The 547,343-nt window shown below is 38.6% G+C and overlaps 5 protein-coding genes and 1 pseudogene across 5 annotated transcripts; 4 read left to right on the plus strand and 2 right to left on the minus strand.

Moving 5' to 3' along the window:
• Window positions 1–53,633: 53,633 nt before the first annotated feature.
• On the minus strand, window positions 53,634–59,705 carry LOC131972373 (uncharacterized; annotated as a pseudogene).
• Window positions 59,706–167,615: 107,910 nt separating this feature from the next.
• LOC131972153 (cadherin-4-like) lies at window positions 167,616–444,296 on the plus strand. The gene is made up of 17 exons (XM_059333934.1): window positions 167,616–167,818; window positions 169,090–169,201; window positions 282,684–282,707; window positions 351,408–351,634; window positions 367,045–367,242; window positions 392,095–392,250; window positions 399,596–399,740; window positions 403,731–403,903; window positions 408,107–408,244; window positions 416,828–417,013; window positions 420,244–420,500; window positions 426,384–426,526; window positions 434,027–434,266; window positions 436,057–436,293; window positions 438,913–439,052; window positions 439,146–439,310; window positions 442,995–444,296. Exons 1-17 carry the CDS (start codon window positions 167,762–167,764, stop codon window positions 443,202–443,204), a joined length of 2,808 nt encoding a protein of 935 aa, XP_059189917.1. The 5' UTR covers window positions 167,616–167,761; the 3' UTR covers window positions 443,205–444,296.
• A 31,604-nt stretch (window positions 444,297–475,900) lies between these two features.
• LOC131972119 (transcription initiation factor TFIID subunit 4-like) lies at window positions 475,901–506,541 on the minus strand. Its single transcript, XM_059333887.1, has 15 exons — window positions 505,657–506,541; window positions 504,519–504,673; window positions 503,136–503,255; window positions 497,584–497,724; window positions 496,580–496,702; window positions 496,103–496,192; window positions 489,814–490,041; window positions 489,528–489,666; window positions 487,195–487,306; window positions 483,998–484,167; window positions 482,635–482,765; window positions 482,180–482,305; window positions 481,889–481,945; window positions 479,069–479,188; window positions 475,901–478,943 (listed from the first exon to the last, which is right to left on the minus strand). The coding sequence occupies exons 1-15, from the start codon at window positions 506,369–506,371 to the stop codon at window positions 478,776–478,778; spliced, it is 2,595 nt and encodes an 864-aa protein (XP_059189870.1). The 5' UTR covers window positions 506,372–506,541; the 3' UTR covers window positions 475,901–478,775.
• A 1,584-nt stretch (window positions 506,542–508,125) lies between these two features.
• Window positions 508,126–512,253, plus strand: lsm14b (LSM family member 14B). Its single transcript, XM_059333914.1, has 8 exons — window positions 508,126–508,312; window positions 508,455–508,618; window positions 508,722–508,851; window positions 508,971–509,168; window positions 509,865–509,951; window positions 510,061–510,201; window positions 510,594–510,729; window positions 511,515–512,253. Exons 1-8 carry the CDS (start codon window positions 508,192–508,194, stop codon window positions 511,672–511,674), a joined length of 1,137 nt encoding a protein of 378 aa, XP_059189897.1. The 5' UTR covers window positions 508,126–508,191; the 3' UTR covers window positions 511,675–512,253.
• Window positions 512,254–513,562: 1,309 nt separating this feature from the next.
• On the plus strand, window positions 513,563–526,029 carry LOC131972131 (calcium-responsive transactivator-like). Its single transcript, XM_059333908.1, has 11 exons — window positions 513,563–513,700; window positions 514,428–514,504; window positions 514,605–514,689; window positions 514,974–515,106; window positions 515,500–515,760; window positions 517,120–517,284; window positions 520,412–520,513; window positions 521,047–521,139; window positions 522,399–522,518; window positions 522,619–522,746; window positions 524,772–526,029. Exons 1-11 carry the CDS (start codon window positions 513,632–513,634, stop codon window positions 524,796–524,798), a joined length of 1,260 nt encoding a protein of 419 aa, XP_059189891.1. The 5' UTR covers window positions 513,563–513,631; the 3' UTR covers window positions 524,799–526,029.
• Window positions 526,030–528,759: 2,730 nt separating this feature from the next.
• mtg2 (mitochondrial ribosome-associated GTPase 2) lies at window positions 528,760–538,117 on the plus strand. Its single transcript, XM_059333937.1, has 6 exons — window positions 528,760–528,991; window positions 531,110–531,257; window positions 532,870–532,985; window positions 533,085–533,303; window positions 534,438–534,576; window positions 536,256–538,117. The coding sequence occupies exons 1-6, from the start codon at window positions 528,767–528,769 to the stop codon at window positions 536,648–536,650; spliced, it is 1,242 nt and encodes a 413-aa protein (XP_059189920.1). The 5' UTR covers window positions 528,760–528,766; the 3' UTR covers window positions 536,651–538,117.
• The last annotated feature ends 9,226 nt before the right edge of the window (window positions 538,118–547,343 follow it).

Genomic DNA, 547,343 nt, shown 5'->3' on the forward strand with positions numbered 1-547,343 from the left:
TTAATTTGACTGCTGTGTGACAAGTCATTTCTTTCCAGGTAATGAAGCGCTTGTAAAGTGGAATGTAACACTATTGTTAAAATGTGATAAATAGTCCGTGGCTTGTTTTTGAGTGTCAGGATCTTGGAGATAGCTTCCAAACATTCCTCTTATTTGCAAGAACAGCACTTACAACAACAGAGGATATTTTTTACAGTGTTTTTTGTGGCACATCATCATCCATCACCACTAAGTTACAATGAGGACTGACTGTGTCATTTGTTTGCTTTGTGTTGCTTACAGCAGTTGTTTGCTGAATTTCATGTTCCTCTGGAAAAATACAGCAGAGTAAAAAAAAAAAAAAGGCAAGAGGAATGAGGAAAAACTGAAACATTTTCAGAACCTCGACATTGTTTTCATCTCTTTCCCCTGTCTTGTTTTGCTTCTGCACACACAGAATGCAGCATGATTGCAACAATACATAAATGCAGTGTTATTTTTATTTTGGATTGTTATGTTGAATGTATTCACTTCAACCATTGCTTCTTAATGTGTTATTCATGCTGCCTTGAGTGAAATCCTTAATTCTTCAGTGTTTTCACAGGAGCTCGAGCTGTTTTCTGTGATCAAATTCTTGACTAATTCATTAAAATATTTTGGATTTCAATTATTCAAATGGTTATCTCTGTTTTCTTCAAATCAGCTTTTGAACAATAGCAAATCTCTGGTTAATATTATGTGCAATCAGCACTAATAACTGATCTACATATTAATTCCTTAACAATTGTGTTTTAAACGCTTCGCTGAGTTACTGTTGATTCATGAGGTAATAGTTTTGATGGGAACATTTTACCTGACATGCAAATCAAACTGAGTCAGCTTGAAAGACTTCAAAACCTCCACATGTAGACAACTGCTGTAATACATATGAGATTTTAATGAAACAATGATTATAAATAGCTGATTCTCAATCTGAAAATGTTTTTAATCCTCATCAGATAATGAATGCATAAATTGTACACCTTGTTATATATAGTATTTTCTAGGACAGATACTACTTCAGTAACTTATAATGAGCTACTGAAATGGAAAATTCAAGTTCTTAGTTGTAGCGCTAACTTCATAAGGCCAATGAACTGAAAAAAAGCATGCTGAGATTAACAAAGAATGGCCTCTCTCTATAATGGAGTATAATGGAAATAGGTTGAATCAAGCTTGTGATGGCACTAGAAATAAATTTGGAAGTGAATCATTCCTACATGAAACAAGGTCTGTGGATTATTTTAAGTAACCTAGTCGTGTTTCCGAGAAAGAGACATTGCTGCCTTCATTTTTTAAACATAGTTGAGGTGCATTAAGGGCACTAAGGTCCTCACAGCCGCTCCTGCAGCTCCAGCTGGGAAATACATATTTTAATTAAAAATATTTTGTGTGTGTGTATTTGATTAATTTTATATGTTAGTCCCAGATAAATCATACTTGTGACAAAAAATATAATTTAAAAAATGTGTCACGAAGAGCATGCTTTTCCCCGCCTGGTGGTGGTATGTGTGAAGCCTAATATTTTTAGGATTTTCCCGGTGGCCCTTTGATTGGTTGGATTAGCATGCTGGGAATAACTAGATCTGTGGTGGAAAATTATACGTCCAGAAATGTTGCCATAAAAAAATAAGCATCGGAGTGTTGACAAACCTTTTGCCTGGTTTGTCATAGTCTTGATGTTTTCTTTTTCTCAATATTCATATTCTTTCCTGGCTTTTGAACCAACCTGCAACACTGCAGGAACTGGTTAGCTAGCTGAGCTTCTGTCTTTTCAACCAGTAAACATTGGTAGCAAGAGTAGACGTTGCAAGATTACAAAAACGTCTTTTGTACTGTCATACATATTCTTGAATTCAAGTATGTTCAATCATTTATTATCCCTAAACAATTATCCCAACTCAGGTGATGGGGGGCATACGAACATAATTTTCTTGGGCCATTTAAACATGTATGACGTTATTAAGAGTTACATTATTTTATAGGGTAGTTACAACTACTTTTTAAAATAGTGCAGGACATGAATTAATTGTGATGAGCCAACAAAACAAAGCTAGGTTAAAGTGGTTTAGCCTGAAAAATTACCTTTATCATATGAAAATGAACATAATAGTAATTATTCAGGAAATAAATCATTTTTAAACAGAATATTATATTCAGCAATTTGATTAGGTTGTTTTAACATAAAGTATTCTAGTAAATTTTAAAGTGTTGCATTTTATGCTAAAACTACATGTTTTAAAACTGTTCAACTACAAAACATCATTTTATTTAGTAGAAGCTACATGTTAGACTAAGGAGAAGGTAACAGATACCCAGTTTGATTTTTTTGAGTGTAAGCTGCATGTCTTTGGCCGCGTTCAGACTGCCAGCCAAAATCCGATTTTTAGCCCATCCAGATTGGAACTGGATGGCTCTTTTGAAGTCTGAACAGTCACAAATCACATGAAATCCGTAGTAGTTTCAAATTTGGACAGATGCGTCTCAGTCTGAACCGCTCCAAACACATTTTGACTCTCTGTGACGTCACTCTATGCGGCACGTGTAGCGCGGGCAGCGCGGAAAAGAGGTGTCCACCTGCAGCCACGCCCAACTCATACGGGCCCGACGAGGGCGTCCATCCGCCCGGTTTCTCCCCTGTTCTGCACCTCTACTGGACAGTGATAAGGCCAATATACTGAGGTGACTTGCCTCCATCATGTTTGTTGTTGTTGTTCTTGTCGCTGTTGCAATTTTATGACGTCAGACGCTCTGACGCCGTTACTACAGCAACCTGATTTTAAAATAATTTTAAAATAAGCCCCTAAAACCTGAAGTTTTTCTGGAAATTCAACAGAAGTGTCAACACTTCTACTAAATAATAGATTTTTCAGCCTCTGTAGCAGATAGAAATGAAATTCAAAAAGTATTTGAGAGCTTATACAAATACTACAAAACAACGTATCCGCTTTCCAGGCTTCAATGGGTTAATCAGATTCACCTGCAGTCCGAACGCGGCCTTAGAACTATGGAGGAAGCAGGAGGCCTTGGACGCAGGGACAACATGCAAACTCCATACAGAAGAGCTGCAAGGTAAATATAAGGTAATTGTCTTCCTGCGGCTGCATGCCGCCCACACCACCGCCTGGATAACCTGCTCATAAAAACCTTTGCTACATAGTGCTCCATGTGGTTATAAAACCTCCACAAGGTACTTTTTGTCATTAATACTTAATTAATGACAATTACTCTGCTTGTATCAAATCTTCACAGATATCAGCTGGTTTATTTCCTAGCCGAGTCCTGTGCTGCAGCCATCTGCACTTATTGCTCATTTGGGGGGATTTTTGTGTTTAATCTGGCCTTCACCGAGTGAAACACTTGAAGCACATGACACATAATTTCACTGTTTGGCCATGAAACACTCTACTCAACACTGGACTATGAATCACTCAACCATATGGATAAGACCGTCCTTCCCAAAAAAAAGTCCTCATCTGATTTTCACCAAGTGCCCCAAAACAGAGCCTGCTATTGGCTGTAAAAAATGATGTCAGATTATTATAGATCGACAAAATCTGGCAAGAGAGGAGGTTGAGGTAGATTAAGATCAACAAAACTTAAGAGTTTAACATGGGAGACTAATGGTAATTTCCCAATACCTAAACCTAACCTGTGTTGATGTAATGGGTAAGGCAAAGATATGTATTTTGGTGTTTGATTTGATTTATCAAATCATGATGCTAGTCTGCACATTATCCTCATGGCCGCTGTGTCTCACCAAATTCAGTATGCAGGAACAATGCAAAATGGTCCTAATACTTAATGCTCCACTATAAATGTTGAGACCTGCAGGATTTAGATTGTTTATACCAGTGGAAACAAAATAGTTGTCCCAAAATCAAACTTGGTTAATTAAGGTAAATATTCTTTTTGTTTTTTACCTAAAGTTGCTCTACTTAAATGACCCGAAGCATCTAATTCTCCTTTCACTTCTGCCCTCTTGCTTAAGGCATTTCATTGTCTTAGCAGCTGCAATAATTAACTTGGGAAGTGAGTGCATCTCGCATGAAAAAGCGCACCAGTCTTTCCCAAGATCCGCGTCCTAAGCCAGAGATTACAAACGCTTTTGATCTGTTCTTAAACACAGATTTGTGTGAGTGTGTGTTTCCCTCTGTCGACAATGGGATGAAAAAAAATGAAGCGATTAGCAGAACCAGAAATCTCATTACGCTCCCAATGCAGAGGCTGCTGTGTTGTATCAAGCAGTACACAAGCACATAAAGTACATTATATTGTGCACATTTCCACACTGGGTGCATGCAGGAAACACACGCACACACACACACATAGCTCAATTTAAGAAAAGACTAAATCATTTTGTTCACTCAGTATAGAAACATATTGAACAGGTGCAGTGTGGAAACACAGCAGGTTCTGCTTGTGTGAGTGATTATCGGTGGCTGACTGGAATGATATCACAGGGTATTCTGTCTTTATTTACCCATATTGATCTGCTTGTTATAATAGTCCAGATGAATGTTTGAGGATAAAATGGAAAGCAATTGAGTCTGACGCAACATGGTGTCTGATTCTTGTCGCAGGTTAAACAGATGCTCTGCTCCTTCTACCCATAAACCACCTGTGCAGTGACTGTTAAACATCCCTCCTAACCAACCCACTAAATAATGAGGACATGAATGGGAATTCTATTATCTGCTAATCTACATTCAAGGACTTCTGCTGTGCTGTGTTTAAGCTCCCAATGTGTTGTTACCGAGAGCTTGTTCATTTTTGAAGCACCTACAGTAAAAGCACAACAGCAACTTCTTACAGAATCTTAAGTGATTTGGGAATTCATGTCTACAATATGCCTCTTAACCTTTCAGTGGTGTTGTAGATTTAATACAATTATGAAGAAAAAAATCCTGCAGGGAAATAGGAACCCATATGTCTTAAAAAAGGAGACACGAAGACATAATTTTAGTTCAATGTTGTTGTTTTTTTTAAGATGATGCATTCAATTTGTAATAACTAATTTTAGCTATACATCAGAAGACTTGGAAACGATTTGGAAAGAGTCCTGGAAGACTATCAGCTCACACCTGCACTTTGAGTTGCATTTCTATGTATGAAAAGCGCTATATAAATAAAGTTTGATTGATTGATTGACCTGCTCACACCTAAAGACAAGTGTTTAGACTTTTTAGTCCCTGCTGAGTCTCAGACTGAGATTCTACAAAGACTGTGATTCTTTCAAGGTCACTATTTACAAGACTACAGCTAGATTCTTTTAGCATTTTTTACCCACCATGCAATTTTTCTAAGTAAAAACTTACAACATGGAGGAGAAGCAGCTTTTGGCTCCAGCTGCTCTAGTGTGTGCAGTGGTTTGTGTTGGAAAAAAACAAACAATAAAAAGAAGAGAAGACGCCACAAAATGCCCCCTCACAAAGCTGAAAAAGGATTTCTGCTTTTCTGACATGAAAAGTTGACTATTTTACAGTAAAAATAGATGTAAGGAAGAATAAAGGAAAGGAACATTTAGAAATAAATTCATGATATACATTTATGCCCTATTTAATTAGAATGTGTAATTGAATATTTTTGAATAATTGAATAATTATCAGCTTTTTCAACCTTCATTTAGTTAATCATACATTAATTATCGATTATTTATTACTTATTTATGTGTAGGCCTATATTTATTTATACATTTTAACTGGGTCTCTTTACTGAGAAACAGTGCCCCTAAAATCCTGCTTGTGGCCGTAAATACATGACATCACTATATTTTTTTATTTAGGACTGAGTTTATTAGCATTACTATGATGTTATTTTTTCCTGTCGGAGTCATTTTACTGGCCGGTCTGGAACCGGGGACCTTTCCCCTGCTCATCTATTGGTTGTTGATTGTGTTACATCACTGCGACTTGAGATAATATCAGACACATTTGATATGATCGCAGACCCAAGACTAGGAAAAGACTGATATTAAACAGCGCAGATTACTACCTTAAACTTAAAGACTTTCAGTTTTTAGTCTGGGACTGTGAATTTGTTTGGTGTAAGCCCAGCATAAGCCTGCATGGTAACACAATGTCTCTGTGGCTTTAAACCGTCAACATATTAATACATCTAGGAAAGCTTTGATTTTCGGTGTTTTGTTTTTAGAGAGATTTTAAATTCACATCACATCTGACAACATCAGCGAACGAGACACCAGACACATCTCAGAAACTGTGATGGGTACAGATGTGGAAGAAGTAAAGGTCCTGAATTTAATCCTGTTTAAGTAAAAGTACAGAAGAATTATGAGCTAATTTACTTAAAGTATTAAAAGTTGTCATTCAGCAAAAACTTACTGGCATATTAAAATAAATTAGTTTAATACCAATACATCCATGTGTCCAGGCTGTTCTCATTCACTGTTCTTACTTATGAAAAGCAAAGCACTCTAAGTCAGAGATAACCCACATAATTGTGAGGCCATAGTAATTATTATTAGGGAGGAAAGGAAGTAAGGCGATGTAGTATAAAGACTGAGAATGTCCGTTCATGGCGGGTGGGAGTGGTAGTGAATGTGTCAAACAAACACAAGACTTTGACCCAGGAGACCACTGTTCGTGTCCCCTGTGAAACCAAAAGTTAACCCATAAGAACCCAGACCCATTTATCCTTGAAAGAAAATTATGGGGGATATACCACAGACCAAGTGGACCACATAGAACACATTTATGATGTCAAAGATCTGTGATGTGACGTATATGTCACATTGGGCCTTTATGGTATTTATTTTTATGATATTTCTTATTTTAATATGAATAAATTGAAACATTTTCTGCTTACAGAAACGCAAATTTGCCTTTTTCTCTGCATCTCCACAACATATATTAAAAGATTGTGACATTAATAGTGCTGTTAAACAATAAATTATTTTTCAGATTTGTTTTTAAGTAACAAAATAATAATAAATAAAAGCAAATAACAAACCCTAAAAGGTTTAAATGCAATACAGGACACCCTATTAACAGATTAGAATTGTTAAATGGGTTTGAATTTAGCCTTGTAACAAAAAATAAGCCTTTTGAAATTAGCTACTTTTTTTACATTTCTGTTTCCAGTCACAGCCACATTTTGGAGGAGTCACTTCCTGTCACAGTCACATGACCACCACACTTTAATGAGTTAATGTGAAGCATAAAGCTGAATATGGGAGATTATAGCAGATTTACAGTGTTTATTACAAGGGTGTCACCATGGGTTCTTATGGGTAAATGTTGTTATATTAGGTTAACCTGTAAATAAACTTAAATATGTAGCATCCTATATCACCGACATAGATACATACAGAAGTGTTTTTTTTTTTTTAACCCATACCCAGATCTTTTTTCTAAACTAAACCAATTTTGGTCGTTACTTTTAATAATGTTAACGATGTGATTTAAACAGCAATCAACATTCTATGCACCATTCATGAGAATACATTGGTGTTAAAGGCATTTTACTGTAGTTCTAACTACTTTATATAAAGTTAGCTAGTTTAAATCCCATTCTAGGGGTCGGGGCCTCTCCAAGCAGTGATAAGATAAACCTGAGGGGTCGTGAGAGGATGAATGGGAGAGGAAAGAAAACAAAAGGTCAGCTACAGAAATGTGCTTTTGTGAATTATAAGGGAGTTTTACCTGTTTGGGGCAGAATTGTCTCTGTGGTAGAACTCCTATCAACTCATGACAAGGAGCCCGACACTACAGTGTTCTATTGTATAAGCTACCTCAAAAACATACCTGAGGTGGTGCCTTGACAGCTGACCAGGTAGAGTTTGCACCTTATGTACTGATGCTGAGTCCATCGCAGCACTTCGGGTTGGATTCTGACCCTCTGCCTTTTGCTGCATGCTGTCCCAACTCTCTCCCCTCTATTCCTGTCTATCTCTGTTCTATATAATAAAGGCAGAAAATAAAGCTCCAAAACTAATCTTAAAAAGCAAACTTGGTAAATTATTGTCTTTTTGCCACATGTGATGTGGTCTTTGCTTTCACCATGTGAGTGTGTGTGCCCTATCTAACATGTCTTGTATCCAACCTGGTCTCACAGAAATCCGTGAAATAGCCACGGATTTCGCTTAACTCAAAATCCGTGGAATAGCCACGGAATCACTCAAATTTCCGTGAAACTGACACGGATTTGGCTACAATGCAAGTTAATGACAGTCATATCCCGTGGCTATTCCAACATACAAAGTGATTATGTACATTCACTGAGTGAAGATTTAGAAAATAAAACATATATTTCTCGCTAGAAATGTGATCAAAATCCATTTTTATGCAGAAACTAAGTCAAAATATTGATTTTTCACTAAAAATGAGAGAACTGTCCGCCATGTTTTTTGTTCTTACTGCTGGGACCTTGAAAGTCACGTGACTTGGAACAAACCAATAGCCACGGGATATGACTGTCATTAACTTGCATTGTAACAAAATCCGTGTCTATTTCACGGAAATTTGAGTGATTCCGTGGCTATTCCACGGATTTTGAGTTAAGCGAATCCGTGGCTATTTCACAGATTCCTGTGAGACCAGGTTCCTTGTATCCTACATCTAAAATGTCTTATTAGTATCGAATGAATCTCCCTCCATAAATCCTCCTGATACACTATCATGTTGTTTCCTCTCTCTTATGCACACTCTGTATCTCTCTATCTCTCTCTCATTCCCCCTCTCCCCTCCCTCTCATGTGTGTGTGTGTGTGTGTTTGTACAATGCTGCTCAATGTGCCGTGACAGAGTAAATGCTGACACCAACACCTGTTCCCTGAAGGTCACCCAAATCTCCCTCACAACACACACACACACTCCCGAACGTTCTCATAGAGACACACTGCCGTCAGGGTTTTGGTTCCACGTATTCCTCTTGTAAGACATGTGCTGAAAATGCACGGAGCTCAATCTCTCCTACACAGTTTCTACTTATCCTGTTATGTTTTAAATGCCTTGATTGTTGGCTGCCATGCATTATTCATATATGCAACCTCCAGTTCTTGCGAAAAGTTGTCCTTTGCTTGAGTGTTTGTTTGCGTGTATCATTAACACATCGCTCTGTTGGGAAAGAAAACAGCACCCCAGGTCTCTTAGCATTAGCGACCCCACTGCCCACACGGATGTCACACCACTGTAATTAGCAGTGAGAGGAGCCGCCTCTGGCAGTGTCTGGCAGAACAATATGCCTGTTTGCTTTTTGTTGTTATTGTTGGATCTCATTATTTCTTGTCCACAAACAAATATGACCTTGGTGACAATTTGTCATCATCAGAATTACTGCAAATCACACTGCCTACCTGCTGGGTAATGAGAACTGGAGGACAGATTGTTGGAACCACGCAAACGAGAACTCTGGAGAAATGTAGAAAAAGCAGGATGAATTACATGGAAATATCAGCAGAAAATTTTAGGAGCACTTGTAGATTGTGAAATGTCCACTTATGACAGGAGTTATTTCCCGTCTTTCCGAAGGCACATTATCTATAATACAGGCACATAAATGGAAAGTTGGCAGAGAAGTGGGAAACTTTTCCATTTGAAGCACTAAAGTGAAAGTGAACCTGTAGAGCTAGTAAAGGAAGGATAAAATGATTTGTTGTGCAGAGAGTTTGGATTGGATGGGGGTGGTGGAGGTGGGAGGGGAGGGAGTGTAAACTTGCTGATTCTCATGAATTTAAAGAGGCTACTTTTCAGGGTTAATATACATAAATGCCTCCTTAGCAGCCAGACGTTCATAGGACTGTCATGCAGATTTTCCAACATTTTTATATTCATAGTGGTCAGACATCCAGCCTGTTTTCATTATCATCTTAACCACTTCCCATTATGGAATCATAGCAGCAAGGATGACAAGATAACAGAAAAAAAAAAAAACCTGAGTACAGATGACTTTCAACAGCATCTACGCTGTTCAGTGGTCAAAGCAATTTTACTGAGATCATACTTTTACATTTGGCCTCTAATAGCTTTTCTCATTTTGAGATTATTCTCATGGTTGAATTAAGGAGATAAACGAATCAGCGGTTCCAGATACCAAAAAGAGCAATACATGGATGTACATGGTTAATTAGTACAGTCATTTTTTTCTTGTGCTTTATGTATTGAAAATGACCCTTTGAATCAGGTTGGTGTTCTGTTGTTCCAGTAGTTGGACACTGATATTAACATGTTAATGCACTTTATTCTTAATATCATTATCATTGTTGTGGAAAATCTTAGCAGACGACAATTGCTGGATGTAATGAGCAATAATCTTTTACTGTAACATTACAATAACATAACACATCTAAGTGTCAAAAAGGTTTATTTATTTATTCATGTAATTCAAGCGGTCTTGCTACCACAATAGCATATTTGTTTAATGCCAAAATTTGCTTTCTGTAATCCCACTTATGTATTGAAAATGACCCTTTGAATCAGGTTGGTGTTCTGTAGTTGGACACTGATATTAACATGTTAATGCACTTTATTCTTAATATCATTATCATTGTTGTAGAAAATCTTAGCAGACGACAATTGCTGGATAGATAGATAGATAGATAGATGGATAGATAGATAGATAGACAGATTACTTTATTCATCCCCGAAGGGAAATTCGGTTGTCACAGCAGTCCGGTATTCAAGTACAATAAAATACAATAGAATAAAATACTGAGGAAGCATAAATAAAAACAACAATAGAAAAAAACACAGAATAGAACAAGAACAAGGACGCTTAAGAAGTTAAGAAAAGAACATCAGTTGGTAGGATGGTTGGCAAGATGATGGTAATAATTAAACTGGTGATATGATATGATGGCAACAATGCTATAGTGACTAGATGGTATATAATAATAATAATAGTGCAGTATATAATATATATAATATAATATGTAATAATAGATAATAAACAATATAGAAATAAAATGAAAAATTTAAATAAAGTAATTATAAGTAAAATAATATGATATATAATATATAATAATAATAGTAGTAATAATAATAATAATAATAATAAATAAGGCCGGTATAATAATAATAGTAGTATATTACAGTATATAGTAATAATAGTAATAATGGCAGCAACAGTATATATATAATAATGATAATAGTAATAATATTAATAACATAGCAAAGTGTCGTGCGTAGATTTAGTGCATAGGTTTAGTGCATTTCAGTGATGTTGGTTCTGGCAGAGGTAGATGAATTGTATAGTCTTATTGCAGAAGGAAGGAAGGACTTCCTGTATCGTTCCTTGGAGCAGCGGGGTTGAATGAGTCTGTGACATTATGACTCATTACATTGGATGTAATGGCAAGTAATAAAAACCAGATACAATACTCAAGATACACAAACAGGTACTTGGTCTGAACAGCAATTCTGCAGAATTCCTGCAGAATTTTTATTCATGTAATTCAAGCGGTCTTGCTACCACAATAGCATATTTGTTTAATGCCAGAATTTGCTTTCTGTAATCCCACTTATCGCCTTATTGTTCACAATTTAATAGCTACAGTTTTTCTTAAGATAGAAGTCAAAAGAAATGTTATATCTTTTATTCAAAGCTACACTGTCAAATCTGTTGAACTAGTGAAGTTTTAGAAACCTTGTGCAAAGAATAGACCGAAGAATAGTTTATTTTTTGATTTTATGCACACACACACACACACACACAGACACACACACATATATACATATACACATATATATCTGTTTCCTCCTAGACCACGTGTATGTGATTGAGGTCACCTTTTTTAATGTGTCCATCAGCTTTAGTCTTTAAATACCCTAAAGAAGACTTTCACGTCACTGCATCTGTAATTTATTAAAATATACTTTTTGCATTGTGGTTGCAATTATGCAACTATATCCTTTTTAAAGAAGGTCCTATTTAATACATTCTGCAAAATAATAGTTAAAAAAAAGGTTGGATGATTCAAGGAGGTTATCTTTAAAATGTGATTAACAGCTTTAAAAATCAGTCTTCCTTCTTTTACCAATAGACAAACTCTTGTAAATGTTTCTTTTCATGTCGTGAAGGTAATTGTAAGTCTTTAGCATTCAAAAGAAAGCTCTTTGATAGAGCACATACTCTGCAGTTTAGAACTAATGAATAATTAATAAGACTACCTCCTGTCTCGCCTGGGTATAAATCGCAATAAATGGAAAAAGAACTCTGAAGTGACTGTATGATGAAATAAACTATTCAGATATAAGCTAAAGCAGTGAGCCTGGTGTCACTGACAGCTGTCTCCCAGATCTTAACCAGTAAGTCTTTTGTTAGTTCTTAGCGACTGTGCTGTAACATGGCTTCTTTTCTCTCCACTGAGACTTTTTTGTTACCAGTCTCTTATTCACACTGACCTCCAGTCAGGGCCTGGCTTTTAGCAGTGTCACAGGTTCTTGTGAGGGGAACAGCCTTGTGAGTCAGGGACCTCTGAGAGCGTCTACGGTTGTTAGGTGAGAGAAGGTCCGCCTGCCTTCCAAGGACTGTCCCCCCGAAGGTGCCGACTGGGGCCGCTACAAGGTCAGCCTGCTGCTGGCTGCACGTCCCTCGGCTAAGTGCTCTGTTCTGTGTCACCGCTGGAAGAGGAGGTGAGGGTCTGGTTGAAGTTTGAAAGCATCCGTCTTCTAGTGCGGGTCTTATGTCACAAAAGGCGAGAGAGAGATCACAGTTAAAGAAAAGTGGACGCAGACCTTTTCTGATGCAAGAAAACTGATTAAGACAGAATGGAAAAAGACAGATAAAACTGCAGCTCGGTCCAATGCTCATTACTGCTGTCCAGAAAAGATACAAAGACGGAATCAGACTAATTACCAAACTATGCAGAGGAAGGATGTTGCCACGGATCGGATAGGCTGGGAATTCTGCAGTGCAGTGTTGCCTGAAGCCATTAAAAATAACTGATATTTTTCATTTCCAGCCATCAATATTGAACTGAATTTTATGCTCTTTGCATTTTTTATTAAATGCCTCCACATAATACATTGGTTGTGTCCGCTGCTCTTTCAGTAGACGGTGCCCTATGCTGATGTGCACTGGGGTATTCAATGAAAAATGAATTAAATTCAAATAATTGGTGCTGTTGCTTGATTTTGTTGTTGGCATTTCTGTACAAGAAGTCTGTGTAGGCACAGAGGGAACCTGATATAAAAGTGATATAATTTCATTCTCATTTCTGACTTAATTGCTCATCTCTACTGTTAAGCATGTTGGATTGTGTCATTTACAAAAGGTTTGTGTTGTTTAGTACCTCTGGCGCACTGATTTTGCATTGTTGCTGTTTCTCACTTGTTTTTATGTGCTGTAAGTATGGGACAAATCGTTGTTTTCGCAATCATTCTGTTGCAATGGTAACATCTTTCCTCACAAACACATATTTACCACTCATCTAGATCTGAGAACAGCTGAAAAGCCCATCGTTTTAATACTGATTTAGCATTTATATATTTGAGTGTTTATGCTAAATGATTGCCTTGAGGTAAGGTGGAAATCTCTTTCATCTCGTCCCTGTTGTATTTTATTGTTTGCCAGGTTAAAGTGTCCGTGCTAAACAGCGTAGCCATGATTTTGAATGACAAAAGAAGAACAAAGTACGTTAAATAGAGAAGTAAAAAATTATGTGTGTATTGTTGTTGGAGATGATAAATTGTGCTAAGCGATTCAACTTGTTGTGAAATAATTACATTTACAATTATAGCAACAAAAAAAAGAAAAAAGAGAGAGAATCGTTATTGTCAAGAGCTTTGTGTTTTTTTTGCTCTGCCTCACCTGCTCTCCACCAACACAAAGTCACATTCGCAAGGAGGGTGGAAATCCTGCTGCACGTTTTAATCAGTCAGTCTTTGTCTGCCTCTCTGTGTATTGCTGTGCAGCAAATGAAAAGTAAGCAAGTGATTTATAGAGGCAAGACAGTGACACAGACACTGCAGTTGTTCCTGTTGAAGACAGAAACCACTGTGCAAATCTTCCTTTGAGGTTCCTGAAAAAAACCTTAATTTTATGCATTTGTTTGTTGGCAGCTTTATTTGTTATAATGTTTTTATTCCTGCAGTGTGAACTTGTATTGACACAAATTGGACATTTGCACATTTCAAAGGAATAAAAAAAAAGCCGATGAAAGTTAGAATCATGAGAGTAGAGTGGCTTCATTTGTCACAACATGACAACACCATTACAAATAACCTCGACATCGGCCTGTGGCAGACACACACAGGTGGCTGCTATGTATCTGTGACTCCATTTGGTGCAGCTTCACTCAAATTCAAATTTAAAGCGATGCAATTTACCACCTGAGCTACTAACAGTGGCTCAGCAGCTGTAAAACTGCTCCAGCCTGAATAAAGAAGGGCAGAGGATTTCATAACCAATATAAAACAAAATAACATGTCATTTGGTGAATACCTTTTATCCAGACCATCAGACAGAACTGTTCGTGAATCAATTTTATGTCATCACAGTAGGAATCATATCCACAATGGTAGCAACTTTATGAGATCACAAAGCATGTTTGTGCATTTACAAGCACTAGTATCATAACTACAATGACTGAATATTAAATCACTTAATAGCATTGTCATTTTTTACCGATTGTGAGCTAAAAAGTATTGAGGTTTTCTTTGTACAATAACAAGTCACTATTTTTACATTTGGAAAATGTCCTTGCCCTGTACAATGACTTACTACCTTTATGCTTCATCACAAGCATTATGCGGAATCTTTATTTTTAAATCTTGACTGATTGGACCGATGAGGATATTTTGTCACACGGTGGCAGTTTTAAACATGTTATAAACCTGAAGAAACATAACTAGCCTACTTGGTTAAGTGAAGTCACCAAAACTAACTACATGGTTAAGTTTAGAAAAAGATCAGGGTTTGGATTGATAACAGTTATGTTGGTGGCGTAGAACGTATGTATTCATTTATGTACAGAAATAAATTTACAAGTCAACTCAAGACTACAACTTGACGTTTGGCTTCACAGGGGACACAAACAAATGTCTCTTGGGTGAAAGTCCTGTATTTGTTTGAACCATCTAACTCTCCCCAACCTCCTCTTTCATGGACTTTCTTACTATTTGCAGTGTTGCTTGTCCTCTATTGCTCCTTTCATAATTACTACAGCCACTAGAGTTAGCAACTAACAACAAACTGCAATATGGGTTGTAATTAGCTATGTCTCATGCCTCACATTTACATGGGTTTTCTAATTAATATTGCGCTTTACTTTTTGTAGGTGTAACTATATACAGTAAATGATAACAGCATGATTTCCAAACTAATGGAGCTAGCGTTAGCTTAATTAGCCTTATAAAATATTTTCTCAAAACTGAAGTTTACAGGCTATAAATAACAAGTCTGAAAGACCCATTTTTTGTAAAGGTGTGTGAGGGATTAAGAGGGATGTATTTGAAGAAAAATAATATAATATTCATAATTATGTTTTCATGAGTTTATAATAACTGAAACTGAAACTAAGACTTGTTGTGTTTCGGTTAGCTTAGTATGAGCCCTTCATATCTACGTAGGGAGCAGGTCTTCTTCCACACTCTGGATTTTAACATTTTTATGTTACCTGAAGGCCAATGTAGGCTTGAAAAGGGTGGGGTGAGCGAGGGGTATTCAGTTGGTTGCAATCTGCAACCTCACTGCTAGATGCCACTAAAATCTGGACACTGCTCCTTTAAAAATGACCACGAATTTCAAGTGGTAAAACTTCCCCTGCTATTTATGTAAAGTGCTTATTTGCATTATTTGCGAATGGAAAGCTTGACAGGCATACGAACACTCAGGGAATATGGCTTTGCAAGCAACCATTTGGGATTGTCTGATTGTTATACAAACTAAGCCTCACCATCAGATTAACATGAAGTATTCTATAATTACATACAATTGTACTGTGAGTACCTTTAATGTTTGCACGGATGATAATGGCATCTTATAGGACAATGTGGTAACTGCAGCTTCAGCAATTCCTTTCAGTAAGAAATCATGTCCTATACAGTGTTGATGGAGAGCTGTACAGAATGCAGGTTTCACATAAGATTGCATCATGTTTTCTAGAAACAAGAGATAGTTTTGTAGAAATGAATCAAACATATTCAGTGATAATTGTAGCCTATAACAGAATCTTGTTTACAAAATATCGACTGATGTAGTGATTTAAATTAATCCTGTCATGTTTTCAATTACACAGCATGCTCAAGTTTCCTTACTTGGCTTGTTCCCACAAATAAGGTTTCTTCATGAGCAAGTCAATACCGAGCAGTTAAAATGTGTGAAATTGAATAGTTTCATCTCATTCGTGAGAGCAGAGTGTTTAGAGATCAAAGTGTAAATTTTGCAAAATGAAATCTGTACTGATGGTATTTCCCCCCCTGTACATTACCTTAAGGTAATGGGATGATAAGAAAATATTCACACAATTTCTTTCATTATCAGATTGTAATTCCTTTTGGCCAAATTCATTTCCTGCTTTGTTGCTGCATAAGCAGATTTCAGAACCTCCTGCTCACATCTGTCCTTAGTCTCACTTTGCCTATTTTTACCTCTACTTATACAATGTTATCTTTCTGGACGGCTCTCATATGCAAATACATTTACCCCCTGCTTGATTGATTGCTTACATAGTGCTCCTAGTCTTAATGTAGATCTGTACCTATTGAAATACCTCTGAGGAGGTCATCAACTGTGGGAATATACTACTTTCAAACACATTTATGCTAAAATTTGCAGGATTATAATATAATAACAATAAAGCCACTGAAAGCATAACCATGTAGAATTTATAGGAAGAACACAACCGTGCTAAATCACACTTTTTCCTCATGTTTACACATCAATCTTCTTCCATCTGGTCTGTCGTAAGTGACCTACATTGGCGTGACATACTACAAGCTTCCCTACATCCTATCCTCCAAACACACACACATGCTCACACATTCACCACCTCCCTGCCTCCTCTGACCTAACCTGTCGGATCTGGGCCATCCCAGGGTATTTAGCAGTGTTTGCCCCAGCTGAACCCTGGTCCACCTCACAGCTTCTCAGGGGGCATTTCTCATAGTTCAGCCTGATCTCAGGCTCTCCAGCTGGGGCTGACACCCTCCGGGGGATGAGGTGGAGGAGGTGGAGGATGGAGAAAGAGTAGCGACTCTGCTCCAAGACAACAGCAGAGTGTGAAAAGCTTCACTCTTTGACAAGAAAACCTGAGGACCTGCGTGACATGTACTGATAGACACACCCACATGTGCGTTCACTTACATAAAAGTCAATATGCAAATATGCACGGGGCACTTAAATTGATACACAAACACTTGTTTTGCATAAAAATCAAGGTCAGGCAGTCTCGATTGAACAGGACCTCTTTATCAAAAGCTGTCCCATTAATTAAATGGAAACAAAGAATTATAAATGAACAGAGTGCCAGGGTTGATAAGGCCATTTTAACGGTGTGTGTGGGAGACTATTCGACTCATTCTGATGCTTGTTTTCAGCCTCCTGCAGGTAGCTAATGATTGCACTGTATCTGACTCTTTTAAGTTATATGAAAGAGACGCACACAGTGCACTGTTGTTCTCTTGGACTGCATTGTTAACATGGAGATAGCAAAGCAAAACGAATGTCTTATTGTTCCCAAAAGACCCCAAACTAAAGATACAGAGGCAGACGGGATGCATTGCGTCTGCTGGCTATGCTATAAACTTTGAGAAAGCGGGCTACTAGGCGCTTTGGAGTTTAATCTGTGCTATTGATCATGATGTGAAGCTTCTTGCTCTCTGCCTCAGGGATTTGTTTTTTTTTTCTTTCTTATAAAGAGGATAATCTCTCGTAATAATAATCAGCCTGGAATTTTCTCTTTATCCACACAAGGAAGGCTATTCAGTCCTTGCACTGAGGGCTATGTTGTTATCACATTGGTCTCTCTGTGTGAATAAGTTATGTAAGTATTTGGTGTTTGTCTGTGTTGTGCAGTTGCAACACAGCCAGCAACTCTTAGAGGGGAAAATTAGGACCATGGAGGGACCCAGATGGGGAGCAGGCTGGACGCTACGGGGAACTTCTTCCATGTGCAATACTTACACTCCTGGAGGTAACACAGGGGAGACGAATCGACTAATCACTGCCACACTATCAAGAACTAGGCAGTTCCTGTGGGAAGCCGAGCAGCGAGAGGTACACAACAAGCCGCATGTTCTCATAAGCAGTGTCCTCGCATGCCATCTTACAGGCAATGGATGATATATTAAAAATGGCCCTGTAGCAAATACCAGTTTAGTGAAACTCATGATGGTTATTGTTGAGATTGTCAAAGGTGGCAATTATATTTAATGTCCATTTGTGAAGCACAGGTTTAAGTTATTGTCAGACAAAGTTTCTTCACCAGTCATTATTGAGGGTTTGTCCACTATCCATCTTTGAAATTTTTTTTGCATAAATTTCCATGAGGTTTGTCACATTACCCTTGCTTTTCTGCATTTTCTGCATTTTCTGCACGCTAATTGTGCGTTCATTTTATTTAACTTGTCCACCCTTTCACTTTCATCTGCCCCCTACTGAAAAGTAGGATGATTATGCAAAAACCTGAAAAACACTGACATATTTCAACCAAAAAAAACTTGTTAGTTGTAAGTGTCTTTAGACAAACCCAGCAGACATGGAGCAACATTAGCATGTATTTGGAGTCATGTCTCTGGCCACCAGATGAGTGGACGTCAGATATACACTCGTGTTTTGGGGGCTTAAAGACGCAAAAATCTGAAACCACCTTCCAAAGTGGGAAAGTTAAATCCTCTCCTCCGTAGCGTGTCGTCTACACTGACAAGACACAAAACTCTGATCTGATCTGCTCACGTCACGTATGTGTTTACGTCACATACATGCTCCAGTACAGGAAAATAAACAAACGTGGGATTATTTCCATGGTGGGACCTTCAAGCTGCTCTGGCAGCTCTAATAAACTTACAGGAGTCTTTCCACCAAATGTACAGGATATGTACAGATAGTATTAGTGAACAGAGAAGGATCTGGAATTACCTCCATCACATTCTGGATGCAGCAATTGGTGGGAGGAGCCAGACGGCTGTGAACGAGACCTGGGAGATCTAGTGATGGTGGAGAACTTTGTGGAAGGAGTAGCTGATGAAAATGTGTGGCGTGAAAACTTCTGCATGCCCAAAGATGCTCTTATGGCTTTAAGTGATGCCGCCTGGCTGCATACAATCCAATTTCACACACTTTTGCGTCACCGTATGCAGCAGATTTCCTCCCGAAAACGCTCGTCTAAACGAGGAATAAAAAGTGAAGACGCGACGCCACTTTTGCGTCTTCTGTTCAGACCGTCCTCGTGTGAACGGGGCCTCACTCTCTTCAGTTACGTTTTGGTCTCCTCTAACACTTCTCATCTTGAACTCAGTCAATATATAACCAAGTCACACACTACATCACGTAATGTAAGAATGGTGGATAATGTACCTTCATCACAGGCCAATTTAACCCAATCTTTTCCTCACCAAGATGATCCATTTTACAACAATAATAATGTTCAAAACTGTGACTGCAATCATTTGATGTGGTTAAATGAACGGCCATATAATGCAGTTTTGGGAGTCATTGAGAAGCAGTTTACTGTGTCATTTAGGTTTGAGGATCATCTTTTGATTAACTGATAAAAAATATGGATTAGTGCAGCTGTGTCAGTTTACATGCATGTACATCTGCAGATTTGTATATCTGAATTCATGTTTTGCAGAAAACTGGTCCATTTTGTGTATAAAATTTGTCTGAGAGTCTGGGGTTATTTTTTTGACCTCATCATGATAACCAGTAGCACGTCTCCTTCATAATAGCCAAAGTGGTTGCACCCTCAATTTCTCTCCAGTGCTTTTACCCAGATGCAGCAGAGGGACAGCTTGGCACTTACACATGCAGCTGCTAAAAGCTGCCCCCCATTGACTCTCACCTCTGGGTAACACAGATAAACATCCAGCTTTACTCTCAGTGGGCAATAAATGAATGTCTGTGTGTGCTTCTGTGTACAGTACATGTAATAGTACACCGGCTGTGCAAGATGATCTCCCATTGATATAATATTCTGATACGCAAATCAGCATTTAGACACACAATGACAACATTAGCATTTTAAGGGTCATGTTGACCTGCTTTTCAACATTTGACTATTATAATTAATCACCAAAGATTTGTGCTTAAAAAACTTCCACGAGTGAGGATTATCATAATTATTCAAAGCCTGAAGCAATTTGAGGCAAATCGGTGACGTTTCAAAGCTGATGTCTGCAGCGTTCACCTGAGGAGGCTGTGGCTGTGAGCTCAAAAAAATCACTTGTTTCCAGAACGAAATAAAATTATGGAAATAATTTCCACCTAAATAAAATGCTTTAATTTAGCGAGAAACAGTTTTGTTGAGTGAACAAAATGTAAATATGTCGGGTCAACATGATGTATTTGCGTTACTGTTAATTAATTACCAGGGCTCAGTCCAACTAGATTTGTAAGGGTAATTGTAACAAACTAATTTTCTTGGGCCATTTAAACATGTATGACATTATTACGAGTTACTTTTTTTAATAGGGTAGTTACAACTACTTTAAAATAGTGAAGTACATGAATTAATTGTGCTGAGCCAACAAAACAGTTTTAAGATTACCTTTATCATATGAAAATTAACATAATAGTAATTATTCAGGAAATAAATATTATATTCAGCAATTGAATTAGGTTGTTTTAACATAAAGTATTCTAGTAAATTTTAAAGTGTTGCATTTTATGCTAAAACTACATGTTTTAAAACTGTTCAACCACAAAACATCATTTTATTTAGTAGAAGCTACATGTTAGACTAAGGAGAAGGTAACAGACACCCAGTTTGCTTTTTTTTGAGTGTGGGCTCCACTTGGAAATCAAGAGACACCCTCAGCTATGATAACCCTGCACGCTCTGAACTAAAGACTACACCACTGAGATCAGCTTGGGTTTCCACCAAACACTGCTCTCTGTATGTGTTTTTTTTTTTTTTTGAGATAAGTTAATAAGTGAACAAGTTGAGTATCGCTGTTTATTTTTGAACAAGATGTGTGTGTTTTGGGAGGGGACACGAAGAATGTAGCCGTCTCTTTCTGTGAAGATTATTTTCTCTAAGATTTTCCACTGTACACACAATTAATATGTTCGTTGCTCAACCACCCAAATGATTATTTGTTTATTCGTCTTTTGTTGACTGCACACAATCCCCCCCCAGAGTCGCACTGGCCCCATGTTAATTATTTTGTCAACCCTCATATCTCTTTTAATTGTTGCGGGTTTGTTTATCCTGGAGATCAAATTGAGCTTGGAGAGATTGTGGGTGGCTGCCAACACAGATCAGCCAGGAAGACTGATGAATGCATATCAAATAGTCTGACAATGGGAGTCACTGTGAGACACGCTGTCACTTTTACTGATTTAAATGGATGTATGGATCGTGTGATCATATTCATGCACCTAATATAGCTCTATTTAAAAGGGCTTTCATATTCGTTTCAGACGTGTAGCAGTGATAACACAGCTGCTCATCAAGCGATCCCACTATCTTCCTTACATTACATTTAATAGCCTGAAGTGCTGTTGGCTATGGAAGTGTTATTTCTAATGGGGAGTTAAATTAAATGGGTTCAGAATGATTCTGTGCTGTCTGACAGCCTAGAGGAAGTATGCGTTTTAACAAACTGTACCTACAAGTTTAAATAGAAATGTAGCTCACATATAGGGCTGCATTTGTCTGTCTGATCAGCAGTTGGGGCTCCGCTCATGATCTCCGTGTTTCAGACCTAAGGGGAGTACCACAAAGAGAGATTAGTAGGCTAGCGAGCTAAATTGAGTCTACAGCCAGAGTTTTCTGTATTATAAAAGCTCTTGCTGTGCAGCTAACCTGAAGAGGAAAAGTTTTTGTTCAAAGTTCCGCCTTGAAATTGAAAAAAAGCCTTTCACTAACAGACTCCTTTGAAAATAACCAAATGAAGCCCTGCAATTATAGCAGCACTTACTGTATGTATTGTGTTGCTGTGGGAATCTATATGCAATCAGTTGGTTTTGCAGAAAATCTTTGCTACTGTTTGCTTTTATTTGCAAGTTTGTTCTTGCTCTCACTGAACTACTGAATATGTTTGTAGTGTTCTCTGGCTGTTTCCTCACTAGATCTAGAAGAAGCCTTCTGTAAATCGGAGATAGCACATATTAATAGTTCATCATATTGATAGCCAGCAGGAAATTTACTTGATATGACATTTTATATGATTCCTTGAAACCACATCAACGTTACCACTTTGTGTTTTTATGCTCAAGGGCACTTCGGTCCTTGACCTGTCAGTCCAGGGATTCAAACGGGCGACCCTCCGGTTACAAGCTTGATTCCTAACAGAATAGACAGATCAATTAATCAAATTAATTTCACTTTGATTTAGCTGAAATCTTAGGTGATTGACATAATGAACAAGTTGTGCATGTGTCAGACCTAAATGCAGTTTCTTGGGCATGATGTTTAGATCTTCTACATCAGGTCCAAAGTGTAAGAGTTGAAGAAATAAAAGGATTGACAGTGCATCAATTGATTAAATGAAAATATCAATTGATGAATTTACACAATTATTGTTATTGCCAGCATCCTTATTTGCAACGGTTTTTTTTTTCATGCAGTATTCCTCATCCACATGAATGGAAGTAGACAGCATGCAATCTGTCCATTTTGTGCCATAGCAGAGTCAAATGATGCAGAAAATGCCATCTTTACGTCAATGTGGTCAGTTATAACAACCATCGTAATACCTGTTATTTATAATAGACTTTTTCAAGCATGCTGATGCAAAAAAAAAACACACACCTCACACACCTCACACATTGAATCAAATATACCTTGCATCTTCTATTATGCAGCTAAAGAAATCCCAGTTGGAAACAGTGTCCCGTCTCTTGTAAAGCACAAATATTCATTACTGTGCTGACAAAGTTCCCTGCAGGTAAAGTTAAATTATTCCAAGTCATCACTTTTTTTGGGTCTGAAAATTAAGTAACAAGTTTGAACATTGTAACTCATCTGGATGCAAATTCAAATGAGCTTTAAGCTGCTCAGGTAATTGTGTGTTAGAAAACATGTGTTTTTAATATTTTGTGAGGGAAGTATTAAATACTGGCCAACACCTCTGGGTAAACATAAATAACCAACACATTTATTCCTGTTTATACTCTTGTTTGTGAACTGCATAGTTGATTACATTCACAGTTATATTTCCCTCGTGGTTATGGGTTTGGTCTCCAGTGACTCTCGTCACTCTTTGAATGAACTTCCTGAACTGCATCGTTACAGCCTTTATGGTAAATATACATATTCATCATATAACATTAAACTATAATGTAGAATATGTTGTTGATGTTGTGCTTTTGATCAGAAAATCCTACACTGGGGAAAACTTCAAATCCACTGGGATTAAAAAAGTGAATTTATGGTTTCCTAGAAACACAGAATATAGTCTGTGCAATATTTATAAAGCATAAAGTATTTTTTTAAGTGAGTGCACCTCGCTGACTGATGTAATGTAATGTAATGTAGGGGGAAAAAGGAATGCTTTGCATACATATTTTATCAAAATAAGCAAGCAGCTGCAGGTGAAAAGAAAAGTAATCAGTCTTCCTCTGTGACATTAAATCACTGATGCAGTCAGTTTTATTGAAACATTTGATAAGTAATGGGGAAGGTAAATAACGTTACACTTAAAAGATTCAGCAGCGTTTCATTTTTCACCGTTTGGCCATTGACTCAGCATCTCTGGTTGTGCTATCTATTCAGGCTATGATTGGAATATTTCTTTAAGCTTCTGGAGAAGGTCATAAAAGTAATTAACCTTGTTCTGTGTGCATCAACAGAGGGACTGAGACAAGAGTGCTCTCTCTCTCTCTATTGCGCACACACACACACACACACACACACACACACACACACGCAGATACTCAACACTGTAAAGTTGTACTTGAATGGACAGATTAATGAAAAAGCGATTAAACATTTGGAGTCCAATGTTTTTGCTCTGATTTAAATTAATGGAAATGAAGTCGACATTAACACGTTGTCTAGTGTTCACATGCATTTTTAGAGAGTGACAGACGGACACTGACGTTTAAATAATAGCATTGTAATCACAGGAAGCAGGAGTGGCCATTTCTCGGTTTTGCTGACTGCCCTGTCCGTCTCCTGCTCCTTCATCCCACCTTTTTCTCACATCTGTCTGGACAACTTCCCCCTCCCCGCCTGCTCTTTCCCTCTTCAGAGTTGGACAGTTTCAATTTAAGAAATCCACATAGGTGTTGAGAGGGCTTTAATGGTGGTGGTATTTCCACCCAGTCAGCTGAGTTGGCTGCCTGGAGACTTTTTCACGTAGGGTGAGTGATTTCTTGCTGTGCACTTAAATGCTGCAACCCCTCCTCCGACCCTCGCTCAGTTCGGCACTTGTATTTTCACAAATAAGCTTGTTACATCACATTATGCTCCCCTACCTTTTACACAGCAGGCTTTCTATTCTTTGACCAAACTCCTAATGTGAACAAATGTTTCACAGAGATTTTTTTTCTCCATTTCCTGGCTGACTCTAATTGTATGTGTGGGTCTTTTAAAGTGAGAGTTGAGGTCGCAGCAGAGTCAATTTCTGTAGGTTTCTTTGAAAAAGAAAGCCACTGCTGTTTGTTGGGAGAAGTTGATAGATTGGACAAAATAATAGAGAGCTAACAGGGCTTTCAAGATGTGTTCTCCATGTCGTACACATAAAGGAAAGCCTGAAAGAGTGCATTTCTCTCTCTGAGGTACAGAGCCCAGTGTGGTATTTTCTCTCCCACATGGAGCCAGGTTGTTTATAATGCATGTATCGTACTGCCATCACATAACGCTTTTGATCACAGAAGATGGATATTCACTTTCACGCATCATTTAACAAGAAGATGACAACTGCGGCTAGTAGCGTCAGATGCAACAAATGCCTAAACAAACCCTGGCCAGATGTGGGGGCGCACGCTCACCCAGGGTAAAAAAAAAAAAATTCAAAACCATACAGTTTTCTTTGCTATAAAATCCTCATTCATTGAACTCATTTTTATTTTCATACAGTGTCTCATAATGTCAAAAGTAAACATACAATGCCTTGTCAGAACATGCCTGGAGAACACAAGTACATTCAATCATGTTTCATTGAATTTGTATTTAAAGAGTATTTAATATGGTTTGATAGAAATGTGTTTTACTTTAAAACTTGTAACTTGTAAAATGTACTAATAAAAAAGTAAAAGGCACATCACAACAACTTGGCCATCCATAAGAGTCCAGACAAATTCCTAGTTTATGGTTAGAATTGTGTACTAAAATGGCTTAAAATGTAACATAACCATGGAATATATGGCATTTTCTGCCATGATAAACACACGTTTTTCCATCACTGTGAGGAGAAACTGCCTTTACCACAAAATGTCACTGGTTGTCTGTTAAAATGGATAACAAAAAGGTATATTCTTGAGAAAAAAAGCAGGAAGTAGTGTGACATTTTTAAAAGCCTGAGGGAGGAAGTCAGGTAGATTGATGGGTTTGATTTTGAGGCTGGAGACAGACTTGCTTCCTGTCTTCTAACAACCATTAACGTTGGCTTCTTTTTACCACCACCATCTTTTTCTGACTAAAGAAACTTGATTAAAAAGAAAAAAAAACTGCTGGGATATCTTGCATATTAAATCGTGTTATCGATCACATTATATTTAGCCAAATGTAGCTTAACAAATCTTGCAGGGCATCTTTAATATTCAATCTAATACTGTGTTTAAGTTTGATATCTCTGTTGGATGGGAGGTTAGTATGACTCTGTTGGTTTGGTTTGTTGGCCTGTATTTTAAGTATTATTGGAAAATGACTGGCCTGTTTGTCATGGAACAAAGTGGAAGAAACCAATTAAATGCCGGAGCAATTATTTAGCCCCGGTGAAGCTTTGTGCTCTTCCAGTACTTGCCCTAACCAATCGGACATATAATTATTTTTTCTTTTTATCATGACGTGTGTAATAAAAACCATAGTTGCATAAGCGGTGACCAAGAGTTTTTCCACAACAGTCAGATGTTTTTTTTGTATAGTTAACTTTAACTATTCACATTTGCTGGCATTGTTGTGGCCATTTGTTTCATTTTGTTGCTGTTTTCCTGACTCTGGCAGAGGCAAATGACATCAGCCACCTTACAAGGCTCTGATTGGCTCAATTGTTTTTCTAATTGGGAAGCGCCTTCAATAGACAGTTGTGGAAAGCAGTCCAACATAGCAATGAGGTTTCACTCTTGTCCAGCTCAGCTCAAATCACTGCAGATCCATTGTTAGAGAGAAAAAGCTTCAGTTTGCTCTAATTCAGTGGTGATGGACAGCCATGATGGACAGCCATGCTCTCTTCCTCATTAAACCTTAAAGTATTTTACTTTTCTGATGGAACTGTGTTTGGTACCTGGATGAGAAAAGGTCATGACGAGATGTAACCTGCCTGTCCCAGTGACGTTTTTTTCTCTGGCCCCGGTTTAATTATTAGTCCACATCATGTAGCCAGAAAAATGCTGACACTAGCTGTCTTAATGAAGAAACTGCATCTTCAGCTGTCAGAGGATATGAGACTCAGTTGACCTCTACAGAGCTACCTGCCCACAAAGATCACCACTCAACTCTAAGCCATAGAGCTCAGCGTGAAAATCCTGTAGATATTCTGAATCAGGATTTTGATAATTAGCCGTAATGTCGTAACCATCCAAGGCCGAATTACCCAGATCTGTGAGATCTTTAAATCATGGAGAATGTGTTTGTCTATGTCACAAGACTATAAGATATTTTCAATTCAATTCAATTCAACTTTATTTATAGAGCGCATTTCATGCACAAGGCAGACTCAATGTGCTTCACAATACACATAATTACAGTTAAAAACAACAACAACAACAAAAAACACAGAAAAATCAAACAAAAATCGATTACAAATTAATTGAAGAGTGCAGGTAGACAAGCTATTCCATATTCACCACATATACACTTACTTACTCACACATGTGCACCCACTCCCACAACCACACATGCACACAATTCAACCAAATGCTGTAGAGAAAAGATAGGTTTTTAATCTGTTTTTAAAAATGGCTACTGATGTGGCAAGTTTAACTGTGTCAGGCAGGGTGTTCCACTTTCGTGGGGCATAAACACTAAAAGCTGCTTGTTATCAACCTTGTTTTTTTTAGAAAGACATGTTGTGATGTCATGGCGAAGTACTCCACTACCCACAATCCTTAAGTGTAGCAGGGACAATTTGTGCAGCTTGTTATTACCTTGAAAATATTTCCCGCAGACACAAGCCTGTGCAAATGGCTAGTGAGTTACTGTTATTTACAGAACTCTACAGTTGTTTTTCCCCCTTTCTTGTACCTTTGGGAAATGTGTTATGGCACAATTCATTTTGTTGGCTTAGTTCTAGCCTTAAAATGATTTATGTATATTTGCAGTGATGTAAATGGAGTGAATGAACAGTAAATTCTGGTAACACTTTACAATAACCAACTAAATAATGTTTATAGATGGTTTATAAACCAATTATTAACATTTACAAAGTGCTATACATATTTAATCTTAAAACAATGTCAACCAATATATAAAGGTATATGAATAATTTAAAAAATCATTAACATACTTAATATGTTGTTAAAAATGTTAAAATGAGTGCAACTAAAACGATTAATAAACTATTAATTATAATTTAATTGTTTTTTAGTGATAAAGTAACTATAAACTTACATTAATATACCATCCATTTGCCATTTAGAAATAATGTAGTTAGTTAAACATGAATTAATTATGCATTTACCATTTTAAATGGCCTATATACGGTTTATAAATGATGATTAAACATTAACAAACTATCTGTTTACCATTTATAAATTATGGTTATTGTAAAGTGTTACCAAAATTCTTTCAACTGTTTAAATAGTAGGCAAAGGATTTCTCCTGTACTTTTTTTTTTTTTTACACAACAATTAGGATTTTTGCATTCAGGATACCTCAGCTTACTCACAGAATCAGAAGATGAATTTAAAACTTCCCCAAAGTGATTACACTGTGAAATAGAAAAAATCAAGAAGCAACTGATTTTTCCAACTTTGTGTTGCCTCACCAGTAAATCTTAACTTTGAAATGAGTTTTAGGGATGCATCATTAAGATTAAAACAAGTGCCATCAAAGGTAGGCAGACCAGCTGTGGATGAGAGGAGATCTTCACACACTAACAACAGATACCCAGCCCAATTATACGACATCAGTCAAGATGAGAATCATGACTTCAATCACCACCTTTGAAACATGATCAGAAATGCAGAGCATGTTGGGATCAACAAACACCAAAGACTTAGAAGGACACGGGCCGAGGAGCATGAAATGCAAAAAGTTAATAAAAACTGTTGTACTGGAACTTATCAGGTGTTTGCCCTGCTTAAAATGCAGTCATGGAAAAAAAAAATATATCAGAAGAGCTCTCTGCTTATGCACCACATCAAACTGATGCTTTTTTCTGCATTTTACCATTCAGGAAATTATTTTCTAATGACTTTAGTACATAATTTATATACAGCATCTGTTGTTGTGCGAAGCGAATCACTGATTTTCTTGCCAAAGGAATCTTTGAGTATGACATAAACAGTGCACTGTGGCTTTTGAATGGGACACACTCGAAATGTACTCTGACATCCATGGCAATTAAATTACTCGCTACAATACCGGTTCTTGCACCCCAGCAGTTGTAAGGAAAAAAAGTGCCTTTAACTTAAACGGGACATGAAAGTGCTCTCTAAAACCTTTCAGCATTATTTTCTCACAGTTTCAAACAGGAGCGCCCTACTTTCAGTTGCATGTTTGAATAATGAATGCTTCATGACACAGTACTTGGGCATCGATCCAAAAAACAAATCTATTCGCCAAAGCAAATCTAGAATTAATAATGACTGGGAAAAGAATTATTGCTGATTTAACGCATTCATATTCATTTTTGACAGTAACATCCATCAATTGTGACTCTTTCCATTATGTCTTTTGAGCAAACACCAGAACCCATGTGACAACAATGTAGGCCAAGTGAGAAGGGGAAAAAAAATATCCTTCACAGTTCTCCCCCACACACAGTGCAGCTTGAACCTATTGACAGGATTGGATCAATTTTCACTTTATTGAAGAATAATCGAGACATGTTCTGAATGCTTTGTTTAGCCACAGGCGGTTTAATATCATCTCAATCACAGAAGTGGTTCAGAACAGACTGACTCCGTGCCACAAAATGAATCAACATGTGTGTGCGTACAAGAGACAAAGAGGGGACAAACAGAGAGACAGCCAGTGAGACAGAAAGGCGCTGCAGAATTACCCGGAGTGAGATGTGGCACAGATGGTGGGGAGGGTAGGTAATGGGGGGGCCGCCATCCTGTGTTCCCCAGACACATAACTCAAATGCACCATTATTACATTGACACAATGACTGCTTCACAGACATCTCCATATCTGGCCCGCATCCTTATACTGCTGTGTAAAAAACTGGAGACATAACACATGGAAAATAACCACGTATTAAACAGTGAAATAAATTCCATCCAACGTGAGAGGGAATTTTAATATTGACAGTTTTATTAACTCTAGAGGTAGACCAGCTGAAGCTGGAAAATAATAAAACACCTCATTAATTTTTCAGGGCTATCTCTCGAAAATTTTCAAGCAAGAATAGATTGGTGAGATAGATGTGAAGATTCATAATCATCCTCATTTGTTGATTCCAAGTTAACGCCTGGATGGTGACATCTTTAATTTGAACATCGCTTCTTTTCTTTTTTTTTCCTACAATGGTCCTTTGTGATAAATCAGCCATGTCAGTTGCCATGCCAAGGTCTTCTGCCACCCCTGGAGGGTTGTTGTTGAGACCTTATAGCTGGTGATTTGAGGCGTTCCAGCTGGAAATGCTTGGCTTCTGAGGTCCAGGGCAGGGTCAGTACGATCCAAGCCCTATGGAGGAGCAGACTGGACAGCTGAAGTCTGCTTGGGCCAGACATAATGTTCATTCTGCCCAGTCCAGCATGTTCACACTCACTGTTTAGCCATAAACTAAAACTGACAGCAACCGCCATGTATCAGCCATCGTGCAAAGTCTTAAGATAACATTATTTTTCTCATAAGAGGCAACAGTAGTCCAAGTACCAGTAAACATTTTACTGTTTACAATTACGCTGCTCATTACTTGAATATGCGTGGGTGGGTGCAAGTTTAATGATGTGTCCTTGTGCATGTGTGCGTGTGGACGTGAATGCAAGTCCGTGTGCATGCGAACGATAGCTCACCCACATTTAATTTACAGCTTCAGATAAAATGACAACAACAGCCTTTGACAAAAGCAGTAAAGAACACAGCAACGAGGAATCTAATTAAATCATGTACGACGTGACCTGCAGAGAAGCGTGATGGCCAACTTGAGAGGACAAAGGAAAAGCAGCAGAGAGAGACATAGACTATGAATGGAGAAAGGTGTGTGAGGGTCTTAAGCGGCTATAATTCGTAGTGCTGTGTGCGGGGAGTAATTTCAATCATGCACAGTTGCTTCTCTCAGGGTCACTTAGGCATCCTAGATTAATTGAGCTACGGTGGGCGGACGAGGAGGAGGGATGGAACAAGACGAGAGAGGCAGGAGGCAAAATAGGCTTTGGACTGTGGTGGAGCCACTGTGAGCAGAAAGGGAAACAGCCCATGTCCTGACCCCTCGACCCTGCTGCATGACAAAACACAAGCACCACACTGTGCCACAATGAGCTATACGAGAGGAAACACAGCTAACGCATAGCTTCTCCTTCTCCACAGCTGGAAACAGTAATCTGACAGCCATGTCTGTAAATCTCATCTCCACGCCCATTCTTCACACTGCAAGGAGAAGAACACACTTTTCTCTCGCTGATTTTTATCCTTAATTTCATCACGGGAAGCAGGACAAAAAACCCCGGCTAACAGACTTTAAGCACTATATTTAGTAGAGTAGCCTTTTAATGTTAAATGGTTTACCATGCAGATGGAAAATGGAGCATCATTGATATAATCCTCTTAAGGCTCTCAATATCACTTGTGAAGCACTGATCTGAACAGGAAAATTCTCAGTCTAAATCTCTGTCTATCAGGAGGAATCAGGCATTGTGTGTTCAAAATAGCAGTCGAGGGTCAAATCGACTGGGAGCTTAACAATATCTCCTCAGCGTTTTAAAGTATTTTTTGAACCTGTTACATGTAACAAATACTGGCAAAACAGGAGGAAATGGCAATGAAATAGAGAACAAGAACTCATTAAAAGCTTGATTGCATTTCAATGGAAAACAATCATGTCGTTTCAATTCCAATGTTTTTCATGTTTTGTTTGGAGGGCCAAAATTGGCTGCAGGGAGACAATGAGATTCAGAAAAAAGAAGAGTGGCAAACAGAAGAGAGATGGACTGCAAATAAGAACCATTCCAGCGACACAGAGGGGTGTCTTTTATACAAAGAGCACTCTAGCTGAACAGAGGGGAGTTTTGAGGCAGAGGGAGAGCACACGTTCCCAGCTCCAGCTCAACAAAAGAGGTGTTAGCATGTGCACATTGACTGCACCAGATAAACACACAGGCATGCATGAGGTTGAAAGTATCTGTCACAAAAATGGGCTGGGTGGAGTACAAAGACCAGGTTGAAGCAATTCTCTTGGACCCATATACACATACTTTGGACATCATGCATGTTCGAATCAACACAAACGGGCACACACACATATTTAGAGGTTGTGTAGTCTGTGAAGTGGTCAGAGTGCCCACATTGGCTTCTTTTTTTGTCTTTAATCTCGAGCTACCAACAAGGCAAGCGGAGGCAAATCGATTCTTCCCTGTAGTGTCACCATCTCCCAAATCTCTCTGGGATAAAAGATTTGATGTGACATTACAACAGTCTCTGCTCTTTGCCTGCTTTCTCTCACTCATTCAGCTTTGCTGCAGCACTTTCCATGTTTGCTCAGGTAGTAAATGCATTAAAAGGGGAACTAATTTCGTTTTAAATTAACTTCAGTTGTGAATGATAGCAGCCATGAGTTTTTTAGGGTAACTACACTGTAAAAAATAATCTGTTAAATTTATGGTAAAATACCGGCAGCTGTGGTTGCCAGAATTTCACCATAAAAATTACAGTGAGTGGGTTTTCTACTGTAAGTTTAAATGTAAATATCAGCAAAAACTGTAATTTAGACTGAGTAGTCCCTTTATTTAAAGGTAATTGTGTCCTTGAGACAATATGGTATTTCTCCATTCATTTTACATGATTTTTAAAAATATTTTTACAGTAAAACTGTGTGTTTTTCAAAAGTTTTGTTCTATTCTGTGATTTACAGTAATTAAAAGTGTCTATTATGGTGATATGCAATTTTTTATTTTAGGCCGTATTTCTCATGCAATTTGACAGCATTTTACTGTAATTTCTACAAACACTTTTTACAGTGTAAGTAAGACACACAGAATACACTTTTTATTTATTTTATCAATGTGAATTGTTTTTATTGATCATTATCAGTGGTGATATAGTGATACCTGCTGTTATTGGCACTAGACGAGGAAGAGAAAGTGAGAGCATGCAATGAGCAGTGAATGAGCAAAGGAAAGAGGAAGGTGAGGTCTGCTGCTTGGAAAACATAATAACAGCAAATTAAGACGCTATCACACACTTTTCCCTCCCTAATTTCAGTTAATTAGGCTGAACGTTATTACTTGTGTCTGTGAGATACTGAAAATATGTAACTGTTAACCAGCTGTATGAAACAGCAGCAGACTGATAGCTTAATATATTGGCAGCACAAGTTTCTTGAAGTTCCAACTGTACACACACCTGTTCTCATATTGCTGTTTTACTGCTTAATCCCTGTTTGTATGTGCAGCCAGTTTGGGTTGCCATGTTTGTACTGCCAAGGAAGCCCAGTTCTACCTGTTGTCTTGTAACTTTCATGTTGGTAATCCTCTTTGAAAGGTGCTTGCAGTCCTGTGGTCTGACTATGTAGACTATCTCCATTAATTTAAATCACAATTTTAAAATAAAATTGAATGTGAGCATGGTTTGTTGTCTGTCTGTCTCTATGTGTTAGTCCTGTGATATTCTGGCATCCAGGGCTGGCATCAAAGATGCACCTGGCAAGAGGGATTTGCAGAACTCAAGTAATGCTGAAAAAGTGTCCCTCTTGGCATTCACTGAGGCTGCTAACGTTAATGTTAGCATGGAAGCTGGGAACACGGAGGCACCTGAGAACAATGTAAGCAATGCTGCAGGAGGCAAACATATAGATCTGATTTAAATAGGCTCAAAATGTTCCAGTAGTAAGAATAAAAACAGATAACTCATTGTTTGTGTGAGATAAACTGAATCTGAAAAGTGATAATGCAACAAAACACAACATGAGCATGTCCAGAGATCTGTACCTGTTGACAGAGGAGAAACCATCAGGCACAGTGCTGCTCTGTAAGGAGACGCTGAAAAACAAAGAGGATGACATTAATCCCACGGATGACAGTGATGTAAGATCTGCAGAGATGATCGGTCAGATGGCTGACACAATAAGAGAGAACCTGTCAGCCAAGCTGAAGGTATCTAGCCATTCCAATAGGCAGAGTCATATATACAGTATATATATATATATATACACTACCGGTCAAAAGTTTTAGAACAGCCCAATTTTTCCAGTTTTTTATTGAAATTCAAGCAGTTCAAGTCAAATGAACAGCTTGAAAGGGTACAAAGGTAAGTGGTGAACTGCCAGAGGTAAATAAAAAAAGGTAAGGTTAACCAAAACTGAAAAATAATGTAGGCTACATTTCAGAATTATGCAATTCGGCCTTTTTCAGGGAACAAGAAATGGGTTAACAACTTAACTCTATGGAGTCTTGGGCTATTTTGTCCATTTTTGAATTCTTTTCATGTCTTTGTAAGTCATTTTGTGTCTTTTTTTGGTCATTTTGTGTCTTTTTTTAGTCATTTTGTGTCTTTCGGTGTCTTTTTTTGTCATTTTGTGTCTTTTTTTAGTCCTTTAGTCCAACATAAAATGTGATTTTGAATCTTTTTTTTACTTTCAAAACACTATCATGCTCAATAAAGAATTTTAAATGTTGCAAATGTGCATTAATTTCAGAGTACACTGAGACATTAAACTGCATCATTTTCAATTAAATTCTTGAAAAGTTGGTGTGTTCTAAAACTTTTGACCGGTAGTGTATATATATATATATATATACACTACCGGTCAAAAGTTTTATATATATATATATATATATATATATATATATATATATATATTATATATATATATAAGGGTGGATCACCAGTCGCTCTCATAGTCGAACAACAGGCCCTTGAGTGTACAATTGTTGTTGCTCTTTATAGGCTTTAGTCTAAATTTAAATTATGATTCACAATGGAGTATAGAGTTTATTTTGTCGGAAAGACATTAGTATAATTGTTTTTTTGAGTTGTCATTCAAGCAGTTTTGGAACCCACAGAGTCTGCATTCAGTGCTGTTTGCCCAGAGGAAGATATAAGGTCACAAATAAAGAATTGCCTTTCCTTCAAGGCAGGTGGGCCATCGTGGGGGACTGATTGGCAACCCGCAGAGAGAGACAGGGAGCCTATGATCCCAATACACTTTATTCCACATATTTCCACTAACCAAATGTGTTTTTCTTTGATTTGGTTTTATTTGCTAGCAGAGAATGTTAAACAGTACTGGGCATGTGTGTGTGTGTGTGTGTGTGTGTGTGTGTGTGTGTGAGTGAACAAGTGTGTGGATGGAAAATGTATTTAACACATAATTATTGTTTTCTTTGGCAGAAGAGAGAGAGATGGTTAATTGTTTGGAAGATACTTACCAACGAAATGTTTTCTGTTTCTTGCACAGGCTAGAGCTGGCAATACTTTAAAAAAAATACAAAAAACATAAAAAATGGAAAAGTCCCAACTGTATCTGTTGTTTACAATCTTCTGAAGATGTATCACTTCAGCAAAAAATCCAAATGATCCAAATGCTCAATGATCTTGGGCAAGAGCCTGATGTGTTCTCATCTCTATAGAGTTCTGCAGCAATAAATCTGAATTATCCTTTTAAGTATACTGCAGTTTGTGTGTACTCTTCGGGCTGTTATCCAGTGTTTTTAATATCAAAGTAAATAAATGATAGGACAGCAATCAAACATGAAGGAATTAAAAATTTGAAATTTACCTCCTTAGACCCCCACCTTTTGTCTGTCCAACCTACCTGTCTCTGCTAATTACCTGTGGTCTGCATCAATCTCTGTCAGTCTCCAACAGTTTATCTGTGTCTGAGCATGTCAGCTTTAATCAGCTTCACTGAGTCTAGTAGAGCATATTATCCTTAACACAAGAGGGAGACCACAACTGTGCCTAAACTTGTATATTTGTTTTAATGTTAGCTAATTGTTGGGGTACCATCCGCAATTTCTACTGAGTACATACATAAACATCACTGCTTTATTATGATTACTATACTCCCTCTTCCCCATTAATATCTTCGCTATTTATTATATATTTATTTACTTTTTAGGTATTAGGGCTACGTGCAAGGCAAGATGCACTTTATATTCTCAAAAATGGGTACTCCCAATATCATAAAATTACCATTGCAGGTATTTAATAAATGTAATGTGTATTGATTATTGTGCATTTAAAATAGCACTTTATATTTACTGTGCAATCGGGCAATCTGCAATATAATTACGCACCTAACACTTTAACACTTAAGCACTCTGCACTTTAATCAACCCTTTGATATAATAAAAATAGCGTTTAACACTAGTGAAATACGTTTGGTCCCCTGACCCCTGACCTTTGACCCCTGGCCTGTATGTTCCATGATCCACTATACTTTTCATTGTTCTTGCTTCTCTTTTTCTTTTCTGTTCTATTGTGCTCAAGGACACGTTTTCTCTCCTCCTGCTCATTCTGGCCATGAAGGCCAACTGCCAACTTGTTGTTATCGATGTTTTATTGATTTTATTGTTATGGTATTGACATCAACCTGCCAAAGGGACTAAAGATGGAAATTAGCTGTTGGCTATAATCTTGCATATTTACATGTATATGTTCATTAATATGTATTGTCCCTGTTTTAAATAAATAAACTCAAACTCAAACTCAAACCATCCCTGTATACTGGATACACTCAGCCAACTTTGGTCCCTCTTAGGCTCAGAAACATGAGTACTTCTCAGAAATCACATCTGGGATGGATGTCCCAGTCTTGGAGTGGACTAATAACTTCCAAGAATGTGAACCCAAAGGAATCACATGTTGGAAAGGTTTCTTTTAAAGAGTTGGGACCGATCCAATATAATATCGGTTGCTGATAATGATTTAATTCACTCATGACTGACCTCACTCATACTGATCCATATAAATATGTAATAATGGTTGAGAATGGCCCTCCAGCTGTGTTGGGGCAGCTGCAAAAAATCTTGTTAGCCACGCCAGTGTCACGGTGCTAACTCAATCAAAAATTAAATTGTGTGTATAAAAACATCAGGCTTTTTGGCTATCACAACACACACTATTATGTAACAAAACCCATTTGAAATGCAGTGGTGGAAGAAGTATTCAGATCCTTTACTTAAATAAAAGTACTAAAACCACACTGCAGAATTATTCCACTACAAGTAAATATCCTGCATTCAAAGCTTCAATAAAAAGTACAAAAGTATCAGCATCAAAATGTACTTAAAGTATGAAAAGTAAAAGAATGGACCCACTCAGATTGTTGTCTTTATTCTAAATATATTATTGGATTACTATTTTGATGCATTTATGTAAGCGACATTTTACTGTTGTCCAGGTAGGGCTTATTTTAACTTTTATGTAGTTTCATTTATAAAAGTGGGTCTTTTAAATTGATCATATTTTTTCATGTTAAATCTTGATCTGAAAAGCAGTTGGAATAAAATATTTCTTACTTTTTTCCATGAAATGATTTATGTGACAATGTGATTTATTATTATAAAGTATATATCTCTTCCAAACATATTGCAATGAAACTGAAACCACAATTAACAGAGGGTTGTGTCTGAAAACAATATTATTCCAACTTTAGGGGTAACCGTGTCACTGAAGCTGTTAGCTAGATGTAGTGGAGTAAAAAGTACAATATTTGCCTCTTAAATCTAATGAAGTCGAAGTTTAAAGTTACATATGTTGAAAATACTCAAGTAAAGTACTAGTATTATTGTACCAAAGTACAGTACTTAGTTACATTCCACCAAATATTCACACACAAATATTGGTGTATATAATTTCAAATGATGGTGTATATAATTTCAAATGATGAAAACACACCAATCTACAGTCATCACTGTAAATGTTCTGTGCAAGAAACATTTAGGAAAACACTCATTGTAATTTTGTTCCATTTTTGAGCAATTAAATGATTTTTTTACATAATGATCGAAAAAATATAAACAGGGTTTGCTAACAGAAAAATGCAGTAGCCATAAGGGGAGGAACAGAAATGGCGTGAGATGGAAGTCTTTCAAAATAAAACATGAGATATAACAATATTAAACGTAAAGATATGTCGTTTTGAGGCACTTGCTGACATTCCACCACTGTTGAAAGGTACTCATGTACAGAATGTACTGACAAATCCTTGCTGTGCATCTTAATTTGTTCATGTTTGCACTCCTAGACCTGTACATGAACACTACTTAACCTGCAGTTTAAGTACATTTCTTTGAAATACATTTAAAGTAAATTTCCAATGCAAATGTTATGCTTGAATAGCTGTGGTTTCGGCATCAGCATTGGTTTTGGCAGATATTCAAATTCAAGTATTGGAATCTGATTGGAACTGAAAAAATGTGTATCGTTGCATCTCTACATCTTTTAGAAGTTGCTCTCCCAGAATGTCATCTGCCTCTGAGGCAACAAAAATAATTGTAGAAGACTGTTGACGTCTGTGTTGTTGTGATTTCTTCCCCTCCTCTCTCTTCCGCCCCCTCGAGTAAACAGACCCTGACTCAAACTACACTGAGCTTCATGGCTGCCAACTAGCCTCGGGGGGGACAAGGAACATATTGCTCTCCCAGCCTAACACTTCCAGGATTAAACATTAATTCACAGGGCTCTGAAACTTTAATATCTGGGCATGTGTGAGTGAGTTATGTGAATTCAGCTCACACTTGTCATGAAGGTTGTAGAATAAAACAATTGAGTTGTCAGACATTTGCTTTATTAAATAGTGCAGAGCCTTATGTCGCTATATTGTTAAAACACAGTTAGATTGAGACTGTTTAGTTTGTTATTGTTTTGACTTTTATTAACCTATTAAAAATGGAAAATTAGAGGACAAACGTGCAGGATAAGAAGATGCTAATGTGTGGCTGTATATGTATTCTTCTTGATTAAAATTTAACATGCTCAATTCTTCACTATCTGACACAAGCCTCACAAAAACAAGGTTAACTAATATAGAAGGGCACTCAGAGAGAGCAGAGCGCCGTTAGGGCCATGCCCTATCTCGCAATGTTAACCCTATAAAGCCTGAACCATGAAACAATTGCCAGAAAATTCTATTTATGTTTATTGAACCTGCTAACAAACAACAACAACAAAAAAAATCAATATCAATTTGCATGTATGAATTCTAATTTGCATCATATTTGATACACCGGGTCTTTTCGTGCAACCTTAAAATATTTTTAACCAATTAAACTTTGACTTTCCTTTTAAAATTTTTCTCAAACATACAAAATATTTTTTTTCCAAATAAGACAACATCATACATCTGCTGATATGAAGTTTTCATGCCGCAATGATGGATCCACCAGTGGAACCTGCAAATTATTTGGGCTACATCTGGTGTTTATATATTTTTTTCTTCAACACATGTATACATCAGGTTTTTCAAGAAAAAAAAAAAAAGTCACACTGATGATTTAGAGGTCTCAAAAACTTGTGTATCAAATATGATACACTTGGCTTTATAGGGTTAACTAAATAATTTGTGTATAATTCCTGTGTCTTTGTTGTAGTGGCAAGTGTAAATCTTAATTCTAAGCCACTCAATTTATTAGCAGTATGCAGGTACAGCTGGCTCGACTCGTATGTTACTGTTCCTTAATTACTCACAAAACCACCGGAATCAGGTCGTAGTTTCCTTGGTTTATTGATCTTTGCAGAATCCAGGTATTCCATTAATACACGTCAGTCCAAGCTTCTCTTGGTTTTCCACAAACATCAGAAAGTAACTGAAACATCTAAAAGAACGGCAACATCTGAAATGACGGTCAAAAAACCTTTTTTCTCTATACACTGTAAAAAAAAATCTGTTTAATTTACGGTAAAATACCGGCAGCTGTGGTTGCCAGAACATCACCGTAAAAAATACAGTGAGCGTATGTTAACCCATTGAAGCCTGGAAAGCGGATACGTCATTTTGTAGTATTTGTATAAGCGCTTAAATACTTTTTGAATTTCATTTCTATCTGCTACAGAGGCTGAAAAGTCTATTATTTAGTAGAAGCGTTGACACTTCTATTGAATTTCCAGAAAAACTTCAGGTTTTAGGGGCTGATTTTAAAATCGCCCAGAGGTTTTACAGGCAGTTTTAGGCGTCAATGGGTTAATGTAAATATCAGCAAAAACTGTAATTTATACAGAATAATCCCATTACTTTTAGGATAATTGTTTCATCATGGTATTTCTCCATTAACTTTACATGAAAATTTTATATTTTTTACAGCAAAACTGTGTGTTTTCTACAGTTTATGGCGGTAGAATTTAAAGTTTTATACTATTGTTTGATTTACAGTAATTAAAAGTATCTACTACGGTGATGTACAATGTTTAATTTTACGACCTATTTCTGATGCAATTTGACAGTTTTTTACTGTAATTTAAACAAACATTTTTTACAGTGTCCCTATTAGCACTCTGACTTTGATTAATTGTTTTGGGACTGCTATGGTTGTTTAAATTGCTGTTGTTTTGGTCTTTTAAAACTTGTTTGTACATTATTATGTTATGTGTAGGATTTCTATGTGAAGCACTTTGTGACTTCTGTCTGTGAAAGGTGCTATATAAATAAAGTTTACTTACTTACTACTTACTCTGCTAATCCACGCTTTTTACCTTCTTACAAAGTCCTTCAGAACAACAATGCGCATGTGCCGCGCCTACTTCAGGTGCTGTGGTAAATTTCAATTACACAATAAAGGGCAATAATGTCATAACAAAAACCAAAACCAATATAAACAAGCTGTAATCTACAGTAAAAATCTAAACTGTCTTAAACATAATATTGGCTCCTACATTGTGATCTTCTCCAAAATGGTATGTGTTCTTCTTTCACCCTCCCACCAAGTGTCATTAACACAGGGTCAGTATTTTTGCTGTAATCTTGTAGACAAACGAACAAACTAAACTAAAAACATTACTGATCACTTTACAGCTGATATGTGTGTGTCCAACTTTCTCAGTCATAACCGTCATAGTTTTTGTATTTCCACTGCATAATCCTTAACCTCGCTGCACATAATAGGCATACTTTTTTCAAAATGTATGTGAATAATTGACTTTCTACTGTTGGTGGTGCCAGTTAGGTATTTCAATTAGTGAGTAGTTACTTTGATGATTTAAATGTTCCGAAATAACTTATTGCATTTCCATTTGTAGATTACACTACTGGTCAAAACTTTTAGAACACACCAACTTTTCCAGAATTTAATTGAAAATGATGCAGTTTAATGTCTCAGCGTACTCTGAAATTAATGCACATTTGCAACATTTAAAATTCTTTATTGAAAAGATTCAAAATCACATTTTATGTTGGACTAAAGGACTAAAAAAAGACACAAAATGACAAAAAAAAAAGACCCCAAAAGACACAAAATGACTAAAAAAAGACACAAAATGACTTTAAAAAGACACAAAATGATTAAAAAAGACACAAAATGACAAAAAAAGACACAAAATGACTTACAAAGACATGAAAAGAATTTAAAAAATGGACAAAATAGCCCAAGACTCCATAGAGTTAAGTTGTTAACCCATTTCTTGTTCCCTGAAAAAGGCCTACTTGTATAATTCTGAAATGTACATTATTTTCCAGTTTTGGTTAAGCTTAAATTTTTTTATTTACCTCTGGCAGTTCACCACTTACCTTTGTACCCTTTCAAGCTGTTCATTTGACTTGAACTGCTTGAATTTCAATAAAAAACTGGAAAAATTGGGGTGTTCTAAAACTTTTGACCGGTAGTGTATATAATATGACAGTATATAAAGTATTAAGTAGCTCCACCTCAGAAAAAACTGTTAATAAGTATTACTTATAAGAGTAAATAAGTTATATATCATATAGTTGATAATATTATTTTTGTAAGATCCGCTTCTAATGTTATGTGTTCTTTTACTTAAATAAGATTTTCTTTCAATGCTTTCTCTTGTTTTACAGTGTAGTGTTGCTACTTCTACTCTTTGATCCCCTCATGTAGCATTGTGGGCAGAACAGAGCCTCGAATGCAGACATGTACAGGACACAAGGTAGAGTTCAAAAATCAAGGTCTTTACCGAGAAATGAGTCAGTTAGACACACATGGTCTGTTCAAAAAAAGAAACCAGTTCCAGGCAGGGAGTTGGCAGAAATCCAAATACCGGAGAACAAAGCTAAGTAAAAGATAAAATTCTGGGGAAATGCTGGAAAGCGATGAACTCACAAGGATGAAGAAAATCTGGCAGCAGGAAAGGGAAATCAAGGGAGTATGTAAACAGGGTTTGCTCATGGAAAAATTAGTGATGAGTAATGAGAGCAGTGAGAAACTGAAACGACCCGAGATGGCAGTCTTTCAAAATAAAACCGGAAATACAAGAATATCAAACAATGTTTCAAAATGACAGCTTTTGTTCCTGAAAAAACCTGGTTCCAAATATCTAGCTGATAGCAAATTACACCTACATACACTACCGGTCAAAAGTTTTAGAACACTCCAATTTTTCCATTTTTTTATTGAAAATCAAGCAGTTCAAGTCAAATGAACAGCTTGAAAGGGTACAAAGGTAAGTGGTGAACTGCCAGAGGTAAATAAAAAAAGGTAAAATATAACGTACATTTCAGAATTATACAAGTAGACCTTTTTCAGGGAACAAGAAATGGGTTAACAACTTAACTCTATGGAGTCTTGGGCTATTTTGTCCATTTTCAAATTTTTTTCATGTCTTTGTAAGTCATTTTGTGTCTTTTTTTAGTCATTTTGTGTCTTTTGGTGTCTTTTTTGTCATTTTGTGTCTTTTTTTTGGTCATTTTGTGTGTGTTTTTTTTAGTCCTTTAGTCCAACATAAAATGTGATTTTGAATCTTTTTTTTACTTTCAAAACACTATCATGCTCAATAAAGAATTTTAAATGTTGCAAATGTGCATTAATTTCAGAGTACACTGAGACATTAAACTGCATCATTTTCAATTAAATTCTGGAAAAGTTGGTGTGTTCTAAAACTTTTGACCGGTAGTGTACGTCTTTTTCTCACTTGCAAACAACATGTTGCAATAAACAATTGCAATCAATCAACGATGAATGCTGAAAGAATTTCAACAAATGATGAAAACACACAAATCTACAGTCATCACTGTAAATGTTCTGTGCAAGAAACACTTAGGAAAACACTCATTCTAATTTTGTTCCTTTTTTGAGCAATTACATGTTTTTTTTAAAAATAATGATCAAAAAAATATAAACAGGGTTTGCTAACGGAAAAATGCAGTAGAGGTGGCATACTCATAAGGGGAGGAACAGAAATGGCGTGAGATGGAAGTCTTTCAAAATAAAACATGAGATATAACAATATTAAACGTAAAGATATGTCGTTTTGAGGCACTTGCTGAAGCAACTTGCTTTTGTTTTTCTTGAAAACAGTCTTGTTCGTTGGGTGACTTCTTTCTTCCAGACTGAACGTAAATCCCTATGTGTATCTGAACAACTACTGGAGTCTTGACCATGAAACCCGGAGATTAGAAATCAATACAACCGCAGTGCTTTTATTTTGAAGGTGATTTAGGTATGTGCGTGCATGCATACGCACCTTGCATTCAACAAAAAAACACCTTGTTATCTTGTGAAAAAACACTTATTGCTTTATGCATAAAGTTAAAAAATTGCTGGTTTACATACATAGATGCTCTATATTGTTTTTGTGGTTTAATTGTATGTTGTGTTTAAAATGAATGGAAATATTATTGTTTTTAAAATTTTTACTGCTATATTTGAGTTACTCCACATTAACATTGTCTTATCATAATATGTATTCTTAGTAGCAGCTCAAAACCATTTAATTACTACATTTTATAAAGCGCTGAAATTAATATTGAGCAGAATGTCATGTGGCCTCTTATTAATAATATTAATAAATTGATTGCCCACCTCAATCTAGCACCATTATCAAGTGAAAATGTATCTTTGCTCAATTTTGGTTTTTGATCAAATACCTGCTAAAGTGTCAAGAAAATAAGATAAGATTTTAACACAGTGATTTAAAATGGTTTAAACATAATATCAGCATTCTATATATCAGCATTAGTAAAGCTGTAGACTGTTTTTTACAGGTACATTTTCTAAATAAATTCAGAGTTAGCTTCTATTTATTTACATTATAGCGCTTTTTCACCTGTAAAAAAAACATATTTCAATGAGCAATTGACATCAACAATAAATGCTGAAAGAATTCCCACAAATTATGAAAACACACACATCGAACCACAGTCATCACTATAAAGCTTCTGTGCAAGAAACACACAGGCCAGCCAAACACTTTTGTTATGTTTTGTTTACATAAAGAAGAAAAAACTATAATAAACCACAAATAACAGTAGGCGAGGGGATTAACAGTAACTGCACATTTGTTTTGTGTTGTTTTGTTCCTGTTTTGTGGGCTAATGCAATGTTTCATGTTCTTCTCTCTTTGTCGGACTCTGGTCTGTCCCTGTTAATTTCTACTGTACCTGTGGAGAGTGAAATAATGGCAGTTTGAGGAATGGAGCAGAAAAAAAGAAGGATTTGAGGGGAGTGGACAGCAGGGAAAGTAGCAGTCGACAAGATCTGTGGCAGAAACACTCCAGGGCTGAGTTCCACACATACATGGTGTGAGGCTGCAGCGGTTCTCTGATTAGGCCTTGATTGTCGGCTCTTGTTTAGACCCTGGCTGAGATGGAAGTAGAGCAGCAGGGAAATGTGGACAAGAACAGCATGTTTTTTCCGTTTAATGCAAAACTTTGTGGAAAGAAAGCAAAACTTACCAGTATTCAGATTGAATAGTGAGAAAAAGGTGGAACTTGTTCTTAACACCTTTGATTTGAGTTCTTTTATTTGCTTCTTCACCTTGTGTTCGACTGCCAGCTTGGCTGCCTGACCATTTGTCACCTTTCATTTTTAGTGTCCTTAACCCTTTATAGTGCACTCCTGGAAATTGAAAATGTCAACCCTGAAGTGTTACTGGAGGACATTACAAGACATTTTGCAAAATGTTTCATTTTTATATTGCAAATCAAGGTCAATTGAGTCATTATAATATTTATTATAGTCTCTTTCCCACAGCAACCCTAAATAGACAATAACACATCATTTGTATCCATCACCACTTTATCTTTTACCTTTAAACTATTTATTATCTTTTTAGACTACTTATTACATGTGCAAAATTTCTGAACGTCTTTTTTAAAGCACTCCATATATGAGACGCACACGTAAATTTAGTTGTATACTTTTTTAATACAATGACAATAAAGGAAAGCTTGAATCTTGTATGATTTACTGATTGGTCAGATGCCACAGTGTCACTGTGATGTAAAAATCCATGTGGTTCTATCACCTCACAGAGAGCGAGGAGACCTGTTATAGATGACTCAAGTTACCAAATATGTTTTTTTGCCTGATAAAGGGATAAATCAATAGACTTGGAATATGTTATCCTGAAATGCTGTGCTCTTAAAATAATTAAATGTGGTGTAATATGAAGGAGGTTTTCTGTTCAAGCAACTGTTCCCTGAAATTTGTCAACAGGGTTCTCCTGTGGTGAAAACCCTGGGCGAGCCAATGGGCATCTGGTCACTGACCATAGGAGCAGGACACTCTGATTTTTTTAGTCGTTTTGCCTTTTTTTGTTGCTGTTTTGTGTCTCTTTGTAGTTGTTCTGTGTCAGTTTATAATTGTTTGGTCTCATGTCTTTGTACAATTGAATATAGGTCACAAATCAATGCAAGTCATTGCATTTTTGCTTGTATTACATTTTTACAGTGTCTTTTTTGGAAGCATGGTTGTAGTTGTTGTAGTCTCTTTGCAGCCTTTGTGGACTTTGTGTGTCTTTATAGTTGTTTTATATTTCTTAGTGGTCATTTTGAGTTTCTTCCTGGTTGGATATTTTGCAGGTAAAGGCCAGGGGAAGCACTGAAACCTCCATGGAGAGGGTTTTAAGTTAGTGACAAATGCTGAATATGCTGATATGCTATGTAAGAGTCCCACAAAACAATGTAAATATAAATGGCTGCAAAATGTATTTTTGCTTTTAAGTTGTGATTGTAGCACTGTTTGTGCATTGCCTCTGAAATGAAACCGAATTGTTTTCTGATACGATGCCACAATCAACAGCGCAATTCTTTCATTTGGTTGGGAGCAGACACGAGAAAGAAAGACAGGTTTAACTGAAAGGTCCTTGCTTGGATCAACCCCTAGGAGTCAATAAAAGTGCATTACTTCATTACATTTACGACAACCCCAGTCTGTGGACACTTTTAAAAAAGGGCTATAAACTTTTTTGTTCAGGCAGGCATTTTTAGGTTGTCCCTAGATGTTTTTATTATTGTCTTTGCACCGTAATCTCCTCTCTTAGCTCCTCTCTCTTTTCTTTAATGTACTTTATTACCTGTGATTTTTTATCTACTGCTGATTTTAACGTATCTGATTTTTCTCTTAGTCTTTTGTTTATTTTGTGGTTTCTGTAGCACTTTGAGATTTCTTTATGAAAAGCAACCATCAACTTCCCTCTAATGTACTGGCTTGAAACTCCATGCTACTTTTTGTTTGATGATGAAGCCAAGTAAAATAAGATATAAGGTCAATTATATTTACGATGAAAATATAGAACTAGATGAACTAGATCCTCATTTTACCTCTTATATGTTATATTCACAACCTGTGTTCACATTTGCAACATTTAAAATTCTAAGTCAAAGTGGGGAAAAAAAAAAAATCTGGTCATAAACAGTAGGTGCTAAAAAAAAAATCCCAACATGGCATGGTAAACATGGAAAATAATTCAGAAACTGATTGGGTTGAGGTTAAAATTGCTACTTCATCATGGTTTTGTGACCTCCTTCGTCATGGTTACACTAATGAAGACACTGGCTGTCAGTTTGAAAAGAAAAAATAACCCGTGGTCTCCTGTGAGAAAGTCTATTGTTTTTTTTTTTGAGCCATTCATCCACCTCCCTCTGTGGACGTTGTCAGTCTATAACGCTGTCAACTTACTTTCTCTCTTGCTTTTATCATAATTACTACGGTCACTCGAGGGCTTTGTCTCTGGAACATAAAGATATGTTGTTTTGAGGCACTTGCTGAAACGACTCATGCATTTGTCTTGCTGGCTGGATGACTATTTTTTTCAAGACTGAACTCAAATCCCTGTTTGTATGTGCATGTGTACACTGTAAAAAAAAAAATCTGTTTAATTTACGGTAAAATACTGGCAGCTGTGGTTACCAGAACATCACCGTAAAAAATACAGTGAGTGTATGTAAATGTAAATATCAGCAAAAACTGTAATTTATACAGAATAATCCCATTACATTTAGGATAATTGTGTCATCATGGTATTTCTCCATTAACTTTACATGGAAATTTAATATTTTTACAGCAAAACTGTGTTTTCTACAGTTTATGGCGGTAGAATTTAAAGTTTTATACTATTCTTTGATTTACAGTAATTAAAAGTATCTACTACGGTGATGTACAATGTTTAATTTTACGACCTATTTTTGATGCAATTTGACAGTTTTTTACTGTAATTTCCACAAACATTTTTTACAGTGTATCTGTAGAACTACTGGATCGTTGGCCATGAAACTTGGCACAGACATTTATATCCCCTCAGGACTTTAGTTGATCCCCTGACCTTCCATTCAGCACCATTACCAAGAGAAAATTTCTATTTGCTCAGTTTTGGTTTTTGACCAAATACCTGCAAAACTGTTAAGAAAAAAGATTTGAACACTGAAAAATTAACATAATATCAGCATCTTATATATAAGCATGATTATAGTTGTAGACTGTTTTTCTCCAGTTTATTTTTTCTAAATATTTGATGGATAATTTAAAAATTTATATCTATGCCTGTTTGACATGCATATCTCCCAGAATATGATTCTCAGTTTCTTTATATTTACATCATTGCATGACCTACAAAAATATATAGAGCCTTAGCTCTGTTATATTAAAATGATGCCCACTCACCTTTCAACCAATCAGAATTAAGTCTTCTCTGAGGCCATGTGATAATTGAATAGGGTCAGCAGTTTTAGCAGTCCATTTTAAGTCTCCAGAGTGTGTTTCTCAGTGTGCCCTTTGCACTGGTTTTAAAGGATCAAGAATAATTTAGCAATTTCACTTTTTCTGAAGAGAGAAATAAATTGGATTTTGGTTACAACTGCTCTCTGGTTGTTAGATATGATTGTCCAAGAGGCAGATATAATTATGCCAATAATGATGGAACAGGCCAAAGGGAAAAATAACCAGAAAATGTGAAAATTAAAAAACTAGATATAAAAAGTGAAACCTTCTCAACAATCAGGCTTTTGCTACCTGAGTGAAGAGTCTCCAATTCTCTTGAGTAATTTAAAAAAGATGGAATAAACGGGTTCAGATGACCTTGCTGTTGATTGCTTCATAATGATGAAATTTAGAGGAAGGTTTCAGAGAAAAGGGGAAGTATGTAATGAATGGCCACCCTACTCAGTCAGAATATGTAATGATGTGAATATACACAGTGCCCTGTACAGTGTGTCCAACGCCACAGCAAATATGCAATCACATCAAAACTGTGAGAGAGGGAAGGAGGTGTTGATTTTCCCACCAAGCAGGAGAGTGTACCATTTCAAAAACCTTCACTCAATTATGCTGATGACAGTCTACAGCACATGTTTTTGTGGTGTTTACAAGGCAAACTCTCTCCCTCAAACACAGCTGCTCACTCCGTCTCCTTTCCACATTCTGTCTTTCTGAAAAGATGACACCGCCACACAAACACCTCTAAATAATGAAAATGTGCTCTCAGGGTCAAACGCCTCCTTAGCTCAACCTGTTAGCTGTCAAACAGTCAATACTGTGCTGGAGTGGAGAGAGAGAGAGTGGGAATATGGAGAAAACTCCCTCCTCATCCCTGAGGTTTTAATGCAGCCGTCCCCACAGTGGAGTAGCCAAGCTGGAGAAACAGTAGATCTGTCAGTTCCCTCTGCACCATAGCCTTGGAGCCTTATAATTCATCTTGCCTCCCTAATCTTTATTGCATGCTTTGGCTCTCACCTGCAACTGTCTCTGCCACCCCCTGCCTTCTTTCCTGCCTGCCCGATCCTTCTACAATTGTATTTTTTTCTGCCTTAACTGCATAAATGCTTACACAGAAGAATGACAACTTTTGGGAGATGGTGACTTTAAATGTTCACCTTTTTTTTTTGTCCTTCTCTCCTACGTGACATGATTGCAAATGTGTTGCTTGCATTTTTCATTTGTTTACGTGTGTGTATCAGGTGTGGATCTCTCTGTGTATATAGAGTCTAGTCCTGTGGGGAATGGAGATCATCGGTCTCTAGAGAAAAGTCACGTCTTCACACGTTCACATGCAGAGCTCCCCACGGGCTCTGCAGCCATCGCCACATATCATCTCCGGACAGGACACATCATTAAGTAAAAAAAAACACTCTTTCTTTATTGAGTTTTGACATGGTTCCCTTCTAGTGATATCAGCACTGATTGTCTTTATTCCCCTAAGAATTTTCGTGAGCAAACACTGTATATCAGTGGACATACTGTATGTTAGTGTGTCAGTACATGGCATATCAAAGAAACAGCACACTGTAAAAAAAAATCTGTTTAAATTACGGTAAAATACCGGCAGCTGTAGTTGCCAGAACATCACCGTAAAAAATACAGTGGGCGTATGTAAATGTAAATATCAGCAAAAACTGTAATTCATGCTGAATAATCCCATTACTTTTAGGATAATTGCGTCATCGTGGTATTTCTCCATTAACTTTACATGAAAAATTTATATTTTTACAGCAAAACTGTGTGTTTTCTACAGTTTATGGCGGTAGAATTTAAAGTTTTTTACTATTCTTTGATTGACAGTAATTAAAAGTATCTGCTACGGTGATGTACAATGTTTAATTTTACGACCTATTTCTGATGCAAATTGACAGTGTTTTACTGTTATTTCTACAAACATTTTTTACAGTGCAGCTGCATTTTTTTTAGGTAGAGTTAAGTAGGAAAAAAAAGATAAATCTCACCAGCAGAGTTTACATGCCCCGTTATGTGCCACAGGATAGCAGATACTTCTAGAACATGCACTGCATCTTAAATAGGCTCGGCGTTCGGAGAGAGTGAACAAATGAATCTTAGGTAGAGTTCAAAATTCCGCTGCATCCTCTTTAACGTGCATTAGCAGTCGACACACAAGGCCACGCACAGCTCTGGAGAGTCGGGATTATCAGGCAGAAACACCCAGGAGTCTGCCTCCCACACTCCATTAAAACATCAACCCCAAGGTGTTGAATGCAGCGGGAAACACAGGAAATAAAAAGTGTTCTCCCCACCGGGCATGGCTCACCACATGGGTTCAAACGTGTATCCATTAAGGTCACTGAATAGTGAAGCAGGGGACTCTTGCACCTTGTTTCCCTGGAAACTGTTTCTTAGTAAATCTAAATTGGATTGTAAAGACAGGCACTTTCAGGTAATCTGAGGTCCTTTGAGCAGACTTCAGATGATGTGTTATTTTAATGTGCTTTTTTATTTCATGTCAGTCTTTTCTTGTTCTGCTGGAAACATAAATAGTTTCTTTTGAACTTCTCATTAATGTTTCGTAAAATTGTTGTTGTATGGCCTCTATCTGGTTGCAAAGAACATGATGCTAGAGCCGCAGACGCAAAATTGGATATTTAGGTACACACACACACACACACACACACACACACACACAGGACCATGGTGTGTTTCCAGTGCGTATAAATAATGTGACAAGTAAGTACATGACAGCACTCTGATGTCCTGGGGTGGAAACTGGTGTGATTTAATTTCAAACAGCATTTAAATATATTACAAATATGATTATTTTATCCAGACTTTTCCCTGGCAGGACTTCAGAATGACTAAATGAGAACATTTGGTCTTTTTTCAGTCTTTTGACAAACAACTTTTTTTTTTCCCAGTACACCTTTGTATATTATTATTATTTTCTTCTACAGACAGATGAAAACGACTTTATAAATCTGCATTAAGCTAACATGACAGTCACCTCAATATTAGATCTTTTTTTTTTCTCCCATAAAGATGATAGTGAGATTATTTTTGGATGTGACCTTGCCATAACAAATCTATACATGTGGGTTAGGAATGCAATGTACTTTCTTGTACTTTTTGAGCGGTTGTTGGTGTGCTGTTGGAGGGTATCACTATGCACCTCCTTTACCTGTCCCTTGGCCACACTGGGAGAATGTGGGTGCATAATACAAGTAAAATGTCACCATGATAAATCTAACCTTTCCGGGGAGCCCTTAGTGGCTGCGTACCTGTGTACTTGCATTAATAACTAGATCTATCAAAGGGGAGTTTTCAGTTGCATTAGTGTTTTGGGAGTAATTGCTGTCAGCGGGTCTGGTCATAAATCCTGACACCTCAATCATAGCCGCTCCATAAATCACACTTAAAAAGTTCACATCTGATGTACACTTTCCGCCTGCCCTGGCTGCTCACTGAAAACCGCTGCAGGAGAGAACTTAGTGGGAACTGTGTCTCTCATTTTTCATACTCCTGTAGGCTTACTTCCAGGTACCACAAAGTTTAATGACATTAAATTAAAGTGACCTGTTCTTTTTTCCAGATTTCACCTAATCTCAGTCTCAGCCAGATAATCAAATTCCACCTTGGATATCAACTTTTATACCTGTAAGCAACTCCTCCCCCTGTCAGTTCCCATGGCTCTGTCTATTTGTAACCGTGGCGATGAACAGTCTGTGCCGTTTACCTTGAGTGTGGGGGTCAACAAGTCACATTATTTGAGTTATTTGATGAGACACGATCTGGACATTTATTAAATAAGTGAAAATGTCCCCGATGTGGAGGGCCCTGTCCTCTCTGCTGACACGGGTAAAGGGACAATCCTTTGAAAGACAATGGAGGACAGTCACTTTATGAAAATATACTTTTACAAACTATTTGATCTCATTCCAAGTATTTAATAACAACATATTTGACTGCTACGGTATGTAAAGAGGAGACTCATATATCTCATTTTTATTCAAATATCCTGAACCGGTGACAGCCTCTGAAGGGGAAAATTCAAATCTAAATCCAATTCGGCATGTTATTTTGCCTCCTTCCTGACATGATTTCATGGTTAGTACCATAAGATTCCTCAGATCTTCTAGTTTCAGTATCTTCGCTACAGCCTTTAAATTAAGCCTGCTCTCCAAAAAAAGACAAAAGAAAAAGGTAACACTTTACAATAACAACTAAGTAATGTTTATAGATGGTTTATAAACCAATTATTAACCATTTACAAAGTGCTATACATATTTAATCGGTAAATGTTTTCAACCAATTTCTTAAATAATTTCAAAATAATTTACATACTTAATATGGTGTTAAAAATGTTATAATGAGTGCGATTAAAATTATTAATTATAATTTAATTGTTTGTTAATGATAAAGTAACTATAAACTTACATTAATATACCATCTATTTGCCATTTATAAATTATTTAGTTAGTTAAGCATTAATAAATGATGTATTTACCATTCTAAATGGCCTATATATAGTTTATAAATATGATTAAACATTAATAAACGATCTGTTTACCATTTATAAATGATGGTTATTGTAAATTGTTACCAAGAAAAAATGCTTAAAAATGTTCAGACTGCTAACGTGTTAAATATATATAAAGATATGTTGTTGTTGTTGTAAGAGCACATGCAGCAGGTCCCAATTAAAGGACACTACCACTACACTACAACAAATAAAATGGATGCAATAAACAAAATAAAGTCAAATATAGAAAACGTCTTCAACAATTTGACAACATGTACAATCTACCACACTAGAAGGACACTGGCCACCATGCCCTTGAGCCCTGCATGGGATTGTTTCTTTAATCCGGCTCCCGCCTGCACCTGCAAAGATTCTGACCATGCTACACACCTGGCCCCATACAACACACTTTGTCATGAAAACTATTTTAGTAAGGTTTAATAATATTTGTGTTTTGGTTCAGGAAGAGAGCATGGAAGATTTTGGAAGCAGTTTTTTTTCTAAAAACTGACAAAATAAGCATAAATTCAGATTGTTTTATGAGATGTTGATGAGGAAAACACTTCTAAAATCAGAAAGACAACACAGTAAGTTAAAAAAAGAAAAAAGAAAAGCTGTGTTATGTTGAAGTGATGTTCGTGATGGGAATGTCACTCCCACAGGACTGCTTTCTGTCCGTTTCACTTTCATGAGAAACACAGTGGAATAATAATTTGAAATGAGTACTTTGGTGTATTATCTGTTTGCCTAATTATGAGAGATTTTTGGACAGATGCAGGAATCATGGTGAGCCTAATTTTATACATTTGGTTAGTAATTAGAGCCTCATTATTATTTTCCTTTCTCTTTTGAAGTTGAGTTCTGCTGGTACAGACACCAGTTCAGCGCTGTGCTGTGCAACTGGAGAGTGGTTCATGAGCTGCTTCAATCTTCTTTCATATTTCATTTTTGACTTCATCATTCTGGTTAGTGCTAGCTAAATCTTTGTTCCGCAGTTTGCCTTTCGACCACTTCCTCCCACCTGCAGCGAAGAAAGGGATCCCCATCCCAAAGCAGTCCTTAACACAAGGCAACACTAAAACAATGCAAGTTGCAACAAACGAGACTGAAATTACAAAATGTACACTACATTTACATTTACATTTAGTCATTTAGCAGACGCTTTTATCCAAAGTGACTTACAGGAAGAGTAAAAAGCAAACAATCAAGGTATAGTGCAATAAGAGCTATGAGTGCTAGTGACAATTCTTTGAGGAGTAGACTTATCATGTAGTCTAGGAGAGAAGATGCTCTCTGAAGAGCTGTGTCTTCAGGAGTTTTTTAAAGGTAGAGAGGGACGCCCCTGCTCTGGTAGGAACTGGTAGTGTGTTCCACCAGCGGGGAACAAGAAGTGCAAAGAGTCCGGATTGCCTTGGACCAACGGGGGGCAGAGCCAGGCGCCGTTCATTGGAAGAGCGCAGCGGTCGTGAGGTAGCATATGTCTGAATCAGGGCGTTCAGGTAGGTAGGAGCAGTACCGGAGACAACTTTGTAGGCAGCATTAGAGATTTGAATTTGATGCGGGCTGCAACAGGTAGCCAGTGGAGCTCAATGAGCAGCGGAGTGACATGTGGCTGGTTGTAGACCAGACTCGCCGCCGCGTTCTGGATCATCTGAAGCGGTTTTACTGAGCAGGCTGGCAGGCCTGTCAGGAGGGCATTACAGTAGTCAAGTTTTGACAACAGCCTGTGTGAGGAGTTGAGTGGCATGTTGAGTTAGGTAAGGTCTGATTTTTCTGATGTTGTAAAGTGCAAAGCGGCATGACCGGGTAACTGAGGCGACATGACTGGAAAAGGTGAGTTGGTCATCAATCATCACCCCTAAGTTTCACACCACCTTGGTGGGTGAAAGACACAGGAAGTCTATCTTGATGTTGATGTTGTGGTGTATTGTGGGTTTAGCAGGGAGGACCAGCAGTTCAGTTTTTGAGAGGTTCAGCTGGAGGTGATGTGCCTTCATCCAAGTGGCTATGTCTGAGAGGCAGTCAGAGACCCGAGCAGAGACCGATGGGTCATCAGGAGGAAATGACAGATAGAGCTGAGTGTCATCTGCATAGCAGTGATAGGAAAAGCCATGTGAGCAGATAACCTCACCCAGAGAGGTGGTGTAGATAGCGAATAGTAAGGGTCCCAGCACTGAGCCCTGGGGAACCCCTGTGGTGAGGCAAGACAAAGTAGACAACTGTCCATGCCAGGATACACTGAATGAGCGTCCTTTGAGGTAGGAATCAAACCAGGACAGAGCCGAGTCAGAGATGCCCATTTTAGAGAGAGTAGAGAGGAGGATGCCATGGTTAACTGTGTCAAATGCAGCTAACAAGTCAAGCAGAATGAGAACTGAGGACTTTGCTGCTGTTCTTGCTTCTTTTAAGGCTTCTGTCACAGACAACAGAGCAGTTTCAGTTGAGTGACCGCTTTTGAAACCAGATTGATTTGGATCAAGAAGATTGTTCTGTAGGAGGAATTCTGAAAGTTGCTTAGCGACCGCCCGTTCAATAGTTTTAGATAAGAATGGAAGAAGTGAGACAGGACGATAGTTCTTGACTTCAGCAGGGTTGAGAGAGGGTTTCTTGAGAAGAGGTGTTACCCGAGCTGCTTTGAATGCAGTGGGAAAAGTGCCGGAGGACAGTCAGGCGTTAATCACATGTGTGACATGTGTGATTTGAAGGTGGAAAAGAGTTTCCGGGTGTCAGTGACACTGTTGACTTTGTAGTTGTAAAAAGCAGTCTTTGCATCGGTGATGCTGCCTGAGAATGAGGACAATAGTGTCTGATAGTTTATGAGATCGTCGGGAAGTTTGGATTTGAGCCATTTTCTTTCAGCAGCTCTGAGCTTGGTACGCTGTGATCGAAGGGTATCAGTCAACCATGGGTGGGATTGGTTGGGTCGAGCAGGCCTTGTAGATAAAGGACATAGCCTGTTCAGACATGAGTTCAGAGTAGAGCAGAGTGAGTCAGTGGCATCATTAGCCTTCAGAGAGGAGAATGTGCTGAGTGGAGGTAGGGCAGAGGCAACAATAGAGGAGAAGTGGGCTGGGGATAAGTTCCTGAGGTTCCGGGGGAACGTAACCATTGGTGCAGGAGCAGAGGGTTGCTCTGGTAGAGTGACATTAAACTGGATAAAAAAGTGATCTGACAGGTGGAGAGGCGTTACCACCAGTGGATCTGTGGCACAGTTACGGATGAGAATTAAGTCAAGGTTCTTGCCAGCTTTGTGAGTAGGAGGACTTTGGACCAGCTGGAGGTCGAATGAATGAATTAACGTCATGAAGTTATTAGAGTCTGGACTGTCGAAGTGGATGTTCATGTCGCCCAGGACAAGCAACGGACAGTCATGATCAGGTATGGAAGAGAGCAGGGTATCTAGCTCATCTGTAAAGCCACCCAGCTGGCCTGGTGGACGGTAAATGACCACAACGTAGGCTTTAACAGGAGCAGTTACTGTTATGGCATGGTATTCGAAAGTGTCATATCTGATGGAATGTAGCAGAGGAGTGAATTTCCATTTATTGGAGATTAGCAGGCCAGTCCCACCTCCTCGCCCCGGAAGGACGGGGGTGTGGGAGAGGGTGTAATTAGTGGAGAGAGCAGCAGGGGTGGCTGTGTTCTCAGGTTTGATCCAGGTCTCAGTGAGAGCAAGGAGCTGAAGAGAAAGGTGGTTTGTGTAAGCCGTAATAAAATCGATTTTGTTTACTGCGGATTGGCAGTTCCACAGGCCCATGGAAAAGGAAGTGACAGTGTGTGAGGACTGTTTGAGCAGCCGAAGGCTAGATAGGTTTCTGCACCTTTTTGACCAGTTTTCTGCGTGGACCGGAGACAACGACAGGAATGGAGTGGCACATATTGTAGGACTGGGAGGGAATAGGACTGGTTCCCTTTGCTCGGTTAACTTGCACAGGTAAACTTGCTTGTCTTAGCCTCGTCCGTCAAGGACGGCTGCCGCTGACGCTGCCACTTTAGCAAAAGCCCCTGTTATTATACTGTGATTGGAATTGAATGCGGCTGTTCTCGCATTAAGGCTGATTGTGACAAGTGTAGACCGCCCTCCACCAGAGCTGTGAATGGTTGGAATTTCCAATTGTTCCAAGTGCAAAATTGCTCACACCTGGGGGTTGTTACCAACCCTTGATGGCCACTTAATTGCTCACTTGCCCTCACAGAGATGAATTCTCAGAATTCAGAAAGGAATGCAGATTTTAGGCTGATCACAGCAAATATTCAGAGAGATTCAGACCGCCCCAGCTGAAAAACTCTTACTGCCCCAGTCAGTATAGGGTTTTTAGTGAATTTCTGTATATTTTGCCAGGATATACTTTCACTTCTCTCAGTGCAACGCAACCAGAGGACTTTCGTCGTTTGACACTACCGGTCAAAAGTTTTAGAACACCCCAATTTTTCCATTTTTTATTGAAATTCAAGCAGTTCAAGTCAAATGAACAGCTTGAAAGGGTACAAAGGTAAGTGGTGAACTGCCAGAGGTAAATAAAAAAAGGTAAGCTTAACCAAAACTGAAAAATAATGTACATTTCAGAATTATACAAGTAGGCCTTTTTCAGGGAACAAGAAATGGGTTAACAACTTAACTCTATGGAGTCTTGGGCTATTTTGTCCATTTTTGAATTCATTTTGTGTCTTTTTTGGTCATTTTGTGTCTTTTTTAAGTCATTTTGTGTCTTTTTTTGGTCATTTTGTGTCTTTTTTTAGTCCTTTAGTCCAACATAAAATGTGATTTTGAATCTTTTTTTTACTTTCAAAACACTATCATGCTCAATAAAGAATTTTAAATGTTGCAAATATGCATTAATTTCAGAGTAGACTGAGACATTAAACTGCATCATTTTCAATTAAATTCTGGAAAAGTTGGTGTGTTCTAAAACTTTTGACCAGTAGTGTATTTTCCAAATGACAGTAATAACTGACCACCTGTGTCAGTTTGTGGCTCGTGGAGTTTCTTTCTCCATTTCTTCGTTGCTTCTTTCTTCTATATCTGCAGTACATTTTTCTTATGCTGCATATACATATAGAAGTTTTTTTTCATTTGATGCTTTATGTACATGTGTTTCTTAAGCAGTGCATTGAACTGTCAGGGCCACCATACTTTTGGACATTCTCTTTGAATTTCTATCTATGTTTCTCTTAGCTTTGCACAATGATGGTGACCTGCATATATATATATATATAGTATATACAAAAAGTCCATTCATATGCAGAATAATGCACAAGAAACCTGCATTTCTTATCTTTTCACTTGACATTGCAGAGGATTGGCAGGTGTAGTATCGCTATTGTTTTCATGAATCTATATGGAGCTCTTTATCATTCAGCAACAACAGTGTTCCTGTTGGTGATTATTACAAACAAGCACTACTTGCTTGTCTACTGCATCCAGCTTTCTGTTATTACAAGCCGAGCTCCTGTAGCTGATTAAGGTTAAATGTGGACCAGTGTCTCTGTGCTCCAGATGTGTTATTCTTCCTTCATTGTTAGACCTCCGAGGAGAAAGATAGATGGAGCCTGTCCGCCTGCAGGTAATCTGATTATGGGACCATTAATAAAACATCATTCATTAAGAGCCTGTATCAATCTGCTGTCAACATCAAGTGGTTCACTCATCAAAGAATGACAGAGAGATGTGCAGAGAGAGAGACAAAGACAGGAAAGTGTTATGGCACAGTATTGCTGGGTCCTTGTTATGCATTTTACAAAATCCCATTTTCCATTGATCATGTTTGTCTTGACGTGCCGGTGCACTCTGGGGAGGCAGTTAAAAAATGTAAATAATTGATTTCTGCTCTTTTCTTGACTGGATAATGGAAGTGTATGTTAATTAAGTTAAATCAAATTCCCTACTTTACTTTTATGTTTTGTAACTATAGCTTTTTTATGCATTATTACTTCCCACCTCTCCATTTCCCCTTATCCCTCCATCTTTCTCCAGTCTCCTTATGAATGCTCCTCCTGCGGCAGAGTGACAATAGCTGCCCAGCCTCTGGATCCCACAGGGCCTTCATTATGACTGACTGTATTATGTAAAGCACTTAAAATGCCTAGTTATGCTCTCTGCCTGCCTCTATTTTAGTTCCTAAGTGCTGCAGTCTTCTGACTGATGGTCCTCAGGGACGATTCACTCTGTGTTTGAAATATTTTTCTCATATCCTCTCCTCACTTAACAGTGTATCTTCAGACACAAACACCTTCTATCAGAATTGGTGACAGTATCGTGTAAGTGAAAGCGCAGGGTTCGGACTCCGGAGGCTGAAATAATTGTGCCTGTGGAAATCAAGTTGATGATAATTTTATTGGGAATTTTCATATGTAAATTACCATAATGAAAGTTTTAAGTCATGTTTTCGAAACTCATTTGGAATTCCTGAAATCTTATTTGAATTTTTTCCCGATTCCTTCATCTTAAAATAAAATGATTTCTCAGTGGGCAGATGATTCAAAGCAAGTGCTTACATAATTAAAACATAGCCAGGGGTTAGAAAAATAATTTATACTCAACATTTCAGGAAAATCGAAGCTGTTGTGAAGCTGTTTTCACTGTGATTCATGGTTGGTGACAACATAATGGAATGTGAACACAGACGGTTATATTGTGTGTATGGCATTTCCTCTGCAGAGAGAAATTTAATTGAATCTCCCCCTGCGTTTCCACTGATTGCACTGTAGCCCCTTTTCAACCTGAACTATTTCAATTCTACTCAACTTGCATGCTGCGCTGGGCTTTGAGTGTGTGTGTGTGTGTGTGTGTGTGTGCGTGTGTGTGTGTGCGCGTGTGTGTGCTCATCTGTGTGTGGGTGGGTTGGATCAATGTGGGTGTGTACAAATGATGGAGAGAAAGTAGTAAAAAGTGAGTGCGGTTTTGTGTGTTTGCATTGTAGGTGGAATTTTTGGCGTGTGTGATGGATTTGTGTCTGATTGTCTCGGAAAATTACCATAAACGGAACAGAACAAATCCCTAATTGTTTTGGCTCTACATTTACAGCAGAAATGCCTGCAGTATATTGCTGTCTCCCCTGAAACAGATTTCTTATGATGCCTCCCTTCTCCAGAGTGCTGGGTCAAATCCAGGTCAACTTTCAGGTCGGAGCTGAAAAGCCAGCAATACATTCTCCCTGTATATAAAGTTGAGGGATTGTCTCACAGGTGACTGGGTACAGAGACAATTTGACCGTCGCTGAGCTTCTGACCATCTTGTCTCTACCGCGTTCATCCAAATAAGGTGTCCTGTGGGTGAAATTCTCTGCTGGGCCCTTGTCTGCTACAGCAGCCAGAGCAGATGGCGGACTATTTACATGCAAGGAAGCCTGTCTAATGCAGGCGCTGTACTGCAGCGTTACCAGCGACAGGGGAAAAGGCTTGATGGAATTTAAGTGAATTAGCTTTATGTTTCGTTAACGTTTACTGCAGCCGCGCGAGGCAACCCTCTGGGTGTTCGTGACAAGAGGAAATACATTTTTCATAATTCTATCAATCTCCATTTATGTGCTATTTATGTACTAATATACTTCTACAATAGCCATTCAAAGGGTTTCGGAAATGTAGTTTTCATTGTAACTAGCAGAGATTGCCTTTCTTCTGCCTTCACATTTTAGATGACACAGACATTTCGGTAACACTTTACTTGAAGGTATCGTCATAATAGTGGCATGACACAGTCATAAACGTGTCATAAACATTATGTCAATGTCATAAACGTTTATGACTGCTGTCATTAAGTGTCATTCGGTTTTTGTCATGACAAGTTGACATTCCTTGGGTTGTCTTGATTATGACAACTTGTGTACTGGATTGCTAATCCTGAACCCTTCCTCCAATTTAGTGTACTGTAAATAGTAGTAAAAACAAAAAAAATATTGTCATATGTAATTGTATCTGTCAGTTTATACTTCATGATATGTTAATGACAAATCAAAATGTTACCACTTTACTTGAGGTCAAAGAATATCTTCATTACAGCGTCAGTTTTGGGTATCTTGTTGGTATTCTGTCAAACATCTATGACCAAGTGCTAGAATTGGTCTGTAATCTTGCACATCTAATTATAATAATCATTATGCCAACTTGCCATAAACACAAATATAGAAACATATTTTGTTTGTCAAGTTGCCATGACAAAGACATTTTGTGGTAATGTCACTTTGATTAAAGTCAAGTTGTCATAATCAAGACAAAACAAGGAATGTCAACTTGTCATGACAAAAACCGAATGACACTTAATGACAGCAGTCATAAACGTTTATGACATTGACATAATGTTTATGACACGTTTATGACTGTGTCATGTCACAGTTATGACAGTATCATGTCACTATTATGACGATACCTTCAAGTAAAGTGTTACAGACATTTCTAACAATGTCACAAACCGAAATAACAGCATAATATCACCTTGAGAATATATCAAGGGGTCTTTACAAGTCTCTCTAAAAAGTTGATCGGACAGCTGTAGCACATTCAGAAAGCTGCTGCTGGAGTCTTAACATCCCTCAAGTTCTCAGAAATATGGAGAAGCAGCATTGGGTTTTCTGCACCACATATCTGGAAATAACTCAGAAAACTTGACATCTGCTCAAACTCTGTCAATTTAAATTAAGGCTTGACTTCCACTGGCTTTTATTAAATTACATTTTGGGACTATTCATTCAATTCCTGCACTGTGCTGTATGTGCTTGGGAATTTTTATTCTCGGTCTTAGCTTATTTTTTATCTTTTATTTTATTTCAAATCCAATTTATATACCGATGGCTCTCGACAATCATATTGGAGGAGTCTTAAGTTTAGAGCTGAAACCGTGAGAAAATTAATCTGCAACTATTTTAATAATAATTGTTTGCTTCATTCAAGTAATTTAAGCAAATATCATTTTCTGGTCCCAGCCCCCCAAATGTAAGGATTTTTTCTTTGTCATATATGTCTTGGGGTTTGGACTGTTTGTCCGATTCAACAAGGAATCTAAAGTAACTTATGAGCTCTGGCAAACATGTTAAAGGAGTTTTATTAATTAAAGACAAAACAATTAATAGAGAAGAGAATTAAAAGTGGTAATGAAAATCATTTTAAATTCAAATTGAAAAATTTCCTTCTAATGCTTCACATGAATAGAAAACAAAACTGTGTTTGGTCTTAAAAAAATGTAATATTTTAAGAGGTGTCCCGATTACAATTCTAATTTGCAAACCGATTAAATATTCAAATGTTTTAAGAAAAATTTGAATTTTACCGTTACCTTAAATTCTAAAGTCAAATCTGATAGTGGATTTGGAGAATCGTGACACCCTGATTGTATTTTTATTTATTTATTTACTTTAAAAATCATCTAATCAGTGAGAATCTATTTTCATGCACTTGGCAACATACCAAGCGAAGCCACTAAAATTGTTTGCTTATAATGGAAAAAAAGATTCATATTTACACGGTGGCCCATAAAGTATTTTGTTTTTAATCTCTTTCCATAAAATGATTGTGACAATGTGATTTATTATAGACAGATAATGTGTATATCTTCTCTAAAGTTTATTACCCATTCTCTTCCAAACATATCACAATGAAAATTAAATCACAATTAACAGAGGGTCGTGTCTAAAAACAAAATTATTCCAACTTTTTGCGCAACCGTGTATATGACACTGCTCTAAATGTAGTGATCATTAGGATATTGGGGCCCAAAATATGGCAACAACCAGAAAAAGGTTAAAATATTGTGCTGTATGCAAACATACGCTGTCCAAATTGAATTCATGGCTCCTGCTGTGGCGACTGAAAAAACACTAACGAAAGTGACCTCTCTTGGCATTCTTCGGATCTGGGATGATGGTACATGCGATTAGGTTGGAGAATAATGTGTAGGGCTGTAAAAAGGAAAAAGAGAAAGAAAATCAGCTGGTTTATTCACTCCTTCTCTGCTAAAAGCCCCTCCTGTCCATCTTAGCTCAGCAAGCCTTATCAAGTAATTAACGTCATGAATGGAGGTTTAATGACCCTCACATCAACCTTGTTTAAAGGAAGTAGAATTAAAGATGGTATCTGGACATGTAATAATGCAGGAGGAGCTGGGGTAGAACGGATAGCAAGCCTGAGCATCAATGTCATCGTTCTGCTGATCGGGCGCTGAGAGTTCTGCTTGTGCATTATGAGAGCCCCTTAAGGCAAGAAAAGCTTCCTGACACCTACCTGACTTCCTGACTGGTCTCTACTGCAGCAAAGAGTTCACACTCAATAATTGGATGGTGACCCAGCATGAACATGCCTGAGTTCTAATTTGTATGGAGGCAGGGAGGTACAAAACAAAATCACAGGTATAGGAAACTATAAATAAATGAAAACAACATAAACAAAATATAGCATCTGGTAGGAGGCCCCGGGGAAGACCCAGAACACGGTGGAGGGATTATATCTCTCGCCTGGCCAGGGAACGCCTCGGGGTCCCCCAGGAGGAGCTGGACGGTGTGGCTGGGGAGAGGGGCGCCTGGAATGCCCTTCTTATCCTGCTGCCCCCGCGACCCGGCCCCGGATAAGCGGACGAGAATGGATGGATGGATGGATGGATAGCATTTGAAAACAAAACCTGTTAATTAGAAAACTTCTACCACATCCCACTTTATACTGTTCTCTTCCTTCAACTACTCGCAGGATATAGTGCATGTAAAGTGCATCCAGAATCAGTCGCAACTCATTTTTGTTATTCATTTGGTTCCATTTCAGTAGCTATTGGCACATACCTGTGTTCTAACCATTCATTCATTCATTATTCTAACCGATTACGTGAACTCGGGTCGCGGGGGGCTGGAACCGATCCCAGCTGACATTGGGCGAGAGGCGGGGTACACCCTGGACAACACAATAAGTCCCTTTCATAGTGCCGTTTCATGCCGGGACATTTACGGCTCTGTAATGTCTCGCCTGCACTATGAACGCGCCAGAAGCAGGATGTCGGGATCAAATGATCCCACCAATTTTCCGCCTCCAGAGGAAGTCAAAGGGGCAGACAATTGGTGGGACTGTTGTAAGAGGGACCACTATGAAAGCACCATCCCGGCAAGGCGGAATATTTACGTCTAACACACGCCTCCCACTTGGTCCGACAGTCATCGAATCACTGTTCAGCTGCACAGCAACTGTGGCCACCGTCACTAACAGTGCACAGCGTCTGCTGCTTATTGTAAACAAACCGGCATGCTAACTGTACCCAAAGTGTCTGCCGCCGATCGTAAACAAACTGGAGTTACTAATGGTGCACTGAGTGTCGGGTGATTGTTGTAAACAAACGGAGGTTTACAAGTGAACACATGCACATACATACTGTACTGCTACAGAGCTAACTGTTAGCCTATCAGCACTGTGCTACTGCGCAACAGTGCTGCTGCTCTGTCGCACGTCACTATCGTCTCCTCCCACTATCGTCTCCTCCCACTATCCTCCCACCTCGTTCCATGACGCTGGACTGCACTATCAAAGGGCACGAATATCACGACTTCACTATGGATGCCCTAAGGCAGGGGTGTCAAACTCAAATACACAATGGGCCAAAATGTAAAACTTGAATAAAATCGCGGGCCAACATTGAACAAATAAACCTTTTAATATATACCAAACATGTTTTGCTTTAACATTAAATATGGAACCAGCAACGCTTATAAACATACAATATATAACTAAATAATGCAGACATGCAAAATCAAATTTCAAATAAAAGACACATCAATGTCATTAATTTACAATAATAATATAATAATTTGGCCAAATAAAATTACACTGCGGGCCAAATTTGGCCCGCGGGCCAGAGTTTGACACCCCTGCCCTAAGGCGTCTAATATAGCGGGACATTTGCGGGACCGCACTATAAAAGGGGCTATAGAGACATACAATCATTCACACTCTCATTCACTCCTACGGGCAATTTAGAGTCACCAATTAACCTAAGCTGCATGTCTTTGGACCTCTAGCTGTGAGGTAAAACCACCACCATGTTGCCCTGTTGAAATCACGACATGAAATTGTCACGAAATGAAATTACTTGTTTTTTTCTCATTTTAAAAGCTGTGCACTCAGCCGTATGTTCATAATGGAGAGAACAGTCTTGAGTGGATTCAGTACAAAAGCTGACTATACTCTTGTGCTGAAGTGCTGCTCCTTCACAACAGATTATATATGTAGCTTCTTACATTTAAGGTAGGGGGGAGATTACATATCAGGATGTGGCCCTCAGAGTACAGTTCCCCAGAATAGGAAACATTTCAGTAGCCTGGTGAAATGGAATTGCATTTTCTTTTGTTGGCTACAGCATACATCTCTGCTGCTCTGTAAATCACTTGTCCTGTGTTCTTTTTTTGGCAAATCAGAAAGAGAGAAATGTATATTTTATATTTTTCAGTGAGTCAGAGAGCAACATTCTGCCCAGAAAGAGCAACAGATTTTGAACAACAGTCCACATCAACATCCTTGATAAAGACTCTTTCTTTTCTAACCTACAAACATAAAGATGTCTTATCCTTCACCTTGGCTTGTTAAACGAGTGACAAAGAAAATGAACTGACTAAAAGTACACTACTAACGTCCATAAGCTAATTAAAGAAAAATACTATTTTTATTTTGTTTTCTTTGTCATTATGAAGTTAATGGTGATTGCACAACATGATGGCTGCAGAATAACAACACAGTCCACATTCAGATTAGTCAGGCGGCTAAGCCAAATAAAGGGGACACGCCGGACAAAAGCACCAACATTTTTCCACATGCTCTCTATCATTATAGGTTTCAATTTTTGGTAGGAGCCACTTCATCAAGATTGCGGTTCGGAGATGGCAGCCATATAAAGTCTATTAGAAATGCTATATCTTCCAAGCCACTTAAAAGGTCAATCTTGGTGTCAAAATATACATTTTCTGGGTCAAGGGATCATTTAAAGCTATTGATAATATCACTAGATGACTATTTGATCAAATAGATATGTTCATTTTCACCCAGACTGGAAGGTCTTCAAGTGCTGCAGCAGGGAATCCTGAGTTGAAAATGTTTGGAATCAATGTTCACGGGAGAGTGAGGATAAGCTGCCATGTACACTGCTGAATAAAATCAAGGGTACGCTTTCATCTCATGTCAGATCTTGATCAACAAATGATTTACAGTGAGTCATCTAGTGATATTCTCAATAGCTTTAAATGATTCCTTGACCCAGAAAATGTAGATTTTGACACCAAGATTGACCTTCTAAGTGGCTTGGAAGATATATTGGTTCTCATAGACTTTATATGGGTGCCATCTCCGATCCGCAATCTTGATGAAGTGGCTCCTACCAAAATTTGAAACCTATGGTGATAGAGAGCATGTGGAAAAATGTTGGTGCTTTTGTCCAGCGTGTCCCCTTTCTTCTCAAATAAGCCGCCTGACTAGATGTGTTCCCTATTCTGTAAATCTTGTTTCACTAAGATCACACTTCCGTCTGCCACCAGGTCTGATCTCGATTTGGGGCAAGAAACTGGAGAGAATAGAGCATACAGCTTCACTCAATCCGATCTTACATCACTGCTTGTCACTAAGAGGCAACTGAACAAGATAACTTACAGGAGCTTTTTCCTAACATTAGAGGAAATGGCAGTGGAACAACCAAAATGCTGTTTCTCGGCAATAGAAAAAGAGCCACGTTGATGCAGGACGCAAACCAGGCAAAGAGGGAGAGTGATGAAAAATATTCTTTTGACTAAGCTAGATCAGAAAGTAATTACTCACATGTTATTTTTTCCCTTCTGCTATCTGTTTTGCAGAGACACTGTTGCTGCACCAGAGAATTAGCACTGAGAATAAGACACTGTGATGAATTTAAAGAAATATAACCCTAAACGTCAGCCAGACCATCCTCCAGGGCTAACACAGCACTTTGGTATGCTGGACAAGTAAGTAAAAAGCCTGCCTACTTATTAACACTGCTGGATATTTTACTCCGCCTTTATCATAGCACTGTGATCAGGATTTGTACTTTAAATTGGGATTCTTATGATTGCTTCTTGCTTTGGGCGGTAACATTAGCCACGCTGCTATGGGTAGCCATGTTGCTAATGTGATAGTATGATTTCATGTGTGGTTAAAGACATAGAATAAATAGAATAAATATGTTTGGTAAAATTATATTAAAAAAAGGGTTAAAAACTTCATAATTCATTTCATATTAAAAAATATGTGTTCATGGGTTAAGGGTTGAGTAAAATGTGTTAAAATACATGTTCAATGCTTTAAACTTTAAAGCTTCATAACAGTGCACAGTGATGTTGGGAGGATGTGTTTTTTCGGTGATTGATTGGTTTTGCCTGCAGGCCTGAGGAGGGAGCCTTTGCCGCTCAACGCTTCACTTGTAATGAAGCTGGCAAAAGGATTCAATCGTGTCCTGTCCTTTTCATTTACATTTCCCTCTTCAGGTACAGGAAACACAGTAATTGTGTAATGTGGTTGTAGGTGTTTTTTGTTTATGATTCATGAGTGCCCGGACGTAAAACGGAGAGTTGTCGGGAGTGTTGTTTTGTATCTTTTGTTGTGTGTCGCTGGTGAAGCGTTGCTAAGTAGCAGTGGCTAAGCTAACTAGCCACCTGTGGCTCCCGTGTTAAACGTCTGAAAGAGATACTGTGTGTGCGTTCTCAGGGATGTTGTTCTCGTGTAGTGTTGTGTGTTAATGAGTACATGACAGTGTTAAATGTATGAATTATGTTTTCTTCACTTGTAATGAAGCTGGCAAAAGGATTCAATCGTGTCCTGTCCTATTCATTTACATTTCCCAAATTTGGCCCGCGGGCCAGAGTTTGACACCCCTGATGTAAGGGGTTCTTTCTTGGCCCATGCTTCACCCTTCTACTAAGTTGGATGGAAATTGTGACAGTATTTTTTCTATAATCCTGCTGACAGACAGACAGACAAATGGACAAAATACATCAAAAACATAACCTCTTTGGTGGTGGTAAAAAATTGAGAATATGAATGAATATGAAATTAGAAGCAATACTTTTTCACTTAACATTTTGATTTATCTAAGGTCCTCTGTGAATTCTTAGAGACCCTTGATGATGTCCCACTTAGCGTACCACTTTATCTGACTTACTCTGTGTATCATGGTGCTTACTGACAGTTACTGCATGTGATGTTGAAATGTACAGTACATTATTTTTAGGATTTGCGGAACATCAAAGCCAGGTTGGACACCTTGCTGATAAGCTTTCAAAAGGTTCAGTCTGTGTACAGTATCTGAAGTCTTGAACATAAAGGATGATTGTGTTGAGATGGCATATAGCAAAAGAATCAAGGCCTGAATGCCAGTTGGTGAATAAGTCGATAAAAGGGTAGCATAGCAAAAAAAATTATTATCTGTAGAACCTCCAGTAGAGCAAAAATATATTATAAATTGTCATTGGCACATACAATATGAGGTCCAGTCCCTCTTGGTTACATATTTAGTGATAAACCTAAAAATCCACCTATAATAGCGAAAGAAATATGGAAGGGTTCCATAGAGACCACCATTAACACCCCTCCCACTGAGTTAGCTCTTTAGGCCTTGATTATATGTCACAACTGTATGAATTGCAGTGCAGTGATAAAATCAGGCTATTTCTCTCATCCACACACAAAAAGAAATTTGTCCTAATGGCACCATTACGTTTGGTGCACAAAATGTGTTTCTTTTTTTTTTATATTAAAGTGGATATTATAGTAAAAGCAACAGGGAGTTAAAGATCAGCATAAGTGAACATAAAATTGCAATTAGAAATAATGTTGTTAAATCTTCAGTAGCCAGACACAAACATGATGTTAGTGCTCTCAGATTTATGTGTGGAGAAGTAATGGAAATGCCACCTAGGGGAGATGATAAGAAATGAGTCCCGAAAGGGGAAGAAGCATAGATGGGATTTTATCTTGAACACTTAAACCTTAAAATCGAGTAAATGAAAAATGAAGTTTGTCTTTAGTAGTTTATTGCCCTTAAAAATGATGTAGACAGATTCTGTCCTCTCAGTTATGCCTCATGTGGATTGCTAAAGGAGAGGCACTTGATAAAGTTGGTCAGTGGTCACTGTAGTTGATTGAAAACACTGTCAGATTGTGTTTGTGAAACCTTTTTATATTCTGAAATGTGGCTGGCTCCCTTTGCCAACACAAACTGTCAACTGAAGGCATTTTTTTTTTCATACATCTTGATGTCAAAATAGCTTAGAAATGATATAGATATACTGTATGAATTGAGTTTGAGTGCAGTGCTTTGCTCTTACGAAAGACAAACATTAGCATATATCATGGCTGAGCCTTGCAGGGGCAGTGCTAGAAATTTTGGGCTCCCTGACAACAGCTCAGCAGCTCTGACATTATAACTATCTGTAATCCCCGGCATGTTGCATTGCTTCTGTCAAGCTCTGGGCCCCTGAAACATCCAGGCTTTCCCTCTCCAAACTGTGCCCCTGGCAGGCCGCCAGTGGCAAACGCATTAGTGTGAATCCTGTTGATTCTTGACACCGAAATTGCACTATGCTGGCTACTGAATTGTTATTGTTACTAAAACATCCCCTACAGTGGCTGTCCACCCAGTTCATGATAGGTCACCCAAATTCCAAGCTTGCCCAAGAGGGAAGACACCTGAGTGTGACTAACAACAGCATCACTTTGATGATCTGCAGGCCCACTGACCACCACTGAGAGACAACATCAAGCCCTCATTGTCATATTTATTTGTCAGTAGACTTTTTTTTTACCTGATGCTTTTGTTTTGAGCTGCGGTTGTCTAGCTTTTTGTGGTTGGAAATGTGCTCTCTCGCATAAAGTGCTACATCACAGGGCTCACGCAGCTGGCTTTAGGAAAAATATTTAAAATATAGAAATATTAACACAAAGTTTGTATGTGTGCATCTTTTAGTTAACCTGTTTAAAGATAAAATATTAAAATATCTCATTCTATGACTATAACCTGGCCAAGAGGGCAGTATAACATTATTTCAACAATAAACACAGTCATATACAACTGTTTATTGTTTATTGTTTATTGTTAAAAAGATCCCCATTAGCCGTCACCAAAAGTGGGAGGAGCTAGTCTTCCTGGGGTCCACAAGACAAAACAAAAATCACTTAACAATTAAACATTGTAGACATTATTATATACGTCATCAGAAATCATTCCGAATAAGTTATTACATTCATATCTATTACATTAATTCTCACTTTCATACAGTAAATATGTTAATTCACTACTCACAAATTTAAATAGTGCATTCTCAAGTAATAATTAAAAGATACTTTACTATTCAGTTCACGTATATTCAGTGGGCAATTATTCCAATAACTGATAGCACGATGAATAACTGTTCTCTTGCACTACAAATGAGTGATCACAATATCCAGTTAAAATGCATTGAACATATTTTTATAATGCATCAAAATTTTCCGTTTTCTAACAATTTCAGTAAAAAAAAAAGTTTAGAGCCAATCACATTGACTAACAGTATTATTTTCTTGATTCTTTAAAATCGTCTTAAATTCCTATTGTGATCAGCGCTAATAATTTTAGGTCCCTTTGTACATTTTTCCAGGAATACAGGGCAGCAAATTTCACAGCTTTTCTGCCTAATTCTATTTTAACATTGGGACCAATATCTGTACAATATTGTGAAAATGCAGGCCAAAATGATTTTGGTTTAGAGAGATTAGAAAGAACCAGCTCATGGAGTGATTTATGTCTAAAAATCAACCAATGAAAGCAAAGATTTGCAGATATACACAGATGGCCATTTAGCAGCAGCATGCAGAGTACTGTGGTGTGTGAGATTTCCAGTTACTAACAGAATGTAAAGCACAATGGTATACAGAATCGAACTTTATTACTGGTTAGGTGTATACATACAGAGCAGATCACTGTAGTCCAATAGTCAATTAAGATAGCAATGGATTGTAAATAGTTTAATTAATGCACTTATTTTCACGGAAATTTCAGAAAAAGAAAAGATGTGGACTCACAGGCATCCTCACCTTCCCGTTAAATTCATATCTGATACTCACAGCATGCACAATACAAAAAAAAAAAGTGACTAACTTGCATAACAACTAGTTTAGGCCCTTCCTTCGCTGATTCATCACAATTAGCTGTGATTGACAAATCAGGGTTGCACTGGGCGCGCTGTGGACGTTACATATGCTTCACAGTTGGATATCACAGCTGCCCACTTACCTAGAATTAAAGCTGATTTTATGAGCTGCTGTTTAGCTTATAGGTCCCAATGGGAATCTGGGACGTTGACTATGAATTCCTGGAAATAAACATGCTGACATTTGCAGTAACTCACAAATATCACCAACCTGTTTATAAGCTACATGCTTGTCACTCGTACATACAGACACATATACACATGTTGCAGCTGTGTCAGCCTTGAGATTAGGTCATATGAGAGCTTGTCATACTGACTTTTTCCTTTTTTATTTGACAGCTAATACGTTTCTCTGCAATTTTGACCACAAGACTGAGTGTGCTACCTGTTTTCACACCCCCCCCTCGCTGTCTGCTTTATCTCTTTTGCGTTACTCAGAGGTAATTTACAATGCCTGTGGCGTGATGGTTCCTTAGTATCCGTCCCCACTGATCATCAAACAAGCCTCCAGCCGTGGCCTCTGACCGATGCCGGTGCTGCCTCCCTATCATCCTCCTCGCACCAAGCACAAAACGGAGAGGAAGGGAGATTGTATATATAGAAAGGGAGAGAGGGAACGATCAAAAGGAACAGAGGGAGAGAGTTATCGGTTCGATTGAACGACGTTTCTTTTCTCCAGTAGCACAGGGGAGATTTCATTGAAAGGCTGTTGCAGTCTATCGATCGGCCCTCAGGGATGGATACTGTGAAGCCGAGGATGGAGAGAGAGAGAGAGAGAGAGAGAGAGAGGTGGAGAGAATTCATGTAGCGAGAGAAACACAGGCAGAATAGCTTTCAGTTGTGTTCCAGGAGAATAAGAGTAAGAGAAAGCAAAGTAAGGAACAAAAGGAGAGAGACCTACCTCACAAAATGTAGACACTGTTGATGTTTTTTTTCTTTTTTCCCTCTGCTGGTCAACCGTTTCAGTAGCCATGAGCTGTGATCGTAGATCCTCAGTCAGTCAAGAAGGAAAGAAACACAAAGGACATAGAAGCAGAGAGGTCAGCTAAAGCTGTTTACAACCTGAGGAGGGTTTCTCATGCAGAATGAGCAAACAAGAAAAGCCATTGTGATTTCAATCCATGAAAGAGTGTTGGCGATTGTGTTGTTGCCCCAGCAACAGGCCGAGTATATATAACTACATATAAAACTGTCACTTGGTGATTATTGTTATTTTTGTTATATATCATAAACCTTAAGCATAAAAAACAATAAATGTCAGGGATGAAATTATCTCATTTTAAGACCAATGGATACAATCCCACGTACATTTTCACACCAAGTTCAACTTTGGTGAACTTTGACGCACACAATTTAATAAAAAAGCAACCAGTCTTGATATCGCTGACCTCCTCTGTTGGAATGTTCCACAACAGAGAAATGGTTTGCAGACAGCCGCAAGTACAAATCCATTTTTGAATAAACTTGTTGTAACTAACTATGGCTGGCTAGCTTTCCATCGACAGTAGTAACTCTATGAGTAGTCCCCATTGCTCCCAAGTTCATAGGAATAACATAGACAGGGTGTTCTGAGAAAGGTTCAACTCAAAACAAAGCAGCGCTGCAGAGTTCTGCCTCACTTTCCATCAGTTAAAACAATGAAATTAAACTGATTTTGTCAAGGATTAATTAATTAATTAATTAAGTTGCATTGTAAGGCTTATCGCAACATTATGCTGCGACAGAAATCTTTATCTGCATCTGTGCAGAAATACCAGGAATAAACAGAATGATTTGCCATGCAAGAAAAAAAAGCTGCACAACTTTCGGATGTGTTTTGAATGAAGCTTGGAAGGTTTTAACTATCTAGGGAAACCCTAAGAAATCTTGAAGAAATTCTGGTGTGTTCAGGTCTTTATTCTCCATGTTTTGAGCATGTAAATTAGCCTTTTCTTTATGTTGATACCACATCACTTTGTGTACTGCTTCTGTGTAAACTGATAAAATAGGTTCATTGACTAAATCAACTTTTTTGGAACAGTGTGTTGATGTCATTATTTGATATTTTTGTTTAGTCTAATAAAACACAGTCACATTTTAATCATCTCTTCTTATAATTATGTTATAGCTCGCTCTAATGTTATCAGGGAAAGTAGATGAATTGTTTATGTTTCACAAGGCCAGGTAGTTTGCTCCCAATTATTTTTATGTCAACTCTACTAACTCCATTCCAGTCAAATCAATTTGTGATAACTTGTCTAATCAATATTTGATTACCTAAAGTAGGTTCACATTTATTTTTTAAATTTGTAATTTGTGCTGCACAACATACAGTCGATGAAATTCTTCAATTCTGCCTGGTTGCAAGCTGCTTCTGTTCATCTGGCCTTTATAGGCCATTCAACATGGAACTATTATGCAGCTTGAATAACATCTTGACATGTTTCTTGATGATGGAAAACTGTAATATAATAAGTTTGCTGGCCTTGCCTTGAACTGAAATCATCTTAACACATTTGATAAATAGGCTTATGTGAGATTATGTATGAGATGCTTCTCTACAATGTCGTGCCATATGGATTTGTAGAAACATCTATTCATTAGTGTGTGTGTGTGTGTGTGTGTGTGTGTGTGTGTGTCAAGATTTGTAAAAGGTCTGCAGGATGTTTACAATCTTGTGAATATTAAGTTTACTTAGAATTATCATGATACAACATGGTCTCACAGAAATCTGTGAAATAGCCACGGATTTCGCTTAACTCAAAATCCGTGGAATAGCCACGGAATCGCTCAAATTTCTATGAAACTGACACGGATTTCGCTACAATGCAAGTTAATGTATATTAATCATATCATATCCCGTGGCTATTCCATGGATATTTTTTCCTATTGGTTTGTTCCAAGTCATGTGACTTTGAAGGTCCCAGCGGTCAGAACAAAAAACATGGCGGACAGTTCTCTCATTTTTAGCGAAAAATCAATATTTTGACTTAATTTCTGCATAAAAATGGATTTTGATCACATTTCTAGCGAAAAATATATGTTTTATTTTCTAAATTTTAACTCAGTGAATGTACATAATCACTTTGTGGTGAAGATCTCGCCAGAAAAATTATTAACTTGCATTGTAGCGAACTCCGTGTCAGTTTCACGGAAATTTGAGCGATTCCGTGGCTATTCCACAGATTTTGAGTTAAGCGAAATCCGTGGCTATTTCACGGATTTCTGTGAGACCATGTTGCATGATATGGTACTTTTTAAAATAGTTCTGCTGTTGATTGAATCACCAAACAAATTCAAATCTTATAAATAAAATAATTAATAAAGACACAAATTACACAAAGGCAGTCACAAAGACTGATGCCTGTTCAAGACTAAAGGACAGAATCACACAGTCCCCTGAGTCCCACAGCTGTCAGCCTAACACTATGCCTAATGAGTCCAACCACTCCCCCGGCCCCCTAAGCCCAGCAGCAGAGCCTTGGATCCATCCAGGGTTAGTGCCTGCACCACAGGACCACGTCCGTCCTCCAGGGTCGGATCCAGTTCTGATGGATGACTCCTCAGGGACAGGAGGTGCCTGAGCTCCTGAGCTCCTTGTCTTCCTTTGTCTTTGCGGTGTATATATCTGAAGGTAAAAATACACACAGAAAGCGTAGATACGTACAGTTGGGCTGTGACCTTGTCCGTGACCACTCGCTTAAATGGCCGTGTTTCTGATGAGCGGTTGAGTGAGGAAAAAGGGGGTAGATGTGATGATGAAATACAGCGATTGTCCCCTGATAGATTGGGGACAAGGCTCCTAATCGCTCTTTATGTCATGTGAATGACCTCCCAGGATACAGAGCACAGATTCATCACCCACAGCTCTCCCCTCATTCACCACCAAGTGAATCACTGGTCATGATGTACTGTACAGGTGTGCCATAAATAGCACCTTTTAACCTGATGAAATCCTCCATCACCACTATTCTTAGGCCTCTGTAACCTAAAGCTCTGCTGGTGCTGCGACCCTATCATCATGAATACAGAACTGCTCTAGCTTACTTTACAACATGTCATTTATCGTAACAGTAGCTCGCTAACAATACGATGCATTTTTAAAGAACCTGAGTAGAGTAGTCTGGGTTTGTAAGGGATAAAAGGAGTAATCAAGATTAGATTAGATGTTTTTGTATGAAAAAAAAAGGGAAGCAAGGAGTCATGCGGTGCTATCTCGACTCTGTGGAGTCATTTATCAGAGCTGAATCTGCCTCTGGAGGACTGATGTGATCCCATGGTGCACCCACTAACACACAATGTATCCAATGTTATAACCAGACATATTTTTTATCCTTAAAATTACCTGTCCAGACTGCAGTCTTCCATTTAGCAATCTATCGACCACAATACAGTACAAGTTTTGTAATGATCGTCCAGCTCCAGTTTCTCAAGTTAAACTTCATAAAGTATTCTCGTTTTACAAGTTTTATGATTCTGTGTCCCGGCACTGCTCTCTTCTTTTATAAGAGATCTTTTTTTACTTTCATTTTTTAGGAAAAATCATTTACCTTCCATTTCCAGCTCTCAGCTCTGGTGCACGCCTGCTTTGCCACAATGGCGGCTTGGGTCACGCTGCCCTTTTCTTTTTGTGCTTTTTATGGTGAGATCATGATGCCCTCTCAGTAAACTCAGACACTTACAAATGTGCAAAACTCTGATACTCACAAGTGACATGCTGTGTTAAAAAATTCAGTAATGTATCTGTATTCCATGTGCCTGAATGGCGAAGTTTAAAACCAAAGTGCCAAAAGCTTCCTGGATTATGTTTTGAGAACTCTATTAACTCAGACTTTTCGTGAACTTATTCCTGCAGACAGATGTTCTAATGCATTCAATAAATTCCTTCTATAAACATTTCTAGCCCTTTGAAAACGTTGGGGAAACTTATATTTCACAGATAACAAAGTGGATTAAAGGAGTTTGGGTGGTAAACCCTCCATTACATCCTTTGTTGTTGTGTTTATGCCCCAGTGATCCTATTCCTTCAGAACTCATCTGTATGCAGCCCGCTGGTGTTGTGCATGGCCAGCTCTGTACTCAGTGTATCTATTGCGATGCTCTGTGTAGCGTGACTGTTGCCTGTGTATCATCTATCAGGGGATAGCATAACCTCGCCTTAAAATCATATTCCACTGAATCAGAATTCAATTCCAGATTCCTCCAAGAAAATATCATAATAATACATCTCCCCTGGATTCCACTTGGGCCACTGTCACAGTGCTTCCTGACTCATTGCCTGCACTGTAATTTCTCAATAACATCTTTGACAGAGACATGATGAAACATTCAGTGAACAAATTTCATTGGCCATGTGGGGAGAAAAAAACCCTAGGAAGGTGTAATTTTAGATGCATGAAATCCAAAGGTGCTTACATACATTGTTGTTGTTATGAATATGAAATGCCTCGACAATGTCTCTTATTACTGTATTATTCATACATCAGAGAGATACCACTGCATGATGGAAGAGGCAAGCTTAAAATGCAAGCGTTACTTTTTTTCCCCCCAATGTGTTGCGTGTTGGAAATGCTTTTTGATTGTACAGCAGTGCCAGTCTTCATCTTTGACGTACTTAAACGTTGAATAGAGGTAATGAGATTGGAGCTGAATAACAATGATGGAATTCCATAATGGATTACTGCACCGTACACAATAATGTGGTTTCACAGTTTCCCCGATTAGTGGTGCAAATTTAACACTTGTTCGGATTTCTGTAAACAGCACTGAGGGAGATTATTTGTCAGGCGTGTAGGATTCTATCAAGAGAGTCAGCCCGTGTGATGCGTTCGCCTCTCACAATGCTCTCTACAGTCACAACTGCTGTTTATCCGCTGATCACAGTCTTTGTTCTGCAATGACATATTGAATTACACAGCATACAAATTGTGATTACATGACAAATACACTTTAAAATGTGTGCTGTGGAAAAAATAAACCTATTTACTGTCTTTTCAACCGCAAATGTGTGTCATACATTCTCGTACGTACTATTATAATAATAATTTGTGCAATGGGTACACTATGGCCAGTTTAACATTAAATAAATAGAAGGTTAAGAAGTAATAGATTTGAAGTGAAGGACACATATAGTATATATATTGTGCTGCAGTGATATCTTTTGAAATGTATTATATAGTATATGAGTGGTGCTGACCTTCTCCCAGAAAAGAAAGTGGATAAATGTTGTGCCTTTTCCTTCCTTTAACCAAGAGCTCTGAGCGGCCTTAACATAACCATAAAACATCATGCTTTAGTGTATACACTGCCAATAAACACTTTACAAATACGTTGAGTATGAACATTTTATGACTTTGCACGTACGTTCATTGGAATCATTTCCTCCTGGAGGCAGTCTATTGATCTGTTAGACAGTAATACACTTGGTCATTCTTAAAGACACTGGTTTGATTGGCTTTTTGATTGATTTAACAACAATATGTGAATCCTTTCAGATCACTGGGGGAGCTCATTTGAAGTGTGACTTGCTTGTGGTTTAACCAGATTCAAGACCAGGACAAATGATGCTGCACACCATTATTTAAAAGCTCCTGCTATTTGACTGGAACGATCAGTGTCTTGTGTATGCAGGGCTATAACCTCTGTGCAGCACCACAGCTGCACTCAAAAAAAGCAAACTGGCTGTCTGCTACCTTCTCCTTACACTGTAAAAAAAACCCTGTTGTTTTTACGGTAAGAACCTGGCAGCTGTGGTTGCCAGAAATTTACCGTAATAAATACGGTGCAACTTTTTCTAATATTACGGTAAAATCATATTAGCACTGTTGATTTAATGTTTAAGATTGCCATTTTATTCCATATTTTACTGTAAAAAAGAAAAAGTTTTTCAATCAAAAGAAACTCTGTTCTGCCATATAATTGACAAGAAAATACTAATACTAATTATAATTATAAATGCCGCATAATACAAAGATTTTAACATTAAATATCACAGTATATTTCTGTTAGAGATATGGTGTTTAGTACATTTAAAAGTGAGAAAAAGTATTTTTACAAAAAATAAATGCAAAAATTATAGTGATGGCTTGTATATATATATTACAATATATTTTGTTACAAACAAGGTGCCAGTGTATTTTACAGTGGAGTTATGTATTAAAAAAAAACAGTTTTGGCTGATATATATATTTACAGTGTTTCATTGTTACTGAAACTGAATTAACTCATTTATCATTTTACGGTATTTTACTGTCATGGTTTAGCAGTTTTTCACAGTTTTAAAACATGTAGTTTTAGCATAAAATGCAACACTTTAAAATTTAGTAGAATACTTTATGTTAAAACAACCTAATTAAATTGCTGAATATAATACTCTGTCTAAAAATTCTTTATTTTCTGAATAATTACTATTATGTTCATTTTCATATGATAAAGGTAATCTTTTAGGCTAAACCACTTCAACCTAACTTTGTTTTGTTGGCTCAGCACAATTAATTCATGTACTGCACTATTTTAAAAAGTAGTTGTAACTACCCTATTAAATAAAGTAACTCTTAATAATGTCATACACGTTTAAATGGCCCAAGAAAATTATGTTAGTATGTTACAATTACCCTTACAAATCTAGTTAGACTGACCCTGGTAATTAACAGTAACGCAAATACATCATGTTGACCCGACATATTTACATTTTATTCACTCAACAAAATTGTTTCTCGCTAAATTAAAGCATTTTATTTAGGTGGAAATTATTTCCATAATTTTTTTTTGTTCTGTTGTTATGACTGTGGTCATATTATAGTTATTTTCTAGCAAACAGCATTGTATGTGTGCCCTGTGTTTTTGTTTTCCTTTTTTATATGCAGATTGGAGTGTGCCATAGCCGTGGTGTTATTGGTGAAGAGGTTCCACGCCTCATTATTATGCAGATTGGGGTGTGCCATAGCCACGGTGCGATTGGTGGAGAGGTTCCACGCCTGGGCCGTGATTGGCTGCAGCCGGAACCACAGGGTTTAAATGGAGCCAAGATGGCAGCCATCGGTGGCAGCACGCTTATTCCTCATCCTCCTCTTCTCCCAACCGGTTCACACCTTTTGAGTTAACTTGTGGTTTTGGACTTAATTCCCTTGTTTTGAGCAGTAAGGGTGGGTTGCCAGGTTTTGTTTCTCGTTTTCTCTTGTTTAAGTAGGTAGGGAGGTAAGATTTTGTATCTTTTGGTTTTTCAGGTAAATTTCTTATTTTTAAGATAGGATTGTTTTGTTTGTTATTTTGGCTTTAGTCCACCCCTAAGTTGAAGAATATTTGTATTTACCTAAGTTCTCTTTGTAAATAAATATTTACCCATTCTTCAAACTTATCTTTGTTTGTGGCTACTTGGGAGATGGGGAAGATGGGGCCTTTTCATGTTGTGCTCTAGCCCCCCTAGACTGGGGCATAACATCTGGGAACAAGTTATTTTTTTGAGTGTGATGTCATTACACTGGCTTATTCACATGTGATCTGGAGCATGGAGCCTCATCTTCTACCATTCATGTTTCATTGACCACTAAGAATGGCAGCGAGCGGTGTAAGTGTCCGGGGGTCTGTTTGTCTTCATCAACAGTAACACGTGTCTTCCTGCTCATTGGCGAACTGTGTGCTTTGTCTGCGCTTCCTTGGTTCAATCAATATGGTCACATGTATTGACTTGTAAAGAACTGTGGCGTGTTGCAGATTCACCGAGGTCCTCTGCCCCCTGTGTATCTGCGTATTGATCCAGTGAGTGATCTACTGCTCTACAGTGTGACAATATGCTGCTCGTTTGATTTAAATGAAGCATTTCCATCATGTGGCAGTGAATTTGTATCGAGCACGTTGAACCATACATGTTTCAAGGTTGCAGGTTGAACATGTAGTTGTAACCGAGATTCACTATTCATTTTGATTGATTTCAGCATGGCAACTCAGATTGATATCCCTAACTAATGTCACAGCTGACATATTCTCGATTGTGTCGACTTGGTGTTTATTGAACTAATTAATAAATGATAAGACTGATGATATTCTATATTTCTTTAATTGTCAACAAATCCCATGAAAAGACCAAATGTGACAATGTGATCCATCACTCACTGCTTACTTCTATACCCAGTCTTAGGCTCTCAACACAAAGAATGGCTGCAGTAGTATGGAGAAAATCAAATATCATGATATTTTTGACACCTAAATATCGATTACATGCCAATATTGTAGGGTAGGCTATTGGTGCCTTCCAAAAATATTCACACAATTACATTTTTGAAGGCAATTTATAGAACAGCAAGAGCAGAAAATGACATAATTTTGCTGAAATCAAGACTTTGAAACCAGGAAAAGACAACACATATGATATTACGATATCCAAAATATTCAAGGATTCAGGATACCAGGAGTCTTACTTGTCATTACCATCACATTTTGCCAAAATATATAATAGAATAAAGCTAAAAGCAATACAATTGAAACAAGATAAACATGTGATAGCATAAATAGACTAAGATACTAAAGGTAAATGCAAAGCGTCCATAAAATACAGTACGTGTGCAAATACAGTCTATGTGCAAAATGCAAATTGCAAGTAATCTGGTAACAGCATGCTACAGAGCTCCACCACAGTATAAGATGATATCTAGTCTCATATCCTGAGAGCAATATATTTTCCAGTCCTAGCTCAAGTCTATTTATTCTACTTGTGTATATCTTTAAAATGTCATCAATACATATTCCTTTATTATTAAACAAGGCTGGATAATTTCTCTCAAGCTGTTGTGTATCTTATAGTCTTATAGTTTAGAACAGGGGTGTCAAACTCTGGCCCCAGTATAATTTTATTTGGCCCGCGAGGCAATACCAAATTATTATCTTATTACTGTACTATAAAAGCTGACCCGCCGGTATTATACGGCGTATTTACCGCTAATACTACAAATCCCACAATGCCCTGCTGTTGTTTTGGCGCGTCAATCAGGACAGGACCCAGAAACGCTCCTCTGTGACAGTCGTCATAGCAACCTCAAGCTAGAGCTGTCTCCCAGCTACCCCTTCCCAAAAATGGCGAAAAGAAAGGCAGAATTTGTTAACCTGTTGAAAAAGTTTATTTTGATATTTAAATCAGAAGGATGCAAATAGAAAAGAGGCATACAATTTTTATTTAATTTTTATTTAATAAATTAATGGCATTGATGTGTTTTTTATTTGAAATTTGATTTTGCATGTCTGCACTATTTAGTTATATATTGTATGTTTATAAGCGTTGCTGGTTCCATATTTAATGTTAAAGCAAAACATGTTTGGTATATATTAAAAGGTTTATTTGTTCAATGTTGGCCCGCGATTTTATTCAAGTTTTAAATTTTGGCCCATTGTGTATTTGAGTTTGACACCCCTGGTTTAGAACATATGTTACCCATACAGGAGTGTGTTTTTGGGACTATTTCCAGCTACAAATTAGGTCCAATGGCGAGTCTTTTTACAGCACACCAGCATTTGAGAAAATAAACTATCAGGGTATAGAAAGAACCTGTCAGCCAGTGAGGCCGTGTGGCTCATTGATGTTTTTTTTAAAATTGTTCTTGGACAACAATGGAGCTGTGAAAAAATTATGACATTTGTTGATAATAAATAAAATACAGAACATCACCAGACAGATTTATAAAAAAAAAATTGCACTCAGTACAGTTCAGTGAAATCCACATTCTCTTTCCTTTGTTTTGATGGTTTGCATGTTAGTTTTCATGTTTGTTTTTTTATTTGTCATCTTGTAATATTTCTGTCCTTAAAAAAAACAGTCTTGTTTTCTTTGTTCTCCATCTGCGAGCTTCATGAATATTTTCACATGTTAGTATCAATGCTCTTACCTGCTGCTTTTGTTGTTTTGTTGATAATGCAGCCAAGTACAACAAATCTGTAGTGGATCTTGAATGATTTTACAGCTACACCTGTGTTTGCTCCCCGTCCAGTCATGACCCTCGCAGTTAGGTATAAAACAGATTCTTGTGTTGTAGGAGTATATTGTCTCTTCAGCCCCTGCAGTGGCTGTAATGGCTGTCATCTTTTAGTATTGTAAGATTCCAAGTGCTCACATTTTGACCTTTTTCAGTGGCGTCCTCTGTGTAATTCTCCCTCAGAACAGTCGCTCTACCTGTCTTGATATTTTACACAACACGACTCTGCAATGCCAGACGATTCCCCTCTGATGATGTCACTACAGAGGTAAATCAAGATCTGGTCTTGCAAGACTAATTGTAGGGTGAAACTTGCCTGATCTCAGTTGTCTCACCTGCTTTGCACGGAAGATAAGAGTTAACCCATAAGAACCCATGGTGACACCCGTGTAACAAACACTTTAAATCTTCTAGAATCTCTCATATTCAGCTTTATGCTGGACATTAACTCATTAAATTCCTAAGTGACACATACTCAACACCCTGGTGTGGTGGTCATGTGACTTTGACAAGAAGTGACTACTCCAAAATGCGGCTGTGACTGGAAACGAAATGTGAAAATTTTCAAAAAGCTTATTTCTTGTTATAGTTTACATTTTTTAAATATTTTAAGAAATAATTTAAATATTTTTTGTCATTTTAACGAAGAAAATGACTGCTATGGCCACTAGGGGGCGAATTTGCGATGGCCTAATATACAGATTTGTTTGAAACATATCCACCAACACATCCACCAAATTGTGTGCTTCTATCACAAAATAAACAATTCTTGTGATTTATTGAGTTAATCTGCCCCACAGGGGATGCACATTTTTGGGGGGTGCTACCCACACGTTTAGCCCCGTTGCTCATTCCATGAATGCACGATCCTTACAAGCTGTACCTCGTTGTAAAGGTGACTAGTCAGGCTTTCCAACAATATACAATTCATCACCAGTTGGTTTTATTAAAAAGGCAGTTTTTATTCATAATTGATTTATTTGTATAACAAATGCCTGCCACTGCCACTAGGGGGCGCTTTTGAGGTGGCCCAATATCCAGATTTGTTTGAAACATATTCACCAACACATCTACCAAATTTCATGCTTTTATCACAAAGTGAACGATTGGTGTAAAATATTGAGCTAATCCGCCCCACTTTTACTAGGCTAAGTTTAAACCAATTTAACATTTCTATTCCGTTAATAGGGTGTCCTGTATTGCATTTAACTTGTTCTGACCATATTTCTTGAACAAATTAAAGTCAAAATTTTGATATATGTTATAGGGGAGAGGAAAGGCAAAAGAAAAAGGCAAATTTGTGTCTCTGTAAGCAGAAAATGTGTCTAGTTTTTTTCTGTTTTAAAATAAGAAATTTCATAAACATAAATACCATAAATGCCCATTGTAACGTATATGGCACATCACAGATCATTTGACAATGACATTTATGGGTAGTATTTTTTTTTTTTAAATCAGAAATGTGTTCTATGTGGTCCACTTATAGAACACATTATTTAAGGATAACTAAGTCTGGGTTCTTAAGGGTTAATGTGAGGAAAGAAGGTGTGTTCAGTGTTCCCACTCCACAGTTCGGATTTGTAACGGTGAAAGCTAAGCTATGTTTTTTTTTCAAATGTTTTGATACAAATCCTTATTCTTCATCTGCCTTTGTTTATGTCAGCTGATATTTTTAGAACACAGTCATACTACAAAGAATAAGAAATATTGCCAGAAAAATCTTACAAGGTGACACACACCTTGTGGTGACACACACGTTTCCATTAACAATATGACCACTCTGACCTTAATATCCAGGAGCTGTCACATATTGCTTCCATGAGAGAATTTAATTTAAATTCTTCTTGGTGTGAGGTCATGTTTCTGTACCTGGATGTACACTATAAGGCAATATACAACACATTTTCACTTCCCTTATACTTTTTCACACCACTTCCACCCAGAAAGAGCAGGAGAGCAAGTCAACTGTAGTATTTTTATTAACCTATTTCAATTACTTCAAAACATGGTTATGAAGTTATTTGCTGAAGTACTAAGAAAGACAAAAAGGGAATATATTTTCTTTCTTTCATTTTCTTTCAGTCTTTAAACTGTAGACATAACTTTACTGTCACATCACATTTAGAGGACGCTTCATAAATTTCCATTTCAAAGTATTTTGTGATAAGAAAGTAACCTTTCCAAACCTGCTCCCTCTCTTCCACTCACTTCTGCTCTGATGCAGTCTGGAGGGACTCTCTGGTTTCCTGCCCAGAGGTGGTGTCACATGACACGGTCAACAGCAGACTTTGAGGATCCCTGACAGAAACCAAGGAATAGAAACTGACCTTGGTTCCCACAAAGTGACACTTTGTGGTCAATGACCTCATCTATGAATCCAACAAAATCTGCCGTTTGTGGCTACATGGGCAAACCAAAGTGACGTGTCGAGTCCAAGAAAATTCCAAAGACTGGCTTGATCTGTTCTTGCTATAGTACAGACGAGAGCGAGACTGTGTATTGACTGTGTTAATTTGATTTGGTATATACAGAATCAATTCCCGCACAAGCAGATTCACTGTCATTTGGTGCCTTTAATTGGCCTCCCATTAGTCTGATTATTTTTTATAAATGAGCCATCTGTATTTAGTTTAGGAGATATGTCAAGACAAAATCAATCAAGCCAACTCCAAACGGTACCTTCAATTAGGTTTCTCCATCCCTTTATAAAAATATCTGTCAAATGGGGGGGGGGGAAGCACATGTCATAGTTAAACTCAAAGCTAACTTGGTTTTCATGTGAAACACAAATAGAGTGAAAAAGTTCCTCTGCTGAGGTACTTTAGTAAGGGCCCTGCTTAAATGCTCAAAGGATGTGCTCCCTGGGGAATATGTATGTACAAAGTGGAGGTAAATAAATAATAAAAGAGATGAATGGAGGGCTAAGCAGACAGCTGATGAGGCTGATCATAGGAAGGGGGTGAGACTGTTCTCTCTGACGCTGTCAGCAGGGTGTGAGGGTTAGTGGTGATTAAAACTGCTGCTTTCCTCTTACCCGTCAGCAAACACCAACATGCACGCACACACACTGCTATCTCTGAAAACTGACTTACAAATAAACAGCTTAAGCCCCTGTGATGTGCAAAACAGATGATTTTTTTTCACTCAACACAGATGGACCCTTTTGACTAGCTCTGCATTTCTCTGTGTTTACATGTTGAAGTTGGCAGCTTCTGCTAAGGATATAATACAGTTATAGAAAAAGTTATAAATGATTCTGTAAAGGTGAGTGTTTAAATGATGGCAGGATAATAACTTGGGCGTGGTCAGCACAAACAAATGAATGCTGTTTGCTAACACAGGACAGGTAATAACATCAGGGCCAATAACAATGGCGCATGTTCTAAATGCACAAATAAGTACATTTCCACAACACTCAGAGTCAGTCCATAGTCAACGCTTTGCTGTTCTGACCTTCACTTTAAACAAACCTATTGCATCTTATGTCAAAATTTTCAGATATTCCAATTTTAAGCTGCATTTACTGGACACTTCCTGTTGATTGTTTCATTAAAAGCCAACCAATAATGGGAAGGCTGCAATACTTTTAACGTGAACATTAGATTTTCTAGAAATGTCGAGGTGTATTCAAGGTAGATTACATGGACACAAGGCCCCGGGACTTGATGAGATCCCTGGTCCAGCTCTCAAGGTGTGTGCAGACCAACTGGCAGATTTCTTTTCACATTTTCACTGCTCTATAGTGTGGAGTCCCCACATGGTTTAAAACGAACATTGGTCTCACAGAAATCTGTGAAATAGCCACGGATTTCGCTTAACTCAAATCCGTGGAATAGCCATGGAATCGTTCAAATTTCCGTGAAACTGACGGATTTCGCTACAATGCAAGTTAATGACAGTCATATCCCGTGGCTATTGGTTTGTTCCAAGTCACGTGACTTTCAAGGTCCCAGCGGTCAGAACAAAAAACATGGCGGACAGTTCTCTCATTTTTAGTGAAAAATCAATATTTTGACTTAGTTTCTGCATAAAAATGGATTTTGATCACATTTCTAGCGATAAATATATGTTTTATTTTCTAAATCTTCACTCAGTGAATGTACATAATCACTTTGTATGTTGGAATAGCCACGGGATTTGACTATCATTAACTTGCATTGTAGCGAAATCCGTGTCAGTTTCACAGAAATTTGAGCGATTCCGTGGCTATTTCATGGATTTCTGTGAGACCATGTTATTTAAAACAGATCACCCTTGTCTCTGTCTTACTCACCTCCACCATCATGAAGTGCTTGAGCAGTTAGTCAAATCATTCATTGGCTACTTCCTCCCTTGCTCACTGGACCTGCTGCAATTTGCTTACAGGCAAAATAGATCAGCTGCCATCACCACCCCCCTCCACACAGCCTTCTCTCACCTGGAGCAGAGGAACACATGCTGTTCATACAGTAGGATTCAGCATTCAACACTATTGTGACCTTCAAGCTTGTCATCAAGCTCAGACACCTGGGACCCAAAACCACCATCAGTTGGATCCTGACATCCCTAACCAAAAGGCCCCACACTGTGCAGATAGGCACCATCACATCCTACACCCTCACTGGTGTCCCTCAGGGCTGTGTGCTCAGCCCCTTCCCTTTACTCCTTGTTCATCCATGACTGCTTGGCCACCCACAGCTCAAACCCCATCATTAAGTTTGCAATGACAGCAATCAGAAGGCCTACATAGAGATGATCAGAGTCTTGACATTTTGGTGGCAGGACCTCTATATCACATCAGAAAAACTAAGGAGCTGATGGACCAAAGGAAGCAACAAGGAGAAAGGCACACATTTCCTTCAACAGGACAACTGTTGACTGAGGCCCCGTTTACACGAGGACAGTCGCGGGTAAAAACGACAAAATATTTTATCGGAAGTGCCTTTCGTTTAGACGGTGACGGCGTTTTGGGGGCTTAAAGACGCAAAAATCTGAAACCACCCTCCAAAGTGGAAAAGTTAAATCCTCTCCTCCGTAGCGTGTCGTCTACACTGACAAGACACAAAACTCTGATCTGATCTGCTCACGTCACGTATGTGTTTACGTCACATACATGCTCCAGTACAGGAAATAAACAAACGTGGGATTATTTCCATGGTGGGACCTTCAAGCTGCTCTGGCAGCTCTAATAAACTTACAGGAGTCTTTCCACCAAATGTCCAGGATATGTACAGATAGTATTAGTGAACAGAGAAGGATCTGGAATTACCTTCATCACATTCTGGATGCAGCAATTGGTCGGAGGCGAGCCAGACGGCTGTGAACGAGACCTGGGAGATCTAGTGATGGTGGAGAACTTTGTGGAAGGAGTAGCTGATGAAAATGTGTGGCGTGAAAACTTCTGCATGCCCAAAGATGCTCTTATGGCTTTAAGTGATGCCGCCTGGCTGCATACAATCCAATTTCACACACTTTTGCGTCACCGTGTGCAGCAGATTTCCTCCCGAAAATGCTCGTCTACACGAGGAATAAAAAGTGAAGACGCGACGCCACTTTTGCGTCTTCTGTTCAGACCGTCCTCGTGTAAACGTAGCCTGAGTCAGCAGCATCAGGTCTCTTGGAGTCCAAATCATTGAGGATCTGACCTGGCTTCACCACAAGGACACGAGAGAACATGACAACAGCTCTTCTTTCTCTGCAGGATGAGTATCCTCTGCAACAATGTGCACCATTGAGAGTTTACAGTGACAGTAGCAACACCCTCAACTGACAGACCTTACATAGGAGGATAAAAACTGCTCAGCACATCACCTGGACTGGTGGACCTCTCCACCCAGCAGTGTAGGAAGAAAGCCAAAAAGCTGATCGAAGAACCCAATCAGCCAAGCCACAAACTGCTCTACCTGCTGCACAACATCCGGTCCTGCACCACCAGGTTCAGGGACAAACTCATATTTGTGGACCAGTCCCTAATTCTTGAGCCCATCACAATGAGACTTTTCCTATCACTTTACCCATTTACATACTGTTTAACACCTTTGTATATATATTCATACTCATATTTCAGTATGCATATACATTTACTATACAATGTTTACTTTCAATTTATACATTTGCAATGTTACATTCTAATTCACAGTATGTTATTTGTTTTATATTGTATTCCTTAAACCCTCACTATTCACTATTTAATGTTCAGATTAGTTTTACTTGTGTGATGTTTTTTCTTTCTTATACAGTATATATTCAATTAGCATTGTTGGAAAGAGCCTGAGGCTTGAGATTTTCATTGCCAATGACTGCCGCTCTGTAATTGTTCCGCATATCATAAATAAAGAACTTGAACTTGAAAAAGGGAAAAGTGAAAGGACTGTAATTTGTTGGTGAATGAAAAAGGCATTTCTTTTAGAAAGTGAAACTGAGAGTTTTACTGATGGAATTAGTGCTGTGGTATGTAATACAGATTTCTTTTTAAAGATAAACAAGGTGTACTGGGAGGAAAGTTTTTAATTTGAGTTTGAGTTAAATGAGGAAACTGCAAAGTTTATGAAAAGAGGCTGTGTTCCCTCTGCATTTCAGATAAACCAGTCTCTGTAAGATGTAATACCATGCTGTAAATAAGCATTCATATTATTTTAATTAATTGTTAATATCAATCAGACTTTGGTATCTTTCAGGACACTAAAAGTCTCTTCAAGGGGTTGGAGAGCATCATGTCCAGCTCATAATAGGGGATTGTGGAAAAATCAAGGTGTAAGGGGAAGGACAGAATATAAGGAAATTAAAGATTTATGTTAAGATAGAGGGTCTATACTTTAACATTCAAAAATGAAAGAACGAAATAAGGAAGTGAGATAGTAGTGAGATATTCCATCAGGACACAGAGATTATATTGAAAGAGTTATTTTCCCCCCCTAAATTTGCATCTATAGAACAATTTTATAGGAAGGAAATAATGCAACATTATTATTCAGTATCTTTAAGGCCATAGTGCATGTATGCTATGTATAATGTATAATTCATCTTAAGTGGGCATGAATGTCAAATAGACTCATCTCTCCTCCGTGTGCAGGCGATGTCAGAGAGGAGAGGTCACTATACAGTACGTGCATGAAAAATATAGTTACAGGCTTAACAAGCTTAATGTTCAGGCTGCAGTATCTGTAAAACCTGCAAATGTGTCACCGTCCCTCTGATTACATGCTATTAGGAAGAGTTAAAACTATATAGGTGTTTTTCATTTGACTTACAGTATAATGAAACACAATGTGATGTTTGAATGATATTGAAAAGCTCAATATAGATAAAGGCTAATAATAATAATATTCTATTCAGCGTGTGCAATTTCTGATGAAATGTAATGAAACTGTACTGCCTCTGCTGTATTAAAATGTAAATATGAATTATCACCACTGACATAAAAACTTAGTTAGAGTAGTTAATTAAAGAAAAAGAAAAAAAGTAATACAATGGCTCCAGATCGCAGCATTAGATGTGTTACCGGGAAAAACTACAAAGTAATTTGTGTACTGTAAATGATTCCAGCCGAAATAGCATTGTAGAGTCTTTAAAGCTCAGCCTGTGTTTTTACAACATCCAATTACACGATCCTTAATGTAGATGGATGCAGTTGCACTCTGGGAGGAGGAGATAGAGTGTGAGACAAGGAGCAAAAATAAGAGGGAGGACAACAGTTTATAAAGAGGGGAAGGTGGACTCAAGGTGGAAACAAAGCAAAGACAGACAGATAATGACAGGAGAAGAAGAAGAAGAAGAAGAGAGGAGATATTGCAGAGCTGTGAGATCTGTCTGTTAAGGTTCAGAAAAGGAGACAACAGAGGACAGATAGGAGAGACAGGTAGAGAGATGAGAAGGGGAAAGCAAAGATAAAGAGCTTTGATTGGGGTTTATTGCCCTGTTGCCCTCCTCCTCTTCCATTTCCTCTTATACCAGATCTTTGAGTTGTTGTTGTTGTAGCAGGAGACGAAGACTGGAAGGTATTAATTGTCCCTTGTCACATGAGAGAAATGTGCCATGACAAAACGGCAATAAACTCCTCCTGCCATGACATCAACAACTCAGCACCTGCATCTTCTTCTGCATAACTTCAGCACATTTCATATGCATACTGAAGCAGTTAGTGGCTCTCTTTTTCTTTTCTTTTTTAAATCAAACCAGCTTTTTACATCTGGGATAAAACTGGAACTCATTAAATGGGACAAAAAGCAAAGTCAAGCCAGCATTTAAACATTTTTGTTGAGTCAAATGTCCAGGATTGCTGAGGCGAAACCACGCCACACACATTTTTAGCATTGAGTTCAACCTTGACATTCAAATTTGTACCATTGATCAATAGCAAACTATGTTGTCAGTGCTGACCTTTGAGGGAATGGAGAGCCAAACAGTACAAAATGGAGGAAGCTTTCGTAGCTTTTTACAGTTATCCGTGTTTCACTACCTACTTTTATTTATCCTTCCTCTGTCTAAATATAAACTGCTCCACAAAGGAGGAAGGTTTTGCAGGCAGTTTTGAAACAGGAATGGATGGTACAAATACAGCAGTTCAATAAATTGTGTCCTTAATAACTGAGCTAAGCTACTGAGTTTGCAAACTGACACCTTACAAACCCTTTTCCTTCCTCAATAATATCTTGAATAGAATAAAGTATTTTTCTGGGAACAACATGGCAGGGCTGAGTAGATTAAAAGTGTCTGCTTTTTTTGTAGTGGGCCTTCATGACATACTTGTCATAGCAACTGTATAACCTACAGTAGATGGTGGTCGGTACACCTCCAGTTTGGAGAAGCAGGCAGAAGTACCAGCAAGCAGTGGCGGTTCTACACAGGGGCCGCCAGGGGCCACTGCCCCTGTGTAGAAGTCCTTGGCCCCTGCTGTGGCCCCTGTGTCAAATTAATGATAAAATGATCAATTTATAATGATGAACGACGGAACAATTTTTACCTATTTTTTGTTCAAACAATATCTCATTGTACAGAAAAGGAACACAGAATGTGCACATTGTAGAATAGTTTAATTGTGCAATAAAATATTGTGTGTGTGTGTGTGTGTGTGTGTATATATATAATTCTCATGTACTGCACTTTCAAATAAAAAAAAAAGTTACTTTACTAAAAGTAAAAGTCATACTTTTCAATGATCTTTTCTCTGAGTTGCTAGGAGAGTTCTTTTGGCTTCATGTTGCAATTGTAGCAGGAATAGTGATGAACCAGAGACTGGACCTCCCAGACACATGTTGTTTTTTATAGTAAAATTACGTGACACACATCAACTGCACTCAAGTGATCTCCATGTGTAACACTGACTCTGTTGAATTAGGTCAGTTACTTTAAAGGGGGTGAATATTTATGTAATCATATATTTTACCTTATATATTGTTTAATTAATTTAGTTTTTTTTGTAAAAATCTGATTTCACTTTTTTTTTTTTTTTTTTTTATAAATTCTTGTCAAAAAAAGGGTGAAAAATCCAAGGGAGTGAATACTTTTTATAGGCATAGTATCGTAGACTGTAACTGAAGTTGATATTGTTTAGATGGGTCTTTCTCAGGTGGCTAAAATAAGTTTCACTTCGTTCATTATAGATTCTGTGCCAGTACTCTTCCAACTTTTTCTCTTAACTAGGGGTAGTCAACAGATTGCCATCTGCATCTCAGCAATTAGAGTGCAACAAAAACAAATTCACCCCCTAGCCCTGCAAGTAGTCACAATGGCACCAAACCTCCAGAAAAAAACTGAAAATTGGCAACACTTGGATATATTTTGATATATTTTGCTGTGCCAGTTTCTGCTTCCACAACAAACCACAACAAAAAGCCTACAGCAGTACTTATTTTATGAACAGTAAAAAAAAAAACAACTCACAGCAGTTTTAAATTGATCAACTACCCCGAGTTTGCCACAATTAACCTACTATAGTAACAGCAGGTAGTGAGATCAGACCAAAAGTACCTGTATCAATCACCCTATGTCCAAAGAGCAGGGCTGCTACATTAATAAACATGCACATATGGTGGAGGTCCACCTTCAGGGAAATATGTATGTTTTCATTTGGAAAGAATTTAGCTCAGGCTCTAATGAAATATTCACCCATCGATCCCCCTGCGGCTGCACCAAGCTCGACATATGGTCATTGTTCCACTCCCTTCCCACTCATACTGTAGTGCTTTGCTTGAGCTTTAAATCCCCTTATAAGGTTGAAAGAGACACTAGGGGCACCTGTGAATCTTGTTTATATTAGTCTGTGCAGAGTTAGCCATTTCTCATCAGCCAAAGTTCAAGTAAGCCCTGAAGGGCTCCCAGACAGCTCTCAGAGAAAGTCCCACTGAGAGGACAATGGACCGAACACACCTTTAAACCGTTTCTTTGAGGTGAGATAGCCATCATCTTTCTGTCCATTCAGGAGGTTTCAAATGGTAGAAGAAGAACTGGATTGAATTGATCTTTTATATCCTTGAGCTCTTTTTGCAAGCGCATTGAATTTCATTTTCTTGTTCTTCATGATGTGAGGAGACTGTATGATTTCCTTCGGCCAGTTAGAAATGTAACAATAGGTGATCCCATCATCTGCATATAACTGACCTGCCGATAAATCTAACATGATGACTCAGTTTAAATACTCATTCCCCTGCCTGTTTATAGTCTAATATCCATTAAAGGAACGTTCAGAACATGAAATATTAATCATACTGTTTACAGTGCTTAGCCTACAGTATAATGATGATACTGTACAACACATTATAGTCCCCATGGGCGCTCTTCAAACCCTCCCCTTCTTTTCCCCTTGACTCCAACACTATAGTGTTTATAGCACAATCTGCTTAACAGTAAAACAGCTTTCAAATTTCAAATGATCCCCACAAACATTGAACCTATAAACACATTTTATGACGCCATTACATACTCAGGTATTGTGCATGTTTGAAGTCATGTGGACAGACCTCATTGTGACATACACTACTGGTCAAAAGTTTTAGAACACACCAACTTTTCCAGAATTTAATTGAAAATGATGCAGTTTAATGTCTTAGTGTACTCTGAGATTAATGCACATTTGCAACATTTAAAATTCTTGATTGAGCATGATAGTGTTTTGAAAGTAAAAAAAAAAAAGATTCAAAATCACATTTTATGTTGAACTAAAGGACTAAAAAAGACACAAAATGACCAAAAAAGACACAAAATTACAAAAAAAGACACCAAAAGACACAAAATGACTAAAAAAAGACACAAAATTACAAAAAAAGACTCCATAAGACACAAAATGACTAAAAAAAGACACAAAATGACCAAAAAAAGACACAAAATGACTTACAAAGACATGAAAAGAATTCAAAAATGGACAAATTAGCCCAAGACTCCATAGAGTTAAGTTGTTAACCCATTTCTTGTTCCCTGAAAAAGGGCCTACTTGTATAATTCTGAAATGTACATTATTTTTTTGGTTAAGCTTACCTTTTTTTATTTACCTCTGGCAGTTCACCACTTACCTTTGTACCCTTTCAAGCTGTTCATTTGACTTGAACTGCTTGAATTTCAATAAAAAACTGGAAAAATTGGGGTGTTACCAATCCAATATCAGTAAAAAGAAAAACGTCTCATAGCAGTGGCATTCTCTAACACAGCAGCAGCAGCAGCATGGTGATTAGCTGGCCATGTTCCTCTTTATCTAGATTGACAGGACACATCTGTGGAAGGGACTGGGTGGCTCCAAGCAAGAGGAGACCAGGTGTGAATATTTCAGCAGGTACAAGAAACATCTGGACAGTTGGATGAACGTCTTGGAGATTTGAATAAATAGACAACTAGGGGAGACTGGTGTACCACTGAAATGTTTGAGGTAAGGGTTGGTACTTGCTGTTATTTAACACCAGTTGCTAAAAGTTGGTTAAGTATGGTTAACCAAGTCTATTTTTGTTTCCCCAGGCGTTTTCCATGATCAGGCTTTGTTAAAAATATGATAATACATATTCCGTCCATGTAAAAGCAAATTTGACGTCCTGAGAAAAAGTGCAGAAAATTCCAGTAAAGAATGAATATTTCAATTCAATTCAATTCAATTGGCTTTATTGGCATGACGTAACAATGTATATATTGCCAAAGCAAGCATCAGAAAAAAAGATAACAAGATAAGGAAGGCAATATTTACAATAAATTATTATAAATCTGTTATTCATATGAATATAAATGAATATAAGCACAAGTACTTTTATCACAGTGTAAAAGTAGTGTATGTCATCCATTAAAATAAGTAAAAAAACATTTAAAAAATACACTACCAAAAGTAAAAGTGCTTGTAGAATGGCCCATTAAAGAAATATTACATTATATTAATGGGTTATTTTTGTTGATATATGTTTATATAATTTTGAAGCTAGTAGTGGAGCAAAATTACTTTATTACTGTATTACTTTATCTGCCTGGTAGCTTGTGAATTCCTGATTCCTGATGATTTAAGTCTTACTTGAATCCAGAGAGGAATTCACTAATATATAATATTACGTCAAAATTCATTTGTTGATTATATTTTGTGCAATATGAATATGCATAATAATAATAAGTTACTTAAGTTTTTAAATAAGTCTAGTGAAGTAAAAAGTACAATTATTGTCACTGAATTGAAGTAGAGTACAAAAAGAAAGCAGCAGGAAATGGAAATACTCAAGTTTAAGTACCTCAAAATTGTACTTTAGTGCAGTACTTTAGAAAATGTAATTAGTTACTTTCCACCCTGGGTGAAGCATATAAAGGAAGTGGCGAGGTATTTATGGTAGTGATACACATGTAAATGGAGGGAGCAGTACAGAAAACTGTGTTTAATGTTGATCTTTGATGTTTGGTTTACACCTGATCCACTTAATAATCAGGCTACATTAATTAAAACTCAATTACAAAGTCTGGCAAGACCCTTCTTTCATCTGCACTTGTGGTTTTATTTTCACAAGTTGTTTGAAGCGATCTTGACAATACTTACAACCTGCTGTATTGGTATTGATGATGAGTTATTTCATATGCTGTACATCACAGCAGGTGTTCGTTTACAGTTGTGTTTGTATGCTTATGATTTTGTGATGACTGGGTGCTTATGCATTCACTCACTGCATAAAAATTGTTATTGTGTTCCCCGTCATTGCCTCCAGCTGCTCCACAACAACACAAACAAAACGCTGCGTTAGCCCCCAACCCTGCCCGCCTCCCTCCCTCCCTCCCTCCCTCCCTCCCTCCCTTCTCAGACACAAACATCGGTCCCCTCTGGGCAATAGACGCCGCGCTCATTCATTAACAGAGATATCAAGGCGAAAACAAGCATGACCCCAAGGAATCAAGGCAAGAAAAGAATAAGAGAGGATGAGGTGTTTAGCTGTGCTATCCTCCTCCACCTCTTTTCTCGAGTGGTTCTAATTACCTAGTGTCTGATGTCTCTCTCATCTGGCTGTCTGTTCCTAGCTGCAGCAGGCCCTCAGTGGGCTGAGGAAGTTATCATAGCACCAGGCTGACCATGGTGCCGTGCTGCTGTGCTGAAGCCTTCCTCCTCTTCTTCTGGCACAGTAATGCTCATTAAAGAGGACACCGGAGGGACTGGCCCTCAATCCTCATCTTCTGCCCTACATTTCCCCTTTCACTTTCACACGACCCAGCGAGGAGTTGCCAGTTGAAAATTCCGCAAATTCCCTCCAGCAGCACCTGCCCACACAAGGACCCTGCTCTTAAGAGGAGTGTGAGACACTGACTAACACTACCTCACTTCCTGCTGGGTGTGTTAATATGTGCTGCAGGGAAGCCTGTTGCCTCCCCATGTAAGTTAAAGTGATTTTTGTTCTTTGACAAAGTCTCCTTCTTCCCCTTTTCTGAGATTTTGATGTCCTCTACTCTCACATTTTTGCTCGGGAGAATGAAAAAACTGAATGTGATCATGATGAGTCAGTCAGTTCTTTGACAAAAGTTTAAAACTTTGTTAGTACTTTTTTACTATTGATGTTGGAGGTTTTTGAAGTTTGGCAGGCGAGCAATACGAGACAGACCCAGACGAGCTGGTGAGCATGATTGGATAATGATCCACGGACGAGGCTTTTAGCACAACTCATCAAAAGGAGACAACTGCACACAAGGCCAGCCACTGTTGTAGCGGCAATATTTTTTTTCCAAAATAGATTTTCATAGACACACACAGTGGCCTGATTTGGTCCTTCCAGAGCTATTCCTCAAGATAATTTACCACCATCCCTTCTGTTTATTCGACTTCATTCAACAGCTTATATGCCCTGACCTGTCTCATCCAATTAGCCTAATTGGAGGGATAATTCCCTATCTGTCAAACACAGCACTCTTTCACCTGTGGGGTCACATTGATATTAACCCTCACCTTGAAATTACGTCTCAAGAAGCCACACAGCAGAATATAAATGTAAAAAGTTCGATGCAGTGAATTCCTGTCTTTTATCTGTAATAGCACAACAGAGAAGTTTGTGTCACATGGTGTGTCCCTGGGGAGAGAAAACATACCCTCTTGCCTTCTGAACTGTTTGGATGACACTACATTGAATTCTTTTTCCTGTGTTGTATTTTCTAATACATGGGCAGCCAATAACGTGGGTGTGCTTGGCCATGAATTATAGATCTGTTGTTGGCACAGGGTGTGTGGATATGAACTGTGCATGCCGGGGCCAGATAAGGCCAGATTTATACCTTTAGCTGCCAGGCGCAGACTCTGGGAGCCAGCTCTCAAATTAAATGGAAATTGAGTTTGAGGGAGCTAATAAAACAGCCGTAGCACCCTCCTACAACACCGTGTCCTCTTAGCATACAATGCATGGATGATGGGAAAACATGCTAAAGGATTGTTGTGGCTCTTGATCAGCAGTGTGACTCTTGGTCTTGCATTGTGGTTAGTGAATTCATCTGTGTACACTGGAGGCTGGATGTGGTCCGAGGCAATGAAAACATTTTTGTTTCGTGATTATGAAGATGAATTCTCTGTCAGGACTGTACCTCCCATTTGACTCCTAGTATTTTTTTTTAATTGATCCATTTGTGCCTATTACACAGAGGGCATCATATATTAAAAGTTTTGTTCAAATCATATGTACACTGTAACACATTTCTGTAAAAAAAACAGCCAAATTGTGACAGTTACAAACTGTTTTCCATTAAAAAGGTATTATACTGTTGAAAACAATGCATTCTGGGCAATATTTGTAGGTAGCTTGCCGTTTCCCATAAAATATATGATATTTATATATATATGATATTTTCTAAGTCTCTTCTTGTCCACATTTTAATGGCTGTATTTTACTTCACTAATTAATTCAGTATATGGTTATTGTGAAGACAGCGCTTAATTTGTAGAAATTGGCTTTCAAACAGTGATATGCTCTATTTACAAGAATGACTGCATTGTATACTGCAACAATATTGCAACTAGCTTCATAACTATACTGTGTTTTGGTCTACTGTAAAAATCAATGAAATGCAGGATTTTACTGTAATTCAGTATGTGGTTTTATCACAGTAACATACTGTAAAGTAGATAACAGTAGAGGAACTGTAAAATTAACAGTAAAATACTGGCAACCCTGCTGCCAGTATTTTACTGTTAATTTACAAGACAATTGTTTACAGTGTAACTAAGAAGAGATGCTGTTTTATGACTCTCTCTTTCTGCTCCCACTAATGTTGCTGCCACTGTTTCTGTCATTTGTTCAATGCAAAATCCCCAAACCCTCCATCTTTCAAATATGTTATTAGAGTCTAGGAGATACATAGTGGTTGTCAGGTTCTTGGTGTGCAGCCGGAGACTGAAGGGATTTGTTATTTTGCAGAGCTGGTCAGGCATCAAAGGAAGCCACAAGCTAAGGCTTTATCAGTGATTGCACTCCATCTCCTTTTGTGTCAGTTAGACCTCATCACGATTTCTCTTCGCTCCCTACTCTCCATTTCATATGTGACAAGCATATTCTACATGTACATGGAAGACTTTTTATCACATGGTGGAATCAAAAAGCAAACTGCTTTACATTGAATGTTGTGAATGATATGAAAGTTCTGCAGTGTGATCCTAAAATATACTAGCATATTTCCCATCCTCTCATCTAATTATGCCATTATGCACAGGCATGCATGAACAGTTATTGATTTACTTTGTGGAGGGAAACGCATGCAACTTCACAGATGGCCAGGTGATGAACTCTATTCTTGTTATGTTCACAAATTTGTGCTTAGAAAATCATCCCTCTTTTCAGTTTATAGACTTGGTAGAACACATTCCACATACAAGTTATTGTGATTTCATATTATACAATATTGTGACAAACATATGCACCAAAAAAAAAATGCAATTTAAAGCAACTATAGGAATTTTTTAAATCGTAGACCATCAGTGAGAATATTGGCTACTCCCATGTAGTTGTTCTTAATGCCTGCCTTGGTGCCAATGGGTCAGATTGAATTTAAATCAGATGGAATCATTCAATATTTTCTAGTAGCAGTCTGGTACGCAGATTAACTTTCTTTTATCTAAAGGTGCTGCCAAACGTAACACAAAATGAATGTTCTTATAGCAGCTTTAAACTCCAATTATAGTAGCAAACACTTATTGGTAAATGGAGCTGCACGTATATAGTGCTTTTCTAGTCGCTTTGCGACCACTCAAAGCTCTTTACACTACAGACTGCGCTCATTCACCCGTTCACACACACATTCATACTGGTGGCAGAGGCTACCCTAAATGGTGCCACCTGCCACTGTTGGGAATTCATTCACACACCGATGAACGCAGCATCGGTTTCAGTATCTTGCTCAAGGATACTTCGACATGTAGGCTGCCATGGTCGGGGATCAAACCACCAACCCTCCGATCACTGGATGGAAATCAAATATGTTTCAGAATTTGCTGAACATAAAATCTTAACATAAAATCAAGATATAAATACAAATCTTATGTAGAATTATATAGAGGTTGTGTCATAATGTGCTGTCATTATTGCATACATTTCCATTACGTATGTTGTATTTCATAGGTTCAATTTAATAATCTGATAATTTTCAGATATTTATATGCAAGAAAGTTAAAGATATTGTGTGGAAATACAAATAAAAATAAAGTATATATATTTTGTCCTTTTTTTGCTTCATTTGACAGTGGCAGGAATACAGGGTGAAAGGGGGAGGCAGAGGGGAAGACCTGCAGGAAAAGAAAAGGGCTCTGAGCCGGATTCAAACTTACTGCCTTGCTGCAATGCACTCTACCCATGAGCCACCTGGACGCTCCAGTTAAAGACATTGTTAACCCCCTTCCACCACCACCACCGCCACCCTGGATCAGACCTTGAAGCATTTTTGATATCTCCAGGATTATTCTTTCTGGATGGTTCCCCGCTCCACATAAACCCACCCAGCCCAGCATTCCATTTCCTGGACAGAGATCAGAGGAAGCATAGGGTGCCCCTGGAGGTCTCTGCTTGGACATTTTTGTTGTTGTTGTTAATTAATTACCTCCCCGAAGTCTGACTGGGCATCCCATGCTGAAATACCACCCAATGCTGTGTTCTAATTTTTTGCTTCACTCTGCTCTCTCAATGCCCTCCTTTCCATGCCAAGGAGCATATCTAGCCTAGAGATCAGCCTTAGGGGACAAGGCAACACCCATTTTGGAATATCGTGGTTAATGTATGGTACTGTATCAGATTCATAGAGAGCATGGGCCTAATCTTGTTTGAACATCGGGGGGTCAAATTTTGAGGAAATTCTGAGCATCAAACACTTTATAGTTGAACTTTTCAAGTTTATTTTTTGATTACATTCGCAAAAGATCATTTCAAACTGTCTGGGGGCCTGGAATTTCTCTCTCTCTCCTTCTCTCTCTCTCTCTATATATGTATATATATATATAATATAAAAAATTAAATGTGTCAATGTTTTTACTCCTGAAAAAATAGTCTTTATCTTAGAAATTTTAAAGTTGAATTAGTGAATGTAAAGACAAAAGTTCTCTTAGGAAAGACATGGTTTTAAAATGTATTACATTTGAGTACTATAAATATTTACCCTAATTTGTCTGGAACAGAGTTGACTGATTTTACTGTTACTACGATGATTTTCAGAATAAATATTTTAAATCTTACATGTTTAAGCTTGGCAAATGCTGGAAGTGTTAAATTCAAAGTATTCTCTATGGGAATGAAAAAGGTATTATGAAAAAAAAAAGATTTTGTCTAAACTTCAAATGTACCCGCAATTCTGAAATGGGCCATATATATATATATATATATATATATATATATGTTTATTAGAATTACAGCCCAGACCTCTTTTTTCCTTTGGGAATCCAGCCTGGTACATTAATAATTTGGCAGATATCAATGACAGTCTTCCTTCAGTGTCATAAAATAGAAGAGGAATATTCATCTAGAAGCGTTAAATTCTTGAAGAGAGGTAAAGGGTCTCTTGGGATTGGCTGAAGCAGGAATATATCATTGATTATTTATGAATGAGAATCTAAAGGCTCTGGCAAACCATGGCGACCAATGTCTATGGCCCTAGCCGTTTGTGGTGTCTACTGCTCTAGTCGGCCCTTGTTGGCAGCTTTTCAGCTGGTTGAGCATTTTAAATTAGCGGTGGAGCCCGTCGGTGAGAGAAATCTCTCTAATTAGTTGTGCAGCTTAAGCGAATCATCGACAAGAAGAGAAACGGAAGAAAGTAGCGAACAACTAAACTCAAGAGAGCAAACACACACAAAATGCTCTCCTTATGTTTTATCTTCATCTCATCTGACTAAGTGTGAAAATGGTAGGCAAACGCTGCTTTGTTTAATATTGGGTGGCTGCGGCTCAGATGGTAGAGTGATCGCCCACTGAGCGAAAGGTTGGTGGTTCGATCCCCGACCATGGCAGCCTACATGTCGAAGTATCCTTGAGCAAGATACTGAACCCCATATTGCTCCCGTTGCTGTTGTGGAAAAATAGTTTTAGATTCTTGATATTTAAACAATAAACATTTCCACAACATTTAATTAAATCATGTCTCATAGACAAATGGGCAGACAGGCCAACTGCAGGGGATTACCATGTGTATTGCATGGCAATTAACTGAACTGGTTCCCAATCCACGTTTCTATTGTTACTTTGAAGTTTATGTGTCTCACTACTTTCAATGTGTGGTTCCTGTATGTTAATCTCATCAAGACGCTACTTCACCTGTAACTTCCTGCTCTCTTTGATCATGTAAGGCTGAAATGTTGTATATAAGGAAGAAAGTTTGCTTTGTCGGGAGAGATTGCTGAGGACTCTCTCCGTGTACACGTAACTAAAAGCTCTGATTGATCACACCGGCTCCTTCCATCTTTCTTCAATATTTTGGGAAGAAACTGCATCTGTGTTCATCGGTGTGTGAATGAATTCCCAATGGTGGCAGGTGGCACCAGTGTAGCCTCGGCCACCGGTATGAATGTGGTCTGTAGTGCAAAGGCGCTTTGGATAAAAGCGCTATATAACTGCAGTCCATTTACCAATATGTAGCATATCAATGGTCTGTAAATCTAATCTTCAGTCGTCTGGTTTCTATTTTTCAATGAAAATACAGATTACCGCCATCTGCTGGAGGGGGGAGTTATTTCCTCTCATGCAGGTGCAGAACATTCGCACTAGTTGGCCATTGGTTGTAGTCTTTGCGGTGCGTTTTAGCCCAGAATGAGGCGACATGAGACAACAGTGGCCACTGATTCTTGGATGTTGGTTTGTGCCTTAAGTATTACATTGACTGGAAATGTTAGTTTAGTTGATTTAATAGGAATGAATAAACCCTAGCAGTGTTTTGGAGGCACCCAAATAGCTGAATATCATCAGAGATGAGTTGTTATGCTTTTATTCTTGCAAACATGATTCTTCAGTGGCTGTCCAATGGCCAAAACGTCTCTGACAGCCTCTGAATGGAAATGCAGCCAGTACAGTGGATACAAATTAGCAAATTCAAATGGTTTTATGTTCAGTATTGCAATAACTTGTTTGGCCACATCCTGGGAATATTTGAAACTGAAGGGAAGATCAATCAGTAGCCTTCTGCTTTGTTAACTAATTATTTTCTATCAGTGAATTATTTTGCTTGTAGCAGTGAGGTTTAACATGACACTACCCCTTCCTGTGACCAAGGTGTGAATTAATTAAATCAGTGTGTCTGGAATAGCAAGTGGTCACAGTTGAATGCACCAGGTGGGTGTCGGAAGAATGGCTTCCAGGCATTAACATTTGGTTATAATGATGGTATACTGTGGGCCATCATGCTGTGCATTTTTGTTATTCATCACAATCTCTGATACAGGTAGAAGATCTGCTGCATGGCCGGCCATAACGGGATGAAGAAACACTTACAGACAGTAATGTGCATCAGGCCAATGAGCCATTCATGGGCCTGGTGCCATCTCATTAGTCTTCCAATGACACCAGCAGAAGCATGCCTAACATCCCATTGTCTGTAGCAGTAAGAGACAGGAAGTGAGACAGCCCAGGTTAACGTTACAGAGAAAATCGACACCAGACTCATCTGGTTTCCTCCTTTTTCTCCCCCTACCTCATCCCTTTTCTTTCCTCCTAGCACATTCCTGTGGGATGCAATTTTTTAGAAAGCTGCCTTTAAGCTCTCATTTCTGGTGACTTTTGAAAACGGGGCTCTGATTTTTTGGCCATTACCATGATAATAGCTTAAAGTTCAGATTCTGACTATGAACCTTTATTCAGCCTTAAATGAGGTCCCAGTGGTCATGATTTAAGTGAGAAATGAGTCCACTGAATAGCAATGCATGTACTCACCAGTCCCTTATCCCAATTCTGTCTGGTTCACTTTAAACCGGCCCTCCCTTCCTACACGAACTATAATATTAAACTTATAGCACCACTGTTCTTCACACTGATCATTATAATCACATCATTTTTAAAGTGTTTACTGCAGAAATTTTGTAAACTCCCACAATTGTCAAACCCTCCCTCAAACCGCCCAACTCAGCACGACAGGCCTGTACAAATTAAATTTCTTCACATGGTGTAAGTATTGTGTTTTAATTTTCTTTCCAAAAAGAAATGTGGTGCACCCCGAAATTATGCATGTTGGCAGAATAACATCTTGCTGAGTAGGCGGGCACCACAGCTTGGTAGGTGGGTATATTTTACCTGAGCATGGTCTTGCAGGCTGGTTGCTAGGTCTATGTACTACACAGTGTTATCATGTTGGCTCCTAAAGACATTAGAGCTTCATAAAAACAATAATATTGATATTAGTAAGAGATCTAATATTGCCTCGAATCTCAAAAGTAGCTTTCTTGCAATTGAGTATTGCTGCAAATTGCCGTGTATCACTCACAGTATGTAAACATATTCTTTTTACAAGAATGTTACCTGAAGTGAAGAACACTGTGGAAGAGAGCTTTTACTGTATTTGTGAAAAAGGTTAAATTTGCATGCATTCAATCACCGCACCACTAAGCAATATATTGAACTTATATTTAATATGCCATATTCATATGTCTCTCTCTGTCTTGATCGCTCTATCTCACTAATTAAGGGTCAATGAGTTAATGATTAATGATTAATGTTAATGGTTAATGATTAGCTACCGAGCTTCAGCTGATAAAATCTGTCAGCCTCATTTCCACCAGAAAAATTGACCGTTACTAAAAATGAAAAGCCTGCTTTTGTCAAACTCAGTTTGAAATAATGGGCACATTAAAAAAGTTACCACAAATTTTGAGTGATAAATCTCCTCATAAGCTGCAGCTACATTCAAACACATAGTAATGCAGCAACAGAAACTAGGGGGGACTGGGCTAATCAAAGTGTCAGTTACTAAACTCACTTTGTTTTGGTCTGAAAATGAAATAGATTTACACACACACACAGTGGCGGTTCTACACAGGGGCCTCCAGGGGCCACTGCCCCTGTAAAGAAGCCCTTGGCCCCTGCTGTGGCCCCTGTGTCAAATTAATAATAAAATGATCAATTTCTAACGATGAACGACGGAACAATTCTAACCTATTTTTTGTTCAAACAATATCTCATTGTACACAAAATGAACCCAGAATGTGTACATTGTATAATAGTTTAATTGTGCAATAAAAGCTAAATATAAAGATCATTCTCACTGTGCTGCACTTTCAAAATAAAATAAAAAGTAATTGTGCACAAAAATGAGAAATGTCATTGTCGTACAAAAATAACTGTTCTTCCAAATATGAGACTTTTAGCTAAAAATAAAGGTTTTGAATGCTTAAATGTCATTTTGACGATTTTTAATGTGCCCCTCTGATTAAACACTGGCCCCTCCTTGGCCCCCACAGTAAAACTGGTCTAGAACCGCCACTGCACACACACACACACACTTAGTGTACATATACTTGGTGATATACTGGTGTGTGCAATTGAATATGACAACTGTCCTCCACTGTGTCAAAGAGCTTAATGGACTGTGTACTGTATTATTCCCTCAATGTGAATGTGCTTCACAAACTGCGTCACACAAGGTTCAGAAAGCCTCCAGTGGTGACGGACTCTTCCTGACACACAGAGCAGCCTATAATCACTACCTTACATTGGTAAGACACTCATTTAATGTTTTTACAACATATCAATGCACGTGCCTCACAATCATCCATGACTTTTGCCCTCTACAAGCTTCCCACACTTGCACTTGCACTGAATAACAGTAATAAGGCTAACTTGTGGTCACAACCCACAGACTGCTGCTCTCGCCCTTTCACTCTGTCGCCTACTGCAGTCAGAGTATTTGTAGTGTCAGTTCCCACGCCATTTAAAATAAAGAATGGATGAAATAACTGTAGAAAGTATTTCATTATACATTTTGTAAAGGCTTTTGTACTCCAAAATATAAAAGTCAGTTCAGTCAAACTACCAACTCTATAATGATGGTACTCTGAGAGATAGGGGCGTTACATTTATTCATATTTCAGAAATATATTACACATTAAATGACCTTATTGCTAGGTTCAAAGGCAGGGCACCCTAAGAGTGATTTAAAAGCAGGATTGTGATTGGCTGCAGTGGATAATAATGCACCTGGTCAGGGATTGACATGGGGTCGTGCGTGGATACAAGGTGAGTGGGAGGGTCAACGTAATGACGCATGAACCTTGACACTGCTATTAGGTACAAATCTGCTCCTTTTCTCTTTCTGCAGTCACGGATGTGTTGGGTAATGTGCTGCAGCATTATGTTAACTGTAGTGTCAGTGAGGAAGGCGAGGGTGTGGGAGGAAAATGGATGTGGGTCATTTAAGCTTCCATGAAACAGAATATGAGTGAGTTGTTGCTAGCTCTGCGAGCTTTAACCAGAATTTTTCAGCCATTAGATAATGATTTTGATAAAAGCCATTCTGTGGGAGGATGATAACAGCACAAAGGCAATTAATTTGAACCCAGCATTCAATTTTGTCTGTGCTCAAAGGCTATGTGAAACATCGAGCGAAATCATTTAACTGATAATGATGTGAACATCCTCACCTTTTTTTGACATGTTTCTGTCCCACTTTCTTTTCGCCTTTAGTCAGACGAGTTGACAAACTGAACAAAAACTTTTCTTTTAATGTGTAACTTTGTGCTTCCAAGCCTGCAGTGCTCTATATACTAACATTCACATGAGCCCTGATGTGAAATACAAATGAAGCCATCTGGATGTGCAGTTTTTACTTGCATCCAAGGAATCCCCTGTATGATTTGTGTGAGACCCAAAGGACACTGAAGCATCAGTTAACTTTTGATATTACTGCTTTGTTGTGTGTTGCATTACTTTCTGTAGCCGCTGTGATATTCATAGTGTGGGGTTGGTTGTGGTTGAAGTGAATAAAGTCAGAAATAAAGAAGCACAATAAAACTGTGACAAATACTATAGCAAGTCTGTGTGGCGGCCTTCGACAAAAAGGTTCTCATGTGCAATATTACTTCTTTCTAAATTAATTAATATTGTCTTTAAAAAAAAGGATTTTTCGGTAACACTTTCTATGAAGACTACATCTATAGTGCATTATGAGCGCATTCATATTGAATTATAATGCTCATTATAATCAATCATAATGCATTATGACTGCACTCATAAACACATATAAAGCTTCATGGTGCACTATATCAACAGTTATAAATATAGCTTATAATGACTTATAAATCCAAGTGTCTTATGAGTGCTCTTGACTGGTTATAAACTACAGGCTGACTGATGAGGCTTATAATACATTACAACTACTCATACCCCTCTATACACACACCTCAACAATCAATTGTTATAAGGACTCATAGGATGCCATAAGTATGAATAATGACTTATGATGCAGCATAGCTTCTTTTAAATGCATGAAAATGTGTTACACTTTACTTAACGGAAACAATGAAACATCATGATTAGCTATACTGCATTATAGATGCGTCTATATGAACCTCACTTTACTTAAAGCATACATTGATCATTTATTTATACTTATGGCATCCTATGAGTCCTTATAACAATTGATTGTTGAGGTGTGTGTATAGAGGGGTATGAGTAGTTGTAATGTATTATAAGCCTCATCAGTCAGCCTGTAGTTTATAACCAGTCAAGAGCACTCATAAGACACTTGGATTTATAAGTCATTATAAGCTATATTTATAACTGTTGATATAGTGCATCATGAAGCTTTATATGTGTTTATGAGTGCAGTCATAATGCATTATGATTGATTATAATGAGCATTATAATTCACTATGAAAGCGCTCATAGTGCACTATAGATGTAGTCTTCATAGAAAGTGTTACCAAAAAGGAGTTTTCAATTTACATCCTGAAACTAAGAACATTTTCCACAAATGCCAAAAATGCATGAAATTGACAATCAACACTCAGCCAAGGGTTTTTCCCCCATATTTTGCAACAACTCCAAAGAAGTCAGGCTTTATGAAATATTTGACACATTTTTATGTGGGTTGTAAAGCAGATCTGATCAACTAAAAGGATCATAATTCCAACCCAAAACAGTCTCTATGGCAGCCCACAATCCACTGAGTCATTTCATGTGGGAGGGACAGGCAACAAATAATGGTGGTACATCAGAAGAGGTAAGCAACCGCTCCTTGGGCATTAAGTATTGAACATTATTTCAGGCATGTTCTCTTCAACCTTCAGCGTTATCATGCTGGACCATATGTGCATAAACACACACGCCTAAACACACTTAATGTGAGTGGAAAGAAGCACACAAATAAAGGGATTTTAATTGCAAAGCCTGGACTATGTGTTCAGTGTTGATAGTGGTGCATCAGTCTCAAGCTGATCATCTTTATGTGTCCAAAGCTGCAGAGTTGTTGACTGTAGATACATAGTGATAAAGCCTGCTGTTGTGTGCGAGTGTGTGCCAGAAGGCAATTGTATCTTTATTTAATAAAGTGTGATTGGTAGAGATTGATAACAGGGGGACATAGCTGGGCAATTAATATCCTGATTGAGTGGCTATGGAGAAGGGTATCAGAGTGCTGTTATTGCTGCAGCCTCCAGCTGGCTCCATAGTTTAAGGGAAATAAATGACTTCAATGATTAACATCACATTGATGTCCCTTTCTCGGTGAACAGAATGAATTGTCAGTCTCTGCACTTAGTGGCGTGGGGAATATCCAAATTGCTATAGTGGCACAGATCACTGCAGGTTAAAACCTCCTCTACTAATGCATTACACTTGCTGATGATTAAAAAAGAGGAGAAAAAGTAGATAATAAACCTAAATCCTGCACCAATCAATATAGTTGGTTTATCATATACTGTAATGTACTGAAACTACAGTGAGCTACACAGTGGGGTAGTGGTTAGCACTAGCTAGCACTAGCTAGCATTCTGCTTCTCCCCGTGTCAACATTGATTCTCTCCAGGTCCTCCGGCTTCCTCACACCAAGGTTATAATAGTTTTGGATTTTTCTTTAGTTTTAGTTTTAATTTCGTTGTGAATTTTTGTTTTCAAATTCAGTTAGTTTTAGTTCGTTTTTAGAGTGAGTTTGCTAGTTTTAGTTTAGTTTTTATTTTTTGAAAATGCGTAGTTTTAGTTTAGTTTTTATTAGTTTTAGTGTTAGTTTTAGTTTTTTTGTAATGGGTATGTGCCTTCATTTCTCTTAGCCTCAATAAGGTTATTAACTCTTACAGTTCTGGGTGTTTTGTATGTTGGTTCTAGTGTACATCCCAGTCTCAGTAAACATATTCACCATGTGTTCCTGCATGTTCAAATAGAAACACTGAATTATGAATGAAAAAAGTTGACAAAGACGAAAACTAAGGACATTTTCACTATAATTTTAGTTAGTTTTAGTTAGTTTTTTAACCACGCAATACAGTTTCAGTTAGTTATGGTTTTTTTAAAAAACTCTTGTTTTTATTTTTATTTCAGTTAACGAAAATGTTTTTTCAATTTTAGTTTTGGTTATTTTGTTAGTTTTCGTTAACTATAATAACCTTGCCAAGCACAGTCCAAGGACATAGATCCTGGGTAAAAATGGTCACTCATTGTGAATGAGAGTCTGTCTCTATGTATCTGCAATACTGTAGGTCATTCTGGGTGGAAAACAATGTGCAATAAAGTTATTTCAGAGAAGAATCAAAGGCTAAATTAATGCCGGTTGAAAAACACCCATTATTGTGTCAACATAAAAACTACTTGTAACCTTGTGATGTACACTCTGATTTAATCAGACTTTGTTTTGAGCGTAATTCATCCAAATAATTAAAGTGGCACCCTTTGTACATGAGTATATTTTGTTATCAATAGTTGAGAGGAAACCCTATCTTCTGCCAAAAATTTGTTGAACTCTCTTCTGTGACGGATAGCAAGCCAAGTGTTGTTGTAATTACATATTTCACTTAATACTTACATACTGTGTCATGCTTTTATCACACCAGCATACCATTTTGGCTACTGATTTTGTTACTTGGCTGACTGTGTTGTCATGGGTACACAAGGAAGCTTAATGAGATTAATGGAAACTTCTCCATCTTTCCATAAAGTTGTCACTTATGATCACAGTCTGAGCCTGTCTGTGGCAAAAAGTCACTTTAACCCTTTGATGCACAACATGGGTCTAAAGTGACCCGACTGAGTTTTTAATTTTCTATATCTTTGCAATAAATTAATTTCATCATTCAGTATTCCAGGTTTTCCTAAATCAACTTGTTTTTGATCACCACACATCCTAATATTTTGTCCTCATTTCTTACTTTTTGAATAAAAAACCTTTTTGTATCACTACTCTTCCAATGCACAGCACGGGACAAAAATGCATTATGGGGTATTGTGTGTATAATTTTAAGTAAAAATTAATTTAATCAATTTTGGAATAAGGCTGAAACATAAAAAAATGTGGAAAAAGTGAAGCGCTGTGAAAACCTTCCAGATACACTGTATGTGTGATAAAATGATACATAAACATGTTAAATATATGAAATATATGAGTGTGGAAAGTAACTATTTGAAACAAATTACTATTATTATAGTATTAGGTCATTTAATTTTAAATCAAATTTGGATGAATGAGTCATTTTTGACCCATGTTGTGCATCAAAGGGTTAAGTGGACATATGTGGCACTTTTTACTCCGCTACATTAAGCTAACAGCTTTAGTTCCATTTCAGGTTGAGATTTTATTTTAAATTAAACCTCACCAACATATATTAAGTAGTTAAAAATAGCCCTACCTTGGCAGCAGTAAAATGCTGCTTACATAAATGCATCAAAAATAATAATACAATGATACATTTAGAATCTGAGTGGAGCCATTCTGCATAAGGAGTACTTTTACTTTTGATACTTTAAATATATTTTGATGCCGATACATTTGTACTATTGCTGAAGTTAGTTTTGTATGCAGGACTTTTACTGATAGTAGATTTATTCTGCAGTGTGGTATTAGTATTTTTTACTTAAGTAGGAGATCTGAAGACCTCTTCAACCACTGCTTGAAGTATGTACTGTACCTTTGCTTCACTGTCCTTCTTATCCGTGTTAGAAGGGGTAATAGTAAGCATATTTCATGAACAAAGTTGAAAAGATCCAGTAGTTTGAAAATTTTGGTCATGCTTCCCTGTGTCTGGTAAAAAATAAGAAGGTCATTTTGAATGGTTGACAAAAATGGATGTCGAGTCATCTGGATTGACGTGTTCATGCAAGTGAACCTCAAATGATGGTTTCCCTGAGAACATTTAGCTGTGCTTTTAGCAGTTATTTGCCACAAGGACAGCAAATGTCAGGCACTGATTCACCTGCTGCTGACATTTACAAAAATATATTGTATCTATGTGATGCAGACTAAGAAAAACTGAATGTAGCTGATATTGTAATCATTGCTAATGCCTGACTATTTGTCAGCTTTGTTGTTCATAATAGTTCTTCAGGTGTGATTTCTAACAGTATCCTTTGTGGTTTTAATGCAATTAAGGACAAAACTGGCATCCCAGTGCACAGTTTGCTTTTGAAATACCAGGTGTGAGTCTTTTGCATTTTTTTTTTCTTTTTTCCCCATTTCAAAACATCATTATTTCTGTCAGTTGCCAATTTCCTCTCTATTGTGCACCATCTCATTTGAGGCGGTAAAGAAAACAGAAAAAGGGTGCAGTTTTACCTCTTCTTCCCTTTCTGTTATACTGTATCTGTCTTGTAAAGGTGTTCATTAACAGTAGACAGCCACCTGAGAAGTAATTTCTTATCGACACTCTTATAGAAATTACAGTGCTTTTCATCTAGATGGACATATTGGCTTATCTAATGGACTTATTTAACTGGCTGAAAGGTGTATGGACCAACTACTGTATGCAAGGTTCAGATATGATTGACTTCATACTTCAGAGTGCTGTAAAACCACACAAAGCGCTGTGTGAAGCAGGTCAGACACTCTCTGTGCACAATTCCAGTAATCATGCAGACAAACACACCCACCCACCAGCACGCTTCCATTTATCTGTCTACCCTCTGCTTTTGACAAGACAAATGGTGGGTAATGGGTTAAAGAGACAGAAAGAGAGGGAGAGAGAGAGTGAGGAAGCCAAAAGAACAAGACAAGGATCCAACTTTAATACCTTGCTGCACCGAGCATTATAAGCACAGAAATTAAGGTCAGCCAATGTTTGTGTGGTTGGAATAGATTAAAGTCATAGCATCTCATAACTCACTCCTGTCAGACTCACATACGGCAGCTTTTTGAGTAAAATGGGATGAAGCATTTACACTGTCATGAAATCACAACGTGATGTTGAAAGAAATGTTTGTTTGCTGTTCGATTATCGTGGAAATGAATGTCCTGTTTCATTTAATAAAAGCGACAGCGTGTGTTAAGGTGACTAGATTAGCAAAAAAAAAGGAGATAGAAGGTGAAGTATGGTTGTTTCACATGTCATACCGCCAGTTTCCTCATCACAGTGAAACTACTAGTGAATATAAACCCCCACAGGGTCCCAGGGTGGTGGTTATGCATTGTCTTAGGTCTCTGCTTTGTCTATATTGTGTTTGATAGATGATCCTCTCTCAGGTACAATGGGCTGATGACACCATAGTTATTTCAATGTCCTCCTCCATGAGCACCAATTAATTAAAAGCAGTAGCAGTACACACACACACACACACACACACACACACACACACACACCAAGGTTATTATAGTTAACGAAAACTAACAAAATAACAAAAACTAGAATTGAAAAAACATTTTCGTTAACTGAAATAAAAATAAAAACTAGAGTTTTTAAAAAAACGATAACTAACTGAAACTGTATTGTGTGGTTACAAAACTAACTAAAACGAACTAAAATTATAGTGGAAATGTCCTTAGTTTTGGTTTTTGTCAACTTTTTTCATTCATAATTCAGTGTTTCTATTTGAACATGCAACACATGGTGAATATGTTTACTGAGACTGGGATGTTTACACTAGAACCAAAATACAAAACAGTTAATAACCTTATTGGGGCTGAGATGGATAAACCAAAGGAAATAAAGGCAAAATTTATTATGACCACTTTGAATCTGGCACCCAACATATAGCCCATTACAAAAAAACTAAAACTAACACTAAAACTAATAAAAACTAAACTAAAACTAAGCATTTTCAAACAATAAAAACTAAACTAAAACTAGAAAACTCACTCTGAACTGAATTTCAAAACAAAAATTCACAACGAAATTAAAACTAAAACTAATGAAAAATCCAAAACTATTATAACCTTGACACACACACACACACACACACACACACACACACACACACACACACACACACACACACACACATAAAGTGTACCAAAGAGGAACTCTTGTGACTGTATTGTTAATTACCAAATCCAGGCACATTCAGGCTAAATTATAGTTTTGATCCATTGAAAATATGAAAGTTTACATATATAGAAAACCATTTTTTAATTAAAAAACTTCTTCTTCAAACCAAGTGACCACATGTTGTGTTGTTTGTTCCTACCCTCAAATACGATGAAAAAAAACTACCTGTTTAAGCACCAAAACTATGTTTTACATGGTTATGGTTTGGAAAAATATCAGGGTTTGGCTAAAAAGAAAGTATGACTACAGCAAGTTTCAAAAAAGATTTAAAAAAAAATAAATATATATATATATATTTTTTTTTAAAAACTGACTAAAAATATAACTCAGGTTGGCAAAAACATTGATTAGTATACATGTATACATTTCTTATTTTAAGTCATTAAGGAGGGCATTGCATTAACTTACATTTCAATGAGGAGAGTGACAGTGGCAAGTAGACCCATTTATGTGAAGCTTCTCCATTAATCATAAGCCTTCATGAAGATAAGAGATAGGACACGATCCCCTGGAGTCGAGACGCTGGTGGTGGTGGAGTAAAACCAGCAGGTGGTTGATGGAAAGTCTCAGTTGAATATCCTGGAACATCCTGCAGGTAATGATAGGGAGGTAGTGAGCAGTAGGTCTTGAAGTCACGCTGACAGAATTGCAATCAGATTTAAAGAAGAGCATCTATGAACTCACGGGGTCACGATAATTGGTCAGACATGGTGACGTCAGAATTCTAACTTCAGGAACTTTGACAGTGTCGGAAAGTGAAAGTACAGGAAGAAATAACATGGGAATAAAGGCAAAGATGATGGAACTTCCGCCAAAGCTTCACAGAAAAGTTATTTACCTTGCTTAGAAATTAGAGGTCTAAAAGATCAATTTGACTGCTCCATCTTTCAGTTACTGTGAAAAAAGAAATGAAAATGAAAAAAACCCTCATGTTGTGTGTCTTCAAGCGGCTTATTATGACTTAGATTTACGTTTCTTCGGCACTGACCTCTAGTGAGCGGAGTAATTATGACCAAAGGACGAAGTGGGATGAGGTAATATAAAGAGCAACAAATTCTTCAGAGGGAGGAGTTTGAGGTGGGACCAGGAGGGAGCTGTTCATTTCCAACACTATTTTCCAACACTACACTCCATTTAGGTAAGAGGACGTATTGATGTCCTGCCACCGGTAGGGGAGCTAATTTAGGAAATACTGCTGTGTATCATATTAGGGGGTAGGAACAAATTACCTCTGTTGTTGTATAGATTAGAAGATTAGAATAGGTTTTAGTTTTAATGTAAAGCAGTGGCATGATGGTCCATTTGCATTTGTAGTAACTTAAAGCTTGGTGTAAGGAGAGTAAATTGTTAAGAGTGAAGCTGATATAACCCTCTATGGTACAGTGTTGCCCTCAGGCAACATACCCATTTTTGGCCTGTTAAATTTCTATAATACATGTTTTTGAGTGATGCAATACTTTCGAAAAGATGGGAGACCATAGGGAACCAATAACAAAGCTTTAATTTGTCACATGATCTCCAGGAGGCCATATTGACTTTTCCAAAGGAAACAGCTTTTCCATTTTTTGCCACAAAAAAACAAACATATATTATATTATATAATATATTCCTTCTTATAGGTGAGTAAACCTTCATTTTTGATAGTTTCATACACGTAGACTGTTGAAGATATTCATTTCAATGGGTTGTTGGTTCAATGGTACAATGTTGCCTACAGGCAACATTCAGACAAGAAACCAGTTTTATCATGTTTTTAAATTTAAAATGTTATGTATTGTACCCTGTTGAAGCTACTGAATCTTTTACACGTTTATGAAATAAATGATGTTGAAATTATTTTTAAAAACGTTCTTTTTCACTTGTGCACCGTTATGGTACAATTTTGCCGACGGACAACAAACCCCAAAAACTTCCACAAAAAAATAATTTTAAAATTTCTTCAGATTATGTTTATTTAGTCTATTTTAAGACAAAAAAACACTACAAAAATTTGTTGGTAACACTTTACAATAACCATCATTTATAAATGGTAAACAGATAGTTTATTATTGTTTAATCATCATTTATAAACAGTTTATAAGCCATTTAGAATAATAAATACACAATGTACTCATGTTTAACTAACTACATCAGTAATAAATGTCAAACAGGTGGTATATTAATATATAAACATGTATATTAATGTAAGTTTATAGTTACTTTACCATTAACAAACAATTAAATTATAATTAATAGTTTATTAATAGTTTTAGTTTCACTCATTATAACATTTTAAACACCATATTAAGTGTGTTAATGATTTTGAAATCATTCATATACCTTTAAGAAATTGGTTGAAAACATTAAAGATTAAATATGTGTAACACTTAGTAAATGGTTAATAATTTAGGTTAGGTTTATAAACAATCTATAAACATAACTTAGATGGTTATTGTAAAGTGTTACCAATTTTTTTGCTGGATATATGCATGCATCATTTTCCTGTGAATTCCTTTTGCTTAGGAAGGCAATCTGAATCCAGCAAGTGAATGACTATTGTAATTATTCATCAGAAATGGTGCTTGATGTCATGGGAATCTTAAGATTGTCATGATAATCTAACTTCTAACTCACCACAAACAAAGTCATGTTACTGGAATATAATGACTAAATCTGAGAGGGAAGAGCGTATTGTTTCTAAATGGGAGGTGAGTCTGCATAATGTGACTGTGTGAACAGATTTGTGTCCCTGCAAGGTGATTAATACAAGCACACATATTGTTCACACACAATGCCCACTATAGTAGTGTTGTCAGACATTGTGATCCTGAAGCTGAAAACAACAATGTGATTCATGTTGTTAGACCAAACAAACACCTCCATAATGTTGGAGTGTTTTAATGGATTGCATTACATGTACAGATGTTTCTGTTCTTTTGTTCACAACTACCGCAGTGATTTATGTAACGTGTTTTAATTTTGGGTGTGTGACTTTTTGCATATTCAGCTCTTTGCTTGTCAGCCCTATATTTTCGAGAAGGCAAGTGTGTCTTAAGTGCTGATGCTAAATCCTCTGTTTAATAGCTGCTGCTGCTTTTCACTTCCCTTAATCTTCGGTGTAAATATTGACTTGAAATCAAAGCTGGCAGGAAGCTGTTGCATTCCTGATTCATTTGGCTGTTAAAACTGTTTTATCCTCCAGGCCGGAGGAGGAGGAATATAAGTGTATGGCAACTGGCCAGCTATGGTGGGGTAGATATGGACATACAGTCCAGTCCGCCTACGAGAGCTTTAAATTAACAACATTTGGCTATTTTTGTCCAAGTCACGCCTGTATATGCAATTAAAATTCCATAAAGATGCGAAAACAAGATGTAGTTGCTGCACAAATTGTGCTTCACCAAAGTTCAGAGAAGCTTTAACAGGCTGCTGTATGGATCGTATATATCAAAAGAAATGGAAGGCTATTTATTTTACTGCACATGGACTTGAAGGTCATTATAATGAATACTGAGGTGGCAAACATGTGGAAATGAAATCGGGAAGGGTTAATGGGACACGCATCCAAAGGTTTTAGGGAGAAAGTTAGATGTCAGACGAAGTGTTGCATCTTTTTGATGGGACATGTCAAGCCAGGACTGTTTGAGTTATGAGCTATTAAAAATATGTAGATGTGACAGGGCTCCTCAAGAGGAAGGCTGATGTGAATTCTCTGTTGGTTGCTTAGCCACATCCATAAATAAATGAACACATCAGTGAATGAGTGAAGGAAATATCAGAGGAGACACGCACCATGATCATAGAATAAAAAACAAGCTCAAACAGTATTATTTCTTTGGGCCTCAGCCGATGTTCTTCCTCTGATTGTTTGGCAGCGGACGTCCCTCATTGAACAATGTCAACTTGGACAGAATCAACTTGACAGCAGTCTTGTCCACTGGAAATTCTCGATGTCACGGTGATAAGTAGCATTCAGACAGCTGTTCCTCTGTGTGCACGTGTGACCTCGCTAACAATGAACACGTCTCCCAAATAGTCAGTGACCATGTCAGAGTTTCCTGCCCACCGAATCAATAAACTTCAAGGGTATTACATAGTTGTCTGAATAGATTATGCTTTTAATCTTTAATCTTCGACACTTAAAGGATTAGTTTGAAATTTTAGAGAAAAAAAAGCTTGTTTGCTTTATTGGTAAGGCCGAAACTTAATACCTCTCTCATAAAGCTCAACAGTGACGGCCAACTCTTAGAGTTCCTTTTTGGGAAGGGAATTACACATTCATTTTCTCCATTGACGATTCAGAAAATCCTTGCTCCAAGCTAACCAATGACGAGATTAAATGTGACCATAAAGCCTTTAATTTGAAGTTTAAAAAAAAAACAACAACTGGAAAACCAAGGCAAAGGTATAAAATTGTGTAAAGCTTTGAATAGTGGATGAACTACTCTGTCAATAAGTCCATAGAGCATTTCTCTCTGAATTTTACCTTTGTGGTGATTTTCAGTCCTTTGAAGACATCCCGGTCTCAAAAACAAAGCATGTCAGAATGGTAAATCATTACTGCTCTGTGATGAAAATAACTTGCCGGAAACTCGTTAGCTGTTCTCAGGTTTGTGGGTGTTAAAAAAATGTTTCATGGTAACAGCGAGATCTGCCAATCACTTTTACACTTTAAGAGCAACGTCTACACAACCCCGCAAACAAATTCCATCCATTTAGAATGACCAATGAATATTGATTGGATGTCTGCCTGTGTTACTGCCTGACCTGATTTTGCTGTGTGCTCCCTGATGTGCTGTGAGAAAAGATAAGTAGCCGGACATGCAGTATGGCTCTCTGCAAAATATCTAAAATATAGATAAAATAATAGGTTCAACCATATTCATGATCATGAGATGGAAACCGGTATGATGAGCCCTCTCTTATCATGTTCCCTTTGGTGATATCACAGCTATTTAACCTTCCTCTCACTCTTTTTATGCTCATTGCTTGGCTTCTTTATTAACTTTTCAACAAAATGCAACAGCCTACAAGTACAAACAGGCAACTGCATCGACTGAAAGCACTTCACGACAATGCGTCTGATTTTCAAAGAGATGCCAATATAATTACCTTTACTCCCACATTAATAGTTTTTGACAAGCAGCTACCTTACCTTTCATCTTGCGAGCTCCGCCAAATATGTGTGCGTGGAAGTCAAAAAGATTATTTGCTAAAAAGATGGGAGTTTGGCTTCAAAGTGAATTTACTTATGCCGTTATGTGAGAAGTTTAAATCTGCTTTTCACTGCATTCAAATGAAAGCTGAACCTGTGCTTATAATGAACAATAAGCTTGAGCTATTAACAGTTGAAGCTGACAGAACAAAAAGGGGAATAATTGGAGCTCAAGTATGTTGCGGTATGCTCAAGTATGCTCAATTAAGCTATCCTCAGATCTCTATATGACTGTCAGAGGGTATGTGTGAGCTGTCAGAGGAATCTGGTGCGAGCATACGCAATGTACTATATTTTATTTCTTCAAAATGGCTTTATGGCTTTCAGTTCACTCAAGAATTTCAGTTGATGATATTGACAAGGCCAAACACATTTGCAAGTCAAGCACAGAGTAGTATATTCTGATGTAGGAAAAATGCCAAAAATCATGCCAGGGGTGAAAAATCCATTTCAGGCTTACTTGATGTCAGCCAGTTTTATTATTTACCCTATAATTATGCCTTGCTTCTTCATTAGGAAGGCTATTCCTTGATACAACTGCAGTAATTTGAAGATATTTCTCAGACCCATGCTGTTAGCCCTCTCCTTTGAAGCCGGGATATTGATAAGCCTCTCAATGGGCTATGATAAGATCCTCTTTTTAGCCCTGATTAGAATGATTCATTTTCATTAACATACTGTACACATAGACAGCGTCTTCTGAAAAAAAAAAAAAAGCACTGGCTGAAAAATACTTTCAGAGCCTCTTCTACACTGTAAAAAAAATCTGTTTAATTTATGGTAAAATACCAGCAGCTGTGGTTGCCAGAATTTCACCGTTAAAAATACAGGGAGTTTTCTACTGTAAATTTAAATGTAAAAATCAGCAAAAACTGTAATTTAGACTGAGTAGTGCCTTTATTTTTAGGGTGATTGTGTCCTTGTGACATTATGGTGTTTCTCCATTCATTTTACATGAAAAAACTGTGTGTTTTCTACAGTCTAAAAGTTTTGCATTATTCCTTGATTTATGGTAATTACAAGCATCTACTACGGTGATATTACATTTTTAATTTTACGCCCTATTTCTGATGCAATTTGACAGTGTTTTACTGTAATTTTTACAAACATTTTTTTACAGTGTACACTCAGACAGACCCACAATACTTTTCTGTAGTCTTTCCTCCGATATCTATTACTATCTAATGGCAGTTTGTTTGCTTCAGGCTTATCAAATCCATCTTTTGTTACGCACCAATAGCCCTATACACATTTCTCTATTATACACTGCATCTTTGCTCTCTGTTTTGATTTGGATGACACAGAGACTTTTGACCAAACAAAAAGTGTCTCTCCAGCCCAATCTCTCTAGAGCATTGTGCAGTACAAATCAGTTTGAACAAGCCTTAGGACAAGAGTTGTTCAAGTCACACAGCACTTCGTAATCTCATCCTCTTTTCCCAGAGACTGCCGATGGCTTCTGCTCTGTTCAAATAATATCCAGTTTCTCTGAGACAGCAAATCTTACTTCATATCCCCAATTCTGTCCTACTGAGACAAGAGCAAGGAGTGAAACTGCTCCCAAACAACAAAGTCAATAAGTGATTGGGAGTGTCTAAAGTTTTTGGATGGGGTGTTAAAACTAGGCCTCTCTCCGCTATGATGAGTTGGCCTTGTCATTGGGGATTTTTTGGAAAGGTGACAGCGCAGAGCCTTTAGCATTAAAGTCCTGCATCCAGTTTGTTCTCTCTTCTCTGTAGTGACATTAGTTGTGGAGTGGCTGCCAAACTGGTGAATAAAACTGCAGTGCACTGGTGAAAATGAATGTCCAAATTGGGACTTTGCGAGATGAACACTGCCAGGATCAAGTCAAAGTCGAGTCAACGGGAAGAGGTTGTGCATTTCTTTCTCACCCTTAAGATGATATGTTCCATAGAAATAATGAGGGTTCAGTGCAACTGTTTTGAATATTATCAGTCAATTAAATGGTGATCAGTTGTTAACAGCCTCCTACATGTGTTAGAAGGTGCCAAAACGAAGTGGAAAAGTTTAGGAAAAATAAATTACATGGTGTGTTTTTAGTTAAAGTTAGGGTAAGTGCATGTCAGGAAACTTACATGATCTAAAAATGACATTTACATGTTTGAAACACGATTGAAATCCAAGTCTCCTGGGTAGATGTCCTGTGTTTAAGGAGTCATCCACAACAATGACTTTTATTGTTGTGAAGACACTGTTCCTCCTTATACTACATCACTTTCTCTTTGGCTCCTGTAATAATAACTTTTCTCTGTCCTGGCACCCAAATGGTGGAACGAGCTCCCCACCAACATCAGGACTGCAGACAGCCTCTACATCAGGGGTCTCAAACTCAAATTACCTGGGGGCTGCTGGAGGCAGTATCAAAACGACCAAAAAAAGACACAAAATGACTAAAAAAAGACACAAAATGACAAAAAAAGACACAAAATGACAAAAAAAAGACACAAAATGACAAAAAAAGGCACAAAATGACCAAGAAAAGACACACAATGACCAAAAAAAGACACAAAATGACCAAAAAAAGACACAAAATGACTGAAAAAAATAAATTACTTAAAAAAGACACAAAATGACAAAAAAAGACACAAAATGGCTGAACATTTTTTTTTTACTTAAAGACACAAAATGACACAAAAAAGACACAAAATGACAAAAAAAGACACAAAATTATTATAAAAAGACACAAAATTACCAAAAAAAGACACAATTTAAAAATAAATAAAAAAAGACACAAAATGACAGGAAAAAAAAGACACAAAATCACCTAAAAAAGACACAAAATTACATTACATAACATTTCCACTTCTTCCGGTAACAACAACATGGCAGATAATAAACAGTCTGGTAGCAGCCACTTTTTTTTGTTAACATCGTAGAAACAAGTCAAGGACCTTCCACACACAACACGGTAAAGTGCCATTCATATAAAACTCACATTAAACTTTCATATCAAGGTTGGGGCCACAAAATATCGTCACGAGGGCCGCAATTGGCCCACGGGCCGCAAGTTTGAGACCCATGCTCTACATCTTCCGCCGCAAGCTGAAGACCTACCTCTTTCAACAATGCCTTGGTTAAGTCATGGTTGCCTAATTTAAAAAATAAATTTAAAAAATGCTCTTAGTGTATAGCATTCCTGTAGCAGTTACAGTTGGCTCTAGAAAATGATGTACTTACTTGGTTCCTGTGTTCTAAGGCTTGTACCATCAGGTTGAATGCCATTTTTTCAAGGTGCTTTGGACAAAAGCGTCAGCCAAATGACATGTAATGTATTGCAACTATGGCCATAGAGGTCCTAGCAATAAACAGTATAATAGCAGCCCTTTAATAGACTGTCAACAACCTTGTGAACATACTATGAGGTGGAGAAGACCCCTTCTTATCCACATCTAGGATAAAAATGCTGATAATACCCATTCAATCATGTGATACCATTCTAACCAGGTAGTTGAGTCTTACAGGTAGTCAGTGGCGGTTCTAGACCAGTTTAACTGTGGGGGCCAAGCAGGGGCCAGTGTTTAATCAGAGGGGCACATTAAAAAAACGGCAAAAATAACATTTAAGCATTCAAAACCTTTATTTTAGCTCATTTAAAAATCTCATTTAAGTATATTTGGAAGATACAAATACATTGATTGAAACAATGAGACTAACCAACAATAATTATTTTTGCACGACAATGATATTTCTCATTTTTGTGCACAATTACTTTTTTTTTATTTTGAAAGTGCAGTACAGTGAGAATGATCTTCTTTTATATACACAGGCTTTTATTTCACAATTAAACTATTATACAGTGTATACATTCTGGGTTCCTTTTGTGTACAATGAGATATTGTTTGAACAGAAAGTAGGTAAGAATTGTTCCGTCGTTCATCGTTATAAATTGATCATTTTATTATTAATTTGACACAGGGGCCACAGCAGGGGCCACAGGGTTCTTCACAGGGGCAGTGGCCCCTGGAGGCCCCTGTGTAGAACCGCCACTGCAGGTAGTACAAAGCAAGAACCACATTTACAACATTCAGTTAGCTTTCCAAAAAAAGTTACTATACAGCAATTAAAAGTCATTACAAATGAAAAATTACTTTGCAATGAGCCTGCCAGTTGCTGTGATCAACCACTCCCCCCAGCGGAGCCTGGACAATGTTGATGATATTCCTCATTAGCTGATCAAGGTCATCAAAAGTCATAGATGATTAAATGAAATCAAATACAAAAATGGCACCTGACAGAAACAAGAACTCCATTTTTACAAAAGAACAAAACAATATTAAAACAAATCATTAAAGTGATGCTGGGGTCACAGGAGCACCCAGTGATGCATTTGCCATCACTACATCTGGAAACATGGAAGAGAGACAGCTAAATAGCCCTCCTCCTTCGTATAATGCAGGACGAACACATCACTGATTGTGCAGGAGCTGCCAACGACTCAGCAGGTGTTGAAATAACATGAACAAAAGTAATGTCTATGAGAATAAGAGCTGACGTTAACAAGCTATCGTAGCTTACAATGGCTGCTCCTAAATGTTGAATGTTGTAAAGCTACACACGGCTTAAATTGCTGATTGGTTAAATGCACCATGGAATTTGACAGCGCATCTCCAAACAACACACGCCGAGGCTTGAAGCTTAGACCCTGGTTCCACAAATGTGTCCAAAAAACTGTTTTATCCCCTTTTGAGAAATGGAAAACTTTGCACAGTGACTGTCTCTATAGTTTCCCCACAAAAGGTAAGAATATAATTCAGATTGACATAAATAGTTCCTTGTTTTGTTCAGTTGAGTACACGTAAAAATGCACCACCACCAGAAAATCATTGTTTAAGTGTACATAAGGATCCATTTCAACATGGTCTCACAGAAATCCGTGAAATAGCCACGGATTTCGCTTAACTCAAAATCCGTGGAATAGCCACGGAATCGCTCAAATTTCCGTGAAACTGACACGGATTTCGCTACAATGCAAGTTAATGACAGTCATATTTTTCTGGCGAGATCTTCACCACAAAGTGATTATGTACATTCACTGAGTGAATATTTAGAAAATAAAACATACATTTCTCGCTAGAAATGTGATCAAAATCCATTTTTATGCAGAAACTAAGTCAAAATATTGATTTTTTCACTAAAAATGAGAGAACTGTCCGCCATTTTTTTTGTTCTGACCGCTGGGACCTTGAAAGTCACGTGACTTGGAACAAACCAATAGCCACGGGATATGACTGTCATTAACTTGCATTGTAGCGAAATCTGTGTCAGTTTCACGGAAATTTGAGTGATTCCGTGGCTATTCCACGGATTTCTGTGAGACCAGGTTGATCCATTTATATTGCATGTAGCCGTAAAAGAACCTCTAAATAATTCTTGTTCTTGAGTATATGAACCACAGTAAGAGAAATGACACCAATTGAATGAATAAAATGGTTGTTACTCTCATTCTTAAGGGGACTCATCCAGCCAAGTGTATCTGATCAGAAGTGCTCAGTGACAGAGTTCTCCACTGTGATGGCATTAGCCTCGGGTGCTCAGTTAAATCCAAATAACTCTGACTCTTGACAATACATTGTAAAGAAAAGTGTCACTTTGATACAAGTGTGGCATTTTAAAAAGATGTTGCCGGTTGGTGCTCTGTCTTTAAAGAGGTTACCAGGTTTTCAAAGAAGGAAAGAAAGAAAGAGGAAATGAACTAGGGTACAGTTATATATCCAGCTTGTGATTAGCCTCAGTTTCCCTAATTGGCAGTGTGCCCGTTAATGAGGGAGAGACAGACACATATCCAACGAGTCTACCTAGCATATCCACAGGAGACAAGAGAGAAAACCTCTTCTCTTCTGTTCTCTTCTCTTCCTGTCCACAGATAAAATGGATAAAACAGATATAACAGGTGCACTTAGATGGATGCCTCATTACGGGAACCATCCTCTCACTCTCATCTGAGTTTCAGGATGGTAATACTCCACAGCGGTATTAATCTAGCTAGCAGTCTAATGATTAAGACTATCCTTTGAGTTTGCCTACTAGGATCAGAGATAAAGCATACCTGCTCTCTACAGTGGTGTTGCGATCAAGGATTAGGAGCACTGATTTATAGATTTACATTCCAAGTTGAGATGAGAATTTAAAGAAGCTAAAGGAATTGCTCTTTCTAAGCTTCAAAATATTACACCAGCAGCAGAGTTTGTGAACAAAAAGGCTGTTCACATGAACGTTTGTTGAAAAGTGATGCATTGCATTTCACAAACCCCAGACTTTGACCTGAGAGTCCAGTGTTCGTGTCCTATAAAGATGTATAAATAAACATTTCCTTTGTAAAATATCAAATCAAAAACTGTAACATTAATTAATTAATAAATGCAGGCTATTCAAAATGCTCTTCATCTTAAAACGAAGCGCAGAAGTTATGTTCTTCCATTTTTCCAACCTGTGTTATGATAACGTCATTTAAACTTGCGGCAATTTTTGTTCAACGCGGCTCAAAACATTTTCCCCGACTTATCTGCTTTCTGCCTCTAATCATCTGTCATCATCCTCTTTGCTCTTAAATGTGGAAGCTTGCACATAACTTTGTTGCAACCTGGTCTCACAGAAATCCGTGAAATAGCCACGGATTTCGCTTAACTCAAAATCCGTGGAATAGCCACGGAATCGCTCAAATTTTCGCTACAATGCAAGTTAATGACAGTCATATCCCGTGGCTATTGGTTTGTTCCAAGTCACTTGACTTTCAAGGTCCCAGCAGTCAGAACAAAAAACATGGCGGACAGTTCTCTCATTTTTAGTGAAAAATCAATATTTTGACTTAGTTTCTGCATAAAAATGGATTTTGATCACATTTCTAGCGAGAAATATATGTTTTATTTTCTAAATCTTCACTCAGTGAATGTACATAATCACTTTGTGGTGAAGATCTCGCCAGAAAAAAAAGGCTGTCATTAACTTGCATTGTAGCGAAATCCGTGTCAGTTTCACGGAAATTTGAGCGATTCCGTGGCTATTTCACAGATTTCTGTGAGACCATGTTGCTTTGTTGCATTATATTGAAACTGTGTTTAAGATTAATTCAAATTCGAGAGCGCATTGTTGTGATTGTGATTATTTTGTGTGTTCATGTGAGCATGATTAAACATGCCACCTTTAATATGGCGATAAAAAAGCTTATTGCATTTTTTTTGTTTTTTTGAAGGTGTGGGGGATTGGGGGTGCGTTAACCTGGTTGGGACGTAGAAGGGGGTGCACGGCTAAAAAAGTTTGGGTATCCCTGCTCTAATATATTGAGATGCACCTGTATAGCACATGCAAACATTGTCAGCTACTGTGTGTTGTCATCTGAAAACTTGCAGATGATCACCTCTATTAATTTGTTTTATGGCCTTCTGTCATCTCCTACCTGTGGGTAGAAACAGACATCATTTTAGTCTGAGGCTCAGCTAGATGACCAGGGATAAAGATGAGAGTGTTCAGATAATCATGAGCAGCCTCCTGGAGTGCACTACACATCAGAGGCAGGAGTAAGAGATTGTGTGTGGGGGCACAGGGGAGAGAGTGAGCTCTCTTCAGGAGTGGCAACAACAGAAAGAGTCTGGTCATCAGCTGAGACAAGGGTTAAAATATACAGCCCCCTTTTATTTATGATCTCCAGGAAAAGAGAAGATTTTTTGCAGATGAGGTCAATCACTGTGACATGCTTTCACGGTACAGTCACTAAAAATATACGAGCAGGATGCGCTTCGCCATCCAGGTGTGTCAATCAGAAAGACACTGATTTAAGTGAGATGTCAGCTCATCTGCTTGGTATTCATGCAGTCCGTCCTCCAGACAGTATGTTATCCAATTGCTTAACATCACTCAAAGGTGAAAGCCACCAGCATACGCTACACCTTACTGAGGTTGTCTACAAGATCGCAAGCAAGGAATACATTTCAGCTAACATTACTTACTCTGACTGATTTTTCTGCACTGCACTGTAAAAAATGTTTGTGGAAATTACAGTAAAAAACTGTCAAATTGCATCAGAAATAGGTCGTAAAATTAAACATTGTACATCACCGTAGTAGATACTTTTAATTACTGTAAATCAAAGAATAGTATAAAACTTTAACCCTCTATGGTGCGACGTTGCCATGGCAACAAACCCATTTTAAGCATTCTGCATAAAGACAATACATCCCCAGTTATGATGCAATGAATTAAAAGAGAGGTGGGATTCTAATTATACCAATAGCCAACCAATTACTCATGATATGGCACAAAAATTTGAATTTAATTATGAAAAATGTATTTTTAAATAGTTTTTACTTTCAAATGAGATGCATCTCATGCATGCATTCAGGCTACTGGGGATAGTTCATACCATGACATGAGTTTTTAAATAAATGTTAACACAATTTTAAGCAAAACTATCTTGTTTTCATTACTTTCCACTATCGTACGGTGTTGCCGTGTGGCAACGAACCCTAAAAACTACTAAAAAGATAATATTTTTTGAAAATATCTCTTGATTATGGTTACTTGGTCTATTTTAAGACAAAAAAACACCCAAAAATTTTTTTTTACCAACTGGACCATAATGCGTACCATAGAGGGTTAAATTCTACCGCCATAAATTGCAGAAAACACACAGTTTTGCTGTAAAAATATAAAATTTCCATGTAAAGTTAATGGAGAAATAGCACGATGACACAATTTTTCTAAAAATAATGGGATTATTCTGTATAAATTACAGTTTTTGCTGATATTTACATTTACATACGCTCACTGTATTTTTTACGTTGATGTTCTGGCAACCACAGCTGCCGGTACTTTACCGTAAATTAAACAGATTTTTTTTACAGTGTAGGTCGTAAAATTAAACATTGTACATCACTGTAGTAGATACTTTTAATTACTGTAAATCAAAGAATAGTATAAAACTTTAAATTCTACCGCCATAAATTGTAGAAAACACACAGTTTTGCTGTAAAAATATAAAATTTCCATGTAAAGTTAATGGAGAAATAGCATGATGACACAATTATCCTAAAAGTAATGGGATTATTCTGTATAAATTACAGTTTTTGCTGATATTTACATTTACATACGCTCACTGTATTTTTTACGTTGATGTTCTGGCAACCACAGTTATTTATTTATTCATACACAGGTATTTTACCGTACGTTAAACAGATTTTTTTTTTTACAGTGTGTATAAAATACTTCCATTTCCAGTCTGCACTCACTGTTGGGCCACTGTCTCTTTATGCTGTGGTGACTGCCGCATAGCTCTCCCTGTGCTCCTCCCGGCTAAAGACAGCAATCTGTAATCTTTTGTTCCATCACCTGGGAGAGATTGGGGAAAGAAAAAAAAGGGCAACGAAAAAACAAAAACAAAAACAAAGCAAGAGAATGCATAAGCTGGGTTTGTGTTTGTGATGGTGTGCAGAGGTAGAAGGAGCTGATGAGCATTCTGGTGCGGTGAGAATAGCCCTCAGAGGAACACTGCAAAGACCGTCAGGGCTTATATTACCCTCCACAAAAGTGACCTGCCTGAGCATTAAACACCATTATTATTTCAGACAATTCACCCAGCGGTGGCAGCCTATCTCCACTTGTCTTTCCTTCATCATTTTTCTCGTCCTCTGTTTTTTTTTTTTTATTCATGCAATTCCACAAAGTACAGTTGGTTCCTGTTAAGCCTCTCGGACACAGCAGGAGATCATCATGGCAATGGGCAGATGCACATGAGCATTATTGTGATGCATTGTTTTGTAAGGTGGCTGTTTTTAAATCTGTCTGTTGTTTCTGCTTTCGAGCCCACATCTGTGGGAAAAAAAAAAAAAGATTATGTTAATTGAAATTCAGCAAGAAAGCACCCAGTGGTGCGTATTAAAATGTACTTTTACAGAGTACAGCGTGTGCATTCACACCAGCAACACTGAACCTGTAAAAAATTTTACAGACTGCCTATACACAAGCAGCTTTTCAAAATCCAGAAAGGTATTCAAGGTCTTCATGAGATGCTGAACATTATGATAGTACTTAAGAAGAATCATAGGCCTAAATGGGGGGTTTATACTATAAGCACAGTGCTATGAGGTTGAATACTAACTCTCACCAGATTTGTATGTTGGCTTCATGTAGTTATGTGCCCTATCATCAACAAGACATCTGCTGTCAGAGAGTCAGCAGCATTTGCAGTAATCAGTGTGCTTCTTTTTCCACCTCTCTCTGGGCAACCTCGATAAGAAGAAGGAAAAATGTGGTGTCATATTCTTCATGACCAGCTTTTCAATTCCACATTCGTCGGTCCTCCACTGAGGCTCTGCATGTACAGCCCACTCTACAACCACCCTAAAAGACAGATTACTATTGAATAGCTTCCTTGTTATTCTTTCTTTTTTTTATTTTTCATAAATAACAAAATCATCATCATTATTATATTTGCTTTGGTCCGTACGGAGCACAGTAATGAAATAACCTGCCTTTTTTTTCACCTGTGTAATAAAGAAGATGAGGATCCACTTGGTGGATAAGCAATCATTTTTGTCATCATAGCAGGAGAGGATAGAGGGAGAAAAGAGAGATGTGAAATTGAAAAATGCACAAATCTGGAGAGATTATTCACAGAAAAAAGAATGTCCAGCAATTATTTTTAAAAAAAAGTGAATATAAAAGAAGGCAAAGGAGAATAGATGTAAAAAGAAAAGCAAAAACGGGACAATGTGCGTACATTTAGTTATAGTTTTAATCTAGACTTGGCTATTTTCAACACATTATCATGCTGGCTGACGGCCACTACTGTACAGGTCATAGCATAGTGCTTCAGGAGGTAATTTGGTGTGTTAATGCTCACTAAGCAGAATGTAATTCCTCTTCTTTTCTTATTTTAAAGTGAAATTCATGGGAAGCCATACGACCAGTCAGAGAAGGTCTGAGGCAAAATCTCACTAAACTGTATTCTATTAGCTAAATGCCATTCATTCTTTTCTATTTAGCAGTGAACTGTGTGCTTACATAACCACAAAATGACACTTAAATGAAGATTAGTCCACTAACAGACAGGGACACACTGTGCGTTTATTTTCATCCACTGCGCTACAGAAGTTCCAGCCAATCTGCCATCTGAAATGCTCACTTAATGATTCGTCCTTCGTGGTTACTTACTTACATTACAGTTTAGTCTATTTATTACATGCTGGACATTTGCAAAGAGGTTGGAGTGTGTGTAAGAGTGGCTTGAATAATGTAATACAAAACTGCTGTGCTGTGTTGCCTGCTAAAGCACTGCACTCAGAATGATTAGTGCAACACACTGAAACACAGCTACTTATTTCCCCGTGTGATTATACGGGGTAAACAACTTAATCTGCATCTGTAGTACAAATTTGTTTATTTAAGGAACAAACTGCGAATAATTTATGATAATATCAAGCAAGGTGCGATGTTAAAAAAGCATGGATAATGGGCCTAAAAGTAAAATTACTTTTCTGCCTATGTTTATGCCCATGTGTCTCTTCCATATTGTGAAGCTCTGTGCAGCATTGTTTCTAACGCTTGGTTAGTCAGACATAACCGCCTCTCCCTCTGCCTCACCTGAACACTTACTAATCCACACACACACACACACACACACACACACACAGTTTGTTTACTGAACATCCTCGTCCACGCTGTCCCAAGCCAAACTAGTCAGCGGCTGATGAAGCAGACACCAGCTTAGAGTGATAGCAGCCCGTCTGTGGCAGCCGTTCCCCAAAACTCCCCAAGAAATGTGATCAAAATCCATTTTTATGCAGAAACAAAGTCAAAATATACATTTTTTCACTAAAAATGAGATAACTGTCCGCCATGTTTTTTGTTCTGACCGCCAGAACCTTCAAAGTCACGTGACTTGGAACAAACCAATAGGAAAAAATATCAATGGGATGGCCATGGGATATGACTGTCTTTCACGGAAATTTGAGCGATTCCGTGGCTATTCCACGGATTTTGAGTTAAGCGAAATCCGTGGCTATTTCACGGATTTCTGTGAGACCAGGTTCCAAGAAAACCATGGCTAAATATCAGCTCTTAAATTAAACTCTTATGAGCTATTTTAGCTGTTATTATTATATTTGTCCAAACAAATGTACCTTTAGTTGTACCAGCGATGTTAAAAAAGCATGGATAATGGGCCTAAAAGTAAAATTACTTTGCTGCCTATGTTTATGCCCATGTGTCTCTTCCATATTGTGAAGCTCTGTGCAGCATTGTTTCTAACGCTTGGTTAGTCAGACATAACCGCCTCTCCCTCTGCCTCACCTGAACACTTACTAATCCACACACACACACACACACACACACACACACACACACAGTTTGTTTACTGAACATCCTCGTCCACGCTGTCCCAAGCCAAACTAGTCAGCGGCTGATGAAGCAGACACCAGCTTAGAGTGATAGCAGCCCGTCTGTGGCAGCCGTTCCCCAAAACAACTTTGGATCTGGACAGTGTTGATGTGACAACATCCAGCCGCCTGCTTTTGTCTCATATTGACTCATAGTCTCTCCTGCCTTCCTGCTCCCTGTTTCTCTGCCTGTTTGTGATTCCAGCAAGTGAAGACAATCAGATTTTTTCACTCTGACATGGAAACAGATAAATGTGACAACATATTCTAATGCTCCTCTATTGGATAAACGTCCATCTTTGTGTTGAGCCTGTTTCTTTAAATTTGCCTTTGTTTTTCTCTCTAATGGCTTATTCCTGAAAAGGCTGCAGAGTAGAAGGGGGAGGGGGGCAGTTGGGGGTATTTGCGATATTCAGTAATGCATGCAGTGCCTCCTGTGACCACTTACTGTCTCTCTTTCCCTTCCATTTCAATAATACCGCATTCATTTGTGACACAAATTCCAAAATACCTTAAAGCAAGATATACGGATTTCATTCCTGTTTATGTGCAGTACTCACAGTGTGCCCATAATGTATTTACAAAATGTGAAATTCTTTTTATTTGTGTGTGCTTGACTGCAGAAGGAGTGTAATTCTACTATAGCAGTCGTACCGTGGGTGCTGTAAAGTGTGAGTTATCATCATAACAATGAACATTGTTTGTTCTCCTTGACATGTAGTTCTCAAAGGAAGCGATGAATGGCAAGCTCAGCGGTGAGTCTAAGTGTTTCAGTTGACTCCTTTAAGTCATTAGCGGAGATCAGACTTGAGCAGGAGAACACTGTTAATGAGGATTAAGATAAGAGGGCAAATTTGACATTAAAAGAAATACAAGGGAGCAAAGGCAATCAGGAAGACAAAGGCTATTTCTGAGGCATCTCACTCTCCGTCGGAGGAATTGCGGAGTGACTTTATTGGTCTTTTAAACCTCTTCCTCTTTTCTGGGTTTAAATTGAACGTGCAGCGCCTTTCCTAGGCCACAGTTTAATTTCCTGTAACGTAATAAACAGCCAATTTATTACAGCCGGCAGAGCAGCGCTTCCTCAGAGAGAGCTGCACGCTGAACGCTGCTGCAGTGTCTTGCTCTCTGCTCATTTCCCACCAGCCAGTGGAAGACTGCTATCATCACTATACACCAAGGATTCTTTTAATACATGTTTATTTAGCTGCCAACTGTATTAATCAAATAGAAATGAGGAAAAAACATGTTTCTGCTTTGCATTGGTACCACATAATACCATGGGTATGAAGAGAAAATGAAAGTGTGTTTTCTTGACAAAGTGCTAAAAAAAAGAACAATTTGTAACTCGTCTTTCAGTCAAGGCTATCACTTTCAGCAAGAAATGAACACTAAGCTTCGCCTTTACATAACCTTCGGCATTACATTTTCAAAATGACTAGGGCATGAATTCATGCAACACATCAATAAAGTACATGTATACAGTACCAATAAAAGCTTTTTTTAATACATTTCAGTCACTGCTCTTGCACTACCTGTACAACAAAAATGTATTCTCACAAAGGGGTTTGTGTGATTTCTTATAAAAACGTTTGCAGAGTGATTCTTAAGATATCCTGCAAAATGTGAAATGTGATGAGCGCTGCTTTCAACACCTTGCTGAGAAGTGGCCGCAGCACATTGTTGACACATGATGACAGTTGTACATCTTGATCGCTGTCTTAAACATGTTATTTGTGCTGTATAACGGTTAGATTTAGCCACCAACACCACTTCCTTATGTTTAGCCACCAAAATCACAATTCTAAGGTCAGGAAAAAAGGACAAGGTTAGCCTTAAAAAACAGTACTTCTGAAGATAAGTTTCAGCAACAGTAGGCTACACAAAAACCAAGCCTGGCAGTCTAATTCTAGCGGATTCTAAGGCTTATTATTAACAGGTGCAGACAAAAAACGCCTCTGATTAGATCTACAACCTATGAGAACAATTCAAAGGTGACGCCCAACCAATGGGAGCAACGATGCGTGTGATGTATCAGTTTAAGTTTAGATTAATTTGATGCTTTGATCTGTGTTTTGTGAGTTGTGCTAGACCAGGGATTCCCAAAGTGTGGTGCGTTGACCCTTGGGGGTGCGTGAGCTGCTGCTAGGGGGTGCGCGAGATGAAAAATGTAATGGCGGTCTGATAATTACACAATTACATTTTTTCCCCCCCACACAATAAAGACGTGTTATTAATTAATTAATAAATACAGGCTATTCAATTTTGTGTCATTTTTTGTTCGTTTTTGCATCTATTTTGGTCATTTTTGCATCTATTTTTGGTTGTTTTGTGTCTTTTTCTGTCATTTTTACATGTATTTTTGGTCAATTTCAAAATGCACTTCATCTTATAATGAAGCGTAGAAGAAGTTATCTTCTTCCATTTCCTCTGAAAAGTGGAAACTTGCACATAGCTTTGTTGCATTATATTGAAACTGTGTTTCAGATTAATTCAAATAAGAGAGTGCATTGTTGTGGTAGTGATTATTTTATTATATGTGTGTTCGCGACATTTGAGCATGATTAAACATGCCTCCTTTAATATGGCTATAAAAAAATCTTATTGCATTTTGTTTTTTTGAAGGTGTGGGGGATTGGGGGTGCGTCAACCTGGTGGGGACATAGAAGGGGGTGCATGGCTAAAAAAGTTTGGGAACCGCTATCAAACCCACAGCCCTGTACAGTACATCGTTACAATACTACCTGTACAGTATAGTGATAGTTTGTTATCCAATAACCAAAATCATTATCAAGAAAACCATGGCTAAATATCAGCTCTTAAATTAAACTCTTATGAGCTATTTTAGCTGTTATTATTATATTTGTCCAAACAAATGTACCTTTAGTTGTACCAGGCATTAAATGAACAAGAAAGCAAGCAGAAAACAATCTAATAACAGTCTAATAATTTTTCCATGACTGTATATGCTCTGCTTCTTGGGGCGGCTGTGACTCAGTTGGTAGAGCGGTCGCCTAATTGATCGGAAGGTCGGGGGTTCGATCCCTCGGCCACCAGTATGAATGTGTGTGTGAACGGGTGAATGAGTGCAGTCTGCAGTGTAAAGCGATTTGGATAAAATCGATATATAAGTGCAGTCCATTTACCATTCTTCCTTTAATTTAACTGTCTGCATCTATATCATTAAATTCCTTGTATGTGTCAAAACACTGATCAATGAAGTGATTCTGATCCATTATTGCCTGTCTTAGAGTTGAAAATCTGCTGTCTCTTACCTGTCTATGTGTAACTTTGAGTGATAATACATACAGTACAGCTCTCCACACTCAAAAAAATAACTCATTGGATGAACTCAATTAAATTGTGGGCAGAATTTCCATCCAACAAATATATGTAGCCCAAACTCAAAACAAGTGCATCGATGCAATATAATGTATTTGAGTTAATGTAGCTCACGTTTTTACATTTGGTCGAACTCAAATTAAAAACATGTATGTATTGTATTTAAATTGAGTTACGTCAACTCATTTATGTCGAGGAGAGCTAAAATAAAGAAATTGTGTTCGTTCAACCTAAAAACATAGAATTGGAAAACTGAAAGTCATTCTTTTTGGGTTGAAGGGAAGGACAGGGGAGTAAATTAATACATTTTAGGTTACACTTCTTAAACTACTTTTGATTTGATTTTAATTGATATATTTTCATTAGACAAACAATACATTAATGTGTCACATCTAAGGAGGGCTTGAATCATTTTTTTGAGTGCATGACAGCAAAGGAGTATCTTTGCTATACCTGAGGACAGACTCGGTGAGGATGTAGGACAGAGAAGTCCTTTACTGTGGAAATTTATGAAAATACGAGGAGGAGGGATTTGAATAATGAAGGTGACACCAAGTGCGCCCAGGTGTGAATGCTGTGTGTGATGTTAGATGCGGAAACAAACTCTCAGTTTGAAGTTAGATTGAATCTGTCACTAAAGGCAACACTGAGTGATTAAATTGTATTACACTAATTTAGCAAATTATACGCTTTCGAGCTTTCATGTAACTGACAACTTACAAGGCATGACCAGGGCGGAAAACTGACAATCAAGAGAGTGTAAAGCATTTTGCATGCAAGCTAAAGGGACTTTTATTTGACAAATGTACTTACAATTGATAAATGTTAGAACACTTGTCCTCATTAATACATGTTTTTATTAAATAATACATGTGTGTCCCACAATTGAATTTCACAAATGAAACAAAGGAAAGTTAATCTGCATTTTGATTCAAGATATCTATAGATAGCAGATCGGCTTTGAAAAGTTTAGGGGTTTACTTGTAACGGCCCCTGTATGTGCTGGACAACAGGGTCACAATATATTTGAACATTTTATGAATGTATGCCTGTGAATGAGGAATTGCATGTATAAGTCATTCATATTTGTAGGTTGTGAAAACAAATTATCTATCCGGGTCTTGAGGATGGTCTAATATGTTAAAATGATTGGTCACTCTGTGGTAATAATAATAATAATAATAATAATGCATTTTATTTGTAAAGCACTTTTCATTGTTAAAAGCAATCTCAAGGTGCTACAGAGTACAACAAGATTAAAAACAGGTTAAAAGGCCAAAGCACAATTATACATTTAATAAAAGGCTTTTCTAAAAAGGAAGGTTTTTAGGCCTTTTTTAAAAGAGTCTGTTGTTTGTGGCGCCAGATTGAGAAATCCACAGAACATTTCATGGACATATATATATATATATATATATATATATATATGTCCATGAAATGTTCTGTGGATTTCTCAATCCTAATGTTTATGTTGATGGTCTAGCCTTTCTTTTACTGCTACCATTTAGTTACATTTGTACACAAGATGTGTTATGTGTTTTATTTATAGGAAGATTCCCATAAAATATGCTATCATTGAACCATGGGGATAAACCCTTTTTATTTTTTTAATGACCCAATGTCCTTTCTTCTAGAACAATGGGGAAACAAATTAATATCTTGAAAGAAAAAGTTCACTGGATCTGACAGTCATCTTAACAACGTATTGGACAGCAACTGCTCTGTGTGCCTGGACAGAACTACTTGGTTAGGTTTAGGAAAAAAAACAAATTTGTGAAGGTCAGGAAAAAAGAACATGGTTGGGGTTAAAACACAAACTCAGTCTCATCGGCAGAGACTGTAAGAGCATGGGGTTTATGTTTTAGTAAACTTACAAACAGTAAGTTCAAGACATTCCTATTCACATTATGTTGTTTAGTTTTTAGCATTTTTAAAACTCATCTTAAAACCTGTTTTTATTCCTTGGCTTTTAACCACGCATGAGACTCTGCTCTTGTTTTTAGTGTTTTATGGTTTGCTTTTATTTATTGTTTTTTTTTAAAAAAGCAATGAATCTATTTATTTTAGTGTTTATTCCTGGTATATTTATTTTATTGTCTCTTGTTCTGTTTGTTTATGTACAGCACTTTGTTGCTGCTGTGGTTGTTTTAAAGTGCTTTACAAATAAAGTTGAGTTGAGTTGAGTTTATGTGACCTTTTCAATCTTTGTCAGTTCAACTGTATTTTGCTTATAGTGATTAGATGTAGGCGTCTGTCATACTTGTGTTCTTATTACCTGAGAGGGGCTTTAAGCTTATGAATATACTTATTATGTAGCCAAGGTCTTTATAAGCTACGGAAAAAAATAATCACATTGCATTTCTGTTATTCAGCTGCCATGTCATCAAGAGCTACTTGTTAACGCTTGTTCCTTTCTGAACATCTGAACACAGAATATTAGGAGGTGATTAATTAGAAAGTAAAAATGGTATGTTTTTTGATATAGATTTTGAGTCTGAACTGACGTATTTATTGTCTATTTTCAAGGATGGTGGCTTTATCAAAGTTTGAGTATCCCAGATCCCGGTTCAATTTTCGATCATGTTTTCATAATGTGTCAAAGCCTTGAGTGTACATCAAGTGCCAGGCTCATAACTTGGTATAGTATTTGTATATAACAGTATTTGGTTCAAACCATTTTTAAAATATGTTTTTGTTATCAGCAAGGTTATGAGTGAACAGTGTTTTGTTATTACAATACAGGCCATTGGCCTCAAGCTTGCCATTGAATTTATTACTTTTTATGTTGGCTTGCAAATAATTGTCCTGAGCAGGTTTAAAGGTTTTAAAAGTTTTAAAAACGGTGAAATTCAGTTTCTTTATAATGGTGACCTTTACAGTAACCCAGTACTGTCTGTCCTTTAGATAAACAGCGATGTGTTTTATGGTCTAATGAATGGGTTTTACTGGGAAAGAAAAAAAGGGGTCTTGTAAGGCTAAAAATTGGCAATAGGCAATAGACTACAGGCCAAATTCATGGACCTAAATCACAAACAATGTATCACTTTGGAAGGAGTGACAGTAATTAGCAAGTTTTATGACAGGGTGCCTGTTAGAATATGTGATATGATGAAGAAAACAAAAAAAGGGGGGTGACTATAAATACCCATGCTAAATTTTATGGCAATGTGGTCATTGGTTGTTGGGATATTTTGTAAACCACAAATGGATAGGGCTGCCACCCAACTAGCTAGCAACCACAGTCACGGGCCCCACCGCTAATGGGTCCAAAAGCAACCTCCACAATTACATGAGTCAAAGTCAGCCATTTATTACATCAGAATGATGGTGAAGGCTAGAAACCTGATTTTAATGAGTGCTGGAGCATTGTGTTCATTCAGCAGTAAGTCCCAGTCCCAAATTACAACAGAGCTGTAAACATACAGGTTCGCCTTTTGTCAAAAATTGCTGGTTTAAATCTAAAATGGGTCATTTGTGTGATTTGTGTAGGTCAGATAAGACATTTTTAGGGGTTGAGACAGTCTGGGTCTGATGAATTAAGGTCAGTTTTTCCCTGCCAGCATGCCTTAAGGCAGTGGTTCTCAACCTTTTACTGTATGAACCCCATTTGGAGGAAGAAAAATTTCTTGGGGGCCCCCCCAACCCCAACAAAATTGGAAAAAACGCAGATGCAATGCAAATTAGCTTATATGACAATATGGGGACTGTTAATTCACTGAATCTGGCTGAGTTGTTTTGATATAGCGAACGGTAGCCATCACAATTTGGATCTAATATTAATATTAGATATATTTGCTTTTAATCAGTATTGTGAAGGAAATGACATAATATCACATACTTGCTAATATACAAGGTGTTTCACTGGACGACTTTGGACGTCTTTTTTTAGTCATTTTGTGTCTTTTTTTTGGTCATTTTGTGTCTTTTTTGGTCAATTTGTGTCTTTTTTGGTAATTTTGTGTCTTTTTTGATAATTTTGTGGTCAATTTGTGGGTTTTTTTGGTCATTTTGTTTACTTTTTTTGGTCATTTTGTTTCTTTTTTGGGTGATCTGAACTGTGCGTGTGAGATTGTGTTCAGTGAGCGGGGGTCACGGACAACATGCATGTTAAATTGGGGGTCACGACTCAAAAAGGTTGAGAACTACTATAGTAGAGGGCACACCAGAGAAGTCAGACCATTTAGAGCTTTTGGGTTTGCAGGATATAAAAAAACAAACATGGCAACACTCCTGGAGGTCACTTTATTGTTAATTCTGAGATCTAGACAGAAAAAAAGTAACAGCTGCGCTATCATAGATGATATGAAAGGCCCTTAATTTAAGGACATTGTGACAATGGTGGGCACTACTGTGTTCATGTGTATATCACATCTTCGGGACGTGTAGCATTAATGCTGATATTGCGCACCATCAACACTTCAAACGGGCAGCGTATACCCGAGGCACCATCATGTGCATGTGAATGCGTAATTAAAAGGAAGTAATTCTCCGGCTTTAGGTGTTGATGTTATTTCCATAGAGCTAAACATTAGCTAGCATGCTTGTTATACATAAGTCAACTTCTATAACGTTACTGACATTTAGTGCTTTGTGAGTACTTGGTTAATTTGACTAAAATTATCATTTTGCTGACGTTTACAGCCTAAGTTGAGCTCCTCTGCCAAAATGCCAACTAACTTCAAATTAATGTAAACTCCTAATGGCTCCATTTACTTTATGCTGAGATAATGTTAGCATGACTTTTACTGGCATAAACACAATGTAATACAACTATATGATTGTGGATATGTTTTGGAAAAAAATTTAAGTGATTCAAGAGACCTTTGTTACTTATGATGTAGTTTAATGGAGTTTTTGTAACAGTAGCGTGATATTCTTGTTTTAGTGGTTAATTAGTTTCTAAATGTCATATCAATTGACCAAACAAAGATAGCAACAAGCAAAAACAAAGATGCTCATAAAGTGTGTGTGTGTGTGTGTGTGTGTGTGTGTGTGTGCGTGTGTGCGTGTGCGTGCGTGCGTGCAAGGGAATATAAGTTTATACATAGCTGGGTTGTTTTGACATTATATCTCCCTTATAATTATAAATTGTGTATTTTCTCTGATTACTCAGAGGATTGTCAATTAAAATTGTGTTTGTTTATTCAATATAAGAATCTGTTGTTTTTTTTATCTGTTTGTGCAAATGAAGTCAACCACCTTTCTGTCAGACTAGCATTTTATCAATTTTCCCAGACAAACTAATAAGTAAAAATTCTCTGTTGCATAATTGTTTTGTGAGTCACTGTTGATGACTTAAGTAGGCTTGACCAGTCCTTGTTTGTGACAAAGTGCTTTATAAATAAAACATGGTTTTTGAAGGGCTTAAATTAGTGTTCAACATGTCAAAGTGAAGTTATCACACCTTTGTCTGAACCCAAAGCAATTAACAGAACCTGGTAAAAAATATTGTCTTATGACTGTTTGTAAACACCTATCCATGTGCCGTGTAGCACACTAGGCTTTGCATAATTAATATCTGCTTTACTGGTTAATAAAATCACTATAATAAGTACTGTAATGCTTATAGAAAACACAATAAATGATGACAAATAAAAGAAGGAGAAATTAAGCACCCACACTATATTTTACAACTGCAGTATCATCAGTTGGTTTATCAATGAGAAAGTAAAATATTTCTATACCTCAGCCAATGTTATATATTATTGGTGTCAGATGCAGCGTTGGGGGTTAGAATTTGCAATTTTCTAAAAATGAGCAAATACTGCCTGACCTTTAGCTTCCGGTTGTCCCCTGGCTTATACTGTAGGCGTTGGTCTGTTTTTTAAAGACACATAGGAGTAATAAAGCTGAGTATATTGAATTGACCCATCTCTCATATTAAATGCACCTCCCTCACACAGATTTAACCCAAATGGCACCATGCTTTAGTAATACTCAGACCTAATCCGGTGGGATAGTGTTGATTTTCAGCTTCCTCTCATGCACTCTGTGATTCACAGAGGAGATGTTTGTTAGAGTTCACATCTTCGCTTCCAACTCCGCTTTATGTATCTCTGCAACATCCAAAGCTCATTTGTTTCTCCTCTTTGCAGACTATGAATTTAACTGGTTAAATATTAGAGATGTGCTATATGTATTGAAATGAATAATGTTTTCCTGCTGTGTTATATATTTACCTATAGAAACAGATAGCAAATATGAAGATTTGTGTACAGAAATTACTAAATAAACACAAAAGGAAACTTGTGAAATGCTTGTGCAAAGTAAAAAGTGCGGTAACACTTTCTATGAAGACTACATCTATAGTGCATTATGAGCGCATTCATAGTGAATTATAATGCTCATTATAATCAATCATAATGCATTATGACTGCACTCATAAACACATATAAAGCTTCATGGTGCACTGTATCAACAGTTATAAATATAGCTTATAATGACTTATAAATCCAAGTGTCTTATGAATGCTCTTGACGGGTTATAAACTACAGGCTGACTGATGAGGCTTATAATACATTACAACTACTCATACCCCTCTATACACACACCTCAACAATCAATTGTTATAAGGACTCATAGGATGCCATAAGTATAAATAATGACTTATGATGCAGCATAGCTTCTTTTAAATGCATGAAAATGTGTTACACTTTACTTAACGCCAACAATGAAACATCATGATTAGCTATGCTGCATTATAGATGCGTCTATATGAACCTCACTTTACTTAAAGCATACATTGATCATTTATTTATACTTATGGCATCCTATGAGTCCTTATAACAATTGATTGTTGAGGTGTGTGTATAGAGGGTATGAGTAGTTGTAATGTATTATAAGCCTCATCAGTCAGCCTGTTGTTTATAACCAGTCAAGAGCACTCATAAGACACTTGGATTTATAAGTCATTATAAGCTATATTTATAACTGTTGATATAGTGCATCATGAAGCTTTATATGTGTTTATGAATTCAGTCATAATGCATTATGATTGATTATAATGAGCATTATAATTCACTATGAATGCGCTCATAATGCACTATAGATGTAGTCTTCAGTTCAAATGTGAATTACAGAACAGAGGAACACAAAATAAAAGGGTGCATTACCAATCTCAGTGTGAAAAGAGCTGCCACTGGAGCAGCAGAGTTGGAGCAGCTCCCAGCCGGTGGAGGATGAATATTTAATGATCCCAACCAAGATGCAGTAATTACAAGGGGAACGGACTGTCATACTGGGGCACTTTGTGCAGAACACCCTGGCATCTGCCGATTAGTGCTCTTTATGGTCCCCGTGCCTCAGGTGTGACTCAGGATTTGGTTTAGGTCACAGGGAGGGGAGGTGACAGGAAGCAGCACAGACACTGCAGCCTGTTGTGCTGCTTTTCAGCAAGCATCAAGCATCTCGTTTTGCTGTTGGTGTCTGCGGAAACCTGTGACTACGAGACGTGGAGATCTGATAAGACAGGAGAGTGGAGTGAAAGGGGGAGATAGCTTACAGTTTAGTGGCAAATTGACTTCCTCACAACATCAGTGTGAAGAAATAGTTTTTTTTTGCCGGCTTACTTTTGCTGTCTTCAGGTCATGTGGTCATCACAGGGCTTATAAGAATGTGTTCTTGACATCTGGATCAGGGCACAGGTAGCAGGTAAAAATTCTGCTCCGGTATGGAAACGTTTAAAGCACATTACAAAGCTAACAGGCTTCAAAGACATATTCCGAACATCAAAGCACCCTCACCCGTCTCCCACACTCACCTCCTCCCTCCTCTTTTTATGTCTCTTGAATCAAGATCAGGTAAGCATTATGTGTATGACATAGTAAACATAGTTTGTTTTGATAAAAACACTTATCGCAGTGGTCAAGTCAAATTTATTTATATAGCCTAATATCACAAATTGCAAATTTGCCTCAAGGGGCTTGGCCATCTGTACAGCATACAACCTCCTCTGTCCTTGGAGCCTAAAAAAAAAAATGGAAGAAAACACAGGAAAAGCAACATTGGAGGGATCCCTCTCCCAGAATGGAAACTCAATATACACTACCGGTCAGTTTTAGAACACCCCAATTTTTCCATTTTTTATTGAAATTCAAGCAGTTCAAGTCAAATGAACAGCTTGAAAGGGTACAAAGGTAAGTGGTGAACTGCCAGAGGTAAATAAAAAAAGGTAAGCTTAACCAAAACTGAAAGATAATGTACATTTCAGAATTATACAAGTAAGGTAGGCCTTTTTCAGGGAACAAGAAATGGGTTAACAACTTAACTCTATGGAGTCTTGGGCTATTTTGTCCATTTTTGAATTCTTTTCATGTCTTTGTAAGTCATTTTGTGTCTTTTTTTGGTCATTTTGTGTCTGTTTTTAGTCATTTTGTGTCTTTTTTTGTCATTTTGTGTCTTTTTTTAATCCTTTAGTTCAACATAAAATGTGATTTTGAATCTTTTTTTTTTACTTTCAAAACACTATCATGCTCAATAAAGAATTTTAAATGTTACAAATGTGCATTAATTTCAGAGTACACTGAGACATTAAACTGCAGCATTTTCAATTAAATTCTGGAAAAGTTGGTGTGTTCTAAAACTTTTGACCAGTAGTGTATATGTTGTGTGTACAGAACAGACCAACAAGTAAAAATACAGAATAGATTATCAGGATGATAAATGTTTAGATTTTAAACATATACGAAGGTCCAAGTGGACGCAGATAAGACCTGAGCCACACAACCTCCTCTGCAGACTATATACAAGCACAGCAAAGGCAAAGTGGAAGAAAGAAACAAGGACAAGGTGCACACAAGGGACAGAGAGAGACAAGAGGAGAGTCTACTGGAGGACGAAGATCCAGATACAAAACATCTGTAATGAGGCACCGACAGGTAGGGGAGAGAGACGTCCCAGGACGGCCGACAGGTCCAGCACAGAGAAGCCTGAGTGAAAAGAGAGGACAAGGAGAAAAATAGGGAGAGGAGAGACAGGTACATAATTTATGAGACAACAAACACTATGAGAGGGTCAGAGGGATACAGTGATTTTCAGAAATTTTCAGAAAATTCTTGTCGGCAGAACAAACAAGGACGATAAGTACAAGACTTAATAGATTCATTGAAATTGCGTCCGAACCCAGAGGGATCATGGTAACAGGTACAAGACCTGTGGTAATCACATAATCAGCAACTAACTGAAAGTAAAGGAGAAAAGATAAAGTTTCAATGAGATGAGAGAGGTTTTAGGGGGCATGCTAAGATTTGATACAAAAAGTAGTTCAAGCACCCTCAACCATCTCACAGAGCCCTATTCTTATATGTGCTGCTAAAGGCCCTGAGAGTTCAAAACCTGTCTGCGTTTAAAACCAAAATAGGCAGATTTAATAAAAGACTTTAACATTCCATTTATTCTTGAGAGTACCCACATAACTCTTTATTTTCCGTAGCCATTTTATTCATCATCAAGAGCACCTTAAGGTCTCCCGCATCTCACTGCATATGAAACTAATTGAGCACTTGGGGTTTTTTTGTATTTCTCTGAAATGTTCTTTTTTATTCTTTAAAAAATGTTTTAAGCTCTTTGTCATCTTTCCAGTGTAATTAGGTATTTATCCATGTCATGTTTTCCTTAAGAGACTTTTTAGCAGTTAAGTTTAAAGTATGCTGTACGTCAGTCATGTTATTAATTAATGCATTTTAACTTGACACAGTGCTGAGCTGCATTTCAAATTAATCTTCAAGTTCACAGTTTCCAGGTGGCGTATACCACTTTTGTATGGAATCTACTGTTGATCTGCTATCTTCCCCTAATAGTCCCTTGTATCACCAACACCAACTTTCTATGAAAGGTGACGAAATTTAAAGGCGTTAAATTTGGGTGCTAGCAATTTCCACCTACAATTCTACAATGTCATTTAGCAGACACTTTTATCCAAAGCAATGTACAAATGGGAGTTAATGCAACACAAGCAAAGATGAAGTCAAGAAACATAGCAAGAATAAGAGCCATGGGTTAAGTTTGAGTCCACTAGGATGCAATTGCTTTTAGGTCACGCGAGGGAAGTAATCTTCTTCTTCTTCTTCTTTCTTAAGTTTGTTCCACCACCGGGGCACTACAGAGGAGAAGAGTCTAGTCTGAGACGCAGAGGCCTTCAGCAGCGGAGGAGCAACACGTCTTTCACTTGAGGAGCGTACACTGCAAAAAAGCCAACTTGTATTTTTTGGCCTAAAACAGTGATTTAAGTTGGTAAAACTTGGAAATATAAATTATTGACATTTAGAGCAATAATGTAAGTTAGCACAACAAAGGAAGCCAGTTGTCTGCTCAAAAACAAGTTGGTGAGTTGTTGTTACTTATATCTTTAAGTTGGGGTTCACAACAAGGGACAATAGTTCTGATAACTCTTTTTTCTTTGTTGTGCAATTCAGTCATTAGCGAAAGCTAGCGGCTAAATTGTGGTCACAACATTAGCTGACATCCATAGCGGCTTTACAATCGTGCCAAACTTAAAATATTTAGTTTAATTGTCCAACTTAAAATTTTATCAAAGTTTGTTGCCTTGAAATTTTGAGTTCACCCAACTTTTCTTTTTTTGCAGTGTAGTGGGCGCGAGGGTTTGTGGACCTGAAAAAAGTAGTTCAGATAAGCAGAGGCTGTGCCCGTTGCTATTTTGTAGGCAAGAGACAAGGCTTTGAATTTTGCAGAGAGACGAGTAGCGGAGTCACATGTAGCTACTCTCCTGGGATGGTTGAAGACCAGACGCGCCGCTGCGTTCTGGATCATCTGCAGAGGCTTGGTGGTGCACGTAGGAAGACCTGCCAGTAGAGAGTTATAGTAGTCTGAGCGTGATAACACAAGGGCCTGAACCAGGAGTTGTGTTGATTGCTCGGTCAGGTAGGGTCTGATTTTGTACAGGGCGAATCGGCACGATTGGGCAATTGAGGACACATGAACCTGACACAGGTGCCGTTATTGCTTGGTGAAGCAGCACTATCCAGATCCCACCCATACAGCTGCACATTGTGAGTCAATCATGCTGTCAATTTTGACATTTGAAACTTATCTGAATAATTAACACTTGCATACATCAACGTGATGACAGCGACCCAAAATGTCAGAAACTTGATTTTTTTAGTTTGACCCGTGTCCCATCTGTTAAAATGGAGTGGATGGAGTTTATGACCTGTCATGCAGCCAGCCATCAGGGGGTGACCAAGATATTTTGGCTTCACTTTTGTGGTGCCGTCATGCAGTCCATCTTTAAAGACAGTCTGTGTTGTGGTCTAGCTCACTAGTTTTCACACAGGGGTCCTGAGGGGAGTTCCTGGGGTCTGGAATACTTTGTTACTTTTTAATTCACTATAAAAGTGAGCTCAATGTGAGTAAATATTTTTGATATATTCTGAGGTTTCACTTCTTCCATAGTTAGCATCTCAATTGCTGACAACTTTAGAATTGTAGTTTTAATCATACCACACAACTAGCCTGGGTATACCCATACTGCCTTGCGCGCTCGAATTTCATTTTGAACCTCCAGGCAGTCTGGCAACCAGGGAGGTTTCTTAGCCCTGTTTTAGGGATCCAATCACAGAGCGGGGAGGGACGGCAAGACGATGACGCGTACTACTCGGCAGACGGAAGCTTGTAGTTTTGCAGTTTTCTTACGGATCCAACATGGCTGCAGCAGACGCGAAACTCCCTTTAGCTGTAGATGGTGTTTTAAATAGTTTAGAGCTAAAGTTGCTTTTAAAAGAAGAACAACGTTTGACTTTACACTTCCTGTTTCACCATGAAAAAGGATGTTTTAGCCTTGCTTCCGACAGGATTTGGGAAAAGTCTAATCTACAAATCTACCAACTAGCGCTGCTACTAGCGCCGCTATGAGCGCCGCTACTAGCGCCTATTAGCACTTCAGATGGAGGTCCCTGAAGCAAATCTTACCAAATGAGGGTCTGTGAATCTAATGTGCATCAGTTTGGGGTATATAACATAAAAAGATTTATAACAGCTGGTCTAGCTGACATAGAAGACTAGCTATAGGCTACATAATTGCATGATATTGTTATAAAATTATACCGGTTTTGACTATGCTTGTTCAAACAAATAAAGATGTGTAACAAAGTGTGACATTAAATCCAACCCTGACCTTTTCTGTGGAAAAATTAGAACAAAGACAACATTGAAAGTCCTTCTTTGGTACAATATAATGTTTTTTGTTTGGGTCAGAGGAGCAATCTCTGTCGACTTTTCTAAAGAGAACAAAACATTTAACCTTTAGAAAGCTTACGTGGCTCAGGCAGATGGTGGAAATATAAAGCTTTTCAGAGAGTACATGAAGAAAAGCTTGCAGGGTTAAAGGCCATTCTTTGTTACAGCTGTAGACATCAGTTAAGGAGAAAACCTTGAGGAGACACTTAATGATAAATGTTATTTTGCACTGTATGTATAAGCACATATGAGCGTGGGTTGGATTTATTGGCCATGCACATAGTTTGCCCATTTAACTTCTGGGTGCAATACATTTCAAAAGATGATCCAAATCACAAATCACAGACCACAATTATGTGGAAACTGCTGTCTTCAATAAGGTCTCTTGTTTAGTTAGTATTGTTATTATTAACTTTGATTGCATGTATGCATCTATCTTTTCTCCTATTCTTTTTATTTGTAACTTAAAATCTGTGTGGGATGATTCATCGACTCCAGTATTTTAATATGTGAGTGGATTCTCATCCATGTCACAAGTTTTTCATAAACAAGTAGCTTTTGAAATGTGTCATTAGGGCTGGTTGCCCCCGCTGTTGGAAACAAGCTAAGTGATTTTATGCTGCATTTAAGGATTAAATTATTTGGCACCAATCTAGAGAACAATATTTCAGCGCCATTTAACTCTTAAACACTATAGAACTGTGAAGTGCAGCGTTTAAAATCATTGTGTTTAAGAGCATTGTGCTGAGAACCGGAATCATGAAAAGAGTTCATTTAAGACTTCTGACCATGGAAATGTTGACTGAACCTTCATAACTTCTTGCCTTTAATAAATTATCTTCATATATTTTTATTTGATATCAAAAGACTTTTTGTCCAGTTGAAAAGAAGAGGCTTCAGCATTCATCATATGCTTATTGAAACTTTTCAGGGTTTTTTTTCTTCTCGACATCCATTTAGATAAATGGACTTGTTATGTAAAATTCAACTTTTGAGCTCAGTGAAAGTATGAATGTTTAAAGGTAAACAGTGAACAGGCTTCACACAGTGGAAAAATGAACTATCAAGGAAAATGTCATTCTCAAGAGCACTGGAGATGATTTCCATTAATATTGACATCAATCTTTTCTTCAACACTGGATCAGAATCGTTTCTTTTATTCTTTTTTAAGTCAGCCAACTATGAAGTAGCGAATATCGACAATTCAGTGATTGTGTGTCCAGCTTTTACTTTACTTTGAGAGGGTCTTGTAATATTTTTCTCATTATTCCTAGAAATGAGCACACTTGAACGACCTCTAACTCTTATTAAAAGTATTCACTCTTACATGTATTTGTATTTTGTGTCCAGTGCTACGACTGCAAAGTAAAGTACTCCAGCATTTTTGCTTATATTGTGTTTTATTACTTTACTCAAGTCAAATGCACTGTGGCTTTGGCAGCATAAGATACGTATGTATCAGATAGGCTTTGACTGTAGTTTGCATGTCATTTGCAATAGGTTTGAAAGTTTTGGTGATCCACTTTCGTAATCAGCCCTGCACCCTTTTGAGCTGGAGTAGCAATGAGCTGAAAACTCAGATACAAGCAACCTTTTCTCATCATATGCTTTAAGATATATTACAGGTTTTCTCAGTTGCTCATTTCTCGTTTCTCAGTTAGTCATTTCAGTTAGTTCGACCTCCACGACATTTAGTCATTTGTACACATCATAGTAGCAGTTTCTCATTCCTTACAACAAATTACAAATGCTTTTGAACATTCATCAATTGCTTGCATCCAACTCTCTGCTGTTTTATAACATTATCACTTGCTTATGTCATGTCAGTCAAAATTAACTATACTTGTGAATGGTGAATAGTCATTCCATATAACACTAATAGTCTTCATTTCATTGCTTGAGTCATTACATACAAAAATGTTGAACAAGTTGTCAAAATCTATCAAGTAAATTTGATATATTCTTTCTAAATCTTTTTTGTTCTCTCCCGAAAATGTCTCCTAAATTGAATAATTTCTCTCAGGTGAATCTCAGCTTTCACTGCAGAGGGTGGATTCGCCACTCGAGGAGATACTTTCCTCGCTGCATTTCAAGAGATGATATTGGCTGTGATGTAGAGGAAACTATGTGGCCAGACAGAGAGGAACAACTGGATGTGCATGAATGATTTACAGTACTATGTTTGTTGTATGTTCAGTTCCAATATGTACTGCAATATTGTTTACAGTTGCAGAGCTCTACCCAAAGGGAGTTTATTTTTGTTATAAATGGGTTCCTTTTGCACAATGCTGTGAACAAATTAGATTTGCAAAGAACATATGCAATAAAAATGTGAAACATACATATTCAGTGTGTTGTACTCAGTAACCTCACCAAATACAGTAATGTGTAACTTTACTGTAGTTTTTCAAATGGCTGTGCTAATAGTATAAAGTGCTGTCTTGAGCATTTCCAGGTAATGTCACCAAGATCTGAGTTTTTGCATTGGAAAACATTAAACTGAGTAAACTGTCATAATGAAAACATGACAGAGCCATTTGACTATCTTGTTCATAAACAATGGTGTCAGGACTTTTTATGTTGATGACACTGACACTTTTATTGACATGAATACTTGCTTTTGAATATCCATTTCAAGCAAGTGACACATTTTTGCAGGTTATCAACTAGGTTTTGCAGTTTGTACTAATTGCTTTGAGAAATGCATTAACTGTTGTGCAAATGTAAATAGTGATGTGAGAAATGCACCAAAGCGACTGAGAAAATCTGTTACTCTGCAGTATGATGGAGATGTAAGTGTCAAATAAAAATAATGATAAAAAGATGTAAATCAGAGATCATTTACAAACATTAGATATTATCTTTTTTACACAAAGTACAACCACTGCAGGAAGTTACAGTGTGAGTTATGCTTTGCATCAGTAACACTGTGTGTCCTTGTTGTAGTGCACTGCTTTTGCACAGCTTGTACAATATGCATGAAGACATCAAGATATCATTATGAAGCAACATTATTCTATGGGTGACTCATGTTTTATTCATAAGGTAACCACATCTTAAAAAGCAATAAGCAAATATCTGTGCTATATTTGATATGCTACTTAACATTTATGCCCTTATTATTAAAACAAGTTGAGGTAAACTCCAGAGCAAATTCTCCTATAGACAGTGTAACAATAGGACCTTGAGTTTATCTATGTATGTGATTTATACCAGCACATACAGTACAAATGTGTGCACACACAGGAGTTCTATATCCGGTAACACTTTACAATAACCATCCAAGTGATGTTTATAGATGGTTTATAAACCAATTATTAACCATTTACAAATTGCTATACATATTTAATCTTTAAATGTTTTCAAACAATTTCTTAAAGGTATATAAATCATTTTGAACTAATTTACATACTGTGTAAAAATGTTATAATGAGTGCAAAACTATTAATAAACTAGAAATTATTATGTAATTGTTTGTTAATGGCAAAGTAACTATCAGCTTACATTAATATACCATCTATTTGGCATTTATAAATTATAATTCAACATTAATACATTTTCTATTTACCATTCTAAATGGCCTATAAATGGTTTATAAATGATGATTAAACTTTATGTTTACCATTTATAAATTGTCTATTTACCATCTATAAATGATGGTTATTGTAAAGTGTTACCCTATATCCCTTTAGTTCATTTGTGTAAAGTGTCGGTAGCAAATTCTTTTAGAATATCATTTGAAAGCACATTTGCAGTTATATTATAGGAAAAGACCTTAAATGTATTTTTTTTTGTTCTGTTTTTCAAAATGATCAGAAACAGATGTCCACACATGGGTAGGGAATGGGTGATAGTCCACTGTTGGCAATATAGGTGTGCGTGTGTGCGTGTGTGCGTGCGTGCGTGCGTGCGTGCGTGCGTGCGTGCGTGCGTGTGTGTGTGTGTGCAGCCTGCCTCCATGTCTCTGCCGTGTGCATTAAAGACTAACACAGCAGGTTGTCTTCCCATATAACTTGCTGTATGGGGTCAAACTGCCTGTCAAAACTACATGACAGCACACAGGGGGAAATGGGTCTTAGTCTGCTATTAACTATCCAACTGACCTAAGTTCAGCTTCCCAGGTGGGCCGCCATGCACTAATAAGTCTAACCGATCCAAGTTCAGACATTAAGTAGCTGGAGTCACAGACACCAGCTGGGTTAACAATTCCTGCCAACAGTGTCACTGACCTGAGTTCAACCAGAGTTACAGGTGCCAGACAGGTTAATCACACCACAAGCACAACAAAGAGACATATTATTGACCTTATGCACACCTGGCCTGTCTGATTTCACACTACACTACAAACGTCAGACACAACAAACCAGAGCTGAGCTTGTTGTAAGCATGTGAGAGTGTCTAGAGTTGCCATAAATACAATTAATGTCCCCCTCTCCAAGTACGTCATGTCATTTTGTGTCTGTGTGTAGGGACACATTATTATAAATTATAAACTTCATTTTTACACAGCTGTATTGGTGTGAATGATGAATGTGCAGTGAATGTGAATGATCGGTCTCCAGTAGATTTTAGAGGTCATTGCTGCTGCTTTTCTCTAAGAAGGAAAGCTAATAACCCTTCATGGTTTTAAGCCTATAGTTTATATTTAAATTGTCTAAATGTTGAACACAATTATGATTATATAGAATTGATGCATTAGTTATCTTTGGTCATGTAAAATGGTGATAACAGCAAGGAGCTATGTTGTATTGTTTTGCAGACTGCCAAGGCAGAAACAGATAGTTTACCTGTCTACGGTTTATACTATGCACTGAACCCTGTAGTAGTGCATCTCAGCTATTTTTTGGAAATATAATTCTCATATTCAGATTCAGAACTGCAAGACAGAGTTGACAGGAAAACCAGCTAGGTCCAGATGCTTAACTTCTCTTAGCTATCCCACAAAATGCAGCATCACTGACAGTGCCCTAAAACAGCACGACCATATGCATAATTCATAGGAATGGATCTGCAATATGTGTAAATACATTCCTACACACATACGCACATGGATATGAGTAGAGGGAGCTTATGAAGGATATATCAAGTCCAACCCAGGGCTGGGGCGAAGTTGCTCCTTAATTCCAGACAAGTGTGTTATCAGCCAAAGGTTAGTGAGGAGAAAGCAGATTCTCTCCTCCAGGTGGGAATATGGCAAAAAAAAAAAATGATAATCCAAGTTTTCTGGGGTGAAAATAAGACCTCTGGAATCCGACAAGAAAATAAACAAACTCTCTCTCTTTTTTTTTTTTTTAGAATTTGACTATATACATATTATTGAGCAGTACTGACATACAGCGGTTGTCAGCATTATTGATATTCTTAGCAATCTGTAAAATGTCACTGTTTATGCAATTTTTATGCAAGGGCCTGAAGGATGAAATAAAAAGACAGAGACAGAAGATTAAAGAGAGCAATACTGAGGTGCAAATGTATGTTAAAAAAAGAAGTGTGGAAACAAGAACTTGTGCAGCTTCTTTGGTCTTTGTCAAAGCTTTATAGACTATTAAAACCCATTTGGTTTACACTTTTAATTATCTGGTTTAGGATTGTCTCAATTTTTTTATTTAATTAGACCCATTAACAGACAACAATGCATCCTGATTGCCTGAGAATGACAACCTGCTGTGTTGTAAAAAATAATAATAATAACACAACTAAGAAAGCCTTTTCAAAACATCAAAATATAGTTAATAGAGGTGCATTTTGTGATTACTGGACACAGCTCCGGAAAATGGAGGGCAGTATTTCACCTTGTGCAAATATTGCATGACCTATTCATGCAGCTATGACAACAGTTAGACACACAGTAAACCATCCAATGTCCTCAATGATGCATAGTAAACTAAAATGAAGATTTTATGTTACAATAGACATGTCCCCAGAGAGTCTTCCCTTAATCCCTGAAACTTTAAGAGGTGGGGCACTAAAGGTCTAACTTAGTTCCAGGTTTAAGAACTCATTCCCGCACTGCAAAAAAAGAAAAGTTGGGTGAACTCAAAATTTCAAGGCAACAAACTTCGATAAAATTTTAAGTTGGACAATTAAACTAAATATTTTAAGTTTTGTTTTTAAGTTTGCTCAACTCTGAATTTCTCTGGCATGATTGTACAGCCGCTGTGAATGTCAGCTAATGTTGTGACCACAATTTTGAATTAGCATTGATACGCTAATGGCTACTCTTGTAGCTGTAACAAGCAGCGCCGCTAACATCAGTTAGCCGCTAGCATCAGTTAGCCTCTAGCATCAGTTAGCCGCTAGCATCAGTTAGCCTCTAGCATCAGTTAGCCGCTAGCATCAGTTAGCCGCTAGCATCAGTTAGCCGCTAGCTTTCGCTAATGAACAAATTTCACAACAAAGAAATAAGAGTTATCAGAACTATTGTCCCTTGTTTTGAACCCCAACTTAAAGATATAAGTAACAACAACTCACCAACTTGTTTTTGAGCAGACAACTGGCTTCCTTTGTTGTCCTAACTTACATTATTGCCCTAAATGTCAATAATTTATATTTCCAAGTTTTACCAACTTAAATCACTGTTTTAGGCCAAAAAATACAAGTTAGCTTTTTTGCAGTGCATGGCGCCCTATAGGGCTGCTCTTAGCCTGGATCCCAGTTCTCTTGCCTCACTTCTGCTTCCTCTAACGTTGTCTCTTAACCCTTAATAGGGCACTCATTGAAATACTTGCAAATTCCAAATTTCAATTTCAATTGGAGGATATTACATACAACCAGAATGTGGACTGTGGATTGTGTAAAAAAACATACGGACCCGGGGGATGGGGGTAATATTTTGAGAAAAAAAGTTTACGAGATTAAAGTGGCAAATCTACGAGAACATTTTTTGCAGATTTATGAGATTTAAAGTGGTGAATCTGTGAAAAAAAAATGTTCCCCCCCTGTCTCGTAAATCTGTGACTTTTTTCGTTTTTCTGGAAATTCAACAGAAGTGTCAACGCTTCTACTAAATAATAGATTTTTCAGCCTCTGTAGCAGATAGAAATGAAATTCAAAAAGTATTTGAGAGCTTATACAAATACTACAAAACGACGTATCCGCTTTCCAGGCTTCAATGGGTTAACATGACGTCAACACTGTCACTTCTTTACATTCTGTTGATAATGTTGAGTTGTTTTTATGCCCTAAATTCTCGCCAAATTGCACCTTGAAGACTACATTTAAAGTTAACCATAATGTCTCACTGCATATGTGAGCTGAACTGATGAATAGCATACAACTTTTAAAAAGCATTAGAGATGGTTGATAAAGTGAAACAGCATAGTATCGTGATATTTTGCATGGCAATATAATATAGATTTCATGGCCGCCAAGTATTGATATTTAGAGTTCTGATGAACTTCAGTAATTTTACCTTTTTGTTTTCATGCGGAGGCTGTAGCGAGCTCACTTTTGGAAATAAATATGATATGTGTATCATATGAAACTAGAAGGATTTCATGTTGGCAAGTTGTTGAAATAAAGCTGCAAAGTTAGTCTTTTTTATGTTTCATTCAAAAAAATTCAGAGCTTCTCATGTCAGATTCCATGAAAAAGAATCCCACAGCATAGATCTCCTGAAAGAATATCTCCTTCCAAGCAAAAGCCACTCTTCCAAACCACACTAGGGAAGGACGTAGATCTTATTTCTGTGCAGTAAATAAAGGGTTTGCTTTTACCAAAGTACTTGCACGAAAGTAAAGAAGGTTGATACTGATTAATCAAATCCCCACAGAACACAAACACATTTAATCTCTCAAGGTAAATCAGTATTCTGAAAAATAAAGTATCTGGTTTAAAAGCCTAAATGGAAGTACAAGCAAGTTCTATAGACTTGGATTGACAAGAGGATGTAAAAAAAAAGTGATGTTGCCTGCATAAGTCAGTTTACCGACAGAAAAGTGAGAAGACACAGGAGAGCAATGTGATGATATGTTTTATAATAACAATGCATTACACTGCCACTTGAAAGTGGCATTCATTTAGTGAAGGTTAAAGTTGAGAAAAGTTGAGGAAATGCTGCAATTGCTGTCTTACTTAGTAGGTCAGACTGTGGGCTTGACTCTTATTGTGGAAAATTAAATAAATAGAAATATGAATAAAAAAAGATTGAAGTGAGATGAATAGATGAAGAATGTTCTCTTATTTGACAAAACAATTCTTGATTAAATGTAATTTTGTGGACACAAAATGCAGCAAAACAGTTAAACCGCAATATATCGTATCACAGTACTCACCTTATCGCATAATGCTTAAAATCACAATATTGTATCGTGACTCAAGTATCTGTATACTATCATATCATGGGGCCTCTGGCGTTTCCCATCTTTAATTAGCACTCTATGAAAATGTTGTATATTCTCTGTTTGCATGAGTTTGTTTCCACTGAAATCATGCAGGATCCAGAATCAATAAATTGCCTGTGAGTGCTGTTAGCAGCATTTTGTTATGTTAGTAGGGTACTTCTTCCATTTGCAGGGATAATGTAAAATCAAACACCCCTGTAATACTTCCAAAGTATATAACATGGATTGACACACATGCTATCAGTCTCAGTACGGCCAAGACTTTGATAGCTCAGCTGATAAACAAATCCAACAGCCCCCAGCAGGGGATAGAGGGATAAAAGCAGTAAGTTGAAGCATGTTAAGTTAGAGTCGGAGAGCTGGGCAAATGAAATTAGACACACGCTGTGATGTTACTGCTCAAGTTTCACTCAGCCAGTACAGTTCACTATACAGACAGCATAAGAATTAGTTCACTGAATTAACTTTGTCATCAAGATTTATTAAACACGTCGTTTGTCAAGTTATTTAAAATATTACTTTGATTACAGAAAGTAATATTCACCCATGTAAGTATTTAAAACGAACATTAAGGTGCATCAAGCTGAAAAAAAAAACTAATCTAAAAACCCTTCAACTTTTCAATTGAAATACAAGGTCAGAACACAAACCCTGCATGATACAAACACAGTATCATCTCTGTAGAATAGAGCACTTCAAAGCTCCACCATTGAATTGAAATTGTAGCCAAAGTCTGAAAAGATCTTAAACGGTATGCAAGTGAAACCAAAACTGTCTGCATATCTAACACATAATACATCACATTTCAGGAACAGAGTCATCTATGTTTGTGTTGTTGTTGTTTTTTAATCCATATTTGTGAATTGCTATTCCCTTGAACATATCATGCAACCCCACTTGACGTGACCATGTCCCCCTTTTTTTTTTTTTTACACCAAGATGATGAGGGAAATGATACAAATATAGAAACATCAAGTCAACTTAAGAATACATGTTCAGAATAGGAAAAAACATCTAAATCTAAATCCGGTTCTTCATCTGACATGCATTAATTTATTTATTCACATTTGAATCTGTGAAGTGGGGCTCCATTTGTTCATGTTACATTTCAGTGTTCTACCTTATTTTGATAAAATTGTTTGTGATGCTGTTTTTTGTGCTCATTTCATGCCGGACAGGAATTATTGCCAAACACAGTTGCACTAAAAATGACAGTTTTTGCAAAGAAAATACATTATTTAGTATTGATTGAATTCCAGAAAATAATACAGATGACTATTGTTATGGTGCTTGTGTTTCTAATGATCATAACAGAAACAGCAATAATGTGCAGGTGCCACAAATTGTAATTTTATGTTTCACATATTTCCAACTGTAACTGAGCTGCATCAAATTATCATCCTTTCAAACCATATGATGCAAAAGCTGGTCTGCAATGTGTAATAAGATATTACAAACATAAAAAGTGGGTCTCACTTAAAAGTAGTGAAGATAAATAGTGGAGGACAAAGATAGAGTGAACTTAATGCTACTGCCTCTGAAATTCTGTTCTCTGAACTGTGGATTTTGTGGTTCTATGGCTAACATTACCATGCACCAAGATGTGTCTGTATCTCAGTGTTTACAACCCAACATTATAAAGCACAATGCCAGCATTGCACTTGATCGCCCCAATTCTACCCAAGGGTGAAATTGCCTTTTCATAATTTCCATTATACTTGGTCTTTGAAAAATGGCTCTTGCGATCTGCGGTAAGATAGAGGAAGTTATTTTTCTTTCAAAGTGTGTTTTGATGATGTGCTGCTTGATGGAGTGTCGGAGCCCTTGTTTCCAAAATGCTGGTAACAGTGCTTTGTTTTTGTGTTTCATTTCCATGCTAGGTGGAAGTGATGATTGAAGGATCTTATTGTGAAGGGGCTCTGCTAAGGGACACCTGAGCCCCTCGAATATGCAAAAAGAAGCGCAGTGAAGAGACTGTGCCTGCTGACAAGCCTTTTGTACAGCAAGGTGAGAAATAAAGCGACTGAATGCTCGTTCAAGGTACAAGCAAACAATTTGGATCAGTGTTTAAAAATGTTTTATGGTTGCAACAAGAGAAAAGGAGGGGATTTGATTGAGTGATAATACTTATTAATGCAACTCTCTCTACTAAAATCATGGAAAAAAACAAACTTTTGTAGATACCGAATACATTTAGGAGTTTAGCACATAACTAACTATTGAAAATGAATTGGCTTCTCCTGTCAGATTCCATGAAAAAGAATTCCACAGCATAGATCTCCTGAAAGAATATCTCCATCCAAGCAAAAGCCACTCTTCCAAACCACACTAGGAAGGATGTAGATCTTATTTCTGTGCAGTAAATAACGGGTTTGCTTTTACCAAAGTACTTGCAAGAAAGGAAAGAAGGTTGTTACTGATTAATCAAATCCCCACAGAACACAAACACATTTAATCTCTCAAGGTAAATCAGTATTCTGAAAAATAAAGTATCTGGTTTAAAAGCCTACACGGAAGTACAAGCAAGTTCTATAGACTTGGATTGACAAGAGGATGTAAAAAAAAGTGATGTTGCCTGCATGTGTCAGTTTACCGACAGAAAAGTCAGAAGACACAGGAGAGCAATGTGATGATATGTTTTATAATAATAATGCATTACACTGCCACTTGCAACCATTCATGCGCTTTCCATAAGCCGCGTTTTCAGATTGTGTCTCCATTGTTTGGGAAGATAAAGAAGCAATCATTTAATTGTTCATCATAGAATTATATGTTTGGACACAAATTCCTCAGTATTTGAAGATGTATTTCACCTTAAGACATCTTTTGAATGCTTTCTTTGAGTGTTTTCTTGAAGACACTAAGTCTAAGGGTTCATATTAATTTGCTCGCTGAGAAATCTGGTGAAGTGGCTTTAAAAAAAAGTCCCTGCCAAGGACATTTTATTGATGCTTTAGAGGTCATAAAATGAACAAAACTTTGCAGCGGAAAGCATTTGGAATGTAAGTGTACTGTATGTGTGTGTGTTGCTGTGTGTACTGTCGGGGCGTTGGAGCCCCTGAAGCACTGAGCTAAGGCGGTTTAGAGGGTAGTACTGTCTGCACATTGCAGTGCAGCCATATGTTCACATTTTGATTTGGACCTCCAGAGGGAGCGTGCCAAATAAATGAGAAGTACTTTGCTGTAGGTCTGTTGTCTCACAGAGCTGAATCCATGCGAGAGAGAGAAAAGAGTGATTGAGGTCATGCTGAGGTATGTACTAATGTGGTGCAGAACTCTCCCTGCCAAATACATTACGGTCTACAGTAATATAGTGAAATCAGAGAGCTAATAGAGAGAGAGCACTTTTCTCTATTTCTATCCTCATGCTAGTTCGGCCAGGCCTTTTAGTCTGGGAAATGTTGGAAACAATTTGGGCAGTGGAAAAGAAGTGAGGGTCAAATGGTGGTGGACCCCGTTTTCATGTTCCTGTTGGGAATCCTGTCGCAGTGTTCCAGGCAGACACGATATAAGTGACGAGTGCATCAGACGACCAGAGGCTTGGTATGAACCCCATAAGTCTGCCTCATTTAAAGGGGAATGGGGACTCGTTCACTGGGAATAGTTTAATAATTTAGTATGGCCTTAAACTAATCTATTTCAAGCACCCAGATGGTATTTATATTGAGCAAATGCTCAGATAATTGAATGGAATAATTTACTCACTACTGTTGCTCAGTGTCACAGAATCCCCACACTGCACCAACCCTGGAAAAGACATAAAGTGAACCACTAAACCAAATCACTGGGAAAGTGTTTGCAGAAATAAATATGTTGCCGTGAAATCAGCAATTGAAATATCATATTGAGCAGAAAAGAAATCTGGGTGCAATTAGTCTATATCTGCAGCTGGACATTTGTGCAATTATTGTATTGTATCTGGATTGGATTTGATTCATTATTGTATCTGTATTGCGTGCATTTGTGTGGGCTACGTGCTTATTAACGCTGCCTGTCTTATGGGTATGATAGGAGCTCTATAGGCCATCTGTCCATTGCTACGTCCTCCTGTGGGCATGACTGAGCAACCACCTGGGGAGCCGGAATGAGCTGGAGCGTGGTGGAAACAAGACGCCGCTCTGACCCTTTGGTATGTGAATGTTTGCATAACAGAGAAAGTTAGAAAGGGAGAGATGGAATGAGAGAGACGGACGAGGTAGAGAGTAGGTAGGGAAAATGAGGGAGAGAGGGATATAAAGAGAAGAAAAACAGAGCGATGGAGAGGGAGAACGAGGGATAGAGAAAGAGAGGAATACAAAGAGATAGAGGGGGAACAGGCGGCTGCTGATTTTAAACAGGCGTGTCCCTCCATCTCTGATCAAAGCGTCCTATCAGCCTTAGGGGCATCTCCACTGAGTGCCTCCCATAGCTGCTAAAAATTCTCCCTGCCTAGGAATCATTTTTAGCACCTCTCCTCTCATAGCCCGAACATATTTGTCCATTCATAGGCCATAGCACATGCATCAGGCCTGCTGCACATGAAAGCACCTGCACATATTTCCAGGGCTTCCAGGGTGCCCACACTGGCAACAATTTATGATGGAGCTTTTGTTAATGAAAGAGAATGGGAAATGATTTGCAGTTGGTGGATTGGCCAGTCCTCACAGTCCAGCTCTGCTAAAGGTAGAAATGTGATTGGCAGCTCCACATGAAAGCCAGTGTTAAATTATGGTATAGAGCAGCACCATTCATATCAGGTTTCTTGTCTCAACCTCCCATCCTGATGCATGTGGGTTACTAGTAGTTCTGGTGCTTTCAAAGGATATATATAGAAATTGTATTTTATTGTATTTTTATATTTTATTGCTTGAAGTATGCTTAGGTTGTTCTTTTTATTTAATTATTTAATTGTGTTGTTATTGTCTCTGTGTGTAATGCTGCTGCTACACTGTAATTTCACAGCTTGGGATAAATAAAGTCTATCTATCTATCTATCTATCTATCTATCTATCTATCTATCTATCTATCTATCTATCTATCTATCTATCTATCTATCTATCTATCTATCTATCTATCTATCTATCTATCTATCTATCTAGAAATATACTGTAGCTGGAATTTTATAGTACCTCACACATTATAAAAAGAATGAGTTTGGACTTCTCAAACACACCGTAGGATTTGCACGACTCATTTAAGAGATGAATACATTTTAATGGCGCAATGCCACATTCCCCTGACCATTTTTATTCACTTGCCATGTGGATTTCACAGGCTGTGGGACCCACTGCTCCACATTGTTCAGCTGACCACTTTGCAGCTGGCTTTGTGATGTCTGAATATCAGAAGGCTTCATGCCACTGCTATGTCACTGGGGATATCCAGCTGAATTTTCTTTCCACTGTGTCTCCATCAAAGATGGGGAAATCAAACAATGGTATTCTGTATTGCTCCAAGCTCCACAATTTCCCGATCCCTGCCTGGGTCATTGTTCCAGAGCTGTCAACGGGTCCTTGAATCCATCATCATCCTTTGAGGGCCTTTCCTCCTGAGTCAACCATGGACAGTAACACAGGATACCAGGGCCAAGACGAGGAAACCCCAGCAGTCGCATAATCCAGATGGAATGAATGGGATCATATCCTTGTCCCACATACGAATCAAATTTCCCAAAAACGTAGGAGTCGTGTTTTTTTTTTGATAAACTAGTCCAGCGGCTGACAAGAAATCGCTATGTCTTGAGTGACTATTCAGACACAGAGGAAGATCCCTGGTGGCACATGAAGACAGAATGATTTAATAGTTTTTTTTCCCATAAAGATTGGTTCCACACTCAGTGGGTATACTTTTTTACCCTTTGCACCTTTACTCTCCTTCTTTTCTCAGTATAATTTGCATTAATGGGCTCAGAGTGAAGTGGAGACAGGAATACAAACGTGAAACCCAAACTGGGACCAAATCAGTTCACCGACAGAAAGAGAGAGAGGAAGAGAGAGAAAGAAAGAGAGAACCCTAATAATTTTAGTGTATGGGACATGCCTGGCATCCCAATGGCTAATGAAAGCATCATTATCACTTGAGCAAGATGACTGGGCCTCTAAGAATATGCTTACAGACAGCTTAAAGCAATGCCGCCTGTCTCCCCTACTTTCTTTAACTGCCATTAGACCCAGGCTGTCGGGCTGTTTACCACTCCCTGGGCTTGAGTTTATTTGAGTATTTTGAATACAGTAATATGAGATGACATAATGAAGCACCCTGTACACAGTACAGTGGCAAGCCTCAATGGGAGTTTGGCAGATAGATGCTGTTTCCAGGCTCCCATTGCTCCCAGCTCCTTTAACTTATGCTGACAGATTATGATAACGGCAGTCCGTTTGTTTGTGTTGGGCAGTTTCTGCTTTAAAAATTGCTACCCAAGAGTTGCTTTGTGTCAGTGAATGATCAGTTGATTTCTATCTTGTTCTGAGATTTGTATAGAAATGGGATTCGTTCAGTAACTGAACAGCAATCCCACAACCTTCAAACAGTAAAATAAGCCTCCAAGCTAACAAATACATCATGAATGTAAATTCCAATTTAGATTCCTTGTCATCACTGTTAAATGGAGTCCAGATTTTGGAGCAGGACTGCCGCTAGCCACCTTGAATGATTCAAAGGTAGCCAGAGCTGGAAAGGATTCCTAGAACATACCCATTTCCTCCCTCAGCTGTTTTTGAACTGCTATAAAAATGTCCAGTTAAAAATAATACACTAATGATTTTTTAGCAGTATTACTGTAGAATAATTGTTTGGCTAACGCTTCATTGGCAGCCTTAACAATGAGCACTGTTTTGTGTGTCTCTGTAACTCTGCCAAAGACATGCTGAAAAATGGCCACTACTTAACATCACTGGCAGAGAGTCTGTGAATTTTGCAGCACTAAAACAAAACAAAACAAAACAAAAGTTTCAGGACACTTTAGACAGTGTTGCGAACCTGTCCTCCCCAATGCAAAAATTATAGTGATGGCTTGTATATATATTACAATATATTTTGTTACAAACAAGGTGCCAGTGTATTTTACAGTGGAGTTATGCATTTAAAAAAAAAACAGTTTTGGCTGATGTATATATTTACAGTGTTTCATTGTTACTGAAACTGAATTAACTCATTTACCATTTTATGGTATTTTACTGTCATGGTTTAGCAGTTTTTCACCGTAAAATCTACAGACATTTTTTACAGTGTAGCAAGAGCAAACCAAGCTGTGTCCCAATTCCAGACTACATACTGATTATATATATATATATATAAATTCTATATATTATTCTACACTATACTATTATTGCAGTCGTGAAAATGAACACACACACACACACACACACACACACACACACACACACCATTTTCTGCTAAGAGGAAATGATTTAAAACAGTACATGAACCAATGGACGTCAATCAAAATGCAACTTTGAAAAGCTGCTGCCAATTAAATTTCAACTTCACAGAGAAGATGTAAAAGAAGTTTTTAAAGATTTAATACTTATCTATTTAAATTAAAAAGTTTGAACTTTAAAATGTAAAAGTTTTTCTGAGAATGTCTTATCACTAGCATTGACATTTATCAATATTGTTTTTCCAGTTGTAAGTAGCACATCCATTTTCATGTTTTTTTTATTTATAGATCAATATTACGACATCTTTATATATGTTTCTTTTTAAATCACAAACAAGTGTGCTTATGCTGTAAGTAGTTGGGGATTATATTTTATTTCTTTATTTTGATAACTTTATTAAAGTTTTCAGGAGCAATGTATTTTGAGTGACAACATCCACCAAATGCATCCATCATATAATGCTCCCGTGCATAGATAGATAGATAGATAGATAGATAGATAGATAGATAGACAGATAGATAGATAGATAGATAGATAGATAGATAGATAGATAGATAGATAGATAGATAGATAGATAGATAGATAGATAGATAGATAGATAGATAGATAGATAGATAGATAGATAGATAGATAGATAGATAGATTGATTACTTTATTCATCCCCGAAGGGAAATTTGGTTGTCACAGCAGTCCGGTATTCAAGTACAATAAAATACAATACTGAGGTAGCATAAATAAAAACAACAATAGAAAAAAAAACACAGAATAGAACAAGGACACTTTTAAGTTAAGAAAGAACACCAGTTGGTAGGTTGGCAAGATGATGGTAATAATTAAATTGGTGATATGATGGCAACAATGCTTTAGTGACTAGACGGTATATAATAATAATAATAGTACAGTATATAATATATATAATATATATAATATAATATGTAATAATAGATAATAAACAATATAAAAATAAAATGAAAAATATAAATAAAGTAATTACAAGTAAAATAATATAATATATAATAATAATAGTAATAATAATAATAATAATAATAAATAGGGCCGGTATAATAATAATAGTAGAATATTACAGTTAATTATTATTGGCTGCATACCATTTAGGTGGTCCGGTTCCTGGACCCTGGTGTCATCCTGACTCAGTGATAAAGCATATTGGGAGACTTAAATTGATCTGTGACATCGTTAACATTATTTGTTCCACCTGTGCTTTCTGTGTACACTTTCACCATGGGCTGTTTTCTATTCTGCTGCAGATAAAAGCAGAGGTAGCTTGGAATGGGTCCACATGGCGCCTAAATCTGTCACAAAAGATAAGTAGAGAGAAACAACAAAATAAAAGAGACACAAGAGAACAGCTGACTACTGGGTGCCAGATGTGTTTTGTGTTTATTCAACAGTGTGGTTATGTCATTTTCTGTGCTTATAACTTCACCTAGCTAAGATAGCTGCTAACGGTTTGCCTGGTTAGTGTTTATTGCTTTGTCTGACAGTTTACTAACTACTGTATACTAAATATGCACATGTTGTTTGGTTTTGGTGAAGTTTAATACTTTATGCAATGTTTTGTTGTCTGTTTATATTTTAAGGAGAAGCACTTGCTTTAGCACAAATGTTAGCATGCTAATGTTAGCGGTTGATTAGCATGGTGGAGTTCATTGCTTTCATGTGAAAAGTAGGTTGAGTGAAGAAAGGTCGTTATTTTTTTTTTAAATATATTTTTGCATTTAACTTGCTAAAATAGCATTTTCTCCATCAATATTGGGTGTAGGCTATTTGAAAAACCTTTGCTCCTACTGTACTATTAACATCCTGTATATACATTAAACAACAATGCTGCTCAGTATGAAAAATACAGTAAGTTGTGCATACATAGCTACTCTTAAAGCATAGATGACTTAGAGTGAACACTATGCAAAGACACTTAATTCACTGAAGGTTTTAACCTCCTGCCCCACACAGTTTATATTTACCAATAAAAATAATATCTACTATTTTATTTAACCTATTCCACGTCTTATGGTATGAAAATCACATCTATCATTATAATGGACAGCCATTCCAAATATTTTTCAGATTGTTAATCTGTCATTTCAGTCTGTTTTGTTCTGCTATGTGTGTTTTGAGTCATGAAGTTAAGGCTCAATAGTATAGCATAAGTCTTAAAGTACTGAAGCTTGTTTAAACAATGAAATCCTGAACTTTTCCCCTGTTGCCATAGTGCAGCATCCTTTGTTGTTCTTGCCACAAAGGGATAAAAACCCACTTGAAACACTTCAAAGTAAGTACAATAAGTCCATGTTTATATACTCAACAAGCATTCTTTTTTAAATTGATCTAAATTGATTAAAAGGGGTATTTAACCAGCATAATCAACTCAGATTCTTTCCAAGGAGTCCTATTTACATGTTTAATATACATTTACATACATTTACAATGTATATTAAACAAACAATGCAACAATCAAATTGGCATCAAAAATCTTTTAGACACCAGAGAACCATCCTTAAAGTGACACTAAGACCTGTAAATAGTATACATAGATATCAGAATAGTTTTTTATTGCCAAATAGGTTTTCACGTACAAGAAATTTTCTGTGGTGTATTGGTTAATAAGAATGTATTTGGCGTCCATAGTGATTAAAATGAGCAGCACATTCAAATTAAATGATTAAAATGGGCAGCACAGATGTGTTGTTGTTGCACTAGCACCAGCCAAGCACCGGCTCTGGTCGAAAAACCTGCATTAATGTAACGCATAGAGTGATTTTAGTGAAGCATTACTTCACTAAAGACTTTTGGCTGAAGTTTTAAAGGCTGTTACAATCTAACAGCCCAGTATACTAAGGAACTATGCTCATATTGTGCAGCAGCACCCATGTTAACCCATAAGAACCCACAGTGACATGTAACAAACACTTTAAATATTCTAGAGCAGGGGTCTCAAACTCAAATTACCTGGGGGCCACTGGAGGCAGTATCAAAATGACCAAAAAATCTAAATTACTTAAAAAAAGACACAAAAAAGACAGACAAAATGACCAACAAAGACACAAAATTACAAAAAAAAAATGGAGACAAAATGACAGAAAAAAACTAAATTACTTAAAAAAGACACAAAATGACCAAAAAAGACACAAAATGACTGAAAAAACACTAAATTACTTAAAAAAGACACACAAAACCCCCCACAAAATTACTAAAAAAAGACACAGAATGACCAAAAAAACCCCACATCATAAATATGTTCTGCGTGGTTCACTTGGTCTGTGATATATCCCCCATAACTTTCCTTTATGGATAACTGGGTCTGGGTTCTTATGGGGAAAGGTTCAGAAGATAGAAGTGTACATGTGCAGACAAATCTTCATCACAAGATCTTGAATCTGAGCTGACTATAGTGACTCACTGTTGTCAGCTGTGATAACAACATGCTGAATCTAAAAGGCCACAAAAACTGCAAAGATGATTGACAAGTGATAACCCTGTTGCAAATAACGGACTGCTGAGCTATTAACCTTGTAAAAAGTTTTTGTATATGCCTTAACTGAACTTTACAGTTTGAGCCAGCAGCTGACTAAATGCACTTCTGAACTGAAGACATTCAGAATGAATAATAGTCAATGCAACAGCATTAGTAGCCAGTGGAGGTCAGGGTGGGTGGATGGGCTTGTAGTGAGTCTGTCTCACAGCTGAGACCAAAATTTGGTTCTCAGGGAAGTAAAAGTGTTTTTTCTATGTACATGGTGAAATGCACTATGATTGTAACATGCTACACGTAGCTTTAAACAAGCTTTTCCACTTCGGCCTCGGCAAGGTATAGTCTCATTTACCTGTACTGTTGGTCCTGCTTTTTAGGAAACCAAACCTGTGTCTCATGCTAAACTGATTGAATCAACAAATGTGTGGCGATGCTGAGGACCAGAGGGAGACACTGTTTAAAGGCTCTTTCTGTTAACCTCTCAGTCATTTTGGAGCCTGTAAGGGAATCTCTGTGGTTTAAAGTTTAGTGTCAGTCCTCTTGGTACTTTCAGAAGTCAGCCTTACCCCATTGACGCCTGAACAACTGTAAAACCTCTGGGCGATTTTAAAATAAGCCCTTAAACACCTGAATTTTTTCTGGAAATTCAACAGAAGTGTCAACGCTTCTACTAAATAATAGATTTTTCAGCCTCTGTAGCAGATAGAAATGAAGTTCAAAAAGTATTTGAGAGCTTATACAAATACTACAAAACGACGTATCGGCTTTCCAGGCTTCAATGGGTTAATGTATATCACCATTGATCCATCACTTTACGGCTGTATCAGAGCTACTACTAATGCAAACCGAACACTTCATGCTGTTGCTGCTCTACACCTCGAAACTAGCAGGTGGCTTTTATTGTTTTTGTGACAGAGTTAGCAGATTTTTGTAAACAGTACTATTTCTCGACACAAATTGGTCTACAAAGCGAAATTTGGACATATTGTACTACCCGCCATTTGTTTCAGCAGATTTGCTCTAAATATTGCAGTTGGGGAAACAGCCACAGTGAGCTGGTGGATGAAAAGATGCAAATGACAGACTGTTCTGTTGTGTGTGTGAATCAGCACTTCTCCAACACGTCATCAAGGTAAACAATGCCTTTTACCTGCTGTCCTGTGTAAACCATCCCCACTGTGCCAACACAGCTTGAATGGCTGCAGTGGCTGATGGTTCAGCTCAGTGTGAATATCCCCACATCTAGACCGGTAGTTCTCAACCTTTTTGAGTCGCGACCCCCAATTTAACATGCATGTTGTCCGCAACCCCCGCTCACTGAACACAATCTCACATGCACAGTTCAGGTCACCCAAAAAAGAAACAAAATGACCAAAAAAAGGAAACAAAATGACCAAAAAAGACACAAAATGACAAAAAAAGGACACAAAATGACACAAAACAACACAAAATGACACAAAAAAGACACAAAATGACCAAAAAAAGGAAACAAAATGACCAAAAAAGGAAACAAAATGACCAAAAAAGACACAAAATGATCAAAAAAAGACACAAAAAGACCAAAAAAGACACAAAATGACCAAAAAAAGACACACCATGACCAAAAAAGGCATTAAGTGACCAAAAAGACTAAAACACATGAACACTTTAACACAGTGGAGACAGAGCTGACTTCCAAAATGATTTGGCGACCCCCAGAAATCATCTCGCGACCCCAATGGCTGATCTAGACCATGACTTTTGCTCTTCTCCTATCCATATATTAACCATTATTAATTGTCCGTTCCAACACAGTTTTAGCTGCTGGACCTGACAGCAGCCGACCTTACAGTAGCTAGGCTCACTGTAGCTAACCTCACTGTAGTTTCCATGTGCAGATAATGCAGGAATTAAATCATTTGAATAAGTCATAATGTAATTTGTGACTTTGCAAAATTGTCCAGTATTAATATTCTAGTCGACACTACCGCATATTGAATGCTACAGCCTCACACCACTTACAGAGAGACAAAAGCAGACCTGCCAATCGCAGCATTTAACAGGAGAAAAATCATAACCGTCACACAGCCCATCTGCAGTAAAAAGGACTGGATAGAAGTGTTGCAGGTCATCGTTGGGACTGAGGGATTGGGATAAGAGAGGTGGTAAAAATGGCTGGATGTCACATAGAGGAAACTGGCTGAGCAGCTGCCCACCAATTCAGTCATATTCTTTTTGAAAGGAGTCCGTTGGCTCAATAGGCGTATATATAGAACAGTCTGCCAATCAGAGAAAGAAAAATGTGAGGGTCATTAGTAGCTCAAAAGGCCAGAACCACAAGGCAACCTTCATATTATGATGCTTTTTGTTGAGGTAAAGGTTTTATGTAGCTAAAAAACACACTGCTCACACACACAAACTACTAATGGTAAAAGCTAGTTTTGAACTGCATGCACAGAGAAAGAAAGTGATATTTGAACAGGCCATGTTGGTAACCAACACGTTTTATTTAGTGTGGTAGACTGTTGGAGTCACATAATGTAGTCTTTAAGTCAGAATACAATTACAAAGTGCATCCATTACTGCATATCACATGTATACACTAATGGCTTTTCATCATTCAAAGTTATATACATAAATATTGGATCGATTGAAAGTATGGCTCATGATATATTAATCACATCATAAAACAATTTGCTATTCATGTACCTTGTTTAGAAGTTACACAGCAGTGTGTTCTTTCATAGTAGGCATATGTTAAATGCATTGAGAAGCCATCACTGTAAAGATACAGTATACCTTTGTGTTTGCTATTTTTGTACAAAATGAAGTAACTGCATAGGCAAAGGTAAGACCTTTACTGGACAGTGTTTTATTAGGAATGTTTTGCTAGATATCTATACATTGTGAGTAGAAGAGCTCACTCTTTTTGTATCAAGACCAGTGAAAAGAAGTATATGTGTTGATGTGTTTTCTTCCATTGCCAGAAAATGTCATATTCAAATTATTAGAGCACATCTGAAAATTTGATGGAAAACATTGAACTGTGTTTAAAGCTGGGAATGACATCACATGTTGTAAACAGCTGCAGTTGAGCAGTACAAATACAGATCAAACATAGTGACTGAAGCTATTTTTGTACAAAATGAAGTAACTGGTCTCTCTCACCTGCAGGTCATGTGGTTTACCTATTGCACACGTGCCACTTGCAGCTACCGTTTATTAGCTAAATCCGTCCAATTTGAACCGTGAAGTAGTCTTAAATCGGGAAAAATAGAAGCTTTGAACGCTGCACACGTCTGGTCGATTAGTTAACTGTCGAAATCTAATAATGTAAATATCAGATGTTGAACCTACGTGCTTGCAAAGCAGTGTTGGAAGTTTCACGGCTAATGGTTAATGACTTCACCATGCATTTGGGCACAGAGACTCGAATCATGGTTTACCGAGCTCTTTCAATTTCAATTGCAACCATAAAAACTACGAAGCCGTTTAGGTCGCCACAGGAGAGGGATTAAAATATCGGGGACCTCGGAAAGACGTCAGTGATGTGGCTGTTTGATCCAAAGCGCCAACGAGTGTTTCTTTAAGTGCGTGTGTGTGGAGTTCTCCTGCACCGGGTGATAGGAGGGGTTGGAGAGTGACGCTGGCTGCGCTTTGGTGCTGAGCGGAGCGCTCACCTGCAGATGAGAGAGCCGGGGAAACTCGGGGCAGAGCTGCAGCACACTGACGGAGCGCAAAGAGGGACGTAACGAACAGTCTGAGCAAGAAGAGGAACATTACACCATTACTGGAGAAGATTTACCAATCTACCCCCTTTTCTGGTTCCTCGTCCAGGCAGCCCTGGCTCGCTCGCTCGCCACGATGAGAACTGACTTCGCTTTGGTCCTGACAGCAGCTCTTCTTCTGGACACATTCTGGGTGAGATTTCATTTTTTTTAAGAACAGCTTGTTCTGTGTAGAGAGTTGCGAGAGCGCGACACGCAGCGTCTTAGTGTAGAAGCTTTGGATAAAGTCATGCAGACGGATGGAGTCCAGTGTCAGTCCAGTTTGCCGCTGCAGCAGCAGCGCAGCGCTGCTGGTAGTTATTCCCTATAAGTACGATAATTGGTTCCCTAATGAATTGCAATGTTTCCGAATAGAAATAAGGGAGAAAGTAAGACTTAACAACCCAGCACTTCCCGCTTTGATCCGCGTAAGATTTCCTCCGGATCGCTGCGGCTCCATCACTGGGCTGCAATATCCCACACAAGTTAAAATGACATCAATCACCCAGGATGGTACCTTTTTTATTCTTCATCAAACTCATTTAGTCATCTCGCTTAATTTAGCTGAGCATTCCTCTATCAGGCTCTTGCCAGCAAAAAAGCATTCGCCTACAATAAGTTAACCTTTGAAGTTGTAAGGTGCTTTTCAACCTTTTCTAGTCATTTAATCAATACAAGCTGAATTAAGTCGGCGCCGGTGGGCTACTCCTAACGGCGCAGCAGAGAGCTCTGCTAAATCTTTCTCTTTGCCGGTGTAGTGACTCAAGCCATTACTCTCATGCCATGTACATTTTAGAACAATGACACAAAGGTATTTTACTCCGCTATTCCTTCTCCAAGAGGAGAGAACCTGGTGCGTTTATGCCTCCTCTTCATTCAGACTCCAGCCAGCCTTGGCACCGGGCTGTTTGTGCGTGCGCACATTTACTGGTGTAGTGGCTGTAGGTCAGATCGTTCAATTTTACTTACAGTGAGCACTAAATGTTGGGTGCAAAGTTTTCTGAAAACCGTTTGGGTAGTGTGCACACACACACACACACACACACACACACACACGCACACATACACTCCTCCTTAGTTCCCTGAAGTCCTCTGCTAGTGTAATACCCACAGTCAGGATGAGAATATTCTGTTGCATTCATGCTATTTTCTTCTGTGTGTGTGTGTGTAATATTTAAAACATGTCCTCATTTCATCATGGGCTGCTTTCTTCATGGAGCCAATTACACTGTACAGTTTATCAGATATTGACTGAGTGTGGGATTTCAATCAGCAGGAGCATGTACTTGATAAACTTGTTGATTATATTTCTGCTAACTGCTTTACAATACGCTGCTTTTCTCTAAGGCTCAGGGCCAAAGAGAAACAAGAAATCAATGGAATCCATGCCTATCAATGTCTAACATTATATGCTCTTCCTTCCAGAGGAATAATGGAGAGCATGCTTCCAAAGGTTCTTGCCGACCTGGCTTCTCACAAAGCTTCTACTCTGTGCTCATTTCAAGGGATGTACTGCAAGGCCAGGGCATAGGCAAAGGTAAGACCTTTACTGTACAGTTTTTTATTAGGGATGTTTTGCTAGATATCTATACATTGTGAGTAGAAGAGCTCCCTCTCTTTGTATCAAGGCCAGTGAAAGGAAGTATATGTGTTGATGTGTTTTCTTTCATTGCCAGAAAATGTCATATTCAAATTATTAGAGCACATCTGAAAATTTGATGGAAAATATTGAACTGTGTTTAAAGCTGGGAATGACATCACATGTTGTAAACAGCTGCAGTTGAGCAGTACAAATACAGATCAAATATAGTGACTGAAGTTTCAGACAAAACACCACACAAACATAATTTCAAATGTTTTAAGCATAAATGTACATGGCTCTAAAATACATTATTACTCCAAGTGCTTGTATGTTATATTTTTGCTTTTTAACATCGCTCAACCTCTTTAATCTCACAATCTCCATCACGATAATCTTACTCTGTCACCTTCACACGACAACGTCTTACCCAGCTGTATGTGTGTTGCTCCAATTACGCAGTGAGCCAACCAAGTTTGAGGGCCCGATAGTGCAGGAAATGGAATCGACATCCTGTGTCTAATCTGGCACTGCTCCTGCCAATGTGGGCTAATTGCAATTCTCTATTGATCCCAATGGTTTTTTCTCATAGCTCAGCTAAGCTGTATTGTTTTGCTGTGGGCGCACAATAGCTCTTTTGTGGGTCGACTGTGTCTTCGGCAGCTGCACAATATATATTTCTCACTCTCCTTAGCAGTGAGAGACCTGGCGGGGATACAGCTGTCTAGACTCTCTCTCTTGAGTGTGCGCGTGCACACAGACACACACACACAGGCGTGTTAGAGTAAGGATATACAGTACATTAGGGCTCAGTATATTATTTTTTGGTTGTTTTCTCTCCTGTGTCTATATTTGTGTTTGTTCTTTGCTGGAATGATATAAGTCTAGAGGAAGGTATCAGCTTGATTTTAGTGTTTTTTTATTAACTTCAGTATATTGTAGCCTGCCTGGAAGTGGGATTGGATATGGGACATTGTCGCTGGTAGTGAGCTCGCTCTCCGTGTGGTAGTGATGTCTTCAGCCCAGCAGGGGGTGTCAACACAATCACAAACAATCACAAAATGAGCCATCACTGCTGCACAGGAGCCATGTATTTCAGAGAGCATTATTTATCTGGTTTGGTCTCAGAGAGATGAAATTGTCTCTGTGTCTCCGTTTGGATATAAACTAATCTTTAGAGGTCTAACAGGGTTGTTTTCAGTATTTGGAATTCAATTTTCGACCAACAAAACATGTTTTAGTGTGATTTTAACTGCCCACTTTCTTTTTCTAACGTAAGCCACACAAAAGTCAGCTTCAAACATTGCCGTGTTAACAGACCTAATAAACAACAGGAGTCTCCACACCATAAAACATAAAGTCTTGTAGGTCAGTTACAGTATTCATTTTAATCCCATTCAAAGCATATGCTTTAATTTAACATGTATCACTTGTTTCCTCTGTGTTTAAAAGGATCTTGCTCATTTCTGCTGTGACACACTCACAGCTGCAAAGTCATCTTCATGTGCGTCGGAGAGCTCAGCTGCAGTGGCCAGGCACTCACACACACACACACACACACACACACACACACACACACACACACATCGCATGTGATTTACAGGGTTCAGGCAGTTGATTTATAGTTGGTAAGGGTGTCACTGGAGGGAGGCAGGAAGCTACTCTGGAAAGGCTTTAATAATAACATTGTTTAACCCAAAACCGTCAGATGGGGGCAGGAGTAATGACACCCACTCGCGCACACAGTCACTCACGCACACACACACGCACACACACACACACACAAACATATATATATATTCATGTTAGCCACCGGGGGAATAATGGGAAGGACAGAACTAGGACCTTGGCCATGATTGGGAGGATGTGTGGGACTAGACAGGAGGTCGACAGGGAGGAGGAGGGTGTTACATTTCACATTTTATCATTTTGAGTGCCAAATTGCGTAAAATGTAAAGACTAGTGTAGATATTGAAACCAACACAGTAAATATGATGTCAAAGCCAAAGCTTTGAGGACAAAACCAGGGTTAACCAAGGCCTCATTGGACAATATATCTAAGATAGAAAGTCACTCATTGTAGAAAATTAATTTATTTGTGTTATTGCTTTGCATCTTTTTGTAACAAAAACAGCTTCTTGCTTTTTCATAATTTCTTCAGCATCTCAATTTGCTACTCATTTTAATTTTGAGCCATCCCATGAGTCATTTTCTGCGTTCCACAAATTTGTTTTTGATTAATCTTCCTTTTAATCAGCAGCGATGCTCATTTAGATCACTTCCTAAAAATTCTGGGTGTTCTGGCCAACTGAGAGTTTCCATTGATAAACACTGTGTCCAATAAACATTTATAAGTATAAATTCTACACACTGCATTGTTCCTGCTGAGTGAATTGATTTGCTCTCTATTCATCTGGAAAACCCCTGCCAGTCTCCAAAGTTAATGGCTGAGACACACATAAAAAAAGGAGCACTGCTTAGTTTGTGCCGGTAGACTACGATGGTGAATTTAATGGTTATTTTAAGATTTGATTTGAATATCGTACAGCACAGTAATGATGGATTTGGGTCAGATGGTGTTTTATTTACATTTTAGCAGAAAATTGATTTCTGCCTTTTATATGAACAGCAGACAAACAGTGGGGGATTAAGAGGTGAGATAATGGATTTAATGGGTGAGAGGTCTCATTTATCTTGTGTGTGTGTGTGTGTGTGCGTAGTGCAAGTGTATGTACGGAACAATCAGTGCTGAGGACGCTTGCTGTTTTTTTATGCCTGGTTTTTATTGGGGCTACAACTGTTTCACCACTCATACACTCTGGACACCATCAGAGGCAGAGCTCCACCAGACCTGGTTAACATTAAACACTCTGATGACTGACACACACACACACACACACACACACACACACACACACACACACACACACACACACACACACACATCCTTGTACTTCTATCTTTGTGAGGGCCCTCATTGTAATAGTAAATTCCCTTGCAAGGTTAAAAGTTTTAATTTTGTTGTGAATTTTTCTTTTCAAATTCAGTTAGTTTTAATGAGTTTTTAGAGTGAGTTTGCTAGTTTTAGTTTAGTAATAATTTTTTTTAAAATTATTAGTTTTAGTTCAGTTTTTATTAGTTTTAGTTTTTTTGTAATGGGGTATTTGTTGGGTGGGAGATTAAAAGAGGTCACAGTAAATTTTGCCTTTATTTCCTTTGTCTTATGGATCTTCAAAAAGTTGACAAAGATGAAAACGAAGGACATTTTCACTATAATTTTAGTTAGTTTTAGTTAGTTTTGTAACCACGCAATACAGTTTCAGTTCATTTTAAACTCTCATTTTTGAGAGGACCGGCCAAAATGTCCTCACTTTGTTGGTTAAAAACGTCTTCCAGTCCTTACTATGTAGGAAGTACAAGAACACACACACACACACACACACACACACACACACACTCAAAACAGTTTTGTCTGCTGTAACCTCTGTATAACAGAGTTAGTTATTCAGTCAGAGTCTCTGTCGGCGGTGTCGAAAAGCACAGTTGGTTGTTGAGATAATTTGAAGGTTTGATATTTGAATCAACAGTAGATGCTGTCACAATGTTTGGAGTGTTTTGTATCCCACAGCCGAGAGAGTAGAAGTTGGGCCCTGGCCAAACTCACTCTGATAAACAGAGCCAGCTAACGTAACCTCATCCCATGTGTCCCTTCATCCCTCTGCCGATTCTGTTCCTGGTAATGAAAGCCAGGGAGGGTGGTTTCAGCTCAGTGAGCCCGCTCTGCTGACCTTGGACTTTGTTTGGGTTACTGGTGGTTTTGGGCAGCCCTCACTTTCTGTATAAGTGAGTGTGTGTGTGTGAGAGTGAAAGAGGGAGAGGTAAGGGGGCTTTAAAGTCAGATTTGGTGAATTCTGATGTGTGTATGTGCTTCTTCTGGACATGTCGGTACCTGAGCTATAACAATGCTGACGTCCACAGTGCAGCATCTCAGGGGGAATTGGAGATTTTCTCTGCAGTCATCACTTTGTTTTTAGAAACTCCAGTGATGCTTGGCTCCATTTTGAAAATTAGATCCCCTCCAGTAACTCATCAGCCAGAATGAATGGCCTGAATGTCTGTATTAAGGTGACCATATCTGTCCTTAACCCTCCTGGCCAGCCTCAGGATTGCGATTGTACTCATAAATACATTTTCTGATGCACTGTAAGCACTCTTTGGCTCTCTATCTCACTCACTATATACACACACATATACACACTCTCTCACCCTCTTATGCACACTCACTGTCTATTACAGTGTCTTTATATGGTGCCATTCAGTCGAGAATTACCGTGCTGCTGATGGCATTTAAATCTATGCCTTCCCTCTCTGACCCAAATCCCTTCTCTCTCCTTTCAGTGGCACCTTGTTTCTATCATACTCACTACATATTCTGGCTGTTGCCCACTAGGAGGATAACCAAAAACCAGAAGAAATGGATGAGAAAGCTTTGCATTCTGAATAAAACAAATTGTTCAGAGCTGTAATTTCCTCCAGGTTAATATTTCCAAAAATCTCTTCCAGCGGGCACTCACAAGGCCCCAGGTGACGAGTCTCACTTGCATTGGTTGGGGAAGCTTTCCTGTGAGGCTTTAGGTGATTTTTCAAAATCCAATAGCTGTACTGTTACTTTGCTTTACGCTTTGTATTCTGCACATTATTTTGCAACTTGAATTGGAAAATTTTAGAAAGTTTCAACCCCCAGTTTAATACATAGAAAATGACCTTCCCCTGTACCTAAAATAAGAGCTGACACACAGTCTTCTGTGGTTCAGAGTGCTGGTGATGTGGAGACAGAAGTCCTTTTTGAAGGGGTGACTCTTAGGAGCCTGAATAAAAGATGCCATTTCTTTTCACACGCTCCATAGGGATGGACAATACATCAATTTTCTCTTTCCCTTCACCCTCAAACAGAATGAGATTGTTTTGATTTGCTGTTTACCTTTTTGCCCCAAATCTCATGATACACAGCCTGCAGTGTTATCTGGGTCGATAGCAGACAGGCATCCTCATGGAGATTAGACGTTGTTGGAATATAGCCTCTTTTGTTTCTTTCTGTTTCTGCCTAAATCAGTCTCATTGTTTCCTCTCATTATTAGTTTTGGATCTTGGTGTCTCACTTTATTGTAATCTTTTGCAAAGTCCTATCTCCCTTTAATTCTTTCTTTTCGTTGCTCTGAATCATTCATGTCTTGTCTCCACAACCCCCCTCCCATATAAACATCTAATCTCCTGTTATAATGCAAAATAACAACACAATCCTTATTCTCTCTCCGCCATCTGTTTGAACTGTTACATGGTTTATGGCTAATTTTTGCGAGGATATTCAGTCACGGAGACAGGCGCAGACACATCCGTTTTCCATGGTTATTAATTACAGAGAAGCATGGGGCTGACATTTGTTGGATGTCTTGTGAAGCAGTGAAGACACTGCAGACATAGCGAGGTGCTGCTTTATGGTCTTCAGGCCAAAGGCTAATCTGACCTCAGGGAGCTGTAACAAAACGCCAGTTGACACATATTTACTTAACGTGTAACCTCAGGCCTGATGTATGAGTACAATAGTTTTCAAGAATTGTGTGTGGATTTTCCAGAGAGGCTCATATAGATGATTTAGCAACATAGTTGAGCATTTCTTTTCTGTTAAGGTCTAGACATGAGTGGTTTATGAGATGAGTAAGGGGAGGGGGGCAGGCGTTACACCTGCAGGAGTTCCTTTTGATTAATATGGTTCAGCTTGGGAACCCATGCTGTGGAACAGTTATGTGCTTTTGTGTGCTTGGTGTATGCGTTATACGGTTGAGTGCGCTGTGTGTACTGAGGTAGTTGTCCAGCGCTCTGTGCATAGCGGGTATTCGCCAGGTTTTTCCAAGCTGGTCATTAGAAAGGCAAGCAGGAGAGAATGAGAAAAGAAAGAAAGCAGGTGGAGGCCATTATTTTTTAATGAGATTTTTGACATCTTCTCCCTTTGTTTTGAGAGGAGGGACGAAAGAGACAGGGAGGGAGGGAAGAGGAGAGTGGAGGAACAAATGTGGGAGACTTCCTGCAGATTGAGTTACTCTGCAGTGTGTGTGTGTGTGTGTGTGAACTCTGTATCCTTGTCATCTGCTCGGTACATTAAGAGACCTCCTGCCTTGGTATGATGGGCCTTCTGGGGTCCTACAGGACCAAGGTTATGGCCCTCCTGAAGACATTAAACCCGTTTAAATACTTTGCTTGGACTCTAGCTCTTTAATGCACAGATGGTCTGCATGGGCTGTGAAGGCTGTGAGATGACAAGGGGACACTACTAGTGCTCTCTCTCTCTCTCTCTCTCTCTCTCTCTCTCTCTCTCTCTCTCTCTCTCTCTCTCTCATACACACAGACACACATGCACATTTGTCTGAGGTGAGGAGGGTTTTTTTGTTAGTGGTGTCAGATTAAGACTCCACAGCGGCTGTTGTAAGGTGTCCCTGCTGTCTTTGGTAAAATAGTTTGTCACAAGAAGCAATAGCAATGCAAGGCACTCCCAGGGCTGTTCTTTTGCTGGGTTGTGGTGGACAGGGATTACACCAGCAGGATAACGATAAGCCTACAAGGCTGTTTTCTCTTTGCTCGAGAGTCTCACTGACCATGTCCTTCAGCTAGGCTACTGTCAGAGGGAGGGTGAAATAGAGGATGTAGTGGAGGGGGAGAGACTCTTTCCCTCTCAACAGGGCAGAGGAGAAAGTGTAAGATAAGGTTCTGCACCCTAAAGCATCAACTTCTCATATATGTTGTTGTTCACTGTTATTGCACATCCATGCAAACACTAACACATGCACAAAGAAACACAAAAACCCATTATGGCACTCTAAAACAAATGGGATCCAGATTTCCCCTCCCAGGCCGCCCACTACTCCAGTATAGCTTTGGCCTGGGCCCAAACACTGTGGTGTCCTCTTCCTGCCCACTCACTTCTCCACTGCTTCTGTTTGTCTATGGCAGCATTTTAATTACAGTCTAATTGATTATGTTAGGAACGAAGCCACTGCAAAGGCAACCAATAAAGTGATGATTCAGCTCCATCAATTTTCCATTTTGTCAGGGTGCTGTGATAAAGATAGGCAGAGACATGGGTGACACCATTTTGCATTCTGAAGACTATTTTGTCTTCCTATTTCAACTTTCAGTGTCTATAACCGTTCAAGCCCTGAGCAAATTAAAAATGCATGAGCTCAGTTTGGAAATTTTCCTCTCCTCAGAAATCTTTTCTTGCAACAAAACAGAATTAAGAGAAGTGAACTTTAAGCTCATTTACAGCCATTGTTATAAAACTCCTCATAATAGTGAGATTAAAAAGGAATATAAAATAGGGTTCAGAGTTCTCACCTCTAACCCAGCCCTCAATTATCTCTCCCCTAGTTTCCCAAAACCAGATCGTTATTGTTAATTAAAGAGACTTCTGTCCATTTCTCACACTTTTCTAATCAACCAGCAGAAGTGTATGATCTCTGGTGAGAATGTGGGCAGGACAAATCCAAGAGCATTACAGCCTCATATGCTATTCCTTTTGCTTGAAGATCCCTCGTCTTTGTTAAGGGAGGATGAAACGAAGAATGGAAGCCCTCAGAAGACATGGCTGTCTGGTAATCACTAATTGTGTCCTGAACTCCCAGTGAATGTTCCCCATTAAGTTCTTAAGTTCAACACAGTTGAATCATTGCCTCTGAACATGGAAGCCATGCAGGAACACAGGGGATAGAGGGAGAAAAGGATAGAGGAGTTGGGGGTCGACAAACAGAGTGCCAGTAATGTTAATTAATCAGAAGACAATGATGAGTCCCGTAGTGTCTGGGCCCGCGTTATTCAACAGGCTAAAAGCTAATAGGGGCTATCAAGGCGCTTCCAGGGATACGCTGCTCTTTGCAAACAGTCTCTGGTGTTTCACGTCAAGAGAGATGTTTTTTTCTTTTTTTTGACAGACTTTATTGATTTGAGTTAGCTCGCTTGTTGGGCAGTCCTTTGAAGTTGTGGGCGAATGTTGAATTGTTACTCAAGGACAGTTCAACACCCCAATAACTGCTGTAATCTCCCACACTAAGGCCAACAGACCACTAAAAGATGCAGATAAAAGATAAAAAGAACATTAAAATTAACTTGCACAAGGTTTCCTTTCTAACGTTACAGACTGGCAGGACTGATAATGTTTGCTGCCTAGCTCCCACATTAATGTTAGTAGTTATTAGCTAATAATAATAATAATAATAATAATACATTTAATTTATAGGCGCCTTTCATGTCACCCAAGGTCACCTTACAAAGTCTAAAATCTTAAACATCTTTAAAAACAAGACAACATGCTAAAAACAACACAACACGGTAAAAAAAACAAGACAATGTAATAAAGGCAAGTGAAGTAGTGTCCAGTTACAGAGTGTATGCCAGTTTGAACAGGTGAGTTTTGAGTTGTGACTTGAAGGTTGTGATGGTGTCAGACTGTCTTATGTATGGGGGGAGCTGCAGGTAAAGTTTTTTTTAAGTGAAGTCTGAAGTGCCACAGGAAGGCTTTCTTGGATTCAGCTGAAAGTCCACTTGAGGGCCCCTTGTGGTAGGGGTGTAAATCACACATTTTAACACGATACGATATTATATAGATTCTTTGGACAATGATATGACATCAGTTTATCGTTACCACCCTCCCTTGTGGGCTGGATGAATTGTCAATTTGAAAGCCTTCAGCGATCTCAGACTGTGAATGTGCCCTCAGAGTTGTGCAGGTGTGGTGAAGTCCAGACATTTGGATTCAGCAAAGGCTGCACATAGAGTACTCACTTACTCCGTTAACATTTGCACTCCATTGAGTAATGAATACATCCACTTATAAACGGATGCTTACTACAGTATTTATGGTTACAGTGCAATAAAGTGCTGTAACGAGTCTGTTTGGATATCTACTGCAGTGGCCACCGCAGTGTAGTCTTTTCAAACAGTACTGTGCTGCAAAAACTCCAACATAATTAGCAGGAAACTGTTTTTACAGAGTGTTTACTGTTGCATTTGAATACCTCTCTCCAAGCTTGAAAGGCTTTTTTTAGAAAGGACTTTAAGAACCAAAGTCATGCAGAATATACACCAAAAAATGGTATTAATTTCAATATCAAGGCTTCATACTGTACTTCTGTAATACGGCCAATGTCTGCTGTAGAGAACTGTAATTATGCTTTTGCTGATATTCTATACAAATCCAAGCCAGGAGCTGAATGCTGTAATTTCATATGTGCAGCATTTCTCTTTCTGTAAGGCTAAAATAGGCCTTGTAATACTATTGGTCAAACTCCATGATTAAATGTAGGCTGGAGAGCCAGCCGTTTCAAGCCTCGGGACCAACACGCTTTTAAAAGCACACTGGCCAGAATTCCTTTCTTCTCCCTTCTCCCTATCTGTCTATTGTCTTTTTTAGCACATCAGAGGAAGAGGCAAAGAGCGAGGGTAATAAAAGGCCCCGCTTTCCTCCTCTGGGCCTGGGAGAATGTAGAGAAGCAGATAAGTTGTCTTGCACTGAATCTGAGAATGATCAAAAACAAAGTGAATCCTGTGGCTGCCGAGGGAACAAGCTCCTGTGAGGGAGTTGGGGAAAGAAGGGAAGAGGAGAGTGGAGGGAGAGACAGAGGAGGAGGAGGAGGAGGAGGAGGAGAAGGGCCTGAGGAGCATCCACACTCAGAAGAGAAGACAGTGTTTGCTCATCTCTGGGGTAAAAAGGGATGAGGAGCTGCAGACAGGTTGGCAAGCTGGGCTATTTTCTCTGCTTTAAGCTAGGACTTGGATGGACATAAAAATGGCTTCACTCTATACCATTCAATGGTTTATGAACTATGTAGCAGTGTTGTTGGTCTTCCATGATGATTGGCATATTGTTGGCCTCAGTGCACAGTGGAGATAATTAATGTTTTATTGCTCTCCTATGAACTGGGCTTTGGAAGACTTTAGTCACACACAATTAACATTTGCACATGCCTTTATACATGCACAAGCATGAGCACACACATACATTGTTGACTGTCCCTAGAGGCATGAGACAAGACCCTGGTCTGGGAGGTGATTATCCTGAACACAGAAATAAAAGGATTACAAAGCAATGTTGTAATCCAGTTGTCAATCACACCTCATTAGCAAACACAGGCTTCAGAACCAGCAAAAGGTAGAGAGGAAGAAGCCAGGCAGGGGGGCAGGATAAGGGGGAACATGCGAGGAATAGAGATAGTTGGAGTGGTAGGGGAGAGAAACTAAGTAAGGGAGGAATGACGAAGATATAAGAGAGTGGGAGGAAGAGGGAACCAAAGAAAAGAGGGGAGGAGGAGTAGAGGTAACAGCCTCGCTATTCTGCTCAGGGGGCTCTGCGGAGAGTTTTATTAAGCTTTCATCTGCCTTTCCTCTCCTCCTTTACCTCCCTGTGCTTCCCCACCCCAGCAGCACTAACAAAAGCAGATGCAGAGAGTGCTAGCCATGTCAGTCACGTCTCAAACCCACAGTTCTGCTTGTAATTCCCCGATTAATTAAGAACAGTGATTTGTTAATTTAATTGTAGGTGTTGGGTCGTTTTTTTTCATCCCCCCCTCTCTCTTGCTTTCTTCTGCTGCTTGCTCCCTCTCATCCTCTTGGCAGGCTAATTTGCCCTGCAGCTTTGAGGAGGGGAAATGAAAGGTATAGCAGAGGAAGCCTTCAGATGGTTTATTAAGAATTGATTTGCCACGGTGGCAGAGAGACAGACCGTAGGGAGATACACGCTGACGTGCCTCCAAGGCAGACACCCTCGGGCTGTGGGGGAGAAAGAAAGCAAGATTGGGAGACAGAGAGAGGGCATGGGAGCAAAAGGAGATTATTGTGATATTATCCGATATTGTCTTCACTGGGTACATTTCACAATCACTGTTGACCAACTAACACCATCTAACAAAATCTGGATCCACTGAAATCTCCACAGTGTTGATCCTTCAGCTTGTGGCCGATGCCTTTCACATGATAAAGTACTTGGCAGCCTATTTCCAGAGCACAGCGGTAAATGAAAAGGTGCTGTGTAAAAAAAAAAAAAAATGTCATCACAACCTGTTGTGAACCATTTGAATTCTGTTGTTTTTAAATGCATACTCTTTAGACGGCCGAGGCTAATCTGGACAAAATGACAAGCCTCGCACAGCAGCCGGCTAATATTTTACTGTCGTGTCAGAACCAAGTTCTTTTAATGAATTTACATTAGCATAGTCTGGCAGTTCCAAAAAGACAGGCCAGGCCACCCTTCCCACTGTGCATTGGCTACAGTGCTGTCACATCGTCCTGCTCATGAGCAGACGCACGCCGGACAGCATGGGAGGCGAGAGATAGATGACAGATCAGAGGAATTAGAGCTTCAAAGCTTTGGAGAGAACAGAGAAACAGAATACCCCCCAGCTAGGAGAAATGGCTAAGGAGGCAGTGCATCTTATCTTTAGCGGCTCATCTCCCCATGTCTGCACAGAAGCCCCTGCCCCTACTTTTACAGCTGGTCAGACACCAATGCTGGGAAAGCTTATTGACTCTCCAGTCAGGTTTTTCATCACTGCATGTTTCTTATGTCAGGTGAGGTTGTTGTTTCTATTTCTAATCTTCATGAGTTGATTGGCCACTGCTGCGTTCCATTTCCTCTCATCACAGAAGCGTGGCATTTCTCATTATCCCCTCACTTAATTTATGCACAAGTTATTCATAGTTTGGTGAATCACAAAGTTTAGCGACAATAATTTGACAGTTCCTGTTGTGTTTTAAGAAAATAGGTGTGGAATCAGGGATGTGTCCTTTGTTTGTTTGGTTACGCATCACAGTGTGTGCGTACGGGTGCAAGTGCACGTGTGTAAAATAGGAGGTACCGATTGGTGGGGATTGAACTTGAGAACGTTTCTTTTCTCTTTCATCGGATGAGATGAACAGAAGAAAATGGAAATAGAAAAGCAGAATAAAGACGGTGATAACAGGCTTGGCCTCATCATGCTACAGAACCTCACAACAACACCATTGCCGGTATCCGTGATGAAAAGGATTCACGGAACAGAAGCGGAGCACCATCGCAGCCATGTGACAGGCAACATGTATGAGCTTGAATTAACTGCCAGTCAGAGAGGCTTTATATAGCTTCACACATTCTCGTTTTTATTACTGATGGCCACATTGTTAGGTTTGTAACAATGTAAACACTCTATACACACTCATATCAGCCACGGAAAAAGCATGGTTGGCATTTTCTTTAAATCAAGAACCACTGAGTTGCCAGGGCTCGTAAAGACGTGAGCCTGTTAAAATGAAAAGACTTCAGTAGCCTCCTGCTGGCTGATGATTGCTGTGACTATAAAGTACTTGTGGTTGACATGCTGCAGTATAATGCCTCTGTTAAGTAAATAAGCGTCTTAGTGGTTTGGTTTCTACCAAACAACTGGGAGCATTTGGGCCCAGAAGTTTGAGTAGCTGTGGTCTTCTACCTTAAATGTAATCCTGTCTCTGGCCAGAAAAGCCCTGGAGTCTTCTCAGAGGAGGGTGTGCAGAAATGCTGAGTCGGGTGTGATACCCACTGGACAGAGAAAATGGAGACAAATGATACTGCATTGAAGGGCACAATTCTGTTCTATTATTGCTAAGAAGGTAAAAATATTCTTCATATACGCCTGCTCCTTCTTATAGAGAGGACATCTTTCATCCATTTGATCCACATTTCCACTCAAGCATAGGAGAGGCTGAGGCGTTCTAAATGGAACTGTGCCATGGAGAAAAAGCCATTTTTCTTTGAAGCACACACACATTTGCATACACATGATTGTTGCAGTGTGCATTGCAGCACCGCTTTACCATGGAGAGATTTACAGAGCGAGGCGCTGCACGAAAAACAATTTACAAAGTTAAATATGATGTCACATCGAATTCATCAAATCAGATGTTTTCAGCGTTGTTTATCTCATGTCAATAGTCTGCTGCGAGTTTTACCAGGCATGATCTGGCTTGCGCGTGTGTTGCTTTTGTACGTCAGCATAGAAGTGATTTGTCCTGCAGATGCAGACTAATGAATGAGGCATCCTGCTCGTGGGCTGATATTAGCCTGGGTAGCAGTTCCTTTGATGTGATTAGCTCCATGCACTCTCTTGACAAATTGGGCTGTCCTTACCTCACAGCTGAAACACTAATCTATGCCAAAAAAACAAAGAAACTCCTTCCCCTAACAGAACATGTAGCTGTGTGTGTGTGTGTGAGTGAATCAGCTTAAGATAGATTGATCAAGATGGATAGATAGGTGGATAAAATTGAGTTAATACTTAAAACTAGAGTCCCCAGCCATGCTAGCGGCTCTGTGACGCTGCATCTTTGACCCTTCACTAAAATGTGCTGTACTCTGCTAATGTCTTATTTTCAAAGCACTCCAACTTTCTCAATTCGGCTACTCTTATCAGTTATACTTGAAAATCTTTGTTTTTCAGAACATTTTCAAAAAGACCCTGTTATTATCACTGTTGCTAGCGTTTCTATCTAGTGTTTCTATGTTGTTGTCATAGAAACACTGAGAATTGCTGGGTAAAAGTGCTCCTTTGCACCCTGAGAAAATGCCATAAATACATGCCATAATTCACACACTGCATGCAACTTTCAAACTCATATTCATACATCTGTAGATTATCAGAGTCGTGAAGCAACAGTGTGTAGCACAGTGTGCAAAGAGAGAAATATCTCATCTCACCAAGCTTGATAAAATCTTGTGAGTTTTTGTTAAGATAAGATCAGAAGTTAGTCTGCAAAACATCCACTAATAATTGATAATTGGTAGCTGGCAGCAACAGCCAAGCCAACGTGCAAGCTTTGGGAAGTGGTTTTGATGATGACGAAAATGTTAACTGAGCGTTGACTGCCCACTTTGCTATTTTTTCCGGTTTAAAAAGGTGAAACATAACCCAAGGACAGACCAGCAAATTGGGCTTCTGTCCAGTCAGCTGCAGGAAGGATTCATGTTGATGTTTCCGGGAAGGAGAACCCTTGTCAGTCATCTGGAGCTGGGAGAAAGTTTGACCTTATTGCCTACAGAGTCATTTAGGTCCACACATAGACAGCATCCCTAAACCATGCCAGCGTCTGAGCTTTGTCAGGCCACAATGAGCAAAGCAAAATTTGTGGACTCACTGTGCAGGAGGCTACAACTGCCTCGCTGACTAAAGTAAGAAACTGGATGGCAATTAGCATTATTGATGGAATTAATCGATGAGTGATCGTGCTTGGTTGCCCATCATTTCAGCCAGCATCTGATATTGTGAATGTTCTTTGTGCTGTCCTTATTGCATCCAAATACTTGGATCATCTTTATCTTCTGCCCTGAAATAGTGACAATGGTCTCTGTCCTCTAGAACAGCTATTCTCAACCTTGGGGTCGGGACCCCAATTGGGGTCGCGAGATGATTTCTGGGGGTCGCCAAATCATTTTGGAAGTCAGCTCTGTCTCCACTGTGTTTAAGTGTTCATGTGTTAATGTGTTTTAGTCTTTTTGGTCACTTAATGTCTTTTTTTGTCATTTTGTGTGTTATTTGGTCATTTTGTGTCTTTTTTGTTTCTTTTTTTGATCATTTTGTGTCTTTTTTGGTCATTTTGTGTCTGTTTTCGATCATTTTGTGGTCAATTTGTGTGTGTTTTTGGTCATTTTGTGTCTTTTTTGATCATTTTGTGGTCAATTTGTGCCTTTTTTAGTCATTTTGTGTTTTTTTTGGTAATTTTGTGTCTTTTTTGGTCATTTTGTGTCTTTTTTGGTCATTTTGTTTCCTTTTTTTGGTCATTTTGTTTCTTTTTTGGGTGACCTGAACTGTGCATGTGAGATTGTGTTCAGTGAGCGGGGGTCACGGACAACATGCATGTTAAATTGGGGGTCGCGACTCAAAAAGGTTGAGAACTACTGATCTAGGTAATCCACCATCAGGTCCTGTGTGTGTGTGTGTGTGTGTGTGTGTGTCAGCTTTTGAATATGAGCATGAACAAGCATGCTTTCTTTCCTAACCACTGAGTGTTTGGACAGAGAGCACCATCGCGCTCAGGAAATTCAGAACAGACTCATAGCAAATAATGTTCTTCTTCATCTGTTTGCAGTCAGATTTATCTTTGAAATGAACACAGAAAACACCTAGCTCCAGCCCTCTAGCAGCTTTAAGGAGATTTTCCAAATATTTAACTTTAATTTAGATACCAATGCACAGAGGTAATTGTATTGGAGGACTTACGCTGAAACTTTTTGAATAATGGAAGTCCATCAGTTCAGCCACTTAAGATAGCGTTTAATGAATTAAGCAGGCCCTGGATGGGTGACCTGAGGTGGGAGACAAAGAGGTTGTATATATTACACCTATCTGATGGGACGTCTGCACATTAAGCACAAAGTATTCGCATGTCATCATCAGGGGAAAAGGGATTTGCTTATCTTGGACTTGGAGGAATGGACTCCTTTTCTCTTTGTCACCTATTACTGGGCCACAGAGAAAACTTGCCCTGAAATTAAAATGAGCGTTTGAACATTCCGGTAAGTAGCAAGACGTGTTTACAATATTTGGGCCTTGACATTCCGATATTTGTTGAATTTAGTAGATGTTGCAAAATGCTCATGACAACACCAGGACCAGTGCAGGTCAGACTCACAATATTACACCCCTCTCCTGTTCGCTACATCCCCTTCAGTCTGCCTCAGCTCCAGCCTCCTCAGCCTGCACCCCCCCACCTTAGTCCTTTACTGTGGCAAGTGGAGACTCTTATCATTGATTTTCTCTTTTCTCTCCTCTGTTCACTCACTGCAGCGCCTCCCAACTTATCTGGCTCTGACAGAACAATGCTGCAGTAGGAGGGCACTCAAGGACAGATTAGATTGTTTGGGGATTCTCATTCCTCATTTTTTCATACTTCTTGGTCTATGTGTTCCTATTCTGTAGCACATTTCTACCCCTGTGATATTGTTTATCCGCCTCTATCACTTGCAATTGCAACAACTTCTGCTCTTCTTCTGCTTCTTGGGCTGAGGAATAATCACTTCCTTGTTGCTGTATAGTTTCCTTGTGACTGTGTGCTTTAGTTAAAAATGTAGTTAAGGTTAACATGTGTGTCAGCCTGTGTGTGTGTGTGTGTGTGTGTGTGTGTGTTTATTTTCCTCCACAGTGCTGAGTGTTTGTGGTGGTAGCGCCTCCTCTGTCTGAGCCATGGTAATTACTGTGCTTCACTGCCTCTGTAGAAGTCAATGAAGCTGAACTCATTGTCTCTCTCTACATGGAAGTCAACAATTGTGTGAATTCCCTAGTGACATCGCAGCCACTGCTAAACCAGCTTCCTGCATTTTTTATCAGTCTCAATGTGTCAGTTTGTCCTTTGTCTCTCTTTTTCCTCTCTCTCTGCCTCTGTCTTTTTTGTGTGTGTGTTTGTTTGTGTGTGTGATTGTTGTTTCCACATCCCATTGAGTTCTACCAGGGTTAATTGAGCTTAAGAGTGTTGTTATTTAATTTCCATGTATGTATTTCTGTATTTAATTTCAGTCATGCAGTCTATTTAAAGCTAAATGCTAACAGGGTCTTGATCTAATTTACAAACAACAGCAGCTAGAAGGCATCTAACTGCAATTGTAATGTTTTTTTTCTCTTTGTGAAATGGATTCTGAACACTTCAGGATATTTCTTTGTCGACTGAAAGTGCCAACAGTCAGTTTTGTGTCTGTTTATATCTTTAAAAATGGCATCCCACGCCACACTCAGCCTCCCCTTGGCTGTGTGTACAGTAACTGTGTCCCAGAGCTGCTGAGATGGAGAGAAAATGTTACCATTAGTTACCATTAACTGTGCTGAAGCTAAAACCACTGTGACCACACTGGCAACTTAATGGGAGCTCGCCAGTTGTCCTCAATCCCGTACTCCCTTTGATAATATTTAACCTTCACACTGCACTGCAGAGCACATTCTATGGTGAATAGTTTAGCCTCAAACCCATGCAACCTCAATGGACTGTGAGAGTGCAGGGTGGGGGTAAAGGGGGTTGCGGAGTGTGTCATAAAAAAGGAGGTTAGTTGCATGGAATGTGTGTAATGGGATGGTGAACCGAAGCCAGAGATGCTGGATGTGATTAAGACCGTGGTGGCTCGGGTTAGCTAATTGCTGTTTGGGATAGGATAAGATAAGAGGGAAGCCATGGATGGCCTCTGAGCACTTGGATGGAAGTTGGTTCCAACTGTTTTTTCCCTTTGTGAATGTGATTGGAAAACCAGTGAACAATATGTTGCCATGGCAAAAACATAAGCCAACCTTGGTCATTTCTCCTATGTAACAGATAATAATCTTACCTTTTCTTACACTGGAGGTATTGTATGTATTATAGCCATACATGTATAGGAGAGATAAGGAGGTTGAGAGTATGTAAGGTAATAAATACTAAACAGAAGGTAGTTAAGGAGATCAAATTTTAACCAATAGTGTGCAGAATGTGTGCTACTACTAATGACAGAAGAAGAGAGTGTTGCAGTGAAAGGGAGCAGAGTATGGATTGGGGCAGGGAATACAATGCAGATGTCGTTAATGCGATTCTATTGTCCAACAAATTGGCGAGAGTATACTTATGCCTGCTAAAACAGCACGCATGCAATTAGTGCAGAGACGGAGAGAAAGAGAGCGAGTGCTTTGCATGCCAGTCGCGTGCTGAGAGAGTCTTTCGGCACCAGTTAGCTTCTGTTGCCATGTTTAGAGTGTATAAATTGGTCTGCAGTTGTTTTGGCTCACAAACTGTCCTCCTCAGTGTCCATTTGTTTCCATCGTTATGGTTCCTTAATAGGCCAACTGTGGCATCTATCTTAAATAGCTTGCTTTGCAGAGGTTTACTTAAAGCTAAGTAAAAAGATTTTTCCCCTTTAAGCGGTCTATTTAACCTCAAGTATGCAGAACGCCCGGGCAGCCTTTCACCAGTTAATAGTACTGAGAATAGAGCTTACAGGAAGAGTAATAGGAGAAAATCTCAACATTTCTCTTGACTCTTTAGTCTGGAAATTTTGCCGAAGAACAAAGAGATTTCCTCTCACTGTAAAAAAGTGATCTGTAAAGAAGAGATTACAACAAGGTTATAGTCTCACTGAGGAAGGTAGAGGATTCTGGGCTGGGACTCCTCATGGAGATGCTTTTGTTTACAATGGCCTTTACTGGGAAATGTCACACAACGCACTCAGGCATCAAGGGCCACTCTCAGGGCAGGGCCCCAGGCTGCAGCAACCAAGATCAACACAGTGCACAAATACTGAAACACCCACGCGTATGCACTCATACATACACACAAACACACACACGCACGCACACATACATATACACAAATACACACAGACAATTACATAGGACTACAAGGACTTAGTCACAGTCGGATGTAACATACAAAGTCTAGCTAAAAGCTTCTGGCTGAGTTCCAACAACACTTGTTTGCGTTTGAAGAGGTTACAAATAATATAGCTGTTATTAAAAACAAAAAACAATAACAAAAAACAATGTTTCTGATGTATTCCTGCTTTCCTCCTACCCATGATTATTTTTGCAAATCAACCAGTGTTTTTGTCTCAAAAAATGACACATTTGCATGATCAGCAGAAGACTTAAGTGAGACAAAGATTGTTCTTCATTATTACAGTCTCACATGACATTTGATGCATTTTTCCTGCTTCTGTTTGTATTTTTGCACTGTGGGTCTCAGGGGAGAAAAGGGAATAGCCTGCTGAACTAGGCCAGTGGAGACACTGACATTTAGACTCAAAGGCTAATGGGATGCCTGAGTCTGCCCTGCTCTTGCTGGCTCTTTGTCGGGGTTCTCAGATCAGGAATGACGAGCCCACGCTCCTCTAGCAGACCGTCTGGAGCCCTAATGCGCTCTCTCTCCAGACGCAGCGTCTTTCAAATGTGCCAACTTTTTCATTCAGTCTCCACGTCTGAATGGTAGTAGCTGAAGTCAGTATGGCTGTCTGCGTGTCTCTCTGGTGGCTGCAGCTGAAGACTCAACTCATCTCACACTGAGAGAGGGCCGTGGGGAGGCGGCAAAAGAGAATCTCATTGTTTCCTCTAATGGAGGCCAGGGACACATGGAGTTCTGCCCTTACAGTGGTAAAGCAAGGCCTTCTTCAGACCAGCCATTTATTCTGTCTAAAGGCTCATTTATTCTATCCCAAGGCTATGTTGTGAAAAACATCTCTAATGATGATAGTACTACCCAGTGGGTTAAGATGTTGGAATGATCTCTCATCTCCCGTGAGATGTCTTAGCGTGACCTATTCTTTGACCCTCAGGGCCAATGCTGCCTATTGGAGCCAGAAGACTCATTTGACATGGCTCAAAGGCTGTCTTAACCCCTGCGGTAAACTCATATATCACCATTATACATCCTCAGAATACTCTATTATCACACATCACTTCAATACTTTATGCCACAGACCTTTTGACACTTTAGGGTAATGGATACTGTGGCCAAAGCTATATCACATCCATGGCAGTGGAGGGGCTTTAAAGTGCAATACAAATCAAACATAACACAAAAGTTCAGCATTAGTTTTTAAATTATATTCTTACATTTACATTGTGGAAAAAATCCTGAAGGGACAACTGCACAATTTAAAGCACTTACACTTGACAGTTTCCCTTGTTACTGCTGTGTTATGTCTATAGTATAGGTGAACATTTGGCAGCTCCATTAGAGCAGCTAAGTGGTGTGTTTTACTCATTTATTTCCACCACCTAGATTTTTCCAATCCCCAGACTGCCTGGGGACTGAAAAATATCTGTGAGTTTGAGATGGTGTGACTCTTTGATTCTTACAGACGGCTGTTCTAACCTTCAGGACATTAGTTGCCCAAGATGTGAAAGGACACCTGTTTTTTGAGTTTTCTTAAATGTTAGATTTAAGTGTTGCCTGTGCTAATGGAATTGCTCTTCTCCACAAAAAGCCAGTAACATTTTAAAAGTAAAAAAAAAAGAAGTTTCTAGAGAAGGATGAGAGACAGAGAGTGAAAGAGAGAGGTTTGTTTTGCTCTTGGAAATATCAGCATAATTAGGAGTAGCATATCATTTACAAATCAGGTCTGACATTTAGGATGCTGGCAGGTAATAATGAAGAATCGTATTTCACTCGTGTGATGAGAGGAATGCATCGCTGATTGGAGAGGGGCAATGTGTACAGCATAGCCCTTTTCCCAGGTGTCACAATCAGTCCTGTAGTACCAGATGTTCCATTAGTCACTGTCCACCCGAGCAGCGTGTCTCAGTTTTCATGTCCTGTTTGAGTTGCAAGGTAAGTAAAGCAAACTGAACTTCCACTTAGTCATCAGTAGTGTGCTGAAGAGAATTAGTGATTGTTATCTGTGAGTCAAAACTTCATGCTTCAATCATCTCTCCAGAATCTGTTGATTACTTCTGTGTGTGCGTCTGTTCTGAGAAGTAATCTTTGAATATATATGCCACCTTGAACGACTTGCATGTACACCTCAGAAATTGTCACCTTTGGCATTTTTGTCCTTTCAGGCCTTCTCTTCTACTTCAGGCCTTTTACAGGAAGGCTGAGCGGTAGCAAGTGAACCTAGAACCATCTGTTTCAATCGTATCACTTCAGCTGTGATCCAGTTAGGCTGTGGCATGTTACTAAGAGCTGCGCCCCAGATAGAGCATAAAATATCAACGCAACACAGCAGCGCTACATCTCTCCTAGGCACACACAGAGACAGAGTAGAGCGGGCAGACGTTTCTTATAAACACTTAGTCAACCAAAGTAAGGGCTACGCTGGATAGGAGAGAGACTACAGCCTCTGAACATCATGGAAATTGCCTTTGTGAACAAGAGGCCCCTAAAGGCCCATGGTCCACTTGAAAAAAATATTGGATGGATACTGAGACAGAGCTGTTCATCATCTATATTTAGGGTTAAAGGAATAGTGCTAGCTGACGGTGGTCTATGCTTCAAGAGGAGGATCTGTGGATAATGTCCTCCTATGCAACTCCCACAGAAATGTACCTGCCTGACAGTGAGATAATGAATAAGCATACACCCTGCAGTCTGTAAGTAATACATACACATTGCCCACAATTACCTATGTGCTTTATAACTGCAGATTTTGTATTAACAGTGTGCTGGATTTTGCCATGCTGTTTTATTATAATTTATGATGGCCGCTCATGGCACTACTGCAGAGAACTACTGTAGCAGTTCTACATCCACTGTAATGTGTAGCTGAGAAAGACCGCCATGCATCCCCAGAGAGTAATCTCTCACAGGGAAACTGCCCTGACAGCCACCTACCTGTGAAAGTGAAAAGCGCTATTGTTCAAGGCTGCGATGACAGGCAGGTGCTACAGTTAATAAAGGCTAGATGATTACTGGCAGAAGTTCAGCATGGTGAATCAGTGTGTGTGGTTACGTGGGCGGGAAAAGTTCCACAGTTGTGATAGAAACCGCTTCCCCTCTGCCGCACTCCTCTCATTGAAGTAATGACTGAAGTGGTGAGTTACCGCGTGGCTGTGTGAAAGCCTCTTTACCATGATGCTTTCCTGCTGGTGATGAATGTTCTCGTTTGTTGTGAAGGCCTTCACTCTGGGTTAATCTGTGTGCAAACAAATGTGAATATAAGCTGCAGAGGATGATTTGTTTCCCATTTTAGCGTATACAGCGTGCACTCTGATATCCATACACCTACAGTACTTGACTCATTTTAAAACGACAGCTAAAAATTGAGCTCACATATTCCTTTCAGTTGAACCGGATTGACAAATTCAGCATTTCTCAGACAGCAATGCTGAACACATTGCCAAGCTGTGATAGGTAATTTCTGAGGAAGCAGCCTTATCTGTCTTCCCTCCCGCTTCCTCACAGAAGAGGAGCAAAGTGGAAAAGAGAGGACAGGAGATGAGAGTAGTCGAGAGAGGAGGTAGATGCATGTAGTGTGATCTGAGCTAGCTGTCTGCCAGAGTCTGCTGCTTTTGTCCTGCGCCAGCCCCCAACGGAAACCCTTTACAGCTGCATGCACAAATCCAGTTCACCTATATATATCAAACACAGAAACATACACTGAATCTTCATCATACTAGATTAGAAATAGTTAAGTATTAATAATCTGTCATCGTGTTTAGAGGAGGGTAGAAGAGAATAATATAATGTGGTGAAATATTTTAATGTCTTCTTGCAATGGTCATTAAATAAGTGGCATCAATTTAACACCTAAACTGTGTTCATACATTTTAAATATTTGCATGCGTGTCAGTATATACACTACTGGTCAAAAGTTTTAGAACACACCAACTTTTCCAGAATTGAATTGAAAATTATGCAGTTTAATGTCTTAGTGTACTCTGAAATTAATGCACATTTGCAACATTTAAAATTCTTTATTGAGCATGATAGTGTTTTGAAAGTAAAAAAAAGATTCAAAATCACATTTTATGTTGGACTTAAGGATTAAAAAAAAGACACAAAATGACTAAAAAAAGAAACAAAATGACTTACAAAGACATGAAAAGAATAAAAAAATGGACAAAATAGCCCAAGACTCCATAGAGTTAAGTTGTTAACCCACTTCTTGTTCCCTGAAAAAGGCCTACTTGTATAATTCTGAAATGTACATTATTTTCCAGTTTTGGTTAACCTTACCTTTTTTTATTTACCTCTGGCAGTTCACCACTTACCTTTGTACCCTTTCAAGCTGTTCATTTGACTTGAACTGCTTGAATTTCACTGAAAAACTGGAAAAATTGGGGTGTTCTAAAACTTTTGACCGGTAGTGTACATGCATAAAATATTCCGCTAAAATGAGTAGCTCTAATCCATTTGTATTGCTATAACAAATATACAGTTGAAAAAAAACCTAGCTGCCCACACAGCAGCTCAAGTGAACATCTGTCAGAACGTGCTCCAAAATTGTTTGTGAAATCATTCCTACCTTGTTTATGAATTTCTTTCGAGGGACGGTTTAGGGAAGGACTGCGAAGTGTTTTTGTTTAGTTTAAATCTGTGTGGAGTGTGTTTGAGTGAGAGAGTACTCCGTGACCCACTATGTAACAAGCTCAGAATAGATCATTTGCCCTTTTGGCTTTAAAGCTCAAACACAGACATTGCAACAGTATCACTGATGAAAACTACTGCAGGCGGTTGAGGATGGGCGAACCAATTTGTATGCTGACATTCTTGCTGAGTATTAACATGGAGCGAGGCTAATCCGTTGTCCATTTACATGTCTGTTCATAAAGAATTGGGCTTTGTTAAAGTTAATCAACCCCAAGACCTGTCCTGTACTGTATTAATACAGTACTTAGTACCTGACCGCTCAAGCAAGTATAACTGGCTCAGGTTTGTGTGCAGTGGTTCGACAAAATCCAATAAATTACTATTTCTTCGCGTTTTGGTTGTGTGACATTCAACATGGCTGAAATGCTGAAAGTGACCTTATCCCTTCACACCTTTCTCTGCTGGAGTGAGATTGGGTTGTAGTATCAGCTGCAGGAGTACAGCTCCAACAATTTGACATTTTCCCTCTATTGAGAGGTCGTAGTGCCCGAGATGCTCTGACACCAGGAACATTTTATTCAGCTCCAGACAAAAAGTATACAAATACAAAAATGTGTTATTGTTTTTTTTACAGCCCACCTCTCCCATTTAGAGGAAATCTTACTTTTAGATTCAATTAGCATGGCATTTAGAGACTCCATATGATTCCATCATTTGGGCTTCATCAGTGATCCTCATCAGGCTACAGAGGGTCTCAGTATTAGCTGGCTAATTTGCATGCCACTCATGCTCTCTGACTGCATAATTCGAACAATAGAGGAAATCACGAAACTCTCCTTGAAATTAACTGCATGAATTGTTCCGAATTGATAATCTCATCAATAATAAAGCCCTTGCTTGAGAAATCAGGAACATTTAATACAGTTTTTTTAAATAAAAAGGGGGCCTTGCACGGACCTTGCTTTCTTTATCCAGTGCTTTCTTTATTCATTTGCATCAGTTAATATTTCAGTGTGGTAGAGTTGGCTGAGCTGCAGCTATAGCCCACAGCAGGTGCTGTTTTGATCTACCCACATGGTTAAATGGTCCACACATCCAGGGTGAGGAGTGCAAGGAGGATGGAGCAATAATCTCCACAAGCTCTGAATGGGTATATATTCTGCAGCACATAGGTCACGGCTAATTGCATAAAATACATCAAGGATTTTAATAATACTTGTGGCCCCAGAAGTATTACATTTTTGATTCATGTAGCAGTCTCTATTTATATTTAATGTTCTGTTTTTTCATTTGGAATATTTTTTCATATATTCTTATCACTCTAAATAACAAGATCTAATCACAGTCTTAGAATGACAAATAGATATTTAATAATACAACACTGTCCCGACATATTAGCTTTATAGATATTCACAACAACAAAGTGGAAATCCTTCTGTCGAGTTGCTTGAGAGAAAGAGAGACAAGAGGAAACAGATGATGCTGACTGTTCCCTGTTGACTGAGGCGTTTCTGAGAAACTGATAATCTTTTTAGTTGCGAGGAGAGGATCAAAAGGAAGAAAAATGCCAAGAGGGCATTGCTATCTATCCATCTATTTATCTCTCTTTCTTCCCCGTCGCTGGATCTTTCTCTGCATATCCCCCTTGTCCTGCCTTATTCTTTCTGGCCATTCATCATATTCCTGTGTCCAACCGCATTCTGATCACTTTCCTGCTCTTTTGTCTTCCCCTCTTGCTCCTTTCTTCTTTTCTTCACCATCTCCTGTCTTCCTGTCTTATCTAACAGGCCTCTGGGTTTCTTTGTCCACCATTCCACACTCAAATTATTCCCAATTTGTCGTCCCTCCATCCTCTCACCTGCCACTCCGACTTCCTTCCTCACGGGCTACGCCATGGTTATATCCCATTGCATCAGAGGGGTTTAGTTGTGGCGACTGCTTCAGTCTCTGTGGCAGTGACCCTGTCAGCCGAGTCATGGATATTCCTGGAGCACCAGAAAGGGAAGTCTGTCATGGAAACCTTACCTGTCACTGTAGCCAGAAAATGAAGGCCATTGCATCACGGTAGAGAATCTGTCCAGTGAGGATTCCTCCACACAGCTAATTACCATTCAGAAAGAAAATGTGAAACCAGTGAAACCACTAGAGAAGAAGACAATGGGATTAGGATCAATAGATAGAGTGTTTGTGCGAGAGAGATAGAGAGAGCGAGAGAGAGGAAGAGGGAGGCTGTGAGTGATTGGCATAAGAAGCATGCTTGATGTTTCTGTCAACACTCAAGCTACGGTATTTCCTCGAGAGCTCTTTTCTCTGCTTCATGTCAGCCCTTGCTCTTGCTCTCTGCAGTCTGACATATTGAAAGAGTTGGAGCAGAAAAAGACATAGAGGAGAGGAAGACACAGAAAAGAGAGTGGTCATTAATACTAAGGGAATTGATCTACTCAGGTCTCTGTGGGTTTGCCTGTCTGCCAGTGATTGTAGTGTGCTCATTATCCATCTCTGCTCCAGGTAATTACTGGCTTGTTTTGATCGGAAAGCTTTTAATTAGTTGCTCATTAGCATTGTTTAATTAAACTCACCCCGTGCCTTTTATAACGCAGGAGTGTTCTTTCCCTTTTTCATTAGATGTTGTTGGATGGGGTTATAGTGGGATTGACTGTATGTTTATGTACGATTTCCATTTAATAAAGTCACTGGTAATACACATTTTTACATATATTGCATTACTTTCAAATTTGGCCGTACTTAGAAGTCAACTTTTTATTGAAGTAGACTCTTCTTCACTGAGGTACACAGGTGAGGAAAAAAGAGGAAGCTGTGTAAGAAAATCACATGCAAAAACTTTCCCCAGTGCCAAAAGCGTTATTGGACACTGGCACACTGAGGAGCTGAGGTGGCAGCAGGGGGCTTAGAGCTAGAGAGACAAGGAGAGTAAAATGAAGTGAGAGGAAGTGGAAGAAAATGTTGGAGCCCAATGTGAAAGGCTATGTGAGAGGCTTTTAAATAGCTAGGCTGCACAGTTGAGTAGCTGGACAAGACACAGACAGGACAGGGAGAAGAATGCCAAATGCAAAGACTGATATTCTGCTTTTTTGTCCATCTTCCCCTTTCTTCTTTTCCCCTCGTCTGTTGCTCTGTCTATTTCCGAGCTCTCACTCTTTTCCCGTCTTTTATATTCCTCCATGTTGCTGTGCGTCTTTCATGCTGCCTTCCTTATGAATTCTCTCCTACATATTCAGTTCCTTTATCTGAGCTTATTTTCTCTCTTCCTGTCTTCTTCTATCTTTTTGCTTCCCTCTCCCACCACGCAATGGCTGACACAGTATTCTTCCAGCTGAGTAGCTTACAGAGGGAGTGGTACATGTGCGTGTGTGTGTGTGCATCTGCATGTGTGAGTGTATGTATTTGGGCCTACATATGTGTGTCTGTTTGCACGTTGGGTGAGCAGTGACTGAACAGTCATAGTTTTGTTTTCTTAGCACGTCCTGGCGGAGTGTGACAGTGAACAAAGTGTCAGTGTGTGAGGATGGAATGAAAGCCAGCCCCGAGTGTCATAGCATGCCCCAGATCTGACACTCTGTAGCCCATAGCTGGGGACAGTGGCTAGCAGCCTGCATGATGTGGACCAAACCAAACCCTGTAGACGTGGGCCTCATGAGAAGCGAGGAGAAAGCCAACTAGGGATGTGAGGACAGTAGGTGGTCAGGATAGAGTTAGCCTGTTGGCGATGAGCAGTGTCTGGGCATCACATGGCAGACTGACTGGGCAGACGGACAGAGAGCTACAAAGCCCCCCTCCCCCGCCTTAGTGTCATCACTGCTGAAAACAATTCTTAGTTTATGCTGCTTTGTCATCAAATATTTGCTAGTGTGTCCCTCAAACACACAAAGAAACAAATGCATGGACCTGATAAATTGATAGTAATCATTTTTCATTTGTCAACGATATAACTGTTATTTTTGGTTGATGAAGCCATAAAGGCCAAAGGAGTATTTGCGGTGTAGGACTTGTCCCCTGTATTTGAAGCTTATACAACAGATTCTGTGTCTCTAAACAACAGCTCTAACAAAGAAACAAATTGAATGGTTTTATTTTCATCTACTTATCTCTTCCTGTCACAAGAAATCAGCTCTTTATGACCCCCGCAGCAGCAACAGCAGCAAACAAACAGCCAGAGCATGCCATCTTCTGCTGTGGGGCGGTACATTTATACAAGGGTAGTAATATATTGAATTATCTCGTATTATGTCTCTACTCTTTAGCTCTGAGATAGCCATGATGATCCCCCGTGCAGCAGCTGCCTTTCTCCCCTCATTCTTCTCCTCATAGTGCATTTATATACATTAAGCTGCCATCTCCTCAGAGGTGAATTAAATCTCAGCACAATTCTACCACTCATTGCTCTCCACCGCTCTATCCTCCTGCAGCTCAATTCCCAGTGGTGGTTACTACTTCTGCAGCATTGTTTGTCTCTGTAGGGGAGAGAAGCATTGTGAATGCTCCCAGAAGCTATGGGGGGGCTCTTCTTGTGCTGCTACACAGGGACTCTGGGGTGGTGATTTTGAACAGCCACATCCAGGAACTGGAAGACCCATCAAGCCATTAGGGAGTGTGGCAAATGAGCCTACAAGGCATTGTGGGTAAAGAAGCGGACTACACTTAAGTGTACTCAATGGACAGAGAGGAAAAGAGCAGCATTCCTCATGTGGACACAAAGGCACATGTGTGTGCAGACATACCTGCTCACATACACTAATACACCATGCCAACATGCTTCCACACACAAATTCACATAAACACTGGCGCAGTGAGGATGCCCTGCTCATCTGCTGGCTGACTGAGTTTAATGGAGAGCCAAACACACTGCCTCTTACAAATTCAGCTGAGCAGCACAGAGAGACAGAGGGAGAGAGAGAGAGAGGGAGAGAGAGAGGGAAGACATGAATAAATCTGCAGGGGGGATACAGAGAGGGCGGTGGACACAAAAAAATCAATGGTTTTACTCCTATGTTTGAAAAAGGGAAGTGCATGGTGAGCGCAGAGATGTGGCCGACCTTCAGGTGCTCTGGCGCCTTCCTTTCATGTGCAGAGCAGATTACCAAGTGATTTTCAGTGGGAAAAATGAACTCACTGATGCATTGCACTAATTTCATTTAACATTTAAAGAAATGAGAAGAACGGGTCCCAGAGAGTTGCCGTGGGCGAGGTTGAAGAGGGGGAGGGGTGGGGCTGGGATCGGGGAGGAAGAGGAGCTGGGGGAAACACGGTGGTCAGCAGTTTGTGTTGAATGAAATGAGAATGAGAGATAAGCCGGGAGCCATCAATTCATTACTGTACATATTACTCATTTTCAACTATCCCTTTACATCTCATGAACTCAAGTCCATTAGCTTCCTTGGTCCTTGCTTAGCTGATCCAGAAGAATGTTGCAAATCACTCGGAGCGTGTTGCTTCCTGCTGTGATGACTCCAGTTCAAAGGGCGAGAGCCCAGCGTCATGCAGCAGCTTCAGGATTTTTCTTGCACCATCAGCACAGCTGTGTTGGCTGTGCCAGAGATGCTTCTCAGTGATTTCTGCAACATAAAGAGTTAAGATGGCTGTGCTCTTGACTTCTACTAATCCTATTACTCGAGAGTGCTGCTCTTAGAGGGCTCCAACCTCACTTTTATTGGAAATCCTTTGCCGTTATAAAGCCTTTTAGCCTTTGGCTGGGCTATTGCTCTCATAAATCTAGTTCCTGGCCTTCGGGCAATTCCCTCATGTTTGTATTATTGCAATGTTACTTATAGACATTTGTATACTGACAGAATCTACGTCTCTTATAGTCGTCATAAAGCTTGTATCCTCACCTACAACTGTTTAGCTGAGGTCAGCCTTTTATGTGTTTTTTGTTTTTTTGAGTCAGTTTCCTTACAGTTCTACAGTCATTAAGGCCATTCAGACCAAAACAACTAAAAGTCAGACAGAGAGAAAACTGGGAAAATACAAGGGCTGGCTGTAATGCTTCTAATTTCCTCCTTAGCTGATCTCTAAATGTTTGTGCTTTGTCACTGCCACTACACCACAGAATAAATTTACTCTTTCACCTCCCTGTGCCTCCTCCTTCTCGCTCTCTAATTCATCTCATTTCCGCCTCGTGGTTGGTTCAATCCCCACCTCCTTTCAGTGCTGGCTCCTCCAGCGTCAGGCAAGCGCTGTTGGCTGCTCCGTATTCTGGGGCCGTTGTGTCTCCGGTGGAGAGTGATTGTGCCGGTGGCAGGGAGGTCAATTGGAAGAAATTGCGTTGCAGCCACCGTGGAGCTGAGGCGAGAGGGAACAAACTGGATATTAGCCCAATCCATGTAGGCTGGCGTGTTTACACCATCCTCTCCCCCCCACACTGCCACCACCCGCAACACACACATGCACACTCACACATTCCCTCACTGTGGTCAGTGGCTGGCTGGAAAATATAACCAGGACAGGGCACTATTTAACATTATCATGCATTCGTGCAAATCCAAATTTACATGTGTGGATGCACTTGCAGCACTCAGTGTGACAAAATACAGATTGTATTATTAAATGGAATTTCTGCACTTTCTGCCTCATGACTTTCCAGCATGTCCCTGCAGCCTTGTTAGCCAGGCCAGTAGAGTAAAGCCACACAGCTCAAGGTTCCTGTGTGTTGGCGCTTAGCTCAGGATTAAAGTGTGTAAATTTCAGCTTCTGGGGGCAAAAATCTTGTTGCCTGCTCACTTTGTTCTCTCCCTTGGTGAAAAAAATATCTTTTTCCTAGGGTGTCAGTGCTCTAGTGTTTTCTATGTCTGTTTTCTGAGGCTGCCAAATAGGTTAAAGGAAGAAAGGCTTTTTCTATGTGACCAACGGCAAGTTAGCCACAGAAAGATTTTATGACAGTTGTCTATACTTGTTTGTGATGTTTACAGTATGTGTACAAGTGGGTGCATTATGACATTAATGTATTAATTTTACTTGGCTTTATTTTATTTGTCTGATGCTCTGATGTAATTATTAGTTGGATATAGCATTATGATGTTAACAGCCCAGGTTGCTGATGTAGACTGTTTTTGAACTTTTGAACTTGTCATAATAGCAAATGCCAGTTCGCATGAAATCAAGATCATACAGCGGACTGCACCAGCAACAGGAAATGGACCCAATTTAGTTGATGCATTTATCATTTTGGAAACTTTGCAGCACTGACAACAATACAAGTCATAGCTCTCTGATGCATGTGAACCATATATTTGTAGACATATTTGTTCATAATGAATGAATAGCAGTACTGTATTGGGTTGGCAGCAGACAGGCTACCTGCACTAGAGGTGCATTTGGGATTTATGTAGGTGAACTGATCCTTGAATCCAAACATCTGTGCTGCATTTTGCCAGTTTGCCAACTTTTGTGAGATCCACTAGTAAATATGAACAGTGCTATTTGACTCAAGCATCTCAAAAACTTTCTTCCTGTTCTTCCAAAACATTTTTGAATGTTTGCCTGCCAAAAGAAAACACACACATGCCAAACGCACCATTTTAGCTATGTGCTCACCGTTGTTCTGTTCTGTATTCTGGGTCAACCAGGAGGGTGTGCAAGAAAACTTCTCAAAAACAAGGACAACCTTTGCCCTTTTAACAGAATGCTACTTGTGCGTCTTTGATTCTCACACAAACTGGGAAATGTTTGCTGAAAGTACCATGTGTTCCAATATCATACTTTGTAATACAAATCCCAGACAGCCTCTGCGGAAGAAAATGAAGACATGCCGCCACCCATCTGATCTGATAGTGCTATCTGTAAGCTTCATACACATACTAATGGAGGTTGGCATTGGCAATTTCCGGTTGAGACCTTTTGTTGTTGTGATGAGTAATTAACAATGGCCTACAAAGATGTTGGTGTGAATATTTAATAGTGACAAAGCGGGGGAGTGAGTAGACAGTGTTAAAACTACGACTCATGTATAATTCATAGTCGCTGACAGTGATTGGACTATCTCGCTTCTCTCTCTTTCTCTCACTCCGTGCCCCCTCCCACCCACCCACCCACCCACCCACCCTTTCTCCCTCTCCCTCCACATCCCAGCATACACTAGGCTCTCCTTGTGTAGAGGAGAATCCAATGTGGAGTGGCACTTCATATCTTGTTAGGCGATTTATTCATGGTAATGAAGGGTTTTAATGTACTGTACAGCACAGAGCTCCGGCTTTGGTTGTAACATACTCAGCAATGATCTGTGGGATGGGTTGTTTGAGTGCTGGCTTTAATTTAGATTCAATTACAGGGCTAGGGTTGAAGGGTGGGATGTGACCTCTAATGTCTGTCCATTCTGTCTTTGTCTGAGCCTTTACAGCGAAGCACGACAGAGCAACACTGGTTCAAGCTTTACAACTGTCCCACTGTATGTTAGGACCAGACAGCCTGCTTTTCCTATCAGAATTTCCCAAGTATTCATGCCCAACCCGTACCACTCTTTTCAACCCCTCCTTTTTCCATTACTTGGTCTGACTTGCTGTTTGCTGTGGCTCTCTTATCTTCTTGCCCTCGCCATCTCAGGCTCTCTCAGTCCAGGCTTGCCAATACAGTCCCTCATTTGTACAACTCTTCACCTCTCCAACACACTACTCCCCACAGGTTTTTGAGCACACTCACTGATAGAATCACACGTCCACACACACATTCACATGGCAAGCACACACATATTCATACCCACACACCTTTTAGATGATGTCTCTTCCCCATTCATCCTCCCACTCTTTGCTCGAGAGAATAACACATTTCTTCTGTGGAGCAGCTTATGACTGGGCAGCATCACCTCGGTCCAGAGACCAGGTTTTACTCGATTGGTTTCCACCAGGCTGCTCACACATACCATACAGCATATGCAGCATGTGGAGCAAGATGGATGGAGTGATTATGAAAGAACACATGGTTTGACATTTATTAGTTGCTTTTTAGTTCAGATGTTTTCTCATTTCCTAGCAGCATTGGACTTAGGTTCTTTTTTTTAACGACTGAAATTGATTGCCTTGTTACTCAGCATCTTTCTTTCACTCACACACATATTCCCTCTCTTTCCCTCTTTCTCTTTTTTGTCCCCAGCCAGTTGGAAGGAGTAAATAACTATTGATTTGGGCCAACTGAAGCTTGCTAGCTTGGATGCTATTGTGCTAACTGCTCCCTTTGTCTCGTGTCCTTGTTGTTGGTGTGTAGCACTTGCCCAGTTTGTGTATGTTAGACCTTATAGGACGTCAGTTTGAGTTTGTTGGGATACAATGATAATCACGTCCATGTATATTTTCCTTATATCTCCCTGTGCAAAGGTCAATAGAAATAATAGCATTTTGGACCTTTTTTTGTGGCTATTTCCAAAGTAAAACAAAACAAGAAAAGAAAAGAAAACTATGGCATAGGTCTGCCTCCACATAGGAGCTTTTTTTTATATCCAAAATTGTTGGTTTAATAAGCTGCTCTCAATCTGAAGACAATGGCCATGCATTTTAGTTTGGACGGGGTAAATTATTTTCCCAAAACAATGGCACAGCACTGACCTTTTCTCGAGATGTTGACCTTAACCGGACATCTCCTCACACAGGAAAAAAGAGTGAGATAAATCTGTTTCACTCGCATCCAGGAAGATGATTCCTTATTCCGACAACATGCAGATGTCTGTGCAGACGCTTTATGGTGAGAGTGCTGATGTGCTTAATGTGCTCATTAAATCAGGGACAGCGACACATGTGTTTCTGCTCATTCTGCCCACATGAGGCAGAGTCGTAATTCAATCTGCAGCCTCCCTGGTTAGCCACATGTGCTAATGCCTGCACCGGGCCTTGATGCAGCCTGACACTGCCATGCTGGAGATACAATCTCTATGGAAGCTGTGGTTGCCAGAATGGCTTTGTGAGATTGTGAGGTGTTGGACTCTCGTGGGGAGCGTGCCTGTGAGTGTGTGTGTGACGTTTGGGGGTAGGGACTGGGCCACATTTGGCATCCTTAGCACAGTGGGGACATTTCAGTGGCCAGAGAGATATCAGCTTCATTAGAAATTTAATTTAATTTTTAATCAGGCAGTCCAGTGAGGTAAGAGGGTAAAGTAACAGTCATTAATAGAGACACACTGTCCACCAGGATCTGAATGTCCTACAGCAGGGACAAAAAGAAAAAAAACCCCAACAACAACTAGAGGCAATTATGTTTTTTTTACCACAACTTTTTTTTATTTCTCCAGTCAAAACAAATTAACCTCGGGCTGGCAAATGCAAATGGCTGATGTTTTTATGCCCAGCTTGAAAGGGTGAGTCATCCTTGTTATGGTGTCATCCCTGTCACCTTTGCTTTGGAGGAGGCACAAGACAAATCTGTGTGTGCGTGACCTGGCACTGGCCTCAGTAACACACCAGTGACTGAGACAAGGAGACAATGGGATCAGCAGGTTATCAGTGGGCTCCTGTTAAAGAGAAGGCATCATTACAAATTGTGTTGCATCATTACAAATTGTGTCACAATTGAGTCACACACATTTACTCTTTGGGCAAAGGAGTAATAGCTGTGGTTCAACATTTCAAATACAGTCCCCCTCCTCCCTCTCCCTCCCCTCCTTTTCCCCTCCCACCTTCTGCTCAGCAGATTCACCATAGCACTGTAAACCAGACTGTTGGAGCCCGGAGTAAATGGAAGTGACACCCCATGTATCCTTCTGTGTGACCTCAGGCCAAATTCCCTACAGACTTTCAGCACCTCCACCGCACTGTTGCCTGCCACAGCAGGAGACTTCCTCTACTATAAACCCTCTGTTGTTTAAAGCACCTCAAATCCATGAAATGATGTCCCAAAAATAGTTCTAACATATCTACAAAAAATCTATTGTGGAGAAAAGCTAGAGTTGTCAAAAAAGATGCTAGAGATGTCTGTTGCTGTATTTCTGACTGCTTGTCTTTAATCAAGGGCGTCTCTTTGGAATTATGTATGGAATTCAGTACAAAACAATTTCAAAATGTTTAGGTTGTTGAACATATGCAGTGCACCTGAGTTATTTGAGAGTTTAGTGTGGTGCTACAATGGAGTATATGTTTATATGGATTTTTTCCCCCAAATATCGTAATTCTAAGTATTATAAATTAACTTATGCTTACATAGTTAAGGTTATGTTACCAGAAAATAATGCTTTCTTACAGTAAAATGGGTTTTCACAGCAATGTCAGCTCAGAGTATGCATCAGGTAAAATCAAGTAGAAAAAAACCTCTCTATGATGCTCCCTATAAGCCAGACTTCAAAGTCTAGTAATTAAAACAAACAGTGAAACTACGGAATGTTAATAATAGTCCTTTATAAGCTTTTTTCAGGCATATTTTGTATCATAAATCTTTTTTTTCAATTACAGTTTTTTTCCATTTTTTTTCTTTACAAAAAAGCATAGATTAGACTTTTTTTTTGACAAAAGCCCAGAATGACCAACCTGGTCTCACAGAAATCCGTGAAATAGCCACGGATTTCGCTTAACTCAAAATCCGTGGAATAGCCACGGAATCGCTCAAATTTCCGTGAAACTGACACGGATTTCGCTACAATGCAAGTTAATGACAGTCATATCCCGTGGCTATTGGTTTGTTCCAAGTCACGTGACTTTCAAGGTTCCCAGCGGTCAGAACAAAAAACATGGCGGACAGTTCTCTCATTTTTAGTGAAAAATCAATATTTTGACTTAGTTTCTGCATAAAAATGGATTTTGATCACATTTGTAGCAAGAAATATATGTTTTATTTTCTAAATATTCACTCAGTGAATGTACATAATCACTTTGTATGTTGGAATAGCCACGGGATATGACTGTCATTAACTTGCATTGTAGCGAAATCCGTGTCAGTTTCACGGAAATTTGAGCGATTCCGTGGCTATTCCACGCATTTTGAGTTAAGCGAAATCCGTGGCTATTTCACGGATTTCTGTGAGACCAGGTTGGAATAACCATCCAGTATAGTTAGAGTGTGAGGCTTCATTTAATTTCATCCCTGCCAAAAAGGAAGAGAGAAGCTGCAGAGGCATGCCTGTGTATAAATAAACATGTAAATTGGTCCAGTTCTCTTTCCCTACACTGTGAATGAGTGTTTGGTTTTGCTCGTGTGTGCTTCGAATGTATGCCTGCATGTGTGACACTACGTGCATCTGTGCACACATACTGCATGAGTAATAGAGGTTTGAGGATGGATTGCTGTTGAGTGCGTACAAGCGGATCTGCAGGGTTCAGCTGGCCAGCGTATGGCTGAGTGATGCTCTCCGCCTGGCCGCCACTGCACTTCCAGTACACAAACACCAGCATATTTTACAAACAAGCTTTGGCTGGTGTGCTTAGTCTCAGCGCCACCTCAGATCAACAATATTAATGCACTCCAAATATTAGTTTTCTCCCTCATTACCAAGCTGGGTGCTCTACGCCTGAACCCACAGCAGTCCTTGAGGATGGAGACAGCAGGATGTGTGTGTGTGTGTGTGCGTATCAAGCCAATTACACTGTAATGCCTCTGGTTTCTTTAGCTTGAAGAGAATATTTTGCGCCTCTGTGTTTGCTGTTAGTTGTTCTTATAGACACAAGTATCCGTATATTGCAGCTGACGAATTCGTATCACCGCACTGAATTGTGTTGCACTTGTTTGTGCAGCCGAATATGAATGTATTTAGACAAGAGCCATGACAGTCTCACTAAAGAGTTGCTTCTCGCTAAGCCTAAGTGGGAGAATAGTAAATAGAGAACGAGAGGAGAGCTGTGCATCGTGAAATCCCCATCTGCTGTAAAGTGGGGCGCTGACACTTTCAATCTGTTCAGCTTCGCGTTCGTCCCTCCCTCTCCGCTCTCTCTCCCCCTCCATTATTGCTCTCATCCTTGATCTTCCCTCTGTGTCTGTTTTTTGTTTCTCATGGGCAAAGCCTCCTTGGTCTTCTTTATACAGTAATCACAGATCTATCTCAGTGACAAGGCTTGGCTTGAGTCCCATAGTGTAGGTACTAGCTGTTGAAAGCAACCTAATGTATTAAATCAATTCTTTATGTTTCATAGTCCTGACCAGCGTAATGTATCCCTGGTGACCGTCACCTAACATGGCAGATAAACATTTGTTTATAGATCACTGTAGTTGTATTGTGGGTGTTCAGTTTCCCTGAAGGGACCATGGGGAATGTTTTGCACCACTTAGATGGGCCAACATGACCACTTTCTCCTGGGGCAGAATGACAAGTGGTGAGATTATTTTCTGCTATTTAAATGTTTGCATCTTTGGTCCAGAACTACTGGCAGAGTTGTGGGTACTAACCACTTAAAGTCTTCTCATTTCAGCACCATAAATGTGGTTTTGGCTCTAGCTATGTTTTAGGACGAGAGCAGTTCAAGTACAAGTGGATATTGCGACATGTAGTTACAACAAATGCTTCAACTGGGAAACCATATTTGTCTTTGTGAGAAAATAGTTCCCCTTGTCTCCTGTGTAGAGAGAGCAGGAGGTAAGTTCATTCAATTATCAGCCTTTTCAAGCTCAGTTATGTCAGGAAAACTGTTACATTAGATCTAATCAGTGTGAAATAGCAGGTGGATTTCTACCCAATTTGCTGGTCAAAATGTGATTTCCACACATACAAAGATACATAATACCCCTTGTGGAAATGTATTTCCTTTTTGGAAATTAAGTGTGTAATAGAAATATCAGCAGGTCAAGGCGACTGGCAGTTTCCAAAGAAAATAGTCATTCAATTAATTTTCTTCTGTGTAATAAGCGATGAAATATTTCTCCGACATTATGATGATTCATTTTTTTTAATCACATTCCCTTGAATTTGTCGTGTTGCCGTTGGATGCATAATGTCGTGACCCCATAACAAGCTGCTACAGCATCAGCTGTGGTACTCTTTCACAGTGCCACTCAATCACACACACACACACACACACACACTCACACACACACACAATCTTGTACTTCTATCTTTGTGAGGGCCCTCATTGGAATAGTGAATTCCCTGGCAAGGTTATAATAGTTTTGAATCTTTTATTAGTTTTAGTTTTAATTTAATTGTCAATTTTTGTTTTCAAGTTCAGTTCAGTTTTAATGAGTTTTTAGAGTGAGTTTTAGAGTGAGTTTTAGTTTAGTTTTTAGTTTTTGAAAATGCTTTAGTTTTAGTTTAGTTTTTATTAGTTTTAGTTTTTGAAAATGCTTTAGTTTTAGTTTAGTTTTTATTAGTTTTAGTGTTTTGTAATGGGGTATTTGTTGGGTGGGGGATTAAAAGAGGTCACAGTAAATTTTGCCTTTATTTCCTTTGTCTGATCCATCTTCATTATGTATGGAAAAAGTTGACAAAGACGAAAACAAATGACGTTTTCACTATAACTTTAGTTAGTTTTAGTTCACGTTTTAACCACACAATACAGTTTCAGTTAATTATCATTTTTTAAACTCTCATTTTTATTTTTATTTCAGTTAAGGAAAATGTTTTTTCCATTCTAGTTTTTCATTATTTCGTTTCGTTTTCGTTCACTTTAATAACCTTGTTCCCTAGCCCCTTGCCCTAACCCTTAACCTAACCTTCACCATCACAACTAAATACACAACCCTAACCCTAACATAAACCTAATTGTAACCTTTAACCCTTAAAACAAAGTCTGAAATCTCAAAAAAGCCTTTGAAGAAGTGAGGACCGGCCGAAATGTCCTCACTTTGCAAAAATGTCCTCACTCTGTTGGTTAAAAAACGTGTTCCGGTCCTCACTATGTAGGAAGTACAAGAACACACACACACACACACACACACACACAAATACACACACACACACACATACACACACACACACACTGTTGGTTAGTCAAGGGCTTTCTGTGAAGCCAGTGTGAGGAATGAGGTTGTTGGATAGAAAGAATGAGAAACAGAGGGACTGCAAGTGAAAGAGGGAGTGGAAGGGTGCTAAAAGGGTCACAGTGGCTGGACTGCAATGTACAACCACTTATTCATTTTTTCCCTGGTTTCTATTTTGGTGTGTGTGCACCTGCTGCTTTTAACATGGCAGAGGCAGGCTCGTATCTATACTGAAAGAGAACTTTTGTAGGTGCATATGCACATTTATGCTTCTCCTCATTCAATGTGTAAATGTGTATGAAGGCTCTCAAATATATTATTTCATGCAGCAGATAAAACCAACAAAGTATAGAAGCGATGGATGCGACCGGAGGACTTTGGTTGGAGTGGTTGAGTGTGCAGGTCCTTGCTTTGTTGGCTTCAGTCTCAAGTTGCATTGCATATCAGAGATAGAAGAATAAAGAAGAGGAGACATAGAGCATAAGAAATTATCAAAGGGAGGCGGCTTGAAAACACCAAATGTATGGGCCTCAACACTATACGCTACTATATTGCAGCTATTCTCAACCTTTGGGGTCGGGACCCCAATTGGGGTCGCAAGATGATTTCTGGGGGTCGCCAAATCATTTTGGAAGTCAGCTCTGTCTCTACTGTGTTAAAGTGTTCATGTGTTTTAGTCTTTTTGGTCACTTAATGTCTTTTTTTGGTCATTTTGTGTCTTTTTTTAAATCATTTTGTGGTCAATTTGTGTCTTTTTTGGTCATTTTGTTTCCTTTTATGGGTCATTTTGTGTCTTTTTTGGTCATTTTGTGTCTTTTTTGATCATTTTGTGGTCAATTTGTGTCTTTTTTGGGTGATCTGAACTGTGCGTGTGAGATTGTGTTCAGTGAGCGGGGGTCGCAGACAACATGCATGTTAAATTGGGGGTCGCGACTCAAAAAGGTTGAGAACTACTGCTGTATTGGTCAGGTGCTCAGTATAAGCACAGAGATACACACACTCACACCTTTCCCCTTACACACAAACACTTTTTTCTGTGTTGGACATCCTGAGGGAGAGCCAATTCCCCCGGAGACTGTGGCAATAAATGAGGTTGGGATGGCGGTACAATGTGAGGGGATGGAGAAAAAAAGGCTAGAGAGCAAACAGGAGACACTAATGAAGTATGAAGGGCTGAGCATGGCCGCATGGTTCCTGCCAAACACCAGCAGCCCCCCTTCCCTGAGCTGCACCTGCCCCAGGGGCATAGAGGGAGGTGGGTCACTCCAGAGAGAAAAGGACTGTGAAGCTCTTGCAGAATTAAAAAGAGCAAAAACTATTTTAACAATTACTCTTCATCTTTGGAGCATTTTATTGTAATTACACTGCAGTTTTCATCCAGGAGGAGCATTTAAAGTTTATTCCTCTATTCTCAGCTTCTCACCCCTTTGTACTTGGCACTTTGTAGAACTACATAAAAAATGGCATTGCAAAAATGTCAAAGCTATTACTGTATCACTCTCACAGCCTGCTCTGAACTGTGCTCTTTTCCTGTTATTTAAACATGCCTGTCTTCATAAGTGCCCACACACTTTTGCATGCACTCAAGTCCACCATGTGTCCAGCCTCCACCCTGCTCATACACCCTTCTTTAACCCCTTTCCGCTCTATTAATGGATGCTCCCCAGTTGAGCAGGAAGTGAGCTTGTTTAGCTTAGAGCCACATCATCTGTGGCAGAATGTAGTTTAAGTGGACATGGACCCTCTTTGTTAATTGAATGGGGCTTACCAGAACATGCCAAACAACAGGGTCGATATAAGTGTATATTTAATCATTTTAAAACACACACACATTTTTTACACTCTTATGCACAACACCAGTAGTTTATAGAGGCCTTTCTCTTTACTTGTGCCAAGACATGAATGGAAAATATAATAGTGCTTACTGTGCACCCCCATTGCTTTGACAGTAAACCACATTTATCTATGCAAATACAAACTCACTGACAGACGATCCAGCTGTGCATCCTCATCAGTCACCGAGTTTCAGAGGAAGCTTGAGTCGAATGTATGTTTCATTTCACAAAATATGTTTCCTCCCTATACTCTAAGAAAGTGGAGGGAGTGCATGTGAGAAAACAAGCAGCAGGAGATGTGTTCACTGTGTGTTTGTCAGCTGTATGACAAGTCGTGTCAAATTAGGAAAGAGCTACAGGCATTTGCATTTAACATTTTCACTGTTGGTATAGTGCCAGGTGTGCATCTCTGTGTCTATCTGTGTTTTGTCTTGTTTCCACGTACCTGTCAGTGTATATTCTTAATATGCATGAGTGAATCCACATCTGTTGTCATGGCTTTGTTGTGACATGCCCTGAACATGTCAGGAGTGTGGTCCTCTCCTGTCACTGCCGTGTCAGCTGGAGGTGACTGACATGATCTTGATGCGTCCCTTTTCTGACCTCTGACTTTCCCATTTGACAAAAAGAAAATCTATTCACACTTTCCAGTTTTCAGTAATTTATATTCTGCAGCACATCATTGACAGAATTTTAAAAGCTCTCGATGCTTTTGAAAATAATGTGGAGTTCAAGGAATGTATGAAACATAAATTACACTTATAAAAAACCCAATGTGTTCTGTATTGTTTACACTGCCAGCCTTTCAATTTTTTTGCATTTTCACAGAAGTGGATATGGTGTGTTTTTTAAGCTTGACAGTGACTTGGAGCTTTAAGAAAAGAAGCCTGCAGCTTCTCCTTGGCTCCACGCCAGACAGCGGGACAAATAAATCTCTAATGGGGACAAACATCCCACTGAGGATATGGTACTAACATCAAACAGCCCACCACACTTTGAATTGAATCCAGGTTTTCCTAAACTGGTCGACTAAGCTGGTGACAGAAGTGAAAAATTAAATTTGCTTACAGTGCTGACTGCGATGGGGAATGAACTGCTGTAACCAAACTTCTTTTCCTTTCACGAAGATTAAAAATAGATTGGTATCATAGTAGAATTCATTGATATAGAATACAGAATTCTGGTATTGTGACACAATCAGTCCATCATGTCAACATTAAAGGATCATAAAACAAAAGTTGATCCTTGGCACAGGACGAACTCTGAGGAGTTCAGGAAAGATCGCTTGGGCAAGCAGAAAATGCCACTTTTATACCATCCTGGCAGATGCAACCACCCCCTGTGTGAGGACTGCAGATGCATGTAGTGCTTTGTGTGTGTGTGTGTGTGTGTGTGTGTGTGTGTGTGTGTGTGAGAGAGAGACAGAGAGACAGATACTGATGAAACAAAGTCAAATGAATGGGCTGGTAGTAGGGGTGTGCCATATCGTATCGTTCTCGATAATATCGTTTTTTTTTTTTTATGGTTAAAAAAAATGCATATCATGATATTGGCAACATTCCTACTTCTTGATGTAGTGGCGTAAGGCTAACAATTAAAGTTGTTTTAATCACAAAAAGCGACTTACTCTCTGTCGCTAAACACATGCAGCTTTCAAAATAAGAGCACAGTGTGTTAACAGAATCCACCACAGAACTTACAAGAAGACTGTCAAAATAAGATGCCTTAAATAAAACATACAACAACCTTTATTCTCCTTTACAAAATGTCATTAAAATATTTCCCCAAAACCCCTAAATGGTTATTTTTTATTATTTGCTCATACTCAAGAGCCAAGAGTACATTTTTTTGTATTTGGCAACTGTTGAGATTTGCACTTCACACTACATTTTAGATTTTTATTTATTCATACAGACTAAAAAAAAACATATTTTCTATATCTTTTTAAGTATTTCGTAATATCGTCAAGAATATCGTTATCGCAAAAATAGCCTGAAATATCGTGATATTCTTTTAGGGCCATATCGCCCAGCCCTAGCTGGTAGTAAAAGGTGGAACCACTGTTCCTCTTACAGTTTCAGTACTAACTTCTACTAAGTGCTCTGTGGCCTGTTTTCCTTATCCCCCTCATTAAAATTTCCTTAATCTGCATGCTCTCCTTCTTTGCCACCCCCCCTGTCTTCTCTGTGTGTATATGTGTGTATGTATGTATGTATATGTGCGTGTGCTTGTACATGTGCCTGTGTATGCCAGCTCAGGACTATGGCCCAGGGAGAGATAATGAAATAATAACTCTTATCAAACCACTGCAGACTGAGTCGAGCTCTCTTTTGCTCTTTTTCACTTCTCCGCCTGTTTGTCTTTACTGCTCCTCTCTCTGCCTCAGCACTCGCACTCGTCTCTCAGGCTGATTCCCTGACTGATTCTTGCTGCCACTCAGATGCTGCTGCTTGTGTTCATGATGCTGCTGCTGCTGAAGCATACAGCGATAATCCAGCTGTGGCGTACCAGCAAGCGCAGCTGATTCTCATCCCGATGCTTAGTCGTGCTATTGCCGTCCCTAGGAGTGTGGCTATATATGTAGATTCAGTATGGAGAGAGAGAGAGACAGTTACATTGAAGCTTTTTTAATGCCAGTAAAAGGATTCTTTAAACTGTAGAAGATAAAAGTCTTCCAAACAGTGGACTCTGCCTCATTATGGATCCAGAGCTGCTCCTCATTCTAAAGATAAATTATTCAAAACATGGCCCAAATGAATAATATTCCTTTTTAACCCTCTGTGTCCCTTTATCTCTCCATCCCTCCGACCTGCCTCACCCTGCGGTGAGGGTGTGGGCAGTTGACTGCGGTGAGCATCCTGTGCCAGAACCTTAAATAAAGGACAGTTTGGTGTCAGTACACTAATGAACAGCGAGTCTTTTATTACCAAAGCTTTAATAGGCTTCCTCTGGTTTCGGCACATCTCATTTGTGCTTCAACACTGGCACAATCAAGATGCGCCCCTCCTGCCTTCACTTTTATATTTTTTCTTTTTCTCTCTCTGACTCATAACAGTTATTCATAATCGTTCCATCTAAGTTAACTTTTTAGTGCATCGTTTAACTCCCTCCTTTGCCTCCCCCTCTTTCCCCCTCTTTCCCTTTTTCTTCCCGCCTTTATTTCTACGGTCTATCGTCTTTCTCCTCGCTGATTCACCCCACATTTCCCACCTCTCTGTATTTTCATTTGTCTGCAGCCGCCTAACCATTTCAAATGAACATTAAAAAGATGGGAGGGATAGAGGAGAGAGAGGTTACAGAAAGAGAGAGTGAGAGAGATGGAGGAGCGAAGGTGAAGGAGAAGGAGGAGAAGGCAGAGGTGTGAGGCAGAGAGCAGTGGAAGCCTAAGTGATGCTGACAGGGACACATTTGCTCCAGAGCTGTGGAATTGTGTTGTGTGAAATTGAAACGGCGGAGCATCAGGAGCAGTTATTTGCAATAAATTTCAACTGCTTCAACACTTTGAAGGCGCTCCCCTACCACTGCTTTCCTGCCATTCCTTCTCCCTCGTATTTTTCAGTTTCCTCTAGCTATATTCTCTCTTTCTCTCAGTCCCTTTGTTTCTCTTTCTGTCTTTATTCCTCTCTGTCTCAGTCTTTCATTCTCGCTTTTCTCCTCTCCTTACTTGTCTATTTCCCTTCTTCAACTGTCTTTGCACTGCTGGTATCCCTTAGGCCTGCTGAGCGTTGTGTCCAAGCCTGACAGTTGACGCCCAGGCTTGGCTTCTCCACCACAGGCCTCTCTCATCCTCCACCCCCCCCTCCCTCCCTCAGCATCAAACTAAGCAGCAGTGACAGGCACCGAAGCTGTCAGCCAGTCAAAGAGCAGAATTAATTTCTTTAATTTCATACCTTTTCATTTAGCCACCCACCCAGTCAAGACACGGGGTGTCAACGCATCCAATAAATTTAGCACGCACACTATTTTTTGGAGGCTGTGGTTCTGAGGGGGGTCGGGAGGATGCCAACCAGAGGAGGAGGGGGACGGGGAAACATTAGCGCATTTCATTCAGTGTAGTTAATGTATTTATATCAGGATGTAATGGAGTGTTTCTAATAATAAAAGGCAATTTCCAAAATCATTTTCGCCAGCTGATTATACAAGTCCATTTGAGCTGTAGAAGCCTTGTGATAACATTGCTCACAGACCTGTTACACAGGAAATGGGAAGTGACATGAAGTTAAGCACCATGACCTCATCTGAGCCTGTCAGGTTTTAAGGAGCTCACAGATGCTGTGATTAAAATATTAATTAGTCCCATTCTTCTAACAGTGTGCCCCCCCCACCCTTTACCCATTGTCCACACAGACATATACAGTTGAAACCAGAAGTTTACATACACTATATAAAAAGACACATATGCTTTTTTTCTCACACATTTTCTTCACATATTCTTTTTTTTGCTAAATTCCAGAATAATGAGAGAAGGATTTTTTTAGACAATTTTTTATTACTTTCTTCACAGTCAGAAGTTTACATACACTAACATTATTATGCCTTGAAACAATTCGGGAAAGCCCAGATGATGCTGTCATGGCTTTGGAAGCTTCTGATAGGTTTATTGACAACATTTGAGTTAATTCGAGACACACCTGTGGATGTATTTTAAGGCACACCTGAAACACACTGCTTCTTTGTGGAACATCATGGGAAAGTCAAAAGAAATCAACCAATTTTGGTAATCCTAACGGACCTAAAACAGGAAAAGTGATTGTCTGATTTCATGTCAGACAGTGAGAAAAAAAAGCATATGTGTCTTTTTATATAGTGTATGTAAACTTCTGGTTTCAACTGTAAATGTACACAAACGCTAAGATTTACACTTAGATTCTCCCGTAAGTAAAAACTAAGAAACAAACGTGCAATTCAGATCATCCACTGCACTGAGAATGGCCTCAACACCACTCCAGAGAGCCATTCAGGAAGCAATATCTAATCTAGCTGCTGAATTTATGTACTACTTCCAGCAGCAGACAGTACAGCTTCAGTTGCCCATTGGGCATAATGACACATTTGAATAAGATGTAATAAATTAATCTATATTTACTCTGGGGACCTCGTCTCACTTGGCCGTGGCAAAGGGATGGTTTCCACCAATGACACACTTTCGTGCTCGGGGCCTCAGTGCTGAGGCATGGCATTGAAGTGTGCATTTCACGCAATGATTCCTCCTGATTCAAGTGCCTGGCTGTCTGTGGGCATGTTTGACTGGCAGAGAAATAGGGGTTGTGGGGATAGTTTACCTCCAGTTAAGAAGAATTAAAATAATGATTAATTTACCCTGGGAATGTTCCACAACACTTTGACTTAAGGCTAGGCCACATGGCCAGAAAAAGTAAATCTTAATTATTTTTCAGGGTTGGGGACAATTCAGGGAGAACACATGATTGAAACATCACATTTTTTAGAATGTCATATGCAAGACAGTTGCAGGGCTGTGATTGTTATTTTAAAAAAAAAACACAGGCTTTACTGGTATATAAGAGTTATCCCATACAGCTATTTAAAAGGGCTTTTGTTGTAGTTCACATCAACTTTTATGATGTAGACATTTTACACATTGTGCAAACACAAATATGAATTAATTAAATTATTTGAGTCTATCACTAAGACCTACTTTAACTCAAATACAGCTGCAAGCTTCCCAGTGCTAAAGTCTTCACATTTGACTCCTGACTAAACTAGCAGATAACGGTTTTTGTTTCATGGACTGAGCCTTATTCACTCTCCGGTGTTTCATATGCTTATCATGCTTAATGACATTCAAGTAGTTTGTGCAGTTATGTTGATGTTTAAGATTACTATATTTTATTATAATATATTTACGACCCCAACTCCAAAATCTTACAGTGTAAAAAAAGTATATAAAAATAGAATGCATCAATTAAAAACGTTTCCCTGGTTGAGTCTTTGTGCTGAATTCTATTTCATGTATGTTGCAAAGGATTTGCAAATCAATGCATTCTATTTTTTAATACAATTTTTAGAGTGTCCCAGTGTTTTTGGAATTGGGTTGTTTTTATTTTTTGGGATGAGCAGTAAACTAAAAGTATCTTGCATCTTCTTTGGATACATACTGTAGAAATGTAAAGTGGGAGAAGTCTAAACTTTTATCTTTGTGTGTGTGTGTGTGTGTGTGTGTGTGTGTGTGTGTGTGTGTGTGTTTAGACTTAATTACACCATGTTACTAGCCCTGAGAACTCTCCATTGACTCTGTGACTCATACAGACTCCTAAGGGCAATGTTAACATGCAATATAAACTACAATCCTTTCCATTAATTATACCAGACCACAGAATCACTTGTATCAGCAGGCATTAAAGTTGTGTTAATCCAAGCGTCTGTTTGTGTATTAATATTGATGTGTTCATAAAAAGCTGGGCTGATTACTAAGACCTCCAGGCCTTTGATAGAGGGCTATAGGGATTTCTGAAAAATGCATGAAACATAAAAGTAATATGAAAAGTTTATTAACTCTAAATATCCCAGTGCTTAATGCACATGTGGTTACACAGTGCTAATTAAAAAACATTTTTACATCCCCGTGGAATACATGGTTTTATTTTACAAGCTTTTGTTATTGTTTGCTACATGCATTCTCTTCTCGTTGGCTTTTAACACCACGTAGAGTGTTGATTTTATGTTGATTTTATGATTTTATGATTTTTTGTTTTTATTGTATTCATGCACATTTTATTTTGTGCGGGCAGTACATTTTATATTTTATTTTATTTATTTTTATCCCATTTTTAATTTATTGCATCTTACTGATCTATTGTTTACTACATCTCTTTGTATTGTGTTATGTATTTATTGTTTGTGCAGCACTTTGGAAACCTTGTGTTTGCTAAAATTGTGCTATATAAATAAAGGGGATTGGATTGGATTCGTTGTTTTCTTATTACAGTACAAGTAGTGCAAAATGCCCTGTGTCACCTGCAGACATGCATGGAATTTATTATTTATCAAGTCAGTTTTTAAATAAAGGTGAAGTAAACTGAAAGGTCAATTTGCATTTTTTTTTTTTTCAAAAGCATGCTCCCTGGAGTTCTGTCACTTTGTCCTGAAAGACGCTGGGGAGGAGGCAGAGGTGGCGCATCACTGACAGGCTAGCACTAGCACTTCTCTCAAAGCACTGCACTCGCTCAATGCAGGGAGCTAATGTGTTTGACCCCTCTTTCCCAAAGGAAGTGCTTCGCTTCGCTTGCAGATGAATGAATCAGCATGTTTATAAGAGCTCCTCATCAGTCACACCATTTTCTTCCTTCCGTTCTTTTTAATCTTTGCTTTCTGTCTTCATGGTGTCCTGACACAGTGATACTAAACAGTCATTAGCTGAACTCAATATATTGTCAGGGGGATTTAGGTTGAAGTGGTATCATGCTTTTGATTCTAAAATAAGAAATAGAGGCTGCACACAGCAATAGCAAAATAAGAACCAGACATGTCCCTATACTGATACCAGATCACTGTTCAGGAAACCACTTGGTTTAGTTTAGTTTAGTTTAGTTTATTATTAAGATCCCCATTAGCTGCAGCAAAGCCACAGCTATTCTTCCTGGGGTCCAACAGTATCAAATATACAGTTAAAAACACAAAACATAATGAAAATAAAAAATAAAACAAAACAAAAAATTATTCACATATTAATCCATATTACACACATTTCTACATATATGTATACATCATTACAAAATCTACTAACACATAATACATATGTTGTATATACACCTTCGTTCTACAGCATATACATTATAATAACACATATCATATATCTATAGAAATATACTACATACATATAAATATACCATGTTTTCTTGTTTTGATAAATACTGTTTTATTAATATTTTGAATTGCTTTATGTTAGTGGTGAGTTTGATATTTTTAGGCAGTGAATTCCACTCTTTCATACCTCTAAACAGAAACGTGCGCTTGATGGCGTTAGATCTTGCTTTAGGTAATGTAAAGTTACCTACAGCTGCATGTCTGCTGATATATTTATGACTCTCTGCACTAAAAGCAAGGTTTTTAAACAAAATAGAAGGTGCTTTTAGGACAGATATATTTCTAATAACAATTAGCAGTGAGTACAATAGTCTGTCTTTGACCAATAACCAGTTAAGTTCCTTGTGCATAGAGATAATATTTGTCCTGTATTCACACTTTAGTATTGTGCGGGCAGCTCTATTCTGTATACTTGGTCTTTTGCATTCGTTCAGTATCAGTTCGTGACCCATTCTAAAGGCAGATATGAACCGTTTGTCACTTTTTCATCCTCTCTTGCTTTTGTCTCCTTTGCACCAGGCCCTGGTCGCACCCGTTTTAATATTCCTCCCATATGGATCTTTCCTAAGATATTCACAAAGGCCCAGCTTTTTCTTACCATTTACTCACATAGTGACAATAAGAGTTCATGAAATGTTAACTCCTCAGGCTCTCTCACTTCACTGCCCCCTGATCTCTCTTTATCCTTTCTGTTTGTCTCATTTTCATACATATTACATATTCACTACTTTCATCCATTTCCTGCCTTTGCTCTACAGTAGACCTTTTTTCTCTTTGCAGGGAATGGCTTTATGTTACAGCTAATAGCATCTGTAATTTCACGTGTGTGTAGATACGTGCGACATATGTGCCTCTGCTTCTTTGTTGTGTGTGTTAGATAGCATATGGTATTCCAATTTATTCAAAAAGAATCACCTTACAATGGGAGGTCTTGGGGTTGAATGCCTGTCAGAGGAACAGAGGAAAGACATTCAGCTTAAATAAAATGGAAATTGTACATTTAATTATAGGTGTCAGTCTAACAGTAAATGTGTTTGGTGCTCCTATAGACTTGTCTAGGGCATATATATCAGCCGATATTTGGTTGTTGCAAATGCATCAGAATCGGTGTACATAACAACTGATCAAGAAGAACAAGAAAACCAGAATAACAAGAAATTGCATTACAGAAAAGCCAGAACATACTTGAAGTCATCCATATACATTGCCTCTGTCACATAGTTTGACCACCAAAGAGAGAGAGGGAACTACTGAGAGAACTCAGTAGAAAAAAATGTACACAGCATACACTACAGGTCAAAAGTTTTAGAACACCCCAATTTTTCCAGTTTTTTTATTGAAATTCAAGCAGTTCAAGTCAAATGAACAGCTTGAAAGGGTACAAAGGTAAGTGGTGAACTGCCAGAGGTAAATAAAAAAAGGTATGGTTAACCAAAACTGAAAAATAATGTACATTTCAGAATTATACAAGTAAGGTAGGCCTTTTTCAGGGAACAAGAAATGGGTTAACAACTTAACTCTATGGAGTCTTGGGCTATTTTGTCCATTTTTGAATTCTTTTCATGTCTTTGTAAGTCATTTTGTGTCTTTTTTTAGTCATTTTGTGTCTTTTGGTATCTTTTTTCGTCATTTTGTGTCTTTTTTTGGTCATTTTGTGTCTTTTTTAGTCCTTTAGTCCAACAAAAAATGTGATTTTGAATCTTTTTTTAACTTTCAAAACACTATCATGCTCAATAAAGAATTTTAAATGTTGCAAATGTGCATTAATTTCAGAGTAGACTGAGACATTAAACTGCATCATTTTCAATTCAATTCTGGAAAAGTTGGAGTGTTCTAAAACTTTTCACCAGTAGTGTATCTATCAATACATTTTTGTTGCATTGCATAGAACTATTTTGGTATTTTGTCCTCGTGCGTCTCCATAGAAACTTTATATGAACAGATCCTGGAGAACACAGACCTTTCAAAGCATGCAGACAAGGTCGGTAGTAAAATGTCCAGCTCATGTGTCTGAGATGAAAGGGACACAGGTGCGTTTGTGCAAGCAGAATCCTCTCAGAATTGCCTCTTCATCATTATTCTCTGTCTGCGCGTGTTTTTTACAAAGTGCACATGAAAGAACAGACAGTCACGCAGGCCAGGCTGCGCCCTGAACCCCGTGCAGTCCAGAGGTTTTGATTTCTTAGTCCCCCCCTCCTATCACCAGACCAATGAGCGATGAGGGTCAGTGCTCAGGTTAAATGACCAGGCTCAAAACACACCGTCCAAGCAGCTAGTCACCCAGTAACAGTTGCTGTGGAAAGAAGCATACCCACAGCTTGTTTCACCCCTCTCACATACACTCTGTATTCACGCGCAGTGATGAAAGTACAGAAAACGGTATCACACATTCAACCAGAGATGGAAAGAGATAGATAGATATGTGCATTCACATACACACTGAGACAGAAACACACATTCAGGCCAGGTAAGTGAGCTTATCCCCCTGCGGCAGTGGCTGAGAGGCTGCTCAGCGATCAGTGAAATGGAGTGTTGCTCAGCTCAGTTTGAGCTTTATTCTCTGGTCTCTCTCCCACTGAGACAGAGCCATGTTCACCACCAACATCACATAGATCCTCATCCTCATGGGTGAGCAAGTCCAGTTGACTCCGATAACTCTGTAGTTATGCACTCTCTAACTTTTTGGGCCTGTAGCAATTGGTGATGTTGTATCGGCTTGCATTGCAAGAGTCTCTTCTATACTGTAAGTCCAAATCCTGCATGCATTGCAGGGGTCATCAATTGCATCCGACTGCATCAATTTTTCTAAGCAGACACTGTGGGTAAAGGACTTTCAGATAAGGAAATTAAAATGTATTTATGTCGAGTGAGCTGATATTTTCACTTTCTTACTAAACTATGCTATTTTTATTTGTCAGTGTCAACAGACCTCTAAAAAACATGGGAAATCCTTAATGAAAACTAGATACTTAACTAGAAAATGCTCTCAGACTTCCGCCAAAGAGGCAGTTCACTGAAGAGTGATGGTTAAAAAATGTAATTGCAGAAACATCTTTGCAAATATGCTAAATACCAGAACATTTTAACCTCCCCACAGTTTCTGGATTTATTAGGCTGTTATTTTGCAGCGGTCTCTAGCTGATCTATTATCAAGATCCTTGATTGTCTTGATTTACATTAGACATAAAATAAGTGATTGTTGTTGTCCAGTTAAAACCATGCATCTTTAAATTTCCATGTTTTTAACCATGCTAGTCTTGTCCGCCACTTTTGTCTAGAATGAAATATCTCAACAGCTATTGGATCGATTGCTTTAAAATCTGTTGCATGAATGTCTCTCTCCCGAGGTGCCTTAAACCAGTTGCAATAAGAAGACTGATTGTATGAAAGTCAATGAGAAATTGAGCCCACTTCTCACTTGATTTATTACCTTAGTAAACATTTTCCTAATGAGTTTATGTATTTATTTATCATTCACACTGCAAAAAAGCCAACTTGTATTTTTTGGCCTAAAACAGTGATTTAAGTTGGTAAAACTTGGAAATATAAATTACTGACATTTAGGGCAATAATGTAAGTTAGCACAACAAAGGAAGCCAGTTGTCTGCTCAAAAACAAGTTGGTGAGTTGTTGTTACTTATATCTTTAAGTTGGGGTTCACAACAAGGGACAATAGTTCTGATAACTCTTATTTCTTTGTTGGGAAATGCGGGAAAGTGGTGAAATTCTGTCATTAGCGAAAGCTAGCGGCTAACTGATGCTACCAGCTAACTGATGCTAGCGGCTAACTGATGCTAGTGGCTAACTGATGCTAGCTGCACTGCTTGTTACAGTTACTAGAGTAGCCATTAGCGTATCAATGCTAACTCAAAATTGTGGTCGCAACATTAGCTGACATTTCATAGCGGCGTTACAATCGTGCCAATTCAGCACATTGCAGAAGTTAGCAGAAGTAAGGATTAAAAGTTATTACAATGTAAAATTATAAGTTAGTACAATTTACAGTTGAGTTGACAAAAATCTGAATTCAGAGTTGAGCAAACTCAAAAACAAAACTTAAAATGTTTAGTTTAATTGTCCAACTTAAAATTTTATCGAAGTTTGTTGCCTTGAAATTTTGAGTTCACCCAACTTTTCTTTTTTTGCAGTGCACTAGTTTCAATTATTGTGAAATAGACAATAAAGTTTGGTCATGCTTGAGGGCGAGGCGACCCTGTGATTGACAGATCGATGTCGCTGTTTTTGTTTTACCGTTTTATTTTTTATCTTTTCAGTTTGTGAAAGTGTGAATTTTTTTATATTACGGATGCACCCTGCTAACCAAACTAGCTAGCTTGCACAAGCTTTAGCTGAAAATGCATGGTCCTCCACTCCAGCTCCAGCCTCTCGTCTAAGTATGGTCACTTCTGGTTCCAACATACAAAGATGGCAATGACCAAAAACCAGACTCGGGCTTCAGAACCCTAGTCCACAAACCAATGGGTGACGTTTCTTTGACCATGTCTACTTTTTGCATACAGTTTATGCTCCCTCTTGATTAATTGTAGTAATTTTAGAGGCCATTAATCTAATTTTAAAGGAGGAGAAGCACATGCCCATCTCTCTCTGCATGCATGTGTTTTCATCCTGTAAGTGTGTGTGTGTGTGTGTTGGTGTCAGTATGTGTATCAGTTTGGTTTGTAGCAGAGGGCGGTGTCAGTTCTAATCTGGGACAAAGCAGGGATGGAAAGGTCAACTCTGCAGTGAAACACAGAGATAGAGACACACACATACACACACATGATATAGACAGAGACAAGCACACATATAGACACGTTGAAAAGCAAGCACACAAAAGAAGATATTTATGGGAAACATGACTCCTGTGAAAAGGTCATGATTCACACTGGGGATTTGCAGTATGCCACCTACCTGTATGTGCGTCTATGGAGGTGCATGCGTATGTGTGTATGTGTGTTAGCAGACAAAAGAGTGGAAACGATGAGAGTGCCTCAATGTGCTTTTTGGGAGCCTTGTGATATTCCTCATGGGAGGCAAAAAGACAATGTAACAGTGAAGCGAGAAGCGAGAGGGAAGCAGAGAAGAGAGAGAATGGAAAAGGAAGAGTGCCAAGAGAGTTGAGTGTGAATTTCCTTAAAGTGCTCCATTTGGTGAGTCATTATTTTCACTAAAGCCGCAAAGAGCATTTTGTTCCCCAAAGGAGTCGCTCCTACCCACTCCATTCTGCCTGTTCCTCTCCATTCCTTTCTTCCAGAATGCCAGCTAGTGTCTATCATTTGTTTGTTTTTCAGATGACTTTTCCGCACTTGGAGCTCAGGGAATGTCTATGATCTTTTAAGATTTACCTCAAACCTTTCAGTGTATCCCTCATAAATAATGCATAGTAAAAAGGACCAAATTAACATTCCATATTCAGTACATCGTCTGCTGCCCCTCTTTGCTCATATTCATTTTTCTGAGTGAAGCCTGCTGATCCAAGCTGATAGATTATGTCTGTGAATTCATAGAGCTGTATTGCTTACTCATGCATATCTGTCATGGCGGTGATTGTGTCCTCTCTGTGGGATCTGGCTGCAGCCATACAATCAGCTCACTGTGATAAATAGGAACACAGAGAGAACAAACCTTGCTGTCACTACAAATAAACATCTGTGGGGGCGCCTTAAGGCCAGCAGAGGCTTTCTCTTACACATAAACACACCCGATAAAACACATATCCTGAGACACACACATTGACACACAATCCGCCTCCTCCCACTGATTCAGTTGTACAGAAGGTTACTATCCTCTCCTGCGTATTATTTCGATCTGCAGAAACAAACGCCTTCGCTCCCTCTGGATTTGGAGATAAGCAGATTGGTTTGTCTTTTGGAGAAGACAAAAGGAGCTCAGTCCACACAAAGGTTTATAAAATGGCACCAGCATGGTGGTAGAGAAGAGACCACGTTCACAGGAGCCTCCAAAGCCTACCTCTAATGCCAGAAAATGTCACTTCCCATATCAACAATAAAGACATGCAAATTCCTACCCAGGTACTTTAGCCAGGGTTTTACATCTGGGTCTCCTGCTGGCATGTGATTCACCGTGTGACTGCTTCACTGGCTGAATACGTTTTTTTATTGTTTGCAGGAGTTCTTTATTCATATTCATAATCCCAGCACTGTCACCTCAATTTTTTCATTTGCGAACAAGACATTAGTTTCTCTTGACTTTGGTTGTTGAATGGCAAACATTTCATTTCTGGTTTGGTGTCAGCTGTGTTTTGCGCCTGTGCCTCGCTCTCTCTGTCTCTCTTCATCTTGGAGAACAAGGCGAAGTTCAGCAGACTGCGTGGCTCCAACAGGCGCTTGAAATGCTAATCAGAATTGATCTGGATGGGGATATTAAAAAACTGGGGTGATTGCTGTCACAGTGCTCAGTGTGGGGCTGATTCAGAGCATTATAAATATTAATAGTGGATGCCCATCAGAGGTGGCATGTCACTGACAGTCCCATGATTACCCACTGAGTGTCGTGCACGGCAACCTGTACGAGTGATTGGCTCACACACACACAAACACACACAGACAGAGCATTGGTGAGAAACCTAATTGAAAACATAAACAGTGGTGGTGATGTGTGTAGTGACAGGGTTGATTAGGCTGCACGCTCTTACCTGGTTGAGCTTTATTAGGAGGTCTAATGGAAGATGTCCAGTCACTCACTGGCACAGCTGGAGACATTAGAGGCAGGTTGGTGTGTGTGTGTGTGTGTGTGTGTATTTAGACTGAGAAGCCATACCCATTATTAACAGAGCAATATTGACAAGGAAAAAAAAAAGATTTGCAAATCAGTCTCAATAAGCACTAATGGAATTATGATGAATACATTTTTTAATTCCTTTTGATAAATAACGTGAAAACTGAGAACCATGATGTTAATATAGGTGTATATCATTAATTATAAATTAAATTACCCCAAAACATGCTCACTATTTCATTTACATGGATACATGCATACTTGAAATGATCAGCATCTATAAAATGTGTTTTTGATTCCCTCCCTACAGTAGGCAGGGTACATCTTAATCATTAATTCACCACAGACAAAAAATGTCCCCCTTCAAGTCTCACACTGGCTTTTGAACACGTTATCTAACTTTTCTCACACACACACGCACACACACACACACACACACACACACACACACGCAAACCTACACACACACACTTGTCCTTATCAGCTTTAAGACACATGAGTTTCTCATCGACTCCAAACGTCGGCAAGTAACATCTTCTAAGATGACCCCTGGACACAGACAGGCTCCCTCCTCCCCTGTCCACCTTTTGAAGGGTGCCATTGGCTAAGCAAGGCACGTCTGTATTGATGTACATAGTTGGCAGTCTGCAGACGAGATCCACAGAACATCCAGGGCCATGGAGAAAATCAATGATTCCCATCTCTCCTTGCACCTAACTGAATATAAGGGCAGGATGGGATACTGTTTATTACTTAATTATTGGTTCTGTCCAAATTATTCATTAAGGTGCAGCATTATAATCCACTGCCTCCTTAGGTCAGGTCTTATACTATTCAGAGTTCACGTTACCATTAACTGGAAACTGTTCACACCCTGGCATCACTTTTGGCATTAATGATTAAGGTCTTTTTTCCTCACATCATAGCCGAGCTGAAATGATGAAAGTTTCAGCTCCCTCAAGCAGGAATGTAACATTACGATTCTGTGGTGATGGAGGAAAAACAACTTTGAGGTCTGACATTTTCAGTTGATCCTGTGATCCTATGATTCAAGGCCATGACTGAAGAGAAGTTGTACACAAATAATTTGACATGCTGTTCAGCAAGATAACTTTTATGTGACTGCGCTCGTTGGTGTGATGTGTTTCAGATCTGTCAGCACTTACATTCAGATGCGGAGAGGTGCATTCATTTCGACAGAGAGTAATCCAATCAGCGGGGCTGATAGTTGTAAACAAGCCTCTGTAGATATTGTCTACAATCTCTCACCTGACAATGCTGCAAGTGGCTGAGATGTCACCTGCCACAGTAGAGGAGAGGATGTATGTGCGTGTCGGCCTCCCTGCCTTCCCCTCCAGCTGTCAGCCATGGCCCACTCTAACGAGGAGAGGCAAGGCTAATTGAATCCTAAACACTTCCTCCTTCTGCTTATCCCCGTCTTTCATTTCCACAGCCCCTGGATCTCCCTCCTTCACTGCAGGCATGGGTTAGAACTCGGGCTTCTAGGACAGCACAACATTATGCTTTAGACTTTTAAAAAAAAATTACTTTAATGTTTTTTCGGTCTCTCCATTTATTCGTCTCTCTCTTCCCCTCCCGTCGTACCTCTTCTCTCTCCTCCTCTCATCACTTTTATCTCTAGTGGTTCCATCTCTCCCATGGCCCAGGGCTTAATTGCTGTTATCCTATTACTGTTTTAATGGTCCGTTAGCACTGAATTTGGTTGCTGAAAATGTATGAGCATAACCGTTAGTGTGTTTCTCTCTCAAAGCAGAGACCGGCATAAACAGATGTCAGCACAACTATCACTCTGTGCTGTTTTTCTTGCCTTTCTTCTTTTGTAAATTTACAGAAAAGTGGGCTTTACTGGTCTGCTCTAAAGCTGTTGGGGTTGCGATCTCAATCTTGGCACAGTTTGCCACAGTTTGCTCGGCCTAAAGGCCAAAGCGCTAACTGAAGTAAAATAATTTCCAATAAAGTAAAGTACATTAATGAATAAAACAACCACACTAATTGCGTGCCCGCTTCCTCTCAGCGCGAGCAAAGTTGAAACTCTTTGTACTTTTCGCAGCCTTTCTTTCAAAACAGGACTTTAACCCCTGCTGTAAGAGCTGCTTGAAAGTAACCTCTATGAATATCAATGGCACTTGGGAGTCAGAGTGAGTCAAATTCAGCTCCTGAGGCTCTGTGATACAATGGTCAAGGTGGGCCAGATTACAATTGATTAAAGTTCTATGCTGCAATGGTTTGATCATTTTTTATAAAAAATAAAATAAGATAGAAAAACGAGGAGACCTTTAACTCTCAGTAACTTTTTCTCAGAGGAATGTGCATATTAGAGGACAGGAGGGCTTTGGGAGAGAGGCAGCGCTTTCGTTCCTCCATCCTGAGGGTCAACTTTTAAGTAATGACAGATGAGCCAAGGCTCCACTCTGTCCCCACTCACTGTGTTCTCTGATGTTAATGGCCTCTGATGCTCTGATAGACAGAAGCATGTCCAGAGCTAAATCATTCAGAGGTCATCGGTGAAGCTGTCACTCATGCGCTCTGACGACTGTCTGTCTGGTTCTCCTCCAATTCCCCGTCTCATTCTCTCGCTGGCTGTCCATTATTTTCTCTCTCCATTCTCTCTCGCTCACTGCGTCTTTTCCAGTCTCTCTCTCGTCTCGCTTCCCCGTCTGGTCACCCCTAACCAACACTGCCCACTGTGCTTGGCGTGAGCTGCTAAGTCAGCCTTCAACAGGCTATGATGTCAGATGTAATGGGAACATTTCATTTCATTAAACACACTCTGTCCACTGAGAAAACTATTATTGTTTTGATCTATAAGGATTAATTATTAACAAACAACATTATGCTTGTTGCAGGCTGACACGTTGATGAGTACAAGCACCAAAATCGGCACGCGCGCACACATGCAACACATCGAGGACACATACACAAACACACATACTGCAATTTCCCATGACAAACACATCTTATGAAATAGATTTCCAGTAATTACTGCTGTCATCGCATATTCCCCCTTCTCTTTATTTTCTCCTGGCTGTTGTGGCTTTAAGTGGCTGTTCTGTGGAACAAGACAAGCAGTGCTCCATAATGAAGTGTTTAATATTTGATGCCATTGGATTTCACAGCTAATAAAAGCTGCGTGTGTGCCTCCATTAGCCCTCTGTCCAGGCTTGAGAATAGTGCTGCATGGCTGCACAATGTAAATCACAATCTGTCCACTGCCAGCTAATGGGGCAACCCCAAAATCTGTCATGATAGAAAGTAACAATACGTACACTATGCTAGAGTTTTACAATCACAGATTATAAATTATTCACACCAGTACTTTATGCTGTTTTTGGTGCATGGCTGTTTGTGCCAGGGGACATGGAGATATTTTGTTGGAGCAGAGCCTCTGTGGAATCTTATCTGTTAAAGAATATTTGAAAGGTGTGAGACCAGCTTCTTGTGTGTGTGTGTGTGTGTGTGTGTGTGTGTCTGTGTGCATGTGTGTGTCTGCTTATTTAAGAGAGAGAAATAAAGTGAGAGATGGAGCAACAAGAGAAAAGTGAAAACACAGGGCTTGATCTCTTGCAGTATTGATGCTGCCAACATTCAGCTGCCAATGCCACTTTCAGTAGAGAAAAGAAATATAACAAAGCTGAGACATGCCTATTTTTATTATTGAATTCAAGTGGATGCAAACTGTTTTCTAATATCACCTGTTTTTATAAGTGTATTCCTAACAGAAACTCTTTCTTTTCCATGTCTCTCCTCCACCTTGATGACTTCTTGGAAAACAGGTAAGAATAAAATCCTTATTTAATTGTTATCCTCATCTCCCATCCTAGTTGGCTACCGCTGTCTTCTTCTTCTTCCTTTACTTTTACTGTCACTGATCATTAAGTTCCCCAGAGAAAATGGCAAAGGAAGCAAGTGCCAACAAATGTCAATGCTAACAGCAGTGTAAAGTCATGACAGCCATTGATTCTGGACTGAGGGGAGAACTCGTTCAGGGGAATCGTAGTTAAGGTGGTTAGGTGCATGATGGGCTGAGTCAAGCAGATTGCAAGGCTTGTTTTGGCTTGTTTTGACAGGCCGTGTATTTATGTGCACTGTTACCTGTGTTTGGGAAATGAGGGATGGGTATAGTTTGTCAAAAAAAACAAAAAAACAGTGTGTTAGCAGTGATTAATGGCTGCCTAAAATCCCATTCCTTTCTTTATATCCCTTGATGATATTGTCAAATGTAACTCCTCGTGCATCCAAATGTGTGACGCCCTATGTCTGCAAACAGTCGCTTTGTCTGTGCAAAAGACAAAGGGGCTTAACATGCAATGGCAGCAGCAGCCACACTGTTATGTTGCAGAAGGTCTTCTATCAATGGGGGCCGTAGCCGTAGCTATTTACTAACTATCTGATATTCACCCATCACATTCCCATTGCTCCCACACCCATTGCTTCACATGGTTAGAGCTGTAACGCTTTGAAAATGGTAAATGGTAAATGGACCTGCACTTATATATCGCTTTTCTAGTCACTTTGCGACCACTCAAAGCGCTTTACACTACAGACTGCGCTCATTCACCCTTTCACACACACATTCATACTGGTGGCAGAGGCTACCCTAAACGGTGCCACCTGCCACCATTGGGAATTCATTCACACACCGATGAACACAGCATCTGGAGCAATTTGGGGTTCAGTATCTTGCTCAAGGATACTTCGACATGTAGGCTGCCATGGTCAGGGATCGAACCACCAACCCTTCGGTTGGGGGCCAACCAACTCTCCCAACTGAGCCACAGCCAGAAAACTATTCTGTAGCTTGAAATGTCAGGCTGTTGTATTTTCATAGAAGCAAAAATTAAATCATCCTATCGTCAAAAAAAACTTCTGCAGTTGGACAAAATGTGACATGGTTATACTAATAGAGTATTTCATTAACAAGTAGCGATCGTATGTGACTATGGATACAGAAGATCCAATATAACCAGACACACACACACACACACACACACACACACACACACACACAGAGCGAATAGTGGCAGGAAGCTTGTTTTATGACTTTTCCACCAATCTCCATTTTGTGATGGAAAGAGAAATCTCACTTCTGTATATATATAGTAGTAATGCAATTTATCATCAGCTGCAAATATAATTCTGCTCACCCAGATGCACATTAGTGCAGGTGAAATAAAAATACCAGACCGATCCTACACAGACTATCACAGCTGCATTTGAGGCGATACTAATCAGATATGCGGAGGGTTTCATTTTAAGATCCTGGCTATAAAGGCTCAGATTCCCTGCTAAGGAAGTGGTGCTCCCCCTCCAATTATATTTAGATTACAGTTTTGAAACTAGCTTGCGTTAGAGCTATTATTTAGGGAGGAGTAAAGGTTAGAAAGACTCCCCGGAGTAACCATATTCAGCATAGTCATTAGCTGGGAGACTAGGGGCATTACAATGTATGTTTTATTTTCATTTCCCTGTTCTCACTCTTTTTTTATTCTCTCCATATTTTGCATGGAGCAATGCAGCACTGTGTTATTACTTACTAAAAAGGCAGTAATCATCAGCAATTTATGATATTTTCATTCAGAAAGACTACTATGACAACCACCTTCATTTCTACAATTAATGATTGATACATTATAGAGCCACACTATGTGTGTGCTTGTCCTCAAAGGTCTTGACTGGACTGAAGTCCATCATCAAATGCTCACCTTTGAAGGGCTTTAGCACTTTGGATGTACTTATCGCTGAGCTTGGCATCTCCCAATGTGATTCTGATTTGTTTAAAGAAATACAAGAGTGAGCCTTTTTATCCTTAAATAAATGAGTGTGGGTGCAGGCAGACCAGTGCTATCACAGTGGAGTATATATATATACATATATATATATATATATATATATATATATATATATATATATATAATAATAAAAATGACATATCTGTAGCCATAGTCATGTGAAGCCCAGGCATAGTTGTATAATTATCATGCCATTTGATGAGCATCTTGAATTAGCCACACTTCAGAAGTGCTCACTCACACAGATTTTAAAACATTTTTACACCACAATTGAGGGAAAGAAGACTTGTGAAATATGAGATAAAAATCAAGGTGTTGTGTTATTATTTGTTAAAAATAAGACTGAAATGCTACCTAACTAAAGGGTTGCAACTCAACTAAGAAACTCGAGTGAATCGATGGTGGGAAGAAAAGACGAATGTCAAGCTGAGGCAAAGGAATTCTGCAAAACAATCAGAGCTCTACTCAAACATTCAACCCTAAGACAAAAAAAACACCTTGTAGGCATGTGAGCCATTGTTGCAGTATTGAAAGAGATACGTTTGAATAGAAACTTCAGCAACCTTGAAGTGCTCAATGAAAGAAAAAAAAATGAACAGAGCAAAAGGATTGGAAAATTAAAGAATAATGGATGCAACAGACAGAATCAAGGCTTGCTGAAAATGAAGATCATCAAATGATTATCAGTATGTTGCGGATCCAAACTGTGCGGCGGCCGAGCCAATTGGTAGGTGAAATATTAAGTTCTTGAAAGACGAGCCTGCAGCAAGAATCTGAGGGTCTACGCTGTGCCTGAAAATTGTGAGGAAAATAATATGATTGAATTTGTGGAGAGACTAATACGCGAGAAATTGGAAATAAGAAGTTAACTTTACAACGGGCGCATCTGGTGTTTGGACTGATGATCATCACAGCTACATTACAGCAGATGCGCATCTCACTTTGGGAAGTCAAACTGTGACTCTTGAATGAATTCTCTAGGGAATATAGCCATGTTGTTCAAGTATTATTCAATTTTTCAGAAAATGTTTACGAACCAAATGACCATTTGAGCTTCATGAGTACTATTTTCTTTGTCATTGTTTGTGCATTGTGTGTTTCGACGTGTGCATCGATGTTTGGCAGACTATATTGTTTGCAATAGACCATTTATGTTAAAAGAAAAGGGGGCTGGTATTTGATTTCCCCTCTGCCTGCTCCTTTTCGATTTGTGCTGGAAATGTACAATGAAATGATTGAACAAATAAATAATGAAATGTAAATTTTGCTAATGTGAATCTAGTCACTTCTTAGAGAGTAGATCAGCATTTTAAGTACAATTAGAGGTCCTGCTCCTATTTATTTATTTGGTTGTTTGTTTATAGAGATATAAGTTGGATGAAAATTATTTTTAGGAGTTCCCAATTCTTCCTTATTTATATTCCCCACAGTGGGATGGCGATGTCCTGCTGTCATGTTGCATATGTGACCAGTAAGCCCCTCTTCTTCTTACATCACCAATGTCTGTGTGTGTCCAACAGAGATAAGCGGCAGTCTCAAGGGTTTTTCTCAGGCCAACACTCAAAGTAAACAATGACAAGACCTAACATCAGCTGTCTCGCCAAGCTGTCAGTCAGTCAGTCACAAATGAGGAAGACCAAAGAGCGTCATAGAACTGTGGGTCAGTGAGGATAACTCAGTATCTCCTGCCAGACACATTGGGTATGATTATTAAGTATCATCATGTGACTCTACAGAAGGCTTGAAGGTTCATCGTTACGTGCTGCACCACTCGTCCGTCTGCTCGTAGTACAGTCACAGCAGATGTCCTGAGCGTTCCACAAATCCGGCATATTTCTCACCAATGCTGCGCCACGAGCACAACAGAGGGGCTCGGGGAGATGGCAACATACAGTTCTGTAGAGTGAAAGGATGGTTACAGTATAACCTCCGCTGGAGCTGACAAGGTGACAATATGCCCACAGTCCTTCTTTGATAGAAGACTCTGCTGGTCTAACCTCAAGGCCACAAGCCTTTGCAAAGCAGCATTGAAAGGAAAACTGAACATCCTTGCAAAATCAATAAATATTGCACAAGTTTGTCAGATCTGGAAAGGCCTTGTAAAGAAAAATGACATATCATTTGGACAATATCAGTGTCGGCTTTGGTATCTTTAGAAAAGAGATACATTTTGTCCCCAAACCGAGATGCAATTTGGAAAGGAACAGTCTACCTACCATCAACTGTAACCACCAGGGACCACAGCCCTGTCCAAACACATTACACACTCACTCATACTCAGTCACACAAGGTTATTGTTGCCTCAGACACCGGCTGCTTCATCATCAGGCCCAGACATATTTTACATCGACTGATGGTTTCAGACTGATGAATGAGATATGTCATTCAATAGTAAACAGTGTGATTTATGAAAGTGATTTCACGCTCTGCTTTCACTCACATCTCTTCTTACTGCCCTTTATTCTCTTCTAATATTTACATTGATTGGAGATGCATAAAATACTGCTCATGTAAAGATTTTTTACAACCATATCTATTGTTAGAAAGGTGACATATCTTCTCTCCTTGGCACTTAAGTTTAATATTTAATACCAGTGCTTGGCTCCTGCATAACAAAGCAGGTAAGCGGGCAATAGAATATGTTAATGTGGAAATAGTTATTCAGCAAAACAGCTCCCTAGGTAACAATGACTAGAGAGAGATGGAGTGAGGGGAAGGGGAAGGGGAGAAAGGAGGGGTTTTTTAGTCTACATACCAGAATAAGCATCTTGAAGATTTGCCTTTCTCTGTTTCTACACGTTGTATTTTCTCCCAATTGTTTCCCGACTTTTATGTAGTCTGTGCTCAAAATAACGAAGAAGAAGGAATGCTTTCAATGTATGCTGCTATTGTCAGAGCCAGGCATGAGAGTTGTGTGAGAATTCCCAGGATAGCTACTCACAAAGAATTACTTGCATCAATGTGTGAGTATGGAGAGGAAGCAGGGGTGAAAGTGGAAATACGCAGTAAGTGAAGAAATATTAAGAGTGCCTATCTCCGGTTGAGAACAAATTCACAATTTCAGTTATTTATTGGAGGAACTCACTGTGGATTAGATTAGGGCTGTCTGGTGGTGCGGAAAATATACAAACCTTCCAACAGGCATACATGCCAGCATATGTGTAGCATGTGTGATTAAGCGTTTGCGTTATACTCGCGTGTGTGTGTGTGTGTGTGTGTGTGTGTGTGTGTGTGTGTTTGTGTGTGCCTCTGAAACAACAGTGTGATTATCTTCTTGGCAGCACTTATCTGTGGCTTCCAGGAGATGATGACGAATGCCCTTCAGCAGTACATTTGTCGCTGACACATCACTATATGCATATTATAGAATATAATATAAAAATGTACAAAACATGCACACATTCTCAATTACACACACACACACACGCACACACACACACACACACACACACACGGACGTACACTCCCACATGGGATGGGAACAGGAAAGAAATCATAAAATGGGAAGCACAGAGGCAGGGAAGGACTAGATACCTATAGCGCTTTCTAATGGAAGTATAAATCAGTAATTGCTCAGAAGGATGAGGAGGACCTAATAGTAATTAAGAATTGTCAAGTTCTGTCAAATTAAAGTATTGAACACAGATTAGTAGATAGATAGATAGATAGATAGATAGATAGATAGATAGATAGATAGATAGATATACTTTATTTATTATATATAAATTACAGTGTAGCAGCAGCATTACACACAGAGACAATGACAACACAATTAAATAAAAAGAAGAACAACCTAGGCATACTTCAAGCAATAAAATATAAATATACAATAAAAATACAATAAAATGTAAAGTGTCTAAAGAAGGAGTAGAATAGAATTCCAGTGCAGAATAAATATGAATATACAGTATAAAAATGTTGGTGCTATGAAACAAAAAAGGTGCAATGAACAATGTGCATAAAGAACACATAAAGTGCATAGACAGTATTTAATGAACCAGGCTATTATTTGTTATTGTACAGTGTGATGGCATGTGGACATGTGGATATGACAAAACCGGTGACTGGGGAGTAAAGAACTGAGGGGTAGAGAGAATGCCAGATTGTCAACTACAGTAGCAGTAGCCTGCTGTCTCGAAGGGGAATAAATGTTTACCAGTCATGTTAAGTTTACAACCAAAAAGGCATGTGCATCTGTACCAGTTTGCTTTCTTGTTTATGTAAGGTATTACAGGCGCGAGCTGTGCGTCTGTGTTTGTCTTCAGCCAGACTCCTGGGTTGATTTACTAAGCTTACTGCAGAATTACCTCCAGAGTCACAAACATATGCACAGCGGCATGGTTTCACTTGATTGTTGTGTTTACGAACACCAAAGATGCAAATGGGCACGGCCACGGTAGAGCTGCTTTAAATGCACTATTGTTAATTAAGACCCGATGCTGGACTATTAACACAAGAGAAATGCAGGTTCCCTGCTAGTGAGCTTTAAATATTGGTAGAAGACACAAACATTTTGAAAATGCAGTCATGTTCTTCCTTCCATTAAAGGAAAGGCTGTTGCCTTATACTGTTTTGTAACAAAAACTAATGAATTTAATTTGAAACCTTGACTTTGAAGCCTGTCAAATTTTCAGTCGTCTCCGAAATACTGTAGCTCTTAAGAACTGATGTGTTTAGAACACCCTTCCCTTTCTTAAAACATACGCCAAAGGTTTGCAGAGTTTCAAGGTTAAGGCCTTTTGAATTTTGAAACATACGCCCAGAGTTTTGTTTTTGCTGGTTATTCAATCTTGTTGGACCAAACCTAATGTGGTCGTCCTTCAGAAATATCTCTGCAACAAACAGAAAAAAAAGGAAAAAGAAACTCCAACAGATAATGAGCAGATTTGATGATAATGTTTGGAAGTGGACCTGCTGTAATCCACTAAAATACAAAAAACAAGTGCAAAGCAATGATGGAGCCATAGAAATAGAATAACAGTAGAATGGACATTGCACTGGCTGGTAGATTACACAATGGTGATTGTTTTTGGTTTTTATGGGGACAGCACACGTCAGTGGGGCTGTTAGGTCATTTGGTGGCTGAATATACATGCTTTGTGCTACTCCACTGCTCATTTGGTCATTTCGTCCGTGACATGGCACAAGTTGGATTATACAGCTGTTGTCCTCTACAGCCATCATAGCTCTATACTGGTAATAGTAGACATAAAAATGGCTACCACTCTGGTAGCCATCTAACCCTAACCTCTGTCCATTCTACTCTGATTCTATCTCTATGAGTACAATTTTGGTAAGATAAAAAAAAAAGTGCTCATAGGAAAAATATTCTATAATTTAAAACACAAGTTCATCACACTGCAAAAAAAGAAAAGTTGTGTGAACTCAAAATTTCAAGGCAACAAACTTCTATAAAATTTTAAGTTGGACAATTAAACTAAATATTTTAAGTTTTGTTTTTGAGTTTGCTCAACTCTGAATTCAGATTGTTGTCAACTCAACTGTAAGTTGTACTAACTAATAATTTTGCATTGTAATAACTTTTAATCCTTACTTCTGCAATGTGCTGAATTGGCACGATTGTAACGCCGCTATGAAATGTCAGCTAATGTTGCGACCACAATTTTGAGTTAGCATTGATACGCTAATGGCTACTTGTGTAGCTGTAACAAGCAGCGCTGCTAGCATCAGTTAGCCGCTAGCATCAGTTAGCCGTTAGCATCAGTTAGCCACTAGCATCAGTTAGCCGTTTGCTTTCGCTAATGACCAAATTTCACAACAAAGAAATAAGAGTTATCAGAACTATTGTCCCTTGTTGTGAACCCCAACTTAAAGATATAAGTAACAACAACTCACCAACTAGTTTTTGAGCAGACAACTGGCTTCCTTTGTTGTGCTAACTTACATTATTGCCCTAAATGTCAATCATTTATATTTCCAAGTTTTACCAACTTAAATCACTGTTTTAGGCCAAAAAATACAAGTTTGCTTTTTTGCAGTGCAGATGACCATTGTTGTGGTGTCTTTGTTGTATGTGTGGTGATGTACGTCATATATCGTCACGTGTCATGTACATAGGTGTGTGTGTAGTTGAAACTTGTCTAAATGGTGGAAAGAAAACACAGGAGCTCAACATATAATTAGTCAGAAAAGCAAAGAGAGCAGCTGTGAATAATTTAAGATGGCAGTTTATGCAAATGGTCCAAATCTGGGACATGGTGCAGAAGGTGTTAGCATTTTACTGCTGACGGGATGAAACAGTGCTGAGTAGTATATGAGGTGTACACGGCCAAAACACTGCCAGCGTCACTTCATTAGTTTCACATTTATTTTGGAAAGGAAAATGTATCTATTCACAGGGATGTGGCACCTGTGTGCACGGTGTCACTGCGATGCCTTCTGCTAATGATGCATTTAAAAGGCAAAGAAAACACTTTCTAACAAACACCTGGATGGCCTGCAATCATCCCTAGCTTTTATGACTGATTATGACACATTTAAATAAAATATACCTGTCATGAATCTTCATTTTATTTTGTATAGTCATTGAACAGTGAAGTGATGGCAGATAGACAGACTGTTGTTACCTAGGGTCATTCTACATCAGTCATGGCGGGGTCTCTTGATGGCTACAGTCTCTTCATGATACAGAACAAAGCTCCAAGTCTTCTTAAAACTGAGCACTCACCTCTAGCACAGAAACATTCAAAGTAAAACTTGATCTAAGAGCTGAGCTGTTGATGCCATGGCAGCATAGTGAAAGCACCTTCTCTTCTACTTTCAAATGCCTCATGGGAGAAAAGTTAAACTTCTGCTTACTTTGCTCAGAGACGACTGCATTAGAGTTTTGAGTAGACTTTATTACCTCTCTAATTAGACTCCAATTATGGAATTTTAATATGGATTATTACATGCAGTACCCGACACACATCACCACCTACTGAATTCATTTGCTGGTGTTTAGCCATGCTCAAAGAGCTGACAGAATAGAATTCAAAATAGGAGTCAATGAGAGAGGAGGGAGCAAGGCTACATTTTCATGTGATATTCCAGTATTATCGAGCCGCTGTCATTTAAACGTGGCGTTGACAGTTTCTGTAACTAGAGACACGGCATATTGGCTGGATATGCTCAATAATTATTGCCCTGTAGCGATCAAGAAGAGTGCTGAGCTTTAGCCAGCATAAAAGGGCCATTGTGGCCATGTCTTAGATGCTGACAACCACATTGATTTGCATGAATCAAGCTTATATGCCTATGAAGATCAGACACTGCAATGCACCCTTAATCTGCTCAATCTTTTCTCCTTTGTCTGTCTCCGAGTCTTTCTTTTTTTTACTCGCTGCCTCCCGTTCTCAGTGTTTTTCTCCACCATCTCCCTCTTGCTCCCTAACTACGCTTTTGTCTCTTGTGCTGTGCTAGTGGTTTTCTCAGTTTGACATTCAAACAGTATCCATAAACTATGCCTCCGCATCACTGCTTTGCCCATTACCCAGGAATGCTATTTTGAATTCTAACATGTCAGCAGAATGAGGTTAAAAACATCAATACCTATAAATCCCCAATATTTGAATATGGATCCCAGTACAAAGGGACTGACCACAGTAATAACAGCAGCGGGGCTAAACTGTAAGCCAAAGCAGAAAGCCCCTAACTCAACATTGCATGCTATTATCTGTGTGTTTGAAAGCATGCTGCAGCTGAGTTATAGGGTTTTCTTGAGGATAAATGGATTCCAAAGCAAGATCCTTCCTCAGCAAACTGCTGTAGAATTCACTGTTATAAGTATATTCAGCGATACTGAAATTCATTTCCACTGTCAAACGTGGGCATGCTCTCCTATGAAAAGGTATGCAAATGAGGGCATGAGGTGAAGGCAAAATGGAGAGACTGTTCAGATGAAGAATAGAAAGGTAAGGAGAGATAGATAATGAACAGGGGTGGGGGGGCAGTACACATTGTACCTAGCCTCACAAACACTCCCAAGGCCAATTTATACTGCCATGTGTCAGTAAAGCCTGATTTCCACCGGACGCGTTACTGCAGCGTCACGTCAGCGTCGCGTATGACGTTGCAAATAGGTAACACTCTCATTAATGAGAGCGTTTCCACCGGGCGCGTAGCGTAACGTTACAGCAGCGTCACGTCAGCGTCTCTACGCGAGCATTAGGTAGGACTTCTATTTCTCCACGAGACGCTGCCAAACCGCGTGAATCTCAACAGAGCAGATCGCACCAGACAGGAAGTCCGACTCAGAATCAGCGTAAAACACTTCCGCCCCTTTCAAAATAAAACACAATACGCAGTTCATGCAGCCTAAAACTACTTCACATCAACATTATGTTATGACCGGGGCACCAGATCAGCAATCAATCAATCAATCAATCAATCAAAGGGTCTCAGAGGATCGGCGACACGGACGACAAGAGACTGATTGTTGAAGTGGAACATCATACAATCATTTATGACATAACATATTGTTTTTATAAGGATAGATGGTCAGATCAACATATCTTTCACCTCAGAGAAGCAAAGTAAGTTGGTTTTTGTTGTTGTTGTTTACTTTATACACACAGTTTATCCATAGACTGTATAAATAGAGTTTAAAGTTTATCACGGGATCTTGCGGTCTCCCGTATGGTCAGGATTATCGCGTGATCTCGTATCTCGCGTGTATACGGCTGGCTCGCTAAACTGATGTGCTGCTGCTGTAACGCGCCCGGTGTGAATTGACAGACGCAGCAAAAACGCTGTGGAGACGTGCTGCTGCTGTAACGCGCCCGGTGGAAATCGCCAGTTAGGGTCTGCTTTGGTTCAGGTGGCGTAATCTTTGTCACTGGCCCATGTCTGTGCAGTCCAAAAAAGTGAGAGTGACCAGTAGAAGTCTGCAGCTATCCCCAAATGTGGAATGCGTAAAGAATGGTTGAGCCTTTACTTGTAGGTACCCTCCATCCTTTGTTTCTGTCTCTTTATGGCTACTTCACACTCACAGGGACAACAGGGCGACTATTTGTTTCTCTGAGTGGATTTGCTTCTCTCATCGGGCATCTGAGAGAATTGGAACCAGAATGACAGAATGAGTTTACACTCAAGCACACACTCTCCCAGAAACACATTCACAGACAAGTAGCAACCAATAAACAGCAAGCGTGATTTACACACAAAAACGTGCACACACACACACACACACACACACACACACACACAGTCGTGCTACAGGAGTCCAACACTGCCCTGTTCAGCTTTAAAATTCTTGAGGAGATGAGAGCAAGCATGACACTTCCTGTAGTTTTTAGCATGATGAAAGGAGTGCGCTTGAGGAAGACATGCAAAGAAATATGGAGAGGGAGCAGAGAGGTGATTCACTGAAGTGGAGACGCTCATTTAATTTTTTTTCGAATTTTAAGGATTTGTGATGCTGTGTGGTGTGTGAATGCCAGAGTGTCTGTGTGGCTGCCATTCATTCTTTAACAAATCATCTCCTGGAAAACATTAAAACCATCCACGGCTTCCAAGAGGAAGTGGATAATAAATTAATTTCCAGACATTGTCTTGGCTCAGATGTGAATAAAAATATAGAATATCACTAAGAACTAGTTGTTAAATCACTTTCAATTGAAAAATTACTGACCATGACTTACCCATGGGGAGTGATGTGATGTAATTCAATCTTTATCAATTTGGTGACATGGAATGCAAATGCATGTTAAAATAGATGAAACGTCCAATTCAAATTCAATTCTAACGTAAGCCGGGTAAGATAGGTTAGGTACGTACGTCACAACTCCAAAAGCCAGAAAAGGAACCTGAAATCTCAAGCTAACAAAGGGATGGATGGATGGATGGATAGATGGATAGATGGATAGATAGATAGATAGATAGATAGATAGATAGATAGATAGATAGATAGATAGATAGATAGATGGGTAACAACAATGACCATTCTGTTATGTCCGGTTGTAGCTGCTAGTCGCTGATTTTGTTGCCCAGCAAACTCCTCATCTGAGTCTGAAGGCTCAAACATGTCTTTTTTATGTGGAAAACCATGTCTAACAAAATATTAATCACACCAGAGTATTTTTACAAACTTTCAAACTTGTCTGGAGGGGGAATATAAATGCACCTTACTGTAGATAGTGACTGCTCATTTTACACTGATCATTTATGTAAAAGCCACAAAACCAGAATAGAAAGGAAACGGAATTACGTATTTTTGTAGGCCAACCCGGAAGTTACCACCGCCATTGGGTCTATTGAAAATTAGCAGATGTAATCTTTGCATTGGATTTTGGATCATTGCAAGAAATAAACTCTGTACTAAACAAACGTATCTGATGCTTAAATTCAGATTACATACATATTCTTTATGATTTAAAACAACACATTTACGGTTTTGCAGCCTTGAGAGAGTTACTTAGTTCCTGAGTACTTCAATTATGAGATTATTATTTCCCCTGCAATTTAGTAGGTTGTGCTCTAATATCAGACTTTTCTAAAAAAAAATCAGTTTACCTTGTGAATAATTTTTCTCTGCTATTTACTACTTATTTAGCTAATGATCTCAGGACTATTGATGTCAAGGACATCTAAAAAACTGCTGCTGACAAAGATATCGACTGTTGTGGAGCTCGATTAATTACAAAGTTAATTTGAATTTTTCACTAAAAACTTCAGACACAAAATTTGTGATGACCCCTTTAGTACTGATGCAGGCATCTGCTATCTGATGCAGTTTGAAGCTGCTGTGAGGATTAAAAGTTCAAGGAACTATGTAGAAATGCCTCTTCTCTCTGGGAAACTGCACTAATACAGCTCTGTAACTTTGTAGTAGACATGTACTAATACGTTATACACACACACACACACACACACACACACACATACACACACATATGGTCACACAATCAAAGATATACCAAGCCTGTCCTGAGGCAGAGCTCTGCATGTTGACCCACTCTGCAGTAAGGCCTGGAGGAGAACATCTCTGGTGCACTGGCTGAGCGGCTAATGGGAAACTAAGGATGAAGTGTGTGGCTTTATGTTGCAAGCGTTTGTTCAAGTCAGATCAGGAAGGGAGAACTCTGACAATATTCCTGGCCTTCAAACTATGTGGTATATGCAAAAAAATTAAAAGGCAAGAACAGAGCCCAGAGCACTTTAAAATAGACTCAGCATGCGTTCTTTTCTTTATCAGGCTTTGGAAGTGTAGTTTCAATTCTCCCACTCAGCTGAGACCGTTATAACCTGAGTGACAAGATATGGACATGAAAGGCCAGGCCAGAAAAATTATTAAAAATAAATTGGGTTTAATCCAACTACACTTTACTGTACATGTATTGCTTTCAAAGTTCCATCACAGGATCTATTAAATATATACCGTACATATATATATATATATATATATAGTTTAATCATGTCACTACTGGGCTTGGGAAGGTGCATTCTGAGTCATACCGGCAGTGTTTGGCACATTGGAGAAGCACAGAGGTGAGATGAACCAGTGAGGTGTAACTCATAGGCCATAATTGTATTTTCTCACTAAATTGCCCAGAGGACAGGAACAGTGGCTGGTTGGGGATTAATTCAGTCTAAACTGATTTAAACGCAGTGCATTTCAGCAGTTGATTAATCATCACCTATGAGCTCTTGATTTTATGTATCCATTAGCTTTTAATATGATTGCCTTGTTTTAGAGACGTAACCTTTTCCAAGATTACATTACTTATCTGAGGCCACATGTTGTGGGAAATGAGAAAGAGTGAGTGGAGATGTGGGGGCTTTGCTTTGCCAGTGCAGTCAAATAAAGGTGAAGCTACACAGTCTGACGCTGTTAATATTATGTGCAATGAGAATATTAAATAGTTTGCTGTAGTTCATGAACTTCTTCAAAACATTTGAGGTATTTATCTGATGTTTTGCTGATTCTGATGAAAGGGCATATTTATTTGAACTCCTCACCATCATGTGTTTGTTTTCGCATCGGGGCTGGAAATGAGCCCAAACGGTCAGGAGAGTAAAATCTTAAAGAGGAACAGAGTTTAGTTAAAGCACTGTCTTCCTCTGTAGAGTGTGTCAGGCAGCTCATACTGGTTGTGTAACATCCCCCACTAGTTTCACCGATCAAACTAGACAGCACTCAAAGGGCATGCAAACTATACATAATAGAAATTGCTTCAAATTGTATATACTGCATCCGGAGCCATAGCTGCATCAGATGCAGATGATCAAATGTTGTTGTGCAATCAAATATGTTTGGTAAAGAATCTTGGTTTTTTGCAAAAATGTATAAAAAATAAAGCAGGAAAGACATTGTGAGCAAAGTCCCGCCCAAAAGGCCACATGGCGACACTATGTACGAAAAAACGAATGACATCTTCCTTAGCCAGTGGCCAACTTTACAAGTTTCACTGAAATCTGCTTTGTTTCAACACCATACTATATGCTAGTATGGATAGAAAAAAATATATTTATTTCATCTCAAACAGGGGTTAACAGGGCCAATTTAATATTATTCCAATTGTTTCATTTTGTCCTCACCACAGTTTTAAATTGTAAATCTTTATATGTTGACATAAAAAATGTGGAGGAACATAAAAGGGGTATTTTATTATGTTCTTACAATAGATAGCTTGTTCTTGGCAGATGGCCTACTTTTTTATTTAATTGAGGGGAGGTCGAGGAGTTGACTTTCCTATACAGAAGATGCATGTAAATACTCCACGATCATATCCACACAAAGATAATATTTCTTTTTTCAACCTAATGACCTTCAGGGAATTCAACTGAAGAATAGCATTGCTCGGGATGATACATCCAAGGTACACATATAAAAATAAAACGGACACTGTGTTGGCTTGTTCTATTTTTTATAATTCCCTTAACAAGGCTGTATGATGTTCAGAACATTAATATAGCAGTAAACAACTAGGTAAAATATAATGTAATAATAATGTCCTGACTGACTGTAGAAGTCATGTGCTCTCTGGGTTTTTGATTCCAAGTTTCTCTGTTCTTTATTGACAAGAAACTACAACAATTATTGCTGATAACACCTCCCTGACCCATGCCAGTTCCCCTCTCAGGTAACACTGTTGCTCTGTCCCCACTGCTGACATTTTCAGGACTATTCGCAGTGGCGGTAGCACTGTTAGCATAGCCGCCAGCTCAGCCACCGCCATGTTGAGAGCCATGTGCAGGCAATCGATATGCTCTGAATTACGTGTGCAGCCACTTTAAACCCACAAGGGCTCCTCTTAGTAAAATCTGACCATCTCCAGCACCAGTTTGGGTATAGTATGTCCCTGTATGTTCACTGTTTGTGTGTGTGTGTGTGGGTAGGTGGATAAGTGGATGTGTGTGTGGGTGTGTTCGCCATGCCCTCGCTAAAGGAAACTGGCTGCATGCAGGTTTTTAATGAATAATTTACAAAAGAGGTTGAATTATGTAGGTAGAATTACGCTCGTCTGAGCCACCCTTAATTAGCTGACCCCCCCCAGTCCACTAATTTACCCTCCATTAAGGGTTCAACGAACAACCTGAACTCTGACCCCCACTAACACTCAGCAGTCTTCACAGTCTGTGCATTCTCCTCTACACGTCCTGTTCTCTGTCAGTCTGCAGTTTCGGCCTCTCTACTCTCCATCTTTCATTTTGTTTTTTATTTCTGGGGTGAAAAATGTGAATATTAGCAATCACACCATAATTAAGCAGACACTTATTTCAATTGGATGGTAAGCGGCTTCTTTTAGTTCTAAAGCCATGGTTATCAGCAAGAATATAGAGGTGAAATAATGGAACATTTACACTGTAGACTTAAGGACATATATTTGCCAAAATTGGGGGTTTTGGATGAAAAAAGACTGGTATAATGGGTTATTAGTGGTAGAGTGCTACAACAGATTTGATGTGAGTGATGTGAGAGACAGTGAGTGAAAAGTGAATCAAAAGTAAAGTTTTAGGTCGCAGACAGCTAAAAGTTAAAACTCGAAGCTCTGTAAAGCCGAGGGGAGCTGCAAAATTGGGTCATAATTCTCTACAAGTTCATCACTAAAAGCGATGACTTCTTTCACATTGTGACTCGATACGTCATTATTATGAAAACATCACAGCCACTTTAAATGTGCTGACACTGAATATCACATTTTAACCCATTGAAGCCTGGAAAGCGGATACGTCGTTTTGTAGTATTTGTATAAGCTCTCAAATATGTTTTTAATTTCATTTCTATCTGCTACAGAGGCTGAAAAATCTATTATTTAGTAGGAAGTGTTGACACTTCTGTTGAATTTCCAGAAAAACTTCAGGTTTTAGGGGCTTATTTTAAAATTGCCCAGAGGTTTTACATGCGTTTTAGGCATCAGTGGGTTAAGGGAAATGCACCAACAAATAAAGTGATACGCAAACCAAGTTTTAGTTTTAGTTTTTTTCTTCTTTCTTCATGGAGGGTGTGTATTTCGTTTCTGTACAATGGACAGTAAATTCCACCATAACACAACCAAACCTCTAGATAGTGACACATAACTTATAGGGATGGTAGGTTGTGCTGTCTCTCAGGAGGAATATAAACTGGGTTCACATTATTGTATATAATAAAAGCCATTGTAGAACACTTTATTATGCCAATAGGGTCCTTAGCTCAATACACTAAACTGAACTACTGCTAAGCTAGCTAAGCCTTAAACCAAACCTCTGGCCTTTACTGCAGTGTTTCTTAAATCCCAACAACAAGATGTAGATGCTGAGAGAATAAAATGTTTTTCCGTTGAGATTTAAAGTTTGCACTTTGTCTTAGTTCTTGCCTGTAAGAACACTGAAGTATTGCACATGTACATGCCCAACAGTGTTCTCTCATTTTCATTTTATAAGGGAGCATGTGGTTATGAATTATAAAGCATTTGTATACACATAAATAAATTAGATAGCTGTCCCTGGCCTTTAGTGAATATAACAACTGACTGATCCTAAACACCAACTGCCCTCAGTTGCTGTTGTCAACCAAAGCTAACTTACAACATGGACTGCACTGTATATCAAAAAAATATAAAAGAAAACCCGAAAGATACCCATCCCATGTTGTAAAAGTAAAAAGTGATGTATTAAAATGTCTTCAAGTATTCTATTTGATACATCCATCAAGTCATGCACTTATTGCCAAGGTTTTCGTAGATATTCTGTCATTTGTCAATGTATATGTTACATAAAAACAGAAGCTTCACAGCAGCCAAGACCTGCAAACCCATAGTGGGTTTCACACTGTGTGCCTACTCTAATGCCTCAGGATCTAGGTGTACCTTTTCCCAGCCTCCTCCTCCAGCTGAACTTGAGGAAAGCTTTCACAGTGTGGCATTTGCGGATAAGAGCTTCCATCCAGAGACTACATGTAGCTCAACACCATCATCTGAATGAGATGAGAACACAGAGACAGAGTATAGTCTAAGAATATTGTCTATGACAGCTATGGAGCTGTTTGAGATGTGTCAGACGTGCGAGCAGCCCATAACCAAAAAGATGCTTCTCAATGTTTTATTGAAAATGCAGCTATTGCTTTTATTCATAAAGGGAGACGTGGATTTCGAACATTCTTGAATTTTGAGCTTTGTCCGTAAGCATTTCTGTTCTATTGGTTGCAACATACACTTTATCATGTCTTAGCGAGGAATGTCAGATGTATGAGCAACATATATTTTGTATGTACCTATTGCTGTTGACAGATATAACATCCCATCTGTCTTCAGTCAAGCAGTAAGTCAGTTGCCCAACCCCTACTCTCTGAGTTTGCACGTCCCACATTGGTCATACCTTGCTTTCCTTCAGTGGTGGGCCGTCAGGGCCAGCAAGGCCTTCTCTGCTGGCCTAACATAACCAGAAATCATGATCATGATTATGATAAAGGTTAATTTAATTTTTCATTTACTTTCCCTAAATATCTAAAAGTATTAATATTCTCTTCATTTCATATTCTGCTCCTTCCAGTGCTGTTGTTTTCAGGTTAGAGTTTTTTATCCAATCAGAATTCAGCTATCTTATGTTGCCAGGCTGTATGAAATCTGCCCGGGCCTTCAGAATCAACAATGCGGGCGTCTGTGCACTGTAAGTGAACGGGCAAATACAGTTGATAGATAGTTGCGATAGCCAATCAGATCACGAGTTGTGTCAGTAAGGCCCTCTAGCTAGCCTCACGTTGAACGTGACATTTACGCGTCCTGTGATTGGATATGGATACTTACTAGTTTGAGCCACGGCAGCGCTATGCAGATCAACAGAGTCACACCCGGCCGGGACTGTTTACGGTATGTAAATAATCTGGCGCATTTTGACTCAAAGCAACAGGTCACAGAAAGTCGTGATACGTCACCTTTTGACATGAAAAAGTTTTTTTTACAAAGAGACTTGTTTATTGTGTCGCTGTCGCCAAAGTATGGCCGTCTTGTTAGTGTCTTTCTGATATTAAACTGCGATTTTGCAATGTATTGTACAATCTTGTTAAAGCTTGCATATTCTTTGTGGACTCATTTAATAAAACTTTTTGGAAAGATAATTTTAAAGACCCTTTTATTTTTAAGTTTTGACAGCAGCATATCAGATATGTTTTAATTGCTGATGTGGTATTGTTGATTTTTAAAATGCGCCGGATAATAGCCCATTTTGTAAACAACTGAGGTGATGCAATGCCTAGTAGTGCTTCAGTGTGTTTCTAACTACTCTCCAGTCCTGGTGTTATAAATGCTGGCATAATGAAAGGTATTTATTGACTAAGTTGGACATCACTGAAGGCCTAAGTGTGAAATGCACCGCCCGCCACTGCTTTCCTTAGGTAACTTACAAAGAGGTGGTGGCAAAATGACCTTCTGGATATCCTCTCCATGTTCTGAGGCATTTTAACAAGTTACTGGGGAATATATTCCTAGATGAAGTCCCAGTTGCTGAGGGACAAAACATCTATTTGATTACACTGTCTTTAATTAGCAACCCATATGGTGACCTGACAAACATTACTACCCGAGCTGTTGCTAAATTGAAGTGTCACGTCATAGCCCTGTCCACTGTGAGAGACACTACTCCGTGGTTTGACATGATTGTCCTGAAGCACAAAGACAAACAACAGCTACTTGGTGCCCGGCTGTGCTGCCATGCTTCTTTGGAGCCTGCATCTCTGTTGTAGCCAAATTGTTCCAGTGACTGAAGGGAACAAGAGCCTGGGTTGGACTTCACCCACTGCTGCTTGTCCAGCTGTTCTGCCATCATTCCAACTGTTGCTCAAGAAACTGTTGGCTGTGCTCCGTTGCCTCGCCATACAAAAGACAGACATTAATTGCAGGTTAGTCGCCTCCTTGAAGACTAGTGGCATAGAGCAGAGAAGGCTGTTGTTTTTCAATTTATCTTTACAAGTCATGTTATTTGCTGGTCGACAATAAATTTGAGACATTTGACCCTTTCAGAATCTTACTTTGGTTGAAACAACCCGCTTGTAGCACTTTGGCAGGCATTAGAAATTACTAAATAGGAGTATCCACTATTCTCACTGATGCTGTGATTTGCTTATGTAGATCATACATATCAGGGGTGGGCAATTAATTTTCCCAAGGGGCCACATGACTAATACCACGAAGGTTGCAATGGCCGGACCAAAACTCTGAACTAAATTCTGCTCAATATTAATGTAATCGCTTTATAAAATACAGTAAATTATCTGGTTTTGAGCTGCTACTGATAGGAATACATGTTTTGATGAGACTGTTAATGTGGAGTAAATCAAGTATAGCAGTAAAAAGTAGTAAATACTCCAATCACTATATCACTATTCCATTTATTTTAAACACAACTGTAAATGACCTTTAGCAAGGTTCCTATTGGAGTTTTTGTATTATATAGCTTGTTTTTCATGTTTGTACATTTTCTGTGTTTAACAATGTTGTGATGCTTTTATTTTGAAAAGGCGCCGTCCAGTGTGAAACGGGTGCTTTGATTTTGAAAGGTAGTGACAGGAAATAACCGGTAGAACGGTTAAATGAAAAAACGAACGGTAAATAATAACGAGTGCGTCGTAATTCATATAAAGTTGATATAAAGTATCTAAAGGCTTCTATAGTGGCTGACTGACAGGACACAAGGTTTGTTAAAGTTTGTTTTATTCTGTCATATATATTAGTGGCTATATTTGTTGTCTTAACTATAGTAAAAGTGCTTGTTAGCTCTAGTGCTAATGATAATGTTTGCTATTTTTTTCAAAATAAAAGCACTGCGGTTATATTGATTTCTAATTTCTTGGTAACCTCACGCGGGCCGGACAAGGACAGCCAACGGGCCGGATGTGGCCCGCGGGCCGCCCAATGCCCAGGTCTAATCTAGAGGCATCAATAGCAAACTGAGAGTGTTAAACCGGTTTAAGTTCCTTATAGTTTTTTTATGGTCATATAACGTTTCCATTCAACATTTTCAGGCACTCGACCCCAGAAAAGGATATGATGTGACAAATAAATATTGATCGGAGCAATCACAAACTATAAACAATTTATGAGAGTTGAGGTGGGCTATTCCTCATGACATTAGCAATAAGTAGGTTGCCTTGGAGAGAACAAGGAGATATGAAACTAGCGACCTGCTGGTCCTTGAGTGAAAGAAATGAGTTTATTGTGGATCTTGAAGTTTAAGTGTGCTTGTCATCACTGCCTCAAGACTCTGGCTGTGGGACACAGATTGCCATCATGTCAAGAGGGAGTCTCTTGGTAGATGTTGAGGAGCTGGACCCCATCTGGACTGTTTGCCACAAGATAAAACACAATCTGTATGCTGTGGTTCTTGTGAGGCCTTGGAACCATGTACAAGGATGCTGTCATACACTTTTCTTATACTCTCTCTCAGATTTGCTCCCCGCTGATCATTTTGGCAGACTGTATTTTGTACTTGTAAATGACAGAGACGTTACTTTGCATTAACTGGTTGTCAAATTGCTGTCAAAATCACTGTTGTGAACAAATGCCAGGATACTCACTTTAATTTATTTTGTCTTGTTGGCTTATAATGTCGGATATGATTAAAGTCCTGAAATCTCATAATATGCCAGTGAATTATTATATTTATTTACATTGTAAGTACCACAATTTGTATTATATTGATTAAGCTTCTGAGGGTGTTTGTCTCAGCATCATTTACCATTTTTTTATGGGATCCTTATTCTTGATTCACATTGCCATCATTTATTCTGCATCATTATTGATATTTTGTGTTGACTTCCCCTGACAAGCATACTTTATTTTATTTTTTTAATAAGCACTGCATTAGGTTTTTTTCTCATGGGGGATTTATATTTTACACACCATATTCAGTTTTAGTCATGGGGGATAGAGGAAAGGAAAAACATGTGTTTGTGTTTTGTAGAAACTCTTTTGCACAGTACAACTTTATTCTGTAAAAAGTAAAAATATCTGATCTGGTGTGGCTAGCTTGCTCTCTGTGACAGGCCTCAATTTTCTTGTTTATTGATTGGTACTTTTATCTGCTTCCATCTTCCGTCTGTGGTATCTGTCAAATTGTATAGCATCAATATCATACTAGCTGTGTCACCTCTGTTTTCACAGTTTGCAGTTAAATAAGCAAAAACCCATTTCAGTTCACTTCAGAATCTTCATGTTCAATTCAACAAAAGACAGAAAACACTTTACTGTAGCCAGAATGTAATCAGGATTTTCTTTTACATCCAAAGCTATGACGGTGTCGGCTTGTGTCATTATACATTACATTTTACATCTTTTTATAACTTTATAAATCCCATGTTGTTCATTTTTCTCTGCATGAATTCACAAATTCTATTAAAGAATGGGTGGGATAAAGAGACAAGGACTTATAATTTAAATTCAGCCATGATTGATATGCTCCAGCAGTTGATATGTTTTTATGATTAATAACTGAGTGTGCTGCAAAACTAATGAAAGTTAAAGCTCGGCCACTGTCATGAAAGCTTTATTTGAATCTTTTCATTATTTTAAAATTAGCTTCCACTGATCCCATCCTCAGGTACAGAGAGGAGGCATGTCTCTATCGTGTGTCTACATAGTGGCCCCCAACAAACTGCAGGGTGTTTTTAGAGGATTAACTACAGATTGAGCTTTGCTTGCTTGAAGCTAACTGAAGTATGTCTCATTGTGTTACAATGCCACTGAGCTCATCCCCATCTAGTCCCACGTTCTGCACTAGTTTGTGTGTCTGAATGTGTGTGCATGTCTGGGTGTGAGGGTGAGTGTATATTTGTTGCATTTCCACCACTGTCACTCATTCTCCCGGGGTAGAGTAAAAGCGCAAAAGCACAAAAGCCTCTGCCCTCAACCAATGCTATCATAGTGTCACATCCCTAGTCTCCATCACAGTGGTGGAAAGCAGAACAAGCTTCCACAGCAAACAGAATAATTAATTTTCTATCAAAGGGGATCACACCATCAAGGGTTAAGAGAGGAGAGCTCTGGAGGGAGCATGTGTTAATGTCGTTTATGACTCTGCAAATTATGCATTATGGGCAAGAGCAGAGTGGAGACTCAAAACATAATTGCATTGATTTCTCACTGATGGCTACAAATAATGACATTTCTCTTGATCCAGAGAAAGAACAGGAGGGATTGTGGGGCCCGAGGGCACGCAGGCAGGCTCTTACATGCGCTTAGACTCAAGCTCATGATACCTTTTAAAAACATTATATCACACAGACACACAGCACAACATTTGCCTACATACACATTAGGGTCGTCATCTTCCCCCATGTAGCCCAGATACAGACTGGATACACACTGGCATGCATGCATGCAGAACACAGACACACAAATGTTACGCGGATACACACGGACACACACACAGACTCACACACAGATCTTTATTGCTTCATCTCCGCCCTAGCTCTTAGTTTCCCCTGGAGGGTTCGGTTTAGATGAAATGTCAGTTTTAATGGAAATGGGAATGGAATAACAAAAAGCACGTTTTCTTGAATTGCATTCCAGTGAAGGTGTTTCTGCTAGATGGCACAACTCCGGCATTTACTAGTGGCTCGTAGGGTATGTAGCATTAAATTCCGCCCAAGGCAAAGGACATTGCTTTTATAGCTGTCATTTCAGAGTGGAGAGCAAAGCCGGACTGTTTTTCTGAGGTGCACTAAATTATGTAGAAATGGCGAGAGAGGTTAAAGTGTCACCAGAATAAAACACACAAATACACTGAAGAGTTGGCTTTGGCAGAGCAATCCACTTGTACAGGCCATCCTCTTCAATCTTTAGCATTTTTAAAACACAGTATAGTGCCTGTAAGATGGCACTATTGGTTGTCTAAGCGGCAAGATAAAATGTTGTAGTGCTTCCATCTTTTTTATGAATATATAAAAAAAATATATACACTACTGGTCAAAAGTTTTAGAACACACCAACTTCTCCAGAATTTAATTGAAGTGATGCAGTTTAATGTCTCAGTGTACTCTGAAATTAATGCACATTTGCAGTATTTTAAAATTCTTTATTGAGCATGATAGTGTTTTGAAAGTAAAAAAAAGATTCAAAATCACATTTTATGTTGGACTAAAGGACTAAAAAAAGACACAAAATGACCAAATAAAAGACACAAAATGACAAAAAAAGACACCAAAAGACACAATATACTAAAAAAAAGACACAAAATGACCAAAAAAAGACACAAAATGACTTACAAAGACACAAAAAGAATTCAAAAATGGACAAAATAGCCCAAGACTCCATAGAGTTAAGTTGTTAACCCATTTCTTGTTCCCTGAAAAAGGCCTACTTGTATAATTCTGAAATGTACATTATTTTTCAGTTTTGGTTAAGCTTACCTTTTTTTATTTACCTCTGGCAGTTCACCACTTACCTTTGGACCCTTTCAAGCTGTTCATTTGACTTGAACTGCTTGAATTTCAATAAAAAACTGGAAAAATTTGGGTGTTCTAAAACTTTTGACCGGTAGTGTATATATATATATTTTGCATTGACAGCGAAGAACACTACAAAGATACTTGGAAGTGAAAGATCAAGAAGAGAGAGGGCGACAGTGGACAGGTGTGTCAGCCTTCATAGATACTGTTGAGCAGATAGGTCTTGTCACTGAGACACAGGCTCTCATCTCTCACCCTTCTGAAACGTGATAAGGGGACGAGCTTCTCTATGTGCCCGTTATCTCCCCACACATATCTCCACTCTCTTTGGACGACTGCTGTATCTCTGCATCTTCAGAAACACCCTTCTCTTTGAGAGAAGATATCTCAGGGGCCGGCCTTATCGTTTCATCACTCATCATCACCACGGCTTCAAAGACGCAATCACATTTTGAAGACACAAGGGGAAGGAGCCTTTTGTTACATAGTTTTGTGTATTTGCTCAGGCATGCCACCAGTGGGCTTTGACTTTTATCCAGCCAGCCTTTCTCTATGATTCTGCACCCTAAAATGTCTCATTAATGCCAGATTTCTAAATTTCCTTCCATACTTGACCTTTCTTTTAACCTTCCTTTTCCCTTCCCTTCCTTTCCTTTCCTCATTCTAAGGGCCCAAAGCAACTACTGTGTATTGTGAATAGCTCCAAGTGGCTGATGTGTGTTTTGTGAATGTGTATGTGTGTGTGCAACTCCAACTCGCCTTTCTGTTTGTGCTCCATTAACTCCATTTTCTAGTCTTTAGCTTGGTTTGGATTGGTGTCATGCCCCTAATCCCCACACCACATGAAAATAGACCCCTTTCTCCTCCCCAATTCCCCTCTGCTCTGCTATGCTCTGCTCTTTTCTTCTGTTTGTTTCATTCCCATTGTCACAATCTATGAGTCATTTTTTGTTATTTCAGAGCTCATTCCATATTGTTATTACATTTCGATTTTTATTTTAATTTTACAAAGATTAGAATAAGTTTTCTTAATGTCAGTACAGCTCCACTTGTTTTGGGATTTTTTTTTTAATGAGATGTCATATTTTTGTATTTGCCTTGGGATATTTACACTCGTTTTGTAGGAAAACAATCTGAAATCAAGTGAAACTGTATTGAAAGCAGGTGGAATTACCACAGCCCATTTGCCAGGAATGTTTTGCTCCTCTTAATTGAAATAGGATTTACGACAGATTTAAAAATGTATGTGAGACTAAATGAGCCGTTAAGGTGGACATTTTTTGCAGTGCATTCCCTCTCTCTCTCTCTCTCTCTCTCTCTCTCTCTCTCTCACTTCCTCTGTTCATCTTTCTGCTCCACTAACCACTTTCACTCACGTCCCTGCTCCCTGCTCTCATCTGACAGTATCTGCTGAGGAGGGTGAAAGTTGGAGACAGGGACAGAGACCTTTCAATCCCTCTGTCTGTCCACTCTGCCCTCCTTATTCTTCCTTTTTATGTCTTCTTTTTTTTAGTCTCCACAGTTTGATAATGAAGCACAGCCACCATATTAACAGGAAGTCAGCATGGCTTAATATACGACATGCCCTACTGCTGTTGGGAAACCTGGAGGCAGGGTATTAGGTGTGTTTGGCATCTCGCTGCACACTGTAAAAAAAAAAATCTGTTTAATTTACGGTAAAATACCGGCAGCTGTGGTTGCCAGAACATCGCCGTAAAAAATACAGTGAGCGTATGTAAATGTAAATATCAGCAAAAACTGTAACTTATACAGAATAATCCCATTACTTTTAGAAAAATTGTGTCATCATGGTACACTGTAAAAAAAATCTGTCGTTTTTACGGTAAAAAACTGGCAGCTGTGGTTGCCAGAACTTTACCGTAATAAATACAGTGCAACTTTTTTTAATATTACGGTAAAAAGATATTGGCACTGTTGTTTTCACGTTTAAGATTTCCATTTTATTCCATTTATTACTGTATGAATAAAAGGTTTATCCATCAAAAGAAACGCTGATCTGCCATATAATTGACAAGAAAATACTTTATAAATGAAAACGCATATATTAAAGATTTTACCATTAAATATTACAGTATATTTTTGTTAGAGATGTGGTGTTTAGTACATTTAACAGTGAGAAAAAGTATTTTTTCAAAAGATAAATACAAAAATTACAGTGGTGGCTTGTATATATATTACATTAAATACATATTACAGTTTATTTTACAGTGGAGTAATCTAAAAACTGTAAAAAAAATATATAAATGAAGAAAATACTGTTTTGTCTGATGTATACATTTACGGTGTTTCATTTTTACGGAAACTGAATTAACTCATTTATCATTTTACGGTCTTTTACTGTCGTGGTTTAGCAGTTTTTCACTGTAAAATCTACAGACATTTTTACAGTGTATTTCTCCATTAACTTTGCATGGAAATTTTATGTTTTTACAGCAAAACTGTGTTTTCTACAGTTTATGGCGGTAGAATTTAAAGTTTTATACTACTCTTTGATTTACAGTAATTAAAAGTATCTACTGCGGTGATGTACAATGTTTAATTTTACGACCTATTTCTGATGCAATTTGACAGTTTTTTACTGTAATTTCCACCAACATTTTTTACAGTGCAGCATATCACCCCTCTGTCTCTATCAGAAATCCTCTTCTCTATCACTCCTTTTCTTTATTACCCTGCTTCTGTTTCTACATGCCTTTCTCTCTCACTCCCTATCCCTACGCCTGTCTTTCTCTCCCTCTACTTCTTTCTGCATCCTTGTCGCTAAGAAACAGCAGGAATCCCCCAGTTAGCCCGTCAGGTCGTCCCAGCGCTCTTTCTGCAGTATCAGGACAGACACAGCCCAAGGTGACTGTATGTAGAACACTCCTCAGGAGATGGGGAACACCTGCTCGGACAAAAAGACACACACACGCACACACACTCACACATGCATACATGCATCAACACAACTTTGACACTCGGAGCCAAAAGACATTGTAAATCGTCATTGAAGGCAAAGCCTTTGGGTGCCTGTAGTTGTTTATTTAGGCGTTTATACAACGAGACAGGTCAGACATGATTAACCCCGTCCTTTTTTTGGTTGACCATATTTCGATCTGTGATCTTTATCTTCATATACCTTGATAAGGTCAATATGGGCTATGATAACCACTTTACGCAATATTGATTTGCTATTGAGCCTGATTGTTGCCAGACGGCGCCCAGCAGGTGGCCTTGAGGCATAATCAATTTATCAGCAAGTTTAATCGACAAGGACCTCTGCAATAAAGACAGACAGTGTGTCCTTAGGTAATCCAATAGAGCCAGCCTCTGACAGACTGTCTTTCTGTGTGTGTGTGTGTGTGTGTGTATGTGTGTGTCTCTGTGTGTGTAGTAGTAGCTGAGTCTGTCTGTTTTCCTATTTTATATCTCCATGAGAAACAGTGAATAAAATGTGCACACCTACTTCATGCAAAAACCAGCATTGATAGTATTCAAGCGAGGGCACCAGTGAGCTTCCTCTCCACTATCTCTCCCTTTAGTTTTCCCACTTTGTGTCCTCTCTCACCACCACCTCCACATTCACCCTCCATATCTTGTTGTGTAGGTGAAGATGAGTTATAGTGGTCACAGCAATGCTGCTGATAGATGAAGGTGAACTCAGCTCTGGCCTACAACAGGAGACTTTAGAGGACACAGAGGCTGCCATCCATCCTCCTAGCCACCTACATAACCCTAAACCTTCACTGCACACTCTGTAGTGCGTACTGGAATATCTACTGCACAGTGCAGTTTTGTGATGGTACTCAACCAAAACACTGGAGCAGCATGATGAAACTTAGAACAGAGGTACTCAATCTTTTTTGGGAACCTTTTTTTTTACAGGATAGAGAATATACCGGGAGGTTCGTCTCTCTTGTAATAATTTGACAAAGCCTTTTTATTTATTTTTTTTACTTTTTTTCACTCCTATATCTAAATTATGTGTTTTAAATTGGACATTCAAGTTATATATGCACCATCTGAACACACAATATAAAAAAAAACAATTGAGTTGATATCAATTGAATTAGCTGCAGGTAACACTGTAATTAGACAAAAATATAAAAGGAAAATCAAGACAAAAAGGGATCATTTTATGTCCATTTTACAAGACACACACACACAAACACACACACACACACACACACACATACCCACATGCATATATATATATATATATATATATATATATATATATTGAAATAATAATTTAAAATGATCAATTTTCAACTGTTCATTGACCCTTGGCAGATTGCTGCAGACCCCACTTTGAGAATCCTTTAATTCTTATTTTTCTCAGAGAAAAAGAAAATTATTTTAAACCTAAACAGTTTATATTTGTGGTCAGTCAGGCAATGCATCGCAGTGTCTTTCTTACACGTTTACATACAGGTTTACTCTGCAGTGCACACTATCTAAGGTATCGTTCCTGTCTGCTATGTACTTCATGCTTTTACACTTGGCCTCTAAACTTTCCAGCACACATAAGATTCCAGTCTAATTCCTCATTCGACTCCAGTCACCAGTTGCTCTAATCAACCCCACGACTCTTAACTCAACATGTCCCAGCTTCAGTGTTCGGGCAGTTCATCTTGTCATGGTTTAAAGGACACCCCTTCTGCTAGTATTATCAGTATCCTACTTCAGTGCCACACCTGCTTCTTTATCAACCACACGATAGCAGGGATGGTGAGCAGTGCCGCTGGGAGAGCCCAGAGTCCCACTTCCTTATCCTGCGCGCCCAGGTGTGGCCCTCTCCCACATCCGCTATCGGCAGGAAATTACACGCACCTTAAGCCCATTACCACTTCAAAAGGAACAGGCACAGGGAAGCGGAGCGGAGTCTTCCCATTAGTGCCCTGCAGCATGCAGTTGCGCTGTACCTGTTCTCACTCTCAAGAAATAATTAATAATGGCAAATTCATTAGGCTGGCAACAAATAGCATATAGGTCATGCAAAGGTCTGTTGGTATAGGTGAAGAAAGGTGCTCCATGTAAATGTCAATATGTCTTATAGCATTCACTGCATTGAGCTGTAAATCTATTCCAGCAGAACAGGTGTATGAGAAAAATCCTTCTGTGGATTTATTGCTTCTCCTGCAAAAGCTACGGATTAGAATTATTTATTGCTGTGCATGTTTCATTTTTTGACTCATGAGTAGACTCCATTTTCCTGTCATCCGCAGTTTTGATGGCACACCAGAAGCTTGATGATTATACTCTTGGCTGTAACTAGATATTTTACCACTGGCTGACATGCACTGCAGCTCAGTGCATAAGATGCATATCCGTCAGTGCTGGAAATGTTTACATGTAAATGAATGGATGTGTGGAATGAGAAAACGGGTACAGGGAGAGGGAGTTTGAGGCTCAGGAGGAGAAAGTTATCGCTGCTGTCAGCAGAGTTGATCTGCGTGTCATCATGGCTGCTACGTTAGTTTAGAATCCATCACTGCAGAGGAAATGTTCTGTCGCAGTCACTATGGAAACAGAATCAGGAAGTACAGACAGTGCTGCCCCAAAGTAGACAGAGTAGTGGTGAGCACACACATAAAATTGAAATTTCTTCTAAGTGAAGAAAAGAAATAGAAAAAGAGATGGAAAGATATGCTTGGTTGGACAAGCAATGCAATGCTTGACTGAAATGATTAAATTGTAACTGGCGGCTGGCTGGAGTGTGTGTGTGTGCGTGTGTGTATGAGTGCATGTGTGTGTTTGTGCATGTGCATACGTTTCTGTGTTCCATGTGTGAATGTTTATATTTTGTGTGTGAGTGCAGAGGAGATGAAAGCATCCCTGGGTGTCATAAAACATTAAGGTCTTGTACTTATCTGGCTCTCATCTCTCTCTCTGTCCCAGCTAAACTGACTTGCCCCTGGGAGAGCCCTAATGTAACCCACATGCTCAACCCACTAAATGTTTTCAATGGGAAACTTGGCCCTAGTGTTGGCATAAGATCCTCACTGACAAAGGTGACATACTTGGCTTGTCATTATTTGGCAGTAGAAATTGAATTATCAACCCCTTTTATAAAGAAGGGATATCAGAACCAGATCAAACATATGACTCTGGTCCAGTAGCTGTAAAACAAACTACAATCCTCGACTCCTCATCAAACATGGCTCCAAGTTTGATTTCCCATGTCTTGTTCTGAGAACTTTCCAGTACAGTGTGTTATAAAAAAAATCCCCAAATCCCATTTCCTGTCGCTGTGTAAACAGTGGCCAATCTCCCCCATCAGCTCCTCCATCCTCCTCGATTGTTTTAATACCCATGAAGGCAGAGAGATGATAATGGAACCGCTGGTCTTGGCACCTTCCTCTATCAGCTGACAGTGTATACTGTGCTGCATCATAATTGCAATATTTTTCACAAGCAATGAAAGTGAAAGCAAATGCCTCTGCCCTCACTCTGGATCTTTGGCTTTATATCTAACTCCGGATGAGGTTAATTTGTGTGGGATAGCCACATGGCTTGAATCTTGGTGGGAAAAGCAGAGGAAGACTTAATGGAAATCAAAATGCAACATTCAAATATCCAAAACATATTCTGGTTATTGATTTTTGTTTGGTTTTGGGAAATTTAAATCTATTAACCATCAGAGTCTAAAGTGATAAAAGAAACCACTTTTCTTGCCCTTCAAACAAGGCCATGGTCTGCTGGTATTTAATAGCCGCCACACTTGAAATAGCTCTCATGGCCCTTAAAAGAGAAATTTTTACATTTTATATGGAGGTTCAATCACTTGGACTGGTAAATATTGACATCTGAATCAATAAATTCCTCAGTGCATGCTATATTGTGTTTGGGTCTGCAAAATCAGCTTTCTTCGAGTATCCAGCGCAGTCATTTGATGTGACAGTGACATAGTTGGAGGCAAGGGAAAACTACAACTACAGAGTGCTAGTTCAGCTTTGGTAGCTGTGGGCTGTGCTCTAGATTCTGCTCAAAACAGAACTTTCTTGTTCTCTTGGCTTGTATTGCAAACAAGCTACATTTGGCACCCCAAAATATAAGTGCAGAGGACGTTGTAGATGAGGATCCATTGTTCAGTGTTTTGGCTAACTCTGATATTAAGCTGTATTTATTTGAGCCGGAGGATACGGCTGACAAAATGCAGTGGAGAGAGTCTGAGGCTGCTGATGTTGCTGGTGGGAACCGTCCAGAACCTGAGCCTCTGAGAGCAAACACCAACTGGTTGTGCCTTTGCTCAAAGTGCCCTCTGATGGCAAGAAAAAAAGGAATAATTCTGCTGCAATAAGTGTCAGTGTGGGCAGTTTCTGTTGGACACCAAAACCTGAGAGAGAGAGAGAGAGAGAGAGAGAGAGAGAGAGAGAGAGAGAGAGAGGGAGTGTGTGTGTGTTTGTTATTATGAGTGAAAGTTTTACTTCTGTGTGCTGTAGACCATCTTGAGGATGGAAAAGATAAAATGGAAAAGACATCCAAGACAGAAAGGGCAAAAGAACATAGAATAGCAGTTTTTTCACCGAAAACTATGTAAGCAAATTTCTTGAGTTGCCTCAGCTGCAATGTGTTGCCACTGACAACATGAAAAAATAATAAATAGATGTTCTCACGTGGTGCAAGCTGGTTCAAAGCCAGAAAAAAATAATTTTATTACCAACACAAATAAAGGTGTAGCTCATAATCCTCAGAGTTTATTAAGGATTTATTTCTTCAGTTGACTACACCATTAACACTGATTGGTCATCCGCATCAAAGGTTTTGAATGTGGTATCTTGGGTCATCTTTCACAAAACACATCTAGGTTTGGTTCCAATATATGGTGAAGCATGGTAGAGAAAATCAGCGGCTTTTATGAAATAACTGAATTTTTGCGTAACGGATGAGGTCACTTTATATGTAAATTTTTGCAAAGCGGAGAGGACAGACACCAAATCAGGTTACAGTGCAGTGTGAGGAGACAACACTGTCAACATTCATTCACTTGTTTCAGGGTGGATATGGAATTTTTGGCACAAAGAAAGAGACCACATGTGGATTTTGAATTTGTTTATGAGTATACAACAAGTCAAACACGGTATTTCAGTGTGACACAGACACAGTCAGAAAAGCAAACAGGGTATGTATGAATTACACCAAATTTAGATTAAAATTTAGATATAAAATGGCGTTTAATTATAAGTACAGCACTAATATCTGCAGTACTATTTCGCCTGACACAAATGATGGCATTAATGTACAGACCCTTTTACACATCAAGATATATCTTTTTTGCACAAGACACAACAGGCGAACATAAAGAGATGTGCTGTCCTTGGATTGTGATCACTAACAGGTGTAAAGTCGTGATGCACTTTGCACCATGTACAGCTGCAAAAGCATTCAGTTGTCATTGTGTGAATCTACAGGCGCTGGGCATTATTAAAACTCTCTATACAAGTGCTCACCATCATTCATTGTTAATGCACATCTTATTGATGCTGCAAGATTGTTGATCTGATGAACCCCTGATCTTATATATCCTCTTTCTTTAGGTGCTGTCCATTCACATAAGAAGAGTGCTATCAGTCATGGCTACTTCCATTCGTAGGCATATTCATGCAGCATTCTAGCACCTAGTGTTCCAGTCAAATTGTGCAAACCTGGAGCCCTCATTCATTTAATGGAACTGCTGCTCGTTTCCTCAATAAAGAGAGGCATCAGCATCTTTCAGCTGGTCTGCAGGGCTCATTTAAAGGGGCCTAGGGCACACAATGCCTTATTTTCTCCACAGGCTATGCTTCCTGCTGATAATTATCCTACAGGCTTTGCACAACAATCCACCATGTTCTGCTCAACAGTGAGCCGCCTGTGGATTCTCTTCCAGATGTAATCCGTGATTCTTGTGTCTTTAGGGGATTATATGGTGTTTCACCATCCGACTGCAGGTGTTGCTGGTGGAGAGGATGCATTAAAAGGAGTGTGCGGACAAGAGTCAATGAGATATCAGCATCCCATTATCCAAAATAGTAAATTTCCTTGGTAAAACTAGATCCACATTAAACAAAAGCACAGAGCAGTACAAATCTCTCTCGCAGTATCAGCTTTGTTTATTGTGGAGAGACAGGTAAATCGATTGAAGTAATACAGTATGCTGATGTCTCAGTGTGTTTTTCTGGCAGTGGATAGAGTCTATGGGGGGGAGGCTGATGAGATGATCTTGATCTGTTATCTCATGCAAATTTTCTGTCTAATTTATTATTTCTGGCACACACTGTTTGCACACAAGGTGTCTTGGCAGAGAATCTCTATCATTGGGCGAATCTTTCTCGCTTTATTTCCTCAACAGAATTTAGGCTCATGTCTTTTGCCTTCACTTCACTGAAAGTTTGCATTTGGAGCCAACAGCCAAGTGCTGTATGTTACACAGGGCTGTCAGGGCCGAGGCTCGTAGTTTACTTTGAAGCTACGTTTGCTTCGGGATTGTTAACAAATCTATAGCAGCTTGGTCCTGTAAACTTCCCATGTAGATTTGTAGCTAGGATTTTACAGTTTTTACCCAGAATATCCCCAGACCCCTGCCCAGGGGCTTCAGTGGCAGATCTTTAATAAAGAGCAAGCCTCCTGGAGTGTTAGTTATGTTTGAGGGAGGAGAAATTGGAGGTTTGAGGGTGTTGTAACAAACAGTCGTCTCTCTCCTTGCTCTCTGTGGGAGCTAAGCACTGTGATGGATTAGGCATGAGGAGTGTCCGCTGGTTTAATGGCAGGTCCAAGGCAGCCTGAGGAGATGGTTTTAATCATATTTGCCTCCTCATTACCCTCCCGTCTGCTGCCGTAGTGCTGCGCTGGGATACCAATGGCAGCCAACTGCCCCTCCCCACCCTCGTACCAGAACAACACACCTTCAAACACTATACACTATAAAAGCTTCTTGCACTGGTGCCATTTCAGATAGCTTTACTACTGCATGTTAACAAAACTGACACATTTAAGTCCAAATACTGTGTAAATCTTGCTGCATTTTGTTTCAGGTACTAATAACGACACCCATGAGATCTCCCTTGTCAATGTGAAAAAACACACATTAAAAAAAAAGAAGGTGTAAGGTCACCAAAACATCATTACCTCTTACATTGTTCAAGAAACAAGAGTTTTGTGACTTGAATTAGCTTTGAGGAGCTGCGGAGGAGAGTGACCTTGACAACAGCGTATTGGGGAATAGACAGCTGGTTCTTATCTCTAAGGAGACCTGCTGGAAGTCTGCTATGCGACAGTGATGCCTATCATTCATTTAGCCACGACCTCATCCTCCTTCACCAACATCTCCACAAATGCAGTGTTGCAGCAGCTAAAATTGTGAAGAGAAAAGGGCCGTCAAGGTCTACATATATTGACAAAAGAGCAGAAGCAGTGCCTTTGTGAAAGTCAAATGATATTTGTAGCACAAGATTTCTGGAAAGTGAAGTTTGTAAGAAAATATCCGTGTAATTGTTTGTGTCTGACTCCCTACTGTATATTGTTTCTCTTTTGTTGCACTGCAGTCTTTAGCTGCTTCTTTTTTCATTTTTGGTCTCCGGTCAAACAGTTTAAAATTGATTATTGCAGCTCAGGACGTGGATGATGTTTTCTTGTTTGGGGGCAAAGGGATTTAGCTTAAGCAGCACGCAAGTTAAATAAATAATTCAGTATTGAGGAAAATGGAGGCTATTGTACCTGAGCTCTTATCTGTCATATCTCATGCGTCAATTTGGACTAACTCCATAGCTCCTGTAAATTTTGTTCAGCCTCTCTATTATCTTGTCTTTTTGTATTTTCAGGGAGAGAAATACCTTTCAGGTCCCTCTGTCATTTTTCTCTGGTCTTTTTTTTATTTATTGAAACGTCTCCCTGCTTGTTGCCGTGAGCAGTGTGAGGGGGCTAATTGCATTTTCAGCAACCTTGTTAATGACAATGTTGTAATGGCTTTCAGCTATTATTGAATTGACTTTCAACATTGCCATTTTAGTTTACACAACTGCCATTTGCTTAAAAGCTTTGCCTCTGTACTTCTGGACAAGCTGGCATGGTTTAATATGTGCATGTGATAACAGGTTTAATGCTGTGAATAAAATGAGTTTCCAGAAGACTCCATGGGGGCAGATTTTTCAAGTGTGTTTTTGGCTCTGATGCAGTGCACATTATGTTATGAAGTGTGCAGGTGTCACTTGTTTGTCAATAGAAATTGTAGTTGGGAGGGAAGGCAATCTGAAAGACGGTACAGAAGGTCCATTAGAGGAGGTCTGTCTTCATTTATTCACAGTCTATGTTCCATTTACCTCATTTCTGAAGAAATGCTCTGGCTTTTACTGAATATAGCTCAACCACGAACTGCAGCTCCCATAGTCTAACATGGACTTTGCAATATTCTTTTTTGTTCTGTGCCCACCATAACCGGCCTCACTTGCATCACACTGCCATTTAATACACTGACAGACATTAGATTTACCGGTTTGGCTGAGTGTTTCTTTGTGCCAGTTCAGTGCTTTAACCATGTGAAGGAGCAGGGAGCAAACTGAAGTAATGACTCCTTTATCACTCTTTGACTCCTCCGATTCAAATCCTAGAATATTCTGAAAGACACAGTTCATGTTGTCACCTACACTCCTTCCATCTCTTCACTTATTGATCAAAGAAAAAAAGCTCTTTTGATACTCGCACATTTAAATTACATCTGCATTTCAACCTTTTAGCTACTGAGATTCAGACAAAATAGGTCCCACTTTAAAATAAAGAGAGATGTAAAGAAAGACCGAAGGTTACTTATGCAGCGTTTTTCTTGTTTATAAGTGTGCACTATGTATCACATTTGTATGTGCATTTTTATATGTTAGAATATTGTGTGTCCACGTTGTGTGACGATGTACTATTCCTTATGTGTGTGTGTGTGTGTGTGTGTGTGTGTGTGTGTGTGTGTGTGTGATTGACAGTGGTGCCTGTCGGGTGTGACAGTGTGACAGAGTGTGCTGATGCCTCCACTAGCCCTACATCACCACATTTCTCCTCTCCTCTTCATCTCCAACTCTATTTATCTTACTCTTCATTCCACTGGGCAAATATGTCTGGGTTGTCTTAACTCACTGTCTTTTTGTTGTCCTTAAAGTGTTTTATCGCTATTAGCCACCCCACCATCTCAGTCTAATCCTTCTCCCTCATTCCTTGTCATCATGGGAGTGCTACAGTTCTCCCTGCAGAGGACAGCAGAGAGAGCACACAGTCCTCAAACAACAGCTGTGGAGGGATAGTTTGTTCCCTCTTAAACCTCACACACTGGTTTTGCACCTGAGTTAGGATGGATAGAGGGAGAGAAATGTTCAACTGGCAGAGCCAAAACACGCCAGGAGGTCCATCAGCTTTCCAAGATTGCAAATGTTGCATCCGAGCTTCAATAGGACTCTTTTCACTTGATCTGTTCATGTTGAGCTGTTGTCTGCTCGGCTCTTTCTTTCCAACTGACTAACCATTATTTCCACATGCTGGGCGATTTGAGGCTTCATTGATAAGATGATGGGCCTCAGGTGTGTCCAGGTCTAAAGCCAGATTTATTCTTCTGCATCAGGGTGTTGCAGAGGCTCCTGGAGCTGCTGTCACATCTGACGGGCTTCTCCGAGAAAAACAAAACAAACAAAACAATTATGCAATAGAGATGCCGCACAATTAAAGGCTGTTTTTGTTGTTGTGAATGTAGGCACATTTATGTTTTGTGATATAGCAAAGTAGCTGCAGTGAGAACCACAGCCAAATAATTTGTAATATTTTCACTTGTATATCCAGAAAGAATGCTCATACTGTTAGATTCTAGCAGGTTTCCAGCAGCAGGCTGGTTGACGAGGACAAAATACTGTAGTTTACAGAAAAGAAATGTTATTATTTATTTATTATTTTATTTTATTTATTTTGAAATCGACCTAACCGAGCTAGGAATGGTGTTTCTTGGTCCATATTCGGATGTGAATTGTATTTCTTAACCCATTGACGCCTAAAATGCCTGTAAAACCTCTGGGCGATTTTAAAATAAGCCCCTAAACCTGAATTTTTTCTGGAAATTCAACAGAAGTGTCAACGCTTCAACTAAATAATAGATTTTTCAGCCTCTGTAGCAGATAGAAATGAAATTCAAAAAGTATTTGAGCGCTTATACAAATACTACAAAACGACGTATCCGCTTTCCAGGCTTCAATGGGTTAAGGTGTAAATGAAAACATAGCATTTCCTAATAACATAACAAACCTGTCTAATGCTATAGTGATGATATGATCACTATCATGTTAAATCCTATGCTTAACTATAAAAAAAAATCCTACAACAGATGCCACAATGGCAAATTGACTGGGAGACCTTGAGGAATAAATCAGACTTCAACAGCCAATAGGTTCCAGCACTCAGAGTGGATAGTATCTTCCTTCAGCGTCCTCACCTCCTCGAGCCCGGGGAGCTGTCCTCGCCTCTGAATTAGACATTCAGGTAGCAGCCACTGTCGCTCTTTTGCTGGCCCTGAGGCTGTTGTGTGGCTGTTTTTTCATGTTCTGCTACAGCGCATTCACAAGTGGCTTATAGAAACTCTGTCACAATGCTGGCTCCGAGTATTAACTGCACTTTGTATGTGTCACGTTTTGATAGACAGCGGATTGTGGAAATGTCTCACTGGACTTTACACTGACAGACATTCTGTTGTTATCTACTTTTTTTTAGACTTGATGGAAGCATGTCTAGACACCATAACAAAAATATCAAAAACACCAATGGTGCAGCTTCATGGGGAGAAAAAGAAAAAAACATTTTTATTTGTGGTCATCCTAGGTGATGTTGGAGCTTTATTTAGGAACCTGCACTATTAAATGTGGATAATTTTTCCAGACTGTATGATTTCACATGAAACCATCATCGTTTTTTAACGATAAAGATACTTCTGACTGATTTTTTCCCCCCTTTTTCTAGTAAAAATACAACATTCACAATAACAAGTAACTTCTCAAGTTTAAGTTTTGAATCCATCCTGTTTTAGGTAATGCACAATACACACTGAAGGCTTAAAAGTTGACTTGGCCTGACTAGAACCTGTGAGTCTGATTTGACTTTTCCACCTCACTGAATTGCATGATAATTGCACTCAGTGGCTTGTGAATGGGATCCAGCTCCGGGAAGCATGACTCAGTCTTATCACACACACATGTAGGTGTGTGGTAGTTTAGCGCATGCAGTTCCACAAGCTTGGCTTCACCCGCTGCATCCGTCAAACATCCCAGAAAACCAAAATAGACATAAATAAATATATAAACAAGTTTGTTGGCTTTACAGTTTAAAGACCTCTGGAGTAAGGACAAACTACTTTTAGCACGCCAGAGATTCAGTCAGAAAACTTCCTCAAACTCAGAAACGAGTTGGTAATGCATTTTCCATATGCACTGCAAAAAAGCCAACTTGTATTTTTTGGCCTAAAACAGTGATTTAATTTGGTAAAACTTGGAAATATAAATTACTGACATTTAGGGCAATAATGTAAGTTAGCACAACAAAGGAAGCCAGTTGTCTGCTCAAAAACAAGTTGGTGAGTTGTTGTTACTTATATCTTTAAGTTGGGGTTCACAACAAGGGACAATAGTTCTGATAACTCTTATTTCTTTGTTGTGAAATTCTGTCATTAGTGAAAGCTAGCGGCTAACTGATGCTAGCGGCTAACTGATGCTAGCGGCTAACTGATACTAGCCACGCTGCTTGTTACAGCTACAAGAGTAGCCATTAGCGTATCAATGCTAACTCAAAATTGTGGTCGAAACATTAGGAGACAGTTATTACAATGTAAAATTATAAGTCAGTACAACTTACACTTGAGTTGACAAAAATCGGAATTCAGAGTTGAGCAAACTCAAAAACAAAACTTAAAATATTTAGTTTAATTATCCAACTTAAAATTTTATCGAAGTTTGTTGCCTTGAAATTTTGAGTTCACCCAACTTTTCTTTTTTTGCAGTGTGAATAAGTTGGTAACTGTTCTGTATGTTGTAGCATTATATGCAATGTTAGAAGTTGATTTGCTGCAGAGAGAAAGAGACTTGCAGAAGGAGGAGACCACACATGTTTTTATTACCTGCTTGTTTTACATTAATCGATGATATAACAAAGCTTTATATACTGGTTTGAGATTTGCAAATTCAATGTGTCTTCCTGCCGAGAAAGGAGAAAGGGCTGTTTTAACGGATAATTGCAGCACAATTTGCCATTCTGCTGTTAATTTTTTATTTGTCCACTTTATTTCCCTGCATTTGTTGTGTTTTATTTAATGTTCCTGGAATTATTCACATGCGTTCATACTGCCTGTTATTGTGACAGTCTGACTAAAAGCATTGACCTTTACACCACACTAGCCTGTACTTTCTTTAGTGTTATGTCATACACTACTGGTCAAAAGTTTTAGAACACACCAACTTTTCCAGAATTGAATTGAAAATTATGCAGTTTAATGTCTCAGTGTACTCTGAAATGAATGCATATTTGCAACATTTAAAATACTTTATTGAGCATGATAGTGTTTTGAAAGTAAAAAAAAGATTCAAAATCACATTTTATGTTGGACTTAAGGATTAAAAAAAAGACACAAAATGACTAAAAAAAGAAACAAAATGACTAAAAAAAGACACAAAATGACCAAAAAAAGACACAAAATGGCCAAAAAAAGACACAAAATGACCAAAAAAGACACAAAATGACTAAAAAAAAGACACAAAATGACTTACAAAGACATGAAAAGAATTAAAAAATGGACAAAATAGCCCAAGACTCCATAGAGTTAAGTTGTTAACCCACTTCTTGTTCCCTGAAAAAGGCCTACTTGTATAATTCTGAAATGTACATTATTTTCCAGTTTTGGTTAAGCTTACCTTTTTTTATTTACCTCTGGCAGTTCACCACTTACCTTTGTACCCTTTCAAGCTGTTCATTTGACTTGAACTGCTTGAATTTCAATAAAAAAACTGGAAAAATTGGGGTGTTCTAAAACTTTTGACCGGTAGTGTATATTAATAATAACAAGAGTAAGACACTACTTATTAGTTAGCATTATATTTAATTCCAAAGTGTTCCGAAGGATAAGCCCATGTGCTGCAGCTATACGCTGTGTGCTCTGACTGAATGAATAGGTTGTAGATGCACAGTCTAGCCTCAGGCCTATGTAATTCTCAGTCTCATGCTCAAACCTCGTCTTTATGATTAGGGTTTTAGAGAGAAGTGCACCGAGGGTGAAAATAAGAACATTTGTTATGAATATTATGTGTTATTAATATGTGTGTGTGTGTGTGTGTGTGTGTGTGTGTGTGAGAGAGAAATAGTAAGCATTAAAAAAATATTTTAAAAAGGCAACAAGCCACCCAAACATTTTCTGAAAGCTATTTTGTGGTTCATGCTTCAGACAGAAATGATTGCCTTGGATATTTTGTGGAATCATTTATTGCAACAACTCCAAAAATGTCGATTACAAGGAACTGAAATAATGTGCTGCAGCAGTTAAGACCTCCGATTGTTCAGTTGTCTTGATTTAAGACTTAAATCCATACCTCTGTCTCCTCTTTCATTCTTCCACTCTAGCACAGTATGTATGGCTAACTCACTTAGAAGCATCTCCTGCTATAGTAGCACCTGGTTTTACCTTTCATCTAAATGAAATGATGTAAAGAACAGTGTTTTTGTTAGAAAAGAAAAGCCTTCATAAATCTTGATAAAAGCAAGGTTATAAACAGAAGATTGCATCGTCTCTAGGCTACCACTCATTTGGTACAATAACAAAAGTAAATGAAAACATTTTGTTGCTGCTGCCTTTGCTTTGATATTGAAGCTTTCTGGCAGTATGTGTTTTTTTGTCAGTTTGTCTTTGTGTGTGTTTATGGAACACATGCCAATATTTTATTTCCTTCAGGATATAAAGCAGTGTTTTGAGAAAAGTGTCTACAGCAGAATATTTGTTATTAACTAGAGTGGATAGTCTTCATTACTGTTTTAACCACACAAACAATGTCTCTGATTGAGTTGATTCAAGAGTTTAACCATGAGGGTTTTACACCTACATCAAATATATTGGGCACTCTTAAAATACTTTTAAACACTCTTGTCTTTTTGAATACTGTAATCATACTAGCCAACGGTGATCCAACAACACAAATTGTGAAAAATGATAAGAAAGCGTTTTGAAGTGTGTGTAATCAGAGTGAGCTAAGATTAGTAGATATAAGTGGCCCTGACAGAATGATTGAGTGAGTGTGAGGAACTATCCAGTCGCCTCTCTCTGTTCAACTGAGGCCCCGTTAACACGAGGATGCTCGCGGGTAAAAATGACAAAATATTTTATGTGAAGTGCCTTTCGTTTAGACGGTGACGGCGTTTTGGGGGCTTAAAGACGCAAAAATCTGAAACCACCTTCCAAAGTGGAAAAGTTAAATCCTCTCCTCCGTAGCGTGTCGTCTACACTGACAAGACACAAAACTCTGATCTGATCTGCTCACGTCACGTATGTGTTTACGTCACATACATGCTCCAGGACAGGAAATAAACAAACGTGGGATTATTTCCATGGTGGGACCTTCAAGCTGCTCTGGCAGCTCTAATAAACTTACAGGAGTCTTTCCACCAAATGTCCAGGATATGTACAGATAGTATTAGTGAACAGAGAAGGATCTGGAATTACCTCCATCACATTCTGGATGCAGCAATTCGTCGGAGGCGAGCCAGACGGCTTTGGAGGAGACCTGGGAGATCTAGTGATGGTGGAGAACTTTGTGGAAGGAGTAGCTGATGAAAATGTGTGGCGTGAAAACTTCTGCATGCCCAAAGATGCTCTTATGGCTTTAAGTGATGCCGCCTGGCTGCATACAATCCAATTTCACACACTTTTGCGTCACCGTATGCAGCAGATTTCCTCCCGAAAACGCTCGTCTAAACGAGGAATAAATAGTGAAGACGCGACGCCACTTTTGCGTCTTCTGTTCAGACCGTCCTTGTGTGAACGGGGCCTTAATGTAGTTGTACTTTTTGTGTCTTGAAATTGGGCAATGATGAAATATGACTACACGCCGGGCATCAGGATAGGGAAATCAACTCGCCACTTTTGTAAACTCTCCTCCTGCCAACTCTGCTGACCTGGCTGGTCCAGGTTTCAAATGTTCACATCAAAGTAAACATAAAGGTGGAGAAGATGGGAATCAATCCCTGCTGCGTGGATCTTTTCTTCATCCTTCTAGTCAATCTATAGGCGTCGGATTATAAACTGGACAAACTCAATTCTCACATCTGTTTCCAAAGGGGTATCAGCTGTACTGCCTTTTGTTGTTCTGCAAAAAGCAGACAGCACCATACAGCCAGGGGACTTTTTCAGTATACCTCTGACAGAACAGAGGAGTTTTGCAATTAAAAACCAGGTGGTGCATGGTGAACAATGCACAAGCTGACAGGATTGTTTTCCACTGTAGTTGTACCTTGCACAATTTCATGTAACAAATAAAACTGATCGATCAGATTAGTTCGAAAAAGGTTAAATATGGTTCAACCTTCAAAACATTTGTCTGTAATAAATAATGTTTTCTTCTCTCATCCTTTTTTTCTGGTGTACTTAGGACCTCTTCCCTTTGCCCCCTCTTTCTTTTTCCAAACTCCCCAATATATATATATATATATATATATATATATATATACACTACCGGTCAAAAGTTTTAGAACACCCCAATTTTTCCAGTTTTTTATTGAAATTCAAGCAGTTCAAGTCAAATGAACAGCTTGAAAGGGTCCAAAGGTAAGTGGTGAACTGCCAGAGGTAAATAAAAAAAGGTAAGCTTAACCAAAACTGAAAAATAATGTACATTTCAGAATTATACAAGTAGGCCTTTTTCAGGGAACAAGAAATGGGTTAACAACTTAACTCTATGGAGTCTTGGGCTATTTTGTCCATTTTTGAATTATTTTCATGTCTTTGTAAGTCATTTTGTGTCTTTTTTTGGTCATTTTGTGTCTTTTTTTAGTAATTTTGTGTCTTTTGGTGTCCTTTTTTGGTCATTTTGTGTATTTTTTGGTCATTTTGTGTCTTTTTTTAGTCCTTTAGTCCAACATAAAATGTGATTTTGAATCTTTTTTTATCATGCTCAATAAATAATTTTTTGTAGCATGTAGTACACTGAGACATTAAACTGCATAATTTTCAATTGAATTCTGGAAAAGTTGGTGTGTTCTAAAACTTTTGACCAGTAGTATATATATATATATATATATATATATATATATATATATATAGGGGTATATATATACATATAGGGGTATATATATAGGGGTATATATATGTACCTTTTGCATATATAGTGTATATATGCAAATCATTATTCCTGCTCTTAAGAATCCAGCAGTTTTGCCAACTACCTGCCAAGACTGTATCTAGTACAGAGAAGAACAATGAGAAGAGGTGATGAAAAGAAAGGGCCCAGATAGAGATAGGTCAAGGGTAAGGAGAGAAAGAAAATGAAAATGGGGGACGGGAAAGTTGGAAAAAAAGAGAGAAAGCTCTGGCGGACAGCTGTGTGGGAGGTTAAAAAGAGAGAGTAAATGGGGAAGAGGACGGAGGGGACCACTACTTCTCATCCACCGTCTGATCTGTGGGTGGCAGCGATGACTGATGGAGAACCACTCAAATTGAAGGTCATATCCGAAGCCCTGCCATTTAGACTGCCACTGTCGCAGGGGAGAGGATAAATAAAGCTCAGATCGTCGTGTTTATTCACCCCACTTTCTCTGTTGCTTTGTCGATGGAAGAGGGAAAGACAGACAGATGAGGCAGCAGCCAGAAAATAAAAGATCGGAATGTCAACAGATGATTCAGAGTCGTCTAAGTAGGACTTATCTTATCGTACTTACAATTTTTTTTAACAAAAGACATTCACACGCTGACATCCTCAGATTAATATTCAATTTCAATAACAAAGACTTGATCCTCCTTGTTATTCTGTCTCCCATCGTTTTATACAACACATTCATGTCTCAAATTGCTGATTTTTTTTTAAATGTATTCCTATTATTTAGTGATTTGTATTTCCTCCAGACATTCTCACAATAGGGTTGGTGAGTGATGGAAATGAAAGGATAGCTTTTACTCAAATCCAGCTAAGTAGGATTTTGGTTATCAAGTGTGATTATTATTTTTTTTTTTACTAAATAAAAGAAGCGGCACAGACAGCGGTAGCAATTACATAACCATTTGTCATCTAATCATGTACAGCCCAAATAGGGTGAAACAAATTCCTGGAGGAAAACTACAGCAGACAGCATGTTTCTGAGTTGGGTTTGCCCAGATTGTCACAAGGCTTAGAGACAGCAGTCTATCACTGCTCCAATGTCCCCGCAGTCTGGCTGGGACACAGAGCTATTCGTTGGCGCTGGAACCAGAGCTGGAGCCGGACGTTCAGATGGGGCTGTTATCCCCCAGGCAGGGCAGGATTCTCACGGCCAGACGACCTCACTGCCCAGACTCTAATATCTGATCAAGAACCATCTGCTGAGGCTGCCAGAGCCCACACGCCCCCCATCCCCCAGACCTTTCCAAGGAGAGCCCAATGGGAAATCAAGCTATTAGCGGGCAATTAGAATGATTCTGATTTGAAAAGCAAAGCAGCACAACAAAATCAACACAGAAATTACACATTTGCTGCTATATTAATATAGGTAGATGCATGGTTCATACCTGCTCCCTGTCTTCGTGTCATGCTTTCTCACATGATTCACCATTTTACATATACACTACTGGTCAAAAGTTTTAGAACACACCAACTTTTCCAGAATTTAATTGAAAATGATGCAGTTTAATGTCTCAGTGTACTCTGAAATGAATGCATATTTGCAACATTTAAAATTCTTTATTGTGCATGATAGTATTTTGGAAGTAAAAAAAAAGATTCAAAATCACATTTTACGTTGGACTAAAGGACTAAAAAAAGACACAAAATGACCAAAAAAAGACACAAAATGTGGATCAAAGGCGTGGATCAAAACATGGGCTGCTTGGAGGAGAAGGATGTACTGCAACACGTTTTTTCATACAACACAGTAAAAATACAGTAAATTTAGCTTATTGTTCTCATTAAATATTTACCAAGACAGTTCTTAAGCTCCCAAGGTTTTAATTTTTTATTTAATAGACTTGTCAAACTTGCAGAAATGGAAGAATAAATTAAAAACAATTGGAAAAAGCTCTTTTAACTATATATATATATATATATATATATATATATATATATATACACTACTGGTCAAAAGTTTTAGAACACTTTTCCAGAATTAAATTGAAAATGATGCAGTTTAATGTCTCAGTGTACTCTGAAATTAATGCATATTTGCAACATTTGAAATTCTTTATTGAGCATGATAGTGTTTTGGAAGTAAAAAAAAAGATTCAAAATCACATTTTATGTTGGACTAAAGGACTAAAAAAAGACACTAAATGACCAAAAAAAGACACAAAATGACTAAAAAAATACACAAAATGACAAAAAAGACACCAAAAGACACAAAATGACTAAAAAAAAGACACAAAATGACCCCAAAAAAGACACAAAATGACTTACAAAGACATGAAAAGAATTCAAAAATGGACAAAATAGCCCAAGACTCCATAGAGTTAAGTTGTTAACCCATTTCTTGTTCCCTGAAAAAGGCCTACTTGTATAATTCTGAAATGTACATTATCTTTCAGTTTTGGTTAAGCTTACCTTTTTTTATTTACCTCTGGCAGTTCACCACTTACCTTTGTACCCTTTCAAGCTGTTCATTTGACTTGAACTGCTTGAATTTCAATAAAAAACTGGAAAAATTGGGGTGTTCTAAAACTTTTGACCGCTAGTGTATTTTTCCTATCTCCCCAAAAGTCCAGGAAGAAAATGAAGGTTGAAAAGTTGTATTTTGGACGATCTCGCAACAGTATTGGGTCCCAGCAGGCTGGTGACCAGCGGCAGCGATGGCTCTGACCTGTATAAAGGCCGCAACAGAAAGTTTACTGCTTCGACAGGGAGTCAAGGCAATCTGGTATCAAATCCTCGTGGCAGACACAAACCAAAGGTCCATCTTCGCAGCTGCTGAGGTTGCAGCGGTGTGTGAGGGTCCATGGTGTGCTCTAATATTCTCTTCAGACAACAGTGCCTTCTGCTATGCACTAAATACAGTTTTTCTTTCTTGTCTGTCTTTATATTTAAGGCCAATTTCAAAATAACTCTCTGAACCTCTCTCATGGCCGTGTGCAGTTCATTGTTGTGGTTGACCTGGAGGACCACTTTGAAATTATATATTTTTTCAACCTGAAAACCTTATCTAGAGACTTCACAAAAGCACATCTTTTTTCCCAACCTTTCCATTCTCTCTCTGTACCTTTCCAGGCTCCATAAATTTGTGTTGACAGTACTGAATATTGTTTTAATCAAAATATTATATCTCTTAAGTTGATATTTTTTATCCTCTTTGATTGTTTTGGTTGACATATAAATGCCACAATAATGCAATTGATGAATGAAATCATGTTTTTTTTCTGCCAAAAGTGACATCCTCACTCCAAAAAAAAAGCCAACTTGTATTTTTTGGCCTAAAACAGTGATTTAATTTGGTAAAACTTGGAAATATAAATTACTGACATTTAGGGCAATAATGTAAGTTAGCACAACAAAGGAAGCCAGTTGTCTGCTCAAAAACAAGTTGGTGAGTTGTTGTTACTTATATCTTTAAGTTGGGGTTCACAACAAGGGACAATAGTTCTGATAACTCTTATTTCTTTGTTGTGAAATTTGGTCATCAGCGAAAGCTAGCGGCTAACTGATGCTAGTGGCTAACTGATGCTAGCGGCAAACTGATGCTAACGGCTAACTGATGCTAACGGCTAACTGATGCTAGCGGCGCTGCTTGTTACAGCTACAAGAGTAGCCATTAGCGTATCAATGCTAACTTAAAATTGTGGTCGAAACATTAAGAGACAGTTATTACAATGTAAAATTATAAGTTAGTACAACTTACAGTTGAGTTGACAAAAATCTGAATTCAGAGTTGAGCAACCTCAAAAACAAAACTTAAAATATTTAGTTTAATTGTCCAACTTAAAATTTTACCGAAGTTTGTTGCCTTAAAATTTTGAGTTCACCCAACTTTTCTTTTTTTGCAGTGCATGCCAAGTGGAATATTACCGTCATCATGATCTAACAAGGTGTTTTTTGTTGCAATAAGAAGATGTCTTTATGAATGGACATGTATGAGCATAAGATGGAATGCATCACAGAAAATACAAAGAAGGTGGCAAAGTGCATTTTGCACCAAGTTTTAATGGCCTGTGCAAACAGTTTCTGCTCCTTCTGTGTGTCGTGCAGCGCCATTCGCCAGACCTTGATAACAGTTGGTTAATGGGTAATGTGCCACACAAGAGTGATGCTGCACTTTCTGTTTTCATTTTGTTGCTGTAGTGCAGTAATTAATCCAGCTGAACCCTTTGTGCTCACAAAATAAATGCTTTCCATTTTCATTAATAGACAACTCATTAGTACATAATGAGCAAGAAGGCAGTGCTCCCCGCTCTCCCTGTGCAGTACGTAGCAGATGAGCATGCGCTACACTCAGCTAATTAAAACCTCGAATTGTGTTCTGTCTTCTTGTTTTCCTTCTGTGGAAAGAGGACAGACACGTGCTCTTAAAACATTAGCTTAATGAATCATGCTAGGTAAGTGTTTTACATACCAGGTAAAAAGACGACACAAATACTGTACTCAAAGTCAGACAGAATATTAATATATGTTTGCAAAGCATGTTGCTCAATAACATTAAGTACATCAAAATGCAGTTACCTGTAGTTTGTATATATGGATAGGAGTTGAGGCTCATGTCTAGGCATTTTATGTCTAAACTTTGCAGTTCATCAGTGTTTAACCCTTAATGAATGTCCCTCTTCCATTAATGTTTAAACAAGCAGAACAAGATAGATAGATAGATAGATAGATAGTTAGAGCAGTCCGGTATTCAAGTACAATAAAATACAATAGAATAAAATACTGAGGTAGCATAAATAAAAACAACAATAGAAAAAAACACAGAATAGAACAAGGACACTTAAGAAGTTAAGAAAAGAACATCAGTTGGTAGGATGGTTGGCAAGATGATGGTAATAATTAAACTGGTGATATGATGTCACAATGCTACAGTGACTAGATGGTATATAATAATAATAATAATAATAATAATAGTACAGTATATAATATAATATAATATAATATAATATAATATAATATGTAATAATAGAAAATAAACAATATAAAAATAAAATGAAAAATATAAATACAGTAATTACAAGTAAAATTATATAATATAATAATAATAATAATATATAATAATAATAATAATAATAAATAAGGCTATAACAAGTAATTACAAGCACAAGCTGTCTGTATCTGTCTGGATGATGGTCTTTGGCTGTCGCTGACTGTAATTTGGAGCTTCCTGCTAAACTTCCCTCTAATCACCTGTTGTCTCTCCCAAGAGATGTGGAGAAAAATAATCCACTAGTGACATTAAGGATATTATACACCCAGGAGTGGAAGGTTACCACTCAAAAAAGCCAGGAAGTAACCCACAGCCCTGACGTTGAACACATGTGCATTGTTGTAGGAACAACTTCTGGTTTAGGATGTTTCAGCAGACACCATATGAATTCTGTCCATAACATGTATGATTTAATTCACTTAGATCTCATTCATATCTAGGTCAATGGTTACAATAGACTGGTGTCACCATCCATCACATAGTGGCTGCTTCAGTTGGTAAGTTTAACAGATGAGCTGTCACTGTCCACCAGTGAGTGTGATTAAGAGACGAACAGCTACAGTGTTGGAATTTATCCTAATTACATTATAGAGATGATATATCAATAGTGGTTAATCATCTGAAGACAGCAGCGTTTGTTTCCTCTGCAGTCTGCAAACTGTATTCTATACACAGCTCACATGCCGCCACGTGTGAAATAGACATACATTTATGTGCATGCACATATGCAGTCATACTCGCACAATATTTCTTTTTTTATACCACCTTTCAGTGGTGATATGGTTTTCATTCGTCTTGATGAAGTGATGATTAGCTGTGAGGATTCCTCACTTCATGATGGGGATAAAATCGAACCCAATTTCTGGCTGTAATTAAAACTATTCCCCCAGCGGACTGCTGGAAGGCCACAACTTGAGGAGGTCAATAGACGACAGGTTTCCAATAGCAGTCTAATTCAATCAGTCTGGGATGTATAGTGTATGTTAAGGATCAAGGGGCAATTCCTTAACAATCACATACACCGAGCATACATTTTTAGCACCAGAGAGCCACGAGGCATCTCCAGTCCCACCCCGGGGCCTGGCTACTCATCATCTGGAACCATCCGCATACAGGATGTCAGTGACTGCTCTGGGTCGATTTGAACTAATAATGTCTCTAAAGCTGTGGTTTTAGTTTGATATTCAATGCTAATTAACTAGATGTTTTTGGTCTATGTTCACATTATCTTCTGTGTGCCGAGTTTAATGACCCAAGAACATCCAAGGAACTCTGACATCCAACTGGATCGCCCTCAAGAAGTTTCCTTTAATTCCCATACAGAGATTTTCAGAGATCTTACAGTATACAGTAACAATATAATCTACCCCTGAGAGCCGCTCAACAGCAAATGTACACTGTAAAAAATGTTTGTAGAAATTACAGTAAAACACTGTCAAATTATATCAGAAATAGGGCGTGAAATTAAAAATGTAATATCACCGTAGTAGACACTTTTAATTACCGTAAATCAAAGAATGGCACAAAACTTTTACTTTTTTCTGTCATAAACTATAGAAAACACAGTTTTGCTGTAAAAAATATTAGATTTTTCATTTAAAATGTATGGAGAAATACCATAACGTCACAAGGACATAACTACCCTAAAAATAATAGCAGACCAAAGGACCTAACAAAGGACCTAAAATGACCAAAAGAGTCACAAAACGACCAAAAAAAGAGACAGAAAACGACCAAAAGAGACACAAAACCATCAAAAAAGACACAAAATTACCAAAAGAGACATGAAATTATAAAAAAAAAGACACAAAATGACCAAAAAAATACGTAAAATTATCAAATGAGACACAAAATTACCAAAAAGAGACACAATAGGGATAAAATGGCAAGTGATTTTTCAGTCTAAATGACAGATTTAGCTGATATTTACATTTAAATTTAAAGTAGAAAACCCGCTCACTGTATTTTTTACAGTAAAGTTCTGGCAACCACAGCTGCCGGTATTTTACCGTAAAGTAAACAGAATATTTTTTACAGCGTATGAAAACTGTCCAGATGTCGTCACATGAAATGTCACACAGAAGTGTAACTCGCACACAAGGTTGAAAAACGTGAAATATTATTATGAAGGAACGAAAAGAGGTTAGCAAGGCAAAATCTAAGAAAGTGTACCTTCAGCCAAGAGATGTTTTTCTCACTATCATCATTAACTTAAGTTATATCCATCACACAATGCTTATGGCTTCAATTCAATCTCATCTTGTGCAGATGTGTCAATCCTTCATTTAGACATGCACTAAGGCTAGAAATTACCAGCTCATTGGTCACAAAAGAGAGGAAGCCCTTTCAATCAACTTGAAGCTTTCCTTGCATATAATGTTCTATATTTTGATGCTCACAAGTGACAGATGACACAAAATGTGCCAAACTGTGCAGAAAAGTGCTGACAACAAACTTTCGCTGACAGTCATCTATGGTAAAACGTGCTTGTTAACTTTTACAACACAGCACTCTCTGCAGTTTGGCAACTTTTGTGTTATTTGTTATGGGAGAGCATAAGAGCATTAAAATGCACTTTGACATGATGGAAAGTCATTTCTCTTTTTGTACAGTGGTCTCCTCAAAATGATTGAAGACAAAGAAATACTCTGCGGCTGTGTTGTGACATGAGATGATGATGTGAAAGCTGTAATGGTTCCTTCCAGTAGCCGGTGGTTAGCACTGCTGTCTTCACTGTTCAAATACAAACTTTGTCCCGCTGAGGCAAGCTGAAGTGGTGAGCAGAAAGAGAATGGTTGGCACTTTGGTAGAGGTTCAAATGTTCTGGCTTGCTACTTAGTGTGTCCATGGCAACTACAGGAACTACACCGGGTAAAACAATGGAGGAGTTAATTTGACTGGTGTGAGTTTCCTGAATTGTATGACACATCTGAGGCTGATTTTTTTCGAATGGGTCAAGAAACTGTTTATTTTAACCCGTTGAGGCCTGAAAAACCGCTGGGCGATTTTAAAATAAGCCTCTAATTTTCTGGAAATTCTGGAAAAATTCTGGAAAAAAAAGTGGGTAACAATTTACAATAACCATCTAAGTGATGTTTATAGATGGTTTATAGACCAATTATTAATCATTTACAAAATTCTATACATATTTAATCTTTAAATGTTTTCAAACAATTTCTTAAAGGTATAAGAATCATTTTGAAATCATTTACATACTTAATATGGTGTTAAAAATGTTATAATGAGTGCAAAACTATTAATAAACTAAGAATTATAATGTAATTGTTTGTTTATGGTAAAGAACTTATCAACTTACATTAATATACCTTCTATTTGGCATTTATAAATTATAGTTCAACATTAATACATTTTCTATTTGCCATTCTAAATGGCATATATACGGTTTATAAATGATGATTGAACATTAATAAACTATCTGTTAACCATTTATAAATGATGGTTATTGTAAAGTGTTACCAAAAAGTGTGAACTCTTCTACTAAATAATAGATTTTTCAGCCTCTGTAGCAGATAGAAATGAAATTCAAAAAGTATTTGAGAGCTTATACAAATACTACAAAATGACGTAAATGCTTTCCAGGCTTCAATGGGTTAATAGTTAGATGTCTGCTTAGTTAAGCCCATGAGTGTGGCAACATGAACCTCCCTGGTGACACTTTCTCCAGTTGATGTGCGCCCCCGAGACAGTGTTGAACCCTGTTATCAGTCAGTCAACATGTGGCAGAATTAGTAGTAATTGCTGGCTGTGTGCAAGCATTGATTGTTTTATTTATGATCCTCCTTCAGATCCATAGGTTTGGTGTAAATCCATTTACTCTGGCTGTCATTCAGCGGCAATATAGGCTGGCCTTACTTGGAGCATTCACTAATTCAAGCACAGAAACCTCTGCTTCTGTGGGAATATAGTCAATGAAATCTGTCGCTGAGTGCAATTTCAAGTTGACAGTTTTTCATGTCTTGATGTTTGACTTGTTCTCTGTTTATTGCCTGTCTATGTATTTGATCCGAAATTTAGTCACAGAGTAAATAGATATAATTTTCATGGGTAATGAATGTTTTTAACGACAACATGAATTTATTCTGTAAGCATGCCTGATTAGCCATTAATATCTCTAAAATGCGCTTTCGTCTGTGTTTGTGTCTTGACTTGTTTTTCATTGAAAATATAGACATCATATTACGTTAAAGCCCAACAAAAAAAGGATACATATTTATTTAAATAAGTAATGAAATGTCTTTGTGTCTGTCTTGCTTTCCATTTCTCTTCTTTCGTTATATTTGAGGGTAAATATTTGAAAGGTAAAAATTATCAAGAGATGTTTATTTTCATATTTTAGAAACGTTTCTTCAAAACGAAGCTTTTAGTGTCCTCAGGCATGCTTTTGGGCAGTCTTAACTTTACTTGGCTTCCATGCATCCTTCGCAGTGGGACACCTGTTTTGACCTACAGCCATGCTTTACATAATACTCAGACCCACAGGAGTACTGCTGTGGGCGCATGGGCACATCGAAACACCACTCACATATTCACTGCAAATTAGTCTCCAAATCCATATAAGCCACTGATAGCTGGGAAGAAATGCAGTAATCAATGACGGAGGTTTTCTTTACCTCCTTAAACAGCAGAGTTATTTATGTGGGCTGACACCAATCAGCATGGTGTCTCTGTTCTGACCCAGCAGAGAGAGGCAGGGCTTTTTTTTTTTATTATTTGTTATCACCAAGCTGTTGTGTGTGGTGATTATTTATCATTATCCCCCCAAAAAAGTGTTAATAGAGAGCATGTTAGCACATTTTCTTCAGATTTCTCCCCTCACCAATATATTATATCCGTGTGCACAGAGAGCAAATGACACGCGGTGTAGCACCCTGCTGTTTTCTGCAGGTAACTATGCGTCGGGGCAATTAATTAATCTATAATTGAGATTAGGCCTTGTTATATTAAAATTAAATCACAGTTATGTTGTGTTGTCTCCAGCTTTGTGTTTAGCCTCTGTTAGCAGAAAGCTTCATCTCTCTCCCACTCTACACATTGTGATGTACTGTGTTTTACTCAAATTAATTAAACTGTATAATTTAAAACAGTCAAAACTAACACAAATCTATAGCAGCAGGGTTATTTTTGCTGATCTCTTCATGTGCTGCTAAAATCCTACTCAGGGTGCATGTAAATCAGGAGATGTGCTAGAATAAATGACATGCCTGTCTGATGTCCACCAGCTACCTGTCACTGTTGCTGTCTTAGTCACTCAGACTTGTAAGACTTCTGGTTTTGGCTTCCATTATAATTCATGTAAGCTTTATAAGCTCTTTTTCTTTAACTACGTTGATGGATGGGTTTTGCAGTAGTGTTACATAATAGTGTTAATTCACAGACATGGAACAATGTGTAAAACATTTTTGGATTGAAGTTTGGCACAGACTCTCTTGATGAACATATGGACTTTATCTGTGTATGTTTGACTGTCAGCTGATGAGCTACAGATGCTCTTTTTACCATTAAATTTGAATGTTCAAGTCAGTGTATAAATATTAAATACTTGAGCTTCGAGCACAAAATAATATTTGTAATTCTCCTCTCCCATTTAAGTGATGATTACCTTATCTGATGTTGGAAATAAATTAGTAAGTAAGCTTTCAAAACTCGCACTTACCAGAACACTTTTCAGTTTGGCATGCTGTCGTCTTTCTTTTACATAATAAACAACAAAAGGAGAAAGATACGGGCCAGTAATTGTGACATGTTGGGTAATATTTTATCGTCTTTGCGGCTACCCCGAAGGTTTTAACAGTGGTGAGAGTTTGTAAGCCTTTGGGGTGAGAAGGAAATGGACCAAGGATTTTCTTTTCGTGATAAGGTTGACTGCGCTGGGCTGTGAGAGTGCTTCACTAACTAATTATTTGAAGCCTCCTCTCAGATTAGGGTAGACATGCAGAGCTTATGGACAGTCGCATAGCAGACAATCAGACCATGTAATAACCAGAGGGCCAATATTTGCTCAAATCCACTGTAACACCACCTCACAAAACAAAAGTGTGTAAAGCCCTAATGCTCAGTCCAATCCCACGCCACACTGCCTTGATAAACACCGAAGCCACCCCCACAATGGGCGCCATCTTTACTCTGGCAATTAGGCAGAGCTTTGGATTATCACTTCTTCAGCCCAGCACACCACAAATCCATCCGGATTCAATTATTCCCTTCCCATGTCTGTGGCCATTTGGGCTTTTTGGGCACATGGCCAGTAGAGGAATGTTCTAAAGGATTCAACTGTGAAAGTACAAAGTTTATATATATATATATATATATATATATATATATATATATATATACGTAGTTAAAAGAGCTTTTTCCCATTGTTTTTAATTTATTCTTGCATTTCTGCAAGTTTGACAAGTCTATTAAATAAAAAATGAAACCTTGGGAGCTTAAGAACTGTCTTGGTAAATATTTAATGAGAACAATAAGCTAAATTTACTGCATTTTTCTCCTTCACAAGCAGGGTTTTTTTTGTGTGTGTAAATGATCAGTGTTGTATGAAAAACGTGTTGCAGTACATCCTTCTCCTCCAAGCAGCGCATGTTTTGATCCACGCCTTGTGGGCCAGGAGTGTCTCTAGTGGGCTCTGAGTAAGAACCTAAAAATGCGTACTGAAAGGATTTGATTTGCTCTGTCTCACTGCACCTCAAAGGCATTATTTTTACTTATTAGAAAGCTCACTCAGGGTAAATAGTGTAAGCGATCAAGGGTTTCCAGGGGTCTGGAGACTCTCATCTTTCTACTTGAGGCCTCTCTTGAATGTGTTTGCTTAGATGCTTTCCCCCCCCACCTGCCCTGTCCTTGTGGAGTATAAAAAAAGCTGCTGTGTGCATTACTCAGACAGCCCTCCTTTATGTGTCCCTATGTGTGTTTGCATGTTCAGGCACAACTAAGCGTGCATGAATGAGGTAAAGTGGATATTCTTTGCAGGTCTGAGATGAGAGCCCCCCCCTGGTTGTGTACAACCCCCCGTGTCTGTTTATCCTCTTGGGTGGCTCGTTTCCCTCCCAGCGAATCACCCCCATGGCTGTCATCTCCTGCATTTTATGTGTGTGCTATACAGCAGCCTGCCAGTTCCTAACACATCCTTCTGTGTGTCTCCTGTCTTTTATCTACAGATACCACAGTGTCATCACAAAAAGGTAAGACAGCACTCAATCAGTCACCTGTGGATCCCCATGAATTTTTAGACGGGTGCTAGTGGCTGTGTTGCTCTGTGTGTTTGTGTGCAATTTTTGCTAATAAGATGAAAAACCTTTTTGTGGGGTTGTTGATGTTGATTTGAAATTGAGTCATTCCGTATTTCTGCTACAAAACAATCTGCTTAATTACAAAGTCAATCACTCACACCCACTGACACCTAGACTGAATTATCCTGCTATCCCGCAATGACAGACAGCCCACACTCTGTGTTTTGCATTGCTTTCTGTAAGTCTTATGTTAAGACTAATCACTGTTCTGTTTAGACTCCTCCACACTTTCATGTGTATGTTAATGTGAGGTTGGGGGAGGTGAGTGTTTTGCACAGTGGATCTTCAGGGAGAGACGGGAGATGTAGGAGGGGGAGATGTTTGTAGGGATGTACCTGTAGGCTGTTTTGATTTTGTTAGATGATGGGGCCACACAGTCAAACTGTCTAAACAGCTCCGGGGGTCTTGTTGTGAGTGGCAGCCTGCAGGTGTATGCACCGAGCAGTCCCAGCCCTCTACTCTTCATAGTGGAGATCCAGTAATGGCAGAGGGTGTGTCACGCTCTGTGATTGCAAAGCAGGAGCAGACAATCACTCCGGAGAACTCCCTGCTGATTTTGTTGAAACTTTCTTTGAATCCCTACTGTGCTTCTAAGAACTTCGGTGTTGTTTTTTTACGGGCTCTTACCAGAGCGGAACAAAACGCAGGTGAAAATATTTTCATTGTCACCTGGATCTGATATAATGTGCACGACATGTATATTTGAAAATCCTAAACAGCAGGAGTGTCTTTGGGAATATGGCAACACTTTTCACCACACGAAGCATCAGATCTGTTGGAGCAGCTTGTAGATACAGAGCAGGAGGCATTGATATAGTGCATTTGTGTGACAGGTTACACTTAGTGTGCCCTCACCCACCCACACCGACACACAGAAGCACACACATAGCGTTGTGAGGCCTATGTATGTGATGACTATGAGGTGTACGATGCTGTCAGATGGGCCTATAAAGGTAAGTGATGTGGGTTGCCCAAGCCTCACTCTCTGATAAATGTTGAAGGGGAGCAGAGGCTGGCATGGCGTACATCATCCCCCCACAGCCGCACTCGCATACGTTTCTGAATGAGAGGGAGATAAATAAGGCCACGCAACCCTGACAGTGAATGAATGCTCACTTTTGTGAGCCTGTGCGTGTCCATGTCTGTGTCTGACTTTTGTGCATTTGTACGTCTTTCTTTTCTTGCCCATCCAACGTGTCCAATTCAAATCTGTTTAGTCAGGAGCGTCAACAAAAACATCCACTGTCTCTCAGCCCCACACATTGAGAGAGCCATCGAGAAAAATAGCCTGCCGCATTCATTCATACTCTGTGAGTTATAGATGGCTATGCAGCTATGACAGTGCCATCGCTACCGAAGAGCCATGAGGCCTTGAGGCAAAGATAGTGTACATAAAGCATGTGTTTGTGTGTGCACAACTGGTATATTAGTGTGTGTGTGTGTGTGTGCATGCATATGTGCACATGTTCTTGTGTGCCTGAGCAAGAAAGATGGTGAAACCAGGACATTTGTGCACACTGGCAATGTCAACTCCCCACACTCTCAATCTGTTAATATTCAGCATGAGAGATGTGGGTCTCCCATCTGTTAAATGAGTACAATGCTACAGTACATGTGTTAGGCTGAGGAGTATTTAGGTGCAGGTAGTCTTCAAGCTGTGGTTGTATAACCTTTATATTGTTCCTCACCAATATCATGATTAGCACAGAACCTCATTAGAACGTGACCTTATTCTTTAGTTCTCTACTTTTGTAGAACATCCCCGCTATTCGCCCCCCCACCATGACATCCTTTATCCAGCACCTCTCCACCCCCTTACACTCCTCCTCCCTCTCCTCTGCCAAATGAAGTATATTTATGGCACCTGTGCTGGAAAAACAGTCTCCAGGAGACGTCCCTCTAATTTCATTTTCAAAATGCCAGCAATAAATTTATCAAATGGGCTGAATCGAATCGGAGTCACACGCAGTGCCATCCGTCATGGGCTGTCCCTCAGGGGCCTGTGGGCGTACTTAAGCCAGCCAAAAACCTCTGCTGGCAGGAGAAAAAGACTGAGTGTTGAGAGGGGGGAGGGGGGGTCCTGGTAAGAGGGAAACCAGATGAATGTACTAGAAAAAATATGCTGAGAGAAGATGTGTGTGCATATCTTTATGTGCTCAGATGCACATGTGCAAGCATGAATTAGCTCTTGCACGAGTGTGGATGCACAGAGGTCAATGCTAATTCCTCGACACATAGGAGCCTCACGGTGGAATCTGAGTTAAGCACTTTGGCTGTCGATGTGCCAGCGTTATAATTGATTAATTGCAACACAAGTTAATTGATTGTTTTGCTGTTTTTTTTGCATTTGTAAATCCCTCTCAGTTCAAACACCACTTTGAGCTTCATCCCCTCCCCTGACTCTGGAAACTCCAGGTTCACACGCTCTGTGCCCTCCCACTCCCCTCCCACCTCGCACTTCCTCATCCTCTGTACCTGACTTTGGCACCTTCGCCTCCGTCTTTAAATGCCTTTGTCCCTGCTTTCCTTTTGTTTCACCCCTCTTTCCCCCTCCTTATCTTTTCTTCTCCTCTCAGCATTTATCACTGCGCAGGTTAAGCCAGGCGTGAGTGAGGGTAAAGCAGCTTAGTACTAACAGGGCTAATGAAGTCAGGCCCTGTATTCCTCTGACGGGGATCAGTGGCGCTACTCTGTGAAGCCTGTCAGCGTTTAATGATTAGATGAAACATTCAGACACCGGCTCTGAGAAGACAGGCACACTGATATGTGGTAATACCCAACCGTGGTCTCTCTTACGCAGATCTGCAAACATTTATGCATGTGCACACACTCACGACACAGACACATACAGTACACATGCACCTACTCCTCCTACTTTGCAAAGGTGTTGATTTATGCCTCAAACATGGCATCAAGGGTATACACTGCAAAGTGATTGGGAGAAAAAACCAATGACAGAGATTCAGAGAACGAGCAATCTGGCTATTGATTCCTGTCATGTGCAGGAAGGTGGAGAAAAAAGTAAGCTGCTAGCGAGAGATTTACCCCTCGCCTTGATAAGCAGATTGTAAACAACTCCACATAGCCTATTCAAGATGCACGCTGTGATCCATGATTTTTCACTGCTTCCCAATTCTACTAAAAAAAACATGATAGAAGATCAATCAAAGGCCAACATCTCTAAACCTTTTTGAACATTCGAACATTCATCTCTGATTCTAAATCCTATTAGATAAAGTTATCCTTCTCTGGTGCACATGCCTGGCAGCTTAATGTGTGGTGGTGCTGAAGTGTGTGTTGTTAGTATGTCAGTTAAGTCAATGTCAAATTGGGAGGGTGTTTGTCTGTTTAAATGCTTAAAACGTACTTGATTCCTGTGGTCTATGTCTAGTACCTTCAGGTTGAATGCACTTATTGTAAGTCGCTTTGGACAAAAGCGTCTGCTTAATGACATGTAATGTAATGTAAAAATCTGAGGAATAGAGTGACAGTGGCAGGGTTGGGTCAACAAGCTGCCTGTTTGTCAGAGTAAAAAGTAAAAAGAACTTCCTGCTTTTTGCCCCATTAGCTGCACATGCTAATTGATCTATCAACTTACAAGGAAACAACACAACTGCTCTGTTTGTCTTCTTTCCATCCCCTCCCCTCCTTTCTAAATCTCCACATCTCTCTTGTTACATTTTGTTCAATATCTTCCTTCCACCGCTAAATTGGGAACACCGTTCTATCCTCACACTAGTAATTTCTCTCCCTTGTGTGAAATTACCTGTTTAGCTTCAGCTGATGAATCTTAAGACACAATAAATACATCTCTGTGCATTTCTGGCACTGTGCAGCAGCTGCTCCTATTGCTCCATGTATATCCTGGTTTGCAAACTCTCCTTAAATGCACTTGGAGACCCTACATGAAAATATAGCTTTATAGGACTGAGTCTAAAGATTGCACATGGTTTGATGATTAAGTGTCCTTTGGCAAAACACTGAACCCAATGGGCAGGCAGCTGCATTCGGCAATCAGTGTGTGACTGTGTGTGTGAATGAGAGGCCAATTGTAAAGCACTTTTACCATCAAGGTATAAAGGCTGTATTAGTGCAGTCCAGTCACCATTTTCCATGTAATATTATGCCTGAAGCTGCTTAGAATTCATTAGAATAAAGTCTATTAATGATTTATCTTCAACATTTCTTTCCTCCTCTTGTGATGGTTTGGTAACTTACCACTTATCTAAAGTCTACTATTAACAGTACAGCGAAGAGTTAGAGAAAATAAAGAAAAATAGGCTTCTGGTTTATTTTTCATCACTATTTAATATAGCAATTAGAAAGCCCACAGCTTCTCAAAATTGGTAACTGATAATCACAATGCAGTATTCCCCATGTGATCTTCTCAGCTATTAACAGCCTCGTAAATCCAGCTCCAAAAAGCCTCTCTGACACCATTGCCACACCAGAGTGTGATGAGTTTGCCGCGTTGCTCAGAGATACGATAATAAACATTAAGTTGACTACTAGCTGGGGTGTAAATCAAGATGTGTGTGAGACCTTGTCTGAGCTCATTAAAAAAGTAATGCAATTAAAACCTCATCATGCTCCCTTGATCCCGTCCTGACCCTAAAGGGTTCAGTGTTCAGGAAGTGCTGCCTTCACAAAACTTGACCTCTTAACCTCTGAAGTTCTTCACGTGCTTTGACATTTTTTAATCTAATTCATGTGTTTTTTTTATTAGGTTAAATACCTTACTGTCACTCCAGCCCTAACACAGACACATTATTTGAAATTAGATTGAATATAGTAGAAAGTACCAATGACAAGAAAAATCCATTCAATCATTGCCCTCTCAATGTAAAAGCTTTCATTTTCTCAGTTCAATTTAACATATTCACATATCCTCAGAAAGCAGGACATAATTGAATGTATTTGATTTGTGAATTGGTTTGAATGATGATTATGAGTAACTATTATAAGTAATAATGTTCTAAACATCACAACATATTCAGAAAAGATGCATTGCAAAACATTGAACCACTAGTATGAGTAGTAGTCATAGCATCAGGTAAGTCAATTGTAGTAGCTAATGTAAATTATTACATTCAGTTTGTGGGAGCATTTTATTTCTTTATTTTTTTTAAATAGTTGACACAGAAGCTATATCTATCAAAGCACCAATTGTATCATTTTTATAGACTTTTGTAAAGTGTAAATCATATATCCAAGGCTTAAAATAACAGGATAATAGCTTAGCAGGTGCATACGTTTATCATTACTAATTCATTACTTCATTTGTTCCAAACAAATTTAAATCTGTTTATAGATGGTGTCAGGTGCTTTTATCTTTCATTAAAGTAGATGTTCATATTTTTATAGTGCAGTTATTGTTTCATTCATGTAATTGTTGACTGTCAGTAATTAGTGCAAATTGTTATTGAATAAAACAATAAATAACAAGCAAAATGGACACATAATAACTTGTCTATGTGCTACAGTGTCAGCTGAGTTCCTTCATATCCTTGTGAAGACATGATATTATCACATATTCATATCTCAGCTGAAGTTATCATTTTAATGTTTTTTTAATGTGTTTTTTGTGGGGGTTTTTAAGGAACATAAATGTGTTTTCATCATTTTAGGAACTCAGGAACTGCTTTATTTACACAGTAGGGTCTACCAACTTATTTGCAATCAGGGTTGTATGGCACTTAATTAGTTCACTCTATGATTTTAAGCGAAGCTCACAGCGTGGCTCTTGAGCCACCACTTTGGTTAAAAATAACATCTTAACCCATTGAAGCCTGGAAAGCGGATACGTCGTTTTGTAGTATTTGTATAAGCTCTCAAATACTTTTTGAATTTCATTTCTATCTGCTACAGAGGCTGAAAAATCTATTATTTAGTAGAAGAGTTGACACTTTTTTTCCAGAATTTTTCCAGAATTTCCAGAAAATTAGAGGCTTGTTTTAAAATCTCCCAGCGGTTTTTCAGGCCTCAATGGGTTAATAACCATTATATGGATTTGCATGCGATTTTGCACAGCCATTCTCGGTCACCAAATGATGAAGTCTGACTGGATTGACACTAAATTTGGGACATTTCTCCATGGTGCCCAGGGGTTTAATCCAAATCATGTCGGGGATCTGCCTTTTTTTCCTCTTGCGTAACCAGCAGGCAAGTTTTACTCAGTCAGTAAAATAGCTACACATAGACTGGATATATTCGAACAAAATTGATAGTTCCTAGACAATATATCCTTATGATTTTGGTGTTCCCCAGATTTTTTTATCCAGCCGCTCCAGCTAACAAAATCTGTCACCAAGAGAGAACTCTGATTACTTTTGTTCTTGTTGTCCCTCTGCCACGTCTTACTCCAATAGTCCCTCTCCTTCTACAGTATTGCAATAATACTTTCCCATTCAAGATGAATTTGATTGACAGTCCATTCTTGCAACCATCATAAATATGCTTTTATATCAATACTATCACCAAGCCAGTTTTAAAGTGATTTTTTTTGTTTTAATTCTTGCTCAAAATTATGCTTTGGCTGCCCAATGCTGCCCACACAAGAGAACTACACTACAATTTAATCTAATTGAATGTATTTGAACTTTTATCAACCTACTCCCACATTTTTCTTAGATGCAGTTAAACTGCTTAAAGCCCTGTGTGTACTGCGGAAACAGAAGTTGCTTACAGGCTTCCTCCATAGCAGTAATGAGTGAATGAGTATGTGAGAACATGCGTGGTTTGTTTTCTCCTGCGTCCTGCCCGTTCTTCTTTGGATCCCTGCAACGAGATTCATAATATCATCTATCTTTTTTTTTTTTTTAATTCAGCAGTGTGCACTCTGCAGGAGAGAGAGGTCATTATAGGCATGATCTTGTCTATTGACTCTCTCAGGCCAGCTAATAAGGTCCATGATATATGGTATTTAAATGCCAGCAGAAGACACGGTGGCCAGCCCAAACAAGCATAATTGAAATCTCTGTGACAAGATTGTTGAAAAAAGACATAGGGTTAGGAATGGTGTCACCTGTGCATGAAGCAGTAGCTTTTTTTTTCTGCAACAATGTGAAGGTCTCTTCGTTATTGCACACAAGAGGCTAATAATGTGTTTTGTTTGCCAGGCTAAAACCTGCAACATGTCCAATTGAGTGTTAGCCAGTGATAAAGATAAAGACAAAACCCCACATAGAGAGCCTTAGCAGACCCACATCTTATACTCATTAAGGCTGTCTGGCCACTGAAACATTTCTCAGGCGAAGACAGAGAGCAGATAAAGGCAGAGACAAGTATAACAAAAAGAACGGAGACAGAAAGTAAACTGATCACTACTCTTTCTTATAGAATCCGGTCTGAAGCCTCAACTGCCAATTAGATATGAGAATAGCCTGTTCCCTTGACAGATGAACTTAATTTGATATTCTGTGGTCTGCTCAGCAGGGTGCAACACTGATTGCACTGGTAGATGGAGTTTTCAGGCCATCCGTACAGGCTAAGTGTAATTGACTATGTAGAGATAGACCGCAGCTTATCATAACTGTTCTCTCTTTGGTAGAGCAGTTCCATTTAAAAGGTGCATCAGCTCTGTATCTGATGGTGTGTGGCAGGTATCTGGAAGATTAGAGTGTGGTTACAAGCCCAGAGACGCTCGTGTTGCAGTGTGGCGTCAGAGCCGCAGTATTCCCATGGAGCAAATAACTCTCCGTCATGATTCGACAACATGTTATTGTCACAGGATAACCTGCTCCGAGTCACTTAGATGATTCATACATCTTTGTCTGTTTACTGACAAGGCGCCACAGTTGGGCTCGGAGCCCCACGGGGCTGGCATTGCCGGGGAAGCGGGTGGCATATTGCACCCAGCAGGACAGCTCCTATGTGGGCCTGCTCGGCAGAGGGATTTGGCCAGCTTGGATTAGCCCAGCAGGGTGAGACAGAGGGATACCGACAGGGAGGGACCAACAGAGAGTGGAGGGGAGAGTACATCAATCTCTGATCAGTACATGGACACCTGAGAAAGCTGAGAAAAAGCAGCTGAGACTCACTGTGAGTCCAGTTTATACACTGGTGCTCAATAATCACCTGTGAAACATGAAACTGCAAAAAACTAAAAGCCACAGCAACAATTAGACACATTATAATTCATATTATCTTCTGAAATAGTTGAGCCCTTTTTCACACTTTTCGATTTCTTCTTTTAAGTGCTATAAATTTCTTGGCGAGGACATGTGAATATTCATTCAGATGCCCATAATGAGATAAACACATCTCCTGACTCCACAGTCACACTAATTAAGCAGACTTTTTCCTTCCAGTGCTGTGCTCTCAAACCTCGTCCACTGCTCTAAAGCACGTCACCACAGTAATGGCAGATGGGTATTATCATGCCAAAAATTAATAAGTAAGTTGAATAGTTGAAAACCCACAAACAGGAAAAAAAAATCCAGAGCCAGTTGCCTCTGACAGTCTGCTGAGGAAACGTGTCTTTATTCTTTGCTCAGGCTGGTTCATTTCTGTCCAAAGGATGGATTTAATCCAAGAGTTTATTACCAAACTTCAGATGCAAAGCCTATCCGTTTTCTGACACCAAAGAGGGCCAAGAAAATGAATCGGGGTATGGACAAATTGGCATCGCTCACACAAGCGCAGTGGGAAGAAGTTCTCAAATGTAGAAGTCGTGTCTTCCTTCAGCTCTCCTCCAGCACTGTTCACAGTCCCTCTGATAACTATTGTCAATTTTATATTTTACGCATTCACAGTATATTCTGTTAAGTTTATGTTTTACAGTACAAGCCGATGCACGGACACATTTAAAGCGAATCATTATGCTACGGCTGTCTTCCCTTCGGGCTCATGTAATAAGATTTTGTTCTATTAGAGAAAGAGAGAGACGAACAAACGAGAGGATGAGAACGTATCCTATTGTGAGGGTTTTTTGTTTTTTTTGCTCTATATGGTATTCAGGTCCCACATTCCCAACATGGTAGAATTCCCAGGGTTCTGTCCCTGCTTTGAAACCAAACATAGAAAAACTCTGAAGGCACACAAAACCATTGTCAGGGTAAGAGAAGGACAGTCACATGCCACAGGAATAGAGAGAACTGTGAATCATTGAGTTAGGCATGTTATCTGTGGGAAATTAGCTTCACTAGGTGCTCCATACTAACCATAATACAAAATAATTAACACCCTCATATTTAGGATGGGTTATTGAGAAGGGAAAAAATGGAATTTGCCCAAGTGTTAGGGAACTAACCATTTCATTTAGTTTTGTTTATTTGCAGTGTGATGGGAAAATCCTTTCCCATCCGCTCACTACTTCATACATCTTTTCATACATGTGGCATGTGACTGACAAACAGCATAGGCATATCTTTTTTTTGCGTAAGAAGCATGAGGCCACAGAAGAAGAAAAATTCCAGTGAAAGGATAAGGATTTTGAAAAAGCAGGAAAAAGAGTCCGTCATTACAGTACATTATAATGAGTTAACTAAGGGATGAGGGTGAGAGGAGAGGATGATCACCAAGTTCTTTAGGAATGTTGTAATGCTCCCCTGATGCCCTGATGGGATCAGGAATTACTCGTTGGCAAATCATAAAAAAAATACTACAGTATAAGCTCAGATCAAGGATTAATATAAAACATGTTAATTTATTCATTTGACATTACCCATGCATGGCTTTTGGTTTCAGCGAGACAAATAAAGCCCTTTCATCACCTTCCTGTTGTGTTTACAAGACCTGTCCTTTTAAGGTTAGGGTTTTTTTTTGCCACTTTAAGTAACCATTTTACACTTAGCAGGAATCAGGATAACAAATTACTGTGCAAAGCTACGCAAGTTTCCAGTCAGCCTGTTTACCCTGGAGAGAGACATGGCACCTAGGAAGCAAGCTAGGCCCAGATGGATTATTATTCCAGGCTAATTCCGAGCACAAATCAGCTCACAGCCATCAATAATTCATGTGGAAGTCTTTGAAAAGTAAACACTACTTAGCCCATTAAGAATCCGGATTGGCACAATGCCATAATGGCACGAATACTGTACACAATTTAACTGCACATACAAAGGGTCTGTAGCCACTACAGAACAGAATGTTTGTGTGCTGTATGGAAATCCAAAACTCATTAGAAGAAGTTGAGTCTTTGCAGGCCCATAGTATTACCTGGTGCAGCATTAGCATGAAATTGATGCTAAAGATGACAGTAGAGGGAGGCAATTAGAGTGACAGCTGGTGCTGGGATGTGTTGAGTTTTGTGGATTGATCTTCTCTGTCGGCTTTGTTTCTGTGCACTTCAGACACAGGAGATTTGCGCTTTTGTTCAGTCAGTAAATGCATGTAGCTTAAATGCTAAAGAAGATCACGCTCCCACTATATAGTAGTTCATTTTACTCTTCTTTTTCCGATATTATTAGCACATTGACTTTCCCTCCTATTTACCCTCAGCCAATTGTTCCTTGTTTGTATTTCATGTGCTTTTTCAAGGTCTGTTTGTGATACTGAGGCTACAGGGACTTGCTGGGTGTGCAGTATGTTTATGCTTTTAGCAATTCCCCGTCCTCAGCATCATAATTCCCACCTGAGCAATCTAAGATAGGGAGTGGTCTCTGTCTGTCTAATGCTTATTGGATAAAGAGGAGGTTCCTGTACTGTACTTTTTTGTGGTATTACATGCTTGTTTTCTTTCTTTTTTTGCTTCCTTTCTCGCATCTTGCAATGCTCTGGAGATAGTCTACTCAGTACAAACAGCATCTGTCCGTGAGAATAATAACATCTATAATCGTTCCCAAGAGAGACAACAGTGGGAAACAGTTCTTCTTCTTCTTCTGATATATGATTTATAGGCCCCATATATATATATATATATATATATATAGCAACTTTCAGGTTATCAATGATAACTACTATTTTGCATTAGCTATTGTGTGATACTCCCTGTCTGTATATTTTATTTTTCTCCTCCGTACATCTTTTGAAGCATAACTTATCAATCCACCAGATGGGATTTCATGTGGAGTTGAACCCGAGAAATTGCCATATTAGATAAAACCACATAGCAGGTACGGTTTTTTTTTCATTTTCATTTTATAGCTTTTCGATAAGTAGCACTCATTCCTTTCCTTTAACCCCTCCTTGGATGTGGGAAGTAGTCCCTGAACACCACCATCTAACAGGTAAAAAAATCAAAAAGCCAGTTCTTGGAGGGAGCAAAACAACTTTCCAACATCACAAGTGAGGGAAAACTATATTCACATAGAATCAGATCTTCACGGCAGGTTTTCAGGCATATGGATTTATGTCTGAATGCAGAGAGGAGGGATATAAGAAGAGTTGGCAGTACTCCCGGGTGGATTGAATGCCTACTTTGTACATTATGTGTGTAGGGAATGTGTGTGTTTGCATACAGGTGAGCGTTCCGATGCTCGTCTGTTTGAGTAGACATGTATGTGCACACTCCAGTGTACGAGAATTATCACTCTTGTTGCAGCTCACTCCATTAGTGGTTAGGGATTCCTGTGCTCTGCTCCCAGCCAGAGGAGACCAATTAAAGCCATCAGGCTGTGTCGGGGGAGCCGGGCTGCTCTCAGAGCCTGCGGAGCTGGAGAACAGAGGGTTTAGACTGGCTCCATCCTCCTCCATCAGCTCTGCTGTGCCTGCAGACAGACAGTACAGGGAGATTTGAGACAATTACAGGTATACTCCTGAATGATACAGCACATGTGCATAAATTCACTGCTTACACATTTTGTATCTGTGCTTTTCTTTTTTTTTTGAGCTTTCATCCCCTCTAGTGCATCTATTTGCATTAATGTGCTTTTATACATACATATTATTATAATAATGATTATGATCATTGTCTATAGTCATTAAAGGCTGGCTTGCAGCATACACTGTTGCAGAAGGTCAGGTCCGTCTGTTACGGGGTTAACACGAGAAAGTTATCGCTCATACATATTCTTAAGGGCAGCGTGGAGTCTCCAATACAGCACCTTTTGGCTGTGAGAGGTTGTTGACATTTCCCACAGGCCTTATGGGTAATGCATTCTACATAAATTCTACTTGTGAAATATGTATTTCAGTATCTCTTTTAAGAAAAACAACTGAAATGCGTAAATTTCTCTTGCGAGTTTTAATCCAATAGATAATTAGAATTTAGATTTAGTTTGCTCCCAGTGTTCATATGAGTGAAATCATGTCCTACTTTGTTAACCTTTTTTTAATGACCTTATTTCATTAGACGGACAAAAACATAGTGATTTAAAACAACAAAGGTTTCCTATGCTACTAAGGTGCCTGCTTGAATACTTTTAAAATAATCCAGTCTTCCGAGTAGAACTGCAGGAAGAAGTAGCTAAGATTCAGCACAGTTTGAGGCCTTCCCAGTGGGTGTTATTATTGTGTGGTTTTCTTGCAGCCTTCCACACTAATTCTCCTCTCGTCAGTGATGCTCGACCATGCTTCAGGGCTTTGTTATAGCATGGAGGCCGGAGATGTCATACCCTGTTACAAAATAAGGCACCAAGTATGAACTTCCTCTCCCCTTCTCCACCCATCACCTCTCCTCCCGCTCCCCCACCCCCCTGCCCTGGGAATCAGTAGCGTGGAAATAGAGCCCACTCCATAGTGTCTACTCAGTAGGTAATAACTCGCTGCTCAAGCTCAGATAAAGAGCTCCATTCATTAAAGTGGCTGCTCTCTTTCTCCACACAAGTGACACCTATCCCCCTGGAGAGCAGCGGTGAACTACAGGGTTGGAGCTCCAGGCACAGCCTCCGCCGGCCCTGATTGCCTCCCTCCGAGCTATTCGCAGGAGCCTAACCCCCTCCACGCACCAGCTCCCCGAGCCTCATTCTCCATCTGATCTTCATTTCTTTCAGTGGGAATCCCTAATCTTTTTTTAACCTCATCCTTCATTCCCCTGCCTTCCTCTTTATACACTAACTCATTGCCTCTATTATCCCTTTCGCCTTCACCTGCACATCTCCATCTGCTGCCCTAATCACACATCCACTCTCTTTCACTGCTGTCACTCGCACTCGCTGATACTCTCTTAACCACGCTCGTGTCCATCAACAGCTTTGATCGTTCCTCTTTTCTCCATCCATCCTTTGACATCTTCTCTTCCATGCCTTTCCTGTTCTGTCTCTTCAGCGTGTCTGTGAGCTCCCTAAGCACTGGAAGTCACTGATGCATGTACCGGTCAGTGGTACTCATGGGTAATGTGTAGATCATTCATCCTGTGGACAGGTATGTAATAGAGGCGGGACGAGGGGGAGAAAGGGGACAGTGGGAGATCTCTGGAGGTATGAGAATCAATTTCATCGGGAATCACCGGAGCGAAGAAGCAGAACCTTTCTCTCTCTTTGAGGTTTTTCTCTTTCTTCCCCTCTCTTTCTCTCTCCGTCGTGTTCCCTCTCTTTCCCCCTCTGTCTTCATTCCCCCACTCTGCTATCTCATTCCTCTCTGACTGCTCGTACTGATCAGCTCACAAGACTCTTTAGCATTACACTAGCCAAGCAGCAGGATAAATCCCTACACAAATTAGAACACAGAAGCCATTATTTAAGTCAACCCCTTCTTTTGGCTCCAGCAAGAAAATTATAATCCTGTGTTCAGAACTGCAGAATAAAGGAAACACTCTCTCTTTTCTCCCTTCCACCATATCTCCGCAGGCACAGTAGTGCATCAGAGCAAAGAGAAGAGAGAGAGAGAGAGAGAGAGAGAGAGGGAGAGCAAAATCCCACAGAGATTTCCCCTCTAGTGCTAAAGCTGGCCATGGTGAAAGACTTGCTACACTTGTACTGGAGAGCCAGTGGAGACAAATAACAGTAACATGCATGCAGGCTCTTTCAGTCACCTGTGAAATTGGGCTTTGGTTAAAACAGCTCAACATGCATGCGCTTGATACCTGCAACAAAGACATGCATGCTAATGTCTTTAATTGCATGAGCATCAAGCTCAGGTTCCACTTCATAAACTGAAATGAACGACTATTGGCTGGCTAACACACACCATTTGACCTGGCACACTAGAGGAAACGATGATGTGGGAGACAAGGAAAATTGCTCATCAATCACGACCGCGGATGGTCAGGCGCTCTCATCTTGTAGTAGTAATGTTCAGCGAATTGATTATGGAATGATGAGGTGGAGTAAAATGCTGCGTCTCACGCATTTATAGCAGACTTAACAATTTTTTTTACATTTATGATGACCTTAAAAGGTTTACACAGATGTTAACGTTTATACACAATGCCTGCAATGGAGTGTCAATCCCGTGTATTATCTCTTATTTGAAAAGGAGACAGTGATGAAGTGAGATGAAGAATGCGTGTGCATTTGAGATTTAAAAAGAGACGGAGAGAAAGATAAAGTGAGTGAAAGAATCTGAGAGCTGAGGGAGGTTCTGCCGAGTGGGTTTTCCACTCTACTAGTACAGAAATGATGCATAACTCCACAGTGTGCCCTTTAATTGGTGCTATTAATATCAGTTAAAGTTTTAATACCTATTTATTAAAACTTAAACTTTTTTTCAGAGGCCTAATGTGAATGGTATTATGAATCTCAAGGGCTGTGCTCTATAAAAAGGCTCAGACATAAATTATTAATGCTCAACCACTTCATCTGCAAGATCTCACTCCTACAAGATTTGTTAAAAAGGAAATAGCCCAAAGGTCTAATATTAGGATGGATTTTCAACATTAAATACTCTACATGCAAGTTCCATATTTCTTGAATAATTCTGTTAAAACTCTACACGTCACCTAGAAACTTTTAGCAGCGCCTTTAACCTACACATCGTTAGCTTGTGGAACCATGACAGGAGACGTCTGGCCTAAATTGGTCATGTATGAAATGTAAACAGAGTGTGGAGGAAGACAGAGAGGGATCCTAATGTACACAGTAGACTAATTTGTCTGTTTATATCATTAGAGTCCTTTCCTCTGTCAGATAATGTGTGATATGAAAAGCCCTTGCACTTATCTGCTGAAAAAAAACTGCAAATATGAAGAGAGAAACATTTTCGGAAGCCGCAGATCCAGTTATCCCCTGTTATTAGAGTTAATTATGGTTCAAAGATTAGAAACTTTCTGCTCTGACACTGAGTTATCTGTAGTTTATAGTTTGAACTAAGTTCACAAAGTTTTTAAGTGCATTAAGTGGGCAACAGAAGCACTAGTGCCCTGAAATGCCTTCATATAGCCTGAGAAGAGAAGATGGAAACGTATAAATACAGGAGAAGCACAACAGAGATCAGTGGGGCCATTTTTGACACAGTTTTTAGTGGTAGTATATGTTGCATTAGCATCAAGATGGATTATTGCACTGATCTGACATGAGTCTATTAACAGGTAGGAGAACAATATATGGGTTTGAGCTACAGTTTAGTTCATACATGTGTGTTTTTGATGGCCAGTGAACTGGGAAATCTTTTCTTGGTTTTATTAAATCAATAACAAGAACACTATAGAACAAAGAGAACCAGACTACTGCTGACATTTGACTTTGTCCATTCATAAACTTACAAACATTACACAGATGGTCCAGAAAAGCCTTGGTAAGGGACATTCTTTCCTTCGTATATAATTGGACAAAAAGGGAGAAAGTCATTATCAATCCCAGGGTTAACTTTCAATTCAAAGTATTGCTTTTCTGGCCACAGCCCCAAAGGAATATGGCCATACAGCATGTCTCTGAGCACATAACGCTACAGATACGAGATCACAAAAACCACAGAAAACAGAACCATGACAAGAGATCATTTCACAGCATTGTGTGACTGTTTATGGTCTTCAGAACCGTTACAGCCCTGCCTATGGCATATTGAAAATAGAAAAAATGACAAATATTGCAAATGAACATTTTGCATCAAATTGTAATGTTAATGAAATGCAAAATATGTCAATGTGATTTGTAAGCAGTCAGATAATGACATTTGATACTTTCACTTGGAATTCGGGTTTCCACTTCGTGGGTGGTCCAGCACAGCCACACATGTAAAAGTATTAATTGACTTGCCTGGTTAAACTTGCAGCCATAATGGCACTTGGATCTTACTCCTCCACGCTCTACTTCTTTTCCTCTTTTCTTTCTCGTATCCCCGATCAACCCCCAGTATTCTATTTCATCACTTTTCTCATAGTGGTCCCCTGCACCTCCATCTCCACCTCACGGTTCCAGCTGGAGAGTATGAAATGAAGCTTGTATAATTAAATATTAACAGCCTGCTGATGAGGGGATTGAGAGCGAGGGTGGGAAGAGGAGCACACCACTGAATCCTCTGCCCTACTTCTTACTGTTAATGTCCACTGGGAATTATTCATGTATCAGCTAACCTGCACTGGCACCTAAGGAGGCACAGGGGTAGCAGCGAGCTGTGCCAGAGTGGCACTGAGTGAGCCAGGGTCAATCAACATTAATAGAAATCCTATTGGGGGAATAGAATTCCAGGCTGGAGGGAAGCTTTCATTATTAATTAGCCTGTCAAATGCTGTTCTTATCTGTTTGGATGGGAGTTTTCAAAAGGGAAGCGGCTGCAGTATAAAGTTTTAGCTATAGTGCAAATTGCAAGTGAATAGGTAATTGTCGACATGCCAGTGTCTCCATAGTGCTGAATGTATTACTTGATTCAGAAGTGAACCACCAATTATCTCATAACATGTCAAAATGTCTGAATTATTCATCCCTCATAACATGCTCCTAACTTTTACCCAGAATTTGATGTTGGCAGTCATGAATAAAGCCAGATGACTAATTTTAATCCACTAGCTATTATCATATTTGTCTTCAGCTGACTCACAGCTTAACATGTACTAATAGCAGAGGAATATGTGTAAACCCTCCTGAGGGACAATACATGTTCCAGTTCTAGTGTTTGTTGAGGCATTAACATACACAAGTCCTCATAATCTCAACAATCAGACTTGATTAAACCAGGGTTTATGCCGTCTCTGCGCAGTGTGAGTGGATCGGCATAATGTGGTGCGCGGTCCTTTAGTTTCATTGTACATCATCATAATGTGCAACAAACAGGAGATTTTAGAAATGGGCCCCTCATTAAATTATGAAGCAGTAAGAGTCATGCTGAACTTGAGGCAGAGTCTTTGCTGAGTTGTGTTTACTGTTTGAGTGTTAGTGTTGCGTAGCGTGCCTAAAGTCTCTCTGGTACTCGTTCTGGGCCAGTCAAGCTATTAGAGACCTCTCTGCTCACACCTCATAGAGCAGCATAGAGTCTTTGTTTGTGTGTGTGTCTATGCATGTGTGCATCAGGGTTGTCTTTAAAAGTGGACATGGGCAATGTTCCCTGCCACTGCCCCTTAATTTCTCTCTGTTAGACATCCATGTTCAGAGTGAATGCATCACACAGCTCTAGGAGGCCGTGAAGCAATTAGGGCTCTCTGCCGCCCCTGGCGTGTCAGCTCCAGTAAATAAAGGTCCCTGCAGCCCTGGGCCAGCCATGACTGGAAGAAAACACAGAACAGACTTCAACTCCAGCCGCTTGTAGAATTCAAAGGGATGAACACCCACTAACCTTCCCCTCCCTTCCACTCCTGCTCAGCTGAATCGGCTGTGGAGGGAGTGGGAGGTGGGTAGTGGCTGTGTGTGTTTGTGTGGAGTGTGTGATCTTGCGTCTAGAAGTGACCACCTAGTGAGGCTAATGGTCCCGATGCTTTCTGCATCTCCAGCTGTGTGAGCAGGTTAACCAACCTACACACAACATCTCTGGCATGACAAACTTGTTTTGGTTTCACTCTGGCTTTATTCCCATAGCTTCCTTTTATTTCTGACCTCAGTGAAGCAGATGAACCTGGTTGCCTGACTGAGTGCTAACGTAACAAAACTTAGCTACAGCAGCGTTAGATAATGATGCTTTTAAAACCAATTTGTTACGTTACAGCGTCACTTACTTGGAAAAGTAACTTGTCAGGTTAGAGGACTTTGTGTTACCAAAAAATGAGATTCCATGTTCCTACAGGCGACTGTACATCTACCTTTGAATGAATGATGTATCTCTATTGTAGCATACTTGTAACTCTGCAGGCTAATTAAGGCCAGAACAAACAGACTCAAGAACAGCTTCTTTCCCAAGGCCAGAATCACCCTAAACTGCAGTATGAACTGATCTTCCCTCTTGTGCAATACCTCCAAACAAGTGCAATATCTCACGTGTATATGGACCATATTTATTTTTCACTGCTGCAATTCAAAAAGTGTGCACCTTATGTCCTTATGTCTATTTGTATATTATTTGTATATTATTATTTCTGAGACATTGTCTCTCACACTGACTTGGTGATTGTTTGTTTATTAATGTCATTGTACACAGGTACAGTGACAATAAAAGTGATTCTGATTCTGATTCTAATAACAGGCTTGAACACAAGTTTCTAAATATGTATGATTCAAGACCACGGCTCATGAATCTACCCTAACAAGTTCATACAACATGTAATCATGTGACAGTGAACTGGGCACAGCTGTCTCTTTGATTATAATCAAACACCGGCCTGTTAGCTTATACAACTCTAATTCCCAGAAATGTACAGATGCTGTGTATAACATAAATAAGAACACACTGCATCAAATCAGATTTCAGAGTACACATTAACATAAAATATACTGTCTTTTTACACAAAATAACCGATTACTTAACTTAGGCCCCGTTCACACGAGGACGCTCGCGGGTGAAAACGACAAAATATTTTATCAGAAGTGCCTTTCGTTTAGACGGTGATGGCGTTTTGGGGGCTTAAAGACGCAAAAATCTGAAACCACCTTCCAAAGTGGAAAAGTGTAATCCTCTCCTCCGTAGCGTGTCGTCTACACTGACAAGACACAAAACTCTGATCTGATCTGCTCACGTCACGTATGTGTTTACGTCACATACATGCTCCAGTACAGGAAATAAACAAACGTGGGATTATTTCCATGGTGGGACCTTCAAGCTGCTCTGGCAGCTCTAATAAACTTACAGGAGTCTTTCCACCAAATGTCCAGGATATGTACAGATAGTATTAGTGAACAGAGAAAGATCTGGAATTACCTCCATCACATTCTGGATGCAGCGATTCGTCGGAGGCGAGCCAGACGGCTGTGAACGAGACCTGGGAGATCTAGTGATGGTGGAGAACTTTGTGGAAGGAGTAGCTGATGGAAATGTGTGGCGTGAAAACTTCTGCATGCCCAAAGATGCTCTTATGGCTTTAAGTGATGCCGTCTGGCTGCATACAATCCAACTTCACACACTTTTGCGTCACCGTATGCAGCAGATTTCCTCCCGAAAACGCTCGTCTAAACGAGGAATAAAAAGTGCGTCTTCTGTTCAGACCGTCCTCGTGTGAACGGGGCCTTAAAGTGCTAAACTTGTTACAACAAAAAAGTAATATGAGTACTTCCATAACTGATGAAAAATGTCACGTTCTGTGACTTTTCCTCCATCTCCCACCTGCTGCCCCTTGCTGATTACCATTTATCTATGCACACACACACACACACACACACACACACACACCTCCCCAGGATGCTCCACAGTAAGTAATTATCCCACCCTATGTGGTGTTTTTTCTGAAGGGCCACAAACTCACCTCTAACTTGAAAACTTAAAATAGCTGATGAACCTTCTTTGCATGACACCACAGATTCGTCCCCCTTTGGAGTTTTAAATTACAAAATGTGTGTTCATTATTTGGTTTTTAAATGCCTCCCAGCAGCTTACAGGAGGTATTTGTTATCTATAGTCGAAGGAACAAAGTTAAGCCAGAGAGAGAAAACACAGGCAGAGAGAGATATTGGCAGTGAAAGAGAAGAGTCGATGATTTCCCCTGCTACTACTCCGGCTTTAAAGAGTAAACATAATAATAGCGCTCACCTATTGGTGTCTGGGGTTTTGGGGGTCCAGTCACACTCAGTATTACTATGGGATACACAGCTCCAAATATCTGCTTCGTTAACCGACCCCACAGTCAGGGCCGAGGCTGAACTGAGAGCAAAAGTCTCCCATCACACCACGTCTAATGACACCATTACTACTAGCAGAGCTGCAACTACCATGTCATCATCAGTACTATCATTATTGGCATAGTCATTTTCAAAGCACATTAAGTAACTAAATGATAACAGAGAAGATTAAATGAACAGGAAAAATACAAAAATAAGATAGCAACTCAGCCAAAATAGTAATTATTTAAATAAAACATGAAGAGGCGGTTCAAGGACTATTAAGTAAAGATAATTACATAAATGTTTGTTTTTTAAAAATGGGCTTCAAAAGATGATTCTGACGGAGACTGAACTCATTAGGAGGGTCATTCCGAAAACGGAAACTGGCTGATGGCAATAATCCCTTGATTCAAACACTTCTGGAAATGTCTTTGACACATATTTCATATTTGTATCCTTTTTTTTCCCCCTTTTTTTTATTGCTGTGATAGATCTAGGTGTGCATGCTGATGCCAGTACTTCAGAAGTGTTTTGTGTGGGTTTAGAAGCAATATCGCTTGTTTGGTGTTGTTGATAATGTGATTCTGCTAATGACAGTGGTAATTGCAGTGGGAGAGAGAGGACTGGCCTGTTTGTTGCTGAGCTTGTAAAAGAGTGGCTGAACATGCACCTGCCATCTCCAGAGATACTCATTAAAGAGGAGAGATGCCAAGTCCCAACATCTCAGTCCCCCTTGCAGACACACAGTAACTGTACACTGTAAAAAAACAAACTGTTGTTTTTACGGTAAAAAAACAGCAGCTGTGGTTGCCAGAACTTTACCGTAATAAATACAGTGCAACTTTTTTTAATATTACGGTAAAAAGATATTGGCTAGGTTTAAGATTGCCATTTTATTCAATTTTTTACAGTATAAAGAGTTTTTCCATCAAAAGAAACTCTGTTCTGCCATATAATTGACAAGAAAATACTTCATGAGATTTTACTATTAAATATGACAGTATATTTTTGTTAGAGATATTGTGTTTAGAACTACGGAAGCCCTGAACCGCAAGTGAAGAAATTTTTTTTGAGATGGTATCTTGTTATTTCGAGATCATATCTCGTTATTTCAAGATAATATCTCATTATTTCGAGATAATACACATATGTAAAAAAAAAAAAAAGAATTAAAAAAAAAAAATTCTTCCAAAATTTTTTTTTCTTCAGATATTATCTCATTATTTCGAGATAATATCTCGTTATTTCGAGATAACACACCTATTTAAAAAAAAAAAAAAAAAATGTAATTCTTTTTTTTTTTTTTTACATATGTGTATTATGTCGAAATAATGAGATATTATCTTGAAATAACGAGATATGATCTCGAAATAACAAGATAACATCTCAAAAAAAAATTTCTTCACTTGCGGTTCAGGGCTTCTGTATAGAACATTTAACAGTTAGAAAAAGTATTTTTTACAAAAGATAAATGCAAAAATGACAGTGATGGCTTAAACATTAAAACTTTATCTCAGAATATCAGTTGCTTTCACTTAAATTTGCATCTAAAATCTCAGAAAATATTTTTATTTTTTACTCGTAAATGTACTGGTTTTAATCTTAAAGAATATCTGATTTATTTTTCTCAGAAATTTGAGTTTTTGTCTTTTGCCACTTTCATCTTTATTCATGATATTCAAGTTTGTTTATATATAACAGTATATTTTTGACACAAACACAGTGCCAGTGAATATTACAGTAGAGTAATGTATTTAAAAAAAAAAAAAAAGAAGTAAAACATACTGTTTTGGCTGATATATACATTTACGGTGTTTCATTGTTACTGAAACTGATTTAACTCATTTATCATTTTACTGTCATGGTTTAGCAGTTTTTCACCATAAAATCTACAGACATTTTTTACAGTGTACACAGTGTAGTTACACACCCCGCCCCATAGAACCACACACACATCCTTGGTTATCAAAATTGATTTTTTTTTTTACTACCTTTGCTAAGATTTCCGCCCAGCTCTCCGCCCAAATTTGACAATTCCTCAGAAGCGAAATTAAACATTTCTCTCTCTATATTCGCTCCCCAGCTGCAGTCAGAGACAACGGCAGGAATTCAAGTTAAGGTGTGAAATTACAACCTAACACTATCTCCTCCTCTCAGACTTAAATTTAGGGCAGCAGTTAATGCCGTAGAGCACTGACTCACCTCACTATCATTAGCTATTTTCTGAAGCTTTCCCAAATATATACTGATTGAACAAGAAGAGATGAAAAAGAAGTGTGTAAGTCTGATTTAGTCTCCGGCCCTGCGTTGGTGGGCAGCCATGGAGATTGATATTGGCAGATCAAAGCTTGCTCAGTGGATCGTGTGTAAAGAATGAATGAAGATGTGCTTGCTGAGTGCGGACATAAGGGCTTCAATGAGATCGCACCTCAAGTCACAATTTGCATCAATTTGCATGTGGCATGTTTAATTTGTTTAGTCCTAATGCCACATGAAAGGAGCAGCATGTAAACAAGTTCATCTTGTAATTATGGCGACTCTGTGTAATTAACCCGATATGATTGAAAGACACTCGTATATATAAACTTAACAAGAGTCTCTGAGCATGTATGTGCATTGGTGTGCGATGCTTGGAAGTGTGTGTGTGTGTGTGTGTGTGTGTGTATGTTTTCTTGTTCTTCCTACATAGTGAGGACCAGAACACGTTTTTTAACCAACAGAGTGAGGACATTTTTGCAAAGTGAGGACATTTTGGCCGGTCCTCACTTCTTCAAAGGCTTTTTTGAGATTTCAGACTTTGTTTTAAGGGTTAAAGGTTACATGATAATGATAACTAACTGAAACTGTATTGTGTGGTTCCAAAACTAACTAAAATTATAGTGAAGATGTCCTTAATATTCGTCTTAACTTTTTTCATACATAATGAAGATGAATAAGACAAAGGAAATAAAGGCAAAACTAAAACTAATAAAAACTAAACCAAAATTCGCAAACTCACTCTTAAAACTAATAAAAACTAACTGAATTTGAAAACAAAAATTCACAAGAAAATTAAAACTAAAACTAATGAAAAATCCAAAACTATTATAACCTTGGTAGGGAATTCACTGTTACAATGAGGGTCCTCACAAAGATAGAAGTTCAAGAATGTGTGTGTGTGTGTGTGTGTGTGTGTGTGTGTGTGTGTGTGTGCTCATGAAGGCCGAGCATGTGGATAAAAAGAGGATTTTGAACTTTAAACCATTCCATCTAATTGGTCTGCCAATTCTTCTGACTTCCTGCTGCTTCTCCTCTCTTCCACCACAAGCCCTTTTACTCCCTGTGAAATAAAGAGCGCTCTCGCTGAGTCTGCCACCTCCGTCTTTTACTGTCAATCACGTTTCTCACCGTTCACCCCTCCCCCCTTTAACTTCCCTCATCTCTGTCTTTTAAAGCTCCTTGTCTCTATTACTCTCCCCTCACCCCTCTTTCCTGAATCATTTGTTCGATGCCTTTGATTTCCTACTTGAAGCCAGGAAATAAAAGGTTAGGTGCTGTGATTGTTAGCTGCTCAGCCCCAGTGTGGCCCGCTTTAGGCCCGTCAAACGACCTCTTTAAAGGTGCGACAGGAAGAGCAGGAGACACGGATGAAAGAGCAGACGATGACATTTGTCTCTCACAAAAAGTTAAGCAGCCATTTTCCCTGATTTGATTTATTTTTTTTGTCATGCCCTGTCTCTCGATAGCATGTTTTCCTTTCAACATCTTCAAACAATGTAACAAATTATAGGCATGTAGCTGAAGATGTGTTTCAAACAGTTTTCATCTTTAAATGTAGTCTTCACTTTCTTCCCCACTTCTCAAAGGGAAGGAAATACCCAGGGATCGTTTCTACAACCATACTCACATTAGGGGGTTGGCAAAGAACAGATTGATCCCAGTCACTTTGTGTCTTTGTGCTGCCTATGATCAAGACATCTTTAAAGCTCAGAATAACACAAAAAAGGAAGTAATGAGGCACAGATATGGCAAACGGAGGTTAAGAATGTAAGGAATAAGAGAATGGTGTTCGGATACAGCATACAAAGCTTTGTATTTCAAAAGGTGTGTTGGGCCTTTTTTATCCGTTTGTGTGTGTGGAGGAAAGTGTGGAGCTTTTGTAAGAGCAACATCAGAAATGGAATGAAACGGCGTAAAAATAGCCCGATATCAAATGCGATCAAAATGTCTTAACTGCTGTTCATAGATAAATAGACAGACAGACAGACAGACAGACAGACAGACAGACAGACAGACAGTTAAATGAATAAAGATGAGATGAATTTGCCGAAATGGAAGCACCTTGTGCTTCTTTTCTGTCGTCTGGGTCCCCTCTGGCCAGGACTGGTCATTTGGCCACCATGGTAACAAGAACCTTACCCTATTCCCATATCCGCCCCAGACTAGTTCACCCTGAAAATGTCATATCTAATATTGACTCATTTTAGCATGAAACTTTAATAAGCTGTCAGAGAGGGGAACCCAACCAGACACTGTCCATAAAGGGTATATCCGGTCTCAAATGATCGGCCTTGTTCTTCTTCTCCTAGACCCATTCACATTCATCTTTCACTTTCTCCTCTCTTACATTCCCTTAATGTATGGCTGTGTAATATTTCATAGCTGTGCGTGGGTTTCTTCATCCCATGTTGCTTCACATTAGAATTTCATCCCCTTGGTTGAGTTTCTGCTTTTCTTTTTTTTCTTTTCTATTCTCTTTTTCTGTGCTGCTATTCCCTCTCTCTCTTTTTCCTTTGTTGTCTGTCGTCCTGCTGTCATCTGATTGATGCCGTTGCCAGTGTGCTGCGTTCTTCATTACTCTGATTCTTAGCGTGTCTCAGGTGGGTTTTGCACTGGGGAGACTGTGAAGATCTAGAAATGTGTCAGCGGTGGTTGGGGGCACGGTGCCCTACTGAGCAAATAAAATCACCCAAATAACATCACAAAATTGCCTCCTGTCAGTGCTCCTGTGACAGTAGACGGGAAGAAAGGGTTGCATGGAGACCGTTCTATGAAGCCAGTGGAGACAAATATTCACATAGACTTCTGAGGCCAAAGGACAGATGTGCCGCTTGGTGGAATCATACATAGCAATCCTCCTGGACATACAAATTATATCCTACACTGTAAAAAAAATCTGTTTAATTTACGGTAAAATACCGGCAGCTATGGTTGCCAGAACTTCACCGTAAAAATTACAGTGAGTGGATTTTCTATTCTAAATTTAAATGTAAATATCAGCAAAAACTGTAATTTAGACTGAGTATTCCTGTTATTTTTAGGGTAATTGTGTCATTCATTCACACATCATGGTATTTGTCCATAAATTTTGCATGAAAATGTTATATTTTTACAGCGAAACTGTGTGTTTCTTCCACTTTATGGCAGAAAAAAGTAAAAGTTTTGTGCTATTCTTTGATTTGATTTTGATTCATTAAAAGTGTCTAATATGGTGATATACAATTTTTTATTTTACGCCCTATTTCTGATGTATTTGACAGTGTTTTACTGTTATTTCTACAAAGATTTTTAACAACATGATTTGCAGATGTCAGAGGTGATACAGTATATTTGGGATTACTTTAGACTTTAACCCTTGCAGTACCTGTTGGTGTGTTTTATATGAAGCTCTCAGCACCACGATAAAAAAAAAAAAACCCTCTGCAGACTGGTGTGCACTGTAATTACAGAGTTAGTTGAGCTCCACTACTCTCTTATCTCTTCTATTGGGACAAGAGCCCCATGAATGGACCCCTCTGTTCCCCATCCTCTCCAGCAAGCACCAAATCACTATCAGTAATAGATTTGCTCTCAGTCTCTCTTCCTCTTTATCTCTTTCTGTAACCCTCTCTCTCACTCTCACTCTCACTCTCCCGCCCGCTTCTTCTTTTTATCCAACTGCTTTCAGTCATGGAGTCTGTAACATTTCTGTGTTCATTAATCTGTTAAAGAAATGACTTTCACACATTCTGTATGGTGTAAAAGTAGCATGAGGATTCTTTTCTAACAGACAGGGCCAGTTCAGAAAGGTGAGATGTTGTTTACTGCAGTGTGCTGCTAAGCTGCATTGCTATATCCTCCTGCTATACCACTGAGAGGAAACATTTGCCTACATTTTTCTTAAGTAGTGTACTAGTTGATCGCATAATCTCTCAAACAACGACGAGTAGCACTTAACATCATCATTTCCTTGACTTTAACCTCTGGCTCACACTGTATGCAAAAACCTTATATGTAAGGACATTATAATGTATCTGCTTTTATTCTGTATCATGTAGAAAATGTTCCAGAAGCAAGTAAACAGAACACTCGAGTACCTTTTATAGAAAACTCCGTCATTAACATAATGCCAACATATGAAATTGCCAACATATTTTTTTTTTATCACAAAAAAGAAAAGGGCTTATGGAGTGCTCCTTCCTCTCAAGTGTGTGTATGTGTGTATATGTGTGTGTGTGTGCCTTACTGCAAGGTCTGTTTGTGCATTCAATAGGAACTAAAACACAAATGGACTGTGAATTTTATGTTTACAAAAGCCTTCACTGCTGTTTTGCCTCTTTCTTTCTGCTGAGGACAGCAATGGGTGTCAAAACATAGTGGAGTCTGACATCCTGACGCTGCTTGAATCTCAGGCCAGAGGCTGTCAGTTCAGTGAGAGGGAGAGGGAGGCTCAGCGCCTCGTTTGAAGACCTGTCTGTTTGACATCGCTTCCCCCTCGCCATCTGACTGCATTATCTGTATTCCTATGCAAAGCCTGTATAACTCTGTCATTCAGAGCGCACAGCCACTGCGTTTGTATGCTTGTGTTTCCCAGAAAGTGTGTGTTTCCCCACACCTTAAGAGAGGATCGGCCAGATCGGTGTTAACACGGCGGTTTTATTCAGTGAGGAATCATAATGAAGTACCGCTACATGTCTTCTAGCGAGATTTTCATCTCGAAAAGAACTGCTACTTCCCCGTTTGAGGAGCAGCCACGGGAGGAGAGGTGGGAGGAATGCTGGACATGTCTTCCTCTGACATTCCCCTGACATACCTGTCATATGAAATATCTATAATTGACGTATTCTTGCTACACTGACAGTCTGAGAGGTAATAGGTCAACGACAATGTCTGACATTTTCTGAGCCTTAATTAGGAGTCACTTGGTCAAACAACATTTGAGTTTACTCACAAAAATCACATGTAGCATGCTGTCTCCACATAAACACACTGTCACAGCCAGGGCAACATGTTAATGTGACTCCACTGACAGCTTCCTACTTTCTGCTGCATATTAACTTTGACAAAGTGCTAACAAATAGAGAATCCACTATAATAAAAAAAAGCATGTGTCACGTGCTGGTGGAGATAGCAGCCATGCCAACACAGTGTTTGTGTGCAGAGTTTGCTGTCTGTTGTCTCCAAATTGACAAAACATGATATTAGCGAGAGTGCTATCTTCAAAAACCTGGTGAGTCAACACTTCCTTCAGCACACCGTATTGTTCAAAGCTGATAAACCTGTTAAAATTTGTGAGGATTGCCGGTTTGCTTTTTCTTACATTTCTAACTTTTTTTTTTTCTCTTCCAAGCAATTAACGTGTGAGTGAACTTGCCTCCTCTGCGGATTCCTAATAGCCTGTCCTTGACTTACTGAAAAGATAGATGAAGGGAAAAAAAGCACACTGACTGTTTTGGAGAGCAGAAAACTGTTAATTGAAACCAGGAAAAAGGGAAGAAGGCAATGTGTACTGCACATCACCGTTCTCTCTCGAAGGGCTGTCAAACAAATTGTCTGTCGGCTAATAATGTAATAACACAGCTGAACAAAGCATTCTTTTCAAAGACATGGCAGGAATGGGATGAGGAGAAGAGAGTTGTGTTAGCTTAATTTTACCTCTTCCTCCAGACTTGACAGTTTTTTTTATCAACAATGCTTCAGCGAGGATAAGAAAATCATGTTCATAGGTTCTGTGCTCATTCTGCCCTCTGTCCCACTATTTGCTGAGCTGCGCAGCACAGGAAATGGGGGTTTTACCTGTCTAAACTGCTATGCTATAGAAAGAGAATTGTGCTTGCAGAGGCTTATTTGAATTGCAGACATTTAAATATATCACGTTGATGCTTTCAGCAATTCCATAAAGTCAGATCTGCTTCAGGAATGAATGTCACGATTGACATTGAATAGCGAATATAAAAAAAGTGAATACATGAAATCTTCCAGTCATTCTTTTCAAACTCGGTTTCCTAATTAAAAATGATTTAAAATTAATTTAGGTTAAACATTCATCCATCTCTCACAGGCTGCTCCAGCTCCGCTGTCAAAGGGACAGATACAAAAAATCTTTCCTTCCACATGCCATCACACTGTACAATAACAAATAGTCTGGTTCATTACATACCGTCGTTATGCACTTTATGTGTTTTTATGCACACTGTTCATTGCACCTTATTTGTTTCATAGCACCAACATTTTTATACTGCATATTCATATTTATTCTGCACTGGAATTCTATTCCTTAATACATACTCCTTCTTTAGACACTTTATTTTTTATTTTTACATTACATTTTATTGTATTTTTATATTTTATTGCTTGAAGTATGCCTAGATTGTTCTTTTTATTTAATTATTTAATTGTGTTGTTATTGTCTCTGTGTGTAATGCTGCTGCTACACTGTAATTTCCCAGCTTGGGATAAATAAAGTATATCTATCTATCTATCTATCTATCTATCTATCTATCTATCTATCTATCTATCTATCTATCTATCTATCTATCTATCTATCTATCTATCTATCTATCTATCTATCTATCTATCTATCTATCTATCTATCTATCTATCTATCTATCTATCTATCTATCTATCTATCTATCTATCTATCTATCTATCTACCTATCTATCTACCTATCTATAAGTAAACTTATGTGTCTTTTTTCAACTTTTTATTATAGAAATGTGTGAAACATGTATAATATATTGGCTGAGGAGATAAAGATACTGGTGTAAAAAAATATTTATAACCCAAACTGAAGAAATTATGGAAAATTAATTGGAGTGTAAAAGTGGTATAGACAGTTGACACAATCTTGTGGAGTTAAAGATCGTGAGGATGAAAAATGTAACAGAAATTAGAGTCATGCTGATTAAATATATTCTAAAACTCTGTTCTAGCATGGTTGCTTTTACATCTCTGTATTGCAGAGTTCCAGTGTGTTATATTAAAGACTTTAAATCCAGATGTAAAAAATGAATTTCTGCTGTCATCCAGGCGTACTATTTGTTTCTCGTGTTTATTTAATATACAATAAATAATTCTATCATTTTGAAATATTCTTTTCTGATTTACATATTTAAAGAATAGTTGCACGCATCGCAGCCCTACTTTTTCTCTCAAAATCAACTTTAGAATCAAATTTGCATTTGCACTATCAGTTAGTTGCGCTGAACGGAGAAACACATCATGCTCTCACAAATTCTTTCGAATATTTGCATGCAGAGTTGATACCATGACTACCACACATTTTGTGAAATCTAATTCTCAATACGGCAGGGATCAAAAGGTTGCTTGTAAGATGCAGCAATGACATGCAGTCTGTTCAAAACCAACTTGTCAGAAGACTGTTTATCATTGAACTTCCAAGGCTTTCAAACTCTGACAAATGGAGGTGATCCTACTGCTGAGAGAGAGCAGAGGATGGCCTGAGGCAGAACATTCACCTTTGACATGTAGAATCTATTATCTAAAATACAGCGTGGTTTCTACTCTTAGCATACAACTCGTGCTTAACGAAAGGCAGGCCGCAGCACAGTTGCTCATTAGTGCACCATTGTTTTTTTTTCCCGTGGGTCTGGAGTGGGCTGGGAAATCCAGATAATTATGTATGCTGGATATAATTTAGATATGAAGCAATGTGCATCCTGATGAAGCAGGTCTAATCTGTACATTGAATCCCTATTACTTCTCTTCAGATCTGTTGTCCACTGCATGCCTTCAAAAGCAATTGGATTGAATAGGACTTCAAAGAGCTTCACTTACTGTTGTTGTGCTGTTATTTACGCTGATGACACAACATTGCATGTCTCTGCAGAGAACAAAAGTTACTGCAACATGAATTAATGCTAGCTTCAGAGTGGGTTTTAGAGAATAAACTAAAGCTGAATGTCTTGAAAACTAAATGTATGGTTGTTGGCTCTAATCATGTAATGAGATCTGAACCCAAACTGTGTCTTTCTATCCAAGGCAGTGCTATAGAACAGGTCAAAGAAGCCAAACTGTTGGGAGGAACAGTGGATGAAACTCTATCTTGGTCGAATCATATCAACAATATAGTGTCCAAAATGCAACATGATCTCACAGAAATCCGTGAAATAGCCACGGATTCGCTCAAATTTCCGTGAAACTGACACGGATTTCGCTACAATGCAAGTCAAAATTATGTACATTCACTGAGTGAAGATTTAGAAAATAAAACATATATTTCTCGCTACAAATGTGATCAAAATCCATTTTTATGCAGAAACTAAGTCAAAATATTGATTTTTTTCACTAAAAATAAGAGAACTGTCCGCCATGTTTTTTGTTCTGACCACCGGGACCTTGAAAGTCACGTGACTTGGAACAAACCAATAGGAACAAATATCCATGGAATAGCAACGGGATATGACTGTCATTAACTTGCATTGTAGCGAAATCCGTGTCAGTTTCACGGAAATTTGAGTGATTCCGTGGCTATTCCACGGATTTTGAGTTAAGCAAATCCGTGGCTATTTCACGGATTCCTGTGAGACCATGTTGCTTAATATATATTATAATCATGTTAATATACATTATAATCATGTTAGGATGAATGACTTCATGTTATTATCTGTGCAAATGCTGTAATGATGTAATTGTGTAATAATTGTTTGATTTAATGTGGACCCCAGGAAGAATAGTCTTCATCTCTATGAAGACTAATGGGGATCCAAAGGATACAATAAACAATAAACAATACAGAGTGTGTACATGAAAAATTGCATACAGTATGCTGCATGGCCCATTACTATCTAGCTGTCAGCTGCTATGAAATCTGAAGGACACTCAGCTCCTTGCATCCGTAAACCACCTCATTCAGCACAATTTCTGTGCAGCGGCATCCAATATGCAGTGTCCTTACTATTTTCAGATAAGGATTTCTCATAATATATCTTCTTTGGGAAAATCCACTTAGTACACAACATAGTGGCTCAGCTGTATGCCTTTCTGCTTTCATGTAGATCCATTACTGTGCAAACTTTGAAGCAGTACATCAATATTTTTATATTATCAATTGTTCAAATTATTGTGCACGGGGAAAGGGTTGTGGAAGGGTGTGTAGACTTTTCTTACAAACCTTACTCCTAAATTCCAGTCAGCTCTAAAGAGCATTTGAGCATCTTTCATCTTATTTTTTTATTGTAGACAAGGTTATACATGCTACAATGATTTCTAGCCCCAACAGCTCAGCTTTTGGGATTTTATGTTTTGTTTTTGCTTCTACCATCATATAAGTATTGTGAAACCTGGTGAAATGTCAGAGAATTAAAATGGTTAAAAAAAAAAAAGAGCTACTGCCTAATAACCAACAAAGCCTAATTACTGCTTAAACACACAATAGACTGGTTTCAAAGGGCACTAATTATTGAGTTAATTTTTTGAAACAATGAAAGTACATTTGTAAAGGTCTTTGAGGGGTTACTCATTCACAGTAATGGCCATGTTGATTGTTTTTGGTATTGTGCATTAAAAAATAGATTATCAGTAATCTGACTTGCATAGATGCACAAATGAAGGAGTTTAAATAAATGATGGACACACACAGATATAAACACAAAATTCTGTACAATCTTCCCCTACTGCACTAAAATACACACACGCCTGCCCCTCTGTGATTTAATCCTCAGATTTTACATGTGTGCATTTGTCACTTCTGGCCAGCACATCATCTGCTCTAATCTCTCTGTAATTGCATTTTGGTGTTTAGCACACAAACCGATAGACACACAAAGCATTTCTCTCTCTATCTCTCTCTCACACACACACACACACAGACACACACACACAAATCATAGCACCTGCATCAGAGGAAATCCCACTGCCCGAAGAGCTGTGGGAACAGAGGTGATTTGTGGATTATGGTGTGCGTGCTGTCTCTTAGAGTAATCTAATCTCCAATGAAAGGATGGAGCTATGGAGGAGGTATATCCTGGATATCTGAGACGTACAGCCAGACTGGACTTAACCACTGTCACCGCACATTGTACACTAACAGAGCAATCCCTTGATAGATCTGAGCAGCCCTGGAGATCCCTCTGTTCACATCTATCTTTCCTCACACACACACACACACACACACACTGAGAGTCACAGACACTCACACAAACGCTTGTCCATCACAGTAGTGTCATGTTTCTAGAAGTCAGCATTTGTCAGGCCAAGGGCTCGGCACAAGAGTCCATAGAGGACTGTGCGGTGGCCTGTCAGCACAGTCGGATCAGTCAGTATTGATTTGAACAGTACATGACCCAAACCGTACATCTGCACCGCTATCTTCTATTACCAGAGTCCTAGAAGAGTTACTGCAATAGAAATATATCAAGACAGCACTTAGCAAAACAAACATGTTTTCTTGATGTTTGCAAGACTCTCCTCTGGGTTGTATGTGTACGGCTAGTGAACTGAGCATTGATTTATAAGCCGTTTTCAAAAGTTACAGTCTAGACAAGCAATTTCACAATAAAAGGCTTATTCTACGTACAGTATTTCTATGAACTTCACTCGCCGCCTGCCAACAGTGAAAGATCAGATGGGTCATTCATAGTATTCTTAATATAGCAGTGTGTGTATCATAAAGTCCAGACTAGGCCTGCAGCGACCAATACATTTTTTTCAATTAATTAATTGCTTATTAAATTAAAAATGTATAATTAGTACTAAAAATCACAATATTCCTCTCAACCAGAGCCTCAGGCGAATTCTTGAAATCTTTTATGTTAAACACAAAAGAATTGCATTTCCTGTGGTGTGAAATGAAAGAAAGCAAGCACCGTTTAAGTAAAGCAAATGTTTGTTTGTTTTTTAACTTGAATAATGAATTAAATCTCAAAAGTTTTCTTTAGAGAACAATTAGTCCCATTAAATGATTAGTTGGTTTAGCATTAATGTGGCACGGGGAAAAAAGTAACGCCCAGGATCAGATGATGACTTTGATCCAAATATTAATCAAAATGTCTTAAATCTGTTGGCGCTTTTTGCTTATCTGCGTGAACACAACCATTTTAATCAACAGTCATAGTTATTGTACCAAAGGAATATTATAATAATCTGTGTTGGTGTACATGCATGTGACAGAGAGAGAGAGAGGGAGCGAAATATAGAGAAGAGAAAACCTGCTGAGGCTGCTCTTGTCAGGTAAATGGTGACGATGACAGCAATAAAATGGAGATACTAATGGTCATGAAGGCAATAAAAGAGTGTGTGAAGTAGCCTTCCCAGCAGACTTGGAGGTTGAGGTGGTACTAAGACTAACTGCTTCAGAACGGTTATGGCTGTCATTACAACGCCTCTGCATCTCTAACAAGGATTATTGTACAGAAAAGGACGACCCAGGAGACACTTAAATCAGTGTGTGTTTATGGGTGTGTGTGTGTGTGTGTGTGTGTGTGTGGGTGGTGTACACAGTAAGTATCTGTATCCAAGTGTGTTTTATGTTCCCGAATCAAAGACTATGAGCTCCTGTGTGTTTTATGTGTGTCTGTAGTGCGCTCTGTTTTTCAGTGAGCGCTCCCAGTAGTGTGTTTAAAACCGACAGAGCAGGGGAGAAAGCCTGGGAGCGATGTGTGCTAAAAGTACATGTCATCTTCAATAAAGGATGACAGAGTTCACAGGTCTACAACTGCATCCTGTTCCCTGTACAACTGTAGGCAGCAGCGTCATGTAGCACACAGAGTGCCTCTTCACAACAGCGATGAAACATTACTCTATTCATGAAGCGGCGGTTTGAATGCCGCCGATGTCAGGGACGATATTGCGATGTGGTGAAAACTGTGTTCACTTTGCTAGATGTCTGTGGGGAAAATGTGAGCCTTTCTTTCAAGTGTTTTGCCTCCCCTCGGTTCACATTTCTTCAGTTCTTTAGAATGTGCATGCGATCTTAGTCTTAAAGCATTTTTACAGGGACAGGGACTTCTATGTGTCATTTGTATGCTATGTTGTTATCTGCACAGAAAGAAAACACACTCGTCCTTCTGCTCTTACAAACCAAATCAATACACATACAGTTCAAGAGACAAGAACAGACTGGGTAAGGAAAAGAGACTAAACTGCACCTCCATCATTACCTCATCCCATTCTGTATGCATTAGGGAGGGAATTCTGTTTTATCCCCTCAAAGAACAAGTTTCAGGATTTACATGCAAGAAATGCTCAAAAAGAAAAATGAATAATAGCTGACGAAATCTTCAGCTGATTAAAATATACCGCCCATATTAAAATACATAGGGGTAAAGAGCAAATGCCGGAGTCCTGGCCTTCTTTAACTTACAGCATCTTCATTGCTCTGAGTTATTTGACCTTTGTCAGCTCTGTCTCCTCTTCAGCATGTGGCTGCATCACTTCAAACCACTGAGTATCCTATAAGCTGGCAATAGAACCTTTAAAAGCAAAACAATTGTTGATGTTCTTGCTTTTCTTGTTTGGTATGACCCCTCACAAATCAATCACAAGTCAGAAATACTATTTAGAGTGACATTTGTCAGTTTCAGAGTTGAGCTGAGCGCTGAGCACGCCAGACAGTTAATCTGGTGGGAAGAGCTGAGAGGACTTGTGAGGCAGCAGATAGCCACCTCTGGGCTGACAGAGCCTATCTCAGCTCTGTCTGTCTGCACATGTGTCATCTCTATCTCACACTTTTGTACTTGGTTTAGCTTGTGCACACTGTAAAAGCTCATATATACACAGACGCACACTGACAGGAGGATGCACACTGATGCAAACATATATTCAGCCACTCTTGGTCACAATCTCCATCTCCACTTTTTTGCATGCAAACTCACACACACTGCAAAAAAAAAAAAGTTGGGTGAACTCAAAATTTCAAGGCAACAAACTTCGATAAAATTTTAAGTTGGACAATTAAACTAAATATTTTAAGTTTTGTTTTTGAGTTTGCTCAACTCTGAATTTCTCTGGCACGATTGTAACGCCGCTATGAATGTCAGCTAATGTTGTCACCACAATTTTGAGTTAGCATTGATATGCTAATGGCTACTCTTGTAGCTGTAGCAAGCAGCGCCGCTAGCATCAGTTAGCCGCTAGCATCAGTTAGCCGCTAGCTTTCGCTAATGACCGAATTTCACAACAAAGAAATAAGAGTTATCAGAACTATTGTCCCTTGTTGTGAACCCCAACTTAAAGATATAAGTAACAACAACTCACCAACTTGTTTTTGAGCAGACAACTGGCTTCCTTTGTTGTGCTAACTTACATTATTGCCCTAAATGTCAATAATTTATATTTCCAAGTTTTACCAACTTAAATCACTGTTTTAGGCCAAAAAATACAAGTTGGCTTTTTTGCAGTGCAGGTATATGTCGGTCTACACATAAACACACACAGTGGCTGCCAAGAGAGGTTTTGTCATCTCAAGATCTTTTCATTTCAGAAAAAATGTAGCCAATAGAACATAATGTTGAGCAGCTAAGCTCACATGGTAGAGCGTGTGTCTCATATTATACTAAAGGCCGAGTCCTTGCAGCAGCAGCCCATGCAGGTTCCAACCTGTGGCCCTTTGCTGAATGTCATCCACCCTCTCGCTCCACCCTTCCCTGCACATCTACAGCTGTCCTATCAAATAAAGGCAGGGAAAGAAAATCTCTCTCTTTATTTAAGCTCTTTGGCTGCATGTAAGAATGAAACAGAAGCTTTGGTGTTTTTATTTATTTATTTTTTTTATCTGTGTTGGGAAGAGAGAGAGACAGGAGCATCTGTATCAGACTAAGACTGTGATTCATTTCAGTTCCTGGGGCCTGGTCCTATCTGTTCCTGTTTACTGTGTGCAGCTCTGATAGCATCTGGACAGGAGGCAGACTTAATTGTTCTGCTGTAGCCTGTAATTCTTTTGGCTCCTGAGATCTGTTGCAAGGACAATTCAAGTATGAATGAGAGCGTCATCTTTTCAATTAATCTCTATTCACATCATATAGATGGAATAGAACACGGTTTCACTTAGTGCCCATCTGCTTACCTACCTTTGAAGATAAAAGGCAGATACTTGCTTTATCTGTTTCAAGATATGAAGCTCCTTTATATCTTTTTGAAGGTGTGAAGCAGATAAGCAGATATCTGTTTCACATCTGTAAGTATGTTTTGCAGATACATGTATAATATATTTCAAGATATAAAGTAGACGTGCTACCAAGTTAGCAAACATTTATTCTAACCTCTTAATAAAAATGGAAATAGGGCTGGGTGATAATTCTATATGATAATATTGCATCGTTCAATGGAACCATAATATGATGATAAACAGTTTATGAAAACTTTGATTACATTAAAAAGTACTGAGAACTTTTCATTTGTCAAGTATTTAATTCACACAGGGGTATACACAAATAGGCTTTATTTTGTATGGAGTATTTATTTAATTGCCGGAAAGCATAACTTGTTATACATGATAAAAATTGTTATCGAGATGTAAAATTACCCATATTCGGATAAAATATTTAGATCTTACCTAACTCAAAGAGGAAATGATGACATGTCGCCAAAGCAATAAGTTATTTTAGTATGCAAAAAGTCCAACGATTCAAACTCAGCACTATGCCACATTTTTCTGTTTTACATAATTTACATTTTATAGGCTAAGACAGTGGTGTCAAACTCAAATACACAATGGGCCAAAATTTAAAACTTGAATAAAATCGCGGGCCAACATTGAACAAATAAACCTTTTAATATATACCAAACATGTTTTGCTTTAACATTAAATATGGAACCAGCAACGCTTATAAACATGCAATATATAACTAAATAGTGCAGACATGCAAAATCAAATTTCAAATAAAAACACATCAGTGTCATTAATTTATTAAATAAAAATCGTATACCTCTTTTCTATTTGCATCCTTCTGATTTAAATATCAAAATATAGTTTTTCAACAGGTTAATACATTTAAAAATAAAATAACAATAATAAATCTAGTATTAGTGGTAAATGTGCCGTATAATACCGGCGGGTCAGCTTTTATAGTACAATAATAATATAATAATTTGGTATTGCCTCGCGGGCCAAATAAAATTAGGGCCAGAGTTTGACACCCCTTGTTATAAAAATTAGGTTTATACAGTGTTTCAGATGTTTTAAATCCTACAGTGAGTATGGGAGTCCCCATTTCTTACATGTCTTGTTTATACTTCTCTGATATGACTTTATTGCTGACGCTGGCAGGGTGAGGTAAGGTTCAGGGTAAAGTATCAATAAAGGAAGTCTAGAACAGAGTGAGGATTAGAGAAAGGTCAGAGGACATTTAGATTGGGGATATCCTGATTACTGATTAAGGGAACAAAGGAAAACGTCTAGATGCACTATCTGTTAACAATTTACAAGGGTTAGGACAGCCCATTATCAATAATAGTATAAGAACCAGCTGTTAGAGCTCCTCTGGGAGCCTTTTTCTCTGTAACCCCTCGTTGTGTGTTGCACTGTTAAACGCTCCTTCTTGTACAAGAATAATAAATTCTAATTCAACTTTACTACTCCGAATCCGATCTTCTTTATTGAAGGGTCATTCTAAAAAAATCCTATAACACCCCTGGGCTAAGATTAACCAATTAATTTAAAAATCATAGAAATATAGATAGTATTCTATACATCCATGCATGCATGCATGCACACTATACATACACAAACACACACATATACACAATCCAATGAGCTCACTCGACCCCCTGCCATGTTCTGATTTAAGAGTAAATGCGGCACCATGTTCCCTGTTGTGATAGTGATGGGTAGCACTGGGCCGCTGCTGCGCACTCCTCGTTTCTCAGCTGCAGATTCAGGGTTTAACAGGGTGGACTTGGGGGCAGCGATAGAAGGGAGTAGGGGAATCATAGGCTCCTCCATCATCTGGTTTACCTCTCATTGCCTCTCCGCCGACTTCACACTCTGAATAATGATGCACCACTCCCTCCCTCTGATTACACTCTCCGCACAGTGACCCACTGACAGACCACACATCTCCCCCCTCCACTGCAGCACTCCACTTATTCCATGTTTTGTTCCTTCCTCTCTGCCTCTTTCTTCCTCGCTCGTTCACTGTATCCATTTAAGAGTTGATCTTGATCATAGTGGAACACTTTCTATCATAAATATAGATAAAATAAAGCTGGCTTTCCTTTCAAGAGGATAATCATGGGGAAAAAACAGGGATAAGACAATGCAGAAAAACCAGCCTGTATTATCAGCAGGAAGCCCACACTGTAAAAAATATTCTGTTTAATTTACGGTAAAATACCGGCAGCTGTGGTTGCCAGAACTTTACCGTAAAAAATACAGTGAGTGGGTTTTCTACTGTAAATTTAAATGTAAATATCAGCTAAACCTGTCATTTAGACTGAAAAATCACTTGCCATTTTATCCCTATTGTGTCTCTTTTTGGTAATTTTGTGTCTCATTTGATAATTTTACGTATTTTTTTGGTCATTTTGTGTCTTTTTTTGATAATTTCATGTCTCTTTTGGTCGTTTTCTGTCTTTTTTTTTTGGTCATTTTGTGTCTGTTTAGATAGTTTTGTGTCTCTTTTGGTCATTTTGTGTCTTTTTTGATGGTTTTGTGTCTCTTTTGGTCGTTTTGTGTCTCTTTTTTTGGTCGTTTTGTGACTGTTTTGGTCATTTTAGGTCCTTTGTTAGGTCCTTTGGTCTGCTATTATTTTTAGGGTAGTTATGTCCTTGTGACGTTATGGTATTTCTCCATTCATTTTAAATGAAAAATCTAATATTTTTTACAGCAAAACTGTGTTTTCTAAAGTTTATGACAGAAAAAAGTAAAAGTTTTGTGCTATTCTTTGATTTACGGTAATTAAAAGTGTCTACTACGGTGATATTACATTTTTAATTTCACGCCCTATCTCTGATATAATTTGACAGTGTTTTACTGTAATTTCTACAAACATTTTTTACAGTGCATTGTGCACACTTCACAGACACAGATGGATATTGCACGTAGCTTGTCTCTTCAGCAGTGCACCCAACAAACCCAACCCGTACGCCATCACCCCTTACCCTTGCTCATCTGCAATCCAGTTTTACAAGAGATGGCTTTTTAGAGCCTTTTTCTTGGCTCATTCTTTATTCATCAGTCGCTGTTTGTATGAGGCAGAGGTAGGAGTTTGATTCTATTTCCGGTGCGCAGCAGTGTCCTGCAGGTTTGTCAGTGACAGCTCTATTCTGAATTACCCAGAGTTCCCAAGCCCTTTGAGGGGATCCAGAAGAGCTGGATTGTCTTCCTTTCCTATACAGCAGCCTTAGCAAACTCACATCCTCTATTCCACAAGGGCAATGATAACTGACTAATAGGTAGAGCTTCATATTGTTCCATGCATTCTGCGTGTTTGTGGGAATAGGTGTGTTTTCGCTCGAAGAGAAGAGCTCCACTGGGACCACCTTCAAGTTTTGCCAGTAGTAATTGGTACTTAAGACTGGAGTGCTGCTAAGCAACATTAATTGGGAAACAGTCTCTCAGCCATGGCATTACATTTTATGTGGATGATGGCAGTGATATTGGGTTTTCATGTATTTTTACTGTGACATTTTTTGTATGTTGCTTATAGCAGCTATTCTCAACCTTGGGGTCGGGACCCCAATTGGGGTCGCGAGATGATTTCTGGGGGTCGCCAAATCATTTGTTTTAGTCTTTTTGGTCACTTAATGTCTTTTTTTTTGTTCATTTTGTGTCTTTTTAGGTCATTTTGTGTCTTTTTTTTAATCATTTTGTGGTCATTTTGTGTCTTTTTCTGGTAATTTTGTGTCTTTTTTTGGTAAATTTGTATCTTTTCTGGTCATTTTGTGTCTTTTTTGATCATTTTGTGTCTTTTTTGGTAATTTGGTTTCCTTTTTTTTTTGGTCATTTTGTGTCTTTTTTGATCATTTTGTGGTCAATTTGTGTCTTTTTTGGTAATTTGGTTTCCTTTTTTTGGTCATTTTGTGTCTTTTTAGGTCATTTTGTGTCTTTTTTGGTCATTTTGTGTCTTTTTTGATCATTTTGTGGTCATTTTGTGTCTTTTTTGATCATTTTGTGTCTTTTTTGGTCATTTTGTTTCCTTTTTTTGGTCATTTTGTTTCTTTTTTGGGTGATCTGAACTGTGCATGTGAGATTGTGTTCAGTGAGCGGGGGTCACGGACAACATGCATGTTAAATTGGGGGTCGCGGCTCAAAAAGGTTGAGAACTACTGGCTTATAGAATACTTTTTAATTCATATATAAAATCTTTAACATTATGGCTTTCTGAGAGATGTTAAGAGACTGCTCCAGTGTTTTTGCTATTTTTGTTTGTACAGGTATAATTTATATATTTATATGATATATATTTACTTTTTGCTTCTCCGTCATTTTAAGTAGCCAGTGATTGTGGTCTGTGGACATCAAGTTGCAGAAACAATTGACACTTGTGTGACAATAGTTTGCTCATTCACACTGTAACCTTTAATATAGCTTTAATAGCTTTTGATGTCAACATTGCCTGACTTACGTAAATGATAACTGGCAGAAATAACAAATAAAATACAAACTATTTTTTGTACCAGATGTCAATGGATCTTGAACTCATTGGTTTGTTATTCTTAAAACACAGACATGTCTATGCCTATGTAATATTCTCACATTTTAATCCAATTTAAATAGGATATTTGCTGCATTTTTTCACTGTGGGAGGATCATTTAAACCCTGTGTGCCAAATGTTTTGTTCCCAATTTCATACAATAATCTAATATCCCTTCACCTGGTGAGGCAGAGTGAATGAAGGTCTGTGAGAGGTGACTGCACTGTATACTAAATATAGTATGGCCACAGGGCATCATATAAACCACCTCAGCCAGACGGAAGCACACCCACCTTTTATCTTAACAACAAATCACTAAATCTTCATTTGGTAATTGAGCCAGAGACTAATCCTGTTTTGAGCCATATGAATTAGATTTCGCTTCTCACCTCCTTTTGCCTCCAGCACTTTCATAGAGTAGTCGAGGCCTATTGTTTCCAATCTCACACTCAAGTATCCTGGACTCTAACAAGAAATGGCTGTTTGGCGGACATCAATGTTGACTTTTCTCCTCCCCCTTTCTTTCCACACAACTCACTATTTACGGCAGCATAAACAAAAGTGCTGTTTTCATCTTCTGTCCAGGCGTGAAGCCGCTGAATGAACGGATCAATGATCCAATGAAAGCCTCTTATACTTTCTGCTCAGAGTGTTTGTGTGTCTGTGCGTGTGCCTTAGTTGTATGTGTGTTTCTGTCCATATCGTTATACTCGTGTTTGTGTGGAATCTCACCCTTTCAAGTATATCGACAGTTTGTTTTGCACCCAGTAATTATGGCACAAAGATACACTCATTATGTCTCTAAATGTGTGCCACTGCGCAAACCCACTGTGGAGGGAAAAGCAGATTAAGCAAGCAAAATACACAAAAACAAATGAGCACGCAAATTAGGCTGCTACAGTTCTTTATTCTGTTATTCAATGTTACCATTTAAGTGTGAAAACCCAATTCAGTGTGACTTGGGACATGGTTTTCTAATGTAATTTGATTTATAATGAACTGCGGTGGGAAAGGGCTTTTTAACTTATATCGCTACTTTAGTAACCTCCCAGGGAAGTTTAAAGCCAGGGGCCAGCACGGAATGGTGTCCACAGTTAAAATTAATGTTTTCAAGAAGATGCATTACTTTATTTCTACTTAATAAAAAGCCACACTTAAGTTCAATGTTATTACGTTACTATGCTTAGCCTGAGTTTGTTATAAATCCTAATAGCTAAAGCAAGCAGCCCCGTAATCTATAGTCCCTCTCCCTGCATATTGCATTAGATGTGAATACAGGAGAGAAACCTCTCTGGGTGGGTCTTACTGTCATGGCTATGGTGTGATTCTGTGGTTGACTCAATACCAGGCTACCACTACAGGTGGTAGAATAGGTAGAATAGGTCTTTATTTGTCATTGTCACATGTACAACGAAATTCAAAGTGCTCTCCGGTAAGTGCAACATATAGTACAACGAGTCTAAAAATATAAATATAAAAAGAAAAAAATATGTACAATTCAAAATACCCAGTTTAGACAAACACATAAACACACCCAGACATACATGCATAGTCACACAGGAAAAAAAACAACAACAAACAAACAAACAGGTGCTACTAATAGCAGCTAATAAGTCAAGGCCACCAGCACCTCCGCAAGTCTGACCCAGCCTTGTACTGCTTTTGTACATCTAAAAAATAAACCAGTAAAGTGTTTTCACAACAATATACTTTGAAATACAAGACTGAGCTGAAAGAAGAAGAAAAAACAATAAACAGTTATCTCTGTGTGTGTGTGTGTGTGTGTGTGTGTGTGTGTGTGTGTGAAGGTGTTGTCTGTGGTGTTTGGGGCATTCATCACCTACAGTCCTCCATCACCTCTGACCCCGCCTTTTAATTGCTTCCGCACCTCCTGTTCCACTCCTTCCTCCTGCTGTTCTTCCTCACCTTACTCCTGCACGGCCAAAGTTTCCACTGGACTTAAAGGGGATGATGTCCATCAAGTTTGTGATTCTTTAGATTTTTATTCCCCTGCCTATTTGTCTTCAACACATTTTTTCCCCTCTCTTTTCCAAATAACACCCCAGTTCAGCAGGCTCTCCTCCCTAGGCCTGGTGTTCAAGTTTTAATTTAAACATTCCTACCATTCTTTACTAGTGCGTCTGATGGGAAATAGAAGGAAACAAATAGTTTGAGCACTGTCTATTCACTTCATTATTATCAGCTTTGCCTTTCTCAATGTCCAATCCATACTGATTTGCAAAGAATTTGTTTCAGTGTTTGTCTTTATTTCTCTGTCAACAGATAGGTAACAAATTGAAAGAAAAACTGAATTACTGAGTGGAGACACATAATGAATGTAGATGCTTCCAAACAGGGCACCAGGGGAAATTAAATGCTTTGATGAGTATGAAAATGAGGAGCACCTTTTAATAGAACATGATGGACACCACTGGCAGCCACCGCCATCACACGCTTCAAGAAGGAATTACTTTCTGCACAACAAGAAAACACACAAAGGCTGAAAATAGTCTTCATTTACAGATAATTTATTTTAAAAATACAGATAATATACAGTAAATATCTGTATTTAAATTAATTTAAAGTTTTACAAACAAGTTCCCTTAATTTTACATTCAGCAATATGATATTACCCTTTATTATTTTTTGTTTTTCGTTTACATAAAATTCACTGTTCATTAGGCTTTTGATTAATCGTGTAATTAACAAAAAAAAAACAATTATATAATGTTCCACTATATCAATTATAAAATTAAACTTTTATTTTATGGTTAATATTTGTAATAAACGTAATTTACTTTTTTATGGAATTTGCACTTAATGTAAAAAAAACAACAACAAGAAAAACCCTGTAAAATAATACTGTAAATTTCTGTAAAATAACTTTTTATTTTCTTTTATTTTACAGTGCATGCTTTCTCGAGATAACTCCCGGATTAGCATTATATAAACAAAAAAGGTGGCCACACTCCAAGAAGTTGCTATATTATTTATTCTGTGATCAGGGTGGAAAAAGTGACAGCAGCAGCTGCCGTAGATGATGCTTAAGCCCCTCAAATTTCATGATATACACTGTAAAAAAAAATCTGTTTAATTTACGGTAAAATTCCGGCAGCTGTGGTTGCCAGAACTTCACCGTAAAAATTCCAGTGAGCGTATGTAAATGTAAATATCAGCAAAAGCTGTAATTTATACTGAATAATCCCATTACTTTTAGGATAATTGTTTCATCATGGTATTTCTCCATTAATTTGACATGAAAATGTTATATTTTTACAGCAAAACTGTGTGCTTTTACAGTTTATGACAGTAGAATTTAAAGTTTTATGCTATTCTTTGATTTACAGTAATTAAAAGTATCTACTACGGTGATGTACAATGTTTAATTTTACGACCTATTTCTAATGCAATTTGACAGTGTTTTACTGTAATTTAAACAAACATTTTTTACAGTGTAATAACAATAGTGAGTACTGCTCTTACCCTTCCCCTACCGTTTCTTGTGCATGTTGCTTCTTGCACAGGGTTCATTTTTTTCAGTTCAGTTGCTACAGGATATACCAGACATCCATCATGCGAGCCTTTATGCATATACATATATAAAAATATATATATAGTCGAACACAGGTTGTAGCTCTGCTTTAAGTAACACACTGAAAAAAAATCTGCTGAAAAAGGGTGAGTGAAGAAATGAAAGAAGTTGTGGCTGGAGCATGAGGCACCATGTATAATGAGTGAGGGCTTTGTGTACAGAATTCTCCAGAGGAATATAGATTATTTAGAGAGAGATGTGGAGGGAAGCTTGTATGCAGACTCAGTAGCTTGGCTGCCAGGCGGGCAGGTGCCAAACACTAGGGCAGAAAACTTGTTCTGGCAGGAGCCGACAGTGCCACCTCCTCCACATGTCCTTCCTTGACCGCAGCCAATACTGGAGTACGCAGCATCTGGGATCCAACCCACCGTACAACAACACGGTCTCACACTGTCAGGCTCCATGCACATGTGATTGACAGTTGTCTTTATATCTTTTAAGCGATATATGCAGTGATATTGTTTTATAGTCATTCAACTGTTGATTTGTTTGATGCACAACATATGGACAACCCTTCTAATGCACAACATGGGTCATAAATGACTCATTCATCCAAATTTGATTTCAAATTAAATGACCCAATACTATAATAATAGTAATTTGTTTCAAATAGTTACTTTCCACACTCATATATTTCATATATTTAACATGTTTATGTATCATTTTGTCACACATACAGTGTATCTGGAAGGTTTTCACAGCGCTTCATTTTTTCCACATTTTTTTATGTTTCAGCCTTATTCCAAAATTGATTAAATTCATTGTTCCTTAAAATTATACACACAATACCCCCATAATGCATTTTTTGTCCCGTGCTGTGCATTGGAAGAGTAGTGATACAAAAAGGGTTTTTATTCAAAAAGTAAGAAATGAAAACAAAATATTAGGATGTGTGGTGATCAAAAACAAGTTGATTTAGGAAAACCTGGAATACCGAATGGTGAAATTAATTTATTGCAAAGATATAGAAAATTAAAAACTCAGTCGGGTCACTTTAGACCCATGTTGTGCATCAAAGGGTTAAGCTTGTTTATATTGTAAATAAATAAGGCTCATGTAAATGTACAGCACAAATCAAATGCTGGCAGTTGAATGATGGAACTGCGTGGTTTGTTTGGAGCTATACAGTCAGGAGCCTGCAGGCAGGGGTCATACAACCACATGAGAGAAAGAAGTTCACACATCAAGATAATGCAAAGTTGTATGTCAGAGAAGGGGAGGTCAGACGCACAGACAGGGCCTGAGGGTGTCTGACCCCGGGTCCGGGTCATTAGATCCAAACCGGTCAGAGAAAATGTAACGGAACTAATAATGACGGATCCTACTGACCTCGTGCCCTCAGCCTTGCAAGCGCGAGTAAGAGAGATGACTTAGCCTTGACTCAAATGGTCAGGCGTGGAGAATGTTTGAATACACAGCCAGCTTCCTAATGAGCAGCCTAATGAGCCACTGACAGGACTTTTGTCTCTCACTGTGCTGTTGTTCACTCAGTGATTGGCTGTGACAGAGGGAGAAGACCCAATGACTCAGAGAGAGACTTGCCAAAAACTGATTTATTGAACGATAAACTTTTCTTCATCTCGACATCGTTACTCATATTAGCAGCTCGCGTGATGCACAATATGACTCAGTCATTGACTATGATATATATGAGAACTGTTCAGACAGGCACATTGTGCTGTCGTCTCATGCAATGCAGTCATTTCCATCCCCGCTGACATTGTTATTGTGCTCAGTTGTCACAGATCTAATTATCTGTTTTCAAAGCTTTGCACTTTATGATTTTTCTCCCAGCTTATTGTTTTTTCTGGTACCGCACTCCCCCAGTTGCGTGACTGTACCATTAAGTGTTGTCTTTACTGGTTTAGTCGTAACTAAGCATCTGCCGTGTATGTGATGCACAGCAAGGGCGTTCGCAGCCACAAATCAAGTTCCAGCAGGACTTAAAATAAATGAGGCTCAATCTAACCCGTGGAGAACACATTTAGTACTTGCAGCGTGTTTGTTTGTTTGTTTCTCTGATGTTAAACAGCAGTGATAATTAGTACCAATCGTTGCTTTGATGGTTTCATTTGGTTAACTTTTCACAGTTCAAATCACAGCCTAATAACAGAATGCAGGTTTTTCTTCTCTTTATTTTCTCCACAGCGGTCAAGGCCAGCTCACTGGGGTCCACATATTAAAACAGACTGTAAAAATTGCCTCCTACCTCAAATACTTCTCATTACATGTTCTGGGAGGGAAACTTTTCTCTTCGCTGTAATTGCTCACAGCTTTGCCTATAGCTACAGCGTGGATAGAGAGAAGCAGTTGAGGTTTCTGACCGCTGACACTCTTGACACAGTGTGAAAGCTCTCTTAGCCTGTTAGCTATGTTGTAGTAATCAAAAGACAGTATAAAATGCTCTTCTGTACTGTGTACAGCAGATACCTGGAGACTGGAGAGAGGAATGCTCGCTACTGTTAGCTCATAACCACATAACCTCTATTCCATCATGCAGTCCTGCCATTTCCCTCCTCTTCCATGTGCCAAGACATGGAGCTTTAGGCCAGGTCTGACAAAACGGCGTCATTATCTTAGCGTTACTGTCTGCCCACACTCTGCCTCTCATTCATTTCACAGCTAGCTTCCTAGCCCCAGAGGGAGAGATGGATCATGTGGGCAAAAAAGAGTCCAATCGGAAGAGAGGTCTCTTCATCTGTGATTCTACCCTTTCCACTTCTTCCCCTTCTCTCTCCCCACTAGTTCTCATCTACCGCTCGCTAATGGTTTACCAAAATGCATGATGCCATTATCAGGACTCCCGCTAGCACTGAAAGAAGCAGAGGGAGAAAAATAATTGTAATGCTTCAAGAGAGAAGAGGTTAAGCTCACCTAGTAGCTCAGTCAAAAAAAAAGGAGACTGTTGGAGTCTGAGATCTAGTTTTTCAAACTTAGGTAGCATGTGAGCTTTTTATTGTGTTTCACACTGTCGGTGCAATCATGCACTTCACAGCTCAAGTTTCCTTCCATACAGAGTGATGCGAATAGGTTCATAGAAAGAAACATCAAAAGCAAACACACTGTACTATGCGAGCATTCACAAAAGTGGAAATGCATGCCAAATGTGAGTGGACACACTCAGCGAGGCGAGTCTAGTGGAGTGATTGTCACCACAGTGTCAGTGGAGTAAGCGTGGGCAGGAATGAGAAAGGACAGGGCACAGCAGGCGCAGCCCTTTAAATCCAGTGGTGAAGTCTGAATCATTTGCTCTTTAATGGCAATCATAACTCATTGTGCAGTTGTAATGTGTTCCACATTAACAGTGTGGGAGCTGGCTGTGGCTCATCAGTGCCTAATGCGCTATAGCTACAGGCTAAGAGTGCTCATCAAACACTGTTCAACTATCACTTCCTCCTCTTAAAGTCTTTTGTTTACTTTGTGCAATCCTCACGCCCACACTGCAACGAAACTTCGAAAGGCCCGAGACACCTTTCGCAGTGTATGGTTTCTGCTCCAAGTCTCTTGAGACCACAGTTGCCTATATTTAGCCATTAGAGGTTATATTTGCTCATTATTCTGTGAGAGCAGTGCAGTGAAGTCTCACTTGTCAGGGAGCAGAGCACCTTCTGATGCTAATGAGGTGATCCTGTGGCCATGTCTATAGGCCAAATCCTGGGAAAGTGTCAGTCTGGGTGCACACCTTTATGCTTTCCCTCTACTGGAGGCATCCAACGTCTAGGAATAGAAGCAGCACAGATGAGGCTTTGCAACCAAGCAGAGCTGAGAATGAGAGGCCATGTTTGTGTCAAAGGAATGATAGATAATGATGGATATGGCTAGATAAGAATGCAGATGCAGCCAGATCAATAAACACACACTTATACTGAAGGTATGTTTTTTGGCTGCACACATTCTGGTTGCACCAAACCCAGAGCGACCAGGCAAAGTGTCATATAATTTCTTCAACTTCACATCCTGCATGTTTAGTTTAAACTGGACAGTTTTCACGCTTTTAATTTCACATAGATTGGATGTACTTGTGAGTACTATAGGTGGTATGCTATGACACACACACACAGTTCATAAAACACACAACTCCTACCCTGACCACCTACCCACACCGGCACCATCACCCGGTTCAGTCCCCCCCCCCCCCCCGGGGTTAAAGAACCACCCCTTCACTCTCTCCATGCTTGTTTGCCTGAAGCGTGCAAGGATTAGCTAAAGCGATTATCACAAGCTTTTGCGGTTTTGTGGAGATGAATCATGGTAATGCTACACAGCGAAGCGCCTCATGCATTTCTAAACCCCTCTACTTGGTTTGTGATTTTCCAAACTCATGAGGAGCCAGTTGGCTTTGCCTCACTAAGCCAGGTGCAGGTGAGTCAACTCTAGCCAATTGGCAACTTATAAGTATGTGTGTGTGTGTGAGTGTGTGTGCACATACTGTGTGCACACATGTTCATCCTCACACACATCTCAAGCTCAAAATCATAGTACAACGCACAATAATGCAAAGACATATGTCTCCATGTAAACAATGCACTTACACACAGTACAGATATTCTGACACTTTGACTGACTAATGTTCAAACTGCTGTTTTCTGTCACATTCCAGGATTTTAATGCAACATTACAGCTTTGTAATGACGTGTTTGACTCTGTTTCACTCATTCAAATGGAGCGATCACACATCCTGTGGGGACAACCTGCCTTTGGCAATTTTTGACATTGCTACAATGTTGTACATCACTAAAGCATGTTTGCCTAGAGGCTTTCTGACTTCTAAGTGCCATATGCTTTTTTAGTATTATGAGTGCATAGTGTGCAAATGTCCAGAGTAAATACAAAATCTTGTTCCAGTTTAGTTTACTTCCAGCCGTCTATGTTAAACTTTATCCCATTTCCTATGGGTCTTCTTTTTCTACAGTAAAGTTATTTCTCCTCTTCCTTTTTCCACTACTCATAGTTCCAACTAGACATTAGCACCTCTCCTGCAGATGGTGTGGTCTAATTGTGCAGGCTTTTTGCCGTTCTGCAGCCTCCCTCCCTCCATGCCATCTTCCAGGCTGAACAGATGATCACGGCCTCTGGTTTCTCTCCCCGGCCCAAAAGACTCTGGAGGATGTTCTCATTAACAGGACTTGTCAGAGCAACCTGCTAGCACTGCTAATTTATTTTCCCCGTACACACATAACATACCATAAGCAGACCACACGCGCACACACATTAAACTCACACTGATGTGCATGTGCTTATTAATGTGTATATGCCTCAGACGCACTAGCCCTCCTCTCATGAAAGCCCACACATAACACATGGCCTATCCAGCAGCGCTCCAGGGCCTTCTCCTGCTACACTGCACAACAATTAGCTGCAATGAAGGTTAGAGCCGCTTCTGACAGTCTGACAAATGATATATGTGCATTTGTTTGCAAAGCATATGTGTTTGTTTGTGTGTACTGGAGGATTTGTTTTTGGGAGGTAGGGGAGAGGGTGGGCTGTTGTGCTGCTGTCTGTCTCTGTACCTCTGGGAGCCCTTCTCTGCCAGCCTCCGTCAGCCCCCAGCTTCTGTGATTCTCTCCCCATGCTGTGTGTGTGTGTGTGTGTGTGTGTGTGTGTGTGTGTGTGTGCGTGCATGTGCGTGTGTTTGAGAGAGGCTTTAAGGGTGTTTGCCAGTGTATAGGTGTTAACTGACAGGCTCGTCATATCAGTGTGCACCTTATCAACAGTTGCAGCAAAGCGTTCCTGTATTTCACACTTTCACCCACAGGAGAGATATTTGGACTGTTCAACCTGCGTGTGCACACAAACACACACACACAAAAACGCATTCATGTGGACACACGAACACACTAAAACCACTGGGCTCTGTTATTCTTTGGGCTATGGCCTGTTATTGTCTTTAAGCCCTAAGACACATTTAGCTGACAGTTTTAAGACCCATCTGTCTCTTCTCTGTAAAGGCCACTCATTCAGCCCACAAGAAGGTGCAGAGCTGCTACATAATAGAAAAACATCATGTACTTACACACATAATGACACAGATGCCCTCAGGAAGATGTTGTTAGTAATCATCAGTGACTAATGTTTCTCCTTTAGCCTGCTAGATGACACTGTACTCTAGCTTACAAGTTTATGCGTACACATACACAATCATGTATGTACTCATGGATGTGCCTGCACACATTGGTCATTTGTTGAATCATAATATCTTTACACAATTAGAAATATTAATTTGTTCTGTCCAGGATCTTAAGTCAATTCCACTGATTTTACAAGTCTGTTTACATGACTTGGGGAGCACTAATGCATACACTGTAAAAAATAATCGGTTTAATTTACGGTAAAATACCGGCAGCTGTGGTTGCCAGAACTTCACCGTAAAAAATACAGTCAGTGGGTTTTCTACTATAAATTTAAATATAAATATCAGCAAAAACTGTAATTTAGACTGAATATTCCCGTTATTTTTAGGGTAATTGTGTCATTGTGACATCATGGTACTTCCCCATTAACTTTACATGAAAATTTTATATTTTACAGCAAAACTGTGTGTTTCCTACAGTTTATGACAGTAAAAGTTAAAGTTTTGTGCTATTCTTTGATTTACGGTAATTAAAAGTGTCTACTACGGTGATATACAATTTTTAATTTTACACCCTATTTCTGATTTAATTTGACAGTGTTTTACTGTAATTTCTACAAACCTTTTTTACAGTGTATATAAAAAGAAAAAAAATCTATAAAGCCTTTTGTAGCTCCAAAGACTTAAATCTGATGAACTGCCTCAAGTGATGTAGCTTGAGTCAGCATCAGTTTATCAGATGTACGGTAGCCCACTCCTCATGTCTGACGGACAGCGTGACACCTCTTTGCCGTTTGCCATTTTACCTGTGTTACAACTCGTCTGTAGTCTATTTTGCATTTTGCATCTTGTGCCAGATTTTGATGAGTTTGGCCAATGCAAAACAGAGGAAATCAGGTAAATACTATTTCAATGTGAGGTTTGGTTGGTTGCATGATTGAAACTCGACTTTTGAAGATGTCTGGCCTGTACACACTAAACAATATGAAAACACAAAGTATGTTTGTTGAATGGTAATTTTTACTTTTACTTGATTCATTTTTTTCAAGGACTAATTGTACTTTCATTTCACTAAAATACATTTTACATGACTTTGTAAGCTTTATAAAGTGTTATTAACTTTTTAAGTTTTAAGTAGTTGATATAGGAGGAATTACCTTTTTCTGAAAAAATAGTGTTCAATGCAGTTCTAACAAAACAACTGGGAAATCAATACACCATTCTGCAAGTTTAAATACAAATTTTAATGTTTTCAGAAGTCTATTGTTAATTATTGCTCTGTATTTCTACTCTTCTGACTCATTCTTGCAGTCATGTCACTGATTTGGCCGTTTGTTGAACTTTCAGCTCGGTTCCTATCTCGGTGAAACTTCAGACCCACTAATTGCATGGTTCACCCACCGTAGTCCACCATCAGCCTCGGGATTTCAGGGATCACAGACTGATGGCTATCTTTCAAGGGGAAAAAATGAAGCAATATAACCTCTTACTACTGAAAAACCATGTTCCTTATCCTCCATACAGATTGTGTAATTACATATATGTTTTTCCACGGTTTAAAGGCTAGAGGGAATTCTCTGGTTTATGCTCTGACCCCTACAATTGGAAAAACAGAACCTTTTCTTAAAATTTTGATGGAGAGATGTTGATTAGATTTGAGAAATACAGCCTGTATTTCCTCCAGCAGTTGGGGAAAGCAATTTTGTGCTGTTTGCTTCCTTGGGGAAGCTTGAGAAAACAATATGAAAATGATTTCTTTTTCTTTACAACAAGCATATTTGATGCTTGCAGGCAAACACTGGAATAAAGGCAGAGTTGAAGCCTTCGTTTTTTATGGCCTGCACTAAGCTGCCTTTTTTATACTAGTATATCTGCATTTTTCCGACTGTTTTCCAGTGTGGCAGAGAATATAAAATGCTGCACTGGTTGGTGTAGTGAATAGGGGTGGCTGGGTGGTGAGTGGGAGCTGTTCCAGACGAGGTTGATGAATATAAGGGTTGGAGAGGAAACGACACACACACTGACCTTGAGATAGCTGTCCTAGACAAGTGGCACCTGAATCTTGGGTGTTGTTGAGGGTAGACTGAGCAGACAAAAGGGGGTGGAATAAGGTTAGCAAAATTAGAATGCATGAAAGCAAACCCAAATCCTGCAGAGCCTGACTTGATGCAAATTGCTGACGGCAGTAGTCCCTCTCAGAGTAAACTGTACACTTTCCAAGACAAGACCACCATCACCCCTCCTCAGACTTACTCCAGCCTGTATCAACAACACCACCTTCAACTCCGTCTCTCATCCTCAAGAGCTGTGAGCAGTCATGCAGACGCCAGACCAAGTTACACAAACACACACATGCTGACCGCAGTCTTCTGCACAAGTCCTGTTCAGACTGTATCAGGTCTCTTGCTTCAGGGCTTTCGCCAATGCAGAGAATTCATACATACAGTAGTGAGACAAAATCTGGGCCAAGGCTCAGATATACTGTTTGTTTCATATCCGCCATTGAATTTGTAGACTATCGATCCAGTAAACTCACTGTACCGCAACCACCAGAGCCTTTTAGAGTTAGCTTTTTCCCCCTATAACCACAGAGAGGCAGGGTAAAAGGTCAAATGACGGCTGTGAGGGAATGAGAGCGCGTAGGGATATGAGCTGTGGTTTGCTGTGTAAATACCTTTTGACTGTGTTAACTCTGTGTGTGTGTGTGTGTGTCTGTGTCTGTGTCTGTGTGTGTGTGTGTGTGTGTGTCTGTGTCTGTGTGCTTCAGGGCGCACAGCACAGACCACTACTGTTAAGAAAGTTGGGGAAGTTTGTGCTTACTTTCATACTGCTGTTATTTCCTCTACTTTTTTTCTACAAAGGGGCTTTTCTCTTCCTGGGAGAGGCTTTATTCTGCCTGATCCCTCTCTCTCTTTCACTGCCTTCTCACCTAATCACCACTAAAGCCAGCCCTAATTGCCAAAAGACATGATTGTCTGTCCTTTTCTCATGCTCCCGCTTTCTTGCTGTCTCGCTCCCTTTCTGTCCTTCCTCCATTTTTCATATCTCACCGCAAACACACAATGCAGACAGGAAGAAGTGGACAATTCATTTTTAATAAAGACAATACCAAATGAAGTAAATATGGAGTGGATTCTGTTTTAATATAGCTGAAGATGTAGCTACAGTATTGTGAGACAGCTACAAGAAATCCTGTACTTATTGAAATGGTTATGGTCATGTAAAACACTTGACAGTTTTTTCATGTTGGCTCGATAAGTCATTTTTCATCAATCTATTATTTTCGTCATTGTTACAGGCATCTCTAAGCACTTTATACCGTACTTTTATTCTGACCCATACAGGCAGTAACACACTGTGATTGTTTGGAGTCCTGATATCCGCTCAGGCAGCAGTTCAGCTCCCCTTGCTGAGAGAGATGGCTAAGAATTGATGAAGGCCAATCAAGCACTTCTGTGCTTGTTTAGAGGAATACTAATCAGTCATTAGAGATATGCTGATTAGTCAATAACAATGTCTTTGTGTTCAGCCTCTGTGAATATGTGTATGAATGTGCATGTGTCCTTGTGCATTATTGATTTCCGAGCCTAAACATTGTTGTGCATGCACGACTCTGCGGTACAGTACCTTCATACTGCTGTAGGCTGCATACACAAATACAGGAGGGCCTTTAATGTATGCAGAGATTCTTTGTACGTTTATGAATCACAGTATAATCCCCATACTATCAGCCTTTCATTTCAAGATCTTTTATTGTGATATTCACAACAGTTACAGTGAAGCAGTCATGGCCAATGAAAAAAAAAGGCTCCTTCCAACAATCTCCATTTAACCCATTGACGCCTAAAACTTCCTGTAAAACCTGTGGGCGATTTTAAAATAAGCCCCTAAAACCTGAAGTTTTTCTGGAAATTCAACAGAAGTGTCAACGCTTCTGAGAGCTTGAGAGCTTATACAAATACTACAAAACGACGTATCCGCTTTCCAGGCTTCAATGGGTTAATCATGTAATTGATTTAATTAAATTAATTGAATTAACATTAATCGGGATGGCTGTGGCTCAGTTGGTAGAGTGGTTGCCTACCAATTGGAAGGTTGGTGGTTTGATCCCCAACCATAGTAGCCTACATGTCGAAGTATCCTTGGGCAAGATACTGAACCCCACATGGCCCACCGATGCTGCGTTCATCGGCATGTGAATGAATTCCCAATGGTGGCAGGTGGCACCAGTGTGCCTTGATAGCCTCTGCCACCAGTATGAATGTGTGTGTGAACGGGTGAATGAGCGTAGTGTGTAGTGTAAAGTGCTTTGGATAAAAGAGCTATATATAAGTGCAGTCCATTTACCATTTTTTTTAAAAACATGCAAGTAAAATGAGAATCTGAGAGAGTAATAGTGTAATATAGGGAGAAAACATATATAAAATAGACTATTCTTCGACCAGGACTATCCAGTGATAGTTGCAGCAGCAGCCTCTTGATTAGCCATCCAACAGTGCCTCAGCTTTGAGAAGAGCCAATTTAGATAAGCAGATAATCGGCTAATTATTTAATTTTACATAACATGTGCAGTGTGGATCTTTTAATCAGGAAAAAGTCGAGTTTTACTGTAAGGCTGGCAGACAGGTGAAAGAAGTAGTTCCATACAAATTAAAAGTATTATGAATAAACTGCAATGTAAACAGATTATAGTAAATTACATGTGTAATGAGAAGATATATACAGAGATGTAAACAGGTTGTAAAACACTAAGTGAAAGTATATGAAGGTGAAGTGACAATAATGATGAGCTCATGATTTCAAGACTTCTGGCCTGTGGGATGAAGCTGTCCCTGAGCATGGTGGTGCAGAACCAGGTGGTGCGGTGCCGGGTGCTGCAGGACCGGATGGTACAGTACCAGGTGGTGCGGTACCGGGTTTTGTAGGACTGGGTGGTACAGTACCGGGTGTTGTAGGACCGGGTGGTACGGTACCGGGTGGTGCCGGACCAGGTGGTGTCGTACCGTGTGGTGCAGGACCGGGTGTTGCAGGACCGGATGGTACGGTACCAGGTGGTGCGGTACTGGGTTTTGTAGGACCGGGTGGTACGGTACCGGGTGTTGTAGGACCGGGTGGTACGGTACCAGGTGGTGCGGTACCGGGTTTTGTAGGACCAGGTGGTACTGTACCGGGTGTTGTAGGACCGGGTGGTACGGTACCGGGTGTTGTAGGACCGGATGGTACGGTACCAGGTGGTACGGTACCGGGTGTTGTAGGACCGGGTGGTACGGTACTGGGTGTTGTAGGACCGGGTGGTACGGTACCGGGTGTTGTAGGACCGGGTGGTACGGTACCGGGTGGTGCGGTACCGGGTGTTGTAGGACCGGGTGGTACGGTACCAGGTGGTGCCGGACCAGGTGGTGCCGGACCAGGTGGTGTCGTACCGTGTGGTGCAGGACTGTGTGGTGCAGGACCAGGTGGTGTAGGACCGGTAGGTGTGATACTGGGTGGTGCGGTACTGGGTGGTGCGGTACCGGGTGGTGCGGTACCATCTGCTTGATGGCAGCAGACAGAACAGTTTGTTGCTAGGGTGATCGGGGTCCCTGATAATCTGTTGGCCTCCTTCCTGCATTGCTTTATGTAAAGGGTCCTCAATAGACGGCCGCTCCAGCTGGCTGGTGATGTGCTGAGCAGTTGAACCATCCTCTGCAGAGCCTTATAGATGTTGGTGCAACTGCCATACCAGACAGTGATGCAGCCGGTTAGGATACTGCAAACAGTGAACCTGTAGAAGTTGCAGAATATCCTGGAAAGTCTATGTTGTTGAAGCACAATGACTGAATTTCAGAGAAAGTTCCTTCCTGCTGTAGTAAAGTTTAGGAAACCCCCCACTTACTGTGTCTATCACCTTCCAACAGCCCAGGAAATGTCAAACAGTTAAATTGCATCTGTTTCAGCCTTACTGCTTCCCTAAACTGAGAGCTGATGTTGATTTGTCAGTTTCACAGAGCAGAAAGTTTGGACAACTGACACGGATCTGAAAGCTGAACTCAAAATAGGTGTATGGACAAAAATAAGCCTGTTACTAGCCAACAGTGTGCATGCCAAGTATCCAGCAGCTCTGAGATCAGCCAGCCTGTTAGCACTAGTCGACCCCCTTCCAAGACTATTCAGCCATAGTTGCAGCAGCAGCCCCTTGATTAGCCATCCAGCAGCGCCTCAGCTTTGAGAAGAGCCAATCTAGATGCTCAGGTATGCCAATTAATTCATTTAGCATAAAATGTGTGATGTGGATTTTTTAATCAGAGTACAGTTTTTCAGTAAAGCTGGCTGGCTAGTGAAAGCATTAATTCCATACAAATTAAAAGTGCCAAACATCATTTAAAGTTGCTTTAAATGAAAGAAATTTGACTTTTATACTTGATCTTTATTACAAACATGTCAGTTGAACTGTATGCAGTATATAAACTGTCGTTGCAACATATTTTTTAATTGGTGTTTAACTGCTGCTGACAGAGAGGTTTAAAATAAACACAGATGCTTTGAGGAGGCGTATGACCTCCACACTTGAAGGAGTGCCCCAAGATTTACAAAGCAGTGCACATGCGTACTGCTGTTAGTTGTGTTTGCCTCAAGCCCTTCCTTGTTTGTGAGCAGTCTCTCATTCATTCAGTTAACATTTAATGTGAAACGACAGAAAACAACGGGTAGGATTTTCCAGGAAACCAAGAGAGGTCTTTTGGGGGAAAATGTTACCAAGCTGTATCTACAACCTAATATCTCATGCTGACATTTTGGATTTTCACTCAGAAAAAGCAAAGCAGTGAAGTAAAGTGTACTGGTGTTCACCCAAACAAAACACAGAGTAAAGCTGCTTAACTTTACATAAGACACCACGGGCCATCCATATCCAGGACACACACACAACTCTGCATTCACGTTTTGGTACACAGTCCACTGCAGTAACAGTGTTGCTGTATAAGCAAGGCGGGGAAAGTTTAGAGGAACAGAAACTGAGAAACAACAAAGTTGTTTCGTGACCGAAATTCAAAACAAAAATGAAAGAATGCCCAGACTGAAAGCATTATTCTTAAAAGTTAATGAGATAGCACTTTTTTTTTCTCATTTCCCATTCACAATGAACATCCAGTTATGCCTACAAACAATCTTTTCCCTTGCAAGTTCTCTATTTTCCTCCCAACCAAACAACGCCTCTTTCAGTCTCTCTCACCACTGAAGCAGAACAGTGAAACACCAAACTGTGTGAAGCTGTGATTAACATTATCCATCATATTTTTCAAAGTATTTTTCTGAGTTTGTTGCGACTTTGTAGTTGTCAAACATGACAGCAGTTTATTCCTCCAATTTCCCATGTGCATATGGACATAAAATACACTAAAACATAAAACGGTCAGATAATTGAATCAACACAAGCAGGTTTGAAAGTAGAACTAATAGGTTTGCTTTCATATCTGACTGATAAGCAGCTTTTAGTTCTGTGGTATACTTAATACATTTGTACTTCCTATTATATGTACAAACTGTTTCTTTTCATTAAAAGGATATTGGGACATACATCTTTGGTTTGATGTGTTATCTATTATTCTGGATGGTCAGACAAACAGCTCTGTGTTCAGTGCATGTTCCCTCTCGGTTTGTGTCTCTATGTGCTTGCACACTGTGAGCATTTTTTAAATGCGAGCTGGTCACTGCCATCATTTGTTTGTAGGTTTCTGGAACGGATGGAGGGATGATCTCCATGATTGGCTTCAATGAACCAGCTCCCTGATGGGATTCTAGCATTGCTTTAAACACCCTTCCATCACAAGTTTGTCTGCCTCACAGTTTCTCAGTAGTAGACAGTGGACCTGGCTCCCTTTAGTCAGCCACTGAGGGCCCAGCCCACTGTAGAGCTCCGCTCCACTCTGATTAGACTGCACACTCCCCATGGTGCTTCTGATCAGCAGCCATACTCGTCTCTCACCATCCATCTCTTCATCCCGCCCTCTGTTTCCATCTCTCTGAGCTCCATTGCTCTGCCTTTGTCGCTCTTTTGCTCTCTCTTTCTCTCCTCTTTCATTCCATCCATCTATCCATCTGTCGCCATCTCTCGGGAGGCCAGCCCAATTAACCTGTTTAAACAGCCATCTGAGCATCCCATCCATTCCAATGTGGCTGAGTGAGAGAGAGCCAGTTCACTGAGCCAGGATCCCAGTGCCAGGCCCCCATCCGCTGCCCTCCCCAGCGTCCACCTCACCTCCCATTCCTCTCTGCTGCTCTTCATCATCTTCATCCTCCTCTTTCTACTTCCTCCTCTCTTGTCCTCAATAGGCCTGATTGTAACAGAGATCAGGAATAGTAAAAGTGGACTCTTCTTCACTGTTTTGTAGGGCAGGGTGACATCTGATGCATTCAATGTGTAACATAGTTAATCAGGTATTAGTGATTCCACTTGCCATCTTTAAAAAAACCCACAGGTATTGAACGCAGCACCCCTGGGGTTTAGTGTGGTGCACCCCGGGGGCAGCTGCATTCAGACCTTGTGGGGTAACGGCAGGGCCGGTTATTCTACAGGCCACCAAGGCGGCTGCCTAGGGCGCCAAATTGGCAGGGGGCGCCCCTGCCAATATTTATTTTTATTGCATTTGTACATTTTATTTATTTTCAGTCTTTACAATCAACAGATCTGTGTTTTCTCATTTATTTATTCTTATTTTCAATTCAGTTGTTGTTGGTAAAGTTCCAAAGTTTCTAAAAATTAAAATGTTGAGACCATTATATTGCCTGTATGTAGTTCATGTATCAAATATAAATGTACATTTAAATTTCATTTTTATGTTTATTTTTATTGCATTTGTATGTCTACATTTTATTTATTTTCAGTCTTTGCCATTCTCAATTTGATGAAGATCTGTGTTTTCTTATTTATTTATTCGTATTTTCAATTCAGTTGTTGTTGGTAAAGTTCCAAAGTTTCTAAAAATCTCAATATCGCCTAGGGCAGCCAATGGGCTAGAACCGGCCCTGGGTAACGGTAAGGTTACGGGCTATGAGCTCCGTCTTTTTTCTTTAATATATTAATTTAATTTCACTTTATTTTAGTAGAAACTTAACGTGTCTTTCAATTTTATATTTTTCAGAGGGATGCACTTGTTTTATGTCATCAGGTATGATTTTTGTATTTTGTGTATGATTTTAGTATTTTTGTGTTTATTGTCGGGCATTCAGACCTTGTGGGGTAACGAGGGATGCACTTGTTTTATGTCATCAGTTTCAGAATAAATGGCTGGATGCCAACTAGATGTCCTGGTCTCCATAACTAACACAAAGCAGAAAGAGTACTAAGCCGCTACAAATGCACCATGCAGCAATTTAAATGGTTGCAGCTATAAACTCTGCTGCCCTCCTGAGATCTCCACTTAAGACACTGCAATCTGCCTATGAGCCTTTTTTGCCTCTTCCTCTTTAATGGTCTCTCATTCATTTCACTGTCTTTCTGATTGCCACCTCCACACACGCTCCATCCTTTCATCAATCTCTCTCCCTCTCTGTCCTTCCCTTCTCCCAATCTCCTCTCACCTTCTCTCTGTCACTCCTCCACTTTCTCTCTCTCTCTCTCTCTCCCGCTCTCCCTTGACTGTAACCCTTTCTCACTTCCCTTTCAACACTTGTCACCTACTTCCTGTCAGGCTGTCCAGAGAACACCACAAGAAGGTCACAATCCTTTCAGTGTTGCTCTCCTCCTTGTCCTTGTTTTGTTGGAGACAGGAGGGAACTTTAATTAGAAACGTGGGCATAATGTGAAGAGGTCATTTAGGGTGTGATATCACCCAAACAACACATACAGTAAAGCATCATTTCAACACCTTTCAAGCATGACTGATAAAGAAATCATGAAAAATATTGTCACAGTGTGGGAATGCACGTAGCATGTTAGCATTTGTAACATTTCTGGGGTGTGACTGCTCACATTGACTAGACAGTGGAGAAGTGCTGGGCTGGCTGCTTGGCACACTAGGGTGTCTGTGTTATTTGCCAGATCAATGCACAACCTGGGCCCACTGCTTTAGACGACTTGTTAATGTGCAGCACTGTGCCGTTGGGCTTCATTGCTCTGTTGTTGGCCGATTTTATAATCTCTCTTATAGCGCTATCGACCCAACTGAGTGAAAGAGGAGCTATTGGTGTGTGTGTGTGTGTGTGTGTGTGTGTGTGTGTTGATGGAGGGGTAAAATTGGCACTGTCTTTTTCTTTAATTGGTGCAAGAACAAGACCCTCTGGGTACTCTTTGCGCAGCCTGTCACTCCATTTGTGTGTGGGTATTGGTGCAGTTAGTTCAGCTTGTCATTGTTGAGACATGCAGGCAATCATAGAGAATAAATGCCTACATACACACACACAGGGACCGATTATACGCCTACAGTTGCACTACTACTTACCTCATTATTTATTGGCTCATCAGTTTTGGCTTTTACTGATTTTAGCTGAAAGATTTTCTTTCTTTTTTTTCATACCAATGAACAAATTGTGAGTAGCATATTAAATCACCTCAACAGAGATCATGGCTAAAAGGGACAATTCTCCCAGAATCAAAAATACATATTTTTTTCCTCTTCTTGTAGTGCTATTTATCACTTTAGTGTTGGAGATTTCAGCCGTTTAGATATCTGCCTCCTCTCAAATATTATAATGGGACTGCATGCCACTTGGCTAGTGGTACTCACAGTGCTAAAAAAAAATTTTTGAAAAACTCAACAGCAATGTCTCTTTTCAGAAATCATGACCCGGTTATTCAAGACAATCCACAGATCTTGTTGTGAGAAGTTTCATGACGGTACTATACTTGAATTAAAAAAAACTTCCTGTACATGCAACTGTTGACAACAAGGTCAGTGTATTAACTCACACTAAAACTCTCTAAAGTGATGAATAGCACTACAAGAAAGAGAAGAAAAGCACATTCACTTTCAGCCACGATCCCAAATTTAATATGCTGCTCACGATTTGTTCATCGGTTTAAAAAAATAGAGAAAATCTTTCAGTGAAAATAGTTAAAAGTCAAAATTGATGAGACAATAAATAATGAGGTAGTAGTAGGAGACACAAGTAGTAGTGAGGCAAAGGGCCATACAGCTACTTCTATTGCCAAAACTGGTAAACCCACATTTTGTTTTTTCGGTGAACTGTCCCTTTAAGAAGACCCTATTATGACCTGCTCTGTTAGTGCTTTAGAGCCGAAAAAAGGTAAAGAGTCAGAAAATAAAATGGGATACAGACTTGTATTGTTTTTGACAAACAGGTCGAGATGTAAATCAGCACCCTGGGGAGGTCGCTGGTCCATCACAGGGCTGTCACATATAGACACACATTCAAACCCAGTACCTAATCAACATGAGATCCTAATCAATGCAGCAACTTGTGTCCTTAATATGTCTGAACGTACCCCCCACATCCCATATTACCAACCTGGTCTCACAGGAATCCGTGGAATAGCCACGGAATCGCTCAAATTTCCGTGAAACTGACACGGATTTTGCTACAATGCAAGTTAATGACAGTCATATCCCGTGGCTATTCCAACATACAAAGTGATTATGTACATTCACTGAGTGAATATTTAGAAAATAAAACATATATTTCTCGCTATAAATGTGATCAAAATCCATTTTTATGCAGAAACTAAGTCAAAATATTGATTTTTCACTAAAAATGAGAAAACTGTCCGCCATGTTTTTTGTTCTGACCGCCGGGACCTTGAAAGTCACGTGACTTGGAACAAACCAATAGGAACAAATATCCATGGAATAGCCACGGGATATGACTGTCATTAACTTGCATTGTAGCGAAATCCGTGTCAGTTTCACGGAAATTTGAGCGATTCCGTGGCTATTCCACGGATTTCTGTGAGACCAGGTTGCTATAATACATGCTTGAAAATGTAATTTGAAGCAGATTCCATTAGATTACTCAAATCAAGCAATGTAATCTTGACACTGGATTTCTTTTGGAATATAAAATTGTCCTGCTAGGCTCATTTGTTTCATACCAATAACACATACCTGATGAGGTCCTGGTTTTTTGTTGTGTGGCAGCTGCATGTGCACAAATTGTTGCATATTTAAAAACTGTTTTTTTTTTGTTGGGTAATGCATGCCTGAATCACTTTGTATGTTGGAATAGCCACGGGATATGACTGTCATTAACTTGCATTGTAGCGAAATCCGTGTCAGTTTCACGGAAATTTGAGTGATTCCGTGGCTATTCCACGGATTTTGAGTTAAGTGAAATCCGTGGCTATTTCACGGATTTCTATGAGACCAGGTTGCATATTACCCTTCCCCTCAGTGCAGAGCCTCAGCCTACAGTACAGGCCAAGACAACACTGCTGCTCTGGTGGCTGCATGCCTAGCTCAGACACAGAAACAATAACTGGAGGACAGGGAGAGAAAAGACGACAGACCACCTGCTGCTTGTGTTTTTTTCTCACTGTTTGACTGTTTCATAGATACAAGGACTAAGAAATAAAATAAATCGTACTTTGAGTTAGATTTTTGACTTTTTTTTATTGTTATTATAATCAGGCAGCCTTCCAAAAACTCTATTTGCACAGACATGTTTGCCAACTGTTGTGTTTGTTATTTTAGCCCCCCACCTTCCAAATCTAATCTCTGAGAATCTGCAAAAATAATGGTAAAAGAAATGAGTAGGATTAGACGCAAAATGAAAGGGAATGAGACAAACAGAAAACAACAAACAGGCTTTTTAAGGTGTTTGTTTGGGGTAGATGTGTTGAGCTACACAAAGAGAGAAACAATTTGATAAACAGCAGAGGCTTTTTGTGCCTCTTGGGTTGATGTAATCCATCTCTTATGTCCTGTCTCCTCTTGTCTAGACCGGGACACTTGTGCAGCACCTGCTACACTCAGTGTTGTTGAAGAGCTGTCCCCTCTGACTCAGCTCTGAGTGGCTGTCTGGACATCTAGCCTTGGAGAGAAGTGTACGGCATATTTAGGGCCAGACAGAACAAAAAGACGGATTTAGGCCCCGTTCACACGAGGACGCTCGCGGGTGAAAACGACAAAATATTTTATCGGAAGTGCCTTTCGTTTAGACGGTGACGGCGTTTTTGGGGCTTAAAGACGCAAAAATCTGAAACCACCTTCCAAAGTGTAAAAGTTGAATCCTCTCCTCCGTAGCGTGTCGTCTACACTGACAAGACACAAAACTCTGATCTGATCTGCTCACGTCACGTATGTGTTTACGTCACATACATGCTCCAGGACAGGAAATAAAGAAACGTGGGATTATTTCCATGGTGGGACCTTCAAGCTGCTCTGGCAGCTCTAATAAACTTACAGGAGTCTTTCCACCAAATGTCCAGGATATGTACAGATAGTATTAGTGAACAGAGAAGGATCTGGAATTACCTCCATCACATTCTGGATGCAGCGATTGGTGGGAGGAGCCAGACGGCTGTGGAGGAGACCTGGGAGATCTAGTGATGGTGGAGAACTTTGTGGAAGGAGTAGCTGATGAAAATGTGTGGCGTGAAAACTTCTGCATGCCCAAAGATGCTCTTATGGCTTTAAGTGATGCCGCCTGGCTGCATACAATCCAATTTCACACACTTTTGCGTCACCGTATGCAGCAGATTTCCTCCCGAAAACGCTCGTCTAAACGAGGAATAAAAAGTGAAGACGCGACGCCACTTCTGCGTCTTCTGTTCAGACCGTCCTCGTGTGAACGGGGCCTTACTCTCAGTTTGCCTTTTGTAATGGAGGCCTTGTTTTAGCTGATGTAGAGACATAGGAAGAGAAAGACAACATGCAGCTGTGAGTTACCTTCTGCTCAGGGTTTCCTACGTTTTGCCGTCTAGACATTGTAATCCCTGTGAGGAAAGGCTGCGGGTGCCACGAGCGAGGAAGGAAGTGAGGATGGGAGGCCAAATATGGGCTACGCTCGTCTGTGACTCATCTTCACATCTTCTCATGAACTGCGAGAGACTCTTAAGAGATCAAACACAAGAGTGCAGTGGCAACGCAGATAGCACCATACTGAGCTGGTAAAATGCACTACCAACTTAATGTGATAAAAAAGCATTTAATGACTACACTGGAGAGCTCAAAACTCTTGAGATTTTTCCTGTCTCGACCTCCAACCGATTACCTCTTCATCTGTACTGTTAGTGGTTAGTGGAGTATGATAACTCCGATTTATTGTATTGTATGTAATGTTCAGTTTCAGTGGTGGAATGTAACTAAATACATTAACTAATCTTAAGTACAATTTTGAGACAAATGTTGTACTTTTTACTCCACTTACATTTAGAGAGCTATAGTTATTTTTCAGGTTAAGATTTAACATAAAAACATGATACATTTTTTATACATTTTTACATTTTATTTATGCTGAAATAGTAAAGTTAATCTCATAAGTCTCAAAACTTTGGAGAATGTACAGATCTGCTGTACTGCTGGGTTGAAGATGTGTGTGAAGCGTCCATGTTTTTAAATTTCTACATCCATAATTGAATGTATGGATGTACAAATTATGGATCTGTACATCCATAATTGAAACATTAACATTATGTCGTTGTAGCCACGACAACTTTAAGTTATCAGAATTAACTTTATTGGCTAAGCAGATGAACACATACAAGGAATGTGACTGTTTTTTGTTTATCTCAGTGAACTTTCAAACTAATAGACAGTCTATTAGTTTGTCTCCTCAGGAAGAACAGTCCCTGAAGAGTGCTTACAGTATTGTGAGTCCATACAGTTTTTTATGATCCTTTTTTATTTTTATTTGGACCCCTAGATACTTCTCTTCACTTCCTCTCCCTGAATGAAAACCAGGACATGGGGCCTCCCGTTCCTCCTTCCCGGTCCAACACAAGCTCATTCCCTGCAGAGTTGTTATTAGCAGTGACAGGTTTAGTGTGACTGTATCGATGCCAACATGTCTCTGTGTAGTTGTCTGTACTAATAACCATGGTTAAAACAGAAGTTTTTACTTTTATTGTCATACAAACACAATGAGCCAATGTGGACGGTTGTGGATCTGAAGTGGGCCATTAGATGTAAAAACATAAGAGGAAATTCTGAATCAACATACACAGGCACACTGCTTAAATAAACCACTTTCAACTAAAGTGCCATGTAACCTAACAACAAACCTTTTGCATAAATGTAAGTGGGCATGACATCCATCTGGAGCAGGTTTTAATTTTCCCTGTATACTGACAATAAAACCGATGGGTGTGTGAAAGAAAGCTGTAGAAAGTGTGCATCAGCACAGTGATTTGAAGAAAATGGTGCAATGAACCCGGACATCTGTCTTCAGCCGTTCCCCTAAATATATATATTTTACAGCAAGACTGTGTGAGGTATAAAGTGTTTGTGGTTTTCATATATGTCATATATTCAGTTTATCTCATCTCAGTGTAAACACCAAGTGTAGAAAGAAGAAGAATATGGGACGGCCTGTGCAGCAATCATGGTGACGCCAGATGACCTCATGGCTGAGAGCTGAGTCGAGCTGCCAGAGATAACTGGAGAAAGACTAGAAGTAGAGCGATTTGGCCTTCAGATTAAAAGCTTAAAAGCATAGTATGTGTCACTCAGGAAAAAGCATAGTACCATTAAAATGCCACAACACTAGTGGAATCAATATTTTCTGACCAAATAGCATAGCTTAAGTTTTTCTTTATCTATTTTTTTATGCATATAAATGTACTGTCCTTACAAAAGAGGCTGACAATTTGAATGGCATGTTATTATAGGTTACCCCCCCTACATCTATATCTGTTAGTTTCCCTTAAGTTTCTATTATTGACGTCTATCACGAAAGGCAATGTAAGATGGGCTGAACAGGCAATGCCGCAGCAGCAACATTGTCTATGTGGACTCTAGAGGTGTACAGGGATGCCATTATATTATATATATATTATATCATCTGTATCTGTATTCAAACAGAGGACTAGAATTTGCCATGCTTTATACCGAATTCATGTTAAATTGTTCAAATATTATATTTTCTAACCTAATATTCACTGGCGATGCAATTTGTGAGCCTTCAGAGCATGAAATTGATCAAATGTTGGCATATAAATAATATAAAGTATTTCCACATTGTCATGCTGTCTTTTTCATTATCTAAAGCAGGGGTGTCAAACTCAAATACACAACGGGCCAAAATTTAAAACTTGAATAAAATCGCGGGCCAACATTGAACAAATAAACCTTTTAATATATACCAAACATGTTTTGCTTTAACATTAAATATGGAACCAGCAACGCTTATAAACATGCAATATATAACTAAATAGTGCAGACATGCAAAATCAAATTTCAAATAAAAAACACATCAATGTCATTAATTTATTAAATAAAAATTAAATAAAAATCGTATGCCTCTTTTCTATTTGCATCCTTCTGATTTAAATATCAAAATAAACTTTTTCAACAGGTTAATAAATTCTGCCTTTCTTTTCTCCATTTTTAGGAAGGGGTAGCTGGGAGACAGCTCTAGCTTGAGGTTGCTATGACGACTGTCACAGAGGAGCGTTTCTGGGTCCTGTCCTGATTGACGCAACAAAACAACAGCAGGGCATTGTGGGATTTGTAGTATTAGCGGTAAATGCGCCGTATAATACCGGCAGGTCAGCTTTTAGAGTACAATAAGAATATAATAATTTGGTATTGCCTCGCGGGCCAAATAAAATAACACTGCGGGCCAAATCTGGCCCGCAGGCCAGAGTTTGACACCCCTGATCTAAAGGAAACCCCCCCACCCCTCGGATAATAATAAGCAACTTAGGACAGAAAATCTGTTTCTGTCACATTGTTTGTGCTTTCCCATATAAAGTTTTCAGATTTGGGTCTATCCCTAGTGGACATGCGTGTGAGCAGCAGCAGCAGTGAGGTCGCTGAGCTGAGACGGTGTGAACCGAGGGAGCTGGGAGGGACAACTGAGTGATATTCAGCTGGCGGCGATCTGTTATCTACTGAAAGCACGTTTCTAGTTGCAGCAGTTAATTACTTGACATCCTGCTTGGTCTGCCTACAAACAAATTCAATATCTATTAAGACCAATGTTTTTAGCCCCTTTACAATATCAGCACATCACATCATCAGGTTGCAGCTGGAGAGAACAATTCCCAAGACTCTTATCCTTGAGATGGAGACTAATAGTGAGAATCACCAGTTAAACCAGGCACAATGGTACAGATAGTCACTCTACTGTCTATGCTGAGGTGTGTCCTGCAGATGTACTGTTTGTGTGCGTGCGTGCGTGTGTGTGTGTGTGTGTGTGTGAGAACAATATTTTCAACTGCTACATGATGAGACACAACATGCTTTAATGCAGCTATTCTCAACCTTGGGGTCGGGACCCCAATTGGGGTCGCGAGATGATTTCTGGGGGTCGCCAAATCATTTTGGAAGTCAGCTCTGTCTCCACTGTGTTAAAGTGTTCATGTGTTTTAGTCTTTTTGGTCACTTAATGTCTTTTTTTTGGTCATTTTGTTTCTTTTTTTGATCATTTTGTGGTCAATTTGTGTCTTTTTTTGTCATTTTGTTTCCTTTTTTGGTCATTTTCTGTCTTTTTTTAGTCATTTTCTGTCTTTTTTTAGTCATTTTGTTTCTTTTTTGGGTCATTTTGTGTCTTTTCTGGTCATTTTCTCTCTTTTTTGGTCATTTTGTGTCTTTTTTGATCATTTTGTGGTCAATTTGTGTCTTTTTTGGTCATTTTGCTAACTTTTTTTGGTCATTTTGTTTCTTTTTTGGGTCATTTTGTGTCTTTTCTGGTAATTTTGTGTCTTTTTTGATCATTTTGTGGTCAATTTGTGTCTTTTTTGGTCATTTTGTTAACTTTTTTTGGTCATTTTGTTTCTTTTTGGGGTCATTTTGTGTCTTTTCTGGTCATTTTGTGTCTTTTTTGGTCATTTTGTGTCTTTTTTTGATAATTTTGTGGTCAATTTGTGTCTTTTTTGGTCATTTTGTTTCCTTTTTTTGGTCATTTTGTTTCTTTTTTGGGTGATCTGAACTGTGCGTGTGAGATTCCGATCAGTGAGTGGGGGTTGCGGACAACATGCATGTTAAATTGGGGGTCGCGACTCAAAAAGGTTGAGAACTACTGCTTTAATGAATAGTATATTAAATCCTCTCTTTTCTCTTGTCTGCAGTGAAGTTCGATGACTGCATGGGGAATGAAGCTGTGGTTTTCCAAAGCAGTGACCCAAACTTCAGCGTGCGAACAGATGGGTCTATCTTTGCCCAGGGAGATGGAGCCAGCCTGAATGAACCGGTCCAGTTTAAACTAACAGCAAGTGGTCCAACCACACATGTTTGGGAGACAGTGGTCCAACTGGCTTTAATTGACCCACCATCACCCCAACAAACTGAAAATGAGGTGAGTTTTACTCTTTTTGAGCACAAATCACAGACATACATACAAATATCATGCTACAAATTTCAATTTTCTTCTTCCTATCAAATTTTCTCCAGTGGTCTGGTGATAGCAATAGCCAAGAATCAGGTCAGAACTCCTTGGGGTTTAAGAGAGAGAGAGAGAGAGAGAGAGAGAGAGAGAGAGAGAGAGAGGAGAGCAAAGAGAAGTAGCAGTAGCACATGGCTGAAAGTGATAGAATCACACTGCCACAGGGGGAGAGTATGATTCCCCTCAGCCATAAGCTGTTATTGGAAAACATCCTGTGCCTTGGATACCCCAGGGGTCCTTGACTCTTCCGCCTCTATTTAAAAGCTGCCATAGGTCAGGTGAGGACTGTAGAGCACTGTTGACAGTGATGAAAACGTTTTGGGGGGCAGTTCAGGAGAAAGGTACAAACATTTTTTTTCATTTAAAGAAGCCATTGCAACCGTCTAATATGATATCCAGTATCGTCCAACTAGGAGAAAAATATCATTATACAGTAATAAACATTTAGATGCATAAAAACAAATCACACAAAATTGGTTGGACCACCTTGTATTAGCACGTGGAAACAGCCAAAGAGATTAACCTCCTGTGACCCTGCGTCCTCATATGTGGACATTTAATTTTAGGTTTGCTGGACAGTGACAGTGACAAATGGCAGCATCTTGGTAAAGTCAATCAGCAGCTTATCCCCAGAAAAAAAGTGGACCAGGTACAAAAGCTGATCATATTTTATGGTTAAAACTTGTTTATTTGTGCTTAATAATGTTTGTAGTTTGACTATTTTTTAGCAATAGCAACAAGCTACGACACTGCTAGTCATTTGAGAACGAATAGACTTTTACTATCGTTCTTTAAATGAGAGGGTGTAAATTTAAAGAAATAAACAGCTTCATAAACTAGTGAATTAATTGTGTTATACAGTAAAATTAACCCATCATTTTTTTTTTTCCAAAAATGACTTCCTGTTCAAAGACAATGCTTAGTTTGGTACTAATCAGGTCCTACTGATCCAAAATATCTTGGAGAAACTAACAACACATACAAAACAAAAGCTTGGGTCTCAGGAGGTTAAAGAAATGCCAAATGAGAAACAGAGAAAAGGAATTTGACAAAAACTGGTGTAAATGGGTCATGGAAATAGACCCTGTGTGATTTATTTATGAATTTTTTGATTTGTTTTGGTTATACATCAAGTAAAAATGGATACATGTGGTAGGATGGTTGAAGCTAATGGTGATTATAATTACTTGTCATGTGAAAAACAAACAAAAAAACCCAAGGTCAGGCCAGGACTAATCTCAATCATGCCCATGACTACAGAACCACAAGGTTGGATCGGATAATCAATATCAGCACCAGTGTTAATCAGCTCAGGTAACGACAACAGCACATAATGAGGCTCCGTGTTCACTAACACATTGCAGTTGTAGACATCTGATGCAGGAGTTAGGCCAGTAAGTTCATGACAGGATCAGATCCAGCTGAGCCAGATGTATCACTGACGAGACTTAATGACTGACAAGGATCCACTAAGACTTGGGAGGCAAACTTGGCTTTTGGTAGGAACCAGCTGTCACTTACTGGCTATAGAAACACTAAATTGTTGTTGCATCTTAAAACTGTGTGTGAAAATTTTTTGACAGCCTTTAAAAAAGAAAATATGCTCACAGCAGCTGTTATTAATATATTCATTACAACAATGGATCAAATGAGTGTCATGTGAAAGGGTTTGCTTTTAGTGACAAGTCACATAGAAGTATCACCGACAGTTACCTCAGCTCTTAATGCGTTATAGCTGCTTTTAGCTCGTTGTTTTGATTCAGTCTCACTGTTTTTATCAGATCAGCAGCTTTTATGTATGTTATAGAAAAAGCTCATTACAAAACATTAGAGGTGTGGGGGAAAATCGATACAGCATAGTATCGTGATATTTTGTGTGGCAATATATTTATACAAAAAATATTTCCTTCCACATGCCATCACACTGTACAATAACAAATAATAGTCTGGTTCATTACATACTGTCTATGCACTTTATGTGTTTTTTATGCACACTGTTCATTGCACCTTATTTGTTTCATAGCATTTTTATACTGTATATTCATATTTATTCTGCACTGGAATTCTATTCTACTCCTTAATACATACTCCTTCTTTAGACACTTTATTTTTTATTGTATTTTATTGTATTTTTATATTTTATTGCTTGAAGTATGCCTAGGTTGTTCTTTTATTTAATTGTCATTGTCTATGTGTGTAATGCTGCTGCTACACTGTAATTTCCCAGCATCTATCTATCTATCTATCTATCTATCTATCTATCTATCTATCTATCTATCTATCTATCTATCTATCTATCTATCTATCTATCTATCTATCTATCTAGCCGCCAAGTATCGATATTTAGCGCTACAGTGGCCGACGGGCTGTCAGTTTTTTCAGCGTTTTCACTTTTATGAACATACTGGAGATACTGGTATCATATGAATCTAGAAGATCTAAGGAACATGTTGGTCCCATGTGTGTCAGGATATCGTGTCGGAATAACGCTGCAAAATTCATTCAGAAAAATTCAAAACAGTGAAGCCTTAAGTTGAGGAAAGTTCGAGAAAATGCTGCAGTTGTTGTCTTCAACACATGTTTGATATCAGTTCAGTTCAGTTTGACTGAATACTTTGTTGGTCAGTCTGTGGGTTTGACTCTCATTGTGGAGAAATAAAAAGACTGAAGTGAAGTGAATGAGTAGACTGAGAAATTTTCTCTTATTTGCCAAAACAATTCTTGATTTAATTTAATTTTGTGGACACAAAATGCAGTTAAACAGTTAAATCACAATATATTGTATCGCAATACTCACCATATCGCAAAATGCTTAAAATCACAACATTATTGTGTTGTGACTCAAGTATCGAGACTCCAAACACATGCTGACATTGCTCAGTATGTGCAGAATGTGTGAATAGGCAGAACAAGCCCTCAATTGGCCAAAAAAATATGTAATTGGAGAAATAAATTAATCCGCTGTTAAAAGTTAACCCATAAGAACCCAGACCCAGTAACCCTTAAAGGTAAATTATGGGGGATATACCACAGACCAAGTGGACCACATAGAACACATTTATGATGTTTTAAAAAAAAAAAATACTAGCCCTAAATGTGAAAGATCTGTGATGTGACATAAACGTTACATTGGGCATTTATGGTATTTATGTTTATGATATTTATTATTTTTAAATGAATAAACTAGACACATTTTCCTTTTTCTCTGCATCTCCACAACATTTATCAAAAGTGTGACATTAATAGTGCTGTTTAACAACAAATTATTTTTCAGATTTCTTTTAAAGTAACAAAATAATAATAAATCAATAATAAATGAAAAACAAATAACCATTTGCCTTTTTGTTTTCACCTCCAGAACATATATCATAATTGTGAGTTTAATAGTGCTGTTAGACAACACATTCCATTTCATTCTCAACAAGCTACTGTAGCTGAAAAACACACTTATGTACTTGAGAAAACACACATGAACATTACTAGAACATTTAAAATGTTTGTGTCACCGTGGGTTCCTATGGGTTAATCCAAATATCTGTAAAGAAATTGTATGTTCTAGTAGCTGCATACAGTGGATACACTAGGCCAGATGTCAACATCACTTTATTGAAGCGCTCAGCCAGATCCACAGATATGTAAACACAGAGATTTAGCCATTTTAGATGGACTTCAGAAGCTGTTTTGAACCATGCTGCCATCACTTAGAGTCTTGAGTTAATCATAACCCATAATAAAGTGAACTTTAGATGTGTGTGTCAGCAAAAGATGAAAATAAAATCAATGTGCGAAACCCCTCTGATGCCAGTAAGGTTAGTTTGAATGATTGAAGGTGTCTGACTTTTCCAATAGTTTAACTTTTTTTAAGAGTATTTAGATTTTGAGAGCTGGCACTTAATACTATTTTAAAACCAGCGGCTTTCAGCTGGATATTCTTTGTGGTGTGCATGGCCAAAAAAAAAAAAAAAAAAAAGAAGACATGGCACCAAGTCAGTAATAGAATCAGAGAGACAAATAGGGAGGCGGAGTGGGACATTGGCCAACAAAGGATCTATCAGTGGGAGTGGGTGTAAGGATGAGTATGTTCTGGCTCTGAATAGGTCGGCCTTCATTCTCACACTTTTGTAGCTCAGGCTTTTTCAAATGATTCACTGGTGGGAATGGTGTGAGCGTCAGTATTAAACCACAAAGCGTCAAAGGTCAAATGACGGGCTACTCTACTTCAGTTTCCAGTGAGTCAACTAATATTCAGATCCTGAGGAGCCACGAACAGACAGGCGAACAATTAGACAGCTAGACGGGGCCAGAGGTCAGAAATACGCCACACATTGGAACAAACATGTAGGCAGCGTGAGCAGGAGCAGAAAGCAGGGCACTGAAACAAAATGTGATGTTTCATTATGGAAATGGCGCTTTGTGGCGTGCTCTGTTGAATAATAACTTCCAGATGTCTGGGTAGCCAGGGGCTGGCTGATATCAAAGCGTGCAGGGTTTTTGGGAGGCAGTGGCATGGAGGGGAAGAGCTGGGACCACCGCCAGCTGGCTGAGGCTGATGGCACCAGGGCTGGGGGGCCGCATCCATTTCACACTCAGTGACTCCTGTTCACATAGCGTTATTGTGCGTAAGCGTGTGTGTCGGGTATGTGTGCGAAAATGTTATTTGTTTGTGCTTTTATTTAGAGATTATGTCGGATCAAGTGTGAATTATGCAAATGTTGCGTAAAAGTTTAATTGTTGTGGACGGCCTATGTTTGTGTTTAGGGCATAAAGCATCTTATGATTGGAGCCTATATGTTTTATCAGAGCTGGGTGCAGGGTTGCATGTCATCCTCTGTGCTGGATCAAGGAAAATAACACAGCCTTTAAATCTTTGGAATCTGTAAAGCTGTAGTTAAAACTCCTGATATCTGACTCCAGTTTGCTGCTGCACCTTATCCCTCATCTTTCATAATAGTTTGAATAAGTGCGCAGACATCTCCGCTTAACCTGTTTTTTTAATCAATTTCATCACCTTCCTGTACTTTCTCTCTTTCTGTGTGAGTATGAATAAGAAAGAGTGAATCAGAGCTGCAGGGTTTTATCAGAATTACACCATGGCTAGAGAAAAGCCCACTTAAGCCTTTTGCAGCAGTGATGGGCACAGCGCTTTCTCTATCTCTCCGACTCTTTCTCTGTTTTTTTTTCCCTCCATCTTTTTCTCTCTACATCTCTCCTCGGGGAACTCACTAGTACCTGTTAGCATGTGTAGATAAAAGGATCTGGAGCATGACTTATTTAGGCGAGGGGAGGGGAGGGGGCCACATCTGTTTCTGACAAGCCTTCTCCTCATCCCCCTCATTCTATCCCAAACATGTCTGGCCCCACCTCTGCCTCCCCACGCCGCACTGGTGGGATGTGGGGCAACCATCCCCTGGAGTCAACCCCACTGCGCCTTTCTCTCTCTGCAGAAAAAGAATACATTTGTCCAGACCCAGCTCACATCTGTCTCATCCTGCTCTGCTGACAAACCCTGTTTGTGCACACAGGCATGTTGCGCTTGGCAGAGGTCGCTCTCCTGAATATGGACTGAATGCAAAGGATCACGTGCATGTTTCAGTGAACAACACACCAAGCATGGGATATGGCAACATGTGTGTTTGGATGGCTGGTCTGTCTCTTATTCAGACTGCCAACACAGCACAAGAGGATGATAGAGTGTTGCTGCTTTTTGGGCTGTGAATCATGAGAGCAAGCTGCTTAGGCTCACAAGTATGATCAGGTTTTTGTCTAGTTTTTAGCTCCCTTAGTGCCCAAAAGAGGACCTGCTGCTTTGCTTCAACAGATATTTGGAGACAGAAGCAATTTGAACATGCAAAAATGAGTGTCAATGGCACATTTTGCTTCCAACCTGGTCTCACAGAAATCCGTGAAATAGCCACGGATTTCGCTCAAATTTCCGTGAAACTGACACGGATTTCGCTACAATGCAAGTTAATGACAGTCATATCCCGTGGCTATTGGTTTGTTTCAAGTCACGTGACTTTCAAGGTCCCGGCGGTCAGAACAAAAAACATGGCGGACAGTTCTCTCATTTTTAGTGAAAAATCAATATTTTGACTTAGTTTCTGCATAAAAATGGATTTTGATCACATTTCTAGCTAGAAATATATGTTTTATTTTCTAAATATTCACTCAGTGAATGTACATAATCACTTTGTATGTTGGAATAGCCACGGGATATGACATTAACTTGCATTGCACTTGCATTAACTTGCATTGTAGCAAAATCCGTGTCAGTTTCACGGAAATTTGAGCAAATCCGTGGCTATTTCACGGATTTCTGTGAGATCATGTTGTTTGCTTCATTATTTATGAATAATAAATAATATTTTATTGAATTTGAGATACATGTGTGACGACACAGAAAGGTGACTGCTGCAAAGGGTTAGCGTATATGGTAGCATCAGTAATAGCAGACGTGGAGAATATTTCTTCATTAAAAAAACGGCAGAGAAAAGCACTCAAGGCTTTTGCTTTTCAACATGGACTGTGTGACAGTGATAGACAGATGGTTCATCCAATCACCTGTCAGGTATTATGTGGCTCCAGTTTCCAATGACAGCTTTGGCAGAGGTTCATTTTACTTTTATTATTTTCTTAAAGTTGGAACAGAACGTTTACTATTGAGCATGGAAATAGCAGTTAACAAGAAAATCTGTAGACAATCCCAATACCAAAAATGTTGGGACATTGTCTAAAATGTAAATAAAACGTCATTTGATAATCTGATAATCCCTTCTGACATATATTCAATTGAAAACTGTACACTTATAGATTGATTGACCCTTGTAAAACCTGGTAGAGTTAGACCAAAATCTTTTAATTCTTTTTAACTGATGTAGTTTTGGTTGTTTTTGAGCCACATGCTAAACAAGCAGAGCTGCAGAAATTAGAAGATGTGACCCTTCAAATATATATATCCTCCCCTTCTTCAATGAATACAGCAATAGTCTTCTGTTCTGTAAAATATTTTACTTTTAAGAGGCTGGAATGGCTCCTTTAATGTGTTTTGAGGAAATGGTCACTAAGGACCTTCCAGCAACACATAAGTGTATGTTTAAGGTCAAACACTCAATATCTCAAAGGCTTTTCCCTCACAACGTCCAAAGGAAATCCCTTTAGTGATCGTATGCATCTCATTTTATTACGAACATATCATTACTACCTAAGTAGTTTCTGCAACCAGGATAGATATTTCCCTCAGGAGTTGGTGGAAAGCTATACTAAGAATTAATTTACATTCATGAGGTGCACACACTGTAAAAAAAAAACCTGTTGTTTTTACGGTAAAAAAACGGCAGCTGTGGTTGCCAGAACTTTACCGTAATAAATACGGTAGAACTTTTTTTAATATTACGGTAAAAAGATATTTGCACTGTTGATTTCACGTTTAAGATTTCCATTTTATTCCATTTTTTACTGTATGAATACGTTTTTCCATCAAAAGAAACGCTGTTCTGCCATATAATTGACTGACAAGAAAATACTTTATAAATGCCACATAAATTAAAGATTTTACCATAAAATATAACAGTATATTTATGTTAGAGATATGGTGTTTCATATATTTAACATTGAGAAAAAGTATTTTTTTACAAAAGAGAAATGCAAAAATTACAGTGACGCTTATATATATATATATATATATATATATATATATATATATGATATTTAATACATATTACAGTGTATTAACATTGGAGTCATGTATTTTTCAAAAAATAAAACATAAAAAAAAATACTGTTTTGGCTGATATATACATTTACAGTGTTTCATTGTTACAAAAACTGAATTAACCCATTTAACATTTTTTACAGTGTATTTCAGATGCAATTTGACAGTGTTTTACTGTAATTTCTACAAACATTTTTTACAGTGCACAAACACGACAAAATGGTTGCTTTCTGTCCACTTGTGTATGTGTGCATAACCTTAAAAGGTAAAAAAAAAAAATCTTGCATATTGTTGTTTACAGGTTCTGCTGCACCCAAGTGGCCAAAAAAAGTATAACATTTAAAAAGACTAAATGCTGTGGGCGGTGGAATTAAGTTTTTTCCAGCCCTAATGCCCAAACGGAGCAGCAGTAACCACCTCTCCCTCTCCCCTGTTACTGAAAGTGCCCTGAATTGCACAGTACATGATGTCTGAAATGTAGCGCCTGGTTGATGAAACTGAACATGACACCTTCGCCCATGCCCCTCAACACCCCGCACCCCTACCCACCCACACAAACACATACACACCATATGCCAGGTTGCTTGACATTTTTCCTTTAAAGCAGCCTTAAAAGCTTTTCTCCTGGGCGTCCATCTAATGAAGTCAGCCTTGAAAGCATTGTTTCCGCTGGCAGATACAAGCCAACCCTCTGAGGGACGTTGGCCAGGCAAGAACAAACAGAGAGAGATAAAGAGAAAACACTTTTTATAGACTGCATTGTACAGGACCCCTAAACTTTCAATATGTGCCAGAAGCCATTGCCATCTTCCAACGCCGCAGCCTGCCTCTGTGTTGTATTTTATTTTTATTCTCAAATGTCAACTGCTGGAGAGGAACTGTAAGGCTACATATTGCACAGAAGTAATATAAAATGAAAAATTGGAAGAGGTATTAAAAACACCAGCCTCTTATTATGTAAATGTATGGTGATTGAACCTCTTTTTCTTATGCTCCCGAATTCACAAGCCCAGATTTGTCTTAGGCTCTGACATGAACACCCTCCTACCCACACATATGCAGCAGGCACATATATTCTTCACTTCACCCTGCCTGCACTGTTTTCTTTACTGTAATGACACTGAACAGTTTTCTCTATCATCTCTGGTGAGTGCTTTCCAATTGTTGTTTTTTTCCCTCGTACTCTATCTTGCATCACCACCTATTCTCTCTGTGTAACACAGAACTGTTTGGGTGCACAGTTACACCAGGGCTCAGTGGCGGTTTTAAACCAGTTTTACTGTGGGGGCCAAGGAGGGGCCAGTGTTTAATCAGAGGGGCACATTAGCACATGAAAAAATGGCAAAGATGATATTTAAGCATTCAAAATCTTTGAATGTCTTGAAAAAGACACAAAACGACCAAAAAAGACACAAAACGACCAAAAAAGACACAAAATGACCAAAAAAGACACAAAATCAGAAGACAGAATAACCAAAAAAAACCCTTCAGAAGACATAAAAATGACAAAAAAGACACAAAATAACAAAAACAGACACAAAAAAGACACATAAATGACACCAATGACAAAAAAAGACACAAAATGACCCCCACTCACTGAACAGAATCTCACCCGCACAGTTCAGATCACCCAAAAAAGAAACAAAATGACCAAAAAAAGGAAACAAAATGACCAAAAAAGACACAAAATGACTAAAAAAAGACAAAAAATGACTAAAAAAGACACAAAATGACTAAAAAACACACAAAATGACTCCCAAAAAAGACATTAAGTGACCAAAAAGATTAAAACACATTAACACATGAACACTTTAACACAGTGGAGACAGAGCTGACTTCCAAAATGATTTGGTGACCCCCAGAAATCATCTCGCGACCCCAATTGGGGTCCCGACCCAATGGTTGAGAACAGTTGCTCTACTAAAGGGGGAGATGTCTGTGTGCGTCACTACTTTGTATGTCAATCAAAAGCCGCAAAAGAATTCTGAAACTCCACAGAGCAGACAAAAACGCACTGTAACATAATAGCAGGTCTAATTGTATGTTGCACATATATAACAGACGCTTTATCTGAGTCTGGAGCTCGCCAACACTTCTGCCACAGTCTTTAGACTGTGAGCCACAGAACTGTGAGCTCTTTCACCGGTCAACTCAGCACACTTTAAAATAACAATTTGGGAAATAGCCGATGCTGTAACCAAATGTTATGTGGTTGTTGTTGTTGTTGTTGTTGTATATTTTGTTTTTATTGTTATTACCACCTTTATTCCGCCAAAAGAAAGAGTTATTCATTGTGACAAAAAAGCTGACCAGTTTTAAATGACTAAAAAAGACACAAAATGACTAAAAAAACACACAAAATGACCCAAAAAAAAGACATTAAGTGACCAAAAAGATTAAAACACATTAACACATGAACACTTTAACACAGTGGAGACAGAGCTGACTTCCAAAATGATTTGGCGACCCCCAGAAATCATCTCGCGACCCCAATTGGGGTCCCGACCCCAAGGTTGAGAACAGCTTTTGTTGTTTTTTTTTCAGTTTTGTCAGCGTTAATAACCAACACAACATTTAGCCAGAGTGAAGATGGTATACCAGTCGATACCAGTGCTATATATCATATATATCAGTGCATCCCTCGTCTATAAAGTAGCTCCTTTTTACATTTTATTTAACCCTCTGAACCCTCTTTTTACATTTCCTCACTGTGGCCTATGTATAAATTCTGCAGCTCTATAGAATCAGCACGATCATGGCTAGTGTGAATAAAAATATATTTTGTGCTCAATCACAAAGTTATAATGACATAAATAAAATAAAGAAAGAATGCAATTCCTCTAATAAAAACTTTTTTTAATGAAATGAAATATAATTTATGTATACAACTTATATATACCACGAAATGGGTCTCGACATTTTTACAACCTCTCCTGTCCTCTCCTCTCAGCTCTGTGAAAAAACAGCCTGCTGTTATGAATATTTGTCACGTCTCAGTAAAATCAATCATGACCTCCCAGTTGTGCTGAGGAGGGCAGAATTTAATGTTTTAAACAGGATCTGGTTATTCCAAATTATTATTTTTTTTGGAGACATTTAAATAAGACTTTTGATTTTGACAAAGATATCACGATTTTAAGCTTCATTTTGTTTATTTTTTTAGCAGACACTTTTGTAAGCTATGATCCATTTAAGGACTTTTAAAAAGTCAAAATTTAGACGATAATGCCCGTTTTTGCTGTTTCTTTCTATGATAAAGGGTGTATTTTTGGAAAGTGGTTGGTTTTCAGAGGATAAATCTTGGTTTGATGTCTTTTTAACCCATTGAGGCCTGAAATACCGCTGGGCGATTTTAAAATAAGCCTCTAATTTTCTGGAAATTCTGGAAAAATTCTGGGGGAAAAAGTGTGAACTCTTCTACTAAATAATAGATTTTTCAGCCTCTGTAGCAGATAGAAATGAAATTCAAAAAGTATTTGAGAGCTTATACAAATACTACAAAGCGACGTATCCGCTTTCCAGGCTTCAATGGGTTAACCTTTTCTCTATTTTCAACCTTATAATTCATGTGCAGTTTTGCTTTTATAGTCCTGTGTACAGACAGTTCTTGGACCACCCTGTATAAATGAAGGGTGAATAAATAAATGTAATCTATTGGGGCCTAGCGGGAAGAGTCTTTGCTAGGTGAAGCTTTGTGCTGCTGCTTTACCTGCTGGTGCACATCAGCCTAACGCAGCTCAGAGCTTGAGGAATCTCTGTTATTGAGACAAGCTGTCAACACTCACTGACTAGGATGAGAGACGGAGAGAAACAATAACACTGCAAGAGAAGGGCAGCACGGGAACAAGGGATAGCTCAGGGTAACGGGATTGAGACAGCAAGTGCATAGCTTCAGCAATGATTTTCATGACTGAATTCTTGACATGTTTTCTCTGGCTTGTAACCCTGAGATATGTTGGTAAACTAAGTGTAGAACAACTCTCAACATTGCCAATTCAGTATTATATAACCTTTAGATCACATCTCCTGCAGCCCCTGGGACACTCAGCCTGTGGTAGTTTAAAGGAAGCCTTGAGATGGTGATGCCTATGTAACCTTGACATAGAGACGCCAATATGTGTAATGTACTCACATTAAAAAGCAACATATCTGATTATCTGCACTTGGGCGCCTTAACTAGCCCTGAGGTACACAATTGGAGGTCTCTTACTGTATTTTCAATGACTTGTGTTCACCCTGGAGGCATTTGCAATGAAGCAGAATCTCTGCTCTTCACCTTCATGTTTTGAATTTTGTTTTGCATTTCCACAAGGACATTTTTTTTTCAATAAGGTGACATGTCTGAGATCTTCAGCATTTGATGTAGCTCTTCTGACTCACGGGTGAGTTAATGTCCATGAGGAGATTGAAAATAGGCTCCTTTCAAGTTCCTTATTTGAGCATCTTTCAAAAAGACAGGTTTGTGATGGTCATTTCTCTCAGCCTGAAGGGAGGGAATGTATGATGGGAGACTACTGGATGAGTTAATAGGCTTTTTATACCCCGTGTAAATGACAAAGTCCATAGTTTATGGGCTCTTCCACATATATGCACATATAAACATGCACATACTGTGTGTGGCTCACACTGATGCCTGATGACACAAATAAACTAGATAAGACATTTAACAGACATCATTTAATACATTGTATTTGTTGCTAACAGTTTATGGCACACTGTAGATTTTGGTAATTTCACAATTAACTACTTATCAACCGCATATGAGCAAACAGACTAAGTGGTAAATAGGAGGAAATTTTGTAGAATAATAAGAGAGATGATTTGTTTAAGTGTGGTTTGCTAAAAGAGCATGTAAGCTTGTAAATTGTTCTCGCTGTAATGAATTCCCTAATTGCCATGTAGTTTCAACTAATATAGTAAAATTATTAAAACATCAATTATATGCCTTTTGTTCAGCTCTTGGGCAATTTTAGAAATCTGCTAGTCAGCGTCATTGCACACAATAAATAGCCAATTTAATATATACATTCATTTAATCTGCCTTTGTTACAGTTTCCTTTCTTCTTTTTCTTCTTTAGTTTTTTTTTTTTGTTATAATTATTTCAGCAACTATTAACGGGGAATTATTAGCCGTTTATTATCAGACTTTATGAGCACAATACAGAAAAGAAAAAACTAATCAACAAATTCCAAACACATATATAGTATAAGATGTAATAACTTCTTTTTATCCTACAGAATATGACAGGTTATTGGAAAATATTCACTGGTTATCCGCTTATGTTCAAAATTCAAAGCAAGTTTGATGCATCAAGGAAGCTTGATGTGGCATTTGAACAATTTAATTTGCATTCGGCCTGTCAAAGAATTTATCCATTTGATGATTTCAGTGGGCTTTCCTGTGTAGAGGTGTCACATAAAAATGTCCTCTCTATGTACCTACCGCCACATTCTGCTCTGATAATGTTCTATACAGTATAAAGTCCTCCACATACAGACTATCCAATCGGTATTCGAGCATGGAAGTGTATGAATGATACTTGTTCTGTGGAGCTTTCTAATCACAAATGAATGCATGATTGTCTGCTCGCTGAACGAATGAGTTCTTGAATCAGAGACTCTGTACTTGGTCTCAGGCTGGAGACTTTTGGGACTGTGGTGGAGAGGAGAAAACTAAACAAACTGCTGCCATCATGGACAATGAACATGGATCATGAACATGATCAGCACCTTCTCCATCACACAGTAGAAAGAGGACAGATGCAGATGCACACTGTTCATTGCACCTTATTTGTTTCATAGCACCAACATGTTTATACTGTATATTCATATTTATTCTGCACTGGAATTCTATTCTACTCCTTAATACATACTCCTTCTTTAGACACTTTATTTTTTATTATATTTTATTGTATTTTTATATATTATTGCTTGAAGTATGCCTAGGTTGTTCTTTTTATTTAATTGTGTTGTCATTGTCTCTGTGTGTAATGTTGCTGCTATCTATAAGTAAGTAAGCGGATGAATGAAAGAGTCAATTTGTGTGTGTGAGTGGATCCATAGCACAGTGTTTCATTGTCTTCAGCTTTTTTGATGAAAAAATGACTGTAGGTTACAAGCACAAATAATAGATGCATGCATGTGTGTTGCACACGCAGCACCAGAATGACAAAAGGACTTTAATGATGGAGACTGGGAAGACACAGTTTACAAACTCTCCTCACTAGAGTTATTGTTTTAACACATTTGGGTGTACAGTAATACTTTTAGACAGTCTTTGCTGCTGCCCACTGAGTGGATGAGTGTTGAGGTTTAACCACCACTGACCATAAAACCTTAGAAATCACACCATGGAAAATGAAGCAGGAGTCAGTTTTACTGCCTCCCTGATAGATGAACCACTTCACCAGCACTGAGCTGAAAAATATATTATATTATATTATTATTATATTTATTTTATATGCTAAATGTATTCACTAACATGACAAAAGACTTCACAGGAATCAGGAATTCACAAAGATGTGAAATATGTCTGCTTAACATGATTAACACTGGTGCATCATTTTTTTATTTTTTTTTGGCTTTTTAATTTTTCAGTCATGTTGGCTGTGTTAATTCATAGGATGATTCATGATCAGCAATTGTGAATCTGGGCAGCAGAAAACGTTAACTTAGCACCTCCAAAAATGCCTCCTTGCATTTAGTAAACAGAAATTAATTACATTTTGAGTTTGTTTAATTTTTTCATAACAACAATGGCATCATGAAAACAAACTGGCATTTAAAGGGGTGAAATTCTGAAGATAAATGAATAATTGGAATAAAGTTGGCTAAAATAATTTACTCTGTGAAATTGGAAACTAATATGAATATTATATTGGGTAACACTTTCTATGAAGACTACATCTATAGTGCATTATGAGCGCATTCATAGTGAATTATAATGCTCATTATAATCAATCATAATGCATTATGACTGCACTCATAAACACATATAAAGCTTCATGATGCACTGTATCAACAGTTATAAATATAGCTTATAATGACTTATAAATCCAAGTGTCTTATGAGTGCTCTTGACTGGTTATAAACTACAGGCTGACTGATGAGGCTTATGATACATTACAACTACTCATACCCCTCTATACACACACCTCAACAATCAATTGTTATAAGGACTCATAGGATGCCATAAGTATAAATAAATGATCAATGTATGCTTTAAGTAAAGGGAGGTTCATATAGACGCATCTATAATGCAGTATAGCTAACAATGAAACATCATGATTAGCTATACTGCATTATAGATGCAGCATACATAGCATTATAATTCACTATGAATGTGCTCATAATGCACTATAGATGTAGTCTTCATAGAAAGTGTTACCTTATATTGTTATGGCAGTTCTTTTGTCATGGGTATTTTTGCCCTGAAAGGTAAAAATAGAGCACTTTTTAATCAAATGCACAACAGTTAACAATACTAAAATGTATTTTTTATTCTCCTATGAATTTCTGCTTTGAGACAGAAGAGACTGGGGCATCACATCAGTTACTGTTATCATTAACAGCACATGCAGTGTCCTAAATAAAGCCTTGTGTTGTCTTAAAGGTCACAGAGGAAGAGGGGAAAGTGGCGGAGAGAAAAGACACGAAGGAAGCGTCCCAAGCTCCTCCTCCTGTCATCATGTTCTCAGGGTCCGGCCTCAACAGCTCCAAGGGTCTGCGGAGGCAGAAGAGGGACTGGGTGATCCCACCAATCAACGTGGCAGAAAATTCTCGAGGACCGTTCCCTCAGATGCTCGTCAGCGTAAGTGACAGATTTGATGGGTCGCATCAGTGATTTGTTCTGAATTTACAGCTGGGACTTCTTGAGGGCACTTCACGACTCGTGCTGATTGGGGGCGTGTGATGGACAGTGATAAAGGAACAGAAATACATTAGCATAACTGGTTTGTTTCCACATCCACACACATGATTATGTCGTGTTCCCCCTGGTGTAATTATAGCCACAAAATCTTTTAGGTATTGAAACAGCCCTGATTGGCCCTGAGAAGTTTTCCCTTCAGACACAGGGCAGGCACCAAAACAGCTAAGCAGCTAAACTCTCCCCCAGTGTGACGTCCATTGGGTTCACAGTGAAACGAATGATTATTTCCCATCCTTTCTTTCCTTTATCAGGCCATTTTAGAAAGGTTGCCCGAAGTTCAGCACTATTTTAATAGCTCCTTTATAACAATACAATTTGTCACAGAATCTTTACTGAAGCCATAACTCTGGGCCTCCTGTGAGATATTAGGAGGAAGTATGAAAAGCTGCTATTCCCCGGCCCCAAAGAGCAGAACAGCAGTTCATCTCCAATGCCCCAGTAAGGACATGATGTTTTAAACCTAGAAGAAACTGACCTTATTATATGAATAATAAACTGCATGCACATCTTAAGAAGCAGGGATTTACAAATAGTAACACCTCAGCTGTTGATGCTGAATGATTATTTAACAAAGCTGTCCTCATTTAGCATTCAATATCTGAATGTGGCAACAACAACTGACTCCCATCGCTGCAAATTAGATTTCAGCAAAACCGCTAGTTTTCATAAGTACAAAATATAAACACAACATGGTGAGGGTTGGAGGTCGAGCCTGTACAAGCCTGTCTGAGAAAAAAGAAACATGAATAAATAAACGTTTGTGTAAATGTGTTGTTGTGTAAAGGCTTGAGCTGCGGAGTGCTTAAAATTCAGAGATTCTGTCACAACAGAATGCGCAGTTTGTCTCTCTCATAGCAAAGCTCCAGACTCTAAGCTCGTGGTGCTCGCTGTAATTCATCAAAAAACATCATTCCAAGAGACCGCTGCTTCATTCCCTGCACCCACTTTCCTTCTTTCTTTATCTGGGATATCTACCCATCAGCCTTTCCTCACTGTTTACAAAACTCTCACAGTTTATCTCTTTTGGGTCTTAAATTGTGCAAAAGAAGCATTTTTTGCCTTTGTTTCTGTTCTTTGTTTTTCTACCGGGTTTTATCCAATCCCCAGGGAAAAGCCTGGGGAGCTGCTTGAAGGCAACTTTTTTTATGCTCCTTTTTTTTTTTATAGTGGAACAAAAATATCAAGTCAAAGAGGGAAGAGTTTGTAAGTCTTTGTTTTTGACTTGGAGTGCTTTTCCAGCTGCAGTGTGTCCCATCAGCCTGGCACCGTGTGGCAGCCTCGTCTGAGCTCGCTGAGCCCTTCAGTCGTGCAACAGCAGCCATAAACTGGTCAGCCAGTTCTGTTGTTTCCATGAGCTGGTCAGAACCAGAGAGTATGGGGCAGAGAGAAAGGGAGAGGGTATCAAAGGAACATTTGGAAGTATAGTGTGCAGCCAAACATAATCCACTTTGTGCAGTAAATAAGTCCGTCAGGGGCTGGTGGATTGCTGAGAGTGGAGCGTTCAGAGCTGAGGAGAAGTGATGCGTGGTGATGCCTCTGTTGGGCTCTCAGGCTCCCGTCTTTCTCTTTAATGATGACTGGAGGGCAGGCAGGGCCATACTGAGAACTAGAGATTTTAACAAGGAGACAGCTCTGGGGGGTGCAAGGCATGGGAATCATTTTACCATACTTATTGTTTATGCGTTTCGTCCACTGTTATAACCTCTCCTCCTCTGTGGAGGATTTAGGCTTGTTTATGTCTTTGATTTCCCTCAGTCAAAACTCCGTCAAAACAACAAAAAGTCCAGGCAAATACTTCTTTTTTTTTTAAATCTCTGGCGTTTAATATGTTAATCCCAATTTCAAGTTTTGTATGAAACATGTTGCAACAGAACTTGTAGTCTTTTCTGTCTCTCATCTCCTCCCCTGTCTCCCTCCAACTGTGCCATTACTCAGTGCTCTGTGTGCTGAGGCTGTGTGATGCCTCCCCTAATGGCCTGTGAAGTCAGTCCCTTTCCTAATGGGCTGTTCTGTCATCCAGCGCTGCACTGAGTGACATGCAGGCAGCAGCCTTCCCCACCATCCCGCCGCTTTTCTCCCTGCCCTGACCAAGTTGCCATCAGTTGGACAGGCGGGGTGACAGCAGCCCTCACCTGTATCTCCGCAGGTCTGCAGCACTGTCACTTTGATCAGGCCGGCACAGGATCGGGCAGGTGTCAGGACAGAGGCCCTACTGACTGGCCTCTGAGCTCGCAGCCTGACGGTGCTCGAGGGAAATGTTGACTGCTTAGGTGAAGTCTTGGCAGAACTGTACTCCCATTGCTCTCCAACGCCAAGACAGTGTCAGAGCTCAATGGGATGTTATTGACTGCTTTTTATTAATAGCAGCGCTGAAATAATTGCTCCAGCACTTCACACTCTCCCGCTGTACATCAAGTAGTGTAGTGTGCATGATGTAACTCTGTGCTTAATATTAGACCTTATCAGCCTCAAGTGTCAGAGTTCTACTGAATGCAGTCTGGTATTGGTATCACAGATTTTCCTGCTTTATTGTCTTCCCAGACGAAACAAGAATAGCCAAAAGCTGTACTCAAGTAGAAGTAAAAGTCGTCATCAAAGTAGCTACTTGAGTTAGAGCAGTAGTTCTCAACCTTTTTGAGTCGCGACCCCCAATTTAACATGCATGTTGTCCGCGACCCCCGCTCACTGAACACAATCTCACACGCACAGTTCAGATCACCCAAAAAAGAAACAAAATGACCAAAAAAAGACACATATTGACCAAAAAGACACAAAATTACCAAAAAAAGACACAAAATGACTAAACAAGACACAAAATTACCAAAAAAAGACAAAAAATGACCAAAAAAAGACACAAAATGACTAAACAAGACACAAAATTACCAAAAAAAGACAAAAAATGACCAAAAAAGACACAAAATTACTAAAAAAGGAAACAAAATGACCAAAAAGACACAAAATGACCAAAAAAGACACAAAATGACCAAAAAAAAAGAAAACAAAATGATCAAAAGAGACACAAAATCACCAAAAAAAGACACAAAATTACCAAAAAAGACACAAATTGACCAAAAAGACTAAAACACATTAACACATGAACACTTTAACACAGTGGAGACAGAGCTGACTTCCAAAATGATTTGGCGACCCCCAGAAATCATCTCGCGACCCCAATTGGGGTCCCTACCCCAAGGTTGAGAACCACTGAGTTAGAGTACAAGCAGGGTCCAAAATTTGTACCAGCCACACTAAGTATAGGTAAATATCTATGTTGGCATTTAAAATCAATGAGCAACTCAAACTAACTGATAACTACAACACATAGGTTGAGTGACCATGTTTGTTTTGCATCAACTATGCACACTGGGGGAAGCATACAAAGTAAGACATGATCAATAAGTGCAAGTCTTTGATTGAACCTTGCTGCCCAGCGCCGGTACAGTTACACTTAGTGCTACCCAAAAGGTGAATTTTGCGTTTACGGCAATGAGAGTCTGCAAATATGTGGAAGTGCATTGCAAGGAGAGATGAACCTAAAAGAGGAGATGAAGACCATGGTAGAAGTATGGTTAATGTAACATTTTCAGAGAAGTGTTGTTTCAAATCCGTGAAATAGCCACTGATTTTCTTAACTCAAAATCCGTGGAATAGCCACGGAATCACTCAAATTTCTGTGAAATTGACACGGATTTCGCTACAATCGTCTTTTTCTGGCGAGATCTTCGCCACAAAGTGATTATGTACATTCACTGAGTGAATATTTAGAAAATAAAACATATATTTCTCGCTAGAAATGTAATCAAAATACATTTTTATGCAGAAACAAAGTCAAAATATTGATTTTTTTCACTTAAAATGAGAGAACTGTCCACCATGTTTTTCGTTCCGACTGCCGGAACCTTGAAAGTCACGTGACTTGGACACAAACCAATAGGAAAAAATACCAGGTTGGGATATGTCATTAACTTGCATTGTAGCGAAATCCGTGTCAATTTCACGGAAATTTGAGTAATTCCTTGGCTATTCCACGGATTTTGAGTGAAGAAAATCCGTGGCTATTTCACGGATTTCTGTGAGACCAGGTTGAATCAACCATATATGGTCTTCCTCTGGTGAAGGCAAAGAAGTGAATATACATGTGTATTGCGAGAGATCCTCAAGGAAAATGTGACTTGGCAAAATGGCATCAACACACCATCAGCCTCTTAACATTATGTGCATAATTGTGCATCACAATTAATGTATCCAAATGTAACAAAGTAAATGTATTAAGTTAAGTAATAAACTGTATGAGTAGTAGGAATAATAAATATGCTGAATTAAAACTACTCCAGCTCCAAAACTATTCCAAAAGTGCCTTAAGTATATGCACTGTAACAGAGTCACTCATTACTCACTCCTGGTTAAACAGGTAGGTATGAGTGTTGCATAACCTTAAACAAAAAGACAAAATGAAAGTCTCTCTTTCAAAGAGAGCCATGTTGTGGAAACGGAAACACCAAGACTGTTCTAGAGACATCAAAGAAAGGGAAAAAAATCCCGAAAGACAAAAACAAAGAGAAGGGAGAGTAATTTTTCACAATAAACAGGTGTTCTTTGTCGTTCTGTTTCTTCTGCGGCCAAACAGCCATCAATAGCATGTAAGGGACATTGATTTTTCACAGAGGCTTTTTGAAACCTTCCATTGATCCACACACTTCTCCTACGGCAGAGAGGCATTGATTTCTTCTGCTCGGGTAAATAAAGACTCAACGTAACCACCCCCCTCCCACCGCCACCCAACTCCCTGAACCCTCTATTAGAACAGCCGTCAGCAGAAAAATGAACAAAACCCTGATGAAACAACAATTTAGCCCAGGAGCAAGATGAGGTATGAATAAATGTTTGTCCAGTAAAATGCCTTTTTCATTGTAGTGTTCGCTGATTCTTGTTTGTGAGATAATAATGTGAATAGGTAGGAAGAGAGGGAGAGGGAGAGAGAGAGAGAGAGAGAGAGAGAGAGAGTGAGGGAGAGAGAGAGGAGAGAGAGAGAGAGAGAGATTGAGAGAGAGAGGGAGAGAGAGAGGAGAGAGAGAGAGAGAGAGAGAGAGAGAGAGAGATTGAGAGAGAGAAAGAGAGAGAGAGAGAGAGAGAGAGAGAGAGAGAGGGAAGGAGGAGAGAGAGAGAGAGAGAGAGAGAGAGGGAGAGAGTGACACACAGCTGTTGGTTGTTTTGTTTTTATTTTTTATTTAGTTTTTTTCTTCTTTTTTTTTGCTGGGACAGTTAGATTGTATAAATTATATGTTGATTGTAATTCAATGATTGTACATATTGCTTTCTTTTATTGTTATTAGTTTTTCTTTTCTTTTAAAATGAATAACAGAATTATAATAATTTATTGTAAATATTGCTTTCCTTATCTTGTTATCTTTTTTTCTGATGGTTGCTTTGGCAATATATACATTGTTATGTCATGCCAATAAAGCCAATTGAATTGAAAAAAAAAACTGAGAGAGAGAGAGAGAGAGAGTTGTTTTTTGGCCGGTCAGAGAAGGTGGTGTGGATCCATCCATTCATCTTTCTTCTTTTCAGTCTCTCTTGTCCACTGTTCTGAAACCTGTTGTCGATTCCCTTCTAAACTTCCTCTTCTCCGGGTAATATTTTAATGTTTGTCTAACAGAGATATTATTTTGAGAACGAAGACATTTATTTTGAGAGCTGGAAAAAGGGATGTGAAACTGCTTTATTGGATAATATTTCTTTGGAAGAAAAAATGTATTTTATGTCTATGTCTTCTTTGTCTGCCTGCTGTCCTTGAGACAGAGAAGCCAGATATTGGGATTAAGTGTGGCTGCATCCCTCAATAATCACAGGACATTATATTGACAGCAATGCCGTAGAGGGAAACAGCAGCTGCAGAGGCAATAAGCCAAATAAATGGCTACTTGTCTAAAGCCCTTTATTGACTGATATGAAGAGAAAGTGGTTTATTTGATATCCTGCACTTTTATCGATGAGTCATTTGTACCAGTAATTTGTTGTAGGCATTTATTTCTTGATAGTCGCATTACAAAATATGTCGAATAAAAAGAAGCCTGAATGTTAAACAGTACACAAAATACCGACATTTGTATCTGACGTGATGTGTATTGCAGTGCATCTGGTTGTGTTTACTGTACTCACTGCAGCACCTGTGCTCCAGTTTCTCCATCTCTCTCCGTGGAGCGCGTCGAGAAAAGCGTTTTCTGAGCAGAATGAGAGAAACCCCCCCGCGGTGTCTGCTTTCTCCTCTGCGTACGTTTACCAGTGATTAATGACTGCTCCGCTTCACTGACAGACACGGCAACAACAAAAACACTAGAAAGACAGTCACAAAAAGAAAAAAAATCATCTGAAAGAAAAGGAGGAACAAAAGGAAAAATACAGTACAAGTGAGCTGGAGCTGATTGCAGTTTGAGGGGGGACAAAGACGTCTGGGTGTGATAGAGAACACGAGAAAGCAACAGAAAGAAAAGGAAAAGGAACAAGAGAGCGAATGTGGGGCTAGACCAGGATTAGAGGCATGTCTGTGTTTGTGTTTAGGTCTGATAGACTTCCCGGAAAACTGCTGTTCACGGCCTCTTCCCTCGAGTCACCCGCCACCCGGCCAACACCAGCACTGCACTGCTCCAGTCTGCCCCCTTCATCCTTTTCCACATCCTCCTGCTGAGACACACACACACACACTCAGTCACAAACAAACATAAACACGCATACACAAGCAGAAAGAAATGACTTGTCCTACACAAACAGCAAACAAAGGATCAGTAAAGCGCATGTGCCGCGTTGTTGCCTTTGTATATGCTTATTGTTTGGGATTTTGTTTGGTCGCATTTCTGCTTTATCCCTGAACAAAGAGAAGAAAAAGCTAAGCCAGAAAAACAGGATTTTATCTTGGGTTTTTTTTTTTTTTCTAACCTAGTCCACAAGAGAAACCGCAGGATGGTGAAATGTGGGGATGCAAGTATTTAAGGATCACAGTCCGATCCAGAGCTCGGTCACTAGGAAACCACATTGCTGCCCATATGGAACGCTTTACTAATGTTGAACTGCACAGAACCCTTTTGGGCTAAATAAACCCAGGCTGTGAAAACGCTGAAATGTGCGGTTACCCTAAGTCTATCAAACACATGAACTGTACAGGATGTGCACTGCTGTATATGTATTCAAGCATATTTTGTTCTGGGCTATGTTTTGTCTTGTATTCGTTCGATGTTCTTGTGCACCGCTAAGGTCCTTTTTTTGGCAGGCGTACAACTTTAACACACAACCTCTCACTTCACACACACACTACATAAACTCTATCAAGCCGGGGAAGAAGAGAAAGAAACAATAAACCACTTTCAGATATGGGTGGACCTCCTGTAGAGTATGAAGAGGGAGGAAAAAGGATGAGAGACCTTGGTCTACTCTGAGGGAGGAGCACTAACAGACGGGTCAGCGTCTCATTTGCTCTTTGTTTTACTCAGTAACACTTCTTGGCTAGTTTAAACTCTTGGCTTTTTGTTCATTTCCCCTCCTGAAGAATTCACACAAGGTATTTCCTTTCTAAATCCCAGCTGCTAGTTTTCTTCCAGCACAAACAACTGGTCTGATACACAGCAAATTGTTTGGCTAATGTACAGTTTGATACTTACTGATGCTCTTTTTTAACCCATGATAGGCCCACAGCTCTATGGGTCTATGTAGGTCGGTCCAGACTCAAATAGCTCAACAACTGTTGGATGTGTTGCCATCAAATGAAATACAGGTCTTCACGGTCTCCAGAATAGCCCCTGGGCCACCAAAGTTTTTGGATTTTAGTTAAATGTCTAACTAAAATGGAAGTAGTATCTGTCTGTCTGTCTGTGTGTATTTATGTATGTATGTCCATCGATTTTCTGGACAATCCATCATCTTCTCAAATTCAAACCTGTCACATATATTGTTGAGGACCCAATGAAGTGCAGTGTTGAGTGTGAGCTCTTGAAATCTTTGGGGCATATTAATCGTGTGTTATGAACACTCTGTGTGGTGCATTGAGAAGGGAAGCCTGTTAACTGTTACAAAACCGAATAGCATGCTGGTTACAGCTGTTACTGGCTCTAGTACATTTAAAAACACAGATAAAGAAAGAGTAAACTCAAAAATGTAAAGCATCAGTGATGTAACTTTTAGAATGAACACTTTTTAGCTAGCTGTTAGCAAACTATGTATATGTTATAGCAGGTGTATTTCTTATAAACCAAGAAAATGCAATGTGAAGTGTGAAAATGTTTGCATGAGTGATTCCCAGGAAAACTGCAAGCAACATTACCTGTGTGCAATCATCCACAAAGCCCTCAGGATCTATTGTAATAACTTTGGCCATCCCTAAATTTAATGTAATCAGTACTGAATATTACTTAATATCTACATAACTAATGACACTAATTCATAATACGCTCAACTGGAATGTGTTGCACTGAGCTTAAAGCACCACTGCACTATGCAGCCTCACATGGCTGTGAGATATTCTTTGTCTTGTTTATAGTCAAATAACACATTTATCTCATAAAAGATCATCTCACATATTTCCTGTTATATTCATGCACCATGCACACACCTGCAAGTACATCATCCTTGGCACACACAAGTGTAAAATAGAAGTATATCGATATTACTATTCATTAATTTAATAAGCTGACAGCTAGCGTGTAGTTAGACAGCCACTCCTGTCTTATGATGGCAGGAGAAAAACGCTCGAAGAAGTTGAGAGTGCTTTACATTGTTACTCTTGCTAATGGAGTCTTTGTGATAGAGGAAGTCGCTCTTGTCTTTTTTTGACAAGTCAGATCATTAATGAAACATTTGAACATAAAAGCAATTTGACCGTCTTCTGAATAGCGTGAGACTTGGGTGTTTAAGAGAAGAGGGGAGCACCTGAGAGACATTAGTGTCTCACGCAAGGAGGTGATGGAGGGCAATCATGAGATAGGAAAAGGAAAGCTTTAAGATACTTCGACAGTTCCATTTCTGTATATGTGGTTGGAATTCCTGTTTCTCCTCAACAATCCATTTGTGCGTGCCAGACACACACACACACACACACACACACACACACACACAAACTCTCTGTCTTTGTATAGTTGTCATACACCAAGACGAGACTAATACCTTATGAACTTCATTTCCTTTCCTCTAATGAAATTAGTGAGATCAATGTAATTACATTTATCAGCCCCAGGAAATGGAGTCTCCTACAATCTCCTGGTATTGACAAGAAAAACAAATTGTTACTACATTCATAAATTTGTCAAGAGCATTTGCCCTTTGTTTCCTGTTGTGTTTAGGGAAGTGAGACTGAAATGTAATTTTCACTGTTTAATATCTCATTATTTTGAAATTAGTGGCGTGAAGTCCCGGTAAACATGTTCATCAGGCATGCTCGGCTACGGTTTATTTTTTGAAGAGAAACATTTCCAGCCGTGGCCTTGTTGCGCAACCCAGCCCAGAGCTGAGCTGGTATACTACTAAGGCTTTACAATAACAAAACAAACGGCAGAACCTGCCTCAGCCACCCACTCACTCATACGGGCCCAGACAGCACACACACACACACACACACACACAGATAAGCACACACATGTTCACAAATCCCCACCCCAACACATCCCTCTCTGATATGACATCAGGCAGCACCAGGCAGGCTCCCTCCTGGGTTCAGTTGGTGTTAAATTAAACAGTAAATCATTTCACCAAAAGACACAGGAGTTATGTGTGAGTCAAGGGCAACAGTTCTGGGCTCTTTAATAGGAGATGAGGAGGACTTTATGAAGGAGATAAATAACAGCTTAACAAACAGCCTCTGTCTGGTCCCCTGGAGGTTGGCCTCGGCGACCCTGTGGATCAGTAGGATGAAGGAGAGCCAAGAATCTCTTTTCCTCTCAAGACATGAAAAAATAATGTGCAGTGAAATTGGAAGAAAGATATTCGGAAGGGGACTCGGGGAGGTGGGGACCAGTGATGAGACGGGGAGGGGGGCTGAGGGGGGAGTGATTGCTGGTGATATGAGACAAGGTCGGTCAAATAAAAAAGGACAGGTCGACAGACGGTCTGGCAGTCAGACAGACATAAGGACAGAATGACTGTAGAGCAGAAAACTATATGCATAGGAAGTAAAGCACATGAAACAATCAGACGGATAGAGATAAAGGAAGAGATGCAGGCATGGCGTTAGTCCCATCAGGTATTATTTTTCCTCCCACCTTTGCTGAGTAATCTCTGCAGGTTTGCTTGAGAGACAGACCTAAAAGAATTAAATTTGATTCAACACAAAGCAACAGCTTTTAGAGCAAATGAAAGAAAAGAGTAATTGCGAGGGGGGAAAGTCCTTGGGCATGAGATTGAATTGAATTGAAGCACTTTTGGATGCAAGTCATGTGATGCAAAATTCTAATCTTACTTAATGTGCTTGTATTTTTCCATTTTCCTCTCTTTGGCTCTTTCTTTCCTCGAGTAAAAATCAAAATCAAGGCCTGCACCAGAATAATCTGATCCTATTTACTTTGTCATCTGAAATGAAAGGCCTCAGTCAGAATCTTTTCATGCAAGTATAATAGGTACTTTGATGGGGTGATCGTGTTTTTGTATGCTGGTAAACCTCCCTAACCACACACAGAGACATAAAAGTAGCACAGAGAAACACACATGAAGATCTGGTACAAGCAAGCATTCATCACCACAGTGCATGTGTGTAATAAAACTCCTCACTGTGCAATGAAATGCTTTACAGCATCTCAAGATGAAGCAGCTCCTAAGATAAACAGTTTAGCACTAGATAAAAAGTTGTGGGTATTTTATAACTCGTCTTTTAACTTTGCAGGTTTTCTCATTGCTTCTCGCCTATGAGTATTTTTGGCCAATACTCCCTGATGCTTTACACATTTTTATTTGCTCTTCATTTTCAGGAGAAAAGAACATTTCCTGCTAACGCTCTATAAAAGCTTTAACATCCCACAATGTTAATAAAAACAGAGTGATGCATAGCTCTTTGCACAGCGCCTGGCATTGCAGCATACAGGGAACAATGTTATGGTTCATCTGAGGCCGTGCAAAACGCTTCTTTATATAAGGTGATTTGTTCTGGTTGCTATGTAGTCGGTGTCACTTTAAAGAGGACTCAGCGCCGAAGCCAAGCGGCCGGGGCGGCTGGTGCACATCCAGATTTTCAGCGATGTTTTCATGATGACTTCCGGGAATAGAGAGAGGTTCACAGAAACTGACCTCAGCTGGCTCTGATCCATTTTCTGATCTGTATCAATCAGGGAATGACAGCCCAGCTGCTTTTGAAAAAGCAGAAACCACACGTACACCAGCCATCTGTGTGTCATCTTTATGACGCACGTGCCTGTGCTCGAGAAAAAAAAATATGCAGGCGTGAATCAAATGCATGGCTCCACAAACGTACACACACCTCCTCACTCTTCCAAGGTTCATTTGTCAACATGACAGCTGGACTCTTGCTGAGGTGGAGTTTGCCAAGCAGAATCCCTCGCTTGGTTAGTGGGAGCCAAAACATCCTGGGAAACGTTCTGACACACACTTAGAGGCTGCAGTGTGTTTGTGTGTCTGTGTGGGTGTGTGTAGACAGGAGTGAGCGAGGTTGTCTTTGTGTTTGCGTGCATGTAAACGTGAACGTGCAACTTTTCAAAACACCCAGCAGCAGCATGGCAAGGTCCAGCCCCTCTTCAGTTCCTGCCTGTGCTTGGCAGGGGCAGCTTGGCAGGGAGCAGCCCATTTTGTCAGGCTTCCAGCCGACATCAAACGTGCACACTGCTCCTGCCTCTACCTGCACACCTTTCCTCTTTCGCTTTTCCACTCGCATCTGGGTCCTTAGACATCTGTTTACCTCATGATACCTCGGAGTGTTTGCCCCTGTTGGCTGGGAGGAATGCACTGTATGCGTTTCCATCCAAACAGCCTTCAGCTGTGTCCACTGGAAATGTGTCCATGCAGTGGTGTAAGTGACTCGATTGAAAAAGACAATGTGTGACAATGTTTTTCCAACAGCATGGGATCCCACAAAGGTCACATGTCTGGTCGAGGGGGAAACACTTTCTCACAATATCCATCCTGCCAAACGGATGCACTGTCAAACAAGTCCTGGCAACTTCTCTAAACTTCCTGTTTCCAGGTTTCCAGCCAAAGGGTCTCATGCTCCGCCACAGAGTTTTGCTGATGCAGTCAATTCACAGCCACTTTCATTTTTTCCCCCTTACTCACACTCCCCTCATCCTTTCTTCCCTCCATTTTCCCTCTAGTCTGCATTTCTCCCCTTCACTGCTGCCTGATGGATTTAGAAAGCGAGAAGAAGCAAAAGAGAAAGGGGATGGGTAGAAGAGGGGGAAAAATAGTGTTTGAAAGGTGGACAGTACAAAAGTGTGTGTGTGTGCATGTATTGGGGTTGGGGCTGGGGGGGTGGGGAGGGTAAATTGCTGGGGAAAATGCAATAGCAGCAGATTTTGCACCACTGTCACCCCTCTCTCTCTCTCTCTCTCTCTCCTACAAGTCTCCAACACTCTTTCCTCTAATTACCCAGATTGGGTTTCCTGGGGATGAAGGGACAAGGGGGGAAAGGGAGTAACAGGGGTCCTTGATATTGTCCTTGTCAAAGCCTAGGGGAGCGACTGGAGAAGTCATTCATGCATCCATCACACTCCTGATTTCACAATTTAATCAATCCCCTAATGAAAGAGAGTGACAGAGAGAGAGAGAGAAAGTAAGAGAGGGAGAGAGAGTGAGGGGTAATAGTGAAATGGTAGCCCTCACACTCTAACCCTGCTAAGCCAAAGCCAAGGGGTGCGGCCGCTCTTTGTCTGCCACTACAATGCCAGCCTTATTTTTATTCTCCCTGCCTGGAAGAGGGGAGTGAGGAGGGCGAATCATTCCATTGTTACCTCCGGGGAGAATAGCGCCTCTAATTTGCCATAAGCCTGCACTATTAAAGACCAGACTCCTTTCACACTGCAATAATTGGAAAAGTCATTCACTGCTTAACTTCCATTACTCCATGTTATTTTCACTAATGTGGAGGAAGGTCTTTTAATAATCTCACCTGCGTCACTTCTGCCTATCATTCAAATGACACAAAAGCACACTATCTCTCCATTTCGTCCTGTCACACACTCACATGGACCACTAAGCCGGAAAAAAATCTGAAAATGCATCTTTTTTGGCCCTCTGTCCTCTCTGTACCCTCTGTAAATCTGAAAAATGGCATTCTAACATTTTAGTGCAGATGGGTAAAAGTGAGCTTTTCAAAAGCAACAACCTGTCCATACATGACATGACAGGGTCTACTAACTGGGCCTCGGCAGAGAAACCTACATGCCGATAATTAGCAGGAATACTGTTAACATGTTCACAAAATTAGTTCAGCATATTACACGGTACCTGCAGGGTCCTAGAATTATTTTAAAAAGCATTGCAATAGGCTTTAAAATGATTAAATATGGTTAACGAGGTTTGAATCTTTTTCTTTCATAGGATTAAATTATTACTGTAATATCATAAATAACTCATTGAATGTATGAAAATATTTTTCTGTTTGCATAAAGTGACAATTTTCTCTGTTTGGTTGGAATTGAATGATATACAACAGTACAGGTACTGTTTACCTTCTGCGTGTCAGTCGGTTGTCAGGAAAGAAAACAACACTTCTAACTCTTTCTACTAACATTAAATGTAAGCACATAGACTCAGAATGGGCAAATGTCGTTGGAACTAAAAGTTGCAGCAGAATCCAGAACACGAGTGGATGAAGCCTATAACAGGCAATGACTGTGAGGCCCAATGCTTGTTTGTTCTGAAAATCTTTCAAGCTGGGGATGATGGGACTTTTGGCTTTGGTCTTCCATATGCAATCCATCCAATAGTTGATCCAACAGTTTTGGAGATATTTCAGTCTGGACCAACATGGTGGCCCAAAGACCAGTAAACCAATATTTCCATCCACACAGCTGCACTGCTAGCGTTATGTGGATGCACATCATTCTACAGACTTTGCCTATGTCTCTTCATGCAGACTCATGCAATCCTTGCCAGCCAATGAATACAAGATGTTTTTCAGTTTCTGTTTTATGTTTAAGTTAGTAAATGCATATTTAGAAAATCCCAACTTCAGACTGAGATACAGAACATCAATCCCGTGCTACCTTTTGAAGAGATACAATGCTCAACATCAAAGCCTGAGCAAAAGTCTGTGTTTTAAAGAGGCCACAGGAAAGCTTTTAATGCAGACACTTTGCTGACTCACAGCAAAACACACAAGGTGTCTTTTTTATCTTTGAGCATGCACCAGAGTGCATTTGACAGATGGAGGGTGCATGTGATATGCATTGCCACCTTAAAACCTCTCTCTTGTTGAGGCACTTTCTCTTCAGAGTTAACCAGTTTGTTTGTGACCTGTTGGCCAATACCTGTATTTCTTGCTTGCCTGTTAGGCTTTACTGCGCTGTTGAAGGAACATATCTCTCTGTTTGTTCTTTTTGGCATTTGTATGTGGAGCCGCTATCCCTGTTTGTTGGGCTTTAGAGCCCTGAAAGGCCTGGCTTGCAGCTCTTTAGGGGTTTGCTGTGACTTTGCTGTCTGCAAGTGGCTGTTTCTGCTGTCCTACTGCTCACTGAACCAGTGTCATTCTCTGTACCAGCAGCGCACTACAGCACACCTAATTGGCACTCTCATGACAGCCTCTGTGTGTTTGCGTGTGTGTGTCTGTATGTTTCTTTTTATGTCTGTATCTGACATGCATAAACCAGATAGTTGTACTTTTTACCTTGAAGATTTTCTGGAACTTCCAACTCAAAGCAGCTCTGTGCTCCATTTCATTGCACTTTTTATGCGTTTGTTTCGTTATTACAATTTTGCATTTGTCACAATATTTATGTATTAATGTATATGTATGCTCAATATATACAGTACAGGCCAAAAGTTTGGACACACACCATCTCATTCAATGCGTTTTTCTTTATTTTCATGACTATTTACATTGTAGATTCTCACTGAAGGCATCAAAACTATGAATGAACACATATGGAATTATGTACTTAACAAAAAAGTGTGAAATAACTGAAAACACGTCTTGTATTTTAGATTCCTCAAAGTAACCACCCTTTGCTTAGAATATAAGACATGTTTTCAGTTATTTCACACTTTTTTGTTAAGTACATAATTCCACGTGTTCATTAATAGTTTTGATGAATTTACAATGTAAATAGTCATGAAAATAAAGGAAACGCATTGAATGAGAAGGTGTGTCCAAACTTTTGGCCTGTACTGTATATGTAGTTATACTGTATATATCAGGCAGTGTTTGTTTTCATTTACTTTTTATGTTTATAATCCCATACAATAAAAAACACTCTCCATTCATCTAAAAACTGGAGGTGTATTTTCAAAAAGTGGCAGTGTACCAATCGTTTGTCTGAAAGATATGATGCATAAAGCTACAAGGTGATTCAAGTTGAAAGGACACCTTCCTTTTAATGTGCTTGGAATTCAAGGTTTTCTGTAACCAAATGCAGACTGATTTCATGAAATAGAAATTGTCTTCTCGCAGTATTTTTTTTTTACATCTTACTGTGGTTTCTGGTTTCACCATTCTCTGGCAAGAATAGTTACATGCGGTCAGTTTGTTTCTGTGAAAACCACCGCCAGCCACATCTGATGTATGTTTTGTCTTTTGTCATGTGCTTCAGTAAAATAGACTTAAGAAAAATGATATAGTTATGGGCATTAAGACTTTTCTCTTAAACAAACAAAGTCAATGGTTTTACATTGTATCCAATGCAGTTATCCAGTACATGCAGCCTTTACATGTGGCCTTTTTTAAAAATTATTTTCAATGAGAGTGCTGCATCTTAACACTATGCTGAAAGTGCCAGCATCATGACAAAATAATGAGCGTCTATTCTACACAGAGTGTTAATACTGCTGGCCACATAGACCGATGGGCCGTCCTCTCTCCCTTGGTGCTTCAGTCTTCTCTTCATCCATATCAAGTACTCTACCACAGCTATTCTCAACCTTGGGGTCGGGACCCCAATTGGGGTCGCAAGATGATTTCTGGGGGTCGCCAAATCATTTGTTTTAGTCTTTTTGGTCACTTAATGTCTTTTTTTTGTTCATTTTGTGTCTTTTTAGGTCATTTTGTGTCTTTTTTGGTAATTTGGTTACCTTTTTTTTGGTCTTTTGTGTCTTTTTTCAGTCATTTTGTGTCTTTTTTTGGTAATTTTGTGTCTTTTTTGGTAATTTTGTGTCTTTTTTTGGTCATTTTGTATCTTTTTTGATCATTTTGTGGTCAATTTGTGTCTTTTTTGGTAATTTGGTTTCCTTTTTTTGGTCATTTTGTGTCTTTTTTGGTCATTTTGTGTCTTTTTTGATCATTTTGTATCTTTTTTGATCATTTTGTGGTCAATTTGTGTCTTTTTTGGTAATTTGGTTTCCTTTTTTTGGTAATTTTGTGTCTTTTTAGGTCATTTTGTGTCTTTTTTGGTCATTTTGTTTCTTTTTTGGGTGATCTGAACTGTGCATGTGAGATTCTGTTCAGTGAGCGGGTGTCACGGACAACATGCATGTTAAATTGGGGGTCACGACTATAAAGGTTGAGAACTACTGCTCTACCACATGCAGACATTTTGACTTCCGTGGATATCCTATATCATTGAAACCAAATGCATCCAATGTGTCTCAGCTGAAAAAATGTACTGCACCTCCATTGCACGCTCAGTGCTCCCAGTTGGATGTTTCCAGAAGAGCGCCTGGTGTTCCCAGAGGAAAAAATGCTTTGGTGGACACAGAAAGTAACACAAGCAATTGTGAATCAATGAAGCAATGAGTATTTGGTTGGACAAAAGCATCAACCAACCAGAAGGCGTCTTCCCTACTTAATATGACTATGATGCAGAATGAATCTGCTCTGACTGGCCTGTCTAAGTAGGAGAAAGCTTAGCCGAGGTCATGACTATGAATATAAACATTTTAAAAAATTATGGCAATAAAAAATTCAACCTCTGAACCAATCCCTGAATGCACAAGGATCTAAAGTACCAAGACAGTTGTTTAATTTCTATGGTAATTGCTTTTCACCCACAATGCCCCAAGACCATCACACCAATACATATTATAATTGCAGTTCTCTGTACATGCTAAAGTGAAGATTATCTTCAGTCATACCTGTACTTCAAAAGCTACCAAGTATGGTAATTACAATATGTATCTGATTATATTTGATGTATAATGGCTGTACCTTTTAATGCACCAGCTCACTAAAGATACTAAAAACCTCATCAGGGCTTTAAATTATGCATTTGTGAGGTAGCCTGCAGATTAAGGACTGTTAATCACATATTGTACATAGAAAACTAGTAACGAGCAAATTAATTATCATGTTTGTATTGGGGTCCATGCGAAAATAGAGAATACACCAGTAGATAATGTTTGAAATACTTTTCTCATGCACTCATTTTGATACGGAGCTTACTGTTTCATGACCACTGTTTAGTCAGTGAGTCAGGCTGCATTTTACCATAAATGATGGATGAATGGGTTTTAAATGAAAGGGGTCACTCGTTTTGTGAGATCATCAATCTGGCTGGCACACATTTGCCTCCTCATTCATCATTAATACAACAATCTTCTTTTCTATCTTGCTGCTTGGTTTAGGAACAAATATACCATCTCCTCTAGCGTTTCTGTGACAACAGTATCAGGGCTAGTTTAAAATTTTCTTTTTATCTTCTTTTTCCCAGTAGCATTTCTTTCACAGTGCCTGCATCCTCTGGTGAGGAGGATGGACCTGCAAACACAATGAGTAGACTGGCATAGACAGTGTCTTTTAAAACACGATTCTATTTTGAATAGCGTATACTGGAGCCCTAAGCCTCTCCATGTTCCTCCCCTTTGTTTACATATAGCACCTTCTCTCCTAATCTGCCATGGTGAGAGTTGCGTGGGCTGAAAGGCAAACAAGTGCAATGGTAACATACTCAGGAACGCTTTGGTATCACACAAAGCAGAGAGGCCCACATTGCCCAGGTTTGAACTTGAGACACCTTAAAAAACAGAGCCAGCCAAGACAAACCAGGATAACTTTAGCAGGGGTATTTCAGGTTATGTTGGAGGCAGAGCAGAGAGGCGCATGGGTTTTGATTTTCAAAAGATGCTTTTTTTATTTGCCCAAAACATGAGTAAATATACAATAAAATAAATATATTGCGCCCTACACTGTAAAAAATGTTTGTAGAAATAACAGGAAAACACTGTCAATTTGCATCAGAACATCACCGTAGCAGATACTAATAATTACTGTCAATCAAAGAATAGTAAAAAACTTTAAATTCTACCACCATAAACTGTAGAAAACACACAGTTTTGCTGTAAAAATATACATTTGTCATGTAAAGTTAATGGAGAAATACCACGATGACACAATTATCCTAAAAGTAATGGGATTATTCTGTATAAATTACAGTTTTTGCAGTTATTTACATTTACATACGCTCACTGTATTTTTTACGGTGATGTTCTGGCAACCACAGCTGCCGGTATTTTACCGTAAATTAAACAGATTTTTTTTTACAGTGTATAAAAGGTTCATCTTATTCACAGCATACACAAACCAACATTAGTATTGGTTTACAATGAAGTGTAATCCCAGTATTTACCCTCTGCACCACCAGGAATGTCCATCTTTTTAGCTGCTCAATCTCCACTATTATTCAGGCGGCTTAGCCAAATAAAGAGGACACGTCGGACAAAAGCACCACATTTTTTCTACATGCTCTCTTTCACCATAGGTTTCAATTTTTGGTAGGAGCCACTTCATCAAGATTGTGGATCGGAGATGGCAGCCATATAAAGTCTATGAGAAACTCTATATCTTCCAAGCCACTTAGAAGGTCAATCTTGGTGTCAAAATCTACATTTTCTGTGTCAAGGAATCATTTAAAGCTGTTGAGAATATCACTAGATGATTATTTGATCAAATAGATATGTTCATTTTCACCCAGACTGGTAGGTCTTCAAGTGCTGCAGCAGGGAATCCTGAGTTGAAAATTAATCTATGTTCACGGGAGAGTGCAGATTAGCTGCAATGTACACTGCTCAAAAAAAAAATCAAGGGAACGCTTTCATCTCATGTCAGATCTCTAGTGATATTCTCAACAGCTTTAAATGATATCTTTAAATGCATATTTTGACACCAAGATTGACCTTTTAAGTAAATTGGAAGATATATTGGTTCTCATAGACTTTATATGGGTGCCATCTCCGATCCACAATCTTGATGAAGTGGCTCCTACCAAAAATTTAAACTTATGGTGATAGAGAGCATGTGGAAAAAATGTGGCCTTTATTCTTAAATCTGGTCCTAAGCCGCCTGACTATATGTATCAGCTAGTCATTAAAGGGTAAAAGACATATTATGTTCATTGTCAGGTTCATACCTGAAACATCAGCCAAAAATTACACCAAAAGAGTAATGAGTGAGTCAAAACAGTAAAGTTGCAGTCTAAAAAACAAAAGGTCAATGGGCAACTACAAAGTTGGGTTATATAATTATATAAATATTATTATATACATTTTTGTTCACCATATTAGGATGCAGATTCTAGGGATGCACAATGTAGAATTTTTTCAACCTTTACTGATAACTGTTATCATCTGCTTCTCATGGCAGATATCGATACAATATCTAATAATTTAACATTTTTGTATTGTTTTTTTTTGTATTGATATTTTATATTGGGAGAAAAATCAACCTGTAGTTATTGGAAATATGATGTTGAGAAAGGCGATTTTTTAAAATTTGGTTGTCAAAAGTTTTGACTGCTTTGTTTCCCGGGAAATAACAGACAATGTTTTTCTTCTTTGGAAACATTTCTGGGGGGAAAATATACTGGATCTTTTGATCACAGCTCCATTGTTACCACAACAAAAGCAAAAAAACAGTTCTGACCCTTCAAATGTTTTTCTTTCTTTCAGTAAATAAAAAGTTTCTTAGACATACTGTGCCTAAGAAATCAAATTAAATACATAATATGTAATATCAGACATGTGAATGTATTTAATAGCTGCCTACTGTATCGGAGTGTGTTTAAAGTGAAAGAAAGCTATTTGATTTTGTGTTATCAGCTGATAATTTCTCAGCTATCATTTCATTATCGAAACAACACATAATAAAATACATTTCCCATGATACAACAGTCATTTATCGCTACCTACATATACACTGTAAAAATAAACCCATTGTTTTTACGGTAAAAAACGGCAGCTGTGGTTGCCAAAACTTTACCGTTATAAATACGGTGCAACTTTTTGTAATATTACGGTAAAATTGTATTAGCACTGTTGATTTCCTGTTTAAGATTGCCATTTTAGTCCATATTTTAGCGTAAAAATAAAACATTTTTCCATCAAAAGAAACGCTGCTCTGCCATATAACTGACAAGAAACACTTTATAAATGCCAGATTTTACCATTAAATATTACAGTATATTTCTGTTGGAGATATGGTGTTAAGTACATTTAACAGTGAAAAAAAGTACTTTTTACAAAAAATAAATGCTAAAATGACGATTTGTATATATATATATTACAGTATATTTTTGCACGACAAACATGGTGCCAGTGTATTTTACAGTGGGGTACTGTATATTTTTTTTCAAATGTAAAAAATACTGTTTTGGCTGATATATACATTTACGATGTTTCATTGTTACTGAAACTGAATTAACCCATTTATCATTTTATGGCCTTTTACTGTCATGGTTTAGCAGTTTTTCACCGTAAAATCTACAGACATTTTTTACAGTGTAGGTATTGTGCATCTCTCTGATGGTTTTTAAGCCTGTACTTAAGTTTTTGCTGGTGTTTTATTGGATAGGCTTTTATTTAAAGGTGTTCCTAGTAATAGTTCCTATTCCCCCATGTGTGCTTATGGAGATGGATTAAGTATAAGAAGCATCTACTTCTACTGGATTTCATTACACTCTGAAGTGATTTTGGTTTCTGGAGTTCCGTATAAACGGCTAGACTTGAATATTTCTTTGTACGTGTGACCATTTGGATTCATTTCATTTGAATATATACATCATACTATCATTATATTATAATGCAGCACATTTTCATATCTAAGTAGAACTAGTTTGATACATTTTAAAGTATTAGTTAACATGCATTTTTAAGTGAGAATTAATTCCTCTGCACCCCAGCAACTGTGGTGGTAGAACGGCGCTTCTGTGTTATTCATTCCCCTCTCTTCATCTCCTCTTCTCTGTTTTCCCCGAAGACCCGGTGCCATGATAATTTCTCATTTGATTCAGTTTTGCCTGGCAGAAGGGAGCTAAGCTCACTGATAAGATCTCCTTAAGAACCAGACAAGTTGTCAGTAATGAAGGGAATTGCTTTGATCCGTCGACAAATAGGTCATTTAGACAGTGTCTGGTTTCTGATGCCGGATGATACAGTCATGACTCTCTCTCTCTCTCTCGCTCTCTCGCTCTCTCTCTCTCTCTTTCTGCCTCTCTCTTTCACTCTCACTATCAATCTCTCTTAGCTGAGCGCTTCTCCTCCAATTTCTCTCCATAGATACAAACACACACACACACACACGCGATCAAGACAATAGAAGAAAAAATTAGAGGGAACGAAAAACACAAAGAAGAAACTGAAAAACAGTTTTTTATTACTATTGGCACTCTTGAAAGTGAATTCCTTTGTTATTTATTACCCAATGGAGACATTTCATGTGTACGTGTGAGTGTTACTGTGTGTTATTGTGTGAGGTGGAAGATAGCTGTGAAGCAAGAGATACAGAGAGTTTCCCTCTTTTCATTAAAGGAAATAAAAAGTACTGATGCAGTTATGAGAAACTCTTCGTACTCTTCTCATGCTCGGCTTTTTTCAACACATTCGCTGCCTTTCTAAAGTTAAAATGGCAGAATGATAGCGAGAGCGGCTCGCTATTGAAATGACATCCTGCCTGTCACAATATTCTGTGATAAAAGAAGGAGACTGATGACATGCAATAACAGCTTGCTAACATCCATTATTGGATCCGTTAATGCATTACCATGTATACATGCATGTGATTTATTGCTTACACCATTAATCATGAGAAAGAAAAACATAATTGTGCACGTGTATTTGTGTGCACATGTAACCACGCACAAATGTTTGACAGAAACAGATGAGGAGAACGATTCTGGCGACGGCCCTTAACAGTTTTAAAAGCGTTTACGCAAACGTTGTGGGCGGGAGAGCTAATTGGCTGGAATGACTGTGGAAAAACGTGCCGCCGAGTCTCTTCCCCCCCAAGCAGGACGACTTGGAAGCGGGTGGGAAATCAGGGGGGCGGGGAAAACCCAAATGGAATTATGGAGAGCTATCACTTCCTAACTGGTGAGGATTTATACGCCACTGCCAAGGCCAACGGATTGAAGTAATTTCATTTTTCATGCATGGCTTCTGTCCCCACGGAGACCTGAAGCAAAGAGAGAGAGAGAGAGAGAGTGATGAGAGAGAACAGCAGAGGGGAGAGATGAGAGGAAATGGGAGGAGTGGAGATGAGAGAGAAGGAGAAGGGAGGGCAGAGAAAAGGAGAGACAAGGAGAGGGGAGGAGAAAAGGGGGATGAATGAGAGGGGGAGACAGTTTGGCAGTGGGATGTGTAATAATTGCTTGTATTTTCTAATGCGACAGGAGAGGTAGATGGAGTCAGTGTGCTGCAGTCTCTTTGCTTTGCCTATAGAGGAGGGTAATGGTGGAACATTGAGAGTTCAACTGAGCTGCTGGCTGGATATTTGTTAGTTTGTTGGTGTTTAACGGGTAGAGTTTCTTTGAAGTAATTGCAGTCGATGCCTGCAGCTCGTTAATTATCATAGCTGTCAGCAGTAATTCGCTGAGATATGTGCAGAGCATTCTGACGTTCTCCTCCCTCTATTCCCCAAAGAAAACACACATACAGACATGCACAAATAGCATTAGTGGGATGTTGTGACAGCTCCTTTTGCATTCCTACAGGGAAGGTGTCTATAACTGATCACACTTGTTTGATTAGGAAGACACACCTCAACCGGATCTTTCTTATGGAGACTTGATAATAATGTCGAGTCTGATGAAGAAGCGGAGAAGGAAAACAGTGATAATAGCAGTGTCGGTAATGCTGACAGGTTTTTATTCCAGCAGTAGGAAGAGTCAGGATGACATCTGTCTAATACTGTATATCCGTTCCTCGTCCTTGTTAGTTGCTTCAGCTATTTTCTTAGCAGGGCAGAATTCCTAGTGTGTCAAAAGTGTGGCTAAATTGGTTCGTCGAGTGGTGAAAGATGGAGACAACTTTGGGCAGTCTTACTCTTCTGGTGCACTCAGGCTCTCCGCTGAAATTGTCATCGATGAGAAGGAAAAAAACTGGCCATTCCTCTGTGCGCATGTTAGTTAATTTATGTACAGTGTGTGCCTGCTGGTAAGTGAGTCATTTTGGTACACCAGCTGATGTTCATGGTTTGTCATGTAGCTAATGGACAGAGATGGGATGCTTGGATGTTTGGATTCTATTTGGGAACTAAATTGAAAAACTCCGCCAAATGAGTCCCAATTACACAGCACTTAAGTCCAAATCACAGGCCTCGCAGTGCACTTAATGCACCTATTAGCTGTCTATCTGGAAAGGAAAAGCTGAATCAACATGAGCAGGTCTATATATATATATATATATATATATATATATAAAGGAAAAGAAAATATAAATAAAGGAAAAGCTGAATCAACATGAGCAGGTCTATATATATATATATATATATATATATATATATATAGACCTGCTCATGTTAATTCAGCTTTTCCTTTCCAGATAGACAGCTAATAGGTGCATATATATATATATATATATATATATATATATATATATATATATATATATATATATATATATATATATATAGACATCATTCTGCTTCCCATCTCCCGCAGTTATTCAATGATTCCCTTCTTGTGGGCACCCCTGGAATAGACTATTATATTCTTCTTGTCCATTTTTGCCTCCTCAAATTCGTTTATTGTTATGTTGCCTGTTGTTGCTTCTCTAATTACACTACAATTACAACCCCACTTTCCTGTCTAATTGTCGTTTTGTATCACAACCTGTCAGTATTCCCAGCTTGGCTCTAGCAAATCTTAATAAATCACTACCTGACTGTCAGTTAATAGTAAATATATGTTGATTTCATTTCTCCCTCCCCGAAATATTGAATTGAAATTTCTCTTTTGAAGCAGTCCAATTCTGCCAAACAGAATGCATAGCGCTCCCTGCGGCAGCACTAATGGAATTCTTGAGTATGTGGTAGCTAGAAATGCCAAACTGTGATGAATATGCGTGTGTGTGTGTATGTGTGTGTGTGTGTGTGTGTGTGTGTTGGGGTGGGGTGGGGGTTGGGGGTTGGGGGGTGCCTGTGCATGTTTCCAGTGAATAATATGCAATATCATATTTCTGAGGTTGTGTAAGGACACAATTAATAAACTCTGGGGCTCTATATCACAACCTGGTCCTTGAATAATAAACAGCCCAAGGCACATATTGCACCAATAGGTGCAGGTGGGTCATGGTGACTGTGTGTTTGAGTTTAGTTTCCTCAGTCTGAGACTTCAGTAAACATTTGATTAATTGATCGACTGTTTCTTTTTCTTTGTTGTGATGCAGATTCGTTCCGACCAGGACAAGGACATCTCGATCCGATACAGCATCACTGGGGTGGGAGCGGATCAGCCGCCCAATGAGGTGTTTAATATCGACCCGGTGCTTGGAAAGATGTTCGTCACCAAACCTCTTGATCGAGAACATCGCTCTTCTTACCATGTGAGTGTTTATCTCTCACTCCCACACAAACACACACATACGCATGCACACATGACAGCTTTGACCTTTGAAATGAAACCCGCAAATATTATTTTACAGCCAGTTAACCCTGTAACACCTACAGTTGAAACCAGAAGTTTACATACACTATATAAAAAGACACATATGCTTTTTTTCTCACTGTCTGACATGAAATCAGAGAATCACTTTTCCTGTTTTAGGTCCGTTAGGATTAACAAAATTATTTCTATTTGCTAAATGCCAGAATAATGAGAGAAGGATTTTTTAAAACAATTTTTTATTACTTTCTTCAAAGTCAGAAGTTTACATACACTAACAGTATTATGCCTTGAAACAATTTGGGAAAGCCCAGATGATGCTGTCATGTCTTTGGAAGCTTCTGATAGGTTTATTGACAACATTTGAGTTAATTCGAGACACACCTGTGGATGTTTTTTTAGGCACACCTGAAACACACTGCTTCTTTGTGGAACATCATGGGAAAGTCAAAAGAAATCAACCAAAATATCAGGAAGAGAATTGTGGACTTGCACAAGTCTGGTTCATCCTTTGGTACAATTTCCAGATGGTCCAAAATGTGCATATCAACCCAAGAACAAAAGCAAAAGACCTTGTGAAGATGCTGGCTGAATATTATATAATGCTGCTATAATATAAATAATTTTGTTAATCCTAACGGACCTAAAACAGGAGAAGTGATTGTCTGATTTCATGTCAGACAGTGAGAAAAAAAGCATATGTGTCTTTTATATAGTGTATGTAAACTTCTGGTTTCAACTGTACGTCTCTAGCACGTCAAAATAAAGAGGTCTATATCAGGATCAGTTGGTTCTACGTTAAAAGAAGGCCCTCTCTTTTGATAGAATGAGTTATATAATACAACAGATTTGAAAATGTGTAGATATATATATATATATATATATATATTACTCTAACTTCCAATATAAATGCACATTAGATAACAGACATTGTTAGACTTGAGTTCTTGTTTCATTATTGTAACGTGGTTTATGTTTTGACAACTGTAAAAAACAAATCAGCTTTGGAAATCATTCATTACATTAAGAATATTGTATTCTATATTATGTAGCACAGCAAGTAAATACACACATGTTTTTGATCACCGTGGACCAATTTGCACCTTTTCACCCAGACTGTTGCAGCAGCGCTATGTGTAACGCATCTGGATGAACTGAAGAATAAATCAGAGAATGTGTTAATTGATCATTAAGATCTCAGCATGCCACGTTTCAGTTTTTACACTGCTGTGGTAGTAACCGTGTCAAATGGAGGAAAAATGGCTAAGATTAGATGTGAATACATGTACCTGAAGTGAAATGATCGACAGCATTCTCACGTCTGTACATTAAAGGAGTAGTTCAGTGTTTTGGGAGCTGTGCTTAAAAGGTTTTTTTTCCCAGTTCACTGAGAAGATTGAGACCACTCTTGTACACTAAATATGAAGCAACTATCTTTGCTTAGCATAAAGATTGAGCTTTGTCTAATGTGACAAAATCGGACTAATTATATACACGTTATATCTTGTTTGTTTATTCCTGTCACAAACAGAAATATTTAAAAACAAGTTGGGTTGTCACTATTTCATCTGTGCAAGGTGGCTTGTTTGATTCTTGTTGTCACGATGAGGTTGCCAGGCAACTAACAGAGACTGCATGACAGGTAGTCGGTGCACCCGACCAAGATTTAAGATCTAAAAAACTCCATATGAGGAAAAACTTGTAAGAGGTGCTGATATACAGAAGCAGGTTTCCTCCTGCTTCCAGTCTTTATGCTAAGCTAAGCTAATTATCTCCTGACTCTAGCTATATAACACACAGTCATGATAGTGGTATTGATTTTTCCATCTAACTCTCAGACAGAAAGCAAATAAGGCCCACACGGTGGTGTAGCCTCACAGCAAGAGGGTTGCCAGTTCCACTCAGGCTTGTGGCTCTTCTGTGTGGAGTTTGCATGTTCTCCCTGTTTCAGCGTGGGTTCTCTCCGGCTTCCAAAGACATGCAGTTTAGAATTAATTGGTAAATCTAAATTGCCCGTAGGAGTGAAGGAGAGCATGAATGGTTGTCTGTCTCTATGTGTCAGCCCTGCACTGCAAAAAAAGAAAAGATGGGTGAACTCAAAATTTCAAGGCAACAAACTTCGATAAAATTTTAAGTTGGACAATTAAACTAAATATTTTAAGTTTTGTTTTTGCTCAACTCTGAATTTCTCTGGCATGATTGTAACGCCGCTTTGAAATGTCAGCTAATGTTGTGACCACAATTTTGAGTTAGCATTGATACGCTAATTGCTACTCTTGTAGCTGTAACAAGCAGCGCCGCTAGCATCAGTTAGCCGCTAGCGTCAGTTAGCCGCTAATGTCAGTTAGCCGCTAGCGTTCGCTAATGATTGATTTCACAACAAAGAAATAAGAGTTATCAGAACTATTGTCCCTTGTTGTGAACCCCAACTTAAAGATAGAAGTAACAACAACTCACCAACTTGTTTTTGAGCAGACAACTGGCTTCCTTTGTTGTACTAACTTACATTATTGCCCTAAATGTCAGTAATTTATATTTCCAAGTTTTACCAACTTAAATCACTGTTTTAGGCCAAAAAATACAAGTTGGCTTTTTTGCAGTGTGGGATAGACTTGTGTACCTGTCCAAGGTGTACCCCGCCTCTCGCCCAATGTCAGCTGGTATTGGCCCCATGTTAAAATATTCCATTTTCTGCTGTGAATAAGAAACTGACCACTTACACTTTTGCAGCCAACAGTATATTACTTTCGTTGGAGAGCTGGAAAAAAAAAACCTGAACAACTATCCTGTCTCTGTTCAACATTCAAAGACACATGTCTGAAGCTGAGGTTAAATTAACACCCTCTATATTCTCTTTTCAACCTCTAAAATCACAATCATGTTAAAACATTCTTGGCCCAGTTTTGTCCATTCTGCGCTGGTTCCAAACCAAATTGGACAAGACACCTGTCCTGGCACTACCTCCTTCAAATTAAACTTTCAACAACACCTCTCATCTTTTGTGCTTTGCAAGCTGGTCAAGGCGTAGAAAATTCAAACAGTCAGGCAAAGTGCATTTAAAGTTTAGGAAAGCACTAACTTGTGGTTTTGCTGCCTAAGCTAGTCTTCCACTAGTCTATTCTGCTGCTGTGGAGAGAGAGTCCCATGGCTTTGATGTAGTGAGCAACTACAGTGGGTTCATCACTTTTGTCTCTGGTTTTCTGTGTCTATGTACTTGCCGACTTGTATTCATATGGGAACCTAGTCTTGACTTATAGTCCTGGTGAGCTGGCAAGCCAAACCTTTAAGTAGGAGCTAAGAAGATTTATACCCGGGAGAAACTCAAATCAATGAGGTGATTTGCTAAGAAAGGTGGAAGCTTGCTAAAGGCTACTTAAGTTAAACTCCATGTTTGTTGGAGAGGAAAAGCTTTAGTTGGTGTGGAATACAAATTTCAGAGAGAAACCAGATGAGACAAAGAAAAAGAAAAACATGAAGAAAGGTGTTGCACTTCAATTAAAGGCCTCTCACACTAGATGCTATCCGAGCCATATGAAATAAATTAAACTGTAATGTTTAAAACATAAACATCCTCAGTCCAAAGACGAGGAAGATCTAATTTACTGAGCAACATTATCTGGGAAGCTGCAGCACACAAAGTTTGAATTTGACTTTGTGCTCTGCCTTTTGTTTACTTCATATTTCATGCAAGGACAGAACAAAGTTACGGTCTAGTTCTTTTTATTTCAAAAGAATGAGCAGTCTGAAATTCAAAACCAGCCATGCAACAAGATGCATTCTTATGAGGAAAAAACCTTGGAGCTTGTGGGTCTGCTGTTATCTCTATCAGGATGCTGCCTCTTTGCCAAACGCTGAGCGCTGCCTGGTATACGGTCTGTTTTCTCCCCCTGCCTTTCAAGATAATAACTCTAATGTGGACCCAGAATTACATTTTGCCTTCTTTAAACATGGCGGTAATCTCTGACTCTTGCTGTTATTGAATTAGGGTGTGGGTGCATGTGGGATGGAGGGATGGGGGTGTGGAGAGATAAGGGGGCCTGGCTCCTAGCCTGTTACAGCACAGCAAGATGCGATGTGTGATGGCAGCGTGCGGATATTGGGTGCAGGACAGATCAGACGAACCAGTGGAAAAAGTAAAGTCAAATTAACCCCAGGGAGACCTGAAGACGCGTTTTTTGGTGGAGGTGCAGAGTGGGAGCAGACAGTGGAGAGGAGGCTCACCTCTCTGAGGAGAAGGCGCCTATGGAGAATGCTATTTATTCTATCCTGCCACAACATGCCTGGAGGCAGTTCTACTTATCTGGCTCTGGCGCTCTTGCAGTGGCCAGGTAGCTGTTTTCCCATCAGGCATGCTCAACAGTAAAGAGTACCATTTCCTCAATTTTCCATACATGACGGTGGAAAAATGTGCTCATGTTACAATTTCTCATCTTTCTTCTCTATCTGTTCCCAACATATTTTCATTTTTCCCCCCAGCCGCTTCCAATCCTGTCTCTTCTCTCTTTCTTCACCCTCCCTTTAAATGAATATCCCTAACTTCAAATAGGTGGAGGGTCCTTCGACTGAAATCGATTGTTGACATTTAAACTGAATAAATATTTACCAGCCTGTGTTGTTGAGCAGGAAGTGATACCATCTGAATTCTGCTTTTTTTTCTCACCCCTTGTATGATGTAAACTAAACATCCCCGGTGCTTTCAGTTGACAGGAATATCACTGAATAAGTCATGTTCAGGGATATAAACATTCCCGGGTAAGGTGAAGTGAATCAAAAACAGCTTTAAAGAGAACCAAGGAGTTCATTTTGAAATGCCTTTTCAGTCCGTTTGTTTGACCTTCATGTATGGAGTGAATGAAGTTTATTTTACTCAACATTTCCTTTATAATTCAGTTATTTTCTCCAATCTCATTTCCATTCACTCAATTCTTTTTTTTTCCTTTTCTCCTCCCGACTTCATGAGAGAGAAAGCAGTCAAGACACATTTTACGGCACGTATTGATTCCAGTAATAACTCCATGTCCAAACTTTGTGAAAAATCCTAGTTGGTGATTCCATTGATCTGAGCACAGCTGAGTTGAATCTGAGATTGGCTGACTGAGTTTGTGGAGTTAGAGGGAAGTGAAGAGGTTTCAGAACTCTCTTTCAAACAAAAGCAGACAGAATGTTGGCCTGGGATCCAACACAATGATCCTGAAACAGACACCTTGCCTTTACAACAGAGCCAACTTCCAATAAAATAAGATGTTTCTTGTTTTGGTTTCTGCTGAGATAAAAACTTCCGGGGACTAAGTGTAAAACAGATAAGAAGTGTGGAGAAGGAACATGATCGCAAAGGCAATTTCTCTGCAAGAAAAACAACCAGAATTTCACTTCTGACCCTGCCTCGTATTGCCGTGTTGGTTTAAAAAATATTTTTAAAACAGTTATACTGTATAATTCAATAACGCAGATCGTATCAGCCAGTGTATTCATGAGCAGAGTTGAATGACAAATTCAGAAAACAGTGCAGAGGTGTTTTTTTTTTGGCTCGGCTTTAGAGGTTCTGTGAAAGTGGTGACCTTCAAGGTATGAGAAAACTTTCAGTTTGTTGGTGTTTTATTTATTTTGTTTCTCCCTTTCTTTTGTACATTCCTGCAAGTGGAGACATTTGGGAATACACTGAGAGGATGAGGGCGTCTATCCCAGGAGTGATCCAAAGACATGATATTTAAACATGCCGACAACTATTAAATGATGTTGAGTAGTAACGTCTCCAACCACAAACCTCACATCACACTTCAAAGAAAAGAAATAAAGTGGCAGAGACTTAAACTGAACTAAAGTACTGATGTCCAACTGTGCAACGTATTCTCATGAAAGGGATCGTATGATATCTTATGAAATATGACTGATCTGATTAACACTGTGAAACACATGGTTAGCATTGTGAATAGGAACTACACTGCAAAAAAAGAAAAGTTGGGTGAACTCAAAATTTCAAGGCAACAAACTTCGATAAAATTTTAAGTTGAACAATTAAAATAAATATTTTAAGTTTTGTTTTTGAGTTTGCTCAACTCTGAATTTCTCTGGCACGATTGTAAAACCGCTATGAATGTCAGCTAATGTTGTGACCACAATTTTGAGTTAGCATTGAGACGCTAATGGCTACTCTTGTAGCTGTAACAAGCAGCGCCGCTAGCATCAGTTAGCCGCTAGCATCAGTTAGCCGCTAGCTTTCGCTAAGGACCAAATTTCACAACAAAGAAATAAGAGTTATCAGAACTATTGTCCCTTGTTGTGAACCCCAACGTAAAGATATAAGTAACAACAACTCACAAACTTGTTTTTGAGCAGACAACTGGCTTCCTTTGTTGTTTTTAGTTTTACCAAATTAAATCACTGTTTTAGGCCAAAAAATACAAGTTGGCTTTTTTGCAGTGTAGTTGGTTAATGTATGGCGACGATTACTGGGTTAAGGTTAGAAAAAAACTACTTCCACACATGTAGCTGGAATACTGGGCACAGTTATAGGTGACATAGAACATGCCATATCTATTTAGGGTAAATAAAGTTGATTTACTGTCAGTACTTTTACTTTAACAGGAGACACGAACGCCATCCAACGTCACTCCCACCCTACCTAAATTGGCATTCTCTGTCTTTACTGTCTCACTTCCTCATTTCTTTTCCTCCTATCATAATAACTTCGGCCACTAGAGGTCGCCACCTAACAACAACATCAGATGGGTCATAATTAGCTGCACTTCCTGGCAGCCAGTTACCTGGGTTATTTATGAATTAGAGTGAATGTATAACTATAAACAGTGAGTGAGAACAACCTGAATTCCAATGTCTTTTATTAGTAAAATGAAATCGCACACCTTTTACAAGGTAATCCAAAATGCAATTTTAATATCTCTTTTCCACAAATACATGCAGAGAAAGCCGAAGCATTCATTCCTCCCTGAGTAGTGTCTGCCAAAATGTACCTGTCAGGCCTGACAAACCAAAACTTAAAGTGGCAGAGACAAAAATAGGATTTTAAAAGCAAGAGGGATGCCCATCCTCAGTGTAAATTACCCCCTTGATGTAAATAAGAGCTGTGAGATGGATACACCCTTGTTCATTCCACAGGAAATTATTTTTTCATCCATCAAACACCTAATGTTTACCCTAAATAATCTTCTCCATAAAACCAATACAAGCACTCATGGCAGACTTATCATACATTATTTATCAGTTCATTACTTCCTGCTCCCATGGTTATATTCTAACCTCATTTCTTGTGTTTTTGTGTCTCCCAGCTGCGAGCCCATGCTGTGGACATGAATGGGAACCAGGTTGAGAACCCCATTGATCTGTACATCTTTGTCATCGACATGAATGACAACAGACCAGAGTTCAAAAACCAGGTCTACAATGGCTCTGTGGACGAAGGATCTAAACCAGGTAATGAAGCATGGATGGATGGATAAAGTATGAAGCAGGAGTAATTACAGGAGAGAAGTGTTTCTTCAAATTATTTAGGAAATGTGGGATGGGGTTATGTGTTTGGATATGGGTGGACAGAGGAAGAGTAACGAATATATCAGGAGAGACGGGCGTTGTTAAAAGTATGACTACACCAGTGAATCTTTGACGCAACAGAGAATTTTCTATTCCCCTTGATTTAGCAGACAGACGGAGAATCTGTCTCCTACAGTGGCTTTTCATTTAGCCGGCTGCAGCAGCGGCCATAAACCAAAGAGGGTGCTCAGGCTGGAGAGGAGATTGAGGATTAAATGTACCACGCTGTAGCACCACTGGGTCATTTTATGTCTAACCTCAGAGCGGAAGAATCACGGAGATGAGCTCTCTGTGTGCATGCATGTGTGTGTGAGCCTTTGAGCCTGTGAGTTTATTGCACTAGAGGTGATCTCAAGAGGTGTCCAGGTTCTCATTTCCCTTTCTTGCTGAATTTCTCTCTTCTTTTTTTTTTTTCTTAGCTTTTTCCCCCTGCAGCTGTCCCCTCCCCGTCAGCCTCGCCCCACACAGCAGACAAGTCTCTGTGGCATGCATGACATTCAGCTGAACAATAATCATAAAAAAGGAGAGTTTTAGAGTTTAGAGCTCCAGTGGTTTCAATGGAAGGCCAATTACAGACTTGAATTAGTTTGCAAATTAAAGAGTCATTATGGGGACCTAATCCTGTCAGGCACAGCTTAGGACGCCCGTACAAAGGGTCCACATTAAACCCCCTAAGAGTGCAGCTTAATGAAATTACCCCGGCGATGTGTGACACATTGTGATTCTTCATCTCCTTCTCTCTATCCCTCCATCTCTTAAAAAAAAAATGATGTGTGGAGGACTGAGAGTCACTCCTCTTGGAATCACACCAAATATGGTGTCCTCTATTTCTCTCTTTTCCTCTCCCTCACTCTGTTCCTGCCGGCATTTTTTTTTTCCTCGTCTCGCTGAGAGGCCTTTAGAGTGCTCCCTGTGGCCGAGTCATTGACAAATGTTGCTTTGAAATGTAATGAAGTTTGAAATGGGAGCTGCGGTTACAATTATCCTCGGACAGGGGCTGTCACTGGCATGATATCACTATCTCTGGCAATTAGAATCGGCTGTGAGAGAGGAACAGCAAGAGGGAGAGAGAGATGGAGAGATTGGGTGACAGGCAGTGATCCCACAGAGTTATATGAGTGTGTGGAGGCAGCAAACAAGTGGTGCATTCATGGGAGGATAGTGGTCTACTCTCTCCAACAGAACTGACTCTGCATATACTTTATGTCTCTGCTTACTTGTTCTTCTAGTCGGAGTGATTATTTTTTGCAGAACAGGTTTCAAACTGTTCAATAAATGTAAGCAAACATGTAGACTGTTAATAGTTTATTTATGTGAATAGCAATCATTATGAGAACTATGTGATTGGCAATATCTGTCATCAAAATCTAATTGTAAGACATAGAGCTTTCCATGTTGGTAATATAAGAAGAAATGTTGTCCATTATATTTGCAGCCTATTCAATCTATCCAGTGAATGCAAAGTATAATGTGAGTTATGTTGCCATTAGACTGATCGCAATTGTATGTGCACATACTATATATCTATAGTTGTTGTTGCTAAAGACTTTATTATTTACAGAACAGGTGTCCTACATTCCTCTGCTGGCATGAATCTATAAAGATCAATCAACATTAACGCTTTGGAACATCCAGGTGTTTTATTAGTCATGTTGTACTCATGAGCCAACGCCAGCGTGATTATTACAATACTGTATCTGTCATTAACATCTGTTTGCAGGATGGTTGATTAAGCAGAGTAATGTGTTGTGCACAGAGCATTTTGTAGCTTCTGCCTTTAATTGTTTCACTTAAAAAGCTCGGATCTTCAACATGGTTCTGCAACACCTCAGGAGCACCAGCTCTGTTTCTATCAGCTAAAAGGTCCTTGGTCTGTGAATAATCAAAGACATTGCTTTAAACCAGGGATTCCCAAAGTGTGGTGCGTGGACCCCCAGGGGTGCATGAGCTGCCACTAGGGGGTGCGGGAAATGAAAAAATGTAATGGTGGACTGATAATTACACAATTACATTTTTTTCCCCCACACAATAAAGACGTGTAAATAAACATTTCCTTTGTAAAATGTAAAATCAAAAACTAAAATCTTAAAGCTTAAAATGAAGCGTAGAAGACGTTATCTTCTTCCATCTTTCCAAAAAAAAGCTCCACGGTCATTTAAACTTTAAATGACAATTTTAAGCAGTTTAATTTTATGACAATTTTTTGTTCAACGCGACTCAAAATAACATTTTCCCAACTTATGTGCTTTCTGCCTCTGATCCTGAGCCTGTCATCGTCCTCTTTGCTCTTAAAAGAGGAAGCTTGCACATAACTTTGTTGCATTATATTGAAACTGTGTTACAGATGAATTCAAATGCGAGAGCTCATTGTTGTGATCATGATTATTTAATTATATGTGTGTTTTGGTCATTTGAGCATGATTAAACATGCCGCCTTTAATACGGTTATAAAAAAGCTTATTGCAATTGGTTTTTTTGAGGTGTTTGGGGGTGAGTGAACCCGTGTGGGACATAGAAGGGGGTGCACGGCTAAATAAGTTTGGGGAAAGCTGCTTTAAACTATCCAATAATGCAAAAATGATGAGTGCTACAAAGTGATGGATCTTATAATGATGTTACTTGAAGAAAATAATTATTTTAATAAAAATTAAAGCCAGACTATAGGTGCATTTAAAATGGATACTTTTTCTTATTACTATTAGTAAACACTGCAGCTGTATGTGCAATTTGTGCTGTTGCATGCAGTATTCATACAACTGGGACATACTACTTCATCATAACGTTGCACCTTGAACTTTAACACTCATGAATATGCTATGCAGAGGATTGTTGGTCAGAATAGCCAGTAAAGCAGGACGGCTTTCACACTGCAACATGCAACCAGATGGAGGAAAACTTCCTGGTATTTTTGACATTGTGCATTTAACAAAATATGTATTACGGTTTGCTAAATATTTTTGTGATATACTAAATAGTATGTTAATATAGATATTGGGATGCACATTAAGTTACTTTTGCTGAACAGTGCTCACATTGGCCACAAGTAACAATCCTGACTTTAGTGTAATACAATCATTTAAATACTTATCAGGCACAAGTTGAAGCATAGTGGAACAGCAGTTTTCACAGTAGGTTTTACAACAATATCTAATATAAGCAACCATTAGCTATTGGACAAATCAGACCTGTAAGGCTGCAGCAGCAAAACCCCTCAGTGTATTGAACTCAGTAGGAGTGCTTTTTAGTTTTCTTTTCAAAAAGAAAGATTATGTAATTTAATCTCTCAGAGTCATCTAGTCTTGCTTGGTTTTGGTTGTTGGACATACACTACTGGTCAAAAGTTTTAGAACACACCAACTTTTCCAGGATTTAATTGTAAATGATGCAGTTTAATGTCTCAGTGTACTCTGAAATTAATGCACATTTGCAACATTTAAAATTCTTTATTGAGCATGATAGTGTTTTGAAAGTAAAAAAAAGATTCAAAATCACATTTTATTTTGAACTAAAGGACTAAAAAAAGACACAAAATGACCAAAAAAAAGACACAAAATGACAAAAAAAGACACCAAAAAACACAAAAATGGACAAAATAGCCCAAGACTCCATAGAGTTAAGTTGTTAACCCATTTCTTGTTCCCTGAAAAAGGCCTACTTGCATAATTCTGAAATGTAGCCTACATTATTTTCCAGTTTTGGTTAAGCTTACCTTTTTTTATTTACCTCTGGCAGTTCACCACTTACCTTTGTACCCTTTCAAGCTGTTCATTTGACTTGAACTGCTTGAATTTCAATAAAAAATTGAAAAATTGGGGTGTTCTAAAACTTTTGACCAGTAGTGTATGTGTTAACAAACACTGTTTTCATCATCAGGAACATACGTGATGCACGTGTCAGCGTTCGACGGTGACGACAACACCACGGCGAACGGAATGGTGCGCTATCGAATCCTGTCCCAGACGCCGCACAGCCCCATCCCGAACATGTTCACCATCAACAGTGAGACCGGAGATATCGTGACTGTGGCACCTGGTCTGGATCGAGAGGTTGGTCTTCTCTATTCCCAAGTTTTCCCGGAAGGTTTTTAATATTTTACAGAGATGAAATCATGCAAAATTAATCAACCCAAATAAGGATTGCGTAATGTTTTCAGTCATTAAAATGAATAGTGGAGTCGTGTCCACACAGTCTGAATTACCTATAGCTGGCCAGATGATGAACCTTTATCTTTGTTTATGGAGCACAGTTCCTAAAATCATTGTTTACTCTGATGACACTCTGAGATGCGACTTACTGTCTCGCCATTTGTCATTGCGTGCACACACACACACACACACACACACACACACACACACATACTCTTTTTTTTTACAGAAAATTGCCTTCTTCTGCGGTCACCTTGTTTATGGAGCTATAAAAGTTGTGACAAGATCCAAATGTGTTTATTCTCATGACATGGATGTGCCAGTGACAACTCTGCAAAGAAATCTCCGAGACAGATCATCCTCCCAAACTGTCACCGGTGACAGACCTATTAACAACACATCACGCTGCAGTGGGCTGCTCATGTTGTGTTCTGTGCGAGTGTTTGTGTGTGCGTGCAGATGTCTGTGTGTTTGTGTTTGTGTGGTAAAGATAAAGTGGAAATATCTGAGATAGAATGCCCTTGACACCTGTCAGACAAACACAAAAGCCCATATAATCACATCTACACTCGATAAAACACAGGCAATTGAGGAGGAAAAAAAAGGAAAACCGAAGGGACCAATAGAACAAAAACAGAACTGGGCAGACGGGGTATTACAATGAGTTGGGAGGAAGTGAGTGTGAATTTGGCAATGAACAGGGTTATGGAGACAGAAGCAGAATGAGACATGAGGGTGCCACAGGGAGGGAGAGAGAGGTATAAGTGGAACATGGAGTAAAAATGTCTCAGCTGAACTGCCGCTTATTTTTACTCTGTTTTTTCTGTATACTGCTAATCCAGCCAGTCACCCCTAATGTAGGATTAAACTCCTACCCCGACTACACACACACACACACACACATACAAAAACATGTTTGTACTGCTACAGACATAATTCATACTAAGCCCTTAACTTTTTTTAACCTCTATTTATCTACTAAGAGCACTCTTTTTCAGGAAGTCCCTGCTCACAGTCACTGCATTATACACATAAAAAAAATACCCAGTACAACATCAGCTCCATTGGAGCAGATTTGGGTTAAGGGCCTTGCTCAAAGGCACCTTTCTTGGGCTATAACGACACACTCAACTTGTGATTCAGTGCACTTCACGATACTTGGTTTACCATATGTTTTTGTCTCACAAAATGAGACAAAATCTTTTTCTGAGGTAGGGTATAATCCAAGCAAAACACAACCCGATTGCCAGAGTAAGTGTTGGCTTTGTATGGTTCAGCAAACCACAGATAATGTTGAATTTCTACATTTTTTCATCTACATTTCTACATCTGTAGTTTGCAGAAACATACAATGCCATTATGCTGCCACACCTCCGATTAAAGGATGATGCAATATGTGGACACCATGTCCTTCAACCTTAATAGCTGCAGATATATCGGACAAGTTAAGTCAAAAGTAGGCCACACCCTCTGCTGTCTAAAAAGAGTATTGCAGTTAATTATTTTATCACACCGATTTTAATCGTCACATATTTGTATCATAGATTACTTAACTTGCAAAGTATTGATACATTGATACTTACTGGTCATTTCACTTTCACTAGCCAAATATAAACCCCATTTACCCTGCCATTAACATGCAGATATTTTATCAGGATAAGTAGAAATACAATTTACTGCTAGTAGTTCTAAATAATTAGCTGATTCCATGAAAACTTGATCAACAGAAAACATGTGAGGAATGCCGGATTTTTCTCTGTTTTACATTTTATTATTGTAAATAGAAAACATTTGGGTATCGTCTGTTGTTCAGACAAAACAAGTAATTTGAAGATGCTGCTTGGCTTTGGGCCTCCCTGTCCACATGGTGAAGTATCCTTGAACAAGAAGACTTGGCAGGTCAACACCTTGCATGGTGGCTCCATCACCAGCATTGTGTTTGTGTGTGTGTGTGTGTTTGTGTGTGTGTGTGTGTGTGTGTGTGTGTGTGTGTGTGTGTGTGTGTGTGTGTGTGTGTGTGAATGGGAGACTGCAAGGCCATGTAGAGTGTTGTCCATTAAGCATATAATATACTGTAAGTGCAGTCATTTACCATTTACCTCGACAAAAGAACAGTAAGTGGGGCCCAGCAGCAGTGCTTCCATTGACCTGTGATGCAGTGTTTGCTGACAAAGCCACCAGCTCTATTCAGATCTAATGTATATCTGATCACAATAAGGGCGGAATTGAAATAACAAGAATGTTTGTTCATGCTAGGTGTAGATGCAAAAGTCCAAGGCCACATGAGGACATATCCACACTGCATGGTACAACTGAAGTGGGAAGACTGGTTACAAGCCTGCTTCTCTAACCTTTAGGCCACTTTACATCACAACTACAAGTCCAACTCCAAACCAGAAGCTTATCTAAAGATAAATCAAATTCCTACTTTAACTATTTCAAGTCTTTACGGTCCAGCAGGCCTTTCAAGACGTAAAGACGAGCCTTTACTTTACCAAGGTGCTTTCACTCTCAAGTTTGAAAACTTGAATTGGTCCACATAAAGACAGGTGTAGATAAAAGATAAGTACATGCATCTATTTCTCTACAATACAATAATTGGCACACAGTTAAACACTGTTTCTTTAGGATACAAATGCATGCCTCTTTTTTCCTACATCTTTTTTTGTGTGGAGCAGATAAGAATTCCCAAACCTTGCAGAAGGAAAAAAAATGGAGCTCATGTATTGTACATAAACTTCACAAAAGATGCTACACAGCACACTGCGGTGCTTCCCTGGTCCACTTTTAGTCAGCACTTTGGCCCTTTGAAACTTTGAAAGTTTCTGCATCTCCCTTCCCTTCTTGGGCTGGTGTTGGAGGTGTTAGGCGCTATAAAAAAAGAAAAGAAGACACAGGCATCTATTTTTGGTAGTAGTCCTCCCTTGCGCCTTGGCTGCATCCCCTGCTGTCTTTTATCCTCTCCTCTGTTCTTCACTTTTGAAATGTTTTCTTCCTCTCCTTTATAAACTCCCACACTGATTCTCTTCTAAAGGTTTCCACTGGTCTGCAGTGGACTTTTAAGAGCTTGTTGACAGTAACAGACCTCAGTCCTCCAGAGGAAGCTGGGTATGCTGCGGTGTTGTTGCAATGCTGAGAGGTTCAGAGGAGCTCTACATAATTACTCCCTTGTCTAATTAGTGAGAGTGTTGTGTACACGCAGTACACTGGCTGATGGGACAGTCAGGCAAGCACTGCCTCTGAACAATATGGAGAAAAAGAGAGAGAGTGTGTGTGTGTGTGTGTGTGTGTGTGTGTGTGTGTGTGTGTGTGTGTGTGTGTGTGTGCACGCACATTCTGGTGTTAATGAGAGTGTGTGTAGAAGGTTGGAGTTCAGATTCTCGTCTAGCATCAAGATGAGAGGAACTGAGAGGAGCTGTCTAATCCTCCTGATGTGGCGTCCTGGCCTAATTGGGATATTTACTCGGTAATTAGCAGGTGAGAGAGACACTGGGAATGTAATTGGGAATCTCAGTGACGAGACACATTACCCAGACAGTCGGCTCCTGGGCTCCATCCTTCCTGCAGCCCATTAACTGCACCATGGGACAGAAGCAGAGACAGAGGATGCTGGCAAAGAGAGGGAGTGCACCCAAGTACAAAAATACAAATAAGAGAACCATATTTCAGCTTCCAGTGAAGTGACACTGTGTCATTTCAAAAGATGAAATGACATTTATCATTCCCCTGTATTATTGCTCCATAGATAGTCTATTAATCTTTGTCAGTTGGATCATTGTCTTCACATCTGTCAATCAGTGCCGACGTCTTTGATGACATACCCATCAGGGAGGCTTCACAGTGCAGCCTTCAGACGGTGTGAAGTCTGGATTCGTTCCGCTGAGGAGGTTTCAACTGAATCGAATGAAAGACTTCACCCTTGTGATTCTGTGTTTCAAATAAAACTATGGACAGCTACTATAGAACAGAACAGAACACAAGCTCAGCTTTTTTTCCTCCTCTGGGAGTCACACTCTGTGGCTGTAAGCTGGAGGAAAAGAAAGCTTTTTTTTTCAGATGAATAACTGCAGAATTACTATTTTATTTTGTTTTTGCCTTTTACAGAAAGTGTCCCAGTATACCATCATTGTGCAGGCCACGGACATGGAGGGGAACCTGAACTTTGGCCTTTCCAACACGGCCACCGCTATCATCACTGTCAGCGATATCAACGACAACCCTCCCATGCTGACCTCCAGAACTGTGAGTTGCTACAAATCAGGGATCAGGGGAAGGGTAACAATACAAAGAGGAGAGGGTTTAGGTTGAAAGACGAGGGTGGAAATGATTAGTGTGTTAGTAAAAATAATAATAGGAAAAGCTAGTGGTGACAGACACTGCCTCTTTACATGCACAAACTATTGACTATCAAATTACTATATTCCTACCAAGCTGTTAATTAATTGTCCACTAATGTCCACATTTACATGCAGCCATGCATACTGTCACTGGAATAACTGGAGCAGCTTGTGCCATTTTGCTTATTTGTGTCAAAATATTTTTTTGAACCAACAGTGGTGGACTTGTTCAATCTTGCAAACACAGCCTCAGTCTTTGATTCCCTCCACCATCCCTCCATCTTCTTGAAAAGGTTGCCATTGAAATATTTGCACATATCCCAAACCTGTTGAAATCCAAGTCTTTTATAATGTTTAAAAGTAGATGTGTTCCTCCTTCCAACTAGAAATGTGGGCTTTACTTTTGGGCATGCATCCCTACCCCAGCCTTGCAAATTGTTGGCAAGTTGGTTTGTGTACAACAAACATAGCAACGTACCGCAAATAGGCAAGACTTCCAACTGAGATGCATATTCCAAATGTGAAAAGAATGCTCTTAAAAAGCTGAATAAAATCAGCATATCAGACGTCTTAATCTGAAAATGCTTTACACCGAATAAGGCCTAATTTAGAATATCCAAACAGAATATGCTGCTTGTAAGACATGTATCAAATTCAGAACAACATCATGTTTGGGGATGTAAACATAGTCACTGAAGAAGATAGGAAAGAGAAAGAACTGGAAAAGAGAAAGAGAAGAGAAGAGAAGGAGGGATGGAATGAGGAAAGGAGAAAGGAAATGACTGCAACACTGTTACAAAGGAAGATTTACACAAGGACAGTGAAGGAGGGTTATGAAGTGCAAAGGGTACTTACTCATTTCCTTGTAGAGGATGTAAACACACACACACACACACACACACACACAAGGAAAAACTAATCCATATTATTGACTTTCATCAGCAAGAAAACTAGAGCCAGCAAATCGGTAATGATCGTTGTCGTGATAGTGATATTTAAAATGATGATTGCATCAGAGAAGGTCATTATTGAGCGTGAGGTAAATCTATCTATCTATCTAAAAATTAAAAGTCCAAAGTAATGTACTATATGTAATGTATTAACGTGGTGCAATTCTGTAACATCATCACAAAATGAATATGCGAAGCGGGAGATTTAATGTTGTTCAAAAAAGTTTACTTAAATTTATTCCACCCCCTTTAACTTCATCTGAACTCTGGTCGTTTCTCTCTAAATGTTTAGATGTGCGGGTGGAACAGCTGAGGTGGCAGCAGTATTTCTCACCGACAGCTGGAAAGTGAAAAACATTCTGAGCCATTATTTGCATGGCTTTTAATAAAATTCTCAACAGTCCAATTTTTATTCGAAGTGGCAGAGCCTTGCATTTGTTTGGAGAGGTAACGATGGTCCAAAGTGGAGTTGGCGTGGCTGCATTCTAGGTTCATGTTATGATGAAAAATCTTTCTTGGTGTCAGTTTGGCTTCAGGCATCAGAATTATTCAGTATGTGTGCTTTGCTATCAGCAGTGATGAGAGCACGGGCCTGTTGGGTAGATAAGGTGCTTAGCTCTGCAACTGCACGGATATCGGCTGAGGCGGTATCAGCACTACAGTATGCTCGGCTCTTTGAGGTGGTAGCAGAGGAGTTAGCATTAGCATTTGCCCTGGGGGCTATTAAGACCCTTATGATGATGAGTTAGCACTGGCGGTAAGCATGTGTCAGCCATAGAGCTCATCAGAGAGCTGCTACATCACACACAGCAGGGAACGTACAGAGAGAGGGCAGAGGAAGAAAAAAATGAGACACACAAAGGAGATGGTGAGCAAAAAGAGAACAAAGAGGGAGGAGGAGCTGATGAGCGGACCACCATGTAGACGAAAAATGGAAAAAGTGATGAGAGAGTGTTGGTAAGAGGAGAAAGAATGAAGGATTATTTGGTCACAGGAGCTATTTTCTACAGCGGCAGTGATAAAGCATAGACATGCCCCGTTGTAAATCAAAGGCCTTCCCTGACTCGGCATCCCCCTCTGATTTAAGATTCTCTACTGATGGTGGCGTATTGATGATAGTGGCCAGTAATAGATTGATATTCTCTAACTGTATTCCACCATGTTTAAGTGCATTTCCATCATCGCCATAGAGGGAAGTTAATACTCTCGTGGATATTGATGATAAACTTTAGTGGAGGTTTTGGAGCCACGATGAGCAGAGCACTTTTTACCCCACTCCTTTCATAAATCACCCATTTTAGTGGTGGGATAACATAAAACCATTTTGTTGAGAATGCAGGCCATTATGCAAATATTTAGTATTTGCAATAAACCCCATAGATCTTTCAACGTGTCCCAGAAATATAAAGTTTAGGGAATTTGTCTTTAATGTTGATGATTAATATTTCATCACGCCTATCAGAGGCTGCCCTATTTTTCAAGGCGGCGGAGGGCGGTGTATGTGTACAGATGTGAAGGCTCTCGATGCGTATTCGGTGCTGCATGCATGCTTTGCATTATTACTGTGATGCAAATAGATGATCTTAGATGAAGAACAAAGTTATTCATCTCCTTTGATTGTTTACACATACAGTACTGCTACTGCGACAACTGTATCTCACATGCTATGGGCTTTTTTGTAGTTGTATAGAGAGAGCTACAATCATGCAATCAGTGGTATCTGCAGGATTTACTGCAGTGCTTCCTTTGGCCTCTTTTCTTTGCCATCCTTACAAAGTTCCTATGATGAAGTTCCCTGTCACTTCTGCTCTCTCTCCTCTCACCACCCCCCCGCCTCCTTTAGCCTTTCCCCACTGCCAAAATAGTGACAGAAGGGTGAGGGTGTTGGCAAGAGGTGTTTTGTCAAGTGCTGTGAGAAAGCCAACTGCACTCTGTGCCAATCACAGTCTAAGAGCTTGCCCCTCCTTTTCTTCGGTCCAGCCTTTGGGGACAGGATACAGTATCATAAAAAAAAAGAAAAACTACCTGATCAGGAAAATGTTTTGTGAAAGATGGGGGAGGACTATATGTTTGAAAAGCAAAATATGATAAACTGTATTCCGCAACAGTCACAGTTTAGGGATTCTAAATATATATATATATATACCAAGGGAGTCATCAGGGTATATACAGGAATCCTGAAGTTAATTTTAATGCCTTTTTAAGACTTTTTCAAGACCTTCCCAATATTTTTTAATACCTCACTGCCAGTTCAATATGTAACCATTTACATCAGTTACACTTTGAACTAAACAGTTTTAGTTTGTGATAAAGACAACTGACCACTATGAACCAACAGAATTCAAAATAGGCTGAGACTCAAGGGCAAAGTTTATTTAAAACAACAACACTTCACTCCACTCTCAAAAAACAACAACCAGGACAGTCATGACTTGTGCCTCAGCTCATTTGATTTTGTGTCCAGCATCGTATAATGTAACCAGATTTGTCCTTACCACAAGTAAAGGATTTAGCTCTGTCTGAATCTGGAAACATGGCCTGGAAGATGTCAGCCAAGTTTTCATTTGAGTTTAGCGAGTGGCGTTTCTCTGCCGTGTGGAGACGCCACAACACCTCTGCACGCAGCGTTGCCGTGCCGCCCAGCGCCACCCTGATGTCGGCTGCAGAGCGAGCCGAGGTCGTAGCCGTAGCTTCGGTGGTAGTGCGACGGCACTTGGTTGTGGTAGAGCGCGATTAGCGGAACGGAAACTAGCGATAGAGAGCTGCCGCTCTTGGCAGCTAGCAGCGGCTTTGTGGCTAGCGCAAGACATGTGGGATTTCAGCACGTTAATTCCCATTGACGCGATATTAATGCTTTTCTTGCATTTTCTGCAATATGCCTCCTGCAGCCATTCTTTAAAGTCCGGCATGTCCAAGATGCAGTGGTGGGCCGTCAGGGCCAGCAAGGCCTTCTCTGCTGGCCTAACATAACCAGAAATCATGATCATAATTATGATAAAGGTTAATTTAATTTTTAATTTTAAACTTTCTGGCGCATTGGCGCAGCTGTGTGGTTGTACTCAAAGCAACAGGTCACAGAAAGTCGTGATACGTCACGTTTTTACATGAAAAAGTTTTTTCACAAAGAGACTTGTTTATTGTGTCGCTGTCGCCAAAGTATGGCCGTCTTGTTAGTGTCTTTCTGATATTAAACTGCGATTTTGCAATGTATTGTACAATCTTGTTAAAGCTCGCATATTCTTTGTGGACTCATTTAATAAAACTTTTTGGAAAGATACTTTTAAAGACCCTTTTATTTTTAAGTTTTGACAGTAGCATATCAGATATGTTTTAATTGCTGATGCGGTATTGTTGATTTTTAAAATGCGCCGGATAATAGCCCATTTTGTAAACAACTGAGGTGATGCAATGCTAGTAGTGCTTCAGTGTGTTTCTAACTACTCTCCAGTCCTGGTGTTATAAATGCTTGCAAAATGAAAGGTATTTATTGACTAAGTTGGACATCACTAAGTGTGAAATGCACCGCCCGCCACCGCCAAGATGTCAAGCCAGGACTCATTCGAGCCTTCTCTTACGGTTTTTTCGCGCTGAGGGCATCATGTGACATAAGGTGCGTTCGTAATATGCACTGGGAGCGCCAGAGCGTACTTCATGAATTTCCGAGAGCGCGAGACAATTTCCGAACGCATCCACAATAGAGTAGTTTTTTCATGTACCGGTTCATCTTTGTTTTTTAATTAAACAAATAAATTCACACACGCTTGTGATGTTTTCAGGACCCAAACTATTGGACAGCGAATTTAGAAAAAATACCTTCAAAATGTAAGACTTAGCAAGTCGTGAAAAGACTTTAATACTTTTTAAGGGTCTTAATTTTCCCAAAATTGATTTATCACCTTTTAATACTTTTCAAGACCCCGCGGATACCCTGGTCATAAATTAATTTAGATTTGTTTGTTGGTGTCTTTGTTTGCAGGATAATGAAAACATTTTCTGGCATGATTTTCATGAAAGCTGGGGGAAAGGTGAAGCATGTGGCAAGGAAAAACCAATTAAATTTGAAGTGGGTCTGAATCATGGGTGCTTTTTACAAGTTATTTTTCACTTTCATGAACATTGTAAGATAGGGCATGGCCTTAGTTGAGGTCTGCACTCTCCTGTTGTCCTTCTAGTCTCTTTTTATTTAGTGCGCTCTAAAATTAATATGATACATTCATTTTTTAGTTTTAGAGCAGTTTAAAATACCATAATGCTTTGTAAAACTGTATAATTGAAGAAAATGCAGATACGTATTATTGTGCACAAACATGTCAGCTCTCAAATGTATGGTCTTTAGTGTGTGCAGATTCTTTTCTTACCTGAGAACAAATAAGAATATATGTTTTCAAATCAAACATGTTTCCTAATGTGAGTTCTCTAATGGAAAGCCTTGCATGTCTCTACTGAGATGTATTGCAAAAGTAACTTTTCAAACACTGCAACAGTCATACAACACTGTTTACTTCACTGTTGAAACACCCACCACCACATTGTACAGAACAATACTACAATAATAATGAAGTATTCAGTGGATAAATCATTCAGAGAGTGAAAGAAAGAGAACAACCCCAAGGTTTTTTTCCAGAGAGATTAAAATACTTTCGTTTCAATATAACAAATGCTGAATCACAATCTATTATTAAAAACACTACCTGACGTCCAAGCTCACTGTCACAAAGAATTAGAAGCATCTTTCAATTGAACTGAAAATAATGGAGAAAAACAATGAAAAAAGAACACTTCTTTGAAAGTTAACTCTTAAATGCAACCAAAAGTGAAGAAATGCACTTTTCTCCTAAAACGACAGTATAGTTTCAGTCAGAGTCGCAAAGTTCACAGTTCAAACATATTCTTTTGAACACTTGTGACCCAAAATCACTGATGATTAATTTCAGCGATTGGGTGTTATACTACTGCTAAGTTTGATGGGACTCAGTTGACTTCCTGTACCTCCTAAAGTTGGTATTTACACAGTCTTGTAAGCCTCACAACTACATGCAGTGAACTGTCTGAAATGTAATTTCCTAAGTAATTGTACTGATGATATAGTTTTATGTGTAGGGGATTAAAAATCTGCCATATAAGATTTCCTATGAGAAAAATAAGTAAGAGTTTTATTACTGGAGCTCTGGATGCCTGTAACCCCGCCCACTCCCCCACTCTATAAAGAGCTAATGAGAGAAGAAATCTTAAACTGGGGTATTGATAATAAGAGCTGTGGTGGATCCTTCAAAGTCTTCCATCATGTCTGGTTAACTCTTGGCCTCACTTGTTACTGTGTGCTGAGAAAGAAGATGCTCAAGGGCCCTTAGGAGCTCAAGAGCCATCTCTGAAGTTTTATTTCATTGAATTGGCATCAGGGAGTCCCTGAACCAAACCACAGTAATAAAATGCTCGTGCACACACACACACATACACACTCAAACATACGACAGCCTGCCTACTTATCCAATGCAGGCAGTGCATCAGGACCACCCGGACTTGTCTGTTGTCTTAAGAATGTCATTGAGTCTCTGAACAGCTCTCCTGATGCAGCCCCCTAATCTGCCCGCTGCTGTCGGCTGTTTGCTGGGTGATGCGAGGGTTGCCAGGCAGGGTATTATGGTCTGTTGGAGTGTTTGGTCTGGGGCTTTGCTCTTTGATATCCTACACTCACATAAGCGGCTCAGTGGCTCTTCCACGCCTGTTACCCGTGGTGACAGGGTAACTGTAAGATGCTACATGCCTGTTGCCTCCAGATGAGGTGAAGACACGCCGGCGCGCTCACCTTCCGACCCCGCGTAATTGGTTAAGAGTTAACGGGTTGTCCGTGTAGGTGGCGCTGCGGTCAAACTGTGTTTTACAAGGTAGCAGAGCAGTCGTCGCTGGTGTTGGTTCGTCTTTGTGGGCTTTATCCCCTGAGCCTGTGCAGCTTTGATCAATCCCCACCATAACAGACATATGACAGACAGCGGCTCACTCCTCATCAGGCTTATCAGGACAAAGCACATGTGTTTGTACAGCATGGGGACAACTAAAAGCCACTCATATACACTCAGACAGCTGTTTTAACCCTCCCCACTGCTGGCTCCTTTCTGTTCATCCATTCTCTCCTCCTTTGTCACTCTGGCTTTCAAAGGAATGAAATATTATTGCTTGTCAAAGGATAGGCACTGGGAATGCAGAAAAAGCATAAAACACTAAAACTGGAACAACGCCCCTGTGTGTGTGTGTGCTTGCTGGTGTGCATCTGTGTTTACTGCTTGTTTACTACTCAGCTGTGGTAAAAGTGAGCTCATTAAACTTAGTCTACCTGAAAGCCTGAAAAGGAGCACTGGCTCTATCAAGAAGAAATGGAAATGAGATATAGGCATTCTGTTTTATTGTAGAAATTGCCACGCTCAAATGGCTCAGTGGATCCCAAATGACCTACAGCTACAGTCACAACTAGAAAAGCATTCAGAGAGTGCAGACCTCGCCAAGGCCAATGATGCATTCATGTGCTCCTCAGATGTTCCCTTTTCTCGACTTAAAATGTCATATTTTATTTTATTGCTGAAAGAGTTTAAACAGCACGCTGATAGCCGTTTCCAGTATTTGTGTGAAGATCAAAGGAAACAGATTAAATGTGATTGGGAACTAATTTTTCTGATTATTCTGACTGCACATAAATGCAGCACTAATGTTCATTTAAACAACTAATAGAAAAGAAAATGGTTCAAGTGAGCCATGAAATGTGATTGGGAACACATTTTTCTAAAAGTTCTGACGCATAAATGCAGCACTATCTTAAAATGTGAACAAATGTAAAAATGTATTTGTGTATCTATTACCAATTAAATTAAATTCAATTCAATTGGCTTTATTGGCATGACTTAATGTATATATTGCCAAAGCAAGCATCAGAAAAAAAGATAACAAGATAAGGAAAGCAATATTTACAATAGATTATTATAATTCTGTTATTAATTTTAAAAGAAAAGAAAAACTAATAACAATAAAAGAAAGCAATATTTACAATCATTAAATTACAATCAACATATAATTTATACAATCTAACTGTCCCAGCAAAAAAAAAGAAGAAAAAATAAAATAAAAAATAAAAACAAAATAAAAACAAAACAACCAACAGCTGTGTGACAGGCAGAAACATAGACTGCTGCTAATCTAATCTACAGCTCTGTGACTCTGTGAGCGGCAGTTTTTCCTCATCTGACCATTTTAAAAAACCTTTTTTGACGGATTAAAATTTTTGGAAATATGTTTCTCTAATTAGTTCATATTTTTTACATTTGGTGAGGAAGTCAAAGTATGGATAGATATAGAATCGAGGTTTTCCCTTTGATTTGGACACAAAACAGCTGCTTCCTTGACCCATGCTACACTCATGCCAGTAGTTTTTCCTTAATTCAGATGACAAACAGACACACGGCGCTGGAAACATGAACTACTTTGCTGAGGTAATAAAGATGTGTAGAAGCAACTGATAACAAGACAATAACTTATTCTACTCTCTGCAGTTTTCCGGTGAGGTCCCAGAGAACAGAGTGGATCTTGTGGTGGCTAATCTGACGGTGATAGATGCTGACCAGCCGCACTCGCCTAACTGGAACGCCATCTACAGGATCATCAGTGGAGACACATCCGGCCACTTCGCCATCCGCACTGACCCCGTCACCAACGACGGCATGGTCACCGTGGTGAAGGTAAGACGCCAGCCTATCATCTTAGAAACAGTGTCATCTTTTTTCCAGTGCGGGCTGTCAGATCCCCTCCGGATTTAAGCACGAGCAATAATAATAGACTACAGAGTTAAATGGGGACACGCTGGGGTCTTTTGCCTTTCATATGCCCCCTCATGTCCAAATGAGGGATTTGAGGCCGCTGTGCCCTTCAGAAACAGCTCATAGACTCACACGCAGACTTAAACACAATGGCTGGTGAGACCACTGTAGCAAATTAGGTATTGATTTCTCAATTACAATGGCAACGGTTTTTATACACCCATAATGTTCTCGCTGCTGTGGTAAATGACGGCAACAACAAAACCATGTCTTGTAACAACCTGCTGTGTTAGTGTTCAATCTCATAGTCGGAGGTTGTCTAGAGGGTTTTAACCCATTTGGGGGAAAAATATATAGTATAGGACAACAGAATAACAATCTGTATTTATTTTATTTGTGTGTATGCTATGTGTGTAGATCTCTGTGCAGTTGAATGGCCTTTAGCATTTGTATTTGTATGTTCGTCCATGAGTGGCTCACTATAAATGTGCGTATCGTGTCGCATATGTTTTGTAGAAATAACTTGTTTATTCGCGTGACCCTGGAGGACCCAGGGGTATTTTCCTTGTGCATCTGACTCCTGCAAATCACATCTCACATCCTACAATAATGTTTAAAAAACAGCAATAACATCATCCTGTAATTCCCACAGCGCCCTGAGCAATGAGCATTGGCATTTTGCTTCTCTTCATTATCTCTAGATGACTGCCTTTTATAATCCATTCCTCTCACTCCCTGATGTAAAATTCAGGAGGCAGCCGGGTAGCCGTGAGCTTCCATAGAGACCCGTGGGAGGTTATCAGGAAATCATAAAATAAGAGACAGGACACCCCCTGGGAAGAAAAACGAGAAATAGACTGTCTCAACAAGTAAATAGAGGGGCTTCAGCTTGCTCCGGGAAAAAGGAGCGGGAGTGGTTTACATCAGGCTCAATATTGGGAAAGTCAAGAAGCCATAAGAAGGCGTTACCTCGGTGGTCCTAATTTTACCGAGGCATCTGTGTCTGGTACAGACACCGTGAGACCCAGGTATGCAGCAATTTCCCACAAGGGACCTTGGCTCCTCTGTAAACACTGGCTGAGGTCTTAACCAGAACATGTCACACATTATACACTGTTCCCTGGGGACTTTACGAGACACATTCACATTTTCACATTTTACCGCACGGTAATAGAGCCTGTAGACAAACAAGCACGCACAAAAATACACAAACAGAGCCGCTTCGTTCCAATGAGTCATTAAGATATGTAAATCGCAGCTTATGATAAACACGGAAGATGACAGGGGAAGTGTTGAGGAGGAGAGGAGTGAGGCTGAGACAGATTTCTGAGGATTGAGAGGTGCAGACTCGCACGGAGCACAGATCACAGGGGGTTGCAGGGGGGCAGAGGTGAGAAGACAAGGGGGTGCGGAGTTGGAGTCCGGCAGAACAAATTAAGTAAGAGGGGAAGAGAGGAACTAGTGGAGCGATGCCGAGGAGATGTAAGATGTGATGGCTCATGGGCAAAAGATGGAGGCCGTATTATTGACCTCTCACCCCTCTGGCTTCCCTCAGGGTGTGTGTGTCCGAGTGTGTATGCGTGTTTCAGTTAGCCTAGAGCTATGCTCTCGACCCCCCTGTGCTCTGAATACCACAGGCTGTAGATCAAAGAGCCTTGAGCGTGGTTTGCCTGTAAATGGGTTCCCACTGCACCAATGGGGTCACACATGAATACACACCTATGTGCTTCTATTTACTCATATCCACGTGCGTACAAGTAAACACCAACTAGCACGCTCTCACAAACACATCCACTCCAGTGCCCTTGTCAAGCAAGCTGCCTGATTAAGAATGCTTTTTTATATCACAGCTGAGCTGCCACACTGTCCACTGATAACAGTTAGGCAATTCAACATACAGATGTGCTCAGATTCATTAACGTCACCATCAAACACCACAGACACAAGCCTTGCGGCGGTAATCATCACCCGTCTATTTAGAAATGTGCCAGCAGGACCTACAACCACCGTATTTGTTCTCTTTTTTATCCCCTTGCTTGTTGTTGTTGTCATTTGAACCTGATCGTGTAGTCTTCATTAGGAGAGCACGGAACTGTCACTCTGGTTTAGGCTCAGCCGATAAAAACCCCTGTAGAGTACACATATACACATGCACACACACACTCAAAAGGCAGAGCCATGACAGCACCCTATGAATAGTCTAAGCCCCACTGCCTCTTCTCAGGGTGTGTGTGTGTGTGTGTGTGTGTGTGTGTGTGTGTGTGTGTGTAGAGAGAGAATATGGGTCCGATTCATCGGGGGAACACTTTACTCGACATCTGTTAATTTATCATGTCCTTTATCATCAAGGTTCAATGCATATTCTCCAGCCGCAAAGGAAATGTTGAAAGGGGCTTTTCACACTATAATCAGTGTACTATATACTTGATATGGTTTGGTCATAAAAAGTAACAACGGTAATGATACTAATAAGGGTTCTAATACTAGTAATAATCGCTGAGCATACAAGATGGAAAAAGGCTTATATTTTCTCATTTCTTCACCTGTAATGCAATGCCACTGAAGTTTCATGGAAATATTTATTGTAACAATACATTTATATGATTTATATTAACATATAGATATCCATTTTCTGCACAGTGCACAGTGTTTAATTTGTTCTGTCAAGATGGATTTCTTTATCTATAAACTACAGCTGTCACAATATCAGATTTTCACTGTACGAATATTGTGACCAATATAATTCACGATAACGGTATTATTGCAATATCCCAAAAAAATGTGGAAAAAAAGAGTGCGATTAGTCAAATCCATCTTTAACTTGTTTATTCTGTGTTAAGTCTGTTTTTTGGCAAATGAATAACACGCATAATGCCAGTGTAGGGAGGTGTGCAACTATAACTCTACAAATATATTTTTTAAAATAGAAACAGAAATGATTCGGAGAGGCTGAATTATTTACAGCATTTCAACATATGTGTTGCCATAATTACCGTATCAAAGTTTCCTTTTTCTAAAAAACACTGTTATTGTCAACACCAGCATATTGCGCACTCCTACTACAGTACAAACTAGGCTGTTTACCAAGAAAAAATAATTTCATTATGTTTACTCTTCTCACACATTGTCATTATCTGCCTTCCTTCCTCCAGCCGGTAGACTTTGAGATGAACAGAGCCTTCATGCTGACAGTGGTGGTGTCTAACCAGGCTCACCTAGCCAGTGGCATCCAGTCCTCGCTCCAGTCCACAGCTGGGGTCACCATATCTGTCCAGGACGTCAATGAACCCCCTTACTTCCCCACAAACCCGAAACACATCCGCTTTGAGGAGGGCGTCCCTGCCGGCACCAGCCTGACGACCTTCTCAGCCTCTGATCCCGACCGACTACAGATGCAGCAGACAATCAGGTACTGAGTGACTGTAATAGATTAGTCTCCAGATTGGAATCCTAATTAGGCTAATTCTGACATTTTAATAGCACGCCATTAGTTTAAATATCTTCTGGTGCAAAATCATTTAGATCTTAAGTTCTATTACATATGCACGCTCTCCAGGCCCAGAATAGTATTGTGCCTGATTGAAGTCTGGCGAGCTGCATTGTAAGTACAAGTCTGGCAGAAATCCTTCCATAAGCACTAACAGCAGGCTAAAAAGAATCTTGGATAGGTTCCATGTCAGTAGTTAGAGGGCAAAGTTCAACAAGGGGACTATATTTTGGCATCACCCATCTCTCAAAGTCTTACTGTGCGAAGTTTATGAGCCACCGGAGAACTCTTAGTAAGGAGGGTAAGGTTAATAGGGAGCAATAGCCTCTGGGGTAATCAGAAGTGTGTGCATTCTGCAGATTTCATGAGCACATACATGCAGGTGCACACACACACAGGCTGCGAGGGAGAGATAGATAGAGAGAGAACAGGAAGGAGGAGGGAGAATAAAGAGAACAGCTGGCTGCAGCCCAAACGCCTGACACAGCATTATGTCCACCTGCAGTGTTCTTTCTCAGTGCTAAGCCTCTCTGGATTTTAAATGTAAACCAACCTTTAAATGACCAGAAGGCCTTTTCTCAGTCCTGCTGTCAGCTTGACAGTAGCAGTGACTGCATTATGGCCTTTCAAACTTAGAGGTAATCTATTAAGTACACTTTGCTCTGTATTGATGTTTCAAAGAGAAAGCTTTAGATTAGTTCTGTTCCCACTCGTGGTCACATGTAGAATGTCTTTATGGATTATAGCGAGTGTAGTGGTGTTATGATTCAGTTCAATTCAATTCAATTGGCTTTATTGGCATGACGTAACAATGTATATATTGCCAAAGCAAGCATCAGAAAAAAAAAAGATAACAAGATAAGGAAAGCAATATTTACAATAGATTATTATAATTCTGTTATTCATTTTAAAAGAAAAGAAAAACTAATAACAATAGAAGAAAGCAATATTTACAATCATTGAATTACAATCAACATATAATTTATACAATCTAACTGTCCCAGCAAAAAAAAAGAAGAAAAAACAAAATAAGAAATAAAAACAAAACATGTTATGTTTAACCGGCACAGTTTAGCTCAGCAATTGAGTTGATAACACTGTGGCTGTGGCATTAATAGTACCACCTCCTTCCAACCCTCACACTCCAACAGCTTCCTTCCCATTTTCTCTGGGGAAAAGATCTAAACAAATTTCCTAGCTAATTTCACAGCAAATGAGAGTAAATTGGGTGTACATTATAATTTAGGAAGACGCCAAAGTCACCAGCTGGGCTCTCTCTCTCTCTGCCTTCTCTCTGTCTCTCTCTCTCATGTCCTCTCTCCCTGTTGAATTCACTTTGACCTCTTTGGTTTCCTCCCTGTTTTCCCCTGACCCGTGCAAGACTGCTCTACTTTACATCTTGGAAAATAATTTAGCCTTTTACAAGCACGCTGTGGTCTGTCACGGTCTCCTTAACACAAACCAAATCTCCTTCCTCTGCTCTCACCACGTGAGGAAGCAAGACTGTAGACATGGCAAATCCGCTACCTCATTCATTTGGATCCATCTGGATAGGATCACTATCAATCCCCCTGCTTTACTCAAGTCCTATAAAAGGTATCTACTCTAGACTGTTATGCAAGGACACTAATCACAGCTGTTCCCACCGTCTCTTAAATTCTCATTCTTCCAAAGTAAAAGAAATTCAGGGGCTCATTCTTGCCAATAAGCTAAAAGCCTGTACAGTGTTTGCACCACCCCGTTAACACTTTCATTTTCAAACTTGTATCAGGCAGATTGATCTCAGTGTGCATACCTCAAAACCCCATCAATCAAACAGTCGGCTGGCATGTCTGTTTGCACAGGGAGTCACTTAGATATGACACCGCCGTTTGAGTTACATGTAATTTATGGCATGTGTCTTTTCACATGACAAAGAGCTGTGTCTTTGTAAATGGATGGTGGAGAGGCACAAAGAGAAGAGAGACAAGGTGAAGATTTAGAGGGAGTCGTGAAAGTCGAAAGTAAGGTGAAAAAAGACCTGAGGGATAGTGGAGGAAAGCAGAAAGAACCTGAGGATGGTAAGCTGACTTTGGGGTCAAGGTTTGAACTTGAGAGGTGCTTATCAAAGGAGGGACAGACTGACAGTGTCCTGTTGGGATTCGAGAGGAGATGATGTGGACAGGAGCAGGGGAGGCAGAGGCGGATGGAGAGTGAGGCATCATGCATCACCTGTCAGACACCCAACCAGTAAGGTCGAGACATGGGACGGAAGACACTGGCATAAATGATTACCCAAACCACCTTGGCTAAGCTTGATACATGCATTTTTCATCCTCAGGGTCGGGGTTTGAAAAATAAATGTCATACCTCTCCCTGCTGCTTGCTAAGATCACTAACCTGCCAGGCCTAATCATACATCCAGCTATACTTACACACCCACCAACTCCCAAATGAGAAAAACTTTCAGGTAGAGGAGAGCTCAGGAATTGCAGCATTGGAAATGAGCCACAGGAAGGAAATACTGAAACTTTCACACAAAATGTAACATTTAAACCAGAGTTTTTCCTCCAAAATAGCACTAGAGTAGAATGTTTACCTTTCCAAGAATAAAAAAAATTGGCATTGCACTTCATTAAAAAGTTAGCGATAGGGACTGCCAATTGCCCACAGTAACTTTGTTGACAGTTGGGAGATGTAAACAAAAACACTGTGGCTGTTTTTACCATCATAATTCTAATGGCCAGAGTGGCCCTATCGTTTACTGAGCGCTATCAGAAAAAGTGAAGTGAAAAATGACTGTTTAAAGCCAACCACATTCTGCCCCCCGAGTTCACCTCAAGAACAGAACTAATAACACAGTGGATTGTCTTTTCTGTGTATTGGAAATTAGTTTGGCTGCAAAGACTCTTCATTCAGGACTTCATTTGCTTCATGTAAGGTTTATTACATCTGCACTGAAGGCTGTTTAGGAGACTTAATTAAAGTGTGGTGGTGGACAGAGCACTCTGCTTTGTGAACAAACCTTTGTGTTATGGCTTTTATCATCAGAGGGCATGCAGCCACACAGGAAAGAATGGGCTCTGGTGGTATTTTATAGCCCATTATGCAGGAGAAAACTCTCACACACCATTTCCTGTACCCTCTTTTCTTTTTGCATGTTTCTCTGTTCCTTGATTATAAAGGGCCAGTTAATCCAAATGAGAAAAAACTACAGGTATTTTTTTATTTATTTGGCCAGGTTTTGAGATGAGTTTTTTCATTTCACCCCCAATATAGCATTTAGTGCGATATTTAAAACAATGATGTTCTTTCTTGCCGAAAGTTAGATTAGATGATAGATAACTCTCTCATGTCTGTACACTAAATACAAAGCTGGAGCCAGCAGACAAATAGCCAAGCATAAAGACTGGTAGCAATGGAAAACGGCTAGCTGGGCTCTGTGAAGGGGTAAAAAGAATTCACCAATAGTAGCACCACTGCAAAAAAGTATCATCACATTGTATGTTTAGGGGGGTTATGTGATTTTTGTTGTTGTTGTGTGTTTGTTTGGTTTGTTACAAAAGCTGAACTGAAAGAACATTGAGTTGTGGTATTACAGGGAGAAATGAGCTGGGCTATTTCCTGGCTGAGACCATTGTCCCTGTGAGGTTGCCAGGCAATTAGAAGAATCCAGGACTCTCGGCTCCAGTTTGTGGACAGATAAAATAAACATGCTATAGCATGCCGTGTTAATTAGTCCACCACCACCTTTAGAGATGCTGCTAGGCAGATTCTTTCAACTTTGGACAAAGCCTGCTTTTCATCTTAATGCTAAACCAGGCATGTCCAAACTATTCCACAAAGAGCCGTGTGGCTGCAGGTTTTCGTTTCAACCAAGCAAAACCACACAGTTTGACCAATCAACTGTCTGGAGACTGAAATCAGTTGATTAACTGAGTCCAGTCTGGTGTGCTGCTGCTTGGTTGGAACGAAAACCTGCAGCCACACGGCTCTTTGTGGAATAGTTTGGACATGCCTGTGCTAAACTAATCACAAACCTGACTTCATATAAGCGTACATATCGGAGAGTTCTATCACTTTTGTCATGTAACTGTTGAAAAGAAAGTGCATTTCCCAAACAGCTCATTGAACAATTCCTATAGCATGTTTTCTTTTTTCTTTGGACAACAAATTTGGATGAACTGAGCGTTTAATTTCTGTCTGCTCAGCACAGAGTGCACCAGTTTGTCTGCCCTCCACTAGAAAGATAAAAAGAACATTTCTTTCTCTCAGCCCAGACGGAGAGAGTCAGTTTGGCATGGCAAAGCCAATAGAGATGCAATTGGACACAGAACAGCAGTAGGTATCAAGTCAGTCCTAATGAGAATATTAAAACCAGATCATACAGCCATGCTGCTACTTCCGAATGTCACCTCTCCCCGTCTCTCTTTCCCCTCCCAACTCGTACTCCTCACTCTTTTATCCCACCCCCCCACTGTGATGGACTCGCTGTAGTCCTGGTGGTGATTTCACAGTCCGCCAGTTAGTGGCGGTGAGCTTGGCTAGCTTGTGTGAAACCGTCGAGAGTGTGGGAATGTCATCTCTGTGATCCCCTTCCCCACACTGAGCTACGCCTGGGATCATGCCCACTGCCTGCTGGGAAAATCCCACCTCCCTAACTGCAGGAGAGAGATTATACTCTGTCCATCCCCCACCCCCTTTACTGCCACCCAACCCTCCAGGCTCTCACTTTCTCCTATGTAAGTAGAAATGTACATGCAGTATTTAATGGAACACAAATAAACAAGTGGGCTGTACACTGACAGGGAATACACCACAATTCAATAAATATAAAAGCAAGGTTAAGGTCAATTCCATTTCAATTTGGATGGATTTAAAAGCTGGAAGTGCTTGTCACATAACGCAGCCTTATTGACCAAACTGACATTCAGTAAATGAAATCGGATTGATGCAGGAACCTTGTTGTGTAAGGCCAAGGTTTCACATGTCCGCAGACAGTGTTTCACACATGAAAGTGAGATTGCAGCCAAGAGAGAGGTGGCAGTTGATGAACTCTGCGTCACAGAGGGAATGAGAAGAGGCTGAGAAGATACAGAAAGGGATAAGAAAATGTATGAATACAAAAGCACAGCAAGATGAGGTGAGGCGGCATGGGCTGAGAGAGATCTGATAGAAATGAAAGCGTGAAACAAGCCGAAAGCGACAAACGCCCGAGAAACAAGCAGTTAGATCAGAGTGAGATTGGGATTCAATCCTGGAGATGATCCCCTGTTCCTCCCCTGCCCTTTATCCCGGGGGAAGTCGCCACCTGCTACCACATCCACTTCCCTGTTTGACGATCAGTACCAAGATCCTATCATCCTGTCTCCACCCTATGCACATTTTTCCCATACACACACAGTGACATTTGCAAACATGCAAGCACTAAAACATGCATGTATATAGCCCTGCCAGGCAGTTTAGCCCTCCCAAGCATAAGCAAACACTTCCTAGAATATGTACATGCAACACACACACACAGACACACACACACACACACACACACTGGCAGCTGCAGCAGTGCTTAACTAGGGAGGTAATTGACTTCAATGCCTGGTACACAGGAGTGAAAAATGAGGTGAAATTGACTGTAGGCTGCAGGCTCTGGAGGAGAAGTCAATGAAGAATTAAACTGTGTGAAGGTCAGGCTGTTGTGATTCTGTGAGTGTGTGTATGTGCAGGCAATTTTTGTATGCACAGATGCAAGAGAAAATTTTCAATTGCTTGTAAACACGGAAACGCTTGCGCTAACTTCTCCATCGATTCGTCCTTGTGTGTCTTTAGGTATTCAAAGCTGAACGACCCTGCAGACTGGCTGTCCATCAACAGAACCAATGGTCAGATTGTGACCACAGCAATGCTCGACCGGGAGTCGATCTATGTCAAAAACAATATATACGAAGCCACTTTCCTGGCAACGGACAATGGTAAGAGCCTCTTTAATGCAATTAATGAGTATTTCAAGGTTGCTGCTACCTATGTATGATTTTTTCCTTCCTATGTCCTCATTCTCACATGTTGTAGTATGCCTGCACAGTTCATTTTACAGACCTGAAACAGTTAATGCCAAAACTGAAGTTTAAAATGTATGAAATCATTTTTATGCTATTATAATAGAAAGTTGTGCCCCTTTCAATCCTTGCATAATCGCCATTTACCAATTACCATTTTTGATTTTGGAGCTACTACTGTATCATGCTACCTTCTTTGTTCTTAATTCTAAATCTATTTACTACAGATTGTCTCTCTGCAGTAGTTTTTAATTTTAAATGTTTAGAAATTATGGTGCTGGAGGAAGGAAAATGTATTTGTAGCCTCAAAACATTTCTGATTCAATAAGAGCAGTACCCAGCTGCATAAAACCCACTTAGGCTTAAGTTCCCCATACATTTTCATCAAAGGATGCCTTGGAAAAAATGAGTTTCATAAAATCACCACAAGGATTTCTCACCATATTGTCAAGCAAAACACTTTGATCTCTAAGTGTTTTTCTTCGTTTTCCATTATGCTAAAATGTTCTGAGTAACCATTTTCATCAGAGAATTTTAAGAAACCCACAACAGTTTCTTTAAGTGAATTAATTTATGTAACATAAGATAATGACTGAATTTATGGTGATTGAAGAGACAGGAAATGCCCACAAGCGCTGCACAAAAAGATAGATCAGCAGCCTATCTTCAAAATCCTACAAAAGAGGCTTTTTAAAGCCTTAAGGCATTTTAATAAGTAGCCCTCTGCCTGCTATGCCAATGTTAACAGCTGTTATAGTTACTGTCAACATTGTAACTTTAATGTTTGCACCAGCAACACCAGCCAACTGATAATAGAACTCAGATATTAACGTTAGCCAGATCTTTTTATTGAAACTCATCAGTGTTGTCGACTCCTTGACCTATCTTATCATTGCAGTAATATTTTTGCATTTATTTATTACTTGGTTTCAGATTTATCACCATGATTTTGTTAATTTCTCCTTTTCCTCTTTTACTTTGCGTTAAATTTATTTTGGATTACAGTATGTTTTCTTGTTCTTTGTCTTTCTGTATTCCCTTTTTGTTTATTTTGAAAAAGCTAGCTTACACTGACAATGCTATCATTAAAGGGTAACCATGGTAACTGAAGTTACACATGTGCTGTATCATGACAGTGACTACCTTAAAAGCCTTAGTCCAAACACTTATGTGAGGAGACAAGCTAAGAGGCTTTATGCAATACTCCTGCACCCCAGAGCTTAGGGAAATATGTTGCATAAGGGGCAATTTACTTATCTTAAGATAGTTTATGCAAACAGGTACAGGTATTTTATTATGATAGTATAATATATACCTAAACAGAAGTAAGTAAGAAGCTTCCTTGAAAGCACTCTGAAATTTGTTCTCGGTAATTTTAAAGCATTTTTTTTTGCTTTGTCAACATGTTTGTGTCTAATACTAACTGCTTAAGACTAGAAGATCACCAGCTGCAAATATGAGGGTGGAATGAGTAAATGATTGCAACTCCTCAAATAATAATAATAAGTGTCCTCGAACAGGACGTACTGTTTCCAGTAGAGCTGGAGTAGAAAGCTTGCTAGTAAATACATGGAAAATGTCAAAAATGTTGCTTACAGTTTGATGAAAATGAAGACATTCCTGTGGATTTAGAGGGATATAAGGACATGGAAGCTCTGTAGCATTCAAGTACAGTGCAGCTGGAGTCGAGTTAGAGAAAATCCCGGATTCACACAACCTGGACACACTCTTGATCCTCTCCTCTCCTCTCTTCCCCGTTATCTTCATGACTGCCTTCTCCCTTCCCTTTCCCACAATGTGGCATATATAGCCTATTTGTTCTGCCTCAAAGTTGAAACTCTGTGCACTCTGAGCACAAACTCAATCACAGCAAACAAATAAGTTCCCCTTTTCTTAAGTGGAAGTGAGTGCTTTTTCTCAAGTAAAAAGGAAATGCTTTTTCTCTTCCCCTTTTCCAAATTGCCTTATCAGTGACGTGCAGTGCACTGGTGTGTTTACCTTAAGTTGAGCTGGCTTTGAAACATTGGTGTATTTATCGGTGGCAGCATGTGTGAAGAATGATCTAATTTGAAACGCATTGGTGTGAGCATATGTGTGTGCTTCTACACTTTTTTGTTGAGCAATGATTGACAACATCAGACACCTTGACGTGTAACCCGCTGTGTTGATGGGCAGGAAGCGGCAGTCGGATTAGAGGTTGACTTGCTCCTGTTGTTTGAACTTTACAAACACCTAATTTCTTTTCCCTGTTATTTCCTAGACTTTTTCATTTTAATACATTACCCATTTACTTTAAGCAGAATGGTAACACCTTACAATAACCAACTAAGTAATGTTTATAGATGGTTTATAAACCAATCATTTACAAAGTGCTATACATATTTCATCGTTCAATGTTTTCAACCAATTTCTTAAAGGTATATGAATCATTTCAAAATCATGAACATACTTAATATGGTGTTAAAAATGTTAGAATGAGTGCAACTAAAACTATTAATTATAATTTTATTGTTTGTTAATGGTAAAGTTACTATAAACTTACATTAATATACCATCTAGTTGTCATTTATAAATCATGTAGTTAGTTAAACATTAATAAATTATCTATTTACCATTCTAAATTGCCTATATACGGTTTATAAATGACGATTAAACATTAATAAACTATCTGTTTACCATTTATAAATGATGGTTATTGTAAAGTGTTACCAGCAGAATAATCTAACATGATTTTTTCTCTCCATCTGACCTCTGTTAAGTGCACAGTTTAGAGAGGCGTGCTACTGCAATGTTTGGTTGATATTGGTAATGTGGGAAATCAAAAAGATGAGAATCCAGCCGTCAAAACTATGTGTGTGTGTGTGTGTGTTCATCAGTCTGACTATGTGGGTGTTGCTGGAGTGCCAGCCGTCATAACGTGAGAGGGATTATGGTAAGAAGTACTATGAGACAGTTAGGATAGTAGGACGGGACGTGGAGAGGAGGTGACAGCATGGGGAGAAGCACACTTGTTTTACTACCATAATTTTATGTCGGCCCCCGACACAATCTGACAGCCTCACACCCGTCTGACACCGTCTTCCTTCCAACACCTTTGGTATTGTTTGTGTTTATGTGCTCTTCAAAAGAACATATGGTCGACCAGCCACAAGTCTTTTCACCATGCCTCACATCTCTGAGCCACCATCAAAAAAAGGAGTTAATACAAATCCTTTTGAGGAATTTACACAAACATAATTATTTATTTAGCTGGTTAAAACCCACATAATTCTCCTATCAGCTGTGGCAAGCTGCTTCCACATGTCCCCCATACATGGCTGGGATTAACAAAGCTGCAGAATGGGAAAGCCTGTGTGTGTGTGTGTGTGTGTGTGTGTGTGTGTGTGTGTGTGTGTGTGTGTGTGTGTGTGTGTGTGTGTGCGCCACACATGTTTATGGTTCACCATGTATATTTCAAATAATCATTTAATGCTTTACATTATATGCAGAAATTGTGTGCAAGAAGCCACTTATGATGAAAATGTTCAAATAAAATGTTCCTCTAAATACCTTGTTAATGTATTTAAATCTTCTAGAATCTATTAGATAATATTTTAAAAAGTAACATTTTATATAACCCGGTTAGTTTGGCTTCATAAAGGGTGCGATGTTTAATTAATGGTGCAATCATAAGATGGACTATGATCAAAATTATAAGAATGTTTTAGGTTTACTGGATCGAGAACTGGTTTTATAGCCCTTCTGAGGTAATATTGAAGTTTGTTTGTTTTTTCTACCCAGTAAATCTACTTTTTCTCAGAACAACTTATTACATTTGTGCTGCAGCATTTCAATTTAATTTCCACAGCTGACAATTACTCACAAGAACAGTCATTCTTTGTGCTTCACTCAGTGTTTTATAATGTAGTCATCTGGTCGCTGGTACCAATGTGCAGCTGTTTTTTTGCACTTGTGCAGATAACTGAGGATTCAATGGCATCATGTAACAAACCTGGAAGTTTCAATTTGGCCACTACGTCCATGAAAAAGGCCGGCGCTGTGCTTCAAGGCTTGATGCCAAACCTTGGGACAGCAGTGGGCTACCTGTGTTTGTAAGCTTAGAGCAGGGGTGGGCAATTAATTTCCCCAAGGGGCCACATGACCAATACCACGAAGGTTGTGGGGGCCGGACCAAAACTTGGAAATAAATTCTGCTCAATATTAATGTAATCACTTTATAAAATATAGTAAATTATCTGGTTTTGAGCTGCTACTGATAGGAACACATGTTATGATGAGACTGTTAATGTGGAGTAAATCAAATATAGCAGTAAAAAGTAGTAAATACTCCAATCACTGTATCACTTTTCCATTTATTTTAAACACAACTGTAAATGACCTTTAGCAAGGTTCCTATTTATGTTTTTTGTATTATATAGCTTGTTTTTCATGTTTGTACATTTTCAAGGTGTTTTACAATGTTGTGATGCTTTTATTTTGAAAAGGTGCCGTCCAGTGTAAAACGGGTGCTTTAATTTTGAAAGGTAGTGACAGGAAATAACCGGTAGAACGGTTAAATGAAAAAACGAACGGTAAATAATAACGAGTGCGTAGTAATTCATATAAAGTTGATATAAAGTATCTAAAGGCTTCTATAGTGGCTGACTGACAGGAAACAAGGTTTGTTAGAGTTTATTTTATTCTGTCATATATATTAGTGGCTATATTTGTTGTCTTAACTATAGTAAAAGTGCTTGTTAGCTCTAGTGCTAATGATAATGTTTGCTTTTTTTTTTTTCAAAATAAAAGCACTGCGGTTATATTGATGTCTAATTTCTTGGTAACCTCACGCGGACCGGACAAGGACAGCCAACGGGCCGGATGTGGCCCGCGGGCCGCCCAATGCCCAGGTCTGATATAGAGCCTTCTACTGACATTACCCAAGTTAGACTGCAGCATCAATGTGGCACAACTATACAAAAATTATGATTTATTTTGTAGCTGCTGTATATAATTTGGCAGCTGTTGTTCACTATTAAGTGAAATCAGCTAATTATCTGTAAAATGTCAATTTGATTAATCTCTAGAATATTAAACCTTGAACCTGTGTGGTCTAAACATAGGCTTTAAACGTACAAATACTACTTATTTTTTCACTTATTCCCTTATTTTTACCGAAACTCTAGCTGAAAGTGTTGTGAAAAGAATATCAGAATATTACTGATGACTTGATAAGTCTGTATCATTTGTCATTTGATCTTTATGTAGTGATCTAAAATATGAATCCTACTATTATGCAATCAGACAGAACTCAAACTGTTGATAGACTCGCTTACATCCCGTTTTTAAATGTGTCTCACTCTCCTCGTGGCAAATGTCTTGCTCTGTTGCTATGTTTAATTGGCAGATCTGTCAGCTTTGCATAAATCTTTGTAAATTACATCGCCCTTATCTCATCCCAGGATGGGCCCTGGGGTCGCTTGATTCCACCCAATGGCTCAGCCACTGGGGCATGGCGGGGAAATGACTCGTAATTGGAGGCAGCTAAGGGTCGTCACCCCCTGACACACACTCAATAAACAGCTCTGAGCTTTATACTGCTAAGCGCTCTTTTTATTCCTTCAGATTTCGCCGTGCCACATTTTCATACCACTCGTACACATTCATGCATTCTATTCCCCACTCGACTATCTCGCTCTGATTCTTTAAAGTGTCTATTCTTTACTCCCAATTCTCGATAAATGCTGTTGCTGATGGTCTGTTGCTCTGTTCAATCAATGCAAAAGGCTTCAGGATTGTGTCTGCAGATGAGGTGTGTGTGTGTGTGTGTCTGTGTGCATCAGTGCATGTTATTACAGTCCAAAGCTGACAATATTGTAGTGAAGCAGCACCTGCAACGGCTGCCTGCAGTAGCATCCAAACAAATTCCTCCAATTGCCATAATACATTCCACAGACTTACAACATGAACTGTGCGACACTGGTGTAAAGTCCACAGGAGTTCATTAAAGAGAATACCACAACTGTAATAGCTGCCTAATTACCTGCATCTATACATGAAATAAGATTGTTGCTAAAATTGTATGCAGACATAAAAAGCCATTCCATTGCTAAAGCAACTGTGTGTTCAACAGATTCCCGAAGCAAAGTCAGGGCAATTTGATTGCATTTAGTTACAAATTAAACTATTAATTAAAAAAGGCTATAATGACTGCAGGCGGTGGGTCCACTAACTTCAAACTACCCAGAGGAAAGCAGACAATATGTATTTAGCAAAATCATCCCAGAATAGTGGAGTCAATGAATGTATATTGTCCCTGTTAAGGAAATAAAACCATGTGTTTGGCTGTTATAGTCTGTAAATCACACACAGTGAGTATCATTCTGAAATGTGATCGACTGTCTGTGAGCAGGGAGTAATGTGTATGTGTAGATATACTTTTACCACATAATCATAAGAATCTACAGCGTGTATGTTTACACTGTGTTTAGGTGATTACACTGTAAAAAAAAATCTGTTTAATTCACGGTAAAATACCGGCAGCTGTGGTTGCCAGAACTTCACCGTAAAAAATACAGTGAGCGTATGTAAATGTAAATAACTGCAAAAACTGTAATTTATACTGAATAATCCCACTACTTTTAGGATAATTGTGTCATCGTGGTATTTCTCCATTAACTTTACATGAAAAATGTATATTTTTACAGCAAAACTGTGTGTTTTCTACAGTTTATGGCGGTAGAATTTAAAGTTTTTTACTATTCTTTGATTGACAGTAGTTATTAGTATCTGCTACGGTGATGTACAATGTTTAATTTTTACGACCTATTTCTGATGCAAATTGACAGTGTTTTACTGTTTTTTCTACAAACATTTTTTACAGTGTATGTATGTGAGAATGCATGGCAATCAGAATGCCCTGTTCACCTTTCAGAAAAACAGGGCATTGTTAATATTGCAGGCAGATGGACCTTTATCTCCAGAACCGTAGCTGGCTCCTGGTTTTGTATAAATACACAAAGACAAGGACTTGTTTGATTGCGTTACAGTCATCATTATTGTACCTAAGCTGTCTCCAGGCGATTGGACGTGCCGTGCCTGCATCTGGATCGACTCTGATGGTTTTGATTTGGCTCTGAGGCTAAAAGAGGAGCTGGAAAGCACAACTGTCAAAAGGATTTCTGTCAAGGGCAGAAATCCTCCTCCAGTTCTACAGCATCCCTAGCTCTAACATCACCATTGTAAATAGACAGAGTTCCTTTCACCTCTTCTCTTTCCTTTTTTTTTGTTTAAATCTCTTTTGTTCTGTCATTACTTGTCTCCCCTCAGCTCCTGTCCCTCTTCCCTCTCAATCGTTCCTTTCACTGCACACATCTTCTCTTGTCATCTTTTCCTCCCATCATGATGCTATTTTCTCTTCCCTCTTTCTGCTCCCAGGCTCTCCTGCAGCCAGCGGCACAGGCACGCTGCAGATCTATCTGATAGATATTAATGACAACCCCCCAGCGCTCATACCCGGGGAGTCTCAGATCTGTGAGCGGGTGAACAAGAACGTCCACGGTGTCAACATTACTGCAGCTGACGCCGACACAGACCCCAACGCTGGACCCTTTGTCTTCGAGCTGCCCGGCTCTCCCACCAGCATCCGACGCAACTGGACCATTTCCCGAATCAGTGGTGAGGAAGTGCCATCGTAGGAAAACAGTACTAGAGAACATATAAAAGATGTGTTTTTGATCAGTGCATGGAATGGTTTTACAGCGTCACCATATTAATGGTGAAACTGCAAATACTTACTGTTCATGACATCAATATTTCTCGAATATGTGTTTTTATTTTGAAGGTATATTCAGATCATGAAAACTTTCCAAAGCACTTCAAGACTTTTCAATTTAATTTGCAGGTTCACTCTTATCCAACGCGTCAGTCTTTAGATGTTCATCCTCCAATATTTCTTACATGTAGACGTCAATTTATTGTTCAATTTATTGTTCAATTTAGGGGCTCCAATTTATGGAATACCTTTTCCCATCTGGCAAAGGACTCCATCTCTTTAAAATGTTTCAAAAGATGCCTAAAAGCTCATTTAACTGCTGTTTTAAAATTCAAATTCACACACAAATACACTTTTATAACATGTTAATTTTTGTTTTTTATTGTTTTTGTTATTGTCATTATAACTTATTGATGTTATACCTATGTTTTTTTTTCAATTATCATTTTATTACTTTCTAATAACTATGAAATTTTAAATGGATGCTTTAAATAAATAAGCCCATCTGGGTTTTCTGCCTCTCCTTGCACTTTACACTATATGTTATCTTTGTCATTTTATGTTATTCTAATTCTAATAAAATAAACCTAAAAAAAACTAAAATGTGCAGCTAAAACAAAGTGTAGCATTAGTCAAGTTAGTTTTTATCAATCATTTTATATACTGACTGACCACAATCTTATTAGATGCTCCATTATAATACTCCTTAAATCTTTCTTTCTCATGTAAACTGTACAATATACCAAAATAATTAAATGTAGAAGTAGTACTGGGCAATTATTCAATATTATCGTGGATCAGTAAGATGTTAGGACTGGGCGATTTGATCATATAAAGCATTGAAATAATGGAAAAATGTCCATCGTATATATTATTTTCTGTTTCGAAAAACGTGCAGCAATATTTAGGTTGTTTTGATGATGCTTTACATTTGAATCCTTGCACAATGCTTACTGAATGTTGTTAAAAGAAAAGCTGATGTAACTCAGTGGTAAACAAGCCTGTCCCAACTTTTTGGGAACTTGTTGCAGGCATCAAATTCAGAGTGAATGTATCAACGTTAATCAGTTTGAACATTAAATATCTTGTCTTTGTACAGGATTTAGTAAACGATCACACTCTGTTTCATTCATGACCCAGCTTTTTTTTATAAGGCAAGGCCAGTTTATTTGTATAGCACAATTCAACACAAGGTAATTCAAAGTGCTTTACATAAACATTAAAAACAGCAAGACACAATTGAAAACAGTAAAAACAGTCAATTAAAACAGGGAAATAGAAATAAAAATATAAATAGGATAAAATAAGATACAGCAGGATAAAAAAAAGAGATAAAATAATAAAAAGCACAAGTCAAACATTGCGTAGTTAAAAAGTAAGGGCAGTAGAGCAGATAAGTGTTAAAGTTAAAAGTACGCTGCAGTAAACTATAGTGTTTTAGTCCTTTAAAGGAGCTGACCGTTTGGGCAGACCTCAGATCTACAGGTAGTTTGTTCCACAGGTGAGGAGCAGAATAACTGAAAGCTTAGTTGTTGTTTTTGGGACACGCAACAAGCCAGTTCCAGATGACCTAAGGGGTCTGGATAATATAATATAATTGGAATTACTAGTATTATTATTATTAGGATGTATTAATTCATGTGATAATTACTTACATCTGCTTATTTGTCTCTTTCTTCTTCACGCTACACAGGTGATTACGCCCGTCTTGGGCTGCGGTACCAGATATATTTAGAGCCAGGGGTGTACGAGGTCCCTATCATTGTGTCGGACTCGGGGAACCCTCCGCTGTCCAACAGGTCGGTCATCAAAGTGAAGGTGTGTCCCTGCGATCAACACGGAGACTGCACCACTGCGGGGCCCTTGGCGGCCGCCGGCCTGGGGACGGGAGCCATCATCTCCATCCTCATCTGCATCATCATCCTGCTCAGTGAGTGTCCGCCGCTCATATCGCAGTCACACACTGACATCTCACTACTCTCAGGCCCCGTTTACACCAGGACGCTCGCGGGTAAAAACGACAAAATATTTTATGTGAAGTGCCTTTCGTTTAGACGGTGACGGCGTTTTGGGGGCTTAAAGACGCAAAAATCTGAAACCACCCTCCAAAGTGGAAAAGTTAAATCCGCTCCTCCGTAGCGTGTCGTCTACACTGACAAGACACAAAACTCTGATCTGATCTGCTCACGTCACGTATGTGTTTACGTCACATACATGCTCCAGGACAGGAAATAAAGAAACGTGGGATTATTTCCATGGTGGGACCTTCAAGCTGCTCTGGCAGCTCTAATAAACTTACAGAGTCTTTCCACCAAATGTCCAGGATATGTACAGATAGTATTAGTGAACAGAGAAGGATCTGGAATTACCTCCATCACATTCTGGATGCAGCAATTGGTGGGAGGAGCCAGACGGCTGTGAACGAGACCTGGGAGATCTAGTGATGGAGGAGAACTTTGTGGAAGGAGTAGCTGATGAAAATGTGTGGCGTGAAAACTTCTGCATGCCCAAAGATGCTCTTATGGCTTTAAGTGATGCCGCCTGGCTGCATACAATCCAATTTCACACACTTTTGCGTCACCGTATGCAGCAGATTTCCTCCTGAAAACGCTCGTCTAAACGAGGAATAAAAAGTGAAGACGAGACGCCACTTTAGCGTCTTCTGTTCAGACCGTCCTCGTGTGAACGGGGCCTCAGACATGTCTCACAAACACACATCTACACCAGGCAAAAAGTTAACGCTGCCTGTGATTGGCTTTGATTTGCCTTTCTGCCAAAAAAAAAGTGCACTTCAGGCCGCAGTCATTAAACATTCACCAGACTGCAATACAACAACATGAGTGATCGTTTGTATAATGGATTAATGCCTCGACTGCTGCAATCTTCTCCAGCATCTCTTTACAAGGTGGTTTCTATCTTCTTTTCCTGGTAGGGTAAATATCTGCTGCTATCTGTCATCCCAGTGATTCATGCCACTGGCTGATTTTGTTGCTGTGGGTCGCATTGTTCATACATATAGACAAGTCTTAGAAACAAATAATCCCCCCGCTGCTGCCAGATTTTTCAGGCGTTACTCCTCTCATCAATACAAGTTTTGGAAGTGATTCACATTTATTCCTTTATGTATTTTATGCTTATTTCAACAAGTAGAGCACATTGAGTTTTGAAATGTATCTCTCAAGAAAGACAACACAAAGAAGGAGAATTCTGTCTTACATGCTCAAATACTAAGATGGTGAGCATTGTAAACATTATACCTGGAAGATCAGCATGTTAGTATTAACATTGTAAGACATTAAGCATGCCGGCTTTAGCCTTTAGATCAGAGCACCATTGTGCCTGAATACAGCCTCACAGACTCTTCACTATAGAGCCTCGGCCTTATTAATGACTAGGGTAAAGTATTTCCTGTCCGCAATAATCTGCATAAAAAACAAAACAGTGTATCCTGAAGGTCTAGGACAGGGATGGGCAACTTAAATGCTGCAGGGGGCCACAATTTTTCATCAACACTACCACAGGGCCACATATAGGACCGTGCACTTAACCAGATATGATGAAACTGCAATTTTAAATATGTTAACAATATTTCATGCTCACATGCATGTTTAACAGTGTAAATAGGAATACAAAAGGTTTGAAGCAAATAAAAAATAACTACTTACTGTGATTACTTTTTTTTCAGTGCAAGAACAGCAGACCAACATTAATTGCAAGAAGTGATTTTGTGCATTTTTACACTGCACTTTTAAGATTTCATGCTCAACAAGTGCATGTAGTTGTACTGAGGGCCACTTCAAGTGAGGGTGAGGGCCGTATGAGGCCACTGGACCTCCAGTTGCCCATCCCTGGTCTAGGATGTTAATGTTGTTTTTTTTTTGTTTTTTTTTTGGAAATATACTATTTAATAAGACACCTGAATACTTCTTCAACCAATTGCAAAGCCCAAGAAATCGACACAACCATTCCACCAGGAGTGCCAGCTCAGCTCATTTAATACCTCCAACACCAAGAACAAACATATTCACAGCACAGTTATCTATCGTTCAATAATGTCATGGAACTCTTTGCCTCCTCGCATCTCTAGCACGCAAAACAAATTGTCATTCAAAAAAATTACTTAAGACACACTTGATGCCGCCCACCAAATGAATAATTACTAATATGTTGCAATTTATTTTGTTTCCTTATTTTATTTCTTTTTCTCTGCTATATCTGTAGCCGGATGATTCTTCCTTTTAAATGTTCTCTAACGAAATGATAAATTATAAGTGTATACAGCTGATATTGACACTATAGACATCTGAATTAATGATTTTTACAGTATAACATTTGTCGGGTAAATATGAATGTAGAATTTTTTTTAACAGTATTGCATGTATGTATTAATTGAGTTTGTTATTGTTTTTCTTGTATGTGTTGTTTTTGTTTATGTTGTTTGTATGTCATGTTATGTGTTTTTAGGGACCCCAGGAAGACAAGGCGTCAGCTAATGGGGATCCATTCAATAAACAAATTCAATAAACAAATGTGTGTGTCTTGTTTGCAGGCATGGTGCTGTTGTTTGTGGTGTGGATCAAGCGCCGAGAGAAGGAGAGACACACCAAGCAGCTGCTAATCGACCCTGAAGACGATGTCAGAGACAACATCCTCAAATACGATGAAGAGGGAGGAGGAGAGGAGGACCAGGTGAGATCCTGAGAGACGTGCACACGTACACAAATGCTTTTTATGTTGCCCTCCTGTGCAAACTTACACGTGTATGCCCTTGTGGGTGTGCAGGACTACGACCTGAGCCAGCTGCAGCAGCCTGACTCCTTGGAGCACATCATCAGCAAGCCGCCTGGTGTTCGCAGGGTGGATGAACGTCCCATCATCCCAGAGTCACAGTACCCAATCAGACCTGTCGTGCCCCATCCTGGAGACATCGGGGACTTCATCCACGAGGTGAATTTACACCCACACCTCCGCCATCATTAGATTGTTTCTCCCACAGTGAGCTGGCCTCTCACTTCCACTTTCCATCGATCTGACATTTAATGTGATTACTTATTTCTGGATGCCATTCAATATGTAAACTTCAGTACGGTGATGGGAACAGCATAGAGTTTTGTTTTACTTTACAGCTGCTCTCACGGCGCCAGCTTCATTCACACACACACACACGTACACAGTGTCACACACACAAGTAGCGTTGGCACACCGATGCGAGAAAATGCTGATTGACAGACTCGTGACAACACGTTCACACTCGAGAGGTGTTGGCAGCTGTTCAGCTTTGATCCATCCAGCCTTGTCTCTCTCTCTCTATTCCTCTCTACCTCTCTCTCCCCTGCTCACACATGTACTCACCTGATCTCGCTCCAGCAGTCTGGTAAAACACAAACACAGCAAACACATGGTGTTCCTGCCATGCACTGCACCCCTGGGGGTTGAGGCTTTTTAGGTTTCTATCCATAGCATCTCTCTGTATTTCAGTGAAGTGGATGAAGTCCGTTCTCTTCGCCTGCTGCCTCACATTCAGGTCAACGGCCCTCGTTTGTCAAGAAACAAGTGCAGGTTTATGTGCTGGCAGAAAAAATGTACAGAACGTTTACATCTTATTCTAGCCTGGGTATACCCAGACTGCCTTGCGCGCTCAAATTTAATTTCGAACTGCGGCGGAGTCTGGAAACCAGGAAGGATTCTTAGCCCTGTTTTAGGGATCCAATCACAGAGCGGGGAGGGACGGCAAGACGATGACGCGTACTACTCGGCACTTGGAAGCTTGTAGTTTTCCGGATCCAACATGGCTGCTGCAGACGCGAAACTCTCTTTAGCTGTAGATGGTGTTTTAAATAGTTTAGAGCGAAAGTTGAAAGGCGAAAGGTCTCTCGGCGGCTCCACTGAGATCACCGGCGTTATGGTAGCGGGGCTATTAGCGCCGCTAGCGGCTAATAGCTAATAGTCGCTAGCGGCTAATAGCCCGCTACCGCGGACAGCGGAGCCCCCAGAGGCCCGCAGTAGCTTGTTTATTGCCCATAAAATCAGTGGATGTGTGTGGCTGAATGACATGAGGGGGAATAAAGCGTGAAAATAAATAATCTTGCAGAAAGCGAGAACTGGAGAAGCAAAGCAGCAAACAACACTCTCTCACAGACACACACACAACAAACATCCATTTCTGTTGCTCTACTACGTCATCTGGTATAACTGATCTGATTGGCTAAGAGCTACCTACAGACGCTTTGATAGACATTCTAAGCGTCCAATAAACGGCTCTGGAGGATCGTAAACCACACCTCCTCTACGGAGAAATGCATTGCTCGTTGCCAGACTAGACCTCATTTGAGAATAGTCTGGTGTTAGCCAGGCTAATCTTATTCATGATTATTAATGAATAGGGTTTGATTTGTATTGATAAATTAAATTCAGAACTGGCCAAAGCTTCCTGTTATTTATGCATTTTTATGAGACACCCTAATTTATGTACAACCCACATATAGTACAGAATTATTTTGGCCCGTTGTCAGAGATGAGTGTCAATGTCTCTGATGCTCTTTGAATGTTCCTGTGTGTGAATTGCTGTGTGTCTCATCTCTGCTCTATTTCTCCACTGTACTCGGGCTTTTCTTGCAAAAGAGATCCTGATCTCAATGAGACTCCTTGATTATAATAATAGTAATAATTTAGGCCCACTGAGCTTTGCCATAGGAACTTGCCTCTGTGAAGCCAGCAGTGTTTGAACTATTTATCTAGAATACAACAAGTAGCTTGTTGAATATTACATTTCAGAACTAAACTAAACTGTGTCATTGTTTTAGAGTACAAGTTTTAGGGCAATGAAATGCAGTACAACATTGTTTTTATCACATATTATTACCAGTTTAAGGTACAATACCCTGTATCCTTTATTTAAATGAATACCGAATGTTTTTCAAGCAGCTATTAGACTCAACACTTGACTTGAATTGATAAGTTCAAGTGGCAAAAAGCATTCAAAGCAACCATTGTAATGTACCTAAGTACCATTTTATAGCACTTCATACCTCTAATAACATACTTTTAATACCACTATATTAAGTTGAAGTAACTAGGAGTAGCAGATTGAGAAATTTCATATCCGCTTTTAAAGTACTATGCATCGTTATAGGTTGTTTAAACTACCTACAAATATTCCCATAATTGAAGTAGTGGCAGAGAAGCAACTCCCTTGTTCCGCAAGTTAAAATAAGTCTTTTTGTTGAAGGAGTCTGTAGGTTTTGAGAAGAGAATAGATGTATATGATGGCTTTAGTTCTTTAACGTTAAGGGCTGTCAGACAGCAAGGTAAAGCAGTAAAAATATCATAAATATAGTGCACACTTAAAATGAGTATCACATTATTCTGTATTCTGTTTTGTAGGTATGGTAAGATAAGGCTAGGGCTAGAAATAAGATAAGGAAAACATGCTTTTGGTTGCATCATGGGAAGTGGAGGATCCAGCATTTTGGTCCATACTACACTGTAAAAAATGTTTGTTTAAATTACAGTAAAAAACTGTCAAATTGCATCAGAAATAGGTCGTAAAATTAAGCATTGTACATCACCGTAGTAGATACTTTAATTACTGTAAATCAAACAATAGTATAAAACTTTAAATTCTACCGCCATAAACTGTAGAAAATACACAGTTTTGCTGTAAAAATATAAAATTTTCATGTAAAGTTAATGGAGAAATACCATGATGACACAATTATCCTAAACGTAATGGGATTATTCTGTATAAATTACAGTTTTTGCTGATATTTACATTTACATACGCTCACTGTATTTTTTTACGGTGATGTTCTGTCAAACACAGCTGCCGGTATTTTACCGTAAATTAAACTGATTTTTTTTTTTACAGTGTAGGGAACTTTGTGAGGATATTGCAGCCTCTGCTGCTTCAGTTTTACTGCAGTACTAAATTACTGGAGTTGATTTCCATCAACCCACCTTTCTTAATCATTTTCTGTGAGCACTGACCACCAAGGTTATAATAGTTTTGGATTTTTCATTAGTTTTAGTTTTAATTTCGTTGTGAACTTTTGTTTTCAAATTCAGTTAGTTTTAGTTAGATTTCAGAGTGAGTTTTCTAGTTTTAGTTTAGTTTTTATTTTTTGAAAATGCTTAGTTTTAGTTTAGTTTTTATTAGTTTTAGTGTTAGTTTTAGTTTTTTTGTAATGGGGTATTTGTTGGGTGCCAGATTCAAAGAGGTCATAATAAATTTTGCCTTTATTTCCTTTGGTTTATCATCTCAGCCCCAATAAGGTTATTAACTCTTACAGTTCTGGGTGTTTTGAATTTTGGTTGGAGTGTAGACATCCCAGTCTCAGTAAACATATTCACCATGTGTTGCATGTTCCAATAGAAACACTGAATTATGAATGAAAAAAGTTGACAAAAACGAAAACGAAGGACATTTCCACTATAATTTTAGTTAGTTTTAGTTAGTTTTGTAACCACACAATACAGTTTCAGTTAGTTATCGTTTCTTTAAAAATTTAGTTTTTATTTTTATTTCAGTTAACGAAAATGTTTTTTCAATTCTAGTTTTCGTTATTTCACTAGTTTTCGTTAACTATAATAACCTTGCTGACCACTTCCTGTCCTCCTCTCTGTCCCGTTCAGGGTCTGCGAGCAGCAGACAACGACCCAACAGCTCCTCCATATGACTCCCTGCTGGTGTTTGACTATGAGGGCAGCGGCTCCACAGCCGGCTCCGTCAGCTCCCTCAACTCATCCAGCACGGGGGACCAGGACTATGACTACCTCAACGACTGGGGGCCCCGCTTCAAGAAGCTGGCCGACATGTACGGAGGAGGGAACGAAGATGATTAAATCTGCCCAGTCAAACATACACACACACACCCTCGTCCCGTCAGCTGGCCTGCCATGCTCTGTCCCTCTAACACATGGGGCTAATACACCCTTAATGAACACAAGTTAACAATGACATGTTCACATTGACCAACTGACTGACCAACCAACCAATCAAATTACCCACCACAGAGGACCGGTGTCGTGAGACAGTTTCGGGTGCTCTTCTCAACCGTCTCCTGCTCTAAGACTGAAATGGAAGCTCTGAATTGCAGGCTTCTCAGTTTGTATTTTCAAACGCTTGTGCTTTTTTATTTTTTTATGTTAGGTTTTATGCCAGATGTAGTTGTTAGTAGTCAGATTTTGTTTTTCTTTTAGTTTGTGTAACTTTTTTTTTTATTTTTTTGTCCCAACTCCCCTTTGATTCGAGCCGTTCCCTATTCCTGAGGGTTTTCACTTTTCCCTCGCTGTCAGCCCCCGCCTGCCTCTCTGCAGAAGCTTTAGGTTGAGCTGCTTGCTTTGTCTGAGGGGAACAAAAGGAAAAAAAAAGAAGAACACAGATATGAAAGTCCTTCCTGCACGGAGGGCCCTGGTTTATTCTTTCTTGAACTTGAATTACTTAGAACAGAAGCACTGTTGTTTAAAAAGTGCCTTCAGTGGTGCATATTTTAGCAGACTCCCGCTAACTCAGGATTGGTTGCCATTTTTCTGGGCTAACATGCCCCCATATGACCCCTGACCCTTTAACTCCGACCTTCCCTTGTCATTTCTATCGTCCTGCAGGGCTGTGGTAGCTGCAGGAGATGTCAGTGCTGGTTTCAGAGGAGCATCGATTGGCTTACGAGGGCGCTTTATGTAGACGTACTGTACATAGGCCTACAGTGTGTCTGTAAGTTATGGACAAATCATTTCAAGTCAGGCATATCTGTGCTCCTAGATCACAGCCAAACTTGAATGAAATCACAGAAGTACATTATGGGACTGTCTTAGAGAAGAAATGCATTGCGTGTCTTTGTTTCTCGTGGCTTCAATAGCAGCTGTGTTTGTTTTGAGCTCTCAGTATTTGCACAAAATAATAAGGCTTGTTACTAAATTCTCGAGATTTACAAGTCATATGTGTTACCTCTAATGTTATTGTATATGACGTATGTATGAGGGTTATTTAAGGAGACTTTGCCTTTCAGATCATTTAAGGTTTGCATGTTTATCCCTTCACCCAAAGGTAATTAACATGGCACCAGTTATTGTGTGGTAATTGTGTCAGAGAAAACTATGTAAAGTGTACAAACACGAGGGAAAAGAAAATACTAGACGACTGCAAATAGCTCTGATAGTGTTACATACAGAGTTCTGAGCTTGTACAAGCCTCATTCTGAGATCCCTTTCTCTCTTTTATATTTTTTTTTCTTTTGTTGATTTACTGTTGTTTCTCAGCAAACTTTTAATATACAAACTTTGGTGCTGGTCTCTGTCACAGAAACTGGGGGAATTGAGCCTCAGCCAGGGATTTAGCGCCTTCACAATCTGTCTCTCTTCAGGCAGCGTTTCATTCATCTGAAATTTTCTCCTGAAATTTTTGGCTGCAAGTTCAAGAGGTTTTGAAAAGAAGTTCGGGGAAGGGAAAGTCTGTTATGAAGTTCTGCATTTTATCAAAGCAGACTTGCAAAACTAAAGCTTCAGTAATAGCGCTTTAAAAGAGAGACATTTTGAAAGACAGTTTTGTTGTGACTTAATGAAAAAGCAGCACTACCCATGGGCTTTTGTAATCACATTTCAGACCCCTAGAACTGTATAGAGAAATAAAAAAAGCTTTAGTCTTTGTATTAAATTATTTAAATATGCAAAACATTTCAAAGAGGGACCAGGGAGATGCTGCTGAACGATAGAAAGGTTTAATCATTCCTTATCTTCTAAGCTCCCATTGAAACACTCCTTAGTTGATGCCAGTTTCAGCTTGATGTGGATTGACCAGATCTTCTATAAATTATGAAAATGATGAAAGCTTGGAGGAAATCTCAGTAACAAATGTTCTTTAGATGATGTGATGAGAGGGGAACTCCACCTCTCATTTTTCTCCAGCTGGTCCTCACCTGCTTATGGTTCATATGAACAGCTGCAGATAAAAAAAATGTGTTATCACAAATGGTAATAAAAATTGTAACTATACTTTGAGAATGGTTGGAAAGGGATTGAATTATGACAATATATAAATGGACAATGTCAGTCAATGCCAGTATTTGTCATTCCATAACAATGAAATAAGGAGAGTTTGATTTGACTATAAATAAGGGAAGGAAGGACATCGTATAATTGTTAAGGTGAACAGGGTTAACAGGGTAGGAATCTCTTGATTTAGATGAATACATAAATGGATGCAAATTGCATCTCGGGGTGTAGAAACTGACAGCAGCGAGTTCCAGGATAGCTGTCAGCTTAGAGTGGAAACAGTGTAGACATGAGAAACAGTCGTTTCCACAGCTTGCTGCTGGATAAGCTCTTATCTATCCGATTGCTCCTCAGCCTACAGAATATCTCCACAAAATAAACACAGCTGTTACTTTCTGCTATTTGTGATTATTTCTGACATATAAATGTTGTATATACAGAACATTTTTATACATTTGGTAACATGATTTATCTGTTTGTGTGGTCTTTGCATTTTCTTTCACTACGGTTTTGTTTTTAATGGCAAGGTATACTTCACCACAAAAAGCCATGTGCATTTAATAGAATCTGTACGATTCTTTACGAGCTTACAGCCATACTTGCGTCGCTGTTCGAGTTTAGCTTCATCGTGGTGAACAGATTCCACTTCAAACCAACTTGTACAGTTTATCCTAGCACACACTCACTCCTCTAGGCCTTACTGTATATATGTGAGTGTTCTATATTACGAGCCCTTTCAGCTTTGTTGTTATTCAGCTGCAGAGCTCCAACATTACTGAAGTCCATCCAGTGTTCACAGAATAAAGACGTGCATAAAGAAATGATCATGCTCTATAATCGGATGTTCAGACCGGGTTCAGGGACAAACACAGTCGGAGGCCCATACACACACACACACACACACACACACACACACACTTTACACAAGGTAACTGACCTTTATAACTGTGTCATACATACAAACATTCACACATTATGATACTGAATGTTATCAATGACTCACAATGACACGTGGCAGCAAATCAACAATGGAGTCGGTCACTCTTGGCCCCTCTATTTAAATGCAATTTGTGAGGGGAAATGAAGTCAGATTGATCATCCTCATATGTTACATACTTGGTCCACTTGTCTTATTGACGTTCTCTTGTTAAAGTGAGGGGAGAATTAGCAAATGAAAGAATGAAGGAAGAACTATTGCACTGCTGTAGTCCACCACTGTCTTCTGGCTGTGTCAACAACAGCTCTTCTGCCTCTTCTGACTGGTGTTAGTTAAAGGACACTTGGTCTCACTCGGGACACTGCCTGACCATGGACACACACATGACGGGAGGCTCCAACAGAAGCCAGACTTTTGCTCTGCTATGGCCAGAACTACGAAGACAGACAGGCAGGCAGGCAGCAGTGTTTCCTATCTGTTCTCCCAATACTGCTCAAGTCCAAGTGTACATAATGTAGTATTTGCTTGAAGCTAAACAGACCAAGTTAGGCAAACTGTACCTGTACAATTGGAGCTTTTTGCATGTGTCTTTTTATAATGGACAGATGAGTTCTATTACAGTAACCATACAACATTTTAAAATGTGTCGCAGCCCGCATGACCGAGGTTGCAGTCCAGAAGGGATTCTGGTGTACCATACTCACATAGTTTCAAATGGAGAAAAAAAAAGCTGAAAAAATTATTGCACAGTTATCGAGTCAAAAGACTTTTTTTGTAAATTGTCAACAGCACAAATATTTTGTATTGTTGTTTGTACCATTTTGTAAGAAAATGAAGGAAAAAAAAAACAAAAAGGGAAAGAATCTGTTGTTTCAAGCGTGTGTTTATAGTGCCACTGCAATCTTGGTTTCCAAATACCGTACAGTAAATGCGCAGCCTTGCAGATCAACTTGTAATATAGACGCTGAGCTGGAGACTCCCTGTCAGCACCATGTGTTATAAATAAAAAAATCCCCTCCTTATAAGAACACTGCCTCCTGTCTTTTCTTTGTCACCTGCTGATTTCTGCAAGCGATGCATTTCCCCCTCTCTCGTGTTGTTTTTAATGCTGTTGTTTTGGCCCGAGATTGTTAAGTTAACAGAAAAAATGTCCCTGTCACTCAGGAAACTTTGTACTGTGTTTCAATTTAGCTCAACGGTTTCGTTTTGTGAAGCATCACCTGTTAATAAGTTGTGATTAATAATTGCAAAAACACTAAAGAGAAATGAAAATAATCACTTTCATCATACAGAATCCTGAAACCTGTCCAGTGTATAAGCTGTGCCTCATCTGAATCCCACCCCAACCCTACAGTATCAGTATATAGCGTATAATTTAATGCCATGTACACCATTCAAGCACTAGGATTGGCCAGCATCCATGCTCGTGCGAGGTACCAGAAACCTATTTGTTCAGGTCCTTTTCCCTGACCAATGGGCTATCCCGACCTTAACCACTCAAGATACAAGTCTGGTATCTAGCCAGACCTATCTCCACAGTCCTGTGTCACTGCTGGAGAGAGGCCTGGCTGCCCATTATCATTCTTTGACCAACTTTGACCAACTTCAACCAATCAAAACTGTCTTGGGTGGTGCTAAGGCCAGGATGCAGTTGGAGTGTCGGTGCCTTTGCAGCAGAATTATTGGTAACATTTTGTTCTGGCTCGATCCAAAACAACTGGTTACCTTGAGCTGAACACAGAAAATTACCGAACATATTTATCAAGTTCCTCCCTCTCTCACTCACTGCCCCTGTCTTGACCGAGGCTACTGTCCAATTAACCACTTTATGAGCCACATATGAAACATATTGTGACATATTTAATACTTTTAATAGTGATGATCTAACTTGCCAATTCTCAGCGCTACTTCTCTGGTCTTGTGTGTAACTAACCCTATCTTATGAAAATGTTCTACACACAAAACAAAGACATGGACATAATGATTTACAGTTATTGCCCTTTGTGTAGCTATATTATATTTCCTAATATAAGCCTCAAATAAGGTATATAATAATAATAACAACTTAGATATTTTTGAGCTTAAAATTCAAAACTCCCTCGACTTTCTGAGGGTCCATAGTTTCTTCTTTTCTGTTTTCAAGGGGTTTTTTTGTTTCTAATTGTTCGATTGCTTACGTTAAACTACTTTATTTTAGCAACAGAGCAAAATACATGTCACCTGCTCTATGCTTCTTTTATACTCTCATGCGCTTAATGTTAGTGATTAGCTCCCTAGTTGCTCCATCCTGTTTATGATTAATAGAATAAACATAATTTTAAAAGTGTGCGTGTACATTGTGCATTTGAAAAGCATGGACATCTAAAATTAAGAGTGTTTTGCCCAGAGAAGTAGCGCTGAGCATTGGCAAGTTAGATCGTCACTATTAAAAGTATTTATATGTCACAATATGTTTCATATGTGGCTCATAAAGTGGTTAATTGGACAGTAGCCTCGGTCAAGACAGGGCCAGTGAGTGAGAGAGGGAGGAACTTGATAAATATGTTCGGTAATTTTCTGTGTTCAGCTGAAGGTAACCAGTTGTTTTGGATCGAGCCAGAACAAAATGTTACCTGATAACTGACGTAAGCAATTTAATGAATATATAATTGAAGCTCAGAAACCTTGAGGAGCCCAAGTGGCAGCGTCAGTCTCACAAGCTTTTTATTTTTTTCTGTGGCGAGTTCGACTCTATCTTTTAAACTCGTTTTCTGTGCTAAATGTTGATTATCTACTTTACTGCTCCATCCAGATTATGATGTACAGTCGGAACATAATTTACAAGACGTGTGCGTGGACATTGTGCATTTGAAAAGCATGGACACACACAAGTTCGAGTATTTTGACCAGAGAAGTATTGTCTGCGTTAGATCATCACTTTTTAAAAGCATTTATTTGTCACAATATGTTTCATATGGGGCTCATAAAGTGGTTAATATGACATGGCCTCGGTCGAGACACGGGCAGAGAGAGAGAGAGAGAGAAACGTGATAAATATGTTCGGTATTTGTTTGTGTTCAGCTCAAGGAAACCAGTTGTTTTAGATCGAGCCGAAACAAAATGTTACCTGGACACTGACGTAAGCAACTTGAAGGATAAATAATTGAAGGCACGAAGATTAAGAGAAGATGAATGGCTCAACATGTATAGCCGATGGATAATAAGCTACTTAATTTTGCTTATGTGAGTTCGAATCCAGCTCTTACCGATCTCGCAAACATTTTATTTCCATACATTTATTTTTTTATAGGCAGCTGTGATGTAGTGTTCACTTATTCAATGATGTTCCCCCCAGTAGATAGGAGATGCGACTCATAAAACGCCAGGTATTATGTTTATAATATGTGACGAATCTACCAGTTGGTGTGAAACCAGTAGGGATGTAACACCAGCATGGCTCCGCAAGCATGAGAACTTGGCTTTCTTTGTCATTATAGCACACACTGAGGAGATTTTTTGTTTTACTGGAATACATTTATTATCAATGCTGACTGGACATCCTTATAAAAAGTGCAGAATTTTCTCCCTTAATAGGGAACATGTGCTGTAAGTACTGCATGCCAGCATAACCCTCATTAAAAGAAACACTTTTATTGACACTGACTGCACATTATTGTGAGAGTGTACTAATTGAAGAATAAAACATATTCCTCACATGGAAATGGGCTTTCTAGTTCTGCATAAGAACACAGTAATGTAGACTAGAAAACATTGCCATGTTAGAAACAAGAGAATTTGAAATTATGATTTGCTTCTGTTTGCGCTGGTTTAATGTGTGGATGATTGAGTTTCATATTCCAAATTAGTTTTAGTGCCAGCCATGAACAAACATAAGCTAAAATGATCAACACAATTTAGTCTGTTCATTTGTCAAATGTGCCTGTCAGGGACGTCTTCCAAGGTGGAATAATGAAGTCTTTCCCAGCTAAAGTGAATGAAATGCAGTGGCAGAACAATGTGCATTTCCCTTTTTCCCACACTTTATTGCCATCCATGTATGTCATTGTCTATTACTGTCTGTTGGTACATATTATTGTATAATAGTTAAAAAAATACAGGAAAACACACAATTCATTTGATTTAGAAGTATAATTTGTCCAAAAACTGAAGAAAAAAACACCATTGTATAGTATGTCAAAAAAGTCAAGAAATGGTAAAAGTTAAGTTTGTTAAAAAATGGTTAAAAACACTTAAACACGTAAATCATGGCAAAAGTATGGTAAGTCCAAAAATGTGAAATAACATCATGTTATAGTATGTCCATAAATTGAAGATTTAATTGAAGAAAAAATGCCTCGTATGTCGGAGGTCAAAGTTAAACCTGTCCAAAAATGGCACTTAAGAATAATAATAATAATAATAATAATAATAATAATAATACATTTTATTTGTAAAGCACTTTTCATTGTTCAAAGCAATCTCAAGGTGCTACAGAGTACAACAAGATTAAAAACAGGTTAAAAGGCCAAAGCACAACGATACATTTAATAATTTTTGATCGTATCAATAAAACGAAGATCATGGTGAAAGTAAGGTGTGTCCAGAAATATAAAAGAAAGTTAAAGTTTGTTAAAGTTTGTTCAAAAATATATTTAAAAAATTGCCATAGTATAGCATGTCAAAGAAGTAAAAAAAATGGTCAAAGTGTCCAAAAATGGCTAAAAAACGCTTAAAAATAATACGTAGAACAATGCATAAAAATGGTATGTCCAAAAATATTTTTTAAAAACACATCATGTTATAGTTTGTCTAAATATTGGGGGGGGGGGGGGGGGCATTGAGGTATGTCTAATAATAACTAAAAGACTTAAGAATAATTTGTAGATCAATGCAAAAGTATGGTATGTCTTGCACAAATTGGAAAAAACATCACATGTCCAAAAAATGACCATTTCAAGCATTTTGGCAAAAATCACAAAAATCAACATAATATATTATGACCTTTTTTTGCTAATTTTGGACATCTTATAATAGTATGTCTTTGTTTTTCTCAAATTTTGGACATCCCTTAATATGGTGTTTTTCTTTGTTCTCTTGTTTGTCTGTTTTTCAATAAGAAGATAGGGGAGGGTAGTCATGTATTATTTTTTTTGTGAACATGTATCTTTGAAATGTTATGAACAACCTGAAAACCAATAAATACAATTGTTTCAAAAAGAACATGTTTTTCCTGTAATTTCTTGACATATTGTGCTATAAGTATATAATAAGGATTTTTTTTCAGGACCTTTTGGAAAAAAAAATATTTTTCTTTCTTCTTATGAACCTTGTTTGTTGCAGCATGTGAAAAACATGTTTGAACTTGGTCAATTAAATATAATGTTTTGAATAGGTTTTATTGGATTTGCGTTGCTAGGAAACAGCAAACACAGCTACAGGAAATACATTTGGGCACATTTTGGGAAGCTTATGTCTGCAACTGTGAAATGAGCATAAATAGTACAGACAGTAAGAAGTTTCATCAGAAAAATGCTTTTTTTTATTTTTGATATAGTTATTTATTATCACAATACATTTAAAGTACATGAGTTGTGTATGGGAACCTAACTCTAAAAATGTCAAGTGTCGGAATACATTTAGTTTAGATTTTTAAAAACAGTCCCTATAGGGGATGTTTAAGTTATATTTGCAACAAGATAAAATAAAATAGATAACGGCAACAAGGTTTTTTTTAACCAGCAGTATGATCCTTAAGATGTTGCAGCTACAACGTCTTTATTGACATTTCAGCTCCGTTTGAAATCTTAATTTAGCTTTTCTATAAAAAAAAGAAAATGTAAGAACCTGAAGGTAGAAAAGAAGCTCAGTTTGCAATCAGTGCAGGCAGTCAAGGCAGACAGTAAGATGTTTCATCAGAAAAATGCTTTTTTTATTATTTTTTATTTAGTTATTTATTATCACAATACATTTAGAGTACATGAGTTGTGTATGGGAACCTAACTCTCAAAAATTTCAAGTGTCGGAATACATTTAGTTTAGATTTTGCAAAACAGTCCCTATAGGGCAGGGGTGTCAAACTCTGGCCCGCGGGCCAAATTTGGCCCGCAGTGTAATTTTATTTGGCCCGCGAGGCAATACAATATAATTATTATATTATTATTGTAAATTAATGACCTTGATGTGTTTTTTTATTTGAAATTAGATTTTGCATGTCTGCACTAGTTAGTTATATATTGTATGTTTATAAGCGTTGCTGGTTTCATATTTAATGTTAAAGCAAAACATGTTTGGTATATATTAAAAGGTTTATTTGTTCAATGTTGGCCCGCGATTTTATTCAAGTTTTAAATTTTGGCCCATTGTGTATTTGAGTTTGACACCCCTGCTATAGGGGATGTTTAAATTATATTTGCAACAAGATAAAATAAAATAGATAATGGCAACAAGGTTTTTTTTTTAACTAAAACCAGCAGTATGATCCTTAAACAAGATGTTGCAACTACAACTTCTTTATTGACATTTCAGCTCCGTTTGAAATCTTAATTTAGCTTTTCTATAAAAAAAAAAAAAAGAAAACGTAAGAAACCTGAAGGTAGAAAAGAAGCTCAGTTTGCAATCAGTGCAGGCAGTCAAGGCAGCATGAGGAGCAGGTTGAGATGACCCTTACTTGTTCTCTTTTAGCACAGCAGGTCAATGAACCAACAGCGGACTGCATCTTCTCCTCATTGATTGACCTGTCAGAGCATGTCAGCGCACACCCGGATAGAATAAGCCCTGCTGTTACACACCACTCACACATGAACTCACAAATCTCTCCCTTCAAACTACAAGAAAACTGAGCATAAGGTGAACCCTGCTCCTGCCCTTCCACCACTCAGTCTGCAGGGTTGACAGGAGGAGTCAAGATGGATTAATCCAGCTAACAGTCACATGATTATCAGAATTGCCGCATGCTGAAATCTGAGCTTGTGTATTTATGCATGCGGGTGGTTTATAACTGATACCGATCAGTGGTCATTTTACGAGCTTGAACAGATCAACACTTTCCCTGCAAGCTATCTAGACAAGACGGTGAACTGCTGATAATGTCAGACATGACTGAAAGAGATCTTGTCTTATATTAAAGTAATACTTTGACATTTGGGGGAATATGCTTATTCACTGTCTTAATTTAGATGAGAAGATTAGCGCTACTTTCATGTCTCAGCGTGCTATCAATGCTCTGTCTTCTATCTCCTCCATCTAACTTTCGACAACAAAGTGAATAAGCATATTTCCCAAAAAGTCAAACTTTTCTTTTACTGACAAAAACTATAATGCCAGAAGAGCAGCTTCTCTCTTGCACTTGATGTGACACCACACAGAAGCCTGCATCTCTGTCATTAAACACACAAAGCATCATCACAAATGAAATCTCCATCTGGTTGACTTTTATTTTGGCTACAGTGCTGAAGCTCGGATAAGGCAGACCCAGACAAAACTAACACATAAACACACACAAATGGCACCGTGACTATTGCCAGGAGAGGTGACTTCGTCATTTAATGTGAGTGTGGAGGAAATAAGTGCTGCATTTTCTCCTTTTGTGTGCTTGACCAGAGCGTCCCATGACGCTAATGTCACTGACATCACCAGCCACTGTAATTTGTAAAAGCTCATTATATGTCTGCTGAATGAATGGGTCAGCATTAATCAAACCCTAGACTCCATAAAAGCACCAATTAATATTTCCATTTTAGTGGAAAGGCTACATTTTTGAAAAACTATGTAGCCGAAAGTAATCTGAATTCATTCATGTGTTTTTGTTTGGCAAAGAGACACTAAAATGTTGGGGAAATTAATTCACTCCTGAGAAGTGAATGTGTATTACTCTGTGCAACATTTTAACATTTGACTGTGAATATAATAGACCATGTAGTGTGCAAAACTATTGTAAAAGTCCCCTCAGACTGCTCTGACTCACAAATCTGACTCAGTATTTTATCCACAAATGTTTGTTTAAATTACAGTAAAAAACTGTCAAATTGCATCAGAAATAGGTCGTAAAATTAAACATTGTACATCACCGTAGTAGATACTTTTAATTACTGTAAATCAAACAATAGTATAAAACTTTAAATTCTACCGCCATAAACTGTAGAAAACACACAGTTTTGCTGTAAAAATATAACATTTTCATGTAAAGTTAATGGAGAAATAGCATGATGAAACAATTATCCTAAAAGTAATGGGATTATTCTGTATAAATTACAGTTTTTGCTGATATTTGCATTTACATACGCTCACTGTAATTTTTACGGTGATGTTCTGGCAACCACAGCTGCCGGTATTTTACCGTAAATTAAGCAGATTTCTTTTTACAGTGCACTCCTTAGCAACCATACTTTGATTAAAAACTCTGCACCCCGAAATCAAAACAGAAACAATAAAAGTTTGAGTTTTTACTGTGGAATGTCGCACCATAGTCACAGTGATAAATTAAACACAACAAGTGCTAATGACATCATTAACTCGGCTTATTAATGCCTCAATTACGTTAAACATTATACTTATCCTGGTAAAACACATGGGGAGTGTTACTTATATAATCTCCATATATAAACCATAATATAATCCTACATAAACCTACCAATGAGCTGTCACAGCTATGAGGTGAATGTGAGGCTAAAGCTACTTAGTATGTCTGAAGGAGAAGAGCAAACAGTCTTGACATTTTTATAAGAAGAACAAACTGCAAAGTCTAATTAAAAATTGGTCTTGCTGAAATACGATTTATTTTTCTATCCAATAAAAAAAAACTTACAACCCCCTGAAAATGATCTCATCTCACTAAAAGATTCCAAGAAAAGGATTATCACTAGACAAACAAGATGCTCTGAAACAAATTATCTTTTTAAAAAAGGGAAAAGCTGTATTGTAATCATATCTGCAGAAGAATATTTTGATTTGTCTAACTCTGACACAAACATCCACATCCACAGAGACACACAGATGACATTAAACACATCCTTAGTATAATATTCATGCTCATTGTTTCTGTGCTTCGACATCTGCCAGAGTCGCTAATTCCACATTCATACTTTTTTATAATGATGAACCAAACAAGATGACAGATATCATAGACGCTGCTACAGAAATAATGGACTTACAATCGACGTCTACTTCATCTCTCTTAATCAAGGCTTTGTTTAGCTAATTGTCTGACATAAATAATATAACAAAAGGCAAATTCTGAATAAATTAGCAACATTCACAATCCAAATAATAACTTCTAGACTGGATTGTGTCTGTGGGAAGCCTCAATGTTAGAACAGACAATATATATTAGACTTCTATGACAAAAGATTATTTTTGCATCTTTGTTAGAAACTTTACTGAAGCTGGGAATGAAATATCAAGAGCACTTATTTGTACTTAGTGTGTACCTACACTACTGGTCAAAAGTTTTAGAACACACCAACTTTTCCAGAATTGAATTGAAAATGATGCAGTTTAATGTCTCAGTGTACTCTGAAATTAATGCACATTTGCAACATTTAAAATTCTTTATTGAGCATGATAGTGTTTTGAAAGTAAAAAAAAGATTCAAAATCACATTTTATGTTGGACTAAGGACTAAAAAAAAAAGACACAAAATGACCAAAAAAAGACACAAAATTACTAAAAAAGACACAAAATGACCAAAAAAAAGACACAAAATGACCAAAAGAAGACACAAAATGACTTACAAAGACATGAAAAGAATTAAAAAATGGACAAAATAGCCCAAGACTCCATAGAGTTAAGTTGTTAACCCACTTCCTGTTCCCTGAAAAAGGCCTACTTATATAATTCTGAAATGTACATTATTTTCCAGTTTTGGTTAAGCTTACCTTTTTTTATTTACCTCTGGCAGTTCACCACTTACCTTTGGACCCTTTCAAGCTGTTCATTTGACTTGAACTGCTTGAATTTCAATAAAAAACTGGAAAAATTGGGGTGTTCTAAAACTTTTGACCGGTAGTGTACATTAGACTTCTATGACAAAAGATTATTTTTGCATCTTTATTAGAAACTTTACTGAAGCTGGAAATGAGATATCAAGAGCACTTATGTGTACTTAGTGTGTATTGACAATAATATAGCCAGATATTAAATATATATATCTTCCCCTCAGGGAACTGTATAGACACAGTCAGACCAGTCATCCATCTATCAATACCATTTCCACATATTCTCCATCAGTGACTTTCATTTCCTCTATGATGGCCGCAGGATGTGAGGGGCAGAAGAGGAAGTGGAGAAGAAGGGAATGGCCCAAGTCTGATTGGATATCTATCTAATGGCTACTTTAGTGGACTGCCGGACTGCCTCTGGACCCAGACATAGCACACAGAGAGTGAGATAGAGATGGCAGGGGCGGTGTGTGTTCCCAGTCCTCTCCAAGTAATGCATTTATACTCCAAACGATCCAAAGTGCGCCGCTCTGTGTAATAAGAATAAACAAATAGCCGTACCGCATTGGCTTTATTGTTTTACATCAATGTTGATTTATCTGCAGTCGTGGTGGGCTATTGTATGCAGATTGCCTGATGCCCCCACGCTGAACTCCTCATCTAATCCTGCCAGAGAGTAACTGCACCGTAGGGGGGAGTGGGCTCTCAAGAGAAACGAGAGTGGGTTCAAACAGTCAAGAGAACCAAAGAACCGCGCAGGGAAACAATCCTCAAAGTTTACACTGGCCTTTCTGCCGGCCGCATCAACAAAAGATATTCGATTGAGAGCTTTCTAAGGAACCATAGTGCGGCTGGCAGCAGCAGGTTGGATGAGTGTTATGATATGATGAGAGTCATTTCAAAGAGGCATAAAGGCAACTAAAAGCTGAGATTGGAAGCGATAATGTTTCCTCCCGGGTCAGTGAGACCACACCCCGGAGAGAACAGCTGCAGCTGACCACATTAAGGCTGGCGAGGGACAGAGATAAAGGAGTGAAGCTCTGGGCCCATAGTACTGCCTGAAATCAGATTTAGATTCCATTCTTACATCCAAATCATATTATGCTCCACAGCTATTCACAGAGTAGCTATCTATCACTCACATACACACACACTGTCAACATGATCCGACCATCTGTCAGTACTTACCTACACAGAGATTCAAGATACAGCCCTGATGGAGCGACTACATAAGCTATTGCTTTGACGTCCTCTCTGCTGTGTGCACGCTTTGGTGTAGAAAACAGATACAGAACTCTAAATTGTTGCATCAACACATTCAACTATATTAACAAGCATGAACAGCGGCGTTTTTTCTAATCTTCCGATGAAATCTTTTCATCAGAAATAAGCAATCCCTATGCAGACGTTTCATTTCTTTCATTAAATGCTCGCCAAAAAAGTGGACTGACATGTTTGATTTATGAGATCTTAGCGCGACAGTAAACGCTTTGCTTTCATGACTGAAATCTAAAATATTAATCTTAAGATACAGTATTGGGAGTTGGAAGAGTACAATATGCAGGCTGAGAAAACCCTTGATAGAAAAAAATGTTCTTATTGTTTTGCTGGGTGTGAAATGTCTTACATTCAAATCCCTTTTGTACCATCTTACTCAGTTCCAAATCTTCCATTTTCTTCATTTTCACACAAGAGAGGGTCTCAAGAGTTTACAGTCTCCCGTATGGGGGACTTCACTAATTGAGTCTCTATCTTCCTTTGGCTTGTTTTATGTTACAACCGAGCTCTTTTAACTAAATTTCATGATGGTTTGTGTAATCACTGCCGCCTCTAGGAGTGGAAGTTTCCAAGTTTTGAGTTTTAACGGTGTTTTGTCCAAATTATATCTATTTCAAACTTCTATTTGGCACGACAAGACAATCTGTAGATAACCGATCCTTTCCATTTCACCCCCCTCTCTCTCTGACTGCTGAATATGTACAAATAAAACCCTTGTTCGCCCCGCTGTGTAAAAGGTCAGCTGTTTATTGGTGCACTGCGTGACCACATAATCAAGGAGGTGGATGATTTGAGATGCCTCTAAAATGAGACATCATTTGGATCACAGCATAATTTGCAGTATTTCAATGGCTGAAGTTGACTGCTGTGAATATTTTAAAAATATGTATCTCATTTCTTGGTAAATTTCCCCAGCTCTAAGAAAACACTAATGATACAAGCATGCACATGCATACAACTCAGGCTTAAAGTACAATCAAATTACTGCCTGTTGTTACTCTGCTGCTGGGAGAAATTTACTATAAATATCATGTTTGTTCCCCTTTGCAGCCATAAGGAGACACCAGTAGATTAAGGTGCGGAAGCAGTGAAACAGATTTAATACGGAGTAGATGATGATGGACATTTACTCTCCCAGTATAGATAATAAACATCACTCCTGCTTTTTAAATGCATCATTTTTTATGGTGTAAAATGGTATTTTCCCACTCGGGAAGCTGGCAGCTTTCTGTCATTGGTGAGTGAGAAATATCTAGAGAAATGAAGGTCGAGAACTTGGATATTTGATTGGAAAATGAAAAAATACAATTTCATAAAACAATTTCTTATTATCTCTTTCAAGGACGTTTGTTTTTGGTGTTGTCCATTTGTTGTTTGCACTATTAGTTTCTGGCTACACTACAAAAGAGAGATGCAAGGCGGTTGGACAGACTAGTCAAAAGAGCTGGTTCTGTGGTTGGAGCCAGGTGGTGGAGAGATGACCTGTCAAGATGTTCGAGGCTATCCTGAAATACCAGATCATCTGCTACACAAAACCTTTATGGACCAAAAAACAGCAGTGAATGGCTCCTCTCTCTCTGTTGCAGGACGAAAAGATTTAAAAGATCCTTCACTCCTACATCCATCAGGTTGTCTAATTCTTCAAGAGCAGTGGCGGTTCTAGACCAGTTCTACTGTGGGGGCCAAGCAGGGGGCAGTGTTTAATCAGATGGACACATTAAAAAACGCCAAAGATGATATTTAAGCATTCAAAACCTTTATTTTAGCTTATTTAAAAATCTCATTTAATTATATTTGGAAGATACAAATACATTGATTGAAACAATGACAACAACTTACCAACAATAACAACTATTTTTGTACGACAATTACATTTCTCATTTTCATGCACAATTACTTTTTTTATTTTGAAAGCGCAGTACAGTGAGAATTATCTTTTTTATATATGTACACAAGCTTTTATTGCACAATTAAACTATTATACAATGTAACATTCTGGGTTCCTTTTGTGTACAATGAGATATTGTTTGAACAAAAAATAGGTAAGAATTGTTCCATTGTTCATCGGTATAAAATGATCATTTTATTATTAATTTGACACAGGGGCCACAGCAGGGGCCAAGGGCTTCTTCACAGGGGCAGTGGCCCCTGGAGGCCCCTGTGTAGAACCACCACTGTTCAAGAGATTCTACCAGACTAACTGAATTTCCCCTAGGGGATAAAAAAAAAAAAGTAATTTTGAATTTGAATTTGAATTTGAAATTGTCACTCTCCTTTAAGCTCTTCTTTGTTCTCCACCATCTCCTCTGTGTTCAGCAGATGGTCACTTCCTGCTGTCAGCTCAATGAATTTACCATAAAGATCACAATACAGGCGCACTACATTATGAAGGGTTGGCTGGTTTGACTACAGAGAAGAGAATGACGGCTCACTTGACGCAGTCAAACTTTTGGGTCATGTTAACCTGACCAATTAAATATTAAAATCAAATTCAGTCCTGGTGCACGTTTTTCCATTTCGTATTTTTGATCTGAGCCTAATATTGAAATAGAATAGAATAGAATATATCTTTATTGTCTGTTCAACAGAGCAGAAATTTGTCTTTCGACACGGCTATAAAAATTCATCCAAAACACACAACAATTACATGAGGTAAGATAAAACAACAACACTTCAGTAAAAACACAACATCAATAAAAAGAATGACGTGGGGTACAGTGTTACCGGCCACTATTTAGTATAGCGACTGCAGGTGGTAGAAATGACTTTTTATAAATGTTTTTGATATATGAAAAAACAAGCATTTTGTTCATTTTTTGTGTTATAATAAAAAAAAATAAAAAAAATAACCAGTCAATTTTTCATTATTTGATTTTTGATTGCCAATTGAAAATGGAAAGAATGAATGATACACGGATTTATAACCTTTTCTTTAGAATGCCTATCTAGGTACTTGAAAGTTCTTTGTTTCCTTTTTTTCTTATTCTTTCAGATAATGATTGAAACCCTCACAGTGTTTAAAGGTGAATTCCATACAGTCACTTTAAAGCCATTAACCTACAGCGGTACAACCCTTACAGCCACTTAACTTCTACTGTATGAATGCTAGAACTGTATAAATGGCCATTATCGCCCAAGTCTTCACTCTTGAACTCATTTTGCTTGATTAGTGGGAAGACGATGTGTTCTCTCTCTACTTCACGAGACTGCAAGAGGTTGAACCAACAATGAGCCCTTGCAGGGAGAGTGTGAGGTCCATAAGGTCCATGTACTTCTACAATGATCACACTGTCTAATCTTAATTTATAAAAAGAGAAACAGCATAAAGTTTTCACTTACAGTTGCATTAAAGACCTTCTTTTTCTTCAAGGAAAGTGATTTGAAATCGTCCGAGCAGCCAAGTGGACCAGGCTTCCAGCAGACCGCGGCTGTAATTGATGGACACTTGGCATGCTCTCTGCGCCTGGCGATTTGTAGAATCCATAAAAAGAGATGTTGAGGTAATTATGTTTGTCATGATATATTGAAAGCAGGAATTGGCGAGCTAATCAGAATGGCTGACAGCTGTAGCATGCAGATGCTATCAGACCTCTTGTCCGTGGCGATAAAATGAAAGCGGGTCATTTTAACAGGTAACAGCTGTTCATAGCTAATTTGTTCAATTATGCGCAGAGGATGCAGGCGGAGGTTGTTTCTCAGCCCTGAGGGACCTCATCTCTCCTGTCCCTTCGCTTTCAGAATGAGCTGAGTAATGGAAATCCATATCCAACATTTAAAGCATGGTGAAAATACAGAAACCACCAGGAAGAAGGCTTGAGTCTGTAATGATAGTAATGATGTAATGATTTCTTCGTTTCACAGCAGGACAAAGTCAATGCTAATTGCTGCCAGTAATTATATTCAATGGACTTTTTGTCTTTATGACTGCACAACTATGAAAGCTGCATCAGATGACATGTTCAAGAAACCACTGGATAACCATGCCTGCCCTGCTGAGTGAAGTAATGTCATCCAATACACAAGAGAAATGCATTAACGGATGATGGTGATCACTCACAATTGTAATGTTATTGTTAGCGATGAGAGGTTGTCTCGCTCGGATTGATTTAATGCCATGAAGTTTCCTCTACACCATGGGCTTACCCTGACCTTTTACAGAAAAATGTGATTTGGGAACCTGCCTCCTGCGCGGCTGCCAAGTCACTGCTGCACAATTGTCAGTCCAGCAATTACAAGCCAGTAAAACCACTCCAACCAGTCAATCATGTGTGGCAATAACCACCAGTTTCCCACCTAGCATGTGCTAAAAAACATGTTTTTTCTGTTTGTCAAAAGAAAATCACAACACTGTGGATGTGCAAATGATGGAGTAAACAATGATTTGTTTAAATGTGTTGCATGTTATTTAGTGCTTTAAAACACTACATAGGCCACTAAATAGAGCTGATAATGCAGGTGGCGTTCATTTCACCTTTTTGCCTTTCTCTGCTTTCCATGATCAGTTTAAGATTGCAGGAAACTTAAAAATAAATTGCTTCCTACAAGCACATTGTGTTCTCTTCGACAAACACACACACACACACACACTGCTGGGTGGAAAGTAGCAAACTGTGCAAGTATTTAAAAGCTTGAATGTTTCTCATTATAATCCTAAACCAAACCTTTCAGATCTGACAGCTAGGGAATGTCAAGACAGACTTTTTTTTCTACAGATTTATTAACTTGGAAATCAGACTGGCATTTCTGATTCAGTGAGATAATACATAATCTTGACATCTATCTGTTCATTTTCAACGCTTCAGCGTCCAAATTCAATTTTAGATATTTTCAGACTTTCTTCTTTTTTGTCAGGCAGTTCTTTTAGTATGCACATGCAGTAAGACTTTACTGTTGTACTAAGCCGTTGCTGGTCTGTCTTTACTATTGTATCTATTCTATTCAAGCTATGGACATAACTTATTTATCAGCTGCAAGGCCACAAATATAATTCATTCATTAGGGCCTCGGGGCAATAGCACCGAGCACTGGTCCCATACAGCAATAGCTGTAGGGACCAGTGCTCGGGGCGAAGCACTGTGGATTTCTTCTTCTTCCTCTTCCGGACGCAATTTCGTCCCGCTACTAGTCCTACAACTTGAAGAGTTGCAGGACAAATTATATATCAAAACGTGCGCTTTGATCGGGATCGGTGTGCTATTACTTTTCTCTGCAGAACACGAATTTTTCACGATGTAAGTCACGAAAAACTGCTCAAAATTTTGCATTGAAATGAATGGGACGGCCGAAAAAAAATGAGCGAAAAAGTACAACAATTGGAGATTTTTAAACGTCTACTTCTCCGGCATAATTTCACCTAGAGACTCCATTTAAACTTTAAACAGTAGACACAAGTCTTGTGTATCGGGGTATTAATCCACGTTTCGATAGGTCATATAGTTTTTTATCAATCCCTGTTCAATGACCATGATCATTTTTGGAGATTATAATGGGTGTGTATTGCACGGAATGTTCGTGTCACAGTGTGTGACATCATCGCCAGAGTGTAGAGGGAGAGAAGAAACTGTCAAAAAATAAATTTGAAAACTGCGCTCCAGGCCGCAAATTCCACTCTACAGAAATAATTTATACATAGAAATGTAGGAAAATTTGTCTTCTCACTCACAATCCTCTGGTAAAGCTGTCAGAGTTATAGTTTGGGCGTAGGACACACAGATGCGCCACCAACACCACCAACAGCCTCATTGGCTCCCATATTAAAAACGCAGGAAGATTTCGGTTTATTTAGATCGCTCTAACAAAGCTATTTTTTCATTTTTCTTAAAAAAAAACATATGTAGACGTTCAGGAAGAACTCAGGTAGCTCAAAGTGAAGTCGGATCAATGATAGGTATTATGGTTTTGCCAAAAATGCTTTCTGTTTGAGGCCAGAAATTAGAGTCTGTCCACCTCTGCTGTCACTCTTTCGGAACATTAACAGGTGTCAGTTAATTCTGTTGATTGCTTTGATCTGATTGCCTTTGATCTTTGATGTGATTACAGTTACAGATACACACACACACATGCACTAAAGTGCGCACACTCCTCACACATGCATAAACATGCTTCATACACACACACACACACAGGTAACTTTATGTGATTTTAATTACACACACACACACACACACACACACACAGGTAACTTTATGTGATTTTAATTACACACACACACACACAGGTAACTTTATGTGATTTTAATTACACCTACACACACACACACACACACACACACACACATTTTGAGGTTAAAGGGCATAGTTTGAAATCTCTGAAGAATCTCATCATAGTGTACACACACCGGCAGTAGCCCCCATGGCCCTTTCAGAATTTCCCCAGAGGAAATTTTCTAGTTTTGATTATAATTTTAAAAATCAAGCATCTTTTTAAGATTATGTGCAGGTTAAGTCTTACTCTGAAGATGGAGAGAAAATCTCCGACTCCATATATTGATTCATTATTTTGGCATTCACAACTGACAGAAACATTGTTTCTCACCAGAAACATGAACAACAGAGCAGAACACATTAAGAAGAATTAGGGAAAAAGAGGAGCCATAGTTTGTCATTAAAGTCATTCATTTCATGCATTTTTATGTTGTATTTATCTGCCTTCCCCCCTGATGAGCTGTGTTCAGATCACTTCTCATTACCCCTTTCTAACTCTGTTACAGCATCAGTAGCACTCCTGATCTCTAAAAGTCCTAATATAAATATCAAAGGTATATCTTAGGTGGACATTTTATTACATTTATATCTTTGGAAGAACATTTTAACATATTCACTTTTATGTTGGATTATCGTTCATACTGACTTTTGTTTTAAACTTGATGTTTTATTTACAGGCCAAGAAAACATTCATCTCCTATCGCCTGAGCTCCGTCCACACCTTCTTACCGTCAAGGCTCCACCAGCAACATCTCTCCCTGTGATGGGAGCAGAGTTCAAAATACAGAGCAGCTGACAGATGTAAGGCCAAAACCTCCGATGCGCCTTCTGAAATCCTCCGACAGAAAAATGTCAAAAAGAAAAACAAACACTGGCATTGGACCTGGAAGAATTTATAACTCATGTTGAGTTTCTGCTTAACAGGAATGCATGTTGTTGTTGTTTTTTTTATCTGGACTGCTGTATTGGGGACATTTATATCTCTGTTGTGTTTACCATGGCAGTGTTAAAAACAAAAGATTTGAACAATGGCAAACTATTTAATATATATACAGTACAGGCCAAAAGTTTGGACACACCTTCTCATTCAATACCTTTATTTTCATGACTATTGACATTGTAGATTCATCAAAACTATTAAAGAACACATGTAGAATTATGTACTTAACCCTCTATGGTACGGTGTTGCCCTCAGGCAACATCCCCATTTTTGGCCTGTCAAATTTCTACAATGCATGTTTTTGAGTGATGCGATACTTTAAAAAAGAGAGAAGAGTATAGGGAACCAATAGCAATGATTTAATTTGTCATATGATCTCCAGGAAGCCATATTGAAACACTATTTTGCAGACTTTTTCAAAGGAAACAGCTTTGCCATTTTGCGCCACAAAAAATCACTCAAAACGTCATTTCCTGGCCCCTTTACATCTGGAAAAAAATTTGCTACTTTTAGGTGAGTAAACCTTCATTTTTGATAGTTTCATACACTTAGACTGTTGAAGACATTAATTTCAATGGGTCGCATTCAGACAAGAAACCAGTTAAAAAAAAGTTCCTTTTATAATGTTTTTAAATTTGAAATGTTATGTATTGTACCATATTGAAGCTACTGAATCTTTTACACATGTTTATTAAATAAGTTATGTGAAAATTAAACTAAAAAAAAAAAAAAAAAAAAAAAAATTATAAAATTTCTTCAGATTATGTTAATTTGGTCTATTTTAAGAAAAAAAAATAAAGACACTGCAAACATATTTGTTTCCTAACTGGCATCATAAAGCGTACCATAGAGGGTTAACAAAAAGTGTGAAATAACTGAAAACATGTCTTATATTCTAGTAAGCTTAGTAAGTAAGTTTTCAGTTATTTCACACTTTTTTTGTTAAGTACATAATTCCATATGTGTTCATTCATAGTTTTGATGCCTTCAGTGAGAATCTACAATGTAAATAGTCATGAAAATAAAGAAAAACGCATTGAATGAGATGGGTGTGTCCAAACTTTTGGCCTGTACTGTAGGTGGATTATTTTAGATTATGTTCTGTAAAAAATCACTGCGGAGCAGATTGTAGTGAGGGAGGTAAAGAAAATGTCCTAAAGTCTGTTGATGGTGATGGGGTCTGATGATGGCACAAGCCTTGCTAATACTAGAGCTCAACTAATGTGGGTTTTTTGAGACCAGTTCAGAGGGAAAATTCCCCAATTACTGGCCAATGCAGCGAGTTTTTGAACTGGAGTGAATGTTCTGTGAATTGTTAAATAAGCACTGGGTTGCTACATGAACACAGATTTTTAGCCGTTGCAGCAGCATCACTCTAAGGATGGAAATGTCTGATATTTGGTTTGTCTGTCTGCCACCACACTGTAAAAAATGTTTGTGGAAATTACAGTAAAACACTGTCAAATTATATCAGAAATAGGGCGTGAAATTAAAAATGTAATATCACCGTAGTAGACACTTTTAATTACCGTAAATCAAAGAAAAGCACAAAACTTTTACTTTTTTCTGTCATAAACTTTAGAAAACACAGTTTTGCTGTAAAAAATATTAGACTTTTTAATTTAAAATGAATGGAGAAATACCATAACGTCACAAGGACATAACTACCCTACAAATAATAGCAGACCAAAGGACCTAACAAAGGACCTAAAATGACCAAAAGAGTCACAAAACGACCAAAAAAAGAGACAGAAAACGACCAAAAGAGACACAGAACCATCAAAAAAGACACAAAATGACCAAAAGAGACACAAAACTATCTAAAAAGACACAAAATTACCAAAAAAAAGACAGAAAACGACCAAAAGAGACATGAAATTATCAAAAAAAGACACAAAATGACCAAAAAAAATACGTAAAATTATCAAATGAGACAGAAAAATTACCAAAAAGAGACACAATAGGGATAAAATGGCAAGTAATTTTTCAGTCTAAATGACTGAAAAATTACATGTTACTCATTACTTGTTTTAAGTAAAATCTTTAAACAGTTGAATGGATTGCCATGAAAGCATAATGTAGTGCTATTATCGGTTCAAAATGTATATTTTTTCAATACTTTTGTTTAAAGCCCGACCAATACAGGACTTTTGAGATCCATGCCGATACTGATTGTAAAATAAATTGATAACATTTTTGAGCTGGAATGAAAAAAAATACCTTTTTTATGTGGATTGTGCACTGATTTTTCACCTCTCTGCAAATGTACCCATAGAGCTACTTTCTCAAACATAAAACTTTATTAAATAATATTTAACATCATTATACATTATACAAAGAATGAATAACATTGCCCGCCAATTCTATAAATCGTCACCCTGTTAAAATAATCGCCTAACTCATTTTTTCAAGTTTTGCAGGAAACACAAAAAACTTCACCAAAAGTGTAACATATGACATTTATTGATCATTTCACTCAAAAAGGATGTAACAAAGGATGGCTATTGGCATAGTAATAACACTGTGTGTAAATTATGTAACTTAAGAGAAATAAATTACTTTTTTGACAATTTTTTGAACATGCCTTTGTGACTTAAGCAAGATATGGTAACACTTTATTTTGAAGGTGTCGACATAACATGAGTGTGTCATAAACATGACACGACAAGTATCATGAGCATTAATGTTACTTCAAAGTGTCATTAACCCTTTGATGCACAACATATGGACAACACTTCTAAAGTATAACATGGGTCAAAAATGACTCATTTATCCAAATGTGTATTAAAATTAAATTACTTAATACTATAATAATAGTAATATGTTTCAAATAGTTACTTTCCACACTCATATATTTAATATATTTAACGTGTTTATGTATCATTTTGTCACACATACAGTGTATCTGGAAGGTATTAACAGAGCTTCACTTTTTCCACATTTTTTTATGTTTCAGCCTGATTCCAAAATTGATTAAATTCATTTTTCCTTAAAATTATACACACAATACCCCACATAATGACATTTTTTGACCCATGTTGTGCATTAGAAGCAGTAGTAGTGATACAAAAAGGGTTTTTATTCAAAAAGTAAGAAATGAAAAACAAAAAATTAGGATGTATGATGATGAAAAACAAATTGATTGAGGAAAACCTGGAATACTGAAAGATGAAATTAATTTATTGCGAAGATATAGAAAATTAAAAACTCAGTCGGGTCACTTTAGACCCATGTTGTGCATCAAAGGGTTAATGTTCATGACACATCCCATGTCATGTTTATGACACGCTCATGTCACTCACCTTCAAAATAAAGTGTTACCAATATTAGTGTCAACAATAAAACACTGATAAACTAAACTGATAACTAAACAATCTCCCTCTAGCTCTACTTTGCTGGGTTCTTATCTGATGCCTATGAATGTGGAAAATTGTCAAAGAAGTGATGATCTTAAAGGGGTTAAATCATGATCATTAATGTTCATGACACATCCCATGTCATGTTTACGACACACTCATGTCACTCTTATGTAGACACCTTCAAAATAAAGTGTTACCACATCTTGCTTAAGTCACAAAGGCATGTTAAAAAAATTGCCTAAGTCACATTTTATTTTGACTTAGGCATAATAAATCCGCTTAAGTCACACACTTGACATAGGCCATTATCTTAAAGGGGTAAAATCACATGATCTGATCAACTGAGGATGGAGGAGATTTTACCATAGGTGGCAATGAGGAGATGATTTAGGCAAAAAAAACAAAACAATTTTGACAGAAAATGACTTAGGCGATTATTTTAACAGTGTGACCAAATGATAACTGAGTAAATGGTAAATAAATAAATATAAAATGAAATAAACATAATTACTGTTCAGTGTCAGTCAATTGCTGATTATTTAAAGAAGAATAAAGAATAAACGCAAATCACGGCAAGCAAAGTTTTGCTGCATTATTGTGTAAAAAAAATAAATCATAACAGCAACAGATAGGCCTTTGATAGGCCAATACACTACATCGACCCATATATCTGGCTCTACTTTGGTTTATGAACTAATGACATTACTATTATACTCAGTTTTACTTTGAGTAAAGGAATCTCACATTTTAGGTTGTTACCAGGATATTACTGTTATTAAAAAATGATGAAATGTGCTTATTCCTAATGAAGCTAATTGGAAGCAGATTGTTTTGGAGTTCTGTATTGGTTTTTCTACCTAATTTAATCATTGATTGCTTCTTATTTGATTAAAATGTTCTTTAGATTAATTGAAAACCACACTTAGGTTCCATCGCATTTATAATAAGCACTGGCTGTCAAGTTTCACTTTCAGCTGTGCTGCACTTTGCATCATCACTTATTTCTGTAGATCCTGACATAAATAAATAATTCTTAACTTAGGCTGTCAGTTTTGAACTATTAGGGGACATTTTCAGATGATAAACAGGTCTAATTCATCTTATCGGCTCATTATCTTTTCATAGCATGAGAGTAATGTTCACTTTATTCCTGGTCACAAACAATAATCTATGTTTCAAAGTGCACACTTTCCAAAAATTTATGAAACCCATTTATAACAGCCAGAGTGCTATATTTAAACCAGATGCAAGACCATGCAAGTGGTATCAGGGCTCAATGAAGTTTCGTTTGCCAAGTTTTGGCGGGTGTATAATGCACTTCTAGAATACATCAAAATGTGTGAAATTTATTCACTCATCTTCATAGCTGTCACTCAAAGACATTATCCTGTGAGCAGCCAGCAGCCTCTCATTATGCAAAATCAAACAAGACAGTGGAATTGAGTTTGGTGTCCCAGAGTAACATAAGCAAATATAGCCTGACAACTCATATTGGAGAAGACTTAGAAGTCTGCCTATGCCTGGATATCAAGACAACGAAGACAACGATTTGGGCAACTACAGGCATGAGATACCTTGTCTACAGAGGGAACATAACAAACAACTTCCTAAGCCTCAAATCCATCGAATCTGGAAGAATACGATAAAGTGCTTTGGCGTGATCCTTAACGGCGATGTCCATCTGTGTGCGTGCGTGTTTATGTATAAGATCTTCAAAGAAAAATAAAGCAAATGCAAATGCATAAAATCATATAGCAGCTGGTCTCTTTAGAAACAAAAGTAACATAATATTAATGTGCATTTCAAAGGAAATGACTGTTTTAATTAATAGGATTCAATTATCTTTCAAGCGCTCACAGATGGTAAAAGATACATAACGTATGTGCCCAGGTCAGAACCAGCTCTGGTGACAGATGACACGTTCAGTCAGACGTGGAACGTGTTTGGTTCTAAGCTGGAGAGACAGCGCCCCCCGGTGGAGCAGCTCGGCTCTGCAGCTCAACTACAAACACTAGATCTGCTCTCTCTGCTGACCAGAGACCTGCCAAGTGGAATGATGAATCACAGACTATTCTTTTGGACTGTGAATGCTCACAAGACAATGAGATTTTGACAAGGCCACTAATAAAAAGAATGTGGACTGCTGTGTAGTTGATGGAGGAACTGCTCAGATCTGCTACTTGAGTAAAAGAAGCAAGTAGTGTGGAAATACTCTGCATAGCCCTGCATTTGAAAGTACATTAGTATTAGTCGTACAAAAGTGGGACTCATCTTATGTTTATCAGTAATATGACTGATATTACTGATACTAATCAATTATTTTATTTTATACATTAACCCTCTATGGTACGGTGTTGCCCTTTTTTGACAATGTTTTGAACATGCCTTTGTGACTTAAGCAAGATATGGTGACACTTTATTTTGAAGGTGTCGACATAAGAGTCACACAAGCCTGTCAGAAACATGACAAGTAGGCCTATCATGAGCATTAATGTTACTGCAAAGTGTCATTAATGTTCATGACACATCCCATGTCATGTTTATGACACGCTCATGTCACTCTTATGTATACACCTTCAAAATAAAGTGTTACCATATCTTGCTTAAGTCACAAAGGCATGTTCAAAAAATTGCCTAAGTCACATTTTATTTTGACTTAGGCATAATAAATCCGCTTAAGTCACACACTTGACATAGGCCATTATCTTAAAGGGGTAAAATCACATGATCTGATCAACTGAGGATGGAGGAGATTTTACCATAGGTGGCTATGAGGAGATGATTTAGGCAAAAAAAACAAATTTTGACAAAAAATGACTTAGCCGATTATTTCAACAATGTGACGATATACTGCAACATATTGTCCCTGTATCACATTACATGGCATCAACATATTCTTGACAATACACAGCCTCGACAGCACACTTAAACATCACCAAAGCAGACAACATGCAGAGATGTAAACAATAGAACTCCACAGCGGCTGCAGCCTAAACCATATATCAAATCACAAAGGAGCTGCACAGTTTTTGCACAAATTATAGTGTGCACACAGACGCTCACAAAGATAACGTTCTCCTCCCAATCATCACAGTGTGTACGTGTGTGTGTGTGTGTGTGTGTGTGTTATTGTACTCACGTGTCTTCAACTTCTCTCCTTCTTCACCTTCTTCCCACTTTAAACCGTCCTGTGCTGGATTGGGTGGAGCAGGTACATCTATTACTTCTAGATCTACCTGGCAGCAAAGCAGCATTTTTTTCATTTGTTAACCATTTTGGCTGTGTTACATGCTTGAGGCATGAATTTTTGCAGGAACTTTTCTATTTAGTGACATTTTTTAAATCCATTGTCATTAACCCTTACATGTCTTTTGTACTCCATTGGTGCATTTACTACCCTCTCGCCACCCTCGTTGCCAAAAACGTCCACGCACACAACAACTGCTATAAAATCACCATACATCAATATTTTTTTCTGATTTTTTTTCCATAAATCTCTTAAACAACTTCAGACTTGTTCAAAACTACCAAACATTAAAACATTTTCAGAATTTTAACCCTTTATATGCCAGTTTATATATTTGAATTTTTCGAAAATGTCTTCCAAAAAAACACAAAAGATGAATTTTTTTCCATAAAATAAATAGTAGGGAGGTGAGGGTTTTGGTGGTGATTAGAGTCTTGGATATGTCAAAGATTAGCAACAAAATTGATTTGATTGCATTAGTATAAGACAAAAACGTCCACGCATAGTAAAACTGCTATAAAATAAAAATATATCAATATTTTTTTCAGATTTTTTTCCCATAAATCTCTTAAAAACAGATAGGTCCAACAATCATGTCCTAATTGATTTTTAATTTTTACACATTTTACATAATTTTATTTTTTTCTTGTAACATTTTTTTATTTATTTGAAATGTAGTAATGTAGCCTACAATACTTAACCTTCTATGGTACAGTGTTGCCCTCAGGCAACATACCCATTTTTGGCCTGTCAAATTTCTACAAGACATGTTTTTGAGTGATGCGATGAGGGAAGAGTCTAGGGAACCAATAGCAATGCTTTAAGTTGTCACATGACCTCCACGAGGCCACATTGAAACCCTGTTTTGCAGATTTTTCCAAAGGAAACAGCTTTGCCATTTTGCGCCACAAAAAATCACTCAAAACGTCATTTCCTTCCCTTTTCCATCTGGAAAAAATATATTTCTACTTATAGGTGAGCAAACCTTCATTTTTGGTAGATTCATACATTTAGACTGTTCAAGACAGGCAACATTCAGACAAGAAACCGGTTAAAAAAGTTCCTTTTATAATGTTTTTAAATTTAAAATGTTATGTATTGTAGCTGTATTGTAGCCCTGTTGAAGCTACTGAATCTTTTACACATGTTTATTAAATAAATGATGTTCAAATTAATTTTAAAAACTTTCTTTTTTACTTGTGCACCATTATGGTACAATGTTTCCTACGGAAACAAACCCCAAAAACTTCCAAAAAAAAAAAAAAAAGAAGAAGAAAATTTCTTCAGATTTTGTTTATTTAGTCTATTTTCAGACAAAAAACACTCCAAACATTTTTTCCTAACTGGCATCATAATGCGTACCATAGAGGGTTAAGATAAGATAACAATAATAATAATAATAATAATAATAAATACTATTAAAAATGACAAAAAATGACTTGGTTACAGTAACTAGACTAAATGTAATCTGTTACTACCAGCCCTGGAAAAAGCCTGAATCTGAATTGTTCCATAAGGCAGCTATTCTCAACCTTGGGGTCGGGACCCCAATTGGGGTCGCGAGATGATTTCTGGGGGTCGCCAAATCATTTGTTTTAGTCTTTTTGGTCACTTAATGTCTTTTTTTTGTTCATTTTGTGTCTTTTTAGGTCATTTTGTGTCTTTTTTTTTTATCATTTTGTGGTCATTTTGTGTCTTTTTTGGTAATTTGGTTTCCTTTTTTTTAGTCATTTTGTGTCTTTTTTTGGTAATTTTGTGTCTTTTTTGGTCATTTTGTGTCTTTTTTTGGTCATTTTGTGTCTTTTTTAGGTCATTTTGTATCTTTTCTGGTCATTTTGTGTCTTTTTTTGGTAATTTTGTGTCTTTTTTGGTCATTTTGTGTCTTTTTTTGGTAATTTTGTGTCTTTTTTAGGTCATTTTGTATCTTTTCTGGTCATTTTGTGTCTTTTTTTTATCATTTTGTGTCTTTTTTGGTAATTTGGTTTCCTTTTTTTTTTGGTCTTTTGTGTCTTTTTTTTTGTCATTTTGTGTCTTTAATTTTGTGTCTCTTTTTTGGTAATTTTGTGTCTTTTTTTGGTCATTTTGTATCTTTTCTGGTCATTTTGTGTCTTTTTTGATCATTTTGTGGTCAATTTGTGTCTTTTTTGGTAATTTGGTTTCCTTTTTTTGGTCATTTTGTGTCTTTTTAGGTCATTTTGTGTCTTTTTTGGTCATTTTGTGGTCAATTTGTGTCTTTTTTGATCATTTTGTGTCTTTTTTGGTCATTTTGTTTCCTTTTTTTGGTCATTTTGTGTCTTTTTAGGTCATTTTGTGTCTTTTTTGATCATTTTGTGGTCAATTTGTGTCTTTTTTGATCATTTTGTGTCTTTTTTGGTCATTTTGTTTCCTTTTTTTGGTCATTTTGTTTCTTTTTTGGGTGATCTGAACTGTGCATGTGAGATTGTGTTCAGTGAGCGGGGGTCACGGACAACATGCATGTTAAATTGGGGGTCGCGACTCAAAAAGGTTGAGAACTACTGCCATAAGGTCCAGTGTAGCCTACGGCACTGTATCTCTGCATCAATGTCCCACTATTGCTAAGCAGCTCGAAAGGCCTTCATACTGTGCAGTAGATCACTTTAAAATATCCCATATCCATAAAATGTCACACCAGGAAGTGAATAATGACAATGGAATTCGGTAACTATTGTACCATGAACAGCTTCATCCACTCAATCCCAGAACTCATAAATATTATTTTTATTGCCTGGAATAGGCTAAGCCTTTTTTGTGAACATGATAAGACAAAGGACCCAATGATTTAGACTCGTTTTGTCATCGAGGTATAAAGTCAAGAGGCGTAGAATGAATTTATAGTGATAAAAGAGCACTTAATGTATATGGATAATGAGACGTTTTTTTGGCTTGCACTATGAAATATAATTGTACTAACTTCCACAACACTTTGTTAACCATTAGTGAAACAGTTGGTGATTATACACCTTAATCATATGACAGATTTGAATATTTGTTTTGGGGGTGTTGCCTTTAAACCTCAGAAATAGTCACTCCCTACTGAAATGAAGATAAGCTTACAATAATGACTCTAAAATCAGATATTTCAACATTTAAGTTTGACTTATCTGATCTGTATTCAAGGTCAATGTGAATTTAAAACTAAAGAAAAAATAAAACTGTTTACATCACCAAGTTTGCATGACATAGTGTCACTTTCCCCTCGATTGTTCTGTTGTGGTCAAAGTTAACACTGAAAAGCTTCACCAATGTACACTACTGGTCAAAAGTTTTAGAACACACCAACTTTTCCAGAATTGAATTTAAAATGATGCAGTTTAATGTCTCAGTGTACTCTGAAATTAATGCACATTTGCAACATTTAAAATTCTTTATTGAGCATGATAGTGTTTTGAAAGTAAAAAAAAGATTCAAAATCACATTTTATGTTGGACTAAAGGACTAAAAAAAGACACAAAAAAGACACAAAATGACTAAAAAAAGACACAAAATGACAAAAAAAGACACAAAATGACAAAAAAAAACACAAAATGACACAAAATGACAAAAAAGACACAAAAAGACACAAAATGACAAAAAGACACAAAATGACAAAAAAAGACAAAAAAAGACACAAAATGACAAAAAAAGACACAAAATGACAAAAAACACACAAAATGACCAAAAAAAGACACAAAAAGACACAAAATGACAAAAAAAGACACAAAATGACAAAAAAAAGACACAAAATGACAAAAAAGACACAAAATGACTAAAAAAAAGACACAAAATGACAAAAGAAAGACACAAAATGACTTACAAAGACATGAGAAGAATTAAAAAATGGACAAAATAGCCCAAGACTCCATAGAGTTAAGTTGTTAACCCATTTCTTGTTCCCTGAAAAAGGCCTACTTGTATAATTCTGAAATGTACATTATTTTCCAGTTTTGGTTAAGCTTACCTTTTTTATTTACCTCTGGCAGTTCACCACTTACCTTTGTACCCTTTCAAGCTGTTCATTTGACTTGAACTGCTTGAATTTCAATAAAAAATGGAAAAATTGGGGTGTTCTAAAACTTTTGACCGGTAGTGTACATAAAAGCGTAAAAGATTGCACTTCACCATTTGAACTCCACTCTATAGTTCTCTACTCAGCAATCGAACACCTATACCTCACTATGTGCTGGCATTTAAGAACATAGTGGATTGCAAAGTCATCTGAATGAACCACTAAGCTCAGTTTAATCATATTGATCTGTCAATTTTGTTCTCTAGTGTCACAAAGCTTTAACCTAATCAGACAAGGATCCTGCTAGCGCCTGTTATATAATATAAGAAGACAGTGGGGAGAGAAAACTGTCTTTACAAATACATAATGTATTTAATATCCTGTTTTAATGTGCTTTCTGACTGAGTTTATTGTACTGCTTCCATACCGTTTCCTATTAAAACTGTAGATAAAACAGTTTTAATAGGAAATTCCCGACTGATCATATTCACATCCATTGTTTTATCTCTACTTAGGCCCTTTTAAACATTCCCCTGTCTAACTTAATTCTACTGCTGACAGGACAAAGAAAATATAGGCCCATGCTTGAGTGCTTTCTGAGTGTTTTAGGCTGCAGAATGTGAACGACTGTATGAAGACAAGAGAGAGACCAGACGTGCAATCAAAATAGTTTTTTTTTTCTTTTAATAGAGATCGTTCTCTTTCAATCCAATATAAAATAGCAATTAAAAACTTCTTTTTTAAAATTCAGATATTTACATATAAACAAGTGGCTGTGCAAAATGTACAAGATATTGGCAAGAAAGTATAATATATTTGTCTTACTTGTCATGTCTACTGCGTATGAAAAATAAGACAAATTTGCCCAATTTGAAGTCGTCAACTGATAAACCTACAAATAGCAAACTTAAATATATACAGTAATAAAATTTGCTGATAAACATTCTTTCATAAAATGACAACGGTATAAAGACCAAAATTATTATGTGCACTAAAAATATAAAAAGTTATAAAGTGGGTATGCTTATCTGATCGAGTTTTTTTAGAAAAGTGATCCGTCAAAGTGCAGTCCTCGCTCTGCATTTCATGTTTACCCAACATGATCAACCTCCATCATTCATAAATATAACAATGTGGACATACAACTTATTGGAAAATGTGTGATTCACTTAAATGACTGTAATCAATAACATTATTGGAATTCATTTTTCTCCATTAACTACACAGCCCGTATACTTTACATTACTAACAACCACTTCATTTCTCAATTATACCAGACTAGTTTCAATGTTTTTTTTATCCATTTAGCCATTCATGTCCATTAACTTTTTTAATGGAAACACTAAAATGTTTGAGCCATGCATCTTTCACAGTGAACATCCCGCCCAAGACTGTTTTAGTCAAAGCTTAAACATTACACACTTCTCTGACGTGAAGCACAGAGTCAAATCCACATTATTTTTCAAAAGTCTTCACTATTCTTGGATCTTCAAAATCCCCCAAACAATAAGCTTGCAAGCCGTACATTTAAAAACACAAAGAAATCTGCGGACTTCTCAAATCAATTCTTGCATTTCCACTGCACGGTAGAGCTCGGCTCTACTCTAATTGACTTTTTTTTTGTTTTCCATTGGCAAAAGTTGTGGAAAGTGCATCATATCTGGTACTTTTTTTTATACCAACTCGGTCGGTTCAAGGTGAACTGAGCCAATACTAAAAGGTGGCGTTAAATCACTGCAGACCACTGAACAGTCAGTGCACAAACACACTTTTTTTTTTTTTAACTGGACCCAGGTTTTAGAAAACAGCAGCCCACGAAACTATGCTTTAAACCAGTAGTTCTCAACCTTTTTGAGTCGCGACCCCCAATTTAACATGCATGTTGTCCGTGACCCCCGCTCACTGAACACAATCTCACATGCACAGTTCAGATCACCCAAAAAAGAAACAAAATGACCAAAAAAAGGAAACAAAATGACCAAAAAAGACACAAATTGACCACAAAATGATCAAAAAAGACACAAAATGACCAAAAAAGACACAAATTGACCACAAAATGACCTATAAAGACACAAAATGACAAAAAAAGGACACAAAATTACCAAAAAAGACACAAAATGTCTAAAAAAAGACACAAAAGACCAAAAAAAAGGAAACCAAATTACAAAAAAAGACACAAAATGACCATAAAATGATAAAAAAAAGACACAAAATGACCTAAAAAGACACAAAATGAACAAAAAAAGACATTAAGTGACCAAAAAGACTAAAACAAATGATTTGGCGACCCCCAGAAATCATCTCGCGACCCCAATTGGGGTCCCGACCCCAAGGTTGAGAATAGCTGCTTTAAACTACCAAACAACTGGCCTCAGTTTGGTTGCCAGTAAAAGGAGAATCCCTCAGCTGATTGCTACAGTAAAGAACAAAGTAGATATGATGAGTGAGTGACTTTAAGTCGAGCCGGCTGAACCTTGCAGTGAAAATGAGGCTTTAGAGAGGATGGTCACTGTGATAGAAGGTACCGTCTTTAAGTTGAATTTTAGATCACCACTAAAGAAATGTGTGGGAACAAATCTCAATGAGCATGGTGTGCTTATGAAATGACTGGTAGGAATGTAAAGTATATGTCGCCTTTGTAGTAAATGCGCTACAATCTGAATAAAAGGTGGAATTTCATTGTGTTGAAAACTCTCACAGCAAAAAAAACTATTTTGTGCGAGAGTCCAAGTACCAACACATGACAAACAAACAATCATTTTCGTTTCCAATCAACCGAATACAAATAACAAAAGCACACAACAAAGAAATGAAAGCACACATCTACTACAAATGTGGAGAACTGTTGTATAGATGAAGTTACTGAAGCTGATCAACACATTCTAATCCATATGGCTTAAATCTGTTAAGAAGGCAACTCAGCAGATGACAAGGCTAGTCAAGATTAGTCTCTGTAAAACAATCCACAGGCATTGAAACTGTGCTAAAATATAGTATAAATGTGTGATAAATTAAAACCTCTGTTAAGAACTTAAATAAACAGAGTGTTAACATGGTCAGGAGAAGTAGCGCATTACTGCAGTTTTGTAAAAATCAGGCTGTTGCACATGAATCTAAAATGGAACCACTTCATGGAGATTTGCTGCTACAACAAAGTCGTCGGTGCAAAAGACACTGACAAGGTCTTGGGGTCTGAAGGGTTCAGTTCAGTTAAAGACATTTTTCTCGAGTGCAGCATGAGGCAGTGCATGACTGAAGTGTGGTTGGTGCAACTGGTCTCTGTAGAGCGAACCAAGCTGAGAGGCACGCTGAAATCAGGGCCGAGTTCAAATCTCCTGAAAATACAAAAGACCTGTGCTTGAAGAGGCTTTTAAAAGAAGACGTCTCTTCAGTGTTCCAGATAATTCTCTTCCCACAGACACAGACGTCTCATCATTCAGCAGTGGGTGATCAAAGAAAGTACCGGCAGAGAGGGTCTGAGCTGACTGTCAACTCTGCTTCCTTAATGCCACTGAGCGAGACTAGTCATTTTAATGCAGGTGCTATTTGAGGAAGCCTTTATAGAGCAGGTGTGAGTGACTGGTCCCTCTTTCATTCTCCAAGCAGAAGAGCAGGTCCCTGAGGTTGACTCTGGTGATGCGCTGTCGCATAAACTGTCTGGAGCCTGCTCCACTGGAGCCTCCAGGCTGAGAGGGGCCTGACCCTGAGCCCTGGGGTTTAAAACGGAGCACAGGAAAAGACATTTAGTCTTTAACTGACCTTTCCTTTGTAGATTGAAAAATATTCCCAAATAAGCACAACCACTTTTATGCCAAATTGGTTTTATATTCCTCACCTCTGCACTGGCGCCCCTAACGGGAGAGTCCATTTTCCGCTTTTTCCTCGGGCCGATTGCTGCCAGCGCCGTTAGGTTGGCTTCTCGCTGTCTGATCTGAGCCAGCTCCTGCTGCTGCATCTGGAGGACGACAACAATAGTAAGTAAGTAAGTAAACTTTATTTATATAGCACCTTTCACAGACAGAAGTCACAAAGTGCTTCACATAGAAATCATACACATAACATAAAAATGTACATACAAGTTTTAAAAGACCAAAACAACAGCAATTTAACCCCTTAACGCCTGAATTTATATAGCTGTATATAAAAAAATGTTTTATGTGTGTTTTTGCCTTTAAGTAGATGGTAAATAATGTTGAGATTATTAATTTCACTTTTGCACAAAAAATAAATAGAAATTTTGGTATGTTGCAAATTTGCTACAGCAGGCATAATGGTCAATAATAGGATAACAATAACACAGTAATATAACAGTGAAAAAACAATGTTTTATTTATTCACCCTCGTTTATTTATATAAACCTGCAACAGCAGGTATTCAACCGGCATTGGGGGAATGCAGACGCTATCTCGGCTGGTTGACTGAGTCAAACGGTTTGTCGCATATTTGCGACAGCAGGCGTTAAGGGGTTAAACAACCATAGCAGTCCCGAAACAATTAATCAAAAGCCTGAACAAATAAAAATGTCTTCAGTTGGCTTCTAAAAGTGACAACAGAATCTAGTGAGCGCAGTGAGGGAGGGAGGCTGTTCCATGGGAGCAACAGCCTGGAAAGCTCCATCACCTCTGGTTCTAAGACGGGTGGTGGAACCATGAGCAGGTTCTGATCTGCAGACCTCAGAGCCCGAGTGGGGGTGTAGGGCTGTATCAGGTCATTAATGTAGGGAGGAGCCTGGCCATGTAAGGCTCTGAATGTTAAAACCAGAATTTTAAAATGTATTCTATAGGACAGTAGTTCTCAACCTTTTTGAGTCGCGACCCCCAATTTAACATGCATGTTGTCCGCGACCCCCGCTCACTGAACAGAATCTCACACGCACAGTTCAGATCACCCAAAAAAAGAAACAAAATGACCAAAAAAGACACAAAATGACCAGAAAAGACACAAAATGACCCAAAAAAGTAAACAAAATGACCAAAAAGACACAAAATGACCAGAAGACACAAAATGACCCAAAAAAAGACACAAAATGACCAAAAAAAGACACAAATTGACCAAAAAAGAAAAAAAACAAAACACAAAATGACCAAAAAAAGACATTAAGTGACCAAAAAGACTAAAACACATTAACACATGAACACTTTAACACAGAGCTGACTTCCAAAATGATTTGGCGACCCCCAGAAATCATCTCGCGACCCCAATTGGGGTCCCGACCCCAAGGTTGAGAACAGCTGCTATAGGAGACAGGGAGCCAATGTAAGGCTTTAAGAACAGGGGAAATGTGAGACCACCTATGCGTGCGGGTCAGAATTCTCGCTGCAGAGTTCTGAACTAATGGCAGACGCGACAGCTCATTTTTGTTAAGACATGAAAACAAACTATTGCAGTAGTCTAGCCGAGACAATAACACGCATCAGTCTCACAGACAGACTTGTCACGATGCCTCACAAAGACATCAAATCAACGTCTCTTATCGTAGCGTCAGGGATGAGGAGTAACGGAGTACAAGTCACAGAATTACATTTTGAAAATGCAAAAGATTTCTAACTGTATTTCTTCATAGTTACAGCTTAAGTTAGTGGTTTTCTGAATCCAGTCACTGTCACTGCCTTCTAAATTAGATATGGATTGATTTATTACCTCTGCCAGAGAGGTTATGTTTTCAGTTTGGTTTGTTTGTTGGCAGGATTACAGAAAAACTACCGGCCTTATTTTCATGAGACTTGGTGGAAGAGTGTAGTGTGGGCCAATAAACAACCCATTCAATTTTGCAGAGCAGATCCAAATCACATATTTTTCACTTTGGCATGCCCTCGGCAGAGGTAAAAAACTTTTCCAAGTTTTTTTTCTGTTTTATTTACTCTAAAATTCATATGAGAATCTTCTACACAATCTTGGATTAGAGAAATGGCAATGTGTGTTACATTAGAAAAGCTAACCTATGTAATTAAGGGTAAAGTGCAAGAATTTGAAGAGGTGTGGACACCCTTAATGGACTTTCTCAAGCAACAGTAGATTATATTTATCTGTAAGCATAATGAGTGTAACAATTTTTTTTATTTTTAAAAAAAATATTATTTGTTGTAATTGTTATTTTATATTCACACACTTTTCTATTTTATTTAAATTTTTACTCATTTTATTTAATTTATTTTTTGTGTATGTGTTCAGCGGGGTCTGCCTGCTTTTCATTATGTGGCTAGTGTGGTGAGTGTTGATGTGTTTTGTATGTTCTTATTGAAAATTAATAAAAACATTGTTCAAAAAAAAAATTCATATGAGACATTTCCCATTGACAGATTCTTAAAATACGAAGCTACAATGTTTGTGCGTGCATTGCCCCTGCCATACGACAATGGCAGAGGAGATGCACAGCCAGGAAAATATATGGAAATATAATAGTAATATAATATATATATATATATATATATATATATATATATATATATATATAATATGGAAATATAAGACACAGACAAATGAGCTCAGCAAGATGATTTTGAAGAATATCAAAAATAATCCAAATTATTGAGAATACATTGCTTTATTTGAGTAATGTAATGACATTTTGGATGTAATGGATTTTTTTTTCAACAATCTGGAGTGGAATATGTTTTAAAAGTAACCCTCCCAACACTGCCTTGCATACACTTACCTCTTTGGCCTTCTGTTTCAGTCTGAGCTGCTCAGGGTCTTCTTGCCGTGACCGAGACTGCAGTAAGGTAGAGGACATTTTAATATTTCAGGATGGATATGTTCAATTTATTCAATCAATTGTTTTATTCATTCACTCGCACATTGTTAGCAGATTTGTCCTCTAGTGACAGTTAGCAGCAGAGGAACTGTATACTAATGACACTGACCCAGGACCACTCACTCGCCTTGTCTATGCAATTATGATTGTATATGTGCAACATGTAGGATGACCTTGTTTATGTATTGTTACCTTGGCAGCCTTTAAGAGAATCTCTCTCTCCTGCTCTTCCTTCCTTTGCTTCTCCATCTGATCCAGCTGCTCGAAAAACTTAAGCTGGGTTCGCACGTCGCTGACCTGCTCACACCGCTCATCCTCCTAAAGGACGAATCAAGCAACAAGTTGCAATGAAGGTACAAAAAAGGTAAAAAAAACAACAAAAAAAACTGTAAAAGTCTCACCATTGTATGTCTTTGTTTTTTCTTTACATATTCATTATAAAAAATATTCATTATTAAAAAGGGAATGGACAATGAACATTTGGAACAAGAAGCTATTGATACAAAACCTTTGGCTCTGTACAATTTTGATACTAACAGCTGTAAATCCATTTGTACTTGTCAATTGTTGTGAAATTTCCTAATAAAAAGATAATTACAAAAAAAAAAGTCTCACCAGCCTCTCAGATTACTGTAATTAATGATCACCTTGAAGGTTGTGTTTTTCTGCTGTGCCACTCGCGACACCTTTTCCAGCAGGTGTTGTAATCGCTGCTGTGTCGCGTGGGAAATGAAGTTGACCACATCTGTGCCCAGCTCGCTCACTCCGAACTTCTTCCCTGTCACAGCAGGAGGAGCGTGGATAAAAGAGTGAGACGGAGTGAGACCACATCAACCTTTAACCCATAAGAACCCACGGTGACACGGGTGTCACAAACATTTTAAATGTTCTAGTAATGTTCATGTATGTTTTCTCAAGTGTGTTTTTTAGTGTCCTACAGCTACAGTAGCTTGTTGAGAAGCCGTCCAATAAGGCAGTGTTATTTATATTTATTTATTCTCGATTTTTTTTTGAGTCGCGACCCCCAATTTAACATGCATGTTGTCCGTGTCCCCCGCTCACTGAACACAATCTCACACGCACAGTTCAGATCACCCAAAAAAGAAACAAAAAGACCAAAAAAGACACAAAATGACCAAAAAAGGGAAACCAAATTACCAAAAAAGACACAAATTGACCACAAAATGATAAAAAAAGACACAAAATGACCAGAAAAGGTACAAAATGACCAAAAAAAGACACAAAATTACCAAAAAAAGACAAAATTACCAAAAAAGACACAAAATTACCAAAAAAAGACACAAAATGACTAAAAAAGACACAAAAGACCAAAAAAAGGAAACCAAATTACCAAAAAAGACACAAAATTACCAAAAAAAGACACAAAATGACTAAAAAAAGACACAAAAGACCAAAAAAAAGGGAAACCAAATTACCAAAAAGTGACACAAAATGACCACAAAATGATAAAAAAAAAGACACAAAATGACTTAAAAAGACACAAAATGAACAAAAAAAGACATTAAGTGACCAAAAAGACTAAAACAAATGATTTGGTGACCCCCAGAAATCATCTCGCGACCCCAATTGGGGTCCCGACCCCAAGGTTGAGAATAGCTGGTCTAACAGCACTATTAAAGTCACACTTTTGATATATGTTATGGAGATGAAAACAAAAAAGGCAGATGGTTATTTGTTTTTATTTAATATTGATTTATTATTTTGTTATTTAAAAACAAATCTAAAAAATAATTTATTGTTAAACAGCACTGTTAATGTCACAATTTTGATATATGTTGTGGAGATGCAAAGAAAAAGGCAACTTTGTGTTTCTGTAAGCAGAAAAGATGTCTAGTTTATTAATTTAAAAATAAGATATATCATAAGGTCCACTTGGTCTGTGGTATATCCCCCATGATTTTCCTTTTTAAGGATTATTGGCTCTGGGTTCTTATGGGTTAAAAAAGCAAGAACGTGCTGTACATTTTCTCTGAAGTTTATGTGTCTCACCGATCTCCAGAGCTCTCCGCGTGAGTAAAGAGGTGGAGAGGAAGGTCTCATCCTTACAGGAGCGAGTCACCGTGCCAACTAGCTCGGAGTTGGTTGCTAAGATACGGGCACTCTCTTCTGTCAAGTTGACTCCTGCCATTGAGGCCACATCATTGATATCATCATCATCCCTGGAGGAAATAAAAGATGACACGTCAGACATAAACTGTAACAAAATATGCACCTTTTTTTGTATAAAACGGTCACTGTCAGTGTACATTTATTCAAAATAATCTAATAGTTTCATTTAGCTGCAGTAGTCTCCTGCAGCTAAAAAAACAGATAGCAAAATATGCACAATAATAATTCCTCATGGACCCTTATAACTGAGTCTGACCAACAACTGCACTTATAGAACCATCAGTGCAGTTCATATATCACAGTTATATATATATAATACACAATTGTAAGCTATCTAAAAGCATCTAATGGAGCACTTAAATATCTTCATCTTTGGTGCCCCCTAGTGGTAGGTTCACAACACTGCAGCAGACAAAAAACACTCCGGTCTCCTCCTCAAGACTGCACCATTTTAAGACGGTGTAATTTTCCTACAAACAATGTATGCCAATGGAATAACTTAGGATGCATTTACCTAAATAACATGGTTACTCTTCTTTTTTGAGACTCAAACATGCTACCTGTTACACAAGGCAGAACAGAATATTATTATTATTATTTATTATTATTATATATTATATGTCATATTATTTTACTTATAATTACTTTATTTATATTTTTCATTTTATTTTTATATTGTTTATTATCTATTATTATATATTATATTATATATATTATATACTGCACTATTATTATTATTATTATATACCGTCTAGTCACTATAGCATTGTTGCATCATATCACCAGTTTAATTATTACCATCATCTTGTCAACCATCCTACTAACTGATGTTCTTTTCTTAACTTCTTAAGTGTTCTTGTTCTATTCTTTCTATTGTTGTTTTTATTTATGCTACCTCAGTATTTTATTCTATTGTATTTTATTGTACTTGAATACCGGACTGCTGTGACAACCGAATTTCCCTTCGGGGATGAATAAAGTAATCTATCTATTTATCCATCTATCAGAAAAGTATATGCTTTTAAACCAGAACACTATATTATGCCAAGAAATTCACAGTATAAACCAGCCTAATAGTTAGACATTTTCAGTCTAATGCAATCAAAGCCAAAAGCCTTGAAAAGAAGCCTACCTAAAGCTGTATTTATTATAATTAAATGCTGTCTGGATGCCAAATTGCCCCTAGGTGACATTTAAGATTTACACTCTTTTTAAAAGCAGGTAAATGTTCTGTTTTTGTCGACACTGTTAGAAAAGGTGCAACTACTTTGATATATTACCCATTACCCACTATCAGTTATGCTTATGAGGTAATTCATTAAGATAATTACTGCATAAAATTAGCGAATGTGTCTGTTTTAACCAATTTATCATTAAACAACACAAGGGTTTAAGGGACAGAAACCAGGAGTCAACAGGCTGAAATCTTCCAAAAAGACACTTTTTTAAGGAGACTGTTCTTAATTTAGTTTACTAAATTCTCTCTGGACATGTACAAATGTGCAGTTTCACACTGAAACGAACTATGCCTGAGAACATAGAAAAGCAGTATTTGCAGTCTTAATGTTGGTTTTCCTCTTTTAAGTCTTTCATAATCCGCTATGGCTGAATCCTTTCGCTGAGTTTCCAATTGTATTGACTCAATTTTGCATGGTACACTCAGTGTGTTTGTGCAGTTGCTTTTCACCATTTCTGCAGACTATTTTCTATTTCTTTTTTCACAATGGCTGACTAGGGGACTTTAACGGATAACTGCATACCCTCCTTATAAGAAAATGAGTGTAAACTCTCACAGGCTGAAGAGAAGGCCACTACAGGAACATTGTTTATTTAGCTAAGTTTGGAAATTTTTGTTCTCACATAGAAACAAGGAGATTGCGGTTATCTGCTGATAAATGATGTTCACTCAAACTGTGTTTTTACCATTTGTAAGAAGTTTTTTTTATTTTGTTCACTTGTGGACATTTAATTAGTTGATCATGTTTATGTTTTTTTTAATCAATCTACTCAAGGAAACAATAATAGTGCTAAATAAATGTTCATCTTAATTTAGCAATTTTGTGTCTCATTTTTTTTTAATCATAATTAGATTGTATTTTATAAAATGCAGAAAAGCAACAACATGAAACTAGCATTACATATCAGGAACACCTTCGCCTAAACCTCCAGAAGCAAACAAGAATTTTCATTTTAGATTAATGTAACAACTACTTTCTTGATTAAACAAATAATATGTAGTTTGGTCGGAAAACAGAAAATCCAAATCATCATTAATTTGTCCAACCAATGGTTCGCAACTCAATTTATTCAGTTTACCATCATATATAAGAATTAAATAAATGCAAAGAACTTTTTAATGTACACTACTGGTCAAAAGTTTTAGAACACACCAACTTTTCCAGAATTTAATTGAAAATGATGCAGTTTAATGTCTCAGTGTACTCTGAAATTAATGCACATTTGCAACATTTAAAATTCTTTATTGAGCATGATAGTGTTTTGAAAGTAAAAAAAAAGATTCAAAATCACATTTTATGTTGGACTAAAGGACTAAAAAAAGACACAAAATGACCAAAAACAGACACAAAATGACTAAAAAGACACCAAAAGACACAAAATGACCAAAAAAAAGACACAAAATGACCAAAAAATGACACAAAATGACTAAAAAAAGACACAAAATGACTTACAAAGACATGAAAAGAATTCAAAAATGGACAAAATAGCCCAAGACTCCATAGAGTTAAGTTGTTAACCCATTTCTTGTTCCCTGAAAAAGGCCTACTTGTATAATTCTGAAATGTACGTTATATTTTACCTTTTTTTATTTACCTCTGGCAGTTCCCCACTTACCTTTGTACCCTTTCAAGCTGTTCATTTGACTTGAACTGCTTGAATTTCAATAAAAAACTGGAAAAATTGGGGTGTTCTAAAACTTTTGACCGGTAATGTATGTTGTTAATAGTATAAAATAGTATGTTTGTGTGCATTTTCTAACTGCAGACAAAGTTTCTACTTCAAATATAATAACAAAAAAATTCTATTTGTGATGATATGTGTGTGAATGTGTCACCAACCTGAAGGTTCCCCCTCCTGCTTCCTTCAGCTTGTTCTTCTGAGCAGCAGTGAGCGAGGCCTGACTGAAGACTTGCACTCCTTTGGCCCCTGGAGCCAAAGTCTGCTTCACTGCTAGAAGGAAAAAAAAAACAGAGAAACAAATGCAAATTCAGATGATTATTGAATCCGTGGATCATTCGTTCTTTCCATTTTCAATTGGCAATCAAAACTCAAATATTTAAAAACTGACTGGTTATTTTGTTATTTGTTTTTTATTATAACACAAAATATGAAAAAAATGCTTCTTTTTTCATATTTCAATATTAGGCTCAGATCAAAAATACAAAATGGAAAAACGGGCACCAGGACTGAAGTTGATTTTAATATTTAATTGGTCGGGTTTACGTGACCCGAAAGTTTGACTGTGTCAAGTGAGCCGTCATTAGCTTCTCCGTACTCTAACCAGCTGTTCTCAACCTTGGGGTCGGGACCCCAATTGGGGTCGCGAGATGATTTCTGGGGGTCGCCAAATTATTTTGGAAGTCAGCTCTGTGTCCACTGTGTTATTGTGTTCATGTGTTTTTGGTCACTTTGTGGGTTTTTTTGTTTGTCATTTTGTGTCTTTGTGTCTTTTTTGGTCATTCTGTGTCTTTTTTTGATCATTTTGTGGTCAATTTGTGTCTTTTTTGGTCATTTTGTTTCATTTTTTGGTCATTTTCTGTCTTTTATGGTAATTTTGTGGGGGGTTTTTTGGTAATTTTGTGGGTTTTTTTGGTAATTTTGTGTCTTTTTTGGTCATTTTGTGTCTTTTGTTGGTCATTTTGTTTCTTTTTTGGGTGATCTGAACTGTGCGTGTGAGATTGTGTTCAGTGAGCGGGAGTCGCGGACAACATGCATGTTAAATTGGGGGTCGCGACTCAAAAAGGTTGAGAGCTACTGCTCTAACCAGCTGCCCCTATATAATTATAATAATAATAATAATAATAATAATAATAATAATATATAATGTGGTGTTGTGATATTTATGGTAAATTCATTGAAACTGCTCCAAGCGAGCTGACATTAAGGATAAACACTTTACTGACATTCTTTCTCACTTTTTTTCAGTATAAAACTGATACCTTTACATCAACACACCACGTGAAATAATCAAATTGCGTCGCGCTGAAAATGTATTTGTTGTGTTGACATGCGGTTTTCAGTTATCAGAGTAAAGTGTTACACAACCAGGCCCAAATACCAGATAAATATGGAAAGAAGATTAATTGCATGATATTCACAGAACTGTTCACTGTGGATTTTGCTTAATAAAAAAGGATATAGGCTATACAGTAAAATATTACATTACAAACTTCCGGGTCACTTAAACCCGACCAATTAAATAATAAAATCAAATTCAGTCCTGCCAGTTTTTCCATTTCATATTTTTTATCTGAGCCTAATATTGAAATTAAAAAAACAAGCATTTAACAACAAATAAACAAATAACAAAATAACCAGTCAATTTTTCATTATTTGATTTTTGATTGCCAATTGAAAATGGAAAGAACAAATGACACTTGGATTTTATTGCTGAAAGCTGAAATGAAATTTTAATTTTATTTCCAGTAAAAAGTTTTTTAATTATCCACAGTATCCACAAGGTGGCGGCACTTTCATACTGTAGCTAGTAAATGGGTGAAAGCTACAAATATAGACAGACTTTTATCTTTTATATACACTACCGGTCAAAAGTTTTAGAACATCCCAATTTTTCCAGTTTTTTATTGAAATTCAAGCAGTTCAAGTCAAATGAACAGCTTGAAAGGGTACAAAGGTAAGTGGTGAACTGCCAGAGGTAAATAAAAAAAGGTAAGCTTAACCAAAACTGAAAAATAATGTACATTTCAGAATTATACAAGTAGGCCTTTTTCAGGGAACAAGAAATGGGTTAACAACTTAACTCTATGGAGTCTTGGGCTATTTTGTCCATTTTTTAATTATTTTCATGTCTTTGTAAGTCATTTTGTTTCTTTTTTTAGTCATTTTGTGTCTTTTTTAGTCATTTTGTGTCTTTTTTAGTCATTTTGTGTCTTTTTTTTAGTCATTTTGTGTCTTTTTTTAGTCCTTTAGTCCAACATAAAATGTGATTTTGAATCTTTTTTTTACTTTCAAAACACTATCATGCTCAATCAAGAATTTTAAATGTTGCAAATGTGCATTAATTTCAGAGTACACTGAGACATTAAAATGCATCATTTTCAATTCAATTCTGGAAAAATTGGTGTGTTCTAAAACTTTTGACCAGTAGTGTATGTGTGGAGGCACATATGGAAGAGATTTAAAAAAGTGTAAGTGACTGTTTAACACACACCTGTAGTCTGTAGCTGCTTGACCACCTGCGGCTGGCCCACAATGATGCGGCTATGAGATTGTCCTCTGAGCGTTACCATGGGAGACTGAGCCAGTGTCACCTGTGGCCTCACCATTGTCCCCTGTTGCTGTGGCACTTTCTGTTCACATTCAGACACAAAGAATGAGAAACACGGAATAAAAGCAGGGACAAGAATAGCCGAAAAAAAATCTCATCCAAGGTTTTCTATTTCTTTTTCTATGTCCATGCCAATGAATGAATCCAGGTATAAATAATGAAAAGTTACCAGTCCGGGTTTACTGTGAGGCGTCTGAGTGAGGCTGATAACTGTGGTTTTGGGTGCGGCACTGCTGGTGGCCGTAGTGTTGGCCGTGGAGAGGGGAGGTCGCAGCATCACGGCGGTGAGGGCCGTGGAGGCGGCGGCAGCAGGCTGAGTGCTGGGCTGAGGCAGCAGGCTCTGCTGGATGAAGGCCTCGGAGTCAGGGGTCATCTGACGCAGTGCTGGGAGACTTCTCTGCAGGACAGAAAGAGTGAACATAAGTTCTGCTTGATAAAAGGCTCATTTCCTTTTAATTTGTTGTATGGAAGAAGAAGAAGAAGAAGAAGAAGAAGAAGAAGAAGAAGAAGAAGAAGAAGAAGTTTTCAAAGTCAGAGACTGTAGGTACTGTAGGAAGAAGAAGAAGAAGAAGAAGAAGAAGAAGAAGAAGAAGAGGTTTTCAAAGTCAGAGACTGTAGGTACTGTAGGAAGAAGAAGAAGAAGAAGAAGAAGAAGAAGAGGTTTTCAAGGTCAGAGACTGTAGGTACCTGACTGTAGGTACTGTAGGAAGAAGAAGAAGAAGAAGAAGAAGAAGAAGAAGAAGAAGAGGTTTTCAAAGTCAGAGACTGTAGGTACCTGACTGTAGGTACTGTAGGAAGAAGAAGAAGAAGAAGAAGAAGAAGAAGAAGAAGAAGAGGTTTTCAAAGTCAGAGACTGTAGGTACTGTAGGAAGAAGAAGAAGAAGAAGAAGAAGAAGTTTTCAAAGTCAGAAACTGTAGGTACTGTAGGAAGAAGAAGAAGAAGAAGAAGAAGAAGAAGAAGAAGAAGAAGAGGTTTTCAAAGTCAGAGACTGTAGGTACCTGACTGTAGGTACTGTAGGAAGAAGAAGAAGAAGAAGAAGAAGACGACTGTAGGTACCCCTTCAGACAAAGCTTTGAGGAAGGAATCCCCTCAACATCTTTAGTTTACTTGCTTAGTTCTGCTTCATCATATGGGATCAGGGATATGTTACTTGATCCCAATAATATAAAAATATAATTGAGCCCAATATTGCTATGTGCATACATACCTTCAGACTACACCAAATACTAAAAAAAGGTCTGTCCTGTGGCATTTATTAGTGTCTTATTCCAGGAAAGTGGGAAAGACAGTGAAATTACCCCAAATGACTCCATCACTGAACCACCTCTGCAACTAAATCATACACATCCAGGCTATGCTACGTGATCTTCTTTTGTTTTGATTAATGATGTAATAACCAATAATATTTTTTCAGTTCCATTCACTGAGCCACTCTTGCAACTGTTTGGAGCCCCCAGACGAGTCCCGTGAGATAATAAAGAAGTAGAGAGAAGAGAGAGGAAAGAAAAAAAAAACAGATAATGGATTTACTCTCACTTCATTGTACATGCAAATTGCTCTATTTCCGTTGCCCTCTGCTCTCGCTTTACCTGGAGTGTAAATTATATGTGCACAATGATGTGACTAATTCCAAATTTGTGATTAAGCAATTAGTTTCTTGGGGGGATTTGGCAACACACATTTCTCAATACTGAGTTAACCTTTCCAAAACTCACACAGTCGACACAGAACAGAAGCCAATGTGGGCTAACTTGTGGATCCCTTTTCATTGCTTTGACACAAGATGCAAAATTTAATGACCACATCTTTTAAAATTCATGAACTGTTTAATCATTCACAGATTTGGTTTACAACCCCATCCCAGTGTCACCTTTCCTTCCTACTCTCCCTTTCTCAAAAATCATAGAGGAATTATTTTCCTCTTGGAGGAGCACATCAGACAAGCCTCCTCACTGTCCATTTTTAAAAGTCATCTTAAAACCTATTTTTATTCCTTGGCTTTTAACCACGCATGAGACTCTGCTCTTGTTTTTAGTGTTTTATGGTTTGCTTTTATTTATTGTTTTTTAAATTGTCTTTTAAAAAGCAATGAATCTATTTATTTTAGTGTTTATTTCCTGTTTTAGTTATTTTATTGTCTCTTGTTCTGTTTGTTTATGTACAGCACTTTGTTGCGGCTGTTGTTGTTTTAAAGTGCTTTACAAATAAAGTTGAGTTGAGTTGAGTTGAGTTGAGGAAAGTTTATGACCAACAGCCACATGCTCAATGTCTCTTTTCGACACAATAAATGCTGGATGGATGGACATCTCTGCAGTAGATTGCCAGGGATGACTCGGGTATGCAAAGAGATACTTTTCCTGGTGTATTACAAGAGAGAACATAAGGTGTTATGTGGATGAAGGCTTGTGGCCAAATGCAGAAGATGGAGTTGACTAGCACTGTTGTATTTCTATATCTGTAGCTGTCCTAGACCAGTACGTATTAGGGGTGTGCATTGGCACTGCCCTCACAATTCGATTCGATTACGATTCACCAGGTAACGATTCAATTCTACGATGCATTGCGATGCATCACAATTATACTGCACACAACTAGGGACATTTTTCGTCAGTCATGAGGCAATACAAGCAGTCAGATAGGCCTAATAACAATAGGTTTTATTGGCTATATTTTGAAAAGATGGCAAAATGAATCTCCTGCCTGAGTTCATCTAAGAGTAAGGAAAGAGAAATGCCTCCTCCTGCCATAAAAAGGAACCTGCTGAGGTGAAGTTACATCAGCTAAATGTGGAGCCCTTGTTCCTGAGGTAGGGGAGACGTTAGCGCTATCCCACCTAGCTAGCTATCGCTAGTTTTCATGAAGCAAAAATGTAACGTTAACAACTCGACTTTAAATAGGCAACTACAATGGTAATTACCTATCAATAGTACTTTCTATAAAAACGTAAATGTTAAGTCCTGTCAAATACTACCACATACTTCAGTCACAACATATCAAAACAGCTTGTTGCTAGCTTACCTGTGCTGCATCAACACATGGCTCATTAGAATATTCAATGAGCCATGTGTTGATGTGCACACCTCTCGAAGGACAGGGAGTGGGTCGGGTTAGCGTTGTGTTGACTGGAACTCTGACAGGGGCGCAAAGGCCACCTTGGCCGTAAATTGAACATTTTTTCACAGGGCATCAAGTCCAGAGTGTGAAATTCCCACCCTGTCCCCCACAACTTTCCACTGGAGGACAGGAAACAAACATAAACGATTATGGTACTTTGCCGCATCGATGCTGAATCGTGCATGCCCCGCATTGCGATGCATCGCCGAATCAATTATTGTTGACACCACTAGTATGTATAGTGATATACAGTACTGTGCAAAAGCTTTAGACAGATGTGGAAAAAATGCTATAAAATAAGACTGCTTTCATAAATAGAAATGTTAGCAAATTATGTATTATCAATTAACAAAGTGCAAAGTGAGTGAACAGAAGAAAAATCTAAATCAAATCAATATTTGGTGTGACCACCCTTTGCCTTCAACTCTTCCAGGCATTTTTTCACACCTGCCGAAGACTTCTGCACAATAATGTATGTATGGTGAATATGTATAGTTGCCTCTGCCAAAGGGAGAATGTTTTCAGTTAAATATATTTGTCTGTCAACAGGATTACAGAAAAACTACTAGCCCGATTATCATGGAACTAGGTGGAAGGACACGACAAAGGAAACATTCATAATTCTGCTCTTCCAGTTTGTTTAAGACATTGTGCCTATTTATAATCCAATTAGCACTGCTGAAAGCCATTCTTCAGTAGCAACTACAGACAAATTTTGGGAAAGATGACAATGTGGTTGGTTGCACTCCAACAGTCCAGTGTTTTTGGATGGGAGTGTGTTTGAGGGGAGTTTGGTATGCAGAATACGATTAATGTTTTCTACCTTTAATTTGAAAGAGCACAAAAGGCCCCTTTGTAAAGAAGAGTAGCTGGAAGCAGTATCATTATGCCACACACAACACTCAGACTGCACTGTGTACAATAAGAACAACAAAGGCTCATTTTTTCTCTGCACTCAGAAGGTTTTTGGAAACTGTTTTTGGGGTTATACAACTTTAACACACAAGCCTTGCACTTGATACAGGATTAAAAACCCCATTGTTTAACGAAGGCCTGATCATAACTTTTGATTATAATTAGTTATATCCACACAATAATACCAGTCTGTGAGTAAATGTGTTTGCTAAACAAAGTTGTTGATTCTTCCTTCTTTAACCCATAGAGACCCACAGGATTGCTGATAGTGATGGGTCGGATCGTGCCGACGCTTCGGAGCGTTTGTCGAGAAATCCCGGAAGTCTTTGGTGGAGCGCGTATCGACGCTTGTGTTGTTTAGGATCAGTGGTGGAATGTAACTAAGTACATTTACTCAAGTACTATACTTAAGTACAATTTTGAGATATTTGTACTTTACTTGAGTATTTCCATTTTATGTTACTTTATACTTCTACTCCACTACATTTTGAGGCAAATATTGTACTTTTTACTCCACTATATTTAGCCGACAGCTTTAGTTACTTTTCAGTTCAAGATTTAACATAAAAACATGATTAATATGAAATGTTTGCTAACATGTTTTAAATTGAACATCATAAGAGTCATATTAAGTAGTAAAAATGAGCCTTACCTTGGGAAAATGAAAGCGGTCCGTACATAAATGCATCAAAAATAATAATCCAACAATATATTTTTAGAATATATAAAACAATCCAAGTGGGTCCATTCTGCATAAGAAGTACTTTTACTTTTGATACTTTAAGTACATTTTGATGCTGATACTTCTGTACTTTTACTTCAGCAAGTTTTGAATGCAGGACTTTTACTTGTAGTGGAGTAATTTCACAGTGTGGTATCAGTACTTTTACTTAAGTAAGGGATCTGAATACTTTTTCCACCACTGGTTTAGGGCGAGTGACGTCATTGATGACGTTCGAAGCCTCGGTGTTTGAGGAAATGGTTCGACTTGTGCACCCCTTCCTCCTCAGTCCCATGCGAACGAGTTTTTTCGAAAGCTGGAGAGGTTGTCTCCAAAATAGAAACCGACTGAGTCCAAGCACAGTGGAGAAATTGTTGTTTTTAAACTGCATCAATAAAGTCACAAGCACAAGATGTCCCATCTCTGCCCCATGCTTTGAAAACACTGTAACATTGTTAACAACACCTCATGTCCTATTGGGTTTATTTTATCATTGACTGAAATGATGCTGGTAAAGTAAATAATAATGATTATTATATATTATTATTATTAATAATTACTAATACACTGCTATTAGCATTACCCACATATTAATCAAAACAACAGATAAATAAAGTCCACACAAAATCAAATTAAGGTGTTATTATTTCTGTTGGCAGTGATTATTCCCATGCACCAAGAGGCCTCACAAACAGGTCAAAGGTCAATGACGATTTGGACCAGCAGGGGGTTTGTGAGGCTTCATGAAGCTTCATCTACCCATCACTAATTGCTGATGGCCTCAGCCGACATTACTGTCTTTAAGAGGCTATAGCAGGGGTGGGCAACCTTTACTAACTAAAGAGCCATTGTTGGCAAAAAAAAAGGAGAAAAATCGCGGAATGGAGCCGCAAACCTTATATTGAGCCTAAAATGAATATTAAACAGCCTAATAAGTCTAAATTAGCCTACCAACATTATTAATAGTCATATCGAGCATAAATTAATATGATTTTAAAAACTAGTCTATCTCGGGGAACTCAAAACTAAACTCAAAGTTGGCAAAACTTTAAGGTTAAAGCGCCAGGCCGCAGACTTTCGTAAGCTATGAAACACATTTTAGTTGACTTAAATGTCCAAACTTTTTTAATATGCTGTAAAAAGGCTATACAATTTTACAATTGAAGAATACAAATAGTTTTTCGTCTACACCATTGATAAATTAAAATTTTAATGTAAAAAAATATATATAATATTTTTGTCTCAGCCCCTGCAGGCGGCCTAAAGAGCCACATGAGGCTCTGGAGCCACAGGTTGGCCACCCCTGGGCTATAACATTGTATATTTTGAGTGGTGATACTGGTATCATATGATACTAGACAACCTAATGCATGTATTGGTACCAAATAACCAAAGAAGTTCCAAAGAAAGGCTACATTTTGGCGAGCATGCAGTATAAATGTTCTATTTTCGAATATTTGAATATTTCTGTGTCCCAAAACAGTCCTGCAAGTGCATGATGGAAAAGCTGAGACACTTGTGGATTCAATGAGCTCAATTGCACTCACTTGTGATGATATTAGTCCCTATAGTAGTCATTTCATTGTACTGAGGCAATATTTTTTAACTTAATCTCACTGTATACAATGACCTGCTTTGACATCTAGGAGAATAACAGCCACAAGAAGAGTGCTATATCTGCATATCTGCTGGTGTAACTGATCTCACCTTCAGGAAAGGCACAAGGTACGGCTGCGGTGAGGAGTTGAGCTCCCGGTATAACCGACTGGTGAAATCTTCAGGCTCTATCTTTGCTTCCTGTTGTCAGGTAAACACAGAGGTTGGATCAGAACAAAGAAACCCTTCAGTTAAGAAAACAGACTGAAGGAATGACAGGAAGAGTTCAAGATTAACCCATTGAAGCCTGGAAAGCGTTTACGTCGTTTTGTAGTATTTGTATAAGCTCTCAAATACTTTTTGCATTTCATTTCTATCTGCTACAGAGGCTGAAAAATCTATTATTTAGTAGAAGCGTTGACACTTCTGATGAATTTCCAGAAAAACTTCAGGTTTTAGGGGGTTATTTTAAAATCGCCCAGAGGTTTTACAGGAAGTTTTAGGCGTCAATGGGTTAAACACAGGGATGGCGTGAGAGAAAACGTATGTACATATAAGACAGAAAAGAAGAGGAGGAGAGAAATGTACCAGCAAGTTCTTGACCAGCTCCTTGACGTTGGCTGTTGTCTCAGACGACTGTTTCCCACTGGATGCCAGTTTGATCAACGTGGACAGAAAGTTTCTACACTTTTTTACATTCTCCAGTGTCTCCTGCAAGCACATACACGCAACTGTCATGTTTTCTCAAATATACTAATCAGCCATACAGTAGAAACTTGACGTAAAATATTTTTAAAAATCCCTAAAATTAAGTATCTGTATATTTAGGCCCCGTTCACACGAGGACGGTCTGAACAGAAGACGCAAAAGTGGCGTCGCGTCTTCACTTTTTATTCCTCGTTTAGACGAGCGTTTTCAGGAGGAAATCTGCTGCATACGGTGACGCAAAAGTGTGTGAAATTGGATTGTATGCAGCCAGGCGGCATCACTTAAAGCCATAAGAGCATCTTTGGGCATGCAGAAGTTTTAATGCCACACATTTTCATCAGCTACTCCTTCCACAAAGTTCTCCTCCATCACTAGATCACCCAGGTCTCGTTCACAGCCGTCTGGCTCGCCTCCGACCAATTGCTGCATCCAGAATGTGATGGAGGTAATTCCAGATCCTTCTCTGTTCACTAATACTATCTCTACATATCCTGGACATTTGGTGGAAAGACTCCTGTAAGTTTATTAGAGCTGCCAGAGCAGCTTGAAGTTCCCACCATGGAAATAATCCCACGTTTGTTTATTTCCTGTACTGGAGCATGTATGTGACGTAAACACATACGTGACGTGAGCAGATCAGATCAGAGTTTTGTGTCTTGTCAGTGTAGACGACACGCTACGGAGGAGAGGATTCAACTTTTCCACTTTGGAGGGTGGTTTCAGATTTTTGCGTTTTTAAGCCCCCAAAACGCCGTCACCGTCTAAACGAAAGGCACTTCACATAAAATATTTTGTCGTTTTCACCCGCGTCCTCGTGTGAACGGGGCCTTAGTTTTAAAAGATGACGAAGACAAAAGCATTGAAGGTTAGTACTTCTCTCTTACAGCTGTGATAGCTGTTGGAGTGACAGGGGTCCCAGTTACCCTCTGTGTAACTGCTGTGGCTGCAGATCCAGGCTGCACTGTGGTGGGCGTTCCTAGCGGCTGTCCCGGAGTGGTGGCAGTTCCTCCCAGCATGATGGTGTTCTATAAAAGTCAGTGAATACGCAGTCAAGAGATGAGACTCAGGAAAGTGACAAGGTCAGAATAACAGCTTTGACATGTCTGGTCCCGGGGCACAGTATATTCAACTTTACTAGAATATCTTTTTTCCCCAAGCTTTATTTTCCAGGAAAGAGTTGTGCTATATATATACACTACTGGTCAAAAGTTTTAGAACACACCAACTTTTCCAGAATTTAATTGAAAATTATGCAGTTTAATGTCTCAGTGTACTCAGAAATTAATGCACATTTGCAACATTTAAAATTCTTTATTGAGCTTGAGCATGATAGTGTTTTGAAAGTTAAAAAAAAAAGATTCAAAATCACATTTTATGTTGGACTAAAGGACCAAAAAAAGACACAAAATGACAAAAAAAGACACCAAAAGACACAAAATGACAAAAAAGACACAAAATGACTTACAAAGACATGAAAAGAATTAAAAAATGGACAAAATAGCCCAAGACTCCATAGAGTTAAGTTGTTAACCCATTTCTTGTTCCCTGAAAAAGGCCTACTTGTATAATTCTGAAATGTACATTATCTTTCAGTTTTGGTTAAGCTTACCTTTTTTTATTTACCTCTGGCAGTTCACCACTTACCTTTGTACCCTTTCAAGCTGTTCATTTGACTTGAACTGCTTGAATTTCAATAAAAAACTGGAAAAAATTGGGGTGTTTTAAAACTTTTGACCGGTAGTGTATGTTTGCTATCATAGAATACTCAGTGATATTCATATACACTATGTGAACAACACTAATGATTGTGAGTATTACAATTCTTTTGAGCCACACCTACTGTATATTACAATAGAAAAACACAACAATGCAAAACAGACAGGAGCAGCAACAATTAGTCGATCAACAAAAAAATAATCCAAACTATTTAGATCATTTTTCAGCCTCTCAATTATGTTATGGAGATTCAGATTCATTATATTACTGAACGTCTTTGGGTTTTTCATTGACAAAACAACACATTTAAAAGACATTACCATTACTTCTCGAGACTGGCTGGGATAGACAATTTCACCATTTTATAGAACAAATGAGATTATTAACAGATCAATAAGGAAAAATGATCATTGTTACACCCCTGAAACAGACATTTAAAACCACTACATGAAGTGAAATGTATTGACTATTAAGCAAAAAGTCATGGTAATCTGAAACTGAACAACCATAAATCCAAAGAAAAAGTGAAAAAAACATCTCAAAGAAATGAAAACAAACGTGCTGGCCTTGATGTTAAAGTCCATCACTTCATTTGGACAAAACAAGATGATCATTCAGCCTATGAAACAGGTTCTGGCTCTGTTTTTATCAAGTATTTTACAGTAGAAAATTCCTTATTGGTATTAGCCGTACTTAAAGAATGAAGACTACATCTATAGTGCATTATGAGCGCATTCATAGTGAATTATAATGCTCATTATAATCAATCATAATGCCTTATGACTGCATTCATAAACACATATAAAGCTTCATGATGCACTATATCAACAGTTATAAATATAGCTTATAATGACTTATAAATCCAAGTGTCTTATGAGTGCTCTTGACTGGTTATAAACTACAGGCTGACTGATGAGGCTTATAATACATTACAACTACTCATACCCCTCTATACACACACCTCAACAATCAATTGTTATAAGGACTCATAGGATGCCATAAGTATAAATAATGACTTATGATGCAGCATAGCTTCTTTTAAATGCATGAAAATGTGTTACACTTTACTTAACGCCAACAATGAAACATCATGATTAGCTATACTGCATTATAGATGCGTCTATATGAACCTCACTTTACTTAAAGCATACATTGATCATTTATTTATACTTATGGCATCCTATGAGTCCTTATAACAATTGATTGTTGAGGTGTGTGTATAGAGGGGTATGAGTAGTTGTAATGTATTATAAGCCTCATCAGTCAGCCTGTAGTTTATAACCAGTCAAGATAGTGGGGCGGATTAGCTCAATATTTTACAACAATCGTTCACTTTGTGATAAAAGCATGAAATTTGGTAGATGTGTTGGTGAATATGTTTCAAACAAATCTGGATATTGGGCCACCTCAAAAGCGCCCCCTAGTGGCCGTGGCAGGCATTTGTTATACAAATAAATCAATGATGAATAAAAACTGCCCTTTTAATAATACCAACTGGTGATGAATTGCATATTGTTGGAAAGCCTGATTAGTCACCTTTACAACGAGGTACAGCTTGTAAGGATCGTGCATTCATGGAATGAGCAACGGGGCTAAACGTGTGGGTAGCAACCCCCAAAAATGTGCATCCCCTGTGTAGTGGGGCGGATTAGCTGAACAATCGTTCATTTTGTGATAAAAGCATCAAATTTGGTACAGTCATTGCTGAATACATGTTTAATGAATCTGGATATTGGGCCATCACAAAAAAAATTGTGATGGCTGTGGCGGCCATTTTTAAAAATGGCCGCCACAGCCATCATAATTTTCCTCGCCAGAATGCTTTCCTACCCTACCACTGCTGTTTCATGTTTTCAGCACCACAAATATAATTTAGAGGCATGTTAAAGTGACAAAAGCTTTATTACAGTCTAATAGAAAAGAACATTAACTTTGTATAACATTTTATTAGGTCTTGATATTCCCATTCACAGGCTACGGCCTCCTCTTTGGCTTGTATTCTTCTGTTGCTCCTTAAAAAGAAAAAATAATTTTCAATATTGTATGACCTGCAACAATAAAAACAAAACAAATTTAGACAGAGAAAAAAATCATACATTTTAAAAATTCTACTAGGGTTACTTGTAGCAAGATACTGTTTCTGGCAAAATCCTTGTACTGAGGTGTGTGACTTAGTCAGGCGGCTTAGCCAAATAAAGGGGACACTCCGGACAAGAGCACCACATTTTTTCCACATACTCTCTATCATTATAGGTTTCAATTTTTAGTAGGAGCCACTTCATCAAGATTGCGGTGATGGCAGCCATATAAAGTCTATGAGAAATGCTATATCTTCCAAGCCACTTAGAAAGTCAATCTTGGTGTCAAAATATACATTTTCTGGGTCAAAGAGTCATTTAAAGCTATTGAGAATATCACTGGATGATTATTTGATCATATAGATATGTTCATTTTCACTCAGACTGGGCAACTCGCTTCAAGTGCTGCAGCAGGGTATCCTGAATTGAAACTGTTTGGAATCAATGTTCACGGGAGAGTGTGGATTAGCTGCCATGTACACTGCTCAAAAAAATCAAGGATACGCTTTCATCTCATGTCAGATCTTGATCAACAAATTATTTACAGTGAGTCATCCAGTGATATTCTCAATAGCTTTAAATGATTCTTTGACCCAGAAAATGTATATTTTGACACCAAGATTGACCATCTAAGTGGCTTGGAAGATATATTGGTTCTCATAGACTTATGGCTTATATGGCTGCCGTCTCCTATCTGCAATCTTGATGAAGTGGCTCCTACCAAAAGTTGAAACCTTTGGTGATAGAGAGCATGTGGAAAAATGTTGGTGCTTTTGTCCGGCGTGTCCCTTTCTTCTCAAATCTGGTCCTAAGCCGCCTGACTAACTGTGATGGAGTTATAAAATACATTTAAAAAAAGAAAAAAAGAACCACATGGGCAAAGGAGACATTACATATAGTGTGTGTGTGTGTGTGTGCCTGTGTGTGTGTGTGTGTGTGTGTGTGTGTGCAGAGAGGGATTTCCACATTCCACAGGACATAATTTAACAGTGTCTTATTAAGCTTTCACACCCAACAGCCACTGATACATGTTCCAAGCTTACTAGCTAGCTTAAGTACCTATTTTTGCTATCTTGCTAATTTACTTTTCCGCCAAGGCCCATGATGATTGTTTTTCTCTTTAGCCTTTATGATGTTCATAGCATATTTTATTCATAATTATAACAGGTGAAATAAAATATTTAGACATACCTTGATGGACAGTCCACTGCACTGCTTGTCCCAGGAAGCAAATGCTAGCTAGCTCATTTGCTAGCTAGCTCGATGGCTAGCCCGATTGTGGTAGGGCAGGAAAAATAACTGAAAGAGTGTCTAACTGGATTTTTGTTAATTTAATATGTGTATTTACATTTTTTAATTTACGTTTGTATATTTAGTTTAAATTTTTTAAATATTTTAAGAAATAATTTAAATATTTTTTGTAATTTTAATGAAGAAAATGACTGCTATGGCCACTAGGGGGCGAATTTGCGATGGCTTCATATACAGATTTGTTTGAAACATATCCACCAACACATCCACCAAATTGTGTGCTTCTATCACAAAATAAACAATTCTTGTGATTTATTGAGCTAATCCGCCCCACAGGGGATGCACATTTTTGGGGGGTGCTACGCACACGTTTAGCCCCGTTGCTCATTCCATGAATGCACGATCCTTACAAGCTGTACCTCGTTGTAAAGGTGACTAATCAGGCTTTCCAACAATATACAATTCATCACCAGTTGGTATTATTAAAAGGGCAGTTTTTATTCATCATTGATTTATTTGTATAACAAATGCCTGCCACGGCCACTAGGGGGCGCTTTTGAGGTGGCCCAATATCCAGATTTGTTTGAAACATATTCACCAACACATCTACCAAATTTCATGCTTTTATCACAAAGTGAACGATTGTTCAGCTAATCCGCCCCACTAAGAGCACTCATAAGACACTTGGATTTAAGTCATTATAAACTATATTTATAACTGTTGATATAGTGCATCATGAAGCTTTATATGTGTTTATGAGTGCAGTCATAATGCATTATGATTGATTATTATGAGCATTATAATTCACTATGAATGCGCTCATAATGCACTATAGATGTAGTCTTCATAGAAAGTGTTACCCTTAATTTTTTACTTCTCTCTTTTTCAGGATTTAGGAGTGCTGCAGAGCTGCAGGTGGACTATGACATGACAAACAAGTTCACATCCACAAGGAGTGGAAATATGAAGCTTCTTTAAACACACCAACTGGATTCAATCTTCTTTTGACTGATTTTGTTCATGTCCTTAATAATCACATTTTTCCACTGCATACTGTTGCCAACCCTAACTGAAACAAGTGTCTTTTGAGTAACACCAGACCACAATGGATGAAGCAGAGTTCGAGGACTAACTGTGTGAGGTAAGTGAATGCAGGGAACATTAAAAAAGGAAAAGGTGAAAAACTGACTTTAGCTGAAGAAAAAGAGCTACAGACTGTTCACGGCCAGCAGAAAAACAAGTTTGGTACAATGGAACGGAGTGATAAATCTTTGTGGCTAATGATCCTCACAGACTGACCTGACAACTTTTAATGGCGTTTAGTGCTTTATAGCTTCATACGCTGCACAGGGAATCAAATGCAGCCAAAAATGGATGTGTAATGCAGTTACCTGAAGTACAGGAGGCCTCTGCAGTGTGGTGGTGGCCGTCACAGTGGTCTGAACTGGAGAACCTTGTTTAATAATGGTGGTGGGAGTAACCGGACGAGCCAGCAGTGATGCGCCTGGAGCCTGCAGAACAGCAGGCGACATAAAAGGAGATGTTACACATGTGACATTATGTAAATGACACAATAATGGAGTAATGATTTTTTTTTTCTTAACATAAGCTACATATTTTCACAAAATACATGCTGCTTTCAATCCCCTTTGAAATTTTTGTTTTTCACAAATATTTTCTGGTTTCTTTCATTTACTGTACTTATTTTAAAGTTGAGTAAAAGTCTAAATTACTGGAAAAACTGGGTTGATTTTGTGTCTCCATTGAGAGCAGACTTTGCACAGTAAGGGCACTGTGTATTGTAGATTATTGACCCCCTTGGTTCAGGCTACAAACTTGTTCATTGTTCATATGTTTATTTGATATGTTTACCCTCCAACGGGAGAAAAAGGGACGATGCAAGAGAGGTATGAAAACAAGGAGAGTAGTGGAGAAAGGTTTTATTTTACTTCTACTGTAACTTTACTTGATAATTTGTGTCAAACTATGTCTCTGCTCCGTGGTGGAGAAGTATGTGAATATTCTACTAATGTTGGAAAATTGTACAGCACATGTAAAATGTTGTTGGAATGTTGATATGGAATAAAAAAAAAAGTCTAAATTATATCAGTCCACTCTGAGAATGATAATAATTTGTAATTTAACATGCAGAAAGAATGCGAAAGTGAACATTTTTATTGTGCACTTTTGCACAATAAACGTAATTACCATGTAATTAATTACCATGTAATAAATGTATTTTTTTAATTTAGCAGTAGGACTTGGTTTTTCTCCATCATTTTTCATTTTCTGTCATACAGAAACACGATTTTGTACACCACGATAGACTTTTCTTATGACACCAAACCATTTGCAGGGTGACTATTGAAAATGTGTGCATTATTGTAACTGTGTACACGGTCACTGTGATGGGAGGATCAAGTGATGCTGAAGTTTCAAATCTGTATAACTAGTGTGGAAATAACTGTTCATCTTTCTATGTGCGATGCATTATGAGGTTGTAGCTACACTTTATTTCAGAACTATAAAAAAAGATGTTTACACCAACATCCTTGAAAAGCTTGTGTTGATTTAAATTATATGGTTCTTAAAAGGTTTTCAGGATTGTGTCGGTAGAGTCTAAATACAAAAACACAATCTACCTGATCTGTTCAACAAGGCCAATAATCACATAAATACTGATCCAGTATATTAGATTCATGCATCAGTATCTAACATAAACGAGTCAGATTTTTGGTGTGTGGCTGTGCCCCTGTGGCCAGCAGTCCTGTTACCTGTAGAGAAGTGATCTGGACAGGTGGAGTGCTGGTGGGGGCTGCAGGTCGTGGTGTCATGGCGCTTTGGGACTGCGACTGAGCCTGCATCTGAGCCAAGGTCTGCTGGTGAATCACCAGCAGCTGCCCACTCTCACTGCGAACCAAGACCATGCCTGCAATGGGCAAATGATGTCAAAGGCTCAGGGCTCTTCTGTATTGATCACTCTCACTAATGCATGAACTTTCTGACATGAGGGGGGATGTATTACTCATTTGTAGGCTATTGATGCCAGGAGATTTCTGGCCAGTCCACAATGGGACAAACAGAAATGAGCCACAAACACGGTTCAGTAAATCAAAAACATATCAAGCTGCAACACCAGGTGTAATTAGATGTCGTGAGCATCAACAACAGCAAAATAAAACGTTTTTCATTCCACTGACAATTTATTGTAGAAGAGTGTATTACTATGTACTGGAGTCAGTTGTTATAGCTTGTCCAACAAACATGTAACTGCTGTGCAACTGGGCTCTAGTACACAGTAATACACTGGCCTTTGACAGGTTAGTGCTGTTATTGAATTGTGTAAATAAAATGCTGTTAAGTACTCTGTTTTGTTGTAGCTTATTTAGGTCTGACTATTGTGGCTGGGGTAGAGCTAATTTCCATGCATATGACTTTTACGTTGATATAAATACATCTAAACAATTCATACTTTCTTGTGCCAAAGACATCTGAATAGCCGCTGAGGGTAAAATCCGAACCTGTGCAAAACCTTGAAGATATCTGAGATCAGTCTAACAATTGACCTCTACAAACTGTTTTAAATAGCTGATATGAGAACAGTTACTATTGTCTCTGACAGGTAATACGAATCAATAGATTGCAAAAGAAGGCTAGTTTGAAAGACTATAAGAATAAGTTAGATGACTGCCCTCAAGGCTTTTTATCAGGTCTGCAGTTAGAACCTTGACCATCTCTTATCTGTTCTTTGTGGCTTCAAATCATGTTTTGTCTATTAATATTAAGAGCAGTTATAAAACGATGTTACGTTTGACAGCAACACGTTCCTGACAAAGTTGCTGCAGCTTGACACAGTCTAACATGCAGGACAACACTTCCAGATGCTTTTAAACACTTAACTTTACAAGTTACCTGGAGGGAGTTGGATGTTTTGGATATTTGGGGCGTTTTGTTGAGGCTGAGTGAGTCGAGGGGCCAACACCTGTGGAGCAATAGCTCGTATTCCACCAGGAGGAGTGGCAGCGATTGTTGACGGCACTGAAGTCCTCAAGTTTTGCAAAACAGTCGGGCTCCTCATGGTCGCTGGTGTCCCTGTCGCGACAGCTGAAGCCACAACATGCGCACCAGTCTGCATGATTTTTGAGCCAGTGGTGCTTGTAACACTGACGGCTGATGGTGTTAAAACTGTAGTGGGGTTGCCTCCGCTGTGTGAGGTGATGGTGGGACTTTGCATAGGTGGCCTCACAAGCGTGACAGTGGGTATACTTTTCACTGAGGGCTGAGAGGAAATGACAGCGTTGTGCGCGCTCGACGCAGGAGTTCTGATAATAGTACTTGGTGCTGCAGACAGAACTGTTGCGCCTCCTTTGCTCACAGAAACAGGTCCGTTGTTGACAAGCGTGACAGCGGGCTGCGCCTTGTTGTTGTTGTTGTTGTTGCCGCCTCCGGTGATATGACAGTTCATCACCACGGCACTTCCATTCAAAGTTTGAGCACCAGTCGCTCCAGCTTTCCCGACAGCCGAAGCTGCTTCTGGTACCACCGTAACGAGTCCGCTGGCTGTCCCCGGCTTGGACTGACTCTGAGCGGTTGTCACTCCCGGGGAGGTCCCGGTTGCTCCATCCATGCTTGAACCGTGGGACCCCGCACTGTTAATGACACCTCCTGCCCCTACAGCAGCGGAAACACATGAAAACAAGGGGGGGTGTCGAACAACTCTCCGATTCGCATTAGTTTTTGGGAAACACACAAGTGAAGCCAAGTCAGCCAAAATCACTTGAACAACGTGACCAAAATCAGCTAATGTTAGCTAGCCGGACTGGGCAGCTATCTTACCTGCTTTAGCAAGCTCTTGTTGTGAAAGTCCCATTTTTTTGCTGCCCTGAACATTAGAATTACTATCTACAGCTGAGTTGCCGACGTGATTTTCTGCATTATGTACCCTGGTTGTTGTGTTGACGTGTCCTGCTCCTTTTAGTTCAGACTCCAGAGAACCGACTATACCACTAACTACTTTTTCGTCCACCTCTGTGTTGAAGAAAACATCATCCAGCAAATCGGAGCCCGCCGCCATCTTTACCCAGCTTACGCTCGCTCGCGAGACGCATGCGCCGATTGGATGCACACTGAGTGACGCGGCCCCGCCGTGCGCTGTGATTGGCTCTTGGAGGAAAATAAAGCTTGGAACAAATGGTCGCGAGCTGCAGTGTGGAGCTCCTGCTCTGTGTGACAGCTCCACGGGAAAACATCGAGACCACTCGCAGAGCCGCCTCTGGTGGGACGTTATCACACTGAGGACACTCTGTGGGAGAGTTTCTGTGTTGCACAACATGTCTTTGCAGATTCATGCACAGTATCCATGCATTATATATCCATTTGACTTTACCGTAGACGACTCAAAATGGCTGCGTTGTTGCTATTTTTTTCCTCCAAGAGAGCCGCAGCAGCTGCCTCGGCGCTCACAGAGAGCTGTGATATCAGGCTGTGTGGATGTCAAACTCGTTTGGAGCGCAGATCAACAATTACCAGCTTGCATAGTTGTTTTTTGCAGAATTCTGCTCTGGATTTTTGTCTTACAGGAGCACATTATCTACAGTATGCAAAGAATTTAGATAGATAGATAGATAGATAGATAGATTACTTTATTCATCCCCGAAGGGAAATTCGGTTGTCACAGCAGTCCGGTATTCAAGTACAGTAAAATACAATAGAATAAAATACTGAGGTAGCATGAATAAAAACAACAATAGAAAAAAACACACAGAATAGAACAAGGACACTTAAGAAGTTAAAAAAGAAGATCAGTTGGTAGGATGGTTGGCAAGATGATGGTAATAATTAAACTGGTGATATGATGCAACAATGCTATAGTGACTAGACGGTATATAATAATAATAATAGTACAGTATATAATATAATATATATAATATAATATGTAATAATAGATAATAAACAATATAAAAATAAATAAAATGAAAAATATAAATAAAGTAATTTTAAATAAAATAATACGATATATAATATAATAATAATAATAGTAATAATAATAATAATAAATAAGGCCGGTATAATAATAATAGTAGTATATTACAGTATATAGTAATAATAGTAATGGCAATAGTAATTTAACGTAAATGTTATTAAAAATATAATAGTTATATTTAAATAGTACAGACTGTGCACACTGTCCAAATAAATGTTACAAATGAACATAGCTGCCAATAAGGCCAAATATGAGACATCATAAGTCATAAATTAAATGTCAACACAGGGACCGCAGTTAATTAACTGGCGTCCTGCCAGGTGCGGTTACGCCTCAATCAGTGGGCGTGGCTTCAACTCACCTGTGAACGCCTATAAATTGTTTCTGGTCGCTCCATGGCTCTAGTGCTGCCATCTGAGTTCGTGTAGAAGTGTATAAGCTATTGTCCTGAATATTCTACTGCTATGGGTTCAGCAAAGCCCTACATTGGCTGTAAAATAGGCTTAATTTCAAAAGCTCAAAATCGTTATGAGGGGATTTTGTATACAATTGATAAAGTGAATTCCACAGTGGTGATGGCAAAAGGTAAGTGGATCAATGCTTGACAGCCTGTAAGCATGGTCAAAAATGACATGCTTTTTAATCAGTTTTTTTTGTAAAGATGGGAACACATCTGAAACACAAAGGTCACATTTGTTAGCTTTATCAACCATTTTCTCTTAACTAGTCAAGTGTTTTGGAACGGAGGGACGACCCACTGACAGACCAACACCACCAAAAGATGATATCTATGAGTACATCACTTTTCGGGGAAGTGATATTAAGGACATCGCGCTGTGTGAACCTCCAAGATCTCACCAAGGCCTACCCCCGGATCCTGCAATAGTACAGGTAGATTGCTACATTGTACAAGCTACATTGTTCACACCCCACAGTCCAGAACTTAAAAGTGGACAAAGTACATTAAGATCCAAATAATATGTGTTTTGTTCAGTCATCCAGTGCAGGCTCTCCGGGCATCTACTCAGCTCTTGGACCATTTAGCCCCCTAAGGATGCCTGCCTACAACCAGCTTGCTGCTAGCTCTTTACTTAATCAACAATATGCTGCAGCTCTTGGCCTCGGTAAGTCACTGAACTGAGATTTATTACACGTAAACTGACTATAAACCCATATTCTTAATGATGCTGAATGTTTTAAGTGGGTTGTCTACATACTGCATTTTGTTGTGTTTGTCATGCAGGGCCTGTACTTCCAGGCTTGCATGTTAGAAGAGGCCCCATGGTGGAAAAGGCTGTTCAAACTCTCCAGGTGGACAGATCTAGGCAGAGGGGAGGCTACACTGCATCCCAGGAGCAGGAGCAGCAGCAGTGGGAGAGAAGGAGGTCCCAGGGGCCCAGAGGAGAGTTTTCCCAGACCAGAAGGGGCACTGGAGCCACAAGTAAGCATACAAAATAAAATGCTAAACATGAATGGCTTGCAGTGGTGGGCCGTCAGGGCCAGCAAGGCCTTCTCTGCTGGCCTAACATAACCAGAAATCATGATCATAATTATGATAAAGGTTAATTTAATTTTTAATTCTCTTTCCCTAAATATCTAAAAGTATTCATATTCTCTTCATTTCACAGAGAGACCTGTTTATTGTGTCGCTGTCGCCAAAGTATGGCCGTCTTGTTAGTGTCTTTCTGATATTAAACTGCGATTGTGCAATGTATTGTACAATCTTGTTAAAGCTTGCATATTCTTTGTGGACTAATTTAATAAAACTTTTTGGAAAGATAATTTTAAAGACCCTTTTATTTTTACGTTTTGACAGTAGCATACCAGATATGTTTTAATTGTTGATGCGCCGGATAATAGCCCATTTTGCACACAACTGAGGTGATGCAATGCCTAGAAGTGCTTAAGTGTGTTTCTAACTACTCTCCAGTCCTGGTGTTATAAATGCTGGCATAATGAAAGGTATTTATTGACTAAGTTGGACATCACTGAAGGCCTAAGTGTGAAATGCACCGCCCGCCACTGATTGCTTGGATAGTTTAACAGTCTTGAAACATTTTCAAACACTCTTCAGAGAATGTCAATCTTGAAAATGCAAGACATATGAAGAATGAGGGTAAATGTTTTTCGTTTGAAGTGAAGTCAGGCCCAGGTGTGCCCAGTGCTCAGCAGGAAACTCGGCAGCAGAATTCTGAAAACAGGCCACCGCCCAGAAGAAGACAAGGTATATGTGAAACATATTGTGGTTTGCACAAGAGTGTAATTTTATGGACACAATCCATAAAACTCTTTAACATTAAATTGATTTTATTTTTTTAAATCAATTGATTTAGGAGCTCGGAGGCACAGAAACCGCAGTAGAGGCCAGCTGATGGTGGCTAATGTTCCATCTGCCATCCTTAAGTTTGACACAGACTTCGATTTTGATACCTCAAATGCACAGTTTATTAAGGAGGTGCAAGACAGGATCAAAGGTTGGTTCATTATGCACGTTGTATTTTCATTTTCTCCTTGGTTTGGCACTGAATTTTCTTTTTTCAAAGGCATATGTCATTCCATGACATACTGTTATTAATACTCTGTTTAGGATTTAAGCTCCAAATCCTTCAAACTGGTTTGGCTCAGCAGTAGAAATACAGATGAATTCAGGCAGCAGGATTTGAATATCAAAGTTGCAGTTATGGCAGTGACATGATCTATCATATATTCTGTCTTTTTATACATGTGTGCAAACGTGTTTCAATTTTGGTACAGCTACTTGCAATTTTAAACAAACAAATGTGAAACCAGAAATGATTCTTCCATAGCATATCCTTCCAGGTTATTTGCAGTGATTATTTTTTTTTTTTTTTTTTTCTGTCTGCAGATAGAAATCTTGAGGTAGAAGAGAAAGAAAAAGAAGAATTGCATTTGACTGCAGAGGATGATCCATTCGGGCCAAAATTCTACTATGACAAAGCAAAGTCTTTCTATGACAACATTTCGTCTGACAATAAGTTCAGGTAAACTACTGGCATTTTTATCCCTAAAATTCAAACACTAGTTTCTCCTGTATGCACTGCAAAAAAAAAAGTTGGGTGAACCAAAAATTTCAAGGCAACAAACTTCAATACATTTTTAAGTTGGACAATTAAACTAATTATTTTGAGTTTGCTCAACTCTGAAATTAGATTTTTGTCAACTCAACTGTACGTTGTACTAACTTATAATTTTACATTGTAATAACTTTTAATCCTAACTTCTGCAATGTGCTGAATTGGTTGGATTGTAACGCTGCTATGAAATGTCAACTAATGTTGCGACCACAATTTTGAGTTAGCATTGATACGCTAACGGCTACTCTTGTAGCTGTAACAAGCAACGCCGCTAGCATCAGTTAGCCGCTAGCGTCAAATAGCCGCTAGGTTTAGCTAATGACCGAATTTCACCCCTTTCCTGCATTTCACAACAAAGAAATAAGAGTTATCAGAACTATTGTCCCTTGTTGTGAACCCCAACTTAAAGATATAAGTAACAACAACTCACCAACTTGTTTTTGAGCAGACAACTGGCTTCATTTGTTGTGCTAACTTACATTATTGCCCTAAACTTACATTAACTTACATTATTGCCATATATATATATATATATATATATATATATATATATATATATATATATATATATATATATATATAATTTCCAAGTTTTACCAACTTAAATCCTCATTTTAGGCCAAAAAATACAAGTTGGCTTTTTTGCAGTGTGTGGAGCTACAGCAAATATCTGTGTCAATTAATGGTTTCAGACTAACCTGGGCAGAGGAGCGGAAGCGCAACATGGAGACTTTTGGGGTCCCTGGACGGTTCCCGAGGGGCCGAGGCTTCAGAGGTGGCTATGCTGGACGGAGAGGATGGGGCAATGCTCAAACTCTTTCTTCCTACAGAAGCAGGAGTGGACAGCTGTAAAGGTCAGAGTGTGATACTAAGGCACTAAAGCAACCCCATCCTCCACTGATGGCTTCCTTTATGTGTAATAAATGGGACTGTGTTACCCATTATGTTGATCAGCAAAAACAGCTCTGTCACTGAAGGGTCTTTTCTTTTCTGTTTTTCTCCCTTAGGCAGTTATCATGCCCCCATATTGCCAGTATTTTATTTTTATTTATGCCCTTTTTGTCATTTGGCCTCATTGTGTATAGATGCATGTCTTACCAAGAGGTCCACTTTATGTGACGGTAGTTGTTTTTCCCTCAGAATGCTTGCCTGAAATGTTTTTTTTTTCTTTCTTTCAGTTAAATGGACAATGTTTAGTTTCTATTTTGTTTTCTGCTACTTGGAAGAATTTTACTCCCAATCGTGTATTAGTTTCAAGTTTAAAAAAAGGCTCCTGGGAGTACATTTGTTTCATTTCCTAATGTTGTCAACTATAAATATTAACATAAATGAACTAAACTTAAATGTATTTAAAGGGTAAATATTGTACATTGTTCTGTCACATTGAAGCAACAAGTTAAACTAATGTAAATAAACTGGAAATTGCTGGTGCACTTGTTATGCTTTCTGAAGGTACATCACATATATTTTATCATATTAGTTATGTGTACAACTGAGCTTTGAATGTGTAAACCTTGGGTTGGGCCATCCTAGTACTTTTATTTGAATAATTACAATTCATGCTATGCTTCACCTCATAGGCAAATCTGTAATATTTGCCTGACGGCTTCAGTTACTTATTGGCCTACAATTTTGCATACCCTTCTTGCCCAGCAAACGAAGGGAAACGCACAAATGGGGCATTACAAACTTATGATAATCAATAATATATAAAACCTTGTTTGGTATTAAACTACCCAACAGTATAAAGTGGTCAAAATTGGCAACATCTTAACAGCTGCAGCATTAATATTTATCCCAAAACGTCATAGAGGCTACTGAAGCACTTACAGGATCAATTTACTACAGACTGAGTACTTTTACTCTGTATTCTGAAGCAGGCTCAATTCTGTTCATTACTTGCGAAGTTGATCGTTTTGAATGCACGTTTATCATATCAACACTGCAAATTAATTATGCACTTTCACATGCAACAAATCTTGGATCGCTTGCTATGTAATCCAATCCAATCCCCTTTTTTTATATAGCACAATTTTAGCAAACACAAGGTTTCCAAAGTGCTGCACAAACAATAAATACATAACACAATACAAAGAGATGTAGTAAACAATAGATCAGCAAGATGCAATAAGATAAATTAAAAATGGGATAAAAATAAGTAAAATGTACTGCCCGCACAAAATAAAATATGCATGAATACAATAAAAACAAAAAAATCATAGAATCAACACTCTACGTGGTGTTAAAAGCCACACTGTAACTGCACACTGTGCCCAGACAGATGATTGGCACGTGTCAGGTGCATGATGAAATGACAAATATGAAAATGAAACTGTGGGATAATGTATTTTACTTTTATATTTTTCTGACTGTGCTAAAAAAAACTTTGCCAAAAACTTGTTTCAATTGCTCGGGAGCTTTCGCTTCGTGTAGTTTACAATGTGGACTGATTAGCTTTCATGAATCAAAGGCTGCTCCGTCTACAGTGAGGGGAAAGTGGTAGGCTACTCCGGGTCCGGGTTGTACCAAAAACTGAGGGAGAGGGATTTTCCGCTATCGCGTAAGAATTAATTCCCTGCGTCGTTATTTGCATGCAAACCACAAATACCTTTAAGTAAAACCTATACGTTTAATTATATTCGGAGAAATTCAGCGTTTTCTTATTTCCCTTCCATTATGACAGAGAGATGTCACTGTCGGTTCCCCCCTTTTTCTTGGTAATGGACAAACTATGTAACCAAATAGAGGGCTGCGCTCAAGATAATAACTATTAGAATAAAAGAAGCGCTTTTATTTCACATATGACAAAATGTCGGTGGCATTTTCATCGGCGCGCCCCAGGAGTAAAGGGGAGGTGACACAGCAAGCCATTCAAAAGGTAAAAAAAAATAAATCTTAACATGCGTCGCTTGTGATCAAATATTCCAGTCTGGATGGGAGTGTGCGGTGCTCCGCCAGTGCAGAGGAAGTAGCCTGTGAATATCAGAAGAAATGGCAACTGGTATTGTAACGTTAGTCAATTGAAGGTGCGAACCAAACAAAGCAATGACGGTGATGAAGGACCGCTTTATATGCTCATCACCGGCTGGAGCTGTGGTGCTGTTGATCTCGCTGCTTTTTTCCTGACAATTAATGAAAAGGCTTTCTCAATGCATGTTAAATGCTACTTCTTAAAAATGATTTAGAAGCACTGCACCTGAATTGTTTTTCTTTATTAATTCGGCTATAGGTGTCAGTTTGTCAGACAGCGTCACTCCATTTATTATGGACAGCCGCTTTGTTGCAAAAACACATGCAAGCATCCACTATGTAGTGCAACCTGGAGGGAAACTGAGCAACAGAGGACAACCCAGAGCCCCATGCTCCTCAGACTGCTGCTGCTTGTATCCATCCTTTAGACAGAGACTTTCAAACGTTGTCCTAAATTAAGACTGTGATGAGCTGCTGCTTCAGTTGCCTCCATTATGAAAAAAAAAAAAAACTGACCTAGAAAAAATGTTAATAGATTGGTTGAAGTTCTGAAATTCCAGGACATCACTGCAATGTCTTATTAGGGCATATTTCATTTGCTTTGTGAACTGAAAATGTACTGCTGTTCCCCAAAGATGCTGGATGAAAACCATCATTTAATACAATGCATAATGGATTACCAAAGTAAAGGCAAGACGGCTGAATGCACACAGTAAGTGTCTGTTATTATTCTATTTCTTATAGTATTTATAATATTTAGGTATAAGTAAAATCAGATATGTTCCGTTTTCCCTTCTTTTCTTTTTTTACAGGTATCAGCAAATCCTGCACAGAAATCTTGTTTACTTGGCCACGATAGCAGATTCAAATCAGAACATGCAGTCACTACTACCTGCAGTGAGTCCTTCATGACATTTCAGGAACAAGTATAACATTAGATTTCCCATCTACATCAGATTAATACTGCTTCTGCCATCTGCAACTTATCTCCTTTTCTAAAAGTAATTATTCATAATTCTATTTTGAGAGCCCTTTGGGGAGACTAAACATCAACTTTTTTATGCTTTCCACAGATAAATCTATAAAACAAACAAAAATATTGTCATTTAGGAGACAATACGGAGTCAATATAAGTTAGGGGCAGGAGAATGTGGACGATCAATTGTGTTTTTACTTTCCAGCCTCCCGCTCCCAACATGTCCATGGGTCCTGGAGGGATGGGCCAAAGTGGGGGACATGCTCCGAGCAACCTCAATGACAACATGGCACCAGGACTGCCCCCCACACCAATGATGCAGGGCCAAATGAGCAATGGTGAGATTTTACCACAAATGTGTATATTCCAGATTCGGTCTGTCCCCTGTCATGAGTGCTCGTCTGATCCTGACTTTGCTGCATGTCTGTCTGCAGAAACAATACCATGTCTTGTCTGTCACAGTGTCTCTTGTCTTTATTGCCTGCAATTATCCAATGATCTTGAGTTCAGCTAATGGTTTGAGAGTCTTATTTGTTTGCAGCTATAGCAGCTTTTTTTCCTTCTCTCTGTTTTCTAATTCATTTTTACACACATAAGTAACACTCATCACTCAGTCCTTGTACAAGCAAGCTTCTTGTAAAGATGAACTGAATGTGGGCCCGTGATTAACATGATATGGCGCCACATGGGAGCGTATGCTGGCTGCTCTGACTGTGCGTGTGTGTCGTCAGGCCCCAGCCATGCCCCCATGCAGCAGCAGTCTGGTCCGGTGCAGCCGGCTATTCCCTCCACATCCCTCAGCCTGCCTGCCAGCAGCTACGGCAGCTCAGCCTCAGCCTCCGGCTACAGCCACGCTGCACCCTCCTCCCAGGGCAGCATGATCCAGGGCCCTGGGCCTGGCTATGGCTCTTCCTCTTCCTCTTCTTCCACATCCTCATCCTCCTCTTCCTCCTCCTCCTCCCGCAGCAACCTCAACATGCAATCCAACCAAGGTGAGCCAGGTGTAGAGGAGCCTAATCATCAGGTTATTTATTTATTTATTTATTTATTTCATGGGAAGGAATACTTTCAGGCTTGTGATTTGAACTCACTAAAACACTTGAGATACTTAAAGGAACACTCCACCGTTTTTTCATATTAAAACATGTTATTCGGTCAAGTAAGACGAGTTGATACAGACCTCTTGCGTCTCAATGCGTGCACTCAATCGCCCTGGCGCGCGGCGCCACTTGGCTAGCACTTCGCTTAGCCCAGTTCATTCATTAGGATCCAAACAGATGGACAGTTAGAAGCCACCAAACTCCTCCACGTTTTCCCTATTTAAATACAGCTACACGAGTAGTTAAACGACCAAGTATGGCGACACAAAATAAAACGTGGCGCTTTTCGGATAAAAAGGAGAACTATAATGTATGGCGGAATAGCCCTTGGGAGCACTTCGACTCGGCGCAGTAATATCATCACTCCTGAGGGGAGAAGATTTTTCAGGAGTGATGATATTACTGCGCCGAGTTGAAGTGCACGCATTGAGACGCAAGAGGTCTGTATCAACTCGTCTTACTTGACCGAATAACATGTTTTAATATGAAAAGACGGTGGAGTGTTCCTTTACGGACTTGAGTATCATAAACTACACCAACGATGCAAGATGTCTCATTTGTATTTCTTTTGTCTGACACCTAGAGGAACTAAGGATTAATGAAAGTAATGCCTTTGAAACGTTCAGAGTGTGTTGGAAACCATTTGGTAAAACAGTTGGATGATTTCTGAACCACCTCTGAATGTATTCATTACAAACGCAGCCTTGATCGTGCTTAAAACATTTGCTTACATGCATATTTGCACTCATCAATCTGTAAATTTGCTTCTAGTCCAGCTTTATCATCAAAATAACCAAACACATTCAGTTCATCAAAGAGGTTTCCTGCCTCCTCCCTCCTTCCTTCTGCTCCAGGCTTTGCCTCCTAATCTCTGACTCCTGACCCTGAGATGCAGCCCTCCTCTCCCTTGATGTCTGTGTGGATATCTGTTTATGTACTGACTTCACTGGCTTTGTTTGCATTTATACTTCAGACCAAACACCTTAGAAGCATCTCTTCAAAGAGTTTTTTTCTTTAAGAGACCCCTGACTGCTATGGACCCCTTTTGGCTTTTCCCTGTGCCCCGATTGCCATGGACCTCCCTCTACATTTGTTTATCCTTCAGTTTAATTATGCACATTTCTGAAGTTGCAAGTTGCAGTTCTGAGAATGCTGTGTCTGCTGTTGAATGCTCATGCTGGTATGTGCATAGAGTGTGTCTGTGTATATTAATGTATGAGATCTCTCCCCCCATAATTACACCTCCTCCAGTCTCCATGATGCACCAACAGTCTGCTACTCCGCACTACTCCTCAGCCCAGGCTGGTGGCCAACACTATCAGGGACAGCAGGCAATGAGCATGATGGCTCAGGGCAGTCAAGGAAACAGTATGATGTCTCAGAGACCCATGGGATCCTACCGCTCCTCACAGCAAGGTAGGTGGGAAGACTTCTCCATGCCAGTTTGGTGATGACGGCAATGTTTTTTTGTTTTTTTTTAAGTTCTTGAAGGGGACCTACACTACTGGTCAAAAGTTTTAGAACACACCAACTTTTCCAGAATTGAATTGAAAATGATGCAGTTTAATGTCTCAGTGTACTCTGAAATTAATGCACATTTGCAACATTTAAAATTCTTTATTGAGCATGATAGTGTTTTTAAAGTAAAAAAAAGATTCAAAATCACATTTTACGTTGGGCTAAAGCACTAAAAAAAAGAAACAAAATGACCAAAAAAAGACACAAAATGACACAAAATGACTTACAAAGACATGAAAAGAATTCAAAAATGGACAAAATAGCCCAAGACTCCATAGAGTTGGACTAAAGGACTAAAAAAAGACACAAAATGACAAAAAAAGACACCAAAAGACACAAAATGACACCAAAAGACACAAAATGACTAAAAAAAGACACAAAATGACTAAAAAAGACACAAAATGACCAAAAAAAGACACAAAATTACCAAAAAAAGACATCAAAAGACACAAAATGACCAAAAAAAGACACAAAATTACAAAAAAGACACAAAAAGACACAAAATGACAAAAAAAAGACACAAAATGACTTACAAAGACATGAAAAGAATTAAAAAAATGGACAAAATAGCCCAAGACTCCATAGAGTTAAGTTGTTAACCCTACTTGTATAATTCTGAAATGTACATTATCTTTCAGTTTTGGTTAAGCTTACCTTTTTTTATTTACCTCTGGCAGTTCACCACTTACCTTTGTACCCTTTCAAGCTGTTCATTTGACTTGAACTGCTTGAATTTCAATAAAAAACTGGAAAAATTGGGGTGTTCTAAAACTTTTGACCGGTAGTGTATATGATGCATATCCAGCTCTATATTTTAATTATGGGACTCCACTAGAGTAGCTTTACATGATTCACATTAAAAACAATAAATCTTTGATTATCTTATACTGGCCTTTCATGCAGGCCCTCAGATGACCCACTGGAACTCTTTGTGGTACTATTTGTACGCTTTGTTTCCGGTGAGAACATAACCCGGCCTTGATCCAATCCAACTGGAGGAAGCATTGTCCCTTTTTGGATTAAACCAGCTCCTGTAGTCAGCTGGCCAATGTCATGTTTGATATTGTTAAGAATCTACATTTTTAACAAGCCTTTACGCAGATTTAGCCTGAAAATTTCACCACCAGACTGCCATCTCTATTTACATCAGTGCAAAACAGGTGTGGGCTGTTTTGAAGGCTACAGGCATTTATGGTGGCTCTTGGGGAATATTTTCAGATGATGAGCATGTCACAGTTCAGGAGGATCAATGCCTGAACTGTCTTTATACGTGCCTTCAGCAACTCAAGTGCGTTACCACATGGTTTTCCAGCCGTGGTCCTCTGAGAAGTGGTGGGAACAAACAAAAACATTTGTTTATGGCTGTTGTTGGTGAGGAAAAAAGGAGCTAGGTCTATTTTGGTCTAGCTCATTCTGCTTAAGGAAAGGTTATTAGAATTATTAATTTTCACCACCCGAAATAGCACTTCCTGGGGACATTCCAAGACAGACTAAGCTGATAAATGTCTCCCTGTTGACACACATCCCTGTAGTTTGTGGGCACTTTGCCTGGAGCATGAACTAATGTCAACTTGTAGCCAAAGTAGAAAAAAACATTGGGAAAACAGTACTATAAGGATCTGAAGTCTTTTGGCCACATTTAATATGAAAATACTTAACTTTACATTTACTGTACATGACATTAAATAAGGAGAAGCATAATAGGTCCCCTTTATGTACAAGGATGGATGTGTGACTATAGTTTGCAACTGTGGGACTGACATGGTCAACAGGTCTTCATTAAGTGTGTTCTCACAGTTTCCACTTTAATGGAAAGTTTGTTTCGGGAGTATTAGTGGAAGCATGGTATCAGTTATGCTTTGCAAGATGTGATACTGAAGGTCTGCAAATATCCCATTACATAGCCTTCCTGCAACTTTAAGAAGCAGACTGGAGATGTATCACTCGTGTCACATTAGGTTCCTGTCTCTGTAAATCACTTAACTGGTGCTGTGTCAGCATGTGTCCAATAATAGCTCCGCTCTGTCCTGTTATGTCTTTTGAAGGGTGCAGACTAGGCACGTAGTAACTCACATATATAAAAAGGATGGGATACAGTTTCCAAGGCAACAGACCATGACTGTATGTCCTTATTTACCCTGGTTCAGTGTTATCCCTGCATGACTGGGTGAAGTATTTCCAGATAGACCTCTGTTATGGAATTGTTGTGTCCACAGTTAAACTGCTCTCTCACCAGCAACTCCCTGATTGGTCAACGGGCTGTTGCTAAGGCACCACCTGTGTCAACTCTTTGGCTCCTTGGTCACATTGGAAATAATCAGATATGTTGCTGTGAAATTGTTTTGCTATTTTTGCAGAAGTTAAGATGATATTTTTATACAGCCAATCTTCCTATCTGGAAACTTTCGGGCCAGTTGTTGTTTGCTTAAAGGAGATTAGACTGTGCCTGGCTCTTCGATGCATCTTCCGGAGAGTTTTTATTCTGTTGCTATTTCTGGGTTTGTTAGATAAAATTGAAAGGGAATGGAAGGAAGGAGTGGAATCTGGAGTTTCTGCACACCACCACCAAGCAGAGATCAGATTCTCCCTGATAATTGGCTTTCTGTAATCCTCATTTTCTTCTCTAAAATTACACCTCATGTAATTTGTCATGGAATTATTTATTGTAATTGCTCCACTTTAATTAGTGTCTCCAAAAATTTGGGTTGGCTTGGAATAGCTTCCTTCATATCATCATTTCAACCCATAGAAAATCATCACCAGTTAAATTCTACAGTACATAAGTAAGTTATAAGGAAACGTTTAATAATTGTTGCATTAATTCACTCCATTCAAAACTATTCATCATAACTAAATGACAACTTCCAAGCAAGCTGTCTATATTTTTGTCTTTCATTATTCTTTATACATGCATATACACACATACACACCTTCAGGCTGCCTAAATTGTCCAAATGTCCTGGCACACAGCGGCCAATTGGTTCGACCAACTGTTTAACAAATCCTGGTGTCGCCTGTCTTGCAGGATCTGCACAGCAGTACATGGGACAAGACGAGTTCTACGGAGAGCAGTATGGACACACTCAGAGCTCCAGCGAGCCCATAAACCGGCAATATTACCCTGATGGTAATCGTGCACATCCATAAACTTCATACACACAGCTCTCAAACACACAAAGTCACATTATAGGTGCATTCCCTTTTAGAGCTACCCCACAGGTCTGAGCCAGATTTACTGCAGTGCTGAAGCTTCGGCTCGTCCTCCTAGTCATCGTCTTTTTCCCTTATTGTGGGAGAGGAAAAGTATTGGAGAAAGAATTGCAAAAGACTGACATTGGTCTCAATTCTGTTTCCTCCCAGTGTGTCTGTGTCCATACTGTCCCCTTTGGTGTGCCGAAATTTCAGATTTCAGAGAGTGCCATACCAGTGTGTTGAGGATAGAAGGCAAACTTCCTCCAGGGTGTTCCTTTGTGCTTTGTGCATAATATTGAGGCGAGAAGCCTTGAAAATTTTTGTCTGTGCTTTTAATTTTAATTTTGTTGCACATGTATTATTAATGTTGTGGCTTCAAACTGCGAATAATAATTTCTCTTCTGTAAGTAAGTGGGTTTTGCCTTTTCAGAAGATTTTTTTGCACGTGTTAAACGGTGTTCTCCACAGGTCACGGGGAGTATTCATATCAGCAGTCTTCATATGGTGAGCAAGGCTACGACAGGTCCTTTGATGAGTCTTCACAGCATTACTATGAAGGAGGTAACAGTTATTATGTAATTTTAAACCTTGTGTTTTAGACAAATCTTCCTGCACCGTTACAGGAATATCACACTGTACAATAACAAATAATAGCCTGGTTCATTACATACTGTTTATGCACTTTATGTGTTCTTTATGCACACTGTTCATTGCACCTTATTTGTTTCATAGCACCAACATTTTTATACTGTATATTCATATTTATTCTGCACTGGAATTCTATTCTACTCCTTAATACATACTCCTTCTTTAGACACTTTATATTTTATTGTATTTTTATTGTATTTTTATATTTTATTGCTTGAAGTATGCCTAGGTTGTTCTTTTTATTTAATTGTCATTGTCTCTGTGTGTAATGCTGCTGCTTCACTGTAATTTCCCAGCTTGGGATAAATAAAGTCTATCTATCTATCTATCTATCTATCTATCTATCTATCTATCTATCTATCTATCTATCTATCTATCTATCTATCTATCTATCTATCTATCTATCTATCTATCTATCTATCTATCTATCTATCTATCTATCTATCTATCTATCTATCTATCTATCTATCTATCTATCTATCTATCTATCTATCTATCTATCTATCTATCTATCTATCTATCTATCTACCCCTAGTTTGTCTAAAGTTTTTTTCTGTCAGTTTGTGTCTTTTTTGGTCATTTTGTGTTTTTTTTAAGTAATTTAGTGTTTTTTCAGTCATTTTGTGTCTTTTTTGGTCATTTTGTGTCTCTTTTTTAGTAATTTTGGGGTTTTTTTTGTGTCTTTTTTAAGTAATTTAGTTTTTTTCTGTCATTTTGTGTCCTTTTTTTAAAGTAATTTTGTGTTTTTTTTGGTCATTTTGTGTCTTTTTAAGTCATTTTGTCCGTCTTTTTTGTGTCTTTTTTAAGTAATTTAGTTTTTTTCTGTAATTTTGTGTCTTTTTTTGTCTTTTTTTTAAGTCATTTTGTGTCTTTTTTGGTCATTTTGTGTCTCTTTTTTAGTAATTTTGGGGGTTTTTTGTGTCTTTTTTAAGTAATTAAGTTTTTTTTTATTGTATTTTTATATTTTATTGCTTGAAGTATGCCTAGGTTGTTCTTTTTATTTAATTGTCATTGTCTATGTGTGTAATGCTGCTGCTACACTGTAATTTCCCGGCTTGGGATAAATAAAGTCTATCTATCTATCTAACTATCAGCCCCTAGTTTGTCTAAATTATATCTACTGCCCTATCAAATGAAAGCTGATGTGTGTATCTATGTATATTTACCTCCAGGTAACTCCCAGTACAGTCAGCAGCAGGCCCAGTATCAGCAGGGCTCTGGCCAGCAGCAGCCCTTCAGCCAGCAGCAGTACTCCTCTCAACAAGGCTACAGCGGACAGCCACAGGGATACGGTGAGACCAAGCCTTACAACCTATTGACTACACTGACACAGGCACAAACAAAACACTGAACAAATGAGCAAATTAATTTACTGTGCCCCCTCTGCTCCAGGTCCTGGCCAGGGTGGGTCCTCCCAGTATTCTCAGTATCAACAGGGTCAAAGCCAACAGTACAGCTCCTACCGCCCCTCCCAGGGAGGCCCCGGAGCCCAGACACAGAGGCCCTATGCCTATGAACAGGTACCATCACACTACTATTAGATCTGAGATTTGCCTGAAACTTATTTCCAGCAATTTCATTTTGTCTGCTTCTGAATATTATTTCTTAGTTTCTTTTGTTCAGACAAGGTAAGTAGGAGATGTTTTTACCTGACATGTTTCGACTGACAACTTCAGTCTTCTTCCGAGGTGTCAGTTGATCGCTGTGACTCCACAAAAAGACACGTCACAGCGATCAGCTGACACCTCTGAAGAAGACTGAAGTTGTCAGTCGAAACATGTCAGGTAAAAACATTACATTTACATTTACATTTAGTCATTTAGCAGACGCTTTTATCCAAAGCGACTTACAGGAGGAGTAAAAAGCAAACAATCAAGGTATAGTGCAATAAGAGCTATTAGTGCTAGTGACAATTCTTTGAGGAGTAGAATTATCATGTAGTCTAGGAGAGAAGATGCTCTCTGAAGAGCTGGGTCTTCAGGAGTTTTTTAAAGGTAGGGAGGGACGCCCCTGCTCTGGTAGGAACTGGTAGTGTGTTCCACCAGCGGGGAACAAGAAGTGCAAAGAGTCTGGATTGCCTTGGACCAACGGGGGGCAGAGCCAGGCGCCGTTCATTGGAAGAGCGCAGCGGTCGTGAGGTAGCATATGTCTGAATCAGGTTCAGGTAGGTAGGAGCAGTACCGGAGACAACTTTGTAGGCCAGCATTAGAGATTTGAATTTGATGCGGGCTGCAACAGGTAGCCAGTGGAGCTCAATGAGCAGCGGAGTGACATGTGGCTGGTTGTAGACCAGACGCGCCGCCGCATTCTGAATCATCTGAAGCGGTTTTACTGAGCAGGCTGGCAGGCCTGTCAGGAGGGCATTACAGTAGTCAAGTTTTGAGATGACAACAGCCTGTGTCAGGAGTTGAGTGGCAAAAACATCTCCTACTTACCTTGTCTGAACAAAAGAAACTAAGAAATAATTGCCTGAAACTTAACGAATACCCATATAGCAAATGTAAATAATATTGAATAAATGTTTATTTGGGATTTAATGCATTTGTCAATCTTTAATTATAAAAAAAAAAATTCTGATGCTGCATAGACCTTGTTGTGAGCAGGTTCATTAAGGTTCAGTAAGAAAATAGTTCCTACATAAAAATGCACACAAGAAAATCTGTGGATAAGATTCAGTAAATGGGTAATACATTCTGGAAAGAATGTTTTAAATGCAATTTTAATATTCAAACATTGTTTCTTGTTTTTTTCCATTTTAACCCATAAGAACCCAGACCTATTTATCCATAAAGGAAAATTATAGGGGATATATCACAGACTAAGTGGAGCACGTAGAACACATTTATAATGTTTTAAAAAAAATTTCTACCCCTAAATGTCAAAGATCTGTAATGTGACATAAATGTTACATTGGCCGTTTATGGTATTTATGTCTATGATATTTATATTTTTGATATTTCTTATTTTTAAATAAATAAACTAGACACCTTTTCTGTTTAAAGAGACACAAATTTGCCTTTTTTCTTTGCATCTCCACAACATTTATCAAAATTGTGACATTAATAGTGTTGTTTAAAAATAAAAAAAATGTTTAGATTTTTTTAAGTAACTAAATAATATTAAATCAATAATAAATAAAGACAAATAACCATTTGCCTGTTTTGTTTTCATCTCCATAACATATATCAAAAATTGTGACTTTAATAGTGCTGTTAGACAACAAATTCCATTTCAGATTTGTTTTTAAGTCACAAAATAATAATAAATCAATAATAAATCAATATAAATAACACTGTATATCTGTAGTTGTAGAACTCTAAAAAACAGACTTATGTACTTGAGGAAACATACATAAACATTACTAGAACATTTTAAATGTTTGTGACACCGCGTCACCGTGGGTTCTTATGGGTTAAAATCCAATATTAAAGGATGTTTTTGTACTTTTGTCCATCTCAGTAGTGACAGAAAACAAAAAGAAAGTGAACAACAAAATGTATGAAGTGCAATCTAATCTCTCAGTATAAAATCATTCTACATTGCAGGGTCAGTATGGAAATTATCAGCAATAAGGAACGACGTTTTGCCGCTGGAGGAAAATGAAAAAGGCACGGTTCAACAGTGAAGCTCCGGCTCAGCTGTGCATAAGAAGATCTAGCTGCATCAGATTTATTATCCTCTCATTAATCATCATTCTAGATAAGAATACATAATCTAGTCAAATATGATGCTTTCCTCATTTCTTTTGCTCATTACCGGGTTATAGCTGGTAGCTGAAGGTGTAAAGTGCTACTGACGACCTTATAAAAAGCCAGGGTGCTTTTAGAATCATGGCAGTTAATGTAAAACTTCCATATGGATTACATAGGGTACTAAAAAAGAGCAGTAAAGTCATTCAATGAGCCTCAGCAAATAGCCTATATCCTTCTTTTTTCCTTTTTCTCAATGCCTTTCACTTGTCTAGATCCACCCCCTGCTTTTAATGTTTATTTTATTTTACAAGCTTCTTTTTTTAATTATTTTTTGGTGCACAGAGCAGGCCAGTGGTTTGTGAAACTGAGGCTATAAAAAGCAAATTAGCCTTGAAGGAAATGTTCCTTGATATTTATCTAATAGACTAGGTCCAGCTCTTGCTTTAACTCCAAGATGAGACACTGTTATATCTCATGATAAGGGAAATTAATTTTATGAAGGTGAAAACGTTGGTCCTTAAACCTGACTTGATCAGGGGGTTTGTCTGTGTTAGTCAAACTGTGATGTGTTGCTGTGTGGTCTAACATTATGTGTTTTCACTCTACATGTGTCTTTCAGAGGTAATAGACACAATAGATAACTGACTGATCCAGACTTAAAGGTGTGTGTCATTGTCCATGATAATCATACATCGTGGTAGTATTTTTGGTATATATTTTCAGTGTCATTGCCCTACACAGACATATTGTTATTGCCAGGGCCGGCTCTAGCCCATTTGGTGCCCTAGGCGAGATCCATTGGTGTTGAACAGCTCCGTTTGCTGTTTCTCGGAGGGGGGAACTCATGTTTTTGTTTGCCCATGGTGCCAACCAGGCTATATAATACAATACTGTCTGTCTATATGATTATTAACTTACAAGTAAATTCGTAAAAGAAGCACAGCTGGAGACCGCTAACAAGAGACAAGAGAGACAATGAAAGTGCAAACCCGGCGAAAAATGTGCTTAACTGTGTTAAGCTAGCGTTGCTTTATTTCAACCTAGCTAGCAAGCTAATACAAATGAAACGTCTTCATACAAAACAGCATTTAAAAAATGATTGGGATTTCTTCTTCTCCTCCTCTTTTCTTCTCTTTCGATACTGCTCACCGGAGAGCTTTGACGGCCGTTTCATCTTGCAGGATTTATCAAACATAACGTGTCTGTCACTTGACGTGACCTCTGTGACAGTGATCTGACCGTCTAAAGGGGGGCAAGGCAATGACCACACGTCACCTGACTCAGCACCACAAGTGAGAAAATGTAATTGTTTATCTTTTCAAGACAGAACACGAAGCGAGGGTTACAATGGGCATCGGAAATTATTATTGTTTTTCGTTTTTTTTCTCCCTCGAGGGTGACTGGCGGCGCCCCTCCAGCAGATGGCGCTCTAGGCGACCACCTATGTCGCCTATGCCTAGAGCCGGCCCTGGTTATTGCACAGAGTTAAAACGGATCACACTACTCTGATGCCAATCAGTGATGATTTTACATAAAAAACATATTGCCACTTTTTCTGCACTTTAATTTGCAGTGACAGTGTATGTATTGTCTGATATTTTGTATTGTAGTGCAATTCAGGCTGTTTTAAACGAATGATCCTCAAAAAGCCAAAGTAACACAGGAACAGAACAGTAATGTGTCCTGCACCTCTACTTTAATAAGTGCAATACATCCAGTCAGTCATGTTGAGGTTGGTTGTTATGGTTATCTTAGACTGTATACCATTATTTGTAGTTTGTCGACATACAATGATGGCAAAGACTAGGACCGGTTTGTGTCATGTTACTAAATGTTATGTTGCAGGTTTCAACTGACATGTCATATTTTAGATGAAATATTTTCTGTATTTATGTGACTTATGGATAGATTATGTGAGGTCTTTCATCACAAACATAAAGCTTAATACTTCAATATTATTTTTCAGTGAAAACTTTTATCAACATCTTTTGTATTAGATGGACGAGATAATGTTAGAAATAAAACAAGGCGTATAGAAGGTTGAATTTTAACTATCCATGTGTGATTATAATATGGGCATATATTATGTTGTATATTGTTTTATTTATTTTGAAAGTAGACAGCACATCTGGTCATTTCAATAATCAGTGTTTCTACATTTTTAAGCACTGATGAAGATTATAAGTGTGGCTGAGGGTCCAGCTTTGCAGTATATTCTGTCCTAACTCCACTTATCTTACAGGGGTAAAATAACACAATAACAATAGTTGCAGGGTTAATCAAGAACATGAGATACGTGGCTGTCAAACAGCTAAATAACTATGTACCACTCAACAGTGACAATCACAGGCTTCTCTATACTACATTGAATTTGTATCAGTGTTTCATTTTTAATGTGAACTGAACATGTCTTTTCTAGTTATATGTAGTGTGTCATCACTGATTTGGGTGGTATGCCTTGTTTGTACGTGTGTGTATGTGTTTGCGTGTATGTAAGAGAGAGAGAGAGAGAGAAAGAGAGAGAGAGAGAGAGAGAGAGAGAGTCAAGTTTGGTGTGCATAATCCAAATATGAATGTTATCTACGTGTCTATTGTAAGACTGCATTGCCTGATCTTTTCTGCTGTCTTTTGTTACTGTTTGTTATATAAAAATAAACTGACATTCACCTTTTGTTGTGTGCATTTTGTGAGTTCATTAAGGAAAGGCCAAAAGCCACACATGATAACAATGCTGTTAATTATATCATACTTAATATAATTATAGTATAAACAATGCTATTTAATTTTATTCTTACCCGTGATCCCCTAATTCAGTAGTTCTCAACCTTTTTGAGTCGCGACCCCCAATGTAACATGCATGTTGTCCGTGACCCCCGCTCACTGAACACAATCTCGCATGCACAGTTCAGATCACCCAAAAAAGGAAACAAAATGACCAAAAAAGACACAAAATGATCAAAAAAAGACACAAATTGACCACAAAATGATAAAAAAAGACACAAAATGACCAAAAAAGACACAAAATGACCTAAAAAGACGCAAAATGACCAAAAAAAGGAAACCAAATTACCAAAAAAGACACAAAATGACCAAAAAAAGGAAACCAAATTACCAAAAAAGACACAAATTGACCACAAAATGATCAAAAAAGACACAAAATGACCAGAAAAGATACAAAATGACCAAAAAAAGACACAAAATTACCAAAAAAGACACAAGATTACCAAAAAAGACACAAATTGACCACAAAATGATCAAAAAAGACACAAAATGACCAAAAAACGACACAAAATGACCAAAAAAAGACACAAAATTACCAAAAAAGACACAAGATTACCAAAAAAAGACACAAAATTACCAAAAAAAGACACAAAATGACTAAAAAAAGACAAAAGACCAAAAAAAGGAAACCAAATTATCAAAAAAGACACAAAATGACCACAAATTGATAAAAAAAAAAAAAAAGACACAAAATGACCTAAAAAGACACAAAATGAACAAAAAAAAGACATTAAGTGACCAAAAAGACTAAAACAAATGATTTGGCGACCCCCAGAAATCATCTCGCGACCCCAAGGTTAAGAATAGCTGCCCTAATTCGCGCTCCAGCACAGACGGTGGCGGTAGAGGACCAAATCGCAACATACAATCGCCTTTACAATTTGTCCTTTCAGGGTTTCCGTAGTTGTCAGACATGCCTGTAGTGTGTATTGCCGGCATGTAGTTAGTTAGTAACGCCAACAAAGCTATTTAAGTGTCACTGGACGTGTTTTAAAGATTAAAAATGAATCGTGAATTGGCATTATAGCTCGACCAGTTGTTTCTGACTTATTTTTCAAACAGAATATATGATGTCTGTCACAATGTTGGCGACGCTGCGGAGGGTTAAAAGCCCTCGGTGGCTTTCTCCAGACATACTTTTAGGATACACACTAGGACAAGACATCAGAAGAAACGGGTCGAGCTTTTCTCCAGGACCAGCAGCGTGCAGGCGGACAGTCAGCACCTCCTGCTCTCTGCACGCCAAAGTCCGAGGAAACCACCAGAAGAGAGAGCTGTCTGAGAAGAAGCTGGTATGTGTCTAAACTTGAGTTAGACCAAGTGCTTTTTGCCTGATCTTTACAAGCAGTGGCGGTTCTAGACCAGTTTTACTGTGGGGGCCAAGGAGGGGCCAGTGTTTAATCAGAGGGGCACATTAAAAATCGGCAAAGATGATATTTAAGCATTCAAAATCTTTGAATGTCTTGAAAAAGACACAAAATCAGAAGACAGAATAACCCAAAAAAACCCTACAGAAGACATAAAAATGACAAAAAAGACACAAAATGACCAAAAAAGACACAAAATCAGAAGACAGAATAACCAAAAAAAACCCCACAGAAGACATAAAAATGACAAAAAAGACACAAAATGACCAAAAAAGACACAAAATAACTAAAACAGACACAAAAAAGACACATAAATGACCAAAAAAGACACAAAATCAGAAGTCAGAATAACAACAAAAAAAAACCCTACAGAAGACATAAAAATGACAAAAAAAGACACAAAATAACTAAAAAAGACACAACAGACACAAAATTACCAAAAAAGACACAAAAAGACAGGAATGACCAAAAAAGACACAAAATCAGAAGTCAGAATAACCAAAAAAAAAACCTACAGAAGACATAAAAATGACAAAAAAAGACACAAAATAACTAAAAAAGACACAACAGACACAAAATTACCTAAAAAGACACAAAAAGACAGAAATGACCAAAAAAGACACAAAATGGCTTACAAAGACATGTAAAGACATGAAAAGTATTCAAAAATGGACAAAATAGCCCAATAAGACTCCATAGAGTTAAACTAGTATACAATATACACATTCTGGGTTCATTTTGTGTACAATAAGATATTGTTTTGGACAAAAAAAAGGTTAGAATTGTTCCATTGTTCATTGTTATAAATTGATCATTTCATTATTAATTTGACACAGGGGCCACAGCAGGGGCCAAAGGCTTCTTCACAGGGGCAGTGGCCCCTGGAGGCCCTGTGTAGAACCGCCACTGATATTACATACTACATAATGACAACAAAAATATCTGAAAAGAGTTTAGTTTAAGAGCTGATATCTAGCTTTTTTTCCCATGGTTTTCTTAATAAAAATAATCAAAATCATTATCAAGAAAACCATGGAAAATGTTTAGATATCGGCTCTTAAATTAAACTCTTATGAGCTATTTTTGTTGTTATCATTATATTTGTCCAAACAAATGTACCTTTAGTTGTACCAGGCATTAAAATGAACAATTAATTAGAGAAAACAAGGGTGGTCTAATCATTTTTTTCCATGACTGTATCCTGTACAGCAGTAGTTCTCAACCTTTTTGAGTCGCGACCCCCAATTTAACATGCATGTTGTCCGTGACCCCCACTCACTGAACACAATCTCACACGCACAGTTCAGATCACCCAAAAAAGAAACAAAATGACCAAAAAAAGGAAACAAAATGACCAAAAAAGACACAAATTGACCACAAAATGATCAAAAAAGACACAAAATGACCAGAAAAGACACAAAATGACCAAAAAAGACACAAAAATTACCAAAAAAGAAACAAAATTACCAAAGAAGATACAAATTGACCACAAAATGATCAAAAAAAGGACACAAAATTACCAAAAGACAGAAAATGACCAAAAAAGGAAACAAAATGACCGAAAAAAAGACACAAATTGACCACAAAATGATCAAAAAAAGACACAAAATGACTAGAAAAGACACAAAATGATTAAAATAAACACAAAATGACCAAAAAGACTAAAACACATTAACACATGAACACTTTAACACAGTGGAGACAGAGCTGACCTACAAAATGATTTGGAGACCCCCAGAAATCATCTCGCGACCCCAATTGGGGTCCCGACCCCAAGGTTGAGAATAGCTGCTGTACAGTATTCTAAAAGTAAACTCAGTTACTGACAATTATCACCAGTTATCTGTTGATTAAGTTTCATCAGTTCTCCATGAAAGGATGCCCCAAACATGACATTTCTGACCCAATATTGTTATATTAATTTCTCACAATATGATGTAATGTCAGATTAATCTACAGCTGATCTGTCAATGGTGTTTTTTGTAGTACAGCTTGTTATTATTTGTGTGTTGTTGTCTCAGTATCTCTTGATTTGGCCCATAGACCCGTCACTTCATAGACCATCGCCGTGTGAAGCTGGTGGCTGGCTCAGGTGGAAAAGGGGCCTGCACCTTTCACAGCGAGCCGCGAAAAGAGTGGGGTGGACCAGACGGAGGGAACGGAGGTGATGGAGGAAGCATCATCATCAAGGGTAAGTTGGATGTCCATCTGGTTAAAAGATTGTGTGCTGATTGACTGTTTGCCATGTACAATATTATAGAATTTTCCTATCCTGTCTTTAGACACCATATATCAAGGGTGTCAAACTCAAATACACAATGGGCCAAAATTTAAAACTTGAATAAAATCGCGGGCCAACATTGAACAAATAAACCTTTTAATATATACCAAACATGTTTTGCTTTAACATTAAATATGGAACCAGCAACGCTTATAAACATACAATATATAACTAAATAGTGCAGACATGCAAAATCTAATTTCAAATAAAAAACGCATCAATGTCATTAATTTATTAAATGAAAATTAAATAAAAATGCCTCTTTTGTATTTGCATCCTTCTGATTTAAATATCAAAATAAAGTTTTTCAACAGGTTAATACATTTAAAAATAAAATAACAATAATAAATCTAGTATTAGCGGTAAATGCACCGTATAATACCGGCAGGTCAGCTTTTATAGTACAATAATAATATAATAATTTGGTATTGCCTCGCGGGCCAAATAAAATTACACTGCGGGCCAAATTTGGCCCGCGGGCCAGAGTTTGACACCCCTGCCATTCAGTATAATAAAAAAATGTATATAGGCATTTCCTTTACTATGTCTTAACAGCCAGTGACAGCGTTCGCTCTATTCTGCAACATGCAAACGTGTTTTTTTATTTTTTTATTAACTTTTTGAACCGAAAAATAAACAACAACATAAACTACAACAGCGTAGGCATGTAGATGTACACTACCGGTCAAAAGTTTTAGAACACCCCAATTTTTCCATTTTTTTATTGAAATTCAAGCAGTTCAAGTCAAATGAACAGCTTGAAAGGGTACAAAGGTAAGTGGTGAACTGCCAGAGGTAAATAAAAAAAGGTAAGCTTAACCAAAACTGAAAAATAATGTACATTTCAGAATTATACAAATAGGCCTTTTTCAGGGAACAAGAAATGGGTTAACAACTTAACTCTATGGAGTCTTGGGCTATTTTGTCCATTTTTGAATCCTTTTCATGTCTTTGTAAGTCATTTTGTGTCTTTTTTTGGTCATTTTGTGTCTTTTTTTAGTCATTTTGTGTCTTTTTGGTCATTTTGTGTCTTTTTTTTAGTCATTTTGTGTCTTTTGGTGTCTTTATTTGTCATTTTGTGTCTTTTTTTGGTCATTTTGTGTCTTTTTTTAGTCATTTAGTCCAACATAAAATGTGATTTTGAATCTTTTTTTTACTTTCAAAACACTATCATGCTCAATAAAGAATTTAAAATGTTGCAAATGTGCATTAATTTCAGAGTACACTGAGACATTAAACTGCATCATTTTCAATTAAATTCTGGAAAAGTTGGTGTGTTCTAAAACTTTTGACCAGTAGTGTATATAGCCACTTAATGTCAAATAAATATGTATTATTATTATTAATTATCCATTATCCTTTACTTGTAATGCAATGATACTTCAAATTGGTCCTTATCATAGGTGTTTTCAGTACACATATACCTGGCAGGGCATGTGTACTCAATCTGACCGGAAACAACCTTTGAATACTTTGTGGAACTTTTTGATGAATTACTAATTCCATATTTTTGTGCTTTCAGCTGACAAGTTTGTCAAATCATTGGCGCAGGTAGTTCCATTTTACAAGGGAGACGACGGCCAATCAGGGAGCAGCAAAAACTGTTACGGCAAGAATGGCAGCACAACATATATTACTGTGAGACCATGCATTTGATCCTAAATTATATGTAATCTATCAACACTTTTGTCCTGTTTATGCTATGAACCTATTGCCTAATCTTCTTCCACTTTAAAGGTACCATTAGGCACTGTGGTGAAGGAAGAGGGCAAGATAGTAGTGGACCTTTCTGAGCACGGCCAGGAGTTTATTGCTGTGTTTGGAGGAGCCGGTGGGAAGGGAAATCGATTCTTTCTGTCCAATGAGATCCGTGCCCCAATAAAAGCAACACCAGGAGCGATGGGCGAGGAGAGGGTCCTCCATATGGAGCTCCGCACCATGGCCCATGCTGGACTGGTGAGAAATAGAGAACATTGGTGTAGTTAGGGATGGGTACCGAATTCGGTACTTTTATAGGTACCGACCGAATTCCGTTGGTGCCGATGTGCCGATTCATGTAAAATCAAACGGTACCATGTTTCGGTACCTAAACGGCGTTAACTTTAAACTGATCATTGATTTCAACCTGTTTTCATTTAACGTCTTTGATTAACAAGCGTGCTGACGATCACACTATTTTTTATTTTTTTTATTTACCTCCTCGTCTGGTCCTGTCTGCTCACCGCGGCCACTAGCCACTAGCTGCTGCCCTCTTCCATCCCGGCGCAGAGACGAACAGCTGGCTCTCGGCCTGCTAGCCGCCAGCTGCTATCTCTCTAATATCTCTACCCGGGCTTGGCCTTCGTCTGCCTCCAGATTGGACCTTCCTTACTCCGTTTGCTCTCTCCATTCTTCTGTAGATCAGTCATTAGCAGCTAGCAGCTAGCTGCTGCAGCTCTGGTCCTCCGCTAATACTCCGCTCTTCAACTCAGGAATATTACCTGCCAATTTACTCCAAACTGCCTCGCTGAAATTAAATCCCTCGGACTCCTGCGTCATCCTCGATATGTGCACAGAGCAGCCCAACTCAACTTTGTTTATTCCAACCATGCCACGCCCACAATACTGTCTGACCGGTGCTGCGCCGCACAGCTACGACGTCATCACAACAAATCACATGTGCACTTGCAACCTTTTTTTTTTTCTCCGTGCACTTGCAACCTGAGAGCGCTCCTCTGCATTCTTTGATAACACTGCAACCTTCATGTTACAATAAAACAATAAAGCACTGCTCATCCTGGATTTTATATTGTTTTGATATATTTTGTTTATATTTATATAAGTCATTGGTCCATATGGTCATTTATATAAGTTTATATTTTGAGAAATAAATATGTTAAATTGAAAAAAAAAGATTTTATTATTAAACAAATTAACATTTATTACCACATAAACAAGCGCAAAAGTACCGAAAATTGGTACCGTTGAGTACCGGTACCGGGTATCGGTATCGTATCGGTTCAAATGTGAAAGGTACCCATCCCTAGGTGTTGCAGTTTCCAACACCACAAATGTAATGAATTGATGTTTTCATGTTCTCTGTCTGATCAGGTGGGGTTTCCTAATGCTGGGAAATCATCATTGTTGAGGGTCATCTCCAATGCCAGGCCTGCTGTGGCTGCTTACCCTTTTACAACATTAAACCCACATGTAGGAATCGTCAATTACAGGGATCATGAGCAAATCGCAGGTAGTTATTGTAATTTTATTATTTTATTTATGTTATTTTTTAAATTATAATCAAGTATTAACCCTCTGGACTCCATGAAAACACCTGCATATTACTTCTTCATGACGTGAAGACATAAAAATGAATTCCCTATAAAGTTCTGGCTTGAAACTACATGCCAATTTTTTTTTCGGCCAAGTAAAACTGGAGATATTGTCAAATATATTTAGTATAAAATATTGAAGTAGATATTATCCTCATTTTACCTGTTATATGTTATATTTGCAACCTGTATTCATATTTGCAATATTTAAAATCCTGTGTTTTGAAATATAATTTTCAAGATCAGATTTTATGTTTCCTTAGTTTCTTTTGGGTTCAACATTTTGATCAAGTAAGTCAAAGTTGACAATTCATTATCAGGACACATACACTACTGGTCAAAAGTTTAAGAACACACCAACTTTTCCAGAATTTAATTGAAAATGATGCAGTTTAATGTCTCAGTGTACTCTGAAATTAATGCACATTTGCAACATTTAAAATTCTTTATTGAGCATGATAGTGTTTTGAAAGTAAAAAAAAAGATTCAAAATCACATTTTATGTTGGACTAAAGCAGCTGTTCTCAACCTTGGGGTCGGGACCCCAATTGGGGTCGCGAGATGATTTCTGGGGGTCGCCAAATAATTTGTTTTAGTCTTTTTGGTCACTTAATGTCTTTTTTTTTGTTCATTTTGTGTCTTTTTAGGTCATTTTGTGTCTTTTTTTTTATCATTTTGTGGTCATTTTGTGTCTTTTTTTTTTATCATTTTGTGGTCATTTTGTGTCTTTTTTGGTAATTTGGTTTCCTTTTTTTTGGTCTTTTGTGTCTTTTTTTAGTAATTTTGTGTCTTTTTTTAGTAATTTTGTGTCTTTTTTTGGTAATTTTGTCTTTCTTTGGTAATTTTGTGTCTTTTTTTGGTCATTTTGTATCTTTTCTGGTCATTTTGTGTCTTTTTTGATCATTTTGTGGTCAATTTGTGTCTTTTTTGGTAATTTGGTTTCCTTTTTTTGGTCATTTTGTGTCTTTTTTGGTCATTTTGTGTCTTTTTTGATCATTTTGTGGTCAATTTGTCACTTTTTTGATCATTTTGTGTCTTTTTTGGTCATTTTGTTTCCTTTTTTTGGTCATTTTGTTTCTTTTTTGGGTGATCTGAACTGTGCATGTGAGATTGTGTTCAGTGAGCGGGGGTCACGGACAACATGCATGTTAAATTGGGGGTCGCGACACAAAATGACTAAAAAAAAGAAAGAAAATAGCCCAAGACTCCATAGAGTTAAGTTGTTAACCCATTTCTTGTTCCCTGAAAAAGGCCTACTTGTATAATTCTGAAATGTACATTATTTTTCAGTTTTGGTTAAGCTTACCTTTTTTTATTTACCTCTGGCAGTTCACCACTTACCTTTGTACCCTTTCAAGCTGTTCATTTGACTTGAACTGCTTGAATTTCAATAAAAAACGGGAAAAATTGGGGTGTTCTAAAACTTTTGACCGGTAGTGTAGGTGAGGTAACGCTGAAAAAGCTGATACCAACATGGCATGGTGAAGATTTTTTAACAGACATAATAGCAGAAGATTTCAGAGGGTTAATAGGAAAATGCAGCTTTTTTCCCCCCAATATAATACATGTTCTCCACTTTTACCCTTGCTGTGTGTAGTTGCTGACATCCCCGGCATCATTCGAGGAGCCCATCTTAACCGAGGCCTTGGCATCTCTTTTCTGCGTCATATCGAGCGCTGTCGTTTCCTCCTCTATGTTCTGGACCTGTCGGCTCCGGAGCCCTGGACCCAGCTCCAGCACTTGCGTTATGAACTGGACCAGTATGAGCCTGGTCTGTCCCTGCGGCCTCAGGCCATCATAGCCAACAAAATGGACCTGCCCGAGGCCCGGGAGAAGCTCGAGACTCTAAAGAGCCACGTCACCCAGCGGGTCATCCCTGTGTCGGCTCTCACAGGACACAACACAGAGGAGCTCATTCTCCACCTCAGAGAGATGTATGATGGCTACCTGCAAGGAGAAGGTAGTGAGGAAGGCAAACCCACCAGGTGGTAGTAAAAAAAAATTTCCTCTAGCTCTAATTATATGTTTTCTATGATGTACACTACTGGTCAAAAGTTTTAGAACACACCAACTTTTCCAGAATTTAATTGAAAATGATGCAGTTTAATGTCTCAGTGTACTCTGAAATTAATGCACATTTGCAACATTTAAAATTCTTTGAGCATGATAGTGTTTTGAAAGTAAAAAAAAAGATTCAAAATCACATTTTATGTTGGACTTAAGGATTAAAAAAAAGACACCAAAGGACACAAAATGACTAAAAAAAGACACAAAATGACCAAAAAAAGACACAAAATGACCAAAAAAAGACACAAAATGACAAAAAAAGACACCAAAAGACACAAAATGACTAAAAAAAGACACAAAATCACCAAAAAAAGACACAAAATGACCAAAAAAAGACACAAAATTACAAAAAAAGACACAAAATTACAAAAAAAAGACACAAAATTACAAAAAAAGACACCAAAAGACACAAAATGACTAAAAAAAGACACAAAATGACTAAAAAAAGACACAAAATGACTTACAAACACATGAAAAGAATTAAAAAATGGACAAAATAGCCCAAGACTCCATAGAGTTAAGTTGTTAACCCATTTCTAAAACTAAAAAAAGACACAAAATGACCAAAAAAAGACACAAAATGATCAAAAAAAGACACAAAATGATCAAAAAAAGACACAAAATGATCAAAAAAAGACACAAAATGACTAAAAAAAGACACAAAATGACTGAAAAAAGACACAAAATGACTTACAAAGACATGAAAAGAATTAAAAAATGGACAAAATAGCCCAAGACTCCATAGAGTTAAGTTGTTAACCCATTTCTTGTTCCCTGAAAAAGGCCTACTTGTATAATTCTGAATGTACATTATTTTTCAGTTTTGGTTAAGCTTACCTTTTTTTATTTACCTCTGGCAGTTCACCACTTACCTTTGTACCCTTTCAAGCTGTTCATTTGACTTGAACTGCTTGAATTTCAATAAAAAACTGGAAAAATTGGGGTGTTCTAAAACTTTTGACTGGTAGTGTATATGTTTATACTGGGCTATATAGAATGCTTTTACATTGATTAATAAATATATGAACCAAAAAATTCAACATTTGTGTTTATTTTTGACTTTCAACATTTTCTCAATAGACTGAAATATTCTTTAGAGTTTCTTGAAACCTTTAATATACCAATACAGCGTTTTTGCTGCACAACAACGGTGACGCATAACATGGTAAGGGAATAAATAAACTTTCAAATGTTAGGTTTAACAACTGCCTGGCTGAGTCAGCCTGTTGAGACAAATGCATACTCAAAATTCAGACTGTAGTTAGATATTAGTGTGCATAAAGTACATTATGAGAAAAGGCCAAAAACTGTGGGGTTGCTTGAGGAAATGCGGTGTCATTTAGACCAGTTATTTTCAACCTTGGGGTCGGGACCCCAATTGGGGTCGCGAGATGATTTCTGGGAGTCGCCGAATCATTTGTTTTAGTCTTTTTGGTCACTTAATGTCTTTTTTTGTTAATTTTGTGTCTTTTTAGGTCATTTTGTGTCTTTTTTTTAATCATTTTGTGGTCATTTTGTGTCTTTTTTGGTAATTTGGTTTCCTTTTTTTTGGTCTTTTGTGTCTTTTTTTGGTAATTTTGTGTCTTTTTTGGTAATTGTGTCTTTTTTTTTGGTCATTTTGTGTCTTTTTTTGGTCATTTTATATCTTTTCTGGTGATTTTGTGTCTTTTTTGATCATTTTGTGGTCAATTTGTGTCTTTTTTGGTAATTTGGTTTCCTTTTTTTGGTCATTTTGTGTCTTTTTAGGTCATTTTGTGTCTTTTTTAATCATTTTGTGGTCAATTTGTGTCTTTTTTGGTCATTTTGTGTCTTTTTTGATCATTTTGTGGTCAATTTGTGTCTTTTTTGGTCATTTTGTTTCCTTTTTTTGGTCATTTTTTCTTTTTTGGGTGATCTGAACTGTGCATGTGAGATTGTGTTCAGTGAGCGGGGGTCACGGACAACATGCATGTTAAATTGGGGGTCGCGACTCAAAAAGGTTGAGAACTACTGATTTAGACAATTTGGTAGTTTTCTCAGAACTAAAACACTGACAAAGCAGATGAATAAAAGATAAACATTCTCTCGTGTTAGTACCACAGCTGTAGCTTGGTATTGTCAGTAAATCCAATTTCTAAATGAACTTGCAGAGGGCATTGCCTCACAGTTTTAAATAAATTACATTTTTAATTGACAGGGTTCGTACGGGTTCTTGAAATCCTTGAAAATGCTTGAATTTAAATGTATTTTCAAGGTTTAAAAAGTGCTTGGATTTTGGATAAAATGCTTGAAATTCTTACTGTATTTCTCTTGCAATCTGACTTTATCCATCTATAGACCAGCGATTCTCAACCTTGGGATCGGGACCCCAATTGGGGTCGCGAGATGATTTCTGGGGGGTCGTCAAATCATTCTGGAAGTCAGCTCTGTCTCCACTGTGTTAAAGTGTTCATGTGTTTTAGTCTTTTTGGTCATTTAATGTCTTTTTCTGTCCATTTTGGGGTTTTTTTTTCTGTAATTTTGTGTCATTTTTGGTAATTTTGTCTTTTTCTGGTCATTTTGTGTCTTTTTTTTGCCCATTGTGTGTTTTTTTTTTTATTTTTTTTGGTCATTTTGTGGTCAATGTGTGTCTTTTTGGTTATTTTGTGTCTTTTTCTGGTCATTTTGTGGTCAATTTGAGTCCTTTTTTTTGCTTAATTTTATGTAATTTTTTTGGTCAATTTTATTCTTTTTTGGGGGTAATTTTGTGTCTTTTCTGACAAATCCCAAATTAGCAAATTACTTTCCAAAGAGTCTCTGGCTTGAAGCTGACTGGTACCAAAAAATATATATAAATGCACAGACAGAGAGATGTTTTAGTTGTTGTCTGCTTCATTATTTGTCCAAAATACGTCCTATCAACTGAGTTTGTGTGATCTGAACTGTGAGATTGTGTTCAGTGAGCGGGGGGTCACGGACAACATGCATGTTAAATTGGGGGGTCGCGACTCAAAAAGGTTGAGAACTCCTGCTATAGACTATAGATAATCACATGTTCAATGTAAATAATAATGAGTAGCCTATCTGAAATGAAGAGCGTTCCTCCTAAAAGTGTAATATCATCGCTGTTGGTATGGTTAAGTGAAATCTCCCCCCTTTTTAGTATGGAAGTACTCATCGAAAACATGCAACTTACAACCGTTATAAGGTCCTGGAAAAGCTTGAAAATGGACCTTGAAAGTCCTTGAAAAGTGCTTGAATTTGACCACTCAAAAAGTGAATGAACCTGGAATTGAGCCTTTTTGCTAGTTCTCAGCAAAACCTCAAATTGTTCTAAAAAAGGGACCAAAGCTGCTATGCAGTAATCCTGCGCTCAGATGCACGACTGTGTGAAGAGGAGGAAACATTTCCCCCAGTCGGCAAATAATATAAATAACAATCGCTTTGTAATGCATTCTGGTTAAAGAATTGAAAGAAGAGATGGTTCATTTGTTAGAGTGGATGGAGGAGCTGGGACATAAAAGGGAAGCGGTTTGAAAGGTTAATAAATAGGAAGGTCACCGAATAAATGGCCTTAATTGTGGTACAGTTACATTTAAGAGGTAAAAGCTTCAGTGGAAAACAAACCACTGTTGTGGTCTATTGGTCTTGTTAATAATGGCCTATGTCAGCCTCCTCCTCCTCCTCCTCCTCCTCCTCCTCCTCCTCCTCCTCCTCCTCCTCCTCCTCCTCCTCCTCCTCCTCCTCCTCCTCCTCCTCCTCCTCCTCCTCCTCCTCCTCCTCCTCCTCCTCCTCCTCCTCCTCCTCCTCCTCCTCCTCCTCCTCCTCCTCCTCCTCCTCCTCCTCCTCCTCCTCCTCCTCCTCCGATGTTGTTCTTAGGGTGCAGCATCACATACTTTACGTCAGTGGACCTTACATGACTGCTTTCTTTACACGTAATTTAACATGTAATGTAAATGGACACTGTTACGTCCTCTGACTTAACCCGGTCAGCAGACAATAACATAACAATCAGAAAATTAAACAAAGTCAAAAGTGATGTGAACAAATGAATTATTTTACAATAACCAAACAAAGACACACTAAGGTGGGGGAGGATGGGACAAGTGATTGTGCCAAAAGAAAGGTGAAACAAATATAACAAAACAAGGCCGATCTAAACCAGCTGTGAAGTAAAACAAACAAACAAAAGGCCTAACTAATTTATCTACAAAAAGGCTTTCAGAACAATACAGGGGTGGCACAACCAATAACCTAATGGAGTAACAGAAATTATTCTACGTGATGCAAAAATGTACAGGGTACCCCCAAACTTACCTAGTCCCAACCTCACCACAACAAACAGCACTAACAAGTCGAATTTTAAATGTCAAAGCACACAAAACAAGTCTCACAGACAGAGACACCACAAGAACAAGATGGCCTCCAGTGATCCTCAGAACGCTCCTTTTTCAGGCTGAACACACCTCCTCTGATTGGCCAGCTCCACAGGTGGAAATCAGCTCTCCAGGTGGATCCAATCAGCTGGTTAGCACCTGAATTGACACAGAAAGGAGGGGGGGAGGAGGAGAGGCAGAAACACACACAAACAGTTCTCTGGCACGTAACAGACACCCAATTTAATGTCTGATCTGGCATCATGTTTATAATTCTGTTGATCTTATTTTGGTGGTGTGATTATGAAGTCTGTCCCCCCCTCTCGCCACAGCTCAGCATGTGAGAGGAATGAATATGGAAAGTGAGAAATGGGCCTGAACCCTCTGGGAGCCTCTCTCCGTCTGGAAAAACTGTGGGCTGTCATGTGACATGAGATATTTGTGTACTAATTTGTATACGCTGTATAAAATATGCCATTATCAACCCTAATAATACTTTTATCAGTTATCAGACAGTGCATAATTTAAATAAATTAAAAAATATGTGTTTCATACACTGGTATTTATAGAGACATGATCACATATTGGCCACCAGGGGGCAGATGAACTCCAGATCAGCTTTATCAACTGTTTATTAATCAAAGGAAAAAAATAATACGATGTTTTGCTTGTTATTATTTAAGCTTTCCCCCACCAACTTGCTGGCCAGCATGAATGCTACTAGCGAGGTATTTACTAACTTTGTTTTTCTGGTTTTTATGCTAGGTACATAGCTTAAATTAGCTCCTGTTGTAAATCGAGACTTGTCCGTAAATGTGCAGTTAATATAATAATAATAATAATAATAATAATAATTTCATTATTAATAATGCTAAACGCTCTGTAAGTTAGAGCTTCAAAGTGAACTGCTAGTAGCTGAGTTAACACAAGGGAAGGGTTTCTCTGATGTATTTACTGGATGTGATGCCAATATATAATTAAATTATTTACAGTGATTAAAATAGTCCTGCAAGATGCATGATTTTTCTCATCAGATGTTATGACCTGCAGGCTGCTCTTCTTAGAAGTATATGGACTATATTATTGTATAGTATAGTATATTATTATAGTATTGGTTTTCACTTGGACCCTGGGCAAGTACACTGTAAAAAATGTTTGTTTAAATTACAGTAAAACACTGTCAAATTGCATCAGAAATAGGTCGTAAAATTAAACATTGTACATCACCGTAGTAGATACTTTTAATTACTGTAAATCAAAGAATAGCATAAAACTTTAAATTCTACTGTCATAAACTGTAGAAAACACACAGTTGTGCTGTAAAAATAAACAATTTTCATGTAAAATGAATGGAGAAATACCATGATGACACAATTATCCTAAAAGTAATGGGATTATTCAGTATAAATTACAGTTTTTGCTGATATTTACATTTACATATGCTCACTGTATTTCTTATGGTGAAGTTCTGGCAACCACGGCTGCCGGTATTTTACCGTAAATTAAACAGATTTTTTTTTACAGTGTAGACTACAAGTCAACGTGAGCTTTCTTTCTTTCTTTCTTTCTTTCTTTCTTTCTTTCTTTCTTTCTTTCTTTCTTTCTTTCTTTCTTTCTTTCTTTCTTTCTTTGTGGCATGGATTAATGCCATAAACCTCAAAATTTATTGCCTAAGTTAGTTGACAACAGCCACCCAACTTAACAGGAAAACAAACGAACATCAATACACAAAAAAACTGCCAAAGTAACATATCATAACATATCTCATCATGACTACATGACTCATCCCAAAAAAAAGAGACACTGTTCTGTCTGTCTTTCTGTCTTTCTGTCTCTCTGTCTTTCTTTAGAAACTATATTTAAGTGCGTGATGAGCTGTACATGTTACACTTGTAGTATGGAGACCAGATGAGAGGCTGATGTGTTTGTCTGGATGTTGCTCCCAGATGGAACATCTTGTTTGCATCTGACTCGTTTTCCCCACAGAGTGCTTTCAGAGAGGTGAGATCTCTCTCGCTGTGCCCATAAATAAGTGCTGTAGCATTTTTTTTATGACCCAGAGAGCAGAAGAATATGAGCACATGGTATACACCGAACCTCTTTCTTGGTTATGATAAATAATCTCAGCTTCAGAAATACTTTTGACGTGTTTTTAATCAATATTTATTGTGTCTTCAATGTCTACCAAAGCCTGCAGGGTGATGATGCATGGTACTACAGCAGTCTTATCACTGGCTGTGATCAAAACGGACCCCTCTAAGCCAGCTATTCTCAACCTTGGGGTCGGGGCCCAATTGGGGTCGCGAGATGATTTCTGGGGGTCGCCAAATCATTTGTTTTAGTCTTTTTGGTCACTTAATGTCTTTTTTTAGTCATTTTGTGTCTTTTTTTTGTTAATTTTGTGTCTTTTTAGGTCATTTTGTGTCTTTTTTTGGTAATTTTGTGTCTTTTTTGGTAATTTTGTGTCTTTTTTTAGTCATTTTGTGTCTTTTTTTGGTAATTTTGTGTCTTTTTTGGTCATTTTGTGTCTTTTTTTGGTCATTTTGTGTCTTTTTTTGGTCATTTTGTATCTTTTCTGGTCATTTTGTGTCTTTTTTGATCATTTTGTGGTCAATTCGTGTCTTTTTTGGTAATTTGGTTTCCTTTTTTTGGTCATTTTGTGTCTTTTTAGGTCATTTTGTGTCTTTTTTGGTCAATTTGTGTCTTTTTTTGATCATTTAGTGGTCAATTTGTGTCTTTTTTGATCATTTTGTGTCTTTTTTGGTCATTTTGTTTCCTTTTTTTGGTCATTTTGTTTCTTTTTTGGGTGATCTGAACTGTGCATGTGAGATTGTGTTCAGTGAGCGGGGGTCACGGACAACATGCATATTAAATTGGGGGTCGCGACTCAAAAAGGTTGAGAACTACTGCTCTAAGCTGTTGTTTGCTATTTCATGCACGTGTTCTTGTTGTTTGGTTTGTCATGTTGTTTAGGTGTGGTGGAAAACAATTTGGGACTAATCTCGTAAAGGCTTCCAGGTGCAACAGCAGCTCCCACGCAGCATTCTGCAAGTCAGCAAGTACCAAGTAAACAACACACTTAACTGGTGCAAAGAGTGCATTCAGTTATTAAACTGGTGTTTTGATGAGACTCGCATGCAGTTATATTTTTACTTCTAAATTAGATTACATTTAGGTTAAAAGAATCACACAAAACACTATGCACACAGGTTGTGTCATTATCCCTGTTTAACCACAAGGAGTCAGTATTTTATAGGAAATAGATTGATAAAATAAATATTTTTTATTTTGAAAAAGTTTTGCCTCATGCTGGAGTAATTCATGGCATCTGACATAAAGGTAGACATATGTTTGTGGGAATGTAAATCTTGAAATGTGCACAGTACATGGCTGTGGGTCAAGTTCTGCTTCAGAGAGATGCAGATATGAACCCGCACAGGCTTTTTGCATACACACACACACACACACACACACACACACACACATACACACACCCCCGAAGGCAAACACACAAAACCAGCTAGACAAGTCGGCGAGGGTTCTCTGGAACTATGATGCATCAGTTGCCATCAGCAGTAATCATCTTTCCTTGGAAGTTCTTTATTTACACATTGACACACCTGCACATTTACGACATTCACAGACAACGTGCCATTTAAGTTTGCACTATAAAAAGTTGTCAGTATTCCAAAAAAAGCCTGGCTAACAGAGTAATTACAACTTTACAAAAGATGCTAAATAATGCATGAAAAAACTCTCCTAATATGTTGTGAAATATACGAAACAGAAATGAAACATATTTACACTTTTAAAGGTTTTTGCTTTTCCCATTCACAAGTCTTCATCGTAAATGAGATTCTATCTTTTGATACCATAACCTTGCCTCACACACACAAAACTGCTTTACCGTCGCTCTGTGTGGCCTGCTGTGCATCAAAAAGCCTCATGCTAAGGAATAGAAAGTGTATCTTTAGTGTAAATTTAACGTTGGCAGAGGAAAGGTCAGTGGTGGAAGAAGTATTAGGATCCTTTACTTAAGTAAAAGTACTAATAAAACACTGTGAAATTACTCCACTACAAGTAAAAGTCCTGCATTCAAAACATACTGAAGTAAAAGTACAAAAGTATCAGCACCAAAATGTAATTAAAGTATCAAAAGTAAAAGTACTCGTTTTGCAGAGTGGACCCACTCAGATTGTTTTATGTGTTCTAAATATATTATAAGATTATTTGTATTGATGCATTTATATAAGTAGCATTTTACTGTTGTCCAGATAACAACAGTTACAGATACAATTTTGATATATGTTAAGGAGATGCAAACAAAAAGGCCAATGGTTATTTGTTTTTTATTTATTATTAGTTTGTTACTTAAAAACAAATCTGAAAATTTGTGATAATTTGATGTTAAACAGCATTATTAATGCCTCAATTTTGATATATGTTAAGGAGATGCAAACAAAAAGGCCAATGGTTTTTTGTTTTTTATTTATTATTAATTTGTTACTTAAAAACAAATCTGAAAATTTGTGATAATTTGGTGTTAAACAGCATTATTAATGCCTCAATTTTAATATATGTTGTGGAGGGCAAAGTCAAATTTGTGTTTCTGTAAGCAGAGAACGTCTAGTTAATTTATTTTAAAACAAGAAATATTATGAACACAAACACCATAAACGCCCAATGTAACGTTTATGTCACATCACAGATCTTTGACATTTAGGGGTAGATTTTCTTTTTTTTTTAAAAACATCATAAATGTGTTCTCTGTGGTATATCCCCCATTATTTTCCTTTAAGGATTACTGGGTCTGGGTTCTTATGGGTTAAAGAGACAGGGCTGTGGTTGAACACATATGCTTTCAGAGTAGAAAGTGTATTAGATTTCATTCGCTGATTTGATCTTCATATCACATTTGTCATCTCTTGTTGCATGGATGAGAACATTGTCCAACACCAGGAAACTGATTACAAAATTATTAAAAACAAGTTGAGTAACATTCTAGTTAAGTCGTGCATGGTCAAAAGGTTTCGTTGGTAAGAAAAATGTGATAGATTTTTCTCATCAGGTTGCATGCACATATTGTCTCCTTTCTTTAACTCTGCGTGCCTATTTCTATTTATTACCAGCGGTGGAAAAAGTATTCAGATCCCTTACTTAAGTAAAAGTACTGATACAACACTGTGAAATTACTCCACTACAAGTAAAAGTCCTGCATTCAAAACTTACTGAAGTAAAAGTACAAAAGTATCAGCATCAAAATGTACTTAAAGTATCAAAAGTAAAAGTACTTCTTATGCAGAATGGACCCACTTGGATTGTTTTATATATTCTAAAAACATATTGTTGGATTATTATTTTTGATGCATTTATGTACGGACCGCTTTAATTTTCCCAAGGTAGGGCTCATTTTTACTACTTAATATACTCTTATGATGTTCAATTTAAAACATGTTAACATGTTAGCAAACATTTCATATTAATTATGTTTTTATGTTAAATCTTGAACTGAAAAGAAACTAAAGCTGTCAGCTAAATATAGTGGAGTAAAAAGTACAATATTTGCCTCAAAATGTAGTGAAGTAGAAGTATAAAGTAACATAAAATGGAAATACTCAAGTAAAGTACAAATATCTCAAAATTGTACTCAAGTATAAATGTACTTAGTTACATTCCACCACTGTTTATATCATTTTTTCATCAACATTCGTATTCAGCTTTCTGAGTGAGTTTTCTTAACTCTTTGTGGCCTCTTATAGTATATTATATAATATAATGCTTTGTTTTATAATGGCGGATGAACCCTGTCAGGACACTATCCTCACCTCAGAATCTGATTTAAACACAGAATGATTCTCAAAAAGCCATGAATGAAAATCTGGTCATTCATTTTTTTTTAATTTTTCCTTTTTATTTCAAGAATTCAAGTTGCTTTATAACAATTCATGCTTTCTTTACTATTCCTCTATTTCAATATGACAGTCTTTAAGTACAAGTAGCCTCTTTTACACAGTTTCTGTATGAAAGTCCACCATATTACATCAGTGTTGCATTTTAACACTGTCACCAATAAATGAATACCACCCCGCATGTGATTTTTAATACCACGTTATCATTCATTCCAAATCACGTGTAAGAAAACAGGATTGTTAGCGTCTAGTGTGTGAGTCAACCTGCACCACCCAACCCGCAAAAATATTGATTTATTAACCGTCGGAAACTTTATGGTTTATGGCAGCAGAGACAATAGTGTGTGTGTGTGTGTGTGTGTGTGTGTGTGTGTT

This window comes from Centropristis striata, chromosome 5 (assembly GCF_030273125.1).
Source record: "Centropristis striata isolate RG_2023a ecotype Rhode Island chromosome 5, C.striata_1.0, whole genome shotgun sequence".
In the NCBI taxonomy this organism is placed as follows: Eukaryota; Metazoa; Chordata; class Actinopteri; order Perciformes; family Serranidae; genus Centropristis; species Centropristis striata.

Excerpts from the sequence above, each read along its gene's own strand:
- LOC131972153 (XM_059333934.1), top strand. The coding sequence starts at position 167,762 with ATGAGAACTGACTTCGCTTTGGTCCTGACAGCAGCTCTTCTTCTGGAC. Across the intron at positions 417,014-420,243 it reads GCATGGTCACCGTGGTGAAG|CCGGTAGACTTTGAGATGAA; the intron begins GTAAGACGCCAG and ends TCCTTCCTCCAG. Across the intron at positions 439,311-442,994 it reads TCGGGGACTTCATCCACGAG|GGTCTGCGAGCAGCAGACAA; the intron begins GTGAATTTACAC and ends TGTCCCGTTCAG.
- LOC131972119 (XM_059333887.1), bottom strand. The coding sequence starts at position 506,371 with ATGGATGGAGCAACCGGGACCTCCCCGGGAGTGACAACCGCTCAGAGT. Across the intron at positions 489,667-489,813 it reads CTCACAGTAAACCCGGACTG|AAAGTGCCACAGCAACAGGG; the intron begins GTAACTTTTCAT and ends GAATGTGAACAG. Across the intron at positions 479,189-481,888 it reads TGAAACAGAAGGCCAAAGAG|ATGCAGCAGCAGGAGCTGGC; the intron begins GTAAGTGTATGC and ends GTCGTCCTCCAG.
- lsm14b (XM_059333914.1), top strand. The coding sequence starts at position 508,192 with ATGGGTTCAGCAAAGCCCTACATTGGCTGTAAAATAGGCTTAATTTCA. Across the intron at positions 508,619-508,721 it reads CGGATCCTGCAATAGTACAG|TCATCCAGTGCAGGCTCTCC; the intron begins GTAGATTGCTAC and ends TGTTTTGTTCAG. Across the intron at positions 508,852-508,970 it reads TGCTGCAGCTCTTGGCCTCG|GGCCTGTACTTCCAGGCTTG; the intron begins GTAAGTCACTGA and ends TTTGTCATGCAG.
- LOC131972131 (XM_059333908.1), top strand. The coding sequence starts at position 513,632 with ATGTCGGTGGCATTTTCATCGGCGCGCCCCAGGAGTAAAGGGGAGGTG. Across the intron at positions 514,690-514,973 it reads TGCAGTCACTACTACCTGCA|CCTCCCGCTCCCAACATGTC; the intron begins GTGAGTCCTTCA and ends TTTACTTTCCAG. Across the intron at positions 520,514-521,046 it reads CCGGCAATATTACCCTGATG|GTCACGGGGAGTATTCATAT; the intron begins GTAATCGTGCAC and ends TGTTCTCCACAG.
- mtg2 (XM_059333937.1), top strand. The coding sequence starts at position 528,767 with ATGATGTCTGTCACAATGTTGGCGACGCTGCGGAGGGTTAAAAGCCCT. Across the intron at positions 532,986-533,084 it reads GCAGCACAACATATATTACT|GTACCATTAGGCACTGTGGT; the intron begins GTGAGACCATGC and ends TCCACTTTAAAG. Across the intron at positions 533,304-534,437 it reads CCATGGCCCATGCTGGACTG|GTGGGGTTTCCTAATGCTGG; the intron begins GTGAGAAATAGA and ends CTGTCTGATCAG.